The sequence below is a fragment of the Dipodomys merriami genome, unplaced genomic scaffold (genome assembly GCF_024711535.1).
Source record: "Dipodomys merriami isolate MVZ:Mamm:240054 unplaced genomic scaffold, mDipMer1.0.p SCAF_11, whole genome shotgun sequence".
Taxonomy (NCBI): domain Eukaryota; kingdom Metazoa; phylum Chordata; class Mammalia; order Rodentia; family Heteromyidae; genus Dipodomys; species Dipodomys merriami.
The window spans coordinates 23410160-23986875 of record NW_027202382.1 but is presented as its reverse complement, the minus strand read 5'-3'; the positions used below and the strand labels follow the sequence as shown (position 1 = coordinate 23986875).

Sequence of the window (576716 nt, the reverse complement as noted above, 5' to 3'; positions counted from 1 at the left end):
AACTGAGTAGTTTAGACATCAAGTTATATAGAGCCAAATTAGATAGGAGACTTCATGGTTGACCAAAGCTACCTAAGACCAGAAAAGCTTTAGCTTGTTCATTTCTTCTGTACACTTTCTGATCACAGTGAAGATCCCAGTTCTGGTGTCATTATTTCTCACCTGGACAGCCACCTACATCAGTTGAATTCATGTCTTCATCTTCATCTCAAATGAATCAGATAAAATCATCAGCTTCTCTGATGCAAGAATGAATGATCTTTCTAGAATTATATTTTGTGAGACATTTCCCTGGTCTGAACTCCTTCAGTGACTCCCATTTACCTACAGAGCTCTTTTTAAATTCTTCCAAATGAGTATGAAGGGATGGGAAGGGGAAACAAAGGAGGAGGCAACAATGCTTGATAAGAAATGTACTCATTACCTTGTCCATGTAATTGTAACCCCTCTGTACGGTATTTTCACAATATAAAAAAGAATCAAAACAAATAAATACATATAATTATGAGCTGTACAGTACCAGCAGACATAGAAGGAGTCCATTTGAACATCAAGCCCTTACAGTATAGATTGTACTCATTGTCAGTAGTCTATTAGGCAACCTCTTAGTACTGCAAAGAAATTATAGCATACTAAAACATTTTCCTCCACTCTCTTCTTTCCTCCCCTCCATTTTTCTCTTCTCTCTTCTCTGTGCGGAAAATATCTGGGGAGATGGGGGTGATCCCATTCTATCAATAAATATAGAGTGAGAACCTTAACAGTCTTCACTTACAATATTGTCTTGACATAGAAATAATTAAGGCCAACTTTCATTCTCAATTAACAGCATCCACTTTTCATTACTGATTTGCATGATCAAACTATATGAGCACACTTCAACAACATATAAATCGATAGGGGATTTTTAAAACATCAGAATTCCCCTAATAAAACCTCATCATTCAGTTGTCATACATTATTTTATTAAAATTAAAAAGATAGCTGGGCACTGGGAGCTCATGCCTGTAATCTTTGCTACTCAGGAAGCTGAGATATGGGGATCACAGTTCAAGTCTAGTCTGAGAAGGAAAGTTTGTGAGACTCTTATCTACAATTAACTACTATAAGAACCTGAAGTGTAGCTATGGCTCAAGTGGTAGAACTCTAGCCTTGAGTAAAAAAGCTCAGGGATAGTGCCTATGCCCCAAGTTCAAGCTCCAGGATCTGAATTAAAAAAAATTACAGTTGGTTTTGTCTTTCATTTGCTCATAAAAATATTTGTAAAATTTCTGGGAAACAAATGTCTGTGAACCACCTTCTAACCATTGAGAAGAACAACGAAATCTTCCACTTTATTTGGGTTCCCATCCTTTGTTTACTTTCCCATTTTCTATGATGAAAAGTTATTAAATCTTTATCAGAAAGCTGTGACTCAGTTATTTTTCTAGTTAAGCCAATATGCATTGTGAATGTAATTTTTAAAAATCACATTTTTCATTCTAGCTTTATTTTAAAAGAAGAATATTGGCACTACTATTAAATACTACTTATCAGTTTTCTAACATCATGGAATGGATTGAAATTCAAAAGATGTATTTGGGGGGATGGTGCATTCTCAGAGAATAATGCGAAGGTAATGACATATTCAAGGATGCACAGTGCTCCTGATGCAAGCCATGAGCTATCTGAGCAAACACATTTTTAAACACATTAGCATTAACTCTTAAATTTATATATCATTTAAAAATATTTCTATTATTTCATAATTTTTCAAAGGAATAGCTTCACCCAAATGTTTTCAATTCAAAGAAATTATAGGAAAGACTAATAAAATGATGACATAATTATTACTAGCTGTTTATATAGACACTGATGAATCAAATTAACTTCGGTTTAACTGAAGTTATTCAAAAATATATCTCTGAGCACAATAAAGCCATATGGATGATGATATTCAACAAAGCCTGCTTCTTTAGCATGGCTGCTTTCTTATGATCCTGACTACATTTGGTCTATCTCCTCCCCTTCTTTTGTGTTACCTGCATTTCACCTTTTAAGATAATCTTGACATTGAACTTAAAAGATGTATTAAGCATAGTGTGTTTACTTGATCTTTAAAAATATCACTTTGGTCCCATAAAGATTGTTCTTATAAATTCAAAAAGAATACAATTTTCAAGAGTAAAAAAGATGAATGCCAAAATGATATATTTGTACATTCGTGGTTCAAAGTCTTCTTATTCAAGATATATCAAAGTCTAAGCACCTTGGAAGGAAAGGGTTATACACTAATAAGGCTTACATTCAAGAAAGAGTTGAAAGAGGAAACACAGAAATGGCAGGACAAAGGGTGAACTAATACACAGTGATACTAGACACTATGTCAGAAATGAACTATACAACTTGGGGAGGAGAGGAGCCTGAAGGGAAAAAAAAATGGGAGAAAATGGAGGATGTGACACTGCTCAAAGAGAAATGTACTTATTACCTGACTTGTGTAACTGTAACCCCTTTGCTTCTCACCTTTACAATAAAAAATTAATTTAAAAAAAAGAAAGGGAAAGGAAAATTAAAGAAAGATTTGAGTGCAGACATTGTAGGCTCACTTCTGAAATAAACTGTTGGCCACCAATTATGCTTAGTTTTGCTGAGTTAGTATGCCAGTTTCCTTCTCTAAAGTGTAGAATGAGGAATCTTGGGATAAAGTCTTGCTTTGTATCTTGATATAGTTCATTTTACAGATTTCTTCTTTCCTTCCTCCCTTCCTTCCTTCCTCCCTTCCTTCCTTCCTTCCTTCCTTCCTTCTTTCTCTTTCTTTCCTTCTTTCTTTCTTTCTTTCTTTCTTTCTTTCTTTCTTTCTTTCTTTCTTTCTTTCTTTCTTTTCCTTCCTTCTTTCCTTCCTTCCTCCCTCCCTTCCTTCCTTCCTTCCTTCCTTCCTTCCTTCCTTCCTTCCTTCCTTCCTTCCTTCCTTCCTTCCTTCCTTCCTTCCTTCATTCCTTCTTTCCTTTCTCTTTTTTTTACTACTTTTAAGTTTACTTAAAATGTCCATATTTAAAATATTTAAAAAATATTCTCAAATTCAAGATCATCATACTTTGAAATAAATATAATAAATTCCAAAACAGTGTGTGCATGTGCACATGCACACACACATGCACATGCATACACACACAACACAATAATTGCATCTTCTTTTGTATTAATTGGGAATTCCTTGAAAGGAAATACAATTGAGTATGCTTTGTGATTCCTATGCTAATAAAGCATCAGATCAAATGCAATCCACAGAGTCAAGTTGTTGCTTATGCTGATTTTATGTGACGTGGATCAAACTAACTTCCTACATTTCTATAAAATGTCTGTTTCCAAAGTGATAGATATTGGCCTGTCATACACCCTTGGGAATACCTTTCCCCGGTTTGAGAATGAAAGATTTATCATAGCTTACACAGTCCTTGCTCCTCTTTTCATCTTCCCCTTTTCATTGTTCATTCTCCTTCTCACCTTGCTGGCTGACCTGAGCTGTCTACGATTTTTGCCATTTTCATGGAGCCCGTGAGGAGGGTTCAAGAGCATGGCCTGCTAAGACAGACTGCCTGAGTGAGAAGCTGAGGTGTGCTGCACTGATGGTGCGGGATGAACATTGAGCATCTCTGAGCCCTGGTTTCTTTAGCTAGAAAGTGAGGGGAATAATTATATACCTAATGGGGTTACCATGAGGATTACGTGATTTAGTACTTGTCATGGTCTTAGAACAGTGCCTAGCCCCATACTATGCGAGTTATTGATTAATTCCTATGATGGCCTAACTGGCAGTTCTCTTCCAGAGCCCTCATCCTTGGCTATGACCTCTGCCAGTATTCTTGTGCTCAGAGAGAGCCAGCTCCAGGCTGCCTGGACCACACGTCTTCTGGATTTATCTTATCATTTTGAGCTGTTGCTGTCAGATTTCTTCATTTCTCCTAGAGATTTCAGGCAACTCAATATCCTACTGAGTTTTGTTTACCCTTGCCTTCCCAGTGTGTAGCCTAGAGATCGCGCATATTCCAAATACTCATTAATGGATCTTAGACACGGCAAGTGAAGTCACAGAGAAAAAAAATGCTATTTCTTTTGGATAACACTAGATGCAAAAATAGATGTTCAAAAATTACCATCTTGGTGTGTAGAGGGCTGTGTTGGCAGGAAATGGAGATCTTCTGAAAGATGTGTCCTCTCATCCTTCAGCTTCCCACCTTGGCTGCACTGAACTACCCCACATTCATTTCATGTCTTTAAGAGGATGTCTCTCCCTTACCTGTCCTCTGCCATCTTGATTGTTCATCCTGGATTGGATCAACACATTCCACTTTACCTTGTCCTCCTCTGGGTGGTGCTTTTCCTTAGATCGAGTGGCTCCTACGTGGAAGGATCAATGGCTTCCAGTGACTTTGGGCTGAGGTGGTTCTGTCAATACTTTGGAGCTGCAAGTAAAAAAGAGAGTATCTTCATGAGCTTATTAAACTCTAATCTGCTTGGACTTACAAAGAACATGCAGCTGTGTAAGTCACTTTCTAAGAAACGATTTCTGGGATAGAAAGGAAGATTGGAGATTCTCCCCAAGCAACCTTGACCTCTGCTTTAACATTAGCAGGCACCCCTCTTTAAACTGGTGCTACCCACCTAAGCCCTGAGATCTTGCAAGAGCAAATATTTCTGAGAAACTCAGCTTTGGCTGCAGGATTCAAGTGAAGGAGCTTGGAGCCTCCTGACAGGAAGCAAGCACTGGCTTAGATTGTTGGAGGTAAGTAGACTCTGAGAGTCTGCACTGTGATTCTCACACAAACGACACCTGTAGTGCAATCATCATACCTGATAGTTCCTTTTCTAAATCAAAGCATTTCAGCTATTGTATCCAAGACCCATTTATATCTTGAAAAGGAGCTGAATGATACTAGGAAATTAGCCAAAACTTAAGCTTTGATGGTTAGCTCTGTTTTGTATTTCTTTAGTCAGGAACTTGATCTAAATGTTCCTCTTTTTTTTTCCTGGGGGAACTTGAGAGAAATTGAGGATGTTGATGGGGTTGTCCAGCTATGCATTAACCTTCAGCCAAGCCACCACACTGCATCCACTTTCCTCATACAACCTGATTGAAACTTCTGTGAGAGACACAATTAGAGATGGTGGGGGGACTAGAAATATCCCCTTAGCCAAGTTTATCCTTAAAGTATCTTGAGAAGAAATGATCCATTCTTTCTCCCAGAAAATTCTCTGTTTTCATGAGACTTTAGACTATCTGGAAACATTCCCTCAGCTCACCCCCATGGGTGGTGGGAAAGACGATGACTGTCTCAGGTATAATCTAGAAGCTTTTGCAAGTTTTATGAGATTACATGAAAGCACCTGGTCTTGGTATTAGAAGCTTGGAACTTCCATGTTCTTTACTCCTGTTGTCCTCTATTGCAGCTGTGTTAGAAACTATACATCCGAACTGAAGAGACAAAGGTCTCCACCAACAGCTGACCCCTACCACCCCTGGGTAGCAGCCTCTGTCACTGTAGAGAAATCTGCTTGAATGTGAAACAATATTTTTGGCAGGTTGGCTGCACATACTCAACCAGTTCTAATACAGATGCTTCCGTCTCAGTAAATCCTTTCCCAAAATTTATGGCCTTGCTCAGAACTGATATATATCACATGAAATCAGAAAAATGTTAAAGAACTGAGATGATTTGGGGCTTTCTCTTACATTGCAATTTGGGTACTTTGAATATTATTTTTAAAAAACAAGCAAAAATGTCTTTAGATCCCCCAGAGTCTTCCAAGAGGTATTGTCACATAGCTCAGAATGCACTAATTGAATTTCTCTATTCTTTAAAAAAAATATTTAGTTATGTGGTACGAAGGAATAGAACCCAGGGCCTTGTGCATGCTAGGCAAGCACTCTACCACTAAACCAGTTCCAGGCCCAAACTTCTCTATTCTTAAACTTGCTTTATAACTGGATTAAGACCCAAGAGACCAAATAAAATAAAATTAAATTAAAAAAAAAGACCCAAGAGACCCCAAATTATATCCTGATCCTGCAGCATAATTTTAATCAACTTACCCTCTAAGCCACATAGAGTTATTGTGAGACTCAAGTAAGAGAATGTATATAAAACCTTTTGTAAACTATAAGCCAATATAAAGTGAAGACAATAGCACAAGTATTATTATTAAGGTACTTAATTGTGGCAGGTGCATGAATGGCAGGAATCCCATTAGGATTTTTAGAGGTGGCAAAAATCAAATCCCCATATATTCTGGTCAAGTTACATCAAATTGCATCAAAATGTGTCTATTACTAAGCATCATAATATCTAAATATCTTTTGTTTTGAATTTTAATTTTATTATCTTTAAGTAGTTGTACAAAGGAGGTGTCACATAACAAAGCAGTTTATGAATCTAATGCATCTTAATCAAGGTCACTTCCTTCAACGTTCTCCCTCGCTTCAACTTGCCCCTTCTCTCACTTTATTTTAGTTTTGTGATAAATACACTGAGTTCTTCACTGGATTCTCTCTTCATTTGTCTTCCCCTCTCCTCACTCTGCCTTTTGAAAGTATACATTTCTGGCGCTTATTTTGTTGGGCTTTGACCTAGGCTTTCTAAAAAGTTATATTTTTTGAGCTCTCCATATACTCTATGTTACTTTAGTTAATCCATTTGTAATCACTTGCACACCACCCAAAGTGATTACTTATAGATCTATAGGCACATTCAAATGAATATCTTTCTAATAATAAGAAAAAAATGTGATAGGGTGCTGCATGAGACAGAATATGCCAAAGACTTAAAAGTTAAGGTGATCACAGGAAGCCTAGTCAGCTAGTCAGCTTTCCATCCTTATAACAAATACTTAATGTAACCAAGTTATAAGAAAGAAAAGGGTATTTTGACTCGTGGTTTTGGCGGTTTCAACCAATGATCAGCTTGGATCCGCTGCTTTGGGCCTGTGACGAGGCAACAAAACACAATGGAAAAGGAAGCACGGTGAGACAAACTGCTTATATCGTGAGTCAGGGGTATGGAAGAGTGAGCCGGGGTCCATCAAGGTCGTATCCCCAATGACCTAAAGACCTCTCAGTAGGCCTGACCTCTTAAAGGTTCCATCCTGAGACTAAGCTTTTAAAACCTAGCCCTTTGGGGGAACACCCCTATTGCCTGTAAGAAAAGGGTGAGTGAAGTTGAAAATAAATAGAAGACTCCTCAAAAAGTCACTCCTACTGGTGACGTCCTTGCGCTTCCTCTGCTTGTGTGTAGACTCTAGATCCGTGTTGTGAAGTTCATTATTCCATTTTTTTCCCTCCCGGTCTATCTGTCGGATCAAGACAAGACGCATGGCTGCCCTATTCTGTAATCTCCTGAACATTCAGGATTGTGCTGAGTACATTCTAGATACTCAGTGGAGCCTTGCCATTCTCCAGAGGCATACAGCATTTCATGGAAAATATAAGTACATTCTTTTTATTTTATTTTATTTTTTATTGTGAAAATACAGTACAGAGGAGTTATAATTACATGGGCAAGATAATGAGTACATTTCTTATCAAGCATTGCTGCCTCCTCCTTTGTTCCTCCTTCCTATCCCTTCCCATCTCCCTCTCCTGCCTCCCCAGATCCCCCTCCCAAAGTTGTAAAGTTCATTTTTTGACATAACAACTTGTACATCTCATTGGTGCCATGGGTCCACCTGTATCCCTATTTAAACAATATGTTTTTTCCCTTCCCCTTCACAAATTATACCAACATCAAATACAGTGAGAGCAGGGCTTATACCGTGGGGGAGGGACATACAAAGCAACAAAGAAATCATCTTATAAATATGTTAGAAACAATTGCATAAAAGAAAAAAAACATTTGAATACTTATCTAAGAGGTCATTTCACGTAACATCAACTTATCTGACCTTTTCTGCTTGTCTCAGACACATACTAGTTATTGCAAAGAAGGGAAACCATGGGACCTGTGTTTCTTTGGGCCTGGCTTACTTATTATTTTTTTCCAAGTTTTTCCATTTCCTAACAAATGGGGCAATGTCATTCTTTCTGATGGAGGCATATATATACACCACATTTTCTTGATCCATTCATCTACTGAGGGGCATCTGGGTTGGTTCCATATCTTAGCTATGGTAAATAATGCTGCAATAAACACAGTTGTGCTGGTAGCTTTAGTATGGTCTTGTTTGTGATCATTTGGGTAAATTACCAAAATTGGGATTGCTGAGTCATAGGGGAGCACTATGTGGAGACTTTTGAGGAAAGTACGTTATTATCTACCCATCAATTTGACCTCATGAAAACTCTAAATTATCATTGCATCCATGTTACAAATGAGGCAAAACCAAGATACAAGGTGGAAGAGATTGCATCTAATTTTAGACATAGAGCATGCTAGGTACCTCTAGAATATCTAAATGGATGTACAGGAGACAGTTCAATCTGACACCAGTGATAGGAGTGGGATAGAAATATGCATTTGGACATTTTATAATACAAATCATACATATATAAACTATGGCAATGAATTGGATGTCTGGGAATGCAGAACAGAAGATCAGAAAGATACCTCAGAAACCAATTTAATGATGTATAGAGAAAGACAATGAATAAGGAAACATAGAAGAAAATCCAAAGAATTAGGAGGGAAAAAAATAGAATGGGTGGCATTTTGTCCATGCCATGGAAAGAAAACTTCTCAAAATGAGAATGCTCAACAGGATCAAATGGTTCTGAGAGGTCAGGTGAAGTAAGCTACAAAATTCCCTTGCTAATTCCAACAGAGAGGTCATAAGTGACTTTGATCAGCACAGTGCTAGAGCAGGGGTAGGGCTATAAATCAAACATGGAGTTAGAGAGGAAGTGGAAAGAGAGGGAGTTTGGATCATGGTTAAAGGAAATCTGATGGTAAAGTAGTGGAAAAAATACAACTCTAACTAGGGGTTGAACCCATTTAAAACCTAAAGGAACCAAAAGGAAGAGAAAATGGAGAGATGCATGAGACAGGACATCCTGGCTGGCATCACAAGGTCCTGAGGAGCAGAAAGGAGAAAATATTAGGTCTTGAGGGGAATATTTCATCCAGTTTCACAGAGGGAAGGGAGAAAGTATGACTAAGTTCATAGGCATTAGGAAGTTTTGCTCTTTCTTTCTTCTTTACAAATGAGAAGTGAGTACCTCTTCTAAAAGCAAGGGTGGTGATGGCTAAAGGGAGGGCTTCCCTACTTTTCCTTCTTCCCTTTCTCCTCACTGAAAGGAGGGAAGATGATTGTGAGGATGGCTGGATGGTGCAGGAGAGAAGTCACAGGACAATCTCATAGAAAGCATCTGGACTCCCTTATCAATGTCTTCATATTTTGACTCAGGACATAGAAACACCTGAACTTCTATCTTGACTCAGCAATGGGTCTAGCTTGGAGAGGAAGGAACAGCTGAACTCAACTAAAAAAAAATTGATTGTTTATGATGTAATTTGGGGTCATGGCAGACATGATTTGTTTTTCACCCTTACATGCTGAAAATTTTAGCTGAAAATGGGGAAATTAGGCTAAGTACCTTCACCCTCATAATCCTATTTCTTCCTTACCCAATATTATGGGAAACATAATGTCTTCCTCCTTCCTCCTGTGAGCCTTGGTTAAAGAGAGGGGCCAGCCTGCTGCTACAGAGCAGCAGGGAGGTGAGAGGGTAGCTTTGTGCTCAGCATTCAGCTCTGCTCTTCCTCTTTCACATAGAGGCATCTTCTTCCTCATGATTGGTTGCCAGGCTGTTGGGAGCTCAGACATTCCATCAGTCCTATGTCTCAGCAGGAGTGAGAACTCAGTCTTTCTTTTTAGACCTCGATATCCTGTGGCCAAGTGCCCATCTCACACTGCTGCCTTGAAGGCCCTGACCAACAGTGGTGATGGAGCAGAGGGAAGAGGAGGAGAACAGAAACACCCCCAGGCCAAGGGCCCTTTACAATGGAGCCAGGTGCTATAAATTTCTCCAAACGCTCACTCAGCCTCACATACACATCTGGAATGCCACCTAACCCCTGCCTCTCCAGCCCCCTCTGCATGGATGGCTTCCTGGAGTACTTTAGTGACTCACCGTTATAAATAGTATACTCTATCTTTTTTTTTTTTTTGGTAAAAAAAAAATTAAGCCTAAGATTCCTGCAAAATCAGCAAATTACTCCAAATCACAATTTTATCAAAAACACTAGAAAAAAAATAGAACAGCACACTTTCATACCCTGAGGTACGAAAGGTTTGGAAGATTTATGTCTTTCCTCGAACACGTAGATTTATAACAGTGGATAATGTACATTCATTTCATCCATATTTATACCTGAATTGATGCGGAGTCTGGTATCCATTACTTTAATCTATGTAACTTGATCATCAGAAATCTGAACCATAATTTTAACACATATTACAAAGAGTTTCTTTTGGGCTTAAAGGAAAATGACGGCACAGAAGAAAAGCCATTAAGACCCAGCTGCAGTAACTTATTCCTGCTGCACTTTCCAGGGCAATATGTGTGGGTCTCCCCTCCTCATTTCCCATCAGTACCTTTCCTGGACACACATCCACTCCTCCTTCAGTCCCTGCCACTAAGTGTCAAGACTGGAGAACAGAAAGAGAAATGGTGGACCTGACTGTTCTGGAGAATTCACATAAATAAATCTCTAATATTTCCTCCAACTCAGAGCTCACATGGGGGTGATGGTAATAGGCCCATAGTAGCCGCTAGTCACTTAGTAGAAGTGAAAAAATGCACAGTCTGATCAAAGCTTCCCTCTGACAGACAGTGGAAATTAAACCCAGATACTAGCTCTCAAACTGCATTGCTGGCACTCAGCACATGGTGCCTGTCCAATTTCTCAGCACCAAACATTGGCTGAAGCTTCCAAATGCCTGTCCTAGACTAAAGCCAGGTGGAAAGCATTTGAGAGATCTGGGACTCAGGATTATATTAGGTGGAAGATGAGGAATACAAAAATCTGGAAGTTTTACTAGAGTAGCTATGTGTCAGATAATGCCTTCCCTGAGCCCCCATCTTTGGGCTTTGCTGAAGTCATGTTCAGGGTGAATTCATCTTTCTTTCTGTTTTGTTCACTATGCAGTCAAAGGTAGCACTCAGTAAGGTGCTTGATGAACTTTATTAAGTGAAATTCCTTCATTAAAAAGTAGTAAACTGCAGTAGATTCCATATACTAGCAGACGATGAAATCAGTGGCCTTTTATGAAATTAGGGGTGTTGTAACAAAGGACTAATGTGCAAATAAAGTTGTTCCATTCTTGTTTCCAAACCCTCTGCCACTTTTAGCACATGATTGTCATTGCATCTTGTATATTTATAAAGCAAGATGTCCTTCAATGTTCACGGCAATCTTGTAACATGATTCAAATGAATTCCATTCCCATTTCTCAGATGCAATAGTTGTGAATCAGTGATTCCATAACTGCCTTGTGCTACCTACAAGGCTGTGAGCATTACTGATGTCTAATTCTCTATCCCACATCCTTTCTAATACCCTGTGCCACAGGGGTGTGTTCCCAGCAAGAATAAAGGGCACAGTGAGCAAAGGGGACATTTTAGGGGTGCCTGGAGACAGCTAACCTGGCCCTAATTAGAATCCAGGAAGAGATCAGCAATCCACAAATCACTGGGGATGCTAAGTAGACTTCTCTGAGGCCTCCTGAGGATGGATTCAGATTTGACTGTCTCAGGGGAACAGATTCCAGTTGTCAGACTTTGAAATCAGATAGTATAATAATTTCGCTTGCAGGACCAGATGGATTTACAGTGGAATTCTGCAAGGTCTTCAAAGCAGAGCTCTCACCAATACTCCTCCAACTCTTCAATGAAATTGAAAGAGAAAGTTCACTACCGAACTCATTCTATGAAGCCATCATAACCCTCATCTCAAAACCAGGCAGGGACTCATCAAAGAAAGAGAATTATAGACCCATTTCTTTGATGAACATTGATGCAAAACTTCTCAACAAAATTTTGGCCAATCGATTTCAACAATTCATCCAAAAAAATCATACACCACGATCAATAGGATTCATTTCAGGGATGCAAAGCTAGTTCAATATATGCAAATCAATTAATATAATTCATCACATCAACAAGAGTAAGGATAAGAACCACATGGTTATCTCAATAGATGCAGAAAAAGCATTTGACAAGATCCAACACCCCTCTATACTGAAGGTTCTGGAAAAATTAGGAATCCAGGGAACCTTCCTCAATACAATAAACGCTGTATATGACAAACCTACAGCCAGCATTATACTTAATGATGAAAAACTAAAGCCATTTCTTCTTAACTCAGGAATGAGACAAGGATGTCCACTCTCTCCACTTCTCTTCAATCTAGTATTAGAATGCTTACCTACAGCAATAAGACAAGATGCAAACATAAAAGGGATTCAAATAGGGAAAAATGAAGTAAAACTCTCCCTTTTTGCAGATGACATGATCTTGTATGCTATGATCTTGTATTTAAAGGATCCCACGGACTTCACTCCCAAATTACTCAAGCTGATTCAAAACTTTGGCAAAGTAACAGGGTATAAAATTAACCTTCAAAAACCAATGGCTTTTCTGTATGTCAACAATGAGAAAAGCATGGCTGAAATCAGGAAAGCAACTCCATTCGTAATAGCCCCACAAAAAATAAAATACCTAGAAATTAACTTAACCAAAGAAGTGAAGGATCTCTATGAAAACTTTAAAAACCTGAAAAAGGAAATCAAAACAGAACTTAGAAAGCGGCAAAACCTCCCGTGCTCCTGGATTGGAAGGATCAATATCGTGAAAATGGCAATACTTCCAAAGGCTATCTACAAATTCATTGTGATACCTATCACTATTCCAACCTCATTCGTCAAGGAAATAGAAGAGACAATCCAAAAATTCATATGGAACAATAAAAGACCCTGAATAGTAAAAATGATCCTTAACAGAAAGAACAGTGCTGGAGGAATATCAATACCAAATTTCAAACTCTACTACAAAGCCATAGTAATCACAACAGCTTGGTACTGGCACAAGAACAGACCACAGGACCAATGGAATAGAATTGAAAACCCAGAAATGAACCCACAGACATATAGCCATCTAATCTTCAATAAGGGAGCTAAAAAAAAAGAGAATGGAAGAAAGACAGGCTCTTCAGTAAATAGTGCTGGCAAAATTGGTTACTCACTTGTAGAAAACTAAAGCTAGATCCTTATATGTCACACTGCACCAGAATCAACTACAAATGTGCCAAAGACCACGGAGTCAAAGCAGAAACCCTGAAAACATTACAGGATGGAATAGGAGAAACCTTAGGTCTCCTTGGCACAGGCCGAAATTTTCTTAATAGAGACCCAGAAACACAACAAATCAAAGAAAGATTGGACAAATAGGATTGCATGAAATTGCAGAGCTTCTGCATGGCAAAGGATATAGCTAGCAAGATCAATAGAAAGCCCATGGATTGGAAGAGGATCTTCACCAGCCATATAACAGACAAGGGTCTCATATCTAAAATATACCTGGAACTCAAAATATTAAATCCCCCAGGGGCTGGGAAGGTGGCTCATTGGTAGAGCGCTTGCCTTGCATGCATGAGGCCCTGGGTTTGATTCCTCAGCACCACATAAGAAAAAAGAAAAAAGCCGGAAGTAGCACTGTGGCTCAAGTTGTAGAGCGCTAGCCTTGAGCTGAAGAGCTGAGGGACAGCGCCCAGGCCCAGAGTTCAGGCGTCACGACCGGACCTCCCCCCCCAAAAAATTAAATCCCCCAACAACAAATCCTCAAAGAAACAACTGCCCAATAAATAAGTGGGCTAAAGACTTAAAGAGCAACTTCTCAGAAGAGGAAAGAAGGATGGTCAATAGACACATGAAGAAATGCTCAACCTCCCTAGCCATGAAAGAAATGCAAATCAAAACGACATTGAGATTCTACCTCACCCCAGTTAGAATGGCTATAATGAAGAACTCTAACAACAACAGATGCTGGAGGGGATGTGGACAGAAGGGAACTTTATTGCATTGTTGGTGGGAGTTTAAACTTGTTCAACCACTTTGGAAAGTAGTATGGAAGTTCCTCAAAAGACTCCACATAAAGCTCCCCTATAACCCAGCAATCCCACTTTTGGGCATTTATCCAAATGATCACAAACAAGACCATACTAAAGCTACCAGCACAATTATGTTTATTGCAGCATTATTTACCATAGCTAAGATAAGGAACCAACCCAGATGCCCCTCAGTAGATGAATGGATCAAGAAAATGTGGTATATATACACAATGGAATTCTATGCCTCCATCAGAAAGAATGACATTGCCACCAGTTTTCTGGTGGTTAATTGGATATAAGAGTCTCACAAGCCGGGCGCTGGTGGCTCACGCCTGTAATCCTAGCTACTCAGGAGGCTGAGATCTGAGGATCGCGGTTCAAAGCCAGCCCTGGCAGGAGAGACCGTGAGACTCCTATCTCCAATAAACCACCAGAAAACCGGAAGCGGCGCTGTAGCTCAAGTGGTAGAGCGCTCGCCTTGAGCTGAAGAGCTGAGGGACAGCGCCCAGGCCCAGAGTTCAAGCCCCACGACCGACAAAAAAAAAAAAAAAAAAAAAAAAAAAGAGTCTCACAAAACTTTCCTGCCTGGGCTTTGAACCGTGGCCCTCAGATCTCAACCTCCAGAGTAGCTAGGAATACAGGTGTGAGCCACTGGCACCCCACCTGTAGTTTAAATTATTTAAAAAAAAAAACACATCCTATGGTAAATAATGCTGCAATAAACATAGTTGTGCTGGTAGCTTTAGTGTGGTCTTGTTTGTAAACATTTGGGTAAATGCCCAAAAGTGGGATTGCTAAGATATGGAACCAACCCAGATGCCCCTCAGTAGATGAATGGATTAAGAAAATGCAGTATATATACACAATGGAATTCTAAGCCTCCATCAGAAAGAATGGCAGTGCCCCATTTGTTAGGAAATGGAAAGACTTGGAAAAAATTATATTAAGTGAAGTAAGCCAGGCCCAAAGAAACATAGGTCCCATGGTTTCCCTTATTTGCAATAACTAGTATATGTCTGAGACAAACAAAAACTGTCAGACAAGTTGATGTTAGGCGAAATGAACCCCAAGATAAAGATTCAAATGCTTTTTTCTTTCTTGCGATTGTTTCCAACATATTTATAAGATGATTTCTTGGTTGCTTTGTATGTCCCTCCCCAATGGTATAAGCCCTGCTTTCACTGTATTTGATGTTGATATAATTTGTGGAGGGGAAGTGGAAAAACAAATCATTTAAATTGGGATAACGGTGGACCCATTGCAACAATGAGATGTATAAAGTCATTATGTTGAAAATGAACTTTACAACTTTTGTCGGGGGGTGGGGGAGGATTGGGGGGACAGGGGGAGGATGGGGAAGGGATGGGAAGGGGAAACAAAGGAGGAGGTTACAATGCTTGATAAGAAATGTACTCATTATCTTGCCCATGTAATTGTACAGTATTTTCACAATAAAAAAAAGAATTGCACTCACTATCTTACCCATTTAATTGTAACCCCTCTGTATGGTATTTTCACAATAATAATAAATAATAATAATAATTTGGCTTGGTATTTTTCTAATGAAAGTGATTATTCAAAAAGAAAACCTATCTTTAAAAGGGGGGATTGATAGAACTTTTCTTTTGTTGGTGTTATCTAATTTTTTACTACAGGAATGTATGTACATCTGTTATATAGGTTCAAATATATAACAAACTTTTTATAGTGTATGTTGCTATAGATACACATATGATATAAACAATATATTACAATAAGGTTATATATAATTATATATAAGCAAAACATATAGGTTTAGGTATAAGCAATATAATACAATTATATATAATAACAAATCTTTAACATTGTAACCATAATAATGAATTATCTTTTACTAGAAGGAAGCTTGCTACTGCAATCTGTCCTACAAACAAATGGGCCTCTTGGAAAACCCCAGGAACCAAGGATCAATTGAAGTTTCCTACATCCCATGTTGCAGGCCCTGTTAGAACACAATGAATGTTTGCAGTGGTCAGCCCTGTTACATCAGAAATATCACTCCTGTTTGTGGAAAAGGACACTAAGGGTCAGAGCATGTGTCTGCTCACATAGAGTGAAAACCATTCACATGTGCTGGGATTTGAGCACGGGCTCAAACTAGCATGGGCTAGTTCCCTAGCCCATGATCTAATTCATCCATGTCTACCTCACACATTTCTACCAGTTGCATCTGGGAAGCAGGTGAGTCCACATCTTGAACAACTTAAAAGAGAAAGTTTCTTTAGCTGCTACCGTTGGATAGCTGCTACAACAACATGTGAGCTCTACCACCTTTGAACCTCAAACTTTTGTCTCAAATTTATGGAAAACATACACCTTCATTGCTCTTGTTTCAGACACTCACTGAGAGAGAGGTGCTGCAGATAGGATATTGCTCCACTCCATCACCATTAAGCAGAAGAACTGACATTCAGAAAGCTGGTGACAAAGCCAAGATCAAATAGTGAACCAGGACTCACCCACATGCTAGGGTGCTACCTATACTTCAGGCCCTAACATCTCTGCTTTCCAGAACCATGCTGCCTTTGACCTACTGAAACTAAAAGGAAGATAGAATATCTTTTATATGTGACATGGGCTAGTGAAGAGGCAGCAAGCTTCTGGTATGCATTGACCTTGTGGAAAAGAATGGAGAAATCAGACAACAAGGAACTTTGAACCACAGGTCCTTTCCTTGAAGTATTAACAACAGAGCTGAGAAGCATAACTAAAAATACCTATATTATCAGGGCCTAGGCTAGCCTGTTGCACTCTGAGGTGTGCGTGAAGTTGACCAGGTTTCCTATGTCTCTTCATCAGAAACTTAAAACACAGGTTTTTCTTGGGTCTGATATTAAGCAGATCAGAGCTCCTAGAAACAGCTGTCCCCATCACTCCCACATCTGCTGGGCGCCTGGGAATCAGTGGACACTTGCCCAACCAAAGGCCCAAGCAATCTACATTTACAACCATTCAATCCTCACTTTATTCTTTCATTCCATCTGTTAGGTTTGGACTTGACCCTTACTACTGCAAAAATAGCATTTATTGAGTCATGATTGCAGGCCAGGCATTGTGCTATATGCATTTCATTTGCTCTCTCTAATCCTCAACACAACTATGAATTGGAAAGAGGAAGAAAATTGTCCTCTTTTTGCTGTTGTGAAAATTCAGGGAATTGTCCTCAGTCACCACCTGTAATATGAGCTTGGAAGTTAATAGGGAAATACAGAAACCCACAAACAAGGAGAAAGGAAGAAAGTTCTAGTGTGCTTACATTAAAAATCAAATGAGCATTTAGAAATGAATCCTACTTTCCTCAAAGTGCCAGAAATTCAACATAAATTTACGGATCCCACCTATACTAGAATATGGCTTGAGATTATGACCCAGAAAAACAATACAAACATAAACATGATTTTAATGTTACTAGAGCAAGAACTTTGTAAAATGTTCTTCTTTAAGTTTCAACTACTCATTCATGCCACAATAATTCCTATATGTTTATGATGTGTTAAAAACTATTTACCTATAAAACCTCACACATATGAGTATTTTACAGAAGAACTTTCTATGTTTATAGTCACACATACACATTTCCATGTTATAGATTTTAAAACATATTATACTTGCATATTTAATATGGAGGTAAACTAAATCAAGCTTCTACTTGAAATAATAAAAGTAGGATTCCAACTCAGCTCTCTTGGCTATTAACACTGCGAGTATTCCATCTATTAAGTTGTCATTTCCCAGCATGCATTTCATGTTGCAATCATCTGGAAATACCTAGGAGCTTATAAATTCTGATACCTGAACCCCATACTGAGATTCTGATATGATTGGTTTAGAGTAGGATCCAGAAGGAAGACTTTCGAAAGCTCCTCTTCTGACTGTAATGCACACCAAGGTTGCAAACTATTGATTCAAGCCATCACGGCATATATTTGTTTCTTATTGCTTCTGTGACAAATTGCCACACACTAGCTTAGTTTTACAGCTCAGAAGTTGAAAATAGGTCTTACTCAGAGGCTAAAATCTACGTGCCATTGGGGTCACATTGCTATCTGGAGATTGTACAAGAAATTACCTTCCCAGCTTCCAGAGGCTGCCTGTGTTGTTCGGCCTGAGGGCCTCTTTGTCCATCTTCAAAGTCACTATAGTAGGCTGAGTCCTTACGCAACAAGACTGGCCTTTCCTGCAACAGATGTTCTATACTGAAGGACTCTGGTGATTACATTGGACCACCTAGATTATCCAGAATCCACTCCCTATATTAAGGTGAGACAATTGTCAACCATAATTCCACCTATGATCAAATTCCCCTTTGCCATGTAAGGTAACATGTTCACAGGTTCATGGGTATCTCTAGGGGTTACAATTCTGTCTAATTGCAATTATAAATAAAATATACAGCCAACATTTCCATTCATTGCACCTGCTTATGAATGGAATGTGAGTAAAGCCAGCAAGTGGTGTGTTCTTTCATAGGAGAGTCAAGTCATACCTTCTGGGAATACAAAAACATCTCTCTTCTGTCCCCTTACTCTTCTTTCCCACTAGTAAGAAGAACAGTAAGAGCCTGTCATTCTGCAAGGTTCCCACAGCTGCTGTCACACCACTTGAAAACAGAGCCCAGGTGACCAGTGCTCCCAATCCATCCCAAGAAGATGCAAAATGTAAGCTGCCATATGCTCTGGTGGGTTCTGGCTGACGCTGAGCAGGTGTAAGGCATCCGGGCCAAGCATCTGGAGGGAGGCAGATTCACAGAGGGGAGGTACCATTTTCAATTTACCAGAAGAAGGCCTAGGAAATAACAGAAGGCTGGTGCACTGGTGTATTTTGCCCCCACCCCAGCCTTTTTTTCTCTCTCCCTCCTTGTAATCATTTCTTTAGAAAGTGAAGTTGGTTCTGGTTTTCATTCTGAAAATCCAAGGAAACACTTTGAACATGATGCTCCTGCTGATTTAAAAATTATTCCATGAGCTCTCTCACATTCAGAATCCATCAATTATCAAGATGCAGAAGCTTCCAAATATTTATAATGACAGCACTATCATTATGTTAAGCTATTATGACAGGAAGGGGAGGAGAGCAGTTTAACCTCAGTCAAGGTGTATGTGTCTGGATGTGTGTGTATGTGTGGTGTTGTCTATGTATTAATTTAGGGCTCCTATCACAAGTTTGCAATGTACTGTCAGATCTAAATAACAATTTTTTTAATCTGAGATCATTGTGCTTATATACCTGAGCATTTCTGCATTTCTAAATAGCTACAAGGACTTTTAAAATTAAGCATTTCACTTACAGTGGCAGGTTAGGAGAAGAGAAGGAAAAGTTATATGAATGATACTCTAGGAACGACCGAAGTTAACTGACATTGGCTTCAAAAGATTCATCTTAATCAATATTATTGCTTCTGCTCCCATAAAAATGAGTGACTGGGACACTAAAAATGTGCCATCAACTCTTACCAAAAAAAAATAAGCAGTTTAGACTATTCAATTCCATAAAAGGATGCTGTGCACCATACGTCAAGCCGATGTACTTTCTGTGTGGCTGACTTTGGAGACCCTGAGTTGACAATGGACATTTCTAATTATTTGCACCCTTCTCAGTCTGTAATTGAATGGCACAGGCTCTCCCAGAGGAGCGTCAGAAAGGACATTGTGTGGACTGACTGGAAGCAGCTGGGAAAGATCCACTGGGCTTTCTAATACACACAATGCACTGTAGAGAGAGGAGCCAAAGGGGATGGAGGGCCTCTGATCGGAAGGTTCCATCTGTTACTGCTCTAGCATTTTCATTAATGCTGGGTTAAAAGCAGGCAGAGTCACAGCTGATAGCTCAAAGCTTGCATCTCCTCTCCTCTGGCAGGGCTGGGTGTTCATAGGGGCCTTGCAAGGGTCTACCTCCTATTTCAGGATCGAACTTAAACTGTCTATGTGGCAGACGACTATGTACAAGCAGTGTGAGTTAGATAGCCTTGGGTTTGTCTGACGGCTTTTCTACTTCCTCACTGTAGGCCCACTGAGGCATTTGTCATGCATGCTAAAGGTCAGCATCCTCATCTGACAAAAAGATGGAAATTCAGTAATGTCAAATTCCTGTACTATAGTCAGGCAAGTCTCTAAGCCTTCAGTAAATACTGTAGTAAGCTCCTTTCCCCCCCTTCTTCCATGCTATCTGCATTGCATATGGATGAAGATCAGGAAATCAAAAAGAGGCAGCAGGTTTTATACTTCTGAAGATTAAGAAAATGAAACTTGCATGCAAACAAGACTTGAACGAGAATCTTCAAATGGATTCAATCTTTTTTCCTTCCCATATCTTTGTTAATAGTTTAGAGGACAGAGATCTAGAGGCATACTGCCTGGCTTGGAATTCCAGGTAAAAAGCTCTCTAATCTTAAAACAAGTAATTGAAACTCTCAGGCTCTCAGTTATATGAGGAAAATTGTACTCATTTTGTACTCTTGGTATGAGGATTAAATACATTCATATATGTATAGCACTTAGAATAATGCTTGTTCCACAGTGTGTGTGTGTGTTTGTTTGAATATTTTGGGGTTATTATCTTTACTTTCATTCCCCATTCCTTAGCTCCCTATTAAGTTTAGTTCATTCATTTCCATTGAGTTGTTAGTAATAAGGAGATAAATGGAGCATCTCTTCCTGGATTTTATGCTTTAACTACTTTTGTATCTGTTGGGGAAATAGAAAGGACTTAGGACTGGGTTCAAGTATGAATTTGCACAAGGCTTTCTTCCTTGTAAGAAAAGAACAGAGTTTCTGAGCTTCAGAACAAAGCATTGGCAAGTGCCTGAAATACCACCCATCAGCTGATGTCACTGGCCCTGGAATGATATGGACCTTGGCTTTATTTGGGGAATGCAAGAAAAGAGAGAGATGCTTCGTTTCCAAGTAGAGTAGCTTGGATGAAAAAAACTAAAAGAAGTTCTGTTTATATTTTATCCAGGGTTGTGCTAAAAACATAGTTTCCCTTATTTGTAATAACTAGTATATGTCTGAGACAAGCAGAAACGGTCAGATAAGTTGATGTTAGGTGAAATGAACTCCAAGATAAGGACTCAAATGGTCTTTTTTTCTTGCTATTGTTTCTAACATATTTATAAGATGATTTCTTTGTTGTTTTGTATGTCCCTCCCCCATGGTATAACCCCTGTTCTCACTGTATTTGATGTTGGTATAATTTGTGGAGTGGAAGGGAAAAAACAAATTGTTTAAATAGGGATACAGGTGGACCCATTGCAACAATGAGATGTACAAGACGTTATGTCAAAAAAGGAACTTGACAACTTTGGCAGGGAAAGGGGGGATGTTGTGGGGGGGGGAAGGGAGCTGGGAGGGCAGGGATGGTAAGGGGAAATGAAGGAAGATGCAACAATGCTTGATAAGAAATGTAATCATTACCTTGCTCGTGTAATTGTAACCTCTCTGTAAGGTATTTTCACAATACAAAACCTTATTAATAATAAAAAACAACAACTCCCCTTTGTACCACATACATTCCAGGCAAGATGATTCCTTTGTACATAAGAGGGAGACACCAAAAACATGTTAGAAAAAAACAGATCTCAAGAAGATTTGAAGACGAGAAAAACATATAACTTGTGATGATTGGGGTGGAGGAGAAATGAAGAATCAGATGGCAGATGGATGTTGCAGCAGGTTTCAGACTAGACAAATGACACAGAAAACTAGACTTTCCCCACACCATAGAAAAAGAGAAAAGAATCAAGGATGAAGACACCTTTTTTCTGGGGCCATCCAAGTTCAAGGACGTCACATTAATCCTCAATCCTTTCCTCTTTCCTCCTATACAAACAGTTTAGGGAACATATGACAACTATTTAATTCGTATTAATTTGTTGTGTTCTATAATATTAAATATATAAAGTATATATTGCATATATACTAATTTGAGAATGTTATATCATTAGGCAGAATAATACCCAAAATAATTTGAAGTGAGTTTTTGTAGCCTTTTTTTTTTGGTAATTGTAGTTTCTCTGTTAAGGTATACATCAAAAGAATATACAGGCACATTACTCTGTTTTAAATCACTTGAAAGTCTTCCTATTGGTTTTTACCAAGTAATTGATAACAAGTAATTTTTGTAAAAACAAAACAAAACCCACTTCTTTCTTTTCAGGGGGTGTTTTATATTTGTTTTATAATTGTAGAAGCACTATTTATTTTTTAAAAACCTACTTCTATTCCATCTCTTTACGTTTCTGACTCTAAATTTTATCTTCTTCAGACTGGAAGTAAAAAGTTGACTCTTCCACATCAGCCATTGATAGGCATCACGATGAGAAAGGTACACTACTGCTGAAAGTCTCTGAAGTTTCTAGATTTGTGTACCTCCAATAAGCTCTCGACTGGTAACTTGATATTGACTGATTGCTTGTTTGCATGTCTTAGTAATCTAAATCGGTTTTGTCAGAAATATCAAGCTTCTCCTTTGTATACATGTGTTATAGCATTCCTCTGGTCACATATGAATAAAGTGGGAGGGAAACCTGGGAAGGAAAAAAAAAAAGTCCAGCCTTCACTGTTAAAAGATCCTGAACACAAATCTCAGATTTGTTATAGACTCCGGTTTGTATGGCCTATTTCTTAGCCTCACTGAGTCTTAATTCCTACACGCATACAGTTGAGATAATGCTCTCTCATTAATTATCACAAGAATTAAATGTGCTGATGGATAGACTGAATCCTACATAGTTTTTGGACTATAATCAGTATTTAGGATGTGTTTTTTTGTTGTTTTTTTAATTTTATTTTTTTATTTTTTGTGAACATACTGTACAGAGGGGTTACAATTACATGGGCAAGATAATGAGTACATTTCTTACCAAGCATTGCAGCCTTCTCCTTTGTTTACCCATCACATCCCTTCCCAGCCTCCCCGCCCCCCGCCAACCACCCAATTCTACCCCCCCCACCCACCACCTCACCCCCCCCACCCTGCACCAAAGTTGTAAAGTTCATTTTCGACATGACAACTTGTACTTCTCATTGTTGCAACGGGTCCACCTGTATCCTTAAACGACTTGTTTTTCCCCATCTCCTCCACAAATTATACCGATATCAAATATAGTGAAAGCAGGGGTAATACTGTGGGGGAGGGACATATGAAGCAACAAAGAAATAATCTTATAAATGCGTTAGAAACAAATGCATGAAAGAAAAAACATTAAAATACATATCTAAGGGTTCATTTTCCTAACATCACATTATCTGACCTTTTCTGATTGACTCATACATATACTAGATATTGCAAATAAGGGGAACCATGGGGCCTATGTTTCTTTGGGCTTGGCTTACTTCACTTAATATAATTTTTCCAAGTCTTTCCATTTCCTAACAAATGGAGCAATGTCATTCTTTCTGATGGAGGCATAGAATTCCATTGTGTATATATACCACATTTTCTTGATCCATTCATCTACTGAGGGGCATCTGGGTTGGTTCCATATCTTAGCAATCCCACTTTTGGGCATTTACCCAAATGTTTACAAACAAGACCACACTAAAGCTACCAGCACAACTATGTTTATTGTAGCATTATTTACATAGGATGTGTTTTTTTTAAAATAATTTAAACTACAGGTGGGGTGCCAGTGGCTCACGCCTGTAATCCTAGCTACTCAGGAGGTTGAGATCTGAGGGTCACGGTTCAAAGCCCAGGCAGGAAAGTTTTGTGAGACTCTTATCTCCAATTAACCACCAGAAAACTGGAAGTGGTGCTGTGACTCAAGTGATTAGAGCACTGGTCTTCTAGCTGAAAAGCTCAGGGACAATGCCCAGCCCCGGAGTTTGAGCTCCACGACCACCCCCCAAAAAAGAAGTTAAACTACACTTGAACCATCCATGTTAGATTTATCCTACGTAGATTTTCCTTTGGCAGCAGTTCACATATTTCTAGAGATCTATTTCTGCACGAATTTTTTTTCTACATCTGGGTTAGTGTACAACTCCAGATGTATTCTCCACCCAGCTTGGTGCCCTTGGACATTCACAATGCTTCTATGTCTCAACTGTTAATGAGAGCACCACGCAGAGATTGCTGGGGGTAGGAGGGTGGGGGAGGGAGGGGAGTTCATCTGGGAATTTATTCCTCAAACTCCCTTCCTGTAGGGGTGCTATTGCTTGACTGGATCCTCCAGAAATCCTCCCCCTGTCGATTTACCAAAACTGCTTGTTCCTTTGTAAATACTCCCTTTATTAAAGTCACTTCAATTACCCAGTTTGAGTGGTGCCATCTGTTTCCTGCTGGGACTCTGACTGATGTAATTTCCAATCAAGAAAATAATAATGAGATTAGTCAAAGGAGTACATTTCACCTCAATTCCTTCAGTTACTCCAAAGCCTCAAGCTCACATAAATTTGAATTATTGGAAATCAAAATACCTAGACCTCAGTAAATTATCCTCAAACACAAGTCACTCAATGAGTTTCGCTTTAACCTCTATGCCCTCAGCTTTTAACCAAGGGTCAATACAGGAAATGTCATATGCTGTCTTCATTTCTGCATCTTCAATAAATGCGCTGTTGAAAACAGCATCCATTAGCATGGCCAGTGTACCTGACATGGTGACATGGGAAAAGCACAAGATTTGGAGTTAAAAGATACAGCCTGTAGCTCCTCCTCCGTAATTGACTGCTCACAGTCCCTAGTTCTATAAACTCCAGTCTATGGTCCTGCTTTAAGAAAGTGGAAGAATATGCATACAGATTTTTGAGTAGTAATGAAAAATAAGAGTTTTAAACTAAAGAGATTCATACATACGTATATATCATATGAGTATATTAAATTTCTTTAAAAATTCAGCACTGGTAAAAGGTTTCCTTTATGAAGAACTGCTGTGTTTTCTTTGTCTCGTTAAAAAGGAGAATATAACTCATTGTAATTTTATATAACATATATTACCTAGACAATATACACAGAGAGAGAGAGAAAGTGTGTGTGTGGTATTTTACTTTGTGAGGAGTGCACAATTTGGAAAGTTTTACTACTTAGAATATTTAGTTACTACATTTTACTATTATTTGTATTAAAGTTTTATTTCAGTACCCATATTTATTCCTGCTTTAATGATATTATAGTATATATTTGTTTTACTTTGATGATACATATTTGCTTCATTTAAAGCATACACATTATTTTGGGAGAAGATTGGATCTAACAAATCAGGCAATGCATTTTTGAAGAGAGAAAGATTTTTTCTAATTATACTTTATCCTAGATGAAGATTCACTGCTTCTGTGACATTTTTCTTTAATTCTATACAAGGCAATGTGCACAGTGAAGGGCTTCTATATTTAGCAGGCATTATTTGGAAATCAGCAATATTCATGTAATTCTACCCATTAAAAAGAAAAAATGATGTTCATAGATATGTTTTTATCTATAGAAATCTAGATCTAAATAAATATTCTTCATTCTATTGGTGCAGGAAGAACAGGGAAAGGGGAGGAAAAGTGAAGGATGTGGAAGGAAAAGAAGAGAAGGTGAATGTGAGGAAGGAAATAGTCATCTTCCTAAAAATTAATGAGCAAGTTTCACATTTTTTTGTGGTCCTTCACATGGTCCTTCCAGGGTAAGGATAAAGATTGTTATGTTGAACGCGTTCATTTCTGCCCTTTCTGTATTCGTTTTTATTTTTCCTTTCCGCATTCTTTATTTTCTTTTTACTGACTTTCGATACATTTGTAACACGGGGGATTTTTGTTGTGATATTCCCATACATCATACATATATACATATGTATATACTGTATTTTAAATAAACTCTCTCTTTACTCTCCTTTCATCAAACTCTTCCTTCCTCTTTTTTAAGACAATATCATTATAAGGGAGATATGGATGATATAAATATAGGTAGGGCCCTTTGACCCTTTTTACCTCTCACCTTCCTGGATTTGTGGCTACTGTGTATCTCTACTCATGAATATTCCATTTTCATTCTACCCTCAGAGTAGCTCAATCCCATCTTTCTAGGCCAATCACTATTTCCAGGAGACCACAACTTTTCTCCAAGCCAAAACCAGACCTGTGAAACTCCACTGACTATCCTGCAAAACAATATAATTTAAGGGTCAATATGAAACCTTATCTGTTAGAAGAAAGAAAAATTCTTGAACTGTGTAAAAGTTTTTAAGAAAAATTTAAAAATATAAATGTGTTCAATATAATAAAGAAAAGGAGAACTGTCCTAAACTGTTCTCCTTTCAAGTAGAGAAGAGAGATTTTTTTAAACCTCATTCTCCAGGGTGGCTAAACAAAGATCTTGTTTGTGCATGGTCAAGTATGATTTACCAAGGAAGGGGCTCACTATCCTGTCTGAGACATCCTTTTGAAAGACACCTGCAGTACTATTATGCTACAGAAACCACCAGGCCATTAGGGGCTCTGTCAATCAAGTGACCGATTCCTCCAGATATAAAGAATAAAGAAGGCACTTTTTTGGTTTCAGACCGAAAGTCACACTCCACCTGCTCCAAGCCCTGGGGTTTTGAGAAAATGAGAAGCTAACTTAATCTACTTTCATGCGAAAAGAAATATTTGGTTCTCAAAGCCAGACTTCAGGAATTCTTTTGTCCAAGTAGAAGCCAATTCTTAGGAATGTCTGAAAACTATTCTAGATTCTTTTTATCACTTCATCATAGAAAGGCTTGGAGATTATTTATTAGTAGAGAAATGTTCTACCAATGCCATTTTTAAATATAAATAAAACTCTTGCATTTCTAAAAGCTCCAACTAAATGACCAAACCCTGGAAAGTTTCTGATTATTTTTGTTCGTCCACAGAACATAAATTATGAAAGATTCCACAGACAGCAGAATGGAAAGAACTGTACCATGCATACCTGAATATCAGTGATCTAAATTTCATTATTAGCCTTGGCTAGACTTGTTTTTAACCACATATTTATTTGTATTTACACTTCTATACTTTTCTTATGCCATCTTAGCTCTGAGACATTTCAAAGACTTTGTTTCTCTTTTAAAAACTTCACTACGCATCTTATAAACAAGAGTTCAATATTTGCTTGTTTTGTTTTGTTTTGTTTTTTTGGTTTTTTTGTCAGTCATCTGGCTTGAACTCAGAGCCTGGGTGCTGTCCTTGAGCTTTGTCGATCAAGGCTAGTTGTCTACCACTTTGAGCCACAGCACCACTTGAGTTTTCAGTAGTTAATTGAAGACAAGAGTCTTACGGATTTTTCCTGCCTGAGCTGGCAGCACCTATTAAGATATAAAAACAACATTCCCCACCGGGAATTTCTCTTTCCATGTTGGAGCCAATTGTTACCTAACTTCTCTGGAAGTGGTCCCTGTTCAGACATTTTCCCCTAACATACATTGGATATACCCATTTTAGAACACCATAGGTACACACTCATGCAGCATCTATCCTTGGTCAAAATGTTTTCACTCAGTGTCATGTTTTAAAACTTATGAATTCAGTGCTGTGAATGTGGCTTAGTGGTAGAATGCTTGCTAGCATGCATGAAGCCCTGGGTTTGATTCCTTGGTAGCACATAAACAGAAAAAAACAGAAGTGATGCTTTGGTTTAAGTGGTAGAGTGCTATAGCCTTCAGCAAAAGAAGCTCAGGAACAGTGTCCAGGCCCTGAGTTCAAGCCCTAGGACTGGGAAGAAACAATGATGAATTCACCAGTTATATTCATAAATCCTATTAGCAATTCAACAGTGTGAATGTACATTCATAGCAATTCTTCTTACGTTATTGAGTAGGATGGCATTGGGTGAACATTCCAGTTTGTTTATTCCTTTTCACACTTACTGACATCTAGAATCTCTAGTTTGTGTCATTAGGCATAAAGCTGCTATAAATGTTCTTATACAAGTTATCTTAATTTTCTTGGGTAAATAACTGCAGTTGGAACCATTGCGTCTTCAGGTCAGTGTGCACTTAGTTTTAGAAGAATCTATAAAACCATTTCCTGAAATGGTTGTACTATAAGCATTATATTAGGTTATACTTGTCCACATCTTCTTCAACAATTACCATTATTAGTCATTGTAACTGCAGCACATTGTCATGTGTCACACATGGCATCTCTTGTGGTTTTAAATCATATTTCTCACATGATTGATGCAATTGATGATTCATGTGCTCATTCATCTTGTACATAGGTTCTTTTGTTATTAAGATACTTTGTCTAATTTTGGGGGGGCACTTTGCATTCTTATTGGGTGAGCTGTATTAGTTCTTTTCATGTTTGATATATCCTTCCCTTGTCAGATATTTGTTCTACAAATATTTTGCCTGATAAGAGTCTTTTCAGATCCTTGTTTAATATCTTAATATATTATATTCAATGTGGAATACACTTTTTTTGGTATTGGGGTTTGAACTCAAGGCTTTGCGTGCTTGCTTGGCTTTCTATGAACCATGCCGCAGTATTGCTTTTTTCTGTTTGTTTTAGAGATGGAGACTCAGGCATTTTCTACCCTGGCTACATTCAAAGTGTGATCTTCCAGATCTTAGTATTCTGAGTAGCTGGAATTATAGCCATTAGCCACCAGTACCCAGCTTAAAATATGCATTTTAAAGTTAGATGTCCTTGGAATTGCCACACTGGGTGGTATGCAAATGTATACAAATGTAGTATGAAATATGGTAAATTCAAGGAAGAACACAAGTCGTGTAATTCCTCAGAAAGACAATATTCAACAAAATAAACACCAGGAAGTGGATACTTGGAATGGGTGGAGTAAAGTTAAGTGGAAAAAGGTAGATATATGAAAACAAAAGAGGGAGAATACAGCCAGGAAGTCAATGCATATCCAATAAAATTAAGAAGAGTGAAGGAAGGGACTGTTGAATTCATAAACCTCTTGATTAAATGGCAACTCCTTTGTACAACTACTTACAGGTTAAAAAAAACCCAAAACTATATAAAAATGAATTCATTAAAAAAATAGAAATGGAGATGTTCAGATTTTCTGTTTCATGTATGTCGGTTTTGGTACTTCTCTTGTTCAAGTAGTCTATTTCACCCAAACACCCAGCCAGAAGCTAGGATCTTTAATCAGTGATCTAAGTGCATATACATCTGACCTATGAGTCGGCAAAGCAGAAGGAAGATGTAGGAAATGATAGAGCAGCTGCAGTTCTGGCTACTGTTCCCACTGATAAAGTCAATCAGTCCTTCAATAACACTCCATGAGAATTACAACAGAGCTGCTGCTTCCTTCATAACCTCCAATCACCTCAAGAATTTCCCCATGGCCCACCCAAAACAGAAACATACAAAAAAGAAAGTGCTGGGAAATAGAGTCAAACCTAGCCACGTTGTGAATTATAAAGCATTCATATCAAGAAAACCCCAGATATTTAAATATTGCCAGCACACAACAGGTACCGTCCAGGCATTAAAGCAAAAGTCCCAAGGGCAATTAGAAAATAGTTTGAGCAGGATGACAAAGAAAATACAAGAGAACAAAATTTATAGGCATGCTGTTCACCATAATGTCTGGGTTTGAAATTTTGTCAGAGTCTGTTCCCTCTAGACTCGGTTTCAAGCCCCTTAAACCAGTTAGGTCTTCAACTGAAGCTGATTTACTCCATCATTTAGACGTACAGGCCAATAGGTTGATTCCAGAGCAATCAACAAGATTAGATGGATACTATTCAAGTGAAGTTCACATCACAAGCAGAGACAGTTAAGAGTCAGGAAGGTTACAGTGGTAGGGCTTGGCAAGGAAATTCCAGTATTTGGACAGGTCGGGGTGTCCATGACAATTATATTGGAGAGAAGTCACACAAGGACAACCTAGGATCCTCAAATAAAAACAGTTCCAGGTCTGCTCTTTAATAGACTCGTAGCTCTGCTTGGTGAGACAGGATTATGGAGAAATGTGTCTGCAGAGTTTCTACATAGTACCTTCAGCTTTTGATAGGAAGGATGCAGAATTTTCAGGCTTTCCAGTCATTGGTGAATTCTTTATCCATACAAAGAACATGCTAGATAAATCTGAGGCAGTGTGAATGATTCCTGTAACAATGCCAAAGAAGAGGATTTCTATAACTCAGATGAGAATTGGTGTGAAGTGATATAACAAGAAGACCATGGTTAAATGTTTGTGTAAAGCAGGAAATCATAGGAGGAAATTGAGTATCATTGTACAGGAAGTAGTCAGGTTCAAATATTATTTGCTGATGAGCGAAATTTAAGAAAAGGAATGGCTTAGTATTAGTCCTTGAAAACTTTCCCTTTAGTGGTCTCAAATGAAAGGTGATTTGTTTAATGTTGGGACATAGGTTTGCTGTTTCCTCTGCTTTCCAATTCTGCTTCCTGATTGTTGTGCATCCAACTTACAGTAACTCTTATCCCTACAGCCTCTGTCCTTACCCATTATTGTCCCTTATTGGCTTCATAAGTTCCCTTCTCCTCATACATCATGGGTTCTGACCCTACATCAGTTTCTATGATGAGTGTGACTTTTTCTTACCATGTTGATGATTCCACCTATATTTCATATAAGCAGCTCCTTTTACCTTCACTATATTCCGCTTAAATCCAGTCATCTCCTCTTACAGCCATTTCCTAGACCATGTTATGATGTGGAATATTTCCTTGTCTGAAATATTGTTCCAATTTGTCACATAGATACCGAGCACAGTATCTTTCTCTTAAATTTCCTTCAATCTTTGAATTTTTCATTTATTCCCAATCTGTTAGCTCGAGTCTAACCTCTCATCTTTTTCTGCCCAAATTGGGTGTCATAATAGATCATTGAATTCTTCTCTTATCAGAAACCATAGTTCCCTTTTTTCTATATTTCCACTTTATATCGATTTAACTTTGTTTTTGGTGTTTGTTTAGGTTTGTACTGAGGATTGAACTCAGGGCTTCAAGCTCTTGTTCCACTTCCAACATTTTGCTCATTAATTCCAATCTCAAGGATTTGTCTGTCAGGGCTGGCTTTGAAACTCAGTTGTCACATCTCAGCCTCCTGAGTAGCTAGGATTATAAGTGTGAACCACTGGCACCTAGCTAGTTTTAGTATTTTCATTTATTTGTCCACTTCGGTATAGTATTTCTATAAAAGGAAACAAACAGGCAAAATGACAACTTACTGTACTCTTCTCTTCCTCTTCATTTCAGCCAACCACTTATCTGAATCATTGAATATATATATTCTCCCCTCTCCACTGGAAGTTAACATTTCTGTTTCATCTGCCTTTTGGTTTTCCTCTTCTAACTGGCCAATGTTGACTTCTTTTCCTTTATTGTTCCCAGGCTGCATGTTGACATACTTTAGAGATCAATCTTCAACCCTCTTCTCTTCCGTATCCAAATCCATTCCATAAGAATGTCATCTACAAAATTAGATGCCAACTATATTTGGTAACTTCCAGTATTGACCTATCCTCTAAGCTCTAGACTTGGATATTTAACTACAATCTGGAATTTATAGTCTTAAAAAATGCCTTCTTGATTCATAAATCCCTTCCTTGACCAATCTTGTCTATCTAATTTATTTATTGATCATTGTTGGTGGTACTAGGTAGTTTAGCTCCAAATCTCAGTGCCACACTTGGGTGCCCCATTTCTCTTACTCATCACTCCAAATATGTCTCAAATGTGATTATTCAATATTTTCATTGCTACAAAGTAAGTCCTAGTTGTCATCATCTATCATTCATTCTATCACTTTTTCTTCTTTAGCCATTCTTAGCAAATCTCTGCTCTGCACAGTTAAATCATAAATAATGTTGTATCAAACTCTCATGTAAAACATACCAATAACTTACAATTAGAATATAAAATCAATGTTGTTTTGATTTGCATTTCTTTTCTTTTTTTGGGGGGGGGCGGTTGTGGGGCCTGAACTCTGGGCCTGGGTGCTGTCCCTCACTCTTCAGCTCAAGGCTAGCATTCTCCCACTTGAGCCACAGCACCACTTCCGGCTTTTTTTTCCCTACTTATGTGGTGCTGCGGAATCGAACCCAGGGCCTCATGCATGCAAGGCAAGTGCTCTACCACTGAGCCACCTTCCCAGCCCAATTTGCATTTCTTTTATGGGCAGAGATGTTGAGCATTTCTTCATGTGTCTATTGGCCATTCTGATTTCCTCTTCTCTTTAAGACTTTAGCCCACTTGTTAATGGAGTGGTTGTTTTTTGGGGGATTTGTTTTTTGGGGGATTTAATTTTTTGAGCTCTAAGTATATTTTAGATATGAGGTCCTTGTCAGTTCTGCAGCAAATGAAGATCTTCTCCTAGTCTGTGGGCTTCTATTTATCTTGCTAGTTATGTCCTTTGATATGCAGAAGCTCTGAAGTTTAATGCAATCCCATTTATCCAACCTTTCTTTGATTTGTGTGTGTCTTGGTCTTTATTAAGTAAATTTAGACCTGTGATAAGGAGCCCTAGTGTTTTTCCTGTTCCTTCCTGTAACATTTTCAGAGTGTCTGCTTTTACCTTGAGGTCTTTGATCCATTTGGAATTGATTCTGATGCAGCATAGAATATAAAATCGAAGTCTTGAACTCCCACCTTTGAAGCCCTTGTAACCTGGTCCCCACATTTCTTTTTCCCTCTCTGACTTTATTTCACTTCTCTCATTTCTTCATTGGCTAAGGTCTAAGAACACTGGCCTTGGCTCTGTTTTCACTCCTCTCTCTTTCTATATTTCTACTTCAGCTAGTTTGGAATTTGAATTCCTTTTTTTCCTTAATGCCTTATTTTCTCCTGAAAATAGTATCTCTGCCCTAATACTTTTCATATACTTGAGCTCTCTACACATTCATGCCCTATCCAGCTGTGTAACACTTTGTCTGTGTAACACTTTCCTTTTTTGGTTGGCCTTGGTACTTGAACTCTGGGCCTGGGCACTGTCCATCAGCTCTTCAGCTCAAGGTTAGTGCTCTACCACGAGCTACAGCCCCACTTCCGGTTTTGTGGTGGTTAATTGGAGATAAGTCTCACAGGCTTTCCTGCTGGAGCTAGCTTTGAACTATGATCCTCAGAGCTCAGCCTCCTGAGTAGCTAGGATTACAGGCATGAGCCACTAGCACCCAGCTCTGTGTAACACTTCCCCAAATAATTATATTTCTAACAAATTGGTATATTTATTTCCTATAAAATTTATGTGAGCAGGGATCTGATCTGTCTTGTCACTACCACAGCTGCAGGACCTAATACGGTGCCTGGAATATTGTAAGGATATGTGCTGTCCCCTCTGCCTCTTCTTACAATAATTTACAATCTTCTTCAAGCTGTCCTGTACTTCCTTGCACAGTGAATGGCACAGAGGTTGCTAAGTAAATGTTCATTGAGTGAATGAATAAATGAACACATGAACAAGTATACCAGTATGACTACACTCATGCTAGTTACACTGGCTGAATATTTTCATCTGTTCCTTGGAGGGGAAAAAAGAGCTTATATCCACACTGTTATTTTTGGTATATGAAACCCCCAAATCAACTGTGAAGTAGCTTTGTGTGGTTCTCATTCCAAGGTGGTGATTCAATCTTATTCCAGTAAATCCTTTTGTTGTCTTCTATAAAGGCCTGAGTTGGAAGATCTTTCTGGGCCTGGCACTAGATAGGGTTCTAGTCTAGGATGTTTGAGTCTTGTCTTGGTTATTCCGGGGCTTAGAGGTGGCATCCAGATAAACATCCTCCTTATATAAGGTCTGTGTTAAGGTCATACCTTCTGGGGCTTCTATGTTTTATAATTTCTCAAGGTTACCCTTTTCTTACTTCAGTAAGTCTGTCATGTTTTCATTATTTGTTTTCCTTTGGAGGATGCTCTGTAGTCCAAAGACCAACTTATGAATAACTGCTGTTGTTTGTTCCATACCCATGAGAGAGGTTATCCAAGGAGATACGATTTGGAGAAAAGTAAAGAATTTGGCATCTAAGACCTTCTGTTGGGCAGGGAGAAGCATTAGAAATGAATGGAAATGCTGCCAGGAAAACCCCTTTTTCCACAATCAACAAGTTGACCAAGCATTTGGCATGGGCTTACGAGAGTGCTCTAATTTCAAAACAAGAATTCATTTCTTAATTGACTTAAAGGAGGAGAAAGAAAGTCATTTTCAAGGCACTTGGTGTATCTCGCATCCATGCCATGCCTGCTTAGGAACATGAATGGATTGAGTCAATTATTTTGTGCATTTTGCCCAGTGGAAAGAGACAGAGTTGTGTGGTTCTGGCTTACATGTGTGGCTGTTCACAAGATGTGAATGAGTAGATCTTATGGTAATCTTCTCTGTCCTCACTGAAGCCTTGAACTTCTGCCTCCCAGATCCAGTTCCAAAATGCCTTGAGGTCACCCTTGGTTCCTCTATCATCGACCCCCTCACCCCAGTCATCATAAACAACTGTCAGCTCTAGCTCTTTCCACTATATCCAAAAGATGGCCACTTTCCACTTCAGCAGCCACTGTCAGACCCCACCTACCATCTCTCTCCCATCTGCATTACCATGTAAGTTTCTCCCACAGTTTATTTGCTCTGAAGAACCATAGTGATCTTCCTTTCAAATATAAGTCATCAGTCTACTCTTGTCCTTTAAATCTTCTAGTGGCTTCCATTTGTTTTAGAATAAAAAACTATCTTTTGAGGATTCCTACATAGCCATGCCTTGTACATTCTTCACTCATCTTCTATGAGTCACTTATGCCACTGTATCTACTTCTCCCTTCTTCTGACATGTTCTTAAAACATGTCAGACATTCTCCTATCTCAGGGCCTTTGTACTTGCTACTGCATTCTTCCTGGAAGGTTCTTCCCTGTATGTGAGCCTGGCTCCCCACTTTACTCCTACACTGTCTTCATTCAAAGTCTTGCTCTCAGTAAGACTACATACTAGGTGAAGACAACTCCCCACTGCCCCCATCAAGACTTCTCAATCTTTGCTTTATTTTCGCCCATACCACTTCTCCCTATCTGGCATGGATATTTAACTTACTGTTTATATTTCCCAAGATAATGTTTCCACAAAGGCATAGGTCTGTGTTGATTTTGTACCCTTAACACTAGGAGCACCTTAAATAGAGAAGGCATCAACTAAACCTCCTTATTGTATAAATAACCTCCTTATTGTATAAATAACTACTCTGAAGATCAATGGAATACTATATTCAGTGTATAGGACAAGTGGAAGGTGTTTACTGAACATTCATTTCTAGTCTCATCCCCTCCCATAATGATTCAAGTGACTTCTTTGATAATTTTTTGGAATTCCACATTATTATGGAAACATCAAGAGATTCAAAAGGAATTTGTCTTGATTTATCAATCAACTAATCAAGGCCACCACAAACATTCCTGGATATGTCATTTGGCCAAGATAACAATATATTTGATAATTTCATATGTATTCCAGACTTACAGGGGTATTAGTAGTGACAAGCTAAAAGTTCAGATTTTGAGACACTGAAAACAGAAGTCTAGATGAGTATCTTCCTACATCTCAAGATACAGAGTACTTGAGCTCCAATCTTAGTCCACACTTGATTAGCTGTGTTAATTGGGTGGGAAATTTTAGTGTCTTCGTTTCTTTTTCTTTTTCTTTTTTTTTTTTTGTCTAGAAGACGAGTTGTAATATTTCTCATCTTGAGTTGTTTTAGGATTTACAAAAATAATACATATAAAAGGATTTATCTCAGGGCTTAATAGATGAAAATTCACAATAGAAGTTAATTTCAGCTAACTAGAAGTTTTGTCCTGATCCAGTTCTTTTTTTTAAACCCCTTTTGCTGTAAATAACAGCTAAAGTGAAGTGTGGGTGCCTGGATTTCTTGCTGATCTGTTCCCTCCCCTTCTCTGCAGTCCAAACAGTTGCTATATGTTGAGAGCTTACTTTTGACAAGATAAGAATTCTCTCTTAGGATACATGTAACAACCAGAGGAGTATAGAAAGTTATCAAAATCTAGATTCAGAGACTCAGGACTAGAGTGATCAAGCCCATCAACCAATATCATGTAGCTAGCTGCTGGAAGAGGCTGAGCCTTGAACCAGGTCCCTCTACTCTCTCATATAGTACTCAGTGAGAGAACTTGAGCCACTGCCTAACCTCATGACCCTTCGGTCCATGATTTGGTACTTGGTGTTATAGTTTACTTACTTGAAGATTACAAACCTGTGCAAGTAGCAACTCCAAATGATCTGCCCTTGTCTTAATTGAACAGGTGGCATGACATAAAGTGAGGGCTTCTGTTTGCTGACTTTGCAAATGAGCAAGACCTGAGTTGTTCATTAGAACACAGGATTCCTGAGGCCTATAGTAGACTCAGAACAAGCCTCATCAGGCTGAAACAGAACTGGTCATCTGTACACCTGGCCAGCCTGAATGCTCTGTATGATGTGGTCTGGGAATTAACTGGGTGTAAACCATGTGACCCCCTCCAGGTCAGCTCAACCCTTTCTTTCAAGTCCAGTTGCTTAATCTAAGAGCATTATATGAATTACCACATTCCTTATATACCTAAAAGACTGCTTAAATGGAAAAGAGTCTATTTTAGTTCAGCTACTAGATACTTTATCCTTGACATTCATTATGAGAAAAAAACCCATAACAGCATGTGATTTTGTTGTTTCTTTTGTGTGTTCTTCCCCCTATGGTATATCCCCTGTTTTCACTATCTTTGATTTTGGTACCCTGGTATTGTATATACATTTATTTGAATTAGGGAAAGGAAGGGAAACCTCAAAATGGTGAGGCAAAGGCAAAGGGAAACCAATGCAACAGTGACCTACACAAGACAGTATGTTGGAAATGATCTGTACAACTTGGGAGTCGGTTGGGGGAAGGGCAAGTAGAAGAAAAATAAGGGAAGGGGTAACAAGTTTGACAAGAAATGTATTACCTCACTTATGAAACTGTAACCCCTCTGCACATCACATAAAAACTAGCAACTATAAAACCAGTCAGAGTTTGCACCATGCTTTCACATCATCTCTTCTTTCATGGTGTGTGTGTATGTGTGTGCACACGCACAGTAGTGGGGTTTGAATTCAGAGCCTCAGTGCTGTCCTTAGCTTTTTTGTTCAGGGTTGATGCTCAGTCTCCCGAGCAGCTAGGATTACAGGTGTGTGCCCCTGGCACCCAGCTTCTTTCATTTTTAAGGTGAGTACTCTAGGTAATTGTGATTCCCTTCCTTTCACCTGGCATAGCACTGGGACTCAAACAGGTTATGTATATGGCCTAAGAACACACTGTAATTTCACTTTTTGGATGCCTGCTCTGAGTCACATGTTGTATTCAGCACATCAATTGCACTTTCTTTTTTTGTCCTCAGAACATCACTGCTATCACCCCTACAAATCTGAACTGTATATATCATCCAATATGTTATCATTTTGACCAAATGACATCCAGGCACGATTGTGGTGATCTTTGATTCTTATACATAATGCTTTCTGTATCACCCATTAATACATCAAGACACATCCCTTTCAATCTGTTTATGTTTGAGTCTGTTTGTGTAGGTAATGTTGCAAAATATGTGAGGAAAATTGAGATTTAAACTTCTCAGGGTTTCACAATTGCTAAGAGAGAAAGCCAAGGTTAATGTTCAGCCTGTTCAGCTGGGCTGCCCAGTGTGGTACAGTGCCTGGCAGAAGGTCCCAGCTCCCAATGTTCTGACTTCTCAGGTAACAAAGGCTGAAAGCCTGTGATTTATGTCCAGCATTGCACTCGGATTTGTTTACCTTTTAGTTGAAACTTACATTTAAATTTTTTTCAGTATCATCGCATCTTCAGCTACTATGAGTGGGATTCTCACTAGTGATAAAAAAATCCATCCCCTGTTTCACCTGTTCTAATTCATCTTCACTTTCCTAAATACAATTTTCACCATGTCACTGAAGTTCAAAACAATAAACAGATCCTCTTCTCTCCTATATGAACTCTAACTTCCTAACCTGCCCTTCTCCCTAACCATCTCAATGTATTAGCTACCTTTCCTTAATACAATCTTTTTCAATATGATCTTTTTTTCCAAAAAGAAAACAAGCAACAAAGGTATACACACACACACACACACACACACACACACACACACACACACACACACACACACACACATTGTATGTGTGTATTCCTCTTCTTTTACTGTCTCTGCTTGCAGTCATCTTTCTATGCCTTAAACTAAATGTTTGGGGGGGGATCAATTTTAAAAAGAAAATTGTTTTGACAACTCCCTAACATTTCATCTTTCCAGGTGTATACCTTAAGATAGGCTATTTGATAGCCTAATTATCATTTCAGAAAATAAAGAACAATTAAAGAAAAGGCTCCAAAGAAGCAGTATTAAGATCAGAATAACACTTTGTCATGAGGATAGTTGGATGCATATATAGATAGACATAAAATGGAAATGAGACACAATAATCATATGGTATCTATATGTTCTAGCACACACATATCCTGACAATAAAGCATTGTCCTTATTTTCCCTCCATTTAAGATAGTTCATCACTAATCAACATCTACTAGAACACAGGATCTGGTTTATTTTCAGGATGAAGAACATACTGAATTCATCTTATACTATTTCTTAGGTTTTACTTATTTCATTCAATTAAACAAGCTCCTGTAGAGCAGAGACTTATCTTTCTCTACCTTCTCCACTAACCTTAACTAGACCAGGCCACTCACAGGACAGAGAGCAAAATATGTGAGTTTTTATACAAACAAGACAACCTGAAATACTGCAGGCAATGCATTTAGGGGGAGGAAGGGGACAATTACCTCTGGGGTGAAATAGGAACAGCTCTGTGGAATGTAGCCTTCCAGCCTGACCTCTCCATGACCCCCAGCTTCACAGGGCCCATTGATCACCTGAGGCCTCTTTCACTTATCTCTGGTGAATCATCTCATTCACTGTGTCTACTGTCCTTTTAGGACAGGCAGGAAAGATTGTCCTCAGTGAGACACATCAAAGCGAGACACTGCTTTTAACCTCAATAGTCAGTTTGTATTCTCTGATGGGAGATTTCCCAGAAAGTCTTGAGTCTGTGTGTCCACCTAAGGAGAAGGATACTTAGAAAAAGGACAAAACTCTGCACAAGGCTCTTAAGAGTGTGTGGAGACCCAGGCAACTGTCTCAGCCAATGAAGCACCTAATGGAGCCATCTTGGAAAAGGTGTTGTCTTCAGCCATCGTTGGTGTTTCCCCCTCATCCAAGCCTTTATTAAGAAGTCACTGTGTCTGGACAGTCCTGACCACTTACCATTTCACTCTTCCCTTTTGCTCTGTGACATCCCATGTTTGGTTAGTGGACCCTGGCTCACAATTCTTTTCCCTTCAAATTCGTGTCCCCTCCTTTCTGTTGGCCAACTAGATTCCAGTCCTCATCCAATATTTATCTTCTCTCTTCATTCTGTCATGGCTGCCCTCACAATAACTCCATATCAAACCTGTTTCAATGCTGCAGCAGGCTTATAGGATGGATGAGAGAAATACATACGCTAAGTCCATTATCAGGTTTAACGTTTACAGCTACCCTTGTCTCTACATGCTGTTATCCTCACATTATACTTAAGCCCACGAGATGTCAAATCCTTTCTTGATGAAGCACAGCTAGGATTCAAATCCTGCTCTGACTCCCAGGGTTTTTTTCTTTTTCTCCAGGTCATCATGCTTTATCAGGTGGCTAGTTGTTGTTTTTCTGATATATAGAAGATTCCCTGTCTGAAAAACAAATGAGTCAGTCATCCTCTATCCCTTAGCTGACTACCAATGTCAAGCCAGGAGTCATTAGTAAACCCATCAGTGAAAAACATTTCATGACGATCAGTTGTCTTTAAGACTAGTTCCCATAGGAATTGATTCAAACTGATGAGGAGGTGAAATTATAGACAGCAATGTAACAATGTAGTTATGGATTGACTTGAGCCAGAATTCGGTTGGTTTTTATTGTGCCAACCTTGTAGGAAAATGTTTGTGCCAATGGAAAGGAGACCATGAATAAAAATATACAGCCCAGGGTGACAGTGTCCCAGAAGAAATGTACTCTTTACCTGACTTACGTAACTATAATTGCTCTGCATATCACCATTATAAAAACAATAAAAGTTAAAAAAATAAATACACAGTGCATTGCTTGGCTCACAGTGGGGCTTCAGACATTTTCATTTAACTTCTTTGACATTCAGGTATATCCTTACATTTGGCTAGGACCCATCTGGATCCCACTAAATCATAGCTATGTGATAAAATGCAATCATAATGATGTAAAGGAAGGTACAGAGTCCAAAAAACAACTCATTAGTAGTTCAACAGATGAATAGAGTAAGGAAGGGTGGGTGAATCCAGTCATAATATTCAATGTACATATGAGAAAATGGAGCAAAGTAGCTTAAGGGAATGTTTGGGAGGAGAATGATGAGGGGTAACACTGAGCTAAATGCATTGTAATCACAATCTGACATCACTGGCTCTTTATGTTCATTTGCTGGGGCCATGCCCAGCAACTTAGGCTTCTAAGTTCCCAGTTTCCCCTTGGACAGCTATGTAAAGATAATAAAAATAAATGAATAAAATTTGTTTTGCAGCTTAAGGAAGAAAGAAATGAAGGAAGGGAGGAAAAGGAAAGAGAGAAAGGAAGGAAGAAAAAGGAATAAAGAAACTAGGAAGGAAGGGAAGAAAAGAAAGGGGAGGGCTGGGATGTAGCTCAGTGGCAAAGCATTTGCCTAGCAAGTGCAATATCCTGGGTTCAATCCCCAGTACCAAAAAAAAAAAAGAAAGAAAGAAAAAAAAAGAAAGGGGAAAAAGAAAGAAGGAAGGAAGGAAGGAAGGAAGGAAGGAAGGAAGGAGAGAAGAAAGGAAAGAAGGAAGGAAGGAAGGAAAAAAGGAAAGAAGAAAGGAGAGAGAAAGAAAGAAACTTATTTGAGTCTTTTTGCTTTTACCACTCTAGGACCACATCAGTAAGTAAAAACTTCAGAAGATGTTTGCAGCCTCTATGGAAATGTTCTCTTACAATTGTTATCCATAAAATATCTAAGCAAAATACATTATACTCATGAATTGATAGGTTGCATTGGTACCACTTTGTACAGCTATTTAAAGATAATAAAAAATAAACTTAATTCAAAAAATATTTGTTTCCACAGTGGAGAGTCAATGGGCAGCTTAGGATCTGAAAAGAAAGAGGTCTGCCTGGGATCTAGAGTTTGTTGTTCTTGGATCTTTTATTCAGAGAGCAAACCAACTCACACTTTCCTCTCACACAGACTGCTTTTGTTTCCTTTCTCTTAAGAGTCCTGAACCTGCCAGATAATAAGATTCAAAAGATCAGACCATTTCCCATGAAACCTCATGAAGGGGAACATCATTCCAAAGATAAGCTCCTTATACAAGGAGTTAAGCTGGGAACTTAGAAACCTAAGTTGGTGAGCATGGCCTCAACAAAAGCAAAAAGAGGCCAGTGATACAGCCTGATTTTTAACCTTAGTTCCTCCTGTTTCTTCTGTAAAAAGTACCAGGACCAGGGGGCATGACAATCTCTGAGTCTGCCAACATCACTGAAAGAATTGAATTCTTCAGTGAGAAGCTACATGATCCAAGAAGAATTACAGAAATATTGATGACACAAATGCTGCTGCTGCTGCTGCTACTGCTGAGAGATGAGGAAGAATGACCAGGAATGTCAGAAGGGCAAAGTTTGGAATGTGGGGCTTGAAGGCAAGTCACAACTCAATTCTCCAACAGTTATGGGACGTTGGGTAAAATTATTCAACCTCTGGGACTTGATTTTATAGTCCCATTCTATACAACGAATAGGATAATACCGATAGGAAAAACACCTATACTAGTTATGACATTTATGTTTAGAACTCTATGAAAAACTGAGCAACTCAAGCATAGCAATCTATTTGACCCAGGTAAATTGCTATTTTCAAGCACAATGCTTAAACTAAAGGATGTACCACATTAGCAAAACAGTATTATTTTATTTCAGAAGGTTCTGGGTAAGAAATGGTTGGAAAAGAGCAGGTAGCCATTTGGGAAAACACCACTAGATTTTTCCTTTGAGTTGGCTTCTTTTAATTTTGATTGGGGAGTAGACAGTGTGTTTGGTGTATTTTTATTCAAATTAGAGGGTAGATGGTTTCTCACAATTTTAGCAGAGTTTCCCATGGTATCTTGTTCTATGCTCTCTCATAATTTGATAGTAAGGACCTTTATGGGTTTTGTATTTTTTTCCCTCCAGAACAGCAGGATATTACACCAGTGTGCAAAGCGGGGACCTTGTGAAGGGAGGGTAATTATGTTTGCATTCTTTTTTCTTCTTTTCTTTCTTTTTTGATCACTAAGTAGTTGTATAAAGAGGCTTCAATTCAATGTGTCTGTGAGTACAATGGGTCTTGATCAAAGTCACCCCCTTTCATCCTCCTGCAACTCTCCTAACCCCATGCATCCCCTCAAGTTACCTGGGTCTATTTTCACATATGTACATTGACTATTGTGACTGCATTCTTCCACCCTTTTCTATCCATTCAATCAACCAATCTCTCTTTAATTTCACCTCCTCTCACCTTGCTTGCTTACTTGATTGCTTGCTTGCTTGCTTGCTTGCTTGCTTGCTTGCTTCCTTCCTTCCTTCCTTCCTTCCTTCCTTCCTTCCTTCCTTCTTTCCTTCCTTCCTTTCTTTCTTTCTGTCGTGGGACTTGAACTTTGGGCCTGAGCACTGTCTCTCAGCTTTCCAGCTCAAGGCTAATACTCTAGCTCTACCGCTTGAGCCACAGCACCACTTCTGGTTTTCTGGTGGTTTATTGGAGATAAGAGTTTCACGGACTTTCCTGCCCAGGCTGGCTTTGAACTGTGATTCTCAGATCTCAGCCTCCTGAGTAGCTAGAATTATAGGCATGAGCCACCAACACCAGCTGTTCCAGCCTTCTAATAATTATATTATTAAACGGTAAATTAGTTACTCAAAGGAGTTACACTGTTGGAATAAAGGTTTGTATTCTTAAGAGTGCCACTTACATTGAGTGAAAAGTCCTAATCAAAGAACTTTTAACACGTTGCTAGAGAATCTAGAAATATGTCTAATAATGGGGATGATAGATTAAAATATTTTATACATCTGTGCAGTAGTGTCTGGTTACATTCCATTGCCATCATGTTACAATAAAATATAAAGTCAATCTGTCCTTTATTTATCCCCATCTACAACAAGAATAGAGATTTCACGTGAAATTGAACATGAGCCAGTTTTCACATGATCCCTGAAGACACCTTTAAAGAATAGTTACTTCTACCATCTCCTCTGGGACTTTGTAGTTTTGAAAGGTTTCCTTAAATCATCTTATTTATCTTTGGCACAAACTTTTAAGAAAGGCAATTCAATTTAAAGGAATAGAAACGGAGTCCCCAGAAGTTTTCCCTTTTCTCACCTTCATTCTGTCAACTGTCAATGGGGGCTGGGGTGATGGACTAGCTTTTTGCTACCTCTACCCTGTCTTCTATAAACTTGGAAGCTCAGAAAACAAAATACCCACTGATTTCTCATATAAGATTTAAAAACCACTTTAAAGGGCAGTCATATAAGGTTTCCTGCCAATTCTGGTTAAGAAAGAGGACATGGTTCATAAGAAAATAAACGCCATGCTAATTTTTTTTAAGTACTGTGTAAAAACTCTAAGGAACTAGAGGAATTTATAAATCCATCTCCTAATCTAGTTTTGCAATATTGCTAGCATGAGTTTCATGATTAAGTTGCTTTTCTCTTAGTTCTTTGTTTCTCTTCAATCTTTAAAATCACAGTTCTAGACATAGAAAAGTTTCCTAATTTCAGAAGAAATGATAGCATTAAATATAGACTCATACATCATAAGGCTTTGCAATGAATTTGAACAAAATCAATGTAAATAATGTTTATGATGTTGTTCAAGTGGATGGAATTTTAATGTTTTGCTTAGTGCTATGATTTTAAATTGGAAGGAAGGGAAACAAAAGACTACCAAGAGACATCAGATAATAAACCCTAAACTTAATAATCCAATTCAGGCTCAGTATTTTTCCCCATTAGCTAAGTTAGACAGTTTGACAGAGTGGGTGAAAATTGATACAAGTTGATTCTGTTGGGAAAGAAACTCAGAGACTTGCCAACAGATACCAACAGCTTTGGAAGATACAGCCCTGGATGAAGCACCAGGGAGAATAATGAAGGCTCAGTCACTACCTGGGGAGAGAGCAAGGCACAAAACACATGGTTAGAAACACAAAAATCACGCATTGAATTCTACAATCTCAATGCTCCTTACCAATTAGGAAACTGTGTTCTCACATTTTAGAGGGGAAAAAAACATAATCTAAAGTGCACAATGTCATGTCTAACATCACTCAAACTCAACAACTTGAGTGGTAGGGAAGGCCTAGAAACCAGATAGATACCTATATTCTTGGTGAACACCTTGTCATATTAGACCTGCTTCCTATTTTCTATTCATGTGAATCTCTTCTCCCAAAGCTTATGGGATGAGTGTGTATTTTTTTATAATAAGAAGAAAACATTATTGGCCCACATGTGGTCACTCACATTCATAATTCCAGTTATATAGGAAGCAGAAATCAGGGTATGGCCTGGACAAAAATATTGGTGAGTCACTATCTCAACAAACAAGCTAAGTGTAGTAGTTCATACAGTAATTCTAACTATGGGGGTTGCAGAGGTAAGAGGATTGTCATCTGAAACTGACCCAGGCAAATATTATGAGATCTTAACAGATAAAATAACTAAAGCAACAACAACAACAAAGGCTGGTGGTATTGCTCAAGATGAAGAGCACTCAAGTAGTAAGCACAAAGCCACGACTTCAACTCTGTAAAAAATACGAAAAATGTTAATGAACTAGAGGAGGCACAAAAGAAGGCATGCTAGGATGCACCATGTTCATGAAAGAGCTGAGTTTGCCTGGAGACAATATAGGTGAGGAGAAATGATATTAGGATGGCATTTGAGATGAAGGCAGGAGAGGTAGATGTAGGGAACACATGGAGGAAAAGCAAAAAGGCCAGAGTCTGTTGTCAAGCACTAGAGTGATGAATAGTAGTACTTTTTTATTATTTGTTTGTTCCTTTGTTTGTTGTGTGTGTGTGTGTGTGTGTGTGTGTGTGTGTGTGTTCTGAGTTTTGAACTCAGGGCTTCTTACTTGCTAAGGAAGCACTTTATCATTTGATCCATGCCCCACAGCCCTTTTTATTTTTATGTATTTTCATAAAGGTCTTTGGACTTTGATCCTCCTACCTCTTCCTGATGTAGCTGGAATTAAAAGTATTCATACCCATGCTTGGCTCTAGACTGGAAGTTTTTGAGATATGACTTGTTCCATTGCTCCTCACTACTTTGTAGGTAATGCTTTGGGGTGAAAGGAGGAAGGAAGAGTAGAAAAAGAAAAGAGAGGAAGATACGAAGGGAAGATTGGAAGAAGTACATAAAAAGTCTGAAGATAAGGAAGTTGAAATTATTATTGGCGATATTACACTGTTTATTCTTGACATCAAGTCTTAATGTATGAAATGATATGAAGTACTGAAGGTTTTCATTCAATTAATTTAGATTATAATGTTTTTTCGGAAGAACATTATAGCAACTGTTTAAAAAGCAATTTAGAGAATATGAAGCTTGGAAATTTAGGATTTCTGCAATTTTACATACTGTTTTTTTTTCTTTTTAATTTTGACATTTTGTTAGAGTTTTCAAAATTGAATTAGTGAATTAATCTGAACAAAGTAAGATCTACAAATATATAGGATGGATTTTTTAAAATTAATACCTTGAAAACCAGGAGTTAGCAAAATATAGTAAAATTAGCTGGATGATAGCCAAATTTGAATCAAAATTATGGGTTTAAACTTTATCCCAGTTAGAATGGCCATTATCAAGAAAAGTAACAATAACAAATGCTGGTAAGATGCAGCCAAAAGAGAACTTTACTACACTGTTGGTGGGATTGTTCAATAACTCTGAAAAGCAGTATGGAGATTCTTCAAAAAATCAAAATGTAGAACTATCCTATGGCCCAGCAATTGCACACCTGGGCAAATAGAACACAAACAAGGCTATGTTGTAAAGCCACCAGTACAACTACATTCACTGCAGCACTACCACAGCCAAAATATGCAGTTAGCCCAGATGCCCATCAATAGATGAACAGAGTAAAAAGAATGGGGCATATATACACAATGGATTTCTACTCATACATCAGAAAGAATGATATTCTATGATTCACAAGGAAATGGAAAGACTTGGAAAAAAGTATATTAAATGAAGTAAGCCAGAGCCAGAGAAACAAAGATTGCTAGCTCATTTGTAGTAGCTAAAATATGCCTATAAATCTATAAGTAAACATACAGGGTGGTATGCAAGTGGTTGCAAATGAAGTAATTGAAATATAATAGACTCTATACCAGGAAATGTGTACTTGCAAGAGGTGGGTAGGGCCAAGAGGGAGATGTGTAGATGAATGAAAGGAGCAAAGGGAAGAATGAAGTCAAGAATTCATTGTATATACCACAAAGTTAAGAAAACTAAGAGAAAGGGTAGGTAAAAGGGGGGGAATGTTGAAGGGATGACACAGATCAGGATGATCAGCTGCTTTGTTGAATAGCAAAAACTTCAATACATAGCCTAAAATAATTAAGAAAAGTGAGGGAAGGGGTAGGTTGGAAGGGCTGAATGAGAATGTTGAAAGGGGTGGCAATGATCAAGATGATCTTAAACATAGTAAATATTTAAAAAACTGCCATGAACAATGTTAAAAAATATAAAATTCTACTTATTATTAATATTATATATCATTAAAATTAATACAATAAAATAATACTAAAATGTTTTAAAGTCTTTAATTGGACACCACCAAAACAGATTTTACATAATCAAAAAATTAAAGTACAGCAAGAAGATTTCCTGCATAGAATTATAAGAAATATTCTTTTCCAATCAAGCTAATAATGGACTGAATAAATTAATATCAGACAAGTTCTCTAGCCAGCAACTGGAATTCTCTCCAGCTTCTAGAATATCACATTTCTCATGGAACAAGGCCCTGAAAGTCAAAATCTATCAGAAAGCCAACCCTGGAAATGGCTTATTGCATGTGTGGAATTATATCATTCCTCATCCCTGCTTCAATACGAAGAGTAGACATTTTGTGATCTGTTCTCTTCTATTGATAAACCTCCAGGCTCTGAGAAGCAAGGCTTCGAGGTTAAGAAAAAGAATGAGGGATGTCCTGAATTGGGAAAATTGGTAGAGCAATATCTCATGAAATGATTAAGTAACAGAAAAGGAACAAGGAACAAAAGCAAATGAGTAAGAGACAGATCTATAGAAAGTACCAAGTCAAGCATGGGCCTTGAGAATGAAAGGATCATTCATGTGTTGCAAAAAGATTAAGTGAATCTGTGGGAGCCATAAAATCTAGCTTCCTCGGGAGGAGAAAGCCACAGAAAAATTCAACCCAAACTCTCAGTATCTGATGACATTACCAAAAGTTCAGAGAGGAACTCTGTCTGGAGTCAGTGCATTTGGAAGACATGGATTAGCATTCTTTAGGAACGAACTTCACCTAACTACTCTACAAAATATTTAAGTAACCCTATAAAATTCCATAAAATATCAAAATCTTCATAAGTGGTAAAGAGTTGGGGTAGGGGGAGTTTCTGAACTAGCAAGCCATAGAAATGGACATTGTCCAAGGTGATTAATGTTGACTTCATAACATTTTATTAGTCTTAAATACTTTGGCTTTTCAAAAAGTATAAGGGAAATTTTGCACATATGGTTTTTCATCCTGGAGGAACAATGTTAGAGAATATTTTTCACAATTTTTTCTTTCATTTGACCAGCTTCCCTCTTCCCTTATTCATCTTAGAATTTTATTAGGCTAATGTTCTCTATTCGTCATCACACCATAGAAGTGAGGGGACTGGTTACATCATCAAGTCCCATCATTTCTTGTGCCTCTTCTCGACTCCAAGAAATCTCACAGTGAGGCCAGTAATCTAATAGTCGGAATCATTCAACATCCCACTGGGAAGTACAGCAGAACTTAGGTAGAGAAAGGTAAACACACACACACACACACACACACACACACACACACACACACAGAGCCAAGTAATGGACATATACACACATATCCATGCATACAGACATACACACATGTATATACACTAACACATATGTGTACATGCATTCACATACACAGATGGCTAGTGCCAAGATCCATTTGTGCAAACCAAGGATTTTGATTTTTCTTGTCTGGAAATTTATATTGAAAATGCAACTGCCAAGGCAAAGACTAATTATTTTGGAACATGCTAGACATAACAATAAAGTTAGAGATCAGACTTCAGGGAAACAAAAGCAGATTCCTAATGAAAAGTAAGCCATTAGTAACTTGGGAGAGGGGAGGAAAGCATACCAAAATATGATGTCTGTTATTAGAGGGGAAATCATATGATGTGAATTAAAAGTCTGGTCAAGAAGATGCTGAATGAACAATGAGATTGTATGTGAAAAAGGTTTAAAGCTAGACTATGCAGGCAAGATTCTATTTTCAAGACGCTCTGCAGCCAATGGTGTTGTATGTACAGCAGAATGTAGGTTTCTCCCAGAGGTTTCTCTTCATCAGGAGACATGAGCCATAAACTTATTCTCACGGAGCAGACAGCTGATATGGCAAAGGATTCCATTTTTAGGATTCTCTTCAATCATCTCAGGTTGGTATCTTCCTCAGTTTACTTATCAAACAAGATGAGAGAGTTTTCACATTCAGGAAATAACAGAGGTTGAATAGCCAGCCCAATGCCATCTATTTCTGATGAAGAACAACTCTGAAAGCCATTCCCTTGGTTCGGTAGTACGTTTATTCATTTGATATAACCCGTAGCTGCCATCCTGATTAGGTCATTATCCTCCTTCAAGGTCATTTCATTCAGTATTGTTATAGGAAGGAATCTACTATTCTATAGGCAATAATAAACTAGGAGAGGAATCTGAGGTCCTGCTAAAAGAAGATGAAGGCATTTCCCCCCAAAAAATCTATTAGGGTTGATGGACAAAGAGTCCACTCAGTGTCTCTCTCTCTCTCTCTCTCACATACCCACACCCACACACACAGACACACACTTTCTAAGAGCTAGTTAATGCTAGTCTGCTTACAGGAGGCAGTTAGGACCTCAGCAACAAGAGTGCATCCATAATCAGCCAATTGCCACATTTCCTTCTGAAATGCCCTTCCTGCTCATTCTTTCCCATGGTCCAATAGTATACACCTTTGAGGCATGGCCTAGGTATTATGCATTACAGGAAGCTTTCCTAGTTTTATGTCTCAGAATAATTCTTTCCCCCTTCAATTCCTGTGATTTGTGCTTCCTCTGAAACCTGTGCAGCATCTTTATTAAACCTTGTAGGTTTAAGAGCTCAGACCTGATGTCAGACTCCATACTACATTTATTTTTAAAATAGGATAAGACTAGAAACTATATAACCAGGTTCTTGGGACAAAGTGAAGAATTTGGTGATTGCCTGGGGTCTAGCAGGAGCTATTCAGTTACATAGAATTGAAATTACTATTACTAGTGATATAAATCTATACAGCTCAGCCACCTTTAACAGAAGTGGCTTCCTGACCTGGAGATCTGTATTTGATTTGTATTTTTGTTCTAGACAATGTATAGCACAGTGCTCAGGACACAATGATATGAGTAAATAGTGAACATAGCATTACTTCGGTTTCATTCATGTTTGTGTTTAATGGTAGAGGTCCTAGGCAGTAAATAGCAGGGACTTGGTGAAACCAGGGTGCAGGGCCTTCAGAAGACTGACCAGTCTCTCGACCTATTTCTGCCGAAGCAAACAGGTGTTCAGTTAATGAGCTGGCCAGATCCAGACAAATGTCACTATTGTTCATTAGAAAAAGAGAAGCAGAAGTCCCTAAAAAGACACAATGTAGGACAGAAAAGCTCTTTCAGACTTATGTATTTCAAGTCAATACGACATTAGGGCTCAGGGAAACAAAATACAGGCAGCAATGTGACAAAGTAGGCTGAGTCTACTAGTCAGAAAAACAAAGATGAGAATCTTGTCTCCACACAGGCTCTTCTGCAAAATGAGAAATATTATACTAATGTTCAGAATTTGTGGTAGGAATAGTATTATGTAACCAATTAAGTGTTGGATCCATATTAGATACAACAATAATACAATGTAGTGCATTCCTCAACAATTGATGATATTTTTATTGTTACAGTTGAAAGTCTAGGGAGTGGTTTCTGAGCATAAGATCCAGGACTAATCCTGGGCCTGGTACAACTTAGAGGGCTTACAGATTGGCTGAGCATGAATTCAGAGACATACAATTTGGGAAAATAGAGTCAGGATTGGCACTCTGCTTTTCCATCTTGATGGTTTGCATAGCAAGTGGCCATAGAAATATTCTTTGATCCACTTCTCATGAGTAAGTCCACCCATCCAGAAAGCACAATCCTGAGCTCATTCCTTTGAAGATGTTAAGTTGGGATCTGGGACACGCAGAGGATAGGAAAAGGAGAGCCCACTAAGGAGTAGAGATATTAGGAAGAATGAGAGACACTTGAGTCGATGTGGTATAATTCCACAACAGCCTGCTGACATATGAGAAAATCACTCAATACACTTTGCCAAACAATGCTTTGATTGATTTTTTTTTAAAGCCTGAAACAACCAAGTTGTCCAGTTGTCAGAATTATAGAATTATATAGCTACAGTCATGGACTATGTTGCTTTAAAAGATAATGGATGGATTGAAGAAAACACTTCAACAATCCAAGGACTTGTATTAAGAAGTCTCAAGGGAAAAGAGGTGGAAATAAAAAGCGCAGATTCTCTGAAGCTACTCCTATCTATTTACTGATTGAGGGACCTTCAAGTTCTTTAAGATTAACATAAAAAAGAATCTTCCCTTAAATAATCACAATAAGAAAAGATCCTCCCTTAAAGAACACCCAAGAATTACAAGTAATTTTTTTTCTAGCAATCATATTACATAGAACTATGGCTATGTAGAAGTAGTCAGGGATGGTCATTTAAACATATCATGCTATTATTTCAGATAGCTAAAGGGCATCTGGGCTTTTTACCACCTCTGTATTGTCTTTTAAGAAGGCATGGGGGCATGGTAGAAATGAGCTGAAAGCAATAGGACAATTCATTGTTGTTTCTTGCATTGTCTTTCCCTGAAATTTGTTAAAAATCAGTTTAAACTGGTTGTCAAGAACTGAAATATAAAGAGACTTATGGAGGCATATAAGTCTTTTCAGGGCAGGATGGACAAGGGAAAGACATTGCCTAAATTAGAGTTGCCTCCTCATTCATCTACTAAGCCCTGAGGCTGTCCTATGTCCTGACTTCACATGATTCTACATCTCAGGGACAATTTAAAGATATATAAATTGTACTTTTACCAAAGCATTCATGTTCACATGTTAAAAACACACAACAAATACCACTAAAAGGTCTGTAATGAAAAATTACATTCCCCTGGCTCAGCCTACAGTCTGGCCCTAGGCAAAGACTTTAAACACTTTAGCAGTTTCTTCTGTGATCTTATTTCCACATCTCTAATAATATATATTCATGTGCTCTTTCTCTTGACTTATCTTTTGAAGCTATTGTTGATTAATTTCCTGATATTTTAGTGGATAATTTAGTGCTTTTTTTCTCAATTTGCCTCCATCTTCCTACTATAGATATGTTTCAGTTATCTGTTCAGGGGTAAGAAATCACCCCCAAAAAAGTGGCTTATGACTTTCCAAATATGCAAGCAGCATTTCTGCTGAATATACCTGCATCCACTTATGTGATTTCATTCAAGCAGTAAGCTGGACTCAGTTGAAGATTTGCTAACAGCTATTCAATTCTTCATACTTTGACTTCAGCCTCCTCCCAGGATGGCAGCCTCAAGATGGCATCCCAAGGAAACTTTCTGAACAATTTCAAACATGAAAGCTTCAAGGTCTCTTAAAGTCCAGGATCACTTTTGATGACCACATGATACTGTACAAAACAAGGGGCAAGGCCAGGCACCAAGGGCTCACATCTGTAATCTTAGCTACTCTGAAGGCTGAGTTCTGAGGACTGCTGATCGAAGCCAGCTTGGGCAGAGAAGTACACAAGACTCTTCAATTAATCACCAAAAAAGCTGGAAGTGGAGGTATAGCTCAAGTGGTATAGCACTAGTCTGGAGCACAAAAGCCCAGGGACAAAGCACAGGCTCTGAGTTCTAGTCCCAATACTAGCATAAGAAACAAAAACAAGAAATTGAAGGACAAAGCCAGCCTGGACTCTAGGGCAATGGAAACTCATGTGGTGATAAGGGGCATGGCAGAATCTCATTGCAAAAGCCCTGCAAGAAGAGACATATTTCTGCAGCCCACTGTTGCAGGTTTCTTTAATCAACAGTCAGTATTTAAATTATTTAAAAAATTGTTCACAGCAGAGGCAAATTCAATCTCGATTTTTGCACAATGTATTTAGTCTTCTTTATCCACAGGTTCCACATTTGCAGGTTTAAGCAACAAAGGGTCAAAAACATTTGGAGAAATAAGGCCATACTAAATACTACCCGCTTTTTTCCTTGTCCTTAATTCCCTAAACAATACAGTATAACAACAATTTACATAGCATTTACATTGCATTAAGTATTTTTAGTTAATCTAGAGATTATTTAAAATATATGGGAGGATGCACATAAGTTAGATGCAAATACCATGTCATTTTATATCAGGAACTGAGGCATCTATAAGTTTTGGCATCCACTGGTGGTCATGGAACCCAATCTCTAAGAATAGAGCGTTTTCTATCTTCCACCCTGTGCTCCAATCATATCTGGTTACTCTTTAGGTCTTACTAATAAAGGATAGAAAAGGAAGCATTTCAACTCCTCTTTTCAAAGCTTCATTCTCTAATATCCAAAATAAAAATTTCAGAGGACAAAGGTACACAGAACGAAATGTTGATTTTTATAACAATTAGTCTTTTTAATAATGAAAAGGGGGAGGGACAACTTGGTGAAGTCAGTATAGCTTCGGAGGGAGTACTTTAATGAGTTCTGGGTTATATTTTATATATATTTGTAAATATATTATATATATTATATGTATAAAATGATGAAATCATGGAAAGGACCAACTGAGGAGGAAATAATTACTAGATTTGTGTGAATCTTGCAATATGTGGAAGGAAAACAACAGAGCTTACTTTGCTTTGTAAGATGCAAGAAAGCAGTGTTGAAACTAAGGACATCACTTTTAATGAGGATCAAAGTGGACACTAAACCTTGTAACCTGTATTGTGCTTCTATCTTCTTTACTAAAAAAAAAAAGATATTTTCAATTCTGAAGAGAAAATAGATTTGAGGAAGATGATTGTCTTCCTTTACTTTCTTTCTTCTTCTTCTTCTTTTTTTTTTTTTGGTCCATCGTGGGGCTTGAACTCTGGGCTTGGGCGCTGTCCCTGCGCTCTTCAGCTCAAGGTGAGCGCCCTACTGCTTGAGCCACAGTGCCACTTCCAGTTTTCTAGTGGTTTATTGGAGATAAGAGTCTCATGGACTTTCCTGCCCCGGCTGGCTTTGAACTGGGATCCTCACATCTCAACCTCCTGAGTAGCTAGGATTACAGGCGTGAGCCACTGGCGCCCAGATTTCCTTTACATTCTGACTTACAAATGTCAGATATTAATGTCTACTTTCTAGACTTGTGGAAAGTTAAGATAATGGAAGGCAAGTGCTTAGGTACTACTTATATATTGAACATTTTAATAAATAGTTGTTATTAATATCATCCAGAACGTAGATTATGTATCATTAACCTTCTGTCACACATCCAGGAGGCGTTTGGATAAGAGGAATGGGTGAGAATGATAAAAGAGGTGTTGTTGGTCAAGATGCATTATACTTACAAACATCTGTTGGACGATAACCCTTTCTACATCAACTTAAAGATAATAAAAGCATAGTTTAAATAATACAATTTTGCATCACTAAAATAGTAAATTCATGCAATATGTTTCATACACTACATTTAAAAAAATAATATGATTAAAGTGGTATATTTGAGAGAAACTATATATGGTATATAATATCACATTAAAAAGCCATGTTTTAGCCAGGTACCAGTGCCTCAAACCTGTAATCCTAGCTACTCAGGAGGCTAAGATCTGAGGTTCGTGGTTCAAAGCCAGACCAAGCAGAAAAGTCCCCATGAGACTCTTCTCTCCAATTAGTCACTCAAAAGCCAGAAGTGAAATGAGGGAGGGGCTAACACGTTCAACAAGAAATGTACTCACTACCTTATCTATGTAACCGTGACCCCTCTGCAGGTTACCTTTGCAATAAAAATTTAAAAAATAAAATTTAAAAAAGAATTAAAAAAAAAACTAACAAAGAAGTGGCACCTGTGGCTTAAGTGGTAGAGTGCTAGCTTTGAGCACAAAGAGCGCCCAGGGCCTGAGTTCAAGCCCAACAAATAATAAAAAAAAGTAATATCTTTAATAATCATAGATAAAAGTACAGAAATGAGAAAGGCTATTAAACAACATAGTTCAGTGGTTCTGCAATGGAGAGAGCCCACAGTACTCTACATACATGGAGATGCAGCACAGGATTCTGGCTCCTATATTGCTTATTAATTATTCATTTATTACCCCATGTTGAATACCAACTAGGTGCAGGGTGTTGGGCTAGAAATTAAGGTGTATAACAAAAAGCTAAGACGTTTTTGTTGACCTTCTTTTAAATTGAAAACTTAAATGAATTCATAGAATGTTGAACCAAATCCTCTTTGACATAAAATTGGCCAGAGTAAATACATTGAGAAACGATCCATCAAAATGAGGTCAACATATTATAATACGAGAAATACTCTACATTTGGTTCTGCTACTCTTAAGAATTTATTTAATGTTCCTCAGCCTCATTTTCTTTGTGTTTAAACCAGAGACCATGAATCTGCTGCTAGACTTGTTAAGCGCATTAATGCATGCAAAATAACACAGCACAGTGATTGGAATATGCCAGATGCCAAAATGATAATAGTTTTTATTAATATGAGAATTATATCTCCATAGAGAATCCTTTGTGCACTCAAGGACTCTCAGAATGTTCCAGAAGGCCAAGAGAAGTAAGATAATTGGGGAGACCAATGAAAAGGGTGACATTGATGAAGATGCTTTGTACCCATAAACAGACATGTAAAATTGAAACCCCTATGTACAACTACTTAAAATAATTTGAGGACAGAGAGAGAGAGAGAAAGAGAGAAAAAGAGAAGAGAGAGAGAGAGAGAGAGAGAGAGAGAGAGAGGGAGAGAGAGAGGGAGAGAGAGAGGGAGAGAGAGAGAGAGAGAGAGGGAGAGAAAGAGGGAGAGAGAGAGAGAGAGAGAGAGAGAGAGAGAGAGAGAGAGAGAGAGAGAGAGAGAGAGAGAGAGAGAGAGAGAGAGAGAGAGAATTGAAAGGTAATTGATTCTAGGTTAAAGAATGGGTGATTTGCAGGGTCAGAACTTAAACATACTCTTTTATTTTCTGTCTTAAATTTTTCTTTGCTATCCAGTAGTGATCAAGATTTGATGTTCCAGACTATTATCACAGAATGCAGTTATTTAAGCAATTTCAAGTTATAATGACTTGAGAGTACAGAGAGATCTTTTGGAGTTCAAGGGGAAATTTTTTTTATATCTATGTTGGAATTTCTGTCATCTTAGGCTAGCTACTCACAGTAATTCAACATTGTTTTGTAAATTCTGTCATATTCCTTTATTTAAAAATAATCTCTATCTCCTCAGGAGAGTGCTATAACTGAACACAGGATAGATGATGAAGGCAAGGTAGAAAGGCTGAGAAGTAACTAAAAGGATGAACGGGTTGACTGAAGTGAAAGAAAATAAGACTGAGCACGTACTATTTGATAAGTAACAGAGACGGTATCTCATGTTGTCGTCATGACAACTCAAAGATGAAAGCATTTCTTGTCCTCATCTCTTTAGTGAGGAAATAGACTCAGGTTAAGTGACCCTTCAAGTCACACAACTGGTTCATGCTACAGAGGAAATGCAAATCCAAGTCTCTGTAACTCAATTTCTCATGCTCTTTAAAAGATGCACCAACCACACTCTCTCTGGCGTGTTCTCAGTGTCTGTGAGCCTTCCGTGAGTCTCAGGCCCATTCATGGAATTATCTCAAGATGATCTGCCTACTCTGTAATTCGTGGCAAATTCCTCTCTCCCAGAGGCCAGATCCTTCTGTTAGACCTTTTGTTTGTTACACCATCCAGTGACAGAGCAGAGGGTAGGAAATAGATTTTTAAGATTCAAATTGCATGTAGACACCTTCATATTTTAAACCATTCTCATCATACCCTGTAGATAATTTTGCATGATTTATTTTCTTCACCCCTCAAATGCATTTTTGAGTGCCTGCTATGTGCCAGGCATTGTTCTAGAAGTGAGAGAAAGTATGTCCTTAATGTTGCTGAGATTACATACAATGGAGGACACACAAAGATATTGTAAATGAAATAATACATGCCGAAGAGGGAGAGAAAGAACAAAAAGCAGGCACAAGGCAGGGGGGTGGAGGGGTGAAGAATTTAGTAGAGGATTGGGCACATTTGGGATTTATATACTTTTCAGGAATCACTTTGCCCAAAGTCAGCAATGGAAGGAAATGAATATGAGTGTATGCAGGGCTATTCAAGATATAGTATGCAGAATTGAAAGGGCATTCCCTATCCCCATGACCTTTGAGTCTTAGTCTGATTCCTATGAGTGTGTTAAGTTACTTGGCAATAGGGAATATGCAAATACAATTGTGGCTACTAATAGTTTAGCCTTGACACAGGGAGATGGTGCAGTGACTCTAACCTAATCTTGGAGCCCCATAGATGTATTCTTCATTTGGTAGCACAATAAACCAATAAATGAAAGTCAGACCAATATGGTGAGAGGAATATGAGAGAAAGGAAGTAGTATATGTTGCTGGAAAGGAAAGACCAGGGAGAGAAAGAGATCTCTAGGAATTAAATATATTTAGTCTGACAGGAACAAGCCAGGAATCTCAGATCTGCACGAGCAAGAAACACTATGAGCCACCAAGAAGATTCTTCAAACAACTTGGCCTTCACCTAGTTTTCAGGTTGCTAAGCTCTTAAGCAGAGTGCCTGATCCAGGCCACTTAGATTTTCAGTGTTTGGAGTTGTGCTATGATAATGGAATATTGTTTTTAAGTGGCTAAGTTTGTGTTTATTTGTTGTACAATAACAGAAAACGAATATATAGGGAGATAGGAAGGGAAATTTATAGCCACATTTTCATGCTTAGAATGTGTGTGTGTATGTGTAGTCGACTAAGTCAAGTATGGAGAGGTTAAGTACACAGAGTCAAGTGAAGACAGAGGGAAGAGCCCTAGCCATGCTTATGTTCCTAATGATGCTTGTGTGTTCATGAACTACATAATAGGCTTGTGTGCACCACGGTTCACTTAGACCTTGCCCTCTGCTTAAGATTCTCGCTTAAAGTCTTTTTGTTATTACTGCTATAATAAATATTTCCATACACATGGAGATTTTCCTGAGCTTATTCATTTGTCTTACAAAATACTGTTGTTTTGCCAAAATATTGGGGCTGCAATTTTGCTGGCCTCTTGTAAGCCCTGAGTATTGTTATTCACTGCATCTTACTTTAATAAGGAAAAGGGTAGCAATTAATTTTTTTCTATGACTATCAGCAAGAATAAAGATTTCTCCCGATATGTTTATTTTTCTTCATGGCATTTCTGTTCATTGATTTTTGAAAGACATAAGGTTGTTTATCGAGTTACTCACAGGTGAGGCCATCAGTTGAAAGAAATTTCAGTCTTCATTGGGATTATACCTTGCTCTCCTTCAGCCCCTAGTGTCATAGTTTCCTCATCTAGGAAATGAAGACAGAGTCTGGGAACCTCTCAGAACAATAAAGCATTTACAGAAATGGCCCCTTGTACTTCCCCCTATCAAATGATCTCTATCGATTTTCTTTTAAAACAAAACAGAAAAAGTGGTCATGTGGGCTGTTGCTGGTGCCTGCTCAAAAAAGGAATAAAAAGAAATAACAAGGGATGCTTGTTTTCCCTTATATGTGTAAGCTAGATTTAGCTCATTAACTTAGAAGTAAATGCATTGGGTGGTATGCCTCTACAAATGTATTAATCGAAATACAGTAGATTCAAGGGAGAACTCAAATAGTAGAATTCCTTAGAGAGGCAAAGTCAAAGTTCACCAAAATAAAACACCAGGAAGTAGGTACTGGCAGGGGGTGGGGTAGGGTCAAGGGGACAGGTAGAAGAATGAAAAAGGAGAAGAGTGGGAGAAGGTGATCTAGAAACCAATGTATGTCCTGCAAAATTAAGAAGAGTGAGGGAAGGGGTGGGTAGAGGATAGATGGGTGAGAGTGTTGAAAGGGGTGACATTGGTCAAGATGCCTTGTATTCATACACTGCTTTGCTAAATGGCAATTCCTTTGTACAACTACTTAAAGATAATAAAAACAAATAAAATAACTATTTAAAAAATATCTTTAACTTGGGCACTGGTATCTCATACCTGTAATCCTGGCTACTTTGGAAGTTGAGACTAGAAGAATCATAACTCAAGGCAAGCCTGGGCATCAATGTAGTGGTATGTACCTATCATCACAATCTACCTAGGAGGTTGAGATTGGGCAAAATCACAGTGCCAGATGCACCTGAGCAGAAAAATCAGCTAGTTTGTCTCCACTGAGAAGTTGGCTGTGGTGGCATCTGCCTGTGAGCATAGCAAGAAAGGACAAGCATAAAGGTAAGTGAATTACTGCCAAGGTGCATGCCCAGGTGAGAACAAGACTCTATCCTAAAAATAACCATTGAAAAGTGGAGCTGGAACTGTGGCTCAAGGATATTGTACCAGCCTGGTAAACACAAGGCCCTGAGTTGCACCCTCATTACCACTACCACCACCAACAACGTCTTGACACAATAAAAAACGTAAACACACCTGGGTACTGGTGGCTCATTCCTGTAATCCTAGCTTCTCAGGAAGCTGAGATCTGAGGATCATGGTTTGAAGCCAGCCCAGCCAAGAAAGTCTAGGAGACTCTTATTGCTAATTAATCACAGAAAAAGCTGGAAATGGTGCTGTGGCTCAAGTGGTAGAGTGTTAACCTTGAGCAAAAGTTGCTCAGGGACAGTGTCCAGGCCCAGAGTTCAAGCCTCAGACTGGACACACAAAAAAAGGAGACAAAATGTATTAAAACTTACAAAATGCCACAACAGTTTTAAGGGGAAAATTCATCTAGAAATATACCCACATTCAGAAATAAGATCCACAGAGTTGGGTATACATGGCTTATATCTATAATCTTACCTAGTCAAAAAGTTGATATCAAAAGCGTCATAGTTCATGAGCAAAATGTTCATGAGCTCTCATTTTCAAACACTTGCAGTATACAGTAGTTCACATCTGTCATCCTGGCTATAACAGAGTTTTAGGGCAGCTTCCCATTTGCATAAAAAAATGCTGGAGCCGGGTACCAGTGGCTCATGCCTGTATTCCTAGCTACTCAGAGGCTGAGATCTGAGGATCACAGTTCAAAACCAATCTGGGCAGGAAAAGCCATGAAACTCTTAGCTCCAATGAACCACCAGAAAACCAGAAGTGGTGATGTGGCTCATATGGTAGAGTGCTAGCCTTGAGCTGAAGAGCTGAAGGTCACTGCTCAGGCCCAGAGTTCAAGCCCCACGACTGACAAAAAAATGCTGGACATTGTACCATGTGTCTGTCATACCAACCATAGAGTGGCTATCAACAAACAAAAATTTTAGTGTAAAAAGCAGAAAGTTGAGTGACAATTGTATTTTGGTAATAGCACCTCTGAGATTAGACACTTTTGCTTTTAATTTTATTTCTGCAGTACTGGGGTTTGAATCAAGGTTCTTGCTTGCTAGGACAGTACTCGACCACTAAGCCACACTTCCAGCCCCTTGAGTTTTTGATTTTACAAATTATTTGTTTACTTTTTTGTTCAGCTTCCACTCCTCATTATCATTCTCTTTCATTCTATAGACTATTCTTCTGGGTTTACTATCTATCCTTGGATAGATAGAGTAGAACAAGACTTTGTTTTTAAAGGAAAGGTTTTTGTTTGTGTTTTAAGTAAATCATAATTTACCTACTGTATTTAACCTATTCAGAAAAGCTTTACCAAGGGAGGATTTGGTGATAAAATAAATGAAACACATTTAAAAATGAGGCAGTTATGAACCAAATACAAAGCTGAACAACAGAGAAAATGTATACAACAGTTACTGAGAAGTTAATGCTTTAGTTACTGACTTAAGGCTAGCCTGAGTTGGAATCTTCTCAACTCCTAGTTAGGTACAGTGGTATGTACCTATCATCACACACTACATGTTTATATAATAATAGTGTAATTAGTGAATATAAGTTTAGCCCCAATTGTGCTAAATTTATACTGGACAGGGAAAAAACAGCATACTATCTGTGGGGACAAGAGTGGTCATAGCATATAGAAATACTGAGAACTACAAAGTCATGATATTCTATAACTCTGCAGAAGTTAGTTACTAGTTCTAAGTATTTTGGTTGTTTGTTAGTTTTTGTAAGTTCCTTGGGACTTTCTATATAACAAATCATGTCACCTGCAAATGGAGTTGATTTTTTTACCTCTAGCTCAAATGCTTTTTATTTATTTTCTTGTCCTATGCAGTGACTAGAACTTTCTGTAGTCTATTTAACAAGGGCTCCATTCTGTGTTACATAATTTTTACTTTTTCTTTTAAAAAAAACTTTTTTTGAGATAGATTCTTGCTATGTATTTCAGGCTGGGCTTAAATTTTGGACCTTCCTGCAGGAAGTGATTATCTTCACCTGACCAACAGGGTCAGTTTTGTTGCTTTTTACTTCCTTAGAGAGTTCCTCTTTGATCTATCTATGGATAATGTCTAATAACTTAATTTCTAAGTACTTTATGAACTTCTCTTTCTTTTTTAAATTTTATTTTATTGTAAAGATGCTGTACAGAGGGTTGCAGTTACATGAGTAAGGCAATGAGTACATTTCTTGTCAAGCATTGTTACCCCCTACCTTGTTGTTCTCCTGTTTTTCTGTCATTGATTTATAGTTTGGTTCCCCTACAGTGGATGTGTGGACTGCCTTTGGTAGCACCTGAGGCTGTCATTCTTCAGGCTTCCCCAGTTGTTCCTGTATTTGTACTTTGGACTTCTATCATTGTAGTCTGCAGAACAGTTAGCCTGCTAGAGCTTTTTTGGCTATTACCAGAAGCAAGCCAAATCCCACAAAGCTATGGATGACTAATTTCCCCTAATAAAAATGTATTTATTTTTCTTAAAATATGATGATTCTCAGGTACATTTCAAGGCAGTTAGGTTTCTCAAAATTCCAGAATTATAATCCATGTCTTTAAACATGTTTGGGAAATGTGCCTTACAAATAACTAAGAGCCATCAGGTAAGTCTCTAAGCCACAGAAAATTTCACCTGAGCTCACACTGAATAAGGTAACCATGGCACTAGAGGACTACCATGCCCAGAAACCAAGTCAAATCTGAGGAAAGGAAGTGATTATCTTCACCTGACTGATGGAGGCCATAAACAGTCACTGCACTGAGCTGGATGATGGCCCCCCACTTTTGTCTTTAATGTAAATAAGACTCATGGACGGGAGGACTAATCTAACTTGAGCCCTGGATGGCTTTTCTGTTTGCACTACTCATGCTTAGCAACAATCACTCATCTATGATTCCCTGGCACAAAGAAATGTGATGCTTTGCAGCTAATAGGTATTTGTGAGATCACCATAATCCTTTTAACCTTGAAAGGAAGTTAGAACTTTTCTAGTTTATCTCATTTTAATGATCAGAAACCCACACTACAGAACGAAGAAGGCCCTCCTAAGACAGCACTGAAAAGGACCGAGCTGAATTAGAATGCAGTTGCGCTGAATCTCACTCCTGTATTCTGCTTCTCAATTACACATGCAGTACTTCATAGACACTGCTCTGTGTAGAGTGTCCTCAGCCTTTCTCAAGGTTAGACTCTGAAGTGTTCTGAGTAGAAGAAAACAGCCTGCTCAGTGGCGTGATCACAATCTCCTGAAATTATATGAAAGACAGAGTGATCATTGCATTTAATGGATGGCTGTTCTCCAAAATCTGGTTGTCAAAGAAGGGCAGGTGGTTTCTCCTATGGCCATGTTCCCCTCACTTCCTCATTCCCCCATTCCCTTTCCATCTCCACAGCTCTGTGCTCCCGTTCCCCATGTGTGCACAAGGTTCTGATACAAACGGTCTCCTTGAGATGAATTCAAATTGCAAAAATGAATAGGCCAGGCCACAGTTAGGAGAGAGCTTCACTTGTCACCTTCCTTCTCTGTGAAGTACTGGGCTTTCCATATGCAATCATTTCAGTCATTCAGTTGGGATCTAAAATGTCCATGACAGTTTAATATTCTGCAGCCTTTTCACAGGCATACAGCAGGAAATGGAAGCAATTGAGTCCACTGGAAGAGAAAGCCTTTCAGAAGTCTCTCCTTAAAACCAAGGCCTACCTGGGTCTTTAAAACCCTAGCTGCTCAAGAAGCTGAGATCTGAGGATCCTGGTTCAAAGCCAGTCCAGAGCTGGAAAGTCTTACTTTCAGTTAGCCAGCAAAAAGCCAGAAGTAGAGCTGTGGCTCAAATGGAAGAGTACCAGCCTTGAGAGTAAAAGAAAGGAAACAGTATTCAGACCCTAAGTTCAAAGTCAAACCTTAGTACTGGCACAAGAGAAGAAGAAAAGAAGGCCTAGCTCAGGAAAAGGTGAGATCCTCAAAGTCCTTAGCCTGGAAAAGTCAGAGTTGATGTAGTTTTGTATTGGGAGAGTTGAGAAAATAAGAAATAAAAAGCTGCCTGTCTTGAAGAGCAGAGATTTCTCTCATCCTCAGGCAGGAACAATTCCTCAGGTGTTTCCCACTGTATCACAGCATTCCACCTCTCCGCTTTTATCTTGCGCCCTTCTCTCCTTTCCAGGATTATAAATCCACAGAGACAAGCCTTTATTCTTTTTAGAGAGCGAGAAGGGGTGGGAGGGCCTAGACTTCTCCTGTTCCATGGCAAAAGTAAACAGCCTGATAAATTTACCTCTCTTGTTCTTAGGTAAGAAGAAGAAGAAACGTCTCAACATCTGAGTTGATAATCTGTAGTCCAAAATCTCTGCAGTGCAAAGTCCCAAGTCTTTTAGACATTCCTCTCCATTGCCACACCAGGAAGGAAGCCCATGTGAAGGAATGGCAGATTGGTTCAAGAGACTTGAGATTCCACAGAGGGGTCAGAGTCAAATCCAAGAATATGTGACAGCTGAAATTGGCCATGATTTACTAATTGCCAAAGGCAGCGACCCTGTCATAAAGAGCAAAGGCCAAAGGGAAGGCTTGCTGCCCATTGCTGGCATTAGGTTTCTGTCTCCAGGAGAAGAGAGCAGACAACTGAAGGACATTTGGAACTAATTAAAGGGAATGGTGAAATTTGAGGCTAAGAGGTGGATGGGTGGGGGTTACTATTCCTTAAAATAAATAATGGTTGTTCAGCTTTACCAAGGGTTCTACTTGTCCTTATCTTTCCTGTCCTCAATGTGACTAGCACATAGCTGATTGAAGGCAGCTTCATCTTGCAGCTCCTTGCAATAGGCAGGATCTTATCTGAAGAATACCAAAATACAAGGAATCAGTAGATACAGCTAGCTTTCCTCAAGGTCAGTGTGGACCTGAGACGTAAGAGTTGTAGGGAACAGAACTGACTTTGGATGTCAGATAAACCTGACATTCAGATCTTTCCTCCACTGCACACAAGCTACGTGACCCTGAAACATCTAGATGTTTCCTCATCTAGGAACTTCAGCTCTGAGTGCTACCTTTCCCTCATAGCTGACATGAAGAGTAAATGAAGTAAAAATGTGAACACTTTCTCTCTCCCTCCACACTCAGCACACCGCTGTGTTCACTGACTGAAAATCCCTGTTTTTTACAGATACTAGGGATGTCATTTTTATCAATCTGTCACTTCAGATATCAAAGCAAACAGAATTATGGTCTGTAAAAATATGGTGTTATTTGTAAGAGGAGGATTTTTGGTGTATGTTGATTAACATATTAATTGTACATAGGAGTGTCTTTGTTATATTTCTATACTTGAACACGGTACATTTTAATCATGTTCACTTTATTATTTATTCTCTTATTCCTCTCCCAACTCCTTCCCTTTCCCCAACACTTTCTGGTTGGTTTTATTATGCTCCTTTTGAACACCCATATAACGTAATTAAATCATTGTTAGCTGAGATCACCTTCTCCTTCTCCTTCTTCTCCCCCTCCCGCTGGATCATCTATCAGTCCCTTTTTATATTCATATTTTAGATACATATTAATATATCATATATATATCACATTCATATATCTATATATAGACACATATATGTGTGCACACACACATATATATATAGTTATATAAATATTAGGTCTCAATTCTGAATGTGAAAGAAAGCATGTGGTAGTTTTCTTTATTAACCGGCCTTATTTCCCTTAAAACAACGATCTTCTATTTCCCTGCAAAGGCACTTTCTTCTTCTTTATGACTGAATGGTATTCCATTTGTGTATATACTCCACATTCTGTTTATCCATTCTTGAAAACTAGCACCAAGGCCAATCCGATTGCTTCGCTATTGTGAACAGTGACAGACATATAAATATACATATACAAGTATCTCTGTTGTATCCTGATTTACATTCCCTTAGATATATGCCTAAGAGTGGTACAGCTAAATTATATGGTAGTTCTATTTTTAGGTTTTTAAGAAATTTCCATACTGCTTTCCATAGTGGCTGCACTAACTACACTCCTACCAACAGCACATAGCAATTTCTTTCCCCCATATCATCCTCAGACTTTGTTTTCTTGATGTCAGCCTTTCTGATTATGGTGAGATGGAATCTCATATCATTTTGCTTTAGTTTTTTATGAATAAGGATATTGAACATTTCTTCATGTATTTGTCATTTGTCATTTGTCTTTGAGAATTGTCTAATTCATTTGCCTATTTGTTAATCGGATTATTTTGTTTTTGGCATTTGATTTTTTTGAGGTCTTCTTCATAGGTTCTGTTTGTTAATCCCTCATCAGATGAAGAGCTGTCAAAGATTTTTCTCCCATTCTGTGGTTCGCTTCTTCATTCTGATGATTGCTTTCTTTCTTTCTTTCTTTCTTTCTTTCTTTCTTTCTTTCTTTCTTTCTTTCTTTCTTTCTTTCTTTCTTTCTTTCTTTCTTTCTCTCTTTCTCTCTTTCTCTCTTTCTCTCTTTCTTTCTTTCTTTCTCGGTAGTGGGGCTTGAACTCTGGGCTTGAGCGCTGTCCCTCAGCTCTTTAGGTCAATCACTTGAGCTACAGACCACTTCTGGTTTTCTGGTGGTTTATTAGAGATTAGAGTTTCACAGACTTTCCTGCCCTGGCTGGCTTTGAACTGAGATCCTCAGATCTCAGCCTCCTGAGTAGCTAGGATTACAGGCTTGAGCCACCAGAGCCTGGCTTGATTGTTTTCTTTGATGGCAGAAATTTAGTAAATGGTAGAAATTCATTAAATCCTGACCATTAGGGTTTGAACTATTAGAGCTGCATTCTGGAAGTGGATATCTTCAAGTGTTTCCTCTATATTTTCCTGTAAGAGTTTCAGAGTTCTCAATTCTTACATTAAGGTCTGATATCTTTTGAAGTGATTTTTGTATAGGGTAAGAGATAGGGATTCACATGGCATTTCAGTTATCCCCATACCATTTATTGAAGAGGCTGTGTTCAAATATATACTTTTGGTTCCTTTATTAAAAATTAGTAGTTCTGTGAGTCAATAAGCAATGTTTTAGATTTAGGATCAAAACAAAAAGGTCTTATTCATAGGTAGAAATAGATCCACATTTGGAAAAATAAAACCAATTTACAATAAAATAATGAAAAATAGTTCTGTGACCTGAAGTTTGAAAGGCTTTTTAAAAACTCAATCATTGGTAGGCACTAGTGGTTCATATCTGTAATCCTAGCTACTCCCAAAGCTGGGTTCTGAGTATTGCAGCTCAAAGTCAGCCTAAGCAGGAAAGTCATGGGACTCTTATCTCCAATAACCATTAAAAACTAGAAGTGGAGCTGTGGCTTAGGTGGTAGAACACTAGCCTTGAGTGAAAAAGCTAAGGTCCTGAGTTCAAGTCCCAGAACTGGCATTTAAAAGAAAGGGAAGGGGGAGGGAAGGGGAGGGAAGGGGATGGGAGGGGAGGGGAGGGGAAAAAGAAAAAAGGAAAGGGAAAGGGAGGAGAGGAACTATCACTGCTAAAATTCTCATGAACCCCTATTCTACTTCCAGTTTGACAAAAGTTATAAAATTTGAGTTGGGAGAGAGAGTCAAATTAAACATAGCTATTCATGGCCTGAACGTATCTATCAAATTATTTACCCTAGGCTCCAGAAATTTCTCTCTACAGATCTGTCCTAAAAATTACACATAAAATATTTGATGCACATACAACACAATAAAATATTTTTATGTTTGCCATATAAGAAACTAGAGTCAAGTTAAATATTTATTCATGCAGGAATGGATGAATTCCATAAACACAAGGAACTTTTATATAATGTTGAAAAGCCTAAAACAGGTTTATACATACTAATGTAAGTCAATCACACAATTTTTTATTTTACATTTCTCCCAATTTCAAGATAGGTATAAAAATATGAATATTTTTGATAACTCTTTTACCAAACAAGTTCATCATAGCATTTGCTTTATTGGTAAACAACCACAATATGGAAAATAGAATTGTCAGGACTTTGATTCAATCTCTGACAGTCTAAATATTTTTGGTTAACCTGGTTTACTTACTATTTGTATACATTTAAAAATAAATATGAAAAAATAAATATGAATAAACATTTCAAAAGGTATGAAAATATTTTTAAATGTTGACAGTGATTGATGTGGGTATATGGGTGATTATTGGTTTCCTTACATATGCCTATACCTTAAAAATTGTTTTCCAAAGAGAAAAATATTCACCACTTTTGTCTGACATAAAATTTCAGGTTATGGTACTAGATATTATACTGGTTTAAAAATATATATGTACCTAAGTCTTTAACATTGTATATTAAATATCTATTTTGTATTGTATGCTATATTCAATGTCAGGCCTTTATAGTTTAGAGTTTTGCAAGAATATAGCTTTTAGCTGGGAGCTAGTGGCTCACACCTGTAATCCTAGCTATTCAGAAGGCTGGAATTTGAGGATTGTGGTTCAAAGTCAGTCCAGATAGGAAAGTCCAAGAGACTTTATCTCCAATTAATCACAGAAAATGCTGGAAGTGACACTATAGCTAAGATGTTTAGGGACAGTGCCCAAGCCCAGAGTTCAAGGCCCAGGACCAGAAAAAAAGAAAAAAATATACACATATATATTTATATAGCAGTTTACTCTTATATTAGCTCTGTAAAATAGTAAGTATTATTATCTCCATTTATAGATAAAGAAATGGAGATTCCAAGAAGGTAGACAGTTTGTCCAAGTTCACATAGCTATAAAGTCCCAGAATCCAATACATCTTTGGTCAACAGAGTTAGTATTTCTCTTACCATACAAGACCTACCTCAATATAAATATTGCTACTTTTTCTTTTACAAGCTATAAACTAATTTGCTGTTAAGTGAATTTGAAATGTAAAGGAAAGATGAATTAGATATGTTTTTCAAAGTTCAAGACATTTATATTAATTTATGTAATTAGTATTACATATTAGTGATCAAAAATAAGACTAGCAAAGCCCACAGATTGGGAGATCTTAACAGCCATACAACAGATGAGGGCCTCATATCTAAAATGTACTTAGAATTAAAAAAAATTAAATCTCCCAAAAACAAATCCCCAAAGAAACAGCTACCCCATTAATAAGTGGGGTAAAGACTTAAAGAGAGACTTCTCTGAAGAAGAAGTAAGAGTGATAATGGACACATGAAGAAATGCTCAGCATCTCTGGCCATAAAAGAAATGCAAATCAAAACAACACTGCTGGTGGGAGTGTAATTTGTTCAACCACTAAGACTAAACATAGAGCTCCCCTATGACCCAGCAATCCCACTTCTGGGCACTTACCCAAATGACCACAACAAAGCCATACAAAGCTACTACAACAACCATGTTCATTGCAGCATTATTTATTATTTACCATAGTGAAGATATGGAATCAACCCAGATGCCCTTCAGTAGATGAATGGATCAAGAAAATGTGATACACACACACACACACACACACACACACACACACACACACACACACACACACACACACACAGAGTGAATTCTATGCCCCTATCAGAAAGAATGACATCACCCCATTTGTAAGGAAATTTGTAAGGAAAGACTTGGAAACAATCATAGTAAGTGAAGAAAGCCAGACCCAAAGAAACATAGGCTCCATGCTTTCGATCATTTTTAATAATTAGTATATGCCTAGGATAGTCCTAGAAGAAGGTCACAATAGCTCAATAACTACATATGACCATAGAAGATGGTGATAAGTGAAATGAACTCCAAGATATGGAAACAAGAGGGTTTTTTTGTTGTTGTTTTTAATGTACTATGTGAAGTGATTTCTTTTTTCTTGCATTTTTTATCTTTTTCCCTATGGTTTATACATTTTGGTATCCTGTGTATTATATATACGTTTATCTGAATTAGAGAAAGGAAAGAGAACAACAAAATGATGAGACAAAGGACAAAGGGTAAACCAATGCAACAGTGATACTCACAAGACAACATGTTGGAAATAGACTTTACAACTTGTGGGGGGATGGTTGGGGCGGGGAGGGAAAGTGGGAGAAAAATGAAGGAGGGGGTAACAATGTTAGACAAGAAATGTACTCACTCCCATACATGTGTAGCTGTAATCCCTCTGTATATCACCTTGACAATAAAATTAAATTTTAAAAATAAGACTAGCATGTGGAAAAGCTTTTTGCACAAAAAGAGAAGCCTTTTATTCAAGCCTCACATTCCTACCTAGTATAGTGAAGTAGCATGGAGTTCTATAGACCTAATTATATTAGCTAGAGCTGTTAGCAAGATCATCAACTTGAAATTGCCTAATGCTATAATTTATCACATCATCTAAGTAGTTTAGGACACATGTGCATCCAGTGGTTCAAAAGCTATTCTCAGCTCGATCACTTGCTCTTTTTCTCCTCTCCCCTTTCATCTCTTCCTCTCTCTTTCTCTTACTCCTTTGTGAAATGTGCTTTGTTAGGTACACTTGAGGCCAGTTGCAGTCTGTCTGTCTATCTGTCTGTCTGTCTATCTATCTATCTATCTATCTATCTATCTATCTATCTATCTATCTATCTATCTCATTTGTCTAGCTAGCTAGCTAGCTGCCATCTTTAAGTTCTCCACATTTGCTTGTACATGATTTTTAAAACTGAAAGTGAGAGAGGGAGAGAGAGAGATGTTAACTATCCCACAGCTAGTGGGATTTTTCAATCCTATATTACCATACCTTTAAGTCCCTGTTTGTGTGGGTTAGATAGACAATTCACCCCATCAAATCAAAAGGCTTGAATTGAATTATTACAAAATGGATGGGGACAGGTAAGTCAAAAGAATTTTGATTCTCAGTTTGGGTGCGGTTTCTTGGCCTTCATTATGGTCTTGTTGGTTTTCTATGTGTAGGACATCTTTAAGTTTTTTTTTGTAGGGCTGGTTTGGTGGAGAAATATTGTTTCAGTTTTTCTTTTATATGTTTGAGACAAGCAGAAAAGGTCAGATAAGATGGTGTTAGGCGAAATGAACCCCAAGCTAAGGACACAAGTGGTTTTTCTTTCTTGCTATTGTTTCTAACATATTTATAAGGTGATTGTTTTGTTGCTTTGTATGTCCCTCCCCCACAGTATAACCCCTGTTTTCACTGTATTTGATGTTGGTATAATTTGGGGAGGGGAAGGAGAAAAATTGTTTAAATAGGGATACAGATGGACCCGTTGCAACAATGCTATGTAGAAAAATGAACTCTACAACTTGAGGGGGAAGGCGGGGGGGGGGGGAGTGTAGTCCTAGAGATGGGAGGGCAAGGATGGTAGGGGAAAAACAAAGGAGGAGGCAACAAAGCTTGATAAGAAATGTACGTTCATGGAATTGTAGCCCCTCTGTACAGTATTTTCACGATAAAAAAACTTATTAATAAAAAAAGGATTTTGAAAAGACAGAAAACATATGTTCACAATACAATAACAGTTTTGACATGATTAGGTATGTGACTACTGGAAAGTCAGCAGGCTTGGAAAAAGAAGAGCAAGGACATTCATAGCAGCTCCTTCACAGAGTTCTCCTGAGGGAGAGAAGAATGTACCTAACATGGCATCTGACAGATAGAAAGCATCTTATAAAGCTCCATTCTTAATGGAGCAATCAAAGGCAGGATGGTTGTGACCATCCACATCCCCTCTTCCCAAAGACTTAACCAATTAGCAAGTCCAACTCAACAATATGGCGATCCTATTGAATGTGGAACAAGACTGTGAATGTGTCTCACAAATATTCTTTTTAAGTCTGCTGAAAACCAGGACTTTAGCATAGAGGCTGTGTGGTCTCAGAGTTGTAACAATAACAATGGGAGGAGAGAAAAAAAAAAAAGAAAAAAAATACAATAACATTTACTGCCTGCCAACTAGGTGCCAAATAATGTAATCCATGCTTAACATGCATTTTCTCATTTAATCTTTACCATAAGTAATGAAGTAGATGCTATTATCATTTCCATTTTACAGATGAAGAAACAGATGTAGTGAAATCAAGTAATTTGCCCAAGGTCAAGCAACTGACAGGGCTTGGACTCCCATTCCAGGGCATTTGTCTCCAGACAGAGCTGGAGTTCTTAACCATGCATTGTTCTTTCTCAGATTGCCCTGCATGGCCTCATAATACCCTGAGGAGAAGGCTCAACATGAAATAGCTTTTGGCTGCATTCCAATCAGTCAACACATTCATCACTAGATGCACAAAGAGAGCAGGTAGGTTGGCTTCCCCCGGCTGAACAAAACAATACAGCCAAATACAGGCACTGACCTCTAACTGCATTTGGAGATTTCGCCAGTCCATCTTGAAGACTTTCCTAACATCTCAGCTGCTCTATTAAAATGGGACCTCGTATCAAGGCGGGTCAAGAGAGATCAAAGGAAACTTAGCTTTCTAGGTTCTTTTTCTTTCTTTCATTTATTTATTTATTTATTACAAAAGTATTTAACCATAATGGTTCTGAAGCTATTCCTCATTGGAAAAATTATGGGTCTGTGCACTGATTCAGAGAAGTATTGGGATGCTGGGCACAGATGGCTTTAATTATTTGGGCAGCCATTGACAGATGTGATGGTCTAGCTTTCTGCTGCCTTGGACAGGTGTAAGCTATAGGATTTACCCAGAGGGAGTTGTGGAGAGACAGAATTGGAAAGAGCCTGGTGATGGCCCCTTATTTTGTCTTAATCCACCCCTAGGTACATAGTTATCATATTTCTTTGCCTCAAGGCATGGTCAAGTCAGTCAAACCTATCACATCAAGTTTATGTGCAGAAAGGAAAAATCTCAAAGAAAGAAATACATTGTTCACTTTTGGTCTCAAAATCTGCTCCAGGTTTGCTCAGAAGTCTTTCTTTCCATTAGTTGTTGGCTTCATAATCTAAATGATGTATGTTTATGTTCTTCTTTTTGGATGCTGATTAAAGCTGGTCTCTCTGTCTCTCTGTCTCTGTCTCTGTCTCTGTCTCTCTCATCTGCCTCTCATTTTCTCTCTCCCATTTTGATAAGCCTTTTAACTTCTTGTCATTCACACAAGTAATTTCAAAGGACTAAATGCCAATTTGTAAAAATCTTCATTATTTTGCTCAACAAAGATTTATTGAGAAAGCTATAAAAGCTAGACATGGGTACTCCTTGGTCTTAAGGAAATGATGAACATTGGGAAAAGATTTCAGACCTTTCATCTGATAAGAAAAAAGCTGGCATTTACTAATTCAAGGCACTGTTCTAGGCACTGGAGCTGCTGTGGAGACTAAAATAGTCTGTTTCCTCATGGAGCTTTTATTTGAACTGGGGAGATGGAGAGTAAAAAAAAATCTCTACATGAGTGAATGTGCACAGGAATTATGATGATCACTACTACTACTAAGATTACTATTACTTTGTACCATTGCTGGTGCTTGAATTATAGGGCCACACATTCTCCCTTAGCCGTTTTGCTCAGGGATAATGCTTTCCAACTTGAACATAACTCCATTTCAGGCTTTTTGCTGGTTAATTAGAGATAAGAATTCAAGGGCCAGGCTGACTTTTAACCTTGATCTGCAGCTAAGATTATAGGACTGAACTACCAGCACCCAGCTGTGCATGCTTATTTGTTTATATAAATATACTATAATCTTCATCCACAGGAAATATGTTCAATATTCTTCAGTGGATGGTGGAAGACATAGAGGGTCCCAAATACTATATTATATATACTATAATATTTTGTATAGACTTATATATAATACATATATAAAGTATATATCTTACATATTATGTTTTTTCTATGAATACATACCTATGATTAATGAATACATTAGTATGCATTCGTAATACATGAACAACTACTAATAGTAAAATAGAATGATTATAGCAAGATAGTGTAAAAGTGGTTGTGGTCTATCTCAAAATAGCTCATGGTAACATGCTAACTCATTTTGTACCAATGTGAAGTGACAGTACAGCACCACTATGCTGAAAGAGATTGAGGTAAGTGGCAGGCAAGGTAATGGAGCCTTAGACTCCCATGTGGTGCTATTTATGCAAGCATAGCACTGCAGTACCACAATACTTGATCTGATAACATAGAGCCTAAGTGCCTAATGTGTGGATAATGTATACAGTCTTCTGTTTATCTCTGAAATTTCCATCAGTATTTTCAGACCCTGGTTGATTGACCATAGGTAACTGAAATTGCCAAAGAGAGAAACCAAAGATAAGGAACACTGGTTAGCATAATTATATAATGTGTGCGAATATGTGTGCATATGTCAAGATACCCATGTATGTGTGTGTAGTTACATGTGTGCATATTTGAACCTGTGGATGTATAAAGTGGTTGTAGTATACTCATTGCTATACCTGTGCCATGAGCCATGGTGAGTTCAACAGAGGAGATCATGTTGAAGCTGAGCTGAATGTAAGAGGGAGGTGGCTAAGTGGAACACTAGAGGTGGCTATTCTGGTACTCCTCCTCTGAGTTTAAAGCATCAGGGGGACGTGGCTATTCTGGTACTCCTCCTCTGAGTTTAAAGCATCAGGGGTTATGAATTAGTGATCATGTCAGGGGAAGAATTGTGTCCCCATCCACTTATACTTTGAAGTCTTAACTCTCAGCATATCCTAATGTGATCAAATGTGGAAATGAGATTATTCAAGAGGATTAATATGAAAGTATACTCTTAATCTATTATGGCCCCAAAGATGAAGGCATTCCTGGGATGCTGTGGCACAGGGAAAGGATCATGGGAAGGCTCACAGAAGAGGGTGGCCATCAGGAAACGAAGGACAGAGATCTACCCTGAAATTCCAGTCCTCCATCCTTAATCCTCCACTTCCAGCCTTCAGAACAAGTAGAAAATAGGGTTCTGTTGTTTTAAGATGCCTGGTGTGTGGCAATTTTGTTACAGTTGCCTTCAAAAATTAATACATTACCTCCTTCAGAATGGAAGGAGAGCAGTATGCATTTAGTATATATAAAACTTTCCAAAAATTATTCCTGGATGCAAGTGTCTATGAGTTCCACATTGCCCCATACTGGGTTAGTGAATACATGTCACCTGAAATTACCTCATTTAGCCTAGGAGTACTATAATGTAGACACACTTGTCCTTTATTTCATCTATAAGGCAACTGAGGCTTGATGAGCTTAAGTTACTCAGGCCACCAGAGTTCATAAAGCAGCTCTTATGTGAATTTAAGACAACAGGACCTGACTGTACACACTCTGGGTTCTGAAGCGCTGCAATGTGATATAGAAAGAAAAGAAAGGCCAGTCTTCAAGAACCTTGGTGATAGCTAGAGACTACAATGATCAAAGACCAACAACCTAGGCTATAAACCAGAAAAGCTGTTGTAGAATTGCCAGTATTTGCTCAGACCAACTGTGGAGTTAGTCTTCATTTACTTACACAACACACCTCTCTGTATTTCTCATGGACACAACCCTCCTAATCACTAATCTCCCCCCTTGTGCAACATACACTTGTATACATGCGCACATCTGCACAACCGTGCTTGCACGCGTGCACGCGCGCGCGCGCGCGCGCACACACACACACACACACACACACACACACACTCCTCAGACAATACAACTTTTTAAGAAGTCCTTTGAAGAATGCCTTAAAGGATTTGAATCAATAATCTCCTCAGATCCTAAACTGGAGCTTCCCAGTGTGCTTTTTAATGATAGCTCCCAAATCTGCAATCACAACTTGTTTCTCACTGTCCCCTTATAGCTAGTCTAGTCTATTCTTTGCTTGGCCCATAGAGAACTTTTTTTTTTTTTTTGAATAAAGAAACAGACATGGAATTAAAGTCTTGATGTCCCGTGTGCTTCATTATTCTGACTTGTTGGGAATGTGTTAAACATACAGTGTGAGTTTTCATAAGTAGCAGAAAAGGATCAAAGGAACCTACTTCAGTAAAGGTTTTTCTTCTCTTTCTCTCTCTTTTTATAAACTGAGGTTTGGGTGGTTCATGCTAGGTCGTGAAGAGGATAAGATATGGGCGGAGAGATTTCCAGCAGTAGTTTTTATTTCAAGAAAAGAAAACTTTTTAAAGTCATAAATGTTCTTAAGTGTCTTTGATAATTTTTTTTCAGTTGAATTGCAAACTTAGAATTAGAAGACGTTTTGAAAAAAATATGCTTGATGTGAATCCTGGGTAGTTATATAAATAGAGTGAATTGAATGAAGTTCCATAGCCCAAAGATTATACTTTGCTATGCTGCTGAGATTTTACATACCAAAAACTTTAAAACTTTAAATGGATACTTAAAATGACTATCTATTACATATATATTATACATTATATACATATATATCCTCCTTAATAATAAGGTTTCTTTGTATTGCTCTTTTAACTTTGAAGTACTTGTTCCTGGAGAAGGCAGAAAGCAAGAAAGAGTCCTTCGATAGGAGAATTCCAGCAAATCACCTACAATGAGATGCAATGTGAAGTTTATACAAGATAAACTTGCTCAGTTGAACCTATCTTCATAACACAGAGAGGTCTTTTTTCTTCACATTTAGATTTCTGTAGCCTAGCTGGGTTTCCAAAGACAAAACTAGTATCCATAAGATCTCTGACTGAGTAAAAAGACAAGTTGGTAATGACGATTCTTCAGAATCTTGTTTATGTGTAGGACTCACAGACATTTTCTTAGAAAATACTTTTATGACTATCATTTATTTTTTAACGACTATAATACTGTACATCTTTATGGAACACATTTGTGCTATTGTAATACGTCAAAATATTTTAAATATTAATTTTCAAATTTCAGCTTTGTTCAGTAAAACTGATTCCTTCTCTCTTTAATTTCACAACTAGGATTATGGTGACTTTTCACCAAAAATGATTCTAAATATTTGGAGATTCATGATTTTTATGGGTATCAATAGATACATTCTCTTCTGTGTATCACATCAGGAAATGGTTTGAAATTCCAGTAAAAGCTCAGTGAAAAATAGTTAGGTATAAGAAATGTTATAGCATACCACAGCCCTTGTAGATTTCTGTTTAATTTTCATTTATTATTGATGAATACTTCAAGAAGTTATAATCTGACTCTGTGCTCACCATTTTTGCATCTTCTTTTATTGCTTTTTTTACTGCCTAAATCTTCATTGAGGTGTAGATTATATACAACACTTACCATTTTAAATGTATAAAGATTTTAAGTGTATAAAGATTTATACACATATGAACACTATACAGCCAAGTTGTTGAAGGTTTTTATGAAACTTCAAAAATACTCTATGTGCCTTTTTGGTCAATTATTGTTGTTGCCAATTAACCATTTGGTGAATTGTAAGTACATATTAGCATTTGCCTTGCTTGGAGTTTCATACAATAGAACCATGCTATAGGCCTATGTCTGTCTGTTGTGATTGGCTTCTTTCTGCACATTGGCTGTAAAATTTATCCTTATTGTTGCGCATATCAAGTTTGTTCCAAATTTACTTGTACAGAATGTTACATTTGTATGATTATTCACTCATTTGTTTATTCATTGCTCTTTCAGTCTACATTTGGGTTGCTTCTAGCCTGTGGTTAGCATTAAGAAGTTGCTGTGAATGTCCTAGTCACACAAGTTTGGAACATATGTTTCCATTTTTGTTCTGGGGTAAATATCTAGACGTGAGATTGCTAGATGGCAAAGTGAGGGAGTGGCTAAGTGTTTGAGAAACTGTCAATGGTTTTCTAAAGTGGCTCTACTGTTCTCTGTCCTCTCCAGCAACAAAAGCTTAACTACTCCATCTTCCTGCCAACCTTCAGTATTGTCAGTCTTCTGACTTTGAGAGTTGGGTAGTGGGCTGCCACTTTGAATTTAATTACATCCCTAATGACTAGTCATATTGAGCATATTTTCACAAAGTGGACATTTGTACATCCTTTGTTCTATGTATTCAAACATGTTGTTCTTTTCATTGGGTTACTTATGTCCCTATCATTGGTCTGTAAGAGTCCTTTATATATTCTGGACATAAGTATTTATCAGATGAATACATTGTGAATATTTTCACTGAACCACGACTTGACTTTCATTTTCTTTTCAGTGACTTTCAAACAACAGAATACTTTTGTTTTATTTTCTTCAGTTTTTTAATAGTGAAAGTTTTGCCTACTTCTTCAAGATTATAAAGATTTTCTTGTTTGCTTTATCTGGAATTTATATTCTTTTATTTCTAAAAATCCACTTGTATTAATGGTCTTCTAAAAGGGTTTAAGATAGCCTATCAAAAAACCATATAATACATAAGCATAAATATTTATTTGAGAGAACTATGTCAAAAAAACTGGTCTTTGTTTGTATATCCAGGGTTTGAATCTATTCTGAGTTATTTTTGCATATGATTTAATCTAAAGATTAGGATTCATTTTCCCTCATGTCAATTTGCAGTTGTCTAACAAGTAGAAAAGATTGTTCTTTTGCCATTGAATTACTTTGGGAGATTCATGGGTTTTTGCTAAATGATTTATTTTGTCCCATTTTGTCCATTCTGATAGTAATACCAAATCATTTTAATTATTATAGCTTATAATATACCTTAAAATCAGACAGCTTAAGCCTTTCAGTTGTTGTCTAATTGATTTGGCTACTCTGTTTTCTACATCTGCATGAAAAATCTAGCATCATCTTACTAATTTCTTTCCTGAAAGCCCATTATAAATTCGAATGATATTTCATTGACCAACTTGGAGGAAATGACATAATAGCATGGAAAGCCCCAATATTAAGATGATACCTCTCTTTTATTTAGGTCTTGAACATATTTTGTTAGTTAAATAATTCCTGCATAAAATTATCTTTGTCATATAATATTCCCTTGAGCTAAACCACTATTTTTCAGCCACTCTAACCATTCTTCATAATATTTTAGTTTTAATCCTAATGCAACTAATGCAGTAAGAAATACTTCATTTTTGTGTTTAAAAATGAATTTATACAGGAAAATTGATGGACCTAGAACAAATCATGTTAAGTGAGATGAGCCAAGCTCAGAGAGTCAAGTGATGCATGTTTTGTCTCATATCTGGAAGCTAGATCTAAATATACAGGGGCATAATAAAATATATAGGTCTCTAAATATTCATACACAGTGACACAAAAGGAGGATTCACTTAGGAGAGGAACAGAAAGGTACAAGGCCTATGTGCATCTTATCATACAAAATAATATTTATCAAAATGAACTCCAAGAAATGAAAACAAGAGATTGGTTTTTTTTTGCTGTTTTTGTTTTATTTTCTTTTTGTTCTTTTTGTTCATTTATATGTCTTTGGGAATATAAAGGGGGCACAAAAATGTAGGAAGAAAGAATGAACAAATGTAGCAATGGTGCTCACTGGACACTATGTTGCAAATAAACTATACAAGTTGTGGATGGAAGAGAAAAACAGAGGGAGGGAAGGGGTGAGATTGTCTAAAAAGAAATGTACTCTATACTTGACTTATGTAACTATAACCTCTCTGTACATGACTTTGATAATAACAATATTGTTTAAAAAGAAGGGAAATTTTTGATTGGTTGAGGGAATAATAGAACTTCAATGTTATTATTAATGATTAAGGTATTTTAATAATTAAAATGTTTCTATTCAAAGCTTTCAATGAAAGTATTTTTTCAAAGAAAAAACTCAAAAAAGAATAAAAATCACTTTCTTCATATGAGTTTCCAGGAAAAAAGTACTGGATCTAAGGATACAAAATTATTTCATACTCATGATATATATTAAGTGCCTGCTTCTTCTTGAGAATGAATTACTAAAGCTTTTCCAGATTTTCTACTTTTTTTTATCTCTTGTAGCTAAAGGGAACAACCATTGTCACTATATGAAAAAAAAGAAAGGAAAAAGACAGAGAGGCAAAGGTGGAAGAAAAGCTCAAATTCCTTTGTAAAAAGAAGTAAAATATGTGCATTTTTCTCTCTTCTTATTAAGCGAATGGATATAAGATTAAGCCCAGTTGTTGAGAATGATGCACCTATGTACTAAATAGATTCATGCTGATAAGTAACTGTCACTGGGCCTCAGTTTCCACATCTATAGATAGGATGTTAATATATAACAAATTTGGGAGGGAAAGTGAATCTTAGTTGCAGATTTTGGGCCTTTCACCATTTCCTATAGAGAAGCTCTTATAGGTGAGTTTTGTGTACCATAGTTATAAAAAACAAGAACAGATTTCAAAACAGGTGTCCATTGGTCACCAAATAAATGTCTATAGACCTGTATAATCCATCATGCCCCAGTGTGTTATGTCACCATTGCAATAACAATAAAAATAAATAATAAATAAATAAATAAAAATAGGTATCTATTATTTAAAAAAAAAAGATTGAGGGAGCACTGAATTCAATGGATTCAAAGTCTTTTGGTGAATTTTTTCAAATTAAGCTAGATCTGGTCTATGTATATAAGAAGACAGTGGTACATACTGGTAATGCCGTTTACTTGGGAGGTAGAGAGGGGAGGATTGTTATTAAAGGCCAACCCAGGCAAAGTTAGAATAAGAACCTTTGTGAAAAACAAGCTGGAAACAGATGTGTCTCAAGTAGTAGAGTAGTTGCCTAGTAAGTGCAAGGCCCTGAGTTCAAACCTCAGTAAACACAAACACAAATGAAGAAGAAGAAGAAGAAGAAGAAGAAGAAGAAGAAGAAGAAGAAGAAGAAGAAGAAGAAGAAGAAGAAGAAGAAGAAGAAGAAGAAGAAGAAGAAGAAGAAGAAGAAGAAGAAGAAGAAGAAAGAAGAAGAAGAAGAAGAAGAAGAAGAAGAAGAAGAAGAAGAAGAAGAAGAAGAAGAAGAAGAAGAAGAAGAAGAAGAAGAAGAAGAAGAAGAAGAAGAAGAAGAAGAAGAAGAAGAAGCAGAAGCAGAAGCAGAAGAAGCAGAAGCAGAAGAAGCAGCAGAAGCAGAAGCAGAAGAAGAAGAAGCAGAGGAGGGGAGGAGGAGGAAGAAGGTAGGAGAAGAAGGGGAGGAGGAAGGAAGGAAGGAAGGAAGGAAGGAAGGAAGGAAGGAAGGAAGGAAGGAAGGAAGGAAGCAAGGAAGGAAGCAAGGAAGGAAGCAAGGAAGGAAGGAAGGAAGGAAGGAAAGGGGAAGAGGAGGAGGCAGGGGAGAAAGAATGAGAAAGGGAAGAAAAAGAAGCCTCAAGCAAAGTGGTCTCCCATGCTGCCAAATATGTGACAGAAATCCCTGAGCAAACTGTCAGTTCATAGGGTAACATCAATTCTGGGATGAATCAGAGGAGTGAAGAGGCAAAATTCAGATTCCATTTCACATATCTCACACCTTTCACTTTCCTGTGCACATTTCTAGGCATTTTCATCTTGAGTCATCACAGGAGTCCCATGTTACTAGCAACATGTGGCAGAAAAGGATATTGGAGTTTAACTTAGTAAGAGATAAAGTTGAGATTTAAACTCAGATTCCTTGACTCTGCATTGCCAATCCCCAGCAACATTCATCATCCAGATCCACCAGCAGAGTCTCCTGAGAAGTCAAGTTATAAGAATAGGTGAAAACAGATTCAAATCAAGAATCCAAGCCTGACTGGGTAATGGTGGTTTCATCCTGTAATCTTATCTATTTAGGAGGCTGAGAGCTGGAGGATCATAATTCAGACAGCCTAACGTAGAGAAGTCGGTGAAACTCTTGTCCAAAAGTAACTAACAAAACATCAGACTGGAAGTGTGGCTCCAGTGGTTGCTGAGAGCAAGAAACCTGAGTAGGAAGGAACAAGGGCTTTATTGGGACCTCACACACAAACCCCAGTACTGGCACCAAAAACTTTGAAAGCTGGGACCTGTTTTCCCATCTTCCTCATCCCTAGAAAATCCAAACCAAAGCAGAGTGTTTGAAACCTGACTCTGATGTTTTTTCATGATGTGACCTTTGGATCGTCTCTTAACTTCTGCTGCACTCATGTTTCCTTGTACATGCATGAGAGAAAAGTAACCTCTTCAGTTTTCTGAGAAAATCAAGTAAGATAATGAACATGAAAACTCCCAACTCGTGGTCTACTGATAGGAAGTGCTCCAACCTACTGAGCCATGGGAGCTGATCACCTCCCATCTTTGGCTCTAGTAGCTCTGAATCTGGCCCTCAAGGGACAGAAGAGGAATGAGTGAGGGCCAGGAAAAGAAGATTATGGTTTCTAAGCAACAATGGAAAGGATTAATGTAAGGGACATTTCTTGTGCGGGTACTACACTGGCTACTGCACAGAGAGAGACACTGGCAGGTTTTCCAAGTAAGATCCAGTTCTCAGTGTACACATAGAGAGACTTTCAAGTTCAGTTCTTCAAAATTCTGCCTGTCCATCTCTCATTCACTTGTGTTCTCTGTTATCCTCTCTCCTTCTCTTCTCTTCTTCCTCTTCTTTCTCCTCCTAATTCTAAATGTAGCTAGTGAGAATGCCCAGAGAAATATTTACACTCAGATCTTAAAAAAAATCTGAAGATCTCAGAAATCTCTGAGATCTCAGTCAGTCATTCTGTTTGGGCTCAAGCCCCTCTCAGGATTGTTCATCTCTCTGAGGCCAAGATTTATATTGAATTTTTAATTTATTTTCCCCAAAGGTCTTCAGATAAAGATTGTTAAATGAAGGGCGTTTGTCTGAGGCCTGCTCAACCAGGAGGTGTGCCCATTTGTTTAGCAGCAGAATCTCAGATGGAATTTCAAGGCCCCAGATGCTATACAAAGCTTCTTAAGTTGCTTTGAATCCATTTAGGAATAACTTACTTTAAATGTCTTAGTACACTGTGGTGTCTCACTGTTAATTCATTCTTCCTTTTCTTCTAATTTTTGAATAATTCATACCCAGTGTTTTTTTTTTAAAGGGAGAAACAGCCCAGAAGAAAGAAAGAAAAGAAAAACAATCACTGATTAAAGACAAATTTTCATTTTCCAAAAGAATCTTGATGCTAACTCATCCTCCTGATTGGTTTTAAGTTGCAAGTACAATTGACCTTGGACATGACATCTATTAGAGGCAGAATGGGTAAACTTTTTACTAGGGGCATGTTTATCTTAAGTTGAAGTGCAACTTACTGTCTCAGAATATAATTTCAGTCTGGTATGAGCTCTGATTGAAGGCAGGCACGGTCGTCCTGCCTATTAAAAATGTACTTTATTTGGACCCAAAATAAAATGATGTCAGAAGCTAAGAGACCCATATTTGAACTTTGACTCCCCAGATTCCCAGTGCCCTGTTATGACCAGCACTAAAATCACTCTGGATCTTCAGATAAAATCACTGCCCCCTCTCCCCCCCATGCCCCATCCAATTCCCTAGCTTGTAAAACTGAAGATAATGTGATAGATGGATTTAAACATCCTTAGATAAAAAGGCCCGTCTTGATGAAGGCTGCAACTCCTTGGTTCCTTAGTACCATGGGTCTTTGCTACTCAAATCTGAAACATAGGAGGACAAGACATGTTTTGCTTCCGACAATTTGAGGATTGGATTTTTCCAACCACCTTTGAACCCTTTGATGTTCAAATTCCTTACTGGCAGGCATTCCAAAGACTTGCTGGGCTCCTGAAATCTGAGAAGTCTCCTGGCCCAGAGTCATGTTGAGCCCTAGATGAAGACTCGCAGATGTGGCTGCGGCTCCTGGAACTGACCAGGGAGAATCACAGTAAGACATTTCCAGACATTTCCAGGATGCTCTCACTCTGCACAGCCCAGCTTAAGGCCTCCTTTCTTTTCTCTCCTGGGAGGGAAAGTTTGTCCACTAAGAGGTATTCTATCCTCCAATTTTTTTTCTTTCTTCCTCTCTTTTTTCTTTTCTTTTTTCTCTCTTCTTTTCTTCTTCCTTCCTTCCTTTCTATTTCTTTCTGTTTCTCTCTCTTTCTATTTCTCTCTCTCTTTCTTTCTTTTCTTTTCTTTCTTCCTTTGCCATTATTCTGGCTTGAACTCAGGGCCTTTCACTCTTGCTTGGCTTTTTCACTCAAAACTAGCATTCTACCCCTTGAGTCAGAGCTCTCCCTCTGGTTTTTTTGTCGGTTTCATTGGGGATAAGAGTCTTATGGACTTGCACCCCTGGGCTGGTCTCAAACTTCAATAATCAAATCTCAGCCTCCTGAGTAGCTAGTATTATAAGCATGAGCCCACTAGTGCCTGGCACTTCCAGCTTTTTCTGATAGAGGATAGATATGCCCCAGTGTCGGCCTTGTCACAGGGGCCACTCCTACACAGCCCCACTGTTTCACTTGTCAGAGGAGAATCAGATCTGGAAATAAATCTCCCAGCTTGCTCGCTCTTTTCATGAGGCTGTGAGGAGAGTGATCTATGTGATGCTACCAGGCCAGCTTGCTCAGTGAACCAGAGAGAGACAGAGCATGAAGGATTACAAAGAGCCCATTTAAGTACCCAAGTCTCCCCAGCTCCCTCCTCCTCAGCCATAGACTTACTCTTAACATTTCAACAGATGTATCTACAAAGGGGTGACCTTGAGAAGATGGCTAACAAAGTCAAAAATACCATCTCAGGAGATGACCCCGGCTGTTTCCTTAAAATAAAAGCTCCGTGTGCTTGTGGAAGGAAGCTGCCAGTTGTTTCCTCTGATGGAAAGCAAGCCTTGGGATAAGTGAGACTGAGAGATTAGAGAGACATGACTAGGACTCTGACAGGTGCAAAGAGACAAAAGTATTTATTGATGAAGACATTGAGCTCCCCTGCAGGCCCCCAGGCTGGCAGCAACTCTTTCTTTCTCCAAGAATCTGGAAGTATTTCTGGAGAGGCCGGTCATTTTACACCAGCCAGAAGACAACATCAAGCTTTCTGTGTTGGGCCCTTTATTTACTACCGTGTGCTTGTCTCTAAGGCAAGTGGTCACTAATCTGACCCACCTTTCCTTCTCCTCATTGGACGGTCCAGACATAGGGGTACAGGCTATAATTTCTTTGTGCCCACAGCCTAGGAACTCCATCATGCTGAAAACAACTCTCAGTAGATATGATCATTGAGCACCCTGCCCACGACACTTAGCACAAGTCATGAGTCTCATCATTGGTTCTCTACTTAGTAGTTTCCTTTTCAATGCACCTCCCTTCTACTCTAGCACCAGCGTGACCATTTCAAGCCTGGAGTTAATCATGTTACTGTCCTCTTGAAACTACTGAGAGCCTCTACATCAGCCAGTGATGGATCTTTGTCTTTGATGGACTCTAGAGAAGGACTCTTTACCAGCTGGGACTCGGGGAGAAGAAGGAGGACAGGCAGTGTGTCATGATGGACATGCAAAGACAGAGAAACAGACTTTCAAGGCAGTAACCCACTAAGGTTGAGGATCATTTATTACCCCCAGCTAAACTGAGCCTAAGCTGAGTGAGGTAGTAAGGTTTTCCTGACATCACTAGGTCTGAGGGAAACAATGAGAGCTGATTTATGTCCTTAGGGAGAAGCATTTACAAACAGGACACTTCCAAGTTCAAGCTTGTCCAATGTCTTTATAGAACTAGTCATAGGTAGAGTTTTAGAGTGGAAATCTGACTCAATTTATTGCTATCCAGACAAACGTTTTACCCTGAGAAATCTCCTGTATGGAAGGAAGAATGTGACATTTCTGGAATACAGCCTGAAACCCCTTGTGTGATGTGGCATTTCCAGAACAAGGGAAAAGACATATGAAAACTATTTCTATTCTGACCTGAACATTGACTTCAGGAGCTCTATGTGTAAGAGAGGGCTCTGTTGGAACACAAATTGGCGTCCACCCATGTCCAGATGTGTGACAGTATGAGGCAGGTCTACCAGATGCCCCTTTGCCTAGACCATGAGGCATTTCTGGGAGGAGCTCAGGGTAGAAGGAGCCAGCCCAATGGAGGCCACATCCAATCTGAGATCACTATGTGGGCTGTCAGATTTGTCACAGAGGCCCCACAGGGTTGATCATACCTGAGCCCTGTGGACTGAAGGAATGAAAGGCAGCACCCAATTGGTCACCTTTTTGGGGCCCCCTGTAGTAAATGGACTATGACTCAAAGCAAGGAAAGAGACAGTTGGCCAGAATGTTCCATTGGCTTCTGACTCTAATCTATTTCAGGAGTTGATTTCCTGTTGTTACTGGCACCCGGCAAAGGCCTTGCTGGAGACAACAATAAGATCACAAAGATAACCCAGAAGACAGCCATAAATACTTGCAAGGAGTGATGTGGCAATGAGGCCTGAAGCTATAGAATCAACATTATGCTGCTGATGTGACCTCATTAGCACCCATCCAGCCAATGCTGAACATGTTTTGAGCCTATGCTAAGTGTTCTGTGGCCTCCTGAGGAGTGTTTGCAAGAAACATTCATTGATCTTAGACATCAGCTTCTCAGTTCTATCAACACGCTAAGGATGCTGGAAGACATTTCATCTGACTTCACATTATCTGGTGTCACATTATTTCAGATAATCATCACAATAATTAGAAAAGAAGATTTCCATTGGCTTATGCCTATAATCCTAGCTCCTCCAGAGGCTGAGATCTAAGAATCAGGGTTCAAAGACAGCCCAGGCAGAAAATTCCATGAGACTCCTATCTTCAGTTAACCAGAAAAGGCTGGAAGTAGAGCTGTGGCTCAAGTGGTAGAGCACCAATCTGAGTGATAAAATCAAGCAGGAGCATGAAGTTCTGAGTTCAAGCCCTAACACTGGCAAAGAAAGAGAAAAAGAGAGAAAGAGAGAAAGAAAGAAGGAAGAAGGAAGGAAGGAACAAAGGAACGAAGGAACGAAGAAACAAAGGAAAAAGAAAGGAAAAAGGGGGCCAGAGAAAGAGAGAAAGATTAGATTTCTGTCTTCTTCATAAAAGAAGAAAAATTGAGGCTCAGAAAGGGTAAGAAACTTGCTCCTAGTAACACAGGTTGTAAATGATACAGAGGAGCAAGACAAGACAGATGAAAAGAGCAATTAATTATCAATGCAAGGCAACTCCTGCTTATTACAAACAAAGCCCAGAGGAAGAAACAAACAAAAGCAGCATAGCAGACCTTTCTCTCTGCCTCCTAGGTGGGGCTATGCTACTAGCTTTTGCCCCCAGGGAGATAATAGCAGCTGTCAGAGGCTGCTCACCTTGCCTTACCTCTAGCTTGTTCTCTAGTAGCTTCTGCAAATCCATCCCCTCACACAAACACACACCCCCTCATACCCCTTCAGCTGACCTGAGCCTCAGGAGTAATCAAATCAGTAACTGATATTCAGAAAGTAGGTATAGGCTTAGCTGGAGTGGATTTTGTATGTTAATTAAGTGTTTTATGGAACCTTGGAGATCTCAGATGACACTCAGTAAATATCCCTTACAGAATCTACAGAATCTGTGAGCAGATTCTGTATAATAAAGCAATTTCAATGTCCTGACAGATGGGCCATAGAAACAGGCTATGTGGCTGTGATTCCAAAAGATTATATACAATGAAAAATCTGGACAATAAGTGCTTTCTCTGGTTGTTGTCTACGCACTGGTTACTGTCTAGAAGGGCAGAATGCCACAGTTTTGTTTGTATCACAAGCAGAAGAGAGGTCCTAAGATATTTGCAGTTCTTTTGTCTGGCATTAAATAAAGGCGGGGGGGGGGGGTGGAGGGGGGGAGTGTTTTCCAACTCTCTCTCTGGTTTTTGTGTGAACTACTCAGCCCAAGAAAAGCTACTTGTAAAGCAGCTTTACAGTTTATCAGGAGGAAAGGAGCCATAAATTCTCTGTCTCCTCTAGCTCAAAGCCCTTCTGCCCCATGATTTGTCTATATCGGTCTGATTTGTGTTCTGCTTCATCTTCGAAACCCTTGCAGATCAATGCTTCAAATTCTTGGAATGAGTTTATGCACAAAACCCCTCAACATACAAGTGCAAAAGGGCATATACACATGTGCAGGCATGCACACACACATGCACACACACATCCAAGAACTCTTCTAAATTTGGGATTTAAAGCATGCTTATTTGGCTAGGAAAATATTCACGAAGCAAAAATATATTTAAACCATCTACAAAGAGATCTATTTAAGCAGAAAACATAAATTCTAGACCTTTCATCTGTGACGTTTTCCTGCCGTGGACAACTGTGTTAGGGAACAGAGTTTTAAAATGTTCTCTCTTCCTCCCTGAGCTTCATTAAGAGAAATCATTCTCTGCCTATCCGGGGTGGTACATGCTCAAATGATGAAAGAAACCTTGTGCAGCCCACAATTAGATAAAGGCAAAATTGCCTATGGAAATGACCGAACCCTTAATTAGCTAATTGCAGGTGCAGTTGGCCACGTGCACCATCCGATGAAGGGCAAGTGGTTAATTGAGCCCACAAGTGACCTACTCAATCAAAACTAACAAACAGCTCATCGGATGAGGTCCCCGCCAAAATGTGTCTGCAAACAATAGCATGTGTGAGAAATGAAAAAACCAGAAGTAGCAGTCCCGCTGCCATCTAAAACAACAACAACAACAAAACCCACCATAAACCCACAATCCATGATATTATTAGCAAAATAATCACAATCAGGAAAACTTGATCATGAGCCATGATCATGGGAGGAATGAGAAAGACAGGTGCCCCAGCAGTTTTAGAAATCAAAAGCCATCGGTGATACAAAGAGCATGGTCCCCCAGTCTGTCTCAACTTTCAAACTTTCTCCCACAGGTGGTTCTCGCTTTCGAGAGTCTGCAACGGGCTGTGTCTGCATCCATGCTGTACAAAACAGAGGCATGGGAAACACAAATGGGTGTAGGAATGGGTGACATTTATTTGAATAAAAAGTCTTCAACCTATAACCATCTAATCTTTGATAAGGGAGCTAAAAAACTAGAATGGAAGAAAGACAGCCTCTTCAGTAAATGGTACTGACAAAACTGGTTAATGACTTGTAGAAAACTAAAGTTAGATTTTTATATATCACCTTGCACCAGAATCAACTCCAAATGGATCAAAGACCTCGGAGTCAAAGCAGACACCCTGAAAACATTACAGGATGGACTAGGAGAAACCCTAGGTCTCCTTGGCACAGGCTGAAATTTTCTTAATAGAGACCCAGAAACACAACAAATCAAAGATAGGTTGGACAAATGGGATTGCATGAAACTCCAGAGCTTCTGCAGAGCAAACAACATAGCTAGCAAGATCAATAGAAAGCCCATGGATTGGGAGAAGATCTTCACTAGCCATACAATGGACAAGGGTCTCATATCTAAAATATACCTGGAACTCAAAAAATTAAATCCCCAAACAACAAATTCCCAAAGAAACAACTGCCCAATAAATAAGTGGGCTAAAGACTTAAAGAGAAACTTCTCTGAAGAGAAAATAAAAGTAGCCAATAGACACATGAAGAAATGCTCAACCTCTCTAGCCATAAAAGAAATGCAAATCAAAACAACATTGAGATACCACCTCACCCCAGTTAGAATGGCTATAATCAAGAACTCTAATAACAACAGATGCTGGAGGGGATGTGGACAGAAGGGAACCTTACTGCATTGTTGAGGGGAGTGTAAACTTGTTCAACCACTTTGGAAAGTAGTATGGAGGTTCCTCAAAAGACTACACATAGAGCTCCCCTATGACCCAGCAATCCCACTTTTGGGCATTTACCCAAATGATCACAAACAAGGCCATACTAAAGCTACCAGCACAACTATGTTTATTTTTATTTACCATAGCTAAGATATGGAACCAACCGAGATGCCCTTCAGTAGATGAATGGATCAAGAAAATGTGGTATATATACACAATGGAATTCTATGCCTCCATCAGAAAGAATGGCATTGCCCCATTTGTTAGGAAATGGAAAGACTTGGAAAAAATTATATTAAGTGAAGTAAACCAGGTCCAAAGAAACATAGGTCCCATGGTTTCCCTTATTTGCAATAACTAGTATATGTCTGAGACAAGCAGAAAAGGTCGGATAAGTTGATGTTAGGTGAAATGAATCCCAAGATAATGACACAAGTGGTTTTTTTTCTTTCTTGCTATTGTTTCTAACGTATTTATAAGGTGATTTTTTTTGTTGCTTTGTATGTCCCTCCCCCACGGTAAATCCCTGTATTTGATGTTGGTATAATTTGGGGAGGGGAAGGGAAAAAATTGTTTAAATGGGGATACAGGGGGGCCCTTTGCAACAATGAGATGTACAAGACACTATGTCGAAAAATGAACTTTACAACTTAGTTGTGGGGGGGAGTGTAGTTGTGGAGATGGGAGGGCAGGGATGGTAGGGAAAACACAAAGGAAGAGACAACAATGCTTGATAAGAAATATACTCATTACCTTGCTCATGTAATTGTAACCCCTCTGTACGGTATTTTCACAATAAAAAACTTATTTTTTAAAATGTCTGTGAGCATAGAAACAACTATTTCATTAAAGGGATAGCTAGGAGGCTAGGTTGTAGCTCGGTGTAAGAGTACTTGTCTAGCACAGGAGTGTAGGAGTTTTTTCCAAGACCAATATCAAACAAAACAAAAGTTAGGTGTTGATGGTTCATGCCTGTCATCCTCACTACTCAGGAGACTGAGATCTCAAAATGGAGCTTCAGAGCCAGCCCAAGTGGAAAAGTCTGTGAAACTTTTCTCCAATTAACCAGGAAGTCAGAGACCTGACCCCAGTGGTAGAGCACCAATCTTGAACAAATAAGCAAGTGAAAATTTGAAGCCCTGAGTTCAAGCCCTAGTGCTTACACACACACACATATATACACACACACACACACACACACACACACACACACACACACGCACACACCCCACATTGATAGCACTGAAAAGACTCTGTTGAGTTTTTCCCCATGCTACACATTCTTAGTTTGACTGCATTACCATCCTATGTCATTTAGAAAATATCCTGTAAATTGGTGGTAGGAGGAAATGTTCATGATAACTACGTAGCAGTTTGTGTTCATCAGGACATGCTGTGCTGAGATCCAGATGCTGTAATCTCTGTGAATCAAAACAACAAATTTTTGTGTTGCAAGATCTGTTCCAGGTAGGCTACTATGGGTTGTTCGTTCCTCTTACCAATAATGAGTCTCCCACTCAGTGATTCAGCTATGACAACAAAAGGCCCCAGCCTTTACCACACAAGAGAACAACAACCAAAAACCCCAAAGAACCATGTGATGAAATAAGACTTTCTGCCCCATGCCTCTGGCCTGAATATGTCACATGTCCCTTCTGCTCATATTGTATTGACCAAAATGTGATGAGGTCTGCAGAGTTTGGGAAGAACAGGCTTCCTTCTGCTCAGAAAAATGGACATCCAGAATAAGTTTAGGTGAATCCTGTTATTTCTTTCTCTCTCACAGACAGACTCCGAACACAAAAGAAAATACAAAACAATCTATTTGGAAATTTAAGAATATATCCTTTGGGACGATGATAGATTAAAGAAGGAAGCAAAAATGCAATGTGCCTATGATTCAGAAGTAATTAAAACAGAAAGCTTTCCCTGGTAAAACATGTGGGCAGAGCCAAAGCGGAGCTCCAAAGGAAATGTAAAGCCATAAAGCTCTTTATAAAAGGAAAGGTAAACTGAAGATAAATGAGCCAGACCTTCACTCAGGAATCTTAAGAGAAGCAAAATAATGCAAAAGCATTGTGATCTAGGAATGGTTGAGGATTTAAAAAAAAACAGTGAATGGAATTTATTTTAAAAAGTAGAAGTTTTAAGTGTGTTCTTTGTAAGGACTGATAAAGTAGAGATTATGGGCCAAGAAGATCACAGGGGAAAAAGACATTCTCCTATGAACCATCTTATGAACTGTCTTCCCCGTGAAGAGACAAGGAATAAATGTCAAGTAGCTAGTAAATTTCATAAGAGAATACACTCAACAATCTTAACCAATAAATTAAAAAATACAGAAAATGTAACATTTAGATTCAGGGCTAGGGATGTAACTCAGAGCACAGAGCTTGTTGACTGAAGGCCAGGATCCACATTCAATCCCCAGCATTGAGAAATAGAAACAAACAAAACAAAAAAATACACAAAACTGACAAATAACAAAAAAAACCACAACAGGAGCCCTGGAAGATTTAATAGTAATTGTTAAACCTAAGAAAATGATTTTTTTTTTCCTTTTTAAAAGTTGTCCCTTCCCCACCTCTGCTTCCCTACTTAAAAATAATTTCTTGCCAGAACTGGTGGCTCATGCCTGTAATCTCAGCTAATGACAAGGCTCAGATTTGAGGGTCACGGTTGAAAGCTGGCAAAAACCCTGAGTTCAAGCAACAGTACTGGCAGGTGTGCACACGCACATGCATGTGTATGTGTGTACACACATATTAAGTACTTGCTGTAGAGTTTGGGCTGAGCCCTGATGATTGGTATCAGAGTTTCAATTCTGATTTCACCACTACTGGCTGTGTTACCTTGGCCAGGTTGCCTAACTTCTCTACTATTTAGATTCTTCATCTATAGATTATTGTGGGGATCTAGCAAGTAGTGAACTGTTGATGAGCAGCACTATATTCTTCAAATGGGACTTGAAGCACATAGATTTTTAGGTGAGTTGGAAAATGTAAAAAATGGAGAATTAATATTTACATTAGCTATTCTATTGCCTAGAGTATATTCTGTAATGCCACAGTAACTTAAGGTATGTGGTGTAAATACAGAAATAGACATACAGATCAATGACTCACAAACCCAAATATCTAACAAGCTAAGCAAGAATATAAATAAGAGAAGGAGAGTGCAATACAAAAAAAAATCTCTGAATGTATTATTTATTTATTTATGTCATTCTTGGATGTTTTCAGTTTTGTTATAGACATGAGATAAAGAAGTAGCTCCGTCTCATAAGATAAACAGATGGGCAACTGTGATAGTTTCAATTTTAAAAAAGCAACAATAACACACATGAGTTGCAATGTGCTTTGTATCCCTCTTTCTGCCTATAGTTCTATAAACTGGTATCCACAACTAAATCACAAAGGATTTGGACGGCTTCAGTGGTAACAGATATCAAGAGAGTGACTCCAAAAGGAGTCCAGGACACATTTCTTTCCACCCTTACTAAAATACTCGTGGCCACCTTTGTGTATCTTGTAAATGGTAAGAGTAAAATATAGTTTCTGAGCCTTGGTTGCTAGTGAGCTTGAGAATCATCCGATGTTAATTGGGCTTCAGAATTTCTTCTTTTACTAGTAGCATTACATGATTAATATATAACAATTTGATACTTGTACTATGTAATAGGTAAGATACAAGTTATGTGTGGCTATTGAAATTAATTAAATTAAAAGTTACATATGAAGTTTCTCAGTCTCATTGGCTGCCTTTCAAGAGTATAGATTCTCCATTAAAAGGAAGCAGTAGAGAACAGACTAAAGATAAAAAGGGAGTAAAGAGATAATTAGAAGCCAGTGAGAAAACAGAAGACGCAGTATTTTTGCAATAGAATGTCCATAAAAACAGACATCTAGAAATGGAAGGAAACTTGGAGATGATTTGATCCCATACTTTCCAGTTCCTATTTTGTGAAGTCCCAGAATCCATTTACATGTGTCCAAAACTATACGTTTTGGGACTATATATGAGGTAATTTTAAAAGTTATTAACTGCCATACAAATAAACAAAATAAAATTTCAATTCTTTGTGAGTTATTAGAATTTTAATTGGTTTCATGATTTTTAACTTTCTAGGACACAGGTATGCAAAACAGAATATATACATATATGTATATATGCATTTAAAGCTTTTCTATATATGTACATTTCTAATACATATTCTGGGTGAGAAGATAATAGCTCTGCATTGAATAAGTCTTATTTTTTTTTTTAATTTTTTATTTGTCCAGTCGTGGGGCCTGAACTCTGGGCCTGGGCGCTGTCCCTCAGCTCTTCAGCTCAAGGCTAGCACTCTACCACTTGAGCCACAGCGCCACTTCCGGCTTTTTTGTTTTTGCTTATGTGGTGCTGAGGAATTGAACTCAGGGCCTCAGGCCTGCAAGGTAAGCGCTCTACCACTGAGCCACCTTCCCAGCCCCTTATTTTTTTTTTTAAATTTCAGGCTAGGTACATCAACTCTTCTAAGTTTGAACAAGTGAGCACACTAGCTCAGCTCAAGCCACAAACGCTCATGTTGCTTCTGCCTGGTGCAGGCTCCAACTTTAATAAGAATCATACAAACAGTAAGAAGTGAATGCATACACCTACTTCATGTTCACTGATCACACTGCCGTATATGGTCATGTTCATCAATATGCATGCAAGAAAATGGAACAAGGAAACTTGATGATGCTGGTGTGGGAAAGGGAGAGGGGAATCGTGAAAGGGAAGATTCAGATCAAGAGGCATTGTACACATACATGTTAAAATGAAATCCTTTGTACAACCATTAGAAGATAATAACATGTTTAGCTCACGCAGACAAAAGAGAAGTGAATGCAAAGTGAGCAGGGTCAAAATAATATATTATCATGTTCACTTTAATCTTCAGAAGCTTCTGTTTTGACTTTATGGTTAATTTATTAGTAAACACAGGTTTTTTTGCAAATGTTATGTTCATGTCATTTTGGTACCCATAAATGTTCTACATTTTCCTCAGGAGATTGTAAAATACCCTTAAATCTAGAAGGATATTTGTAGTGAGAGGTGAAAGGGAGCAGAGGAGAGAGTGAGACTAAGAAAGGGAAGAGAGAGCAGGAAAGGTAAATTAGATGCAATATATTAGCATCCGTTGACATATCAACTAATGTTGATTCACTGATAATACGAGGAGGAGAGTATAATGGTTTACACAAAGTCACAAAAAAACCTACAATAGTGGACAGGGAAACTACTGGGGGAAATCCATGTTTATGATGATACAATTATCTGACTCTTCAGTGTCTTTATGTAATTAACTATTTTGAAATAGTGTTATGGTTCTGGAAAGGTTAGAGTCACAGCTCCATAGAAGATAAGCAACAAAATAACTCTTTGTGGAAATTAAAGCAGAACATAAGAAGTAGAAAAACCTCCCATGTTCCTGGATTGGGAGGTTAACATCATAAAAATGACAATGCTTCCAAAGGCTATCTACCTATCAATACTCCAACCTCATTCTTCAAGGAAATAGAAGAAGCAACCAAAAATCCATGTGAAACAACAACAACAAAAAACCCAAATAGCAAAAACAATCCTTAACAGAAAGAACAATGCTGAAGGAATATCAATACCAATTTTCAAACTCTACTACAAAGCCATAGTAATCAAAACAGGTTGGTACTGGCACAAGAACAGACTTCAGGACCAATGGAATACAACTGAAGACCCAGAAATGAACCCACAGACCTATAGCCATCTAAGGGATAAGGTAGTTTAAAAAATAGAAAGGAAGAAAGACAGCCTCTTCAGTAAATGGTGCTGGCAAAATTGGTTAAACACCTGCAGAAAACTAAAGCTAGATCCTTATATATCACCTTGCACCAGAATCAACTCCAAATGGATCAAAGACGTTGAAGTCAAAGTAGACACCCTGAAAACGTTACAGGACAGAATAGGAGAAAGTCTAGGGCTCCTTGGCACAGACCCAGAAACACAACAAATCAAAGAAAGGTTGGACAAATGGGATTGCATGAAGCTCCAGAGCTTCTGCATGGCAAACAACATAGGTAGCAAGATCAATAGAAAGCCCACGGATAGGGTGAAGGTCTTCATTTGCCATACAACGGACAAGGGTTTCATATCTAAAATATACTTAAAACTCAAAAAACGAAATCCCCCAACAACAAATCCTCAAAGAAACAACTGCCCAATAAATAAGTGGGCTAAAGACTTAAAGAGAAACTTCTCTGAAGAGGAAATAAAATGGCCAATAGACACATGAAGAAATGCTCAACTTCTCTAGCCATAAAAGAAATGCAATTCAGGACAACATTGAGATTCTACCTCACCCCAGTTAGAATGCCTAGAATCATGCTGGAGGGCATGTGGACAGAAGGGAACCCTACTGAATTGTTGGTGGGAATGTAAACTTGTTCAAGTACTCTGAAAAGCAGTATGGAGTTTCCTCAAAGGACTCCCCATAGAACTCCCCTATGACCCACCAATCCCACTTTTGGGCATTTACCCAAATGATCATAAACAAGGCCATACTAAGGCTACCAGCACAACTATGTTTATTGCATCATTATTTACCATAGCTAAGATATGGAACCAACCCAGATGCCCCTCAGTAGATGAATGGATCAAGAAAATGTGGTATATATACACAATGGAATTCTATGCCTATGTCAGAAAGAATGACACCGCCCCATTTGTTAGGAAATGGAAAAATTTGGAAAAAAATTATATTAAGTGAAGTAAGCCAGGCTCAAAGAAACATAGGTCCCATGGTTTCCCTTATTTGCAATAACTAGTATAAGTCTAGGACAAACAGAAAAGGTCAATATCTATGTACATATGACCATATAAGATGATGTTAAGTGAAATGAACCCAAGGCAGGGATGTAAGTGTTTTTTTCTTTCTTGCTATTGTTTTTAATGTATTTAAAATGTATTATGTGCTTTTTTCTTTTGTATGTTTTCCCCCCACAGTATAACTCCTGTTTTCACTGTATTTGATTCCAGTGCCCTGCATCTTGTATATACATTTTTCTAATTTGGGGAGGGGAAGGGAAATAACAAAATGTTGAAATAAGGCTACAGACTGACCCATTGTAAAACAATGAGATGTACAAGACACTATATTGAAAATGAACTTTACAACTTGCGGGGGGGGGGCGGAGCGAGGGAAAAGTTGGGGAGGTGGGGAGGGAAGGGATGGTAGGGGAAAAACAAAGGAGGAGGTAACAATGCTCGATAAATAATGTACTCATTATCTTACTCATGTAACTATAACTCTTCTGTATAGTATTTTTACAATAAAAAATAAAAAAAAGAAAAAAGAAGTTTTTGTGCTTACTTGATTTTTTCCATATAAATTGATCAGTATTAATATTACCAAACAATACAAGTTGCATATTAGTAATATTATGATTGTGTGGCTTCTCCCATGACAGAGAAAAATCGGCTTCTCTGGTTGGAAAGACCTAACAATATAACACATATGTATGAGAATAATTATATAAACTATGCATATGGGTACATAAACACACACACATGTATGTGTGTGTATATATGTGTATATATATATATATATATATATATATATGTACTTGGTATCATTTTCTGATGATATCTATCTAGAAAAGAATAAAAATTTTAGCATCCCCAAACCACAATGAGTTAGTGAAAGCAGTAATTTTGTGAACTTCTCAGTAGACATTGCTTAGATTGACTGGGGCCCTCAACAATTTTTTTATGTTTTTGTGCTGGTTTCATGTACATGGAAACAAAGAAGATAGTTTATCTTAAATTGGCCAAAGTATATCTATATAGACAGTGTGAAAGTAATATCTGGGAAATGCAGAGGAATAATAGGTTGTCCTAAAATAGCATCTGGTAGCTCTGGTAGCCTGAGGACTAGTGGTATTGTACAATCAAACACTGGCTGCTTACTTGTTACAAATATGTAGAGACATTTCTAAACATTTCTATATCGAGGCTAATAAATAATCCAGTGTATTAATGTGAAGTCTTAAAAAGGCAATTGTTTGGAGTTGTTGATAATGACATTGGTTGTAGGTCCTAGAAGAGATTTTTGTTCTAATGATGATTGAAGGCAATTTGTTGGTGCAGGATAAATATTTCAAAGATTTTAGGATACAAAAAATGTGCGTGTATGTGTGTGTGTGAGAGAGAGAGAGAGACAGAGACAGAGAGAACGCAAGAGCAAAGGAACTCCAATCATTAAGTGGCTGACAAAAATGTAATAGCTTTCCAGAATTCTGGTAGTTTCATGCTTGTAATTGCAAATAAGGCATCAGCATGGAAAGTGAAACTTGAAATTTCTACTGAATGGAAAACAAAGTCATTTTTACACGTTTGGAAAATGACCGACAGAGGTGTCAAGGCATCTGAAATATTTTTTAAATAAAATCACTGAGAATTGTATTATAATCAGATATATTTGAATACCAAAGACATTTCAACTGGCTAGTGGGAGCCAGTTTATTAACACTGCCAAAGGAAACACTTACCAAGCAATGACAGTGAAGTGCTATAAGATGGTAATCAACCTTGAAATAAAATAGTTTTTCTCTTTTTAACTTCTGCAACTGTTAATAGAAGAAAACCATATCTATGGGAATTAATTTTTTGTGCTAATCAAATTTTTGTACCATAAAATTGAATCAATGGAGTAATTAGATTCCAATACCAACTGTAATCTGGAAGTTCTGATTTGAAACTTATATATACTAGCAGGACTGGGGTTTGAACTCAAGTCCTTGCTCATGATAGACAGGTCCTCCATACTTGAGCCATACTTCTAGCTCCTTCTCTAGTTATTTTGTGTGTGTGTGTGTGTGTGTGTGTGTGTGTGTGTGTGTGTGTGTGTGTGTGTGTGTGTGTGTGTGTCAGTATTAGGGCTTGAACTCAGGTCTTCACACTTTCCTTTAGCTTTTTTGCTTAGGGCTGGGACTTTACCACTTGAACCACAGTGCTACTTCCAATTTAAAATGCTGTGATGGATAAGTGATAGTATCAGCACAAAAGCCAACAGTGGAGTCTAGACTCTAAGCCAATGACCCAGGCTCTGGTATTCCATGCATCACACTAGTCTACATCATATCCAGTAAGAAAATTGACCTCAGGATGAAAATGTATTGATTCTTTCCCCAAAAGAATGAGGAGAAAGAATCAGATTCCAGAGTGCATAAAGAAGCAGAAAATCAGAGATTAAATCTGGGCAATTGTTAGTCACTTGTCTTTTTGCTTTGTTTTGCTTTAAGTGGATATTGATTTTTTCAGTTGAAAATTTGGGAGTTTTGAGTAGAGTGGGAAGAGATGAATGCAGTATTTGTAGACAGGGAGAAGCAATGAAATATGAAACTAACAAAACTTATGGGGCTGAGGTTTCTACTATGTTTAGAGACGAAAATATGAAATTTTAATTCTCGTAGCACTTGCACAAGTACAGTTTTTCTACACTGCAGTGGTGTGGCTTTTGGTTAGTTTTCAATCTCTACATAAATTTCTTGCAGGATTACTGTTAGGGACTATATGAAATACATTAAATGAAATGCTGGGCTATGTGCTACAGTCATTAGACCAAAAGGTACACACTGGATAAGATCCTATTAGACCATGAACTTCCTGAGTTTCATTCACATTTGTTGTCTTATGCTTTTTAGTCTAATTATCTGGCCTGTTTTTCTGTTTTTCTAGTTGAAGACCTGTGGCTTCTACTATTTGTCTGTGTTACTATTAACCCTTTGTGTACTGGGAATAACTTAATAACTGTTGTGTAGGTGGGTGGGAACTCAGAAGAGTATGCCAAGTTTCTTACTATAGTCCCCAACATCAGTATAAATTCAAGTTTTAGCATCTATTGTTTCCTAAGTATCTTCCTTCTATGAAATGGAAGATTAATGCCACTTTTCTAGAAGTCCAAATGAAACTGGCTCATAGACTATAATTTATGTATGTTAGATAAGTGACAAAACAGAAACCTTAAGTCTTAGAGACTGAAGTTTGCCCAGTAAGTTTTCAAGCTGCTAGAGGTTTTCATTTTCCAGGAACGCTATGAATAACATTCCGGAGCTGGGTGAAATTAAAGCAATATGAGTGGATATAAACTGTATAGCCCAGCTATTTACACAAGTGGATATTTACCTACTTTCTGTGCAAATACTCATAATAACAGAGGAAATATCATATCAGGCAGCTCATTATATTTTCAGAGCAATTTCACTTTCAGAAAGATCTTTCTATTGAACCAAATGTACCACATTTTAGTCCCTATACTGTCCCCTGGAGCCATCAAAACTAGTCTTCCATATTTGATGTGAGGCTGTCATATATATTGAGATAGAAATTCAGTCTTCTAGTGGCAGGGCAAGTCATTGGCCATCCACATGGCCTTCTCAGCCTGAGAAACAAGGTCAGTGGGCTTAAGATACATTTCAGGGATTTGGTGAACATTTTGTAACCATAGCCTATATCCTGATTGACCACAAGTAGTCCAAAAGAAGCCATGAGCTGTTAACCAAGTACCCAAATCAGCACTGTCTCATGAAATTCTGTTGATTTTACCCATACTTCTGAATCTACTTTACTTTCTATGGAATATTTAATAGCATTTTGGTGAAAGGCTTTCTTTTTTTGTGGGAAAAACAGCTATATTTGTCTTTTCCTCTTGGGCTCTAATGACTTTTGGTCAACTTTTTAGTATTTATTTCCAGTCTTCATTTTCCCAAGATGCAATCATGTTTCCTTCCCTTCTTAGAAGTCATTTGAGAAGTCACCTCAAACCACCTAATCATTGCCTCAAATACAATGAAAGATTGCTTTGTAATATACACATAACCAGGATGATATCCAACAGGAAAATCATAGAAGGAGGGTAGCTCATCTTAATACCTCTACCTATTAGTGACTGAAAGATGTGGCTTGGTCTTTGTAGTGAACCACAGCCCAGCTACTTAGCCTTCCACATGCCTCACTGCTACATAAGCATGAGCTCTGCTTTCCTTATACTCCTAAGTCAGTGCAACAACTCTGTTATCTCATTCTTAGCTACTCATGCATGAGACACTAGTAATTTCTACACATCTATGTAGATCTACATGCCAGTACTCAGAAAATATTTTCTAGTGTCTAGCACTTGTTGGTACCTGTAAATTAGTAGCCACTGCATATTTATGTTGGTGGGAATTTATTAAAGGTTGTATGTGTATGTATCATGAAATACTTTAGAATACTTCTATATGGTATGTAGAACAAGTTCCTAAAGTTTTAGAGAGATGTTTTCCTGTACAGATTGTAAATGGTAGAGCAAAATTCCAATGCAAGTCTTCAGACCTGAAGTCTCCATTTATTCACTTATATAATCATTACATAAAATGAAGCCACTAGTCGGGCACTGGTGGCTCACGCCTATAATCCTAGCTACTCAGTAGGCTGAGATCTGAGGATCACAGTTCAAAGCCAGCCAAGGCAGGAAAGTCCATGCAACTCTTTTTTTTTTTTTTTTTTGTCATTGGTCATGGGACTTGAACTATGGGCTTGGGCACTGTTCCTCAGCTCTTCAGCTCAAGGCGAACGCTCAACCACTTGAGCCATAGCACCACTTCTAGTTTTCTAGTGGTTTATTGGAGATAAGGGTATCATGTGGACTTTTCTGCCCGAGCTGGCTTTGAACCGATCTCAGCCTCCTGCATAGCTAGGATTATAGGCATGAGCCACTGGCGCCCATGCAACTCTTCTCTCCAATAAACAACCAGAAAATGGGAAGTGGCACACTAGCTTAAGTGGTAGAGCACTGGCCTTGAGCTGAAGATCTGAGGGACAGTGCTCAGGCCTAGAGTTCAAGCCCCATGACCAAAAAAAAAAAAAAAAAGAGAGAGAGAGAGAGAGAAACCACTATGGAAATGACAAATTTGCTAGACTCCATCTCCAAAAGTAACGAGCAAGAAGTAATGTTGGAGATGTGACTTAAGTGGTAGTGCTTCAGCCTTGCAAGCATGGAGTCCTGAGTTCAAACTCCAGGACTGGCAAACACAAAGTTAAAACATTGTTTAACATTCTTTTAATATAGGACATACTATTTCATAGATCCAAAGTAGATTTGGAGAGTTAAACTTACAAGGGAAAAAGTGAAAGATTAAAAGCAAGAAGTTCCAAGTATATTTTAGATATGAGACCCTTGTCCGTTGTATGGCTAGTGAAGATCTTCTCCCAATCCGTGAGCTTTCTATTGATCTTGCTAGCTATGTTGTTTGCTCTGCAGAAGCTCTGGAGTTTCATGCAATCCCATTTGTCCAACCTTTCTTTGATTTGTTGTGTTTCCGGGTCTCTACTAAGAAAATTGAGGCTTGTGCCAGGGAGACCTAGGGTTTCTCCTATTCCATCCTGTAATGTTTTCAGGGTGTCTGCTTTGACTCCGAGGTCTTTGATCCATTTGGAGTTGATTCTGGTGCAGGGTGATATATAAGAATCTAGCTTTAGTTTTCTACAAGTAGCTAACCAATTTTGCCAGCACCATTTACTGAAGAGGCTGTCTTTCTTCCATTCTATTTTTTTAGCTCCCTTATTGAAGATTAGATGGCTGTAGGTCTGTAGGTTCATTTCTGGGTTTTCAATTCTATTCCATTGGTCCTGAGGTCTGTTCTTGTGCCAGTGCCAAACTGTTTTGATTACTATGGCTTTATAGTAGAGTTTGAAATTTGGTATTGATATTCCTACAGCAGCGTTCTTTCTGTTGAGGAGCGTTTTTGCTATTCGGGGTCTTTTATTGTTCCATATGAATTTTTAGATTGCCTCTTCTATTTTCTTGAAGAATGATGTTGGAATTTTGATAGGTATCGCATTGAATTTGTAGATAGCCTTGGGAAGTATTGCCATTTTCACGATGTTAATCTTTCCAATCCAGGAGCATGGGAGTTTTTGCCATTTTCTAAGTTCTGTTTTGATTTCCTTTTTCAAGTTTTTAAAGTTTTCATCATAGAGGTCCTTCACTTATTTGGTCAAAAAATTAAATCCCCCAACAACAAATCCTCAAAGAAACAACTGCCCAATAAATAAGTGGGCTAAAGACTTAAAGAGAAACTTCTCTGAAGAAGAAAGAAGGATGGCCAATAGACACTTGAAGAAATGCTCAACCTCCCTAGCCATAAAAGAAATGCAAATCAAAACAACATGAAGATACCACCTCACCCCAGTTAGAATGGCAAAAATCAAGAACTCTAATAACAACAGATGCTGGAGGGGATGTGGACAGAAGGGAACCCTACTGAATTGTTGGTGGGAGTGTAAACTTGTTCAGCCACTTTGGAAAGTAGTATGGAGTTTCCTCAAAAGACTCCATATAGAGCTCCCCTATGACCCACCAATCCCACTTTTGGGCATTTACCCAAATGTTTACAAACAAGATCACACTACAGCTACCAGCACAACTATGTTTATTGCAGCATTATTTACTATAGCTAAGATATGGAACCAACCCAGATGCCCCTCAGTAGATGAATGGATCAAGAAAATGTGGTATATATACACAATGGAATTCTATGCCTCTATCAGAAAGAATGACATTGCCTCATTTGTTAGGAAATGAAAAGACTTGGAGAAAATTATGTCAAGTTTAGTAAGCCAAGCCCAAAGAAACATAGGTCCCATGGTTTCCCTTATTTGCAATGGTTAGAATATGTATGAATCAAGCAAAAAAGATCAGATAAGGTGATGTTAGGAAAATGAACCCTAAGATATGTATTTAAATGTTTTTTTCCTTTCATGCATTTGTTTCTAACACATTTATAAGATTATTTCTTTGTTGCTTTGTATGTCCCTCCCCCACAGTATAACCCCTGCTTTCACTGTATTTGATGTCAGTATAATTTGTGGAGGGGAAGGGGAAAAACAAGTCCTTTAAATAAGGATAAGGTGACCTGTTGCAACAATGAGAAGTACAAGTTATCATGTCAAAAACGAACTTTACAACTTTGGGGGTGGGGGTGGGGAGAGGATTGGGTGGGGAGCGGGGGGGGGGTGGCTTGGAAGGGATTGGAAGGGGAAACAAAGGAGGAGGCTACCATGCTTGATAAGAAATGTACTCATGGGCTGGGAAGGTGGCTCAGTGGTAGAGCGCTTGCCTTGCATGCCTGAGGCCCTGGGTTCGATTCCTCAGCACCACATAAGAAAAAAAGCCGGAAGTGGCGCTGTGGCTCAGGTGGTAGAGCACTAGCCTTGAGCTGAATTGCTGAGGGATAGTGTCCAGGCCCAGAGTTCAGGCCCCACGACTGGAACCTCCCCCCCCCCAAAAAAAAGAAATGTACTCATTATCTTGCCCATGTAATTGTAACCCCTCTGTACAGTTTTTTCACAAAAAATAAAAGCAAGGAGTTAGGGGATATACCAGTCCTACGCAGGTTATTGTAGCAATAAATAGTAGTTTAAACAGTGGTAGCAACAGACAGTGATGAAAACACTGAACTTCAACCAGGTTGCCCATAGGGAACCACTGGCAATAACCACAGACAGTTTAGGTTGTTAACACCTGGTGAAAGAGATTGTGTCAAAAGTCAGTGACTAGAGGTCAAATCACTGCTAGATATCTTGACCAGCACACAGGAGAGCTTTGTGCCCAACCCTGCAAGAAGAAATTATCTTTCCAGTAGCACTGAAGGTGAGAAACACTGGATTAAAATGAAAGTATTATTGTTCATTATTAATCACGGCTTAAAACTTCCATCTAGTACTCATTCTTAGAACTCAAACTCATAAACTAACATGACTGAGAGAAGAGAGAGCTATGGAACATCTCACAATGACCATGAAACAACCCATTTCTGATTGGGATTGATCATGTCCATCCAACTCATTGGCAAGAGCAGTCTATAGGGCCACACCTAAGCAGAAAGGAGCAAGGAAGAGCAATTTTATCATGTACTGCAGAGAGGAGAGTTTCTCTCTCTTTGCAGATGACATAATCCTGTATTTAAAGAACCCATATACTCTACTCTCAAGTTATTCGAGCTGATCCAAAACTTTGGCAAAGTAGCAGGGTATAAAATTAATCCACAAAAATTAATGGCTTTTCTGTTTGCCAACAATGAGAAGAGTAAGACTGAAATCAGGAAAGCAACTCCTTTTGGAATAGCCTCAAAAAAGTAACTAGGAATTAACTTAAACAAATGAAGGTCCTCTTTGATGAAAACTTTAAAAACCTGAAAAAGGAAATTAAAGAAGATCTAAGGAAGTGGAAAAACCTTCCATGCTCCTGGATTGGGAGGAATAACATTGTGAAAATGGCAATACTGCTGAAGGCTATCTGCAAATTCAGTGTGATGCCCACCGATAGCCAATCATTATTCTTTAATGATATAGAAGAAGTAATCCAAAAAATCATATGGAATAATAAAAGATCCCAAATAGCGACAACAATCCTGAACAGGAAGAACAGTGCTATAGGAATCTTAATACCAAATTTCAAATTCTATTACAAAACGATAGTACTGGCACAAGAACAGATCTGAGGACCAATGGAATAGAACTGAAAACCCAGAAATGAACCTGCAGACCTATGGACACCTAATCTTCTCTGATGGAGCAAAAATCACAGGATAGAAGAAAGACAGCCTCTTCAACAAATGCTGCTGGCAGAATTGGCTAAGCACACGTAGAAAACGAAAGTTAGATCCTTATATATCACCCTGCACCAGAATCAATTCCAAATAGATCAAAAACTTCAAGGTAAAAGTAGATACCCTGAAAACATTACAGGAAGAAATAGGAGAAACACTAGGGCTCCTTGGCCCAGGTCAAAACTTTCTTAATAAAGACCCAGAAACACAACAAATAAAAGAAAGGATAAATAGATAAATGGGATTGCATTAAACAACAGAGCTTCTGCATGGCAAAGAACATAGCTAGCAAGATCAATAGAAAGCCTACAGATTGGGAGAAGATCCTTACTAGCCATATAATGAACTAGGGCCTCATATCTAAAATATACTTAGAGCTCAAAAAATTAAATCCCCAAAAACAAATTCTCAAAGAAACAACTACCTTATTAACAAGTGGGCTAAAGACTTAAAGAGAGACTTCTCTGAAGAGGAAACGAGAATGGCCAATAGACACATGAAGGAATGCTCAACCGCTCTAGCCATAAAAGAAATGTGAATCAAAACAACATTTAGATTCCATCTCATCCCAATCAGAATGGCTATAATTAAGAAATCTAATAACAACAGATGCTGGAGGGGATGTGGCCAAAAGGGAACTGGACTGCATCGTTGGTGGGAGTATAAAATTGTTCAACCACTTTGGAAAGCAGTATGAATGTTTCTCAAAGACTACACATAGAACTCCCCTATGACCCAGCAATTCCACTTTTGAGCATTTACCTAAACAATCACAAACAAGGCTATACTAAAGCTACCAGCACAACTATGTGTATCACAGCATTATTTAACCATAGTTAAGATATGGAACCAACCCAGATGCCCCTCAGTAGATGAATGGAACAAGAAAATGTGGTGTATACACACACACACACACACACTCACACACACACACACACACACACACACACACACACACACACACACACACAATGGAACTCTATGCCTCCATCAGAAAGAATGAAATCACCCCATTTGTAAGGAAATAGAAAGACTTGGAAACAATCATATTAAGTGAAGTAAGCCAGACCCAAAGGAACATAGGCTCCATGGTTTCCCTCATTTGTAAAAATTATTATATGTATAGGATCATCCTAGCTCAATAGCTATGTACATGTGACCATATAAGATCATGCTAAGTGAAATGAACTCCAAGATATGGATACAAGAGGTTTTTCTTTCTTCATGTTGTTTTTAATGCACTGTATAAAGTTATTTCTGTTTTCTTTCATTTTTTCTTTTTCTCCCTTTTGTTTATCCCCTGTTGTAACTGTATTTGATTTTGGTACTCTGTGTCTTGTATATATGTTTATCTGATTTGGGAAAGGGAAAGGGAACAAAAAATGGTGACACAATGGACAAAAGATAAACCCATGTAATAGTGATGCTCAGCAGGCAATATGGTGGAAATGAACCTTACAACTTGTGAAGGAGGGAGTTTTGGGGGGAGAAGAAGTGAGAGAAAAACAAGGGAGAGGATAACAATGTTCAACAAGAAATGCACTCATTACCTTACATTTGCAACTGCAGCCCCTCTGTATACCCTCCCCTTGACAATAAAATTAAATTTAAAAAAAGAAGAGCAGAGTTTGTAGTATGCACGCAGGGAAGAAGATAGAACCGGGCAGAATTATTGCTGTCCTAATGGCATCCTCTGATTCTGAACTCAGTACAGGCTCTCCTTTCAGGATATCTTCACACAAATATTCGGAATAAGTATGGTTCGGGAAATTTTACAGCTGGAAATGGTTTGAAAGATAAACCTAGTCTCTTAAATGTTACTCATATGGGAAAGTGATTGGCACAGTGCTTAATTTCTAAGAGATGCTCTTGACATAATTGTCTCCCTCTCCCCTTTGCAGAGTAGATTTAGGAGCAATTGCATAGCTCTCAAAATAGACTACTTCTTTCCATTGAGTAAGAAGTGGGGGGGAAAACCCCAAAGATCTACATCACATATGAAGTCTGACATATTTGCTCCTTCTTTCCAGGATTATCTCACTCTGTTGCATCTCCTTTTGTCCTCTTCCTCCAGACTATTTTAAGTCTGGACTTTAGAAGCTGCATATTATTCTGCATTGTTTTGTTAATTACAACCTTTCAGTGGCTTCTCATGATCTTTTGGGTAAAACTCTAACCCCTCATCTTTATGATTTAGTTTCTGCTATGTCTGTTTGTCACCTTTCCCATTGTCTACCCACTTCCATTTTCTGAACACAGCACCTACCTCTTACGTTTCATGCTTGATTACAAACTTACTTTCTCTCCCTATTGCCACACCAAACCATGGTGGTCTTTAACAAGTGTCTAGCCATCACTGTTCTCAGAAATCCTTACCCTAAATCCATTCCCCTGATATGTATTTCTATGAGAGTACTTATGGTGTGTCATTACTCCACTGTGGTATTATTACTTGAGTGTTTATTTCACAGTCCCTTCCAATTTTAAAGATAACTTAAACTCACATTGTTGTAGTATCTTTTTCTTTGTTTTCAAGATGAAGGGAAGACAGACACTCCATCAGGAACCATATTTCACACAATCTGAACACATGCTTTTTGAATGAATGAATCATTAAAATATGAATTTTATTTTCTACATCTGCCTGATGATCATTTTCATAACCACATATTATTCAGTCAAGAGGATACAAAAATTGAGACAAGATATGATTTTCCTTTAATAAGCTAGGGAAAATATCAGAGGAAAGAAGAAAAATGTCAAATGCATAAATGTATCATGCAGCATTCTATAAAAACAGAATTACTGCCTTCCCTTACCAGTAGTAGCTCTTAGGAAGCAACTGAGCTAAATAAAGTACATATGACTGAATAAAACTGGGTAAATAGACAACAAAGAATTTTTTAAATTTTTTCCCCTAACAAGTAGTTTTCAGTTCTTTCTCCACAAAAACTTATTTTCAAACTTTAGTCCTATCACTTCCCTTGAAATCTTTTGAAGTCCTTTGAAGAAACAATTACCCTTGAAGTCTTTTTTAAGAAGTACGGCATCCTTGATTTAGTCTAAATCTGACATTTTATACAGTCCTATAAGCTAAGATGCACCATAATCCTATTTTACAGATCATGAAATGGAGACATCATAAAGTTGAATAAAACCAGTTAGTACATCTTATTTGAACTCAGGTGGTCTAATTCAGAGACCACTCTCATAATCCTTATACCACAATATCTCCTGTATCAAAACATATGTATTTTAATGGTTTGAAAAGTTTTATCCTTGAAAGTATGGCTCTCATAAAAATAAGATTGAAAAGTCATTTGAAAGGTAAAAGAGCATGAGTGAACATTCATCTATTTTTTTTGTTCACTTTACAACTGAGCTATCATCTTTTCTGAGGAATTCTACATCTTAAGAAATTTGGTAGGAGGCAAAAATAACCTTTTCCAGTATTAGAAATACTTCCTCCTTTTGTTCTTAGCTAGATAAGGGGCACAAGATGGAATTAGGCAATTCATCTTAGAAAAAATATCTTTATAATCTTTCAGGGTCTTAAATTATTTTAATCTTTATATACAAAGTTAGAAAGTCATAAGTCAACTGCATTCATTTCTTTAAAACATTGACTCATATGCCATTCAAGTCACAAGTTCTGCAATTGAAATCTAAGAAAGTGGACAGTTTTTAGCTCTACCTGAAGAACAATTTCATTTCAGTGGAAATCATCTTTATATGTCAATTGTCAAAGTAAATCTGCTGTGAGCACCTTGCTTCTATTTGAAATAGATTCAGGTGTTCTTTAAAAATGATAATAATTTTGTCAAGGAAATAAGATAACCCAGCCTGGAGCTCCTTTTCTTTCTTGGTCATATTGGTTGTATATAGTGGCCAGGAAGTACTTGATCCTGGTGGAGAAGCAAAGGAACATTAAAGAGTGATTTTTTCCTATTATTGTTTCAGTGTCTTTTCCCTCTTCTCAAATTGAAGAGCATACATCTAGAGCTTGTTTCTGGATCAGGAAGATTGAAGCAGGACACAGCTTCCTAGAGGAACCACTTGATGCAGTAAGGCTTATTTGGGACAGTTTGTTTTATTTCCAACAATTATTAAAATAGGTGTTATAAGGAAGAGGATAAAAATTAATGTGAATCTTAAGTATTCATTTACAGATTCAACAAAAATTTACTGAGCATTGTGCAAAAGCATTGGTGTTCCAATGATGGGCAGGAATCAAAATGGCCCTGATCTTGGGAAATTTGGAATTTAATGAGCGAAGTAGATGAATTAGTTGTAAAATCTGAGCTGAGTGCACTGGAGAAAAGCACCACAGTTCATAAAAAGCCTGAGAATGAAGCTAATGGACGCCTGAGCTAAGATGTGAAGTATAAGAGCTTAGTAGGTGAAAGGTTGGAGGAAGTAGTAGGTTTGTGAATGGAGCAGCAGAAACCAACACCTTGAAGTAGTTAGAGAACAGGTCACATACCATTTAAAAAATGAGAAGTAAGAAAGAAAGTGAAGGACAAGAGCAGACAGTTTGTGAGGTCAATCAGAACACAGTTTTGTGAGCAGGTTACGGTTGATACAAATAAGTGCTGGCTTTAGGTTGCTGAGTAGTGAACTTGATGGTCCTTAGGAGGAAGGAATAACTTCTCTTTGGTTAGTTGGAGTATATGGAGAGAAAATACGAAGCATTAACTTATTAGATATCTTGTAAGGTCAATTGTACTACCCTTGATGCACAGATAGGAAAATTGTAGTTCAGAGAGGTGAAGTCAACAGTGGTAGAAGGACTGTAATGAGAGAAGTAGATTTTAACCTTGCTTTATTGGTCTATGTCAGTTGAAAAAGTCAAAGCTTCTAAAGCTTTGCTTGTGCCCAGGGTGATGTAAACTGATGCTGTAGATAATACTTTCCTGTGTGTGTGTGTGTGTGTGTGTGTGTGTGTGTCTGTGTGTGTGTGTCTGTGTGTCTGATTGTGCGTGCACGTGTGCGTGTGCACCCACATGGAACTCAGGGCCTGGCTACTGTCCCTTAGACTTTTCACTCAAGGCTGGAGCTCTACCGCTTGAGGCACAGCTCTACTACTTGCTTTTTGGTAGTTAATTGGAGATGAAAGTTACACAGACTTTCCTGTCTGGGCTGGCTTTGAATCTCAGTCTTCAGATCTCACCCTCCTAAGGACCTAGGATTACAGATGTGAGACACTTAGGGCTTGCTTTACTTTCCATTTTTTCATTGCTTTTTGAAATCAACTTCAGTATGATTTCATTTAGGCTCAGTCTTTTTTTTTGAACTTCCAAGCTGAGGCCAAAGCAAATTTTCCTACTTGGCTTAAAATGATCCTCATTTTGTTACACAATTGGTCACAGGTACATTCAGTACTAAAGCAGACAGCTCTCCATCTGAGATGTGAATCACGGGCCCAGGCCAATCACATTTTGTGCAGTAAGTTCATTGCACTATCCTCAACTGGTTACTTTCATCTTACCTCACTTTTCTGAAATTTTTGGCAAATTCAGAATTTATCAGAGTTGAAACAGACTCACTGCAAAGTAACACTAACACAGAGTTAATAAAAATAAACCCTTGACACATCCAAAGTCCTAGTGAATTGGTACATTCACAAATATCATCCTAATTTCTTCTAGGAAGAGAAATAATAAGAACTAGAAACATTTAATTGCACATTAATCATTTACTGAATGAACAGCATTTGCACAGAGTAGAGTACTGCCTGAAATGCAATCACAAGTATCTATTTTTCAATGCGGTGAGAGTGTCTGGTGGAGTCATTTATGCCCTAGAACCAGGATACTGCCAAGTGTGACATTCCTCCCCTTCACAAATCCAATGTTCCAGCTTTTTGGCAAGGGGCTATCACTTAGACTTTTTATTTTCTATTCCCTTTTAGCTCCAGATCTTCCAGTGGATATTACTCCCTGAGTAGGTTGGTTGGCTGTCTGTTTTCTTAACAAAAAAAACATTTATCACATCATGAAAATTACCGAGTTCTCAAAGAGTGCAAAACCGTTGAAATAGAAAAGCTGAGTTTTTGGTGAGGTTCACAGACCAAGAAGCTTTGGTGAAAATTCAAGACTTAGAAGCCCATGTGATTCAATGTGCTCTTGCAATGACATGATAAATCACTCCGTATCCGTGCTTTTCCAAGTCCCTTGTGAATAGCTGAATCCATGGATACTAAATTCACAAATGCTAATGGTCTATCCTGGCCCCTCAAGTGCACACCTAACTTGCATGTGGCTTTTCATGGAGCAATATCCACAATTCTCAGTCCTTTGTGTGTGCTGTGACCTTGGCTCAGCCTGGCTTGGGTTTCTCTTGAGCTTTTGCCTTTGATTGTGAACTTGCCACATGGCTTTAACAAATTTATCATTGACCACTCACCTTAAATAGCACCCTTAAATATCCATAGCCATTTCTGATTACTCTGTTCATTTGTTTCTACCAAGTAAATTTTATTGATCAAGGATATAAAAAGTGTGTGTGTGGTATATGTATATATATATATATATATATATATATATATATATATATATGTTTTAAGTGTTTCTCCATCACTGAATCATACACTTATTGCACTATTACATGTTCACAAATATTATGAATACCTAGAAATCTAGGGAAATTGTTGTGATATAGTACTAAATGCCCTCAACATATAAAATTGCAAGTATAGTGTGACTTCAATTGTATACAAGGAGTGTTCTAAGAGTACTAAAATTCAATATACCATAAGTTAATAGTAATTATCTTCTGTTGTTATGAAAAACAATTTTTTCACATGGAACTTTTTTGTTTATAATAAATAATTTCTTAAAAGATTATTCAAAGTCTCAGTGGCACTGATGAAGTACCTTAGTCTAAAAAGAATTTGAGGTCAACACCTTCAAATCCTGCTTAAATTCCTCTACAATTTCAAAAGCTAAAAATTCAGGACCAGTAACTTGAGGAATTTAATAAAGAACAAAATCAATTCCCAACTCCAATTCCCTTGCAAATATGATAGGATTTTTAAATGTGCTTGGAAAACTACATCTGGGGTTTTTGCCAATCCCATAACGTTTGGGACGTTTGCTGAACCCAAAACACAGCCGGGCCCACCCATCCATAATTAAAGCCCTCCCCCCAAATGAATTCATTGCTTTGTGCCACCATCTGTCTCTTTCCCTTATTTACATAATAGGGAACCCTTCTCTGACTGCAGCAAATGAGAAGCCACAAAAGAATGGTGTGTGAAGATGAAATGTGTACATGATACATCAGATTATGTATAATATGGTCAAATCCCTCCAATTTAAAATTTTTTAAAAATCTCTAAACCCATCCCAGTTTTCACCTTGGTCCCCTTCCAGGCCTCAGAACCTCCTTCTCCTTCTGCTACATCTGCAACTCTCATGAACATGGCTTCTTTCACTCCAAGAGTTCATTTGTCACATTTTATTTTATTAAATATTTTATTTTCCTCTTGTGGACCCATTAGAATGCCAGTTTGAGAAAGTGACATAAATCAGTTGTGTTTAGTATTCACTGAGGATACAGCGGAAATAAGCGAGTTCATATTAACCTGGAATTTAAGGGAAAACATGTCCCCAATATAAAGCTTCCCTGAGTCCTTCTCATTTTCCTTGTGTCCCTCTCCTGGGAAGTTTCTATCCTCATAATGCGAGCACGAGCAGTGGATCTGTTCAAAGACAGACAAAAGGCTGGTTTTTAATATGCGGCAGCCACGCTAATCCCATGTTTTGTGTCCCTTCCTAGAGGAGCTGAGATGGGCAGAGCCTCTTGGTCCCCATGGCAGCCACGGGCAGCACTGGCTTGAGCACTGGTCTGAGACCCAAGTGACCTAGACACATTCAGGTTCCACCATTCACTTCCAGTCACCTTGGGAAAAATGTACTTTTTAGAGCTTCAGTTTCTCTACCGGTGTTCTGGTGTCCCATAAAAGCCTATGGTGATGCTCTTCAGTGGATCTGGGTGTCTGCAGTGACAGCAACACAGACTCAGCGTGGACATTTGGTGCTCCTGAGTTCCTTCAGTTGCAAGGCCCACCCTTCCTTCAGGCCATTAAGGAGAGAGATGCCAAAGTTTAGAGGCATATATTGTCTTTCTGCACTAAGCTGAGTTCTTTTACAGCCAGAGATCAGGAGGGAGCCTACTCAGCTAAGTACAGACAGTCCCAGAAGCAGCTACACCTCAGGTTAAATTGTTAGAAGACAAAAGTGAGAATAGTAGCTTAATCAGTCCACCACAGAGAGCTGAGTATTAAGGAGGTCCCCCATGAACAGAATCTTTCTTTCCTCTCCAGGTATCTCCATCAGAATTTCTGGGGATGGGATTCAGGAGCCAGAATATTCATTGCCTTCCCTGAGGTAAATTCTGATTTGTAGCTCACGTTTAGAAATGGCTGCTTTCTCACTGTGCTAACAGGAAGGTTAGTGTGACTTTCGGGGAAACAATTCCTAAGGTCGAAAAATTCCAGAAAGGAATGTGTCAAGTATGTGACTTTCCTTTGAGGGCACTGATATCAGAATAAATAAAGCTGGAGTAATTTTTGACCTTACATGTAGAAATGTTCCTATGGGCACAACGCGTACCCATCTACAATCAACCTGAGGTCAGAATCCTAAGTATTCACATGTTTATGTTTGGGCTAAGCTTATGTGGCCAATGCACTAAGGCTGACAGCAACCCCCCTCAGGGTCCTAAGCTCCTCTCTACACTTTCCAGTCAAACACAGGCGCTCCCTTCCAGGAAAAGAGTATGAGAATGACAATGTATATTTTGATAGAGTCAACACAGCATTTTCTTAATTTTGCATAATGCCTAAGCTAAAATACTTGCAGAGAACAGTAGAAAGTATTATTAAACCATATTCAGGAACGTAGTAAAATACTCATTAACCATGATCAGGCATGATTTCTGCTTGGGAAGTAAGGATGGTTCAGCTTATGCAAAATCAATCATTGTAATACACTATGTTAACAAATAGAAGATAACATATGGATACCTCAAAAGATAGAGAAAAATGATACCAATACTCACAGATTAGGCATAGAAGGATGGTACCTCAATGTACAAAGTTCATCTGTAACACGCACAAAGTGCATATTACTCTCAATTACAACAAATTGGAAGATATCTTTGAAGACAAGGTCAAGACAAGGATTGTAAGTTTCACCACTTTTCCCCCCAATAGAGTACTGGAAGGCCTACCCAGAGCAGTTAACAAATAAAGAAAAAAACATAATAAAAAGAGTATCACACAGGACAGAAATGAAATTGTCTCTATTTGCTAAGGATATAATCCCATTTATAGAAAACCAAACTAGTGTTAGAACTAATTGACTAATTTACAGGATGTCAAATCAATATATGAAAATCAATAGCATTTCAATATACCAATAGTGAGCTACTAGAAAAATAATTAGGAAAATAATTCCATTTACATTAGCACCAAAAAGTGAGCACATAGGAGTATAACCACCCAGCAATGTAAAAAACTGAATGACATTCTGAAAACAATAAAACTCTGCTAGATGAAATTGATGAAAACATGAATAAATAGATATCCCATGCCAATGAATTGGAAGAATGAATATTTTGAAAATGTCCATATAGTCCAAAGTAAGCTACAGAGTCAATACAGTTCCTATCAAAATCCCAATGTCACCTTTCATAGAAATGGAAATTTGTAGAGAAATTCAAAAGACAAAACAATGTTGAGCTTTTAGAACACAGCCAGAGATGTCACTTTTCCTAATTTCAAGACATATTATAAGTGATACTAATCAGAAAAGTGTGGCACTGGCACCAATGCAGACATACTGACCACTGAATCTGCCCATCTACCATCTATCATCTACTTTTGTTTTTACACAGATGCCAAGAATATGCAACAGGAAAAGGAGAGTTCACTGGAAAACTAGATCTTCATGCATAGAAGAATGAAACTAAGCTCTTCTCTTATACTACATACACAAATCAACTCAAAATAAATTAAAAACTTAACTCTGTGTACATGAGTGTGGGGGGGGGCGGTTAGCTGGTAAACAGGGCCTAGAGTTTTTCACATGCCAAGCAAGTGTTTGATCACCAAGTCCCATCCCTGCCCCTTAAAACTTAAAAATCTACTTGAAGCTATGATAAGAAGAAAACATAGGGCAATAGGTGTGTGACACTGCTCTGAGTAGTGAGGATTTGGATTTGACTTCAAAAGCAACAAAAGTGGAAACAGAAAAAAAATGAGATTATATCAAACTAAAAAGGTTCCCCATTGCAAAGAACACAATAAACAAAATAAAGAAACTACCCACAGAAGGCAGGGGAAACACTTAGAAACCATATACCTTATGAAGAATTAGTATTCAGGATTTTAAAAAATGTCAGTGGGGGTGGGAGGATAAAGCATACTAATTTTTTAAATGGGTAAAAGAAGCTAGGTATAGTGGCGCATTTCGGTAAACTCAGTTGAGACCAAAGGAGCATGAGATGAAGGCCAGCTTCAGCTACATAGTCAGATCATGACTAAGGAACGGGAAGGGGAATTAAGGGGAGGTGAGAGGGAAAGAAAACCAAAGAAATAAAAGTAAAAGACCTAGCAGATTTCTTGATGGAAGACACACAAATGAACAATAGGTACATGACAAATTGCTCAGCATCACTAGACATTAAGAAAATATAAAACTTTAAAACCACAATGCAGTATCACCTCACACCTGCTAAAATGACTTTTATCCAATAGATGAAAAATAAATATTAGAGAGGATGGAAAGGAAGGGGAAATGATCATGGTTGATGGGAATATAGAATTAGAATAGTGATTATGGAAAATAGCATGGAGTTTCCTTCCAAAACTAAGAATAAAACTACTAGTATATAATTTCAGATATCTAGCGAAAGGAATGCCAATCAATATATCAAAGGTATATCTACACTCTCATGGTTTTTTTTTTTTTTTTTTTTTTTTTTGTCAGCAGTAGGGCTTGAACTCTGGGCCTGAGTGCTGTCCCTCAGCTCTTCAGCTCAAGGCAAGCGCTCTACCACTTGAGCTACAGCACCACTTCCAGTTTTCTGGTGGTTTATTGGAGATAGGAGTCTCACGGTCTTTCCTGCCCGGGCTGGCTTTGAACCATGATCCTCAGATCTCAGCCTCCTGAGTAGCTAGGATTACAGGTGTGAGCCACCAGCGCCCGGCTTACACTCTCATGTTTATGGAAGCATTATCACAATAGGAGAGATGTAGCTGGATAAAGAAAACACACGTGCATGTGCACATGTGCACATGCACACACATACAATGGATACTATTCAGTCTTAGGAAAGAAAGAAATTTGCCATTTGTAACAACATGGATGATCCTGAAGATATTAAGCTAAAGTGAAGTAATTGAAGCAGAGAATCACAAACATGTGGAATTTAATAAAATTAAACATGTATGAGTAGTGAATAAAATGCATGGTTCCCAGAGGCTAACCAGTGATGAGAAAGGAGAGAGAATTAAGGGTTGTTGACACAGATAAACAAGAGAAATAGGGAAGTGGTATATTAATTGGCTTGATTTAATCATATCATAGTACAGATAGATAGATAGATATATCAAACATCATGTGACACCCCATCAATATATTTAATTATCTGCCAATAAGATAAATAAATATCAATCTGAATATATTTATTATTAAGCTGAAGTTTTTATTGATGTATGACAATTTAAATATGAACTGTGCTGTTGTGTTGAAGCAAGCCTGCTGAACTTTCCCCCAAGCAGATGGCCTTTGCTAAGCCCCTGTGTGTGTAGGGGGCTGAAAAAGTATATGAGTGAGTGATCTGTGGCTGTGGAGACACTGCACAGTCTTGGACTAGGAAAGGGACTAATTACCATCTCTAAAATGGGATCATAGTGGCCCAGCTAACAGGGATGGAGGATCAATGTGATAAAGGACACAGAGAGTCCAGGGAAAGAGCAAAAACAACATATGTATTCTAAGATAGGCTCTATGCTCTTTGGAAGTGGCACCATAAAAAGAAAGAAAAATTAGGACATGATATAAAGTTCAAGTGCCAATGGGAACACACAGGAAGAAGGGCGGAGTCCACTTGTTACCCCTCTGTACAGTATGTTCACAAATAAAATTAAATTGAATTTTAAAAAAAGAAGACCTGAAGGTACTTTGCTTAGGAACAGAGATTTGAACTGAATCCTTCAGACTGGGTAAAGGTTTCTATGAAGGCAAGAGAAGAGAGGAAATTAAAAAAAAGATTTTGGTTTCGGAAAATTAGGCAGGTCAATGAACATTGGTTCATTGAGTGTATTTTGAGGGATAGGGGGTATAATTATAGACATAGAGGATGAGATTAAAGTATTAGCATTAACATTCCACTAATGTAGGACTCTTGTTACTCTATGCTGGAAGACCTCTTCTGTTCACACTTGGAAGGGACTGAGGTAGAAAGATCCTTCTGGAGATTCTGATTAAGATGAACTGCAGCAGAGTGAGGCTGAGGACAGGAAGCCCACAGTTGGGTGTGAGAGGTGGGGTAAGAATTCTGGTGAGGGAAGGCTGGAACTGAGGATAGAGAAACAATGTTTATTTAAAAGATGAAGAGGCAAAAAGGGCAGGACTTAATGACTGACTGCCTGGGCAGGTGTTAGAGAATGAAGAGTCAAAATTGTCAAGTTACAAGTGCTGAAGAACAAGTAAATGCTTTACACATTGACTAAGAGAAGGAGAAGAGAGAGGAAGAAAATGTGGAAAGTAGTGAATTCGGTTTGAGACATCGAACTTAAAAAGTATCTGTGAAGACATAATGGTGATATACTGCTCTGATCCCAGCACTTAGAAAGCTAAGATAGAAAGTTTGAGGCCAACCTTGAGTACATAACAAAAGGGAAAATACAATTACATAGGAATGAGTTCTAATGTTTCTTAGTATGGTAGCATGACTGTAGTTTACAATAATCTATCATATATTTTATAAAGAACCATATAAAAGAAATTAGTCCAAAGGTCCCCAACACAAAGAAATAATAGAAATTTAATGAGATATGCAAATTACCAGGATTGGATTATTTACACATTGTCTACATATATCAAATTTTACAGAGAACTCATGAATATGTGCAATTAGCTTGTACAAATAAAAATAAACAAATATAAAAGTACCTGTGAAATTCTCAATAAAAATGTCATTAACAATAAATACATGCATCAGAAGTGGAGTGTGGTTCAAGTGGTAGAGGGCTAGCCTTGAGTAAAAGAAGCTCAGGGACAGTGACCAAGCCATGAGGTCAAGCCCCAGGACTGGGGAAGGAAGGAAGGAAGGAAGAAAGGAAGGAAGGAAGGAAGGAAGGAAGGAAGGAAGGAAGGAAGGAAGGAAGGAAGGAAGGAAGGAAGAAAGGAAGGAAGGAAGATGCATCTCTAAATTATAAAGTAAAAAACTTAGGGGGAAAAATCTATGTGGAAGATGATACTAGTTTCTTGACATCAGGATGATCTTTGAGGTATTTTAATAGCAACTATAACTATTATCAGAAATTGTGGTGCTTTCATGACTGTTTCTTTCCTTCTTAACCTTAATTCTATGTCTAGCTCCATACATCTGTTTTCAGTAATTATTGGGGATGAAAACAAAACTTGGGCAATGACTTATATACCATGGTAAAATCAAAGCATCTCAGTGTCACTAAGAAACAATCTTTTCTTCCTTGCTTCTTTCCTTCCTTCCTTCCTTCCTTCCTTCCTTCCTTCCTTCCTTCCTTCCTTCTTTCCTTCCTTCCTTCCTTCCTTCCTATTCTTCCTTCTTTCCTCCTTCTCTCTCTCCCTTCTCTCTCTTTTTCTCTCTCTTCATTTCTCTCATCATAGAAGGGAAGACACAGTGACAGGATTAGAAGTCAGTGGACCCATGGTTATACCAGCACACTGTCTGGCAGATAGTAGTTACATAATAATGTTCAGTGAAGATATTGTCAAACTTATTTACCAAGCACAATTTACACACAACTTAAACAGATCACACATTCCAACCAAGGTGTAGGAGACTACAATAATATTATTTTCTAGGTAGAAGTGATTTACAAAGATGAGACAGACATTCAGATACTTTGTCAATGGTTTCATTTCAACATGGTCACATCCCAAAGTTACAACTAGGGGAATAGTTACAATAGTCAAAGCTTGACTATTCATTTTTCTCAAGGAGGAAATTGAATATTCAAAGAAGGGATGAGTAGATAAGGCTTCTTTTAAACCACTGAAATGCTACATCAGGCCATAAACCCATGGTGTAGTTTAGTCACTGTGTTTAACTGGATGCTTCCCATTGCCTTATGAATCCAGAAAAGCCATAAAAATTCATGGCCTACTTGTGGCTGAGCTCTAATAAAGGAATAATCTGTGCTTTAAGGAGGGGTAATGGGAGGTACAGTGGGAGATTTACTGGAGCAATAAGGGCTGCAAAGGGAGAGGAGGTTTTTTCCTGCCAATTCCACTAACTGACAGAGCAACATTTCTTGACCCACACTTGCCATCTTGTTCTATTGAGTGACCAGGTGAAGTTCTTCCTGCTTCCTTCTCTGGCACATGCAGGAATCAAAGTCTCCTCAGACTCCTGTCACCAAGCTTAATAAAGGCAAGTCAAGTCCCATGGCAAATTACTTGGTATGAAGGGCAGAGTGTAGAATTGAGGATGGAAGAATATCACTTCCATCCTAACTCTGCCTCCTCCTAGGTCATTTTATAAATTGTCCCAGTTGACAGACACTAATAACTCAGGCCTGAAACCCCAGCTACCTGGGAGGGTGAGATGCAAGGCCTTCAATTTGAAGCCAACAAGAGCAACTAACCAGCAAAAAGTTGGAAGTGGAGATGTGGCTTAACTGGTAGAGTGCTAGCCTTGAGCAAAAAGGCTAAGCTAGAGTTCAAGCCTCAGCATCAGTGTGAGCACACACACACACACACACACACACACACACACACACACACACACACACACACACACGTCCCTAATTATGCCTTAGCAGTTATTTATTCCTGTCCATCATTGTGAGACTAAATGTCCTCATTATGAACACACATTCCCACCGCCTGACTTCAAAGTTGGCATTTTACTTGATTCGGCCAATAAAATGAATTGCAATTTAGCACAACCCAAAAGAGCTCCAAAGCCTGGGGGAGATTGGCCATTCCTCTGTTAAAAGAATGATACATTCTAAATCAGGACCATTTTGCCACCTGAGTTCTAAATAAAGAAGACACATGGAGCAGAGTCAAAGCCAACCTCAGACACAGTGGTAGACATAAATAAGAGTCAAAGTCTCATTGTCTCAAGACACTGATGTATTGAGGTTGTTTGTTACCTTCCTATAATACAGTGGTAGCTGACTGCTCTTCAAAAAATAAAAACTAAAACATCACCCAAATGATTGAGCCTTGTGTTTCTTTAAATGATGACAATGTATCCACTTGCATGATTTTGTAGAAACCAAATGAGATTTAAACATCCTAGATGACACCAAGAAGTTGTTCAATTAATGGTGATTACTATTATTCATCATTTGTTCTTCAATCAAGTTGATAAAAGACGTTGAGTCACTCTCTCAATATGTGCCCTTCTGGTTAGTTATGTTTCAATGGCTTGTTGCTGTGGAGTCCCTGGGCCAATGTGGCAATCAGTGGTAAATTGGACATTTATGACACTCTCTTCCAGGACCGGAGAGAAAAAGTGTCTCAGACCTTTTCATTACAGCCTTCACAAGCTGTGAAAGAAATAGCAGCAGGCTCACTTTCACCCCATTACAGGTCTAGTCAATGGAACGCTGCCTTTTCCTTACCTGGGGTGACAGTCAGGCAGCTGAAAGCTGGCTCCCATGGCCTTTTGCCTGTGGCCACCCCACAAGTGAGTGCCAGGGCACTCACAGTGATTCATTGCAATCACAGTAATACTCTCACCTGGGCCAGCCCCTCACAGGGCACAAAGCCTTTATACCTTTCATTTTGATTTTTCACAATAACCCTGTCAGGTTGTCATCTATTCATTCATTCATTTATTCAACCAACAGAGTGCCAGCTGTGGAACTGCACCTTCATGGAGGCAGGTATTGAGTGATTGACAATTTATGAACTCATTATTGCATTAACTCAACCAAGGTTCTTTTGTATCAGCTTCATGCTGGACATTCAAAATCAATGAAGATACCAAAAGAAACAAAGCTTAGTCCCAGCCCTTCTAGGAGCTGACAGTTGCAAAGGGAATAAAGATATACAGATTGCCATGTCTGGAAGGTCTGAGCAGAAATTCACCGTAGAGATATGGACCAAAGTGTGTGTGAAGAAGGCTCAAAGGAGCAACTCTTGGAGGCTGCTGAGACAATCAGAATTCTGCCCAAAGAAAAGGGCATTTGAGCATTGTTCAGAGAGAATAACTAGGGTATGTCAGGTGGATAAAACTAGGAGGGCTGAGCACCCCTGGATCATACCTATAATCCTAGCTACTTAGAAGGCTGAAATCTGAGGATCACAGTTTAAAGCCAGCCCAGACAAAAGTCTGTGAAACTCTTATCTCCAATTAGGTAGCAAAAGGCCAGAAAGGGACCCATACTTCAAGTGGTAGAGTACTAGCCTTGAGTGAAAAAGCTAAGGGAGAGCATCCAGGCCCTGCTTTCAGTACACACACACACACACACACACACACACACACACACACACACACACACACACACACACACACACACACACACACACACACACACACACACACACACACACAAGATTTGTATATAGCTTGAACCAGCATTGGTTAGGACAATAGGGAGAAAAAAAATTTCAATGAGTAGCAAGAAGTTGGGCTGTGAAAAACATTAAGGTTCAAAGGAATTATTTTGTAGGAAATAGTGAAACTTTACATAAAAGTTTAGAAGCAGATGATTTTTGTGTTCACATTATTTTTAAGAGATCACTCTGGCAAACAGTTTAGATCATCTGTTGAAAGTAAGACTGAAGTAAAGCCAGCCATTTGAGAGTTAATCTTAAAGCTAAATTCTGATGTAATGTGAATGTAGTCCAAAGTCATGTGTGAAGAGCACTGAAGTTTGTTAGACAATCATCTCCTAGGCTTAGGGCACTCCCTCTGGATGGTGATCCTATCCAATGTCATAGCCAGAGTTAACTTGTTCACAACAGACTAATATATTCTCTCAAGACCAGAGAAGTACATACCTAAATTAAATGTTTGAGTGTGTGTGTGTGTGTGTGTGTGTGTGTATGTGTGTATGTGTGTGTGTGTGTGTGTGTGTGTGTGTGTGTGTGTGTGTGTGTGTGTGTGGACAAATTTGTAAGTCATCATGGAAAACTCATAAGCTTGTTTTTTGGTTTTTCATTTTTCATTTTTTTTTTTGTCGGTCATGGGCCTGAACTCTGGGCCTGGGCGCTGTCCCTCAGCTCTTCAGCTCAAGGCTAGCACTCTACCACTTGAGCCACAGCACCACTTCTGCTTTTTCTGTTAATGTGGTGCTGAGGAATCGAACCCAGAGGTCTCATGCATGCAAGGCAAGCACTCTACCACTGAGCCACCTTCCCAGCCACCATGGGCTTCTTTTTGCAATTTACCTTTTGTTGTTAGTGAAGATGATATTAGAGTTTGAACTCAGGGCCTCAGCTTGCTGAGCTTGTTTGCTCAGTTGGAGCTCTCTTGCTTGTACCACACCTCCAGCCCTTACTTTTGTTTTCTTTAATTGCCTGTAATATAGAGAACCGCAGTGAGGGTGGGACACTGTAATCTTTTTAGAACTTAATTCTTCTACATTCTGCCCATGCCTTCTTTTCTCTACACTGCTGATTACCAATTATTTCCTTCTTAGAAGCTCTTTTCCATGTTTCTAGGTACCAGCAAGAGAAGAAGTGTGGTTAAATTGAACTTGTGATAAAAACAGTGATAAAAATTTCACCTTGCCCCTTAGTAAAGCTGCAGCAAGGAATTGTGATCAGCAACTCTTAGAGGTCAAGTCAGCTTTGGACCTAGCATAAGTTTCTTTGAGCAACAGTATCATTGGACCCACAGTGCATTCAACTCTAGTTACCCTACAAAAGTATTAAGTCCTCCCTGTTTTCAGTACTTGGTAACTTTGAGGGTCAATATAGGGAAGGCTTCTCAAGCTGCAAATCACCCTAGATAGAAGCAATCTCAACACTCTGCCAAGAGGTCATAGTAATAAATCCATTTCAGGAAGGATCAACTCCACCAAGAGTAAGCAATTCTGATTAACAAGGTAAGTTGTTTTTGTACTCCAAATGATACTCCAACAACCATTTGTTTATATGCTACAAGGAGGTAGAAATCAGAAGCATCTAGTTAAGTTCTCTAGACCCAAATCTCAGAGATTTATCTTCTAAGTCTGTCTTTATTTCCAGTCACAGGTTGTGAGCTTTCCAACACAGCTTTCTCTGAGATAAGAAAGATAGACTATATTGAGCGCTTCCTACATGCCAGGCTCATAGTGCTAAATGTCCTACAGGTATTCTTTCAATTATTCTTCGTATCTATAAAGTATAAACTATGACAACTATTCCTAGCCAACAGATGAGCAAACTGAGATACCATGAATTTTGGTAACTAAACCACGATCATACATCAGGTCAGGTTTGGAGTCTATGTTGGAACTGGAAAAAATCAAAAATCCAAACAAACCCTCCTAATCATTCTGTTAATCCGCTTCCTGCCTAGGAATTAAATTTGCTCTTTTATTCCAGTTTAAAAGTGTGAATGAATCTCAATCTTTCCTTCAATTTGTAGGTTAGAAGCTAGATGAGGGAAGTTAAATGACTTGACTCTGGTCACTTAGCAGGGGTTGGAGAGCTTGAACTGACATACATGTGGTTACCTCCTTGACTTTCTAATTTGAAATCATTATGGAAGTCTGGGCTTACTTTATTTTCCTAAGGAGAAGACAAAAAGGATGCAAGTGGGGAATGATCACAGAAGTGACCATTTATTTAGCTATAAGAATATAAACATGTCACCGTGGGCTGGTGGCTCATGCCAATAATCTGAAGTACTCAGGAGACTGAGATCTGAGGCTCATGGTTCAAAGCCAGTACAGGCAAAGAAGTCTGTGAGATTCTTATTTCCAAGTAACCATCAAAAAGCTAGACGTGGAGCTATCGTAGCAAAAGAGCTTGGGGACAGTGTCTAGGCTCTGAGCTAAAGCACCAGGACCAGTACAATAATAAAAATAATAAAAAAAAATAATAGTAGTAGTAGTAGTAGTAGTAGTGGTAGAAAAGAAGAGAGAAAAGAAAAGAAAAAAAAGAATATAAGTATCTGATAATCTCCAAGGCAATCAACAACTTGGTGAGATGGATGTTATTGCTTCCATTTTCTTTTTGTCACACATTTTTTATTAGCATCAATTAGTTGTAAAGGGGGTTTCATCTCTTGATATGTCTATATATGCATACAATGTACCTTGACCAAACTTACTCCCTCTGTCACCCTCCCTTACCCAATCTCTTCTCAAACCAATCTCAACAGGCTTCACTGATACGTTTTCACCCATGTACATAAAACATTTTCACTAAATTTTCACTCCCCACCTCACTTTGTACTGACTCCCTGAACAGGCTCTGTTTTATATTCCTGCTATTTTGTAAGTGCATATTAATTGTTCAAAGAGGTTTTACCTTAGTGTTACACACACACATATATTCAGGAGTTCAATCAGATTGATGCCCTTCCTTACTTTGATTTTCCTCAACCTCTCTACCCCTATTATTCACAGCTTTCAATGCATTTTGTGTTTTGTTACACCATTTTCACACACAGAGTCAATAGATTTGATTTTTCACCCACCAACATTCTTTTCTTGTATTCTATCCAAATAACTCACAATTACAAACATGTTGTGTGTGTATATATAAGTGTATATACATATATGTGTGTGCATATATATATACACACATTTATATATTTGATCCTATATGTTTTTATGTTATATATTTGGGTCTAGCATGTACATATAAAAGAAAACACCTGACTTTTCTCCTTCTGAACATGGCTCACTTTAACATGATGATTTCCAGTTCCAACTATTTCCCCACAAACCACTTAATATCTTTCTTTGTGGCTGAATAATATTCCATTGTGTATTTATTCCTTATTTTCTTGATCCATTTGTCAGTTGTAGGGTGTCTGCACTATTTCATAGTCTGGCTATTGTGAACAGTGCTGTAATGAACAGGGGTATGTAACTGCTTCTATTTTTAAAACAAGAGAGTAGGGGCTTAAAGAGGTTAAATAATCCTGTCTGAGGTTGTCTAGCTCCCATATGACGAACGAGGTCCATGTGGCTGCAACCCCCATGTTCCTGTGTCAAGAATTTAATAGTAAGCTCACCCTTTGCAGGTGTGAATTTTACTCTGCACTTTCTTTTACCAGGTCTTCAGGAGGATTAAGGAGTGACTGGGTCTTGATTCAACACAGACAATCTTCTTCCATCATCATTCGCAAGACCTAGACCACGGAGATTCAACCTGAATTTTTAAGCAGTTTTCACCAAGGCCCTGGGTCAAATAGCTTCTGATGTTCTGGGAAGATTTCTCCCTGTGCATCCTTCCCTGACTCTTCTCACCTGGGCAGAGCAATGAGAAGACTCACAATTTATTTAAAGGTCACTCGCCAAGGAAAACGTCTTCTAGACCTTGATTTGAAATTGCTGGGCAAGTCAGGTCATGTTATAGGTACAGTGAATGTGTTAAATTACTTTCCAAGTCTGTGGTGTTTTGTACAGCACTAGAAGTCTCTCAACAGAAGCCTTCCCCCCTCCCAGCTTTGAAATATGTGTGTACTACAGAGACAATTTTTCTGGTTTTGATGCTCTCACACAAATTGTCAACATACTGTGTCATTTTTTTCACAGTTCTTTGATGTACTTGAAGGGGTTTTCTTCCCTGAGCAAGAAGCCACAACTCCAAATGTGTTTAAAACAGAAGCCCCTGAACATTTGAAGTTCAGTTCAGAATTCCTAAGCAGAAACTTGGCAAGGCATCCTAACTTAAAAAAAAAAAAAACAAAAAAGAACAAAACCAGCAAGGTCTCCCATTCTGAAGTATCAAATATATACTTCCCAATAGAAAACAGACTTCTTATCCAAGCTATGTTGGTCAACTGTTATAACTCACTGCTTTCCCCCATATAGCACAGATTTTTCTATTCTTTCCAAAGCACAGCGAGACAATTTAGATGTATTGCTCACATCTCCAATTCATCCAGCCCAAATCATAATCTCTTGTATTTTTTCTACTCAGTGCCCTTTTCTTTCTTTCTTCTTCTTTTTTGATTCTGCCAACTACAACAGTCGCACAACACTCCAAATAGACACATTGGTTTACTCAAAGGTAGGATGCTTGCTTTTACCATTTTTTCTATTCTTTGTGTCTAGGACAGTGCTGGAATGACTGGGAATGCACTTAAAAGCCGTCTTCTCCTTCCTTGCCTTATTACCTGTTTCATAGCTCTTGAAAGCCTTTTCTTTGTATTTTACAATATTACTAAAAGGTCAAAGCAAACACATCTTACCTGAGCTATATTCTTTTTAAGATTTTACTAAACAAACAAAACCCCCGACATATATATGTATGTGTGTGTGTATGGGTTATATATGGGTTATACATACAACACACACACACACACACACACACACACACACACACACACACACACACTGCCATCACAGAAGCTAGGAGGCCAGAAGTTCTCAATTACCATACATGTGAGTAAAAATAAGGGCCACAACTAAAAGAAATGAACCATGTACAACTGTGATTGTACCTAGGTAAAATTTTAATCTCTATTGAATTCCTTCACAGTTTTAGGATACAATTCGATGGATTGATGCAGAGTATTTCTTATCAAAGGATAGTAGGGCACATACTATTGCATCAACATCTTAAGACAAAAATCCACTAAGGTTCTTTTAAGTTCTTAATGTTTCTGGACATGGAAGCTATTTCTACAAGTGTTTGGATATATTGAATCTCATATGACCTATCAGGCATTGGTCCTTTTTGAAATTTATTAACAATAATAGAGAATGGGATTTCATTCCAATCAATTTTGATGAGCCTCCTATAAAAGTAAACATTTTTTCTTCAAGTACTTATCACTCCCTCATCTATCTATCTATCTATCTATCTATCTATCTATCTATCTATCTATCTATCTATCTATCTATCTATCGACAAAGACATATCACTAATTCTATGGCTTCCTTTCTATAGCTGAGACCTTCCAATTCCAGTTGATCATGGGTTGTTGACCTGAAGCCCACAGTTCAGAGGAGTGACTGTGGAGATTCAAGTAGGAGTCCTGCCCTAGAAGCAAGACAGCATCATTTGTCTCAAGCTAGCATGCATTCAGAGAAGCCTCAGTACACTGACAAGAATAAGTAGAGACTGAAACATATGCAAAACATACCCTGCAACAGGCAATGGTTCTAAAGACTGCAGCTAAAGCAGCCAATAGAGATCCTACTCTTCTGTGGTCCGGTTCTAGTGATGGCAACAAATAACCAGCAAGCAAACAAAATGGAGACTAATCAGAGTCATGCAGATTATGAGAATGAAAAAGAAAAGAGTAGAATTTCCATTCAATAGGGTGGCCAGAGAAGGCCTCACTGAAGAGATAACTGCAGACACAAGGGAAAGGGGCATGGGATTATTTGGAAGACAGGAAGAGGCTGGAAAGAGTTCCATAAGGAGAAAGCAGCCAGAGGGATTGGAACAGCACGTCGGGGAAACCAATAGATCCCTTTACTGATGAAAGACCAAGAATTTCACTCTAATGAATGTCCACTTCGTAATATCAGCTTTCTTTATTTTTTTCTCCCAGCATAAATTGCCATGTGCTAAGATTTTGAATGAACTATGGGAACATAAGCATCAAAAACATATAGCCTGTCTTCAACTAGGAAATGAAAATTCAGACAAACAAATCTAATGCAAGAAAGGGGAACAAGTATTATAAACATTGACTTCTGGGAATCTGAGATCTCTCAGCTTCCAGGTAAAGTATATAATATATATACTATATTATGCACAATCTAGTATATGTGCTATATGCTACATGTACCATATGTACTATATACTATATTTTTGGTATATATACTATATTATATGTAAGCTATATATTATTATATATACTATATATTACATAGAGAACATATAGCATATATAATATACCATATATACTATATATTATATATTATGTTGTACATACTATGTAGTATATACTATATATTATATACTGTTTGTAGTATGCTATACATGCTATATATTCTATGTATATATGTATTAGGACATATGTATATATTACATGTTAGTATATTGTATGTACTAATATATATTTCTATACTATATATTGTATTGGATAGTATTCAAGGTGAAGAATAGGGTTCACAGTAGATCTGACATGTCCAGAGATTTGTAGGAATTGACTGATTTGGAGAAAGCTTGAAGGTGAGCAAATGAAAAGAGGTTATGAGGAGCTTGAAGTGAAATGTGTGAAGCTCGTGAATGAAAGATTGTTATTAGAGAATCTTTATGGGCTTTAGGGTTCAATAAGTCCTCTATATCGCTTGCAGACATGTACATTTATATCTCTATAATGTTATATTTCTTAAGGGAAAAGCATGCAGTAGGCATGTAGAAATTGAATTGTTATGGGGTATTTTGTTAAAATCTTTATGTTGACAAGCTTTCAAGAAAAAAATCTATTATAAATCCTCCTCCCCTTTTTTTACAACTCTGAAGGAAAGTGTACCCCAGATATTTTGTATTTAAAAAGATAATACAAGTTATGAACTAGATTATGTCCTATTATCTTTCCTGCCCAACTCAAACAGATCTTTTTAATACTCTCCAAAATAAGGTGTAGGTAGCCCACCTCAGATAGATGTTTAACTTTTGCATTGTACACATAATATTCATGATTCGGTTGTTATTTCTTCACTACATGGAAAGTAACCTCCTTCTCCAGAGTTACTGTTATGCTGTGAATGTGGCTTAGCTATGTGGTTATAAGCAAAATCTTCAAATACCTGAAAATATTCATTTCTGCACCCTACCTGTTTCTCTGCAAGACACACAGGTACTCCACTGAGAGACTTTTATCCCTAAACACCATTAGAAAGATATTTCCTTTTATTTTTTTTGTTCAATAGTCCACATGAGAAAATCCTGGATTTTCTTTCTTCAATAATTGAATTTACTAACCAAGTCAGCTCATTTTTGGCTTTTTCAAATATATTTCTAATGAAAAGCAACATGGACAGAGAGCAAGCAGGGATAATCTAACTTTGCCACAAAAGTAAGTTCTATCTCTTTGCTTGTCTGCTTTAAAATAGGACTAGAAAATTTAGAATTTTTTCTATTGCTTGATATTTCATCCAAAGTCTGAACAGAACAAACTAGCTCCAAGATTCAACCTAGTTGCTAGCTTTTTTTTTTTAAGGAAATCTTCTGTGACTTCAACTATCTACCTTCAAGTCAGTGTCCCCTTGAAATTACATATGAAGCTTTAGCTCTAAGGTAACACTAGCCATACTATGCTGTGATCATTGCTTTATATGTCTCTTCCTCTTTACTAGGTTCACAGTTCATAACACGGACAGGGGTGGGAGGGAGCAAGGGAAGGAAGAAAGAAGGGAGGGAGAAAGAAAAGAAGGGACAGAGGGAAGGAGGAGAGAATAAGAAAATTTTGATGTACATGTTCCCCAAACAAAATCAACATGTGTGTTCTAGAAAATAATTTCTTTGCAACTAGTAACCAAGTATTCTCAACCAGGAAAAATTTAAAGGTAAACTGCTAGGATATTAATATTAGGAATCTATCTATACTGCCAGTTTAGGAGAACATAAAAAAATGTTCTAGCTGGGTGCCGGTGGCTCACGCCTGTAATCCTAGCTAGTCAGGAGGCTGAGATCTAAGGATCATGGTTCAAAGCCAGCCCAGGCAGGAAAGTCCGTGAAACTCTTATCTCCAATAAACCACCAGAAAACTGGAAGTGGCACTGTGGCTCAAGTGGTAGAGCGCTAGTCTTGAGCTGAAGAGCTGAGGGACAGAGCTCAGGCCCAGAGTTCAAGCCCCACAACCGACCAAAAAAAAAAAAAGGTTCTAAAGTGAGACTGATAATCCAAAAGGCCCAATTTAAGATAGTGCATATTACATTGCAACTTAGACAAAGGAAAATAAACTTTCATGGATCAATGCGTACTTTTATGCAAGCTCTTCTCAATTACTATGTATTTGTGATTCACATATTTTAAATATCACATACACGTGCATGTATATCAATACTGAGGTTTGAACTTAGGGTTCTGTCTCTCAGCTTTTTCACTCAAGGCTGGTGCTCTATCTCTTAAGCCACACCTGCACCTCCAAATTTTTGGCAGATAATTAGAGATTAGCACCTCACAGATTTCTGCCTGATCTGGCTTCAAATGGTGATCCTCAGATCTCCATCTCCTGACTAGCTAGGCTTACAGGAATGAGTTACTGGCACCTGACTTATTACATACTTTTATTTAGACCTTTTAGTGAAATGATGCAGTCCTATAATGCTCCTGAGGAGTAAATCCCATTGTAGGTGAGTACTGCAGGACTGGGGCCTCTGACTGGCCATGAACATCAATGCTCAGGTATATCCTCCACCCCTATACTTTCTGCATTGACTAGGAATGAAATGTACCCATTTTGTGCATGTGTCTTTTCGCCTTGAAGTTTCATTTACTTATATTAATTAACTACTTGTTAATTGGGGTGGTACACACTTGATTGTCTTTTAATTTACTTAAGCACAGAAAGAAAAATTGTAAGATCAGATATGACCCATAGCCAACATTCCTGTGGCAACTCAGAAGAAGCTGATTTATCATCTCCAACTTTGTTTCTATTCACTCCACCTTGTACCTTATAAACTTACTAAAGGAATCTAGCTTTACATAATTATCGATTAAGTAGAGATAGTGATAGCTGCTCAAGTGGATGGAATAACCTCCTTTCTATGCCCTTACTCTATTGGAAAATCACTCAGGGCATATTTATTTTTGTCTTTCATCCCTTTCTTTAAATTTTTTTATTTTTAGTGGGTCTAATTTTATTTTATTCTATATTATTTACTTAATTTTTTACTTAAAATATTTTATTATCATAAAGGTAATATAGAGAGGGGTGACAGTTACATAAATCAGGTAGTAAGTACATTTCTTTTTGAACAATGTCACCCCTTTCTCTTGCTCTCTCATACTTTTTTCCTCCCATCCCCACCCACAATTTCTATGGTACATTTTCAACTTAGTGCCCAGTGATTACCATTACTTCAATTGTTTACCCCTGGTCCCTTCATATCTTTGCCCTTTTGACTCTTCCAAAGACAGATAAATGAACAAGACTAAAAAAAGAAAGAAAACAAAAACAAAACCTCTTATCCATTTCTTGGAGGTCATTTCCATAAATACTATTCTATATTTATCAGAGGCACATAGGCATTGCGCCTTTGTGTTCCTCATGTCGAACCTTCTAAAGAATATAACCACTGGCCAAATCAAGCAATACACACCTGAGTTTTTGATCTTTAACACACTGGAGACTGGAATTGCATTTATGTATCAAAAAGAAAAAAGATGAAGCACCGCAACCATCACTTGGCTAAATGAGTTTGAGGATATTTATTATTGTTAAAATGAGTATCAGAAGTTTGACTAGCATATTAATCCCCACTAGCATTTGATTAGGATATTGAAAGTTTCTGCAAATGAAGGTACAAGGAAGGAGATTCCATGGGACATGTGTCTTAGAGGAAGAAAGCGTGGATCAAACAATGGAGTGACAGAACCTAAACAATTCATCAGCTCAACTCAATCCATGAATGGTCTTTGACCACTAAAAATTGGCTGGAACATGTGAGTGTAAAAATTTACACACACATACACACACACACACACACACAAACACACACACACACACAAGGTCTTTTAGCTCAACCTGAAAATAAGTGTGAGAGGAATGACTGTTTTTGAAGTGATTTGGGCTGAATATCTCCCAGGAAATGTTTGCATAAGCAAAGTATAATCAGAAACTTCTCAAGGGACTGCATCCACCCAAATCTTCTGTCCTTTGCACATTTTAAACTTCATGTTAACTCCACTTCCCAGGTGATGGGCATGCCTGAATCCCTGGAGGCAGGGGCAGGCTCTTGGCTGATAGGTTGCTGGACATGGCAGTCCAAGGCCTAGGACTGGGAATTTCCTGTGGCACTGCCCCTGACCTGACCCTATTTAGGCCTGGAGGAACATAGGCATCATTGAGCCATGCCACATGTCTCCATGTTCCTGTCCTTTGTCTTGTCTCCTGGCTCTCCTCAAGTACCATGGCATCCCTATTCCATTCTCCATTGGAGCTGAATTAGTTTGCTGGTATTGTTTTTGTTCTTTCTTCCCTATCTGGCCTGTTCCCTAACAGTGTTAAGTGTATTTGTGAGCTACAGGCCTTTGTAACAAATGGCTGGCCGAAGACTACTAACACTCTAATAAAGACTCTAAGATTCGATGTTTCAAAAAATAAAAATAAAAAAGCTCCATTTACAGTTGATTCTGGTGCAGAATGATATATAAGGATCTAGCTTTAGTTTTCTACAGGTGATAAACTGATTTTGCCAGCACTATTTACTGAAGAGGCTGTCTTTCTTCCTTTCTATTTTTTTAGCTCTCTTATGGAAGATTAGGTGGCTATAGGTCTGTGGGTTCATTTTGGGGTCCTCAGTTCTATTCCACTGGTCCTCAGGTCTGTTCTTGTGCCAGTACCAAGCTGTTTTGATTACTATGGCTTTGTAGTAGAGTTTGAAATTTGGTACTGATATTCCTCCAGCACTGTTCTTTCTGCTAAGGATTGTTTTTGCTATTCAGGGTCTTTTATTGTTCCATGTGAATTTTTGGATTGCTTCCTCTATTTCATTGAAGAATGAAGTTGGAATATTGATAGGTTTTGAATTTGTAGATAGCCTTGGGAAGTATTGCCATTTTCACAATGTTGATCTTTCCAATCCAAGAGCATGGGAGGTTTTGCCACTTCCTACATTCTGCTTTGATTTCCTTTTTCAGGTTTTTAAAGTTTTCATTTTAGAGGTCCTTCACTTCTTTAGTTAAGTTAAATCCTAGATATTTTATTTTTTGTGGAGCTATTACAAAAAAGAAGCTTTCCTGACTTCAGCCACATTTCCATCATTGTTGGCAACGGAAAAGCCATTGATTTTTGAGGGTTAATTTTATACCCTGCTAATTTGCCAAAGTTTCAACTCAGCTTGAGTAATCTGGGATTGGAGTCCATGGGATTCTTTAAATACAAGATCATGTCATCTGCAAAGAGGGAGAGTTTTACTTCATCTTTCCCTACTTGGATTCCCTTGTATCTTGTCTTATTGCTGTAGCTAGGCATTCTAATACTAAATTGAAGAGAAGTGGAGGGAGTGGACATCTTTGTCTTGTTCCTGAGTTAAGAGGAAATGGCTTTAGTTTTTCGCCATTAAGTATAATGCTGGCTGTAGGTTTGTCATATACAGCCTTTATTGTATTGAGGAATGCTCCATGGATTCCTAGTTTTTCCAGAGCCTTCATCATAAAGGGGTGTTGGATCTTGTCAAATGCTTTTTCTATATCTATTGAGATAATCATGTCAATCTTAGCCAGACCTTGAAGTCAAAGCAGACACTCTGAAAACATTACAGGATGGAACAGGAGAAACCCGAAGTCTCCTTGGCACAGGCTGATATTTTCTTAAAAGAGACCCAGAAATACAACAAATCAAATAAAGGTTGGACAAATGGGATTGCATGAAATTGCAGAGCTTCTGCATGGCAAAGGACATAGCTAGCAAGATCAATAGAAAGCCCACAGATTGGGAGAAGATCTTCACTAGCCATACAACGGACAAGGGTCTCATTTCTGAAATATACCTGGAACTCAAAAAATTAAATCCCCAAACAACAAATTCTCAAAGGAACAACTGACCAATAAATAAGTGGGCTAAAGACTTAAAGAGAAACTTCTCTAAAGAGAAAAGAAGAATGTCCAATAGACACATGAAGAAATGCTCAACCTCCCTAGCCATAAAAGAAATGCAAATCAAAACAACATTGAGATACCACCTCACCCCAGTTAGAATGGCTATAATCAAGAACTCTAATAACAACAGATGCTGGAGGGGATTTGGCCAAAAGGGAACCCTACTGATTGTTGGTGGGAGTGTAAACTTGTTCAACCACTTTGGAAAGTAGTATGGAGGTTCCTCAAAAGACTCCACATAGAGCTCCCTTATAACCCAGCAATCCCACTTTTGGGCATTTATTTTACCCAAATGAGCACAAACAAGACCACACTAAATCTACCAGCACAACTATGTTTATTGCAGCATTATTTACCATAGTTAAGCCATGGAACCAACCCAGATGCCCCTCAATAGATGAATGGATCAAGAAAATGTGATATATATACACAATGGAATTCTATGCCTCCATCAGAAAGAATAACATTGCCTCATTTGTTAGGAAATGGAAAGACTTGGAAAAAATTATATTAAGTGAAGTAAGCCTGGCCCAAAGAAACATAGGTCCCATGGTTTCCCTTATTTGCAATAATTAGTACATGTGTAGGACAAGTAGAAAAGGCCAAAAGCTAGGTACATATGACCATAAAAGATGATGTTAAGTGAGATGAACCCCAAGATAGGGACACAATTTTTTTTCTTTCTTGCTATTGTTTCTGATGTATTTATAATGTACCACGTGATATTTTTGGTTTCTTTGTATGTTCTTCCCCCACTGTATAACTCCTGTTTTCACTGTATTTGATGTCAGTACCCTATATCTTGTATATACACTTCTCTAATTCGGGAGGAGAAGGTAAAAACAAAATGCCTAAATAGGGATACAGGTTTACCTATTATAACTATGACACGTACAGGACATTTTGTTGAAAATGAACTTTACAACTTTGGGGGGGTAGTTGTGGAGGTAGGAAGGAAGAGATGGTAGGGGAAAAACAAAGGAGGAGGCAACAATGCTTGATAGGAAATGTGCTCATTTCCTTGCTCATGTAACTGTAACCCCTTTGTACAGAATTTTTAAAATAAAAAACTTACAAAAATAAAAAAGCTTCATGTTAAACCTCTTTATATTCAACTATTGGACTTCTTGTATCTATGTTCAATTTCAACCTAGAATGGTAAATATATATATATATATATATATGCATACACACACACATGGCTTTTTGTTGTTTTTATGAGTCAACCCAAATTCTAGTTCTTGCTTTTTATTGGGAAAAATATGTATACCATAAATTTAGATTTCTTTAAATATTTTAAAGTTTAAATCATGTTTATAAACCTTTTTTTTTTGGCATGTGTGCCAGTACTGACACTTGAACTCAAGGCTTCTTGATGTCATTCATCTTTGTCACCCAAGATTGGAACTCTATCACTTGGTCACAGCTTTGCTTCTGGCTCTTCACTGGTTAATTGGAGATAAGAGACTCACAGATTTTTTTGTTGAAGCTGGCTTCAAACTTTGGTCCTCAGATCCTAGCCTCCTAAGTAACTAGGATTACAGAAATGAGCCATCAGTGCCTGGCTCATTTAAATGATCTTAAGTAATGTTTTAAATTCAGTCTCACTACAGTAGATTCACATTGTTTTTCAACCATCACAACTACATTTTCCAAAACTTTTGCTTATTCACAAGGTAAAAATCCATTCCACTAAAAACTAACTCCCCTTCTCTATTTCTATTATCTTACAACCATCTTCTTGCTCTCTCTTTATTTTTAAAGACTATATTTGCACTTGGTACAGTGGCTTATTCCTGTCATCTAAGCTACTCAGGAGCTTTCATTATCAATATCCTCACTAAAATGGAATGATTGTTACTATTGCTGAACCTGCACAGGTACATTATTAACATCTAAAACTTATAGCTTAATTTGTATTCACTCTTGGGGCTGCACATTTTATATTTGGGCAAACATATAATGACATGTTTCTATGGTTATGGTATTATAGAGAATGTTTTCACTGATGTAAACATTGATGCCTATTTTTTATATAAAATGTAAGCCCTATCCTTTCAAGCTTTATCATGTCATCTGTACCTTTGCTAATAAGTCTCTACCTAAGTCCTGATAATACTGTTGGCCTGATAATATTCAACAAATACATGTGAAAATTAAACTAGGAAAATTGAGGCTATGGGTAGGGTTGGGAGAGATGGGGGAGAATGATGATAGGGGTGACATTGATCAAAATACATTATACTCATAGACAGACACATTGAATTGAAGTGCCTTCATACAACTACTTAAAGATAATGATGATAATGGTATTAATGTTGGCCTGGGCAGGCCCAGACCCTGAAAGCTCACCCTGTCTCCTCTCACAACTGCTAGCGCACTATTCTGGGAATAGTTATACATCCTCCAAAGTTAAAATGAAAATGATCAAACCCTGTTTTCATCTTTTTTTTGGGGGGGGGTGGTCCCGGTCGTGGGGCCTGAACTCTGGGCCTGGGCACTGTCCCTCAGCTCTTGAGCTCAAGGCTAGCACTCTACCACTTCCAGCTTTTTTTTTCTGCTTATATGGTGCTGAGGAATTGAACCCAGGGCTTCGAGCATGCAAGGCAAGCGCTTACCACTGACTGAGCCACCTTCCCAGCCCTGTTTTCATCTTTAAGATATTTCAAAGCATGTACTTCAACCTTGTGACACTGCATCAGGATTTTGAAACAAGAAAGGAAGGAAGGAAGGAAGGAAGGAAGGAAGGAAGGAAGGAAGGAAGGAAGGAAGAAAGAAAGAAAGAAAGAAAGAAAGAAAGAAAGAAAGAAAGAAAGAAAGAATTAAAGAAAGAAAGAATTAAAGAAAGAAAGAATTAAAGAAAGAAAGAATTAAAGAGAGAAAAGGGAGGGAAGAGAAGGAGGAAGGGAGGAAGGAAGGAAGGAAGGAAGGAAGGAAGGAAGGAAGGAAGGAAGGAAGGAAGGAAGGAAAGAAAGAGGGAAGGAAGGAAGGAAGGAAAGAGGGAAGGAAAGAGAGAAGGAAGGAAGGAAGGAAAGGAGGCAGGAAGGGAGGGAAAGAAGAGAGAGAAGAGAGAGAGGGACAGAGAGAGAGAGAGAGGGAGAGAGAGAGAGAGAGCGAGAGCGAGAGAGAGAGAGAGAGAGAGAGAGAGAGAGAGAGAGAGAGAGAGAGAGAGAGAGAGAGAGGCCAAGATTTTATCTACAAAAGGAAATGAAGCAGACAAAGCATAATTTCTTTATAAGGATATCATGTTATATTCCAGGGACCACCATAACTTGTTTTTACAGTTCACATTTTTTCTTTTGATTTTCTATTTAAAAAAATCAGAAGCATCTTCAAGCTTTCTAAGGCCATTGGAAATCCAGCTACTGGCTGAGTTACACAGCACCTCTTTACTCCACATTCCTCCAACATGGCTGACAGCACACCAGCCATCTAATCTGTAGCCTGTCTGGTCAGTCAAGCAGACCTGACATTCCATCTGGGATGAGGGCTCTGTCTCCTTTACAGAAAGGTAATACTCTGGGAATCACTTTACCTTGATTATCCTCCCTTTCATGTGAGCTGTTCTTTTCCCTGCCTGTTTTGTAATGATCTGGGCAGAAGCTGAGCAAGGTATTTTTATAATGTATTCAATGGACAATAGCCACTTGTTCTTTTAAAAAAATAAATAAATAAAACAAAAGAATCAAGGATACCAAATGGAATAGGTGCTTCCATCTAGAAGAACTTATATGAGAGAGAAGATGGAAAAAGGAACAGAGTTCGCTGAGTATTTTTATTTGCAAGAAATTCCCTCTGCAGCTGGTGAACCTGTCAAGGTTACAAGAAGGGTGGAGATGTCCCTTTCAAGATGATTGGGAGGATAATGGCGAGCAACCAGGTAACTTATGCAGTAGGGGAAAGACTGTCTACCACGCCAAAGCTCCTCAGAAGGGTCTGCTCCGCTCATCTGTCAGTTCAGCAGAAGCTCTGTCAGTGACAGCCAGATGCCTGGTGCTAAGTCAATGCATTCCCCTTGAGACAAGGAAAATTCTGCAGGTCAGACTTGCCAAGAAAGAAAATGACACACACAAAAAAAGTGCCGAGTGCAGACAAATACTGTGGTAAATTAAGATAATTATATTGGCTGTTTACTGTAGATTAGACATAAATCTATAATAGAAGTATTTAGGAGATTCCATCACCCAGTGTATCAACATCAGAAAGAGCAGTTATGATTGTTGTCTTGCAAAAGGAAAAAAAAATAGAAATGTCCAGAGCCTGACTAACATTTAGAGATAGAAAGCCTTCATATCCTTCAGTCTTCTTTCCTTTGTGATTTCCACAGGATTTTCATTTCCAGAGATATTATACTACTTGCTTTCAAAGGAATTCAATATTTTCATTCAGAAAAGTAATTTCACAGGAAAGTAACACAGAGTGATGTCCTGGGTATTCATTTTCAGAGCCTATCTTACAAAGTCAATTTGTGCTGCGAGGAGCTGGGGCAACATGAAAAGGTGCAGATCTTGTGTATCTCCGTTTCTTTCCTTCCCCATGTCCCCTCCCCATGCAGGAGGCTTTGGGCACCCCATAAGCATTTGAACAGAATTGTCTGGTGTTATAAACAAAACATACTGCTGACTTTCTTAATAACTTTGTCCAGCACAACCCAAAGACATTGATCCGGAACCCAGGACTGGATTATGGCTTCATTTCTTTGGCCCTGTAATAAAAGTTATATCTCCATCACCATCACAGTCCTACTGATTATTTGCTCCCTGTTTGAGAAATTAGAGGAGAAAGTAGCAAGTCTAAGGTGAAAGATGAGGGCGTGGGTTACTTTCTTGGGTACTTCTGTGCAGATTAAAAAAAAACTAATCCTGATTTATTTATTTATTTTTCTTTAAAAGGTTGAAATCTTTCCAGCCCCCCTCAAGCCAAGGTGAGATGACATTATCCAATCAAGTTAGAAGCTGACTGATTTTCTGAGTTGAGTCAGAAATCGACTGAAGGACAGAGGTAGACAGAGCAAAGATGTGAGGGACAAGGGCAGGAAAAGGAAGAGGAAAGCAACTAGACAGGGATGAACAGATGGACTGACACACTGAATAAGAGACCACGATGGAGAGAAAGCTCCTTTCTACTATTCCTGTTCCCTGGCAAATTTCAGGATTAAAAGCAAGGGGAGGAGGGAGGGAAAATACTGATGAGGTTTTCATCAAACATTTAGGGATGGCTGAAGAACAAGGCCCAGCTGCCAATGGAGGCTTTTGCTTAGGGTCTCCAATCTTGAGGACAACGTTGTTTATTCCTGGTAGAAAGATAAGCCAGCCAGCCAGCCTACTCCCCGCCTCTCCCCCCCCCCCAACATCCAAGCAGAGTAGGCATTACCAGTGAACAAAGATAGAGAGAGCAGTACCCACAACAAGCATTTGGTTTTGATTAGAGGATATTCAGGAACTGTACAAGTTCTATTAAAATAAGCACAAAACCATTTTAAAGGGCTTCTTTTTCTTTCTCTCCCCCCCCCCTTCCTCCCTGGGCTTGGTTTATATTGTTAATCTTTCTTCCTGGACGGCTCTTCACAAATGCCTTTTGTTTTGTTGGGTGATTCTACGTGCCAGGACTCTAAGAAGGGAGGACGGAGGTCCTGTTCTGGCATGCTTTCAAGTTTCTTCCATAGGAGATGAAGGCTTGTTGCTGTGCCTTCAAGGGTATAAATTTAGAGGCCGCCAAACCGTCCGGAGGTAATTCAAATGCTGGTAAACCTTGGATTCCACCCTGCCTCCCCCCCTTGCTCTTGTGAATATCCTGGCACTTACCCCACTCAGAGGAAACGAAACCAATTTGGGAAAGCAAAGACAGAATAAACATGCAATTAAAATGGTCACTTCTCCTGTTTTCTTCCCTGAGTTATTTTTATTTTTATGGGTTTTTTTTTAACACTGCATCCTATTCTATAATCTGATGATGAAATGGACTTCATTTATCATAACAACATACAAAAGATTGCTGTCTTTTCCTCACAATGAGCATGCTAGCTTTGAATTTGGGTGGAGGGAGACTGTGAGTGATAAGGTGCTAGAATTGGGGAGATAGGTGAAGACACTTCAAGCAAAGCTTCTTTTGTGTGAATCACTATTTTTATATTATTTGTAAACCTCTTGCTGGATTGAACATTACAGAAATGATACTCTCCTCCCCATTGATCCACCTTCTTCTTTTATATATAGATAGACAAATAAAAATGAGTCTTTCCAGAGGCAGTATGCATGACACTTCTATGTACTCTTCTGATGCCTTATTTTTATACAGTAAAGCATGACCTATTGTTTTTATTCAAGATTCCATCCAGCCTCAATCTCTCTCTCTCTCTCTCTCTCTCTCTCTCTCTCTCTCTCTCTCTCTCTCTCTCTCTCTCTCTCTCTCTCTCTCTCTCTCTCTGTCTTCAAGAAAGCCCTGCTTTGTTCCAGAGATGGAGATAGCATCCCCATCTGGTTTATTTTCACATCGAAGACAAGGGTGGAGAGGGCCCCCTCCAGTGGAAGGAAGAAGGTGGCTAGGAAAAAGCATTGCCCTGTCTTCTCTTTGTTTGTTGGTGATTAGCTTCATGTGCTCATCCCAGGATGACTCTTCATATCCATGGGGAAATATACCACTAAATGCAGCTCACCCAGCAAACCAGAGAATGGTTGTCAGTGCTTTGAAATCCTTATACTGAAGGATTCAATTTCAGTGTCAGGAAAATAGAAACAAGCTCACTTCTCTCTGCATCTATTTATTTTTTTCCTACCCCCCCCTTCTTCTTTCCCCCCTCTACTTAATTCTAAACAGTGTGTGAATGTGAATGTTGTATGCATCAACCTTAAAGCAGCTGCTGGAAAAAACAACTGCAAACCTGTATATGCAGTAGGAATAGAATTCATGTCAGGGGAAAAAAAAGAGTTCAATGTCTCATCAATTCTACAACCTCACTATCATGTTTGGTGAATAAACACTACAGGAATACCAAACAGTGACTGAGATCAAAATAAATAAATATTGAAATTTACAAAAAATGGCCAGTATCCAAAATAGCAATATTCACACAGGGAAGTGTTTTGACATCTAAGATAACCTCCATTTTCTTCTGAGCTGAGCATGCTTGATTTGGTAGGACTGATATGAACAAATGCACTATGACAATGAGTCTCAAACTGAGCTCTTTTTTTTAACCCCCTTTTGTTTGTTTGTTTTGGGGTGTGTTTTTTGTTTTTGTTTTTACAATTACCTATCACTCCAATACTCACCACAAAAGGACTTAAAACACAAAATTTTAAGTCATATTGATGCTGTACTAAGACTTTTGTTTTATTGGTCTTGCATTTTGTAGCTTTGGGAGCCTAAGTTGATCTTTCTGAGCTTTATTTGATAACTATAATATAAAGAAACCAACAGATACATTTTTTGGGGGGGGCCGGTCGTGGGGCCTGAACTCTGGGCCTGGGTGCTGTCCCTCAGCTCTTCAACTCAAGGCTAGCACTCTACCACTTGAGCCACAGTGCCACTTCCATTTTTTTTCTTTTTTGCTTATGTGGTGCTGAGGAATCGAACCCAGGGCCTCATGCATGTAAGGCAAATGCTCCACCACTGAGCCACCTTCCCAGCCCAACAGATACATTTTTGTGTAGTACTGGTAAGGTTTAAGTGATAATAGATATTATAGATGCCTTATAAAGTAATGGTAATCATGAAAGTTAACATTTATTGCATAATTAAAAATCTATAGGTCACAGTTTTGAGAATTTGGTACGTAGTAGTTTATTAACCATGAGATAAAGTTTTTAGGATGACTGAGTTAATTCGTGTAAAATAAGTAATATACATTTAGGACTAGCACTCATCAATGTACTTTAACCTGGTATTATAATCTCAATAATGTCATCCTCACATAGCCTTCAAAATCTGGTTATTAGGCCTTTTACACAGGTGAGGAAACTGAGGAATAAGTAACTGGTTCAATACTAGAGATATAAGAAATATAGAAACAATAGATTCAATAGACAATCTGGCCTCAAAAGCCATAATTTTGAATGGTGTGCTATATATTCAGGGTCTTTAAGCTTTTTAAAAAAAGTATAAGATATGATAGATATTAATATATGTGTCCATACTACATATATGTGCATATATCTATTACCATATTAAAATAATAAAATCATCTGATTAAATTTCTACCTTCTAATGCAACCCCACAAGTAGGAATGATTTATATTCCAAAAACCACCATATTCTCATCTCAGTACCATTCTTGCCCATGTTTTCCTTTCTGATGGATTGAGGTTATCAGCTGGGTTTTTGTGTGGGTTACAAAGCAGCAACAATTACAGGAGGGAATTTAGGAGTATGTTCATCTCTCTCTCTCTCTCACACACACACACACACTCACACACACACACAAATTAAAAAAAAAAGTTGTTATAAGCAGGGTGCATCTTAATGTGGTGCTCCAGTCTTTACGTAAGATTAATTAAAGAGCAGATGTTCTGTCATACCCTGCGTTAGGTATGGTTATCTTCGAGATTTCGGCTCTTCCATTTGCTAGGTTTTAATTTCCATCATTATGCATTTTGAGCCTGGGGCATGAGTGGTAAACATTAGCTCTCCTGCACTGTATTTCCACATGTACCTTCACTATTAGGCTGACTAATAGAATTCAATTCTATTTTCAGCCAAATCCTCTCAATTTTCATTTGCTTTTGACACATTACATGGCAGGAGGAAAGAGCAAGGGAAAATGGAGGGGGGAAGGGAGAAAGAGAGAGAGAGAGAGAAAGAGAGAGAGAGAGAGAGAGAGAGAGAGAGAGAGAGAGAGAGAGAGAGAGAGAGAGAGAGAGAGAGAGAGAGAGAGGCAGCCACAGCCCTGTTTGTTCACAGACCTCACATCAGCAAGAGAGCCCCCTTCTGTTGGGTTTTGTCCATGCGACCAACAATGCCTTCCTTTTATAGAGTGTTGACAGTCTTAACATTTCTCCTCCTGGCCTCACATTAGAGGTTGATCCTCTCCAGATACAGCGAGAGGTCTCTTCTTTTGTTGGGAAGAATGTGGAGGCATCAGAGTGAATTCGCATTTTCTAAATGCAACTACTGAAAACTGATGTCAGAAAACTTCTCAGACTGTGATCAAAGTCTGATATGAATTAATTTGTCATTATAACACAGACCAACTTGCCAGGCATTTCAGACCAAGACTTGGGAAAGGCAGCAGATATCTGGGTTGACAATTTCATTTAAAGGACAGAAAGCTTTCTGCTTTCTTTTCATTGGTATCTTGATTTAATGAACACACAAACAGACCATGGCCATATGCTCCAAATACCAGCTTGCTGTTCTTCAAGAAGCAGCTTGGGAAAATGCCAAGGCAAGAAGCTTGGAAGAAACTTGAAAAGGCTTCAAGACATATCTTTGTAGCCTGGGATAGCAAATGCACCAGTGATTAATTACCCTGGGGTTGGACGTGAATAGGAATGTCAATAAGACATTGGGAGTGCTATAGTAGAGGGTGTGTTGGCCTGATAATAGAATCCTTCCTGTTCCCGTTTCCCTAGTTTCCTTGCTTTTGGTAACACATTCACATACAGGTCAGAGACATGAGATGGCAATGTCATGCTGTTTCTAGTTGCAGAATCATTAGATCAGGTAAAACTATAACCAAGAAGGAGGGGGTCCCTAGGTAACAGGAACTCCAGGATGTGTGTCAGAAAATTCTGGTCTGAAAAGATGCCATAGCTGCTTTTTCAGGGTCTTCACTACAATGGCAATAGATGACTTTGAAACTAGCACCCCTCCTTCTGGGCCCAGGGTCAGATTTTGCTGATGTGTTATGCATGAGAAAGATCACCTTTTTTTTCTTTGTCTTTGGTGGAGAAGGTAAAAGAAGAATAGTAAATGAAGAAATGGAAAAGAGATTTTCATCCAGAAAGTTCAAAACAATCTAATAATAGGAAAGAATTAATCTGGATGTGGAATTTTGTAAGTGTATGAGTGTGCCAGTACTGGGACTTGAACTCAGGGCCTTGTATTCACTCTTTTTTTTTTTTCCAATCTGGACTATTTGTGCCACATCTCCACTCTGTCTGGCTTTTTAATTGGAGATAAGAGATTCATGGACTTTTCCCCCCAGGCTGGCTTTTGACTGTGATCCTCAGATCTCAGCCTCCTGAATAGCTAGGATTACAGACACGAGTTTCCTGCATGGGGCTGATGTAGGATTTCAACTATCAAAATTCAGAAAAGTCCACTTGAGAATAAGTACTCTAACTGAAGGCTATTTCCAAATTTAACTTGTATTTCCTTCTAATCTGTTGACCAACATGCATGCACACACACACACACACACACACACACACACACACACACACACACACACACACACACACACATGGAATATTTTTCCATGGCTCATAAGGCATAGTTTAGAATCCTTTGTTTTATATGCATCACCCTTGCTGTCCTAGCTCAACCATCTAGGTCCAGGCTCATATCCTGTTCTTCTCCTCAAGGTTCTTTACTGCTCCTATCACCTGCTCACAGGACCAAACAGTGAAGCCCTTTTAGCCTCTAGACTTTTGCACATCTCTTACCCTCACCCAACATTTTCTTCTCTGCACGGTCCTTCTAGGATAAATTCTGGCTCCATCTTTTTCTGCTCTCCTGAAATCTTGTCCCAAATTTCTCACTAACACTTCTGAATCTCTACTTGACTACTCTAATACTCGTAAACCAATTTAGAATTTGACTCATTTTCCCTTCCAAATAACCTCCAGTTTGAAATCTGCCATGCTTCTGCATGGTACCTGCAAGCCATAAATTCAGTACCATTCAAAATATTCACTTCATGTTTGACACTTCGTTTCCTTCCAACTCACTGCTACTCAGCTACTGGACAATTCACAATGAGTTAGCTCTAAGATCTTGGCCAACATCTTTGCATGTACTTATCTCTCAGGATTTTTATCTCCATGTTCATTTCTCCAGAAATTTGTTATCTCACAAGGACTATTATAGCAATCATCTTGTTGATCCTTTCTTTCCAAATGTTCTCTTTTTCTGCCCATCTTACCTTGAGGCACATTAATTTGTGATGCTTGATGTAGTCACTCATTCAATCATCCATTTGATATTATAAGCATCTGTGCCAGGTACCAAAGCACATTTCCTATGAACAAAATTCCATGTGTATTTAAAATGTCTGTCAATGATTTTCACTTACTCTATCTGAAGTAAGTGGGTATTAAGTAAATGATTGAATACATGAATAAATAGAGCTCCTAGTTTAGTAAGAGGGAAGAGTTATAAAATTATCCAAAATTGAGTGCTTGATGAAAAGCTAATATAATCAGAGAAACCTTCAAATAAGGCAAAATGTTAACCCAAGATTTATTGAGAAGATAATATATCCCTAGTCCTATAAATTGTGTAATCTTTTGTTTAGTCTTGTAACAACCCTATCAGCAAACCCGTTTTATAGATGCGCCAACAGAGGTTCACGGAGGTTAAATAACTACCTATGGTCACCTTGGTAGAAAAGATTAAAATGGGTTTGAGCCAGGCACCAGTGGCTCATTCCTGTAATCCTAGCTACTCAGGAGGCTGAGATCTGGGGAACTGTGGTTCAAGGCCAGCCCAAGCAGGAAAGTCTGTGAGACCCTTATTTCCAAAAACCTACTCAGAAAAAGGTAGAAGTAGAACTGTGGTTCAAGTGGTAGAGCAGTAATCTTGAACATAAAGAGGCTCAGGGACAGTGCCCAGGAGCTGAGTTCAAGACTAAGGTTTGAAACAAGCAGTGTATGACTCTTAACGCCCAAATACTTCCACTGAGTCAAGATGGAACGTAAGATACAGAAATGCAGATGTGAAAACACGTCCAAAGAAGACCAGATGAGCCTTGGTTACTAGCTTTCCATAGTAGCTCTCAATAAAAGATTGGGTCAAGATTTAGAGGAGAGGATTGCCAGAATATCTGGGGGAAATGAAATGTGGTCATAACATTGTACCTCATAAATCTATACAAATATATTATCCATTTAAAATTTAAAAATAAAAAAATTATAATAAAAATCAGAGAAAATAAATGAACTGGACAATAAAAAAGATACAAAATTAGTGAAGCCAAGACCTGATTTCCTTTTGGAAAGACTCATGAAATTGACAAATTTCATATATAGATTTCTCCTTAGCTAGCCAAGAAGAAAAATGAATCATAATTTAAAGTCTCCCATCAAGAAAAGCCCAGGAGCAATTGACTTCATGGGGGAATTCTATTAAGCATTTAAAGAACTAATATCAATTCGTCTCAAAGACTCTTCAAAATGTTGAATAAGAGGGACTACATCTAAATCCATTGTACAAGATGGCATTGCTCTAATAAAATCCAAACCAACACTACCTGAAAAAAAATGACCAGGTAGTATTGCTGATGAATACTCCTCAATGAAACACAATTATGCCCTGATATTACATGTCATTCAACAATGGAGCACATATATGATACTGGTCCCATAAGATTATATCCCTTTATGACATGGTCGCCCTCTTCCTTGGTATTTAGGAACACATTAAAAGCATTATTCAGTCCTGATCATGGTAACTTACCCTTGTAATTACAGCTACATGAGAGGTAGAGGTCAAGAGAATCACAATTAGAGGCAAAGAGTTAGTGAAACTCATTGAGGTAGATATAATTTCACCTATAAACAGGAGGATCACAGTATGAGGCTGACCCTAACCAAATTATGAGATTGTATCTGAAACATAACCAAAGCAAAAATGGCTGTGGTATGTCTTAAGTGGTACACACTTGCCTAGTAAGCATAAGAACTTGAATTAAAAATTTTACAAGACCATTTTTCTTTTTGTAATAAAAGAATGGCTTAATATTTGGAAATAAATGTGTTTCACCATATCAACACAACAATGGACAAAACCATATGATCATCTTAATAGACACAGGAAAAGCAACTGATAAAGTTGAACAGCCGTTCATGGCAGGAACAATAAAATAGATAGAGAGGACGTATTTCACAACATAGGAGAGCTCATCTATTTCTAATAAGCCCACTGCTAACACTGTACTTCATGGTGAAAAATAGAGGCTTTTCTTCTAAGATCTGTAATATTATAATGGTGTCTACTCTCCCCAATTCTACTCAACACAAATCATGAAGTCTTTTCAAAGCAATTAATCAAAAATGAAGGAAAGAAGTATGGAAGGAAGGAAGAAAAAAAGGATAGAAGAAAGAAAGAAAGAAAGAAAGAAAGAAAGAAAGAAAGAAAGAAAGAAAGAAAGAAAGAAAGAAAGAAAAAGAAAGAAAGGAAAGAAAGAAAGAAAGAAAGAAAGAAAGAAAGAAAGAAAGAAAGAAAGAAAGAAAGAAAAAGAAAGAAAGGAAAGAAAGAAAGAAAGAAAGAAAGAAAGAAAGAAAGAAAGAAAGAAAGAAAGAAAGAAAGAAAGAAAGGAAAGAAAGAAAGAAAGAAAGAAAGAAAGAAAGAAAGAAAAGAAAGAAGGAAAGAAAGAAAATAAAGAAGGAAAGAGAAAGAAAGAAAAGTCATCCACACAGGAATGGAAGAAATAGGTATTGTCCCTGTTTGATAATCGCATGATCTTATATAACAGGAGGCCAAAATGATTTTAACAAAAACAAAAAGAACTCTTAGAAATGATCAAGAGGGAGTGGATGGGTAGCAAGGGGAAAGAAAGGTGAACATGGTCATAATAAACTATATACATGTAGAAAAATAAGACTGTCTTGAGGAGGGGAAAGAGGAAGAATAGAGGGCATGAATCTGATCATAATGTACCATATGCATGAATCCACATGTTAAAATGAAACCTCCTCAGCCAGGTGCCAGTGGCTTATACCTGTAACCCTAGCTACTCAGAAGGCTGAGATCTGAGGACAAACAGTAGAAGCCAAGCTAGGCAAGAAAGCCCTTGAAACTCTTATCTCCAATTAACCAGCAAAAAGCTAAAAGTGGGACTCTGGCTTAAGTGATAGAGCACTAGCCTTGCGAAATAAAGCTCAGAGACAGAACTTAGACCCTGTGTTCAAGCCCCAAGACCAGCACAAAAAAGAAAAATAAGTAACATCTTTGTAGAATTAATTAATGCTAATAAAAAATACAATCAGCAGAATCAATAAAGTTTCAGGATATTTTTAAGTGTAAAAGTTGTGTCACTTTTAATCACATATCAGGATGTTGATACATAATACTGAAATTGATTGAAGAGAAAATTTTACCCCTAAATCAAGGTTTCTTCCTTATTATTAAGGATTACGTAGGTTCTAAATTGCCTGCAGGGTATCATCTAAAGTATTCCAATGATGATGATGATGATGATGATGATGATAATGATAGATCCCAGAATCTTGGGAACTTAAGGATTTTCTGGCCTGACATGGTCGTATGGGATCAGTTTGTTTGTTAATTAAAAAACAGATATCTGGGGTCTGAGTGTATAGTCAGAACACTCAGAGCTAGGTAGAGGTTTCCAAAGTACTTGGAGCAGCGTTCCAACTCATATCCAAAGTCTGCCTCAGATACTGTGAAATCACTAAATAGACCTTGCTCACCACTTTCAGTGACAAGAAGCACTTTCCACTGTTAGAAGGATCTAAGAGTGAGGAAATTTGGTTCTCCTTGTCATATCAAAATCCACCTTCAAGTTAGGTACATCTACTACTCCTGTCCCTATTAATCTCTTGGAGTATCGTAACCTTTCCAGTATTTCACACGCAGCCCTGGATCTGCCTTCAGTCTTTGATTTCCTAGGCTAAATCACAAGAAATTCAGAACCATCTTTAAAATGTACAGAGTACATCCATTGTATATGATTATCTGAACACCTGCTTCCACTTTGCAAATGGAAGAGAGTGAATAGAGCTCAGGGTTAGCAAGGGGCTCAAGCTCACAAGGCTGACAGCCAGAAGAGCAAAAATTTATACTCAGATCTGAAGGTCTCCAAACCTCTATCCTTTCTGTGGCAAACTGCAACTTTTCCATTGGATTTTTTATAGATAATTGAGTTTCCTCTTTGAAATTTTTATGTGACTGGAAGAAGAATATGTATAGAAATGGAATAGTCAAAAAATATGTATTACCCCCTCATACACATATATAGCAGGAAGACAAAAATAGCTCAGAAGATAATTACACCTGACACCAGCTGCAAGGACAGTATTTAAATACTACATTTAGTTGTGAGCTTCCTGGTACTTGAGCAAAAAGAGAACAAAAACTATAGTTTCATGGTCCTTAAAGTAGTGGAAGAAGACACTAACCCGTGCATGGAAGAAAGATGTTTTCTGATATTGCATTCTAAAAAAGATTTTTTAAATCCTTTATCACATAGCTGTAAGAATTCATCACCCTCCATGTTGAATAAAACAACAGATAATGTCTTCAAAGTGACTTTAGAGAAGATAAAGCAACAATCTTCACATAGCTTTCTTCTAGAAATTCTTTACTAAAGCAAAGAGGAAAGTACTAAATTGCTATTCAGTAAAGGCAATTCTATAATGAGAAAGCTAATACATTCCACAGGAATTGCACATAACTTTCCTTGGGCAAAACCAACAAAGACCCCGTTCCCAATCAACACTGAGATGGAATCTTTGAGAAGGTATTCCCAGCTCTGGGATCCCAGCCCTACATAGGTCCTTACATTCTTGCCTTAGTGTCTCGTTTTCTGCTGAGTTCTAGTTCCATTCAATGGCCTTTTAGTTTTTGATGTCAGAATGTTTTCCCCTAGCTCCTTCTCGTTAGCATGTTTTCCAGATTCAAAATTGTAACTTAGCATTACATTTCTAAGAATGAATCCTTCCCCCAAAGATTCTTCCACTTGATGAGCGCTTGGATCTTTCTTCTTCAGGTTCTGCTCCAGCCAGGGGCACAGACAGTTCAGAAGGCGCATGGACAACAAATCCCTTACAGGCTATCTCAGAAAGCAATCAACTCAACTGTGCTCTGGGAGAGAACTATAGCAATCGATTCCAGACTGAGCTTTCTGGCAGCACCAAGGATTGTAGCTATTCTGTGTGGCTGAACGAAGCAAATTCCATTGGTTTTTGATAGGAGACATTCCAAAGGCACAATTGACATTCTGTTAGGGTAATTGTGGAATCCCACTCGTCCTTTCCCGGATGATGAGTGAGGTAGGCTAGGAAAGTGCTTGCAGACACAGACTTTTCTCAAAAAAAAAAGAAAAAAGCTTTATGTTCTCTGAACAGCTCAGATAAATCTGGTTGGCTTCAGAACATGAAAGAAATTTTCTCCTCAATTGCCTTCTTTTTTTGTTGTTTTAAGCTTACAAACATGAACAAAATTCTAAATAAAATTAGAAATTTATTTTCAGTCTCCTATGCACCCATGCCCTTCAAAGTACTTGTGTTTCCCCATGTTATGTTATAGCTTCTCCTATGCCTATAATTCTTAAATTATAACTTTCTGTATTTTCCTACTTGAAACTATGTTTTGGATACTTGTACTGAGGCTTGAACTCAAGCATTGTGCTCCTGCTTAGCTCTCCTTCCCCTCTACCCATTTAAGGCTGGCATTCTACCACTTGGTAGATGGTGCTACTTCCATCAAACAACTGCATTATGATTCCATTATTTTACTACATAGACATTTGTTTGTATTTGGGCAAATACTACATGATAACTTCAAATGAGTCAAATTTCTTAAATTAAACCAAAAAAGGTCTTGTGAAAATAAATTTTGAAGTGGTAATTTTCATTTACACACTCATTAGCAACATGAAAAATCACCTGTCTACAGAAATACCAAAATTAGGGACTTGTATATGTTTCACATATTGATGCAAAAGGTTCATGTCTGTAGTGAAGTGGCCCTAAATCTGTAACAATGGTCACATTAGATATGGCAGACAATGTTGTTACCAGTCTATAGCCCTCTCTTCTCTCTTCTCTCCCATGTTAACAGAGCTCAGATTGTATTCTACCCTTCCTCTATGACACTCAGGAATAAACCCTTATCTTGAGAACCCCATTTCCTTGCTGATGAAATATGTGAAGAGGTCACCTCAATCTCCTAGTCAGTTTCCTTGATCCAAAAAAAATATACGCACCATTAAACATAATTCTATCTCCAACTGGTAACATGACCATATCATTATAGGATGTAACCTTTTCAACATACTTGTCTGACCATACATCCTTAGTGACATATAAAACAAAAAGAGATACAAAGAAATATTAAAATTTCTTAAGCAGCTTGTTTAATAGTGGTATTGGCATTGTAATTTTATTTTATGAATATCATAGCTTATGGCATATGTATTTTTATTTATATCCTTAACTCTCAGAGGAAAATGCAAATGTAAAGCAAAACAGACAGTATCATGTTACATTTAAACTGGAAAATCAATATGAACTTATTATTATATAGATTTTATATGCTTGTGTGTGAAGAACTAGAATATTCTAGATGTTTTCACTGAAATAGTATAGAAGAAATGGTGACACAATAAATAAACATACTAATATCTACTTCTTGATTCCCAAATGCCAGTCCTCAGAAAAGACATAAATTTCTTGGCATAAATGACTAATTCGATACCAAGAAATTTATGTCTATGTCTATTTTATGTCTATGTCTAAGATAGACATAGAATTAGACATAGCCCAAGATTAATCTCAGATACTTTATTCTAACAGGAAGCACTACCTACAGTATGTCTATGTCTAAGATAGACATAGAATTAGACATAGCCCAAGATTAATCTCAGATACTTTATTCTAACAGGAAGCACTACCTACAGGGAACATGGTAAAAAGCATGTAGGAGCTAGATTGAAGTTGTTCCCACTGGCAAGATTTGGGACAATTAAAGCATTAAAAGAGTTATCACTGTAATGGCAACATTTATTCAAAATAAATTATTATTTATTCAAAATAAATGTATGCATACATAGTAAACTTAAGTTAAAGAAAAACACAACAGGAGAAATGAGAAATGAATGACAGAAATAGAATATGGGTGTAATAATGAGTTCAAGTCACTATCATACTAAAGCCACAAAGGGATCATACAACAGGAAGCATCACTCCCCTCCCCAGATTAATCTCTGAGCTCTGAAAACATAGGAGCCTCTTTAGTAGGATCTGGCTGCCACCAACTTAACCAGGAGATCACACTTATCATCTTCAGCAGAAGGAGATCCTGACATTGTGTGGTGATGCATATGGCGCAATATGTAGCACACAGCAAAACACACAGTTATCTTTCAGAAAATAACTTCAGTCTACCCAAGGCACTAGGCCAGATGTCTGGATACATGGTAACTAGAGGAAAATGAAAATATCTTAAGGAAATAATCAGATAAATCCAGAATCCAGTATACATTGCAAGGCCCAAACTTTACAAATCATCAGGGTCATAAAAATAAAAGGGGGTGCTGGAGGCTCACGCCTGTAATCCTAGCTACTCAGGAGGCTGAGATCTGAGGATCATGTTTCAAAGCCAGCCAGGCAGGAAAGTCCATGAGACTCTTAATCTCTAATTGACCACCAGAAAACCAACCAAACAAACAAAAAAACAGAAGTGGTGCTGTGGCTCAAGTACTAGAGTGTTAACCTTGAGCTGAAGAGCTCAGGGACAACGTCCAGGCCCACAGTTCAAGCCCCCAAACTGAGAAAGAAAAGAAAGAAAGAAAGAAAGAAAGAAAGAAAGAAAGAAAGGAAAGAAAGAAAGAAAGAAAGAAAGAAAGAAAGAAAGAAAGAAAGAAAGAAAGAAAGAAAGAAAGAAGAAAGAAAGAAAGAAAGAAAGAAAGAAAGAAAGAAAGAAAGAAAGAAAGAAAGAAAGAAAGAAGGAAGGAAGGAAGGAAGGAAGGAAGGAAGGAAGGAAGGAAGGAAGGAAGGAAGGAAGGAAGGAAGGAAAGAGGGAGGGAGGGAGGGAGGAAATGGTGATAAGACTGTTCGAGATTCAAACAGCTGACAGGTCATTAATAAATACTATGATACATAATCATGGACCTTAAAGTTGGGGGAGATGATACAGAACTGGAATAGGTACTGGATTTGAAATGTTATCACGGAATCACTGTTAATATCTTTAAGTCTGATTACTGTTCTTCAGTGAGTGATGGTCTTCTCTCTTTAGAGATCAATGCTGAGGTAGAATGATGTCAACAACTTAAACTCAGATGGTCTGGCAAAGATTATTCTTTCAATTTTCCTGGATACTTGGACATTTTTTTCAAAATAATGTATGTGAAGGAAAAGAGATGTTATCATTTAATTATAATAATCAAGAAAGTTCTGATATATGGAGGAAAGCACAGAAAATAGATGACCAGAACTAGGCCCTTGATGATTTCCTTATCAACTCCACATGCATGCTACCTAATAATCTCGTATTATGTGAAATCATAAATCAGTCATATTTTTATACCAATGAAGGTGTTATAACATGCAAATAAAAGTATTGTAACTAATAAAATTAATAGCCTAATCTGAAAGTTCACCATGATAAATAAAATTGTAGAAAGTAACTACTTTCAACATTTTATTTCACATGACATAAGTACTATTATCTCTTCAGTTCCTCTGGCTTGAAGGCCAATATGTAGCCAAGAACATTTTGCTAGAAAGTCACAGACAGCTTATAATCCAGCTAGAACTCAAACCTAAGTACCCAACACTGTCTTTCTACTGATTCCCAGATTCTTATATTCAATGCCCTATCTGACACCATCATTATGGTCTTGGATGAACTTCTTTAGTTTAAATTACCATGACCTAACCTAAATGTTATTCTCAATTACCTCTACATAACTGGTTTTTTTACTCAACTGCTTAACATTCATTACTAGAGAAAAGTCTTGGTTCTTTATTTTTTCTCCAAATTGCATTTGACCTATATGCAAATCTATTGTGCTCTATCCTTTCCTCTTTTTTTCCTTCTATCAGCTGCTTCAATCCTGATTGAAGTCTCATTGTCTCCCACTTGCACAATGGCAGCAAGCCACTACTGTCTTTCAAGTGCTCAGTGCTGACCCCTAGCATTCTCTCCATCTACAACAGCCCATTGATGATATCATGACTATGGGTTATTCCTCTAAGGACTGACATACCACTTACTCAAAACTTATGTTAGTCAACAAGGCCCTAAAAACTTTGATCTTCCCCAATTTCACTGCAGGACAGCACACGTGCCTCCTTGCTATTCTTCATGCATAATTAGCCTATTTGCACTGTGAGGGCATAGCAATTCTCTCCTGAAACACCCTGCCCCAGATGTCCGCCATGTTGGATCTTCCTTCCAGGAATTAGAATCTTAGTTCAGTTTCTATTCAGAGAAGCTTTTTCTGGCCACCGAGATAGTATGTACAAAAATTTCATCATTGTTTTTGAACTGCCTTTGGTCAAGTTAATAATACCGGTATCTCAAATAATCTTACTTATTCATTTATTTCATTGTGGCTTTTTTTTTTATCTTGCCCTTCTTTTTCCCCCACATAGGATTTAAGTTACATGAAAGATGGAACATAATCTATTTTATTTACCATTTTATCTCATTTTCTGAAAGCAGTTCCTAGCACTTAATAAAGTGTTTCAATAAATACTTGTTAAATGAATAAATGAATGAATACAATATTCAATAGTTTTCAACCACTATCATATTCTATATAAAACATGTATAGTATTCTATATAAAACAAAATTTATCTACTATATTATTCTAGGTTGAATACATACATATACCCTAGATTCTCAATGTCTCTTATATAATATAGTATTAAGAATAAGAAAAGTCTGTACCACCTATGTTAGCCAATTTTTTTCACTATAATAAACTACCTAAGACCATAACTTATAAAGAGAATAGAGTGCTTGATAAGAAATGTACTCATTACCTTACTTGTGTAACTTTAACCCCTCTGTACAATATCTTTACAATAAAAATATATACAAAAATAAAATAAGGAGAAAAGAGTTATTTAGGTTTCACAGTTTGGAGATGCAAGCCATGCTCAATTAGCTCATTGATTCTGGTTCAAGTAAGGCAGCACATTGTGGCAGAACTGTGTAGCAGAGCAAAGGCGATTCGATCATGAAATGGGGGGCAAAAGAAAGAGTAAAGGGCTAGGCTCCATAATCTCCAAGAGCACTCTTGAGGTCCACTCACTAAGCCCCTCCTCTCAAATATCTACCACCTACTGACAGCAAACCTTTAACCATAGCACCACCTCTAGATGATGTGGAATTCAGATGCTAGTTGGGATTAATATTGGTTTATCTGCACAAGAAGCTCTCTTATTTTACTGAAGTCTGTTATGTTTCATCTCTCCAAGTTTATCTAAATCTGTTTCCTATGAGCCAATACCAGTGCAAATCCACTTATCTAGAAGCTAAAAATTTGGATATTATTTGTGGTGGTTAATTTTTGTGGCATTGTCCAGTCAATATTCTCATCTGCTGAGCCACCTAAACATCAATGGGCTTAGAATCCCTCCCAAGATTATATGATACAGTTTTGATAAGGATAGATGTTTCTTTATTCTTTATTCACTGATGAAATACTTAACAACATAGAAACAAAGGCAAACTCAGAAAGACAAGTATCAGGGTTTCTCTAATATGTACAATCTGCCTTAAGAAAATGGCATGAATGTAAATGTAGAAGTGTTGGGGGAGGGGCAGGGGGGTGGGAGAAAGGAAGAAGCCAAGAGAGGGGATCAAGAAAGGAGAGGATGATGAAGAGGTGAATATCACTGAGGTTGTGTGAAAACAAAATAATGAATCCCATTAAAAATAAATGGGGGGTTGGTAGGAGAGAGATGGATGAGATTGTTGAAAAGGATGACATTGATCAAGGTACATTGTAGTCATGGAAACCCCTTTGTACAACTAACTACATGAAGATAATAAGATAATAAAATAATAAAAAATAAACGGGAATATTTTAATTTTTTACATTAAAAATTAATTTAAAAAGTAGGAAGAAGATAAGAAAGAGTAGCAAAAGGGGTAAAGTTTATCAAAGCATATTGCATGCATGTATGGAAATATCACAGGATACCTCTTTGTTCAATTAATATCTGTTAATTAAAAAAACACCATAACATCAGCCCATATGTATTATCTAAAAATAGAAAATCATAAAAATATACCTGCATCTCAAAATTTAGAGTACATAAGAATAGCCTAAGTAATACATTCTAATTGGAGATGAGCAGGCTCACCTTGATATCATGAAAATGTGGTAAGGGCCAGGAATTTGCATGCTATACCACTCAGGATACTTTTGATATCCCTTGCTTTCAGAGCACATTTTGGAAGACTAACTTAAAAGATAACAAGAAAGAGCAGGTCAACAAAGAAACAAGAAAATTGAGGAAAAGTAGCTAATGTAGGAGAAAAACTATGGTAAAGGAAAGATGGAAAGGAAATTCCAGGAGTTAATTAGAACTCTGTTCTGAAACAGAGAAAGAAGAAATCGACATGGTAAAAGTGTTTACATTGGTGTAAAGGGATCATGTAGGATAAGCCTTTAAACTTCATTATCCCTAGCTCCCTATTCTCATTTTGTTTACTGGGATTGTCTTGATTTTAGTAAATCCACCTTTACTATTTTCTTTTTTCTTTTTTTCTTTTTTTTCTTTCTTTTTCTTTTTTTGGTCAGTCATAGACCTTGAACTCAGGGCTTGGGCACAGTCCCTGAGCTTTTTTGTTCAAGGCAAATGCCACTTTGAGCCACAGTTCCACTTCTGATTTTCTGATTTTCTGGAGATAAGAATCCCATGGACTTTCCTGCTGGGCTGGCTTTGAACTGTGATCTTTGGATCTCAGCCTCCTGAGTAGCTAAGATTAGAAGTGTGAGCCACCAATGCCTGGCCTTTTTTTAAAAAAAATCACTACATTTGTTTCTAGCACTATTAACCCTCACCTTAATACTTTGTGTTATATAATCCCAAGGAATCACAACCAATGCCTATTTCTAGAACATACTCTACATTTTCTATTAAAAAAAGCAAAATAATAGCAAACTTCCTTAACCTTGTATCTTTGAAAATCTCTTTTAGGAATCAACAAAGCTAATTTGATCATAATTTGTTATCTTAGAATCAGGGATGAAATTAGAAAGTCCAAGAAATAATTCCAACGATACCCTGGGTATACTTAGACCAATGAATTGGGAGCACAGAGGAGACACAGAAATTATCTTCAAACATGGCCAGAAGGTATGTCATATGAAAAACTCAATTTGGTCTCCATGGCAACAAGAGGAAGAATTAGGAGCAATAAGAAAGACCATCAAGTAAGCACTGTGTATTGTGAGGCATTGCAAGGAACCCTTGCAATATATTTCCACCTTCAAGTCCCTGGCTCTAGATCTGAGGAAGGATTTCACTCCTTCTGCCTACAGCATTTAGACAATTGATGATGCTCTTTTTTTTTTTTAATTTAATTTTATTTTATTTGTGAACATACTGTACAGAGGAGTTACAATTACATGGGCAGGATAATGCGTACATTTCTTACCAAGCATTGCAGCCTCCTCCTTTGTTTACCCTTCACATCCCTTCCCAGCCTCCCCCCTCCCCCCAATCCCAATCCTTCTCCTTCCCCCCCTTCCCCCCCCCCCCCCCCCGCACCGACGTTGTAAAGCTCGTTTTGGACATGACAACTTGTACTTCTCATTGTTGCAACAGGTCCACCTGTATCCTTAAACAACTGGTTTTTCCCTATCTCCTCCACAAGTTATACTGACATCAAATATAGTGAAAGCAGGGGTTATACTGTAGGGGAGGGACATACAAAGCAACAAAGAGATAATCTTATAAATGCGTTAGAAACACATGCATGAAAGAAAAAAAACATTAAAATACACATCTAAGGGTTCATTTTCCTGACATCACATTATCTGACCTTTTCCGCTTGACTCATACATATACTAGATATTACAAATAAGGGAAACCATGGGACCTATGTTTCTTTGGGCCTGGCTTACTTCACTTAATATAATTTTTTCCAAGTTTTTCCATTTCCTAACAAATAGGGCAATGTCATTCTTTCTGATGGAGGCATAGAATTCCATTGTGTATATATACCACATTTTCTTGATCCATTTGATGATGCTCTTGGATTCATTCATTCTTGTTTCCACAGGGAAGGCTTCTACCTACTGTGCTTCTGCCAGGCTCTCTCAACATAGAAGCATATGTACTACCTGTCTCCAGATTCTCTCATCTACCTTGCTCATGATTTATCTCTTCCTTCCAGCTCCATATGTTGCTCATTCTCCTATCCCTAAAACTCATCTTTGCCCTTAATACTAAACTGAAATGGCTCTTCCCAAATCGGTCAGTCATAGCTACTAAATTAAAAACAAAAAAACTTTCCATCTCTCAAGGACTAAGAGACTTCTCTATAGCATTTTGATACCATTCTCCTCTTTCATATGGTTTAGTAGTATGTGCTGGTCCAGGATGTCTTCCTAATGATACAATCTTTTATTAAAGTTGGCAGTTTATCTATTTCCCTCTTTTCTCACATTTCTAATAGTATTTGCTTAACATATGTCAACTTAATTATACACAAAAAGGTTCATGGTGATTGAATTTTATTTTAGTTTACTCAGTTCATTAAGAATGATGTGTGGTCATTCTTCATTTAGTGTTAATAGCAACATTATATGACCCTTGGTAGTATAATTACCATTTGTATTTTATAGCTTTTCCATAATCATCAAGTTGTTCTTTTTTTTTAATCTTGAGGATAGCAAATGCTTGAATTTTAGAGGACCTTTTTTAAAATGAATATATCACATAGATGTGTTTTATACACAATGATTCAAGCTCATTTTGAGATTATTAGATTTGCTGTCATTTGCCTGTTGAATCAGTTATAGTAGGTTACATTGTACTGTTACAATAAGTAATTTAAAAAGTAAGCAATTATAGAAAGTCTGCAATAAGCTCTAGGTCAGCCTGGGATACATAGCAAGACCCTGTCATGAAGATCTTTGTAGTTTTTTTGTTTTTTAATGTCTTATAAAACAAATCAATTTAGGACATTTACCTTAAACTCTTGCTCCCCTTTATTTCTATGATTTCAAATTTTGTTTAAATTATTTTAAGTTACCAGTCCATCCATTCTATGATACCTATTTTAAATGTGATGTTTATTTTGACTCATCTCAGATATATTGTCATGTAAATTTTCAAAAAAAACATTCTAACTGGGGTGAGGTGGTATCTCAATGTTGTTTTGATTTGCATTTCTTTTATGGCTAGAGAGGCTGAGCATTTCTTCATGTGTCTATTGGCCATCCTTCTTTCCTCTTCAGAATTATTTTTTTGAAGATTTGTTTTGGGGAGATTTAATTTTTTAAGTTCCAGGTATATTTTAGATAGGAGACCCTTGTCTGTTGGATGGTTAGTGAAGATCTTCTCCCAATCCGTGGGCTTTCTATTTATCTTGCGAGCTATGTCCTTTGCCATGCAGAAGCTCTGCAATTTCATGCAATCCCATTTGTCCAACCTTTCTTTTATTTCTTGTGTTTCTGGGTCTCTATTAAGAAAATTTTGGCCTGTGCGAAGGGGACCTAGGGTTTCTCCTATTCTATCCTGTAATGTCTTCAGAGTGTCTGCTTAACAACAGATACTGGAGGGGATGTGGACAGAAAGGAACCTTACTGCATTCATTGTTGGTGGGAGTGTAAACTTGTTGCTACTGTGGAAAGCAGTATGGAGGTTCCTCAAAAGACTCCACATAGAGCTCCCCTATGACCCAGCAATCCCACTTTTGGGCAATTACCCAAATGATCGCAAACAAGACCACACTAAAGCTGCCAGCACAACTATGTTTATTGCAGCATTATTTACCATAGCTAAGATATGGAACCAACCTAGATGCCCCTCAGTAGATGAATGGATCAAGAAAATGGGTATATATACACAATGGAATTCTATGCCTCCATCAGAAAGAATGACATTGCCTCATTTGTTAGGAAATGGACAGACTTGGAAAAAAATATATTAAGTGAAGTAAGCCAGACCCAAAGAACCATAGGTCCCATGGTTTCCCTTATTTGCAATAACTAGTATATGTCTGAGTCAAGCAGAAAAGGTCAGATAAGTTGATGTTAGGGGAATGAACCCAAAATAAGTATTCAAATGTTTTTTTTGTTTTTTTTTCCCCTTTCATGCAATTGTTTCTATCATATTTATAAGATGATTTCTATGTTGCTTTGTATGTCCCTCCCCCACAGCATAACCCATACTTTCACTCTTCTTGATGTTGGTATAATTTGTGGAAGGGAAGGGAAAAAAACAAATCATTTAACTAAGGATACAGGTGGACCCATTGCAACAATGAGATGTACAAGTCGTTATGTCAAAAAACAAACTTAACAACTTTGGTGGGGGATAGAGGGAGGATTGGATGGGGGGAGGGGAGTATTATGGCAAGGGATGGGAAGGGGAAGGAGGAGGCAACAATGCTTGATAAGAAATGTACTCGTTATCTTGCCCATGTAATTGTAACTCCTCTGTAGGTATTCTCACAATAATAAATAAATAAATTAATAAATTAATTAATTAAAATAAAATAGGCAAAAAAATTTTTTCAAAAAAACAATGAATGAAAGCTGGGCACCAGTGCCTCATGTCTGTAATCCTAGCTACTCAGGAGGCTAAGATTTGAGAATCCTGGTTCATAGCCCAGCCTAAAAAGTTCATGAGATTCATCTTCTATTAACCACCAGCAAACTGGAAGTAGTGCTGTGGTTCAATGTGGTAGAACACTAGCCTTGAGCAAAAGTAGTTCAGGAACTCAGGTCCTGAGTTCAAACCCCATGGCTGACAAAAATAAATAAATAAATGAGAAAAGTATTTGATATGCATTTTTCTGTTAGATACTATCTTTCAAAAGCTTTTGTATATTATGATATTCTGATAACTTATCTAGATCACAAACTCTCTACAATTATACAGATTCTTCTCTAAGGTTGCAAGATAACACACCATTTATTCTGCGGGGCGTGATCTTTTCTTTTGAATACATAGTTGTAACAATTCTTCTTCTTTCCTGAAAAATTTAAAACATTACAAGAATGTACCTGCATATTGCATTTCAGCAACTGTCAAATAACCATCCATTTATTTTGATCTAGAGCAGACATCAGCAGACAGATAACAATATGGCAGGCTTGAAGGGCCATGTGGTCTACTACAGCTATTCAGCTCTCCTGGTCTAGAATCCCCTTTATTCCACCCCATCTCCTGGCTAAGATTAGGAGAGGAAGGAGTACACTGGGGCATTTATGGAAAAGAGGCTTGAGGAAGAAATACTTGTTATTTCAACTTTAAGATGATCCTAAAACCTAGGAGTTGATAGGGAAGCAGGAATGGAAATAATGGCATTCAAATGAATAAAGCTACTAACTCCAGGGAGACAGGACAGAGCACAGCATGTATAGCAAATACACAATCCAGGGGTCCTAGATGGCCATCTGGATGAGAGTGCCTTTCATTCAGCTATCCCTGGGGAAATGTATGTAGATTCCAGTCTTAAGAGAGGAGGTGGGAGTCCACCAATGACCCTGCTCAGAGGTCTTCAGTGACTCCCTAACAGGTAAGATCAAGTTAAAACAACTGATCTTGGAATCCAGGGCTTAATCAATTTAATCCTTAATACTTTCTTTTAGTAACTCGGTGCCTCACTTTTGTGCTTTTTCATGCATCCTATACTAAACGACACATTATTTTAGCGTGTTATACTCTTTTATTATTTTTACTTGAAAATGCTAAAAACAGATGAGTTATGATTTTACATAAGTCAGGTAAAGAGTACATTTCTTTTTCAACAATGCCACTTCTTCCCTGGCTCTCTCCATTTTCCCTCCCATACTCTTTTATAAGTCCTTGATCTTCTCAAAATGCTCTTTGCTCTCCTCTCTGGGAAAATAAGTCCTCCCTTCATCATTCAAGTGGTTTATTTTTGCACTGGTACCAGCACTTGAACTCAAGTTCTCATGTACTATTCAACTTTTTCTCTCACAACTGGTACTCTACCACTTGAGTCATACCTCTAGCCAGATTTTCTGCTACTTAATTGGAAATAAGTCTCAAGACTTTTTACCCTGGCTGGCTTTGAATCACAATCTTCATATCTCAGCTTCCTGAGTAGCTAGATTATAGGAACGAGTCATTGGCATCTAGAGCTAACATTCAAATTTAATGTTATCTTGTATGAAACCATCCCCCAAAATATTCAACTATATTATTTTCTAAAGTGTATTCCTAGCATTATCTGGAATTCTAACATTTCAGCTGAATCCACTCACTAATGACAATAATTCCAAGTAATGGCTTGTCCCTATATCTTTCTAATATTTCCTATTCATTTTAGTATTTGTAATGGAAAACCCAACTATAATAAAAGACAAATGGACAGATAATACAGTGATGTTATGGTGTTAATAGTAAAAGAAAAAATGTTAGCAAATGGGGGGAGCTATCAAGATTGTTAAAAATAAAAAGTGATAAATCTGTTACAAGGGAACCACTTAAAAATGATATTTCAGAAATAAGTACCAAATAAAATAAGTACCAAAATCTTAACATTAACATTGTGGCTGAAATTTTTATTATTGATTTTGGCAAATTTGAAATTGCCTATAACTCTGTGTGTGTGTGTGTGTGTGTGTGTGTGTGTGTGTGTGTGTGTGTGTGTGTGTGTGTATTCTCTTTTTGTTGTTGTTGTTGTTAGTGGTGAGGCTGGAACTCAGGGCCTGGGCACAATTGAGCTCTTTTACTCAAAGTTAGTGCTCTACCACTTTGAGTCATAGATCCACTTCTAGTTTTTGAATGGTTAATTGAAGAGTCTCATTGGGACTTTTCTAACTGGGATGGCTTCAAACTACGATCCTCCTGAGTAGACAGGATTGCAGGCATGAGCCTCCAGCACCCGGCTGGAGGCTCATATATGTTTATTAACCTACATTATTTATACAAGGAGGGAGGGTTCATTGTGACCTTTCCACCCATGTATGTAATGTACTCCTATCAATCTGACATTGTCATTTCCCTTGTCCCAGCCTCTCGTTATAAAAGCAGTGTCCAAAGGTTAAATTGTTCCATTTTCTTACATGCAAACCACTTTGCTCACCCATCTTGTTAATCCAACCCTCTCCGCAATACCCACCCTCCCCCAACAGAGCTTGTCTCTGTTTTTCTATAACAATATACACAAAGGTCACAATTTGCCAAATCTCAGTTTTTCTCTTGGCAAGTATCCATTGACCTATTATATATACTTGGTTTGCCTTTAAAGGGTCTGTGCCCCGTGTCTGGGCACGCATGCTGAATCACCCACATGTTAGCTCTGCTGTTCACATCTCCCTGGCACTGACAAGGGCTGGCAACCTCATTGTTCTTGGTCCATGACTCTATGAGTGAACAGGGAATGAGAGGAAGAAGTGTTTGGGCTTGAGGTGATCCCATTGCCTGTGGTGCTTGAAGCTAACCTAACTCAGCTGTTCTACTAGAGAATTTCAATCTTATCTAGAAGCTCCCTCTGACTTCAGCAACCTGTTTGGAGATGCAGTGGAAAATATGCTGGTTTGAACATATTTTAGGCACATGGAAGCCTTACCCATTTTTCTAACAATTGCTTCATCAAACACTCTACATGAAGGCTTCAGCCAGCTTCCCCAGGTTGAACACTCACACATCCCATCTCCTCTGTGGTGTTCTGGAAATCATGAAAATCTATTGGACACTGAGGCATGTGCAAGCCACAAGGGGAGAATGAACACGTCTTTAGTTAACTTCAAGTGATAGAAATGGGAATAGCATGAAGATGCTCCTTCTTTTCCTGAGTGCATGGACCTCTGCAGCCTCCAGCAGTATGTTACAGAGTGGTGGCCAAGTCAGTAACATTTCCTCTCTGTCCTTTCCCTTCTGCCAGGTCCCACGTGTTCTGTTTCTCATTGTTGATCGCTGTGATTCCACTAGTCTTAACATTTCAGAGACAAAACCAGATTTCAGAGTTTGTAAAGGCTTTGTTTCTTGGAACCAATTGAAATGTTTTATTCTTATTTAGAAAGCCATGGAGAATATGAAACTATGAAGAAAGCTGAGTGCTGATACAGATTTGGTCACTAATAAATTTTATGAACTTGGGCAAATCTTCTTACTTCCTAGTTTCTCTGTCTCCCTGACATCAGAGAAGATTGCACTCCAGGGAGACTCTTCTATTAAAACTTAAAGATACACAACTGGTTTTGATGGTTGTATTTTGTGTGTGTGTGTGCTCTGCTTCTAAAAACAGATTAAATCATAGACCAAATTATCCTCTATTTATAGAAGTCAATAAATTAAATATTAATAATAAGGATGATCATACCTGGGGATATCAGATAAAACAGAAAAATTTAACATGTAGCCCTACCTCCTGCTAATAATTTAACCTTAGAAAAATGTCTTAACTCAGAATTTCAGTTTGTTCACCCATAAAACTGGAATGGTAATTTACTGGAAGAAATTTTATAGGCATTGTAATAATTTACAATGAAACATATACAAGAGTGCCAGCCTAGGGTGTACACTAATTATTATTCTTATTTGGAACAATACAATTAAAATGTGTGCCATTGTTTTGATCATTGGGATTAATTTATGCTCTTATTTTCAATTCTATGAAATGCAAAGTCTTTCCTATCAGATGCTAGTGTGAGTAGTGTATCTCTTTGACTAAAAATGAAATATAATCATACTGCAAAAGAGATTATAGAGAAAGACATTGAAGCTCATCAAAATAATACAAAATACATTCAGTGAATAATGAAGGAACAAAAAATGAACAAACCAGGAATGTGATCCATGAAGGAAAAAGATAGAAAAGCAAGGACTACTAGTGCGAAGACATTCTGCCCAGGGGAAATCTGTAAACATGGATACAGGAATTGGGGGAGAGGAGGGTGGGAGGTGTGAAGCTAGCAATTTTGATAAGTTGAGGAATCTAAAATCAAGGTTCAGGGAAGAAAGCAAACATACTTTCAGACAGAGCTTCACCAGGAGAACCTCTCTAATATAATAATTTCATAGATTAAGTAGCATCATCAGCTATGATTAAATTTTCACACATACATAAAAGAATAAATCTATATTTATACATATTATGGTATTCACACAACATTTTCCAATATACCCCATGGCTTGGATCATAAAATAAATTGAAATAAATTTATTTCATCATATTTTTGTCTTTTATTTGTTGTTGTTTTGGTCAGTCGTGGGGCTTGAACTCTGGGCCTGAGCGCTATCTCTCAGCTCTTCAAGGCTAGCGCTCTACCACTTGAGCTATGGCGCCACTTCCGAAATAAATTTAAAAGTGCTTAATTCTTAAAGATTTACAGTAGTATATAGAAATATGTGGCAAACACATAAAAATATTTAAAATATTTGACAATTAAACCATATACTTTAAGTAGTATTTTACTCAAATAAGAAATATCAAAAAACTTTAAAATATTTAAACAAAAATGAATGAAATAAAAGATAAAATTATAGTGTCTCAATTGGGAAGTTTTGAATCAATCAGCTTGAGTAATTTGGGAGTGGAGTCTATGGGATTCTTTAAATACAAGATCATGTCATCTGCAAAGAGGGAGAGTTTTACTTCTTCTTTCCCTATTTGGATCCCCTTTATGTTTGCATCTTGTCTTATTGCTATAGCTAGGCATGCTAATACTAGATTGAAGAGAAGTGGAGAGAGTGGACATCCTTGTCTCGTTCCTGAGTTAAGAGGAAATGGCTTTAGGTTTTCACCATTAAGTATAATACTGGCTGTAGGTTTGTCATTTATAGCCTTTATTGTATTGAGGAATATTCCCTGGATTCCTAATTTTTCCAGAACCTTCAGTATAAAGGGGTGTTGGATCTTGTCAAATGCTTTATCTGCATCTATTGAGATAACCATGTGGTTCTTATCCTTGCTCCTGTTGATGTGATAAATTATATTAATTGATTTGCATATATTGAACCAGCTTTGCATCCCTGAAATGAATCCTGTTTGATTGTGGTGTATGATTTTTTTGGATGAATTGTTGAAATCGATTGGCCAAAATTTTGTTGAGAAGTTTTGCATCAATGTTCATCAAAGAAATGGGTCTATAGTTCTCTTTCTTTGATGAGTCCCTGCCTGGTTTTGGGATGAGGGTTATGATGGCTTCATAGAATGAGTTTGGTAGTGAACTTTCTCTTTCAATTTCATTGAAGAGTTGGAGGAGTATTGGTGTGAGCTCTGTTTTGAAGGCCTTGTAGAATTCTGATTAAAACCACCTGGTCCTGGGCTTTTCTTAGATGGGAGGTCTCTTATTGCTGTTTCTATTTCAATGCTTGATATGGGCCTGTTAAGATGGTTTAACTCATCTTGGCATGTCAATATTTGCTAGGAAAAGGTCCATTTCTGCCAAGTTCTCAAACTTATTAGCATAAAGTTTTGAGAAGTATTCCTTTATAATATTCTGAATCTTGGTTGCTTCTGTGGTGATGTTTCCATTCTCATCTCTGAGTTTATTTACTTGGGTGTGTTCTCTTCTTTTTCTGATAAGATTTGCTAAGGGTCTGTCAATATTGTTAATTTTTTCGAAGAACCAACCAACTCTTTGTTTTGTTTTCTAATTCATTTAATTCTGATTTAATTTTAATTATTTCTTTCCATCTACTGGATTAGGGTTTATCTTGCTGCTCTTTTTCAAGGAGGCTCAGATGTCTCATTAAATTGTTGGTTTCAGATCTCTACAATTTGTTGATGTAGGAACTCAGAGCTATAAACTTGCCCCTGAGTACTGCCTTTGTTGTGTCCCAGAGGAGCTGGTAATTTGTGTGTTCATTTTTGTTGAATATCATGAACATTTGAATTTCCTTTCTAATCTCTTCCATGACCCACTTGTGATTCAGCAGTGTGTTGTTCATCCTCCATGTGTTACAGGATTTTCTTTGGTGGCTTTTGGTGTTGAGTTCTAAATTTATTCCTTGTGGTCTGAGAGAATGCAAGGTACAACTTCAATGTTTCTGAATTTGGACAAGTTTGCTTTGTGGCCTAAAATGTGGTCTATTTTGGAAAATGTTCCATGTGCTGCTGAGAAAAACATGTATTCTGATGCTGCTGGGTGAAATATTCGACAGATGTCTGTTAAATCTAGTTGATCTATGCAGTTGTTTAGATCTGTGGTTTCTCTGTTGAGTTTTTGCCAAGTTGATCTATGTAGTGGGGAAAGTGGTGTGTTAAAGTCCCCAACAATTAATGTCTTGGATCTATGTGGGATTTGAGGGAAAGTAGTGTTTCTTGGATAAATTTGGGTGCTCCATTGTTTGGTAAATAGATATTTAGAATTGCAATATCTTCCTGAAGAAAAGATCCCTTAATTAGTATATACCGACCTTCTTTATCTCTTCTCACTAATTTTAATTTGAAGTCTATTTTATCTGATATTAGGATTGCAACTCTCGCCTGTTTATGAGGGCCGTTTGCTTGGTAGATTTTGTTCAAGCCTTTCACATTGAAAATGTGTTTGTTTTTATGGGCAAGATGTGACTCCTGAAGGAAGCAGATAGAAGAATCTTGCTTTTTAATCCAACTAGACAGTCTATGTCACTTAATTGGAGAGTTAAGTCTGTTAATGTTGAGAGACAGGACTGAGAGGTATTTGGGAGTTCCTGCCATTTTATCCACCTTCTTGGGGTCTGCGGCAACTGGGTTCTTCCTATGGTTCTTGGATTCTCAGTTTGGGTGCAGTTTCTTGGCCTTTATTGTGGTCTTGTTGGTTTTCTATGTGTAGGACATCTTTAAGAATCTTTTGTAGGGCTGGTTTAGTGGAGATATATTGTTTCAATTTTTCTTTGCTATGGAAGGTTTTTATTTGACCTTCGGTTATGAAGGAGATTTTAGCTGGGTACAGAATTCTTTGTTGATAGTTGTTTGTCTTTAGGGCATGGCATACATCATTCCAGGCTCTTCTTGCTTTGATTGTCTCCGCTGAGAAATCTGAGGTGATTCTAATTGGTTTCCCTTTATAGGTGATTGATCTTTTCTCCTTGACAGCTTTAAGGATCTTTTCCTTGGTCTGAATTGATCCTGTATGGATTATAATGTGACAGTGGGATGTCCTATTCTGGTCTGGTCTATTTGGAGTTCTAAAAGCTTCTTGTATCTGAATAGGCCTATCTTTTTGCATGTTTGGGAAGTTCTCTGCTAGGATCCTGTTAAACAAATTTCCTAGACCATTAACTTCTGTCTTTAGGTGCTCCTCTACACCCATTATCCTCGGATATGGCCTTCTGATGGTGTCTTCCAAGTGTTGAATAGATCTATCATACTTCTTGGATTTGTCTTGGATGGTTGTGTGTTCTTTTTCTATAATATCTAGGCTGTCTTCAATCCCCAAAATTTGATCTTCTGCATGGTCTAACCTACTATCAAGGCTTTCTACTTTGTTTTTTATTTATTTTTTCTTCTAGTTGGTCGGCTTTGATGGATTCAAATTCTTTGTTGAAGCTTTGTTTTAAATCTTGTATGAACTTCTTTACTTCCTTAATTTGTTGTTCAGTGTTTATTCTCAAATCACTTAGTTGATTGGTTATGGTTTCCTTGGAATCCCATTCCTTCTGTTGGTCTCCATTCAGCATTCCCTTTGTGGTCTTCCTGACTTCTTTCAGCTCTCTGTTTATGGATTCCATGAATGCCTTTAGTGATCTTTCTGTATTCTCATCCCGCTCTCTCAATTCTTGTATTACTCTTTGATTAGCTTCCTCATGTTCACACAATTCCTGTAGTTCTCTTTGAGTGTTCTCAGCCTGCTCACACCATTCCTGACTTTCTCTTTGACTGATCTCAGCCTGATCATGCCATTCCTTTATTTCTCTTTGAGTGTTCTCAAGCTGCTCATGTAATTCCTGTATCAATCTTTGAGTGGCTTCCTCACACTCATGATATTCCTGTATTGACCTTTGGTTTGCCTCCTCTCTCTCCCTATCATGCTCATTCAGAGTCCTTTGCAGGTTTTCAATCTTTTCATTTACCATGTTTATCAGTAGTGTTTGTAGAGCTTTTTGGGAACCCTCCTCTGGATTATTCATTATCTCTTCTGTCCCCTGATTATCATGAGTGGGAGTTGAGGTACCCGGACTTGCTATTTTTCTTGTGTTTTTCTGGCTTGCTCTGCCCATTTGTGATGAAAGTAACACCAGTTTTGTGCTAGAACACTATTTTAAGGCAAGCATCAACCAAAATCTGTAGTTGCACAGTCAAAAGTCTGCAGATACAATCTAGTTCAACAGATATATCTATTCAACATCAAACAACTATGTATTAATTGGCTACAAACCGCAAAGAAGAATTTGACAAACAGAAATTATTAGGTTTAGAGAGAGATGCGGGTAAAAATAGGAATAATGTGGAAAAGCAGAGGGAGAGTTAACTAAGTCCTAATCTCAATACAGGAAATAGGTTGGATAGAATGATAGTAGAGAGAGAGAAAAAAAGAAGAAAGAGAAAAAAAGACAAGAAAAAATAGAAAAATTAAAATTAAAATTAAAATGTGCAACACTTAAAAATAAATAAGTGGGCGAAAGACTTAAAGAGAAGCTTCTCTGAAGAAGAAAGAAGGATGGCCAATAGACACATGAAGAAATGTTCAACATCCCTAGCCATAAAAGAAATGCAAATCAAAACAACATTGAGATATCACCTCACTCCAGTTAGAACAGCAAAAATCAAGAACTCTAACAACAACAGATGCTGGAGGGGATGTGGACAGAAAGGAACCTTACTTCATTGGTGGTGGGAATGTAAACTTGTTCAACCACTTTGGAAAGCAGTATGGAGGTTCCTCAAAAGACTTCACATAGATCTCCCCTATGATCCAGCAATCCCACTTTTGGGCATTTACCCAAATGTTTACAAACAAGACCACACTAAAGCTACCAGCACAACTATGTTTATTGCAGCATTATTTACCATAGCTAAGATATGGAACCAACCCAGATGACCCTCAGTAGATGAATGGATCAAGAAAATGTGGTATATATACACAATGGAATTCTATGCCTCCATCAGAAAGAATGACATTTCCCCATTTGTTAGGAAATGGAAAGGCTTGGAAAAAATTATATTAAGTGAAGTAAGCCAGGCCCAAAGAAGCATAGGTCCCATGGTTTCCCTTATTTGCAATATCTAGTATAGATAGGTATGAGTCAATCGGAAAAGGTCAGATAATGTGATGTTAGGAAAACGAACCCTTAAATATGTATTTTAATGTTTTTGTTTCTTTCATGCATGTGTTTCTAACGCATTTATAAGATTATTTCTTTGTTGCTTTGTATGTCCCTCCCCCACAGTGTAACCCCCGCTTTCACTATATTTGATGTCAGTATAACATGTGGAGGAGATGGGGACAAACAAGTCGTTTAAGGATTCAGGTGGACCTGTTGCAACAAGGAGAATTACAAAATGTCATGTCAAAGCAAGCTTTACAATGTAGGTGTGGGGGGGGGAGGGGGGTATGATTGGGTGGGGGGGAGGGGGGAGGCTGGGAAGGGAGGTGAAGGGTAAACAAAGGAGGAGGCTGCAATGCTTGGTAAGAAATGTATGCATTATCCTGCCCATGTAATTGTAACCCCTCTGTACAGTATGTTCTCAAATAAAATAAAATAAAATTTTTAAAAAAATTATGCAAATTTGAAAATGTAATATTCAGAGAAGAATGTGGATAGAATAAGAGAAGGGGAGGGATAGAAAGGAGATGCAAAAAACTTAAAAATAAAAATGCTTAAAGTATTATATAGGTATAAAGAGGTAGTACTGCTATTAAGGAATTTAAGTCTAAGAGGTTTTAAATGGAGTAATAAATTTCTGGATTAAGTGCGTACACAATGGGGGCTAAGGTCTAATAATCGACTATGGGTGTATCTGAGAATGAGCAGAACAGCAATTAAGTCATGCAAAGAAGAATGAAAGAGAAGAAAAAGTGAAAAGAATGAGAAGGAAAGAAGAAAAAAGGATCAAAATGTCAGTAGAGCTAAACAAAAAAAAATTCTTTTAAAGAAAAAAAAGTACACACATATATACCCCTAAAATAATAATTATAAGAGGAAGAAAAAAAGTTAATAGAAAACAAATTTTTTAAGTTAAAATTTAAAAATTAAAAAAGAAATAAAAAGAGTTCTTTGATTTTTTTTGGGGGTGTGTGGGAAGATCCTGTATCTCCCTTGTGTCCGTAACCAGTCTCTTGGAGTCTTTGGTCTGCTTGTGGTATTTGATTTTCCTGTGGCTTGGATGGTTTCTTAAGTTAGTTTGTTTGAGCAGGCAGAAAAATGCTCTGCTATACACAAGATTTTGTGATCCTCCTCCCAGGCTAGTTCAATAGGAGGGAGATCTACTTTGAGTATCACAAAAGAGGGAGATGGCTGTTTCCTCTAGTTTGGAGATGCTGTGATGAGGGTAGGTTCTGGGTAAAGTTGAGGCTTTTCAGCAAACAGCAGATTTTCCCTGAGGAGCTAGCTTCTGCAAAACTCACATAGCCCAGCCTGGAGCCATTCTCAGGGTTTATGTTTACTGAATTTTAATTGATTGTTGAGGCTGCTAAAGGGAGGTGCAGCCTCTGGCTCTGTTTACCCAGTGAAGAAAGCCATTCCTGGGTCTGGCAGTCTGGGCTGGGTGACTTTTCCCTGGGTGGAGCTGAGCCTGGCAGGTCAGGTTAGGTTCCTGTGACCTGCTAAATAACTTTTGTTTTCTTCCAAGGCCTGAGTTGGAGCTAGCTGCTCAGCCAGGCCTTTGTCAGTATTAATGATGGAGATCTCTGGTAGTGGGGAGGAGGGGTGGCCTTCCCTCTGCTCCCTGAGAAGGAGTGAGGATGTCAGACTTCTACTCACACCGGAGTCTTTGTTCCTGAGTTATCTCTGGTCTGTGAACTGCAGGATGAAGATGTCTGCTCCTTGTCAGTTCTTGCTGTTGTTGAGTAGAATCCGCTCGCCTGCCTCGTCTGGTGCCTTTGTCCTGGACTCTCTGTGTTGCAGGTATGGCGGCTACCGCCACTGCCTCTGCTGATGCTACAGCCGCGGCTGCTGGCAAGTGCTCAGAGCTGTCTCCTTTCCTGGATTTTTCCTTTTTGGCCTAACTCTCTTTACTGTGATGGCACACTTGGTGTGATTCTCTGGCTTAGGACTGTTCACTGGAACACTAAAAGTGCTTTCTATGCGAAAGCTTGTTTAGCCTCTAGCTTCTCCTCCGCCATCTTCCCAGAACCCACCGGACCTGATATTTTTATCTCCAATTAGCCAGCAAAGAGCCAGAAGTTGAGTTATGGTTTGAGTGGTAAAGCATTAATGTGGGGCCCAAGCTCTAGTACTGGTACAAAAAAGTAAATCAATTATACTCAAAATAAATAAAAAGTAAGAATGAAAATATAAAGGAAATCAATGAACTCTGAAATAGGAAAAAAGAATAATTCAGAAATTAAAGCTCTATCTTTTGTGAAATCATAAAGATTAATAAATTGTTTATTTAACTGATTTTAAAATAAAAACAAAAAAAAGACACAAGGTACTTAATAGGAATGAGAGTACATTTTTTTTCTTTTCCAGAGACATCCCTGTAAACTAGTTATACAAGATAAACTAGACAAAAATGGATAAACTCCTTAACAGGTAAAACTAAAACAAGAAAATTGGTAAATTCAGCAGTGATATTCACTAGACACTATGTTGAAAATGAACTACACAACTTATGGTAGAGAGGGGCCAGGAAGGAAAAAAAACTGGGAGAAAATAAGGGAAGAGGTGACAGTGTTCAAAAAGAAATGTATTCATTTCCTGACATATAACTGGTAACCTTTCTGTACATCACCTTTACAATAAAAATGAATAAATGTTTAAAAAATAAAATTGGTATAAATAGACCCACATGTATTAAAGAAATTGAATTTGTAATTTAAAAATTTCCCATAAATAAAAATTCAGATCCAGATGGCTTCATTTATGCATTTTACAAAGTGCGCATAGTTTAGCTGGGGAAAAGAACACTCCCATTGATTTCAGTAGCCAGAATTAACTTGGTGCCCAAAGGAGGTAGGGACATAACAACAAAGATAAGTTAAGACTAGTAGTCCTCATGAGAATAAATGCAAAAAAATCACACAAATAGAATTCAGAATTATATAATTAAATAGCAGATCATCATCAAGCAGGCTTGGTAATGGCTTTTGCCAGGAATTTAAGAGTAGTCTAACTTGAAAACATTCAAACAATGTAGTTTACCACTTAATTCTACGTGGTTATCTAAATGGGAAACCGATTTGATAACCTTTGTCACCTCTATATAGTAAGGTTCTCAAAAAGCTGAATTGATCAGAAAGACAAATTTATTTTAGTTTAATCAGATTTAATGGTGAGATAGTAGATCAGAAAGAAGGCAAAAACATCTATGGTTGCTTCTACTCAATGTTGTCCTCAAGGTCCTGGTTAAATAAGGAAATTAAAATAAAAGACATTCATACTTAAAAAGGAAGATAGAAAATTGTCTTATCCTATGGAAAGCCCTAAAGAATCTCCAACATCTACCTGACTGATGAATGAGTTCCACTTATTTGCAGAATGAGCAGCATAGAAAGACTGTTTTATTTCTCTATCTTGTAATGAATAACAATAGGATATTGAAATTTATGTCATTTAAAAAGCATGCAAAACTAGGACACTCTTAAAGACAAACAAAACAAAATACCTACATTTGTACTCATTCACACTGAAAACTAAAAATATATATATAATATTTTGCAAGCTGCTGTTAAGTTCATGCTTATAATACTAGCTAATCAGGAGCTCAAGAGGGTGAGATCTGAGGATCATGGTTTAAAGCCAGCCCAGGAAGGAAAGTCCATGAGACTCCTATTAGTACCAGTAAAAACGCACACACACACACACACACACACACACACACACACACACACACACACACACACACACACACACACAAAGAGTAACTGAGAGAAATTAAGATCTATAAAAATAGAAATGTATATCAAACTTATGGATCACTCAATCAATATTAATAAAATAGCAACTCTCTCCAAATTGACCCATAGCTATAGTGCAATCAAAATCAAAATACCAGATGGCTTATTTATAAAAATTGACAAGTGGATACTAAAATTACTGTGGAATGTAAATAATCTAAAATAGATTGAACAATTCTGAAAAGAATAAAAACATAACAAGAATAACACACTTGATTTTAAAGCTTAGCATAAAGGGGTATTAATTTGAGATAGTACAGCACTGATATAAAATTAGACATATGGAATAGTTAAATCAAAAATAGTATCCACTGGTGCCTCCTGCCTGTAATCCTAGTTACTCAGGAGGCTGAGATCTGAGGATCACGGTTCAAAGCCATCCTGGGCAGAAAAGTCCATGAGATTCTAATCTCCAATTAACCACCAGAAAACTGTAAGTAAATTTGTGGCTCAAAATGGAAGAACATTAGCCTTGAGAAAAAGAGCTCAGGGACAGTGCCCAAGCCCTGGGTTCAAGCCACATGACCAACAAAAAAAATAGATAGATAGATAGATAGATAGATAGATAGATAGATAGATAGATAGATAGATAGATAGATAGATAGAATATATAAATATATAGATCTATAGTTATATATAGATATATACAGATAAATATCAATAGTTTTAGTTAATAGATATGGTCTTTTAATAAATGGTACTGGTAAAAGAAGGTGTCAATATAGAAAAAATTTTTAAAAAGTATCAATACTACTGCAAATGATAATTGCCTTGTGAGTATAATAGAATTTTACAGGTAAACCTGTAAGATTTCAAGGAGGACATCAAGATATTAGGGTGGTAAAGTTCCTTACAACTTTGAAGGGGGGGGAAGGAGTTGAAAAGGTGGGGAGGGAAGGGATGGTAGTTGGAAAAAAGGAGGGGGTAACAATGTTCCAAACCTTACTCATGTAACCGTAACTCCTCTCTACAGTATCTTTACAGTAAAAAATACATATTATTTTTAAAAAGACATTAGGAATGGCCAGTATTTCTTGAAGAGGCTGGAAACCTAAAAGAAAAATCAATTCATCAAACATCTTCAGAATTAAAATTTCTGTTCTTCAGAAATCTTTATTCGAAGGCTGAGCATCATTGGGAAGAGGGGAGTGAAATGAGGAGAGTAAATATTGTAAGAGTTCTTTAGTGCAGCTATGCAAATAGAATGATGAAATGTGTTGAAGGAGAATTATGGGAGAGTGATAGAGGGACTAAGGGTTTATATTGTATGTATTGTGCGAATGTACAGAAATTCACAATGAAATGCCACTTTCAAATTAATGCACACTATTAAGAAATCTTAGAAAGAAAATGTAAAGATAACTCACAGATTAGAAGAAAATATTTACAATATGCATATCTGTCAAAGGTTGTCTCTCTAGACAGCATATATACTTATATATGATTAAATTCAATAAATAAAAGACCAATAACCCATTTAAATAGGAAAATATTGAAACAAACACTTTTCAGAAGAATATAAATGACCAATAAAGAATATGAAATATGTCATGTCATTACACTAATAACTATTAAAGCATAAGATACTAGTCTATACCCATTAAACTGTTTAAAATTACAAAACCCAACAAAAATGTAGGCATTGGCAAGAATGAGAAGGGACTAAAATTTCCATACATTATTTGTGAGAATGTAAAATGATGCAATTTCTTTATCTATTGGTTTCATAGTTTCTGATAAAGTTTAAATATCTTATGACCTAGTAATCTCACTACTAAATTGTAATGAAAGTATTTGTCCCATGTGAAGATTCATCTATGAATATGCATAGATTTTGCTTCTAAGCTGGAAACAATCCAAATATCCATCAACAGTGGATAGATAAAACATTGTGGTTTGTTCATATACAGGACTATTACTCGAGAAGATACAGGAAGAAATTTTATTAATGATACACATACGACACAAGAAAATTTCAAAAGTATGAGCTGTGGCAAGATAGATATATAAAGGTATATATTTTCTGTGATTCAATTTATATGAAATAATAGGGTAGGCAAATAGTCACAGTTATTGTAGTAGTTACAATAGCAATGCCTAGCTTGTTGTATGATGGGTAGGATTGATTACAGAGATACAAGAGGAAACTTTGGAAAGTGATTAAAATTATTTAAATCTTGATTTTGTGTAGTTATTATATAGGTTTCCAGAATTTTAAGAGTTTGATTTAAAAACAAAACAAAACAAAACTTTTTAACTGCCCCTCAAAACAGGTGTATTTTAGTGTAAGTAAATTGTACTTCAATAGTTATATTTAAAATTAAAAACCAGTCAAATAAGGTGGATGTCAGTATACCTGTAATCCTAACTATTCAGGAGGCTGAGATCTGAGGGTTATGGTTCAAAGCCACCTTGGGCAGGAAAGTCCATGAGACTCTTAATCTCTATTCAATTACCAAAATGCTGGAAGTAGAGCTGTGGTTCAAGTATTAAAGCACAAGCCTTGAGCACAAAAGCACAGAGACAGCCCTCAGGCCCAGAGTTGAAGCCCTAGGACAGGTACCCCTCACACACACACAAATTATCAAAATAAAATGACAGTGATGTACAATTTCAAATTAGCAACACAAGGGACAACAGACATTGCACTGAAACAAATACTAAAGTTAACTTCCTCAGTCTGAAAGTAAGTGACATCAGACAAAAGCATTGGACATGGAGAACATTATGCAAAGTATCAGAAATACTAACCAGGTGAATAAAATACATAAGATTATACTTTATTCTTCCTTTTAGTTATTCCTCAGACATTAACTGATTGTTTTAAATAATAGTTGCAACATTGTATTGTGGAGCTTTTAACATACAACTAAAATAAATGACAAAAATGCACAAATAGAGGTACAAATGGTCATTGTTTTCCAGTGGTTCCTGTACTTTATGCTAATGGCAGAATACTAACTTTACATTATGATAAATTAAAGATACTCAATAAAAATCCTTCAGCGAACTGCCTCTAAAAACACTGTGAAGGGCTTTGGTTAAATAGTTACAAGGAGAACTAAAATGGAATTGGAAAAAAAATTATCCCAAGAGAAAGATAGGAAACAGAGGAAAAGCTATCTAACACATGGAGCAAATAAATATATAATAAAGTGGGGGTAAGAAAGAGTAACAAAAGAGTTTAATATAATCAAGTACATTGCTTGCATGTATGGAAATGTCGTGACGAAACCTCTTTAGTATGTACAATTTTACATATGCTAATAAAAATAAAAAATAATTTCATTAACTATAAATAGACAAAACACTTTGATTATAAAGAAGTCAGTAAGATGTAAGTACGTGCTATTTATAAGTAACAAACTTGCAGCAAAGTGGTATAAATTGGTTTAAAGTAAAAATATGAAAAAGAAAAACATGCAAATAAGAATTATAAATCATAGGAACTAAATCACTGTCCCAGGTTTTGCTTAAGAGATCTGGGCTAAGATTATCCCCAAATTACAAGATAGCATCTATGAGTCATTCGGATTCATATTTTTTATTATTGTACCTCTAATAATAATTTCATCTTAAGCAACTTATATCATTCTACCAAGACAACACACACAGGACTTCCCCATATACAAGAGGGTACCTGTAAACTTGGAGCCCCTTCCAAAATCATCAGTATCTTTGCCCTTAATGTGGTGATGTAACTAGATACTGTTATTAAATTACATACCACTTGCCAAGACATCTGTGTGGTTAGAGAAAACTTACCCAGGCCTAGCCTTCTTCCAATGCTAATAAATTCCCAAACTGCATTCTAATCCTTTCACCACTTGATTTTGCTGTCTAACAAGGATGTTTCAAACAGGTGGGGATGGCACATCGCCCATTTAGACTTTCCAGTCAGAAACAAACTGTAGCTTTGGGACTCTACCGGTGTGAGTTCTTTGCACACTTAGCTGGATAAAAATCTCTCATTTTCCTATTGGGAAAGATCCTCATTGGCAAATTCTACGTGAAACATGGGCCCATGACATACTCAGGCTGTCATTTCTTAGAGAAATTTGGGTTTATGCTATTCTGTTTTTATTTTTCCATTTAGGAGTATTAGAGAGCCGTACAGTCAAGGTATATTTATATTTGCCTACAAGTTTAACATTCCTTCTGTTATGTATTCCTTCCTGTAGACTGAAGTTTCTCATTCTGTTGCCATCATCTGTTTTCAGTCTGAAAAAGATTGTTTTTTTTTTTTTTAAAGCAGGTTTCTTAGTGATAAATCTTCTCATTTGTCTAAAAATGACTGCATTTCACTTTCACTTGGCAAAGAAAAGCTGGCTATTCTTTCACCAACTTTACTGACTCATAACTGGGTCCATGTCTGACTGTCTCTAATTAATGCTGTATGCAGGCACAATTTATGATTTGTACTGCAGAGAGAGCATCGCACAATGTTTCATAATCCACATTCTGAAGTCAACTGTCTAAATCTAACTCTCAGCTTTCTTATCTACCGACTTGGTGGCCAAAGTTAGGTGACTTAACACCTTAGTACCTTAGTTTTCCCATCTGTTAACATGAAGAAAATAATGAAAGTACATGCTTCAAAGGATTATTGCAATAGAATATATGAGTTACTTTATGTAATAGTCTTAGAGCAATTCCTGGATTATGGGGGTCACTGAATGAACATTTGCTCTTCTTGTTATTATTGATCTATATTCCTAAGAAGTAAGAATCATAATAGATTCTTAGAATATGTAGAATGAATGAATTCCTCCTAGATTATTTTTTTTAACCCACATTAAAAACAGAAGGCACCAGGAGCCGGTGGCTCACACCTATAATCTTAGCTGCTCGGGAGGCTGAGATACGAGGATTATGGTTGGAAGCTGTCTCGGGTCAGAAAAGTCCCCATAAGACTCTTATCTCCAATTAACTATTCAAAAACCAGAAGCGGTGCTGTGGTTCATGTAGCAGAGCCCTAACCTTGAGCACCAAGAGGCTGAGTTCAAGCTCCACAACTGGTCAAAAAAAAGAAAAAGAAAAAAGAAAAAAAGGAGTCATAATTACTGAGGAAATCTGAAATTGTGTTGCTATTTGGCCCTCAGGACTTTTGTTCCCAGCTAAGAAAACAGTTTAACCTCCTCTCATTTATCCTGACAGCAGTCAAACTGGTTTCCTCTGGTTTGGGGTTTTTGTTTTTGTCTTGTTTTGTTTTTCTATGAATTCCTCTCCAAATTCGACTTTGGAGTCCCTGTCAGCACATTGTTTTGTTTTGTGGCAGGGCTCTGTCCTTTAGCTCTTTCACTCACAGCTGGCACTCTAGCTCTACCATTTGAGCCACAGCTCCACTTCCAGATTTTTGCTCGTGGACCTTCCAGTCCCTGACTGGCTTTGAACCACAATCCTCAGACCTCACAGTCTCTTGAATAGCTAGCATTTCAGGTCTGAGCTACCAGTGCCTGACTTCCATTAACCTTCGAAATCTAGGTAAGTTTTCACATGCCCTGTTCTCCATAAATCTTTCCCAAATCTCGGAGTAAATTCCCCTTTCTCTTCTTAGGGATTTTGCCTGCTATTTTTTCTAACTACTCACCATGCATGTGTCAAATTATACCTTTTTTGGGGTAGAGGGTTACTCAGTCACAGATTTCTTCACACTTAGGAAGTATTTTGAACAGTCCAAGACGAACTCTCTTTGGCTAAAATAGAGACATGCTAAATACTAGGGTAGGTGTTTGCATTTCTGTTTCACAGTCTGTACTTGAATTCCTAAATCAGTCATCAGCCTGGTTCTCTGTCTAGCACACCAAAATCAGATGTGGCCACTGGCCTCCAGTCTGCATCACAACATTGACAACATGGTGCTAACTACCCCCTTCATCACCAAGACACCAGCCACTAGCTAAGACCCTGGGGCTAGATTTACCCCTTGAAACAGACAAGCAAGAATGAGAGAGCCACCATTTCAGAAAGTTTCTTCTCTGCCCTTTAGAGAGAGACATACACCCTTTACTTGATACCAAAGATCTTTTTTGCCTTTACCTCAGCATTTTTCTATGCAAACCCATTTCTAGGTAAGTTCACCAGCTACACTAATTTCATTAAAAGTCCATCCTCAACCACCTTTGGGGGAAATTAATGCAAAGGACAGAGCCTGGCTTGTCTCTTTAATACAAGCTCTATCATCTACCAACAATATTTTTGTCCTCATAATTAAACCAGCTCCTAGATATCTTTTAAAATCCTCATCCATCATTCAACTTAAAATAGCAAGGACATATTCAAACACTCAGCTACTCCCAGTACCTCTATTGCAAATGCTCATAAGTGAACAACTGTGCAAACAGTAGAGGGGGGATTAGCAATGTGGGAATTAATAAAGCAGGCATTTTCAGGCATGCCAAAGAGTAGCACATGGATAAAGCTTTTCATTCCTACTTCCTGAGTACTGAGCATCTTCTGGTGGATCAATGGGCTTTCGCTCCAGTCTTTCAGATCTGCAAGTGTACAACTGTTGGTCCAAACATACACATAGCATTGATCAAGGCACGTTGCATTCATAAACTGCTTTGTTGAATGGAAACTCTTTTGCACAGCTACTTAAAAATAAGAAAAATATTGTGTATACACAAACACACATAGGCTTCCACATGCAGAATCTAAACAAGTGATCTGATAGAGAATATGTTTCCTGGTGAAAAGCTATTGTTCCAAAATGTTAAGGAACCAGGAGAGAGAGATTGCCCACAAGTCATCAAATATCTGGCCCTTGAGTAATACTTTTCCCTATTAAGGGAAGCTTTGTGTTCCTACAATTCATCATAAACCTTTATAAAAATCACCTTTCTTCAAATGTGCTCTGTTGCCAGGCACTATGTCTGACAGCTCCTCACTTTTTCAAGCAAGGAGCTCAATAATTTCTCCATTCTTGGCCTTAGCTTCAGTCAGTATAAATGAGTCAAAGCTTTAAAAAGGCATCAAGGAATTATGGCTATTCTCCTCCCTAACTGCCTCCCATATCTGACTTCCATCATGATAATAAATAAGGCTCTTGGTGGCTGAGCACACCTGGTGCCAGACCAGTTAAAGTAGAATTCTCTATTTTTTAGTCCCTGATACTTCAAAGTAGAAAGTGACTAGTAATGGGCAAATGCATTTGCTATTAGTTGTGGTTTGATTCTCCTTATCTTATAGAGAAAGGGAAATGACAAAAGCAGCCATCAAAAGGATGTCATGGACTTATCTGTTGTAAGATGTAGGTAAAATCCAGGCCTTTCAGACAATCTGGAGAGAGAAGAGGGGACTAAACCCCCACCTCCACCCCAGCAAAACAGCACATGTCCAATTTAAATCACTTGGGGCTTTGGGTTTTAATTTGAGGGGACCGTGTGTGTACCAAGCTGGTTATGCTGTTCACCACAGATGCCAGCTATTAATTTTACTTAACTTTCTACTGGTCAGAAATTTTGCTCTCCTCGGTTCTGATCTATTATATATTAATCTATCATTTTAGTTCCAAAAGAAAATGTTACTCCTTCAAATCCAAATTTTGGGCAGAAGAAAAGCCACATCTAGCTTCATGCTAGTAAACCAGTTCTTGAAGAAAAGACAAGAGAAATGAAGGAAGAAAGAAAGAGGAAGAAGCTTTAAGTTGGTAACTTCTTGACAGCTTCGCTTGCACAAATACTCTCAGTATGACTGCCTTTAAGCTATGAAAGTGGTACCAACCAACTTGGCAAGTTTGTGAAATTTTAACAATTCTCTCACAAGCTGAATGAAACCAGACCCAGCACCCAAGCAGAATAACCTTTCATCATTCCCAAAAAATGATCCAAAGAAGGAACTTTAAAAAAATCTGCCTAGGCAGATTTTACTGGTAATTTTCTTTACTACATAGAACAATGGGAGAAAATTCTTAACAATGGGAGACAATTCTTACCATTGTATAGAAGTCATGTCTCTTTCACACAGAGCTTTTGCTCATTTACTTGCCTATTTATTTACGTACACCTTATTTTTTTCATGAAAGGACTTAAGATGTATTACATAAATTCATTCAATATAAAAATAGGTAAAGTTGAACTTAAAATATGTAGATGAGGAAAGTAGAAACGAAGATAAGCTTTTAATAGTAACAGAAAAATGAATCGTGAGTAAGCTTGGTGCACCAAACAGGAATGAGAGCTTTTCAGGCCATTCAGATACATGCTGACAGTACAAACATCCAAGGATGAACCACTCACAGGTGCCCCTGTGTCCAGCTTCCAGTGGATCTGCCCATCTGCGCAGAATGATATGGTAAGGAAGCCCCAGTGGGTCAGTTTTGACATTAATGTTGTGCCCAGGATTTCTCTGGAGAGGTAGCAAATGGGTCTAAGTGTCACACTATCTGCCTGCAGAGCCACTTGGCAGACTAATAAGCTCCTATTGCCTTGTCGATTTGTCAGAATTGCTGTTTTGGAGCAAACCCCAGTCTCCTGGAACAGGCTCACTAGGGACACTCACTGGTTGGTAGATTCATCAAGACTGGCAGCTTATGAGAGCTCTGATCCAGTTCTACACAGACAGTCACTGTCAAGCAGGACAGTGGCCCATTCCTTCTCCAGATGCCAGACACCCAGAAGGGCCAGAAAAATCACCTCTTAGGATACAGACATGCAGAGGGGCCAGAGAATGAGAGAATTATTAAAATGGACATGCATCTTGGTTGTGGTGACTTATGTCCATTAGATGCCTCACATAAATACTGTTAAGCCTATTGTATAGTTGTGATGAAACCCCATTATTCCTCACCTATAGGGTCCCTAGAGCTCTTGGGAAAATCCCAGCAATGAATGGATGGCAGTTGTGTTCCTCGCTTTGCTGGTTAGCTCAGGCCTCTCTAAAACTGGTACAGCTTTATACCAAAACTATGCTTTTTCTGAGGTCCTACCTGGACTAACCCATTTTCCTCAGGTGATGAGCACAGAACTCCTTATATCTTGCATACCTGTTCAGTCAGACCTGGCATATGTAAATTCTGCCTAATTCTCTGAGCTCTGAGCTTCCCTGCCTGGCCATACTTCTGGAAATACCTGTAGCCAGGACAGATTCCCCAAGGGTTCTCAGCTCATTCCAATCTCATCCTGTTTTGATTCTTTCCCCAATCTTTGAACGGTAGGTAAACCCAAACATGATCCTTTGGGAGAATCTACACTAATCAGAAATTGATCCACTACCCTTTGAAGACATGTCTGTGCTACAGAGATACTAGCCAGATTCTGGAAATTTCATAGGCTGAAAATCAATGGGAATTGGGGGAATTTTCTCAGTGGTGATTATCTGGGCTTCAGCTAAGACCATTCTCCCTTCTTCCTTCTTTTCTTCTTCTTCTCCTCCTCTTTCTTCTCTTTTCTTTCTCCGCTTCTCCTTCCCCTTTTCCTTCTCCTTCTCCATCTCCTTGATCCCCATTCAGACATATCCAGCGATAAGTTTTCTTGGCAGGAAGTATTTAAAGCTACCGGAGTCTCAGCTATGAAACAAAGACACACTGTGGAGACAACTTTGGGACTACAAACACAGAGTTTAGAAGCAGTAGAACCGAGCTCAAATAGTTTTCCCATTTACTAACTACAGAAACTGGTTCAAGATATTGTCTCTGAATTTTAGCTCAAAGACAGTGGAATTTCCTCAGAATTTAAAATCTGCCAATGACTCAATAAGACGAAAGACACAGAATGTTTAAGGAAATCCCAGCCTCCAGAGAGGGAAAAGTATCTTGGGAAGATTAGATCTCTACCCAGCAATAGTTAAGTTGTATAAAATAAAGAACATTAAAGCATATTTCAAGCAGGAATAAAGGGGATATTCATCATTATACTGAGTGTGTATTGGTGAGATTTGTGAGTCAGAACTTTTTTTCTGGGAGTATTTCACAATCCCTATAGGTCAGGGAAGCAGAAAACCACAGTATTACCAAGTTGAAGTTCAGAGTATTGAGTTCTGAGATAGTAAACAACTAAAAAGCTAGAGTGAGTAATTTGGAGAAGGGAGATATAGAAGAAGTGATCACCAAAAATATTCAACAAATTCTGCTGAAAGTCATTGATTTCGAAGCAAGGAAAGACACATATGCCAAAGCTGAAAGACCCAAGCATAAGTTCCAATTATTTCACACCCAGAAAAGACAAAGGTTGGAATAGAAATCCAACCAATGATTCATTGTCAATTTGAACAGATCTCCATGATAATCAAAAGAAAACAAAATCTTGTGAGACATGGTGACTCAAACTTGTAATATCAGCATTCAGGAGGCTGAGGCAGAAGGATTATGGTTTCAAAGACAAAGTTTGAACTACATAGACAATTCTTAGTCATTATGGGGGGGGAGAAAGGAAGGAAGGAAGGAAGAAGGAAAGGAGGCAAGAAGGAAAGAAAGAAAGAAAAAAAGAAGGAAAGAAAGAAAGGAAGGAAGGAAGGAAGGAAGGAAGGAAGGAAGGAAGGAAGGAAGGAAGGAAGAAAGAGAAAGAAAGGAAGAAAGAAAGAAAGAGAAAGGAAGAAAGAAGAAAGAGAAAGAATAGAAGAAAGAAAGAAAGAAAGAAAGAAAGAAAGAAAGAAAGAAAGAAAGAAAGAAAGAAAGAAGAAAGAAAGAAAGAAAGAAAGAAAGAAGAGAGAGAGGGAGGGAGGGAGGGAGGGAGAGAGGGAGAGAAGGAAGGAGAGGGAAGGCAAAGGAGGGAGGGAGGTAGAAGGAAAAAAGGGAGGGAGGGAAGAAGGAAAGAGAGGAGGCAGATGAGAGGAAAGATAATGAAAGGAAAAGATAAAATCTAGACTTTCTAGAACATATCTTCTAAAATGGTCTCACTCTAGAAAAAAAGCATTATGTTCAAAAACCTCTAAGAAAATACAGTAAATACAGAATGGATGGTATTATTGAACAAATAGTAGCTATAAAGCTTAATGTAAATTTTAGAACTAAAACCATAAAAAAAAGAGAATGTTAAAAATGGCAAAAGAAGAAAAACAAACTCAGGAAGCAGATGAATAAATATTATCAAAATTAAAGAAAAGAGAAGAAAATATTCTTGTATAATAGACAAATTCCTATGAGGCAGTGTAAAGCAGCATGATACATTTATAATTTAATTAGCATGTTAATTGTCCAAAATAATGAGTTTCATTACGATATTTTCACACATGTATACAATGTACATTAAGCATGTTCACCCCTAATTATTCTCTGTTGTTTCTTCTTCTACCTCTGCCTCTACACTGTTCCCTTACCCTCTTTTACTTTCTTATTTTTGTTAAAAAAAATCTATATTCAGCCGGGCGCTGGTGGCTCATGCCTGTAATCCTAGCTACTCAGGAGGCTGAGATCTGAGGATCGCGGTTCAAAGCCAGCCCGGGCAGGAAAGACCGTGAGACTCCTATCACCAATAAACCACCAGAAAACCGGAAGTGGCGCTGTAGCTCAAGAGGTAGAGTGCTAGCCTTGAGCTGAAGAGCTGAGGGACAGCGCCCAGGCCCAGAGTTCAAGCCCCACGGCCGACAAAAAAAAAAAAAAAAAAAATCTATATTCCTCCTGCCAGAGAAGAGATGTGATATTTCTCTTTCTGTTCCTGGAATGTTTCACTTAACATGATGATCTCCTATTCTATTCATTTTCTTTCAAATAAGGTGATTTTGTTTTTTCTGCGTGAAATATCTATATACACACACTGTACATTTTATTTTTATATGTTTTCTTTGTTCACATATTGATAAGTACCTCATCTGACCCAATAACCTGGCTATTACAAATAATGCTGCCTTAGAGTCTATACAACATTGGGGTTTTAACTGAATCGCATGGTAGTTTGGTAGTCCTATTTTTAGTTTTTTTGAGAAAGCTCCAAACTGATTTCCATGTGGGTAGATTCATTTCCATTCTCACCAAGAGTATATAAGTATGTCTCTTTCCAAGTATCCTCACCAATGTTTGCTGAGGGACTCTTCTTTAATAGACATTCAAATAGAATTGACATAGAATCTCGGTGTAGCTTTCATTTGCATTTCCATGGGAACTAAATTTATTCAACATTTTTTCATGTATTTGTTATTCATTTGTATGTCTTCATTTGGAAAGTGTTTGTGTTCAGTTCATTTTTACATTTGTTGAATGGATTATATGTTCTTTTGGTGCTTAAGTTTTTAGTTCTTTATAAATTCTGGACATTAATCCCCTGTCAGATGAATACATAATAATTTTTTTTCCATTGTATGGGCTGTTTCTTCACTCTTCTTTGTTGTGCAGAAGATTTTAGATGGATATAATCTAACTAAATTAAAGTTTTTGGTCCACTTTTAATTGATTTCCTAGTAATGTGGGTTAAAGAAGCTATCTTTTCTCTAAGGTATGTTTTGGCACATCTGTTGCCAATCAGAGGGATATAGTTGTATAGATTTACTTCTAAGTACCTTAGTCTAGTTCACTGGCCTACATGTCAGTTTGTACAAGCTCCATTCTACATATGTTACTATGACTCTGTAGTATAATTTGAACCTGCATTACTGATATTTGTTTGTTTGATTGGTTGGTTTTGGGGAGAGAGGTTGTTTGTTTTGTTTCTGTTTGGGGTTTTATTTTCTCTCTTTTTTTCTACTCAGGTCTTTTGTGCTTCCATATGAATTTTAAGATTATTATTTGCTACCTGAGTGAAAAACAACATTGAACTTTTGATTGGGATTGCATAGAATTTATAAATTGCTTTTGGTATTATAGCCATTTTCCCAATAGTAATTCTGCTATGAACAGAATTCACCTATGAATTCATCTATGAACACAGGAAGAATGTTTTGATTTTCTAGTGTCTTCTCCAATTTCCTTTTTTAGTGTTTTACAGTTCTCATTGTAGAGATCTTCAACCTCCTTAGTTAACTTTATTCCTAGTTTATCTTTCTTCTTATTGTGAATGGATTTTTTTCTTTCTCAAAATGTTAATTATTGGTATATAGAAAAGTTAGTGAATTTTATATGCTGATTTTATATCCTTCTACTTCAGTATGTGAGTATTTATCAGATATGAAAGTTCTCTTGTGGAGTCCTGAGATCTTTTAAGTACATATCATATCATCTACAAATAGAGACTTTGATATATAACTTTCCTGCTTATATCCTTTTTATTTCTTTTCCTTATGTTATTGCTCTGCTAAGAATTCAAGTACCCATGAAATAAGAGTGGAGAGAATGAACACTCATCTATTTCTTAATTTTAGAGGAAATGTTTTCAGTTTTCCCTATTTAATGCAAAGTTGACTCTAAGTTTGCCATGTTTAGCCTTTGTTGTGTTTTACTTTTATTAAGGTTTTTTTTTTTTTTTCAAGAAAGGATGCTGAATTTTGTCAAAGGCCTCTTCTCTTATCTATTGAGATGATCATGCAATTTTTGTCCTGGATTCTCTCTCTATATATGCTATATTACATGTATTGTTTGGTATATGTTGAGTCATCCTTGCATTGCTGTAATGAAGCCAATTTGAACATGATATGTGATCATTTTTTAATATGTTGTTGAATTAACTTTGCAAAAAAATTATTGAGAATTTATATGTCTGTTTTCTCCAAGTCAACCAATATGTAGTTTTGATGTTGCTTTTGTGTCCTTATCTGGTTTAAACATCAGGATAAACTTGAATTCATTAAATTTGGGAGAATTCCTTTCTTATCTATTTCATTGATTAGTTTAGGAACATTGGTGTTCATTCTTTATTAAAGAAAAGAGCTGCTAGAATTTAGTCATAAACCTGTCCATATTGAGGGGTTTTGTTGATAGATACTCTAGCATTGCTTTAATCTCATTGATCTTTATAGACCTTTATCAGTTGTTTGTATTCATTTGGCTAAATTTTAATCCCTCAAGTATAGACTCCTATTTGCAAAAGATTGCTTTTATTCTGGGCTTTTTTTTACTTCTATATGAATTTGGGGATTTTTTTCTTTCTGTGAAAAATTTACCTGTTGGGTGGGTCTAGATTTTCTAATTTACTAGAAGATAAGTTTTCAAAATACTTCCTAATCATCTTTTGGATTTTATTGTTATTCTGTTGTAATAACTCTCTTTCCATGCTTAATTTTTTAAGTATGTGTCTTCTCTTACTTTTAATTAGTTTAGCTATGGGTTGGTTGATGGTGTTTAACTTTTCAAAAAAAAAAACCCAACTCTTTGTTTCATAGATTCTTTACAATGTTCTCTTAGTTTCATTTTCATTAACATTTTGTACTAATTTTTACTCCTTTTTATCTTGCAATTTGGAATTTGACTTGTTCTTTTTTGTCTGAGATCTTGAGGTATATAATTAGGTATATAATTAGATATATAATTAGATGATTTGAGATTGCTTTTATTTTCTTATGTAGGTTCTCATAACTATAACCTTCATGTTACAATTGCCTTTGCTGTATGCCACAATTTGTGGCACATTTTTTGTCATTTCAATTTGATTCTAGAAATTTTTATTATTTCCCACTTGCTTTCTTCAATGAGCTGATGTACAGTCAATATTGCATTATTTAACCTTGATATGATATAGTTTCTGCAGTTTTTCTTGCTATTGACTTATGGTATGAAAAGATACAAGAAAGCATTTCCATACTTTTATTTGTTAAATATATGTCCTAAAATGGAGTCATTTTTTTTAGAAAGTTCTATGGGATGTTGAGAAATATGTATTTTGCTGCTGTTGGGTAGAAATTTCGGTAGATGTCTGTCGAGTCGATTTGATTTTGGTACAGTTTATTTCTAAAGTTTCTATTGAAGCTTTTTGGTGTGGATAATGTTGAATTTTTAAGAGAATATTTCTGTAAGTCACCTCCTCTAAGGCTGGTATCTCAGAAAGAAATATGCCACTTGATTTCGGTGATAAGAATTTTGCATAATTTTTTAATAATCAAGATAAAGAATGGTTATTATTTGAGAAGGAAAGTAAAAACTAAGGGTACAAGAAGGTGAACATAATCAAAGTACATTAATACATATCTGTGAAAATAGAGAAATGAAAACTACCAAAATGGTTCAACGAAGGAAGACAGAGAATGAGGGGAAATAAGAGATCAGGTACATTGTATGTATATATGGAAATAACACAATAAAACCCCTTTGTACAACTAATATGTGCAAACTAAAAACTGAATTTTGAAAAGAATTGTTAATATAAAATCTGTCACCTGTGCATCAGAAAAGGCAAAAAAGATACAATGAAGTATCACAGAAACAGTGAAGAGAAAGCTATTACTTCTTTTTTTTGGGGGGGGGTCCAGTCTTGAACTCTGGGCCTGGGTGCTATCCCTCAGCTCTTCAGCTCAAGGCTAGCGCTCTTCCACTTGAGCCACAGCACCACTTCCGGCTTTTTACTTTTTGCTTATGTGGTGCTGAGGAATCGAACCCAGGGTCTCTGGCAAGCGCTCTACCACTGAGCCACCTTCCCAGCCCAGCTATTACCTCTTGGAAGACAATAGAAGTATGAATAAAGGTTACAGGAATGGAAAAGGGTTCAAAAAATGCCCTAAGGTTCCTTAGATTTCTGGGAATAAGAGCTCTCTCTGTTAGGTTACACTTGGGACTCCGAGGAAGGTGCTAGGAGCTTGGTTGTTCAAGTGCTGAAAAATCTGAATTCTGCAACTGCAAAAAAGGAACTGCTGATGCTGTGGTCAAGAAGCACCACTGGGATGGCTCCGTGAAAAGCCCTTATGAAAGAGACAAGAACTGGAATCACCTTTGGTGCCCCCTATTGAAAATCCATCATGGAGCGAGGTTGCAAAGCAGAAGTAATGTTTACAGGCTCCCCGCTTCAGCATTATAAACCTAAATGCAGAAGAATGTGTTGGAACCTAGAGATACTAGCTTAATATCTGGCCCAGTTGAGCAAGAGCAAGGCCAACAGCCTGGCAAAGGTGGATTCCCCAGGCAAGGGACTTGATATGAAAGCTGGAGAGAAGGGTTTCCTCGAACATTTGGGAGCAAATTGAATCAAAAGATGAGTGAGTCCAAGTAAATGTGCCAGGACAACACAGTGGGAAGCCAGACTGTACATTAGGACAAGAGGATCTGCAGAACTGGTGCTAGGGGGAGGAATTATAGGAGCCCAGTAAATACAAGAGCATGGTAACATGAGAAAGAGAGAGAGCAAGTGAGAGAGAAAAAAAGAGAGAGTACATGATAATAAAACAAGTCTAAACATGAAACGTCTAAAATTTCTCTGGTACGGTTGTATGTTAGTGGGAAAGTTAAATACATGCCTTGAATAGGGTGCTATAAATTGAGAAAAAAATGAGAACAACAGAGTTTATCTATTTATCAGTTAGCCTTCTTTTAGAGGACAAAAGGAATATAAATAAGTTATGTGTGTGTGTGATATATACATGAAAGCTTGTACATGCATGTGTATCTCTAAAATTTTTGTGGAGATCCTGGTAAAATGGATGCAGGAAGAGTATGATACTTATTTATCAAAGCTGATGACAAGAATTGGACCTCGATGGAGAAAGTAATTGTTATTCATGATTTCAAAATGGGTAACTAGATCCAGAGGATTTGCATTAAACCCAGTCATTCTCCTTCCATGTTCACTGGCCCTGATCGATGGAAATGTCAAGTCCCATGAGATCTTTGAGCTCACATTTTCTTTCTACTGGAATCAGCACATCTCTCCCACCACTATTTCTGCTCTTTGCTTCCTTCTGCAAAACAGTGTTGGTAGTTCTTCTGTGGATTTGATCTTCAGTTTCAAACTCCTTTTAAAAGATATTGTAAGCCCTCAACACAGCTTCTATGGCAGGTATTGTTCTCATATCCAGAGGGGGAAAAAAGAAAGAGGGAAACATGTGACTCTGAATATAGAATACAATATTTTGCAGAATCATGGATTTTCAAGCTTGAAAGCACGTTAGGGATTACTGAGTCTAGCGTTTTCAAACTCTGCTTTAAACGGAATTCTTTGCACTAGGGTTTGGAACTGATAATAATTTAGTGACTGAATGAACAAGGCAGAGTGTGTGTTGGGGGAGTTTGAAGGTAGAAGAAATTACAGTGTCAAAGAAAGATTCATGACATTTTCCACTGAAGCCTAGTGAGAGGAAGAGAGAGAGAAAGAAAAAGAGAGAGGAGGAGGAGGAAGAGGAGGAGGAGGAGGAGGAGGAGGAGGAGGAGGAGGAGGAGGAGGAGGAGGAGGAGGAGGAAGAGGAACTCATTTCCTACATTTCACATCAATCTTACAGTTAATCATTGAAAAACAAGTGACAGATTTTAAGCAATGCAGGTAAACAATGTATTTGGGTTTCAAATACACTGGATCAGAGATAGGAGAGAGAGAAGGAGAAAGAGAGAACAAGAAACAGAAAGAGAGAGAGTATTTATCTGGGATTGAGCAGGGTTAATTAATCCCAGAGAAACCAAGCCAATAGGATATGCAAAGATACAGATTTATCATGTGAATTGGTCCAGATGACTAAGGAGTCTCAGAGCTAACAAAGCAGGAGAACAAGAAAAGCCAGTAGGGAAATTCTTAGGGACTGAGAACCAAGGGTATTAAGGGTACAACTTCCAGTCCCAGGGCAAAAGTCTAAGGACCAGAAGCAATAATATAAAGAGCAAGAAAAGATAGCTCAAATCAAGATGAAACACAGAGAGAGGAGAGAGAGAGAGAGAGAACCCTTCTACCTATTTTTTTCTATGTAGACCCTGAACAGATTGTGTTACATGTTCCTACATCACTGAGTATGTATATTCTTTCCATGATCTATTGATTCAAATGCTAATCTCTTTTGGGAACACCCTCATAGAGATCAAATATCTCTATCAAATAACTCTTTCCAAATGAAAGAGTTCTTTACCAGCTATCTAGGCATCCCTTAACCTAGTCATAACAACTCATAAAATTAATTTAGCAATAATAAAAATAAAAACTGAAAAAGTCTACACTGGAGTTGCAAAACCTAGGAATTATGAACAGCTAGAAAAAATAATCAAGAGAGCTTTATGAGCTAGCCAGTTCTCACTGATGGACGAGGGACAGAAGACAGCAACAAGCGTGGAAAAAATCTGACATGGGCTGGTGTTTTCCAGCTCATCCCAGTGAGCTAATTAATGATAGTCTTTCCTGGATTGCAGGGAACAAGAGAAGTAGCAGGAGTATAATTAGTGTGTTTGGTTTTTAGACATTAATGTAGGCTCAAGATGGAAACAATGAAGGCAATAGGAAATAATAATAATATAAAAAAGTCAAGGTAAAATATTAGCAAGCTTCTGACAAGTAGAGCCAAAGCTGGCAATTGAGGTTGGGAGACAAGATTCTGAAAGGGCAGCAAGTGTAGGCAGTCCCATGGAACACCCCCTAAATGGCAGATAAACTCAGCAGAGATTAATAGAAAGCCCTGGGAACTAGGCAACATCCCGCTAGGGTAGGACCAGTTTGCACCGAAGTCCGCTAATGACTGAGTCTTTCTCCCATACATCCCCTTCACAGGGGCTCAAAAGCCTTCTAGCCCATACACAGCTCTGACAAAGGCTATGAGCAAAACTCAGCTTTATCTCTTTCAGGCCCCTGTACATTCCTCGTCCAAGGAAGCATGTAACCATTAAGCTGGAAAAAGGTTTCTCCATCTCAAGGGAAATGGAGCTGTGTGGGTAGTGGCTTTGGCGAGCAGTCCAACCTCGGAGGAGTGTGAATCGCCGCCCGCGCACACAGAGCGGCTCTCCTCAGCTGCTTGCCAAGGATGGGATGGTTCTCAACCAAATCAGTCTGTGGCTGCCAAAAGCTCTTGTGAGGCCCAGTTTTCCAGCAGGAAACGTAACCTGAATTGGAAAACATAACTGCAAGCTGGAAAACAAACAGCTCAAAATATCTGTGTCCTGAAATGAACCTTGAGCCATTCTGTTTCCAGAACTGAATTCATTTAGCCAGAAGAGCTGAGGGTCAGGGGAACTTCAAGAAGAAAGAGAAGAAAGACCAACCAATAGAAGGAAGGCAAGAAAGAAGAACAAAAGGAACATTGAGCTTTTTCTTCATGCTAGGATCTACGCTGGGTGAGAGTTCATGCTCATTTTCTTTATAAAGTCTCTCTATTCCATTAGGATACATAGAGAAGCTGGAGCCCCAGAAGGTAATGAACTTACCCAAGCGCACATCATTAGAAGGCAGTAGAGCTAGAACTTGAGCACAGATTCAATGATTGCCAGATGAACATATTTTCACTAGGTTTTTTTTTTTTTTGCAATCAGAAAGAGAGTAAGAGGAAGTATTAGTGGGAACTTTCTTGGAAAAGATTTCCTCAGCTCCATTTTAATTTGAAAAGAAATGATTTAGAAATGGCCAACATCGAGGGATTCCTAGTCCTGGAGTTAGAATTATAAGAAAAATGTGGAGAATTAATTGGCTGCCTGTAGAGACAATATCCTTTCCTAAAAAGTCTTTCCTTCTTTTCTCCTCTTCTTCTCTTTAAAGCTGCACTTGATCTATTTGTATATGCATTTTCACAAGGGAGGGTTACATAGAAATCTAAAGGGCGAAAGATTTGAGATAACTTAGTAAGCCACCCAGCTGATAAATGACAGTTCTGAGATTTAAATTCAAGCCATCCAACTCACCACTCCAGCTAATTTCTGCTGAATAACAGTTGTTTCTGTCATGTGTGCTCACAGCAACAAGAAGTAAAATGAAACACTGGCCACCAAATTGTTCATTCTAGCTCTGAGAGACTTGACTGACCACTTGGTCACTTGAGAACCATTGGTATCTTCACAGAAAGACTCCAAAGAGGTAGCCAGTAAAGTGTTTTGGAAATAGCAAAGTAACAGGCAAGTGAAAGACATTGTCCTAATTGTAAATCATTGATTTTTTTTTCACTATCTCATTTAAAGGTGACAATGGGAAAAAATTGCAAAGGCAAAACACTCACTCATTTAAAAAAAAAAAAAACATCATTTTACCGTTCCCCAAATCTGTTATAGATGAAAGTGATTTGCTCAGAGTTACACAGGTAGAAGATAATGAAGCAGAAACACAGACCCAAGCAACTATATACATGGACCTACTTCAGAATTTCGCCTTTTTTATCATGTACATATTAATCAATGAGATGCAGAACATCATTACAGATGCTTCCATTTAATCAATAAAACAATAAGCAATTTATAGTCCTGATACAAAGGACACACCACCCAGAACCAAAGATCTGCATTCAGATTGCGGGGCTCTAGAATTGGCAGGACTACCCATGATGCTAGATCTGCTACCTTCTATGGAATTGAAAGGAAGTACCAGTTTTGTTTTGTAACTTGTAAAACAGTACTAAGCCCATTTCGGCTGTTAAAACCTGAAACTGAATAACCCATCTGTAAACAACAGAAGTTTCTTCTCACGGTTCTAGAGACTAGGAAGTCTAAGATTAAAGGGCTCACAAATTTCAGGGTCTGAGGAGGGCTTGCCTTCTGCTTTATAACCAGTGCCTTCGAGCTGTGCCCTCACTCAAAGAAACGGATGAATGAACTCTCTTCATCCTCTTTTATATGAAACTAATCCAAGGTCTTTTACCTTTATGATATAATTACCTCCTGAAGGGGACACCTCTTGATACTGCTGCACTGGGAATTAAGTTTCAATACAGAGCTTTAGGAGATACATACACATTCAGAACCTAGCCAGTAGAGAATAGCCAGGTGTTAATGTCATTCCTAATGAGAACTGTCAAGGATCTATTCTGTAACCACAGCCCTCTTACCCACTTCACCGAAAACACAGAACCTCGGGATCATATTTCTATAGATAGCCTCTTATAACCTTCTTTTCTTATAAGCTTCCTCTTCTGTATCCCATCCCTCCAATGCCCTAGGAAGAATCTTTTAGGAACACAGATTGAACCATGCCACTCCCTACATGAAATCCGTCACTAGCTCTCCTTTTTCTATAGGAAAAAGCCCACAATTTCCATGTTTTGGGGGCCTGTATTTCAGCCACAGGGACCATTTTTCAGGTCTCATCTCATGCTACTTTTCTCTGCTTCTCACAATTTCTAGTCCTGCCACTGGAATTGTTAACTTGACAGTGCGTTTTCCATCTCTGCAATGCTACTGTGATTGGAATGTTAATTCTTCTGAATGGAGATTTCCCATACAAGTTCCTTCCCCTCCCCACCCCACATACATACATACTTTAAGACCTTCTCATTTCTACACTAGATTTCCAGTCCAATTCCCATCCATCCTTGAAGTGGTTTCTGTACTAATCATATACCTCTATACCTCTGTTCCTTTGTATATGACATGTATATGGACAGAGAGTCGACTTGAGGCTAGAGACTCCCCTTTAGTCATCTTAGGATACTCTAAAGCCTAACACACAGGTTTAATAAGAGCTTCTTGGCTAGCAGCCTTTTCTCAGTTTCATTCTAGTTCTTTTAGATGGATAAAATGTATTTGCTTTTACAGTCTCCTTTCCTGGCACCCTTTCTTGTCTCCATCTTCATTCCTCCCCTCCTATATATATTTGAAAGATATGAGAAAGCAGAAGGCTGGATGAAGAAGCAACTCCAAAGAGCTATCCACATGCCAGTTTGTTTTACTTCTGTCATGTCTGTAAGAGGCAGAGGAGCGGGGAGAGGATGGAGGGCATGCAACCGGCTGTTGGTAGATGCGTCCCCACTGAGAAGGACATCACACTGTGTTTAATGGCAAGACAATGTAGATGGGGGGCAATAGACGGACTGCTGTGTGTACCAATTTCAAATGGCTAGCTACACCCTTCGCTAACACTAGTGTTTCATGTTGCAAATCCAGTGTTACCACAGGAAATAGTCAGTGAGTACACCTCTACCAGAGATGAAGTAATTTGTTATGGGCTGGAATGAGATGCTGACGCAGTGAGCTCCCAGAGATGCTTTGATTCAGATGTGCAGACTTCCCCAGATTAACTATGCATGTCCTGGATCTTCTTAGTAATGTATGCTTTGATCAGAATTATTTCCTTGGCCAGGGGTGTTGTATTTTTTGAAGAGACTCCCTAGCCTGCTACCCAAGTACTTTGTGACTTCTCTTCTTAGCATGATGATGGTACAAGATACTCTTTGGAGAAACATGGGACTCAGAGACAACTGGAAAAGAAATATCTCTATCTCTAGTCTTGTCTCACTCCAACCCAGTATATTTTACTAAAATAACGAGCTGCTTGTGTCAGTGACAACTCTGGCATTCAAGGTGGCATTCTAGCTTCTTAGCCTGCCTTGAATGACTCTGGGTCACCTGGCCCTGCTTACTTCCCACCAGCAACCCTTGTCTCTGACTTTTGGATCCTGTAACACCAAACTCTTTGTCAGTCTCTGCACGTATTGTTTTTGTCTCCGTTGCCTTTGCTCAAGTGGTTCCTTCTGCCTGGAGTGCCTTTTTCTATACCCCTGACCTTTCACCCACTTTGTTTAGCAAACTTCTGATCATTTAAGCTTAGCCTAACTTCTCCAGCTCCAACTAACCCTCTGGGTTAATTAATTTCCTTCAGGCTCCCATAGTCCTTTCAGTTTTCCCTCTCAGAAATCTGAGGAAGCTGTAAAGCGGTTAAGAGCAAGGGGGTGGTATTGGCTTGTCACAGGTGCATATGATTAGAGGATATAAGATCAAGAATGAATTGAAAATGGTATGTATGTGCAACTATTAACCCTCCTGATGATAAAATGATCTATTCCACATGTATCGTCTAGTCCTACCATCAGCCCTGGTTCAAATTCAGAGTCTGTAGTTGAAACAATTACTGTTATCATTTTTAAAATTTAATTTTATTGTCAAGGTGATATACAGAAGGGTTACAGTTACATGCATAAGGTAATGTATTCATTAGCCTTATCATTTAATAGCAATTTAGCCTTTAGCACATACTTCGTTTTTCTACTCTACAGTTCATTCCTTTGTAAAATGGGGACACGAAAACTACCTTCCTAGTTGGTTTATATGATGAGCATATGAAGGAATACATATAAATTAATTACAATTTGGATGGGTAGCAAGTAAGATTTCCGTAAATGATGACCATTATTTGCTGTGAGTCTGTATTCCTCTCTTGAATTGAAGCTTCATCACTGGCTTAAAGATCTTTGAAAACCTATCAAGCTTACTATTATAATATTCATGGCCTAGGTGGTGAGTATTTTTGAGTGAGTTAATGGGTCATAATCACCTCTGGATGTCAAATGGAAAGTACAGCCTATTAATGGCATGTAGCTTCCCAGTAAATATTGACTGGATGAATGAGTAGTTAAACAAAAGGATGGATGATAAAAGAAGACACCTGAATAAGAAATAAACATGAAGTGGAAGAGACACAGGAATAGAGAGTACTAGAGATCATGAAAATTGGCAAGGAAAGTAAAAGAGACATTCAGATTTACCATTCTCTGAACTATTCCAGAAGCTTGAGCCTGGTGAAATGAAGGTCTATGGGGAAAAAAATACCATGGTTTGGAAAACACTAAAGTAGAAAGAGGAAAAGCCATCATACCATGGCCTCCAAGAAAATGGTAGCAATGAATGGGCATTTACGAGGGAGATTCACTTACAGTCTAACCACACATTATGACCAGAAATATAGCTAAGAAGAGAGAAATGTGAACCTTCTGGTTGCCTATTCCAATCACTGTATTTGGTCAACAAAGCTATTATTATACTTCTGTTCGTGTAGTGTTTGAAAGATAGATGATTAAGATATGAGCAATAAAGGAACTACTTCCAGATTTCCAGGGATAACACCTACTAAACCCTCTGAGATATTCATAAAGTACTTAATTGGTACTATAATCAGGAAAGGTGAAGACTGTATATTTAAAACTAACGGCCACATTTGGCATTTCCCCCCAAAATACTATTTCATAATTTTTACCTCCTATTTTGTAGTTCTTACCTCAGTAAGTAAAAAGAATAAGCCAATGCCTTACTTGTTAAGACATACATTATGTAAGACTTGCTAAGTCATATGCTATTACCAGTATTCCAAAGGACCACAGAAGGTTGTACCCAAAGCAACAAAATAAGATCTAACATGAAAATTCAAAAGCTTGCATGATTATCATAAGAAAGGTGGCAGGGCACTGGTGACACATGCCTGTAATCCTAGCTACTCAGGGAACTGAGATCTGAGGATCACAGCTTAAAGCCAACACAGGCAGGAAAGTTCATGTAGATTCTTCTCCAATAAACTACTCAATAAAGTTGAAAGGGGTGCTGTGGCTCAAGTAGTATGGTGCTAGCCTTGAAGACAAAGAGGGACAGCTCTCAGGTCCTATGTTCAAGCCCCAGGATTGGGGGAAAAAAGGAAGATATCTGCCCAGAGAGCCATATTCTAAGAACTATAATTACTGATGCTTTTAATCACTAATCTAAACTCTGACTCTGAGTCCAAACAACTTTATATCTTGTATTGTATCATACCCTACTAGCTACCTGGCAATAGATTCTACATGCTACCAAACCCAACTCCTTAGACTTTTCTTTCCAGAGGTAAAGCTAGCCTTCACACATAGCATAGTTTTCTATCTCTTCTTGTAATTTAAATCAGAAATGAGGTTTTTTCTAAGATGTGTTAGGCTGATGTATATTGATCCAGTAATACCCACGTCCCCCTGACTACAATGTAAGGAACCATGAAGGATGTGGTGTTGAGTTATAGATTCAGTGAAATATTCTCCTCCATGATACTTTTATCTATACCCCTCCTGATAATAAGAAGTGGGTTTTTGTTGTTGTTGTTGTTTTAACAATACAGTGGTTTGTTCTTATGAGTGCAGAGTTCAATTCTGAGACAACAACTACAGCCAAGTTAGTTGCCATAGTTCTAGCTACCTTTGGCTTGATTTTGCTCTCCTTAATATGAAGCTTTAAGATTACGGAAAACTCCAATCATCCCATGCATAAGTTCCTATCCCCATTAGCAAGAAGGAAGAAGCAGGAGGGCACACCCCTTTTCTGTGGGGCCAACCAGAAGTTGTACACTCAATTCTTCTCAATTTCAGCTAACCATAACCAATTACATTCCAACCTATAAAGGGGCCTTGATTTAAGCTTATCCAAACAACAAATCGAAGATTTTACTACAGTGAAAATAAAGTTGATATTAAAAGACAGAAGTTTCTGCTGTTCATAATTTGAAAATCTTATTCATACTTGGATGAAATTTTCCTCTTTGATGCTTTTGCAACTGAAAATAATTTGTTCTCCAAAGATTAAATAAGCAATGTTATCTTAGTCAGAACATCAGATACAGATCATGGCGCTTCTTCTTGCTGAATCTTTGTTTTACCAAGAAAGCAAGTTCTTATTTCTTCATTTTTTTTTCTATAATTGGTTTCTTAGGATCCTTCTCACATTCATTTTGTCTCTTTTTTTCCAATATTTCTTTCATTATTTCAAAGTTCCAGTTCTATACCTCTATGACCACACTGCAGTTTTAGCTCCCACAGTCTGCTTCCCATAAATTCGACCTGGTAACTGATATCTTTTGGAACTATGCTTGATGTTATCAATAACTCACAAAAGGTATATTTAACCTCAAAGAATTTATAATCTACTGTCACATTAGACAACTGATTCATTTGGCCTTAAAGTCAACTCAATCTATCCAAATATCTTTACAAGGAGCAACAATTAAGTCATGGGTAGCATCACTCACAATTTAAATAATTGATTATTTTTTGTTTAAGTAAGTAACTTGATATTCAGCTATATTGTGCCTCACATTGTTGTGGTCCCATTATTCTATAATCTGTCATTTTGAGTTTTTCTTTGGCTATTACACTAGTATTCACAATTGAATGGATTGTGAAATTTCTACTTCCATAGACTTGCTCAGAGAAAATCCTGGATATACATTTTTGCTGGAATTCAGGTGTATTTATCCATTCAGGTTGTTATAGACTGTGTGGCTAATAAACAACAGAAATATATGTCTTTGAATTCTGAAGGCTAGAAAGTTCAAGATCAAGGCTCCAGAAGACCCAGTGTTCAGTGAGGGCCTTCTTCAGAGGTGACCATGTTTTCCATGAGTTCCAACAGGGCAGAGGGACTAAGGGAGTTCTCCAAAGTCTTCCTTTTCAGGGCACTAATTCTGTATATAAGGGTTTTTCCCCCCTCACAAACTGATCATCTAAGAAAAGGCTTTACCCCCTAACACTATCATTGAGGGTTAAAATTTCAACATCTGAACATGAAGGTGAAGTATATACAACCATTTAGTCTAGCACCAAGTATAATTCTAGGTATAACATTCATTTCCTGGAAAAGTATAGAAGAAAATATTTTTAAATAGGATTTTCTTTTCTCTTTCCATTCTTCTTCTTTTCTTTTGTTAAGCATGCTAGGAAATGACCCTGACCGCATACAATGCTGGGCAGATAATCAGCCAATGACGGCTGAATGCATAAACAGAAAGTTCTTAAACCCACTAGCAAGCTCCTGCCAGGGATACCCCATGTGAGGGGCCCATCTAAAAATTATGTCAACTCATCCTGCTTTGTGAGTTCAGTCTTCATCAACAGACACTTTCCCCATGCTCCACCTCCTCCCCTGAAAAGAAATGTAAATGCATGTGATTTATAGCTTGGGAAGTTTTCAACTTCGCAAAAGCAATATGCTTTGCCTACTCCCAGGGTCCATGAGAAAGGAGCTCACCAGATCTGAAGCCATGCTTATTCCAAGATCTTTATGGCAAACCAGGGAACCAACTTTAATCATCAGGGATCTCCAGTTTGCAAAGTAGAAGCCAAATACTAGTCTAATTCTACTGCCAGTGTTTCTTTGTATGATCATGGCCATTCGTGTGTGTGTGTGTGTGTGTGTGTGTGTGTGTGTGTGTGTGTGTGTGTGTGTGTGTGTGTGTGTCCTTATTAAAGAGGGAGGGAATGGTCAAGCATAATCCCCTATGTACACTCCAGTATAGTTTACTAGTGTTACACAGAAATAAGGATGGGAATGATAATTCCAAGAATAAGAGAAATCCCTTGAGAGTTTATATTCCAGAGTTAATATTCTAATCCAGCCACCTTCCACAAAAAAAAGAGAAGAAAAAGAAAAAAGAAAAACTAACAAGCAGGAAAATAGATCTGTCCATCATTTTCCTTGGGACGAAACATAGAACACAGGGAAAAGATTACCAAGTGTGAAAAGAGAAAGAAAGGAAAGGAGGGAGTGAGCAAGAGAGAGGGGGAGGGAAGGAGGTAGGGAGGGAGGAGTAAGCGCCACAGGGCTAGGCAAGTAAAAAGAGAATCCATTCTCTCATTAATAAAAGAATGGGAAAGACACTTGGCAGAGAGCTTTCAGGGAAAAGCACATCCTTTCACTACAGCTAATAAAAGCTCTGCATTCAGGTGACCTTTTGAACATTAACGGGCAGAGAGTGAAAAGTTCCTGCAAATGGACAGAAATGTCTCATACAAGGAAGCAGCCTCCAGAGTAGAACTTCTGAAGGTAGCCACAACTGAGGACATACAATAATGACTTACAGCCAGTTCACGCCTCTCAGGGCCCTACCCACAACTGAAATGATGCATTCATGTGGAGCACCTACTCTGTGCTAGGCAATGTACAACAAAAGCATCAATTTATCATGGACTAACACAGCCCTTGGTGAATTCTTCTCATAAGCCACTTTGATGGTTGCCAACCAAGAAAAGCAACTCCACCTGAATCCCTAGGTAGCCAAGAAACATGGTGTTGTCAAGGCATGTTTGGGAAAGTTACTTGCTAGTGACACTCGTATAACATGCTTGTTTCCTTTTGTCAAATTTCTTGAAGCATAGTCTCACAATGATCATGAGCAGAAGAGTAGAAATGAAGGAATAATATAGGTAGATATTAAGGAATTGCCTCTCTGTGACTTGAAGCTTTTCAAACAGCAACACAAACAGAAAGAATGAAACTGCATGAGAGGCTATGAGATCCTCTGAGATGTCACCGATTATTCAATGAGATACTATATTCCTGTGTACTACCTGGAGAAGAATAATTGCTCAAGGTATTGGTACTGTAACAGCAGATGACAACAATATTATTATGGTTGGCTGGTATCATTATGATTAAAGGTGTTCAATATAATGGATGAGGTCAATTAGCATCCATAATCCTAAAACTATTCCTATTTATAGGGGTTCACTTCTCAGAAATGAGTTTGGGGGGAAAAATAAAAGATAACAAAACAGATAGGAAAATGGTTAGAAATATAAAGAGTATACCCTTAGAATGAATGGGAAAGTCAGAAATTTTTGGTATCCAAGTTCAGATGAGCAAATTAAGATACCATAATATTTAGACTGGGAATATGTCACCCATTAAAGTAGGTTTACCATGAACTTTAGGATGAAGTAGGAAGGACAGAGTAGTTGAGCTGGTGTAGGTGATCCAAAGAAATATTTTAGCTTTGAATTCATTCAGAGCATTAAGCATAGGTAGCCTTAGAGGCTGCTTAGTTGCAGCTAACACAAGCCTTTATGTTTGATTTTTAGTAGAAGACCCATTGTAATGGTTTCTCTGCAATTGTACATAAATGATTTTTTACAGTAAACGGAGTTAATGTATAAAATACTGCTTGGATGCCATAATAAATATATTAATACTTTAAAAAAAAGAAGACCCATATTATCGTGTAGGAGACAGCTCACAAAATTTACTCTAAGATTGAGTGCTCCTCAACTTTAAGTAACACATCAGGAGCAAGTTTTAGCCATAATGACTGAATTTCTAGGATTAATACCAATCTACTATTTCTACCTACCATTTAACTATAACTTGAGGGACTAAAAAAAATGGAATCACTACTACAAATACCCCAATGAAACAAAAGGTTTCTTTAATACAGACTGATTTTATACGTGAATCTGAATTCTGTTCTTCAAGTATCCCACAATTGTATCTGCTTAGTAGAATCTTGGAGACTCATGAAATCTTAGCTACATAGGAATCTCATCATGTAGGTTTTAGTTTTCCATCTGGTGTAGGATAGGAAAAATATAAAAGATACTAGAAATGAGTATTGACTGAACTAATCTGTAGGATCTATTGGAGATTGAGTTGGTGTTTGAGACATCTGGTTCTTAAATCTGGGGATCCTGTTCCAGGCCAAATAGCTGGAGATGCTCCAAGACTCAGAACAGACCAAAAAAAAATGTGCTACCATGAACTTGATGGACAAGATTCCTTACGATTTTGCTGAAGCCAGAAGTCTCAGCAGAGGATCCAATGAATATTTCCATTATTGAAAATTGCACATGTGTTTTGTCTTTTTGCTAATAGTACCCTCATGTTGGAGGCACAGATCTAGATCAGTGTATCAAAACACATTCTGCACCAAGTCTCATCAAAATCACTTGTGATATTCATTAAAATGATGATTCTTGGTCGCCTCCCAAGATTCTGAAGCAGAATGTCTACAGCAAAAATGGGAACTATATAGCTGGAGAAACACTAGTCTTTATTTTGATGCATGCTCATAAAACCTAGACCCATAGTGATGTAGGAATTCACAGTAATTTCTACATAGATTTCCCCCTCATCGTTTTGACACTCAGGTCTGAACAGTGTAAATTAAGAAGGAAGCTCAAAACTCCTTTTTGGACTTGCAAACTTCAAGGCCACCAAAGAATAGCTATTGAGAATATAATAAGACAATAAAAATGCAGAATTTTAACAGAATTAGCATATCTTCATACCTAGGTACTGAAAATGTGTAAATAAAAATGGAATTTGGAGCAATCCAAGTATTTGTGTACAGAATTTCTTGCTCAGTCTCAACCATAAATTCTTGAGTTTGAAAAATTGTTTACAGGTACCTCCAAGGTGATGGTTTTAATACACTTATAGATGGTGTGCTCTGTATTTGTATGCAAACAAAACACCATACTATGCACCCCATGAATGTTTTTAATCTCTATTGAAATATATGAATACCGGCTTCTAACATATGGAAGCATTTTCACATAGCAAATTATATGAACACTATGGAGAGCAAGATAAATTTGTAAATATGGTCAACCTAAATGTACCTTTTCAAGTTCTATTAGGAGAGCTAAATCCTATGTACAAGTGTTGGAGAGAGTATGAAGAAAAAGGAACTTTTGGACACTGCGGGTGGTAATGCAAAGTGGTATGGTCATTATGGAAAACAGTATGGAGGTTCCATTCAGAACTTAAAAATAGGGATCAATATATTTTCTTGTATGTTACAGTTGATAGGCATACATATACTGCTTGTGAGAATTTGAAATGATGAAGCCACGCAAGAGTAGAATTTAGTATGTCTGTAAGATATTAACATTGAGTTACAACAATTCCATGCAATTCCAAGCTTAAGGATGTACCTAAGAGAAATGAAAAATAAATATCTGCACCAAAATATTGCACACCATAGTTATAACAGCCTTATTCATGATAGCCAACATTTGTAAATAACCCAGATGACCATCAACTGAAGACTAGATAAATAGCATATGATAGACAGATGTACAGAGTGTTATTCAGCAATAACAAGAACTGTGTGTACTTATACATAGTACAATATGGTTAAAACTTGGAAAGCTAATGTCCACTGAAATCAGTCACAAAGAGAGCATACTATGTGACTCAATTTATATATAAATGTTCAAAACCAGAAAATTAATGAAGACACAAAGTAAATTAGTGATTACTTATGTTGAGGTGAGGAAGCTTAGAAAACTTGGAGAGTGGGTGCTTGAAAATGGATCATTTTGATTGTACTTGTTTAGATTATTTTTGAAATGATGAAATGTAGTTGTAATATAATGAAATGTAATATAATATTCTAAATACATTAAAATTGTTTTGCTGCATACTTAACATGTGTAGATTGCATAACACGCTTATTATACAGCTTAATAAAGTCATTTAAAAGATAAACTAATAGTTAACTTGTCTTTTAGAAGCATAGAACAAAGAATGTATTATATAAATAATATATCAGAATGGACAGTTGAACACAAAGAATTTACAATGTTAGACTATTTTCTTTGTTCTATAAATTAAATTAAAACTGAAAGAAACATGATTTTCCAGGAAAACAGAAATTATTTTTAAAAGACCAAAGAAATATTAGGATATCAAAAAAAATTATCACAGAGTATTTAGTTTAAATCTCTCAGTTAAGTTCTACTAAACCTTTTTAAAATAAAAAAATGATCACAGGGTATTTAGTTTAAATCTCTCAGTTAAGTTCTACTAAACCTTTTTAAAATGTATGTCTCAAGGAAAACAATATGTCTCTTAAAATTTTACTGAAAAAAATGAAAATATAAAACACTCCCAACATCTTTGGTGTGAACGCAGAGAAAGATTAATGCCAAATCTGACAATCACAGCCTCAACTTCCTTTATGAATCTTTATGAAAACCCTCTAAATAATATATATATATATATATATATATATATATATATATCAATAGACATTAGAAGTACATGGACACAAAATGTATCACAACAAAATTGGGTTCATAATAAAGATAGCCTAGTAGCTGATATAATTCATTATGTTTATAGGATAAAAATAACATAATAATTTCTCAGTAGTGAAAAGGTATGTAGCAAAATTTTACAACTTTTTTATGTTTTAATCAAATAAAATTAAAAGCTGTACTTTAAAAGAAAAATATAGAAAACTTTCCTATCAAATACAGAAATCAGGGCTGGGATGTAGCTCAGTGACTAAACACTTGCCTAGCAAGTGCAGCATCCTGGGTTCAATCCCCTATACCAAAAAAGAAAAGACATAAAATAGACAGACATCAAACAGATTAGAGAATGCTGCCCACTAAATGAATACAAAATTATTATCATATATGTCCCATTAATAAGAGTAAAATATAAGAAAAGACAAGATTATCCTAGACATATACTAATTATTGCAAATAAGGGAAACCATGGGACCTATGTATCTTTGAGCCTGGCTTACTTCATTTAATATGATTTTTTCCAAGTCTTTCCATTTCCTTATAAATGGGATGGGGTGGTATGATTCTTTCTGATGGAAACATAAAATTCATATATATATATATATATATATATATACATAGATGTATATATATATCACATTTTCTTTATCCATCTACTGAGGGGCATCTATGGTGAATAATGCTGCAATAAACATACTTAGCTTTAGTATGGCCTTGTTTGTGATTGTTTGGGTAAATGCCCAGAAGTGGGATTGCTGGGTCATAGGGGAGCTCTATGTATAGTCTTTTGAGCAACCTCAATACTGCTTTCCAGAGTAGTTGAACAAGTTTACACTTCTACCAACAGTGCAGTAGGGCTCCTTTTGGCCACATCTCCTCCAGCATTTGTTATTAGATTTCTTGATTATAGCCATTCTAACTTGGGTGAGCTCAAAAGCTATGTACATATGATCATATAAGATGATGTTAAGTGAAATGAATCCCAAGATATGGACACAAGAGGTTTTGCTTTGTTGTTGTTGTTTTTAATGTACTATGTGATTTTTTTGTTTCTTTTGTATGTTCTTCCCCCTATGGTCTAGCCCCTGTTGATACTGTATTTGATTTTGGTACCTTACATCTATTTATCTAATTTATTTATCTAATTTGGGAGGGGAAGGGGAATAAGAAAATGCTGAAACAAGGACACAGGATGACCCTGGCAACCATGATACTCACAAGACACTATCTTGGAAATGAACTTTACAACTTTGGGGGAGGGGAGAGGAGTGGGGAAGGTAGGGAGGGAAGGGATAGTAGAAGAAAAACAAAGGAGGGGTAACAATGTACTCATTACCTTAGTCATGTGACTAACCCCTCTGTACATCATCTTTACAATAACATAAAATTTTAAAAAAAGACATTACTGACAATCGTCTAAAATAACCATAAACACAAACTCTATATAAATAAAAAAATTCCCAAATGGAGATGACTTTGAAACTTACTGAAAAGGTCTGATGAAGACTTTAATAAGTGGAAGAAATACTATTAGAAAGATATCTCTAACTCAAATAAACTGAACAAGAAAATGACTTGAATGTAAAATCTGAAACCTCATATTTTTATAATCTAAGAGTATGGATACTCTCAGTATATTAGAAAACTAAGATTTCTGTATATTTTGAATTTTATGCAAAGTACATAAAATTGAAATACAGAAATCTAAAAGCAATAACACCTAAGGCTGCCACAAGACATAAAAAAGGAGCAACTAAAACAAAAAAAAAATGACTTACCACTTTATAAAGAAGTTGGCAAGGAGTGGAACACAGCTGTTTTACACCTATCATCTTATCTATATGGGAGGCTGAGATCTAGAAGATCTTGTTTCCAGACCTGCCTAGGAAGAAAAGCCTATGAGATTCCCTCTCAAAGAAGAAGCTGAATGCAGTGGCATGAGATTGTCATCACAACTACAAGAAGAAAAAAAAGGGAACATTTTGGTCCAGGTGCACACTCAGGCAGGAAGTAAGACCCTATCTCAAAAATAACCAGTGCACAAGTGGGCTAGAGATGTGGCTCATCAGTAGAGTTGCCTGCATGTAGCCCTGAGTTCAAACTCTAGAAAAGTTGACAAAGAACATGACATGTTTACAGAAGATAGAATACAATATTTTTAGACAACTGTAAAGTCACGTTTGGACAAATGCAAAATAGAGCCAGTCAAGGCTAGCATTCCAATCTTAGAGCTGATATGGAAAATTCGAGTATAGGAAAACCTCATGGATGTTTAATGCTTGAAAAAGTAGCTGGGACTCCTTTATCTCCTACAGCCTCATTCAACACATGATTGAGTTGGCTATAATTGTCACCTCACTTCTGTGTAGCTTACAGCATTTGATACTTGTCTATCAGAGAAAGAAAGTCAAAAGGGATGGGAGAAAATAGTTGAGGAAAACATAAATACATGAGGAGGACAAAGCAAGAGAGAGAACAAGATGGAGAATCTTAGAGAAGTTAGAATGGAGCTCATTGAAAAGAAAAGAAAAGCAAATTTTAAGTAGAAGATTTTATTGATTTTTATTTCCTTGTTGTAAATGCAGAGAAGAAATAAAAGAAGAGCAGTTGCTTCCTTAGGAACCACATTAGGTCAGACACCAAAGGATAAAGGAACAAAAGGCATAGCAAGTAACAGTTTTCAATCTGCAGTTCCAAATAAGGAAGTGGGTGATCAGAGCAACCAAGACCAGGTTTTCAGGAATGAAAGGTAAGGGGCAGATGAAATTCGGCATGGAAACTAAACATCATTGGAAATGGAAGTTCATAAAGCATGATTGGTGGGGTAAGAAGAATGCAACATGTAATGAGGCCTAACTCAGTATCTGTAGTTTACATTAAAACTGTTCAGATGAAGAAGGTTTTGGAATGTCTCAGTCTAGCGTTTCATCTTTAAAACTCAGTCTCTGTGATGTAAAAAGAAGACTCTGAGAATATTTTTTTAAATCATCTGTCCATCCATCATTCATATATCCCTTCATTCATTATTGGGACAAACATCTATTGTTTAGCAACATATATGCCTTGTAATCTAAGTATTGGTGAGATGCAGATAAATTCCTTTTTATAAAGGCACACCAATCTGGTGGGAATAGGGAAAAATTAATTACATGAAGTAAGCATAGCAAAATGATCCTCAAAGGAGAGATAGTAAAGATAATAATTTTCATTGTCCATTATCAATTTTCTGTAATTTGGAGACCATTTCCTAGCAAAATGTTGCAAAAGCCCAATTTCATGACAGTGTACCATAATGGTTCTTAGTGCCTAACTCCAAATTGGAGTCATTTGACCAGCAAGGAAGCCTTCATTTTCCTAATAGTTGTTAGGGAATGTAACTCAAAATCAGTTCTTTAGTGAGATAAATTTGGTAAATAGAGGGTTAATCAACAACAACAAATCCTTCCAATCCTTTATTTACTAACATTTTTAAGATGCTCTATTTAAAATGACTTCAAAGTTTCATGTAATAAATAAAACTTTCCATGCTTAATTTGACCAAAGAACATTTTTCCCAAGGCCTTAGTGCACTAAGGAATAGACAGTGGAAAATACAAGACTAAGAATTAATTCCCTTCAGCTATGACTCCCTACTATATAGGCAGTACCATGGCACTGTATGTGGGGATTTCCATTTTAGCTCATGATCTCAACAGGAATTTGCTCTCTCATGCAGTAGTTCAAGAGCATACAATCGTATAGGATATAGATTATTCATGCAGAAGCTAGTGATAGCTTTATGAAGACCACTATAAAGCCTTCACATCTTATGAAGATGTAAGAATGGAAGAACAGGGATTGATTTTTTTAAAGCCCAAACATAATGACTTACTTCATCCAAATGCTTACACAAAGTCTAGGAACTCTGAAAATGTTTAGTAAAGGGCCCTGAAATGAGACAGGCATCTCAGTCCAAAATGGAAGGAAAAGTAGAAATGGAAGAATACAAGCAACCGTCGTCACTTTTCTTGGTTCATTGATTACAGTCCTTTCATGAGGGAAAACTAGAGCTAGACGTCAGATTCCCACAGTATTCTGAATTAGATCAGAATATGTCTTTGTTAGTAAAATCATATAGGGATCTAGTTCTCTTATAAGAAAACATTTTCAATTAACTCCTTTTATTCTTTCTCGAGAAAGAATGAAAAAGAATTCCTAAGGAAATCACCTAGCTGTTGTACAAGATATTCAAGTGTCTACACAGGTTGGAACCTAACAGACATTAACAAATTTTGCTTCCTAGAGTGGGTAAAATATAGCCACTCAATCATCCTAGATGACTTTTTATTTTTCTTTGGTGGTATTCCTGGGACTTGAACTCGGGGCCTGAGCGCTGTCCTTAAGCTTTTGTGTTCAAGGCTCCCACTCTACCACTTTGAGCAACAGTTCCATTTCCTTTGAAATCAGCTCCATTTCTGGCTTTTTGGGTAGTTAATTGGAGATAAAAGGCGCACATACTTTCTTGCCCAGACTGGCTTCGACCCTGATCCTCAAATCTCAGCCTCTGACTAGTTAGGATTACTGGTGTGAGCCACCAGCTCCAGTAGTAGTAGTAGCAGCAGCAGCAGCAGCAGCAGCAGCAGCAGCAGCAGCAGTAGGAGTAGTTTGTACTAAGTGGTTTCAATTCAACATGTCAATTTCTGAGTACAAGATACATTCTTAACAAACCTAACTTCTGCCTTAGAGTGCAACATCTTATAGCATAAAAGAAATATTTCAAAGATCACCCTTAAATATATTTACTTGTTTACATTTTTGTATGATTCTGAGATCACTGTTCATAATGCCTTATAATTACTTGTATATGCATTGGCCTCCCTAATCAACCTGTGAGCTCATTAGAGACGAAGCCCCGTGTTTTTCATCTTTATATCCGTGTGCAAATTCTGAAGGTCCTGGTATGCCATTCTAAAAAGCTTGGACCTTATCCCAAGAGCAATTGGAAGCACTAGAAGCATTTAAATAAGGTCAGGTTTTAATAGAGCTACATTTGCATTTGGAAAGCCCGTTGGCTGCAATGAGGAAAGTAGATTAGAGGCAGGAAGCCAGGTGGCAGTAGCGCAGGTAAATGATGGTGAGGGCCGAAATAAGGGCATCCGCCTGAGGAAGGGAGAGTCAAAGGGCTTCAGGACACAACGGGATGAATCTGATCATTCGTGTAACGCAAGGGATGAAGAAAGCATCACCTTCAGTGACTGATGCTTCTGGCTGTTGAGCCATCAGAAGCTGAAAACAGGAATGTGGGAAAGAAGAGAAGCAGTAATTCCTTCCCAGAACGCTAGGTTCTGTAGAAACACAAGAAATGTACAGGCCTTCTGCCTTACAACCAGGCTTATTCCTTATTTCTTTTCCCCCATAAGTCAAATGAAGTTTCAAAATAATTCTCTATGTGTCTAGAAGGACTGTTAGAAAGCTCAGTGACAAGAGTCTATAGGAAAGTCTATACTGTAGTATCTTACAAATCTAAAAGTTGAGAGCAGATACTCAGTTATACAGGACTGGAGGTGGAAAAGTGATTCTGGTGAAATGAGTTTACAGGCATATCTTTAGATATGAACTTGTGTGTGTGGCTGCGGGGCCGGGGGCATCTGAAAAAAAAATCAACCATCTAAAGCTTTCCAAAATATTGCCTCTCTGGGAGATTACCCTAAGCATGACAAGAAACGAAAAACTCCAGGTTGAAATTTTTATGGAGTTAATTTTGTGGCCTATACCTCATGCTGCACTCAGTTTTAGTGTCCAGATTTCTTCCATGTGCATGAACCAACCTGGATTCACTCACTTCTAGATGACTTCACGTAGGCACATGGCTTTCAAATCCATCTATACACTCAAGCTTTCTACCTGCTCATCTCCAGGTTTGCTATTCCATTTAAACTCCATTCTCATATGCCCAAGTGCCTACTTGGTATCTTCGGCACATGTCAAATCAGCAATCTAAGCATGACATGCCCAGAGCTATTCATCTTTCCCACTCAAAACCTGCTCTCAGACTGAGTCAATATTAGCAAAAGGTTATTTGCTTTGTCTGAAATCCTTGGAGTCAGCCTTGACTCCTTCTCTTTTTCTCACAGTCTGTACCAGTCTATCAGCCATTCTTCCTTTCAGGTCAATTCATCCTCTAAGCATTGCTCACCATTCCACTCCTCCCTTTCTGTCTGAGCCACTGCTGTATGTCTGAGAGATCATTAGCAGAGTCTCCTAGCTCTCCACAGAGTAGCCAATATGCCCACATCTGTAATTCAGATCATGCCATTTCTTGGCTCAAAACCCTTTAATGGCTCAGAATAAAATCAGAAATGCTTTTAATGATCTATTAGGCCCTGGTAATTTGACCCATTTTTCCCTTGACCTCACTCTTAAGAACATAGCAGTAATCTCATCTCATAGCCTTTGCTCGTGTTATATTCTTTTTCTAAAATACCCCCCTTTGATATCTACAAGCCTCATTCATCCCATCCTCAATTCAAACCACATCACATCAGAGAAGACCCCAAGACTCCTCAATAAAGGAGCATCACCACCTTCCTACCCCATAGTTTTCTGTCCTACTGCTAGGTTTTATTTTATTCAAAAGCACTTTTACAACACCTGCACCTTATACTTACTTGTATCTAATATTCCAGTGGTCCATGGACTGTTGCCAGTCAGCAAACTATCTGCTGTAAAGTGTACACACACACACACACACACGCGCGCGCGCGCGCGCGCGCGCGCATATGCATACATCCAGAAACTTGAGAAGGGATGCTTAGGTCTGTAAATCTAATCATAAAAATTAAGGTTGTGCACTGTATATTTCCTTCATTGGCTTTAGAATTTGTGTTCAAAATATCAGTCTCAAAAAGACTACAATATTTTAAATTTTTTAAAAAAGGTTCTTTGATCAAAGATCATCTACACCTGACTTTGAGCTTCAGGAAAATGGCATCATTTTTTAAATCAAATATTTACTAAATATCAACCATGTCATAGGCCTTTGGGGCTCAAACTTGAGGAAGACATAGACAATACCCACTTGGAATTCATAGTTCACTGGAAACATATAAAAAGAGAAACACATAAAAACAAATGGCAGCGAAATGTGAAAGTCCAATAGTACAGACAAGTACTTATTACTTACGACTCAAAGTTTTCTGTATTTGCACCCTTGTAAAGAAAACCAACAGTGGAAGGCCATGATAAGTAGCAAATGAGTGATTGCAGAGCTCTTTCCTGGGGAATTCTTCAGCTACAGACCTATGCCTCCCTTCCAGCTAATGCCAATGCATTTGTGCCTCTTTCTTTAGTACAATCTTACATATTCCAGAACTATCTGTTCATGATGGACTTTAGTGGTACTCAGTATAGTCCATGGCCCAATACTTATCTGGTAATAGAATAAACCAAGAGAATGCTTTTTCAATATTGCTGCTTTTGTATATAGTACATCCATACTCACTCCCAGGAGATATATCTTGTGTTTCCCATAATAGTTTGGCAGAGGGAAAGATTTTCTGTTAAGTGGCAGAAATTGTAAGCAAGAAGTGAGAGTAGAAAGCTCTATTGGTATTCAAATGCTTACAAATATCTCACAGCCAAGTAGTAGTCAGAAAATTTTTGCTTGTTTTGTACTATCTTGAAAAAAGAAAAAGAAAAAAAGAATAGTCCCACAATTTCTCTTCATAGTGCATCCTAAGATAGAATCTCTTATTTAATTGAAGAACAAGTCACCCCACTCTCACCCCTCAGCCCTTCCTGAACACATTTTGGAGGTAGTGGCATGATTCCATAATTACCCCCACCTCCCAAACATTCAAGACATATCTAGAACCAAGCATGCCCTCAACTGTCAACTTTCCTAATCCTTAAAATTCACAATTTCTAAGAAAATATATAATTTAAAATAACAAAACCAGGACAAGGCTTTATTGAGCAATGTGTTGCATAGTACTTTGTTTGTTGCAAATCCTGGGGCTTGAACTCAGGGCCTGGGCACTGTCCCTGAGTCTCTTAGTGCTCAAGGCTAGTGTTATACCACTTGAACCACAGCACTGCTTCTGGCTTTTCTGAGTAGTTAAGTGGAGATAAGAGTCTCATAGACTCTTTTGCCTGGGTTGGCTTTAAACAATGATCCTCAGACTCCTAAGTAGCTAGAATTACAAGCATGATCCACCCGTGCCTGGCTGCCATTTAGTTCATTAATCTTCTCAATGGATCAGGGAGGTAGGTTATGACCCTTTTATAAATAAGGAAGCTGACCCAGTTTGGGTGAGTTGATCAAACTTCAAAATTAGAGCTGAGGGTGGGGTGGGAATAATGGAAAGTATAATGATGATATACACTATTAGAGTTTCTACAGGTGTGTTACAATTACAAATGATCTTTTTCTTTCAAAATTTCTAGTAGATGAGGATAAGGAAAGAAAAGGATGACAAGAAAACAATTAATAACAAAAGAGAGTAGGAGGGAGAGAATGAGACTGAGGCTACTCTGAAGAAGATAAAAGATGGAAGAGTAAGTAGGGAGGAAGGGAGGAGAAAACTGAAGGAATAAGGAGAGAAGGGATGGTTAATTTTTATCATTTCTTTTAAGAAAAAGAGAAAAAATATCCTAATTCCTGAAGGATAAATTTTCTCACATGAAACTTTAAAGGAAAACTAATGGATTGAAACAAAATATGATTGTCAAGAAGTCATTCATTTATTTAATAGCATAGTGCTTCTTACATGGTTAGGGTGAGGCCAAGCACTGAACTCATTACACAATAGTAAACAAGGCTTCCTCATCTTTATAGAGCTCAGAGATCACTTACTTCAAATGTAATAATGTTTCTTTCAGGGAGTATTTCTCAACAATCAATATATTCTTTTCTTTATAAGACCGAAGGACTACTTAATAACAAGAAGGCTTATTCAAATTTCTTGTTAACTTCCTAAACTAACAGTACCCAAGGGTCTGGGTTGATCCAAAGATGAGAGCTGTGAATAGAAACCATGTCCCTGTACTCTAGATTTCCCAGATACCATTATCTTACAGCCTGGTTTAGTGAAGTCATAATTCTTATTTGGATCTACAGAGGTTTCTATGGTGCTAAAGGAAGGAATTAAAAAAAAAAACTATTTCAGGTGCTAACTTAGAACTGATACCCTGTGAAAGTTGAGAACCAAACATTATTTCATTCAAATAGTAAATTAATTCATATAAATTAAGATTCTTTTTCTCTCCTTGCTACTTTAGTTCTCTCCAATCCTTACCTACCCTCCAAATCCCCAACCTACAAAAAGAAAATATCTAAGAGCACCAGATAAGAAATGAGGCTGCAGCTGAGCTGTTACAGCTATTGTTTGCTTCATTTAGGATGATTTGTTTCCGCCATCATTTCAGGCCTTAGTTTACTGTGCACTGTAACTATACGGAGTATATACTATATGAGAAGCATCATTCTTGTTTGAGTAAATACAGTTTAAAAACAAGGAATAAATTCCTATGAGAGAAATAGAATTAGTTCAGAGGTGAGCCAGCGGTGTGGAGCAAGCAAGCTGAGCAAGTACAAGGCTCTGAGTTCAAATCCCAGTACTAACAACAAACAAACAAAATAAACAAATTTCATATCGATGAATTAGGAGCCCAAGAAGAGAATCAAGTGTTGACCATTATGTAACATATTACACAGCAGCATGATGAAAACAAAATGAATAAAAATGAAAGAGGCAAAAGAAATTACAAAAATCTCAATTTCTCAGTCTTTATCTTCACATGTGAGAATATATACCATGTTTTTAAGAACGTATACTATGTTTTATTATTTTGTTAATACTTAGAATGGTTTCACGTTACTCAGCTCATTATCATCATTGCTATCATTATCTTTATCATAACCATCTTCTCAATCAATTATGAAATAATTGCCATTTCTATTGGAATACAACCATAATGTAATCTCTCTCATTTAAACTAACAAAGACAGAACTGAATAAGAAAAGAAAAAGAGGAAAGGAAAGGAGCCACTGTTCCAGTCACTGTCCCCAAGTCTGACCATTCTCTCTCCACTTCATACCAACTGCCCTCAGGAGGGATCCTAATGCTCTCCAGCATGTAAAGACAAGGGATAACTTTTAGTCTCTAGCATCCTTAACTGCCCAGAAAATATGAATTAATTTCCTTTTTCCTCTTGAAACATTCCTTGCTTTCTGGAACAATGCGATGTGTTTATTTTATTTCCAGGGGTTTGTTCTTCTTGATTTTTCTTTTTTCCTGCCTGTTCTTTCTCAGGGTCTTTGTGAACTTCTCTTCATTGTCATTGTGGATGGTTGGCATGCCCAAGGGACTCAGGGCCAGCATTCACATCTCTTTTTTGTTTACACATCCAAGGCAAACTCAATCAGTTTTATAGTTCAATATCATCTGTCTTGTCATAATGTTTAAATGTGCATTCTAGCCGCTAGCATATCACCTGATGGACTTGTAAGCTTTTCAGTATTCCCACTGGATGTTTAATAGCCCCCTCAACATTAATGTGTCCAGTAAAGAACTTGGAGTTCCAATTTGCTCCTGAATCCTACACCTTGTCACCTGTCAGATCTGCTCCTTTTCAGGGCCTCCCAAGTCAGCAAAAGAGAACAATGCCCATACCAAAAATCTAGGCATCAATCAATTCATATGCCACATTGGATTGCTTCCTCTTCAAAAAATAGCTACATATGGGACCATTCTCCCCTCTCCCTGCCACCTCTTAATCTCCATCTCCACCACTGATACTTGAGTCAAGTCAACAGCTCTCTCCTTGTCATCCTTGGGCAACCTCAACCACACTCTACCCTCTAGCTATTCCCCACACGACAGTCACAGTGACCATTTTCAAATCCAAGTCATATCATAATTCCCCTTTGATCAGAGCCTTCCCTAGCTTTCTCCTCTCACTTGTGCTCTTGTTCATCCTAAATCTGTATAATTTATGGCAAGTCTCTCCTCAAATGTTGCTTTCTCACAGCATACCCCTCCATCTCCTATTCTAGTCCTGGTCTTACTTACTCTGATTTGTTTCTATCTGGGTTGTTTATTATCTCTTGTGTGCCACTGAGACTTGTGTCTATCTTAGCCACTCACAGTCCCAGGAGCCTAGAAAAGCACCTGATATACAATGAGCCTCCCAGCAGACACTCTCTAAACAATGGTGACAGCTTCATGATTCACTGGGGACTGGGTCCCTGTCTGTTTTTTTTTTTTTACTTCATCTCCTACCAGTATTTCCCTTTCTCCCTGTGTTCCAATACAACACCTTCATTCCTTCAACCCTTGTGTTACTCTCTACCTAAAGGAGCAGACTTTCTTCATGTATTCATGTGGACTATGCTTTATTTCCTCCAACTAGACCTTCCTGCTAAATATGTGCTCACTGTTAGATTATTTCATTCGATATTTCTTTTTCCCTCTCTGACATGTAGTGGGAGATGTAATGAGAGGGGAACAATCATGCTGTATTCTACTTCTAGACAGAAGCTTTAAAAACTAGCCTATGGTTTATTAGATATCTTTCTTTTCTGCCATCTAGACCAGAAGTACTCCAGATGGAGATTTTTTTGTCACTCTGAGACTTAGAGCAAAAACACACAACCTACGGAAGATTACGCAGCAAGAACTGAGAACAAGCTTAGTTGTCATAAGCCATGGAGGTGTGAGGCTGGTTAGTTACAGGAGCATAATTTAGCCTTTTCTCCTGCACAGTGTTTATCATCATCTAAAAGTCTAATATGCTTCTTTTTGATTACTTGTTCAATATCTTCCACTGGAATGCTAGCTCGTGGGGAAAGGGATTTTGTCATTTTAAGTACAGATAATAAATATTTATAGCATTTATTAATGGAAAATGTGCTTTTGGGATAGTTAGTGCTGTCCACTCTATCTTGAGTGGGTAGGTATTCTGGAGCTGTTTTATTTCCCTTTAGAAAAAATGGATAAAGAGACAGTTAACCCAACAGTTTTCCTCTTTTGAAATCAACATACTGGGCTGGGAAGGTGGCTCAGGGGTAGAGCGCTTGCCTTGCATACCTGAGGCCCTGGGTTCGATTCCTCAGCACCACATAAGCAAAGTGGCGCTGTGGCTCAAGTGGTAGAGCGCTAGCCTTGAGCTGAAGAGCTGAGCGACAGTGCCAGTGCCCAGAGTTCAGGCCCCACAACAGGACTCCCCCCCAAAAAGAAAGAAAGAAAGAAAGAAAGAAAGAAAGAAAGAAAGAAAGAAAGAAAGAAAGAAAGACAGAAAGAAAGAAAGAAAGAAAGAAAGAAAGAAAGAAAGAAAGAAACATCCTGTCATCTCTTCTCTCCCTCCATCCTGTGTTGATAAAGTGGTGGGCCTGCATAAGCTCATCCCTGACGAGGGGCAGCCAAGAGAGATTTTGATCCACACAAACACCAACACATGTTTTATACTCTCCCCTCTCCCCTCCTCCCTCTCCCTTTCTCTTCCACTCTCCTCCCCTCTCACCCCTCTCTGCTGAACTTCATACTTACAAGCATGTGCTCTAACACTTGAGCCACACCTCTAGATGCTTGTGTTTAAGGTAAGGTTATTTTTTAAGGTAGGATCTCTATGGCTGGCTAATCTAGGCTATGATCCTCTACTTATGTTTTTCTCCAACAACGGAGATGACAGAAGAGCTCCATTCCATCCAATCATAGTCATCTGTCACCATGACCAGACATTGGTTCAGATGGAGTCTAATTTTCATTCCCATGTTGGCGTGGAACCTCAATAACCACATTGGGCATAAGTTCCTTCCAAAGGAAGGAAGAAAGGAAGAAAGAAAGGGAGGAAGGGGGGAAAAGGAGGAAGGTAGAGGAAAGGAAGGAAGGGAGAGAGGGATGGAGGTAAGGAGGGAGGGAGGGAGGGAAGAAGGAAGGAAAGAAAGAAGAAAGGAAGGAAGGAAGGAAGGAAGGAAAGAAAGAAAGAAAGAAAGAAAGAAAGAAAGAAAGAAAGAAAGAAAGAAAGAAAGAAAGAAAGAAAGAAAGAAAGAAGGAAGGAAAAGTAACATGAATAAAAGAAAGTAAGAAAAGTAAACAAAATGAAAGGGGAAATAAATTAATCCTGAACATTGACCAAAGAGAAAATTGCTGGTCTATATAATGTCATCATGGAGACTCAATTTTCAAAGGAAAAGACAGTGGAAAATCATCTAAATTTCCTGTCTTCCTCTTCTCATAAGTGTCTGTTCCAGTGATGAAAAGCTTTCTATACCTGCTTCTCCAAGGGACCGTCCATTCTCTTTCCTTACTCCTGGTGATGGAGAGTTCCCTTTCCCACCCAGTCCTTGGACCATTATGAATTTCATTTAAGTCTGTGCTCTAGCTCTCCACACCTCATCCCTCGTCCCACCCTGGCACCACAGCAGGCTACTCCTTCCCTATAGGCCACTGGTGGCCTGCTTGAAGCAAGAGTGAATTGAACATTATCAGAAGACCATCTTCTTTGGTGAACAGATTGAATGGGGGTAGGAGGTAAGAGAATTTGGGATCACTTTAGAGGCTCTTGCGGTAACTGGGGTTCAAAATGACGGTGCATTTACAAGGGAAATGGCAGGGAAAATTAGGGAAATAAGGGAAATTTAGACATCAGATTTGTCAGAATATAGTGAATAATTATCATAACTCTCTGTGAGGTTCTTTGGAAGTCCTACAAAGAAATTTGCAGTTGAAGTGTAGCTCAGGAATAGAGCACTTGCCTAGCATGCACAAGGCCCTAGTTTAATCCCCAGCATGAAGGGGGACAGGGAAAAAAAACTCTCCTTGAGCTTTGAAATGTATTGTTGAGTCAAAAGCGTCACACTCACTTCACAAAGCCTGGGCATCCAACCCATGTCCTACCTGACCTGGGCTTCAACTCCCCTGTCTCTTGTGTACTGTATAGGTGTGTTTTCCTTGGCAGAGAAGAAGAAGTCTCAGACAGGAAGTGAGGACTCCACACCCTGTCTCTTAGGATGAAATGTCTCTATCAGTCTGTTCACATAACTGGCCAATGGCCAAAGGAAGATTCTCTACTTAGGGAATGAGGGCTGTCAAAATGATTGAACCAAAAGAATTTAATTTGCTTTTTTTTACATCTTCAAACAATGTCTCAGCATACTGATAAAGACTACCAGATGTTATGGAAATTTAACAGTATTTAGGCCTCCTTCATCTCAGTTTGGGAAGATACAAACAGTGGCATTTTTTTTTATTTTAAAAGGCCTGAATTTGAATCTCTACTCTCTCACAGCAGTGGGACTTTGAACAAGGGCCATAAACCCCCTGGTCTACAGTTTCCTCATGTGGAAAAGCAAAATAATGATGCTCAGATCATTATAACTGAGAAACTGAGAGAGTAAATGAAGGTTAAATGCTAAGTTTGTGCCTGCTACAGAAAAGTTCTGTGACCAGCAGAAAGGATGACTTTTGGTTGATCATCATTGTGATTTGACTCCAAAATATAAGGTTCTTCATTTTCTTGGCATCAACAACTCTGGATAGCTCTCTGAAAGTGGCCTAAACCATTCTTTGGGTTATCTTTGGCCTCCATGAAGGTCTTATCTTCTCCAGCGTATCAGCTGGGTCTCATGCCCCCTCCCTCCACCCCTTCTTAAACTGATTCTGCTAGTACCTTGAAGCTCAAAGTCATTATCCTTTTCTGGATTCCTAGCTTCCTAACCTACATGAGTTTGCTTTTCAGGAGCCCCTCATCTTGAGTTTCCTTAGGAATCCATTATCTAGTTCACCATCAAAAGTTCCAGATCTATAGCCTCTTCTTGGTGAGAATTGACTGTGGGGTCAGCACCCAGAGACAGTTAAGATGCAAGAGATCAGCAGGTAGAATGTTTCTGTCACACTGGGCTAGGTAGTGCCTGACTACTTCCTGCTTCTACTCCCTGAAGGCAATACAATGCAATGGCAAAGAACCAGATACAAATCATACTGACATGTTCAATTCTGCTAAGTAACCTGGAGACTTCTTTGTAGCTATTTGCTCTTCCAACAAATGGAGTATTAAATTTTGAATTTTTTAGGATGGTTAAATGAGTTAATACCATTAAAATGCCTAGTTCACTGTCTGCCCCATACTGTATACTTACTAAAAGAATTGTTGTTGTTATGCTGATTATGACTATTAGTCCTAGAGTAAATGGAGTCCATTCCTCATCATGACCTACCATGTAAATTTCTACCCATCAGTGATTTATCATGCACAATTCTTGATTTCTGCCCCTAAGCTATCTATCTGACAACTCTAAGGCAATGACTGCTTTCTTAAAAAAAATTGATCATTTGAGTAAATGCCCAAAAGTGGGATTGCTGGGTCATAGGGGAGCTCTATGTGAAATCTTTTGAGGAACCTCCATACTGCTTTCCAAAGTGGATGAACAAATTTACACTCCCACCAACAATGCAATAGGATTCCCTTTTGGCCACATCCCCTCCAGCATCTGTTGTTATTAAATTTCTTGATTATAGATATTTTAACTAGGGTAAAGTGGAATCTCAACGTTGTTTTGATTTGCATTTCTTTTATGGCCAGAGAAGTTGAGTATTTCTTCATGTGTCTATTGGCCATTCTTATTTCTTGTTCAGAGAAGTCTCTCTTTAAGTTTTTAGCCCACTTATTAATGGAGAAGTTCTTTTTTTGTTTGAGGATTTGTCTTTGAGGGGATTTAGTTTTTTGAGTTCTTAGTATATTTTAGATATGAGGCCCTTGTCTGCTGTATGGCTAATGAAAATCTTCTCCCAATCCGTGGGCTTTCTATTGATGTTGCTAGCTATGTCCTTTTCTGTGAAGAACACAAACAAGGCCATACTAAAGCTACCAGCACAACTGTGCCCTGCATCTTGTATATACATTTATCTAACTTGGGAAGGAAAGGAGAATAACAAAATGGTGAAACAAGGACACAGGATGACCCATTGCAACAAGGATACTCACAAGACACTATATTGGAAATGAACTTTACAACTTTGGGGTGGGGGAGAAGAGGAGAGGGAAGGGATAGTAGCAGAAAAACAAAAGATGGGGTAACAATGCTTAACAAAAATATACTCATTACCTTACTCATGTAATTGTAACCCCTCTGTACAGCATCTTTACATTAAAATTAAATTTTAAAAAGTGTTTGTAAAATTCTTAAGAAAGGGAATTATTGCATCATAACCACCCCCCCCCAAAATATAGTGGCTTGATTTCAATCATATGCATGTTACAGATGACAAAATATTCAATCTTCTTGGAAACGCACTCTCTGTGAGTGGTAAACAGAACAAGGGACACCATCTCTACTTAGCAGGTGACCTGCTTGAGATCACACATCCAGAAAAAGGGGAAAGCAGGACTAGAATTAAACTTTTAGAACTCCCAGTTACCCCCTCTTAACTCCTAGGTGAGTTCCATTTGGTTCAAAACTTCTGGATCTGATAGACTGAGAAAAAGGAATGTAGCCTTAGCAGCTTGACCTGTGGTCATGCCAAAAACTCTGAGTGAAGAGAGAAGCAAGATGAGGGTGCGAAGAATTCTATAGCTCCAAAGACCCCTACACGCCAATCCCTTACTTTCTAGACAAGAAAGAGATGTGACTATCACTTTCTTGGTTTATAACAGAACCGTGATGAAAATGCAAAGAAGAAAATAAATTCAGATGTTAACTTGAGAAATAAGTGGACTCATCATCCCCAGATTTTTCTAGTGCCACTTAATCAATTTACATTTGTTGAGCACCTACTACATGTTGGAACTTATACCAAATTTTGGGATCTAGAGGAGGAAAAGACCATTTCCAAGACAAAGCTTTTCTCTCACATACATTCAACTATAATTGTAAGAAATACTAAGCAATTGATGAGAACAAGCACTATACTTTACACATAAGGTATTTTAAACATTAGTTAATTCCAGAAGGGTGGACACACTATTATTATTCCTACTTTAAAGTTGAAGAAACTGAGGCTTAGAGAATTGTTGGAAAATTTCCCATGGAATAGTTAATATAGCTAAGATTTCAAAGAGTCAAAAAGTCAAATCCTCACATTAGTCTACTCTACTGGAAAGAGATCAACTCCTTTGAAAAGTGCCCCCAGCCGGGCACTGGTGGCTCATGCCTATAATTCTAGCTACTCAGGAGGCTGAGATCTGAGGATCACAGTTCAAAGCTAGCCTTGGCAGAAAAAGTCCATGAGACTCTTACCTCCAATAAACCACTAGAAAACCAGAAGTGGCGCTGTGGCTCAAGTGGTAGAGTGTTCGCCTTGAGCTGAAAAGCGCGGCAACAGCACCCAAGCCCAGAGTTCAAGCCCCATGACTGACAAAAAAGAAAAAGAAAGAAAAGTGCCCCCAAATCATCAGTGTAATAGTTCACTTCTGCCTAGGAAGAAGATATGAGGATGGAGCCCATAGCACAGCAGAATGGTGCTCTCCTGGGGTGTAGGCATAAAGAAGGTATGTCAGAAATTCATGAGCAGATCGTTCAGAATTCACTGTCTGCTCTACAGGCAGAATCATACCTCAGACATTTTCAAAGAATCACCTCTTGAGAATCCGCAGCAGGTCCAGCCAGGGTGCTTGCTGACAAGGTTCTAGAAACAGAAAAGCAAGGAGTGGGAGTTGGTAAGGGAAGTGGCGGGGATGGGGTGGGGAGAGTATGGGGAGAGACAGCCTGAAGAGATTCTTCAGTTGCATTGCTATTAAAACTGTTCTTTGACTTTCAAAGCCTGGACAAACAGTCCAATCCATACTTTAACCCCCTTCAATAAATTACATTAAAAAAAAATTCAACTGGTGCAGAATTTATTGATCTGCATTGACAGCGAACTTCACAAATTCATACAAAAGAGTTTTCTCATCATAGAGTCATTTAAAAAACTTGTTAGTTCAGAGGACTCATTGCAAAGTTCACTTGCAGTATGAAAGAAAAGACAGATAATGTATAAAATTGAGTCCAGTTGCTCTCTCTTCCTTCCTTCTATGTGTGTCTCGGGATTTTTTCTTTCTCAATTAATTGAATTTTTCAGCATATCTTCAACCATATTCCCTTCAATATCATAGATAAAATTCAGAAGCACCAACTTGACTTTTTCTTCCTATAAGGAGCAATAAAAATCTCTCCAAGGGTTTTAACCTATCAAAACTAGAACTCAGTGTTAGAATTGACACAAAGCTGATTTCGGGGGAAACCAGGACCTTGAGAGACCGCTCTTGACCTCTGTTCATGAGAGATGAAGGTAGCAGTCATCAACGGAGGAAGACTTGATGGGATTTTCAGCCTCCTCATGGAATCAATCCCATCACTTTATCTTCTGGATTCCAAAATACACAACTTTAGAGCACTTGCCTCGCATGCATGAGGCCCTGGGTTCGATTCCTCAGCACCACATAAACAAAAAAGAAAAAAGCTAGAAGTGGTGCTGTGGCTCAAGTGGTAGAGCACTAGCCTTGAGCTGAAGAGCTGAGGGACAGCACCCAGGCCCAGAGTTCAGGCCCACGACCAGACCCAAAAAAATAAAAATAAAATAAAAACAAAATACACAACTTTGTTCTCAGCTAAATACAATGGGTCTCATCACATAATACAGTCTCATGTCTGCAATCTGTCCTTTGTCACCAGCCCCTAAGCCTTGGAGGAAGATATTGAAACTGCCAGGCTGCTTTGCTGGATATTTTACAACAGGGTCAAGGAACCACTAGAAGATTCACAGAAGAACTGTGGTGGATTTATCTGAAGTTAGCCTTTTGAGACTAAAGTTTTATGGAGGTTTTATATCAAAAAGAAACATTATAATCTTTGTTGAATTTATCAGAAGGCCACAGGATCTGCAGTTAAGCTACCCCAGTGAAATTATTGTCCCCCCCAAACACTTATTGATTGTATATCCTTGATATGTTATTTAACTTCTTAAGCGTCAGTCCCCCATCTGTAGAGTAGAGATAAAAGGAGCCTTCCCAACATATGGTTGAGAATGAAGTGAGGTAAATAGATGCATAGTTATGATAACTTCTGGCTCAACAAGTGGAAATTATTTGACTTAAATGTGACATAACTTATCATAATCCAATAATTTATCTGTGCCTTATGGTGTAGGACACAGATACTGGATACTCTATGAAAACTATTCTTTTTTTTGGGGGGGGGGGTCCGGTCGTGGGTCCTGAACTCTGTGCCTGGGCACTGTCCCTCAGCTCTTCAGCTCAAGGCTAGCGCTCTACCACTTGAGCCACAGCACCACTTCCAGCTTTTTTCTTATGTGGTGCTGAGGAATCGAACCCAGGGCCTCAGGTATGCAAGGCAAGCGCCCTACCACTGAGCCACCTTCCCAGACCCTGAAAACTATTCTTAAGCCATTAATCTAAGCAAAACAGTATTTACTGCAAATCAGGCTACCTCACATTGAAAAGTTCTGAAGTCTAACCCAATTCCCATGTTGTCTTTGCAGGAAGTAATCTCAGATCCAAATATCATAACCCTTTACCTCTTATATTTTATTGATCATGGTTAAGTATGTGTGTTTCACCTCCTACCTCTCAATACTTTGGTATCCCATTATAGGGTGTGTCTAATTTTTTCTGGAAAGAGTCTAATTGGCTATGTTGGGGGCATCCAAACAAAATAAAGTTATTTCTTACAAATCTTTAAATTGCTAAGCCCAAGATCAGGGTGCAAGAAAAGGTATTTTTTTTATTTTAAGGAACCTTGTGCCTACTATTCTCATTTGCACCACCATACCACCCATATATAAGCACTTGGGCAATAAGTAGCAGCTGTCATGAATATTTGCTGATATGCACTTTAGACTATGTTTAAAAAATTAAAGACATCTGAAATATAGACCTTAGAATGTGATAAACACATGGTAGATGAAGTACAATGACATAAACTTGTGTCCCCCTTTCAAAGGCATTACAGTTGGCTTGTTTACTGCATTTAAAGCCACTTAATGCAATGTACAGTTCATCTATATTTAATCTGGTACAATGAGTTATTTGAGAGACATCAGATTGTTATCTGCCTTTTCTTGTAACTAGACTATATTATGGGTAACGCATGAGCATATAAATGAATATAAGTCATAGATGATCAATAGAACAAAATAAAATTCACACTTGACACCAACTAAATCACTATTATAATGAATTAATGGCTACAGTTAGAAATGGGTTGAGACTGTTTTTGGCAAACCTAAGAAAAATATTAAAGAAGAAGATCATCAAATGAGGACAGAAAGCTTCAGCAACCATACTTATTTAGTTGACATACATTTCTTAAGCATCATGATATACCAAGCCCTTCACAGGATCAAAGAGGGAATGAAAGGGTCACAAGAATCTGGTCTTTCCAGTAAAAGGGATCAAACAAACAAGAAAAGAAAATAAATGAGTAAATAAGATAAGCTTAGATAAATGCCATGAAGAAAATAAAACTGGGCAACAGGATGAAGAATGACTAAGCATGCAAAAATGTAAAACAATAAATAGTATCTAAAAGGTCTCCTTGGCTTTATTGAGGCATTTTTTCATATCTGTTTCTATATTCATCTTCCCAAACCTCCTCATGTGCAATGCAACCTATCTAGCATCAAGTATACAATATAATGTCTCTTACATATGAAGCCTCCAATCATATTTGGCTGGATTAATTTTTTTAAGAAATCATTTTCTCTAATTTTAGGATACAGAGAAAGGAGAAACAATTGCTTTCTTAGAAGGAAAAATAAATCAAAATCAGGGGGGATAAAATCTTTAAGATAAAAGGAGAACAGAGAGGAGAGGCCCAGTAAAAAAAAAAAAAGAAAAATCACATCCATCTTTGGAAAACAACTGGAAGTGTGGGGTTAACATGGCAGGGAAGTAACTGGAATGTCAGTAAATTCTGGTTATGGGAAGGCAGTGAAAAACTTTCCATACCATCCCAGGAGGTTTGGACCATCTTTTCTTAGGCAGTGTAGGAGCTAGCAAAGATTTTACACAAAAGAGCTACACATTAAGGTCTGGGAGATGAAAAAAAGCACCTGAGCACCTGAGAAACCAATGGCTAGAGGGAGGGGAAAATCAAACATGGCTACAATGGTTTGGTTGAGAGGCCAGGTTGATAGCACAGACAAAGAGACACAATGTGAATTCAAGACATATTAATGACAGAATTGATAGGATCTGTTATCTGAAGAGCAATTGCAGCTGAACCAATTGCATCTGAGCCCAGAAGGAACTAGAAAGGGTGACTGAACAGGCGATGATGTTATTTCTTATGGCGTATCCACATGAGAGACTGAGATATGTAACTTATCTTAAGCAAATAAATAGCTTGAGCAGGGGGCAATTCTGCCAGCAAATACAGAATAATTTTCTTCTTAGTCTATATGAGAGCTGGAACCAAGAGACATTCCAAATCCTTATGGGGTCAGCTTCCAGCATGGACTCTGACTTTCAGTTGGCAAATTTGACAAGAAGTCTTTGTAGCTGGGATGCCAGCCATTGAACTGTGCCCGCTAACTCATCTTTACAAGGAGAGTTTGTCTGCACAGCAGTGGCTTGCAAGTGAATATTTTGCATAAAAATTCATGAGGTGCAGTATTCGTTTCAGCTATGTTATAAAGTAGTAAAAGGGAGAAAGGGGGAGGGAGAGAGAAAAGTTCAGCCCAGCACTCAGATAGGGTTCATTTTGAGTGATGATTGCAAGCCATCCTTGGAAATTACAGATGCTACTTGGTTCACTATTATTTTGCAGCATCTCCAGTAATCTTCCGTGATCATTTATAACAGCATGTCTGATGACTTTCAAAACGTAACGGGAAAGGGTACTTCTGTGAAGCATGTCTACTCAAAAGAAAAATCAATCTTGGCTGCTGAGGGAGTGAACTTTGTACCACCACGATTAGACAGTTAGCGATTTCAACATATAAAAATAGGAATGGCAGGGGTCCAGTGTTCCAACGTATATGGGTGTATAATATGTGCTCCAGTTGCTTGAACAAGTTAGGAATTCTCCTATCAGCCAAACAAAACACAATGTGTGCCAAGAATCCAAATTGGCACACTCCAATAAAAAATAATCATGAACTCTGTTATAACTACTAATGTTTACATAATGCCTTTACAAGGTGCTAAGGACTTGTCATACACCTGAGCTGCTGATCATCAAAAACTACCCCATATTTCCCAACCTCCTTTTTTTTCTCTGACAATCACTTCTATTACGGAGAATGTTTCTTTGACATCTGTGTTCCCATCTTTCAAGGGCAAGCTCAAAACCTCCCTCCCTGTAAAAGACAGTCTGGTTATTTTAACTCTTACAAAGGAGGTATATTTTATAATGCATAAAGATCTCTGAAAGGCAGTGCAGTGTGGTAGGAGGGTAGCAATAGTTAGAATCAGAACGCTTGGATTACAGTACTCATTCTACAATCTATTAGCTATATAAGTTAGGTTCACCTTTTATGCTCAAAACAAAGAATCTATCTTACATAATTTATATTTGGTTCAAAAGAGATGACCTATATAAATGTTATAATTTTTACAGATTACATCCACATCCATGGCATATTAGGTACTTCACTGTATTTACCTCAGAGGATTATTATGACTAAATAACTTACATAAAATACTTAGTTCAGTGCCTTTGGTATGTAATAAATGGTCAATTAATGAGGATTATTATTATGTAAATTGTTGTTTCGACAGATATGAATTAAGCACATACTAAGTACAAGATGTTGCAATGGATATAACAGTTCATTCGTCTTCTGAATAATTTATCAAATTATAAAACCATTTCTGTCATCATAGTATAATGTAGTGATTAGAAGCATTGCAACTGAAATCAGGTCACCTAGGATCTAAGCCTAATCCTAATTCTTTACGATTGTGTAACCCTGGGCAAGTTACTTGACCCATCCATGTCCCAGTTTTCTTATCTATAAAGAGAGAAGAACAATAGATCCTTAAACACAGAGTTATCATAAACGCAATATTATTAGCTATGAAAAGAGCCTAAATAGCATTTACCAGTGTGTGTTAAAGTGTTATTAATGTTTTTAGTGTAATTACATCATAACTATTTGTTTCCTTGTGAATCAAGAGAAACTGTTGTACAGAATGGACTCAATTATCCATTTTCTGAATCCTCTGACTGCTCCTATTTCACCTCTTTTCTCCTTTCTTGCCATTTCCCAATGCACCCTCCACATTCTAGCCAGAAACCACTTTCTAAGGGATCTGGGCTCACCGTGTTAGAACTTGCAAAGGATCCTTAATGTGCTCTCTGAGGCTTTCTATTGCCTGGCGTCACCTGCATCTGCCTCTGCCTCTGCCTCTTCTACAGCTCATCTCAGCCAATTTTCCAGTCCATCCTGTTAGCGTTGCCATGGAGATGTCTTGGGAGAGATTAACCCACCCTCTCCAGGACCATTCAGGAGCAACACATTCCCATTTTTAAGAAAAATAACACAAATTCTCTAGTTCTTTCTTCCAATCAGAGTGCCACTGCCACAGTTCTTCTGTGTAGAAATTCTGAAGTCATCTTGTTTAATTGACCGTCCAATCAAAACAATCCATTACCTTCCAGAGTTTCCTATCATTTGTCCAGGAAGTTTTCCTTTCCTGGATTCCCACATTCATTGCACTCAACAAGGAGTAATTCCATTTATCATTGCTACATTTTATTCAATACTCACTTTTTCAGAGAAGGCTCCTCATAGTCTCAGGAAGATGCAGTCTTTCATAATGCTTTACACCAGCTGGAAGATCCGATAATACGTGCTTTCCTAAAGCAGGATTCCTAAACTCAGTGATTTTTGTTACCTAGAAAATATTCAAATGTTACTCTGACTTAATATTTATAGGGTCATATTACTCATAATGAAACACTGACTGATAGAATCATGCAAATCAAAAGGTACTCATTATGTCAGTAGCTATGGATTATTGATCAATGTTTTCTTTGTTCTTTTTTATTGGTCATCGTTATATTGGTCAATGATTTGTATTTAATTTCTTTTCATTGTGTAGGCTTATTTTTAATTATTATATATGAATTGTAGAAAAGGTTTTCTATGTGATATTTCATACATGCACATAATGTATTTTAATCAAATCCACCCCCTCCATTACTCTTTCTTATCCCCCAACTTCTTTTCAACAAGGATAAGAAATGTTTCTACTATATATACAACTTCCCTTCACCATCTTTATCTCTCAACCCTCCTACCCCCATGAGTTGCCTCATTTCATATTTGTCATCCATTTTGTTCTTCTTTATGTCTCAATTCCTAATATAAAAGAGAACATGAGATATTTGTTTGGCTTATTTTACTTAATATAATGATCTCCAGTTTCATCTATTTTTCTGGAAACAGCATGTCTTTATCCTTCTTCATAGTTGAATAATTCTTCACTGTGTATATATATATATCATGTTTTCCTTAGCTATTCATTGCTTTGTGGGCACTTAAGCTGAATATATATTATTTTATAATATATATTATATATTATTCATCTCTCTATGATGGGTGCTAGAGATAGAGAAAATTTAAATACATACCCAGATCTGAACAACAAAAAGGTCTTACTTATCTGAAAGGAGGATGTAGAGGTCTCTAGGTAACTGTGTTGTCTGTTTCAAGGTTACATCTGAGCCAGGCATTGGTGGCTCATGCCTATAATCCTAGCTACCCAGGAGTCTGAGATCTGAGGATTGCAGCTCAAAGCGAACCCGGGCAGAAAAGTCCATGAGACTCTTATCTACATTGAACCACCAGAAAACCAGAAGTGGCACTATGGCTCAAGTGATAGAGCCTTGGGCTCAAGAGCTGAGGGACAGAGCCCTGGCCTAGAGTTTAAGCCCCATGACCACCACCATTAACAAAAAAAGATTACATCTGATATAGTATAACAATTACTTCATTTTATTCTTGCAACAATTCTAGATGTTAACTATTTTCATCTTCATTCTATAGATGAAGAAACTAAATTTAGAGGTGTTAAATAACTTTCCAAAAGTCATAACTTGATGAGGGATTTGAACCCATACATGACTGTTTCTACAATCTCTATTATCCTACTATAAAAATTCCAGAAATAATTTCAGTAATGCTGAAATGCAGTTTCCAGTCAAAAGAAACTCACAGTCTAGACATATATTATAAGAATCACAACATGAACAAAAAAATCATCTGAGGGCTTTCTGAGCTTATCTCTGCCTCTAGCCATTTCTTTCTTTAAAGTGTGGGCTTTGTTTCTCAGTGACAGTTGCCAGATCCACAGTACACATGCTCTTTCCCCACCACGTCAGCCTACAGATTACTTCCAAGTAAAATCACCTTAATACACCATGTCAATTTTGATAAAATTGGGAAGATAGACTGGGGTAAAATAATGAAGGGCTTCAAGAATTCAGATTCTTTTTAATAAAAATCTCTTTCTCTTCTGGTATTATATTGAAAGTCCCTGAACACAAAAACACTACATGCACAGCAAGATTTTAAACTCTAATTCTGGTATCAATGCAAAGATCCATAAGAAAGGAGAGACAAGCATAGAGAAGATACTGTGTTATAGCCAAAAAGTAGATAGTTGGTAATAAAAGTGAAAAGAAAATGGAGAATGGAAAAGATACTCTAAGTGTCTAGATAACAGTAGAAAAAAGAAAAAAATGGACACCAACGTTTCATTCCATGACTGGGGTGAATACTATGAATTGCATTGTTTCTCCTAAGGTGATGTGTAGACGTATAATTTATGTGTCCATATATAACTGGGACAGGAAGATGGGTAGACCAATGGGTATCTGCTGAAACAGCAAGGTTGGGTATGATTTTCATGGTAGTCAAGGTAGAGAGACAGTTCAAGCATAGATTTTAAGGATAAGTCCTTGAAATGTAACTCCATTCAGAATATTTCAGTCATTCAGTCAATAAATGTGTGCTGAATACCAGCCTTGCACCAGACATCATTCAGCATGCTAGAGATTTTCAGAGAGCAAAGTTCCAGTCTTCCTGCTGCTCCCAAATCAGGAAAGGAACATCCAAAGACACAGAGAGAAAACAAGATGCCCTTTCTTCAGAAAGAATTAGTGGTCAGCCACATTGTCTTATTTCTGTCTTTCTTATCAGGAACTTAGAAAACTAATACCACAGCTGTTTAAGGCATAATTATACAAAAATGTTGTCACTATGGACCATATTTGGGATATTAGAACTGTCCATCAGACAGGCTAGGTGTGATTAAAAACAAAGTAACAGATCTCCAAAAACTTCTCTAGAATGAATAACTATAGGGACATCAAGGCATTGTTTTTGACCATTCAGGTAATGTCCAAAGTGGGATAAGACCTTAGACAGAGGGAAGAAAAGAAGCAGGCTAAGGAAATCAAGAATGTGATCTATGACTAGTTTTTGAAGAGGAATGTGACTATTCTAACAGAAATTTAATCCATATGTTCCAAGTTCTTTTACATTCTACACACAGCTCTTTGATGTCCTGAGATCTTTCCCATTCTTTTTTTATGAGACTTGTTAAGCCATATCACTTCCAAATTGGAGATTGTGTTTTACTTAGAGTAAACAAGCTCACACACCAGCAACCCAGAGTTTAGGTCAAAGAAGGAAAGGTACAGGACACAGTAAACATGTAGAACTTAAAGATGATTTCCTTGCTTGACTTATGTGATGCACATGTAAGGGGATATGACCCAGTCAAGCACAAAACGGGCCTATAAAGCCAGTGAATGTTCTTAAGTGCAGCTGCTGTAGGCATAGGATGGGGTGGGAGGAAACATACTTGATGGGGGACACATGAAGTCATCACAGAGGAAATGATTTTTTAACAAATGTGAAGGAGAAAATATTTTAGCTAACACACAGCCGAGAAATTGTTTTATCCTTGGGAAGCCCTGGGGAATCTCTAAAGACCCTCTCATCACAACAGTGCTGGAATGGAGGTATTTTGTCAAAAGAACTTTACAAAGCAAGTTTTCCTGGAAGAATATTTTTGCCTGTAGGGTTTTCATGGATTTGTGGAATGGCAAATAAGAACCAAAACCACCGTAGGAATAGAAATAAGAAGAAATCTTTACTATATAGATTGCACTTAAGCAATTTCATTCATAAGGATCTGCCAAGGATCTTCTGTTTCTCCATTTCCACTAAAGCAGAAACAAATCAATACCAAGATGGGATTGGCTCAGTCATCTACAACATGCATGTTGCAAGAAGCACCAGTGATGCATTATTTTGCTTTAAAATCCATACCATTTCCTTTAAGTAATTTTCTCTTCCTGTAGGACACTACATATTACACTATGTACTTTCATTGGTCCTTTATGGAATTTTGTGATTTGTAGTGAAGAATGATTTAGTCATTTTAATGGTCCACTGCCATCTACAGAGGATAAAACTCTGACAAATGCAGGATCCATTGCTTGCCAAAACTGGTACCTAAATATCGAAGCACTTAGGACATAAAGTGCTTGGCGCAAGAAATAAAAATTAGAAAGTTAAAGAAGATCTGGGGGAAAAAAAAGAAAATCAGCATGAGTGGGAGTGAGTAGGCTGGAAGAAACTCTGAGAATAAACAAAAAATTTTAAGTACAAACATTTCTTCAGAATTTTGTAAGAGCCACCTGTGAGGTACAATTCAATGTAACCCTGTGATCCTATGTCAAGTAAAATCTGACAAAGGAGTAAAATTCTGACTCAACATGGGAAGGGAATGAACACAGAGTCAAGCCATGCAGATGCTGGGGAATGGAAACATCTGGCTTGCATTTGGAAAGAACAATTTCTCTCTCTATCACTCATTCCTAACCACAGTTCTGATAGATGCAAAGATGCAGAGGAATTCCAAAAGTAGACATCATGACCCAGAGTGCTCTCTGGATAATGCTGGAATTTCCATCAACTATATTGATATCCACATCCATTACCTAAGCCAATGAGATTTAGTGCCTAACACAGTGTCTGACACAGCATGACTCAATGAACACTGAAAAAACAAATGGTCCACAAAAGTAATGAGTCAGATGTGGGCAGGCCTTTCCAGAGGGGTGGGGGAGAGGGGAAGAAATGGGGTCTGCAAAGAATCAGATTCTGCAAAGAATCAGATCTGACAGAACAAGATGGGGACAAAGAGCATCTAAGCTCGGAAACAGCGGATCATGTTTATAACTTAGCTACTCAGATGGCAAAGATCAGAAGGGAAATGGCTCAAGGCCAGCTCATGAAAAATGATTGCAAGACCACATTTTAACCAATTTTTAAAAACAGGTATAGTGGTGTATATCTATAATTCCAGCTATGGGGGAACAGGAGTATTCTACTCCAGGGTGGCCTGGGTAAAAAGTGAGATCTTATTTGAAAAGTAAAATAATGAAAGTGTCATAGGTAGTGATGTAGCTCAAGTCATAGAGCACCTGTGTAGCAAGTACAAAGTCCTGGGTTCAAATTCCAATACTGGGATGAGGGAAAGAACTATCTATTGTCTTGCTTTCTCACAATCTGCTGAATAAATAGCACTAACATTATCTGGATCCATGTTAGAATGGAGAAGCTCAGGCTCTGCCACAGACTTTCTAAATTTGTATTTTCATATGATCCCCAAGTAATTGATAGCCCCATAAAACATTTGAGAGCCAGGCGCTGGTGGCTCATACCCGTAATCCTAGCTACTTAAGAGACTAAGATCTGAGGGTCACAGTTTGAATCCAGCCTGGAAAGTCCATGAAAGTCCAATTAACCACTAAAATGCCAGAAGTAGAGCTGTGTCTTACGTGGTAAGATGCTGACCTTAAACAAAAAGTTCAGGGACAGCACCCACAACCTGAGTTCAAGCCTCAGAACTGGTACTAAAAAGAAAAGTTTGAGAAGCATTGATATAGACTCTAACTAGGACAAGCAACACGTTAGCCACCATATCCATGAAGATCATTACCATCAAAGTGAGTACAGGTTGGTCATTGCCCCCGGACTTTGTAAGTGTGCCTATATACTATTTACCCAGCACTCTAAAGGGTCAGTTCTACCTGTCACAAGTCTCCCTTCCCTTTTATAAATTTCCAAATAAAAAGACACTTATTTGGATACTGATTATAGGAGAGGTGACATACATTGATATGTAGATATTGAAGAAGGTAGAGATGATCTAGAAATGAAGATGGGGATATAGATATGAGTAAATACATTCCATCCCACAAATTCTTGCATTGATCAAACTATCAGCCTAAGAAAGAATATCTATGCCTACTTATACTATACAAGACATTCCATATACATTATCTCTTTTTATAGCAATAATAGAAACATAAAAAGAAGATGTAATAGGTATTAAATGCTTTTTATGATTTATGTATTTGGTTGTCTGAAGAGCCTTCAGGCCTAGATGATCCTCTCATTCTCATTTAATCATTCAATAGTGTAGTGTGGCTATTTTTATGAGCCTATTATAGTTACAGATAAGTTGAGAAACAGGGCAAATAAACCATAAGCAATTCATATCAGATCCAGACTTGCCTGTCTCCAGTGCCTCCAGTTCTCACACTATAGTGACTCTATTTGGGTACCAATTCTTACTCTACTTCCCCAAGGTGTATGCTCAACTCTCCTTTGGTCTAGTCAGGATTGTCATCTCTAAAAATGATTTTTTTTATCGTACTCTTTGTCTCAGGTCTTTTGCTCAGATTTGGAAGAACACAAATCTGCTTCTAGAATCTCAGACAATAAGAAGAAAGCCCTGTAAGGGGCTACACGAGATAGCAGATGCGTAACGTGATCCTAGAGCCTCATGCTGGGTTCTTCCAACACTCCATATTCCTGTTATCCTCTTTGCAAAGCAGGTGTGTTCACCTCAGCCAGAAGCAGTGGTATGTACATTAATAAAGATGGAGCCCAATAAGTGCTAAATATGGAAATTGTCTTACCCAAACCTCATTGTTTTATCATCTTTGTGTCAGAGACACAGACTCCTCAAGAAACACATGTCCTTCTGAAAGAGTCATGTGAACTACAATTCAGGGTATTTTGCAAATTGTCATAAAATATCCACCATCAACAATCTTTAGTTTCAGTAAAAGTTTTATTATTAAAGCCTGGGATAAGGTATTCCTGGTTTTCCAGAACTGTGTTGTGTGTGTGTGTGTGTGTGTGTGTGTATTCACATATACACATATATGTATATATACATATATACAGGGTAGCATAATTATATATGAGTTTATTATCTCATGGGCTAGAAGTCTAAAATCAAGGTATCCACAGAGTGGACCCATGTTCTCTAAACTCTAAAGGGAAAACTTCATGTTGTCTTCTCCCCAGCTCCTGGTGGTTTTCTGGCAATCTTTGTTATAAACCATGTGTTGTAGCTGTATAGCACCAAAATTCCTTTCTGCAGCACCCTGTGCTCTTTTGTTGGTAAATTTCTGTTTATACATTGCTGTTTTATAAGCACTCCAGCCACACAGGATCAGTCCTATTCCACTCTAGTTTGACCTCACCAGTTGTGGCAACAACCCTATTTCCAAAGAATGTCACATTCGAAGGTATTGGGGATTAGGATGCCAACACATCTGTGTTTGTGGGGAATGGAACTTGAACCCATGACAAGTTCAGTGCTGTTTGCTATGGATCAGAACAATTATACTATTCCCAGCTCCCTACTAGCTAAAAAGTACTTCGCATAAGCTAGAGTCCTGGCTGATTACAGTTCTCACAGACTCAGGAGTTACCCCGAAGCTCAATGCTGGAGAGCAGAGTAAGATGAGTATTAGAAGATATTTGAATTCGGGAATCATTAACACCTGATTTTTCTACCACCACCAACATTGTACATTATCAAAATTTAGGAAATATCAGTTTACTTCTCTGAGCTTCAATTTCTTCATCCTTGAAATGTGAATAATGACTTGCAGCAGACATTGTGGGTGTACTACCCATAATCCTCTGAATTCACTTGCCAATACCAACACATTTTTGTGTAAGAATTTGTCTATAAGATCCCAAACAGCCAGTCACCCATGGCTCACGCTGTAATCCTAGCTATGCGGGAGTCTGAAATCTGAAGATTACAGTTCAAAGCCAGCCTGAGCATGAAAGTCCGTGAGACTCTTACTTCCAAGTAATCATCAAAGGCCAGAAGTGGAGCTGTGGCTCAAGTGGTAGAGCAATAGCCTTGAGCACAGAAGTTCAAGGATAGTGCCCAGGCCCCTGGGATCAAGCCCCAGGACCAGTATACACACACACACACACACACACACACACACACACACACACACACACACACACACACACACACACACACACACACACACACACAGCCAGAAGTACCAGAGAATTGACATGCTTAGTGTATATCCATCAATCAATGAGTAATAGAAATAGTATATTCACTATCCCAGGTCTCTTGCATCTTGGTTAGGATAATTCTCAGCTACTTATTCCTTACCAGCTCTCAGCATTGTCCAACAGGAGTAAGCCTCAGTTCACCACAGGACTAACGGACTAACACATGACCTTAATTGGCTGCTTTCCTTGCCTTGGTTACTAGTCTTCTATCACTATTTTCCAAATATATTGCTTGCCTTTACATTCTTCTCTGGGGATGTGCCTCTAGAAAAACCAAACTAAGACAATAGGATATCATTTACAGAATGATTTTTTTTAAGGTTAGAAATCATGTAGGTTGTAGTCAGCACCTAATAAGTGGTTTCTACCAGGGACTCCGTGGCTCATGCCTATAATACTATCTACTTAGGATGCTGAGATCTGAGCATCATGGTTCTAAGCCAGCCTGGACAGACAAATCTATGGACTCTTATCTCGAATAAATCAGCAAAATATCTGAAGTAGAGACATGGCTCAAGTGGTAGAATGTCAGCCTTGACCGCAGGCCCTGAGTTCAAGATCCAGTGCTGCTATTAAGTAAATAGTTTACATTGAAATGAGCAAAAGTGTTTCTACATAAGAGGATTATAATGTTTGCAAAGGACATTGATATAAGAAGATACTGTCTTCTGCCAGAAATAAACTCTTTCCTAGTTCACAGAGTAATGTAATTAAAGCCCTTTCTACTCAGGGCTAAACTGACTGTTTCTCCTAGAAAAAAAATATAAGAACACAAAAACAGAGGAAGGAAAGATGGGAGCTAATATTAACTACCATGTAAGTGGTAGATCTATAAATTCCTGGAAAAGACACGTATCCTTGTGCCTCAATTTCTTCACCTAGTTTGTTCAAGATCACCCATGTATTTGTGATGGACCCAGCAGTAGAATCTAGGCATCCAAAGCCTCCGTATTTAACCACTGCATTATTCTGTTTCTCTCATAGGAAGCACATTTAATCACCCAGCTAGAACCTCCATTTAAATCATTCAACCATGAAATTTTTAAGGAATAAGATACCTTTGCATTGAAGTTAATGTACTTTCTGAGGTTTCTATAGCAACAAAAATCTAAAATCACCTCTGGTGGTATTCCTTACAAAGGAAGAGAGACATTCCTGCTGACCCTTTATCAAAGAATTTGTTTCATCAGGACAGGTCTAGCCACATGTAAGAAAATTGTGCTATGGATTCTTGAAGATGTGATTGCTCTACTTGGCTGTGGGGTGTCTACATTAATACAATCAACAACATTTTCAACTGCTTATTATATGCCAGACCAAAGACATTAAAATATCATTGTTATATTTCTCAAGGAACTCAATGTCCAGTAGAAGAGACTTGTGTATTACAAATGCTGAGAGACGCCACATGATATGACTGGTGATAAAGAAAATCCAAGCACACGAATACAATAGGAGCAAAAGGAGGGGAAATATAATGAATTAGAGCATCAAAGAAAACCTCTCAAAGAAGGGGAAACCAAGTAGGTAGTTTCCAGATGGAAAGCAAACCAACTATTAACAAGTACTTGTGTTAGTTTTTCCTCCTTCCCTATCTCACACTCTGTTTTTTTTTTTCATCTAAGCTTCCAATAATTGCCTCCTGAATAAACCGCCAGCACTCACAGGCTTGTCCAAGAGTCTACTTTTAGAGAATCCTGAACAAAGACAATATCAATCAGGGTTGTTCATAAAGTCTCTTGGATGTATAATTCACACTTAATCTCAAGTGGACAAGCTCTTGGAGGTCTATTTAAACATTTCCCAACATTGAAAGAACCAGGGTGAAAATTACTATCAGAGTATGTAGCTATATAATGGCCCCTAATCAATTCTTTTTTTTTTAATTTTATTTTATTTTATTTGTGAACATACTGTACAGAGGAGTTACAATTACATGGGCAGGATAATGCGTACATTTCTTACCAAGCATTGCAGCCTCCTCCTGTGTTTACCCTTCACCTCCCTTCCCAGCCTCCCCCCTCCCCCCCAATCCCAATCCTTCTCTTTTCCCCCCCTTCCCCCCCCCCCCCCCGCACAGACGTTGTAAAGCTCGTTTTGGACATGACAACTTGTATATACACAATGAAATTCTATGCCTTCATCAGAAAGAATGACATTGCCCCATTTGTTAGGAAATGGAAAAACTTGGAAAAAATTATATTAAGTGAAGTAAGCCAGGCCCAAAGAAACATAGGTCCCATGGTTTCCCTTATTTGTAATATCTAGTATATGTATGAGTCAAGCGGAAAAGGTCAGATAATGTGATGTCAGGAAAATGAACCCTTAGATGTGTATTTTAATGTTTTTTTTTCTTTCATGCATGTGTTTCTAACGCATTTATAAGATTATCTCTTTGTTGCTTTGTATGTCCCTCCCCCACAGTATAACCCCTGCTTTCACTATATTTGATGTCAGTATAACTTGTGGAGGAGATGGGAAAAAACCAGTTGTTTAAGGATACAGGTGGACCTGTTGCAACAATGAGAAGTACAAGTTGTCATGTCCTAATCAATTCTTATAGTCTGTTCTTCTTTTTCCAGGGCCCGGGTTTGAGTTCCCAGTGGCCAAGTTGAAGTACATAAGGTCAAGAGCATGCCTCCTATGGTCTCCCACATCCCTCTGTGAGGACCCATGATGCCCTTCTTCACCCTCATAGGCCCAGTTATAGGTCACTGTGGACACTCATTGGCCATCTCAGGATGTGAGGAGGGAAAGCTAGGAAATGTATCTGCAATGGATAGATGCTATAAGCATGGCTCACCACCCTACATGCCTCTTCATACAGGATTCTATGTAAGATGTGTTAAGGTGATCAGCTGTGTTTTGCCTCCTATGAGTGAATGAAATGCCCTTCTAGTTAGGCCATTAACTCCATGATGTGAATTGTCTTGCTTTCTCCTTCTTGTCTCCACAAGTTCTATGTCAGGTATAAGTTTGCCTGTATTTAAAATCCTTTGACTTCCACAGGGTTTATGTATTCTTTCTGTCACCAAACTTCACTTCTCATTCTGGTTCTTTATTTCTACCTTAAAAATGTTTATGGTAAGTGGCCTTACAACCAATAGCTTCAAATCTTTTGTGGAATTTAGTCAGTGAACATTTTTTTTTGTTGGTCATGGGGCCTGAACTCTGGGCTTGGACACTGTCCCTCAGCATTTCATCTCAAGGCTAGTGCTCTACCACTTGAGCCACAGCACCACTTCTGGCTTTTTTCTGCTTATGGAGTGCTGAGGAATTGAACACAGGGCCTCATGCATGCAAGGCAAGCGCTCTACCACTGAGCCACCTTCCCAGCCCTGTCAGTGAACATTTTTAAGTGTCCAAAAATGCTAAAACTATGTCAGCAGGAAGGATGGATCAGTGACCAAGACAGGCCAGGTCCCTGCCACCATGGAACTTAGTTATAGAAGGGAGGAGGGAAAATAGAAATAAATACAATTATTAGATGACAGATTTTCCACAGAATAAATGTAGTTACCAATGAGAGATGAAATCACTATTCATTTTTGTCTTTAATATTTAGATATATTGACTATATTCAAATCCAAGTCATTTGACTCCAGTATTCTAGTACAATTTGTCTCCATTTTTGCCAAATCATTTCTAAACTTATCTATATTTTCTCTGAACTATATACTATTTGCTATAGTTTAACTTTGGAATCCATCATAAAATATTTTCTGTAAAAGTCAAAATGTATATTTATATAACCTAATACTTTATGTGAAGCTCTAAAATTTCAATCCCTGTGAAGCCCTGAAATTTCAGTCCCTGTGTTATGTATTTTCCTTATAAAACAAATCAATGTATTTTTATAATGAGAGTGGTAATCTCTTTCTTTTGCTCTACTGTAATTCAAATGTCTCCTCAGGTAAAGTTCTTAACTTTGGAAACCCATATCTTGAATAGATCAGTAGATCAGAGAAAGAGTAGCTGGAAATGTGTCAAACCAACAGTCAAAGCCATTCCTTCATGAAACAACAGGGGAATTAGAACTTGGAGAAAAGAAGTTCAGAAGAGAAATCCAAAGAAAGGCAAAAGATATATCATACCTGGCCTCGGAGGACTGGGGTGGGGGGTGGGAGTGGCAAGGAACAAAGAATAGAAACTTCATCTATGAATAAGGAAGACCTTTCTCCTACCTGGATGTCATGAAGCCCCACAAGCCTGTACCCAGCTGCAGGGGAGCTGACTCCTAAACTGGCTTCCTGTTTGCTGCAAACTAGTCTATTTGATTCCACCACCACCACCACCACCCCTTTAAAAAATGGTTTAAGAGATAATGAGTTTCCCATCATTGAAAGTCTATAAGCAAAAATCAGGTAAGCACTGGGTGGTAATGCTGCTGACAAAATTGTGAGTCTTTCCTGCATATCTCTCCACTCTGGGGTCTGTGTCAAGAGGAGAGAAGCAAGCCTCTACCAGAATCCTCAGTCTGTGTTTTGGGTAGGGCGGGTGTTGTCTCTTTTCACACTCGGCAGAAGCCTACCCCAATTTTTATCAGTACATTCCTCTCACCCACTGTCCCACCCCCTGCCCTGCCTGCCATTCCAACATTTCTCACATGAGTTGGAACAGATGCTGGGGGTAACACCGGCTAAAAATAAAAGCAAGAGGGGAAAGAGGGAACACAAAACTATTTTACAAGAAATATCTCAGCAAAAATTTTATAACTTGAATGGATTCAGCAGCAAAAGAACAGCTGTTGCCACTCTAGCAGCTCTTCCTTCCTTACTTTCAGAACCTGATTAATATGCCAATCAGATCTTTATAATCAGAAGCAGGGGATATTCACCTCATAACGCATATTAAATATATTCTCTCACTAAAGCAGATAGTATTTTGTGAATCAGTCTCTTTGCTCTTTTCTTCTTTTTTTTTTTTGTTCCAATGGCATGAGAATACAACCTACCAAATTCTCCCCATCTGTCAGTTCTGAAGGCTCTTGATATAGGACATTCAGAGCTCTCCCTTCCTGCCTTGTACCGCTCAGTGGCATCCCAAGGATTGATCATTAGGAAACAGGATTGGCATCACTGGGAGATAGTGGAACCCACTGTAGGTGTCTCAAAGGAGCCCAGTCCTGAATGGGCATTGGTAGGCTCTGGCTTTCTCTAGCCATTCAAACCAAAGAATGATACATCATAAAAGCCAGCCACATCAATTACTGAATGTGAATAAAATAGGCAATTACTATGAAAAGTGTGTATATTCACACCACAGTAATAAAGCATAGTTAGATGCATGATAGTTACCTGGAAAAAGTACAAAGACCAGCAGGGTAGAGAAACTATTCTCCAGAAGCTTCTACTCTGGAAAATAATGTACACATAATCAAGGGAGAGATGAAATGAAAAGTAGTAAGGGCCAAAGAGCACTATGGAGAAAATTAATAGAACCTCCAACCAGGGAAATATTTCCATACTGTGAGGAAGAAGACATACATGTAAAGAGGAAGAATGTGTCATTAGGTCAAGGTTTAGAAAATAAATAAGATTTTGGAAGATGAAGAGAGGAGGAGAGTAGTTATAAAAAGCCAATAAGGGGGAAAAAAACAGGGGGGAGGGAGGAAAAAGAAGTATACAATGAAGATAATGGTGAAGATAATGCCCAAAGTGTTGGCTCAGATGGTTATTTACATAAACCCATGTAGAAGATGGGATAAAGAGCCAAAGCATAGAACAGAACTTCCAGAATGACTCCAGGTGACTCCATAATTCCGTTAAGCCCCATAAGTTAACTACTCCCTTGCAATAACAACTGATGTTATTTTCCTCAATCTTTCTCCAGTCCTATCCAAAAATGACACACACAAAAATAAGGCATTTCTAAAGTCAACTGTAATGGGCAAAGGCTGCAATGTTATCATGTATGTATCTTGTACAAAAATCTGTCCTTGCTGGGCGTCCGTGGCTCATGCCTGTAATCCTAGCTACTAAGGAGGCTGAGATCTGAGGATCATGGTTCAAAGCCAGCCCAGGCAGAAAAGTCCATGAGACTCTTACCTCCAATAAACCACTAGAAAACTGGAAGTGGCACTGTGGCTCAAGTGGTAGAGCACTTGCCTTGAGCTGAGGAGCTCAGGGATAGTGCCCAGGCCCAGAGTTCAGGCCCCATGACTTGCCCCCCCCCAAAAAAATCTGTCCTTTCTTTTGAAATAAACAAATACAGAAAACATGTGTGTGCATGACAGGAGGATATACATCAGATATGTTTGGCTAAATGTTGGCAATTGTTGGATCTGAGTGATGCATCTATGTGGTTCATTGCTTGAGTCTTCACACTCTTTATAATTATGAAAAAGGTTTTTAAAGGTAAAAAACAAACAAACAAACAAACCCTGAGTCACTGGCCCAAGAATCCCCTAAGGGCCTCCCTTATTGCCTTACAGTGTCTGGCCAGATTCTCACAAGCCAGAAGTATGTACCTTAACCAACCTCCCTCATGCTGTGCTCAGATTGGGGTGTTGCTGGGATCCTCTGTCACTTTGCTTCCCTGCCCATGGTGCACTGCAGAGTTAATAAGCAACAAAATATAGTCATGTGTGGGAAGCAAAAAGAGCAGAGCGGTTTGCCATTTGTTCATTTTCACAAGTTTTAGGCTCTTTCAATGGCAAAAATATTCACAAGGTTAAGAGTCAGTTTGTTTGGTAAACTACAATTAGCATGAACTGAGTTTCTTTAGCTTCTGGGGGTGGGGGAGATAAATATAGATGTGGATATTTTCTGTGGGAAGACAGAATTCCAAGCTTTTATTTTACAATGTCATGGTGGGTAGGAATGTCTCTGTAAGGGGCACCCTAGCCAGAAAAGAAAGCTTTGGTCTGAACCCACTGTGAGCACAATGAAGATATACTACTTGTTTTGGTCTTTTGGCTCAAGAGTCCCAGGGCCCAGCCTTATGCCTTTCACAAGCTGTGAAAGAATTTTGTTAGAGATTCTGGGAACCAGACAACTCAGGGTTGACCCTTGCTCTGCTGATCACTAGCCATGAACTTGAACTGAATACTACCTAACCTGCCTGCGTCTTAGTTTCCTTCCTATAAAATAGAAATGAGGATTATATATGCAGAGTACTTGGTGGTATCTAGTGCAATCAAACAGTATATACAAACTAGCTTTTGTTATCATCTCATCTTTTACAAAGGGAGAAGGGAAATTAAAGGAATATATAGTAGGTCTTGAATGGGTTCCACATCTGCAGCTCAACTAACCACAGAAACAAGTTGCATAGGAAGAAGTTATATCTATATTATGCATATGAAGACTTGTTTCCTTGCCATGATTCTCTAAATAATACAGGATAACAACTATTTGCATCATATTTACATTCTACCAGCACATATAAACTAGAAATGGTTTAAGGTATACAGGAAAATATGTGTGAGTTAATGTAAATACATTATGCTGTTTTAGAGAAGGGATTTGGGCATCTGCAGAATTTGGTCTCCATGATGAGGATTTGGTCTTCAAACAAATCTGTGAATATGCAGAGATGATTATGCCTTAACAAATCTGCTGACCTTATCTGAATTTTACAAGTTTCCTGACACTGTTTTTATGATCCATGATACAATACAGAATTCTACATTACGTTCAGTTTTCTTATCTAAGACTCTTCCAATCTAGGACAGTCCCTCAGTCTTTGTCTTTTATAATCTTGACATTTTAAAGAGGATTGGCAAAATGTCCCTCAATTTCATTTTGTTCAAGGTTTTTGATGAGTACATTGAGGTTAAGCATTTGGGACAAGAATATCACAGAAATGACACTGTGTTTTTCTAATTATATCATATTAAGAGATCCATGAATTCAATGTGTCTTATTACTGGTGATGATCATTTTTAATACAAGGAGAAGGTGGTATCTTCCAGGTTTCTACATTTGGAAAGCTACTACTATTTTCCCTTAGTAATAATTTTTTTAAAAAAAACTATCTTATAGGGAAATACATTGAGACTCTGAACATGTTCTGTGTCTTATCACATATTTAACATTTGGTCATTTGAACAAGTTCAAGTTAAATTCTATGTCTTGATAATTGTATTATGATTAGATCACATGCTAACATTAGAGGGAACAGAGTAAAGATATACTATTTTTTTGCAATTTTTCTCTAGGTCCAAAACTATTTTTAAATTTTAAAAATGTGTTTTAAAGCATTTTATTTTGTTATATTATGTTTTGTGTCCAAGTACTGGGTCTTTTTTGGGGGGCGGGGAAGGTCCGGTCTTGGGCCTGGGTGCTGTCCCTCAGCTCTTCAGCTCAAGGCTAGCACTCTACCACTTGAGCCATAGCACCACTTCCGGCTTTTTTTTTCTTTTTGCTTATGTGGTGCTGAGGAATCGAACCCAGGGCCTCAGGCATGCAAGGCAAGCGCTCTACCACTGAGCCACCTTCCCAGCCAGTACTGGTCTTGTACTGAGGACCTTATGCTCTCCTTTGGGTTTTTTTTACTCATGGTTGATGCTCTACCACTTGGATCCACACCTCCACTTCTAGCTTTTTACTGGTTAATTAGACATCAAGGTCTCATGGACTTTTCTCCCTGAGCTGGCCTCAAACTAGGACCCTCAGATCTCAGTCTCCTAAATTACCACCAACACCCAGATAAAACTTTCATTGGAAGAATTTAGCTATAAGTACACAGTAACAGAAAATAACATGCAGGAGTTTCTATTAGAAGATCCTGCCAAGATCTAAATCTTCTCTCAATAACCATGGGGAAAATCCCTGGCCAAGAGAAGATTAGACTTACCATCTGAGTCCTACTCAGACTCCTGCTTCTACTCTCTCTAAGTTCTATGTTGTCTCCCGAGTCACCTTTATTTTCCCCCAATCACTGAGAAACATTGGTCCTAGGCAGTTGTTCACGTCTTTAGGCCAGAGTTGAGAAACGAATGATCAGGTCCCAGTCTCTCTGTTACAATTCCCAGATGCTCCATTTCTGTAATGACTATACAGATAGTCTCTTTTATACAACAAGATTTTAGAAAATGTGCCTTGATTGGTTTATTTATTGAGAATATTTACTGATAGCTTCAATTAGTTGTTCCTTCATCGGTAGTACCATGGCCCTTGTATATCCCTCTACTAAATAACAAATTGTATTGTTCCTAGAGATGATGAACTCCTCAAAAGAAGGAAAATGGTCTTTCCAATGCCAGTGTCACCAATCACATGGTAGGGCCCTGCCCTATAGAAACTTCATCAGAGTGGGACATGAGAGAACTGGAAAGAGGATGTTAACAGCATCGTTGTTACCAGTCATCGAATAGTTAAAGTGTCAGTGTTGTTTTCATACATTCTGTTGGTTTGAAGCATGTCACTAGAAGTATCCTATACTTAAGAAAAGGCATAACACTAGGAAGGAAGGATCACTGGGACCTGGTCAGAGATGCTTTAATCAATGGAATTGAGATGTGATAACTGCTGGTTTTTCTGCTTCTTCATTTGTATTGGCTCCTATGTACACTTAAATATGATTTATCATCTACTTCTGATATAAGTGTATAAGAAGTATTTTGTTGGTTAGGGATGATTGTACTGCATCTAATAACTTTCTCAAAAGCGATGAATTCCCTTCTTGTTCCACGACACAATCTCTCAGCAGCCCATGTTTCATCTATTAATTATTTAAACTCATGTCAGCAAAAATAATAACATAATAGATTATAACTAGAATTCTGAATACATGCTTTTTTAGTTTATTTCCTCTGTTCTTCTGTTCCGTTGCTCTTAGTTGAAGGCAAACCTTTCTCTACCCTGTCCTCTCCAAGGCATCAAGGTTAACAAAAGCCCCACCTGGTCGAAATGCAATACATAAATTTTATGTGGATGCAAGACTGTACTTGTCTGAAGACAGAAAGAGACAAGAAAATGGATGAGAGGTTGAAACTGCAGAGGAAGGAGTGGCTGGAGCTAAGTGTCAGGGAGATGGAGGACCTGTCGAGTTGAAGGGCTGGACACAGCATTGATTTCTTTTCAAGTACGGACACTCCAATGTCTATTGTCCAAGATATTTGTAAGCCCCTTAATCAACCCAGTCTACACTTAACATCTATAAGCCAGTGGGCAATGGACAGGTTACCTGTTTGGGCAACAATAACATCACCAATAGCAATAACTACTACTTAAAAAGCATTTTCTTACCTTCATTATCAGGACAGGGTTGTTTCTTTCTGGTGTAAAGTTGGGTCAGTTGGCTTTGTTCCCTTGTGTAGATATGCCATCTGGAGATCATGGTATCCAAGCACAGTAAAAGAAAAGAGAGAAGAGGTATATTAGTTCCTAATGACCTTCATCCAAAAGAATTGACATTAGTTCTGCTCATCTTTCATTGTCCAAAAATCAAAAGTCAAAAGCTGACTACAAAGTGGATGTTGGATGTGGGGGAGGACACAGCTATCTCTCACCATCCTGTATAATTCTCAGAGCCATCATTGAGATTCTGATCATTTACACAACATATCAGAAATTACACATTAAAGAATGACTTTATACATAATCGTTACTCTAAGCTATGCCCTTACTTATATCGCAAACTCTTTCACTTGGATTACCTTCTTTTATCCCAGCTTTCTTTTAGTAATAGTAGTAATAGTAGTAGTAGTACTCTTTAAGTAGTTATAAAAAGAGTTTTAATTTGGATTACATTCTTATTTTTTTAATTCTAGTTTTTATAAAATTCAAATACTGTGAGCTCCATGACTAATACTATTCTCTCTCTCTCTCTCTCTCTCTCTCTCTCTCTCTCTCTCTCTCTCTCTCTCTCTCTCTCTCTCTCTCTCTCTCTCTCTCTCTCTCTCTCTCTCTCTCTCTCTATCTCTATCTCTCTCTGTGTGTATGTGTGTCAGTACTGCTTGAACTTGGGCCTCACATTCTTGTTTGGCTTAGAGCTCAAGGCAGATGCTCTATCACTTGAGGCACACCTCTACTTCTTGCTTTTTGCTGGTTAATTGGAAGTAAGTCTCATTAGTTGATCTGCCTGGACTGGGTTCAAATCAAAATCCTCAGATAGTACCTTCTGAATAGCTAGGATTACAGAGACCATTGTTAGAAATAATTTTGTAAACCCAAGGAAGAGTTATTACGGTCTACATATGGTACCACTCACTTGTGAATAGTGAAGGGAAATCATAGTTGAAACCCCAAGACTGTGTGAAAAATAAAAATTTTCCAAGCTTCAAAGGGATGGAAAGATTTTTTTATGAAAAAAAATTAAAATATTTCCCTGGCCTCTCAATCACAATGACACATACTTTAATTATTCAAAAAGGTATGTTATTTCTGGAATCAAGGATTTTGGATCTTTCTTCACAAGGTAAAGTTTTAGGACATCTGCTATGCTAAATATTCTGTAAGATTTTTCTCTGATCTTATTAGACTTTAACAGTCCCTGAAGTAAATTGGTACCAATGCTCTGGCAGTCCATTTCCCAGCAAGACCATCCTAAACCATAAATCAGGTCATGTTACTTCTCTGCTCAAAAATAAAAGGTATTTGGCTGTTTTAGAAGATACTTTGGGTTGAGGACTCAGCCACCATTCTCTCTTCCTCACATTCTTTCTTCCTCATTCTCTGAATGTTAGGCAGATCTGTTCTACTCAGAAAAAGTACATCCATCTCAAACTCCAGATAGTCTTTATAGATTTTTCCCACTCAGATGCTTATTTTCCAGCCTCCCTTCATCCAGCTCATAGTAACCATGAAATATAGCTTTGACTCAGCACATAGAAGGAGAAATCCTCCAGGAAATCTCCAGAAAAGTTGACATGAAGTCAAGAGGAAAACTTTCTGGCCTTTCTCCCTTACTCCACCACACTTTCTTGAAAGTCATTTTATAGGACATCATAGTAACTTCTTTTTTTTTTGTTGTTGTTGTTGTTGTTGTTGTTGGTCGTGGGGCTTGAACTCTGGGCCTGGGCGCTGTCCCTCAGCTCTTCAGCTCAAGGCAAGCGCTCTATCACTTGAGCTACAGCGCCACTTCCAACATCATAGTAACTTCTATGTAATATTCTGTGTAACCCATGGCAGAGATTGCTAGCCGATCAGTAAATCCATTTCTTTTTCTTCCTTAGGTTACGGGCAATCTCTTCATTCTTCATTTTCCCTGGCACTTAGGTATCACTGAATTCTAGTGCATAAACCTAGTGGAAGTAGCTGTGCATCGTTGTCAAGGTTTGCATGTGAAAAATCTTTTATGCATGGTACTCCATATTCTTTCCCCACCCAGGCTGATGAAAATCAATGCAGAGTATTGAAAGATATATTGAAGCTGGTAGAATAAAAGATTTTTTTAAAAACACTCAAAGAAAAGCCACTTGTCTATCAGAAAACCTGTGGGAATTTTACAGAAAGGAGAGAAATACACGATAGTTACATTCTGCCACTTCGATTTCAGAGACTTGTTATGGCAGCTTATTATACATGCACTATACATGAGCATGAGACAAAGAGCCTGGGGATGGAAAGGTAGCATAATGAGAATGGGAGAGAAGATCTGGAATCTTTGAAAATTGTTGAGATGCTACACCAAACCAGAATGAACCATCTCTACAACACTTCTCACTCTGTAAGACAATGCAATGACTAGAAAGTTTGTTACTTGCAGCCTAAAATATTACCAATTGATAAAGTATAAGTGCTTTAAGGAACAAAGCATTGGTCAATTTCTTAATCAATTTCATCTGCATTTCAGCCACTCTTATCATGGTCCCTTTCCCCATATTTTCCCTAGTTTATATGGATCATAATCTCTTCTTTGTCACTCTGCTGCCAGAATTCCTTTCCTTCTTCTCTCCAGTTTGAAAGATCTCAACTCTCAAAGCAATTCCTGCATTTCCCCCGACTCTGACATACAGAATTAACTTGCTTCTCAACTGTGCTCCAAAGACCCTTGTAAGGATCTCCAGCATAGTGCCTGCCCTTGAGTAGCGTGAGTCCTACCTCAGATCACAAGCTTCTCGAAGACAGAGACTGTAATTCTTATGTTTACCCAGAGCCTGGTACAGTTCCCAAATCTTTCCAGAATTGATGAAATACTCAAAATTAACTGTCTACCCCCTTATTTCATAGATGAAAAAGAATGATACCCTGAAATCACCAAGAATATCATGTAGAACTGGTGTTGAACATAACCCTTCTAGTTTTCAGACCACTAATATTTCTTTCCATTTACCAATTTCTAGGCTGAAGCTATTTTTTTGTTAGTTTGACCATGTTATTCAACTCTGTTGACATGACCTTCCCTCAGATCTAGGTTTAACAGTAATAGAAATACTTTTCCATAAATCCTAGTATGAGTACCAGGAGGAAGAGAAAGATGTCAGTAAGTAAAAAGAAAATACCCTCGCTTGGAAATCAATCATCCTGAAGATCACACTAACCTAGCAAACGTGAGGTTGCCAAAGACATTCTGACTTGCAATGCAGGTCCCCTTCTACAGGGCCCAGAAGCAATCTTTGCCCTTGAACTGGAATGGCTAGGGACTGATACCCTACTTGACCTTGAGCAGTCAAACCCCTTTCCTGGTGGCAGATGACTGATCTCTGTTCTGTGGCCATGGACCACTGCCCGGTTTCCTATATCAAACCAAAAGAGATAGTCTTAAATGTAATAATGACACATAATTCAACCACATTATGCCTAAGGAGTCTTGCTGTGCTATGCATTCTAGACCGGAACCCTTAGAAATTAAGCTGAGCCTGGATGATCTTTTATCTCTCTGGACTGTCCTGACACAGAGATCCAATAAACTTGAGTTTTTCCAAGATAAGGTAGGAAAGTAATGAGACCATTCAACAAGAATATTATTGAGTCTCTCCTATCTGCTTTTGACATTAAGAATGCCAACCTATAATCCTTGTTACTTGAAAAATGCAGATCATTTGAAAGACTCCTCATGAAAACAGCAATACTTCCAAAGACTATCTACAAATTCAATACCTATCAATATTCTAACCTCATTCTTCAATGAAATAGAGGAAGCAATCCAAAAATTCATATGGAACAATAAAAGACCCTGAATAGCAAAAACAATCTTTAGCAGAAAGAACAGTGCTGGAGGAATATCAGAACCAAATTTCAAACTCTACTACAAAACCATAGTAATCAAAACAGCTTGGTACTGGCACACGAACAGACCTCAGGACCAATTGAATAGAACTGAAGACCCAGAAATGAACCCACAAACCTATAGCCACCTAATCTTTGATAAGGGAGCTAAAACAATAGAATGGAAGAAAGACAGCCTCTTCAGTAAATGGTGCTGGCAAAATTGGTTAGTCACATGTAGAAAACTAAAGCTAGATCTTTATATATCACCCTGCACCAGAATCAACTCCAAATGGATCAAAGACCTTGGAGTCAAAGCAGACACTGAAAACGCTACAGGACAGAATAGGAGAAACCCTAGGTCTCCTTGGCACAGGCCAAAATTTTCTTAATAGAGACCCAGAAACACAACAAACCAAAGAAAGGTTGATGGGATTGCATGAAATTGCAGAGCTTCTGCATGGCAAAGGACATAGCTAGCAAGATCAATAGAAAGCCCACAGATTGGGAGAAGATCTTTACTAGCCATACAATGGATAAGGTTCTCATATCTAAAATATTCCTGGAACTCAAAAAATTAAATCCCCAGGGGCTGGGAAGGTGGCTCAGTGGTAGAGCGCTTGCCTTGCATGTTTGAGGCCCTGGGTTCAATTCCTCAGTACCACATAAGCAGAAAAAAAAGCCAGAAGTGGCACTGTGGCTCAAATGATAGAGTGCTAGCCTTGAGCTGAAGAGCTGAGAGACAGCACCCAGGCCCAGAGTTCAGGCCTCACAACCAGACCCCCCAAAATAATTAAATCCCCCAACAACAAATCCTCAAAGAAACAAATGCCCAATAAATAAGTGGGCTAAAGACTTAAAGAGAAACTTCTCTGAAGAAGAAACAAGAATGGCCAATAGACACATAAAGAAATGCTCAACCTCTCTAGCCATAAACGAAATGTAAATCAAAACAACACTGAGATTCTACCTCACCCCAGTTATTATGGCTAGAATCAAGAACTCTAATAACAACAGATGCTGGAGGGCATGTGGCCAAAAGGGAACCCTATTGCATTGTTGGTGAGAATGTAAACTTGTTCATCCACTTTGGAAAGCAGTATGGAGGTTCCTCAAAAGACTTCACATAAAGCTCCCCTATGACCCAGCAATCCCACTTTTGGGCATTTACCCAAACGATCACAAACAAGGCTATACTAAAGCTACCAGCACAACTATGTTTATTGCAGCATTATTTACCATAGTTAAGATATGGAACCAACCCAGATGCCCCTCAGTAGATGAATGGATCAAGAAAATGTGATATATATATATATATATATATATATTTATATATATATATATATATATAATGTGGTATATACTATGGTTTCCCATATTTGCAATAACTAGTATATGTCTGGGACAAGCAGAAAAGGTCAAAAGCTATGTACATATGACCAGATAAGATGATGTTAAGTGAAATGAACCCCAAGAAAGGGACACAGTGGGTTTTTTCTTGCTATTGTTACTAACTAAGGTACCATGTGATTTATTTGTTGCTTTGTATGTTCCTCCCCCACAGTATAACTCCTGTTTTCACTGTATTTGATGTGGGTATAATTTGGAGAGGGGAAGGAAAAAACAAAATGTTGAACCATTGTAACAATGAGATGTACAAGACAATATCTTGAAAACGAACTTTACAATTTAAGCGAGGGGGGGTATAGTTGTGGAAGTGGGCAGGAAGGGGTGGTAGGGGAAAAACAAAGGAGGAGGCAACAATGCTTGATAAGAAATGTACTCGTTACCTTGCTCATGTAACTAACCCCTCTGTACAGTATTTTCACAATAAAAAAACCATAAAAAATGTGGTGCATACACACACACACACACACACACACACACACACACACACACACACACACACACAGAGGAATGCTATGCCTCCATCAAATGACATCGCCCCATTTGTTAGGAAATAGAAAGACTTGGAAAATATATATATTAAGTGAAGTAAGCCAGGCCCAAAGGAACACAGGTCCCATGGTTTCCATTATTTGCAATAACTAGTATAAGTCTAGGACAAGCAAGAAAGATAAAAAACTATGTACATATGACCATATAAGATGATGTTATGCGTAATAAGCTCTAAGATAGGGACACAAGTATTTTTTTCTTTCTTGCTATTGTTTTTAACATATTTATAATTTACTGTATTATTTTTTTGTTTCTTTTGTATGTTTGTCTCCCACAGTATAATGTAACCCTTGTTTTCACTGTATTTGATTCTGGCGCCCTGCATATAATTTGGGGAGGGAAAGGGAAATAACAAAATGCTGAAATAAGGATACAGGTTGACCCATTGTAACAATGAGATGTACAAGACATTATGTTGGAAATAAACTTTACAACTTCTGGTTGGGGGTGGGGAGAGTTGGGGAGGTGGGGAGGGAAGGGATGGTAGAGGAAAAACAAATGAGGTAGTAACAGTGCTCCATAGGAAATATTACCTTACTCATGTACCTGTAACCCCTCTGTGCAGTATTTTTACAATTTAAAAAAAACATTTAAAAATGTAAGAGGCCATCTCAAATGCCTGGGTACAGTTGCACCCACCTGTCATTCCAAGCTCTGAAAAAAAGCACAGAGGCTGGGTGGTGCAATTGCATTTGCCTGTTATCCCAGTGACAAAAAAGAAACACAAACAGGAGGGCTGCAGTCTAGGCAGCCAGGTGTATAAAGCTTTGTCCTATCTTTAAAATGACTAACACAGAAAGGAACTGAAAAAGTAGCTTAAATGGTAGAGACTGTGTATGATACATGTGTGTTCAGGTTGTGTCCACACACACACAAAACAAAGTCCTACCCTTATGTAACCTATGATTTAGAAGAGGAAATACACACTCAGTAAATAATTAAGTGATCAAATAAAACAATTTGAGGAAACACTGAATGCTGTTAATTAAAGGAAAGTCAGGAAAATCTAGAGATAGATATTTGGACAAATACTTTGAATGGGGTGACAAGTGAAGGCTTTCCTAAGAGAATTGAACTCAATGTAAGACCTAAATAAATATTTCCACCCAACCATTTATGACTAGAATGGCTTCAGCTTATTATCAGCTACTGACACAATTGTTCATAATTTTTATGGTTCAAAACTATCTCAGTTTACAATTTCAGTACCTAAAATCCCAGTGCCTAAAATCCCAGTGCCTAAAATTTCTGAGAAATTGAACTTAAGGCAGAGGAAATAGTGAAATAGCCCTCTGGTAGGAATAACCTGATGCATAGGTGCTGAGGTAGTGTCAAAGGAAGGAGGAAGAGCAGAGGGGCGGAGAGGGGAGAGAGAGTAAAGAGAGAGAGAGCACACAAAGACTTTTTGGTAGTACATGGAGTTGAACTTGGAGCTTCACACTTACTAGGCAGGTGCTTCTACCACTTGATCTATACATATTTGTTATTTTTTCTAATTATATTGAAATTATATATTTTATATAGCTTAAAGATTCACTTGGCACTTCAGGTAAAGAACAAACTTCTGTAAGAAAATGAATAACAAAGAATCCAGCTAAGAAGACTGAGTTTTTCTCTCTGTTCTGACAGCACAATTCTTCTAGCGGAGATGTGTAGGAATCCTTTAAAACATACCAGTTCATTTTGCCACTGATAATGACTGAGCATCTTGTCATTTAATTAATCAGCATCAGACCCCACACATTGAGGACTCGGTGCCACCATACTGTGCCCACTTCTGATTTGAATCACAAACTCCAAGTTGAGAACTATGCTGAATGACAAGCTATAAGTTGGGTTCCCACAACCCCTTTCTTGGGTTCAATTTATTTGCTAGAGTGACTCACAGAACTCAGGTAAATATGAATTACATTCACCCATTTGTTATAATGAATAATAAATTCACAAAAGATACACTGAATAGTCTAGTGAAAGAGGCGCATAAGGCTAGGTCTGAGGAAAGAGGCTTGAAACCACCATCCTCTTCCTAGACACAGCATGCTACAGGAATGTCTACTCATTCGGCAGCCTGGAAGCTCTTTAACTCTACCTTTTGGTGTTTTATGTTGTTCTTGTTTATTTGTTTTGTTTTCATGCACACTGCTGGGAATTGAGTCCAGGGCCTTTGACATGGTAGGGGGGAAAAAAGCTCTAAAACTAAGCTAATAACCCCGAAACTATTCCTTTGGGATTATACAAAAGCTTCATTTCAGAGGCAAAATTGATTCAGTCATTGGCCAATAGTGATCAGCTCAATTTCTTCTTTTCTCTAGGGCTCAGGGAGTTAGGATGAAACTTCTAACCCTCTAATCACATGGTTGGATCCCCTAGAGACTAGAGCCCATTTGAGACTTTCCAAGATCCCAACAGGAGTCTCCTTATTGGAATAGATGATCAATTTAGCACTCTGAAAATTCTAAAGGGTTTAGGAACTCCCTGCCACACACCCCTGTCATTCTGGAAGTTACAAAAGCGTTAGGGTCATGTGTTGGAACCAGAAGAAAATACTTGAGTATTAGAACTGGAAACCGAGATCAAAGATATATTTCTTATTTTATGGTAACATCATAGAAAACAATATTAATCAAGATATGAAAAAAGCAATGGCTTCAACTAGGATGGCAAAATTTGGCCATATATGGGGTACAAACTATAGACAAAGCCAAATAGCAGATTCTGTGTAGGATAATGAAAATAATGATGATGATGAGGATGATGATGATGAGGATGATGATGTGTGTGTGTGTGTGTGTGAAATATATATAAATCAAAGTCTCTTCAAGACTTAAGTCAGCAATAACATGAATAGCAGTATCTACTGAAATAAATAAGTTGGGAAAAGGACCAAGTTGTAATAGAAGAAAGAAAAGGGAAATCCACAAGTACCCTATTTACTCTGCTAATTAAAAATAATTCATTGAAACCGGGTGCCAGTGACTTACTCCTGTAATCCTAGCTTCTCAGGAGGGTGAGGTAAGGGTCATAGTTCAAAGCCAACCTGAGCAAGAAAGTCCATGAGACTCTTATCTCCAATTCACCACCAAAAAGTTAGAAGTGGAGCTTTTGAGCACAAATTTCAAGGACAGCTCCCAAGACCAGAGTTCAAGATCAACTGATGCACACACACAAAAAATTCACTGAACTTTCCAATAATGATATTTTGCAGTCGGGGCATAGTAGTCTGTATCACATAGCATAGGTTGGACCCAAAGGAAGAATTTGGAAGTTAATATCAAATAAATGGTATAAATTATTTCCTCATCTCATGGAAATTTTCCTCTTCAACGATGTCTTGTTTGTCATGGCATTGCTGTTGATATCTACTTCATATTTCTTCTCCAACTACTAATTCCTTCCATAGTATCATTTTTGTACTTTGATCTCTTGAATCTCTCCTCCAATCATTTGTTTTGCTTTTACAAGGTTTCTATATTTTTATCTTTCCTGAAGTATTTGGAGACAACATATCCTGCTCAATTGATTTCAGATGTCCATTGCGATGGACAATGTCATGTGTAGTGTACTCAGACTTGTGATGACAGCTGTCCACTTCACCCACTGCCCATGGCTTGCAACACAGAAAAATTCATGCTTCCGGGGCTATCTCTCAATTACATGGGAATGAGAGACTATAAGTAAATTCTTCCGGGCCTTCACTAGCCAACCCAGAGCACTGATTTCAATAATGCATTGTGTATGTGTAGTGTGTGAGTATATGTGGTGGGAGGGGGTAGGAGCGAGTGTGGGTGTGATTTTGCATATTCCCTGTCTCATTCTCCATACTTCACCATTCCTGTGTTCCTGGAATCTTCTCCAAAGGATATTGCCTCTAGTCAAGTCTTCGAAGTTCTGATGTGAGATTATTTTATTAGAGCAAAACCAAGATAATATTGAAAGAGAATCTCATATTTACTTCCTTCAGACCATTGTGTCCATGACTTTGAATCTCACCATTTTCTGTTTAAATTCAGGAATTTTCTGTTTAAAATTAGGTTATCAAGCTCTAAAAAAAAAAAAAAGAAGACATGCTGTATTTTGTGTTCATCTCTCCCCTTCACCTTCTCCTCCACAGACAGTTTTCCATCTCCTCGGCCATACTTATTTCTCCACATTTATGCTCTAATTATTCAACCTGATCCACTCCCTTTTTCTGTTTTCAGGACCCATCAAACCTCAATGCTAGATACCTTAATGACATGAATTAGTAAATATCTGGACACCAGCCTCCATTTCAGATTTCTGTGGGACCTCTCTTTTCTATGTTCTACCTCAGTTCTTCCAACCAGGGGAGAAGAAAAGACATTAATCACTCTTTCAATTTGTTCATCTTTGTAGGTTAGGCAAATGAGCACACTGGCTTTAATCTAGAGTCTAAAGATTCATTTTTTGGTTTGTTTGTTTGTTTTTAAGTCATTCTCCTAGACTCAACACTGTCCAGTCTCCATTCCTAACCCTTGATATTGCTTTCTAGGTAATACACCTACCACTCAAGAGAAGTCCCATCCCATTCCTTTTCAGGAAACTTAACAGAGGTCAAGGCCTAATCTATAATACCATATTTCTCTAAGACTATAGTCACTAGAAGAAGTTGGTTCCCACTTGGCTCCAAAGAAGCAAATTTCCTTAGAATATAGGGAATGAGAGTAATGCTCAGCTCACCATGTCCCTATCTCCTCTAATATATAGTTAGCTAATCTATGAACTAAAGAGATCACATAGGAAGTAAACACACATAAAAAGACACCTGTGGGGGCTGGGAAGGTTGCTCAGTGGTAGAGCACTTGCCTTGCATGCCTGAGGCCCTGGGTTCGATTCCTCAGCACCACATAAGCAAAAAGGAAAAAAGCAGGAAGTGGTGCTGTGACTCAAGTGGTAGAGCTCTAGCCTTGAGCTGAAGAGCTGAGGGACAGTGCCCAGGCCCCACGACCGGACCCCCCCCCAAAAAAGACACCTGTGGATTCTTAATTATGCAAGCATTAGAGGGCATGGACCAGAAGAGAACTTATTGATAATAAACTTCAAGTTTTTTAAAGAAAATATTTCTAACATAACTATATTTTATTGTTAAAAAATAGAGGAGTAGTACTGAAAGTTGTGTTGGTAGAAAGGTCCCTAGAGGACCTCATTGATACAGGAAGTGACTCTTCATCTTTAGAGAGTATAAGACAGAAAAGAAGAGAAATAAAACTGCAGCCATCCTTGAAATTAATGCATCTCCCCCCCCACACACACACCCTTGGCAAAAAAGAGGGAGTTGTAAAGAAAACAGCTTGGGTATCTAAGTGAAGAGTTGCATAGACCCAACAGCTGGAAATGGAGCCTGTGTCCACATAAAAAATGATGAGCTGGGTCCCAAGGAGAGAACTTTGCTATTTGTAAGATTCTATTAAGCAGTGGGAAATCCCAGGGAAAATGTGAGAATAAAAACAGGAAGAAAGGTTATTTCCAAGGCTCTCGAGAGAAGGTGGGCAAGTTCAGGGTTACAAGTTAGAGAAGAAAGTTGGTGTGGAATTCTACTCCTATGGAAATTTACCATAGGGGGTACATAGAGTGTTCATTAAGCTTCTTGATATCCTTGTAAGAGAGCTGAGTCTGTATTTCTGGTAGTTACAGAAGATCTGGGAAAGGCAAATAGGCTTCCAGGAAAATATTGACTTTGAAAAATTCATTAAAAATGGGAATTTCTAAGCATGAAAACTCTGAAACTTTCCAGTTTAAAATTATTTCACTAGGCATACACACAGAAAGACGTGAGTTCAAGGCCAGCCAGGCAAAGTTAAACAGACTAGCTCAAAAACAAAATTAAAAAAAAAAACACAGAGAAAGACCAGGGATATAGCTAAAAAGCTATAGAGCTTTTGTACAGTTAGTACAAGACCCTGGGTTCAAGTCCCTTTATTTTTTACATTAAAAAATAAGATAATAAAATAACCTATACCACTCTGACTTGTATAATCCTTAAAGCAGCTATGCATGAAACATAGGGCTATTACTTTAATATTCCCATTTTATAAGGAAGAAAATTAAGGCATGGGGGGGGGGGAACCAATGACTTGTTCAAGGCTGCTTGCTAAGTGGTAGAGCTGGGACTAAAACCCAGCGCTGGCGGCTGCCTCTGTGAGGAAGGCTTGGAAGGAAGGATAATGACTTCTAATTGAAATGTCTACCAGGAGTGTGATGAGCTAGGCTGGGTAATGGCTGCCCTGACTCAGCCTGGGCCGGCATTAGGCCAAGAGCCGCCTATTTCCCAAGCATTCCTTCACTTGTTCAAGAGATCATGAAAATTAAATTGGGCTATAACCAGGCCTTAATTCCCCACCCTTGATGTGAGAGCCATATTTGTCTCATTAGCCAAGGTCATAAACTCCAGCAGGAGGGAGAAAGGATACATAGGATAGAAGTTAAGGAAGGAAAGGGAGAGAATGATAAGAAGAAGCAAGAAGCAGGCAGGTGAAGGTGACAGGGCAGGCGCCGGACAAGTTCACCTCATTAGATTAGATCGTGCCCACTGTCATCATCTTAACACATTGTAAGCACTTTCTGGTATTTTCTAAACAATTGCATCTGATATCTCATTTGATCCTCATTACCTCCCTAGGAGTCAGGCAGTATAGAGAGGATCAGCCACATTATACTAGAGAAGAGGCTCTGAGAAATGAAGAGACATGCCCAATTGGCAGATTCTGGGCCAATAAAACCTATGTTTTTCAACTCCTACTCCATGAACAGCAGGCCACTGTCAAAATCTCTTTGAGCCATGCAGAGGCAGAAGGAGAGCTCCAGTATTTTTTGGCTATAAGGGGAAGGCTCTCTTGCACAATTCCACATAAAAGACGTCAAGTTAGATTTTGTTTTTATTTCTATATACCAGCAGGGTTTGGGATATGAACATTCTATCACCAAATGTTTAAAGATCCATTGAATTACTCCCCCACACACGTTGTGTAACATCATTGGAGTACAGATGGATCACCTATTGATTAATCTAGTAGGTCAAGAGTAAGAACTTACAATTATTTTGTTTGGTTTATAGAGAGCTGTGCCATAATGGTACGTATTAGGGGGGAAAATGTGATCTAAATTTGAGTGTGAAAGGCTTGGCTTCAATTTACATCTCTTGGATGCTTGCCTTCCATATTTAAAAAAAAAAAAAAAAAAAAAACAGCAATTCGCTAGCTCCAAAGAATAAAGCTCCTCCAGAAAGGAAGAGCTGGGTTCAGTCTGGGTTCAGTCTGTACACAAAACAATGCAGAGAGCACAGTGATTAAGTAAATTAAGTATAGATTTGTGATGCAAATACATGCAAATCCTAGCTTTACCACCTTGGAAAAGTTATACAAAGCCTCAAATTTTTCAATCCTGTCATTGGTAAAGACGATCACAGCCATCTTGTCGGATTGCATTCAACAAATGCCAACTATCATGATTAAGGAATGTCTATTCTCTAGTTGAACCTCATTTTATATATCCCTTGTCTACATGGTAAATATTTGGGACTTAACTTTCTCTGCTTTACTACTTAAGGATGTTTTTACTTTTTCTCCAATAAAAATATTGACTGGATCTGGGTGCTGGTGGCACACACCTATAATCCTAGCTACTCAGAAGGCTGAGATCTGAGGTTTGCAGCTCAAAGCCAGCTTGGGCAGGAAAGTCTGTGAGACTCTTATCATCTCCAGTTAATCACCAGAAAACTGGAGGTGGTGCTGTGTCTCAAAAGTGGTAGAGCATTAGCCTTGAGCAAAAGAGCTCAGGGACAGAGCCCAGGCCCTGAGTTCAAAGCCCATGACCAACAAAAAAAGTAAAGTGAGATACTTTCCCAGGATCATATGGAAACTGTTGGAACTGGAATCCAACTCAGACAACCATGGCTCTACTCTGATCTTTGGGAAAGCTACTTAACTGCTCTATGATTCATCCCCTACAGGGAGATAATTATGACCCATCAAAATAAAACTAACTTATAGAATCATTAAAATGCCTGTACCTTTCTTAGCACAGTACCTGGCACATAGTAAGTGCTAAACTATAGCAACTTATTTATAAAACTGTCTTCTCAGACCAGTTTATTCTTTTATCCATATGTGCTACTAAGCAAGTTACTTAGCTTCACTGAGACTCCAAACTTTCAATTGTGAAGTAATAATTAGGGTAATAATACCAATGTCCTAACAGTCATGTTACTCTTGTATTAAAACACTGAATGAATTAAGGGACTACCCAGTTCCACAGAGCAATAAAAACCTGATCATGGCACTCCATTATGTAAAAATGATCCTATCGCCTTATCATCATCCCTTGAGATCTGTGAGGATACATGAAACAATCCCTAAGGAAAGAGATTTTAAGAGAAAGATGCTTTATAAATATAAGGAGTCACTACTAATGATGATTTTCATCATCATAAATTTGATATTAGAGACATCATAACTCACCATGATGAGCTTCAGGGAAGCTGATCAAAGCCTTCAGTGACTCTGGCATCTGAGGCCAGAGGCTTTGAGTCACAGAATTATCAAGGGAGCTCATGTTGTTATAGATTGAGATAGGCAGTTATGGTATCCTCTCATGGCCTTCTGTCTTCCTACCCTTCCCATCCCTTCGTTTGTGTTACTCCCTTTTTTATTTAAATTTTATTGTAAAGGTGATGTACAGGAGCGGTACAGCTACATAAGTCAAGTAATAACTACATTTTTTAACAGTGTCACCCCCTCCCTCATTTTCTCCCAGTTTTTACCCTCCCAATCCTCCTCTCCTCCAAGTTGTACAGTTCATTTCCAACATAGTGTCTAGTGAGTAGCACTGCTGAATTGGTTCACCCTTTGTCCCACCATTTCTGGGCTTCCACTTCCTGTCCCCAAATACAAGACAAAGGGACAAAGAGAATTGTTTTAAGAAAATAAACTGAAGAAAAAGATAATTGCAAACAGTATGGTAAAAAAAAAAAAAACTCCTGTTTCCATTTCTTGGAGTTCATTTTGATTAGCATCATTTTATACGATCATATGCATACAGCTATTGAATCCTGGTGATCCTCTCTTAAGAATATCTTCGGGCTGGGAAGGTGGTTCAGTGGTAGAGCGCTTACCTTGCATGCATGAGGCCCTGGGTTCGATTCCTCAGCACCACATAAGCAGAAAAAGAAAAAAGCTGGAAGTGGTACTGTGGCTCAAGTTGTAGAGTGTTAGCCTTGAGCTGAAGAGTTGAGGGACAGTGCCCAGGCCCAGAGTTCAGGCCCCACAACCGGACCCAAAAAAACACATAAATAAATAAATAAATAAATAAATAAATAAATAAATAAATAAATAAATAGAATATCCTCCTTTGTTCTCAGTGTGTGAATGTTTAAGAGTGCTGTTTAGTTAATCGTGTATAAGTGTAACTTGTCTTTTACTATCCATTGGATTTACTTGTAGATTTACAGGCACATTCTAATTATTACAAATGAGGGAAACCATGCAGCCTGTGTTTCTTTGGGCCTGGCTCACTTCACTTAATATAATTTTTTCAAGGTCTTTGCATTTCCCCACAAATGGGGGTAATGGCATTCTTTCTGATGGAAGCATAGAATACCATTATGTGTATATACCACATTTTCTTGATCCCTTTGTCTACTGAGGGGCATCTGGGTTGATCCTTCCCATCCTTTTGTACCCCAGGTTCCTTGGGTAGGGACATAAGATACTGGCTTCTGATCATCAAAGTTTCATAGTCATAAGGGCTCAAACTCTTGAAGATGATCCTCTGCAAGACAGAGAAACAGGCCAGCTTGGCATGTGTCTCCCCACAGCAGTCTGATCTACAGCACTCTATTCAGAGAGTCACAGTGATAGTCCCAAAGGTAAAAGTCTGACCCAGATTGGAGCAAAGAGGTTAGGACAAAACTGACTATCACATCACAGTGACTAAGAGCACACAGATCAGGACCAGATGCTAAGCAGCCAGAATCTGAGTCACCTGAATCTGAGTCTCTTCAAGACTCCATTTCCTGTAAAGAAGCATCTCAGAGAGGAATTCTTGGATTAAACAAGTCTACCATGTGTCTGGCCCAGCACCTGGCACATACTGAGCTCTCAGGTAATGATAGTCATCATCACTGTGTTTATTGTGCTGCTTTGATTTCCATTCTTCCAAGAAAGAATGTGTAGCGATGCCAGGCTGATGCAGAGGGAAAAGAGCAGATGGGTTGGCTGTTCTGATGAAAGATCTCCTTGTATGTCCCATAATTTGGTCTTAAGAGCAGGCTAGAACATGTCAGTGGTGTCCTTAACAGGACAGCATCAGCTGGACAGACCTCAACTTATGAGATGCTGATGCAGAAACTTAACAAAAGCATCTTCATTTCTAGATTCTGCTTTCAATTTCAAGTAGTGGAAGCATACTCCCTGGTCAGGAAGCCAAATCAGCCCTGGAAAGAAGGTCGTGAGCACAAGATCGCTTGAAACTGGAACTGGAAGGACCCTCAGGGCATCATCCAGGTGATGTGAGATATATCAAAGGCAGCTAATATTCACAGTTTCTCTGTATCTCTGTTTCTTTCAGTCATATCTCTCCCTATCGCTCTTTCTTTCTTTCCTTCTTCCTTTCTTTCTCACTCATACATGATGAGACTACTTGACATTCCTATCTACCAAAATAATGCCTCCTTGTATTGCACTGGGCTAAAAATCTTGCTTTCTTTTCCTCAGATCCATATCAACAAGTTCCATCCATACACTAAAGTTTTTTAATTCCTACTAAAGCTTTCAGATTCCTGCATTTGTATCCCTCACACAAGCTGTGTGACCATATAAGTGTCACCTAGTCTCTCTGAACTACAGTTAGCTGCTCTATAAAAGAGTAACAAGGATCTCTTCTCTCCTCTTCATGGACTGTTTTGAGGTCTAAACAAGAACTCATACTCTAAACATGAACAAATACTTAACAGGGGGTCTGTATAGATATTTTTAGGGTAGCTACTATTTGATTTCCATTAAATTCCTTTTTTTCTTTGGTTTCTTTGAGTCTGCTTCTAAAGACCAATCACAAATCTTAAATTGTTTGAAGCCATGATTGTTCTGTGTCCACCCTGACACACAAATACAGGACATCTCAGAAGCTAGCCTATGGCTAACAATGGCTCAAGGTCATTGATTCTCAGCTGACAATTAGATACTTTATCTTTAGAGGGTCACCATTACCTGATTCTAGAGACATCCTACCATAGCTAATTTTTGCAGGGAAAACAATTGTGAAGAGGGTTGAACAGGACTGAATGTTCTGTAAGTACCATACAGCTTTGGGCTTTATAAGGGACAGGCATTTGTACCCAGAGCCAGCATACTTTTTTCTTTCCTGAGCCAGCTCCTCCCTACAAGAGACAATTTCTCCCCCTTGTGACTCTCAGTGAAGCAGCCAGCATTAATGAGAGGATTTGTGGGACCATCGACAGTGATGTCACATTTTACTTTGGGCCATTCTTCCTCTGCTATAAAATTTTCAGATAAAACGTCTCAGATGGCACTTAGCTCAGTGTCTTTGAACAGTCGCTTTCTTTTTATTTCCAAATGTGCAGATGAGCTCTTTTCAATGAAGTAACATATTAGCAGCAACCTCCCTATTCCCTCTAGGTTGCTTGCAAGGTTTTCCTGTGTTTTTAATCTTCACTGAACTCCAAAGTCACCATGTTGAGTGATGTGAGTTTGGGGCATCTCATTTTAAGTAAAGAGATGACTGGCTTGGAGTCTTCAAAGATTAATAAAAAGTCTACACCCAGATATATCACCAGTTGGAAGGGGGGAAGGTAGATCCTGATCAAGATTAAGAAAATGATTTTTTTAGGAGAGAGGAAAAAACAGTATAAAATATTCCCATCTTATCTAGAATCATGAAAAACAACAGTATAAATGGAACAAGGCCGACCTGCTCTTTAATAATGCCAGAGATAAGGAATATGGATTCTGAAGAGAAAGCATATTTACAGCAAAATACAGGGACAGGTGCTTGGAATTCAGATCAGACAATGCAAAGGGTGTTGGTTTAAGAGGTAATGGAACACAGTAAAGGGATTGCTTAAAGCGGTAACCAATGTTGTTTATTTGGGATACAAGCTACAAAATAGTATTATTGCAGAGAAAAGAAGCTATCTGCTGCAAATTGTCTTAAATTATGTGGGGTGAGGGTGACGAGAAGCTCACAGCATATGACATTTAGAATTATAATTTGGAAGCAGAGCATCACATCTGATATATCATGTATTGTCTCTGTCTCCATCTTTCCAAAGCTGCCTTAAGGACTGATGCAAACACTCACTTCCCTAACATTCCTTTTTCACGTTGATTCGGAAAACATTTATTTACCCTTCCAAACAGATGCATACTTCTCCCCACCTCCCCACCCCCGCCCTCAGAAGGTTTAGTCAATCACTAAATATTCAGGTTTAGCAGGAGATTTTCTTTTCTTTTTGAGCATAATTTGTCTTTCTCGGCAACTGAGCTTCAGTTGGTAGGAAGCCAGAATCTCCACAAATAAATAGCACAGGTGAAAGTACGGGTGGATGAGTGGAGGAGAAAGATACTCAAGCTGTGATGGAATCTGTACTTGAATCTTCCTGTTTCAGCTGGAAGAAACAATGCTCATCTAATCAATGAAGCAAAAGGCAGATTCAATACCCTGCAGCCTACTCCCACTTCATGCCTAAAAGCATTCTGTGCATGTGCAGAATCTCATGGAGGATCTTTTAACATGTGGTTTCCACACCATCCTCACCACATTTCACGCAGACTTGAAATGATACCCTGTACAGACATTTAAGTCATGGATTCAATGAATGTTGGAATTAGAAGGCATCAATGTACCCACTTATTTTGGTATCTGCAGAAGCTGAGTCTTGGGTGTTAACTGACTTGATGGAGGAAATGTAGTCTCACCACTGTGCACGTATGTATTCTCCAACACTCTGATTTTCTGTGTGTTTATTACATGGATGTGGGAATCGCCCACTTCCTATCACGTCACAGCCAAGGCTAAGCACCAGATCCCAAGGCGGAGCATTCTGGAAATACTATGCCATTCTTTCTCATAAAAGAGAGACAGACACAGAGAAAGAGAAGTAAGCTGAGGCTTTACAAAAAAAAAAAAAAAAGCCAGGATGTCTGTCATCTTCAAATAACTTCTGCTCTCAGCTCTGTAACTAAAGCTCTGGAGCAAAGATATTACCAAACACAAATTACTCTCTCAACAGAGGGTTCTCCTCACTTGCCTGGTAATATCTCTACCTCTGGGGATTTGTTTACACTGTGCCTTCTGCTGGCAATGCTTTGCCTTTTCCCTGGAGCCGTCTAAATTTGTCCTTGTGTCCTCCTCCTCTAGGAAGCCCCTCTTGGCCTCTTCACAGAATTTCTAAGGTATTTTCTACTTCTGCTTTAGTAGTTCACATCTCAGGCCTAGTTCACCTTTTTCTCCAATCAGATTCCTGGATCCCCAGTGACAGCACTGTGTCTTTATATCTCTCAAATTATCTAATAAAGTACAGTCCCATGGTTGGGAGGGAGGTTTGGGTTTGAATCCTTAGCCTTTTTGAGACATGATAACAATCTTATGTACGGCTGGTAGCATTTCTTTTTAGTATCACTATATTGTTCTTCTTCTAAGTATGCAGATGACACATTCTCATTGTAAAAAAATCCAAAAAATGACAGGAAGTATAAAAAAGAGAGAATAAAGATAATGTGGGGCTGGGAAAGTGGCTCAGTGGTAGAGTGCTTGCCTTGCATGCATGAGGCCCTACATTTGATTCCTCAGCACCACAGAAGCAGAAAAGGCCGGAAGTGGGGCTGTGGCTCTAGTGGAAGAGCACTAGCCTTGAGCTGAAGAGCTGAGGGTCAGCGACCAGGCCAAGAGTTCAGGCCCCATGGCTAACCAAAAAAAAAAAAAAGATAATGTGAAATTCCACCTTCTTTACATAATACCATTAACATTTTCTTGGCCACTTATAACTCATAACTCAATAGTATGATGCGCACATACCTTATATGTGTATGTGTATGTGTGTATATATAATCCCTACCTATATAAAATGATGTAACATTGTGTTTAAATTTATTTTTTCATATATCTCATGTTTTATCTTTTTGACATTACTGGGGTTTGAACTCAAGGCCTCATGCTTGTCATGCAGGCATTCCACCACTGAGCCACAACTTTAGACCTTTTTTTTTGCCAATCGTGGGCCTGGGCACTCAGATCTTCAGTCCCTCAGCTCTTCAGCTCAAGGCGAGCACTCTACCACTTGAGCCACATGTGGCTCCACTTCTGGTTTTCTGGTGTCTGGCTTTGAACTGCGATCCTCAGATCTTAGCCTTCTGAGTAGCTAGGATTATAGGCATGAGCCACCAGTTCTAGTCCTGTTTGTGCTTTTTTTGTTTTTTTTTTTGAGACAGAGTCTTATTTCCTGCCCAAGTATGCCTGGATCAGGATTTGCCTGTTTTGGACTTCACACTTAGCATCTAGCCATTGAGATAGTCTCAAGGAGTTTTCTGCTCAGTCTATTCTGGAACCACAATCGCAGTCTAGGTTTCCCACGTAGCTAAGGATAACAGAAGCACCGCACTTCATCTAGGTATTGGTTAAAAAGAGACCATTCAAACGTTTCTGCACTAGTTGACCTTTAACCATGATCCTTCTGATCTCAACCTTCCAATAAATTAGGATTACAGACAAGAGCCACAGGTGCCTGATTCATACCTATAATGTTTAAAAGTAGAAAAAGATTCAATGTTAAATATTACATGCTAAATGTCAACCAATACTAGTTGAATAACAATACTAGTTGACCCTGAGCCTCAATAGTCTTGGATGAATAATGCTTCCCATAGAATGTGGGAAATAAAGGAAAGTAGGAAATATCCAGTACACTATCCTCTTATCTCTACAACTCTCCTGCTAATACTCCATTTACATTAGTTCCATGCAAAACAAAGGTGCATTCTAATTGGAAATATAATACCTTACACTAAGATTAGACCTCTTCAAATAAATGCTGCTTTCAGGTGCTTATGTACTCCAGTTTACTCACTAGAAGTATTAAAAGGGACAGGCAGAGCTATGCACCTTGGGTATAATGTCTGGTGAAACTAAAACAAGCTATTCCTGACTAATGTGTCTCTCTTCCCTGGAGACCCTTAAGATGAGATTCCAGCTTCTAGAACCCACAGAGAAATAGCTTTCTTACTTTAGATGGCTGTTCTCTTTAAAGACCACCTCCTCTGGTTCTACATCTAGTAAAGAGAGAACAATCATTTATACTGCCTCCTTTCCCTTCCTCCTCCCTCCTTGGCCACACACACCATTCTACAGGACTTATCATTCTGATTTCCCTTCCTCCCTGGGCCCTTTAATCACCTTTTGTGGCTCTGCTCTGAATACTCCCTACTCTACATCCCTTTTTAGGGTATGTAAACTCCCCAGGCACCTCCTGCCTGCAACTTCACTGAAAGAAACAAATATTTTACAGGCCAGCTCACTCCTGAAACATGAGGCGTAGCCCTACCTCATCTATTAGTAATGAAAGCAAAACTTACGTCAGAAAACAGTCATCTCCTTGTAATTCAGGCCTATGAGAAGTTCTGTTTTGATTATGAAAAGCATTGTCATCATCAGATCTTTCCTAGGCTGTGACAATGTCTACTGTGTGGGCAGTTGTGAGCTACGTGTGGCTTCTCTCACCTGTGCAAAGACAGGAGTTTATGCATGAACACAAGGATCCATCATTGCTTGTTGAGGTCACCAGAAGTGTGGCCACGAGAGTACAGGTGTCTTTTCTGTAACCTTATGAGTTAGACTATGATACCCACTACAGCACATATCCATCCTGCTAGCTTGTTCTCAGACACACAGGTGTGACAACTCTCCCAGCAGGTATGAATCTCATAGAGTCACTGCGCAGACAGAGGGCTGTGACTCGCTTGAACAGGCACAGTTGAGGTTTAGACCATGAATTTCTCATGTTAACCATCTTCTTTTCTGGCTCTATTGGGGATTGAACTCAGAGCCCTATTCTTGTTAGGTAGTTATTCTAGCACTTGAACTAGGCTTAGGACTCTGGCTCCTCTTTGCGTGGATTATTTTTGAGGTAGGGTCTTGCTCTATGCCTGCCTTAAGATAGGCTGTGAATCTCCTATTTATACTTTCCCCATCGTTGATGGGGAAAATGCCATCATTGATGACAGGCAAGTGACAATGCATCCAGCCATTGGTTGAGATGACCTCTTGTGAACTTTTCATGTCTAGGATAGCCTCACTAACATTGATACTAGGAAGTGTTCATTGAGCATTTAATTTGTATTGGGTACAATGCTAAGCACTTTAAAAACATGGCCCCATATTTAAATCTGGATGTGCCCCAAAGGCCTATGTGGTGAGGGTTGGTTGTCAGCTGATGAGCTTATAGGAAGTGAATGGACTCTGAGGACTCTGACCTAATCAATGGGTTGGTTTCTTAATGAATTCATAATAAAACTGCATTTTGGGGAGGTAGCAGAAAACTAGGTGATAGGGCCCAGTTGGAGGAAGTGGGTCACTGAGGTTGTATGCTGAGAATTGACATGTACTGGCCCTTTTCTTGCTTTCTGATCTTTGCCATCATGAGGTGATCAACTCTGTTCTACTGTGACTTTCTGCCATGATAGAATCCCTTGTCACAGGCCTGGAGACCTGGATTGAAACCTCTGAAACTGAACCAAATAAACATGTCTTCCTTTAAACTCTTTCTGGTATTTGTCACAGCAAGGAAAAGTCTGACTGATAAGACAACCATAGGGCACAAAATTACTGTTATGTCTATTTGATATATACACGAACACAAATCTAAACCTTAAGCAATACCTTGTCCAAAGTCAGAGTGATAGTACCCTGGAAAGCAAACAAGTCAAAGGCTGGGCTCTTATCCAAAAAGTCTACACCTTGTGCTCATATTCTTAAGGCCAAAACTATTTAAAGATAGAACAATCAAGTTATGTTATTCTTTGAAAGAAAATTAAACATATTTGGTATACTGAGAAATAATATTTTCAAAAGTTCTAAATCACTCAAATCTTGGTCCCCAATATTAGCATAGAATATATCACTGAATAAGTACTTAGTATATTTTTGAGGAGGAGGAAGAGGAGGAGGAGGAGGAGGAAAACTAGAAGAAAGAAATATCCATCCTAATTGAATAAAAGTTGGGGGTATGATCCAGAACAAATTCAGTATTTCAACTAAACCTGAAAGAATCATAAGAATTCATCTGAGATAGTGTCTTACTTGTAACTCAGGCTGGCCCAAAACTCACTGTATAACTCAAGATGACTTTAAGTTCACTATCCCCCTGCTTTATCCTATGGCATGCAGGGATTACAGACATGTACCATCATGTCCACCTGAATATTTGCCCAAATCTAAAAAAGGTAAGAAGAGAGTCACTCTTAGCTGAGGTTCTGTTAGCTATCTATTGTTACAGAGCAGATTATTTCTGTAGTTTGTAGCTTAAAACAAAATGAAGTGTTCACTCTCCTTAACAGTGTCTGTGACTTTAGAATTTAGAGCTAACTTGGTTGGGCAAGGCTCTCTTGTGAGGTTCTAATTAAGATGTTGGCAGGGGCTGCAGTTATTTGTAGATTTGACTATCTGTTCCTCTAAGTTTACTCACCAAATGGCTGGAAAGATCGGTTTTGTTGCTGTGACACTCCCCCTAACATCAAAAAGAGAAAGAGAGAGCACCAAGCAGAAGCTATCTTCTTAATGACCTAGCCTTGGAAGAAATGTCGCATCTCTCTGCCACATTCTATTTGTTAGAGGCAAGTTCGAGTCTGATTCACATTTAAAGGATGGGAAATAGGCTCTACTATTTGAAGAGAGGCGTGTCAAGAATTTGCAGAGATATTTTTGAACCACTGCAGTGGCAGCCCATGAGAAAGCACAGGGCATGTTCTGGAATGACAAGTTATCCAATGTTCTCGTTAATGGACTTCTGTAACCTGGTGACCTCTCTCATCTTCACTACTTTTCACATCACCCCATCAATTCCTTTATACTTTGATCCTTTGATCTTTGTCATTTTACAGACAGAATCTTTTCAACATTTCTTACTCAGCTCCTCCAAGTCTATTTTATTTAAATATAATGCTGTATAAGAAAAAAAGACATACTCTTGTTCTCAATGAATTTATAGCCTAGCTAATTAATCACATCTATAGTTTATGGAAAAATGACATTCAATATTCCAAGGGTTATATTAGAACATACACAGAGTGCTATGGGTTCATAGAAGGGATTGATTTTTCTCATATATGGAGCCTTGTTTATGGTGTTAGGAATTTAGAGTTTGTCTTCAATATAATAAAGTTTTTAAAATCAGATATGTGAAAAGATTCAGACCTTTTATTTGAAAAAGACAGTTTGGGTGGGAATAGAGAACATGGAATTGGTGGCAGCTATGACGACAATGGTAAGAAGAATGAAGAAGACAAAATGAATATGATAGTTATCCATAGAATAGAATAGGAAAGACCTGGTTGTTAATTAAATAGGCAGAAAAGAAGTTAAGGGAAGCTTCTAGATTTCTGAAAAAAGACATATGAGGATCTCATTAACTGAGAAAGAGGATGCAGAAGTTCTACTGAGGTGCAAAGAAAATAAATTCACTTTTAAATATACTGTCTAAATTGCCTTTAGTTACAAAGTTGAAGAATGTGATACAACCTTCATAGATGACTGGAAATATACAAGTGAAATTCCAAGAGATGTCTCAACTAGGAATGCACATTGTGGAAATACCAGTATTCTTCTTTTAGTTAATCTCATCATACTGGAGACAATTACTAAAGAGCTCATAAAGACAGTCAAAAATGGAACCCTGGAGAATACCAATATATAAAGGGTGATAAACACAGACAAGGCAGGGGGGAAAATGACAAAGAAGAGGAAAAAGACAACCAAGAAATTTCAGTAATAAAGTCTATGGGAGAGAGGGTCAACACTGACCCAAAAAATGTAGCCATCATATTAGAGACTGACTGAAAAAAATTATACTGCACATTTGTCCATTAGATTATTAATCAGTTAAGTAAGCAGTATCAGTGAGAAGATACCGGATGGAATCCAATAAAACTGCAGAAAATTGAGGGTAAAGGAAAGGTGAGGGAATGACCACAAGAAAGATAGATCGAAAGCTTTAAAATGAAGGGCAGAAAAGCAATGATATGTTAGTTATTTTTATGAGAAGAACCATATCATTCCATGCTAATTGAGTTATGTTTTCTGGATTTCAGTTTTAGCCTAATCTTAAACAAGGAAAGGATTTCTAGTCTCCCCTTGGATTTTGCAGCTGCTTCTATCAGAGCATGTCAAAGTGGGGAGGTGTATGGAAGGGACTGGGAGAAGATCTGGGATAAACACAGCATGTCAACCTCAAGACAGAGTGCTAGCAGCCCAAGAGAATCTGGACTTACCATCTTGCCTATTACATTCACTGGACCAAATCTCTCAACTCTCAAAGGGTAGCTGGTCAAAAATTTATAACATTTTTTTCAAGGTCAGCAAAAGCCAACTAATTATTAATGAAGATAACCAGAACAGTGGAGAAGGATGTGTTTATTTGGTTTATGGAAACCTTTCTGTTTTGATGAAGCATGAGCCTATGAATTAAAAATCTTAGATTTATAATATTTTCCATGAGCAGTATTTTCATCATTTATCAAGACATACCTAAGGAGAGTAAGAATCTAAACATAAATTTCCACACTGGCAGACCAAAGGACAACACTTGGAACTCCAAAAGGCAGAGGAGTGCGACTGAAGGCTCAGTAATTAGCTCTCTGGTGGGCAAATCTAGACATTTTAGCTGAGTTTCACCAATCAATCTCAGTTATCAGAAAGAACACAGAAACAGAAGCAACCTCTAAAGAACATGAGATCCATTGTAAAAGAGGGCTTACAAAGAGTCAATTCTTTTTATGTTCCTGTTAGTGAAAATACAAAAAGCATATAGAAAATAGGAAGATAGGGACAAAATATTGGCCTTCATTCCAATAGTCTAACATGCTCACTGTTATATGTAAGTGCCCTTCATTGACAATAGAAAACCACCAGCAAGTGATTACAACTCTTTATTGCACAACTGTTTACCAAGCATTTGACTATGTCCTAGATACTGACCAAGCACTGCACACTCTAAATAGACACTGAACAACTAGATATGGGATTATTTCAATACAACTAACATGAAAAAAGGTTACATTATTAAGAAAGCACTCAATAGGATCTGGGTTGCTTGTTAAAACCTTATAACCTAAATGATCTCAGTATTCCCTATCTTCCAATGGTCCATTTCTATTTTCTATTCCATTATAACAAAAGGTGTTGTATTTATTTATTTGTGTCAATCTAGGGATTGAACTCAGGGCCTGAGTACTGTCCCTTAGCCCTTTCACTCAAGGTTTGTGCTTTACCACTTGAGCCACACCTCCATTTCCAGGCTTTATGCTAGTTAATTGAAATTAAGACTTGCTAGGTTTTTGTCTGCCTGGGCTGCTTGCAAATCACAATCTTCAGATTTCAGCCTCCTAATTAGTTAAGATTACAGGCATAAACCACTGGCATCCAGCCCAAATTCTCTTTGTTTCTTCATTGAACTAAAAGTCCTTTCTCTGTATAATTGTTTCTGAAAAGTTGTGGGGCAGACACAAGTTTTGTTGCATCCTATTGGCCCATGATTCCTCCAAATTACCTTGGGGCTCCTCAATACTACTCATCGAACTCCAGCTTGCTCTGATTGATTTCCTTACATTCACAAGAACACTCTACTCCCCAAAGGCAGCCTCTACATTAAGAGTAACTCTGGGTCATTATCAGAGCTCTAATAAAATTTGAGGTTATGTGACGGCAGATGCAAGAAAAGAAGAATAGCAAAAGAAAATTCAAAAAAGAAATCTTGGTAGCAACTATCATTGTGTCTATCACCTGTACACCTGTCAGAGGGAATATCCCACTGGTATCTTCCTCCCTCATGAGATTCTCACTTCCTGTCCTCTCCCTTTCCTCTCCTTTTCTCAGTGTCAACACTCCTTACAAAGCATCAATTAGGGATATACTCTGAAGAATCAGTAAATGATTATACAGAACAAGTGTAACGTCTACACGCTAACGAAGGAACATTTAGATTCCTTAAACTATACTTTCTCCTCCCACCTTCCCACATCATCTTGGCTTCTATCACAGAAACTCCATTAACATGTCTTCTTTAAAAAGAGATTGGGTTTCTTTTTAATAATTCTAGCCTGGATTACAGGCTCTTATCTGTAATTGTAGCTACTCAGAAAAGTTTAGGTCTGAGAACAGTGGTTCTAATCTCCAATTAACCACCCCGAAGAGCTGAAAGTAGAGGTGTGAATCAAGTGATAGAGTGTGAGTGGAAAAAGCTAAAGGACAGTGCAGCATATACAAACACACATATACATACATACACACACACACATTACGCACAAGAATAATTCCTTAGCACCACTAGAATGTGTACCTGGAATCAGTCAGTTAATAACTTTCCATTTGAGCTACAACAATTTATTAGTGTGAAGAAATGAATGCTTTCTAACTGGGAAGTGGTATGATCATGTTATAAATGTAAAGGTCATTCTACTATAAACCATGGGTAAATCATAGACATTTCCAACCCAAAGTTACATTAAGTGTGGGAAAAAATAGGGATACTCCACATGCACAACAGTAGCAGAATAGTCAGATGAATTACAGTAAAACTACTATGTAAACTATCTGATAAAATGCTATGTAATTGATTTTTATTTCAACATATTCATAAACAAAAATGTATAAATTACATTATTAAGTCAAACAATGTAGAATTTGGAGTGTAGTAATACAACTTAACATCAAATATTCAAACTGTATGTGGTTCTCAGTGTTAAACAGTAACTAGAAAGACTGGATGTTTCCTAGATTCAAAATCAATCACAGAGAAACAAAAATGGGATATTAAAACATCTGAAGAATTATTGGCATGCTGCTGATCTCTCATTAAGGATCTCACATGATGCAGGAAACATAGTGACAGAGGAGTTAGGGTACCAAGTGAGTCAAGATATTCCAGGCGTAGCAGAGGACAACTTGGAAGACAAGCTGTTCCTACCTTTTCCCACCCTCCAGCATTGTCTTAAAGGTATCAGTACTAACCTATTAGCCCGTGAAATAAAAATTACAGCATCAGTAGAACAATACCAGGAGGACTCAAAGCTTTGCTGGGGTGAACAGCCTCAGATCAACGGTAGATAAGGTTTCGCAGATGCGTTAGTCAGCTTTGTTTCTGTTAGTGTGACAAAGTATCTTGGAAAGTAACTTAAAATGAGAGCAGATTTATTTTGCTTCATGGTTGGCTTCCTTCATTGCTTTTGGTCTGAAGGGAACAGAGCATCATAGCAGAGAGAGAATGATGGAGCACAGCTATTCACCTTATAGTATCCGGAAAACAGAAAGAGAAAAAGAGGCCAGGCTCATGACATACCTTTCAAAGGCATACTCATGGACACACTTCCTCCAATCAGGCTCTATGTTTTAGTTTCCACCACCTCCCAACAGTCCATTCAATTATGCACCCACCAGGGATCAATCCATGGATTAGGTCAGAGCTCTCATGATCCAGTTATTTTCCAGATCTATTATCCAGGAGCCAAGCTTTCAGCATGTGGTCATTTGGTGAGAATGTTTCATATCCAAACCATATCCTGCTCCAAAAGAATGGCTTCCAACATGTTTGATTTTTGTTCACAGTAAGGAACACATTTTTGTAGCATTTACCTGTGTGTATGTGTGTATAGAGTGAATGCTTCACTATGCAATATTTGCATTTATGAATTATGATGTACTCTGGTAATTGTGGTAGAAGATAGTAGATTTTAATACTTTCCCTTCAAAAGCTAATATTTCAAAAAGCCACCCAATGTACTCAAGATAGATAGAAGATTTAAATAACATAATTTCAAGCACATATATATATATATATATATATATATATATACATAGGCATAGATCTTTCCATACTATAAAGAATATTCTTTCTTTGCAAGCCCATAGACAGTCATTTACATAAATTTACCATGTACCAGGCTACAAGAACATGCAATAAATTACAAATAATTAGTACTGTATGTACACAAGGCCATAAAAGTTTTAGTTAGTAGCAAAGGTAAAATACACAGATTTCTGCATCACCATAATCACTGATGCCTCTCTGATCTACAGACTACAGGAGAAAAGACTTTCTAAAATATAAAGAAAAACTATAATTGAAAAAAATTACTGTAAGTGCATAAATACTTTCATGGGAACATGTTTAATTGTTGTTTTCGTGAGTTTATAATAATATCCAGATGGAGAGAAAGCCCATGATCTTGGATACTAGTATTTATAGCATAAAATATTAATTTTTCTTTAACATTAACCTAAAATTAAATGCAAAACTATTTACAGCTGCCATTAAGAAACTTAATATATTCTGAAATTTATAGCCAAAAAACCACCCACTTCTGATGATGTCACCTTGGAAAAAGATGAATAAAGAATAGCAATTCACATTCGGGATATTACAATTTGATACAAACTTAAAGCAACCACACCAACAGGTTATCAGGAGACTAAACCAATGGAGATTAGAGAATTCTGAAACGGACCTACGAGTTTATGGTAATCTAGGATACAATAAAGGTAGTTCTTAAAATTGGTACATAAAGACAGGATTCTTTGTAGACTGTCATGGAGCCTTCATTAAGGAAGTGCCCATAAGCCTTTATTGTTTTGCTCTTTTCCATTTAGCCCTTCTCCCATGTGGGAGGACACAATATTTAAGGTATCAACTTGGAAACCAAGATTGTCCTTCACCTGACCTGCTAGGTTTGAATTGCCCTGTCTCCAAAATAGTTAGCAATAAATATATATATATATATACTATATATGTATACATATACTAATTATGTATATGATAGTACTATATGGTATTTATACTATATATGTATATGTACTATGTGTTTATATAGACTATATATAATATACATGTACGCATATATACTATATAATAGATATGTGTGTATACATATATATATGTGCTACATGTATGCAGATATGTATATTACTACAATGATATATGCACTTATATGTGTATGCATATGTGTACTATATAATTTTCCCAATATGTAGTATTTTGTTTTATCCCCAGAAATAGAATAATACAGAACTAGAAAAGCAAAAACTCTAGCCTAGCATATGAAGGAAAACTGGGTTATTGAATTAAAGATATTGGAAGTGAAAATGAAAATACCAGATAATATGGAATGCTTTTATATCCAGACATGGGCAAGGACTTCTAAAACAAAGTTCTCAAAGCTCAATTCATAAATCAGGATAAAAGTATTTTTCTACATAAAATTTATAGTTTCCTTTGACAATGTTAACATACAGATATAGATGGAAGAAAATATTTTTATTTTTAAAATAAAAATATCTATAATTCATAGGTTTGATATGTAAAAAAATCAATAGTAAAAGAAGAGTAAATCAATGGGCTGATAATAAATAATAAAAAGTCTAGAGGTAAATGCATATATTAAAATATGCTCAGCCAAGTATCTGTGGCTCATGCCTGTAATTCTAGTCACTCAGGAGGCTGAGATCTGAGAATTATGGATCGAAGCCAGCCCAGGTAGGAAAGTCTGTGAGACTCTTTAGCTCCAACCAGTGGTGCTGTGGCTCAATTGGTAGAGCTAACCTTGAGCACAAAAAGGCTCAGGGACAGCACTCAGGCCCTGAGTTTAAGCCCCAGGACTGCAAATATAAATATATGTATGTATATATGTATGTGTGTGTATATATATACACATATATATGTGTATATATATACATGTACATATACATATATATATATATATACATCAAAACATACTCGCATTTACAGAAATGCAAAATAAAACAACAAGGAGGTATGACTACATGTTGTCAAATTAGTCAAAGTTGGGAAGCTAGTTAGAATGAAATGGAGGTGGTAATACAGGAAATACCCTACATTGTGGCTGGGAGAATACACTAATATATCCACCTAATATGTAATCTAATAGTACTCTGATTAAATGGAGATCAATTGATAGATTAGATTACACACACACCACACACACACACACACACACACACACACATACACACACACACACACACACACACACACACACACACACACACACACACACACCACACATCCTAACATTTCTACCCCTAGGTCTGCCTCATAAGAACAATCACAAGTCAATAAGGGAATATGCTCAAGGATATTTATTGACTTAAGTTGTTTGTAATAGCAACACATTGGAAGAAATCTAGCTGTCCATTACTAAAACAACAAGTGAATAAAATTTATAAGAGAAGCTGGATATCAGTGGCTCATGTTTGTAACCCTGACTACTCAGGAGGGTGAGATCTGAGGAGCACAGTTTGAAACCAGTCCAGATAAGAAAGACTCTGTTAGACTCTTATCTACAATTAACCACCAAAAAATGGGAAGTGGAGCTGTGGCTCAAGTTGCAGGGAGCTAATCTTGACCAAAAATGGCCCTGAGTTCAAGTCCAGTATTGACACATACAAACACAAACATACATACACATATACAGTATAAGAGGCATATTGTTGACTTGCAAACATGATTAAGAATAATAATCATATATGTACAAACACTATATATGTAGATACTATATGTATATATAATGTATATATGTGTGTATATATAGTATATAATGTATATGTGTATATGTTACCTACAAAAAATAAAAGCATGGTAGTGTAAAGAGAGGACCTCCTGAGGACCATTGTTGATGTGCTGCCTTTGGGACGAGAAATTGTGTAGCTAAGAGATACAGGAAAAAGAGACACCTTTTACTTTTTACCTTTTACTCTGCCCTTTGTATCTCTTTGACTTTTCCAGTTGTGTCTACTGCTTAACCAAAGCAATAATCAAATAAGTATAAAAATAAAATGAAACTACTGGAACAAACATTAGTCATTTGCTACAAGTCCTTGCTTCTCAGGTAAGGCAAATTATATTCATGCTTGTATCTTCTATAACAATTTCTGAGATATAATAGGCCCTCAAAAAATGTTGAAAGACGGAAGAAACGGAAAGACAAAAGAAAGAAGCCAAAATGTGGTGGGTGAGATATGGGTGACTGTTTCTTCATACTTTTCTATACTTTTTCAGCTTCCAAATTTATCTTTTGTTTCGATTATAAAAGGATAACACTGGAGGATGGGCCTGGATATATAGAGCCAGGCTGAAAGCTAGCAGGTAATTTTAAGAGTACAGTTAGGAGATTATGAGAAGCCTAACTTCGGTATTGTCAACATCTTTGCCCAAATGTTTCTCAAAACTCCCTCAATCCACCAGCTTGAATTAAGTATCCTAAACCAGAGTGAGTATAGAGGATGACCAGATGCCTTGAGTACAATAGTGTCTGCAACTGAGCCATCTGCTGCTGATTCTTCCTCTATTTTTCAACCAAAGCTTGTTTTAATTACACTCTAAAAGTATAGAAACACAAACTGAATATAGCTCAGGTGCCCAGTGCTCTTTGCAGTCTAACCCCAGACTCTCAGATCTATTTCTTAAAGGCTACTTTTAAAGGCTCCATCTTTAACTATCCATTTGACCTCCCTCTCTTCCAAGTCTCTTTCTTTCCATTTCTTGACCCTCCAGTTCTATCTTCACTTCCCAGATGCTCTCCGCGGCCTCGCCTTCTTTGAGTACCTTTTATGTGTTAAATATTGGACTCTGTTGCTGGGTTCCTGGGGAACGTTGCTTAAAACACAAAAGGTTAAGCAGAGAGCAACTTTATTGATTAAACATCCATTTTCTTCCCTTTTGTTTTTGTAAGAGTCCTTGATGTTGCCTCTGATTGACAGCCCCACCTTCATACCTCTGGCCCTAGATTCCCCTAGGTAATGTCACTGAGAGCTAAGAGCACCTCATCCATTCCACACAAACCACAGATCCTTCATGTAACAGTTTCAAAAGAAAAAGGGGGTGGGGGAGAAGGAAGAAATGTAGCTGTCTCTCTTTATCTTTCTTTCTCCATTCCTTAGACAATATTTCCAAAAGTCTCTGCTGAATGAACAGAAGTAAAAATGGAGAGAGGGGAGAGAAAGAAAAAAAAGCTTTCAACAATGACCACCTCCCCCCTTCACTTTTAGTTTATAATCCTTCTGCTAGCTAGCAAGCCTTTGAATATGCTTTCAAGAAGGTGACAACCTTGTTAAATTAGCTTTTCTTTCTCACCTCACACTGTGTGAATGACCTAAAGATTCCTTACTGCAAGACTAACAAAATTACACCCATTAACGAGCTCTGCATGAGAGGCCTGGTATGGTGGTTGGCTGTGCCCTGTCTTCAACTCATGAAAATGACTGCATCCATGTGCTTTGACTCTCCCTGATCTCCCCTGAAAGTGTAATATTGCAAATCATAGGGCACCATATTGCCATTAGACAAGAGGATAAGCCTCCCAAGCACAGAAGCCAAATGTCCGGTTGCTGATATGTAGCCAACAACAAATGAGGTCAAACAACTCAAAAAAAAAATCCATCTCCTTCCTCTATCCCTGCTTTACCCTATCTAGTATAGCTGTGCATAAGAATCAGGTCATCATCTGCATTATCACTAGAGCTCGCAAGTCTGACTACATGTGTTATGATAATGAACATGATTTAGCGACTTCATCTTGTGTGGCTCCTTCTGAGGGTTTTAACGCTCTTCCATGCCTCTGTAAGCCTAGTTTGGACCCTCATACATGGGGAGTCCAACCTGGATCAGATTCTGTATTAGTGTCTTTAGCATTTCAACTAAATGAATACTGAGTTAGAGAAAGGACATGTGATACTAGAATGTCACCACTCTCCTCCAATACTTACCAGATCTACAAACTTCCTATTGAGACTGATTCAAAGTCCTAGGGATATACCACACTTAGCCTTCACTGATTTGTAAGAACGATTATATCTTCAGTCATTGTGTAATTCCATGGTCAATCAGAGGAATTAAAATAAGAGAGGTTGAGAGTGATTGGAATGTATATAAAATATGTGTGGAAATGTAACTATGAGGTCCCTTTCTGTATAACTAATGTAAGCTGATAAAAAAATTTAAATAACAAAATTAAAATTTTAAATGCCTTATTAAATGTCTTGAAAAGTAAAGTCATCACTTCTGAATTATATTATGTTGCACTGTTATCTGTTCTCTTGGAGTTACTAAAATATATTGGTTGTCTGGAAATATAGAAGGGTGTGCTATTTTGCATCTCTGGATTCTCTATCATGCTGGTAGCTTGAAATCAGCCATGGTGAAAGTATTTACACCACAGAAATTAGCAAATGCTACAAATCAGACTTGCTTTATTGTTCTGTTGATTACCAAGACTGGGACTCATCAATCTATGGCTCAATGGGCAAACCCAGCTGTTAGCTTATTCTTGTATGACTCACAAGCTAAAAGTGGCCTTTTTACATTTTAAAGGCCTGTAAAGAAAGAAACAGGAAAAGACAGGAAAAAAAAGGTCTGGGTGTGTGTGGGGGGAGGAGGGGAATAAAATAGAATTTAGTCTTCATGAGCTTTGTGTCACAACTATTTCATTCCACCGTAATTGGGTGTGACTAGGCTTCAAAAAGACTTTATTTAAAAAAAAAAAAAAGGTGATGGGTCAATTTGGACTCCGAATAATTTGTCAGTTCTTGATCTACACTTAAGAAACATTCCAGGGCTGAGAAGGTGGCTCAGGGATAGAATGCTTGCCTTGCATGCATGAGTCCCTGGGTTCGATTCCTCAGCATCACATAAGCAGAAAAAAAAAAGCCGGAAGTGGTGCTATGGCTCAAGTGGTAGAGCGCTAGCCTTGAGCTGAAGAGCTGAGGGACAGCGCCCAGGCCCAGAGTTCAAGCCCATGACTGACAAAATAAAATAAAATAAAAAGAAGCATTCCAAAAGAATCCCTTGACCGTTTGGAATTAACAATATGGATGCTGTATATTTTTTATCATGATATGTACTTTCATGCTATAAATCTTTCCAGTGAGTCAAGGAATCACACACATACATAATTGGGGTGGCCCCCCAATATTGGGGTTCGTGACCAAAGGAATAAGACTGAAACAAAGCAAAAATCAGACAAAGCTATATTTTGTGCCAAGCACCTAGAAACAGACTGACCGGTCAGGGCTGCCTGGGCAGAGAGCGAACCCCACCCAGCAGCACGGGCTAACTTTTATAGGGAACAGGCCATGCAGTTTAGGCTGGCCACATGCAGGTGGCCAATAGCATTGAAACGCTCGCACAAAATTGTACAATCATGTCGGGTCACACGCAGGTGACCAATGAGGTTACAACTTATTCCTAAGCAGTTGTTTAAACTAGCCTACCACATTGGTCAGTTTTGGCATGCGGGTTTGGCGGGGAGTTGGGGGGAGGGAGGTTTGCATTCCTTGGTGGGTTACATATGTGCTCTTTACTGATTGGATGTGTCCACCTTTGTTCTCTAGGCTCTGCTATCAGGGACTTGCAAACTACATTTTTACTGGCTTCCTAGACTTGTTTCTCAAGTTAGTTCCTCTAAACTGCTTCAGTTCCTCTGGGCGGGGGGCGGGGTTATGGAGTCACGTATGCTCACTGGGTCCTAACATTAAGATGGGGTCCCAACACACACACACACACACACACACACACACACACACACACACACACACACACACACACACACACACACACACACACACATTTTTCTTTGCTGAGAGATTGCCATAGGACACATGCAAGGATGAAAGAAAGCCCCCCACACACACCAAAAAAAAAAGTCCAAGGCACAGGGCAGAGCCACAGAATACAGAAACATGAAGGACCCAAGTGTGGGGCAAAGAGAATGAAGCCAACAATTTTCATTGTTCTAGGCAATTCCTCAAAAGAGAGGAGCCAGACATCCACAGAGCAACCCCATGTGGCACATGTTATCTCAGTATTGCTCATGGGAAAACCAACTTGCAATGATTTCGTTAACAATACCAGTAACATAAAGCAGACAGGTAAGAACAAAGATCCAAAGTCAGGGCTGTCTTAAGACCAAAACCTTGTCCATTCACTCTATTTTCAATAAACGACTTCTTCATAAAAACAGAGTAATCATAGTTGCATCAAGACATATTGCAAAATCTCTCTCCCATACTCTTTTCTTAATAGATCCTCTACCTCTCTATTTTTTTTTAATTGTGAAAATACCGTACACAGGGGTTACAATTACATGGGCAAGGTAATGAGTACATTTCTTATCAAGCATTGTTGTCTGCTCCGTTTCCCCTTCTCATCCCTTTCCATCCCTCCAATCCCACCCCCTCCTCGGCCAAAGTTGTAAAGTTCGTTTTTCGACATAATATCTTGTATATCTCATTGTTGCAATGGTTCCACCTGTATCCCTATTTAAACAATTTGTTTTTTCCCTTCCCCTCCACAAATTATACCAACATCAAATACAGTGAAAACAGGGGTCATACTATGGGGGAGGGACATACAAAGCCACAAAGAAATCATCTTATAAATATGTTAGAAAGAAAGAAAAAAACATTTGAATCCTTATCTTGGGGTTCATTTCACCTAACATCAACATATCTGACCATTTCTGCTTGTCTCAGACATATACTAGTTATTGCACATAAGGGAAACCATGGGACCTATGTTTCTTTGGGCCTGGCTTACTTCATTAATGTAATTTTTTCCAAGCCTTTCCATTTCCTAACAAATGGGTCAATGTCATTCTTTCTGATGGAGGCATAGAATTCCATTGTGTATATATACCACATTTTCTTGATCCATTCATCTACTGAGGGGCATCTGGGTTGGTCCTGTATCTTAGCTATGGTAAATAATGCTGCAATAAACATAGTTGAGCTGGTAGCTTTAGTATGGCTTTGTTTGTGATCATTTGGGTAAATGCCCAAAAGTAGGATTGCTGGGTCATAGGGGAACTCTATGTGGAGTCTTTTAAGGAACCTCTATACTACTTTCCAAAGTGTCTACCTCTCTATTATACTTATATATATATATATGTATATATGTAACACTTCCCTACAAAGTCGAAAAGCAAATGATAATATAAAAATTTTAAAGATAACTAGACACTGGTGGCATACCTAATCATAGATACTCAGAAGGCTGAGATCTGAGGATCATGGTTTCAAAGCCAGCCCAGGCAGAAAAGTCCATGAGAATCTTATCTCCAATTAACCATAAAAAAAGCTTGAGGTGGAGCTATGGCTCAAGTAGTAAAACATCATCCTTGAACAGAAAAGCACGGAAGGGCTACCATTTCATAAGTCAGGTAATGAGTACATTTCTTGGGGGGGGGCAATGTCCCTCCTTCCTTTGTTTCCCCCAGTTTCCCTTTTCTGTTTTGTGTGTTTTTAAGACATATGCCTCTAAAGGTAGGTTCTGGCCATAGTAAAAGTGACCAAATTGATTCTAGGATTAATGAATATCAACCCATGAATTTGCCCTTCTGGCAACAGCTCTTTGAGAGCAAGAAGCAATCATTCTTGCACAGAGGGCAGGCTGTGCCTGAGAAACTGTGTCAAAGAATTATGGCACTTGGTGAGACTGAGGTAGAGCTATAGAATCTGAGAACAAGCACACTCATATATGCCTGTCACCCACAGAACTTGTGGCAGGACAGTTCTCCTCTAGAGAGACAGGGAACCCCCAAACTTCAACTCCCTGACTCTCCATCCCAGCTGTAAAAAGGAGCCTGTTGGATGCAAAGTTGATGAGTTTATTTGTTCACAGAGATCTGAAGAAAAAATCAACATTTTTTAATACATAGCAAAGGAAATTTCATAATCTCCCTTGGAAGTTTCTTCTAGAGCAGAGGTTCTTAAATTTTGATGTGAATCAGAATCACCTAGGGAGCTTGTTAAAAGCATCTTTTCTGGTCTACTCCCAGTTGGTCTGATTTAATAGGTCTCCAACCAGAACTGAAACCCTTGGTTGAGAATCTTCCAGAGTTTACCAATTCCTAATAAATTGTGCCTAATAAATTGATATGCTGCAGGTCCACAGACTCTTTCATCTATAATTCGGACATGCAAAAGGCTCTGAAATATAAACTTCACTATATAACTCATCTGACCACAAAACGTGTTGTGAACTCCTCTCATTCAGAAGTAAAATCTGACAAGAAATCACTAGAAGTTTTCTTAAGTCTTTGATTATCTAACATTGTGTAGAAATTCAAACATTTTGCTTTGAAAGGATTAACATAACCATTTAAAGATACTACTCCATAGCCTCTGGGACTATCCCAAAATATAAACTATGTGTTCCCTTTTACAGTCCCCAAATGATAGACATTTGGCTCATAAAGGCCTATAATTACTCCGATACAGAACTTTAGACCTAAAAGATACTCTTGTAAGTAATTACTCCTCCAGGATGGGGAGTTTTTCCCTTGAGCATCTATCCTGTGAGTTGCCTCCGTTTCACCAACGTACTTGAGAAGGAAAGACGCAGAAGTACAACATGGCATGGTGAACTCATGTTCCTGACCACGTGTCTTTGCAACTTCTATCATCTCCAGGGTTATACATCTCTGTTCCAGTGTCCTAATTCAAGAGGGCGACCAGAAATAGTTCAACCTGTCTGACATACTATACACTCAACTCATGAAAACAGTCAAAACCACTTCATAAGTCCATGGGTAATTTTGATATTGTCATTGGTATAAGCACTTGTTATGCAGTTTCTATCCTGCAAGTCCAGGCCAGATCTGTTCAACAATACCAGGAAAGTAAAAGGATAACAGAGCTGGATTCCAGACACTGAAGCATAGTTCAAGCCAGTGGTATTCTCAGAATAAAAATAAAACATGAGGGGGTCAAATCAGGAGAACTAGGGTTCAGCCACTTCTTAAATGCAAACTAATTAACGTGGCCTTCAAAGTCCTGCATTCTTTGTCTCCACCTCCCTCTCTGATGCTTTATATGTCTACTTCTCTTTCTTTTACATCTTCAGTCCATTGCATTTAGCTTTGTTCGGTTCACCAGGAAACTCTGCCTTCTCTAACCCTTTTTGTGCATGCTGTTCTGGAATAGTCTTTAACTGCCTGCTTTCCCTTCATCTCAAGTCTTATCTATACTGTTCTCTGCCTTCCACTGCTAGAGTAGTTACCTTCCACTGCTCAGTACTATTCAATCTACAAGAGACCCTATGTGCTGCATTTTTTTAGTTGTCTGGTAACTTGTCTTCATACCTCACTAGCCTGTGCTCACCGTAGGACAAAACCTACCTTCCACTGGTGCAATTTTAGTGCCTTGTACAAGGCCTGGGAGTGATTCTTTTCAAGATAGGTGTGATGAATGAATGAATGAATGAATGAATGAATGAATGAATGAATGCAGAGGCCAGAAAGAAAGCAAGAAGGCAAGAGGTATCCAAAGGCAGAGTTAAGTAGTAAATTCACTGAAGGACCAAGTTAAGCAAAGTCTCAGATTATTTTCTTTTCTCCTTCAAATCCAACTATTTTTTTCACAATAAGTTTCTGTGTATTTACTTTCTGCCTCTCCTCAGATAGTAAACTTCCCAGAGAAAGAGATTTATATTTATACACACACACACAATGTATATACCCCTATGCTACTTTATTTCCAGCCTCTAGCCTGAAGGGGTCTGCCAAACGCTATTTTAGATAATGTTGTAAAAAGACCATATGAAATTATCAATACAATCTGATGGCCACAAGCAGCCAATAAGAAACATATGTGCCTGTCCTGTCATGTACCAAATGATTTCGTAAGCCTTATAAAGCCCACTGGCTTGATGTTCCCCACCCCTGCTACAGTCATGACTGGAACAGCTAGCTAGACATAGTAAATAAGTGAATGATTGCTTAGTGAATGAATGGATCTGTGTTTCTTATCCTCTCAAGTTCCAGAGAATCACATTTTGAGATCTAGAGAGGAGATGACGCCCTTTGAAGAGTAAGAAAGAAATGATGAATTAGAATGGAGTGATATATTTGTCCTAAATAAGCCTACACCCATCCATCCCACATAACATATTCTTCTGGGAAATTACTAAGATTTACCAAACTCTTAAAAAAATTCCACTTCTAAAATCCTACAGTTTTCTAGTTGATACTCTAAAAAAAAAATTCTCCTTCTTTCCACCCCTCCCATCCCTCCACTCATTTCATCTTCCATTTGATAGTGTCCCCAGAGAGATTTCTCCAGAAGAGAAAACCAAATACCAATGCTTTCATAAACTTTCCCATAATCGCAAAATGCTTCTTGGCAGAGTTGGAGGAAAACAGAAATGATATTCTCTGAAACCATTTCAAAAGAAAATTATGTGTTCTTCCACCTGGAAAACTAAAGAACTTCAAGGAGATGTCTCCCCAGCGAGGATTTGTTTTTGGTCACTAAATACATAGTTGGTGGCAGACCCTCAATCTTTGTATTATGATAACTTTGGGTCTTAATGAAGGAGTTCCAATGCTTTCACCTTAAATAATTCATATTTTACCTTTTTTCAGGTCTAGATTCCAAACTCTCCTTATTTTTCTCCAGTTAAAAACAAACACATTAAATAACCAAAAGAAGATAGTTTTCTGTTTCAATAGGATAATGAATTCCTTTGAGCTACTGCAGAAATAGCTTTAATACAATTACAGAAACATAGGTCTTTTAATATAATCTTAATGGAAGTAGGTTGGATATAACACATAGCCTTTAGATTTGAGAAGCCTTCCCTGAATACTCCAATTCTTTTTATTACTCCTTATTTGTGTAGTGTATACTTCACCCAAATTTTCTTTATCTACAAAATAGAAATTGTTAAAAAAAAAAATAGAAATTGTTAAACCCATGTCACTTTCTATGACTTTCTATGAAAAATAAGACAATAAGGTATAAAGACCAAAAACCGTTTTAAAATATAGGTGTTGGACAGTTTCAGTAGTTCAAATACTTGATTCAAATAGATAATATAGAATAATTACAGGTGATCACAGAACTCTGACCTTCGGAGCCATTTATAAAAAGTAGAAGCACACTATTTAGTCTATGCATGGTAGGAGTCCTCATGATTTTCTCCATCTTCCAGCTCAATTCCATCAAAAATAAAGCTTTTATGTATGTCTATGGTTGGTATAAACTAGAGTAAAGGAATTTTGAGGCTGATCAATAACCACAATCTCAAATTTTAAAAAATCAGGGGAAGGTAACACTACAGGAAAGATACTGTGGAGAAGAGAAGTGAAAATAAGCAAGATAAAAATCTAGCAAATTTTTCATGATTTTCCAGTTTTGTGCGTGTGAGCACATAAAAAAAGCTGGACATTGGCAACACTCAAAATTACAATCACAGACTCATATTTTTTTCTTTAGTACAATCTTTAGAGATTAGAGTTAAAAGAATATATGAATTATAGTACTCATTATTCAGAATGATAAACTTAAAAACACATATGCACATTTATGTTTGAAAATGTGGCCAAAATACTAGGCTGGTAAAAATAAAAAGTAATTTTCTAATTATTTTAAAGAAATTTATTTTAATTTTTTAAATAATTTTAAATACATAAGCAGAGTTAATTCCATTGGAGAATCCCCATCATCTTCAGCTGCTTAATTAACCACGCAAAGGCATTTTTGGCACTTGAGAGCTTGTATGTAAGCCCTAGATACACTCATTATCTCTGTGACTTTTGGCAGGATGCCCAAACTCTCTGGTCCTATATTTCTAAAGTTATAAAATAGGCACAGTGGTAATACTTACCTCATGATATTGTTGTGTATAGCAAAGGAAATAATATAATATTTCCAAAATAGCAGCAAAATGAAAGAATGAAAACGTATGAATTCTTGAATTAAAAAAAATAACTTTTCAATGAGGAACTGAGTATTTAAGTATTATGTTTTTCCTACTTTATTGGTGTTAAAAAAAAATCCCCTTTCTGTTATTAAATTGCTGGCAAAGATCCAGCTTTTTCCTTTCTGAATGGTTTCAGTAAATGGCTATTGTTTTGGTTTGGTTTTGTCCAGCTCTTTTCCTCAGTTGGCAAAATAAACAATTGATTATTCTGTTTTATTTCTGCCAATTGTTTTTGAACTGTTAATGATCTTTGGATTCTAAAATTCACACTATGATGCTTCTACATAGATGGCAGAAGTCACTACATGGATCTAAGCTATAGTCAGCATGTAGAGATCACCAGAAGGCAGCCTATTTGCTTGAGTGATTAGAGAAACTGGAAAGGAAACACTCAATAAAAGATAAGAGAAATGAACTATCAAACGTACCAGTTAATGACCACTGGTTGGAATCAGAGGTTGATTCCAAGTTCAGTATGTTATCTGTTGCCTGGCTTTACCTTTTCATTGATAAGACTTCTCTGGGGATTTCAAGGGAGTCAGTACTAAAAGTATTGCTTCCTTGAACTCTGCAAGCCACTGGGGTTGAGTGGGAGGCAGTACTGCTTAAGGAAGGGAGTTTATCACAGTGAAATGGTCTCTCCCTGCTGGGGTGATATCACTACAGAGAAATGGGAACAAGATCGTCATGGTTGAGGTGGCAACAGTGGTGAGCAGCAGCACCGGTGACTTCAGCAGCACTAGGAGATACATCCTTAATATGAGTTCCTCTAACGACAGGCCCCGTAGCCATGGCAACAAGGAGGCACCTTCACGTTGCTTCTATTCAAGTGGCAGATAACCAAAATAAGCCAAACCCAGAGAGAAGAAAAGTAGTCAATACCAAAGAGTAGCTGGATAAGTTTGTGAGAACTAAAGAAAGAGTACCCGGAAATCCTAAAAATATCAGAGGACCATGAGAGGCAATGTAAATAAAGAGGTACAATATGGGGGGGGTAAGATTGGGGGGGGACGGGGGGAGGATGGGAAGGGATGGGAAGGGGAAACAAAGGAGCAGGCTACAATGCTTGATAAGAAATGTACTCATTATCTTGCCTATGTAATTGGAACCCCTCTGTACAGTATTTTCACAATAAAAAAAAAAAAGAGGTAGAATAGAGGAAGTGAGACATAGAGTCAGTGTCTGAATAGCATGATTTTTTGCCAGTAGATGCACTGGGTGAAGGATGTACTAAATCCAATATTCCCAACTATATGACAATAGCTACATCTCTTAATTTTTCCAAGCCCCATTTTTCTTACCTCAACCATGGAGTAGTAACAAGGCTAATAACCAGTTCACTGAATAATTTTAAGAAGTAAACAGGATGCTTTATAAAGGTATTTATTAAATGGCAAACTAAAAGATAGCTGAGTGCTGGTGGCTCATTCCTGCAATCTTAGTTACTCAGGAAGCTGAGATCTGAGGATCACGATTCAAAACCAGCCAAGCAGAAAAGTCCATAAGACTGTATCTTCAATGAACCACCAAAAAGCTGGAAGTAGAACTGTGGTTCAAGTGATACAGTACCAGCCTTGAGAGAAAAGCTAAGGAAGAGGACCCTGGTCCAGAGATCAAACCCCAGAACTGGCACAAAATAAAACAAACAAAACAAACAACCACAATAATAATGCAGTCCCACACCACTTCATGACAATAGATACATTCTGAGCAATAGTGTCTGATGTTGCTATGCAAACATCCTAGAGTGTACTTACACAAGTCTAGCTTATACCATCTACTACAACCTAGACTACATAACACAGCCATCATCATACATGCAGATTATCATTGGCCAAAATAGCATGATGCAGTACATGATTATATTACCTTTAATAGTTAATAGTGAACTATTATGCAACTTTCAGTGCTAGGATGCCCTGCAGTACATCCAGATCTCACAGCTGGAAGTAAGTCTCCAAGGAGAAAGAATGAAGAAGGAATGAGCTAACTTGATTATAAAATGGGAGGAAAACCCACTCCGTTACACCCAAAGGATCCATAGCCATCAATATATGGTGGAATTGTGAAGGAAGGAAAGAAATACTCCATGTACATTCTGCCTATATATGGAACGCTATGAGAAAGAGATGGTTACTCATTTTTTAAGATAGGGCAATGAAGACTCAGAGAGGTTGGATGGCACACTCAAGGGTTCGTTTAGAAATAAAAATAAGATTTACACATTTGATCCAGATATTTCTAAAATTAATTGCCAATTTTTCTTTCTTGTATTTGTCGTTTCCTTTTCTCTTTATCTTTCTTTTCCTCCTTTCTTTGTTTCCTATTGCCGCTTTCCTACAGAACAGCACTGTTGGCATAGAAAGGACCATCACAGGAATCATTTCCCCAATCAGATGACATGTAAGTGCCTACAGCTCATTCCTCCACTTGGTTGCAAACCACTCCAAAGCTTCTGCACTAGTAGCTGCCTTTGATTCCCAGAAAATGTTCTTTTAGCCATGTTAGACTTGCATACTTTGTAAAAATGTTCTTTGGGGTGTAAAACACTTATTTGCATGGGTGTACCCTGAAAGCATTAAGTCAAGCTTACTTAGATGAAAAAAATAAAAACCTTTACCCACATGAATGCACTATGTAGTCTGCCTGGAAAGGAACTTAAATTCAGGGCCTGGAAGATGGATGAGAAGAAAGCAAACTGAGTAGGGATAGAAATTCTGTATAAGGAAAGCCATCTATCTGTGCTTCTTGCTCTAGAAGGTCATGGTACCAATAGCATCATGTGGGTCTACATCCCTGGAATGTCCTGGAAGACATTGTATCATTATTCAACTCATTGTAAAGCAGGGTATTCAGAGAAGCACATGTGGTAGTAATAGGAAGGAAGCTATTCTGCTTTGAATGCCAGCAAATTTGGATAATTTGTGGACTTTTTTTAAGTTTGAGGAGCTCTCTCTCTAGACTGTGCTGATTAGAAGAAGAAAATATGTCCTAGAATCGGCCAATAGACCAAAAACTTGGTCAAATTAGATTTTTTTAAGCTGTTTACCGTGTTGCTAGGGACCTTTCCCTTTTCAGAGAACAAACTTAGATTTTTTTTCTCCCATGAAAGACTTTAAATCTTTTCTTCAAAGGAAAAAGATCAAGTTCTTCTCCAAAATATAATCCTGGTGCTCATTGTCACTTCTGAAACACACAAACCCCTGAATTTCTGGGGTAAACTTTCTCCCAGTGAGTTAAAACTCTACACAGTTCACTTATTATAGTAGTTCATTAAACTAGATCTGACTTCTATAGACTCCAGGTTCATGCTCAAGGACAAATAATAACCAAAATGAAGATCCTATAACAACTTGTTTTTACCAGAACTAAAAATCTCCAGGAAAGAGAAAAACCTGAAATGTGACTTAAGCCATATCACACAAAAGAGGCTTTGGGAGCAGAGAGGAAAAGGATAGAAGAGTAGAAAAGAGGCTTAGATTTTGTGACCATGTGATCAGTGGCATATTACCAGTCACTAACTCTCTGGGCTATGTCTATTATAAAACAGGATTAAGGAGACCTCTACTCTGGGTTGATGCTGAAATGAAATAACCATCATGAAAGCTCATGGCTCAGTTCCAGCACTAAGTAATGCTCAGTTATGCCTGGGTTTATTCCTTCCTTCTTTATCTGTCCACAGATCTGAGGTGAAGAGCTAATGTGATCTCTGGGGATAGAATGGAATGTCACAAATACAACTGTTAGAAGAAAGAGAAATATACAAAATAAAGGGAAAAAAGGGCCCAAATCTCAAAAGGTGTTCCCAAGTTCATTGCAGCATTATTTACAATAGCCATGACATGGGAAAATCAATACACGGATGAATGAATAGGGAAAATGAGATAAATACATACGAGGGAATATTACGTAGCTTGGAAAAATGGACGGAAATCCTGCCATTTGAGAAAATATGGATGAACCTGGAGGAGATTAAGTGAAATAAGCCACACATAGATGAATAAGTGCTATATTATACTGAATATGTGATGAATCATAATCAATTACATAGAAGCAGAGAATGGACTAATGGTTACAGAAAGGTGGAGAGAAAAAAATCTGGAGCTATTAGAAAAAAGCATAGACTCTCACTAAATTCCCAAGTTCTCCTTTACAACATCTAATAATTAAAACTACTATACTATGTACTTGAAAGTTTGCCAAGATAATAGATCCTATGTTGTGTTCTTGCTGAAACTGACAATGATAATAACATTAAGAACAATAATATTAAGAACAATATTAAGAATAATAATATTAAGAACAATATTAAGACAATGATAATAATAGTAAGAACAATAATAATAGTAATAAATAACATGGTGGGGGGAAATGTTGAAGGGTGATGAACAGGTTTGTAGCACAGATAGGGACAATGTTTCTGTGGGTATATATATTTATCTCCAAACCTATCAAATTATACCCATTAAATGTGGACAGTTTTGGGTATGTTCCTCATACCTCAAAAAAAATTTTTAAGAGAAAGAAAAACTAGATAAAGAATATACAATAGCTCTCGATATTGCCTTATAGTGTTCCTACAAGTTAAAATTATTCAAAAAACATTAAACTAAAGAAAGAAGAAATGGGCTGGGAAGGTGGTTCAGTGTAGAGCGCTTACCTTGCATGCATGAGGCCCTGGGTTCAATTCCTCAGCACCACATAAGCAAAAAGAAAAAAAGCCAGAAGTGGCGCTGTGGCTCAAGTGATAGAGTACTAGCCTTGAGCTGAAGAGCTGAGGGGCAGCGCACAGGCCTAGAGTTCAGGCCCCATGATCAGATCCCCCCCCCCAAAAAAAAGAAAAGAAAGAAGTAAAAAGACCTATGCCAGAGGTCTTACCAAGAATCAGATCTGCACCCATTTCCTGCAAGGGGAAGAAGAAATATTTTTCCTTTTCTATTTCCCCCTACTTTAACTCTGGTATACTAAAATAATCCTTGCTAAAACTTGAGAGAGAGAGAGAGAGAGAGAGAGAGAGAGAGAGAGAGAGAGAGAGAGAGAGAGAGAGAGAGAGAGAGAGAGAGAGAGAGAGAGAGAGAGAGTGAGAGAGAGAGAGATGGAAGGTGAAGGGGAGGGAGGAAGAAGACAGGCAGAGGAAGAGAAGGAAGAGAAGGTAGGAGAGAGGGAAGGGAGAAAGAAGGAAGGAAGGAAGGTCAAAAGAGAGTGGTTGGTTTGATCTGGGTTCTGGTTCTCACACCTAAAATACTAGATAATCAGGAGACTGCGGTCTCAAGGACTGTGGTCTGGACCAGTCTAGGCAGAACAATTCACTAGACTCTATTTCCAAATAACCAGCAAAAAGTAAAGCTGGAGGAATGGCTCAAGTGGCAGAGCAAAAACCTAGCAAGCTTACGGACCTAAATTTGAACCCCATTATCTTTGAGATGGACAGACAGAAAAACAAAGATAATGGTTTAGCCCCAAATGACTTCTTTCACAATTCACAACTTACATAATATAAGAGGCTGAAATGTGAGAGCTGTATCTAGTCTAGTCAGTGTAAAGACAAGGAGAGTAGGGATGATGACTGATCTCTCCATAATAAATAGGATAAAAAAAACAAGAATCAGATGTGAAAATTACTCCAGACCTTTGTGAGAGACACCTCAAGGAGGGAAAAGAAGACACACAAAACACAGCAGAATCCTTAAATGTAATCCATCGGAGAGTCCAGTCACATAAAATGGCAAAATTCTAGGTCATGCCATTTATTCAGACATGGCTATGCATCACACATGGTTCTAGACACTATAAGTAAAGCAGCAAATAATAGTTATTGCCCAAGTTCAGTTCCTGTTATAGCAAGGAAATAAAGACGACATATTTAAATAAGTTCTATAAATATTAGATGATGGAGAAAAATCAAAGTATAAAAAGATTGGAAACACTGGGATTTGTGATTTTTAAATAGGATATTCAGAGATGCTTTAGAAGAGCATGCAAAAACTGGGAAGGAATAAAGCCCAGAGAATATTGGGTCTTGAAAGACATTTGGGCAGGAGAATGCCTGATAAATACTAGGAATGGCAAGGCATTCAGCATGTATGGAATCGAGGGATCAAATAAGCAAGAAAGAGAAGGTAAAACCAGATTGTGTAATAGTCCTGAGGCCATTGCAAGGACTTTACCTTTCTCTTGTCAAGGAGTGGGAACGCACTAAAGTATAAGCAGAGACATGAAATAATCTGGCATCCCCGGTGACAGGATCACTGTAGCTTATGGAGTTGGAAGGAAGACAAAGGCAGAAGCAAGAAGATATTTTAGGAGCCCATTGGCATTTACCACTGAGAGAAAATCTATCAGTTCTACAAAGAGATGACTTATTTGTCCAATGTAACAGCAGTGCCTGTGAAAGAAAAAGAAATTCCGTTAGTATAATTCTCTGAATTGATTTTACCACCCAAAAAAATCTTCCATTATTCAAAATCTAGTAAGAAGAAAGAGGGAGGACTGCACAAATATGCATTATTTAATTTCTAGGCTACTGTTTGCCCCTGAGATATCACATATTTGTTATCTATAAGTAGGTAATCCAGTTAACCTACTAGATCTTTTGAAATGGATATACCTTTGTAATGGTGGAAATTTACCCTCCAGATTTTTGCTGTCAAGCACTGTATAATAGTTTTCAAACATCAAAGCATTGAAACTAAAAAGAGAAGGAAAAAAAAAACCCACTTCAATGATGTGACAATCTGATCTGTTTTTCAGTTGACTGTGTTTTCAAATGGGAAGACAGGGAATGGAGAATCCAAATTTATCACTGGTAGAAATAAAACTTGAGCAGCCCATAAGATGAACTATTCCACTTGGCAAGAGAGACACACAGGGTGAAATGAATCAAACTTTAGAGAAATTATGACTGAGAGATAAAATGAAAGATCTCAGGAGCAATCGAAATCCAGATGTATTAAAGAACTAGATATACAAGTTAGAATGAAATTGGGAGCAGAGGACAGTTACTGTTGAAAAATCATTCTGGCAAGAGGTATCTAATAAAAAGGAAGATTTAAGCAGGTGCCACTAGTTCACACCTGTGATCCAAGGAGGCTGAGATCTGAGGATATAGTTCACAGGCCATGGCAGACACATCTAAGATATTCTTATCTCCAATTGAGCAGCCAAAAACCAAAGTGGAGCCATGGCTCAAGTGATAAAGCACCAGTTTTGAGTGAAAACAATCTCAGGAACAATGTCCATGCCCTGATTTCAAGCCCCAATATTGGCACAAAACAAACAAAAAAGAGGAAGCCTCAATGAGGAAGATTTCTCTGCCTGTGAGACAACAGAGGATTTGAGCACCCAGAAGATGTGACTGCTGTGAGGGCATCCCAGTCTGAGCTGGGGATAGAGCTTCAGAATCCAGGAGAGAACACAGAGCTCATTTCCTCCGTGACTAGGCTGCCTCTGGGGAAGCTGACTTTTGTGACTTGTGACCCTGGAGGACAGTAAACAGAGCTCACAGAAAAAACAAAAATCTGTTATCTTCATCAAGCTGATTGGAACACTTCAACTCCCTGTTGAAATGCAGATACCTTTATCTAAAGATAGTCACTAAACAAACTTTAGGTGATCAGAAACTGGCAAAGCAGGCTCAATGTTTGCTCTCTGTGGAGAAACAATGTCGATGAGAAGCAATTTATAAGACCTAGAGAGGTCATGGGCATGTATGGCGAAGCTGTAAAATTTCTGGTAGTGATGAAGTAGAGGAGATGGAAAGTACCAACCATGAGTAAGGATGAGTTCATGGAGGCAACAGAGTAGTTATTTCTGTTTTAAGTGCAAGCTCCAAGGAGACCACCACTGAGGAAAAATCACACTACTCCAGTTGTTTAGCCTTCACTATTGCATTCTGATGTTTCATTCATCTTTTCTCACAATGCCACCCAACTTCCACTAAAGACATGTTGCCTTTCTACAAAACTCCACCGCATATTTGAAGTACATCACCTTCCCTTCAGGGCTTTGAAGGATCACCATAACTTTGACTTTGTTTTAGGGGGGCATTGTTTGCTTTGAGGAAGGCATATCTTCATAAAAATTAAGGACAGGGGAACACTCAGCTGAATACAAATGCAATGATTTAAACAAGTGACAATTACACAGGACTGAGAATTTCACATCAACTGAGTTGTGTAATGAAGGTGTAGAAATTAACTTCTTTTGGGTTTCTGGAATTTCTTTTGAGTTTTGTTCATTGATTGTCAAAGTTTGACAATACTTGGTCACGGTCATGTGTAATGAAGCTATGAGTAAGATGAGCTTACTATATTTATCATTGCAAGTCTCTGAATCTCAGAGGAAAAGAGTAAGTGAATGAAGGGAGGGAAGAAGGGGAGAATTCAGTCAAGAATTCATTATATGTACCACAAAATTAAGAAAAAATAAAAGGAGGTAGGTCAAGAGGGGTGAAAATGTTGAAGCAGTGACATGGATCAAGATGCATTGTTTCATGAACTGCCTTGTTAAATGGTGAAAGTTCAATACATATCCTATAAAATTAAGCAAAGTGAGGGAGGGGGTGGGCTGGGAGTGGTTGGTAAGAATGTTGAAAGGGGTGACATTGATCAAGACATGCTGCATTCATAAGCTGCTCTGTTGAATGGCAACTCCTTTGTACAACTACTTAAAGATAACATTTTTTTTAATTCTCTGAATCCATTTACTCAAATGGACACTGGTAGTAATAGCTTAAAGAAGGGCAGTAGTTATTATTCGGATAAGGTCTCTAACACATAGAGAATGCTCATCACATGGATATTGAGATTTGAGCATAAAACATAAAATTACAAAAGTATGAGTGATTATATAATTTTCATAACCAACCTAACTGATTTCATTAACAATAATGTTACCTTAGGACCCTTATTAATTCATATTTAAATAAACCACAAAATTTTCCATAGTTCATCCATTAATTTAATAACTAGTTATTGTTTTATAGGCCATCTATCAAATAAAAGGATACAAAAGACAGAAAGAATAGCACTGCCCTTTAAAAGCCCACGGCCTAAATGCATATATACAAAATCATCACATTGGGATTATCATTAACATAGAAGAATACACTAGACAATGGAAGAAGAAGAAGAAGAAGAAGGAGGAGGAGGAGGAGGAGGAGGAGGAGGAGGAGGAGGAGGAGGAGGAGGAGGAGGAGGAGGAGGAGGAGGAGGAGGAGGAGGAGGAGGAGGAGGAGGAGGAGGAGGAGGAGGAGGAGGAAGAAAGAAGAAGAAGAAGAAGAAGAAGAAGAAGAAGAAGAAGAAGAAGAAGAAGAAGAAGAAGAAGAAGAAGAAGAAGAAGAAGAAGAGGAAGAAGAGGAAGAAGAGGAAGAAGAAGAAGAAGAAGAAGAAGAAGAAGAAGAAGAAGAAGAAGAAGAAGAAGAAGAAGAAGAAGAAGAAGAAGAAGAAGAAGAAGAAGAAGAAGAAGAAGAAGAAGAAGAAGAAGAAGAAGAAGCAGCAGCAGCAGCTTCTCTACCTGGAAAAATCATTTTAGCACACATTTATTAAGCCGTTGTCATGTGCCTAGCAATATTTCAAATGCTTTAGCTGTGTCAACTATCACCTATCATAACATCACTATGAAATATATAGGTATTACTATTTGTATTTTAAGGCATTGAGGCATCAGAGATCAAGTCACTTGTACAAGGTTACACAGCTAATAAGAGACAGCCATGCTTTGAATCCACACATCTTATATCTGGAATCCACATAACATTGTACTGCAGTGCTTTAAAAAGAAGGTGACATTAAAAGACTTGTAAGATATGCACTTTTCAAGAGAAAATAGGGAATCAATACAAAGGGAATAGCATGAGCTCCATGTTTAAAGATAATTTAGTAATGTGTACAGACAAATTAGAAGAAAAGAGCCCAAACTGGAAGAAGCTAAAGCTGATAATGTTGCCTGCTCAACTAGGCCCACTGATACTACTTCACAGTTGTTCTAGAGTTTAATTATTTTCTCCATCCCCCCAGGACAGGAAAGTACTTGTACTTGAGTTTAAATTCAGGGCCTTGTGCTTGTTAGGCAGGTGCTCTACCACTAAGACAGCTTCCAGCCCAGGGTTAAATTCTTTAAAGGGTCCCTCTTGGGGTTCTATAGTCAATTTTTTGCCTTCCCCTTTGATCTTCACTTCAACAGCTATCTTGATGGATTCTCTTTCTCTGTCTCTGTCTCTGTCTCTGTCTCTGTCTCTGTCTCTGTCTCTGTCTCTGTCTCTCTCTCTCTCTCTCTCTCTCTCTCTCTCTCTCTCACACACACACACACACACACACACACACACACACACACACCACACACTCCACACTACCCTCCCCCCACCAGGTCCTGAGACTGAGGGCTTAACTCAAGCCAGGTGTCCCTGAGCTTTTGTGCTCAAGACTAGCACTCTACTACTTGAGCAACAGCTTCACTTTTGTCTTTTTAGTAGCTAACTGGAGATTCAAGTCTCACAGATATCCTTGCCCAGCTGGCTTCGAACCTTGATCCCTCAGATCTCAACTCCCTGAGTAGCTAAGGATGCAGCTTCAGACCAAATATTATATAAGGGGTAAGCATAGAACTACACAATTTTAACAAATATGCTGCTTCAAGGTGTCAAAAATTTAATATAATTTGGATAATCAGTCAATAATACTCATTTTAAAATGATTCTAGTTGTGGGCTGGGAATGTGGCTCAGTGGTGGAGCACTTGCCTCGCATTCAGGAAGCCCTAGCTTTGATTTCTCAGCACCACATACACAGAAAAAGCCAGAGTGGTGCTGTAGTTCAAGTGGTAGAGTGCTAGCCTTGAGCCAAAGAAGCTCAGGGACAGCGCCCAGGTCCTGAGTTCAAGTCCCAGGATTGGCAACAACAACAACAAAAAGATTCTAGTTGTTTGGCCATGCAGTTAAGAAGTCTCCATTTTTGTCATAATACTACAATATAATTTTTGTTATCTCATTGGAAAACCAGACACTAATTTTCCATGAATTGTATGGAGTAGAAATGGCAAAGAGATAAGAGAGAGGCTTGGCTGAGTTGGCAACCCTAGAATCTAGAAGATACTTGGAAAGGAAATTTTTAGGAAGCAAGCAAGCTCTACACCCATATGCTGTATCAGGCTTTTTCTTTTTCTTTTTCTTTTTCTTTCTTTTTTTTTTTGCCTTGTGGTGAATATCTACCAACAAGACTGTGAGAATACAGCAAAAAATATGATGTGAGGCAAAGTGTTCAGAACTGTTGAATAAATCATATGCCTGGATAACACCCAGGATGGTCTAACATCAGTCTTTGCTCATGAGACATCAAGGTGAGAACATTTATTCTAGGAACATCATGAAGAGGACGAATCACTTACTAAAATGACTTGCTCTAAAAGGATAATGGGGGTTGTGAGAGCAAGTTGAGAGGTAACCAATACTAAGAGATAGAGTTATGCTTCAGCGTGGATAAAATTTGGGTTTGTTATATAAGTAAAGACAGACCATAGAAGAAGAAAACTTGCAGATAGATGACAACATAAGGATTTTAAAAAATCAAGCAAAATCAAACAGGAGAGACAAGAGGCTTGAAATTGCAGATTGAAGATGTTCAGATACATAGTGATTCAGGAGGCAAAAGAAAGAGAGCTAGCCCAATGCTAGTGGCTCATACCTATAATTCTAGCTACTCAGGAGGCTGAGATCTGAGGATCACAGCCTGAACCTAGCCTGGACAGGAAAGACAATGAGATTCTTATCTCCGATTAATCACTAAAAAAAACAAACAAACAAACAGAAAAAGAGCTGTCTGTGGCTCAAGTGGTAGAGTGCTAGCCTTGAGAAAAAAAAAACACACATACACACACACAGGAACAGTACCTAGACCCTGAGTTCAAGTCCCAGGACTTAAAAAAAAGAAGAAGAAGGGTAGGAGGGAAGGAGTGAAGGAAAGAAAAAAGGAACAGAGGGAGGGAGGAAAGAAGGGAGGGAGGGGAGAAACAGAGAGAAAAAGTAAGTGAGCTAAGTTTAGGCTGCTGTTTCTTACTTCACTCCTCATATTCATCCATCCTCTGGCCCTCTTATTCCCACCTCCACAGTATATGCACTACAGAGTCCCAAGTCCCCATTCCTAATGCCATTACCACAGATGAACATACAATAATCACTAGAGTGGACCACTCATAAAAAGCTCCCTAGCTGTCCCCCACTTCTTCTGTTAACTCTTAATCTCTTCTCTGCATGTCTGCCAGAGAGAAATTCCCAAAATGAAAATTGACTCCAACTCTCCATGGCTATTTGAAGACAATAAAAATCCCTTAATCTGCCAGAATTGGCTTAGATCTGACCCAGCCTGACTGTCCATTCTCTCCCATTATCTGTGCTGTAGTCATGTTGTTCTTCTTTCCATTTTCAAATATACCTGGGCCTTTCTCCAGGCTATGCACTTTCACTGAAATGGTGTTCCTGGGCTCTTTCCTTTATTTATGACTGTATAGAGGGTTTCTTTTCTGTCCAGAAGCCCTCTGGCTAAATGCTTTCTTTTCAAAGGGTCCCTCAATGACATGCTTGTCTGTGAAAACACTCTGACAGCTACACTAAAGCAGGTATCAGATGGTTAAAAGGATGAATTAAGGAACCTGAATGCCCGGTTTCAAACCTCAGATCCACCACTTGCACAAATCCGAACTTAATTGTTCTGTCCATCCGTTTCCCACCATAAAGTGAAAAATAACATGGAGTAGCTATTCAGAGTCTGGCTACTATACAAGTTGACAAGCATAGGGAATCTCTAATAATATTTGGTCCATATAAATATTCAATAAGTACTTATTATCATCTCAAGACCCTGCCCACTAGTGTCTAACACTTAAGTTTATACTTTGCATTTGTTTTCATTTTCTGGTTGCCTAAGTATTTCATAATTCCCAAGAGAATAGAGACTAGTTCTTATCCTATAAGAATGCCAGCTGTTCTGGCAATATTTGATGAGTGAATGAACAAATGAGCAAGGTAATAGTACTCTTAATTTGGTGAGCAGGTTCTAAAGAGCCCACAGTGATCTTGCTAGGTAAGAGTCCCTGAGAAGCCAAGAAATACCTGAAAGATGGAAAACAGAGCAGTTCTCGACCTCTAAGGCTTCATAAGGATCAGCTGACTGAGGATGAGCATGGATTAAGTAAAAGGATAGAATAGTGTTCCTCAGATTGAGGAAGAAGATGAAATAAAAATGCAGTTATTTTTAACCTAGTGACTTTGGTTAGAGGTCAGATAGAAGTGATGATCGTTGGAAAGGGCAAAGGAGGCAGAGAAATAATGTGTTAAAAGAATTCTTGGTGGCAAATTTAATTTCTCGTGCATCGAGTCGAAAAACGGTCAGAAGTTAGAAGGCCAAGTCAGATGCTAAGGTCCTGAAGGTCAGTCAATAACAGTCCAATGAAGATGGAAAGCAATGGCTACTGTAGTCACTTGAGTTTCTCAAGAAGAAAGCTAGTAAGTGTTGATAAGCTATCCAGAGAGGCAAATATGAGTAGAGCAATTGCCAGCATTCTTTCTTGGTCCTATGAATTAAAAGAATGAAAATATTGTGAAAAAGAGATGAGTGATTGAATAGCCCAGAAGAATATGTTCGTGAGAGGAAAGTAGAATAGAGAGTATTTGGGGACTTGGATAGATCTGATCAATGTCAAGGTCAGAGAAACGCTATGATGTTATGATAGACTTGGCTCCAGATACTATTACTAATAGAAACATGGTGTGACCACTTTAAGCTTGTTTAAAATTTCTCTCCATCACAATCCCTCTCATTTTCCTCCAGCCCAGAAATATAACACAAATGTGCTGCTACAAATTGATTGAAGCATCTTTCCTGTAGGCCTCCCCAGGAGATAGCAGAGATGAAAGGGCAGAATTCAAGTCTGTAGTTAGGAAAGAGAAAGCAACAGAGACTATTGACAACATCGTACCTCCTTAGGGAAAAATCTTAGGCTGGAGTTTGTCTCAGTAGCTGCAGGAATTTGCTCTGCTTCTCATCCTTCCTCACATGCACTGTCTGGATCGCCTCTTCAGATCAGAGCCAAGAAGATAGCCTGCATCAGCCCGATCACGGGGAATACTGGGGAGGAATTCTAGCACTTAGCCCTCCCTCACATTGAGCAGTAGGTCAGGTGAATTACTTCAAATACATGCAAGGCCCTCTGTTTCCATGGTAACCGCTCTAAGAACCGTAACAATGTCAATCACAGAAATGGTGAAATCATAACTTGAACTCATCTTGCTGACAAAGATATCTTGAGAAGTAGCCACTGCTCAGTGTCAGACTTTTTTGCCTCTCATTCTGGGAAGCATGTTTTGTTTACCACCAATCAGTTATGGGAATAAAGGGAAATAGTGGTTAGTTGGGGTTTTTTGTTGTTGTTGTTTTTTCCTTCTGCTTCGCTGGGCCTTACCTCTGTCTGTATTCTGCTGATATGCTTGTAACTCATTTTCCCTGCTTGAAATTACAGATGGAACAATTCGTTTTTCCACCTCTCTTTCCTGCATAGGTGTAAGCACTTGAAGACACAATATTGATTTTTCCCCCAAATACTTAAAGAACAGTTTGCTTCATTTCCATTGCATGGAGCCAGTTGTTTTAATTTCTTTGTGCCCATTTTGACAAAGGAACCTCACAATATCTGGAACTGAAATTCTGATCTAAGGGCCCTGAAAATAAGATCTGATGGGTTTTGTCTACAAATGGGCAAGCTCAGTTGACAGACTATTACAAAAATCCAAAGGAGTGATTCTTGCTTCTTCCTTTTCTGTTCATGCAAATTTCTATACTCTGAATTCTGAGAGATATCTCAGAATATATATATATATATATATATATATATCAACATATCATTTTCATAACACCTAGACGACTGGTAACACAGGCATACAAACTCACATCTTATTTGGGTATATTACCTATATTACCTTTCAAAATCTGTTGATCATTGTATTTGCTTTAGTTTTACTTGTGATGTAAATTCTAGAGTACTCTAATCCTGCATAATAATTTTTATCTTTCCTTTATATTCCAAAAGAACCTCCTAGCAAAAACCATTTGGGTGAGTTTATTAGAGCTTTCAGTTTAGATACTGAATTGTTGCAAAACCAATATTTTTTACATTTTTCTTCTTAATAACATTCTTTGACCCAGAGAGAACTAAAAAATAAGCTATTTGATGTCTAAAATTGCAGAGATAAACTGACATTGTGTTCTGAAGGTGTCTTTTCAAGAGAAAAATGGAATTTTTAAAAAATGTAATCAAGTTATACAGAGCCTCTCACCCTTGGGTCATTGGTTCAGATTTGTCTCAGGTTGGAAAGTTAGACAAACTTGTGATGGCAGCTGGGGTCTTGCTATGCTCTGAGAAATGAGTTGGAGGTCTCAGGAAAGGTCACGGCTTTGTAGTCCCCACCCATAATTGACATCCATGAGTTCTTCAGGGAATAACAATTCTAACCAAAGCCCATAGCTTTGGGTTGAATGTCCTCTCCAAGTTCGTCCTAAGTATCCTTAAATTGGCCAATTTATGTTTTCAAGCATATGCCCTATGGGAGAATGGAAGTTGTTTAGTTTTTTATATTGTTTAAGTTATTCTACAAAGCTTGTGCATGTTATCCTACTTTATGCAAGTGACAAAGTAAAACTCCTTAAAAAAAAGATAAAGGTGAAAAAGTGGGAAAGAGGAAGAAAAGGAGGATGACAACTAAAAGATAAAAACCAGGCAAACTGACAAACCAGAAAAATAGAAAAGTACGTAAAGGAAAAGCAGAAAACCAGAGAGGAGAAACTAAAACTGGAAAATGAGAAAAACAAAGGAGTTGGACGTGAAATTTAATCATGGCAGTGAATGAAAATCTTTCCATTCCAATAGAGCTTCCTTCTTTCCTTCCTTCCTTCCTTCCTTCCTTCCTTCCTTCCTTCCTTCTTTCCTTCCTTCTTGTCCTTTTTTTCATATTTGTTTGTTTGTAATTCCATATAATTTATTGTGGGAAACTATTTGAACAGTTGATGGGAAAAAGGTAGGGTGGGCAATCCAGAGTTTATGAACCAAAAAGCAATGACAATCATTAGACATTCACTTCAAGGAGACTGAGGTACCAGAGCTCCAAAGACAAGGTCACACAATGGGAGCTAAAACTATATCTAGACTCATTGAAGCTGGAACTAAAATGAAGCTGAAGGTGCTCTTGGAAAGGTTAGCCCAAGCAAAGCAAAACAAGGAAGATATTCAGCGAACTCCTCATGCCTCCAAGTCTACAAGTCCTAACTCTCATTTGCATTTTATAGGCATTGTTCTTACAATAAGAGATATTTTTCAATAGGATCTCACTGTCGTACAACTGCTAAATATAACCAAAAATCTGGACTTAATAATTCTCCTCCAAAGAAAAGAATTTACCAGGAAAGATATTTATTTTATATTCCAGTCCTACAGGGAAAGCATCGCAGGTCACATCCAATTATATGTGATAGCCCCCCAAAATAACCACCCCCATCAATGTGAGGAACAGAGAGAAGATCAGATACATAATTTCTATTACGTAAATGAACCTTTGAACCATACTCCCAATCAAGGAAGCATTGATTTAAAGGGTGATTCTTGGTTTGTCTGAAATCTATGCTTTTTGATAAATTTTTGTAAATGAATTACTTTGGGGGTTCCCCCTCAAAGAATAATAATTCTTTATTATCTATTTCAAGCATTTAAAGATAAGCAGATTGTTGGGCTGTATAAGGAATGTATATTAATGGAAATCATATAACTATTGATACAGAGAAATAATAAGCAAGGTTCTAAAGTTGAGAGGAACATGGTGTGATAAATGACAGAGCATGGAATTTGGCCTTTATGAAATGGAATGAATCTTCTGTCCTCTGTGCTTATTTTGGATTTTGTTATTTTGTTTACTCCTTTTCCTATGGAACTGAATTAGAAGACAGATTCTGGTTTTTCTTTAAATAAACTGATTGATGTTATAAAAATAACTTGTTTGAGAGTAAATGGTAGAAATGCTTCTTAGTTGTTTTGCCTTTGCTTTCCAACTTTTGGAATTTTATTAAATTCTCTATGTGTTAGCTGTGTCCTATGAAAAAATGTAGTTCCCTGAAGTTTGTAAAAGTTTTGTGTTGAACACAGATGCCCTGCTATATTAACTAGTAAATCTGTTCTTTATTCACTAATGATGACTGAAAAACTTACAAGAAATGAAATTGCACACAGGGAATAGGATTTATTTTACAAATGATTTTAAAATTATGGAGCACTTTATTGCTTCCCAGGTGTGATAATCTTAGTTTTTGGGCAGTTTTTTTGATGCATGGGAGGTTGGCAGTATAGGCAAGGTGGAAATCATTAGTATGTGAGATTTAAATCTATCAATAAATGATTGTTTTCTAATTGTGAGGAAGAAGGAGAAAAGAGGAAGAAGAGGAAGAAGAGGAAGAAGAGGAAGAAGAGGAAGAAGAAGAAGGAGGAGGAGGAGGAGGAGGAGGAGGAGGAGGAGGAGGAGGAGGAGGAGGAAGAAGAAGAAGAAGAAGAAGAAGAAGAAGAAGAAGAAGAAGAAGAAGAAGAAGAAGAAGAAGAAGAAGAAGAAGAAGAAGAAGAAGAAGAAGAAGAAGAAGAAGAAGAAGAAGAAGAAGAAGAAGAAGAAGAAGAAGAAGAAGAAGAAGAAGAAGAAGAAGAAGAAGAAGAAGAAGAAGAAGAAGAAGAAGAAGAAGAAGAAGAAGAAGAAGAAGAAGAAGAAGAAGAAGAAGAAGAAGAAGAAGAAGAAGAAGAAGAAGAAGAAGAAGAAGAAGAAGAAGAAGAAGAAGAAGAAGAAGAAGAAGAAGAAGAAGAAGAAGAAGAAGAAGAAGAACTTGTCTGATGACAGCCAGAGGATGGTGGGGTCAATGCACTAACAAATTCCACCATTGTATGAGGTGTCTTTCTCTCATGGTTTCTCCATACCTATATTTGGATAGACTGTTTCTAGGGGACTCGATCAATCTCTAGAGAGAATGAAGACTCCTGGACAGGATCTTGGTAAGCTGGGAAAACACTAGTCACTTTCAAGCCTTTCCATCTACTTGCAAGAGGTAAGTAAATTAAGTTGCTTCTACTGGACATATTTTCTTTCCAGTCTATTGGAAAATCAGACCCCCCCACCCCCATTCTCCAAGCTGGTTGCTGCTAGAAAACCAGACATTTGAGAAGCAGGGGGAACATTTACTTGACATTTCCTTGACACCAATAATAAAACTGATATTTGCATTGCTTTTTGTGTTTTTTTTATTTCTATTCCTGAAGACATAAATAGTAAGTGCAATAGTGCAATGCCTAGAATTCAAAAATGAACTAATAAAAGTTGCCACTCATTCAATAATTAGTATATAGCCATTTAAACCTAGAGGCTTTACATACAAGTTTCCCATTCTAATCTCATTAAAGTATATTACTATCCCTTTTGCATGTTTGAGAAGAAAGGAGCTTAAGTAACATGGTTACTAACAATCTCAATCAATACTCAAATTTCTTATTTGTGGCTCTGAAATCCTCAGTTTCAGTGAATAATAATTATCTCCAAAACATCCTTATTTTTTTCAAACACTTACTATGAGACTTCTAGTCAAATTGAAATGTCAGCCGAAGTAGTTTACTACTTGTCCTCAAAAACACTATCCTAATAATAATATGATATAAAAAACAAAATTTCTGGTTTTAAGTTCTTGATCTGCAGCTTACTACTTTATGGGCATTGTGCAATTCACTTAAATGTTCTGAGGCTCAGATTCTCACTTCTAAAGTGGATTAAGTACTACTTGTGTGATGATTACATGAAATCATCCATGTTGATGTGTCTAACATAACGATGGGTTATTAGCAAAAGCTAATGGGTAAGTTCATTCCTCAGCACATAAAATTAACCAGTGTTAAACATACCTTATATTCCTTCATTTTGTAAATATTTAAGAACTTGCTCCACTCTTCAAAAGGATATTGGAGAGACATAAATGTTATATATACATGGGATTATACATAAATTTCTTACCCTTTGCCTTATAATGTGCCAAATAACTAGATTTACACAGTGCTCCAAGCAGAGAAAATGATCTGGATTTCAATAAAATCCAAAACTTTTCCAGTACTTGACAAAATCTTATACATTTGTCAAATACAAGCAAACCAAAATGTTTAAGAACAATGAAGTTGAAAACAAGCCTATTTTTGTTAGCATTGTTCACCTTTCAAAAATAGCCCAACTTCAAAAGCTCCCTTCACTGAACAATCCTCAGACTCTTCAAGAGATTTTATTTTTAATTGGTGGTCTTCCTAAGTCACTTTTAGACAATGTGATTTGCAGGGAGAAAACAAATCTACCTCACACAAATCTTCAGGAACCCAGCTATTACCCAAATGGAGAAGGCTCCCACTTAGAACAAGATCTCCCCTGCTTGATACCCATTACCCAAGTGAGCCAGGGCTGAGTTTAAATCGCCATGCTCCTGCCTGAACAGGCTCATTTCTGCTCATCCTCTCCCCATCGCTGTGGTGTCCTGTCGAGGAGAAGATGTAGGGCTCTCTGAATAGTTGAGTTCAGCAATCTTCTAAAATGCTGATGCAGCTCCCTTGACTAAGTGAATGTAATATTTCTGTGATAACCTTCCATAATCCCAGGAGCAAGCTCTCTTAGGTCAGCAGAGGTGAGAGTGGTTCCCTGTCAACTGGAAGAGATTACGCCAAGTCTCATTTATAGCTAAGAATTCCTTCCCTTACTCCTCCCCACCCCCCACCCCCGACTCCCCCCACCATACCTTTTTTTAAAAATCAAATCCACAGCTAGCACAACATGTTTAATGATGTCACTGCCATCTATCTTCTCTTCCTTTCCAGGCCAGGGACATTCCAGCACACCTGTGTTTGATGACCTCCAATACAATGTGGCTAGTCATGCAAATAAGTTATAAAATTGTTTTCATGCTTTGGCTTGTGGGACTGAATCCAGCCTTGGATTGTTAGTGGTAAACAACAAAGATAGCAATAGCCCTTTGGAAATGTATCAGTCCTTTGGCATTCATCATATCATCTGTTCTTCTCAGAAACTATGTAGAGATTGTTACGCTCATGGTACAAACAGAAAAAGCTTTGGAGCTTGGTCCTTCCCAACACTAGGCTGAGACCTGAGTAGACAAGAGCAGAGCAGAGCTAGGTCATGCATCCTGACTCAGGAAACCTTAGTCACACCTATGTCCGCTGTGGCAACCCAATGGAAATACCAGTTTCCCACACACAATGCAAGTGCACATGTCTGTTTAGGAAGGAAGAAGGCAGTAGATGAGGGAGAAGAACTCTGAGGTCTCCAAAGTATAGAGGCCCTCTTGCTCCTTAACTACAAGAACAAATGATCTTTATTGAGCATTCACTCTATACCAGTCCCTCTACTTAGCATTTTCCATGCCTTCTCTCATTCAGTTCTCAACAAACCAATGGAGTTGATGCTTTTATCGTCCCCACTATTCAAATGAGGAAACACAAGGCTAAACTTGCTGACCCAGGTAATGCCACAGTCTAGCCTATAATTCCCACCACTGTTAACCTGTCTCAAACAAAATGCTCGTGATTTGCCCTTGATCATCCCTCTTCTCTGCTCCAATGCTACCAGTCAAGTCCTAATGAGGCTTACAGTAGGAAAATGGGGCTATTTTTAGTTCTCAGAGGAAAATGGAAGCACCCATCCAACAGCATTTAATAGTCATAAAAGAAACCATCCACTTCAGTACTTTGGCCTGGCATTTCACTTCCATCATCTTGGTTTTCCAGATCATAACATATGTCAGTTCTAGATGGAGTTGGAGGAAGCTCCATTATAGAAGTCAACATTCACCCTCTATTTAGGGCCCCATTAGCTTTATCCTCCTGAATCTGGATTGTGTACAATGCCTAAAAGTGTTAAGGTGGACAAATCAGCTTTTGCCACTGGGGAGCTGCACTGAGAGAGGGTGAGGCAGGAAACAGACTCCTGTAATATACCATTAATTAATGCTGCAGCATCAAGGCTGTGAGGCAAGGGCTGACCACAAGTAAGGAAAAAGCAGGGCATTCATAGGGTATGGTAGGGCTATCTATGACTTCATCAGGATGATGATATTTGAGGCTGGTTTCAAGATTCTGTAAAAGTGGACTGGGAAAGCAAGAACACCCCAGGCTGAAAACCACCAAGGAAAGATAGGGACAAAAGGAACACCATTATAGGCAGAGGACATGCTGAAAATCAGATTACAAATGGAGATGGGGGGAGAACAGAATCTTGATCATATAATGACATTTAGATATCTTACACGAGTAAATCTTCTAGGGATATTGTCTCCCCTTTTAGAAGTAGGTCCTCCAAGTTGAAGCTATGAACTTCAGTCTTTGGTGTTTAAATCTCTCCTCTTTCTAGTATTTTTTTGTCGGTTGTGGGGCTTGAACTCAGGGTCTGGGTGCTGTCCTTGAGTTCTTTCACTCAAGGCTAGCACTCTACCACTTTGAGCCACAGTTCTACTTCTGGTTTTCTGGTGGTTAATTGAAGATAAGAGTCTTATGGACTTTCCTGCCCAGGCTGGCCTTAAACCACAATCCTTAGATCTCAGCCTCAGGTGTGAGCTACCAGTGCCCAGCCTCTTTCCAATACTCTTAAACACTAAGTCTGCTATGAAGTAGTGTAAAATCCCAGAGAAGAATTCAGGGGAGGAGCTCCTAAAAATGTTTAAGTTTAATTTAATTCTAGGCCCCTGGTCTGAAGAGCAACCACATTTTATAAGCCACACCGCTAACTCTCTTCGTGAGCATGGATGATTTCCATCCCCACTGCCTTCCTCATAGTGTAGATGAGCAGAGTCTCAACTCAACTTTGGGATTTTTTTTTTTGGTCGGTCGTGGGGCTTGAACTCTGGGCCTGGGTGCTGTCCCTCAGCTCTTCAGCTCAAGGCGAGCGCTCTACCACTTGAGCTACAGTGCCACTTCCGGTTTTCTGGTGGTTTATTGGAGATAGGAGTCTCACGGTCTCTCCTGCCCGGGCTGGCTTTGAACCACGATCCTCAGATCTCAGCCTCCTGAGTAGCTAGGATTGCAGATGTGAGCCACCAGCGCCCAGCAACTTTGGGATTTCTTTTCCTTGCTTATTCATTTACTCAATTTGCTTACCCAAAGGTTATTTATAATGACTTTATTTATTCACATAAATTTCTCAGAAAGACATTCATAGAATAGACAATAATGGCCAACTATTGATTTTAAATCATATTTAAAAATTCATTGAGATCAGAAAGATAAGCCAAAGGGTGGAGGAGGGGGAAATAAGCTAGGATTAACCCAGTGAGGGAATCTCTATCATAGCTCTGTTAAACTGGTAATTTTTGCCATAAACTTTTTTTAAAGCAAGATCAGGAGCTAATGAGTAGCATAGTTCTTTCTACCTACCAGAAGAAAACATATGAGTTTCTCAGAAAAAATAAATTATTTCCTAGTATACTTACCTCAATGTTTTCTTATGAAGTGTCCTTCAAAGGATTCTGGGAGATGTAAAAATGAATATTTGCAGTAAGATTTCTAAATGTGTCAAGTGCAATAGAGCAAAGGTGGCATTCAGCATCCCTTGATTTCACCCAGCTACATACGGGTTCCTCATGCTACTCTAGTAGCCATCATTCCGTTCTTCCTGATAAGAAGGCCCCCTTTGCTAAGAGTGCAAGTCTCTCTCGCTCTCTCTCTCTCTCTCTCTCTCTCTCTCTTCTCTCTCTCTCTCCCTCCCTTCCTCCCTCCCTCCCTCTCTCTGTCTCTCTCCCTCTCTGTCTCCCTCCCTCCCTGTCTCCCTCTCTCTGTCTCCCTCTCTGTCTCCCTCCCTCTCCCCCTCTCTCTCTCCATCTCTCTCTGTGTCACCATCTCTCTCTTTTTCCCCATCCTACTCTCTCTCTCTGCCTTTCTCTCCCCTCCAATTCCCATCTCAGTTCCCTTTCTCTCCACCCCTCCTTTCTTTTTCTCTCTTCCTCCCCCATTTACCTTCCCCTCCCACTCTTTCTCTCCTTCCCTGCCCCAGAGGGCAGTTTACATGGGATGTCTACTTGTCAGCAACATATTTTTCAAATTAGCACTTAGTAGCTTTGAGGGAAACCCAGAAATAGTTGGGAAGAGAGTAAGAGGCCAATTGAAAAAAAGAGAGAGAGGTCTGCTTTTTTCTCAGCTTGTTATAAATTTGCAATACAAGCAAAGAAAAATAAACACCCAGATTCTGCAAGTGATATAAAAGTTCCCTGGCATGATGAAATACCAAAGTTTGGTCTTCCCCCAGAGCCTCTGCTGTTTACAAGCAGGGCGCTGTTTCTCATTGAGAAAAGGCATGCTACAGCAGCTTTCTTCCTCTTCCTTCTCCCCCTCCACCTCCTCCTCCTCTTCCTCCTTATCCTGCCCCTCTTTCTCTCTGCCTTCATTATCCTATTTGTCTGTGGAGGGTTGGGAGGGGCCTGGACAACAGATGAATAGAATACTCAGCCCAGGTAGCCAAGGAACTCCATTCTGCCCAAGAAGCCACACTCTGACCTTTGAGCAATATCTGCTTCTGAAGTTATCCTCTCAACTAGGTGAGATGTCTCCCTGCTCGGGAAATGGGAGAGGACCTCAAGCTGAGCCTCATCAGCAAATGAGAAAATCTATGTTCTTACCAGGTCCTTCCCTGAAGCCTCTTTTCTGCCCCTCCTGAAGACTTCTCTGGTCTTGAGTAAGAAATAAAGACCAAGAAAAAGGCAAAAGATTTTTTTATTGTCAACGTGATGTATAGAGGGGTTACAGTTACATAAGTAAGGTAGTGAGTACATTTCTTGTCAAACTTGCTACCCTTTCCCTCATTTTTCTCCTACTTTTTCTCCCCCCACCCCCTCACCCCCCAAGTTGTACAGATCATTTCCAACATATTGTCTTGTGTATGTCGCTGTTACATTGGTTCCCCCTTGTCCTTTGTTGCACCATTCTGTTGTTCCCCTTCCCTTCCCTAATTCAAATAAACATATACAATACCAAGAACAAGATTTTTATCTGAATAGAAATCTGGGAAGACATGGAAAGAAGTAACCTCTCTCTCTCTCTCTCTCTCTCTCTCTCTCTCTCTCTCTCTCTCTCTCTCTCTCTTCTCTCTCTCTCTCTCTCTCTCTCTCTCTCTCTCTCTCTCTCTCTCTCCCTCCCTCTTCCCCCCCTCCCTCTCTCTACATCTCCCCCCCCTTCTCTCACCAGTCCTGGGGCTTGAACCCAGGGCCTGGTTACTTTCCCTGAACCTCTTTGTGCTCAAGGGTAGTACTCTACCACCTACCACTTGAACCACAGAGCCACTTCTGGCTTTTTCTGAGTAGTTTATTGTAGATAAGAGTTTCCTGCCCTAGATGACTTCAAACTGTGATACTTTGATCTCAACCTCCTGAGCCACCTGCACCTGGCAACATCTCCATTTTTATTGGGGCAGTTGTATTTCAGGTTCAACAGGTTGGTGTAACAGGAGTCATGATTTTATAGTCAAAGGATGCCAAGTTATTTCTTTTGTTTTTTTCCCCCTGTTTTTCTAGTTTTTGATTTGGGTACCCTGTGTCATATATACATGTTTATCTGATTTGGGGAAGGGAAGGGGAATAACAAAATGGTGAGACAAAGCATGAACCAATGCAACAGCAATACACACAAGACACTTTGTTGAAAATGAACTTTATAACAGTGGGGAGGGGAGTAGGAGGGGAGGGAACATTGGAGAAATGAGGGAGGGGTAACACTGTTGGACAAGAAATGTACTCATTACCTTACTTATGTAATTGTAACCCTTCACCTTTATAATAAAGTAAAATATTTTTTTAAGATACCAACTTGAACCCTGGCCCAGGCACTACTAACAATACCATTGGGGAGAAATTTTACTTTTTGAAACCTACCTTCCTATTTCCTAAATGTAGATAATGCCCTCATATCTACTGAAACTTGGTCAAGTCAATATTTGTAACCATGCTGTAACACCAAAGCACTTTCCAAATTCTAGTTGTTATTAATGTGGAAAAATGTCCCGCTTTATAACATGCAAGTGGTTGGCAACAGAAAACCCGGGGTCCAGACCTAGTCAGAGTTTCTGGCTTTCCATTTACTTCTTAGGTTATTTTAAAACAAACCTTGGTCTGGGCCTCAGTTTTCCACAGTGAGAATGTTGACAGTCACCTTAGAGCACAGGGCCATTGGGAGAATCACGTGAGAGTAGGCATCAGGAACTATTTTGACACCAGTAAAATGCTAGACAAATATTAGTTGTTAATTTTATTAAGCAGCAGCTGAAAGGGCTGAGCTTTGGTGCCAGCTTTGCAGGTGTCTTAGCCCTTGGCACTTTCCCTGCTGAATGTATGCTATTCTCCTTACAAGCTATCTTTTCCCCCTGACAATTATTTAATTCCTTTCTCAATAACCAAGTTCCCTGACTGGAGTTTCTGAATCCACAGGGAAAATGAATCTATTCCTGTCTTTGGGGAACTAAAACTACTCAGAGCAAAGAATAAATAACTAGAATAGCTGAAGGAAGACAATGTATAATGGAAAGAAAGTCGATCTTGAGAAGATCTGCTTCTTTTTTTATTTCTTCTTTTTTTGGGGGGTGGGGTGGGGATGGGGAATGGTGGTACTGCAGTTTAATCTGAGGGTCTTACCCTCATTAGACAAATGTTCTATTGCTTGAGCCACACACCCCTGACCTGGAAGATCTGTTTCTGATACCAGTGCTGATTATTGATGCTGATTCTCTTGACTCTGAGCTTTATCTTCTTTTCCTACAAATTGGGCCTGATTATCAATAAAATAATAATAATAATAATACCTTCACCCACATAGTAAAGATTGAAGGAGATCACATCTATTCCACATTGCACAAATGCTGTTATCTTATTACTTGAAGGGACCACTTGCCTAAACAATACAGACAGCTACTGCTTGCAGAAGATGAGTGTGCCACATATAATACTTGAGACCTTTTGTGTGTTACTGCATCTAGTCCTCACACTAGGGGATAGGCATGACCACCGGCACCCTTCCATTTTGCAGATGAGAAAAACTAAAGTTCAGGAAGGCTAGAAAAAAGTGGGAAAAGTACTGGATATGTGGGCGGGGGGGGTTCTCATTCCTTGATTCAAAGACTACATTCTTTCCACTACCTATTTAACTTTTTTTATAAGCTCATATGCTCCTGAGCTCATTTAAAAATGATAAAATTTTATAATTTCTTAGGACTCACTACTGGAAAAGCAGGCTTCCAAGGTACTATCTTCTCATAATACAGTTGCAAAATGTGGTTGTTTGTTTTTTTTTTTTTAACTTAGCTTCCTCCAGAGGCAGATCCCAAAGCAAAGATTTGCATTTAAGTAGCTTGAGAGTGACTACAAAATACTGTCAAAGGCACAGGGACAGGTGAGAGTGAATGATGAGCTTCTTGACCAGCAAATGATTCTATAGGGAATTCTTGGGTCATTGTAGGAGCTATGGCTCAGAATTATCCCTTGCTTTTGAGAGAAACAGCCAGTATTTATATACAAACTCACTCCTGTCCTGTGATAATATTTTTTAGCTATTCTGCCCTGCAATACAGCAGAGGAGCCCAACACACACACACACACACACACACACACACCACACACACACACACACACACACACACACACACACACACACACACACATATACTTCATGAAGTGGGAGGGACTTTACAAGCAAGAAATGGAGATGTTAGGAAATATATAACAAAAAAGATGAATGAGCCAAGGCCAAGTGAATGAGCCAGCATATGATAGTGGTGAGTGCTAAGTGAAGAGGGGAAGAGGAATTTTTTAAAAGCCAGGGAAAGAAAAGGTTGAGAAATTTACTTTTAAGTACTACTTAAGGAATCAGTCATTCTTATGATATGATGTCATAGATATCAACAGATCTGAGGCAAACTAGAATGTTATTTCAACTTTCCATTCTCTAGTAATAGGACTATAAATCTGCACCTTTTGCTGTATAACTTTGCAGTTCTCTTCTGCTTTGAGTCAAACATATTTCCTTACTTTTTATTATGGATTTAACAACATAACTTATTTTGGTCAATGGGATGGTAGTTGCCAAGACACAATGTAAGACACACTTTCATTGTTATACCTTATGTCACAGTTGTTCTGCTAGCTACGAGACAGATGAGCTACTCCAGCCAAGACCACCCTAATTGAGCTTACTCAGGAAGTCACAGACACATGATTCACCAAACTAAGCCCAGCCTAGGTCTCCTGAGTTGACGTATATACACATGAGCAAAAAGAAAAGCTATTGTATAATGCTAATATTTTTGTTGGTATCAAATTCTCAGAAGCCAAGGGAACTGGTGAAAAAACTACTTACTTCTCTGATAACACCAAATATTCATCCAAAATATTTAGTGCAAACATGTTCCATTTTTTTCCTTTGGGTTACTACTTAAAATTATTTGTTTCCTTATCATATATCTGAATAGTAACCCATAGATGTCATGAAATCAGGGATCTTGACTGTCTAATGGACTTTTATATCCCAAGGGTTTAGACAATTTATCATATGGTGGATGTCAAATAAAAGTTTGATTATTGAATGAATCAATTATTGTACTGTTAAAGTGGCACTCTTTATTGGAGGAAACATGAACATGCACACACAAACTATAATTAAATTTTCTTATAGAAACATCGAGGAAGTAATCATTGATTCTTAGTGGGAAATAATGGAAGATTTTGCTGAAATAATATCACTGGAACCACTATTTGTTGTTTCAGAATGAACAGAGGTCTACCTCATGTCTGTGGGAAGAGAAATTATTCCAATCAGAAGGGGCAACCTGGATAACAATACGGAGAGTATAAAAGAATGCTTAGGGTGGCTGGCATATAACACCTCCATATGGGAAAACAATGGGTGATATCCAACTGCATAGAGCCATAAATGACACGTTACAAATTTGAACTTAGTTTTCTGGAAAATAGGATGCTGTATAAGACTTTTAATGATAACAATAAAACAATACTAGGACTTTTTCAATGATCCTTAGACATCCAAGTGGAAGAATAATTGGATTTATTTTGCCTTCAAAGGAAATGTGCCTAATGCTATTCCTTCTTTCAGTAGATGAATGAAAACCATAAATTCCAAGATCAAAGGCACATATATGCCTTAAGTCTTTCCTTTTTCCCTAACTCCTATACTTTGATTTTTCTATACACCTCACCCCCTTATAATACCTAGCATATGCCTCACCCCTAGGTAATATCTAAAACAAACTAAAATCCAACTTTGGCCTTCAGAACGGATGGACATACTTGGGAATCTTCTAGCATAGTCAAGATTGAGGAGATTTTTAAGTAGATGACCCAACCCTCACTTTCAAGACTTTGGGGGAAAATATCTATGTGTGGAAGTTAAAGGAATAGGAGTCTTCCATTAGGAATGTTTCCTGATGCCTGGTGTAGTAGAAGAAGAAAACCTACTATATAAAATACAGAAATCATAACACAAAGGCCTACTTAAAGGTAAATGTGGTAGAAAATCAACACCATGGTATAGATAATTAATACCACCATCATCAATATTTACTGGGCCTTCTCTCACATGATTATAAGCTGGACAAGCTAACACTATCTACGATTATGGAAAAATGTCATAGTAATCTGAATCTCTTTTTATTATTGAATGAATGAATGTTCTTCTGCATCTTGTAAGGGAAAGTGCTATGAGGTAAATATAGATATTACATACTATAAATGCTCTTTTTTTGTATTCCGTTGGCTCATAGAGTCAGAGACCTGGGTGCTTGTGTAGAAAATGATCTCATTCCATCTGGACCATTAACAGCCAGTAAAATAAAATAAAAAAATCAATATCCATTGGTATGTGGTCCATAATATGTTCCTAATGATGAGCTCTCGCTTATAGATGTGAGAAATAGCTCTAGCCATACCCAAGGAGACAATAAGGTCAAAGCTATTCCATATCCTTTACCCACATAAATGCAAGTCTACAAAGATATTCCCTTATTTGCAGAAAAATGAAGCCAACAGAAAGCAGGAAAAATAAAATTACAGTCAGAGGAAAACCTCTGGCTCCTAGCAGACATATTTTTAACTGATTAAAGACATAATAGCATGGAAAGGGGATGTGATGATGGGCACAGTGTGTCAGAAGCCAAAGTATAACATCAGGGACATTAAATAATTTTTCGTAGCATCCAGTTAGAAGGAGAAAAACAGAGCAAGAGAATAAGAACAATGAAATAGAGAGGATTGTGGAGATGAAGAAGAGGAAAACTGGCATCATCTCCATTTCAAATCAATATATGCTCTATGTAAATATCTTTTTCACATTGTCTCTTGGAGAAAATAGTTTTTATAATCTAGATTTAATATACCCGATATTGAATGTTCTTTCTTAGAACTCAGAATTGCCTATAGAGAAAAAACTGAGATCTTAAGAACTCTAACAAGAACAGTAAAACATCTTCAGTAAATAATTGCAAGAAAAATGATACACAATCTAAGAATAATTTATGATCCCTAAAATCATGAGCAAAGAAAAGTAACGAAAGATATAACTGAAGAAAACTTCCCAGAGCTTAGAAGTTTTTTTTCCTTCTTTATTGTTTTGAATTTTTAAAATCTCAAACCCAGATATTCACATTTTTGTGTATATAAAGTTAAGAGGGAAAGTCCTAAAGGATGTTTAGAAGGAAAAACAATTATCTTGAAAAATACAATATTCACACTAGACTCAGAATTCTACTCTGTGACACCAAAATAGCAGAACAAAAGTAAGCAATGTCTACAAAGGTTTGAGGGGGAAATATTGTAAAATAAGTATGTTTGAGCCAATATAAATCACTTTTCTTTTATGTTATATGCAATATTGAAAGATACTCTTAACTGGTCATCTGCTCACACTCTCTACTTGCAGTCTTTCATATTGTTTGCACTCTGATCTTCAGAGTGCAGAGATATGTGACATTTTTAGTTGTTTGCTTTGTTTTTATTTTTGTTGTTGGAGACAGAAGCCCAAGCAGGCCTTGAAACTCATAGATTTCCTGCTATTATAGGCATATGCCATCAAGCATAGATTTTTAGATGTGTGCTGGAAAAACATTTCAACTTCACTGTTTGAAATTTTTGCTTTTATAATTAAAAGAAAATCCTCCACATCATCCTCATTTTTTAGTGGACTGAACCAAATTCCTTACGCAAAGCTCCTCAGTCTAATCCTAACCTATTTTTCCAGCTAGCAGCTTCTGCCCATTATATTAACCCCATCTCCTTGTTCATGGCCCATGAATTCCTTGCTGTTCCTTGTTCTTTTATTCACAACCCTTTTACCTTACTCTTCCTTTACCTGGGACCACCTTTTTTGCCATTTGCTGCTTTTTGTCCTTAAAGACCAGAAAGCAAACATTATAACTCCATGAAAAGTAGTTAATTGTTCCTTTACTACTCCCAGAGTTCTTGTTTTTACCATTTTCATCACCTTGTTGTATATTTGTTTAGTTCCTCTCACCAACTGCATTATAACAGGGCGTCTGGATGACAAAGGCTGGTTTCTTCAACTCAGTCTCCAGTTGTAGGCCAGAATTTGACACAGAAGGGGTGTCCATTAAGGACTCAGGTTTCTCCAGGAGTAGGAGAGGAGAAGAGAGAAGAAGGGGATTCTAAATGTAGAATTATAATTGAGATAGAGCTAAATGGAATTCATCCTGCAGCAGCCAACTTTGTATTTCATATACTTTAAGTTCTTCTATTGGAGTATGTAAAATAGACTACCTAACTTATGAGATCTGGGGACAAAAATGAAAATTCAAGGCCTCTTATTAAAAAATACTAGCAACAACAAAGTATAACTCCAAGATAAGGGCCATTGTGAATGTGATCCCTAGGTGTCTAGAGCTTACAATGTGAATGTGGTTGTGTTGCCCAAAAGTCTATTATAATTGAAAGCTTGGTGTATAGGGCAGCGTCATGGAAGTATATGTACTAGGAAGTGTTATAGAAACTTCATGAAATAGGACCTAGTGAAATGTGTACTCTCAAAGGGGATTATGGGACCTCAGTCTTCCCCTCTTTCTGCTATGGGCCTGAGATGCAACCACTTGGTTCTATCCGTTTTCCCACCATGATGTGTCACTACTCACCACACTCACCAGAGGCCAAACAAACTTGACTACTTGATCCTGGATTCAGAAAAACTGTGGGTTAAATAAACCTTTTCCCTTATGACTTTAATTTCCTCACATATCTCCCTGTTGTGATACTAACACTGACTTTTATAGAATGTAAGGGACATGTCCATGGAGCCAAACATAGTTCTCAAAGCTACAAAGGTGACTGAGGCTTCCGAAGTCTCTGTTTCCCTGAGTGACAGTTGAATGCCTGTCTGGGGTGATGTACTCATAGAAAATGGAAGCACCCACACTTCACCAAATCTCTTATGTCTCCCTCCCAAGTTAATATGATCTTTAAAAACTGTCTTTTTTTAGGAAGAATATTATTATATCATTTGTAAAAAAAATGGTTGGACATGGAGACTATTATGTTAAGTAAAGTAAGGCTCAAAGAGGTTCTCTCACATGTGGAAGTTAGGTCAAAATTATAAACATATATGAAAACATATACAGGGCCATACAAATATATATAGGAATGAATTGACTAAATTATGGTATATACACAGAAGGATTCCAATGATGTAAGTCCTTTGAACAACTAACTTACTGTTTAATAGAATGAACACCAGGAAGCTGTTGTTCATCAGTGGTAAAGAAGATCAAGAGAGCTGGGCACCGGTGGCTCACGCATGTAATCCTAGCTACTCAGGAGGCTGAGATCTAACGATCATGGTTCAAAGTCAGCCCTGGCAGGAAAGTCCGTGAGACTCTTATCTCCAATAAACCACCAGAAAACCAGAAGTGGCTCCGAGGCTCAAGTGGCAGAGCACTTGCCTTGAGCTGAAGAGCTGAGGGACAGCGCTCAAGCCCAGAGTTCAAGACCCACGACTGACCAAAAAAAAAAAAGAAGGTCAAGAGAAGAAGGGGCAGAGAATTGGAGAAAGGAAAGGTGAGCAAACACAGTCATAGTATTCAATTTCTACAAGTAAAAATAGAACCAGATAACTTGAGGGGATGGGTGAGGTTGGGAGAGAATAATGGAAGGGTGACATTGATCAAGATGCATTTTATTCATAAACTAACATGCTGAATTAAAATGAATTTGTACAACTACTTAAAGATAATTTTGTTTAAAAAGACTGCCTTCAGCAAGGTACATACAAATCTAATGTCTGGATCTTGAGTAGAGTTACTTATTCTGTCATCAGAGTCATGGTGATAACTTGTCCTTAGTTATGAGTTACATGGGCATGTATTACAACACATGTGTTACAACATGTGTTCCATAGGTTATGTGTTATATAAATACATGTGTTACAGCAAGGGAACATATCATGTCCCATCATCCAATCATTTCTCTAACATCAGGTTCCATCTCTCAACTCATACATGAAAAGGTGTAGGGAGAACTGAGCACTGAATCTTCTGAGTGGAGAAGATACTTTCATGTGAGTCTCATTGGAGAGTCTTTATATTGCTCTGCAAATAGTTCCTTCATGCCTTAACATTATTGGTATTTTGATTGTCACAATCTTGTTAGGTTTCATCCCTTTTTCCTATTACCCAATGTGTTGTTATATGGGTAAAAATCTGTTTAATGCTTATATATTTATCTTATATATGAATATTTTACTAAATTCATTACTTCTAAAGGTTATACATTTTATATTCTCAGGCTTCCTAGGAAGATTAAAACCATGAAAATAGTCATAACTTTATTTCTTCCTTAGCAATAGTCAAGACCTCTCATTTCTGCCTGATGTTTAATTGTCTACCCCAGAGTTTTCTGGGGAGGAGGTGGTAAGTTATAATGCCTTATTTCTTATTTTGGTTGGAATAAACCTAATGCCACTTTTTACCACTTTGTATATTTTTAAATAGTTCATTTTTAGCACATTGGAAAAACCCTACTCTTGGACATTATTTTCTGAAATAGAACAGCATGCTATTAAATGCCTTCTTACTCTCTACTAAGATTATCACATAGCCCTGGTTCTTTTACCTACAAAAATGATATGTTAATCACTTTCCCTCCATGTTTGAATAAGAAATAGTCTTTCTATTTCCAGAATAAGCCATATTTGGCAATGATGGATGATTCTTTTGATATACCATTGTATTCGGTTTGCTAACCATTTTATTTTCTTGTCAAATTTATAGTGAAACTAATGTACAGTTTTCTTTAGCATGCTATCAGTATTATACTGCTCCAAAAAAGATTCTAGGATGCATTTCTTTTGCACCATGACTATTAAAGAACGAAGTAGAGTACTCCCAGAATCTCCATAGCCATGGTGAAACATTCCCTAGAGAATACTGCATTTATTTTCAGTATTTTATTTATTTTGAATTTATTTTCTTTACACACAGGGGTTTCCATTTGGCCTTTTCTGCTATGTCATCCTCTTCTCCCAGAGTCACAGAGACAAAATGAGAATTTTTCTAGTTCCCAAGGTTACATATTCTAAGTATATAGGTCAAGAAATAGAAAAACATCTGTGGGTTGAGAATAAGATCCGGGCCCCACTCCACAATCTGTGAGGCCATCTTGAAGCAGAACTGTCAACTGAGCTCAATACATTCCTATCCTGAGTAATTGAATGTCATAGCATCCTGGAATAATAATATCCCAAGAATTAATGCAAGCTCCTCTAATAACCCTGGAAGAATTTGGGTTCTCTCCATCCCAATATGTGATGACCTTGTAACATGTTCAAGGACTCTTTGGGAAGACTAGGAAGAAGAGTCGGTGCATACTTATAACATTACTTGGGATTGTACTCCCGATGTAGGTAGACTCCTTTAATCAAGGTACTCTGTGACCTTCCTTCGGCCTGGAAATATAGTCATTGTCAATGATCTTTTCAGCATCTCACATTGGACCATAGGTTATCAAACTATGAGTCTTTCTTTTGCCCAGACATATAAGCCAAGAATAACTTTAGTGAGATGTCTTTTTTTTTATTTTAGCCACCGTTTAAAGATCTCTGCAGATTTTGATAGCTGCAGTCACCTCCTGCTCCCTCTAGCTGTTAAATGTCACAAATAGGTCTTTGCACCTGAGAAACTTCTCATACTGATTTTACCAGGGTAAATGCTGACTTACTCCAATGCTACTCTATCTTCTTTCTGTATAGGACACTGTTCACATTAAATGAAAGAAAGCTTTCTATTTAAGTTTCATTTTAAAAATAAAATCCAAATCAAACCACTCTAGTCTGCTAAATATGGCTCACATGATCCTGAATTTCAAATAAACATGCACATATCAAAGCATACAGCTATATCTAAAGTTGTGTTTTTCCTTCTTTGAACACCCAGAAAAGAATTCTCATACACACTTAGAAGAGTCTTGCCAATATAAATTGGCAAAACTGTACAATTCTTTGGTGCTTAAGTTATCTTCTTTTGGGTGAAATCCCCAGAGACATTCTAGATTCTAACTTTTGAGCTGTGCAGAAATAAAAGGACACAAATGGAAAACTACTTTACCTTAAAGAGCAATTCTCTCAGGTGGAGAAATTGTAATATCATTAAACAAGATATGATTCACATTGGCATGTAAGAAGGGGCTCTGAGGTTCACAAGGAAAATAGACAGATGAGAATTCCATTCTGTCTCATTCTTCTCCAATATTAAAGCTATTAAGACTTGCATTCCATTAACATGTGGCACCTTAGTCAAGAACATGTTGTTTGAACTAGCAAGAGGTACCAACACTAATATTTCCTGGGCTTCTGTTCACTCATTGAGCCAAGATATTTGAACAGGACTTTTTCCTTACATTTCCCAATGCCATTAGAGGTACCTGCTCTCTCTTAATGTTTTCACATTCCTTGACTTTCTCCATGTCTGGCTATTTATGATGATGGTTACTTGACCTCTGAAGGCACCCCTAGGTACTTCATTCTAGGTAACCAAAGATGCTCTCATAATCTTTTGCCTTGTAAATGCAGGCCAGGACTCTCAATTTTCCTGGATTTTTATCTGGATTTTTACCACCTCATTCCCAAGTGGAGCAGATGAACAATTCCAGTTGCACATGTATATGCTCACACACATCTGCACACTTATTCCCTTACTTCCTGAGGATCTTTTGTTTGCAATCCTCTCATAGAACAAAGTATGTACTAGTTTGTTCTTGGTTGAACACAAAAGGAGTATTTCCAGATGTGAGCTACTAAGAAGGCAAGTTAATTCAAATCTATAGTATAAGTAGAGCATTTGAAACTAACAGAAGGAAGTCAAATACATTTTAGAGGTCTTGTAACTAGAACTATAACAACAGAAACCAACTCTGGAAATTTTCATCAAAGAATTGTTTGATTAGAAAGAATGTGGATAGCTCATAGGATTAATACTTAACTAGAAGACCAAGCTTACAAATAAGAAAACTGGGTTTACCAGTGTGGACCCTGGCATTGCCATCATTTGACCCCCAGGCCCTACCCTCACCCATTCCATGATACTCCTGAATATTCATTCTAAATTTTTCCTGCTTATTTCCCTCATTCCTAATTTTCTCATCAAAACTCTGGGATGGGCAAAGGCTGCAAACTTCCCCTCATATATGGAAGCTAAACTTAGCTTATAAATTTATAGGGAAATACATTGGGTGGTCTGCAAGTACAAACAAATGTATTAACAGAAATATGACAAATTCAAGGAAGAATTCAAACAGTATAATTCTTTAGGAAGGCAAAGTCAAAGTTCAATAAAATAAACACCAGGAAATGGTCAAGGGGAGGGGAGTACATGAATAAAGGGAGTAGGGGGTGGAATACAGTCAAGAATTCAATGTTTACCCTACAGAACCAAGAAGAACAGGGGAAGGGGGTGGAATGAGAGGGATGTGTGAAAATGTTTTTAAAAGGTGGCATTGATCAAGATCCATTGTATTCATAAACTGCTTTTATTTAATGGTAACTTCTTAGTTAATTATTAACTACTTAGTTAATTCTTTTTAATTTAAATAAAATTATGCTGGATGGAAAAAAAAACTCTTGGATGGTACAAGAATAGCAATGAGTGTAGAAAACTAAAGCTAGATCCTTATATATCACCCTGCACCAGAATCAACTCCAAATGGATCAAAGACCTTGAACTCAAAGCAGACACTCTGAAAACATTACAGGATGGAATAGGAGAAACCTTAGGTCTCCTTGGCTCAGGCCGAAATTTTCTGAATAGAGACCCGGAAGCACAACAAATCAAAGAAAGGTTGGACAAATGGGATTGCATACGGTTGCAGAGCTTCTGCAGGGCAAAAGACATAGCTAGCAAGATCAATAGAAAGCCCACCGATTGGGAGAAGATCTTTACTAGCCATACAACGGACAAGGGTCTCATATCTAAAATATACTTGGAACTCAAAAAATTAAACCACCCAACAACAAATCCTCAAAGAAACAACTGCCCAATAAATAAGTGGGCGAAAGACTTAAAGAGAAGCTTCTCTGAAGAAGAAAGAAGGATGGCCAATAGACACATGAAGAAATGTTCAACATCCCTAGCCATAAAAGAAATGCAAATCAAAACAACATTGAGATATCACCTCACTCCAGTTAGAACAGCAAAAATCAAGAACTCTAACAACAACAGATGCTGGAGGGGATGTGGACAGAAAGGAACCTTACTTCATTGGTGGTGGGAATGTAAACTTGTTCAACCACTTTGGAAAGCAGTATGGAGGTTCCTCAAAAGACTTCACATAGATCTCCCCTATGATCCAGCAATCCCACTTTTGGGCATTTACCCAAATGTTTACAAACAAGACCACACTAAAGCTACCAGCACAACTATGTTTATTGCAGCATTATTTACCATAGCTAAGATATGGAACCAACCCAGATGCCCCTCAGTAGATGAATGGATCAAGAAAATGTGGTATATATACACAATGGAATTCTATGCCTCCATCAGAAAGAATGACATTTCCCCATTTGTTAGGAAATGGAAAGGTTTGGAAACAATTATATTAAGTGAAGTAAGCCAGGCCCAAAGAAGCATAGGTCCCATGGTTTCCCTTATTTTCAATATCTAGTATAGGTATGAGTCAAGCGGAAAAGGTCAGATAATGTGATGTTAGGAAAATGAACCCTTAAATATGTATTTTAATGTTTTCGTTTCTTTCATGCATGTGTTTCTAACGCATTTATAAGATTATTTCTTTGTTGCTTTGTATGTCCCTCCCCCACAGTGTAACCCCCGCTTTCACTATATTTGATGTCAGTATAACATGTGGAGGAGATGGGGACAAACAAGTCGTTTAAGGATTCAGGTGGACCTGTTGCAACAATGAGAAGTACAAAATGTCATGTCAAAACCAGCTTTACAATGTCGGTGTGTGGGGGGGGAGGGGGGTATAATTGGGTGGGGGGAGGGGGGAGGCTGGGAAGGGAGGTGAAGGGTAAACAAAGGAGGAGGCTGCAATGCTTGGTAAGAAATGTATGCAATATCCTGCCCATGTAATTGTAGCCCCTCTGTACAGTATGTTCTCAAATAAAATAAAATCATATTAAAAAAAAAAAAAAAGAATAGCAATGAGGGCTGGGAAGGTGGCTCAGTGGTAGAGCGCTTGCCTTGCATGCATGAGGCCCTGGATTTGATTCCTCAGCACCACATAAGCAAAAAGAAAAAAAGCCAGAAGTGGCGCTGTGGCTCAAGTGGTAGAGCGCTAGCCTTGAGCTGAAGAGCTGAGGGACAGTGCCCAGGCCCAGAGTTCAGGCCCCACGACGGGACCCCCCAAAAAATAAATAAATAGAAAGGAAGAAAGAAAGGAAGGAAGGAAGGAAGGAAGAAAGAAAGAAAGAAAGAAAGAAAGAAAGAAAGAAAGAAAGAAAGAAAGAAAGAAAGAAAGAAAGAAAGAAAGAAAGAAAGAAAGGAAAAGAAAGAAAAGAAAAGAAAGAATAGCAATGAGATGGCCATTTCAGCTTATGTTTTGGGATAAGGGTCCTGTCCACTATGAAAGAACACAAACATAAGGTAAAGGAGTCCAGCTAGTTTGTTCAGAGTAAAAATTGTTCTTTGCATAAAGAATTCCTTTACTTTCTGTGTTAGCAAAAATATATTATAAATCTGATCTTTGAAATTCTGAAATACTTCATCACTGAAAACATCTGTCTCCCAATCATTTTATTAATAACTCTCTACTGACGTTAGCCATTTTTCACAAGTATTAATATACTTGTATGTGACTAGTATATATTTATATTTGGTATATTCAAGGATGAGTAAAACATGATCATTTCCCTCAAAGAACTTATAACCAGTACTATTATGATTATATTTCTCTTTGCACTGTAACATCAGGCAGGAAGCCCTCACATAATAAGCTCTCAGAAATGCCTCCAGAGAAAATAGTTTCCAAATGCAAATCTTTATTAATAGGTTCATTTCAGAAAACAACAACAAATTGCTGCATTTACTTTGGGGTTGTCCAGATTTAGTGATTGTATTGTTAAGATTCTTCTAAAAGAATCAAGCAGACAATTCAATACTGGGATTGGCGTGATGAATATTCCATTCACACGGAAATAAGGCCAACCAATCTTTGGATAGAAGGGGACGGACGGCAGAAACTACTTGCAGGTATCAATGTCTGCCTCCATATTGAGTAATTTAAATGGAACAATGAGTCAAAACAGTGAATTGTAGCTTATAATCTACAAAAAATACAATAAAAATGTTTTCAATATTTCTAACATTAATAGGGACCCTAGGAGGAATATATTTTTTAAAAAGAAGTTAGATTAAAAAATGAAGTGAACTATCTAATTTTGCCAAAAAGAAAGAGTGCCTGCTCAAGGCATCTACCATTTGTCAGAAACGTGTTGAGATTTGAAACCATCAAAAACTAAACTATCCAATTCAACCAATCCTTGAGATGAAAACTATAAATATCCTGGTAATCATAAGAATCCCTTTAAAAGCGAGCATCTGTTTATGTAAGATATCATTATGGCTCTGTTTTCTTTACCAAAGATTCCCCACCCAGGCCCTTGAATAAGGATGCAAGGCCAGAATCAGGCAGGAAGTGACCATTACAGAAACTCTGGATGACTGTGGGACTTGCATGTGTTTTCTTAAGGCTTTCTTTTACTCTGCTTTTTAAAGTTCCTTTTTCCCCCCCTCACTGGTCCAGAAGGCAAATTATAAGGTGGAATGAGAAAGAGATGAAAACTCCTAGCAAAATGATGACATGTCAGTCCTTTGAAAAGATGCTTGGAAGACTCTTTACAATGGCTCCTGTTGATTTTTAAACACCCCAAATGTGCAAATCGTTGCATTATTTTTCATCATGCCAGAAAGTGTTTGCATTTTTATTTTTATGGGACAGGAGCAGATGAATTCCTAGAAAAGAAGCTGGCCCCAGGCCATCCTTCCAAAACTGACGTGGGTGAGGATCCAGAAAGCCACCAGTAAAGGTGCTGTCTACCATTTGCAGATAACGTTTCCAACCTCCACCATCCCACTAGAACTCTATAAGGGAAGGGATTAAGATCTTAATTTAACAATATGATAATTTAGAGACAATAAGGGGGTCTTCCAACCTGCACTTCTGTGTAGTAAGATTTAATTTCAATCGATTCCCCAAATTGGTTTGTCCACTGTGATTACTTTGGCAAGTGTTTCCTTCCTGGGTCACTACTCTCCTTTAAAGTTCTATGCATGGGTGAAACTTTCCCAACCAAAGGACCACACTTCAGTGAAAAAGGAAAGATAGCTACAGCTCCCAGATCATCTCCAAATCAGCTTTAGAATGTAGATAGACATTGTGAATTGCCCTCAGTGAGAATATGAATATTCACAGAATGTGAATAGCCACAGAACATGGCCCAGGATAGGATGCCATTCCTGTGAATATTATGCTTTAGCTAAGATTCCATCTGTTTCATTAACAGATCCAGTCTGGCTCTCACGTGGACTTTGAAGAAATAAGCTGCTGTGCTGTGAGCTTCCTAGAGAGAAGGTAGCACAGTAGGGAGCTGCAGGTGACCTCTAGGTGATCTTCAGCATAGCCAGTGAGCAGTCAAGACCCTAAGCTATTACAGACCATAAAGAAATGACTTCTATCAGGAACCTCAAAACCATGGAAATGTATTCTCTAGTCAAGCCTCCAGCTGACAATGCAGACAAGAAGACACCTTCATGTCTAGGAGATACTGAGCAGAGAGCCTAACTCAGCTTTGCCTAGATTTCTGACTTACAGCAACTATAGTACTATGAAAATGTCTTGTTTAAAGTCATGTTGAGATTACTAACGCAACAGCTGGACTTGAACCCATCTTCTACTGGCCCAAACCCCATTTCTTTTTTTTCTTTTTTTTCTTTTTTTTTTTTGTTAAATTTGGCAAATCAGCTACCTGCAATTGAGCTTTTTTTTTTTGCCTTTTTTTTTTATTGTGAAAATACTCTACAGAGGGGTTACAAGGGGCAAGATAATGAGTACGTTTCTTATCAAGCATTGTAGCCTCCTCCTTTGTTTCCCCTTCCCATCCCTTCCCATTCTCCCCCTGCTCCCCCCACCCAATCCTCCCCCCCCCCGCACCAAAGTTGTAAAGTTCATTTTTGACATAACAACTTATACATCTCATTGTTGCAATGGGTCAGTCTGTACCCCTATTTAAACGATTTGTTTTTCCCCTTCCCCTCCACAAATTATACCTACATCAAATACAGTGAAAGCAGGGGTTATACTGTGGGGGAGGGACATACAAAGCAACAAAGAAATAATCTTATAAATCTGTTAGAAACAATCGCATGAAAGAAAAAAAAAACATTTGAATACATATCTTAGGGTTCATTTTCCTAACATCACCTTATCTGACCTTTTCTGCTTGACTCAGACATATACTAGATATTACAAATAAGGGAAACCATGGGACCTATGTTTCTTTGGGCCTGGCTTACTTCATTAATATAATTTTTTCCACAATTTCCTAACAAATGGGGCAATGCCATTCTTTCTGATGGAGGTATAAAATTCCATTGTGTATATATACCACATTTTCTTGATCCATTCATCTACTGAGGGGCATCTGGGTTGGTTCCATATCTTAGCTATGGTAAATAATGCTGCAATAAACATAGTCGTGCTGGTAGCTTTAGTGTGGTCTTGTTTGTGAACATTTGGGTAAATGCCCAATAGTGGGATTGCTGGGTCATAGGGGAGCTCTATGTGGAGTCTTTTGAGGAACCTCCATACTGCTTTCCAAAGTCCAAACCCCATTTCTTGCATTGCATGAAAAAGAGCTGATCTATATAAGTAACTTATCAAATGGGAACCTAACTAAGGAAGAGAGGGGGCTCAGCAGCCTCTGTGAGATGAATGTTCGTTCAATAAGGCAGCCCTGCTTGTGAATCACATCTCTATGAGCATTAGAAACATACAATGAACAGAATCAGACTCGCCCACCTCCTCCCTCAACATAGAGCCATCTAGTTACATAGAAAAAGCTATGGAAACCTATGTTCTGTATGTTGTTTCTTATTTGCTTTTTTGTTTGTTTCTTTGTTTGTTTGTACAAAATCCATCATTCCCTCAGCTGCTTTTTTGTGGGGATGGGGAGGAATAGCTGGTTTTGAACTCTCCTTCTGCTTCCTTTGCTTATGGCTGGTGCTCTACCACTTGAGCCTTTAGTTCTAGCTTTTTGCTGGTTAATTGAAGATAAGAATTTCTCAGATTTTTCTTCCCAGGGCTGGCTTCAAACTGGGATTCTCAGATTTCAGCCTCTGGAGTAACTAGGATTTCGGACATGAGCCACCAGTGCCCAGCTACCTTTTCCATCTTTGAAACTCAGAGCACCAAACAAACTTCATTAAGAAACAGGAATTCAGAGCTACACTACAAACAAGATGCACATTAACAATAAATGGAAGTTGTGGGCTGGGAATGTAGCTTAATGGAAGAGTGCTTGCCTAGCATGCATGAAGCCCTAGGTTCAATTCCTCAGTACCACATAAACAGAAAAGGCCAGAAGTGGTGCTGTGGCTTAAGTTGTAGCCTTGAACACAGAGAGGCCCAGGAAAGAGCCCAGGACCTGAGTGCAAGCTGTTACTCTTAAACCATCGACAGTATTTTTTATTTTATTAATGTAACATCAAAATGACTTGTCTAAGATCGTACAGCTATCATTCCATGAAATTGGGAGAATAACCCCGCTCCTTTGATGCCAATGATAGCTGTTTCTATTACTTTCTACCTAATTTTTTGCAAAATGCTCAAAATGCAATTTAGTTTAACTTACATTAATTTGAAAAACAAATTCAACAAATTCCATTTAACCCTTCAAGGGAAAGCTTTTTGCTGTGTAACAAAACAAAATATGTGAGTTGTCTCAAATCCTTTGTGGAAGAGGTTAGGCTAGAAATTCATCCTCAAAGAATATGGAAATCCCTGGTTTAAAGAATTTTACCTAAAACAACCACCACACTTAAGCAGCTCCTTGTCATCAAGGAAGAAATTGAATTTGCCTGGAAATATTCCATCCTAATTACAAAACAAGATTAATGGAATCACTATGACCAAGATGCTCCTGCAAGTCTGGAGAAGATTTCTAGCACAGACAGGGAACACACCTACAGTAAAGTATTAGGGTTTTAGCCACAAATTAACAAGGGACCACAAATCCTCACACTCATGATAGTCAACACATCCTAATTTAACAACACAAAGTCTGCACCTCTGAAATTAGCACACAGGTTGTGTTCATGAAAATGATCTGCCAAATTCAATACTACAATTATCTTCTTTTCCAGCCTGTCCAGTACCCACAGGCAGGTGAGAGTCTGATACCTGAGTTGCCCAAGGAAGTCAAGCAACACACATTGGATAGAGATTTCAAATTGACTTCTTTCCAGGTCCCACAGAGCCCTGACATCTCATGAATCAAGTGTGTACTTTGCTATTCCAGGATTCAAACCATCAGTCTATGAGAGAACTGGGATTGAAAAGAAAATGCAGATTCTTTTCAAGTGCTGCTACCTTGAATCACAGAGTTAGAGAGGTTTGCATTTGCTAAAGGCTCTTAGAGCACACAGTGCTTGAATTGTCACCTTAAAAAGGAAAGGCAAAAAGAGGAGAGTCACCAAACCAGGGAGAAATAGAGGTGATATTCAAAGGCAGGCTAAAGACATTTTCAAGGTTTAAAACACTCCTAGAAATAGGAAGCCAGATCATTATATAATAAATATTCAATAAAATAGCAGCAAATCATAGATTTTAAACATTCATAAAGATGAATTAATGTGATACTTCAATTAGCAATAAGTTACATTATTAAAATATATTCCTACTGAAGAAATGGTAAGGGAAACTATCAGATCTCCTGAGAAAGCTTGCATAGAAGTAGAAGTGGAAAAAAGGAAAAGAAGGAAAGATGTGGAACAATTATGCTGCATCTGTTTCTTACACCTCCAGGGGGGTTACTTTTGCCTAAATCAGTTGAACAGTCAGTGATGTGAAAGATGAAGGCTCGTTAGGCAGCCTGCAGACAGCACCTGAAATGGTTTGTCAAACAGTCATGCCTCTGAAAATCAACAAGGAACCAGGAAGTGAGGTTTCATTTGTAGGGGGAAAAGGCAAAGACAGGGCAACCAAATTCACTCAGGCTTATTATACTCAACTCTGCCCCTCCAAAACTACTAAGAAGCAGAATGACAGAGTAGAAGAAAATAAAAATTAAAGCAACAACCAGGAAGAAAGAGACAAATAATTTGTGTGTACCCACTTGATGCTCACTAGTGCATATAGAATCTCATCTAATTCACAGCAACTCAACAAGGTGGTAATATTTCCACACTTACTGATAACACTCACAAAGGATAATGTGTTCCAAGTCACATCACACCAGATTCAAAGACAGATATCGTCAGTCTATGCCCAAACATCCTGAACATGACAATACTGTATTCCAGAAGGCAGAAAATGATTAGGTGAATGTCCATTCATAAAAAATGTTTTGGACAATAAGTAAAGAAAATAAGTACTTATCTGTGAATTAAGAAGTGACTATAGATTCAGCTCGCACTTCTCATACATCAGGAAGCCTGGGAGAACCCCAGTTCAACCAGAAATAATGGAAGAAGAGAAGTAAACATTTGTGGGCAGCATCTTTGTGAGCCTTACTCCATAATAGGAGTTGTACTGATGCATTGGCACAAACACTTACAGTTAGTTCCCTCACATGCATACTATATATCCCTGCTCACAAGGAGACCCAGTTTCTTAGACTGTGTCAATTGTCTGCTACAGGGACTTAAGAATCCCCATTGTCTACAAAAGATTAGAAGTGAGTAATAGGTCTAAATGAAATAATTCTTTTCCATCTTGATGTGACAATTCAGCATCCAGATGAAATTTAACAAGCATCTATTATGTGCTTAGTGTTGGGTTTCATTTCACTCGTCCACTTCTGCTGTCTCAGGGAAATCCACAAAAATCCCTCAGAGCCTCAGACCATCTTATCTAGCTCTCACGTGAACAGGAAGCCCATTTTTTGCTTCTTGATTTTTCAACAAAAATTAAGCAACATTGGTTCAGTCATGAGCATGAAAAACAAAACAAAAAAAAACTCCCAAGAAGCACAGACCATGGCTTCTGTCTTCCAGGAAGCCTTCAATGGCAGCACATCCTTGCTCATTTTCTGTAGTCTATGGCCAGTGCCTGAACCTGAAGTGATGGTGATGGTCTCCCCGGGATTCCAGAACAACAAGGAGAAGAGCCAAGACTAGTCCGGTCCATGAACTCTTCAAAGTAAAATACTCCATCGCTTTCAAATTTCTTTGATAAGTCATAGCTGCAAGTCAATCCAAACGTCCAGGTTCCAAGGCATGGAATGAAGGATTTTAAGCCATCTCTTTCCCCATCACCCCATATCACCTTTCAAAGACACATTTGTTTTTTCTATAATCCTTTCTCAGCTTTAAAAGGAAAATATCAAGCATGACAAGCATAAAATATATTTTCAGTTAAATGTAGAAGAATCGGGTAGACTTCGCTCTCAATGTAAAGCTGTCTGGCCTCAGCTGTATCATCTAGTGATCTTTGCCTCATTGGCGGATGCTTAGCATCTTGTGACAAATCAACCATACCCTTAAAACCCCTGGAGAAGCTCCAGACCAAAGCAAGAACTCATTGAAGAATAAGGTAGTATTATAGTTTCTAAGCTACCTTCTGAATCTCTATGTGTCATCCTCAATACACAAGTCAATGGATGAAATAACTACCACATTTCCCTAAATTATCCTTTAAAAATGCAAAAACTCAAGGAATCTGGAGAGTCCTATCCTGTTGCAAATATTTCAAGGCTAGAGAAAATAAAGATCATGATCAGTCGGCCCCATTTATACATAAGAAAATAAAGGAGGCTTAGAGTAATTTTATACTCTAACTCCATGCAACCCATTCCCTAATCCTCCTAGATAGGATTCTGCTTACATCCAAAACACTCTGATATTAAACCTTGTATGTGGATGGATCTGCTTGTTTGGGCCTGTGTGGCTAAAATAAGTCCAGGGAGGTCCTGCATCTTGGGGTAGCCAGAAGCATATTGTGAAGATAACAGTTTCTGGCTCTGATCCTCTGAAACAAATATCATTTCAAAGCCTGTACATACAAATCAGAGGAAGAATCTGGGTCAAGATGAGGATGGACTGACAGAGAGCCTGTTTTAAAAAAAAAATATGCTGAAGCAATAAACAAGCAAATAATCATGGGATCAGAAACCAATAATAGGACAGAGGACACAAAATAAGGAACAAAAGAACCTCAAGTAAGCAGTTGGGTCAAAGACAAGAATAGCATCTCCACCAGAACGGATATTTTTTGCCATTTGCTCCCTTCCTTAAGCCTGCACAAAGCACTTATAGGTCCTTATTATCAGTGAATGAATGAGTACAGAGATTTTTTTTTAATGGTGCTGCTTATATGGTATCCAAAGACTAGGGAGAATATAGGCCTGCAGAGGATTTAGAGAACTAGACAAGAATCCTCCCAGAACAAAGCATGAATACTCATCCTCTAGCCTGGCCAGGAGCACCTGGTCTATGATTTCGACTTAGACGTATGGCTTTGAATTAGACTTATGCTTTGGATTAGCCTCCTGCTCTTTGAGCCTCTGGCATTGCATTTATTACCCTGTAGTATAATCTTCCCCCAACTTTCTGAATGAATGTGACACATGACCTGTTACTTAATAAGAACTCCAGAGTAGGCTAGAGGAGTGGCCCAAGTGGCAGAGTACCATTCACAGGCAAGCAAACTCAGCAAGTGAGTTCAAGCCCTGGTACCAGAAGAAAAAAAATATTGAGAAATGGACGTGATGCTAAGTGATTCTGCCCTAAGAATATTCCCACAGAGGTGACTGGGTGAATGAAAGAATAATAAAACTGTGTGGTCTTAGCTTTTTCCTAAAAACAAAGAGATAACTTTACCAACAGATAATCAAATAAATTCAGGACAAACAGAAAAATAATCAAGAGTTTAACTGTATTTCCAGACTGACCAGGCTGGTAAAGACTTAAATTTAAATTTAAGGATTAAAAATAATAACATCAGTCAGTTTCATAAAGAGAGTAAGTGGGAACATTACTTGAGAAGCTGAGTCACATGACCACCATGAACGTTAATACTACCCTCAGCTATGATGCTCAACCTACACCCAGGACAACCGAGAAACAGCTCTGCTCATCTCTGCAACAGTCAGACCATATCCTGTTCCTAGTTTTGGACTTTGCACTCTTAGCTGAGAGTATTCATAAGGTAAGACTCAAACCTATGCATAAGAAGACATTGCAAGCTGGGCACTTGTAACTCCTATAATCCTACCTACTCAGGAAGCTGAGATCTGAGGACCATGATTGAAGCCAGCCCAGGCAAGAAAGTCCATGAGATTCTTTTTGTTTGTTTGTTTGTTCTTGTTTTTGTTCTTTGGGTCCCGTCATGGGGCCTAAACTCTGGGCCTGGGCACTGTCCCTCAGCTCTTCAGCTCAAGGCTAGCGCTCTACCACTTGAGAGCCTGAGCCACAGTGTGACTTCCAGCTTTTTTCTTTTTTTGCTTATGTGGTGCTGGGGAATAGAACCCAGGACCTCATGCATGCAAGGCAAGCGCTCTACCACTGAGCCACCTTCCCAGAAGTCCATGAGATTCTTATCCCCAATTAACCATCAAAAGCCAGGATTAGAGCTGCGATTCATGTGGTAGAATGCCAGCCTTGTACAAGTCACCGGTGGCTCATGCCTGCAATCCTAGCTACTCAGGAGGCTGAGATCTGAGGATCTCGGTTCAAAGCCAGCCTGGGCAGGAAAAGCAATGAGATCCTTATCTCCAACAAACCACCAGAAAACCAGAAGTGGCGCTGTGGCTCAAGTGGTAAGCGCTAGCCTTAAGCTGAAGAGCTGAGGGACAGCACCCAGGCCCAGAGTTCAAGCTCCACGACCAAAAAAAAAAAAAAAAATTCAGCGTTGAGCAAAAAAGCTAAGGGACAATATTGTCACACACACATGTACACACTCACACACACACACATACACACACACACACACACAAGACCTTGCAATGTTAAACCGAAACTCCTCTGTACAAATCCTTACATTAATAATAATAATAATAATATAGTAAGAAAAGACTGCACAGAAAGTGGTATAGAAATGGCTTACAGAGGTATAAAGGCTACAGCTCACGAGTTACAGGATAGAAACCACAAAATGACTTGGTAGTAGAGTTAGGAGTCAAAGCCTGTAACTCTAAATCCCAAATCAAGCAAAAAAAATCATTGTGCTTACAATGGACATTGATATGTTGGGGAAAAATATAAAAGAAAGCCCCTTTGGGTACCCAATCTTCATGACACAAGTCAAAACTACACCACTGCATCCTGTAGTGTTTTGAAGCTCTCAGCATTGCATTTTGTAAAGGAAAAGGAAAGGAGGGCTCAATGCCCTCAGGAAAAGTACCCAGACCTTCTCATAGGATCAGAGGGCTGACATGTACACACAGAGACGTTGCCTCTGTCCATCCACGTTGGCAGTGTACAGAAATGGAGGCTGGAAAACCATACCAAATTTTATTCAAGGTGATTGTTGGAGCCCTAGATTTATTTATCAAATAGATCTGAGTACCTGTTAAAGCCAAGCTCCACATTCAGTCCTCATGGGCTCATGAGGACCCAGACTTCTCATGGTGGCTCATATAACAGTAGTCTAGTGAAAGAGAGATGCACTGATAAACAAAAAAGAAAAAAATTGCATGCGATTGCAAATTGTGCAAACTAAAATCAAGGCCAATAACTAGATTTCATGAGAGACAGTAACAGGTGAATGGGGCTTACAAAATGGTACCAAAACTACCTAACCCCCAGCCAGGCACTGGAGACTTATATCTATAACCATAGCTATTAAGGAAGCTGAGATCCAGGCATCATGGTTCAAAGCCATCCCAGGCAGAAAAACTTATAAAACTCTTATCTCTAATTAACCAGCGAAAAAGAAAAAAAAAGTGGAAGTGTGGCTTGAGTATGTAGTAGAATGCCAATCCTGAGCAAAAGAACCAAGAATAAAGAATAAGGCCCTGAGTTGCAAGGCTCAGTATCAGTATATTAAAATATATGTATATATGGGCTGGGAAGGTGGCTCAGTGGTAGAGTGCTTGCCTTGCATGCCTGAGGCCCTGGGTTCAATTCCTCAGCACCACATAAGCAAAAAGAAAAAAAGCTGGAAGTGGCGCTGTGGCTCAAGTGGTAGAGCACTAGTCTTGAGCTGAAGAGCTGAGGGACAGCACCCAGGCCCAGAGTTCAGGCCCCACGATTGGACCCAAAAATAAAAAAATAAAATAAAATAAAATATAGGTGTATATACATATATATGTATGTGTGTGTATCTATATGTATACATATGAGCTGCCTAATCCCCAATGCTATTCTCTCTGGGAAAGCTGTGTTTGATCTACAGATGAGGAAACAGAAGCTAAGAGAAGGTACAGCGGATTTGGCTGACCATCATACTACCTTGTCATCCTGCTCCAGTTACTCCTGGTGCATGAGGGAAAAAATGAGACCATGACCCACTGTAATTCTAGGTAAAAAGCCGCCAGGACTGCAGAGATGTGCAAACCAAACGCTGCTGGTATTTCAGGACATGAACAAGCAGAGTCCATCTGCCACTCCAGCTTCTGTCCATCTGTCAGTGCTACAGCATATCATGGGCATGAGGGAAGTCTTTCAAATGCACTTTCTGAGCATCATGCTAAGTATCCAGTTTGAAAAGAAAACTGGTGATAAAAACTAAGCGGTAGATAGTTCCCTAAGCTCTTTTCTTTAATTATGGCATGCACAGACAGCCAGAGAAACAAAGACTTAGGCCCTCTGTTGATTCTCCAAGGCCTCATCTGAAGTTTAGGTATTTATTTTAATTTAAGACATGATTTCTTTGAAAGGAAAATCAGAGTCCCTGAAGAGATTCTCCTGCTAAGATTTCCATCTCCATTCCCTCCAAAATGGATGTCAAAGGCAAAAGCCCCAGGATCCTGGTGACAGCCCAGTTTGGCTTTCGAATTTTGACAAGGAGACCATAATCTGGTGGTCTAACCCCTGTCGAAGAATGGAGGGAGGAATGAAAATCAAATAGAAGAATTGATCAAATAAAGAAAAGAGAGATGAGCCAAACCACATTTGTGGAAATAAAATCTCCTGAGGCTCTAAACTAATAGAGGCAGCTGGTGAAGACCACCAAAGACAGGAGAGCCAGAAAGGGCTTCCCAGGAGAGAGAGCAGAGTGGCTTCTCAGGGACAATGGAGCCAAAATTAGCATTCCAATGGAGCAGCACAAAGCGACTCAGGCCAAGCCTGGGAAGGAGGCCCCTCTCCTCCAGTCCCTTCTTAAGGTCCATTTGTGTATCTCTGCAGCCTCTCCACAAAAGAGGGTGGTTTCCTATGCATTATCTTGTGTGTGTGTGTGTGTGTGTGTGTGTGTGTGTGTGTGTGTTTTAAATAGAAGTGTGTTCTTTGCTTCATTTAGCTAAAAATAAATTGCTCCCTCTGCTTGGTATATGGGCAGAATTTGGCCCTGACATCTAAACACACACTTGTTGTCAGAACTTTGCTGCCTCCCTCTTCCTTTCTTTTAATAAAAGTTTGGATTCCACTGAGTGTTCTTCCACTCTTAAGCTCCAAACATTTCAAACAGCACAAAAGATATGACAAGATGAAAGGCAATGTCCACAAATAGACAGCTAGACAACTAGTTAGCAGCTTTCCATTTTTCTTTGGGGGATTTTTTTTTTTCTGCAGGAAAAGTTTATTTTTCATTCTTGAAGGAGACTAGTGTTTGAGCTCCCTCCCTCTTCCTCTCTTCTTCTCTTCCTTGCTTCCTCTCTCTCTCTTTCTCTCTCTTTCTCTGTCTCTGTCTCTGTCTCTCTCTCTGTCTCTCTCTCTCTCTGTCTCTCTGTCTCTGTCTCTGTCTCTCTCTCTCTCTCTCTCTCTCTCTCTCTCTCTCTCTCTCTCTCTCCTCTCTCTCTCTCTCTCTCTCTCTCTCTCTGCCTGCTTCATGTTAGAAGGAGAAAAACCACTTACCATGACATATGTAACCCTGACCTTTAGAACTCATTGTCCTTCTGGGGCAACATGTGGAGAAGGGCCGAAGTTGAAGTGGAATAGCTCCCTCTCCATCTTTTATAGTCCAGGGTTTGCAATTTAATGAGGTTCTGGTGTTACATCAAGGAAGGGCATTTCTTTAACAAAAGAAACCTGAAACACAGGTTTTGATTAAAAAACCTGTCCAGGCTTTAGGGAGCTGGTTTAAATCTATTTCCGATCTGGATCAACTGAGGTTTGATTTGAGGTTATTCCTCTGGTCCCCTGACAAATCTGGCAAGAGCAGTATTTTTTAATTCTTGATTTTAATCGCAGCTGCGTGCAAACTCCTCCCCTCCTTCCTCTCTCCTCATTGCCTAAATAGTCCTTAAGCTCATGAGGTAAAAGTCTCATTTGCTTACAGCTGAGAACTTCTCCGGCCTTCCTGTCTTCCTATTTTCCCTCCTCCTCCTCCTCCTCCCCCTCCTCCTCCTCCCCCTCCTCCCCCTCCCCCTCCTCCCCCTTCTCTCCCTCCCCCTCCTCCCCCTCCTCCCCCTCCTCCCCCTCCTCCCCCTCCTCCCCCTCCTCCTCCTCCTCCCCCTCCTCCTCCTCCTCCTCCTCCTCCTCCTCCTCCTCCTCCTCCTCCTCCTCCTCCTCCTCCTCCTCCTCCTCCTCCTCCTCCTCCTCTTCCTCCTCCCAAATTGACCTCTTAGGGAAGGTAGAGAGTCAATGAGGGATGACCAGAAGAGCTCACTTAGAGCTAGAACACATCTCTCCCCATACCTGTATTTGAGATACTAGATAATTATTCATTTCTGTCCACTAGACGCCACCACTGATCCTCTACTATACCTGATCATGTGAAATCCATCCTAGATTCTCCATATCCACTTTATTGCTTCATCCACAGGATTTCCCTCTACCTAAGAACAGGGTGTTGAACCTGGATTATATTTTCCTCTTAAACACCATCACATCTATGTCATTTCTACTGATGTCAATTATATCTCCAATCTACTTTTCAAATACATCCCTCAAGTTCATGAGACAAAAAGGGGACTAAGTCATGATGAAGTAGGGATGCTGCATCTAACCGTACCATCTTGGCCACATGGTAGATGATAGAATATTGGGTTTACCTGGCACTGTCTTGTTTTCATGTTGGAGGCAGAGAAGTCCCACCTCCCAGGTGATGGGCATGCCTGAATTCCTAGAGGCCCGGGTGTGGGACTTGGACAATAGGTTACTGGACCTGCCAGTCTTGGGTCATGAATTCTCAAGCTTCCTGTGACCCTGCCCTGAGACCTGACCCTGTTTAGGCATGGATATGCCAGGCCACATGTCTCCTGTCTGTGTATCTCCTGTCTGCTCATGTCCTGTCTCCTGGCTCTCCTCCGATCAACATGGCATCCCACTTCAGCTCTCCATTGGTGCTGATCTGGTTTGTTGCTTTTGTTTTTCTGCTCTTTCTTTCCTTTCCTGCTCTTGTGGCTCAGTGTTCTGCCAGTGTTGAGTGTATTCACACGGCTGCAGGTCTTTGTGACAATAGTTCACTTGCAGTGGCTGGCCTTCTAATAAAGACACCTGATTCGACCTCTCAAAATATGGCTTCTCTGTTTTCTCACCATATAACAATGAAGATGGAATCTTAGTGACATAAAGGCAGCCTGTTGGTCCCTTCTCTCATGCAAGACATCAGCAAGAAGTTTCCTCATCAAACACTGGATCTGCTGGCAGATGTTAGACTTCTGGGCCTCCAAAATTGTAAGCCATCTATTCCCACTGCTTATGAATTAATTAGCTTTAGGGAATTTGTTGTAGCAGCCAGAATGGGTTCAGAGGAGTGAGGCCTCCTAGATCAGATGCCATTGATCAAGTAAATGATGTTGTTTGTTAATAGTAGAGTTCAAGAAAAGCAAAATGTGTCTTATATCTAAACTTCTACCAAAAAAAGAGAAAGGTGGAACAAGGAAGCCATGTTTCACCCCACTGTTGCCCTCATCCCTGTGGCTGTTGCTTTGGCCACAGATGCCTTTGAGTGTTGAAGGTGGAAACCTTGGTCCTGTGGATTCAGGACAAGACACAGTTCCTGGCACTGGTTAGAGAAGAAATAAATGCTTCTTTGGAGTGAGTTATAAATAAGTGAGCAATGGCAAGAATGCACCTGTAATTCAGAAGTTTTGGGCAAACACGTGGATGAGTAAAAACAAACCAAGAGAAGCTAGGTGTGAGGATGAAAAGCAGGGCAGAGATCATGTCAGGCAATCTGGCCAGATTGTCTAGGATTGAGACTGTGTGGATCTTAAGAGCAATGGAAACTTATTTAAAGACTTTAAGCAAGAGGAATTGAGTAGATTTGTCATTAGAAAGGACAAAGCTTGGACAAAGAGGATAAATTACTAGAGGCTAGGAAGCATTACAAAAAGCCTACACTGAGTAGCAATGGTGGGAATGGTGAATAAAGAGATTTTAGGTGACAGGATCACCAGAATGAGGTAACCATTTGAGGATAAAGAGGAGGGATCAGGTCAAGGCAACTGGACCATTAAACACTAGATATAAAAAGGGTTCCCATGAATCCACTGAAGCAAGATGAAGCCACCTTCCTAGAAGTTCAGCTACAATTCCAGCTAGAGTTTGCCAGTGAAATATAGGGTGCCCAGTTCATTTGACTTTCATATCAACCACAATTTTAATTTAAATATATCTCATAAAACTTTGGAGCCTCCTGAATCTTTATTTGCTATGTGTTGAAACTCAACTTTCAGCCTCACTCTTACTTTCCAAGTCCTCTTCCTTCCATTACTCACCCCCATTTCAGCAGAATGCTGAAATGCCTTAACTACAGGGTAAGCATTCACAAATACTGTACTAGAGCAATCCTCTACTGAATAGATCAGTGGTATCATTTTGCTGTACTATTCCTGTGACTCAATAAGTTTTGATGTAAAGAAATATTGGTCATATTTCCCAGAGCCAATGAACCCAAATCATTGACTTAAGGAGACAGTAGAAGTAGATAGAAAGAGAAGAGAGGAGAGCGAAGAAGCAAAGAGGGTTGAAGGTTTGGCTCCATTAGTAAAGCGCCAGCCAATGAGCAAAGAGTAAGGTACTGAGGTCAAGTCCCAATCTCACAACAGAGTGAGAGAGACAGAGACAGAAAGAGAGGAGAGAAGCAGTAAAGAAAAGAAATTCCACCTGTCATATGTCAGGCAGAAGACTTCAGGGTCCTCAGGGAATTTTCACATGCTCAACACACAGGAATGATAGAATTATCAAAAAAAATCCCATTCCTTCATCTTCCTGCTTCTCATATTTCTCACAATATTTGCTTGCAAATGCTATTTTATAAGGGAAAAGCAGGCAGGCTATACAAAATTTTTGCCATAAAATTGTTTAGAATTTCTCTTCAAATCTAAGAGCTTCTGTGGGCAAATGCATTTGTAACAAAATTAGTGGAAACAGATAAGTCTAATGACTGAGTAAGCAGTAATAACCCAGAAGCACTTAAATTTAGGAGCAGCACTTACTAACAAAGATGTTCAGACTAAAATATCTAAAACTTGACAGATAACCACTCAAAACCCAGAAGTGGTGCTGTGGCTCAAGTGGTAGAGTGCTAGCCTTGAACACAAGGAGGTTCAGGAATAGCACCCAGGCCTTGAGTTCAAGCCCCACAATCGACAATAAACAAACAAATAAACCTTGGCAGAACCCAATCACCTTTCCACACTTTTTTTTTGGTCGGTCATGGGGCTTAAACTCTGGGTCTGAGACCTGTCCCTCAGCTCTTCAGCTCAATGCTAGCACTCTACCACCTGAGCAACAGCACCACTTCTGGTTTCCTGATGGTTTATTAGAGATAAGAGTTTCTCAGCCTTTCCTTCCCTGGCTGGGTTTGAACCATGATCCTCAGATCTCAGTCTCTTGAGTAGCTAGGCTTATAGGCGTGAGCTAACAGCGCCTAGTCAGCTTGCCACATTTTTAAGGAGAACCTTCACAATCTGTTTCCACTGTGGACCAGTGTCGACCCAGAAAAGGACAAGATAAAATGATATGTTTCCTTTGTTACAATAGCAATCTGCTTTTTCTCCCCTCCTAAACATGAATTCCAATGGATACAAGTTATTCTCTCTAGGAAGGAAGGAGAAAGAGGTAATCATGACAAATTATCCTTTTTCCAGGTTATCATCATGTTGCTCAAATTGTTCCTCAAACACAGCAGTGTGCACATCCCGCTCATTTTCCCCACCCTGGATGCTATTTGTACCTTTTAGATCAAACCAGCACTTTTGCATATCTCAGCCATTCTGGGAGTTGTGATGATGAACTGCACTGTTTTCAGTGATTTCCATCAGAGCCATCGTGGTCACATCCCTGAATATGGTTAAAGACAATGCATTCCACAATCACTTCAACCTAAGTCTGTGGATAATTATGATAGAAGGGGATAGTCTAAATTCCATCCACAAAGGGATCATTTGTTTTCCAAGTCTATATCCTGCTTCCACATTATCTATAAGTAGCAACACAACCTTGATCTGCAGCTTACAATAAGAAGTGGATGTGAGCTTTTGACAAAAATCATCCCCCAAATCATTATTTCTCCTGAGAAAAGACTGGTTTTTTTCTCCTTAAGAAATTTTCTTTCTTTCCTAGCTGTTTGTTGGGTCTTGCTTCTTTTTATTGGAATAGATACTCATGGGGAAAAAAACTCAGTACCTAAGGTGGTAGAGACTGGGTAAAAGAAAGATAAAAGAAGAGGGCAGGGTTGAGAATAGGAGTTGCAGAGAGAGAGAAGGGTGGAGGGAAGTACAAAGTCAAAGAGATGATGCTTTGTCTTGGAATGCTCAGTTTAGCAGGACATTGCTGCTCTCTTCTTCCAACTATTTTTCTGCACAAGAAGAACAGAAAAGAATACTGAAACATCGCCATGATGGTTTGCAAGCTTCCTTTGGCCACAGTCTCATTTCTCCCATGGTTTCTCCCCCCGGCTTCAGTTAGCATCCTCGGAGAACATCTAAAGTATTGAAAATTACTTCAGTTAAGCACCTGTAATCCCAGGACTTAGGATCCCAGTTCAAAAGCCAGCTGGGGTAGGAAGGTCCATACAACTCCTATGTCCAACTAATCACCATAAAGCCAGAAGTAGAGCTGTGGATTAAGTGGTACAGCATCAGCCTTGAATGAAAAAGCTCAGGGATCGTCCCTAGGCCCTGAGTTCAAGCCCCAGAATACGGAGAAAAAAGATATTATAAGATCTAGAGGTTTAACAATAAAAACAATACTTTAGTAAAACATAAAAGTAAATACAGGATGAGAGGTAGAAGGAAAGGAAAATTTTATAAGAACTCCAAGACCACTTCTTCCAACCCAGCAGGAGGCAATACATATGGAAAAATTCAAGAAAGCTTCTGGCATTTACTGAAAACTTGGATTCTAGACAATAAATCTATGTTTTACCCATCTACCCACTTGAACTCAGGAAAACACATAGGAGGCGCTTCCTACTGACCAACATCCCCTTTGCTCATAAACAAGGAATTCAAGGAGCAGCCAGCTTGTGTCTCCATGCCCTCAAAGGAAAAACTCTCTTTTCCACTCAACTCTAACTCAGTGAGGGAGAATGCAGAGTACAGGACATGAAATTAGAGGATCTAAATGCAAACACTCATTTATGGACATAGATTGTGTCTCCACTTTTTCACTCTGAAAATCAGAAAAATAATTAGAAATGTATGGGCACTAAATGCTGGAGAAACTAAAAACCCCTATGTGCCTTATCACCACTAACTGTCCTAGCAAGGGGTGGGGGTGGGAGAAGGGGTGGAGAGGGAGGTCAGCCTCACTTTATCTTCATAATTTTGCTGTGCCATTTACTTCCAAAAAGTTAATCTCCAAAGTTTCTGCTTATCCCCTGTGTGTGCTCAAGTTCTGTGGAAGGGAAAAATGAAGTCAAAGAGGTGACCCTTTCCTCCATAACTAAAATGTGTCACTAGACCAAAGCAACATTTGCAGTCTTTTTTGCCTGTTTCTTACCACGGAAATAAAGTAATTTAAAAGGCAGAAAGAAAAGCAAGACAGGAACATGTTAATTTGTTATAATAATCATAATCATAATAGCAATAGGGGAAGGTCAAGGGAATGGGTTAGTCCAATGGAGACAGGAACTAGGGGCAAGAATGTAGTCATAATATCCAATGCATATCTTAGGAAACTAAGAAAACTGAGGGGAAGGGTCTGGTTGGGAGGAATGGGGAAGAATGATAAATGGAGTGATGTTAATCAAGATGAATTATAAACTGATTTGTTGAATGGTAACTCCTTTGTATACCTACTTAAAGATAGTAAAAATAAACTTTAAAATACTAATAAAAGCAAATTTCCCTTATTGATAGCTTTCTATAGTTAACTCTCACTTTGACCTATAAAGTAGATACAAGTATATCCCATTGTACAGATAGGGAGACGGAGGCAGAAAGCCTGGAAGTGGCATATGCCTCAAGTCTTATAGCAAGTAAAAGGGAATTACCACTGGGTTTTTGTTGAATTTAGCACACAGTGTAGAGTCAAGTGTGATACAGAATTGGAAATTCAGGAAGCACACATCTTACAGTAACTCAGAGTACAAGGCTTGAAGCCTTCAACTGTCCCCTCAAGGATTTCTAAGACTTCGCCTGCAGTTGGAATTCTGACAGCCTCCCACACTCAAGCCACAGTCACTTCTCTACAATGCTGGCCATGCCTGACTCTACAGCCTTCCTAACCCAACATATATGCTTCCCCAGAGAGAGGTGGTTAAAGTCTGCTATGCTAGTTAGTTATAGGACAGGAGGTCAGAAATTCTTCCATTGTCTTTTGGCGCCTATGCATAAAATTCAAAACTACCTGTTTCCTTCCTAAACTGTGCAGAGATTTAGCCTCCTTGTCTTCTATTTGCTGTGTGTGTGTGTGTGTGTGTGTGTGTGTGTGTGTGTGTGTGTGTGTGTGTGTGTGTGTGTGTGTGTGTGTGTGTGTGTGTTTAAGCGGGACACTGAAAATTAGTGGAAGCCAAGGATGGGCTTGTTGCTCACCTGAACTTCAACCAGAAGGATCTCATGGAGCACTTTTTGACTCCAGCTACACAATCAACTGAAGAAAGAAATATGAATCTGAAGCTTCAGTAAGTATGAAAATGACTCCTCCACACATGGTTTTAAAGACTTTTCTTTTGTGGCTTCTGTTTGTTTTGCTTCTGCTTTTTATACACAGGGCTTATCTACTTTTGTTTTGAGGAGCTCTCAATCTTTCACTCTGTATCCTTAGTTCAACATAAAGAACTTAAATTTGGTCAAGTGCTTAACCTTGACACCACCCTCTTTCTCATTCTAAATCATCAAGAACTTGATTTAGAGACTTTTCTGCCTAGGTTGCCTTCGAACATGCTCCTAGCCTAGGATTACAGATACGATCCACAAACACTCAGCTGCAAGCACATCTTGTACAACTCATATATCTCTTTCTCCCATCTACTCTTTCTCTTTCTTTTTCTCTCTATCCTTCCCTCTCTTCTTCCACTCTTCCACTCTCTCTCTTCCTCTCTCCTTCCCTTTTCTTCTCCCCTCCTTCCCTCTTCCTCTTTCCTTCCCACTTTCAGTTAATCATGCCATGAACAATCTCCCTAACACATACATATATCCCTGAAATCGGTCCCAGGCACTCTATCTCTCTGTACTCCATATCAACTCAAAGTCAGGATTACAACCTCTTCAGGACCTTTTTTTTTTTAAAGACAACTCCAAAAATGAACACCAAGTGCAACATTACTAAAGATTCTTAAAGAAGATGATTGTAGAAGAGACTAACAATTTTCTCCCCACAGCAAATCACTTAAGAATTCAGAAGAGAAACTTCTCCCCTATTCCAATGTCTTTTCTGAGGAAGACCATCCCTAGGGCATTCTGTTTGTAAACTTGATTCTGAGCAATACCCTTTTTCAGGTGACCCTTCCTTTCACTTATCCCAACTTCTCATTCCCTCTACAGATACAAGTCATGAATGAGGGGGCCACAAGTGTGAGACACAGGAAATGACATGTGTTTATAGTAAGCTAGACTTGACTAGAATCCCAGTTCTGCCAGTTATTTGCTCAGTGACTTTGAGAAGTTATTTTCTCTCTCCTAGCCTCATTTTGCACATCTGGAAATAGGATACCATTACTCTGCCCGTCAACAAGATTTATATAAAGATGAAAGGTAAGGTATGTAAGTAATAGAACACATAGTAGGCACTTCATACTTAGGGTAAAAATAACTGAATTTCTCTTGATCCTTTTGCTATCACATCTTATCATATTTGCTCTAGGGAAATAAACTCTTCCTCTGTGACTCTGGTCCTATAACACCTGAGGTCGCACTTCTGTAGGGCATTACCCTTATGTGATTGAAACCTTACGAAGAAGGCTGTTCACCTGCAACTGAGTTTGGGACATTCCTGAAGCTAAAGGCACATGGAGAAGAAAGTCAGAAAAGAAATAAAGAATTCTAGGGGTGGGTCCTAGGTAGGCAGGAGACAGAAATGCACTTCCCTCTCTCTGGATCTGTTGCTAAGAAGTGGAGATGTGTAAAGTTGTGCTGAAATGTACATGACAGAAGGGGGTTCCCTCTGTGAGGGATGAGATGCACAGAAGGCAGTACCTCCACAGGATCCTCCAGTTAACAACGTGCAACCTACAAAAAGACCCAGGTATACAAATCCTCTATTTTCCCATTGCCATCTCCAAGTGAGACTTGTTTTATAACTCCATTGGACAAGTTGGGTGAATCTTTTATCTGCAGGCTCCAACGAAGGACATAAAGAGGTCTTCAGAGGCAGCAGTAAGACATGAGAAGCATCAGGTGGAAGATGAATCTTGGAGGAAAGGCTGAGATTTCTTGACTCATTTGACTTACCCTTTCCTTCAAACAATTCTACTTACAATGCTTACAAACCTCAAGGTTTCTAAGTCTTATTTTTTTTATTAGGAATGTAGCATTTCCATATAAGGACTAATCAGGTTCTGCAGCTTCGTAAAGAATTCAGGGGATTTCTTGTTATTCTTTGTCTTGATTTACAGAACAAACTAAAACAGCATTTGGAACAGCTGGACAAAGAGGTAAAATAAGAATAAAATTATTGTGTTGTATGAAAGGAGAGAAGGTTAGCACTCCCCTTGACAAGGATGGAAGAGGCCCTGGGGCCTGACAACACGCATGTGGTTAAGGCATTGCCAACTACTTCGTGGCATCTAACCATCATTTTTCTCTCCCTCTGCCTTTCCACATCCCTCTATTCCTATTTTTGTCTAAGGCTCTCCCTAAACCTAATAATTTCTAGTTTGCCAAATTCTTCTTTGGGGTTCGTAGCCCATTAATACATAGTTGCTTGATGTTGAATAGATATATCTGTTGAACTAGATTATATCTGCAGACTGTTGACTGTGCAACTACAGACTTTGGTTGATGCTTGCCTTAAGATAGTGTTCTAGCACAAAACTGGTGTTACTTTCATCACAAATGGGCAGAGCAAGCCAGAAAAACACAAGAAAAATGGCAAGTCTGGGTACTCAACTCCCACTCATGATAATCAGGGGACAAAACAGATAATGAATAATTCAGAGGAGAGTTCCCAAAAAGCTCTACAAACACTACTGGTAAACATGGTAAATGAAAAGATTGAAAACCTGCAAAGGACTCTGTATGAGCATGATAGGGAGAGAGAGGAGGCAAACCAAAGGTCAATACAGGAATATCATGAGTGTGAGGAAGCTACTCAAAGATTGATACAGGAATTGCGTGAGCAGCTTGAAAGCACTCAAAGAGAAATAAAGGAATGGCGTGAGAAGGCTGAGATCAGTCAAAGAGATAGACAGGAATTGCAGGAGCTGGCCGAAAACAGACAAAGAGAAAGTCAGGAATGGCGTGAGCAGGCTGAGAACACTCAAAGAGAACTACAGGAATTGCGTGAACGTGAGGAAGCTAATCAGAGTAATATAGGAACTGAGAGATTGGGATGAGAATAGACAAAGATCAATGGAGGCATTCATGGAATCCATAAAGAGAGTTGAAAGAAATCAGGGAGACCACAAAGGGAATGCTGAATGGAGACCAACAGAAGGAATGGGATTCCAAGGAAACCATAACCAATCAACTAAGTGATTTGAGAATAAATACTGAACACCAAATTAAGGAAGTAAAGAAGTTCATACAAGATCTAAAACAAAGCTCCAACAAAGAATTTGAAGCCAGCAAAGCCGACCAACTAGAAGGAAAAGAAATAAAAAACAAAGTAGAAAGTCTTGATAGTAGGTTAGACCATGCAGAAGATCGAATCTCAGGGATTGAAGACAGCCTAGATATTATAGAGAAAGAACATACAACCATCCAAGACAAATCCAAGAAATATGATAGATCTATTCAACACTTAGAAGACATCAGAAGACTATATCCGAGGATAATGGGTGTAGAGGAGCACCTAGAGACAGAAGTTAATGGTCTAGGAAATATGTTTAACAGGATCCTAGCAGAGAGCTTCCCAAACATGCAAAAAGATAGGCCTATTCAGATACAAGAAGCTTTTAGAACTCCAAATAGACCAGACCGGAATAGGACATCCCACTGTCACATTATAATCCACACAGGATCAATTCAGACCAAGGAAAAGATCCTTTAAAGCTGTCAAGGAGAAAAGATCAATCACCTATAAAGGGAAACCAATTAGAATCACCTCAGATTTCTCAGCGGAGACAATCAAAGCAAGAAGAGCCTGGAATGCCATGCCCTAAAGACAAACAACTATCAACAAAGAATTCTGTACCCAGCTAAAATCTCCTTCATAACCAAAGGTCAAATAAAAACCTTCCATAGCAAAGAAAAATTGAAACAATATATCTCCACCAAACCAGCCCTACAAAAGATTCTTAAAGATGTCCTACACATAGAAAACCAACAAGACCACAATAAAGGACAAGAAACCGCACCCAAACTGAGAATCCAAGAACCATAGGAAGAACTCAGTTGCCACAGACCCCAAGAAGGTGGATAAAATGGCAGGAACTCCCAAATACCTTTCAGTCCTGTCTCTCAACATTAACGGATTTAACTCTCCAATTAAGCAACATAGACTGTCTAGTTGGATTAAAAAGCAAGATCCTTCTATCTGCTGCCTTCAGGAGTCACATCTTGCCCATAAAAACAAACACATTTTCGGGGCTGGGAAGGTGGCTCAGTGGTAGAGTGCTTGCCTTGCATGCATGAGGCCATGGGTTCGATCCTCAGCACCACAAAAGAAAAAAGAAAAAAAAAGCCGGAGTGGTGCTGTGGCTCAAGTAGTAGAGTGGTAGCCTTGAGCTGAAGAGCTGAGGGACAGTGCCCAGGCCCAGAGTTCAGGCCCCACGACTGGACAAAAAAAAAAAAAAAAAAAAACACATTTTCAATGTTAAAGGCTGGAACAAAATCGACCAAGTAAACGGCCCTCATAAACAGGCAGGAGTTGCAATCCTAATATCAGATAAAATAGACTTCAAATTAAAATTAGTGAGAAACAGCAAAAATCAAGAACTCCAATAACAACAGATGCTGGAGGGGATGTGGACAGAAAGGAACCCTACTTCATTGTTGGTGGGAATGTAAACTTGTTCAACCACTTTGGAAAGCAGTATGGAGGTTCCTCAAAAGACTTCACATAGATCTCCCCTATGATCCAGCAATTGCACTTTTGGGCATTTACCCAAATGTTTACAAACAAGACCACACTAAAGCTACCAGCACAACTATGTTTATTGCAGCATTATTTACCATAGCTAAGATATGGAACCAACCCAGATGCCCCTCAGTAGATGAATGGATCAAGAAAATGTGGTATATATACACAATGGAATTCTATGCCTCCATCAGAAAGAATGACATTTCCCCATTTGTTAGGAAATGGAAAGGTTTGGAAAAAATTATATTAAGTGAAGTAAGCCAGGCCCAAAGAAGCATAGGTCCCATGGTTTCCCTTATTTGCAATATCTAGTATAGGTATGAGTCAAGCGGAAAAGGTCAGATAATGTGATGCTAGGAAAATGAACCCTTAAATATGTATTTTAATGTTTTCGTTTCTTTCATGCATGTATTTCTAATGCATTTATAAGATTATTTCTTTGTTGCTTTGTATGTCCCTCCCTCACAGTGTAACCCCCGTTTTCACTATATTTGATGTCAGTATAACATGTGGAGTAGATGGGGACAAACAAGTCGTTTAAGGATTCAGGTGGACCTGTTGCAACAATGAGAAGTACAAAATGTCATGTCAAAACCAGCTTTACAATGCTGGTGTGGGGGGGGGAGGGGGGTATAATTGGGTGGGGGGAGGGGGGTAAAATTGGGTGGGGGGAGGGGGGAGGCGGGGAAGGGAAGTGAAGGGTAAACAAAGGAGGAGGCTGCAATGCTTGGTAAGAAATGTATCCATTATCCTGCCCATGTAATTGTAGCCCCTTTGTACAGTATGTTCTCAAATAAAATAAAATACAATTTAAAAAATAAATAAATAAATAAATAAAATTAGTGAGAAGAGATAAAGAAGGTCGCTATATACTAATTAAGGGATCTTTCCTTCAGGAGGATATTACAATTCTAAATACCTATTTGCCAAACAACGGAGCACCCAAATTTATCCAAGAAACACTACTTTCCCTCAAATCCCACATAGATCCAAGACATTAATTGTTGGGGACTTTAACACACCACTTTCCCCACTACATAGATCAACTTGGCAAAAACTCAACAGAGAAACCACAGATCTAAACAACTGCATAGATCAACTAGATTTAACAGACATCTACTGAATATTTCACCCAGCAGCATCAGAATACACGTTTTTCTCAGCAGCACATGGAACATTTTCCAAAATAGACCACATTTTAGGCCACAAAGCAAACTTGTCCAAATTCAGAAACATTGAAGTTATACCTTGCATTCTCTCAGACCACAAGGGAATAAATTAGAACTCAACACCAAAAGTCACCAAAGAAAGTCCTGTAACACATGGAGGCTGAACAACACACTGCTGAATCACAAGTGGGTCATGGAAGAGATTAGAAAGGAAATTCAAATGTTCATGATATTCAACAAAAATGAACACACAAATTACCAGCTCCTCTAGGACAAAACAAAGGCAGTACTCAGGGGCAAGTTTATAGCCCTGATTTCCTACATCAACAAATTGGAGAGATCTGAAACCAACAATTTAATGAGACATCTGAGCCTCCTTGAAAAAGAGCAGTAAGATAAACCCTAATCCAGTAGAAGAAATAATTAAAATTAAATCAGAATTAAATGAATTAGAATAAAAAAACATAGAAAGAATCAACAAAACAAAGAATTGATTCTTTGAAAAAATTAACAAAATAGACAGACCCTTAGCAAATCTTATCAAAAAAAGAAGAGAACACACCCAAATAAATAAACTCAGAGATGAGAATGGAAACATCACCACAGAAACAACCAAGATCATAACACTATAAGGGAATACTTCTCAAAACTTTATGCTAATAAGTTTGAGAACTTGGCAGAAATGGACCTTTTCCTAGCAAATATTGACATGCCAAAAGTAAACCAAGATGAGTTAAACCAGCTTAACAGGCCCATATCAAGCATTGAAATAGAAATAGCAATAAGAGACCTCCCATCTAAGAAAAGCCCAGGACCAGATGGTTTTAATCAGAATTCTACAAGACCTTCAAAGCAGAGCTCACACCAATACTCCTCCAACTCTTCAATGAAATTGAAAGAGAAAGTTCACTACCAAACTCATTCTATGAAGCCATCATAACCCTCATCCAAAAACCAGGCAGGGACTCATCAAAGAAAGAGAACTATAGACCCATTTCTTTGATGAACATTGATGCAAAACTTCTCAACAAAATTTTGGCCAATTGACTTCAACAATTCATCCAAAAAATCATACACCACAATCAAACAGGATTCATTCACGGATGCAAAGCTGGTTCAATATATACAAATCAATTAATTCATCACATCAACAGGAGCAAGGATAAGAACCACATGGTTATCTCAATAGATGCAGAAAAAGCATTTGACAAGATCCAACACCCCTTTATGATGAAGGTTCTAGAAAAATTAGGAATCCATGGAACATTCCTCAGTACAATAAAGGCTGTATATGACAAACCTACAGACAGCATTATACTTAATGGTGAAAAACTAAAGCCATTTCCTCTTAACTCAGGAACAAGACAAGGATGTCCACTCTCTCCACTTTTCTTCAATCTAGTATTAGAATGCCTAGCTAGACAAGATGCAAACATAAAGGGGATCCAAATAGGGAAAGAAGAAGTAAAATTCTCCCTCTTTGCAGATGACATGATCTTTTATGTAAAGAATCCCATAGACTCCACTCCCAAATTACTCAAGCTGATTCAAAACTTTGGCAAAGTAGGAGGGTATAAAATTAAACCTCAAAAATCAATGGCTTTTCAGAAAGAATGACATTGCCCCATTTGTTAGGAAATGGAAAGACTTGGAAAAAATTATATTAAGTGAAGTAAGCCAAGTCCAAAGAAACATAGGTCCCATGGTTTCCCTTATTTGCTATATCTAGTATATGTATGAGTCAAGCAGAAAAGGTCAGATAAGGTTAATGTTAGGAAAATGAACCCTAAGATATGTATTTAAATGTTTTTTTCTTTCATGCATTTGTTTCTAACGCATTTATAAGATTATTTCTTAGTTGCTTTGTATGTCACTCCCCCACAGTATAACCCCTGCTTTCACTGTATTTGATGTCGGTATAATTTGTGAAGGGAAAAACAAGTCATTTAAATAAGGATACAGGTGGACCCATTGCAACAATGAGAAGTACAAGTTGTCATATCGAAACAAACTTTACAACTTTGGTGGGGGGGGGGAGGATTGGGTGGGGAAGCGGGGGGAGGCTGGGAAGGCATGGGAAGGGGAAACAAAGGAGGAGGCTACAATGCTTGATAAGAAATGTACTCATTATCTTGCCCATGTAATTGTAACCCCTCTGTACAGGATTTTCACAATAAAAAATTTAAAAAAAAATCAATGGCTTTTCTGTATGTCAACAATGAGAAAGGTGTGGCTGAAATTAGGAAAGCAACTCCATTCATAATAGCCCCACAAAAAATAAAATACCTAGGAATTAACTTAACCAAAGAAGTGAAGGACCTCTATGATGAAAACTTTAAAAATTTGAAAAAGGAAATCAAAACAGAACTTAGAAAGTGGCAAAAATTCCCATACTCCGGGATAGCAAAGATCAACATCATGAAAATGGCAATATTTCCCAAGGCTATCTACAAATTCAGTGCAATTCCTATCAATATTCCAACCTCATTCTTCAAGGAAATAGAAGAGGCAATCCAAAAATTCATATGGAACAATAAAAGACCCCAAATAGCAAAAACGATCCTAACAGAAAGAACAGTGCTGGAAGAATATCAATACCAAATTTCAAACTCTACTACAAAGCCATAGTAATCACAACAGCTTGGTACTGGCACAAGAACAGACCTCAGGACCAATAGAATAGAATTGAAAACCCAGAAATGAACTTACAGACGTATGGCCATGTAATCTTCGATAAGGGAGCTAAAAAAAATAGAATGGAAGAAAGACAGCCTCTTCAGTAAATGGTGCTGGCAAAATTGGTTAATCACTTGTAGAAAACTTAAGCTAGATCTTTATATATCACCCTGCATCAGAATCAACTCCAAATGGATCAAAGACCTCGGAGTCAAAGCAGACACTCTGAAAACATTACAGTATGGAATAGGAGAAACCCTAGGTCTCCTTGGCACAGGCTGAAATAGAGACCCAGAAACACAACAAATCAAAGAAAGATTGGACAAATGGGATTGCATAAAATTGCAGAGCTTCTGCATGGTAAAGGACATAGCTAGCAAGATCAATAGAAAGCCCACAGATTGGGAGAAGATCTTTACTAGCCATACAATGGATAAGGTTCTCATGTCTAAAATATTCGTGGAACTCAAAAAATTAAATCCCCCAACAACAAATCTTCAAAGAAACAACTGCCCAATAAATAAGTGGGCTAAAGACTTAAAGAGAAACTTCTCTGAAGAGGAAAGAAGGATGGCCAATAGACACATGAAGAAATGCTCAACTTCCCTAGCCATAAAAGAAATGCAAATCAAAACATTGAGATACCACCTCACCTCAGTTAGAATGGCTATAATCACGAACTCTATAATCAACAACAGATGCTGGAGGGTATGTAGACAGAAGGGAAACTTACTGCATTGTTGGTGGGAGTGTAAACTTGTTCAACCACTTTGGAAAGCAGTATGGAGGTTCCTCAAAGACTCCACTTAGAGTTCCCCTATGACCCAGCAATCCCACTTTTGGGCATTTACCCAATGTTCACAAACAAGACCACACTAAAGCTACCGGCACGACTATGTTTATTGCAGCATTATTTACTATAGCTAAGATATGGAACCAACCCAGATGCCCCTCAGTTGATGAATGGATCAAGAAAATGTGGTATATATATATATATATATATATATATATATATATATATATATATATATATATATATATATATATATATATACACAATGGAATTCTATGCCTCCATCAGAAAGAATGACATTGCCCCATTTGTTAGGAAATGGAAAGGCTTGGAAAAATTATATTAAGTGAAGTAAAGCCAGGCCCAAAGAAACGTAGGTCCCATGGTTTCCCTTATTTGCAATACCTAGTATATGTCTGAGTCAAGTAGAAAAGGTCAGATAAGTTGATGTTAGGGAAATGAACCCTAAGATATGTATTCAAATGTTTTTTTTCTTTCATGTGATTGTTCCTAACACATTTATAAGATTATTTCTTTGTTGCTTTGTATGTCCCTCCCCCACAGTATAACCCCTGCTTTCACTGTATTTGATGTTGGTGTAATTTGTGGAGGGGAAGGGAAAAAACAAATTGTTTAAATAGGGATACAGGTGGACCCATTGCAACAATGAGATGTATAAGTCGTCATGTCAAAAACAAACTTTATGACTTTGGTGGGCGGGGGAGGACTGTGGGGTAGGGGGAGAATGGGAAGGGATGGGAAGGGGAAACAAAGGAGGAGGCTACAATGCTTGATACGAAATGTACTCATTATCTTGCCCATGTAATTGTAACCCCTCTGTACAGGATTTTCACAATAAAATAAAAATTTTAGGGTAAACATCAACAAATCCCCCAAACAAACACACCAATGTACCTCCACAGTACAAAATACTATTCTACCTTAGACATGTCCATGATGGAGCCCTGAGAGACATCACAGATCCTCAGGTAGGTTCCAGGAGAAGTTGGAACCTTTTAATATAAGCTGAGCCCTCAGTGAGCTTTAACAAACATTTCGCTTCCTTGTGTACAGACAGTTCCTTCTCTAGCCCTCCGGTGACTTTTCCAAACCTCACTACTCACCTCTAGCCCTCTGCATCTTCACAGATCCTCTCATTCAGGTGATCTCACAGGAAGAAGAGGTAACTCAGCCTCCAGTTCCTGATCCTCTTTCTTTTTGTAAACGATCAGCCATCTTCCACCCATTTTACCCTGATCTTCTCCTTCCACTATCCAATGAGGAGATGTTCCTCCTCCCACTGCAGACATATTCTTTCTTGTCCAATGTCTTATCCTTTCCCATCTTTGATGCTTCCAATCTTCCCTCTCTACTGGATCCTTTCCTCACAAATGGGATGCATGAGTCAGTATCTCCTAACTTCTATGTCCTCTCCCCATCTAATGCATCTGAGTCGTCCTCTATTTTTCCAAATGAAGCACATTGGTATCCTACATAATGGTGAGCACATATTCTGATATGAGCCTCATTAGCTAATTTTGTTATTTGGCACACATCATATAGGCACTTGTGAAAACTTAGATGGATAGGCCAGTTGCTCCACATGGTCTCTTGAAGCAACCAAAGTATAGAAATGTATGCACAAGCTTATCCCCAGCACAATGAAGCACACTGTTTCAGAATAAAGTTTTTTTTTTAGATATAAGTAGAAGTCATCATGGATGCTGAAATTATAATAGAAAGTATAGGGCAGTAAATACAAAACCCACTAATGTTGTCATTTATTATCATTATAGAATGCTATATGCTGTACATACCATATGTTCTATATACTTTTATATAACTAGTGGCAGAGTAGTTTTTTTTTCTTTTTTTTAAATATATTTTATTGTAAAGCTACTGTACAGAGGGGTTACAGTTACATGAGCAAGGGAATGAGTCCATTTCCTATTCGGCATTGTTACCCCCTCCTTTGTTTTTCCCCTACCATCCCCTTCCTTCCCACATCCCCAACCTTTTCCTCCCCTCCCCCCCAAAGTTGTGACATTCGTTTTTTCAACATAGTGTCTTGTACAACTCATTGTTACAATGGGCCATCCTGTATCCTTGTTTCAGCATATTGTTATTTCCCCTCCCCTCCCCTCCCCAAATTAGAAAAACATATATACAAGATGCAGGGCACCAGAACCAAATACAGTAATAAAAGGGGTTATACCATGGGGGAAGAACATACAAAGAAACAAAAAAAAATCACATAGTACATTATAAGTACTTCAAAAAGAACAATAAGAAAGATAAAATCACGCATTATCCTGCCCATGTAATTGTAACCCCTCTGTACAGTATGTTCACAAATAAAATTAAATTAAATTTTTAAAAAAGAAAGATAAAATCCCTTGTGTACCTATGTTGGGGTTCATTTCTCTTGTTATCAGGTTATATAGTCATATGTACATAGCTTTTGAACTCTTCTGCTTGTCCTAGACATATACTAGTTATTACAGATAAGGGAAACCAGTCTGGCTTACTTCACTTAATACAATTTTTTCCAAGTCTTTCTATTTCCTAACAAATGGGGCAGTGTCATTCTTTCTGATGGAGGCATAGAATTCATATATATACATATATATATATAAACATATATATCACATTTTCTTGATCTATTCATCTACTGAGGGGCATCTGGTTGATTCCATATTTTAGCTATGGTGAATAATGCTGCAATAAACATAGTTGTGCTGGTACCTTTAGTATAGCCTTGTTTGTAATCATTTGGGTAAATGCCTAAAAGTGGGATTGTTGGGTCATAGGGGAACTCCATGTGGAGTCCTTTGAGGAACCTCCACACTGCTTTACAAAATTGTTGAACAAGTTTACACTCCCATCAACAATGCAGTAGGGTTCCCTTCTGTCCACATCCCCTCCAGCATCTGTTGTTATTAGAGTTCTTGATTATAGCCATTCTAACTGGGGTGAGGTGGAATCTCAAAGTTGTCTTGATTTGCATTTCTTTTATGGCTAGGGAGGTTGAGCATTTCTTCGTGTGTCTATTGGCCATTCTTATTTCTCTTCAGAGTTTCTCTTTAAGTCTTTAGCCCACTTATTTATCAGGCAGTTGTTTCTTTGAGGATTTGTTGTTGGGGGATTTAGTTTTTTGAGTTCTAAGTATATTTTAAATATGAGACCCTTATCCATTGTATGGCTAGTGAAGATCTTCTCCCAATCCATAGGATTTCTATTGATCTTGCTTGCTATGTCCTTTGCCACACAGAAGCTCTGAAGTTTTATGCAATCCCATTTGTCCAACCTTTCTTTGATTTGTTGTGTTTCTGGGTCTTTATTGAGAAAATTTTGGCCTGTGCCAAAGAGCCCTAGAGTTTCTCCTATTCCGTCCTGTAATGTTTTCAGGGTGTCTGCTTTGACTTGGAGGTCTTTGATCCATTTGTAGTTAATTCTGGTGCAGGATGATATATAGGAATCTAGCTTTAGTTTTCTACAGGTATTTAACCAATTTTGGCATCGTAGTTTGTTTATACTGCACCACCATACACACAGGAGGAATGCATTGTACCCAGTGACAGGAACCTTTCAGCTCCATTAGAACCCAGTGGACTGCCCTCATGTATTCATCCATCACTGACTAGGAAGATTTGTCCGCTTTCACTCTACTTAGATCCTATCATTCATTTCTTTTTTTTTTTTTTTTTTTTTTTGGGTCCGGTCGTGGGGCCTGAACTCTGGGCCTGGGCGCTGTCCCTCAGCTCTTCAGCTCAAGGCTAGCGCTCTACCACTTGAGCCACAGCGCCACTTCCGGCTTTTTTCTTTTTGCTTATGTGGTGCTGAGGAATCGAACCCAGGGCTTCGAGCATGCAAGGCAAGCGCTCTACCACTGAGCCACCTTCCCAGCCCCCCTATCATTCATTTCTAACTTCAATCCCTAGATGTTCTTATGAAGAATACCTGTGAGCTCCACAGTTCTCAGACAAATGTTTTAATCTTCACCTTTGTGATCCTACACACCCCACACCACCTGTTGTAACTCCAGCAGCACCAGGAGCTCAATTATCTATTTAAAAAAACAAAAACAAAAGACTAATATCGACTTAGGAGTCCCTTTCTCAGTGACCCTTCCTAGGCTTCTCTGGGCAAGGGTGATTCTTCCTTCTGGGTACCCATGCAATGCTTTATACACTCTGCTAGGATGTCTTTGCTCACCTTGAATCACACTGAACTCTGTATCTCTTACTCTTCTCATTTGTAAGTTTCTTGAAAACCCAGCCACCAGGTTCTTAAACATGCCATATAGGCCTTTAGGAGATCTACAATTCAATTGAATTCATTCTAACCTTTTGTTCCTGGAAAGCAAATTGAAGCAAAGTCTGCAAAAAATCTTGTGGACTAATTTCAACCAGAACTGAGTCTCTGGGTATAAAATAAGATACAAAATAAGCAAATTCAAACATGACAATATGTTATCTATACTAAAATTGAACCCCCTCACTTTGGTTCAAGTTCACAGCATAACACCATCATGTATACTAAAGTCCTGTACTTGCACACTAACATGGATGGTAAGCAAATGAAAAGGAGGCTGTCTGGAATGCACAGTGATGAGTCTGTAGGCCAGAAGGAAGCCTCTATTCTTGACCCACCTGAAAAATGATGGGGTTGTTATGCGGGCACTTCTTGCTTTGGATGACTAAAATCCTATATTACTGGAAGTTTCAAAGATTTCTGATGTATGAAGGACAGGTGAAGGACACAGATATTAAGAGGATGATGACTGTGACACTAACCTGTAAGAAGGATATCAACAAAGGCAATGAAGTCCCCAAGAAAGTGAACCAGATATGACATTCAAGGAAATTTTCCTCTCTCAAATACAGGGATCGTTTTACAGATTTGACACCTGAATTGACTTGCGTGGCATTCACGAGGCTCTACTTACCTGACGCACGTATAAATGCAATATCAGCTAACAAATAGTTTTAAAACTTTTCACAATTAATCCTTAATAATGGGAGCCAGACATATTACTATTTCTACTACATGGGAAGTTTAGTAAAAATTTCTATAGAACCTAAGCATGAAAATAAACAAAGAATAGAGGATATAGCTTGGTGATAGAACATTTGTCTGGTATGTGCAAACCCTAGGTTCCATTTGCAGCACCAGAAAAACTAATCCTAACAATCAATTACACTCAGTAAAAGACAGGTTCTCTTATATTCACTCATAAAAGGTATTAGATTGGAAATCCCTAAGCGCAATCCAGACTCAACATAACCAATGTAAGAAAGAAACTATTACATCAGTTACACAACCATGTGAAATATATCCTAATTGTAGTATTAATAACAGCAACAAAAATGGTATTCAGAATGCATTTTAGAGTTCACAAAACACATTTGCTTTATCAGTGCTCATACTGAATCTCTGAGATATTCGTGACCTGCCTAACTCCCCACAGCCCAATAAGACAAGGATACTTAGGTCAGAGATAAATAAAACAGGTCTCCAGTTCCCCATGGAAACCTAAGAAAACTTCCAAAACATGTGCCTGAATGCATAGGCAAAATAATACATATGATAAATAAAACTAAAACTCCCCTTGTTACACATCCCATGAAAATGATTAGTGTATGTATATAAAATTTTCATTTTTTTTAGAATGGAAAAATCTGACTAAAAAAAAGAGAAATAATGTAGTCCCAATCATACAGAAATATCTGAAAACCCACCAAAGCCAAGTTTGCAAATAGGAGATTTACTCCTAGGCAGACAGTATAAAAGGATTCATTTTCCAAGATGTCAATGGGCAAGAGAGCACAGAGAGTATGGGACCCATATGCGTGCACCGTGCGTGTGCACACGTGCGCACACACACACACACACACACACACACACACACACACACACACACAGCAGAAACCTCCCAATACCCTCAGGCTCTAATTTTATAAATACACAGCTAAGTGTATATATAGTCACAAATCAAAGGAAATGACACTTGCCTGGAGATATTTCCTAAGATATGGTTTGCCTTTTATTTCGCCAATACCCATCTTGTAAAATTATAGCATTCATGAAATCCCTAACTGCATGCAAGTTCCAAAATTGAAAACTTCTTGGTTGCTGCCTGTCAAAAATTGGTGGGATTCTGGGTTACCCAACGGCAGATTAGAAGCTAAAGCGAAGAGGGAAAAGAAAAAATCAAAGTTGCTCCCAGACTTGCCCCTTGATTAGCATGTGGATTTGAGAGGATTTACACTGGAACTTTCACATCTATTCTGTCACTTTAATCAAGAACCTCAATTTTTATTTCCAGGAACATCCGAACTAGAAACTTGAGTCCTTAATCTCAGTCTCCTCCAATCCATCCCTTAAGTGATAACCAGAGTGATCTCAGTAAAATACAAATCGGACCATGTCCCACCCTTTAATAATGTTTCTAATCCTCCAGTAAATCACAGCTGCAAGATAAATCTACATCTCTGAGCACTAAGCCTAAAGTTCTGCATCCTTTGGCTCCATTCTGTGCCTCCCTCTCAACCCTACTATTCAGCCTCACCAAGTTAATTTCAGGACATTATCCCATGGGTACCATATTCTGTCATGTTCTCATGCTTTTATTCTAGCCAGGCTTTCAGCTTGAAATGCCCTTTTCCTTTGTCCATTAGACAAGCTTCTGTAATGACTCAGAGCTTCAGCTCAAATGCCACCTGGTCTAGACGTCATCACCCCAGCCCCAGCCCGAAGAAAATGAGTTGCTACCTGTGTAATGTGCTTTTACAGCTCTAGACTGACCTTTTCCTGCCATTGTCCTCAATATCTTACACTGGGCTATTCTCCTGTCCCCCCAACTAGACTGTAATTACAGGGATTGTGTCTTTTTGTTGTTTATTTTCTGCCAATCCTGGGGCTTAAACTAGGGCCTGGACACTGTCTCTGAGCTTTTTTGCTCAAGGATAGTGCTCTGACACTTGAACTACAGCTCCACTTCTGGCTTTTGGCTGGTTAATGGAAGATAAGAGTTTTCTTCTTAGACTGGCTTTGAACCACCATCCTCAGATTTCCAACTACTGAGGAGATAGTATTACAGGCATGAGCCCCTGGCCCAGCCAGGATTGTATCTCTTATATATCTGCACTCCCCAGTTTGGAAGGTATAGAGAAACACATAATGTATTTTCATGCAGGGCTACTAAAAACACCCATGAAGCAATTATGAAATTCCACAAATACCTTATCAACAGTATTGGAACTTTTGTATCTAATATACTTGGATCCCTTTCTAATCATTCTAAATATCAGGAGGAAAGATTGTAAGATCAATGAAATGAACTCACTCATTTTCTTCCAAATATTGGACTATACGTCACACTCAATTTCTGACAAAATGTTACTAGAACATAATAATGAAGTAATATAGTGAGATTTTTATACAATTATTCTCTTCTTCCTCCTCCCATATATGGTTGTGTATCTGATTTTGTGTATCTGTGTCTTTGTTTTAATAAGATAAATGGGGCTGTAGGTTTTGTTTTGTTTTTGTGCTTATTTATTTAGATCTTTACTTAGCAACCTAAAAATAAACAAGTCAATATTGGTCTTTGTAACAGAGTCTCAGCAAGAAACAGAATTCACCCTAGATGGTTCAACTCAAGAAATCTTAATGAAGGGACCATTCACAAAGTTAAGAGAGTTGGAAGAATAAACAAGTATAGTGAGATGAGCAGAAGGGTCAAGGAGAGCAAACAATGTTACTGAAGCATGGAGCCATGGAGAGGGGCCACCCAGTAGAAGTCTTTGCTCTGTTGGGAATCACCACTCTGAACACGCAGTACCAACACAGAGTATCTCTCCTGTCACTTTTCAATCTCCTATCAAGAACTTCTGTTGACTGAAACCAATTCGAGGCTAGAAAGCAAGGGGGTAGCTCATGGGAACCACTGGCCTCCTAGGCACAGAGAAGATCAGAGATGAATACAACATAAATGGAACAACTGAGGAGTCATTTAAACAGTTCGTGCCCATTTTTAGGTGGTCGAGGCAAACTAAACCTTGGTTAATACTGATCCAGAGGCCTGAAGACCCAAAAGGGAAATACAATTCTGAACTCTAAATTATTCCTTTCATGTGATTAGCTATGTAACCTGAAGCCAGCCATCATCTTAAGACTACATTCTCTTCACCTATCAAGTGGGCATAATGATCAGTCCTATCAATCCGTAGGGGTACTGTAAAAGTCAAAAGAGACAACATACACTGAAGAGCTTATGAACTGCCAAGTACTAGAGTCTAATGCAAATCTACATTTCTGTACTCTGTGCTAAGCCTTCAACAAGTGGCAACCCAGATAACCATTTAGGCTTTCCTCTTACAGAGAGAGTAGAGGTTCAAAGGATGAATTTTCCCCTTGGCTTCACTATCCAGGTTACATCAGGGAAACACTTGGAAACAAGAATGTTAAACTATCCTGTCCACACCATACAAAGAGGATTTATGATACCTTGATGCCTTTTTTCAATGTAAGACTGAAATTTACTTTACTATTATGCATTTGCTGCCTCCGGAAAACAAGAACCACCGGCAGGTCGTGAGCACTCATCATTGTCACTATTATTATTATTCCTATTACATTGTCAACTAAAGATGAGTCTCTGCAGTGGCCTAGAGCTAAACCCTACATTCTCCTACGAACATAGCACATTTTGTGGTATTTCTTCAGTTTCTTTCCCCAACTGTCCCAAAAAAAGTAGTAATCATGGACACCACACTGGGACCTATCAACACCTAATAATCAATACTGTCACGCTTGCTTTGCAAATTGACTAACCATGAACTTCTACAGCCTGAAACCTTCATAAAATGATCACAGATTATCACAGACAAAGAATCCCCAATGGTTGGAGGTCAAAGTGGGTTTTCTCAAACATTATCCAAAGCTCAACACAGCAGCAAGAAAAGCATTGAAGTCAGAGGGAACACAAATCCCTGCTCCCTAGTTCTGGGGTATATGACTATGAGCAAGTCATGATGTAGCTGTAGGAAAAATATTTTTGCCTTAAGGAATTGTTGTAGGAATAAATGAGATGATCTATATGGTACACCTGGTCTGGTGCCTAGTATATACAGCATTTGTTCACTAAACCGCAGGATGATAATACGAGGGCAGACTGAGTCCCAAACCAGAAGGGAATACAGGTGAAGATACTTGAAGTGGATGAATTAAGACTTGGTTTCTCTTCAGACAAGAACCAGACTTCACTAAGGTTCCTCAGTTGTTCATTTGTTTGTTTGTTTAACAGGTCTCCCACACTTAGGAATAACATTTGCCTTTTCAATGAGGATGTTGTATACCCTATATGTTCAGCTGTAATTGGGTTGACCAGCCACCTGTTCACACACTGATTTTCAAAGGCCTTGTGATCCAACCAAACTAAGCTCAGTCCTTCCCCAGGATTTTCCAAACCGGAACCAAGAGAAAAGAGTCTTTTCCACCCAGATGTCAAACCCAAGATTTGATATAAGACCCTTCTGGTCCAAAGTTGAGGTCCCTTGATGAAAACAAATATTAGCAAAAGAAACAAATCTACAAGCCGGGCATTAGTGGCTCATGCCTGTAATCCTAGCTACTCAGGAGTCTGAGATCTGAGGATCGTGGTTCAAAGCCAGCCTGGGCACAAAGTCCATGAGACTCATATCTCCAATAAACCATTCAGAAAACTGGAAGTGGCGCTGTGGCTCAAGTAGTAGAGTGCTAGCCTTGAGCTGAAGAGCTGAGGGACAGCGTCCAGGCCCAGAGTTCAGGCCCACGACCCACAGAAAAGAGAAAGAAAAGAAAAGAAGAGAAAGAAGAAAGAAGTGTACAGAGCAAAGCAGAAGTCAAAGGCAGCACATGAGGAAGAAAGGCCCAATGGAAACAGAGTTCCACACACCTGGGAGACCTGCCCTGACTCCTGCCCATCCCTTCCCTGCTATAGTTCGGGTCTGAGAGCCATTACTTTTCCTTTCTGCCTGTACCAGTTTAAGTAGGTTGCTGTCAGCCCAACCATGCTGAAAAATGCAGTGGGTATTCTTATAAGTAAAAGACAACCTATATTCAAGGCCACACTTTTATACCTCTACAGAACACTAGAACATAAGAGACAAACATCCATGAGGTGAGAACAGAAGACTTTTCTTTCTTCCTGGGGTCACTCCCTCAACAACCATTACAAACTTTTTCTATGCCCCACATAGGAATCTAAGAGAACTAAACATTGTCCCTATACCCATAGTCTAGAAACCAACATGAAATTACCATCATAAAATAATTTCACTAAGAAAGATATGGACCAAGTACACACTGCATAAAGAGTGTTTTTAAGGCCTTCCCAGAAAAAAAAGTCAAGCTCAAACATAGAAATAGAAATTAAGCAGTGGTCCAAAAACAGTGCTTTCTCAAACTCTCAATAATAAAAGATCGGATTTGGGGTGTGTGTTTGTGTGTGTGTCTGTGTGTGTGTAAACTGATCCATGGTCCTATTACACTTGCACAGTAAGTACCACCTGTGCCTCACTACATATGTTCAACATATTTCTGAACTGTCCTAGAACCCACATCATGAGTCAAGTCCAAGCTGTTGAATGTTACCACAATAGCTAGTTGATAGAAAAGTTTCTAAGTGTACCTAAATGTCACAAAGTGATATCTAAAGTCACAGCCTAGAAGTGCCATGATTCTACATGGTAACTGGCACAGAGCATTTGGGGAACATTTCCAAGGAGGCAAAGATTACATTAAGAAGGAAAATGAAGTTCCATTTGGGAAACAACTCATAAAATAAACATGTAAGTCCAGCCTCCTGTGCCCTGCTGACTAGCTCAAAGATGAGACATTTCCTTTACTGTACCAATAAGTAGCAGACATCAGAATGTGATAGGGTCACCAGAAAATAAAGAAAAGTGAAGGGCTTCCTTTCCAGTGACTACCCAGCCCTGCCCCTGCCCCAGGACCTGGCACATTCTACTTGGATGCTTTCTTTTATGGACCTTTCTCTTTCTGAGACTTAATATCTGACTTGAAAGTCTGTAGCTGTATGCAGTAGAACAGTCAGCAGTTGTAATTATAGAAATGAGTATGTCTAAGTTGAAAGGCAGTGGACACTGGAAACTTCTCACTAAGCACTCTCCTCTGTTCTGAACCGGATTTGCCAGGCTATCCTTATCCTGGGGCATCCCATGACTTAGGAAAGGGATAGAATCCTCTAAGGGAGGCAGTGAACATGAGTCAGTTGGCATGACAACTGGGTTTCCTGCCACACATAGATGGACTGAGAATTCTAGTGTATAAATTGGTTATCTTTAAATAACTACTCCAAAATGTAGTGGCCTGAAAATAAGATGCATTTATTTAAGCACACAAGGCTACAGATCAGGCAAATGGCTCTGTTGCTCTGGGACAGGCTTGCTCCTGTGGGCTAGTAACTGCTGGTAGATCAGCTGAGGCTGCCTGGGGCAGGAGGGCTTAGTGGTTGGCTGTTTTCTGGCAACTGGCTGGCAGCTGGTCATGGTGGCAGGTTGATTCATCATCCAGTAAGCTAACTGGATCTTGGACAGGTACCAGTAACAAAGATCCGAGAAAATGGCAGTGTGCGATGTCTCTGGAGGCTAGATTTGAACTGGAATACCAGTTTACCTTACTCGATGTGCCAACACAAGCCACAAGAGCACCCAAGTGCAAGAGGTAGGGAGATAGGTTCCAGCTCTCGATGGAAGCAATTACAGTCACATTGCTAAGAGCGAGAATTTGAGAAGCTGAGAATTGGGGCCCTTTTTGTAATCCATCTGCTCCACTTGGCTTCGAGTTTACTCTTTGGGTGTTTCATCTGGATGCTACCCATCGTTTGGCCCAAAATCTAGTCCCCGAATGACAGAAAACTCAAGGTAAATGCAAATCTATGCTGCCTTGAAAAGCAGGCCCTCATCTCAGCACGTGCTTTTTTGAAAAAGTTCAACCAATATTGAGTTAAATAAACATCCTTTTAGGGTGTTGAGATAATAATAACCAAGGAGTGCAAAACAAAAGTCATTCTATCAAATTAGGGAGAAAAACATGCGAGAATATAGGAATGATAGTATTCAAATTTGAAAGTGAAACGGTGGTTCAAGTGGTAGAGTATGCCAGCCTTGAGCAAAAAAGCCTTAAGACCGCACCCAGACCCTGAGTTCAAGCCCTAGTACTAGTGCACACATAAAAACACACTAAATAGTATCCACATGTCATTCATGTATCTTTTACATTTAATAAATGTTGACTTAATATCTGCTTGATGCATGATAAACCTAGGGTCCTGAAAAGCATAGAAAGAAAATGTAGACCTGTATAGTGCCTTTAAGAAAAGATGCTCCCCCTCACTAAATGCTGGAGTGTTCAATGCCTCAGTTGCCCTAACAACTACAACTATTTGCTTGCTTCTTTCCCTTTCCCAGTAGCCCAAGTACTCCTAAAAATTGGAGATCTTATTTCTACATTTAACCCACATTAGATTCTTAGTGACTCCTGAAATAAAATTAAATAAACATCTGGAACAAAATAAAACTCTAAACATTCAATATGAAACTCACTCTTCACAGACAGAATGGTTTACTCTACCATTACCCTACATTTAATAGAGTAAAACCATGCGGAAAGGATTTAATGAGTTTATAAGTCAATAAAAGGAGCATTTCTGTTTCCCCCCTCTCCCTTGCAAGACTGTCTCCTTCGTTGGTTGGAAAGGGAAAGAAGATAAACAGCAACTTTTGACGCTGGAAGATCAACAAAGGATCTTCTAAGTCAGTTCACCACCAAAAATGGGATGCAAGCTCTTCTCAGAAATGTCTCACAAAGAAGCTCAGAAAAGGGTTTTGAGAGCGGAAACAGGAGATGTTTCCAGCCTAGAGATGGAAATCCAGTAAGGCAATGAGGCCTGTGCCCACAACATTTTCCACAGACTCAGAGCAACTTGTTAAGTCTGCTGCATCTGTCAAAGAAGGTCAAAACGCCTTTTCCAGGGCCCCGGGGAGTGTTTGTTTCAGTCATGAAGGTCAGACTTCCCAGCTCCTTCTTACTTATAGGCCCTTTGCTTAGCACCAGGCCTGACCAGTAGTGGACACCAGCAGAAGAACAAGAGGCATTGAGAAGCACTGACTTGAGCATCTGCCAGTTCCATCTGCAGATTCCACCAGCTGTGGGACAAATGCAGCCTCACACTCATGGGATTTAAAGATTGGAGCTGTCGAAAGACAGAGCCTGACATTAGCTGGACCTCACTGGGCCCAGTATCTAAGGAAGCTCAGTATATCCGCTGAGTTGTTCAAGCCCACAAATATGATTTGAAGCATGCAGACTGAATTTTCAAAACTAGTTCTAACTAATCTCATTTTTTTTGTGTGTGTGTGTGTCGGTTGTAGGCCTGAACTCTGGGTCTGGGCACTGTCCCTCAGCTCTTCAGCTCAAGGCTAGCACTCTACCACTTGAGTCACAGCGCCACTTCCAGCTTTTTCTGCTTATGTGGTGCTGAATAATCAAACCCAGGGCCTCATGCATGCAAGGCAAGCGCTCTACCACTGAGCCCCCTTCCTAGCCCTAACCTCATTTATAAATGCCTTTTAAAATTATTTATTTTATGAGCATATATTGAGAGTATAAGGGGTTTCATTATGATAGTTCAATAGATAAATACAATGTACTCTGAGAAAGTTCATCTACTCTATTATATTCCCATAACTCCCTCTTTTGCTAACAATGTTTGGTGGGTTTCATTATGCTGCGTGTGTGCATGTGCTATCTTTACCCCTCAATATCCTTTCTCCTTATCCCATACATTGCTCCACTAATCTCTCCCCCATAGACAGTACCCATTTCACATTTATGTCCCAGCATTTATTATTACTGTGATAATCATCAGTTTTGGTCTCCATTTTACAACTGAACAAAAATTTATGATGTTTGTCTTTCTGAGCTTGGCTTATCTTGCTGACCATGATGATCTCTGGTTCATCCACTTTCCTGAACATGAAATAATTTCGTTACTTATTATGGCCAAATAATACTCCATTGTGTATGTGTACCACATTTTCTTCTTCCATTTATCAGTTGTTGGGTATCTAGGCTGATTCTATAGCTTAGCTATTGTGAATACTGCTTTGATAAAAATGAGGTTTCAGGGATCTCTATTGTCTATTGATTGACACTCCTTTGATAGATGACCAAGAGCAATATGTCACGGTCACAGGCTAGATCTAGTTTTCATTTTGTAGTGAACCTCTATACTGACTGCCATTGTGGCTGCACTAGTTTACATTTCCCCAAACAGTGTATAAAGAGTCCTTTCCCCTGCATCCTACCAGCATTTCTGTTTGGTTGTTCTCTTTCCAAACAATACTGCAATTTTTAAGGTGGTTTTTGTGTCATAGTACAATTAGGCAGGATTAAATGGCCAGTTAAGAATTTATGGTAGGGGGACAACAAATATACTCTGCGCTTCCATTATAGACTGTGTACTGGTGGAAATGTTGCAAAGATGACAACACACGCCCAGTGCCAATGTGTTCACAGTGAGTGAGAGGGAAAAGTAAATAGAGGTTAGCAAGAGAGTGGTAAAAGCCATTAGTGCAAAAGTGAGCAGAGACTGTCATTGTAACACACTAGAGAAGCTCTTGATGAATCCAGGGATCAGGGAAGTCCTCCAAGAATGTATGGTTTGATTTGGGCTTCCAAGAATATGCAGAGTTTTCTATTGACTCAAGGGACAGTCTTGTCCAGGAAAGATTAATGTCCTTATGTGCTCTCTCTCTCTCTCTCTCTCTCTCTCTCTCTCTCTCTCTCTCTCTCTCTCTCTCTCTCTCTCTCTCTCTCTCTCTCTCTCTGTCTCTCTCGCTCTCGCTCTCTCTCTCTGTCTCTCTCTCTCCCTCCCCCCCCTCCCTCTCTCTCTCTCTCTCTCTGCCTAAGCCAAAGCCAAAAAGTCTTAGAAAGGAGTCCCTTGCATTTACCTTCCTCTTTAAACCCAGAAAGCCTCCATGTGTGTCTCTAACATTCTACTCTCATTCTTCACTCTTTTCCCCCTTGTCCCCTGTTTTCAGTGTGAATTTAATCCCTCTGCAGCCCCTTCACATAAATAACTCACGGGCTAGTCTCCAAACTTTGATTTCATTTTCCTCCTGGGATGCTCTTTTGCCATGCCTCTTCCCTCCTCATGAGAAGAGTTTCCTTCCCAGGGCATCACACCCCAGCTGTGGACCTGATTCTCCTGGCTAAGCAGGTAATAAGGAGATGGAACAATTTCAGGCAGTGGGGGAAATGGGCAAAGGAAAAATGTCCTCTATGGGGAATGCTCTATTTAATCCACTGGGATCACAATTATCTCTGAATCAGGGAGAATCAAGTAAGTGCCTAGGTGACGTGGACTTTTAAGCCCAGAGAATCTGAAGAGTAAGTCATCTCAGCTTGTAGTCAAAGTCCTATGAATGAAATAAACATGATCCTCCTCCCAAAAAAAAAAAGGTGATTGAAGAATGGATTCTTTTCTTTTTTCTTTTAGTCAGTCATGGGGCTCAAAATCTGGGCCTGGACATTGTCCCTGTACTTTTCAGCCCAAGGCGGGGCTCTACCACTTGAGCCACAGTGCCACTTTCAGTTTTCTAGTGGTCTATTGGAGATAAGAGTCTCATGGACTTTCTTGCCCAGGCTGGCTTTGAACCACAATCCTCAGATCTCAGCCTCCTGAGTAGCTAGAATTACAGGCGTGAGCCACTGGCACCCAGCTAAGAGTGGATTCTTAAACACACCCTGGCTCACATATGTATGGTCTTAATTAATGTGAATATTCTTAGTGGACCTGAAGTGGACTGGGATCTACATGCCATCACACTAGTTCTTGGCTCAGGAAATGACCTGGCTTTGCCGTTCTGCACAGAGGGACAGCAGCCACTTTCAGAAGAGAACCTTCTCCTTCTCCTCCTACAACAGTTGATTCTCAAAGCCAGGCTGGGCCTTGTCCTATTACTAAGCCCACCAATAAATACAAACTGAATTGTTCCATAAATAAGGATATCCTTTACTATTCTGGATTGTAAGTTCCAAGAGGGCAGGGTATAAAACATGTTAAAACATCTGTGTGTGTGCCTGTGTGTATGTATGTGTAAACTTACCATAGATATGGCCCTTAGCAACAGGGGGTGCATCGTCCAGTCTTTCTATAAACTTGGGGGAAATAATAGACTAGAGCTTAGGGGTCACTAACAGGATAGCATGAAATGATGCATGGGAAAATCCTCATGGATTTTAAGTACTGAAAACATGGCAATTACTATTATTTACTATTAAAGTTTGCAATCACTGTCTCTGGATCTTGGTTCTTTAGCAGTTAAACAATAATAAGGTAAATAGCAATAGAATAAGTAATTCATTGTGTTTATAACAAGTAAAGAAGACAATGTGGGTAAGAGTCTCTTTGGAAATTAAGGTAAATAATACTAATGCACTGAAAACCTGTTCCTTGATTCAAACTCCAAAGCAATAAGTTTATCTATGGAAGGAGAAGAGCTGATGAAGCAAATCATTTATCTTTTTATTCCATGAAAAATTCACTCCTAATCACAGTTAGAGAGGAACAGGGACAGAATCCCAAAACCACGTCCCTTGAGTTGAATCCTTCCTCAGTCTCCCTTTGTTTCTCTAAGCAACACCTGAGCATCTGTGAAGCATCAAGATGTTTTCTTACAGCAAGAGCTTGAAACTTCCACTGCCTCTTTCTTTCCAGATCATCTCACGACCCAGATCATCGAAGGCTAAACCCAATGAAAACCTTGCCTTGACATGCCCATCTATGTTGAAACACCAAAAGCAATGACTAATTCTCCACACCCTAAAATAAAAACCAAGTGGTGGAGGAGGTATAAGAAGGTTGTATTACTTTCCTGGAGTTGCAGTAATAAATTTCCACAAACTGGGTAGTTTAAAACAATAGAAATGAATACTCTCACTGGTCTGGAGTTTACAGCACTATAACAGAATCATGTTCCCTCTTACAGCTCTGGGAAAGAATCTTACCTTGTCTCTACCAGCTTCACAGCAATCCTTGCCATTCCTTGGTTTGTAGCCACATCCCTTGGATCTCTGTCTTAATGTCTGTCTTTCCTGCATGTCTCTGGGTATCTTCTCCTAATCCAGTGACATACATCAGTCACTGGATGTAGGGCCATCTCATCCAGTATGATCTGATTTTAATATGTGCAAGATCTTATTTCCAAGTGTAACCTCATTCACAGATACCATGGTGAGGGCTTGAATTGATCTTTTGATGCAGACAGAAGTCAACCCATTACAGAAGATATCTTAAGAGGAAAAAAATCAGAGTCTGGTGATCCAGGAGGTCAATTTGACAGTTGAACCTTCTACCTTTTTGCCCCTTAGCTCCAACCATGCAGACTATGGTTGATCTGGTCCCTCTGAAGTTGGGTACCACCAAGACACTTTAGGTAGACAAAGTAGAGAATGCTAGCTGGGTGCCAGTGGCTTATACCTGCAATCCTAGCTCCTCAGTAGGCTGAGATATAACAATTATAGTTTGGAACCAGCCTGGGCAGGAAAGTCTATGAGACTCTTGTCTCCAATTAACCACCAAAAAGCTGGAAGTAGAACTGTGACTCAAGTGGTAGAGCACTAGCCTTGAGCACAAAAACCCAGAAATAGCACCCAGACTCTGAGTTCAAGCCCCAGGACCAGCATAAAAAACAAAAGTCCAGAATGCTTTTCTCCCTACAGTTCCTTGGAACTAACAGAGGTTCCCTGCCCAGTGTTATCATAGACAGCTGTGAAAGGACTCACTGAAGTAGACAGAGAGATTTACAGCCTACCACAGAGAAACACAAGAACACACACCCAATACCACTGGTGAATACTGCAGATGGATGTCACAGCCCATCCTCCCAAGTCTTGTGAATAGTGAAGCCAATGTAAAGAGAACACTGGGAGTCATTCGTCCATTGGTTCAGTTGTACATCCATTTATTCATCCATCTATTCATTTATAGCACAGAGCCTCTGGAGACAGGTTTCCCTGAATTATACCCTGACTACACCACTTACTAGCTGTATTCTCCTCCATAAAAAGGAAAATGAGCCAGGTGTCAGTAGCTCACACCTGTCATTCCAGCTACTTAGGAGATTTAGATATAAAGGATCTCAGTTCGAAGCCAGCCCAAGAACAAAAGATAGAGAGACTCCATTTATTATTAACCAGCCCAAAAAAAGGCCAGTATTTGAGTATGGCTCAAATATAGAGTGCCAGCAATGAGCAAGAAAGCCAGGTAACAGTGTAAAGACCTGAATTCAACCCTCAGTACTGGCAAGGTAAAAAAAGGGGGTGGGGTTAATGGTAACTGCCTCATAAGCTTACTTTGGAGAAGAAACAATGACTGAGTAAGTATCTGGCACATCCCAAACATGGATAATTGCTACCCTTACAATGAAGATATTGCTGATGATAAAGACTGAAGAAGATGCTGGGGGTAGAAACCTGCAGGTAAGTGGAGCTGCCGAAACCAAACTGCTGCAGACAGGTGATACCATCTAAAGCCAGCCCTGGGTAACTTGAGCAAGAGTTGCTGCTTCTGTAACTGGGGTATTTTAAGATTTGTTGGGTTTCCAAAGGGAAGAAAGCATTACTTCCCTTGCCCTTTCCAGTTTACATTGGTCAGCTTCACACCTGCAATTAAACCTTGAAGGGATTTCAGGAGGCACTCATGTTTAGCAGCAGATTTTTTTTAAGCTAGGCTTGTCTCTTCAGTCGCCTGTCAATGTGTCACTCCCTTCTACCTGCCTCTAATGCATTTGCTAAAAAACAATTTCCCAACTCTGCTTGTTACCCAGAGAGAGAATGAGAAAGAAAGAAGAGAGCTGGGGAAATGCTCTTTGAAGAGTCAAAGATTTCTAGCATTTCCCTTTCTCTAGGCTCTGCCTTTGACTGACATTGAGGCCTGTTTATAAATTTTTAACAGGAGCCAGTGATCCTCTTCCCAAATCTAAAAGTGCAGACCAGAATCAGCTTTGAATTGATTACAGTGAATTTGTTTGGGTTGCACATTTCTCTGGAGGTTTAATGGCAATCTTCTGAGGATTGCCGATGGGAGGGACACATGACTGGAAAGGAGAGCGGAAAGAAGTAAGAAAACAGGGGCTCCAAGCCCCTCATCGCTCCCCATTGCTTTCCTACTGGGATTGTTTGCTTCTTCACTCTACTACTTTCTGAAGCTACCAACTCACCCTCTTCCTCATCCTCAGTCCAGGCCAAGTACTATTTCTGCCCAGGCTAGCCGACTTGCAAACTGCTCCAATGTTGAAAAGGCTGACAGGAAAGAAGAGAGGCTTAAAATCTCTAACCAGTGAGATTCAACAGTTCTAATTTCTAAGAATTAGCAGAACCATTAAGGTAGGCACATAGAGGAAACAAAGAAAAATAAATTATTTCTATTGGTGATCTCGACATGTTGCTGGTGGGGTAACATTTGTGTTACATGGTAAGCCAGTGACAACCTCAGGTGCTGATTAAAGTAACCAGAATTCAAGATAATCAGAGCCCCTTGCAATTTCCCAAACGATTAGCTATGTCTCTAGCAAAGATGCATCCTCAGGCTTCATGCCTGGAGCCTGCTCAGGACCTCTGTAAACTCATCTTGTTCACCAAAGCCTTTACAGCTTAGAGGTGACAAAGTCAACACCTGCAAGCAAGGGCAGGGTCACCTCGACAGTTCTGATCAGTTCATCCCAGATCTGGCCTCTTTCCACAGAGCCCAGAAACTACACAGATCTTCCCACTTGCTACAGGAACGTGCTCCAAGACCTGCCAGCCAGACAAATTAACTAACAGGCTGGGAGAGCAGAGGCCAGGGCCACCTGGGCAGGCAACTTGTGAGCAGGCAGGGTCCTGACATAGCAGAGCCAAGAGACCACGACTCAAGGGGCAGAACCAGTTGCCCTGTCTGGCCCAGATCTGCCCTGTCAGCCTGCAGCCTGGGCGAAGCCTCTGCCCCCACCAGCGTCAGCAGAGATAAGGGAATTGTAGGCACCTTCTCCACTGCTGAGAGTAATTGAGCAATACCTCCCAGCAGGCTGCATCGCAATGTGTTCCTTGGGAAATTATATACTTTTAACCTCTAAAACAATATAATTTAAAGGTGAATGTATTTTTCCTCAATAGTTACAGGGACTCTTATTTCCTCTGACGATCTGAGGTGGGAGGTTATTTTTTGCTGCACCTGCACATATGTATTTAAAGAGACACCTACCATAGATTCACCTCTAAATGGTAAGTTTGGGTAGGAGAATTTTCTGGAAGAACATCTTTGAAAGTAATACAATTGCCCGAGATTTCACTTGTAATTAACCCAAGTTTGTAACTGAAGCATATATACCCATTCTACTTCTCTTAATGAAAACAATCCTTCCAGGCCCTAAGACTGGTAAAGTTATATTTGTCTTTGACTGAAGATTCTCTTCCTTTCCTCATATCATCTTACTCAGCCATTCCATCACTGAGTTAGTAAACCGTACAGTCTGACCTATTTTCCATGCAGATGGCTTTTGGGTCCTTTCCTATGTGATTCCCATCTTTCTACATTAAGCAAGATTCTTCCATCCTTGTGTCAGTTCTGATTAAACCTCCTGGATGCCAACAACAGCCTCGACTTCTGCATTTCTGCACAAAGTAGCCAGGATTCTTTTCTTAAAATGCTACCCTTGCTGGTAGCTTTGCTCTCTCCTCAAAAACCTCCAGTGTCTTTTCTCCTATTACAAATATCCAGAGCCAACATTCTCTGTATCACCTTCAAGACTACCCTGCACGCAGGCCCCACGCTGCCCAGCCTACTCCCTTCTTAACACTCCTCAGTATGGTTTTTTTTTGTTTGTTTGTTTGTTGTTGCTGTTGTTTTCAGTCGTAGGGCCTGAACTCTGGGCCTGGGCACTGTCCCTCAGCTCTTCAGCTCAAGGCTAGCACTCTACCACTTGAGCCACAGCGCCACTTCTGGCTTTTTCTGCTTATGTGGTGCTGAGAAATTGAACCCAGAGCCTCATGCTTGCAAGGAAAGCACTCTATCATTGAGCCACCTTCCCAGCCCCACACTTGCCAGTATGTACCAAGCATTTCAGCCAAACCAAGGCCTTGGGGCCCAAAGACACACCCAACTCATTCAAATCTTGAACCTCCCTGCCTTGCTTATCTTGTTATCATCAGTTGGAATTCTCATGCATCCTCTTACTACACAACTCAGTAGTCCTGTAATGCTCACCTCCTCTTTGAGGGCTCCCTTGATCACATCACACCCTTTTGTTCTTCCACAAGCACACGGGGTCTGTGTGGAGCAACTCTGTACTTCATTACAGACTGCAGCCATGTCACAGTTAAGGGGTTTTTGTTCTGTGTCATTTGGTTTTTTTCTTTCAAAATTTCAAATACCTGTCACAAATCATTTGTGTCAGTATACAGATATAATCTGTAGCTGTATTTTTGACAAGTTCTAGAACAGATTATCAAATAGGCAGCTCATGCAGACTTGGAAAAATTGAAAAGGTGGTGTGATACTAACCAGAAACCATCAAGAACAACTAGCTTAGTGACTTTAGTTTGGGGATTTTATGAAATGAAAAGTAAGAAAGTGGGACAAATACAATGCTTTAAGTTGCACAACTTAACAAATTTGTTCTTTGCCGTCAATGTAAGAGCAGTATTATTCTTGATGAACTTTCTATATATTCAAATGACTATGCCTAAATAAAGGATGTCAATCATTGCATAACAGTAAGAAGTGCGTTAGTGGTGGTATGCTCACAATCCACCCCAAAAACCATCTTTCTAAGGTCAGGATGGTAAGACTTATGATCTTGTGGGAAAGACATATAACTTGGAGGGAAAATAATAATAATTTTTGAATGAACAAATATAGTCACAAAAATTTTTAATCTGGCGGGAACAAAAACAGAAAAGCTGCAATGTGAATTTCACACAGGCACATTTATTTAACACAAGTAGGAAGTAACTGTAGTTTTTCTGCTAAAAGTTATCTTCATATTCTTTTGATATCCTACAAAATAGCCAATATCTAGTGTCTATATGGTACTATATGATATATAGAGTATCTATATTGAACTACATGATATCTAAAAGCCTTTATGACTTCTATGATTGCAATAATTTATGAGTCTACTTGTTTCCACTTTGCGCTCCAACTAAATTATAAATCTATAGCTGTGACTATTGTGGTGCAATATGGCAAATACATGGAGCTGGGATATGCATTCCCATGATAATTCTTCCATTTTATGTTTATTTTTTATATACAAGCTACAGATGATGTAAGCTGTGAGCGTACATAGCACCTATTCCTGGATAGCATTTAGTGGGTATTAATTCTACATCTTTGTCTATATCTTACCAGCTAACAGAATACTAGGAATATGGAAAGATCTCTGGAATAAATCCTTTGGTTCTTTGATCTTGAGGAGTGTCTTTGAAGAAGTTACTTTATAGGAAAAGCTTTAAATGGGAGAAGAGGAAACGAAGGCATTCTTGACAGAGGTAAAAATGAACAGGACATGTCTGATGATGAGAATGATGAGTGAGGGTTCTTTAATGGGAGCTGGAAACAAGACCGAATTTGTAGAATGCACTAAATATTGTAGAACTTGAAGTGCTACTCAATGGCTTGTAAGAATTGGATACCTTGAGAAAGAATATGATAGTCTAGCCCTTCTACCCTCCCTTTGGCATATTTTAAACACATTAAACAATGACTGGAATCAAAACATTTTGCTCTTTTTCTGATAGCTATGGCATAACAAATAGAAGCCATAAGCAATGCCTTCTCTAGCAGCAATCAAATTATCACATTCTTTTTCTTCTGGTTTTTCTTTGAAAAGTTAAGACTTGCTGATTTGAACCAGGTGCCCTATTGTACCCATGCAGCCTCTCTAGCTGGCAGGTTTGAAGGCCTGTTTCCCCGGTTCTATTCTTCCTTTTCTCACAGTAACGTATTTGACAGGAATATGAGTAGGTGGAAAACATATTGTTTCCAATTGAAGTTCACCTAGCAAGCCTCCAGTAGAGTCATTTTAGAGATTAAAGAAAGGATCATTTGGACACATGGATTTGAATATGATTTATAGATTACTTCCAGAGACATACAGTTGCTTATCTCTTAGGCAGCTGTTAGAATAGACAGAAGTCACACAGAAGGAGTGCAGTCCCTGGAAAAGGGGGAAAAAATATTAAATCTTAAAGTGGCTGATGCAGCAATTAATATTTCAACTTTCCTTGTGTAAAGGAAAAAAGGGTAAAAGTACAGAGATCTTAGATTTCCATGAATATGTGATTTCAGACTTACTGGGGGAAATGCCTAATTATGTATTACAAACCCAAACCCCTCAGGCACTAATGGGCTATTTTTAAATGTTAAAAAAAATACTTGCAGAGACTAAAACGCTTAGTTTTTATCTAGGTTTCAATAGTACAATTCTAATGCATTCCTAACTAAAGTTAGAGAAAAGAAATCATACACAATCAAGCTTCTTCTAAGATGGATTTTTACTTGTTTAATTTAGCAACAGTCAGTAAAGTAACTATGTCCTGTAGGGTTGGGAAACTACCCTTTTTTCCACTAAACCCCACCCACTCCCAACTCACACACTCTTAAATAAACACCTCGGAACAAAAGCACATGGTTCAATCCTACAGGGCTTTTACCATTCGTTTTGGGATTGAAAGCCAATAGACAAAAGCTATAAAATGTCTTTCCCACTTATCCTTCTGGCCCCAACTGGTGGTATACTTTGGCAGTTCCAGAAATAAAGATTTTAGCGCGTTAGAGAAGTCAAAAGAAGATTCAGAGAAAATGCGCAAAGGTTTCTGTGCCTTTGAAGTCGATGGCAACAGAGGAGCATCTACAAAGAAATAAGGAAGTCATGTTTGGTCAAAAGAAAGAAGTCTTATAAACAGAGTACAGGAATTTTTTTTAAAACTCATTCTGAACCCCACCATTGCTCACCACATTGTCTCAGAAATTCTGTTCTGTTTCCCATTTCTTCGAATAGACCCAACACACATATCACTTTCTTACCTGCTGAGGTCATACTGATATATTGATATGATAGGAAAAAAGAAAAAGAGTGGTGTGTTGTTTTTTTTGTGTGTGGGGGGGTGTTTTTTGTTTTTTTTTTTTTTTATTGTCAGTCGTGGGGCCTGAACTCTGGGCCTGGGCGCTGTCTCTCAGCTCTTCAGCTCAAGGCAAGTGCTCTACCACTTGAGCCACAGTGCCACTTCCAGCTTTTTCTGCTTATGTGGTGCTGAGGAATCAAACCCAGGGCCTCATGCATGCGAGGCAAGCACTCTACCACTGAGCCACCTTCCCAGCCCATTTTTCTTTTTTAATCAAGCCGAGTATAAAGGAAGCTAACTGTTACCAGAAATACTGAGGACATTCTGTAAAAGGAAATAATCAAGGATTAGAATTAGGAAAACCACAACCCCAAGACAAACAAGCCTGCCGGGAAGGTTTGACCATTATGGTAGTAAACTACAGAGATATGGAAGGAGCAACAGTATTAACCAGAACTTTGCTGTGTCCACAGGCTCACCAAACTGTGACACTGCTAGAGCATATTTTGTCCTTAGAACAAAGCACAATTTCTTTCTGGGAATATTGGAGATTTTCCTGTAGAAGTAGTTAGTGCAAGAGATTGAGCCTGAAAGCATTTGAATAAATGACTGCCAACTTCTATATTAGACCAGATAGAGGAGGTAAAAGGAGTTAGTGCCACATTAAGAAGCAAAATAAACTAAAATGCTCTACTCTCAGGGTAAAGTTCTACTGTCTTGGAAATCGTAATGGGTCATTGGCTTACATGTCTCTTTTTTGTTTGTGAATCCCAAGGGAAAAATCTGCCTTCCATTCACTTTCTAGAGCCCTATAAACAACTTCTAATCAAGGGAGAAGCCTGCAGAGGAGACATTCTTTTCAAACCTATGGAGGACATCATGCAAATTACATATATGAATCAAATCACTCCTTCAAGTTACAATCAGGATCACAAGACATTTTTGATCCTCATTTTAAAAGATGGCCCTAACATCTACCCAGAACATTACAAGTCAGGAGACAGTAAAGACACTTGCACATCCATGTTCATTGCTGTACCATTCTCAACAGCCAAGTTATGGAAACAACCCAAATGCCTTACAATAGATGAGTGGATCAAAAAACTGAGGTACATACACACATCCCTCAGAAAAAAATGATATTTTGTCTTTTGCAGGGAAATGGATAGACCTAGAACAAATCATGTTAAGTGAGGTAAACCAAGCTCAAAGTGACAAATTGTATATGTTTTCTCTCATATGTGGATGCTATATTTAAAAGATAACCGGACATGATAACTTGTACAGGACACTAGGCATTCATACAAACAGTCAGACTAAAGAAGAATACCTTTAGGAGAGGAACCCAAAGGTGTAACTCCTCTGAGCATTTAAAAATTTTTATTGAGGTCTGGGAAGGTGGCTCAGTGGTAGAGTGCTTGCCTTGCCTTCATGAGGCCCTGGGTTTGATTCCTCAGCACCACATAAGCAGAATAAGCCAGAACTGGTGCTATGGCTCAAGTGGTAGAGCACTAGCCTTGAGCTGAAGATCTGAAGGACACTGCCCAGCAGGCCCAGAGTTCAGGCCCCACGACCGACAATATATATATAAACAGATTCCAGGAAATGGAATGTACTCTGTTGGTGGTGGTGGTAGTGGTGGTATTTGTTTTGTTTGGGAGTTTGTTTGTTTGTTGTCTTTTTAGTAGAGATAAAGAGGGACACAAAAAGGGAAGAAGGGAGGGTGAACAAATGCAGTCATATTCAGTATACACTATGTGGAAAATGAACAGTGTAACTTGTAGGCAGGAACAGGAGGAGGAACTAGTGGAAAGCAAAGGAAGGGGTGATATTGTCAAAAAATGTACTTATTACCTGACTTATGAAATGGTAAACCCTTTGTATAATGCCTTAATAGTAACAATGAAATTATATTTTTTATTAAAAGATGGTCCTTAAAAGATGGTCCTTAAAGATAACCAGTTTCCAGGCCCTGCTGCTCATTCTTCTGAGTGGCCCTTACTTTCTCTTTAGTAAATAAACAAGAAAGAAGGAAAGAAAGAAAGAAAGAAAGAAAGAAAGAAAGAAAGAAAGAAAGAAAGAAAGAAAGAAAGAAAGAAAGAAAGAAAGAAAAAGAAAGAAAGGAAGGAAGGAAGGAAGCAAGCAAGCAAGCAAGCTAAAGAAATATAGGCTCTATGGTTTCCCTCATTTGTAATAATTAGTATATATCTAGGATAGTTCTAGCAGAGGATCACAATAGTTCAATAGCTATATACATATGACATATAAGATAACACTAATCAAAATGAACTTCAAGATATGGAAACAAAAGAGTTTTTTGTTGTTTGGTTGTTGTTGTTTTAGTGTACTGTTTAAAGTTAGTTATTTTTTCCTTTTTTTCCCTTTGGTTTTTCCCCTGTTGTCCCTGTTTTTTAACTCAGTACACTTCATCTTGTATATACGTTTATCTGATTGGGGGAAGGGAAGAGGAATCACAGAAATGATGAGCTAGAGGACAAAGGGTGAACCAGTGCAACAGTGATTACTCACAAGACACTCTGTTGGAAATGAGCTTTACACCTTAGGGGGAAGAGTTGAGGGGGAAGGAAAACAGAAGAAAACAAGGGAGAAGGTAATACTGTTCCACAATAATTGTATTCATTTCCTTACTTATGTAAGTGCACATCACCCCTGTACATCACCTTTACAATAAAATAAAAAATAAGAAAAACATGGCCCTCATGGCATCATCAGAAGAAATGGAAATGATTCAAAAAAGTGAAAACACTTTTTTAATCTTGTAAGATAGGTCTTTAGAGTTATTTGGTAGATATTGAATATAGATCAAAATAAATAGATGAATAAAAAGATCAAAGCTATTTCATAAAATAGCTTCTGTGAAATAAGATAAACAGAGTACAAGAAAAAATTCCTGGAAATTGAAAAAAATGATGATAATTTTATTTTTTTAAGTATATGGAGTAGATCATTGCAGTGGTTAGATAAGAAAATTTCTCAGAAAAAGGGGACATAAATTATAAGATTATGAAAAATGGAACCAGGAAGACAATGTATAGCTAATATAAGTCCTAGACCTAAAAGCAGAAATAGGAACAGTAGAGAGATAAAGCTCATCAAAGAAATAATGGGTAGGGAAACCAGAGATAAACAGATCATTGTTTATAATGAAAAATCTCACCAAGTTAAATGTGAGTAGAAACTATACACATCTAAACAAATGTTAATAAAACTGCAAAGAATCCTATAAAATACCAAGGAGGGGAAGTTACCTGAAAAGTAATAAGATCAACTGACAACATACTTCTGAACTTATTGCTATAAGGGAATAATTCAAAGTTCTGAGGAAAATGTTTGGGATTTGAAATCTATACCCAGCTAAGCTATTGATCAACTGTGATGTCAAAATAAAGACATTTGGGGATATAGAATAAATCTAGAGAGCAAGATTTTAAATAGTTTCTCCATATGAAAAAATGTTCTCGTGAAACCATAACATAAAACATAAGTGGAATATAAGAACAAAGAGAGAGAGAGAGAGAGAGAGAGAGAGAGAGAGAATGAATAACAAATGGGCATGACTCCGAAGAAAGGAAATGCCAAAGAAATCAAGAGAGAAACTTCTGGTCTCTGCAGTGTAGATTTACAAGTCCTCTTTATGTCCAACCATTTTACTTTGGTGATTTCTGAAATATGATTATACTTTGATTCATAATTAGAATTAATCCATGGATAAAGAACTACTAATGGCAACTAATGAAAACAGAATATTTCAAAGCTTTATGCTTTAAGAACAAGTACAACAATAATCAGGAAGAGAAGAGAAATGTAGAAAAAATGTAAATGTGCACTTTTAGTGAGGACATTGTTCAAAAAGAAATGCACTCAATAGCTGACTTTTATAACTCTAACCTCTCCGTACATCACCTTTATAATAGAAAATTTTTAATTAAAAAAATAGAAAATAGGGAATTTGTAAAGGCATAAAAGTATTAGAATTACTGAAAGGAATATTGTAATAAATAAGTTTTCCAGAAGTAGAGAAAAGGGGGTGAGTGGTATAAAATAATAAAAGATAAAGATTCATTGTACTTATAAACTGATTTGTTGAACAGTAACCCCTTTGTACAAGTACTTAAAGATAATTTAAAAAATTTAAGGAAAGTAACCAAATACCTGAAACATTCATAGCAAAATGCCAAAATATATTCTCAGATGTTAATAAAACAGAATCTGATGGCTTTGTATTTTAATTATAGTCACCAAAATTCTAAAAGTAGAATCTTAGATTTCAGATGAATTCAACTGGAATGCATAGGAGAAACAGACTAGACAGAATTTCACTTTGTATTTTAAATTACTGAGTAACTTGAAAGGTGTTTGTGTGTATGTCTCTGAGTGTATATGTAGGTGTGTGTTGGTACTGGGGATTGAACTCGGGGCCTCATACTCTAGCTTGGCTTTTTAATTTATGGCTGGTGTTCTACCGCTTGAACCATACCTTCTCCACTTCTGGATTTTCACTGGTTATTTAGAGATAAGAGTCTCAAGGATTTGTTTGCCCAGGCTGGTTCCCCACTGTGATTCACCAGTGGGCACCACCAGTGCCCAGTTAATTTTTCTGTTTATCATTTGCAAATTTTACTTTAATTTTTAAATTAATATATGAAAAATTAAGAAAAAATGTGATATTCTCCCAGCCTGTTAGTGAGTGGTGCTCCAAAAGTGAATTGGATCATTTGGGCTATGAGAAATTTAATTTGGCAACTGAGGCTGAAAACTAAGACTAGAGATCTGGGATTTCTATTTTTTAAAAATGCTAGCCACATTCTAGCCATGGCTACCATAGGTCTAAACCTAGAGTAAATACATAGGTAACTTATTAATAAACACAGGAAGTTATTCAGTCACTGTTCATTTACTCCTTATTCACCTATTTATTCTCTCTCAATCATTTCCCCATGTATAAATACTTTACTACATCAATCATTATTCAGAAAATGTAAGACAAACTCTCTGCTTCCAAGGAGTTTAAGAAATGTAACCAGAGGTTAAGTAATACCCTAATAGATCGCTCCCTGAAAGCTCAGCATCACCGTGAAGACAAGGAGAGATGACATGGGTTACTTCAACCAAAGAAATTTCCATTACCCATTGGATTTATTGCTTAAGTTCAATCTGGGCCTTCTCAATAGGAATGAATTAACCTGAGTATGAAAAACAACCATCCTAATTATCCCAGGACTGCCCTGGTTTTAGAACTGAAAATACAGAGCTCCAAGCAACCCCCTGGGACACTAGGTCAATTGGTCACAATTCAGGCAACAATTTCCAACATATTACACACTTAACTAAATTTGATTCATTCAATAAGTTTGCTATGATTAAAGACATTGGCATGCCCGATGTACAGATGCCAAAACTGAGGCACCAAGAGGTTCACAATTGGCTAAAGGCAACAGATACAAGGAAGGCAACAGAACCAGCATCCAAGGCCAAATCTATGATTCCATCTAGTGCCATCTCCAACAGTCCAGTTCTACAGCCCAGATTTCTCTGAGTAAATGGGTGTAAGAACCAAGGTCGTGATCAAGCATGGGAATTCTAATCCTTAGTTAACAGATGTGAAGACAGAGGACACACGAGGCCTGAGCTTACTGGCATGAGCCAAGCAACCCCATTGTCACAAAAAGGTAGCACAATGTCTATATCCAGCATTTAAGACCCACAAAAGTGCTTGCAGGTTCTGAGACAATTCCAGTTAATTAGGCAATTCCTTAACCATTTTCCCCTAAATTGGGATTATTGATACTGTTCCATGTATTCTAATGTAAGATGTCATTCCTGAATAACAGTAGTAGTAGTAGTAGTAGTAGTAGTAGTAGTAGTAGTAGTAGTAATGTACCCATTTCATCACTAAAGATTTTCTAACCAAAACTTTCCAAGCCCTTATCATGGATGTTGAATACTTTTTTTATATACCATACAAGGAGGAAACTTGTAAGGGCCTGTCCAACCTTAAACATGATAATTCTGATTCAGAAGAAATGTAACTGTATTACAGGAAGAAAAAAATCATTATATATGCTTCCCTTACATTTTGTTTTTTGCTTGTTTTTAAAGATAGATTTCATAAAACACAGAGAAAAAAAGATTTAGGAGAATACGAGATAAGAGGGAAAGGAATGACAGAAAAAAATGAAAGCGGTAGATAAAGAACAGGAAGGAAGGAAGGAAGGAAGGAAGGAAGGAAGGAAGGAAGGAAGGAAGGAAGGAAGGAAGGAAGGAAGAATAAAAGGAGGGAGGGAGGAAGGGGCAAGCTAAAGAAGAGCTAGACCTGTATGGTGAGAAACTAGAACAGATAAATGAAAAACGACAGGACAGAAAGTCATGGAGAGCTCAATTAATTAGTTATTGTCCATTTCCTTGAGAGACCTCTAACAAATCTGTCCTTGTCAGTGACAGGAAATCTTTTTGAATTCTTTGCAAAAGGATATTAATGACCATGGCAAGCTTATTAATGGCTATGCCAAGCCTCAGCACCTTCAGCTGTGACACTGTGGCCCAGAGAGGTGCTAGGCATAGTTCATACCAGGAGTCAGGCCAGGTGCACACATACACAAGGAATGCCTCCCCTCTGCTCATCAACATTGTTCCTCCAGCTCACAGATTTTTTCAACCCTCTCTCCTTGACTGGGACATCAGAGTCTGACATTTAATACCCTAAGGATATAGATGTTTGAAAGCTGGTTATTGTAACAAAGGAAGCCATCCAAACTCTGCAAGACCAAATGGATCAGATAAAGCTGACACAGAGATAAATCTGTTTTACATCCATTCTTGCACAAGTTTTGCTAATCTATGTAGTTATAGCTTTCCCACTGAAAGAGGAAAAAAAATAACCCACCACATGTCAGCAAGTCCACACTGCATCCTTATTTTTAATCTCCAAGGTATAACATTCTAGGCAAAGACCATTTTTATGCTGACTTTTGCATGAACTCTATTAACGTAGGATGACAGAGAAAGAAAATGAGAAAGGTGGATGAAAGAGTAGGGAGGGGGGAAAGGAGAGAAGGAAAAGGATTTCTTCTTGAATGGCTGCACAAATGCAGATTTTTTTTAAATGAATGAATTCTGCTCTATCATTGACAGAAGATCGCTTCTCTTCCAGTCAGTCAGACACCTACTCTTCATTAGCCAGTATTTATGCTGCCAGATTGGACTTTCATATGGAAGCCTGAAGCAGCAATGGTACAGATGGCAGGAAAGCTCTCATGAGATTGATAACGATGAAGAAAGATGCCACATTAAGTCAGAAGGTGCCACTGTTAACATCCCAGCTCAGAGGAGAGTATTTCTAGCTAGCATTCCTCTCCAAGGACTGTTTTTTTTTTCTGGCTTCAACTAAAATTCATTCCTCTCCCCAAGAGCTCCCTATTCTTGCTGGCAAATGAGTGATACATTTGCTTTCCTCTTTTCTGTGTCAACTGACTTTGTATGTATGGGGAGGGGGGGAGTTGCTTAACCTTTGCTTCCCAAGGAGGTTGGGGTCATAGTTATAGAGGGGAACAGGTGGGGTCAGGGAGGCAGGGAGAAGGCATTTTAGTCCATGTGTCCTTTAACAAAGACACCATTATAAGAAGTACTGTGTGTGTCTGTGTGTGTGTGTGTGTGTGTGTGTGTGTGTGTGTGTGTCTGTGTCTGTGTGTCTGTGTGTCTGTGTGTGTGTGTAACCTGAATGGTATTTATTGTTTCATTGCAGGCCCTTGTTGCATCTGCTGCCTCTCAAGACAAATGCTGTGTTCATAAAACCAGACCCTGGCTCCAAAGCCTCCAAGAAAGGCCAGTCTCCAGGGTGCAGAATTGAACGTTTGGGAAAGTCAACACCACTGAAGGAAGGATGCTGGGATAAGACAGCCTAACTTCCCACTGTCTGGGGAGGAACCATGACTCATTTGTGCCTTCAGTTAGAACTGGCTAAGCTAGTTAGCTCTTCATTAAAAGAAAACAAAGGTCCTCATGTTAAAAGTTTGAGCTTTTCTCCTGCAGAAGAATGAAGAATCCAATATATTTCAGAGAGAGATAGATTGAACAATATCTCATAATGATTTTTATTCTCTTTGGTCCTAGCTATTGAATTCTTCTGGCCGGTGACAGACTCTCCTTTTCTGACTAGGCTCAACCTTGAGCTTTCTTCTGTCCCTAAAATGTACAGTTTGAGTAGGAATTCTGCTACATCTTTTGTTAAATCCTGACCACCCTCCACAACTTATCACTCTGGTCTACCTCCAAGGAGAATTCTATAACAGCTGTCCAGCAATAATCCCTCTGACCCCTGTCTATTTTTAATAGTTCTCCATCTACTCAACTCCCTCTTGCTTCTTAGTTATAAATCCCCCACTTATCCTTCTTACAATCAAAGGTGAAACCCATCTTTCCACTATAAGACCCAATTGCACTGGTTCTTACATTTACCACCTTGGCCTCCCTCCAACTCTGCCTTACCATGTTTAATAAATATCCTGAATATATTTTTCTTTTTTTTTCTTTTTTTCTCTTTTGCCAGTCCTGAGCTTTGAACTCAGGGTCTGGGCACTGTCCCTGAGCCTCATTTGCTCAAGGTTAGCACTCTATCACTTAGCCCACAGTGCCACTTACAGCTTTTTCTGTTTATGAGATACTGAGGAATCGAACCCAGGGCTTCATGTATGCTAATCAAGCACTCTACCACTAAGCCACATTCTCAGCCCCTATCTTTTTTCTTTGACCTACCCCAGAAATGTATCTTTTGATTTAGTGTGCTCTTTATGGTTTTTCCTGACATCCCAGTCTCCCTAACACCAGACCAGGAAATGAGAGTAGATGAAAGTCCTCACCAGGCACCAGTGGCTCATTCCAGTAATCCTAGCTACTCAGGAGGCTGAGATCTGAGAACTGAAGTTCAAAGCCAGCCAAGGGAAGGAAAGTCTATGAGACTCTTATCTCCAATTAATCACAAAGAAACCGGAAATGTCTCTGTGGCTCAAAGCCATAGAGCACTAGTCTTGAGCAAAACAGCCCAGGGACAGCACCCAGACCCTCAGTTCAAGCCCCACAACTTCTCTGGGCAATCAGAGAGAGATAGATCAGGAAGAATCACCCAGAAACCAAAGCAACAGACAAAACATGACATAATGGGTCTTGCAAGCTTAGCAAGTTTGGAAAATTTGGCTGTTCTCACCCAACTTGAATGATATACTATCGGAGTCCATTCTAGAAAATGCAAGCTGGGAAACCAAGGGAGACCCAGTCAAGGGCCCCTGTGCAGCGATCACAAATTCATGTCCGTGTATAAGCATTTAATTAGCTTTCCAAGTTTACAAGATCTCCAGTCCATTAAAGACATTTTCAACAGCTTCTCCTCGAGCAGGCCAACCCTCTTGGACCCTGGACATAGAATACCTACCACCAGGGATAGGCATTCACAGGATCCTAATTAAAGGAAATTCCTATTTTTCTGTCTACATGATGTACCATCAGCATTTCCTCCCCCACAAAAAAATACACAGAGGGGCAACTTGTCCAAATAACAGGCTTAAATCTGTAAATTATAGCATGGCTTCAAGGAACTTTTAAGGTCGTTTTGTTTCTATTGGATAAGTTAGATAGCGTCATAAAATTTTTAGAGCTAATGTAATCTTTATACAGTGGCTTCATCTCATCAGTTGAGAGGTGTATGAGACACTATCTCTCTCTCCCTTTCTTCTGACTGTCCTTGAGGCCAGAGAGAGAATTACTGCTCCAGCAGCTCTCAAGCCAGGACCACACAAAAGCATCTTCCTCCCTGTAGCCTGTAAAGTCTTAGAACCTAGGTCTTCATTTTTCTTTCCTTCACCAAAAGGAAAGAATTGCTAACTATGGTTAATTTTCTGATTGGGTTGCATTTCTGCTGTGGAGTCTAATCTTCTCCTACATCTCCTGTGTGTATTTCTTCTAGAAGCTTTGGTCTTTTGTGACCTTCTCATACTGTTTCATTAAATGCCCTCTGCCTTGGTAAATTACAGTACTTTGAAGCCTTAGAGTTTAGCATAAAAAAAAAGCAAGTGCCTCTGTCTACTGCCCTGGGATAAGGTGTGATGAAAATCCCATACAAGCTGAACTGTACTTCCTAATCAAATGGGTGTAACAGATGGCTGCTGGAGCAAACCATCACAATGGAAATATCTGCAGTTCTCATGGTAACGGAATCTGCCAGGTCTGAGGGATTTGCTGTTTTTCAGGACATCTGAGCTGCAATCTCTTTCGAGCTGTCTAGCAGTCTCCGTCTCGCTCTCTCTCACTCTCTCAGCATGATGAAGATAGAGTTGAAAGGTGGAGTCCGATTTTGCATTCCAGCTGTGATTAAAGACACAGGCACACATCCTGGCAGATAATGCACTGCATATTCATTATGCTATCTAGAACCTCTTTAGCTAGTGGGACACGATTGTCACTCGATTACAATATGCCTTCTTCAGGAGCCAAGGGGTGGGGGTTTGGGATGGAGAAGATCAGAGAGCAACAGCCAGGGAGAATGTGGGGAATTAAGATGCACAAGACATACCTTGCAATAAAGATATGGAGGAAAATTAAAACTAGCAATGGTTTCCATTGTGTGGCATCATGTCAAGATGACTGAACATAGGGGGATCAGACATCTGGCCTGGGGAGGGGGGAATGCATGATGTGGAATTTCCAAACCATAACATAGACTAGGCCGAAGAAAAGAAAAAACAACAGATAAACAACTGTGTACCTTTCCCAATAAGTGAAAGAAGGTGGGAGATTGCTTTACACTCCACAGCAGACAGCAGACCTATCTTAGAAGATAGAGGTTCACATGTAGACACTGGAGCTTTCATTATAAATCTAAAGTTTGGGTGTAAACCCAGAGGGCTACATTAGAAAACACTGTGCGTTTATTTATTTATTTATTTATGCATTATTTTTTCCTCATGCTATTCATAACCTTCTGATTTTACAGCAGGGCTCAGAAAGGGGAAAAATAATCAGTCACAATTCTATTTTATTAAAGTCTTTTCCTCCAAATCCCTACCGATTTAAAGAAATAAGGGAAGTATACTGCCTTCTTTGCTACAGTACCTGCTAGCAAACACATGCACATACACACACACACACACACACACACACACACAAACACACACATAGACAAACAGGGTTGATTCACAGATGCCTGGTCCCTTGGGTCTTTGAGCTTGAAGATCAGAAAACATATAAGAATGCAGCCATGACTCAAAATGGAAACAAAGACTACCATTCTTAGCAAATCTGGCAAAGTGAAATGAAAAACTACAGGCTGGAGGCTGGAGCCCCCTAGCCCGCTCCCCCACCCCCATTGTCCTTGAGGGCACTACTGTTAAATACACATGACAGCCAAAGAGATGAAGAGAATGGTTTCCAGAAAGCAATGATTGGATCTCCCTTTTCATAAGGTAGAATAGGCAGGACCATGTAAGCCGGTAAAGTAGCACTTGAGAACAGGCCCCGGGAGGCAGCATTGTCTCCCTCTCCTATAGTGCCTGAAGAACATATTATATTATATAACCTTTCTCCCAAGCCTGCCTGCTTTGACTGGGACCCTCTTCCTTTAGAAGCCCCAGAATAACAACTTGTGGATGACAAGCTCCTTCTTAACAAGCCGGATTAGTTTAAAGCAATGAACTGAGGCCATTTGTGCACATGCTAATCAAAAAAGAAAAAGCAAAAAAATCATGATAAAAGACCCATGTGCCTCCATCTCTTGTAAGTACAATATAGATAAAAAGGAGTGTGTCCCTGAGCCACGTCTATGAGCTGACCTCATTGGCACACAAAGGTCTCTGGAGCTGTAGGGTTAAAAAAAAAAGGAAAGAAGGTTTATAGGAGGCCAATAGCAGACAACAGTAGTTCTGAAAGGACAGCCACCGGAAGACTGTCTGAAACTCTTTCTTGGAAGTTGTTCTTTATTTGTCTCTTAAGAGACCTTTTTTTAAAAAAAAAAAAGAAAAAAGAAAAAAAAAGACAGTCACTTCCCAGCTCTTAGCATGCCCATAGTCATGCATGTTAAATATTTCATTAAGGAGGACACACTTGGAAAAACAGACACATCAGGAAAGATCCAAAAATGCCAAGCGCAAACAAAGTTCTACACATGTGCAACTGCTTTGTTTTTCTTCTCATCAAGAACAAAAATAAATAAAGTTGCATGAAACCTAACAGCCTATTAGTTAAGATACTCTGGGTCTTCAGAGATTAATGGTCAGATAGATTATTAACATTCAATCATGACTGGCACTTTAAAATAGACACACAGAAAAAAAATGAAAGCTAGTTAGCTGATGATTCAGACAGAATAATGCAGAAAATTTAAACACATTTTAAAAGAAGAAGAAGAAGAAGAATCTGTTACTGTATCAACTTTGCTGGTAGGTCACTTCTCTGTACACCAAACTAGGAAGCTAACTTATGCGAGAAGAAATGATTAGTTTCCTTTAAAATTTCTCAGGACAACATAATATGCACTCTATTGCATGTTGAATCTGAGACAGAAAAAAAAATAAACTGCTAGAGAGAGTACTAGTTCTCATTCTAGAGATTGCAACACACACACACAGAGTTTCTGTTTCTACTGTCTTCTTGTATTTAACTGTCTTCAGAGTACATGTAATTGTTCTAAGTATTTTATAAGCCAAATGTTTGCAGGAATGCTAACCTTCTAAGAAGCTGAATACATCCTGCTGAGAAAATGCGGTTAGAAGACAGTCAACTAACTTCCCTACAAGTAAGAGAAAGGTAGGTAGGTCTGAGAATTCTTTTTTTTTTTTTTTTTGGTCCAGTCGTGGGGCCTGAACTCTGGGCCTGGGCTGTCCCTCAGCTCTTCAGCTTAAGGATAGCGCTCTACCACTTGAGCCACAGCGCCACTTCCGGTTTTTTTCTTTTTGCTTATGTGGTGCTGAGGAATTGAACCTAGGGCCTCATGCATGCAAGGCAAGTGCTCTACCACTGAGCCACCTTCCCAGCCCCAGGTCTGAGAATTCTTAGAGAACATAATACAAAAGCTGCCTCTCTGGGCAATACTCATTACAAGAGATATTTTCATTCAGAAGATGATCGTCTCCCAGAGATATAGACATCACTCCAAAATAGCCCTTTTACAATTTAGGTAGTCAGTGATAGAAAATGGCAGCCAAGACCAGCTCCAGGATGGAGAGCACAGTGACACAGATAGAAATACCCATCTTGTTCCCATTAGCACATGGGCTCCAGGTCCCCAAACCTATGCACCTTGCAAGGCCATGACATGTGCATGCCCCTAGACTATATCCAATCAGAAACATCTGCACTTATGCACAGAAATGGTAGGTCCAATCACAGGGTGGGATGGGATGCACCAATCATGAGACTACCTGTAGCTCACACCCAATTCTCAACCAATCAAACCAGGAGTCTGCCCTAAAAGGGGCAAGAACAACAAAGGAAGATTATCAGACCAGACAAAAAAATCCAAACACCACCAGACCCATGATGATTGTATTGCAGTTTTCCTTAACTTTCAATAAACTTGCTTTGTCTGTTTTGAATATTCAAATTCTTTAATTGGTGGGGGAAAAAAATGAACCCAAATTCTAGCTGGTATCAGAATTACCTCTCAGGCACAGAGATTTTTTTTTGGTTTACTGTCTCATTTCCCCAGATCCCTGTCACTTAGAGCTGAGGGATAAAATGTTCTAAGCAGGCATTTCTGTTTTTCTGTTTTAGGATCAAGTTTGTTTCCCCTGGAGTGTTCAAAGCTGAGGTAGGACCGTGAGACTTGATCTCCTAATTGCCAACCTGGTCTGAAATAGGTCCTCAAGAACTGAATAGGAATATCCCGCTGCAATTGAGTTCATTTAGCCTGAGTCAAACCTGCATATTCTCAAAGTGCTCAGAGACTACAAAATTGAGTCAGAATCATCTAGCCATGAAACAGTCTCTAAAAAGCTCTAACAGTTAAGACAAAATTAACAATGGACATGACGTAAGAGAGGACAAGAACAAAACTGAGAAGTTGAATCCAGGAGTTCAGCAGAATCAAAGGAGAATTTATGAACATGCCCTAAAAAAAAAAAATGTAGAGTGTTGGTCACCAAAGTCACACCTGTAATCCTAGCTACTCAGGAGGCTGAGATTTGAGGATTGCAGTTTGAAGCCAGTCCAGGCAGCAAAGTCCCCATGAGACTCTCTCTCTCCCTTGTCTTCTCTCTCCCTCTCTCTCTCTCCCCCTCTCCTCCTGTTCCCCTTTCCCTCTTGCCCCCCCCCTTTCTCTCTGTCTTTGCCAGTCTTAGGGTTTGAACTCTGGGCCTGGACACTGTCCTTGACCTTCTTTTGCTCAAGGTTAGTACTCTACCACTTGACCTACAGCACCACTTCCAAGTTTTTCTGAGTAGTTTATTGGAGATAAGAGTCTCACAGACTTTCCTGCCTGGGCTGGTTTTGAGCCACGATCTCAGCCTCCTGAGTATCTCAGATTACAGGTGTGAGCTACTGGGTGCCTGACTGAGACTCTTATCTCCAATTAGCCACTCAAAAACTGGAAGTGGAGCTGTAGCTTAAAATGGTAGAACTCTAGCTTTAAGCAAAAGAGCTCAGGGAGAGCACCCAGCCCCACGATTGACACCCCCCCCAAAAAAAGTAAAGTTTGATGAGCTTTGGAGGGTCATATATAAGATTTGAACAAACTAGGCATGGGCAAAGACATTGCAAATGAAAGAAATACCACAAGCAGAAAGGCAGAAAGTCTTGGCACAAGCCTGAGCTTGCTAAAGTTGCTTGTTTTTTTGGTTGAGATGAGGAAAGTAGAAGAAAATAAGGCTGTGATCATATTAGAGGAAGTGGTGTCTAATCACATGGCCATTATTGAGAAAAGGAACCTCACAATTGGCTGCTTCACTAAACTCACAAACCCCCTGCTTTGTGAGGATTCCAATGATGCCCCAGAAAAGTAAAACTGAGCCACGCAGTACCAGTAAGAAATCCAAGAGGAACCAATTTGCATAAAGCACCACTTTGCTTTCTGCAAGTCCGACCCTTTAAGAATTCAAGCAGCAAGTTGTAAAAAAGAAGAATAATAATAAAACTAAAAAGTCCTATGCTGTATGTTTTTGGAAATAAACCTTTCTATTTCGATATCTGGCATTGTGACAAGACCTAAGAGGAACTAGAGAGATAATTAATAAGGGCATGAGGGGAAAGTGCAATTAAAAATGGCACAGACTACTCTGTAAATACATGCCTCATACTGAGAAAGATTATTACTGCAATCTTCAACTTCAACCTGAAATCAAATCACTCTGAATAGGTAATTTGAACATTTTAGGGGCTGAAGTAGAGACCTCATGGTTCCTGGTTTCTACATTACAGGAGAAACAAGGTCTGGTTCTGACCTTACCTTTCTGTCAGTTTAAGTCAACAAAAGAATTACAACTTGGTCCTGGTTGGCAAAACGATCCATCACCTCCAGTTTTGATGTTGTCCTTCGGATTCTTAATCAGAAGTTAAGGATGCTTCAAGAAGAATCTTTACTGAATAAAAAGCCTCCTCCTGGGAAACAAGAAAGCCAAACTCTTTTTATCTGAATAGGGGCCTTTGTCGAAAAATAAAATCTCATCATGCAAATCTGAAAGCAGGACCCCCACCAGGCCTAAACATGTCTAAACCTCCATCCCAGCAAACAGGGCCCACTTAAAGCATGAAGGTTTCCCTCTCTAAAAGCAGTCCGTGTGTTTGTCAATCAATCATAGGAGAACTCTTGGCTTCTGCCTTTTGAATGGAATGGTTTAAAACTGACTCATTTCCTGCCATTTAATTTCACAACTGAATGCAAAGTATAGGAAGATAAGGTCACGAGGACATAGATCTAGCTCCAGAAAGTGCTAGTGCTCCCTCGGCTGCCATAAGTGAAGGTTTAATTGGACACAGTAGGTTTTGCTGTTGTTACAACATGGAAATAAGTTATTTTAAAAATGGCCAATGGCCACTGCAAGCTCAGCAGGCCCAGTGGCCAGAGAAGAGTTTAGTTCCAATTATAACTTGAGATAGAACTGCTTACATCATTTTCAAATGATTGCAGAAAACATCATTATTCTATAATTATCATCATCATCATCATCACCGTCATCATCCTGCCCTATATTTCTCAAGTAATATTACAAAGGGACAGAGGCCAGAAAGGAATATTATATACTGCCTAAGCTCTCTTTCAGTTAAGGTGGTCCACTGCAATAAGGGATGAACAGCTCCTAAATGCTGTTTCTGCTCAAAATTCTTGGCTCACCTAGCTTTAAACCCAGGATCAACACACTGTATCCCCAGTCCAAAGCCAGGGCTCTGCCTGTGTTTGTAATTAAAGCTGTATTGCAAGACAGCTATACTTATTCATGTATATATTGTCTACAGTTGCTTTTCACCACAATGGCAGAGTTCAGTCATTAATGGCAGAGGTCCTATTGCCTGAGAAGCATAAAATGTTACTAAGTGGCTTCCTCACTTTGCCGATCCCTTTTTGAAATCCTCATCCCACTTATCACCATCGTCCTTTCCATTTCTAGAAGGCATGGAGTTGTCTGAGAGTCTGAACACATCTCATTTGATAATACCTTTCTGTTATATAAAGGAGGCAACAGCAGTACTCAGAGACCCCTGAAACACCAGCATCACTTCTCCATGAGAGATTCCGATTCAGCACTAGATTCAGCACTATGTTCACCGTGGGTCCCTCAGGAAGACTCTGAAGAGAATGAAGACCTGGTTGGTTGTCAGCAAGAAAGAATGAGAACCCTTGGTAATCCTAGCTACTCAGAAGACTAAGAATCATGGTTTGAAGTCAGCCTGGGAAGGAAAGTTCAAAAGTTGGAAGTAGAAGTGTGGCTTATGTGATAGAGTGCTAGCCTTGAACAACAAAAGCTCAGGGACAACATCTAAGCTCTGAGTTCAAGCCCTAGGACCAGCACTTTAAGAAAAAAATGAGAACCCTTAGACCTGACTCACAGATTAGGGCAAGTAATGAGGATATAACAATGAGGGTCAGTAAATCTAGAAGTTGCTTATTAAAACACTTTATGGGTAATATATTTGTAACTCTTCTTAGCTATCAGGAGTGGAAATATGTAAATGGAGAAACATCAAAATGAAGTAGTAACCTGACTGAATTATTGTATAGCATAGTCACTGATAGTATATTGGAAATCATTTAAAGCCTAGATTCATACCTGAGTTCAAACCCAGAAACCATTATCTGTGTAACTCAGGCCAAAGTTCTTACCCTTCCTAAACTTCAATTACTTCATCTGCAAAATGGAAATGCTAATAGATAATACTTCATTTGTAAGGTTGCATTAGGAGTTAAAGGAAGAAATCACTAAATAGAACCTGGCATAGAATACTGCAGGTGTTCAAAAAATGGCAATGGTGCTATTATTATTATTATTATTATTATTATCATCATCATGATTATTATTCTTCATGTATTTGACTTCAAGTAAGAAGGCAGGAGACATTCCTCCAAAGAAAGTCTGATTTAAATGTCCTTAGTAATCAATATCCTCTCCTAAATGATTTGATTTTTTTTTGTATTGAGCTTGATTTTCATACTGTTTTTACATTGTTTCTCTTTCGAATGAACTCACTATTCCTATGTATGAAGTATGATATAGAAGCCAGGTATGTGCCCATTTCAAAGATGAAAAGAGTAAAGTTACATCAACAGTACTATGATCACTACATTAAGCTAGGACTCTGGGTATTGTGTCTCATGGCTCAGAGCACTTAGCACTACCCTGAACTTTTAAGTGGTCTTTCAAATGTCAACCCCAACAGTCTGAGGAAGGCAGGGATTTCAGTTAGAAACTACTGGGAAAAGAAACATGAGAAAAGGTAGAAGACCCTAAGGTAAAAAGCAAGACATTCAAAAAAGCTTCCAAATTCAGACAAATGCAGTGTACCTTTAAAAAAGGACCATGTCTACACTTCTATATTGCTTACTATCTGAAGCTAAGCCAGAGGGATGTACATAGTGAGATCTTTGTCTCGTTTCAGGAAAGGATACAGGATAAAGATTCTGTGCCAGTAATCTTTCTTGGATTAATGGTTTCTCTTTTATCTGCAGTATTTCTGCTCAGATGTCTTTTCTCTGAATGAGTCAGAGGAATGCAAATGCTGGGTGCAGTCCGCCTGAAATATTTAAATCTAGTTTTGCAATGTTTTGCAGGTTTGGAGGAGAAAATTATATACACACCACACACACACACACACACACACACACACACACACACACACACACACACACACACACACACACGATGAAGTGTGAAGTGGCAGATGAGAATTACAGATCCATCAGCCAGCAATACAAAGACATGGTATTTCAATTTGACAACAAACTCATTTTTCTTTTTCCATTTCTTTGTTTCTCCAGCTCAACATTTAGATGCTTCATGTGAGTGGAAAGAATCTGCAACATTCTTTTGTGAGACTCAGAATCTCATCAAGAATGTATCTGACTACAGAGGAAGCTGATTTTATTTTCTCTCCTAAATGACAAGCCTTCATTATACCATGAGCACGTCCCTCGAGAAAACATTCTCCACGTCCTGATAGAGAGAAGGTGAGACAAGTTGAGGGGTTGGGCATGATTTGTGTTCATTTTCCTGATTCCTGCCTTTACAGATCCTCTCGCTATTGTGGCTAACAGGGCTTCCTCTACAAGGAAAGCTGAATGGCATTAATATTCAAATCCTCTGGCTTGGTGTGCAGTAGCTTGATGGAGGTTGCACAGTGCTCCTATACTGTGAGAGAACAAATCTTGGGAAATACAGCTGGGTAAATTGGGATTTAGCTTCTGTCCCCATGTGCAGTACTTAACATGAACCCCTTATAATGAAAGGTCTCTTCCAGAGGCTTTTATTGCTGCAAGAAAGACTTGCTACAATGTGAACCCAAGGACAGAAGGAAGCTTTCTCATTTTCCTTTCCACCTCATGTGAAAGAATAATCTCAGTGCCTTGAGGACAAAGGCTTCTTTAAACAACAAAGTGAAATGCTTTCAACGTCCATGAACATCCTCCAACATCAATGAGATTGTTGTTCACAGATGAAAAGGAAAGGGGAAAAAAAAAGATGTTGGGCAGGAACAATTGGTCAATACGGCCTTACCCTCAAAAACCAGAAAGCCAGAATTTGAAATGTGAAACATCTTTCAGTCCTATTAAATTAGGATTGATGAGTTCTCAGGGATGTTCAACGTCCTTTGACTTGGTTTAATAATTTATAGTCCTTTTCCCTGCCGTGGCTTCTGAATCCCACCCCCCCAAACCCCATGCACATGCCTGAATTAAGGATAGAAAAAGGCTTAGCACAAGAACACAAAACTATATTTCTTTTTTTTTTGCAAAGACTTTTCAAAAATTGGTCTTCAAAATCCATGCAACATTTATTAACATAGAGAATGGTGGGGCACAGAGGTGAGTAAAATACTATCCTTTCCTCAGAAAGCTGAAATTTTGCAGAAAGGGAGAAACGAGTTCCTAGACGTAATACAACAGTTGGTAGAAATGAGACTCATGTGAAAGTGTACCCACTAAGGAAGGCTGGTATCAGTTTTTCCAAGGACATTTGAGTTGAGTCTTAAAGAGATTAGTCATGGGAGAAATGGGCAAAAGACGAGACCAAAGCTGAGGTCACAAAATCTGTAAACAATGAAGCAAATATGCTTTGAAATACAGGTGTTTCCAGGAATGCAAAAAGAAGTTGGCTTTACCAGGCCATATTTGTTGGGTTTCTATTATCTATATTCCTTACTGATCATAAATTGATTGATGTTACCTTTAGGCTTATTCCAAAGGATTACACATAAAAGGATCAGACATCAGCCTTTCCAAGTGAGATTTTAGTGACCAGCCCCTGCATTTTGGTCATCTCTCCATCTCTTTCCTTCTCCAGAAAGACGACTCAAAGAATAAAATGTATGGTTTAGGGCAGCTCCAAATGTGAACACAATCTCCTCTTGGATTGACCCCATTCAGTCTGTCAGTAGTTTATCAGCTGCAGGCATCTAAAGGGAAGAAGCAGAGAACCCAGGCCACTGGAGGAAAAGTCTTTTTCAAGAGATTCAATCAGGCTCTCTGCCTAGCATGAGGGAACATCCTATCTGGTACAGGACACAGACCACACTAAGAAACAGCTCTCCATGTACTTTACCTTGAAAGGGCTCTGTCATTGTCATTAAGCTCTCAAGAACAAAAGAATGATCAAGCTACATCATAGAATTCTAATTTGATGTACACATCTGAGAGAAGCTAGGAGGAGGGCACAGAATCAGAGGGAAAAAGGTGGAAAAAATACAACACAGAGGCCCATCAGCTGCCCAGGACATTGATGAAAGTGAACTAAGCAACTCAAGGGCAGCAATGGGAGGGAGGGAATGAGAGAGAAAGAGGGAACAGCTGACACAAAGCAAAAGGAAAGAAATGTATAAATCACCCGATTTGTTAAAAATATTTGGAGAGTCAAAGTGTGTAGTTCATAAGTTTTATAGACCATGATAATGACAATTTGCCTTGTGAAGGTTAAAATGTGTTTGTGACTTTAGCTAAGTATCACTATCTCACAATACTGTGAAATTTATGTAATCACTTAATCTCAATAAAGAAAAAAAGAATTCTAATTTGAGTAGCCACACGATACTACTCTTACATATGCAGGACACCAACTGTCCTTTGTTTTCTTGACACCAAAGTTCAAATCCTTAGCTACACTGTTAACAAAGAGGTTTTATATCTATAAACACAATCCAGCCCATGCACCTTCACTGGGCCAAGATAGCATGTTGCTGAGAAGGGTTTTCAAGATGTTCATTTAAATGAGATGAAGACTCATTTAATATCTGTAATGAGAGTGAGGTTCTGCATTGCACAGTGTGAAAAATGACTACGTCCACTCATGCATCAGACAGGATAATTCTGCCAAAGTTGATACTGACAGCATTAAAAAACAATGATGGAGGAGGCTGGCCTTGTTGTTGTCATTTTAATTGTCACTATGAGTGACAAAAAATGTATTTCCTTCTCCAGCATACTGATCTTTCCACTTTGTATACTCTAACTGAACCATATCAGTTGAGAATGTGAAAAAAGATGGAAAGATGTGTGTTTGTGTGTGTATGTGCATGTGTGTGTGTGTGTGTGTGTGTGTGTGTGAGAGAGAGAGAGAGAGAGAGAGAGAGAGAGAGAGAGAGAGAGAGAGAATATGTGAGAGATAGAACTGGAAATCCAGCTCTATCAGATATTGTCAGCTGTTACGTCCAGAAGAAGAAAGAGGATTCAAAGGAGGGAAACAAAGAGAAAGAGACAAGCAAGCAACAAAATCAGAAAAAAAGAATGAGACAAAGAAGAAAGAAATGACAGACAAGCAAGGATTATTTTGGATGACTCTTCCTGACTAGCTCATGGAAAAGGCTAGTTTTTGTACCAAATCAAGCAACCTGCAGTCTTTCCAAGATCCACTCTGAGGTTTCAGGCAAGACAGCCCAGAATTTCTTGTTAAAAGCTTAAGGGCTCAAATTATGCTAAGTATTCAAGGAAATGTCTCATCCAAACAGGATATCGTTTTTCATACTAAAGAAGCAAACCAATCTCAAGCATAAATGTTATGATTCACAGTCGCTAAGGAAAATGCCATTAGCTTTCTGTTCTTTCACAGAGAAGGAGGAAGAAGGCTCTCTTTTCTTTTAGGGCCAAGAGATGGCTCCGAAATTCTGTTTCTTTTATGAAAGAAGTAACTTTTCTGTTTTTTTAATGAACTCCAACAGCAGATTCTACAAGCCTCCTCCACGACAGTGACTGTTTCGTGGGGTCAGGGCACAGAATGTTCATGTTGCTTTGAAACATATGTTTGGGGAAAGAATCAAAGCTAATTTCAGTGCGTGAAAAGTGAGCAGATTCCATTAGTGATTGTGACTTCAGAGTGATAAGGCTGCTCATGGAAGGTTCTCAGAACCGAATGTCCAAATGGGAATATATGAGGTAGAACTTCAGTTTTATCAACTATTGGTGTCAACATACAGAGATACAAAATAAAAATGCATATTTCCCCCCTGCCCTGGCTGAAGTTTTAAAATTAACCCAATGAACTATTCAATACTTGTTGTTTTCTATCTCATTTGCCATATTTTTTCTTCCTCTTGAAAGCAAATTATAGTAAGGGACTGGGGCAAGGCATTTTGAGATAGCCACTCCTGCTTTCCATTCCAATGGATGAAGAATAAAATACACTTTACAGGAGCCCAGACTGCCCTTCCTGGTTAGGAGCACAGCAAACCACCAGAAACAATTCAGATAACACAAACCCAAAGCTCGTCTTTCTGAATTGTCCTTGCAGCATCTGTATCTGGAAATGTTCTTAGTTATTTTGCCATCTCCATATGCAACAGCTCAAAGTTTGAAAAGGACTTGGTCATTACTACTTGGTGATCATAGTTACATTCAAGATGGCGCCAAATCCATAAACTCATAGACTACTCCTATATCCAAAGAAAAACTGATACATATTGGCCAAGCAAAGTAAAATACACTATTTTATTCTAAAATAATATTTAGTATTCCACCTGGAGCGCTGGATATTTGCCACTTAATAAGTGATTTTTTATAAGGAAAAATTTACATTACTCAGGATATGAAGATAACCTGTTTCACTTTAAAATAAAAAGTCAGGGAAGTGGGGCTGTGGCTCAAGTGGTAGAACGCTTGCCTTGAGCTGAAGAGCTGAGGCACGGGCACAGAGTTCAAGCCCCACAACCAACAAACAAACAAAAAAAGTCAAAATTCATGTCATTGTAGCATCATGTCAATAGAACCCTTGCCTGTTCAAAGTCCTGGAAAAGGAAAATAGAAAAATTAAGACAACAGGATACTGAACTATTTCTTTGTTTTCTTTGACCACAAGTTTCTCAGTAGATATTTTTTCCCTGTGTTCCAGCACAAATTGCTAAGATCAATGGAAGAAAAGGTAAAGATATAAAGTGAAGTGGTATGTAGTCAAGTTTTATTGAGCATCTTGTGTATTGATTATCTCCTCTCGTCTTCATCTTGTGAGGTACATAGCCATGCAAAGGCCCATTCCACAGATGATAACCTGAAACTTCTAAATCTGCCCATGATATTATGTTGGTAGAATTGAGAATAAACCCAAACCTATTTCATCTGATATCCAAGAACCATGACACAGAAGATTGAACAATGGTTTTCAACACTGTGTTCCAGGGGGTTCAGGTTCTTCCAGTGTGTGGTTTGAATTTTTTTCCTCAAAATGCATTCTAACATATTCTAATTTTAAAACTACAACTATAAAAGAAGTTCATAATAATAACCCTATATAGATGATCAGGATTATCACTTGCTTTCTCATTGGCTAAACCACGCTTTTTGTCACCTTCATGTATTGATTGCATTTTGCACTGGATTTTCACAGGCTTGCAAACACAAGTTTTTAGAACACTGCTCTAATGTAGTGTACACTGAGAACTTCAAGCTCACTAGGCAGGGTTCTATCACTTGAGCCACTCCCACTAGACCTTTTTGCTTTAGTTTCCTTTTCAAATAGGATCTCATGCTTTTGCCTAGGGCCAGCCTTGAACCATAATCCTACCTTCTCTGTTTCAGGAATAGCCTGGATTACAAACATGAACCAACACAGTTGGCCCAGAAATTTGGTTTTTCAAGGTAAAAAATAAAATAATTGAAATTATAGTGCTTAGATCCCCTTTCCCAAAGATCAAGATACATAATTAGGTACCCAGTATTTCTGTAGTATTAAATTTTTATTTTGAGTTGGAGGGATTCAAAAAATGTTTTAAAAGACCTGGTGAGAGCCAGGCACTGGTAATCCTATAATCCTAGCTACTCAGGAGACTGAAATCTGAGGATTGCAGTTGAAAATCAGAAAAGTCTGTGAGACTCTTATCTCCAATAAACTACCCAAAGAAGGCCAGAAGTGGCGCTGTGGCTCAAGTGGTAGAGCGCTAGCCTTGAGCACAAAGAGGCTCAGAGACAGTGTCAAGGCCCTGAGTTTAAGCACCAGGACTAGCCAAAAAAAAAAAAAGGCATGGGAAAAAGATAACAGGAAAAGAAACAGCTGAGAAACACAACTCTAGCATGTTAAGAATTTCAGAGAACTAAAACACAGACTGGAGACAGAGAAAGGAAGCAAAGTGGCTTGGTTCCCATTCAGCCTGAGCAGCCCACCTACCTAATTTGACACCCTATAGGGACCTCTTCGCAAATGCCATCCCTGTGGAGTAAGCCTGGCTTGTATGCACTTAAAATAAGCTACCCATAAAGTATATTTATACATTCTGGGTAGAAGACTCAGAGATTTAATCTATTCATCTAGAGAGAAAAAAAATGGGGCCATGAACATGGAACTATTTGTGAAACAGACAGGGCTCCAACCCAGGACGGCACTCTACATAGTGTCTTCTCCAAATGGCTAATTTCACAAAGGGATTTAATTGGAAAGACAAGATATACCAACTGGTATGTACACTAGTTATTCCATACCACCAATAGATGGGGTGAGGGGTTGGGGGGAAATACCCAAATAAATCCCTTCACTGGTTAGAGACCTCAAGAGTCACTTGCTACCTACCAGCCCCAGCTGGGACAGTGCAAGTGAGTTCTTCCTCTCCCTGACCCAACTGCACATTTCCTTTGTTTGTTTGTTTTCCTTTCTTTAAAGCTCTTACAATACACCTAGCATAGTACCATCTGCTGAAGCAGGATGAACAGGTAGCTTTAAAATGATGATAGCTCTGGGAAATGATAATCACTAGGTCATAGAAAGCTGCACTGCAGTGTATAAATAAGATAAGTAAAAGTGCTGAGGACTGCATGTTTGCTTTAATAAAATGTGTTTTCTCTTTTTGTGGAGAATGCCTTTCTCAAATGCCTGGGGAGAGAAGCTGAACTATAGACCAGGAACACACAGACAGTTCCAGAATCTGGCAATGAGGGTGGGATCAGAGGGGAAAGGGATGAAATATGACTTGCGGAGACACAAAAGGGAAAGGGTTGGACCAGAGCCTTTGTGTTGAATTGCTGAAGCAAGGGAATGAGGTCAAAACTTCCAGGTCTAATTCCATACCTCCCCTCACAGAGGCAATACACTGCAGTCAGCTCAGCTCTCAGACTTGGTGACCTTAGGAAACTCGGTCACTTTGAGTGTTGATTTTCTCATATGCAAAAACAAAAACAAAAAAGAAGAAGAAGTCACAGGGAGGTGTAAGGGTTCGATTAAAGAATGTCTGTAAAGCATGAGTCCCAGTACCTGTGATGCTTTTGCTGTTTGATAAACACTAATGATGACTGGACAGTGATGACAATGAAGGTAGTCATGATAATGATGATGATGATGATGATGATGATGATGATGACTTTAGTGTCTTCATGCATACACTAAATATCTTCAGCAGCTTAAAAGTTCCCAGGCCCTGAAAGATATATCACTGGCAAGTATAAATAATCAAGAAAGAATTCCCTTCACCAAGTATTCCAGTGAATAAGAACTAAGCCTGAAACTATGGGAAGCTTCTGAATTTTTGCAAATAGAAGATCTGACTTAAGCTGTCGGCAAATACAAAGCATTTTCATTGACATCCTGCCATCTTGCTCCATATCAGATCAGCAATATGAAACTACCAACGCAGGTAGCAGGTACCTAGTAGACAGAGGAGAAAACCTGAGACCTTGGATGCTTAAATGACTTAGTTACTGACCCATCTTTGCACAGAGACAAGGTACCTGGACGGAAAGCCTCCTTCTCTGCTTCCTAGGCTAATAACACACTGTGCTGACTAATTAAGCTTTCTTCAAGGAATTAAATGTGGACTCAAGCAGGTCTAGTGCAGGTGGAAATGTACCTTCTCAGCATCCCTATTGTCTGCTCATCTATCCACATGATTGCCACACCGGAGGCAGCATGATATTTTCCTTAGTCATCTTTCTATTCTGTGTCCCCCATTCCTGACCCTAAGCAGAAAAAGCCAAGGAAGACTAACGGAAGAAACCCTTCTCCTTGGGGTTAACTTAGATGTCTATCAATGAAGTGAGATGTCTACTCATCAACCAGTGCATAGATGCAATCCTTCCATTGTTGTGCAACTGTGATGGAAGCAAGAATGAGAGTTCTAGGTCCTGCTGTACCTCAGTAAACCAAGTTGAGCTGACATTGATCTGCAAGATGACCGTCCTATAGATTGATGTTCTCTTTCTACAACTTCAAACACAACTTGGAGCATATAGATGATATGCCTTCCTATGCACCATCGTACTCAGCCAGGCTGAGCCCTTTCCTCATTTGGGAAAACAAGAACCACAAATCAGGGCTATATGGGAATATAAAACCAGTTATTTGGAAAGCCAGGTCTTAAAAGCCCAATTTTTTTTATTGTGAACATACTGTACAGAGGGGTTATAATTACATGGGCAAGGTAATGAGTACATTTGTTATCAAGCATTTCAGCCTCCTCCTTTGTTTCCCCTTCCCATCCCTTCCCAGCCTCCCCTAGTTCCCCTATCCAAGCCCTCCCCACCCCACCAAAGTTGTAAAGTTCGTTTTCAACATGACAACTTGTACTTCTCATTGCTGTAATGGGTCCACCTGTATCCTTTTTTAACCGACTTGTTTTTCCCCTTCCCCTCCACAAATTATACCGATATCAAATACAGTGAAAGCAGGGGTTATACAAAGCAACAAAGAAATAATCTTATAAATGCATTAGAAACAAATGCATGAAAGAAAAAAACATTTAAATACATATCTTAGGGTTCATTTTCCTAACATCACCTTAAAAAGCCCAAGTTTTTGTACTCTACTTCCCTCTTCTTTGTACTACATCATATTACTGTCTCTATTAACTAGAAATCTATTTGTGGAAAGCAACAGAAAATCTAACATTCAAATTTGCACAAACAAAAAGAAGCAAGATTTTTTTTGTAATTGTCTACATTACTCCAAAATCAGGGAATTGCTCTACTTTTGGATCCCAGGTTATAGTCTTCATGGTCCACATAGTGAAAACCTGGCAAGTCTTCCCACATGGTGGAGACGGTCCCACACTTAATTAGAGCTCCCTTCATTTTATAATTAGCTCCCACAATTCCTATTACCAAATACCATCTTCTTAGGAGTTAGGATTTCAACATAAACCTTCAGTCCTAAGAAGATCCCTTCATGGAAGACCTTCCTTCAGCCACTTCCTCATTTTTACCCTCTAGTTTCTCTGTCCAGACAAAATCTGAACCAGGTACACAGCAGACCTGGTGAGTTTGAGTTGTTTTCCATTTACAAGAGAGCTAAATCTTGTCCTATAGAGTAAGAGGGCCAGCCCTCTTATGGTAGAGCATTTAGGAGTAGCAATGGAGGTTTGGGTATTGGAATGCCTGAGTTCAAATCAGTAGTTGGCCACTTACAGCAACGTTGGGTGAGTTATTTAACCTAACTATTCTCTAGAGTCTTTACCTACAAAAGAAATAATTAATCATCTACAAATATTTTGCAATTTCAATGAGTTGATATTTTTTTCTCTACGGGACCAGGTACCTGGTTTAGGCATTGGGGACCAGACAGTCTCTGTGGCAACCCTGACACTGTGCTGTGAATGTAACCGTAGGTAATTCTTGAACAAATAGAAGTAACTGTGTGCCAATAAAACTTTATTTACAAAAAATAAGTGCCAGATTAGATTTTTTTGTTTCAAGTAATCAACATATTAACTATTGTGACAAGATCATAACAAATAGCATTTAATTTTGTTTATTTTTCTGTCTCTCACATAATTCCTCTGGTTCAATAAACTGTATTACCATCTTTTTGTTGACTATCCTGATTAGAAATTTATTATTTCACATATGTACATTCAAGCTTTTTGTCTCAATTTGTTGACTTGGTAACATAAAGAACAAGAAAACGCGACTCTCTTCATTGGTTGATTGTCCCAAATTTAAATTATCTTGTTCATAGGACTTCAAAAGGAAAAATATGTCCAAAAGCTTGCACATTATACACAAGCCAGTCATGGGTGATCCATAGCAAGAATAATAACTGTAATTTTTACTATAAATACATGTTCAGCTTCATTAAGGAATGTTCCCTCACAGATATTTACTCCCATCCACATGCTCTCCTTATGTTACACGACACCCCTCAAGTCTCCTTTTCTACACCTACACTTTAGGATCAGAAATCCCAAATTTCATGGCGCTCAGTTATGCTAAGAAATCTCAAAAGACAAAAAACAATGTGGGAGTTAAAAGTTAATTCTTCCCACTGGGTTAGTAATTAGGTAAAAGCAGTCTGAAGCAAAAAGGGAAAGCCAGGGTGTCTGGAGTTCAGAATGAACTCGTGAGGAAATAGGCAAAATAAGGAATTGCAGAGAAGGAACATCACTGCCAAGAACTCAGCCTTCTGAAAAGTGTGCCGGGTGGGAAAACTGGAGGGGTGACAAGGAGCCCATTCAGGAGCCTTCCCTTACAATCAGCAGAGTCCCCAAACTCATAATCAGATCCTTGTCTGGGAGGAGGCTCTTTAGCACATCAACATGAATAACACTTCTGTTTCTTGGTGAGACAGAGACAGAAATGTTCGGCATCAGAAATTATAAAATTTCTGCTAGCTAATTTAATTTTTTTTTACTTTGCATTAAAGCGTCTTCCTCCTAATTCATCATCTTCCCCCAAATTTGTATAATAAAAAAGAAACTCCATATCTTATTCATTCATTTTGTTGGAGGGCTGTAACCCTCAATCAATATGCCCTAATCAATATGCATATTACCCAGAATTCCAAGGGAAAACCTTGAGGGGAAACAAAATAAAACAAAAATAAAGTAATGGGAAGCTGACAACATCTCTGTTTGTTAGAGAAAAATCATTTCCACACTTTATACCTTTCAATAGATATACAAGGTTGAGCCTATAAATGGCCTATGTTTTTTACTAGGAGGGGAAAAAAAGCACTTTTACAAAGAATTTGGTTTTTAAGAGCATTAAATGACCTTTAAAATTTTGTAGATGTTTTCATCAATACCAGATGTTTACCTGGAAGCATATTCTTGCTAATGTATAAGTACTATGCATGTTTATATATAGAGAGAGAGATAGATATAGATATGAAAGAACATAAGAAAATGAAGTAAAGTAATAATATACATTTTTTAAAAAAGAAATCAGTGGAGGTGGAAATATTGCATATATTTGGTCAAAGTACATTAGTACTCAAACACACTCCTGTCTGTTTTATTACATCTACTTCTTGTAGTTAGTCTCAAATATACTCAGGCCAAGATTAAGATTCTTTTTTGTTTTTGTGCTGGTACTGGGGCTTGAACTCAGGGCCTTGCATTCTTAGTTGGCTTTTTTTTGCATAAGGATGGCGCTCTACCACGTGAGCCATATCCCCACTTCCACATTTTTGCTGGTTAATTGGAGATAAGAGGTTTTCTTTTTCTTTTTTCTGATTTAGTTGGCTTTGAACAATGATCTTTTGATCTCAGTGTCCTGAATAGCTGGGGTGACAGTCATGAGCCACCCAGCCAAGATTTAAGTTTGAAAGAAGTGAAATGCCACCAATTCATTGGTCACAGTTCTGATGGTATCCACACTTACTAACCTAGAAGATCAGCACTCAAACAGCCACACACCACTTAGTCTTTTGCTTTACTGTTTACAAGGAGAGATCCTGACACATCTAAAGCCATACAGCTTCTCCCATCTCTTTTCTGCAGTGCTAGGGTTGAGAACTTAGTGGAAGCTGGGAAGGTGGCTCAGTGGTAGAGCACTTGCCTTGCATGCCTGAGACCCTGGGTTCGATTCCTCAGCACCACATAAAGAAAAAAGCCGGACACGGACTGTGGTTCAAGTGGTAGAGTGCTAGCCTTGAGCTGAAGAGCTGAGGGACAGCGCCCAGGCCCAGAGTTCAGGCCCCACGACTGGACCCAAAAAAAAAAAAAAAAAGAGAGAGAACTTAGTGGAGGGAGCTAAGGAATCACAAACATGCTAGTAGCAAATAGTCATGTGAGTCTCAACATTGTCCTTACTAACTGAGAGACCTTGAACAACTTTAGACTGATGACATACTTCCCAGGGTTACAATAAGGATCCGAAGACTATACATTGTCTAATATGTATTTAAGGACTTAGTAAATTATTTTTCTGGGAAGATAAGTTACCATTGGCCTGACATATCACTTCTCCAACCCACTTTCTGTTCTTCCCTGTGATGCTACACCTTTCAATCACTTCAGGGACAGTAGTAAAAGCCAGGATCCCGAAGCCCTAAAAGGAAGAAAAAAGGACAAGAAAAGAGTAGGGAGAGGAGAAGCCACAGCAGTTAATTCTTATATACTGCCTCACGCTATATGGCAACATTATAAGATGGGTATAATTATCCTCACTGTGCAGATAAGAAAAAGTGAAATAGAGAGAAAGGCATATGAATAAACATATGTAGCACTTATGCCTTAGCAACATAACAATTGCTAGTAAGTGCCAGCCTAAGGATGAAAACCCAGGCAGAATGGCTACCGCAAGTGCATTAATGATTACTGCTACTGACCCAAAGAAGCAAACAGCACCATCCAAATAAAAGGCTTGGGGAGCTTTAGGAATGGGCACTTCTTTGTCTCCCAGAGGTATTAGGCCTTGATTTTGACTATCAGATAGGTAGATTATGGGCTTGGGATGTCCTCCTTACATGAAGGATACAGAAAGGACCATGCTGATATAGCTGAGTTCAGAAAGCTAACAATGTAATTTTGTACCCACTGTAGTCTACATCCCTTCAGAGCAATTAGCATCAAAGATTTCAAATCTTTGGAGAGACCAGAAAGCTCAGCTCCTATGTGTTCTTGGCTCTTTATCGGCACTTAGATATATCACTATGTCCTTACAGCAGAGTAAGACTTTTGGATATCAAAGTACATACATGGATGGGACAAATCAAGGCATCCTCATTTCCTAATTCTTGAGCGTGAAAATATTGGTGTTCTGGTGTCAGGTAGATAGCTAGACCTGAATCCCAAATGGAAGTGGAATCTCAAATATACCTTGACTGCAAAGCAATGGTTCTGAATTTCTTTACCAGGGAAAGAAAAACCAACAAGCTTCATAGACACAGTTATATAAAGCAAATGAAAGACAATACTAACATCATTTTTCCTTTCAGTAGCATTGTCACCAGTGTGGATTCTTTATCCTATACTCCAGCCAAAGACAGTCTAGAGCCATATAAAACATTCAAAACACCAGAAGATACCTTCTCTTCTCAGGAACTATTCCACATTCAACAGGGCAATGGCACTGATAGAGTCAAAGGGTTTTCCAGGTTCCCTTATGGAGACAATTTTGCTGCTGTTGCTGCTGCCGCCGCCACTGCTACTACTGCTGCTGCTGATAAGGTACAGGAGGTTAAAAGCAAGCATATTTCTACATGTTCAGCAATCTTCCAGTCTGAAATCCTCATGGAATATAGATACACTCTGAGGTTCACGGCTACATCCAAAATGTTAGCTTCCATACTAAGCCTATGATACAAAGAATATGGATGCAAAAAGAGCAAAGAGCTTGAAAATAGAAGACTCCAGAGGAGAAACAGAAGCAACATCACACTGATGCAGATAAGCAGCATAACCTCACAGTACCTGACCTAAAGATTACAATTCTTCCCCCCAAGGAATAAGGATGAGTTGGGAGGAAATGGGTTTGATAGTTTAGAAAAGGCCAGGATACGAGCCTGACTCCTGGAGAATAGAGGCGATCATTCAAGGAGAAGGGAAATGAAAGAAGGACCAAAATCAGTCTGGCCGTTCCCCTCAACCTTGTGTCTTCTGGCCTCTTCCAAAAAGTCCAAAGTAGACATTAGGATATCATTAAGTCAAAGACGATGCTGAGCGTTCTTTCATATCTACAAAATTATTTTTGAGTACAAAGTTATTTAGGTTGGAAAAAATCATACTAAGTGAAATAAGCCAGACCCAAAGAAACATAGGTCCTATGGTTTCCCTTATTTGCAATAATTAGTATACAGCTAGGATAATCTTAGCAGATGAGCAGAATAGCTCAGTAACTACATACATATGACCATGTAAGATGATGCTAAGCAAAATGAACTCCAGACATGGACACAAGAGGTTTTTCTTTGCTGTTGTTTTTAATGCAGTATGTGATTTCTTGTTTCTTGTGTGAGTTCTCCCCTATGGTTTATCCCTTATTACTGTATTTGATTTTGATACCGTAGGTATTGTATATACGATTATCTGAATTAGGAAAGGGAAGGGGAACAAGAAAATGGTGAGACAAAGTACAAGGAAGGAACCAATGCAACAGCGATACTCATAAGACAATATGTTGGAAATGATCTGTACAGTTTGGCGGGGGAGGGGGGGAGAGTTGGGAGGGAGGGAAAATGAGGGAGGGAGTAACAAGTTCAACAATAAATGTACTTGTTACTTTCCTTATGTAACTGTAACCCCTATGCACATCACCTTGATAATAATAAAAATAAAAGTATTTTTTTAAAAATCTAAGTAAGGGGCACGGAAGGTGGCTCAGTGGTAGAGTGCTTGCCTTGCATGCCTGAGGCCCTGGGTTCGATTCCTCAGCACCACATAAGCAAAAAGAAAAAAGCCAGAAGTGGCACTGTGGCTCAAGTGGTAGATCGCTAGCCTTGAGCTGAAGAGCTGAGGGACAGTGCCCAGGCCCAGAGTTCAGGCCCCATGACCGGACCCAAAAAAAACAACAACAACAAAAAATGGGGACTAGAGGTTGAGATCAGGGGACAGGGGCAGACAAACAGAGAGAAAAAAGATAGGCAAATGCAATCATAATATTCATTGTATATATGTGAAAATAGAACAAGGGAAAATGAGGGGATGAGTGGGGTTGGGAGAGATAGGGGAGACCGATTATGTCATCCATCAAGATACATTGTACTCATGAACTGACATGTTGAATTGAACCTTCTGTGTACAACTACTTAAGAAAAATGTTTAAAGACAGAAATTGGTGAATAATGCTGCGATAAACATAGTTGTCCTGGTAGCTTTAGTATGGCCTTGTTTGTGATCATTTGGGTAAATGCCCAAAAGTGGGATTGCTGGGTCATAGGGGAGCTCTATGTGAGTCTTTTGAGGAACCTCCATACTTCTTTCCAAAGTGGTTGAACAAGTTTACACTCCCACCAACAATGCAGTAGGGTTCCCTTCTGCCCACATCCCCTCCAGCATCTGTTGTTATTAGATTTATTGTTATTAGATTTATTGGGCGAGGTAGAATCTCAATGTTGTTTTGATTTGCATTTCTTTTATGGCTAGAGAAGTTGAGTATTTCTTCATGTGTCTATTGGCCATTCTTATTTACTCTTCAGAGAAGTTTCTCCTTAACTCTTTAGCCTACTTATTAATCGGGAAGTTATTTCTTTGAAGATTTGTTGCTAAGGGGCTAGGAAGGTGGCTCAGTTGCATCCATGAGGCCCTGGGTTCTATTCCTCAGCACCACATAAGCAGAAAAAGCTGGAAGTGGCACTGTGGCTCAAGTGGTAGAGTGCTAGTCTTAAGCTGAAGAGCTAAGGGACAGCACCCAGGGCCCAGAGTTCAGGCCCCACAACCAGCAAAAAAAAAAAAAAAAAAAAAAGATTTGTTGCTGGGGGGATTTAACTTTTTGAGTTCTAAGTATATTTTAGATATGAGACCCTTGTCCGTTGTATGGAACCAACCCAGATGCCCCTCAGTAGATGAATGGATCAAGAAAATGTAGTATGTATACAATGGAATTTATGCCTCCATCAGAAAGAATAACACCACCCCATTTGCTAGGAAATGGAAAAACTTAGAATTATATTAAGTGAAGTAACATATTATATTAAGTGAAGAAACATAGGTCCCATGGTTTCCCTTATCTGCAATAACTAGTATATGTCTAGGACAAGCAGAAAAGGTCAAAAGCTATGTACAGATGACCATATAACCTGATGCTAAGTGAAATGAACCCCAAGATAGGGACACAAGAGATTTTCTTTCTTGTTGTTCTTTTTAATGTACTTATAATGTACTATGTGATTTTTTTTGTTTCTTTGTATCTCTTCCCCAATGGTACAGCCCCTGTTGTCACTGTATTTGATTCCAGTGTCCTGCATCTTGTATATACATTTTTCTAATTTGGGGAGGGGAAGGGAAATAACAAAATTCTGAAATAAGGATACAGGATGACCCACTATAACAATGAGATGTTCAAGACACTATGTTGAAAACGAACTTTACAACTTTGGGGGGGGAGGGAGGAGTTGGGGAGGTAGGGAGGAAAGGGATAGTAGGGGAAAAACAAAGGAGGGGGTAACATTGCTCGACAGGAAATGGACTCATTACCTTGCTCATGTAACTGTAACCCCTCTGTACAGTATCTTTACAATAAAAAATATATTTTAAAAACAGAAACTGGGTATATGTGAATTAATTATTAAGGTTTCTCACTCTCTTGATCTCTTGTTCTTGCTTTCACTCTCTCTACTTTCTTTCTAGTGGAAGTTGGAAGTTTCAGCCCTATTCAAGAAGCCCATGTAGCAGGGACATGAAAACTCCAGCCATGGTATCCTAACTACTATGATCTTAAAAACAGATTTTCCAACCTTAGTCTCTAGCACTGTAAATTTGTCTGACAACTTGATTGCCACAAGAGATCCTAAGATGGAAATCTACATGGAAGTAGCCACCATATTTCCTAACTCTTAACATCTACATGAGACAAGAAATGTTTCTGGTATTGTTACTAAATATTCAAGTGATTTGTTATACAGTAGTATATGACATAACTACTTGTGTAAGTCATATATTTGAAATATAGTCATATGCCTGTTTCTCAAACCTCTGTCTTTGTAAATATGGTATGTTGCCAGAATAGTCCTAGACTCCATAATGAATGGCTTATTTTCTGGCTTTCCAAGAAACAGAAACCTAATCAAGTTAGATCAAAGAAAATGGGAATTGATGACAGTGGAAAATATAAACATTTGAGATTTCTAGAAACTGATTTTAAAGGCATATTTTTAAGGCAACCAAAGATATAGCAAGAAATAATGCTGAGATCAAGAGGATTGTGGTTCAAAGCTAGCTCTGGAAGAAAAGTCTGTGAGACTCCATCTCCAAGAAAATAACAAGCAAAACGCAGGGCTAGAAGTGTCGCATGCCAGCAGTGAGCAAGAAAGCCAAGTGAGAGTTCAAGGTCCCAAGTTCAAGCCCCCTTATGGCACACAAAAAGAGGCAGGGGAAAGGAGGAGGAAGAAGAGTAGGGAAGGAGAGGGCAAAGGGAGGAGAAGTAGTGAAGGACAAAGGAAAGAAGGGAGAAAAGAAAGAGAAGGAGGGAGGAGGGAAGGGAAGACAGGAAGGAGGGGAGAGAGGGAGGATGGAAAGCAGAAAAGGGGGAGGAGGAAGGACAGAGAAAAGAGAAATGAAAGAAACCATCTTAGCATGAATCCCAGTTGCTGCAAGTATGCCTAAAAGTAACCAAATTCCAACCAAGAGGCATGGAGAAAATTCCAAGAAAAAGTTTGCCACGTTTTATGCAATGGGAGAAAATCTCAGAGAAACTTGGAGATGTGGAAGTGCTTAAACTCAGTACGAGACTCTAGCTGACCTCTGAACTGTGCATGAGAAGGCCAAATGGACAGTCGTTTACAGATCTAAACTCAGTTGTGAAATTATACTCACCAAAAGCTTCATAGTTTTCAATGTGAACCAAACTAAATGAGTTGTCTGTTGAAACATCAATACTTATATACCAATAGAACAAAAGCCAGAATTTACAACATTGCATTCACAGTATCTAATAATATGTAATATAAAATTGGTAAACATATGGAGAACCAAATTACAACTTGTTCACAAAAAATGTGAACACCAGATGCCAACTTCAAGGTGGCCATAAATTGAAATTGTCCAAGTAGAATTTTTAAACAGCAATTATAAGTATATTCAGCTCAATAAAAACACACCCCCAAGAATGAAAGATAATGTCAGTAGAGAGAAGATGAAATACTTTAGAAATGACAAAATAAAATTTTAGTTCTTAAGAGTAATAAATATGAAGTTAAAAAATAAAAGATTGAGGTGGGCGCCGGTGGCTCATGCCTGTAATCCTAGCTACTCAGGAGGCTGAGATCAGAGGATCACGGTTCAAAGCCAGTCTGCGCAGGAAAGTCTGTGAGACTCTTATCTCCAACTAACCACTAGAAAACCGGAAGTGGCCCTGGGGCTCAAGCAGTAGAGCTGAAGAGTGCAAGGACAGTGCCTAAGCCCAGAGTTCAAGCCTCACGACCAACCAAAATATATATATATATATATATATATATATATATATATATATATATATATATGACTGGTCAAATAATGAAATGAGGATAAAAGGAAATATAAATTTGAAGACACATACAGAAAAGGCATTCAATTTAAATAAGAGATTAAAAAAGAAAATATTGAAAAAATGTGAACAGAACTTTGGAGATATGTAAAATAATTTCAGAATGTTTTACCTATAAAACAAATAGGAGAGCCAAGTATTTGTGGCTCACACCCATAATCCTAGTTACTCAGGAGGCTAAGATCAGAAGAATCATTGATGGAGGCTATTCCAAAACAACAACTTTAAAAAAGGGTTGTGAGACACCCCCTCCTCCATCTCAAAACAAAAGGCTGATTGTGGTGGTGTACACCCCTCATCCCAGCTACACTGGGAAGCATAAATAGGAAGATGGAGACATAGGCAAAAAGGGAAACCCTATTTCAAAAATAACTGAAGCAACAAGGTCTGGAGAGTATATTAAATAGTAGAAGCCCTTCTTACATACTATGTGATTTTACTGACTGGTGGAATCATCATTGTTTTGCTTATGAGAATAATTTCAGTCTAAATATGCCCAAGTATACAATGATTGTATATAGTTGAGCTAGATACTCCACTGCATCTGATGGTATGATCTGGTGTTTACCACTTCACATTTTTATCTAATAAAGCATACCACCAATAGAGTTATCTATGTGTAATACTAGGGACTGGAGGGAAATTGCTTACCAGGCAGGTTTCTCGAGAACGGGATGGCCATCTTCTCCAGTTCTTTGACATCAGAACTCCTGATTATTGGGCATTCAAATTCAGACCACTGGCTTTCAGACCACTGAATCACACCACTGGCTTTCTTGGTCCTCCAGCTTGGAGAAAGCAGGTGGTGGGGTATGTTGGAATTTAACTATGTTAAATTTAACTATGTTTATATATAAATTTAACTATGTTTATTGCAGCATATTTACCATAGCTAAGATATGGAACCAACCCAGATGCCCCTCAGTAGATGGATGGATCAACAAAATGTGGTATATATACACAATGGAATTCTATGATTCCATCAGAAAGAATGGCATTGCCTCATTTGTTAGGAAATGGAAAGACTTGGAAAAAATTATATTAAGTAAAGTAAGCCAGGCCCAAAGAAACATAGGTCCCATGGTTTTCCTTATTTACAATAACTAGTATTTTCACAATAAGATAAATAAATAAATAAGAAAAAAAGAAAAAATGGCATGTGCTATAATTCCCATAGTTTACATACATATATATTTACATATTTACATATATATATATCCATCCACATGCAGGCATTAAATATTCTATGCTACCATCAGAAAGAATGACATTGCCCCATTTGAAAGGAAATAGAAAGACTTGGACAAACTTAAGTGAAGTAAGCCAGACCCAAAGAAACATAGATTGCATGGTTTCCCTCATTTGTAATAATTAGAATGTGCCTATCACTACACATAAACCCAATGGATACTAAAACATAAAAAATTACACTTGGACATGACAAATTAAGCAGGAGTCTATACATTCACACTGTGAGTCCAAAGGAGGATGGTCTCAGGAGAGGATCACAGGGTTCAATAGCCATGTGCATATGGTCATATAAAAAGATGCTTATCAAAATGAACTCCAAGAAATGAAAATGAGGTTTTTTTTGTTTTACTTTTTGTGGTTCTCTTTTCCCTATTTTTTCCCCTTTTGTCACTGTTTTTGATTTCTGTACCTTTTGTCTTGTAGGTATCTGATTTGGAAAGGAGGAGGGGAAGCACAGAAATGGTGGGGCAAAGGGTGAACTAATTCAGCCGTGATGCTCACTAGACATATGTTGAAATGAACTATACAACTTGGGAGGGGGAAGGGAGTCAGGAGGGAAAAAATACTGGGAGAAAATGAGGAAGGGGGTGACACTGTTCAAAAAGAAATGTGCTGGGGCTGGGAAGGTGGCTCAGTGGTAGAGCGCTTGCCTTGCATGCATGAGGCCCTGGGTTCAATTCCTCAGCACCACATAAGCAGAAAAAGCCATAAGTGCCGCTGTGGCTCAAGTGGTAGAGCACTAGCCTTGAGCTGAAGAGCTGAGGGACAGTGCCCAGGCCCAAAGTTCAGGCCCAAGATGGAAAGAAAGAAAGGAAAGAAAGAAAGAAAGGTGCTTAATACCTGACTTATGTAACTATAACCCCTCTGTACATCACCTTCACAATAAAAATTTTTAAGATTAAATATGACAATATGTGAAAATCAAGAAAATAAATAAATATAAAAATACATATGAATGAATATGAAAGTGACTAAAATGATAATTCAGTCAGGGGAACCAGGAAGACATTCTCTGATAAGGAATGAATATAAAAGCCATGGACCTTCTTCAGGAAAGGTGCTTGAGGATAGGTTCTAATAGATTAAGAGTTAACTTAAAATAAGCAAGGTAAAAATGAGACTTTCATTGAATAAAAGAACTTTTCATGAGATAATTAAAGTATAATCATAGTAAGTATTATAAATGCTTAGGAAATAGAACACTGTCTTGAAAAAATGCAAATACATAAAGAAAATAGTATCTACAAATCTTACACTGCATTATCAAAGCTAAGAAATGTTTAGGAGAAGGATAAGAGTACCAAAAATGTGCTCATTTCATTATCTTTAGACAGAAAATTTTTAAACATACTCTATTAACTTACCATTGACCTGTAGAACAACATGGATAAAAATAGAATTATTAACAATATAAATGAATGTCAATATCAAAAATTGAAATTTAGTGATAGGGTGATAGTGATCAAAATGCACTGCACTCATAAATTGATAGAATGAATTGAAACCCCTCTGTACAACTAGTTAGAGAAAATAAAAAATAAGTTGAATTTAGGAACACAGAAACATAAATATAAATGATAAACATATAGTTAATAAAATATATCTAATTTAGGCTCTCATAAGAAGTTTCTTAACACTAGATAAAAGACTAAACTCTTGTTCTTAACATGAACACTAATGAAAAATATTGAGGAATTTTTAAATGTTGCTTAAAACAAGAGAAAAATCATAGAAGAGATGAAACTATTAATATCAAAACCTCAAATATAAGGGAAAATACACAATGTAATGGAAACTGTTGGTTTATACTGATAATGGAGACAGATCATGTATAATTGTTGACTACAAAGGTAATTAGTAAGGTAACATCAAAATATCTAAAATGATAACATATTGTATAAGAGACAAATAGTTTAAAATTTCAGTTTTAACAGTAATTAGTGCAAAACTAAAGGGAAAAATATAGTGCAAAGGTTTTGATTTTCACCTCTCATATTGGAAAGTTGATTCATATTTTCTGTAGTTGATCGTATAATGACAACATACAGATACAGAACAGAACCAATTAAAAATAAGTAAACAAAAAACACAGCAAACAGGGCGGGGGGGGGTCATCTTGGGATTCATCATCAGGTGAGCTAATTCCCATAATAAACATGCATATTCAGTGATTAAATAAATAAAACTACAAACTCAAGCAATAAAAAGGTAATAGATAAAAGGGCAAGAGATAACAGGAATGGGAAGAGATGGAACAGGGACTCTGTAGTATGTTATTTTTTCCTCATGCAACAGATTTCCTTGAATTTTTAAAATAAACCATTATGCAAACCAAAATTTGGTCATGAAAAACTACATAAACCCTAAAATAATCAACTATATGTCACCAGTCTCTACCTACTGCACCATGAAACTAAAACTTCATAAAATGTCAAAGTCTTAATAGTCTGTCATCAGTAATCATTGATGGAAAATTATCATTTCAATCTAATCATGAAATAGCGATGAAGTGCATATTACATAACAAGTTTTACATGATGCAGCCAAACCTATCATCACAGCCAAATTCACAGCCTTAAAATTACTGCTAATCAAGATGTCTGAAGATCAATCCAGCAACTGAGAAAAAGAATTTAGAAACAAAGAACAGCCAAAGAAAGGGCAAAAACAATAAAAACAAATATAGACATAAAAACCAAGCATAGCCATATGCCAATGGTTTATTACTATAATCCTAGCTGCTCAGGATCAAGATTCAAAGGCAGTCCACACAGAAAAAGTCTGAGAGACTCCTACCACCAATTAACCAGCAAAAAGTCAGTTTTCAAGTATGGTTCCAGTGGTAGAACTCTAGCTAAGGGAGCTGAAGGAGAACATGAAATTCTGAGTTCAAGCTCCAGAACTGATACCCAAATAAAATTACTGTAAAAAAAAGAGTAATCACACAGGTATCAAGATACACTTCAAAGATAAAGTGACCATAAATAAAAACAGAATAAGTGAAAACATGTAGGTATCTACTAGGTCCAAATTTATGTGAACACTGAATATCCAATTGTTTCGATTTGAGCTAATGACAATAGAATTAAACATATAACAATTTGAGGATGTTATTACTTAGCCAGGAAAAAGAAAATCTTAATGAGCATCTGATGTTCCTAGACGGAACATACAGTAGAATAAGAATGAATGAGATGTTAATAAATGCTAGTCAGTTATTTCGTGGAGTTATATTGAAATTTGTCAAAATAATCCTAGTTTTTCTGAAAGACAGAATTGGTAAAATAAATAAATAACTCTTCTAGAGAAGAGAAAAAATATGATGGAGTAGCACTTGCCATACTGATTCTAAAATGAACCATAGAGGTAAAAGTATCAGATTAGGGTAATTCTGGTTTTAAAAATAGAATATAATGAATTTTCATCAGTAAAACTCTATTATGTGAAACAGTTTAGGGAGTGAAAACAATAGCATTACATATAAACAAGAGATTTGTCAACAAACTGACCATATTTGAAGAAAGTCTTAGTCTGTGCTTTACATCACGCTTTAAATGGAAATAGAATTTAGATGAGCAAAAGAGCTAAATGAAAAATGAAGTCAGACTATTTAGAAGAAAAGTATGTTTTAAAAGGTTTGCTATTTTATTGGAGAATTTTCTGTTTTTCTGATTTAAAAAAATGAAATATGTCTTAAGGGAAAGTAAAGTAAAATTACCCCACCTGGAAATTGAAATCTTGTATTTATTTCTAAATAAAAGTAAACTTAAAAAGCAAGTATAAAACTAGGGGAAAGATATAATCAACTAAATAAAAAACCTTCATAAATCCATATAAAAATATTCACTTGAGGCTGAGAAGGTGGGTCAGTGGTAGAGTGCTTGCCTTGCATGCCAGAGGCCCTGGGTTCGATTCCTCAGCACCACATAAGCAAAAAGAAAAAAGCCAGAAGTGGCGCTGTGGCTCAAGTGGTAGAGCACTAGCCTTGAGCTGAAGAGCTGAGGGACAGCGCCCAGGCCCAGAGTTCAGGCCCCACGACCGGACCCAAAAAAAAAAATTCACTTAATAGAAACATAGATGTAGATCACACATATCCAAAAGATAAAATTTTAAGTCATTTATTCTACCATATGATTTTCAGGATTGATTTTTCTATCTATCAAGAAGAGCATTGAGACTTTTATGGGCAATTGAATCTGTTGCCTGTTTTCAATAGTAAAGTCACGTTTACAACATTAATTCTACCCCCACTATCTTCTGGTATCTTCTCCAGTTTCTTTTTTTTTTTTTTTTTTTTTTTTTTTTTTTTTTTTTTTGGTCATGATCTTGAACTCTGGGACTGGGCTCTGTCCCTCAGCTCTTCAGCTCAAGGATAGAGCTCTACCACTAGAGCCACAACGCCACTTCTGGCTTTTTTCTCTTTTTGCTTATGTGGTGCTGAGGAATCGAACCCAGGGCCTCAGGCATGCAAAGCAAGCGCTCTACCACTGAGCCATCTTCCCAGCCCTCCAGTTTCTTTCTTCAAGGTTCTATAGTTTTTATTGGAGAGGTTTCTCATCACCTTGGTTTTAGTTTGTACCTAGGTTTTGGTGTTTCTTATTTTGTTTTAGACCATTATGAATGAAATTGTTTTCCTGATTGCTTTCCCAGCCTATATCCGTATATAGAAAATCAACTAATTTTTGTGTGTTGATTTGGTATCCTGCTACATTGCTGAAAGTGTTAATCAGGTCTGAATTTTTTAGTGGAGTCTTTAAGGTCTTTTAAGTACAGAATCATATCTTCTATAAATAGGGATAATTTACTTTTCCCTTCCTTTCTTGAATCCCTTCCCTTTTTTCTGCCTTATTGCTCTGGCTAGAATTATACTGAATTGGTGTGTAGAGAGTAGACATCCTTGTCTTGTTCTTAACTTTAAAGAAACTAGTTTTCAGTTTTATACCCATTTAGTATGATGTTGATATAGATTTTATATATTTTATATATGTATAGCCATTTATTATGGTGAAGTTCATTCCTTCTATTCCTATTTTTTTCTGAGCTGTCATTATAAAAAAAAAGATGTTGAACTTTGTCAAAGGTATTTCCTGCATCAATTGAGGGAGTATTTTGTGATTTTTGTCTTCTGTTTATGTACTTTTTTACTTTTTTGATGTGCATATGTTGAACCATCCTTGCATGCCCAAAATAACATGGTATATGACCTTTCCAATGTGTTATTGTATTTGGTTTGGAAGTATTTTATTGAGAACTTCTGTATCTCTACACATCAAAGAGGTTGGTCTATAAGTCTTTTTGTTCTGTCTTTGTTGGGCTGGAGGTAGTATAATACCAGACTTCAAATTATATTACACATTCATAACAACAAAATATCAGGATAATGGTACAAGAAGCAGACATAAGCACCGATGGAACAGAATAGAAGACACAGAAATAAACCCCACACAACTATACAAATCATAATGATGATAATTATGATAGCTATAATAATGGGACATGAAGGGCTGGGAAGGTGGCTCAGTGGTAGAGTGCTTGCCTCGCATACCTGAGGCCCTGGGTTTGATTCCTCAGCATCACATAAGCAGAAAAAACTGGAAGTGGCACTGTGGCTCAAGTGGTAGGGCACTAGCCTTGAGCTGAAGAGCTGAGGGACACCGCCCAGGCCCAGAGTTCAGTCTCTACGACCCATAAAAATAAAAAATAATGGGACATGAATACAAAAGCAAGGAGAGCCAGGGGACATTTAGAGAGGGCAAGAAAAAAGGATACTAAAGGTAAAAAGGATCAAAGAGAGATAGATAAAAGATGGTAGATAGACAGAGAATGAAAGAGAGAGTAAGAGAGAAAGAGAGAGAGAGATGATATGATATAATGAAGCCTACCAAACACTGTTTGAAAAGGAAGAGAAAGCATGCAATCGAGGGGCGAACTTGCTCAAGAGATGTCATATTCATCTACACAGTTGTCACAATGAAATCGCTTATATTCTTAATGTGTGCTAACTTGAAACAATAATTTAATATCTTGTCTTTAGTAATAATATTAAATCATATTCACTATCACTAACTATCGAAGAAATATAAATTTAAAACAGTAAAAGATCCTTTATTTTTGGCAGCATTAGGGTTTGAGTTCAGGACTCATGGTTGCTGGATATGTGTTCTACTACTCAAGCTATGCTTCCATTCCTTTTGGTTTTCCCCTAGATAGGATCTCAGAGTTTTTGGGGCTTGGGGTTTTTTTTGCTCAGGCTAGCTTCAGACCACGATATCCTACCTGTACTTCCTAATCAGCTGGGACTACAGATAGGTCAATACAACCATATCAGGCTAGTTTGTTTAGATGGGGTCTCACTAACTTTTTGCCTAGCCTGGCTTCAAATCATGTTCCTCCCCAGTAGCTGGAATTACAGATGTAAGCCACTCTACCTGGCTAATAAAATGCTTTCTACCATCAGTTTGACCTCATTCTTTCCTAGCACTTCTTGTAATACAAATTTATTTATATGTTTACTATGTCTTTATCAACTAAACAGTAAGCTCCGTAAGGTCCCAGGTATTGTTTCTCTTCCCCACAAGTGTGTCCTGAAGCATTTACATCAGGGGTGCTCAATGTTTAGTCAGTATATTAACGGTTCTATTTTCCCTCACTCTTTAATAACAAGCATTTTTATGGTTCTAAATGATTAACATGGCTCTAATTGCTATACAAATATCCATGCATTTCATTCTTAAAACAAGCCACTGAAGTCTACTTTTATCTCCAATCTATAGACTAAAAACCCAGGCATAGACTCCTAAGGTAACTAATTCAAGGCCATACAACACGTAAGTGGTAGAACCAGTGTTTAAATCACAGCATTTTGGCTCTACTCTTTGTCAAGCACTATACTTTCAGTCCAATACAAGATACCACATGAACTACTAGCTTCGCCTCTTCAGAAATGCCATGATTTCTGTTTATTTCTAGAAAGTGGCTCACATTGTTAAGTACAAACTAGTGATTTTTAATAAATTCATAAAACATACCTAGTTATCTAGTCACTTTAGCAACTTCATTGTTATACTTGTGTGCATGCATGCACTTTATTTTATACTTTTATTCACTAACTTTTTTCAGAACTGCTTTACATTTACAAAAATATATGCTATTATTAGTATCTTCTATTTGTATCATAAATTTAAGCCAACTGACTAACCAATTATTATTCAAGTTTGTTCTTTCTTCAGATTTCTTTTTGTGGTGCCAGTATTGAGACTAGAACTTAGGGCCTTGAGATCTCACGTAGCTTTTTTTCCTCAAGGCTAATGCTCTACCACTTGAGCCACAGCTCCACTTATAGCTTCTTTGCTGGTTAATTGGAGATTAATGTCTCATGGACTTTTCTGCTTACGCTGGCTTGAGGATCTACAATCCCCAGATCTCAGCCTGTTGGGTAGCTAGGATAATAGGTATAAACCACAAGCACCCATTCTTTATTCAGATTTTTTGTTTGTTTTTTTCTCTCTCTCTCTCTAGTTGTATGGCTGGAACCCCAGTATCTCACATATGTTATGCAAATACAATGTGGTAATTAATTGAACCTACATGCCTTCTTAGATCAGGAGATAAGATCTGATTTAATCACCACATCTCTTTAGGCTCTGTTGGCTGTGACAGTTTCCTAAGATTTTCTAGGTTTTGTTGACTGACAGTTTTGAGGAATGCTGCTCAGGTACTTTGTGAAATGCCTCTCTGTGATACTTGTCTGATGTATGATTATGCTTACTTTTCAGGCTTGAAGGAGCAAATTGATGTTTAATGAACCCACTCAAGACTGGCAAAGGTACAATAAAATGAATGTTGTGGTTTGGAAATGAAATTTTCATCCAGAGACTCCAAGTTGGAGACTTCATCCCCAGCTAGAGAAGCCAGTCACTGAGAGGTGCTTCAGTAGATCATTAGGGCTCTGGCCTAATCCATGATTCATTTCCTGATAGGTTCATCATTTCAGGACATTATTGAAAAGTGGTAGAAACTAGGAATGAAGCCTGGTTGGAGGAAATAACTTGCTGGGGTATGCCTTTCAAGGGTATATCTTGTCCCTGGTCCCTTCCTGTCTCTTACTTGCTTGGGTTCACCATGATGTGAGCCATTTTGCCCTATCATAAGTTCCTTACCATGATGTTGTATCTCATTACATATGGATCCAAAAGCAGTGGAGACCATTGACTATGGACTTAAACCTTGGAAAACATGAGCCAACAAACCTTTTTCTCTTTTAAGTCAATTTCTCTTAGGTATTTTGCCACAAAGTGACAAATGAGCATTTTCATATATCATGAATAAAAATTGTTACACTCTTCCAAGAAATAATTTTAGTGATAAGAATGCCCTCAATGAAGCTGGGCACCAGTGGCTCATGCCTGTAATCCTAGCCACTCAGGAGTCTGAGATCTGAGGATCACAGTTCAAAGCCAGCCTGGGCAGGAATGTCCATGAGACTCTTACCTCCAATTAATCACCAGAAAACCAGAAGTGGCACTGTGGCTCAAGTGATAGAGCACTGGGCTTGAGCTGAAGAGCTCAGGGACAGCACCCAGGCCCTGTCCACCCCCTGACAGACAAAAAACAAAAAACAAAAAAGAATGCCCTCAAAGAAACCAAGTGACTTCATTTCCAAGACTCTTTTAATAGTGTTCAGACATGAGCAAAGAAAGTGCAGGAACAGCAGAAAGAAAGAAAGAAAGAAAGAAAGAAAGAAAGAAAGAAAGAAAGAAAGAAAGAAAGAAAGAAAGAAAGAAAGAAAGAAAGAAAGAAAGAAAGAAAGAAAGAAAGAAGGAAGGAAGGAAGGAAGGAAGGAAGGAAGGAAGGAAGGAAGGAAGGAAGGAAGGAAGGAAGGAAGAATTCAGAGATGAGGGGAAGGATTGAGTTCTGGTCCATATATAAGAGGAAAAAAGATGGTGAAAGTTTTTGTATTAGATATATGACTAAGAAAAAATAATCAAAATGGCTCACCATGTTTCTCCCCAGATAGAGTATTAATAGATGGGTGGGGGTGTTCTTGTTATTGTTTTCTATATTTTTTATTGTCAAGGTGATGTATAGAGGGGTTACTGTTACATAAGTAAGGTAATAAGCACAATTCTTGTCCAACTTGTTACCTCTTCCCTCATTTTTCTCCTACTTTCTCTCCTCCACAACTGCCCCCTAAATTGTACAGTTCATTTCCAACATATTGTCTTGTGTATGTCACTGTTGCATTGGTTCCCCCTTGTCCTTTGTCTCATCATTCTGCTGTTCCCCTTCCCTTTCCTAATTCCAATAAATATATATACAATACCAGGGTACCAAAATCAAATACAGTGACAACAGGGGCTGGACCATAGAGGGAAGAACATACAAAAGAAACAAAAAAAAAAAACACATGGTACATTAAAAACAACAACAAAAAGGAAAACCTCTTGTGTCCATGTCTTGGAGTTCATTTTGCTTAGCATCATCTTATATGGCCATTTGTCCATAGCTATTGAGCTATTCTGCTCATCTGATAAGATTATTTTTAAGTTTCTGATAATGAGCGCAGATTGCATTTATCATCAGAAAAAAACAGTATCTTTTTCTTAAGTAAACTAAGTTGTCACATAAGTACGTATTTTAGTTCTAACTAACCTTTTGTAGCCAGTGTTTGGGATGGTGCCAAAATGATCTTGGATTCTCTGCCACAGTCTAGCCCAGTGACCTAGACATACATGTTTCTATGACATTCAAGGTCAACAGTCTTGCTACCAGAGTTCCTGTTCAATAGTTGACACAAGACCTGTGCCCTTCTATGTCTGTACCTGGCATACAGAATGTTTATAATGTCATATTGGTAGCTTCTGTCTTTGTTTTTGTTTCCTTTTTAGCTTATCCCCAGAGAATCAAGCCAGAGATCTTCATTCTGAAAATCTCCTCGTTATTCCATCTTCCAGAACTTCCCCCACCTTAGTTTCAACTACTTTCCTTCTAGTTGTTTACATGTCTGCAGAGTGAAGGCCAGGTCGCATCCAGTTAGTTGACCCTTGTTTTTCAGTTCTCAAAGGATCTTCATTAAATTTTTATTAGACATATGTTGAATTTGACTTTTTAAATCATTACTGTGATTCTAAATCATTACCTCACTCATTTTGGCCTCCATACTCCTCCTATGTATCCCCACTGCCTAATTTACTTTGTGGCCTCTCTTTCTCATTTATACCTTTGCCAGTCTTGGTAGCTGCAGCTAATTCTGTTTCTCTATCACTTCTCACCCACTAATTTCATGTCCACTGGCCTCTGTTCCTTCTGATTTCCTAGGCTCTATTTATATATTTGTCCATACACTCCTACATTGTCACCTTCTAACATCAGGTCTTCCTGAATCTGTGCCAGCATTGATTAGTAGAGTCTCCAGAGTTTGATATTAGAATGAAATCTCACCAGTCGCCGGTAGCTCATGCTTGTAATCCTAGCTACTACGAAGGCTGAGATCTGAGGATCACAGTTCAAAGCCAGCCCGGACAGCAACGTCCATAAGACTCTTATCTCCAATAAGCCACCAGAAAACCGGAAGTAGCACTGTGGCTCAAGTGGTAGAGAGCTAGCCTTGAGCTGAAGAGCAGAGGGACAGCACCCACCCAGGCCCTGAGTTCAAGCCCCACGACCAACAAAAAAAAAAAAAAAAAAAAAAAAGAATGAAATCTAGAGTTGTATATCAGCACTACCACTACCATTTACCATTGGAGGAACACAGCCAAGTCAGTCATACTCTTCCAACATCAGTGTACCATCTATAAAATGGAGATACTAGCTTAACAGGAGCCTGCAAAGATCAAAAGAAACATATACAGATGAAAAAGAAGGCAGGAAAAATATAGTCTTTATCCTCAGTGTTACCATTACCAAACTTGCCCTGCACCAAACAATTCTTGCTTCCTTAAAACCACAGTACTCCATGCCTCTTCCAGTGGGCTTCCCCATTGTTTCCCACATAGCATACTTACATGGAAGTCAGAAGAGACATTTGATTATCCCATATAACCTTGAACAGGTCACTTACCTCTGAGTATCCTTGTCTGTTAAATAAGGGTCATATTATTATGATATCTGCCCTATTTATCCCATACTATCATTATCAGTAACACACATATGATGATGCCCATAAGTTTGCCTTATCAGTAGATACGCTCAACACATGCATATTGACCTGAGATACCCTTATTCAGGCTGTTTTCATTTTTCCCCACTGGTTTTTACATCCAGCATCAGACTTACATCTTATAAGCACTCTGACTCATGCAATTGTTCAGACTCCTCTCTGTACTTTGGGTGGTAGGAGCCCAAATCCAAATGCCTGCCTCAGACAACTACCTAGGAAATTTGATCATGTATTCTAATTTTTAGCATGTATTCTCAAACTATGTTCCTAGCTTCATCTTCTTCTCTTCCTTCAACTTTCCCTGAGCCTTCTATCTTCTCTCATGCTACATAGAACTTTGGAAGCTCTGTAATCTGAGCTCTAGGTATTCATGGAAAAAAATGTCATTTGTTTTTTCATTTGTTTTATTGGTAGTACTCGAGTTCTTCGGCCCTTTTTATTTTTAGTTAATTGGAAATAGGGTTTCATGTTATACCTGGCCAGCTTGGACTGCTAGCTTTCTTTTTGGTGTTTCCTGCATAGCGAGGATGACAGATGTGTGTGTACCACCACATCATCCAGCTTTTATTGGTAGAGATGGGGCAAGTGTCTTATGAATCTTTGCCCATTTGGCCTCAAATTCTGATTACTCTGATCTCTGCCACCCACATAGCTGTGTTTACAGGCATAACCTACTGTGCCCAGCCCAATGTCCAATTTCCTATTTCATAATGTTACTATTCTGCGGCAACTATAACATTCTTATTCTTAGTTATTAGGTCTCAGGAGAAGTGACTGACTATTCACAAAAAATTCACACAGTGGAGCTCTTTGGATAAGAGCTCTTTGTAATATAACTTTGCAAGTCCTCTTATCAAAAGATAGACTCATTTTTCAAAGTCTCCAGAATGGTAAGGCTTGATTGAATCTGCTTGGGTTTTGTGACTTGTTGTAAAAGGAATGCAGCAAAAGTAACAGCAGTCTTGCCATTCTCCTGAGTTTTCAAGTTCCCCTTGAGGAAAACGCAGAAAAAGTTGAATAGCTAGCTTCCCTCTCTCTTGGAATCCTACCCAGCCATCACGAAACAAACTAATAAATCTTGCTGAATGACAAAAAACAAACAACAACGATAAGACACATATGGCCCAGTTTCCTTCTTCTCTCCAGCCATCAGCCAGTCAATTTACCTGACCGATAGAAAATGTAAGACTGAGATGATCTAAGATTACTGACCCTCAAGTTGCTGACAAACAAGATCATTTTATAAACATATGTATCTATAATTATGATATAATTTTGTGTGTGATATTTTAAGCTATTACATTTGGATACAATTTGTAAAGAGAAAAAAGCTAATTGATATAGTGACTACCATTCACAAGACTGAAAAATAATGATTCATCCGATCAATCCCTAGAGAGTTGAGAAGACTACATACATATGAAATAGAATCTTATCAGGAGCATCCTCTACTGTGCAGAGGAGCATATCAAAGCACCCTATTTTCATGAAAAAACCAGTCACCTTGAAAAATGAAGAGCAATCAGCACCACCAACCAATCCTCTGACAGCATGAGCTGAGTGAAAGATGCTAATTACAACCTTCTACTTCCTCTAGAGTTCCATCCCCAGCTCCTACCATAACCTGTGGAACTGTACATGAGACTCTGCTCCCCCCTTCGCAAAACCTGGATTTCAAACAGCCCAGATTATCTTGCAGAAACCTGCTTTTAGAGAATTGTTGCTAGGACTGAAACTCCAACCTGCCTCACTTAAAGAAACCTGAAGAGGAGGTACAGGAAAAGGAAACGGAACAGAGACATTTCACAGTGCTTAGAGAACAGCCCTGGGGTTCAGACAGACCTGAATCCTACTTATGTCCCTCATAAAATTACTTACTGGACTTGGAGTTAGAAAAACTGGCTTCATTTCTGGATTTCCAGTTACTCACTGAGCTTCATTTCCATCACTGGCAAAAACGAGGAGCTTTGTGTCTTACAGTCTCAAAAATTAACCATTTTGAGACTAGAGATCTATGAAATGATATTTTTATTTTCTGAGCAAGTTATTTAGCCTATCTGGAATTCAGTATCTTCCCTTTCATGATTGGTGTGGTAAAAATCTACCCCCACACTGTACAGAAAACATCAAACACAGTGCTGACACACGAAGGTTATTGAATAAAGAGAGAATGGAAACAATGTTTGACTTTGCGTTCAAACCATCTCTTTTTCCTCCCCGAATCCTACTGACAGCTTATTATAAAGAATTCTTCAATTTTCTACTATTCTAATGAGTCCTTTTATTGCAAGTACATAGAAATCAGGAATATTCTTTTTATTATATGTAAACACCAGAAGAAAAGAAAAGATAGAATGTTTAAAAAAAATACAAGGCATCTCAACAAATCCTCATTCTCAAAATGACTCCATTTTCAAGACAGCAAAGATCAAAGAGCTTTGTTTTGAAAATGAGGCACAGTGAATAAGTAGAAACTCCAGAAATGAGCTCAGGTTGTCAAACTCCAAGTCTACTTCTGCCTTCCACAATTTAAAACAGCACCATCTTCACCTCAGGGATCTTACTAAATATTTGACCATGGTGATAGCAATATTTTTTTCCTCCTAGAGGAAACACTTCCAAGTCATTTCTCATCCATACGTTTGGCCAGAAATCCAGATTAGCTTTTGTCACTGCCATATCATCAGGCCAACTTCACTCAAGACCCACTTATTGTCTGCAAATGTTGCTATAATTAAATCCAAGTGGCCGCTGTGAGTTATCATCGCATACCCTCTCCAGCCATTAGTCAGATTTCCAGGCTGTAGTCCTTTCAAAAGAGGTCACTCACTCTTCTCTTTCCCCTTGGCTATCCCAGCAGGATTTTTTTTCCATTTCTTGGGCAAGGAACTTTTAAGTCAAACTCATTTTCAGGCAATCAGCCAGCCTTCCCATTTATCCCAGTGACCTTAAAAACAGTGAAAACGTCCCCTGACAGCATTGCTGCTGAGCTGAGGTGAAGGGAAATGAGGGGAAGAGCTCTGAGGCAATATCTCTAAGAGCCATAGAGACCTGGACTGTTTCTAATAGAGGACAGGGTGGCTGTCATCATCATCACCATTGACATCAGAATCAGACATTCCATAAGTTTGGGTAGCCTGTTATTCTCTTTCACCTTCCTGGATGTTTCCAATAATCCAAAAAAAAAAAAAAAAAAGACTGTATAGGCATTGAGCTGAATGGAATTATCAGAATCACTTGGCCTGGACTCCTCACCTTACAAACAAGACATCTGAAACCCCGTGAGGAAGCATCGCAGCCCCATAGATGTAAAGGGAATGAACGGAAAAGTGGACCCAGTCTCAGGTCTCCACCTGAATTTCAGTTCCCTAGATCCCAGACTCATAAGCAATAACAATGGAGGTCCTGAGTCTCTCCTGAGAGGAGCCAACCTGCTGCCATCTCCCATCAACTGGGCTATCTTGAGGTTGACTCATTTTCCAGTTCCAGACATAAGCACGTGCTCTAAACCTGGGTAATTGTAACACACCCTCCTTCTGGCCACAGCTAACTGGGAGAGTTGAATCAACTTCAGGGAAATGAGAATCAACTTCAGGGAAATGAGTATCACCTCCCAGAAGCTAAGAAAGAATCCTGTTTGTTTTCTGAAAGAATTGTAAACAGCCTATGTTGCTACCGCCATTCTTTCCATTAAAATTTTAAAGCCAACTAAGGAGAGGGTGACATTGTCCAAAAATAAATGTACTCTTTACTTGACTTATGGAACTGTAACCCCTCTGGTCATCACCTTTACAATTTCAATGAAAACATAAATTTAAAAAAAAACAACTCTCCTTAAGAAGAATCAAATCATAGTAGTATGATTTGAGTACCTAGACTCAACTCTACCTGAGTTTTCAACTCTACCAGCTTTTTCAATTACATGCATCAATACTTTTCTTTTTTAAGATATAGTCTGTCCTGCCTAAAACACTAACTTTTCCTTTCTTGTGCTATTTTTTATTAAGGTAGTTATATTAATTATATAAAACAGTGAATTTTATTATGGCTTTTAATGTGTACATAAGGTAGATTGGTTATGTGTATCCCTCCCCATTCCCACTGCTCCCCTTCCTACTCTCCGTCTCCTTTTTACAAAATTTTCTAAAATAATGGTTTTCCTTCTGACATTTTCATTTATACATGTATACAATGTACCTTGATTATATTTGTTCCCATTGTCCTCTCTTGTCCTTTCCTCCCTTTTAACTGGTCCCCAATATTACCCTTTGTAGACTCATTTCTGTTTTCAGATATAAATTCCACATAAGAGAAAATATTTTAATATTTATATTTTCAGTCTGCCTTATTTCATTAACATGATTATCTCTACTTCCATTCATTTGCCTACAAAAGACAGCGTTTTTTCTTTATGGTTAAGTAATAATCCATTGTGTATACATGCAAAATTGTTTTCAATCCATTGTTGAGCACTTAGTTTGGCTATATAAATAATCACTATGAGTATGGGTGTGCAGGTATTTTTATTGCAAGCTAACTTTGATTCCTTTGGATGTATGTCCAGGTATGGTATGTGTTGGATGTTTTTTGGGGGGGGCTCTGTAGTAGTTCTACTTTTAGGGTTTTTTTTAAGAACTTCCATACTGATTTTCATGGAGGTGCCACTAATTTTCCCTTTTCCTCCCGGCATCCTCACCAGCATTTGTTTCCTTGATAATAGCCACTGCGATTGAGATGAGCTGAATCTCAATGTCATTTGGATTTGCATTTCCCTGATGGTGAAGGATTTTTAACATTTTTTCACTTGCTTATTTTCCATTTGTACTTTTTGACGGGGTTGTTTCTTCTTTTGAACATCTGTTCCTCTTCCCCTCCCAACTAATACTGGGGATTGAGTGCAGGTCTTTTTTTTTTTTTTTTTTTTTTTTTTTTTTTTTTTTTTTTTTGTCTGTTGTGGGGGCTGAACGCTGGGCCTGGACACTGTCCCTCAGCTCTTCAGCTCAAGGTTAGCGCTCTACCACTTGAGCCACAGCACCACTTCCAGTTTTTTTCTGCTTATGTGGTGCTGAGGAATCAAACCCAGGGCCTCATGCATGCAAGGCAAGCGCTCTACCATTGAGTCAACTTCCTCTCCCAATTGAGCCATTCCCTTAGAACTTTCATTTTGATTTTTTTTTTTCCAATCCTGGGGCTTGAACTCTGGGCCTGGGCTCTGCCCCTGAACTTTTTTTTTTTTCTCAAAGCTAGCACTCTACCACTTGAGCCACAGCACCACTTCCTGTATTTTGTTTTAACTTTGCCCAGGCTACACTTGAATTCCAGCTCCTCCTGCTTCTATTCCAGAATAGCTGGCCTTAGATAGGTACTATCTGGCTTGAACACCAACTTTTCTTGATTATTTTCAACCATGAGTGAAACTTTAAGTCTCCCTTGATACAATATAGCTTTTAACACCATCACTGACAACCTGAACACCCCTTCCCCTAACCACTTATACACCTACACCCAGCGGACCCCCTAAATGGAATTATTCCCAGGGTCTTTCATAGTACCAATCACATTAATAAATTATTGCTGGGTACTACTTTTTGCATTATCTCTGGTTATATGGCCATCAAATTCTTTAAAACCCCCATGAGGAAAAAGTATATGTATAAACGAAGCAAGAGGGCTTTTAGGACTCTAGTCTACCTAATACAAGCTATCCCAATTGTGAGAAAGTCAGTAACCCATCCATCATTCAATTGTGTTGATACACGCCCACCTCCCAGCCAAGGGCTCATGTTAATAATGAGCATTCTAACAGGACTTCTCATTTCAACAGAGCCTGCCAAAAACATCGTGACAGCATTTTCTAGTCCCTACAACAGGATGACCTGAATAAAGGAAAATATTATTATTAAAACCATGCAGCAGGGTATTGACAAAACACCTCAGCAATCACATCTGCTTGGCCTTTCCCAAGGGACTTATTATCTAGGAGTTGAAAAAGATTCTCAAAGAAGTTAATAAAGATGCTTCGGGAGTCACCAAATGTTTACTTGGTGCTGTGGTAAGGAAGGTGAAAAATACAACCAAACAAAATAATAATTACAATAATTAGAATTGATGGCACTGATACAGAATTGTGCACTATTGAAAAGACAAAACGCCCATGCAGTACCAGCATTCTACTTCATAATGAGTGCTTTACTAATGGTTATGATTTGTGGGCATTGAGCAAGCAGAAATGTGGCTATAAAACCAAGTCAGACAAGGGAGTCCTCTTTCCTACCATAAAGAAGCATACTTACTTTTGTGTACAGTGAGATTCAAATTTCGAATAAGCCCAATAATTAATCACTTTTCTACTTTTGAATCTGGGCCAAAAGTATGATTGATTAAGTAGATAGGCAGACAGATAAGGAATTGATAGATAGATACACAAAGATGTATAGATGGCATAGAGAGACTAGAGATGAATCAAAATATAAGGTAGATAGATACACTGTTTATTAATTAAAGCCAGAGTCAGATAATGCTCCCCTTTTCCCATCGCCTCTCATAGAAAACTGGGTGTGTAATGTGTCCTAGAAAACACACACACTTCTGGATTAAAACAAATAGCATCCTTAGCCTCTGAACACCACATCCAAATAAAGCAGAATTTTAGTGTAAGAACATAGATACACAATGGAAGAACCCAAGGCTTCTGCAAAACAGAATCTATACTTACATTTAAACAAACTCTTCTCTTCTCAATGTGTAACATGAAACTTCCATTTATTCTTTGAATAAGTATTTATTAAGCTCCTACTCTATACCAGGACTGGGCTAATTATTTGAGTATACAGCAGAGAATAAAACAAGTATGGAGCCAAGAACCAGTGGCTCATACCTATAATGCTAGCTACCCAAGAGGCTATGAACTGTAGATCCTGATTCAAAGCCAGCCTGGACAGAAAAGGCAACAAGATGGACTCCATCTCCAATTAACCAGAAGGCTGGACTGGAGGCATAATTCAAGTGGTAAAGCATCAGTCATAAGCAAGCAGCAGAGAGAGCATGAAGCCATGAGTTTAAGCCCTAGTATTAGCCTAAAACAAAACAAAGGTAGGGTCTCTATTTTTCTCACTGTGCTTACAGTCTAAAGGAGAAACATGATAGAAATAATAAACATGAATGGACATTGTTCCAGTTGTCTACAACACAAAATAACCTATAACATAATAGCTTAAAGCATAACCATGTTATTACATTTCAAAATGTTGATAATCTGGAATTCAAGCTAAGTCCAATTAGGCAGTTCTATTCCAAATGATGTCCTTGGAGAACACATGATAATGTTGAACTGACAGCTATCGCATAGTCTGGAGAGTACAAAGCAGTTCACCAGTATGTCAAATGCCTTAACAGGAACAGCAAAGACAGTGATCAGTGAAGACAGCCAACCAGAATGCCTATACAAAAACTCTCTCCTAGGCAGCATTTCGGTAATCAGGCCTCTTGCTCAGTGGTTTAAGGCTCCAGAAAGCCTTGCAAGAGATAGGAAGCAGGAACTACTGGTTCATTAAGGTCTGAGCCTGGAAATTGTCATATCACGATTTCTGCCATATTCTTATTGGTCTAGTAGTCATAAAGCATGCCCAGACCCAAGAGAAAGACACACAAGCCCCACATCTTCCTAGTCGAAGAACAAAGAATTTGTAGTCATATCCAATCTACCAAAAATATGTCATTCACCACTGTGATAAATACTGTGAAAGATGAGAACAGTGTACCAGGAGGAAACGGCCTACAAGGAGGAAATCTAATTTAGATCATTCAGCCAGATAGCTCTCTGTCCCTACAGGACAAGTAGTCCTAAGCCTATCTCCATCTCTCCACACAATCCCATCCTACCTTCAGCATTGCCTTTCCTAGGAAAAGAAATATATCTTTATCAATAAGAAAAAGAATCACAATAAAAGCACTTCATGTTGGGGGGGAGGATGGGAAGGGATGGGAAGGGGAAACAAAGAAGGAGGCTACAATGCTTGATAAGAAATGTACTCATTATCTTGCCCATGTAATTGTAACCCCTCTGCACAGTATTTTCACAATAAAAAAGTGTAAAAAAAAGCACTTCATGTGTGTATTGCTGTTATTAATGTGTGTTATTTGTGTGTGTGTGTGTGTGTGTGTTGTTCCAGGGGCTTAAACTCAGAGCACGGGCACTGTCCCTGAGCTTTTGTGCTCAAGGCTAGTGCTCTAACACTTGAGCTACAGCTCCACTTCCAGCTTTTTTAATAGTTTAGTTAAGGTAACAGTCACATAGACTTTCTTTCCCAGGCTGGCTTCAAACCACAAGTCTCAGATCTCAACCTCCTGACTAGTTAGGGTTACAGGTGTGCACAACCAGTACCCACAATGTTTTCTAACTCCCTAGAAAACAGGAGCATGCTTCAAAACTTTATTCCTTCTATTCTCAGAAGACTGAAATAAATTATATCCCTGAGAATGTATTCAATGACATGGAACAGCAAATTCCACTCAAAGATCAAATACAATATCTGTAATAGTACAACAAAATAATAAGTAATCAAGCAGAAAACTTTGTTACTAAATATGAATTATTTGGAAAGAACAATTTGTCATCATAATGTACAAAAGCATTTGAGGCTTCAAAATTGCCATAATTTGCATTCACTTTTTCTGTTAGGAAAGTAAATATTTGAACTAAAAGTTTTCAGGTATATTACATTTATCACAAAAAAATTATATAGCTTGCCTGTGTGAGTGTGTATCTTTATATAAATGTCTAACATACATATAATATATTGCATCCATTAAACTTTCTGCCATTCATATAGTAAGCATCTACTTTGTACCATTATTCCATCTTAATATAAGAACTAGACAAATAATAGAATTCCTTAAGAGCTTATGAGCTATTTTCGTTTCTACATTTCCACTACCCAAGCTTAAGATCGCTTTAGAGAAACTGCCCTTTGGTCTGCTCCAGGGAATAGTGTAGCCATCAGGTTATGAATGACCTCTCTAGCCTCCCCTCCAAGTATTACAAGCCGTAAGTTCTGTGGTCCTATAGCTTTGACAATACTATGTTCTCCATCACCTCCTATTTCTGCTGGCTTAGGCACATCTCAATATTCACCCTCCTTCAGAAGCCCCTATGGGATAGACACTGCACACAAGCTACTATGTTCCTGAACCACAGTATATTACACTGTCCATTTACTTGTCTGTCTCTGACCTACATCCTCAAGCAGATCTTTATCTTCAGCAGGGCCTGCCCCCAATGTCAAAACTTCCTAAACATGGCATTTGTCTTTATCTTCACATCTGATACAATTTGCCTAATATTGTTTTTTCAGTTGCAAAGCCTGTTCCTTGAAAAACTAGCCAAATCTAATCCCAGCACAGCCCACCCACCATATTGGCTTTTTAAACTTTCCCTGCAAATGACTCCTCTGTATCACAGCATCCCTTAAGCCCATATAACAGGACCTCTGAGGTGAGAGGAACCCTGAGATTGCAAAGGGACCCCTCTAGATCTTTGCTGTTTCCTCATATTGGGACATTATTCTTGTTTTTGTTTCGTTTTGTGCTGGTCCTGGGGCTTCCACTCGGGACCTAGAAGCTGTCTCCAAGCTTTTATGCTAAAGGTTAGAGGTCTACCATTTGAGCCACAGCTCCACTTCCAGCTTTTTGGTAGTTAATGGAATATAAGAGTCTCCCAGATTTTCCTGCCCAGGTTGGCTTCAAACTGCAATCCTCAAGTCTCAGCTTCTTGAGCAGCTAGGATTATAGGCATGAGCCTTGGGCATCTGGCTAACATGGAACTTTAACTATATTTCTTAATCTTCCTACATGCCTCAACTTGCCCTTTTAGAAAATGGAGACAGTACTAAAATAATAAGGGCCTCTGTGGTATTCACTGATATAATGTATTTAAATATCTAGCACAGCATGGTGTGTATTTCACTCTTCTTTTTCCATCCTTTTTGCCATCTGGCAAAATTGGGCTCCTCTAAGCAGAGACACAGAAGAGGTTGCCAGCCCACACTCAGCAGTTTGCCTTCTTTGGCCTCCTGTCACCATTTACAGATCAAGATTCATGACGAGCACTTCCCACTGAGATCACAAGGATGTGAAGTAAAAGAAATATTAGTGCTATTCTCTTCTCAGTGCTTGTCCAGACTGGTTGAGGGTCTGAAAGAGACAAACAAGTTCCCTCCATCCATGACCAAGGCTGCCAGCAATAAAACCCATAGACCTTTCTGGACAGTGCTGTCTGTGAGTGCCTTCCACCCAAATGTAAGCACCTGACACTCTTTAACATCACCCAGAAGAGAACCCCTGGATGCATCTCCATGTAAAAATTAGTTCACCCAACCCACTCCTATGGAGATTGCTCCAGGAGCACTGCTACAGAGAAAGGAAGCAATCAGAAGTGGGGTCTGAGAGGAAATTTAGAAAACCTGGATATAAGAAGAATTTAAAACCCAGAAAGGAAAGATGACTTACTCGTTCAAGGTCACGTGGTGAGTTAATGGTTAAGATGAAAATAGACTGGACCTTTTAAAGCTAACTCTTAAACATTTTGGCCTAAAGAGTATACTGAAAAGCTGAAGGATTGTCCAATATACTTTGTGACTTGAGATGAGGGAGGAGGTTCCCGAACAGAAAGACCACCACCATATGGATTTATTTATCCATCAAAGTTTCGTTGAATGACTAGCTCCGCACTGACTGAGGTAACCGCAGCCAGTGGCTAGGCAATAGTTGCTGCTCTCATGAGGCTGCAGACTGAGCAGTCTAAGGAGCCGGAACCGGAAACAAACTACTCAGCAAATACACCAAGTAAATAAGTGCCATGAAAGATTTAAAATAGGGGCAGCAATGTCAGATAAAACAGTGGTAAAAGCTTCTTTAAAAACGGGGTGAACAGAGTGATCCTCACAAAGGAACTGGTTCTTCAAAGCAAGATCTGAAGGACAAGAATCTAGCCATATGAACAGCCAAGGGTTGAAGGAAAGTAAGGAACAGAGGAGAAGTTGCTCTTGTCAGGAAGTAGTCAAATTCAGTGGGAGAAGGTAGAAATTGATAAGCAAAGTAGAGCATGAATGGAGAAGAGATGAGAGAACAAAGCAGGGCAGGTCATGCAAGGCTTCTTTCCAAAGCAAGAAATGCCAACTGTATTCTCAGTACAAAAGAAAATCAGAAGTGAGTCCCAAGTGGAGGAGACACCCATACTACCTTATTTCTTGAAAGTTATTCTGGCACTCTGCAAAGATAAGACTATGTGAGCAAGGGTGAAAGCAGAAAGCATCCTTAGAAACAAAGCAAGGGGTCAGAGAAGAGGGAGTTCCTGCAGTCTTGGACTGTAGCAGTGATGCCAATGGCATCTGGATGAAATACATGGACCAGCGAAACTGTAAGAGAACTCAGAGGCTCTGTCAATAGATTAAACTGGAAAGAAGGATCAGCTATTCTACCTAGAGCTGGCCATACTGAAATCCAAAGAAATTCCAAAGACCTAAAATGCTCCTAAGCTGACTGTCAAGTGACAAAAGCTGGTGTCCTCCAGCTATATTAAACTCTAGACAAGTCTTAGATTTCTTACGTTTAAAAACACTTGAATAATCTCTACACTACCCAGTCATCAAATGGATTTAATGAGCACAGTTTCTGGCACATATTTGTCCAAGATAAGTATTAGTTTCATCCTTACTGGACTAACAAATTTCCTTTGCTATCAGCTATGTGTTTCTTTTCAATTAATTCACCTTCATGTATAAAGCTTTCAATAGCCAAGATAAATATTTTCATTCCTCAATATAATAAAGGTTGTGTATGACAAACCTACAGCCAGCATTATACTTAATGGTGAAAAGCTGAAGCCATTTCCTCTAAACTCAGGAATGAGACAAGGATGTCCAGTCTCTCCACTTTTCTTCATTTAGTATTAGAATGCCTAGCTACAGCAATAAGATGGAATAGAACTGAAGACCCAGAAATGAGCCCACTATATGACCTATAGCCACTTAATCTTCGATAAGGGAGCTAAAAAAAATAGAATGGAAGAAAGACAAACTCCAGTAAACAGTGCTGGCAAAACTGGTTATAGCTAGATCCTTATACATCACCCTGCACCAGAATCAACTCCAAATGGATCAAAGACCTCACAGTCAAAGAAGATACCCTGAAAACATTACAGGAAGGAATAGGAGAAACCTTAGGTCTCCTTGGCACAGGCCAAAATTTTCTTAATAAAGACCCAGAAATACAACAAATCAAAGAAAGGTTGGACAAATGGGATTGCATGAAACTGCAGAGCTTCTGCACGCCAAACTACATAGATAGCAAGATCAATAGAAAGCACACGGATTGGTAGAGGATCCTCACTAGCCATACGGATAAGGGTCTCATATCTAAGATATACTTAGAACTCAAAAAATTAAATCTCCCAACAACAAATCCTCAAACAACTGCCCAATAAATAAGTGGGCTAAAGACTTAAAGAGAAACTTCTCTGAAGAGGAAAAAAGGATGGCCAATAGACACATGAAGAAATGCTCAACCTCTCTAGCCATAAAAGAAATGCAAATCAAAACAACATTGAGATTCCACCTCACCCCAGTTAGAATGGCTATAATCAAAAAATCTAATAACAACAGATGCTGGAGGGGATGTGGCCAAAAGGGAACCTTACTGCATTGTTGGTGAGAGTGTAAACTTGTTCAACCACTCTGGAAAACATTATGGAGGTTCCTCAGAAGACTCCACATAGAGCTTCCCTGTGATACAACAATCTTTCTTGCTATTGTTTTTAACATATTTGAAATGTACTATGTGATTTTTTCTCTTATATGTTCTTCCCCCATGGTATAACCCCTATTTTCACTATTTGGTGTCTGTGCCCTGCATCTTGTATATACATTTTTCTAATTTGGGGAGGGGAAGGGAAATAACAAAATGCTGAAATAAGGATACAAGTTGACCCATTGTAACAATGAGATGTACAAGACACTATGTTGAAAAGGAACTACAACTTGGGGAATGGAGGGAGGAGTTGGGGAGGTGAGAAGGGAAGGGATGGTAGGGGAAAAACAAAGGAGGAGGTAACAATGCTCAATAGGAAATGGACTCATTACCTTACTCATGTAACTGTAACCCCTCTGTACAGTATCTTCACAATAAAAAATATATATTAAAAAAAAGATATTTACTGAAATGAACTCCAAAAAAAAAAAAAGAAGACCATAAAGCCTTTTTAGGGAATCTATTTTCCTTTATTTTAGAATGTGTGTGTGTGTGTGTGTGTGTGTGTGTGTGTGTGTGTGTGTGTGTGTGTGTGTGTGTGTGTGTGTGTGTGTGTGTGTGTGTGTGTGTGTGTGTGTGTGTGTGTGTGTGTGTGTGTGTGTGTGTGTGTTTGCCTCAGGCTCTCAAAATTAATCTCAGCTGGGTTTTTTTGTGACTTCATCTAGAGAAACTTTTAAAATTCCTAAAGTTATTGTCAACTTCTGAAAGCATGCCAACTTGGTTAAATGAACTAAGGGCACCTGTGGGTTTGTCAATTACCCGCTATGTGGAATTTCAATTTGGGATCCTCCAAACATATTTGCAAAGCCACTCTTCAATAGGAAGAAAAACAAGTTTCCATTTGTAGATTCCTAGTTGCTCCCCAGGAATCAAGAGAGTCGATGTTAACAACTTGCCTTCACTCGGCCTGTGGGAAATACAGCACCTTTGCACTCCAAACCTGAAAGACCAGGGAACATCTGTCGGGGTGCAGTGGCAGACTCCAGTAATGCTGTTCATGGGTGGGTACAGCCATAGACATTGGAGGCAGGAATACCTTTTTTTATTTCATCTGAGATTTCCTTTAAAGCATCTATAAACACATACATGGAACATATACAAACTCCTATACATAATCTTTGCTCTGTAAATATCTTGGCTTGTTTACTGGAAGAGCCAAATTAACATAAACTTTGCCATTTCTTCCCTGGCACCTTCTTTATAGAATCACACTTAAACCATAGGGGCTTACTTGGGCTATCATAAGGGCTTGTTTCACTTCTGCTCGAATATTAATTTCCTATTCATTTTTTTCTAAATAAAAGCAAAGGCCATATCTACAACTTCTGGAGAAGTCTGAAATGCAATAGGAGTTTAGACCCACAAAGCCGCATACACATATTTGCTTTATTTCTGAACATGCCTGTGAAAGAGATGAACAATATTCAACTGCTGATAAGCAAAGAACTTGCTATTCTAAGAGAAGGTGGCAGTATAATATGTTTCTAAGGCTAAATATCTCCTCTCACAGTGACTGTCATTTAAATTCCTGCCTAGCAAAGGGATTTTTATGGAAGGTTAATGCCTCCTATAACATTTATCCTGGATGGTGGAGCTTTTTGCATAATTTTCTGGGCTTTATTCCTGCAGTGTTATAGAACCTTATCTTCCCTCTAATAGCTTGCCAGTAAAGAGCCAGTGCATATAAAGACAGTCGTTATTTCTCAGTTCAAGCCCTGATTTAATGAAATTCTAAAGCTCCGGAAAGAGGGATGGGGGTTACGCCATGAAGCAAAGAAGGAGTCACAAGACAAGCTGTGGTGTCCCTGTGGGCCTGGGCCATGGGAGGCTACAAAGGCCACAGGGCCTTGGTCAGTGGAGGCTGCCTGAGGTTGCACTAAGAGTGTAAGAAGGGCCCATGGCTCAAATCAAAGGTTATGTTGCACTGCTTTTGTGAAGGGATCTTCATCTGAAGGAACCCTTTTCAAATACTCTCCATTTGCATTTGAACTAACTTGCTTTTCTATAATTTTCCCAATTCCCTTTCCCTCTTTTGACATTTACTAGAGGCCCAGAAAAAAAAAAAAAAGAAGGGGAAAAAACTGTTCTATTGCAGCATTTCAATGAAACACTTCCTTCCCAGTTACCTATCCGCCCTTCCTTCTTCATCCAATCACTGGTGAGAAGCTTCAGCAGGCTGCATATTCCACACATGGCTGCAATCATATTTCTGGTTTAACATATTCTTCAAGAGAGTGAGACTGTTCCACCTCCCCTTTGTATAATATAAAAACTGAATGTGATGCATGCAGTACATGGCACATGATTTCTGGGGCAAAGTAATAGCAAGTAAGATGACATGTCTGGTTCTAGCCTTGAGAACCCATGCCATCAAAAAAGCTGAAGCTAAACCACGTAGGGAGCATAGGGAGCCAACACAGAAAGGCCCCACAGGAAGGCCTGAGATATCTACACAACTTGTCTTCGGATCATTCCATTTCTTCACCTTGGAGTCTTCCAACTGAGACCTCATGCAATGTAAAGCAGAGAGACTCAGACTTACTCGGCACTACCCAAATCCCTGATCTATGAAATCCTGAGCATGATGTGCTGTTTTGTACCAGTTTGGAATAACCTGCTTCACTATAATAGCAAGTAGAACAATGATGCACTAGAGCTATATCCATGGTAAGGAATTATGTTTACTACAAAGCCTCTTGCTCTCTGGCAGCCTCCTTAAATACACCCTGCCAATCCCTGGAGTCAAGAGACCAGCCATCTACTACTCAAGGGAAAGGTGGTAGAGTGTTCCAGATCTGAGTTCTTTCTTTGAATCTCAGCTAAGTTATGTAACCCTTCTAAGCTTTGCTATTACATCTATGACACACAGCAATGATGCCTACACCAGGAAACATGGCATGTGAAGTTCTGTACAGAGTAGGATTTTGAAAAGCCTGTTTGCCACTGTTAGTAATTCTTCCTAATGCATGTCTCCTCCAGAAAGTCCATCAGCACAGAACTCTTCTTGCTTCCATCTCTCTATAGCATTTCTTTATACCATTTCTTGATGCCTTCCAAGAGCATATCATTATTAATTCTGTGCCTTGGCACTATAGCTTGGGACTCAGACAATGCTGGCTATTGTTAAGAGTCAACCTTCCCCCACCCTCCCTTGCCCCCCCCCACACTGAACCCTTGTATTCTTGGGTGACAGAGTCCTGCACATTTATCTGCACCTACAAATTTCCACAGAAGCAGGCAAGCCTCATGGGAAATACAGACTTCCAATTCTGCTGCTCTTATCTTGGTCAAAGACTTAAAGTATTTTTCTGGATTATGACATCAAGGTAGAAAAACACAAGAAGCAAGGAAAGGAAAGGGAAAAAAACTTGCTTAAAGGAAAATAGGGTATCAATAGCAAAAGCAGACCCAATCTTAGGGTAAGTGGACTAATTTGTAGATAGTCAGCATTAATAAAGTACAATCCTGACAGCTGGAGCCATACTATGTTTTCAACAAAAATAACTGCATGTGGGTATCAAGACTGATAGCCCTGGCAACCTACAGCATGTAGAATGTAAGAAGTTTTGCTCTAGAATTGTGCTATCCTATATAGTAAGCAAGAGCCACATAGTGCTCCTGGACACTTAAACCACGGCTACTGTAAGACTTCATATGGATAGAATCATGCTATTTATTTCATTAGCAGTTGTACTCGGATTCCATGCTGATATTTTTGGATGTATTATATTGGGTAGAACAGTTAATAAAATTAAGTTCATCTATTTAAATATACGTTTTATTTTGTTTACTAGACATTTTTAAACTACAGAGGTGGCTCAGACTACAGTTCTATGGAAAGGCACCACTCTAGGACATTTCTAAGAAAGGTGGCACCAGAAACCCAAACAGGTTTGAGCAAATCTATAGATATATTACAGTATTTGCAATGAGGTCCTTGGTATCTTCAGAAAGCTTCATCAGACATCAGACACTCCAGGACCAGTTCTCCAGAGCTGCCTCCTCCTCCTCCTTGTACAGCCGGAGGCAATGCAGGCATGAGAGGGGCTGTCTAGAAATCCTTAACTGAAGAATCTCAACTCAAAGAATACATGCTTGCCACTATGCTCACCTTTCAGTAAGGAGGCTGAAGATCTTCATCAAAGACAACCAATGACTTATGAGCCTGGGAGGAGGGGAACGCTCTTAAGAATGTTGAAAAAAGCAAAACTTGAGAAATGCAAGAACTTAGGCATGTATGTATAGTTCTTTGGAAAGATTCTGATGCAAAAATAGTGAGATGGCACCATAGGGCACTGTATTTAGATTTTACCTTCACCAATTCTGTCCTTCTACTGACTTTCCCACAGAAGGACAACGTGAAAACAACTTCTTCACATTCTAAGCCTGCCCAGTCTTGTCTCCTAACTGGATTCCACGATCCTTACAGACAAGATCTTTTTGGTTGGTTGGTTGGTTGGTTGGCTGTGGGGCTTGAACTCACAGCCTGGGCATTGTCCCTGAGTTTTGCTCAAGGCTAATGCTATAACCACTTTGTGCCACGGCGCCACTTCCGGTTTTCTGGTGGTTAACTGGAGATAAGAGTTTCATGGACTTTCCTTCCTGGGCTGGCTTTGAACCATGATCCTCAGCTCTCAGACTCCTGGGTAGTTAGGATTGCAGGCGTGAACCACCAGCACCTGACCATATAAGATCTTATCAAGTTAAACTGGTCTCCTAGTCATCCAAGAAGCTATGTAGCAGATACAGTTTTGTCTTGCATAGTTTAATCTTTATTCTGAAGGTAAAAGAGATCACTTTTAAACTGAATATGAGATAATCAAATTTGCATTTTAGTAAGTTCCCTGCAGGGTACTCTCACGCACTCTGGTGGGAGTGCAAATTGATACAACCCTTTTGGAAAGCAATTTGGCAAAGTTACTCAGAGCTCTAAAATGTTTGACACAGTTCTATCACTTTTGTAACTACTCTAAGGAAATAATGCTAAAACCAGAAAAAATAGTACAAAGCATTCATTGTAGCATTATTCATAATGGCAGGAAAAATAGTAGTGACCTCTCTACTCAACAATAGAGGAATGGTTATGCAAACTGCAGTCCATCTACTGGTAAACCTATTACTCAGGTATCTAAATTATATTTATGACATGTTACCAATAACATCGAAAAGTAATGATGTGATGATATTAAAGATGAGCAACACATTTGTAGTTGATTATAAAAAGTGTCTACAAATTCTTCTCCTCTCTTCAGTCATGCCCTTGAAATATGATATAGGCTTCCTTTTAGAGCCAGGCATTGGTAGCTCATGCCTATAATCTTAGCTACTAAGGAGACTGAAATATGAGGATTGCAGTTCAAAGCCAGTCTGGGCAGAAAAGGCTCCATGAGACTCTTAGCTACAATTATCCACTCAAACACCAGAAGCAACACTGTGGCTCAAGTGGTAGAGCACTAGCCTAGAGCACAAAGAGACCTCAGGAACAGTGCCCAGGCCCTGAGTTCAAGGCCCATGACTGACAAAAGAATAAAAACAGGCCGGGCGCTGGTGGCTCACGCCTGTAATCCTAGCTACTCAGGAGTCTGAGATCTGAGGATCGCGGTTCAAAGCCAGCCCGGGCAGGAGAGACCGTGAGACTCCTATCGCCAATAAACCACCAGAAAACCGGAAGTGGCGCTGTAGCTCAAGTGGTAGAGTGCTCTCCTTGAGTTGAAGAGCTGAAGGACAGCACCCAGGCCCAGAGTTCAAGCCCCACGACCGACAAAAAAAAAAAAAAAAAAGAATAAAAAGAGGAAAGAACAGTGCTGGAGGAATATCAATACCAAATTTCAAACTCTACTACAAAACCATAGTAATCAAAACAACTTGGTACTGGCACAAGAACAGACCTGAAATAGAACTGAAGACCCAGAAATGAACCCACAGACCTATAGCCACCTAATCTTCAATAAGGTAGCTTAAAAAAAATAGAATGGAAGAAAGACAGCCTCTTCAGTAAATGGTGCTGGCAAAACTGGTTACTCACCTGTAGAAAACTAAAGCTAGGGCTGGGAAGGTGGCTCAGTGGTAGAGTGCTTGCCTTGCATGCATGAGGCCCTGAGTTCGATTCCTTAGCACCGCATAAGCAAAAAAAAAAAAAAAAAGCTGGATGTGGCACTGTGGCTCAAGTGGTAGAGCACTAGCCTTGAGTTGAAGAGCTAAGGGACAGCGCCCAGGCCCATAGTTCAGGCCCCATGACCGGACAAAAAAAAAAAAAAAAAACTAAAGCTAGATCCTTATATATCACCTTGCACCAGAATCAACTCCAAGTGGATCAAAGACCTCAAAACAAAAGCAGACACCTGAAAACATTGCAGGAAGGAATAGGAGAAACTCTAGGGCTCCATGGCACAGGCCAAAATTTTCTTACTAGAGACCCAGAAACACAACAAATCAAAGAAAGGTTGGACAAATGGGACTGCATGAAATTGCAGAGCTTCTGCATGGCAAAGGACATAGCTAGCAAGATCAATAGAAAGCCCACGGATTGGGAGAAGATCTTCACTAGCCATACAATGGACAAGGGTCTCATATCTAAAATATACTTGGAACTCAAAAAATTAAATCCCCCAGCAACAAATCCTCAAAGAAACAACTGTCCAATCAATAAGTGGGCTAAAGACTTAAAGAGAAACTTCTCTGAAGAGGAAATAAGAATGGCCAATAGACACATGAAGATAATGCTCAACTTCTCTAGCCATAAAAAAAATTATATAAAACAACAAATTATATAAATAACATTGAGATTCCACCTCACCCCAGTTAGAATGGCTATCATCAAGAAATCTAATAACAACAGATGCTGGAGGGGATGTGGCCAAAAGGGAACCCTACTGCATTGTTGGTGGGAGTGTAAACTTGTTCAAGCACTTTGGAAAGCAGTAAGGAGGTTCCCTATGACCCAACAATTCCACTTTTGGGCATTTACCCAAATGATCACAAACAAGGCTATACTAATGCTACCAGCACAGCTATGTTTATTGCAGCATTATTTACCATAGCTAAGCCATGGAACCAACTCAGATGCCCCTCAGTTGATGAGTGGATCAAGAAAATGTGGTATATTTATACCATATAATTCTATGCCTCTATCAGAAAGAATGACATTGCCCCATTTGTTAGGAAATGGAAAGACTTGGAAAAAATTATATTAAGGAAGTAAGCCAGGCCCAAAGAAACATAGGTCCCATGGTTTCCCTTATTTGCAATAACTAGTATAAGTCTAGGACAAGCAGAAAAGGTCAAAAGCTATGTATATATGACTATATAAGATGATGTTAAGTGAAATAAACCCCAAGACAGGGACACAAGCATTTTTTTCTTGCTTGCTATTGTTTTTAACATATTTAAAATGTACTATGTGATTTTTTTTGTTTCTTTTGTATGTTCTTTCCCCACGGTATAACCCCTATTTTCACTGTATTTGATGTCGGTGCCCTGCATACATTTTTCTAATTTGGGGAAGGGAAGGGAAAAAACAAAATGCTTAAACAGGGATACAGGTTGGCCCATTGTAACAATGAGATGTACAAGACACTATCTTGAAAACGAACTTTACAACTTGTGAAGGGGGAGGGAGGGAGGAGTGGGGGAGGTAGGGAGGAAAGGGATGGTAGAGGAAAAACAAAGGAGGAGGTAACAATGCTTGATAGGAAATGTACTCATTACCTTACTCATGTAACTGTAACCCCCTCTGTATACTATTTTTACAATAAAAAATGTATACAAAAAGCAACAATTATCAAAAAATAAATAAAAATAACAATAAAAAGAGGTAGAACCTAATCTTGAGTGTAGAATGACTGTATGATTTACTTTGGCCAATAAAATAAATCTATAAGCAGGTGCTTTAAAAGAAAGAATGATACCACCCCATGTGTTAAGAAATGGAAAGACTTGGAAAAAATCATATTAAGTGAAATAAGCCAGTCCCAAAAATATTTAGGTCCCATGCTTTCCCTTATTTGCAATAATTAGTATACATAAAAGACAATCTTTTCAGATGAGCTGAAAAGCTCAAATGATATGTACATATGACCATGTAAGATGATGCTAAGTGAAATTAACCCCAAGATATGGATACAAGAGGTCTGTCTGTATTGTTATTGTTTTAAATGTACTGTGATTTTTTTTTTGTTTCCTTTGTATGTTCTTCCCCCTATGGTATATCCCGTGTTGTCACTATGCTTGATTTTGGTACCCTGCATCTTTTTTTTTTTCAAATTCTTTATTGTGATTAAGTGATTACAGAATTTCCCAAATTTTACAGTTTTATGGGATAGAGATGCTTAGTTAAAGTCACAAACACATTCTAACTTTCATGGGGTAAATTGTCTATTGTGGTCTATAACATCTATGAGTTCTATGAGCTTTGCAATACAGTTATTTCTTCCACATTGGGTGGTATGTACATTTCTTTTGTTTTGCATAGCATCAGCTGTTCCCTCTTTCCCACTTGTTCCCTCCCTCCCATTGCTGCTCTTGAGTGGCTTAGTTCATTTTGATCAATGTCCAGTGCAGTTGGTGGGTCCCGCTGTTGTATGTTTTTCCCTGATTCCCTCTAGTTCTGTGTCATCCTCCTGGTTTCCCTCCGGTGTGCACATATATACCATCTGTGTGATCAGCAGCATGGGGGTTATTTAGTAGTGATTCGACCAGATGAGTGGAAGTCCTTTGTTTCTTAAGTCTTGTTAATTTTGTCATATCACCTTACATTTTGGATTTAACATCCACTTATCAGGGAGACCATGTGCCTTTGTCTCTTTGCTCTTGGCTTACCTCACTCAACATGATTTCTTCTAGCTTCATCCATTTCCCAGCAAATGCCATTATTTTGTCATTTCTAATGGCTGCATAATATTCCATTGTGTATAGGTACCACAATTTTTGGCTCCACTCATCTGTAGTGGGACATCTGGGTTGTTTCCATACCCTGGCTATTGTGAACAGTGTTGCAATAAACATGGAGGTGCATGTGTCCTTGTATACTGGTTCCTGTTGTTCAGGATAGATGCCTAGAAGTGGTATGACTGGGTCATAAGGGAGGTCAATATTTAGCTTTCTGAGGACCCTCCAGACTGCTTTTGGTACCCTGCATCTTGTATATACATTTGTCTACTCTGGGGAGGGGAAGGGGAATAACAAAATGCTGAAACAAGGACACAGGATGACCCATTGAAACAAGGATACCTACAGGACAGTATATTGGAAATGAACTTTACAACTTGGGGGGAGGGGAAGAATAGGAGGTGGGGGAAGGAAGGGATAGTGGGAGAACAACAAGGGAAGGGGTAACAATGATCGACAAGTAATCTACTCATTGCCTAACTCATATAACTGTAATCCCTCTCTACAGCATCTTTACAATAATTTTTTTTAAGTACTTGCTCTCTTTGCTGTACTGGAATCTTCCCATAACCATATGAAGAAATTCAGATATAGCCTGCTGGATGAATGCAGGACCCAGGTGCCCTGTCAACTGAGATGTTACCCAGCCAGTCCCAGAAGAAGAACCACCTTGCTACGTGGCAATTACCATAGACGTATGAATGAAGCCAGCCAAGATGAACAAATGAACCACACTGCTGAGCTCAGCCCAAGACAGAAGTATGACCCAACTAAATAGCTGTGGCTTTAGATCTCTATCTTTAGGCCACTCACTACACTTCAAAAGATCACTGCTAACCAGAAGTCACCCTGTAATCCAGTTATTTGGGAGGTTAAAATCAGGAGGATGGCAGTTCAAGGCCAGCCCAGGTCAAAAAACAAAAAAGTACATAAGGTGGAGACATAGTACACAAAATGAAGATGTAAGTTGGCTTGGGTATAAATGTGAGACACTATTTGAAAAATAATAATAAAAGCAAAGAGGGCTGGCTAGAAACATGTCTCAAGTAGTATAGTATCCAGCAAGGCCTCAAGTTGCAAACCCAGGACTGCCAAAAAAATAAAGCTCACTGCTATAATTGTTATCATTATTAGAACTAAGTTTTGCATTGTGATAGCTATAGGGAAATGATTAGAATATTGTCACAAATATAATTTGTGCGTATTTCTAACTTTCCATAGTAAAAATAAATACATATGCATTTGGGCTAAAGGACAAATATATATATATATATATATATTTCCTAAGTATTTAAAAACATACAAATATACATGTGTACAGTTTTATCACATCTACTGAAGATATTTTTCTGGAAAAAATACTAGGAAATATGTTTTTCTGAAAAATATAGTAGAAAATACTAGAAAAATGCTGGACTGGTTGGTCTCTATATTCTGAGGCTGTATATTTTTTGATATACCTATTTTCCAAAGTATCTATACCACTCATTATTTTATTCTGAAAGTGATTTTTTTATTTTATTAATTGTTATCTTGTAATTTTCCTCAGCCCAACCAAATTCCTTGTAGAATACGTAGAGAACTGATTTGCAGGGGGAAGAAACCAAAGACAGAAAAGCAAATTCAAGAGGAATGAATCTAGACTACTGGGGGGGAAAAAAAGTATGCAAGTCCAAAATCCAGTTGACCCTAGAAAAGAAAACGAGGCTGCAGACTGAGAGGGATAGCAGGTACTGAGATATGGAGAGAAAATCCATAATTACTTGGACTGAGCTCAACTCTGTGGTTCATTTGTTATCTTCACTGACCTCATTCAGACATCTCTGTTTTACTGCCACTTAGCAAGGTGGCTCTTCTTCTGGGACTGGATGGATGTCATCTTGGTTGGCAGAATACTCTGGGTCCTATATCTCTCTTCACCCAAAAGGTTATATCCAAGTTTCTTCACGTGGTGATAGAAAGCTCCCAGCACAGTCAAGAGGGCATGTATTTTTCCACTGCCTGGCACTGGAAAGACACATAACATGCAGACCACAGAGAATTTCCTGGGCACCTAAGACCCCAATCTAAGAATTCATTCATCTTAGTATTTAAGTGGATAAATGTATCACTCCAGTCAGAAAAACACACAGATGTCATTGAATTCTCTAATGATAGTATGATGCCAAAAGCTGACAGCCCATAAATCCTTGTTGCCCTATAGACCAGAAAGCTTCAGTTGATCTTTCAACCTATTTATATCTGACCAGTCATGGGCTAGTAAGAGGCTACTGAAACAATTAGGTATCAGTTTAGCAATTTGATCCGTTAAGCATGACCCAATTGTATGATGGGTGATATCAGCCCTTCTGGGTCACAACTGAAAAGGTGATTCGTGCTAGATTTTACCAGAAAAGAAGCCAACTCTTGTCCTCCATGACTTCAGGATGTAAGAATCCTGTAATCATGGGAGCACTGCTCTCCAAAAGACAACTGAAAAACCAATTCACCTTCGTTCAATTGCTTTTGCTCTACACCATATTGGAGGCTGAGTAACTTATATAGAATGGAAGTTCGTTTGGCTCACAGTTGTAGAAGCTGAGACATACAGAACCAGAGCATAGAAACAGCATAGACCAGCTCCTGCTCAGCACTGGGTGAGGGAGGGGCTTCTTAGTGCTTCATAACATGTCTGAGAGTGTCAAAGGGAAGCCAGTCCAACCATACCCCATTCACCTATTCATGCACTCATGAACTTAGCCATCCATGAAGACAGAGCCCTTGTGACCCGAACACCTTCCAAAGGTTTTGATTTCAAAATGCTATATTAGAAACTGGGTTTCCAACACATGAAATTTGGGGAACATATTCAAGCCCATAGCACAGCTTTTTCCACATCTTAGGCGCAAAGAAAATGTCCATGCTGACTCTGGTCTCTGTCCTCCTTCTCCAAGTCCCTCTGTGACTATGTTTGCTCCTGTTCTTCTTCACTCAGGACTTACTTTAATTTCCCAAAAATCTGATGATGGGTTGGCAACTTTGCACATGCGCAGATCCCTTCCAAGCTCTGCCAAGTCATAATCCCTTATTTCCCTCAAATCAACCCACACCTGAACACCTCCACACACTCAGAAGCCAAGAAAACTGCAATTCTTAACCACCCACTTGCTCTTAAGCCACTAGATCCACCATTTCCCTTAATGGATGTGCTTTCTAATAAACTCCTTGTCACTTTATCCAATACTTCATTGCTGACACCAAGAATCTTCGATCATTACTTTGTGACCACACACTGGTAACATAGTAGGAGCAAAATATTTACCTTTGCTGGGCCTTAATTTCCTTGAGTAATAATAATTGTACCTTTTTAGTAGTAATTAATTGTACCTAATTGAGTAGTAATTATTGTACCTATTAGCCAGGCACTGTAGGCTCACTCCTATTATCCTAGCTACTCAGGAGGCTGAGATCTGAGGATCATGGATGAAACCAGCCTAATCAAGAAAGCCCATGAGATTCGTATCTCCAGTTAACCACCAAAAGAGCTGGAAGTTGAGCTGTGGCTCAAGTGGTAGAATGCTGACCTTGCGCCAAAAGATCTCAGGGACAGTGCTCAGGCCCTGAATCCAAGCCCTGGGACTGGCACAAAATCATCATCATCATCATCATCATCATCATCATCATCATCATCATCATCATCATCATCATAACAAAATAATTGTATCTATCACCTAAGACTCATGGTGAATAAACATCTATGAATAAACATCTATGAATAAAATCTATGAAGCTAGCATGCTGAAAATCTGGTTAACTATTTCTTCTTCTGGCCCATGATAGTCTTACCCTTCAAGACTGCCACAAGGTTCATTAAAGACAAACTCAACTAACTTTTGATGACGTTGAGTGTATCTCATCAATACCACTTCATTTGACTTTTTGCATATCCCATTAAGAAGGCTATTTATCTCTATTTTACAAAGGAAGACACTGAGCCCAGAAAGATAGATTTGCCAGGGGACACACATTGAGCCCCAGGTTGCCTGGTTCTGAGCCAGAAGTTACTCTGTGAGAAATACACCATGGAGTGCCAACAGCATGATCACCTTTCAGCAGCAGGAGAGGTGATGCAGGAGGCATGCTAACATGCCAGTGAACTTCAGAGAAACCCGGTCCGAGGCTGCATTGGATCCTCTTTGTCACCCATAGGGCCATGTCTACAGGACATGTCTGCAGGAAGGCTTCCTGCCCTTCATCCTGGCATAGTCTTTCCCCCATCAACTCTGGCTTATTTTAATGCTCTAGATTCTTTAAATGCCTTCTCCCTACAAAGAGTTATGGAAAGAGTTCATCGTGGGTTCTCTGGAAAGCCTCTCTCCAGACACCTACATAGATGCCTTCAGATTAGAATCACCAACAAAATCCCCTGTCTCTTCAAAATGCCGAGCAAATAAATGAAACATGACTCACTGTTTGAGTTGAACAATAAATGAATGAAACACTTGGACAATATTAAGTGGAAATAGGTCTACAGGAGTTTATCACACTGTTCCAAAGGAATTTTGCTCAGAATGAAAAAAAGAAAAGAAAACTAGGAGACCAGAAGAAGGTCAAGAAAGCAGCCACAAATATTTGAAGGGCTACAATAAAAAGAGGACCAAGGTAAACCCCTAAGTGTCTCCAAAGGATGGAAGAGTAATCAGGGCTACCAAATAAAGGTACCTAAGGAAGACAACCTAAAAGTTAAGAACACAGGCACTGGAGCCTTGTAAGCTTAAATCCTTTCTCTACAACATATACTGAAGTAAGGAGTCCAGGTCTGGCCGGTGCCATATTGGCCACATAGTGGATTGTAGGGTCTGGCATCTTGTCTTCATGCTGAGGGAAGAAAACCCATCACCTGCCCATCACCTGCCTCCCAGGTGATGGGCGTGCCCGGATCCCTGGAGACAGGGGTTGGCTGATAGGTTACTGAATCTGTCAGTCCAGTGCCTGGGACTGGGAATTTCCTGAGGATCTGCCCCCCTGTGCCGACCTATTTAGGCCCAGAACAGACCAGCCGGGGAGGCCAGGCCATGTGTGTCTCTGTGATCCTGTCCTGTGTCCTGTCTCCTGGCTCATCTCCAGTCATCAAGGCATCCTAATTCAGCTCTCCATTGAAGCTGAATTGGCTTGTTGGTATTGTTTTTGCTATTCCTTTCCTCTTTAGCATGTTTCCTAGCTGTGTTATATGTTTCTGTGCGCTGCAGGCCTTTGTAACAACTGGCTGCCTGCAGCCTGTTCATTGTATAATAAAGACTCCAATATTCAATATTTTAAAATATGGCTTCTGGGATATTCACCTTACAACAATACAGTCAGTTTTCCCATCTATAAAATGGGGTTAGCGACTAGAACACCTACCTCAGAAGAGCATTGTGTACTTTAAATTAAAGATCGTGCGTCACAAGGGTTTATCAGGATACCTACAACAAATGAAGTCTTCCAAGTGATGTCCTCTGCTATCCTCATGGTGAGGAAGTGAGTTCTTTGTCCTTGGAGGTATTCAAGCAGCAATAGGTAACCAAGAAGCTGTAAAGCTGGCCTGGGAAAGAGATTCATGCATTAGACAAAGGGTTGGATTCAGTGACCTTTAAGCTTCCTTCTTCACTTAGAGTTAATTATGTCATTGAAATACAGGTTGCTGTGAAGTCTTCAGCAGACTGGGTTCCAGTCTGGGGCTTTAGTTTCTCCACTTTGTATAAGGATGAAACCCTTGCTGCGCAGCTGAATGTGAAGAGGGAGCCTTCATTTGCTCAGCAGCTGCATTCCTGGAATTCCCAAGATTCCGGTCCATTTACTTCCCCCCCCCATTGTAAATATTAGGTTCTCTTGGAGAGAACCTGAAGGTCACTTTCCAAAGAGCCTTTACTCCCAAACTCTCATCTGAAGAATTCTACTCAACATCACTGGGCACTCCAGGCTTTCCGCCCACCTCAAGCCCAAGCCAGTTCTGGTGCACACTCATGAGGGGTCATTGTTTGGACTGGAAAATAGCAACCTGACATCTGGATGGGAAGAGCCAGGAACTGGACCAGAAAATGTCTCCGAAGTATGGGACTCTCTGCAGCTGAGCCAGTGGTTGGCTAAATGGCTTTCCCAGCGCCCTTCTCAGTTGGACCAAACTCCTCTTAAAAGAGGAGCGAGCGGGAGGAGGAGGGGGAGGCACTTATTGGGGGTTGCTACAAATTCAGCTTGACTGCCACTGCCTTTCTCACTACAATAGAAAGTAACTCCCACAACATAGTGAGGATATAAGCTCTTTAAAGAAAATATAAAAGCATTAGCTTGGCAATTCACCTAAACCTCATCATGCACCATAGACATTTTTGAAGTTTAACAAAGAAAAGCACATCATTAAAGAGTACTGCTCTATCACCATTCTTATGCAAATCCTTCCCAGATAGTTGGGTGGAAAATTCCATCTAACACACAGCAAGAAATAAATGTTTCAGGGTGGAAATTTCAGCTATACTGAGTGCATCTATCACTAGTATAATCCAAACTCCTGAATGTGCACTGACTACAGAATTAGTATTGATCCATTCACCATGTAAACATCAAGTACTTTCTATTATTACTTGAAATAGCATGCTATCACAATTTCTATTTCCTCCTTCTATCTTAAATAGAAGTATTGCACATTAGCCCTTTCCTTCATGTACTTTTTTGCACAGCTATCTAACGACAGCATTCAGTATGGTGCTGAGTTTCCTGTAGCCATCTGCAGTATTAGCATTAAAACACTTTATTTTCAAGTCATCTCTGATGGAAGACAATACTGCTTACATTTACCAGGAAACCTGGTACCAGGCTTCTCTTAGAAATAGGCACATTCTATCCCAATTTCTGTCTCTCTTTCTCTCTCACTCATACACACACACACACACACACACACACACACATACACACACACACACACACACACACACAACATCCTTTGTCTCTCATCCCCATGCTGAGACCATCATTAGCAGTATACCTCTCCAGCCCTACCCTCTAGCAGGACAGGAAGATCCCCAGGTCTCTGGCACTCTGAAATAGTAGACCTAGTCTTTGCCCAAGCTAAGAATGGGATTAAATTTCAGGATGACTTGCTACAGAAGCTCAAGATATGACTCTCTGTTGCATTGTTCAGATGTCTGGACGTATGAAGAAAAATTACTTTGGAGAGAATCAATCCTGATGGTTGAAAGCATATAAAAGCATAGCTAGGGGTAAGCCTTCTCTCTCCCCCTTCCTGCATTCCATTGCAGAATAGCATGAGGAAATTTAGACTGGGTTCCAGACCCTGGAGGGTCAATTTAGCTCAAATAGCTAGGAGGTACAGATCTCATAATTCATGCTCTCTGGTGCCAGTGGTGTTCCCTGGGCGCTGCATGCATCCTGACCCAGTGTACAGAGCTTCTCATTGCCCTTGCCATGCCAGAAACAGCAGGCCCTGCATGTGACAACTAGATTTCCAGCAACTTCTGGAGCCCAGCAGCGGCTTTAGTCAGAACACACACGGTTTTCTTTCTGTCATTGGGAATCTATACCTCGCAACCTTAACCTGCCACACAGCCAACTGTCAGGATGGATGTCAGCCCCCATCCACACAGTCCACGTGGTTCACCACCACTGTTCTCCATAGTCAATGTGCAGAACCTGCACATGTGTATCTGAGAAAAACAAAAACAATAGCTTCATATCATGGAGAGAAAATATTTGGGGAGACTTGAATATGATTTCGTCATCCTTGGGGGCCAAGCCTGTTTCAATATAAATATAGATAGATAGATATAATATACATTACATAAATATAGAGAGATATAATATATATTATATCTCTATACATTCAAATTCTTGTTAATAGATGACAGTTTTGTTGCCAAACTGGACGGATGCAAACTCAAACAGATGAAATACTAAAATTGGATAGTGTGTATTAAATATTCAAAGGTAAGACAGTGAGGAGCTTATACAAGCACTGTACACCTAATTCTGATTCTAATATATCTCCAATTTTCTTTCTTGACACCATTCTCTGGAATGCTCAATTGAATTCTCAGCAATATTCTATTGTTCTTAGTAAGCCTCACTTAAAGAAATGTAACCAGATTTAAGATATGCACATATACACAATCACTTGAAAGGAACCATAAAATACTGGATCTGATTGCTCTAAGGAGACCATGTTCGTGTTTGAAAAAATATATACGTAATTAATTAAAGTAAGAGCAGTATCCTAGCAACCTACTGGTTGCCTGTCCATCCATTTTCCCTTCCTTGCAAATTATAAGCTCCCTAGTTCTGACTAGGTAGCCACCACTTAAGGATAGGTAAACCTCTCTCTCCACTCATGGTAGAATCCTGCTAGTAAGTGATTGGACTAGCCCCAGTCCCTTATCAGTGACTAATTTAGGTATGTTTCAGCTCTGACAAAGAAGTCATGAGAGGATCAGCTGAGAGGCTTCATGAGGTTCCTTTGCTCAGAAAAGAGATATGGTAGAAAGGCTCCCAGCAGCAAGAGAATATTGTGCAATATCTTATCTGCGTAAGACCTGTGAACCACAGAGGCCGTGTCACAGAAGGTGTAAAGAATTTTAGTCTTTAGTCTTTGTTGAGCTGCTGAATGATCCAATCCTAAAGCAAATGCTACCTTGCACTACTGGCTAAAAAGAAGTCAATACTTCAAGTGGTAGAGCGCTCGCCTTGAGCTGAAGAGCCAAGGGACAGCGCCCAGGCCCAGAGTTCAAGCCCCACGACCGACAAAAAAAAAAAAAAAAAAAAAAAAGAAGTCAATATGTTCCTTAAATATGGCATTCTCCACCCAAACACAAGCTAAAGTTGCAATTATTGTTACTGTAAATGAATATACTAAGAAATGATCTTCCACTCACTTCCTTCCCTTGCTATATTTTTGCCCCAGATGAACTTTTTTGTTGAAATGGATAGAAACAATATTCATATATTTGAGAAGAGTTGGGTAAATGTTATTCAAAACTTAAGAGATATTATTAAGAGTCTCTTCAAAAAAGAAAAGAAAAAGAAATTATTTCAGGATGGCCTAATAACCTAAATGTTCCATGAACATCCAGCTACTGTTACTACAGAGCTTCATGACACATTCTTTGAGCTTCTATATCTTCACAGTTTTCAGAAAACTACAGTAGCAGCTTCCAACATGGCTAAGCATAGAAACCTCTGGAGTCTTGAGGAGGAATCCCACAGTAGCACAACTGCAGCTCTTCAGGCTGGAGAAAGGTGGAGGTTTCAACACCCTTAGCTCACACCCCACTGAAAGCCCCTGTATCCTCTTCCCTGAGTCACTAGGACTCAATGGTATTAAGATGGTGACATAAGCCAAGGGTAGAGGGCCAGGCAGTATTTTGTGTTATGCAAAGACATGAATTCCTATTTAAAGAAGGAACCAAAATGCTTCCATTTGTAGGAAACCAGGCAAATCAAAAGTAAAATGCACTGTCCAGGCAGGGCAAATGGTAACAACGAAGCCAGAGAATGATTTTTCCTTCAGCCTCTAAAAATTTTGCCTAGACACAAACAAATAACCAAAATATAGGTTCCAGCACCTACAAGAAGACAGAGAAATGTGTTCTACATGGAAATTATTGTGTTCCTCCCATCAAAAAGGTAAGCAACATTAAGAGACTCAAGATAACTTAGAAGAAAATATTTGCAACACATGTGATAGCTAAGGTTAGTGTTAGGTCCACTCAGAAAAAACTGACCTAAATGATAATATTTACAAATCTACTTTAAAGGACAAATATTTTAAAAGTTGAATAACTCAATATGAAAACAATAAGAAAAGAATGTGGACAAAGCATTCACTCAGCCTCCCTACTACTTAGAGAAACAAAAAGCACAACAATGAAATGCCATTCTTGCCTATCGTGTATGCAAAATTTTAAAAATTAGGACTAAAAATATCTAAGCAGGCAAATAAAGAAACAGGTACTCTCACCCATTTCGTGGGAGAGTAAATTAGAAATATTTTGGAGGACAATTTGGCAATGTCTACCAAACTTAAAATGCAATTGCATTTTCAGCTCTATCTGCACATGCTTGCAAAGACAGAGTTACAGGAGACTCACACCAGCCTGGTTTGCAATGGCGATTACAAATAGGAAACAACATAAATGCCTGTGAAGAAAGATCAATAAGGATCAGATTAAAATTTTTCTGTTACACGCATAAAAAAGTAACCAACAGGCATTAAAGATGAAGCAGTTATATATATGTAAGTGTGTGAGCCTCTGAAACATTAAAAAAAAAGATACCATTTACACTCCTTTTTTTATACACATTACAATTTTTGGAGTATTTTAGATATACAATAATTATCTACTGGAAGTATAAATGATTTTTCAATATTTGCAAGTATAAATAACTGATGAGTTAATGTATAGGTAACTATAAATGTTTTTGAATAGATGATACACAAGTGCACTAAACATAATGGGAAGGGGAATTTCATTAAAGACCTTTTTATGGATGCTTTAAATTTTTTACAAGTGCACGTGCTGTTTTCACAAAAAATACGGAGGAGAAACTTAAGGACCTAGCACAACTATCTTTTGTTTTTGTTTGATTTGTTTAGTTTGAGATAGAGCCTGATGTAATAGTCCTAATTGGCCTCAAACTCATTATATAATCCAGGCTGGCTTCAATCACGTGATCCTCCTACCTCAGCCTCCTAAATCATGGGATTAAAGGTATGAAATAACATTAATAACATATGCAACAAAGTTAACAGCAAAAAACAGTAAGACAAAAATTTATCAGTAAGACAAAAATAAATAGTCCTGTGTATGTGTGTGTATATATGTGGGTGGGTGTGTGTGTGGATGTGAAAATGACATGTAGCACACACTGGTATACCCATTTAGTAATCTAACTTACAAATAGAATCATAGTAGAGGGTAGGTCAAAAGTGAAAAAAAGTACAAATGATCAAAAAAAATATGAAAAGTTATTCAAGATCCCATAACTAAGGGTCTATAAATAAGAACCAAATAAAACACTTTGGTTTTGCTGATATCACAGGCCACAAGGAAGGAAGCATGTCTGTAATCCAGAGTTGACAAGGACATGAAGAAAGACATACTGAAAGACTGATATAGATAAAGTAATTTGGAAAGTAATTTTCAATATCTATTAAATTGTTAAATGTATATCATCTTAGACCCAGGAATTCCACTTCTAGGAATCTGTCCCCAAAAAAATTCTTGCACAATTACCCAAAGATGTTTGTACAAGAATGTTCACTATAGTTTTGTTGTTAGCAACAATCTGGAAATAGTTTTGTTTAGCCATCCATAGAGTCACGAACAAGGTAGAAGGTCAACCTCTCTGCCCTGACAGAGCTTGCATTCATTCCAAGGGAGCAGAGGACACAAGCAGCAAGCACAAAAAAAATAAGCAGAATAAGGTCCGGTGGTATACATCCTGTAGAGGAAATAAGACAGGGCATAATATAAGGTGACCGAGGGTAAGGAGGAAGCAAGGTGGACGAGTCTATTTCACACCAAGGTCTCCCAGGAGGATGACATTGTGCTAAGATTAGAATGATGGTGTTGGTCTCATCCAGCCAAGTCCTTAGATACCATGGGGGGGAGTCTAGTGTGCTTAAAAGCTAATGAGTAAGAGAAATAAGGAGCAAGGTGAGATAGACAAGGGCCTAATCATTTAGGCTTGAATTTGGATGAAGAAGTTAGCTTTTGTTCCTAAAACCATTGGGAAGCCACTGGTGTATTAAGCAAGGAGGGACATGACCATGTTTAAAGACCACTCTAACTGTTGAGTGGAGAATAAGTTCTAGAGAATGACATCAGATGGATGAAGAACAGTTGGAAGGCTCTAGCTTAGATCAGGCTAGAGACAACACATAACATAAGAAATTCCCACCTGCGGTGCATGCTTTACAGTCAAACCTGCAAGGGCTTGCTAGGGAGTTGAACCCATACCAATAAATAAATAAAATAAAATAAAAATGGCTCCCCCCTGCATACACACACACACACACACACACACACACACACACACACACACACAACACACACACACACACACACACCCCAGCTGGGCAGGAAATAAAATAAAGAACCACAACATTGTTTGTTTTTCCAGTGCAGACACTCTACAAAGGTCTTGGAGTTATAGGATGGTAGTGTCATTTACTAGGAGGGAAACACCTGGGAGAGGGAGATGCCTCTTCAAGAAAGAACCTGGCAAACCAAGGCAGAGCTTGTTAAGCTTGAAGGTCCTAGGAGATGAACAACTAAAGATAAAGTCAATGCCTAGCATACATGCTTGCAAATCCATAGAGGAAAGTCTGGGAGTTACCCACCTACCATAAAGGAGATTCTCTCTGGGAAATATAATTTAGGGTAGGGAAGGAAACATAGAAGGGAAAGGAAGAACTGCTTATCCATTTTTCCTCACAAATGTTGCTAGGTTTGAAATTTTCACCATGAATTTAGGTCACTTTTGAAAAATTCAATAAAGGAATATAAATAAAAGAAGACCAATGGAATGCTTTTTTTTACATTTTTGCATTCTTTTTCTCTAAACAAAACCATATCTAGAATATTCCTTCCTCTTTTCCTCACTTCTCTACCATCCCGGCCTTGGTCCGAGAATCACCTCTTCAGAGAGCCAGCCCATCTTGCTCTGGGATCTAAGTACTTTGGCCTCCTCCTGCCCCAAGTCACTCTAATGCCTTCGCTGCTTTATCACTGCTGCTTCCTCTTACACCCAACGTGAATGTGTCTATTTGCTCACAGGTCTCCGTATTAAGAGAGACGGGACCTTATGTCAAGTTGTCCAAATAGCACTAGAATGTAAAACCATGGATTACAAACAGTAGACACTCCTGATTAAAAATGAACTCCAATTTGTCCTCAAGATAAGAGGCTGAGCTACTTCAATTGAATTGAGGCCTGGCTCGACACCCATCTCTCCTCGACCATCCTGTTATCACTGATTTCCTTGAGGTACCTCCAGAGGCCATTGTAATAGTCCTCCCCACCCCTCCCCGCCCCCCTGCATACACACACACACACACACACACACACACACACACACCCATACACACACACACACACACACACACCCATACACACACACACACACACACACACACACCCTAGCTGGGCAGGAAATAAAATAAAGAACCACAACATTGTTTGTTTGTTTGTTTTTCCAGTGCAGACACTCTACAAAGGTCTAACCAAAGACCTATTCAAAAAGAGGTCCCATATCCCTGAGGCTTCCTCCAACCGAGGCAGTAGTGGTCTGAAACTTGCAGACATCCTCCCTCCACCCCTGACATTCCACACAGTCCTCCGCTGCACCTGCTCAGCCAATCATCCACCCCCTGGTGGGCCCTTCAGGAAAGACATCATCAAAGATCCAGAGACAAACCAACTAGAGCCTTGGCTGGTCCCAGCCAGCCAGATAGAGGTGACAACCCAGGCAGAGTCAATTCTAGCAGAGTGGACTAAGGGAGCTCTCTGACATTCTGGCAACCGTGGAGTGTAAATGAGACTGGAGTTGCTGTTGCAAGCCCTCTTGACTGTCCTGAGACTACACGACCACAATTAAATAAATCTGAGCTGACTCTTTGTGCACTTGGTGGCTGTCTTGATGAAATACGGATGTTGGCACAGCCTCTCCTTCCAAGCAAGGCAAACACCATCTGCCTGTCTTGGTTGGCCCTAGTCACTACAAGCAGAGATTTGCAGACATCCCTAGGAACTCTCTCCTACCCTTCTGTGGCCCAGATGGAACCACCATGTCCTCAGGCCACATTCCTCCCCTGGGCAGTCTAGGACTGGGCTTGCTATATGCCTGCTGCCCACCTCCATCCACACAGCATGTCTCCAGCAGAGGCTGCCACGGAGCAGGGGCACCACAGCGAGGAGGCAGCAGCCCCACATAAAGGCCAGTCCTGCCACCCTCAGGACCCTTAGACAGGTCAGAATTGACTGTCTTTGATCCAATAAACTCAGAAGGACTGGATTTGCCTCCCCTCTGTGGGGGCTGATGGTGGAGCCAGGGTAGGCAGAGCCTCGGGGCCAAAGCCAGACAGACCAGAACAGTGGAAAGACCTCTGGCAGTCTTAACAGGAAAGAGAGGACCTGAGGAGCACGGCTGACCCCCTCCCCAGAGCCCAGCACACAGTGTTCAAGGGCCCCCTGCTGGCAGTCGGGAGCATGTGTGGGTCTGGGGAAGGGACTGCTAAGGTCCATGTCTCTGTAGGTACACATGACAAAAAGATGTCCTGGTTTGTATGGTGTGCATACGCATCCTCCACACCTAAGCATGTATGTGAGTATACAGAATCATATACACACATACACACATACACACACATGCACATGAAGACCTGGGCCCAAGCATGCAGACACACAGAACATGATTACATTTGCACTCATATTAATCTGTACACATCCATAGGCATACAGGTTATACACATATACACAAGTGCATTTGTATGTATGTGTGTGTATGTGTGTATGTATGTATGTATGTATGTATGTATGTATGTATGTATGTATGTATGTATGAGCCTGGACCCTGGGTAAGCCCCTGTCTTCCTTCCTTCCAGATAGATCTAGGGAAGACAGAAATCGCCTGACCACTGCCCCTCCACCATTCTGGTCTGAAGAGGCAGGTACTGCTCACTCCGTGGCCCAGGAGCCCCAGTAGGACATCAGCTTCTCCTCAACAGAAGCTTCACCTGCATGGAGCTTCTCCTTCCTGGGGCCTGTAGTCTTGGCTATGTAGACAAGGTGGCAGAGGTAGGCATCAGCAGCATGAGAACAAAGACAAAGATTTGACATAATTTCATTGAAGGAAAACGGCCTCCATTAGGTACCACAACAGCCTGGAATTAAAAGAGGTAGGAGGTGATGTGTTTAACCTCTCTAAGCAATTGGAGCTGTAGGCCAGCAAACCCCCCCCCCCACCACCACCAAGAGTGTGCTCTCAAACGATGACAGAGCCTCAGAAAACCAGGTTAAAGGATGACTAAGAATGCTAATGTTTTCTCAATGCCCACAGTACACAGACACGGTCCCCTTCCATCCATACTTCCAGAACACTCCATCACCAGTCCCATTCTTCACCTTCTTACTGACCCTCAGATTATTCCAGTGAAGTACTCCAAATCCATCAGCTTTTAGCTGGGCAGTTTACACAGTCTCCTAACTGGATCCTTTTTCCATTTCTTTCTCCAATCAGTCCATTCTCCAGACAAACTGGTTTTAACAACAAAGTTTATAGTCTTCTAAGGGTTCTAAGACTTCTTATTCTAAAGACCCAGACCAGTGTCCTAATCTCTGCTTTGCTCCCTCACCCCTCCCTTCAGACTCACTGAATCCCCATTCCACCTCATTACTTCCATTCCATGTTAGCTGTTTTCCAGTCCTCAAACAGTATACTCCATTCCCAAGCCTTGACTCCCATGGTCCTCTCTGCACACTCTTCCCATCCATACCCAGTAAGCCCTCCTTCCACTGACTCCTATAATGTCCTCCGGAGGGCCCTTTTTGCTCCCCACATCCTCACTTCCTGTATCAGAACAGGAAGAAGTACTCTCTGCCTTAACTGTAACCTCGGCTCTAAGTTCCACAAAGGAGGGAGGGGACCTTGTCCTTTGCTCTTCTTATGTCAAGGGTTCATAAATTGCACTCTGGAACAGATAATATTCACACCAAGTCCCTCTCACTCCACACAGTATCCTCTGGTTCAACATGTGTCTCTCTCTGCATTCCAGAGTGAACAGAGGCAGCAGAGCAATGCCAGGAATGAAGTCCTTGACCCTCTAGGTAATCGTCTCTGGCCTGAATTCAGTTTATCCCATCCTTTGATTTGCCCAGAACTCAGCAGGGCAGACTGTACATTTATTCCTACCTTGGCAGACCTGAACTATTCTCTGCCCTGAGCAAATTAATAACTGTCTGGTTGGCAAAAGGGAGGGCTTCACAGAAGCCTCTGATTAGTGGATAAATGAAAATAAATCCAGTTACTAAAGAAAAAGACCAGCAGATACCAATTATGATAGCAAGGGCAGATATAAGAAAGACTGAGCAAGTAAAAATACTGAACTTCCTTCCGATTGTTTAGATGGCCAGTATTCAAAGGCCAAGTCAGGTCTCTATTGCTCTTGGGGTTTTTGGTTGAAACACGTTGAGATAGACAAGCCACTTTGACAGAAGCAGCAACCTGACTTGTGGGGCTTCATATCCAAAACTTGTTAAGAATGTCAAGACAGTGGCAGTGGAGCAAAAAGCCAGGTTCAAGGACTCTTAAGTGAGTGACGTGGGTGGCTACCTTGGCACAGGTGCATGAGGCCAGCCCTGCTCTTCAGCCTGGAACGCTAGATGGGTCACAACTGCAAAGAGACCCCAGTATAACTAAGGACACACTCACCCTCAAAGCATGCACCTCCTCACTCACTGATACCCAGATTTGACCTCCGAAGCTCAGAGCCTAATGATGGAGATTTAACAGGAAGAGAAGTTTCCAAAGGAAAGGGAACCTGTGGCACCCAAGGCTTTGCTTTCCTCTTGCATCTGGACCTATATAACGTGGAAACTAAACTCAAGAACTGAGCTGTGATCCTGATTTGTCAGCAACCTGGGAATTAACTCTCTTGGATCTCAGTTTTTCTCATCTGTAAAATGAAAGTAGGAGCAAGTCGATATAATGAAATTGTATATTTGGGAAGGATTTCTATTTTTGATATTCATTCTTTTAAATTGTTACTGCAATCCTTTTTGCTATTAGAGTAGTTCCCGCTGGGATTATCCAGTTAAAACACTTTGTTACAAAGTCAAGCTAATGTCTTTGATGAAAGAGACATTTTGACATGACTATTGCAAAACAAATTGCCCAAGTATTTTTTTTGTTTGTTTTTGGTTTATTTTGTTTTGCTTTGTTTGGCTGGTCGTGGGGCCTGAACTCTGGGCCTGGGCACTGTCCCTCAGCTCTTCAGCTCAAGGCTAGAGTTCTATCACTTGAGCCACAGTGCCACTTTTGGCTTTTTCTGCTTATGTGATGCTGAGGAATCGAACCCAGGGCCTAATGCATGCAAGGCAAGCACTCTACCACTGAACCACCATCCCAGCCCCCAAGTATTGTTTTTATTACCAAGAAATGTTTGGGACAGAAATTACAATCTCCATCCAATCTATAAAGCATACCCCAGATGGGGAGAGAGATGAGGTGAGTCTCAAAAATAATCTGTGTCCATTTTATTGACTGAAAGAAACAGAAGGAAGAAATACCAAGCCCAGGTAATTGCCCTAGAAGGAGTAATAATTAACACCCTTACTGATAGTCTACTCTTAGTATTAATGGGCTCTCATAGGAAAGGGGGAAGAAGTCTGAAGTCACTAACAAGGGGAGGAGAGTCAAAAACAATGTGAAGAAAAAGAGGCAGAACTGAAGATCCTGGAGATCATGAACTGTAATTTAATGTGTCCCTTCTACCATGCCACCAGATAGAAAGGGGCTAGAGAAATTTCATTAAGCCTCTTTTAAATTATCAAATTGTGTTTGAGATCATGACTTCTCTCTTCACAGGCATATATGTCTCCTGAAAAAGATCTATAAAGCCTAGACCTATCTGAATTTTCAGTGCTATCATTTCTACAGTATTTATGTAAGATGTGGTAGCTGCTGGTAACAGAAAAGGAGAGGAGCAAAGAACAAAATTGGAAGAAATAGAACAAAACATCCACTTATCCCAGCCTTGCCACCACTGTTATTTCTTTGTGACATAATGCCACTCCTATCCTGGTAGGAAAATTCTTCCCTTTCCTCCATTCCCCTGCTTTCCTCCCGGGCTTCCCTTCCTCAAGTCCTAGCCAAAGCACTAGTGCCTAGAACCAAAGCACTAGAACCAGGAATGCCTGGCTTACCTCGTGAGTTTCTGTGGAAACAACAGAACCAGGCCAGTTCACATTGATGTGGCCGCTATCTTGACCACTGGTTGGCTTCCACTTACATAACCATCTACCATCTCATTATAATCTATCTTCACAGTATATTTCCCACCAACCAACACCTTGACAATTTACAGTGTCCTTGACAATCCCTGGAACCAGGCAGACATGGTCCAACAGGAAGTAGGAGACAGAAATCTTAAAGATATAATGGCACTTGCTTGAAAAAGTAATAAATATTCCAGCTACTTATTAATCTACCTGACCTTCCCTATCTTGAGAAACCATATAACCTTACTTATACCTAGCAGGTTGGCAAGGGGCAAGTGATCCAGTAACTTGGTTCCTAGTTCCTACCCTTCATTTGCCACAGTTCTGTTCTGTTCCTCTTGGTGTGGTTATTGTCTCTGCTTTAAAGGGTTAGAGAACCAAGATTTCACCAAAAATCGGGTAATAATATAGTGCTGGAGAGATCGCTGTTTGCTCAAGACCCTTCAGCAAGATGTCTGGGCATTACTACCCTCTACTCTTCATTTCTCTATAGTGCCAGGAAATCTGTGGTTAAACATGAGGTTTCTTGACTAACTTCCATGGAGGTCTAGAGGTGGAGTGGTGAGTATAAGCCGTTCATACCTTGTTTCTAAACATGCAGTCTTAGCTTTGTTTTCCCAGTGCACTCTTCTAACAGGAATTTTGGTAGATGTAAAATTGCCTCCCAAATCTTTGAAGACAACTCTACCTCTTCGTGCCCAACGGGGTAGGAAAACTGTGGATTTCCACTCTTGGAATTGTGAAGCTACAATGTCTTGCCAAGTCAAGAGTTGGGCAGGAAATTAGGGCAACCTTGGACTTCACTTTAATAATAATAACAACAACAACAACAACAATAATGGCTACCATTTGTTGTCTACATATAGAACCAAACAGTGTTTAACCTGTGAAGGTTAAATGTGTTCCCTAAAGTACAACATACCCGTGCCTTGAGACTTCACAAAGATTTTGGGGGGTTTTATTTTATTCAGATTGAATGCCCACAGGTGTTACTAAGTCCCATACACTGTTCTAGAACTTTCTGAATAGTAACTCCCCAGATAAGCACCCTTCAAACAGGAAGTGTGGGTAACAGTGTGATTTTACTGAGACTAGAGGGTGAAGTTGCTTGTGCCACGTCACACAGATAATAATTGGTAGAACAATTACATACGCTGACTTCAGAATCCATGCCCTTAGTGTTATGCTGAATTCTCTTAAAAAGTAGACAGATCAGTGAAAGTTTAGCCCTATATCCAAGCCCATTAATATGTTTGCTATGTGGAGTTAAGAAATTTGAAATAGCAAGGTACTACCTTACTCTTTCAGAGAAGTAGATAACATGAATTTGGTAGGAACTTGTGCTTTAGATTAAGACAGACATGGGTTCAAATCTTTGCTCTGGTATTGGCCAATTGTGGGATTTTGGGCAACTAATTTCCATGTTCAGTGCTTCTATTCTTCAGCTGTAAAAGAGACATTATGCTAGTATCTACCAATTCGAGTACTAGTGGAAATTAAATTAGATAATACAAAAAAGGCTCAGCCCAGAGTAAGCATTCAATACAGAGCAATCAGAGGTACCCTTCTTAATACTAACATTTTCACTTCATCTAGGCAGATTGAGAGCCAGTAGGGCATAGTGAGAAGAATATGAAATCTGGAGACAGAAACTCAAACTCTTGGATTAAAATGTAGCTACATGATTTTAACTATGTGTCTTAAGCAATCACTTACCTTTTATTCCTCCCCTGTAGAATGAGGATAAGGGCTGTATTTGTCAAGATCACAAGAACACATGTGTATTGAAAAGGCATGACTACCAAGAAGCATATATACATATGTTGGTCAATATTTGTGCTACCTAAAATAATGTATTCGGGGAGTAGAATGATTGGTAATCTCAAAAATACCTTTTCAGGTCCTAACCCCTTAGTGGGTCAATGCAACCTTATTTAGAAAGAGTCTTTCCAGGTAGGTGTCAGTGGCTCATGGCTATAATCCTAGTTACTCAGGAGGCTGAGATCTGGGGATTGTGGTTCAAAACCAGCCCATACAAGAAAGTCTGTGAGACTCTTATCTCCAATTAACTACTAAAAAGCCAAAATGGAGCTGTGCTCAAAGTGGTAGAGCACTAGCCTTAAGCACAAAAGCTCAGGGACAGTGCACAGGCCCTGAGTCCAAGCCCCAGGACTGGTTAAAAAAAAAAGTGTCTTTTCAAGTATAATAAAAACCTCAAGATCAGCCTAGATTCTATGATATGTCCTAAATCCAATGATAAGTTTTTCTTTTTTCTTTTTTTTTTTCTTTTTTGCTCCAGTGCGGATACTTGAACTTAGGACCCTACAGTCTCACATGGCTTTTTTGCTATGGTACTCTACCATTTGAACTCAAATGGTACTCTACCATTTGAACCCCAGATTCACTTCTAGCTTTTTACTAGATATGAGTCTCATTCCTGCGTGGGCTAGCTTTGAACGTTGATCCTCAGATGTCAGCCTCCTGAGTAACTAGGATTACAGACATAGGCCACTAGTACCTGTTTAGGGCAGTGCAAGGAAACTAACACTTTCCCAGGAAAAGAAAACAAAATGAAAAATGAAACGCAGGAGGACACTGTATAAGTCTACTTGAGCTGCTATAACAAAATACCAGACTGGCTTAAACAACTACCATTGATTTTTTTCTCACAGTTCTTGAGGCTGGAAGTCTAGGATCAAAGGACCAGCAATGTCAGTTTCGCTCAGCTCCTGCTGAGGTGCTTGGCCTGTCTCTTCAGTAGCTGCCTGTTGGTAGCTGTCAGTAGTTGCTCCCCATCATGGCCTTTTCTCTGTGTGAAAGGAGGGAAAGGGTTCTAGATGTCTCTTTCTCTGGTTAAGAACATAAGCCTTTCTTAGATTGGGACCCTACCCTTAGGATTTCGTTTAACCTCTATTACACTCAAGGTCTTATCTTCAAATAAGGTCACATTGGGGAGAGGGGCTTCCAAATAAGGATTTAAGAGGATGGAATAGAGAAACACCACACAATCCTATCCATAACAAAAGCTATCATTTAAAATCCCTAGCAAAGAGATACAGCTCCACTCTGTCAAGGGAAACTACTCTGGAGAATAAGCCAATTGTGTGGAATGAGACCTCGGAGGCTTTCCTGAGCAATGGCTCGAGAACACAGAGCAGTAGGGGAAGGCCCGGAGGAAATCTTCCCCCAGCCACCCGCTGCTCTCACAAGTCCGCCTCCTTAGCCCACCACATTCTCCTTTAGTTCATTACTAAAGTCTTTGATTTCCCCATAATTTTATTTTTGGAAAAATAAACTTTTTAGATTTGAAATTCTTCCATAGAGTATTTGAATCCCTTCAAACTATGTAAGGGGTGTGTTTATAAATAAATATCTGGGGTAAATATAGCAAAGAGGGCTATACTTGTTTTATCATCTCCTCCCAAGTGAATGGGGAGATGCATCATGTCCACATGGCAGAAATGTGAAGAGGATTGGGGATAATATAGCAACAGTGTCTTAGGTAACTGTTCTGAAAAGTTGAAGAGCTTCAGTATGTTAAAGTAAGTCCTTAGCATCTTTTTTAATCTAAGAACATCAGATGCATGTTTCTCTAACAGGCTAGATTGGGGTGAAAATAAACAATGGGAACTTTTTAAATCATCCTAGCTTTGTAAACAAGCAATGGATCACCATCCATTCATAGATTACCCAATGTCCTTGAATACTTACAGTTTATGTGCCAGACATAACACTAGATGCAAGGATTTCATTACAAGATAGACAATGCTTAGAAGATGAGTCAACCATTAACATTTGAGGTCTACCCAGAGGGCCTGGGGCTAGGGAGCAGGAAGCCAGCCTTATATACAGAGAGAACCAGGATAGGAGCTTAGAAGGTAGATCCAGACACAAGCCAGTCATGGAAGCTAAGCCCTTACAGGTCTCATCTTTGAGGAATGGAGCTAAAGAATGATTAAAAAAAATTTTTTAAGTCACAGAGCTAAAGAATGACACACAATTCACATGCATATGTCTTGTTCGTTAGTTTTTCTTTGGGAGGCTAAGGGTGGGCCTTGAAAAGATGAAACAAAGGGTGAACAAATATAACGGGATACTCACTAGACACTGGAAAATGAACTATACCATTTGTGGGTGGGGACAGGAAGGGAAAACTAGGAGAGAGGGAGAGAAGGAGACATGGTTCAAAAGAACTGTACTCATTATCTGCCTCATGTAACTGAAACCCTTCTGTATATCACCTCTACAACAACAATTATATATATATATATATATATATATATATATATATATATTTTTTTTTTTAAGAGAGTCTCGCAGACTTTCCTGCCTGAGCTGGCTTCAAACTGCAATTCTTCAGATTTCAGGCTCCTGAATAGTTAGGATTGCAGGCGTGAACCACCAATGCCCAACTTGTTGTTATGTCTTTGTTTTGCTTTGTTTGTTCTTTTATCTGTCTTAGGGGAAGCAAAGTGTGGCACAGAAATGGGGGAAGGAAGGATGAACAAATGCAGGCATGGGACTCACTAGACACTATTTGAAAAATGAACTCTGCAGGTTGTAGGGAGGGAGGGAGGGAGGGTGGGGAAACACCAGGAGAAAGGGAAGGGGTGACATTGCCCCAAACAAAACTGGACTCATTACCTGACTTATAAAACAGCAACTCCTCTATACAACACATTAATAATAACAATATAATTACAGTTTAGAAGATGTTCCTAAACGATGGTTTGTGGTAACCCCTCTTGGTTGGGAACAAAATTCTCTGTCGTTTGAACTTCTGAAGATCCAGTTAGGAAAGTGGCCAGGCAGAATGCTCTTGCTTCCCGATTTGATTCAAAGGTTTCAGAAACATGGGTGCAGGCTTCTTCTTATCAGAGTGCCCCTGGGAGCTGTACCTCCATCAGAACTAAAACTTGTACCATAGATTAGGTTTTATAAATAATGGGAAATGAGCAAATGAGACAGTGGTGCCCAGAGCAGAGAATGCTTTGCTTCCAGTCTCTGGGGGAAAAAAATTCCTGCATTATCATGCTGAAATGGATCCTCTAAAATGGATCTATTGAATATGAACCAATCTTCCTTCCTTCCACCCTTCCTTCCTTCCTTTCTCTTTCTTTTTTCTTTCTTTCTTTGGCATGTTTATCAGGATTTATTTACTTGCTTTCTAAAGGAAAGAATTCCTTGCTTTAAAACATTTTTTAAGTGAAAGTTTAAAAAAGCCTGATGTAATAGAATGAAAGAAAGACAGCCTCTTCAGTAAATGGTGCTGGCAAAATTGGTTAAACACCTATACAGAACTAAAGCTAGATCCTTATATATCACACTGCACCAGAATCGACTCCAAATGGATCAAAGACCTTGGAGTCAAAGCAGACACCCTTAAAACATTACAGGAAGGAATAGGATAAACTCTAGGGCTCCTCGGCACAGGCTGAAATTTTCTTTTTTTCTTTATTTTTTTTGGGGGGGGTCCAGTCGTGGGGCCTGAACTCTGGGCCTGGTCACTGTCCCTCAACTCTTCAGCTCAAGGCTAGCACTCTACCACTTGAGCCACAGCACCACTGAGCCACCTTCCCAGCCCTGAAATTTTCTTAATAGTGACCCAGAAACACAACAAATCAAGGAAAGGTTGGACAAATGGGATTGCATGAAGCTCCAGAGCTTCTGCATGGCAAAGGACATAGCTAGCAAGATCAATAGAAAGCCCATAGATTGGGAGAAGATCTTAACTAGCCATACAATGGACAAGGGTTTCATATCTAAAATATACTTGGAACTCAAAAAATCAAATTCCCCAACAACAAATCCTCAAAGAAACAACTGCCCAATAAATAAGTGGGCCAAAGACTTAAAGAGAAACTTCTCTGAAGAGAAATTAAGAATGGCCAATAGACACATGAAGAAATGCTCTCAACTTCTCTAGCCATAAAATTGAGATTCCACCTCACCCCAGTTAGAATGGCTATCATCAAGAGCTCTAACAACAACAGATGCTGGAGGGGAACCCTACTGCATAGTTAGTGGGAGTGTAAACTTGTTCAACCACTCTGGAAAGTAGTATGGAGGTTCCTCAAAAGACTCCATATATTGCTCCCCTATGACCCAGCAATCCCACTTTGGGGCATTTATCCAAATGATCACAAACAAAGCCATACTAAGGCTACCAGAACAACTATGTTGAACACAGCATTATTTACCAACCCAGATGCCCCTCAGTAGATGAATGGATCAAGAAAATGTATATATGTACATTTATATATATATATATATATATACACACATATATGTGTGTGTGTGTGTGTGTATATATATATACACACACACACATACATACCTACACACACAATGGAATTCTATGCCTCCATCAGAAAGAATGACATCGCCCCATTTGTTAGGAAATGGAAAGACTTGGAAAAAATTATATTAAGTGAAGTAAGCCAGGCCCAAAGAAACATAGGTCCCATGGTTTCTCTTATTTGCAATAACTAGTATATGTGTAGGACAAGCAGAAAAGGCCAAAAAGCTATGTACATATGACCATATAAGATGATGTTAAGCGAAATGAACCCTAAGATAGTGACACAAATATTTTTTTCTTTCTTGCTATTGTTTCTTACGTATTTATAATTTACCATGTGATTTTTTTGTTGCTTTGTATGTTCCTCCCCCACAGTATAACCCCTATTTTCACTGTGTTTGATATCGGTGCCCTGCATCTTGTAGATACACTTCTCTAACTCAGGGAGGGGAAGGAGAAAAAAACAAAATGCTTAAATAAGGATACAGGTTGACCCATTGTAACAATGAGATGTACAAAACACTGTGTTGAAAATGAACTTTACAACTTCGGCAGGGGACAGGGGTTATGGTGGTGGGAGGGAAGGGATGGTAGGGGAAAACAAAGGAGGCGGGGACCATGCTCAATAGGAAATGTACTCATTACCTTCCTCATGTAACTATAACCCCTCTGTACAACATTTTTACAATAAAAATATGTACCAAAAAACTGATGTGGTGTTTAAAGACTTACTTACACACAATTCAAGTACATGTATACACTAATATTTGTTAGAGATGCACCATTTTGTTAGGTAGCTCACAAAGTCAAGCCATCTTTCTCCCTCTCTCCTGCCTGGATATACTCTGTAAGAAGCCCCTGTGGTTGTTACCCACTGCCTTCAATCCTCACCTCCATAGACAAGGAATCCACCAAGAATACCTTCATTTACGGAGCATTTACTGTATATCTGGCTCATTGCTAAAGATTCTCCTTGCTTATCTTCAAATTAAGTCAGCGGTAGACTCTCGCCTATAATCTTAGCTACTCAGAAGGCTGAGATCTGAGGATTGTGGTTCAAAGCCAGTTTGAGCACAGGATGGTCTATAAGACACTAATCTCCAAGTAGCCAGCAAAAGAAATCCAGAAGTGTGTCTATGGCTCAAGTGACAGAGCCCTAGTTGAATAAAAGAGTCAAAGGACAGTGCTCAAGCCCTGAGTTCAAGCACTGGTACCAACACAGAAAAAATAAAGTCAGCGATGGTGATAACAGACATACTAAAAGCCACTGCGTTGGAGTCTTTAAACTGAGGGATGACGAGGTTATATGATACGTGAGTTATATCTCAATCAAGCGATTCTTGAAGAAAAATAACTCATAAGGCAGGTGCTGTGATAGTCCCATTTTACAGATACAGCAACTGTGGCTTGGAGAGATATAGTAAACTGTGAGAAGTCAAACAGCCTGCTGGGGAAGCAAAACCAAAACACGCATGGTGTCTGCACGGGCAGCAGCCTCCCCGCTGCAGAGGGCTGGCTCTGCGGATGGATCACAGGCCGCTGAGCCCTCTCTGCAGCTCAGGGCACTGACCCTCCCCGCAGTCCGCCAGGCAGCTGCTCCTGTGCTGGACAATTGGAGTCTTCAGGGAGTTTCCACGACTGCTGAGCCCAAAGCTGCCTCCGTGGAGTGACCACTCCCCCCGTGCTGCTTTTCCGTCTGGAGCCACACAGAATAAGCATGCTCTTTGCTCTCTAAAGTGCATCAGGTATCAGAGCGCAGCAATAGATTCCCTCATTTTCTTTTCTACACATCCAAGTACCTGGGCCCCTTCAGAAGCACACACATTACAGAGCTGGGAGGCCGATGGTTTCCAAGGCCAGCCTGGAGACTCGGCTAAACGGACTGCACCACAGTCACTTGGGGCTGCTGTGAAATCCCAGCTCCACTGGGAGAAAAGGAATCCGTAGATCTAAGCCCCAAAGTCCATGGGTTTGGTTTTGGGTTTGGTTTTTTTTTTTTTCACAAGTTACTATGGGATTCCAGTCAGGAACAAAGTAAAGAAACCTATCGTTCTAAAGAAAGAAATTTGCAGCTCACAGAGGGCTCAAAACCACATGGCCAGCTTCCAGCTGACTGCCGTTCGGACAGGCACACTTCAGCGCTAATGGTTCTAAGTCAGGAAACTAGACCAGAGACTGAAGGTTGTAATGCAAAGGGAAAAACAGGAAATAAGAGTCCATATGAGAAGAGATGCTATTAATCAGCAATACCCGTGGGAAATGCTCAACCCCAATATCTATTAAAAATGCAATCAAAACAATGCCGAGCATTTTATAGCCATTCAAAGTTAAGACTAACCATACCCAACTTGAGCGAGGTTATAATGAAATTGGCTCATTTGCACATTGCTTGTAACTGTTTAAATTGATAGCATATTTTTCAAAAACAATGCAGAGCCATAAATCAAGAGCATCATTTGGGTCCTATAAAGATGCCTGCTCTATGCCTGGCCCTATGTCGGGAAGTAGAGATAAAGGGACAAAGAAGATGAGCCCAAAGCCTTCAGAAGACTCAGTGGACACAGGAAATGAAAGCATGATCCAACACTAAGGGGAAGTCATAATGACTCAGTCCATAAGCTTCTTGAAGAAAGGCTTCTTGGCCCTACCTGAGGTTCAAGAGAAGGATTTCCAGAAAGGTAGACCACCAATCTGAATCTAGAAGGATGAGCAATTTGCCAAGTGAAGAAAGTTGGGAACAGCATTCCACACAGAGGGAACAGCTTGGGAAAAAAAAGTTGGTGAGCCACAATATGTAGGCAAACCAGATAGTCATAAGGTGGTAAGAGGTGTAGAGAGAGAGAGACACCAGACATTAAAAAGGTCCTCTGGGCTTTGCCCTGTGAGTCACAGGGAGTCAGCAAAGTACTTCAACAAGAGAATGACATGAGCAGATGTGAGTTTTAGAACAGTCCTGCCCTGCTGGCTACAGGGTGGAGGGGGACAGCAGAGGGACAAAAGCAGGCATGTTGGCAAGTCAGACATGGATACAGTTCAAAGAGGGACAGTCAATGGGGACTCTCCAACTAGTGACAATGAGGTAGAGAGGAACAGGTGGCTGGGAGAGAAGAAAGGAATATCCCCTCATTTCTATTCCCATTACCTACTCACAAGACCTTGGTGGTTCTTTGACTCTAAAATTATAAGAGAGAGAGAGATGAGTTGAACACAAACTCAGAGGAAGAGCTGGACATTGAGCTCACTAGCACTCAGAGCTGACTGACGGTGGTGAGGGCAGCATTACCTACCGCTCAGACAGCTGTACCAGCCTCCCAGACAGAGGCCTGGGGGAGGGGAGATGTCCCACCCCACATGGCACCAAGAGAGATCCGTGCCCACCAAGCAGGAACAGGATAGGGCTACAGGTTGGAGTTCTTCCAGCAACAGATTCTGAGATAAAAGATTAGAGCGCAGGAAGTTGGCCAGGTGTGTTTTTCCCATCAATGCCTACGGCAGATGGAAGGGAAGGAGGCAGGATCGAGTAGAGGGAGCAGCTGGGCTGCAGTCCAGCCTTACAGTGAGCTCTAAGCTGGGACAAACCTTCAGAGTTGCCATAGTGTGGAAAAAAGAGGGCCAGGCCTTGAATATGGCCACATCAGTTATGGAGGTAGCTCAGGGGAAGGGGACAGAGCCTTGGTCTGATGGCCATCTTCACCGGAGGCAATCCTGGTAGAGCTGGCCCTAGGCAGAGTCGCCCCAGAACCTCATCTCCGAAGATGGATCTGGGTGGCCATGGTCATGGTTACCACAGAAGTGTTCCATGTTCAGTGTGACTTCAGGGGCTGTTGTCAAAGCCCAGAGAGGGAGTTGGAAATAAGACAAGAAGCCAAGTACAAGATGGAAACCTTTGGTAAGGGTTTTGTAGATAGGGAGGAGCGCAGCCTTCCTCTGACTCTGTGAGTACCAGGGCAAAGGGAGCAGGACTCTTTCAGACGCACTGGAATGTGTCAAGACCAGTAGACTATCAGACTCGGGGCCAGGCCTGTGTCCCTGGTAGCAGCTGCTGGCCATATGGAGAAGAGGCAAGAATGGCACTCAGTTACACCAGATACAAATGGCCTACCTGCCCACCATCAAAGGTTAGTCAGGTAAGTCCTTATGTTCCTTTTCATGGAACAAATCTCCAGCCATTAAAAGAATCCAGGCGACTTTGAAATGACCTGAGAACTTGTTAGTATACATTCCACAGAAAACACCACGAAATGTCCACCTTATTCATCTAACTATAAAAATGAGCTCTGCATATGGACAGACACTGGCAGCACATACTGAAAATGAAACCATTCGCTTGCATGACTGGTGGAGCATGGGTGTTTTGTAGCTCCTGTTATCATCGTTTGTGATAAATGCATTTATCTAGCCTTACTCATCTTCCAGCAGAGGAAGCTCTGGATGTGTCCCTGTTGGCATGTGGCTGGCAGACATTATGTGCTAGTTTACACACACACAGTGACAGCTAAATGTGGACCGTACCGCAAGCCGACCTACAAGGCCGCTCAGAGCTTTCTCAGGGACAGCCATTAGCCATGTCTCTGAACAAAAAGGTTTTGAGAGTTGGTAATAATGAAAATAGTTTGAGGAAGAAGAAAAGGCTATCTGCACATACAACAATAAAGGAGATGCTAAAGAAGGGAGAGTTTTATATCAATATTTCAGAAAAGTCTTTGTAATAACAACTGATGTGTTGCTTTCAGAAGAGTGAACCCACTAGGCTGGAGTGGATTTTAAAAGCTCATTGGTCAAGGAGGCTGTAGAAGTATTCCAGGGAGCTAAAGACTAGTAAGGCTAAACTAAGACTGGTGACAGGCCCTGGACGTTCACACCTTTAATCCTAGCTACTCAGGAGGCTGAGATCTGAGGATTGTGGTTCAAAGCCAGTCCAGGTAAGAAACTCTGTGAGATTCTTATCTCCAATGATCTTCCAGAAAACTGGAAATAGAGCTGTATCTTAAAGTGAAAGCATGTTAATCTTGAGCAAAAGTGCTCAGGCACAGTGCCCAGGCCCTGAGTTCAAGTCCTACAACCAACAAAAAAAAATATTTTAGACTGGTGATATAGCCCAATGGTAGAGTACGCTTATTATACTTCACATCCTGGGTTTGATTTCCCCAGTACCACAAAAATAAAATAAAATTAGATGATTAGTGTTTCACACATATAATTCTAGCTATTCAGGAGGCTGAGATGTAAGGATCACAATTCAAAGCCAGCCTAGGCAGAAAAGTCCATGAGATTCTTGCCTCCAGTTAGCCAGCAACAAATCAGAAGTAAAGGCATGGTGCAAGTACTAAGAGTGCTGGCTTTGAGTGAAAAGCCTTGAGTTCAAGTCCCAGTATTGGCACATACACAAAAATCCTCAGAACTTACCTCAGTGCTGGGTCCAATCAGCAAGGAAGGATTCCTGAAGTGGTAACTGAGCTGGTCTGGGTTGCATACACAGATCACTGAGAGATCTCTCTTCTGACACCCTCCCTCTCCAGTCACCTAACTCTCCTTTAAGCGACAGAGCAACCAATGCCTTCAAAGCTTGAGTTATTCAAGAAGCCACAAGCTCCCTTCTCTTCCTGATGCTCAAAAGAGTCCCTGAAAGCAGGGTGGCCAAACATTGCAAGGCCAACCGAGTGGCCCTTATTTCAACCATTGTTCCCCAGGAAGCACTTTTTCTTTCTCGCCATTGATTTTATCATCATTGCCAATGATATTTGAAGGCAGGCTGACGACGAATTTTCATCACAAATTGTCCTGTAGCCCTAGACCCCACTTAATACATCAAAGCAACCTGGACTCTGCCCGCAATTCCTAGAGTGTTTCTCTGTATCTTTTCTGAAGCCATTCAGCAAACATTAGTGAGCTGTTGTGCACCCTAAACTGTGTTCAGTTTGGAGACACAGAAATTCTCTAAATGAGAAGCAAGAGAAGAGGAGAAAGAAGCAGGAAGATGAGACAGACAGAGATGCTCAGTAAAATCACAGTTTAATGTGGTATAAAGGATCAGGAAGCCCAAACCCCAATCTGTGAGCTTCAGAAATCCTTCTGATGGGGCTGCCATCTTGTCTGCAAAGGGAAGAACTGTTCCAGAGGAGATGGTACAGGCGTGACAGGAAAAGGGTGGGAAAGTGAAAAAGGTGAATTTGCTAAGGGACAGAGAGAGAGACAGAGACAGAGACAGACAGAAGCCTTATGAGGTAAGGAAGGTCCCAGTGGTAGCAGACTTGGCCTGCCAAGCCTAATTGTATTTCATCCTGTGATCAAGAGACCTGGGAGGTGGGGAGCGAAATGTTCAAGCAAGAATCTCACAGAACCTGTGTTCTTTATCTTAATCTTTCTGGGACAGAGAGAGGATGGAGGAGCTGAGGAGAGGGAGACAAGTGACAGGAGATAATAACTATCTGTCATAATTTTATCTGTCTCATTTCACCCTCACATCATTGTTACAGTTACCCACCATTCCTCTGACAGATAAGCCACCACAGTGTATACCTGGTCCAGACTGGAAACCTTCCATGGTATGGCCAAATGAGCACAAAGTCTGAAAACAGAATCCTGGAGTTAGAATTATGACTCTTTGGTTGGCCAGCTGTGTAACTTCAGAAAAGCCACTTCACTTCTCTGATCCTGAGCTCTCCTGACTATAAATCCCTGACTCTCGAGTATGTTCTGATCCTGCCGTGGGAATGTACAAGCTCTTGGGAAATCACAGAGCTATGTGAAAACGTGAATCCCATGGTTTCTTTTGCTCCCCTGGGGGGGAAGAAGGAGGGTAGAATAGGAGTTATCCTTTCTCCAGCATTAACTTTGCCATGAGGGTAAAGCCAGATTTAGATTCTATTTGTGCTTTGTATTAAGAGAGTCTCAATAATGTATCTTTAGACAAAATTGTACGCAATCAATGAAAATCTCTCTGTATTACCTGTTCCTGAGTGTGCGCTGAACTTCACTCTGCCACTAGAGGGAGCTCACCCTTTAGCATCAAAGAAATGTTTCCAGGCCAGCCGGTCAACATAGAGGTCATCTGTTAGTGGAAGGTGTGGGAGGGGGTGGGGGGGGGGGGCGGGGGGGGGGGGAGTTCTAGTCATTGAAGAGCTAATCTCTGCAGTTAGAACAGAGCTCAGTCCCAGTCCCACCATTTCCTAGTCCATGAACTTGGATAAGTGACTTAATTAATTTCTCTAGCCTATCAGCAAAATGGGAACATTCAGACCTACCCCAGGCTGATGATAATACGCGATATTAAATGGAATGTCCAGCAGGTATCTAGCACAGTATAGGAATTCCTTAAACGTTAGCGCCCCACCCCCACCCCTTTTCCTTTTTCCATTTGGTTACAAATACCAATGGTTGAGGACTATTGTTAAATGGTACCTGAAAGGCAAAGCACACAGCACTGAGCAGAGAGACAGGCCTGAAGGCTGGTGGATGCAGTCTACATTACCCTCACATCTGCTGAGTGAAGGCATCCCATACATGTGGACATGGCTTTATCAGCCCCATGGCTAGGCCGGGCCATCGTGAGCAGATGGGCAGCGTGGAGTAACTGGGAAATGAAGCTGGCATATGGGTCTGGGACTGTGGCTCCCTCCCTTCCTAGTGAAGCCAATTTCTTCCCATTCGGAGTCATTACCCTGAGGTGGGAGGGGGGAAATGCTATTTAGTAGATTTCATGTCACTCATCTTACATTTCCAAAAGCTCTGTGTCTGTCCTGCCCAGGATTCCACAGAGCCACGCCTCTTTGTGTGCTAGCAAATGGGTCTGACTAGGGCTTTGGTGGATCCATGCCAGCTCACCAAGTGGAGGGAGGTTGGAATAAAATAACCAAGTTCCTTGGCCCAGATTCCAAGGATCATCATGCAGAGGGGTTTCCTCTCTGCGTTAACCATTTTGTGACTCAACCCACAAAGTCACCTGAATCTTTGAGTTTTCTTAAGCGAGGACAAAGGGAGAAAAAATTCCCATTTGTTAAACACCTCACCGTGTCAGTCTCTGTACTAGGCACCTTACAAACTCTCTCATTATAAGCCTCACAACTCTAAGAGACTACGTGAGAGAGAGAGAGTGTGTGTGTATGAGAGAGGGGGTATGTATGCTTGGTTAAAGAGGTGCCCTAGGCTCTGAGGGGTTGAGTAACCTGCCTGAGATCACACAGCTAAGTGTGTGGTAGAGTTCTGCGCTTCCAGCCTGGTAACTACCAAGAAGTTTGTGGGTTTCAAACAAGTACACACTAAATCTCATAAAAGAATCCACATGCCCCCTCTTTAAAACATTCTTGTATACTGAGCCTCCTTTTTAGCTCTCTGTCAGCTCAATCTCCAAATCTATTCCGAGAATTCTGTTTTATCAATCTATTTCTTTTTTTTTTTTTTTTTTTTTTTTGGTCCAGTCATGGGGCCTGAACTCTGGGCCTGGGCTCTGTCCCTCAGCTCTTCAGCTCAAGACTAGCACTCTACCACTTGAGCCACAGCTCCACTTCCGGCTTTTTTCTTTTTGCTTATGTGGTGCTGAGGAATTGAACCCAGGGCCTCAGGCGTGCAAGGCAAGCGCTCTACCACTGAGCCACCTTCCCAGCCCCTTATCAATCTATTTCTGTAGGCAAAGGACTTTGGCTATACGCTCACTGTCATGGCCTTTACAAAAGATTAGAAAGGCCTGGTCACAAGTAAAAAAACAAAGGCTCAGAGTGACTAAAACCAAGGCCATTCTCTTGGCAAGTAAGAGTTCTAGGTATAGAAATTGACTTTCTCTCCTACAGAAAGTCTGCCTGTAGCTAAAACTAGATGAGCTCCACTCCGTTCATCTACAAACCTCCATTAAACCCAAGTTCCCCAGGGGGTTGTCCTCATTATTCTGGGCCAAAGCTGGCTTGTCAACACGTGCATCTCCACAGAACCAGGAAGTCCAGATTGACCTGGGAGTGTTAGCCTTTATACCCTTCATGCTCTCTTCAACTGTCACCTCAATCATGATTGAGCAGATCTTGAATGAATCACCTCATCTGCAAAGATCAGACAATCTGACTTCCAGTCCCTTCTCAGTAACTCCTTGCCTCGCTGTTAATGAAGGTTGCCTTTAAAGAAATGAATCCCATTGAGCCATAGAACTAGTGAAAATATTACAACGGACCCTCTCCTTGAGTTCCCAAAGAATCCCTCACACACCCTCCTTGAAGGCAATTGAAGGCAGTAACATCCCAAAGTTCAAGCCAATCGGGGGGACATAGGAAGAACTTGCCTCAAAAATAAATAACAATTCTCCTCACATCAAACCCCTGCTCAACTCCTTATTGACGTAACACGGTGTGGTGACTGCAGTTGGTGCAGTCTAGGCAGAGCCTTTCCCTTGCAGCCGTGTGTGATCACGTGACGAGGTGCTAGCCAGGAGGATGTACGGAATGGTGATATGCGCTATTTCTGAATTATATCATTAAAGGGAAGTTTCTGGATCTCTACATTTTGGTTTTTCTCATGGATAAACAAAATGTACAAGTTGGTAACCATCAGCCAGCTTTGAACTCGCAATCATGAGGACACCACTTTGGGAGGAATTTGCGTCCTTGAGAATTTGCATTATTTAGTTTGGGTTTCCCTGAAATTGGGAATGCCAAGCCACTTACTTTATTTTGTTTTTTTTTTATTTGTTTGTTTGTTTACTGCCAGCCCTGGAACTTGAATTCAGTGCCTGGGTGCCATCCCTGAGCTTCTTTAGCTCAAAGCTAGCATTCTACCACTTGAACCACGGCGCCACAACTGGCTTTTTCTGAGTAGTTTGTTGGAGATAAGAGTCTCACAGATTTTCCTGCCCAGGATGGCCTCAAATCATGATCCTCAGATCTCACAGCCTCCTGAGTAGCTAGGATTACAGGCATGAGCCACCAGGCATTTATTTTAGCAGTGATTCTAGGAAGTAGCTGAAGGACAATAAGGAGTGAAACAGAGAAGAAGAAAGCCATGAAGTCTGCTTTAGCAAACCAGTTATCATTGTGGACAGCTGTAGCATAGTCACAATGGCTGCACTGGGACAGTGTTAAATGTGACTTAAGCGTTGTTATTCCTGTGTATCTTCTAGAAGCCCTTTTCCAAAGTTCCTCTTCAGGAAAGTACACTCTTAAGGATTCAGCCCTCCAAAAGCCAAACACAATGGCCCCATGCAGTGTCCAGCAAAGAGTGTCTCCAGCCCACACTAATTCTTCAGAGCCAGAGCCCAAGGTCAAGCTCAAAACACCATAGCCATGTGTGGAATAAAATGGCCAGAAATAAGACCAGACTACAAGGATGCCCAGACCACATTGCTGGGGCTCTCTAAAGAGGTTTCTAAGGACTGGAACAGCAAAATAGTTACAATACTAGGAGCCCCGATTCTGTTCCCTGCTGTGTTTAGCTGCACCCCCAACCTGCACCCTAGAACTCAGATGGGCAGCAGGAAAGCATGCACTTCCTTTTCAAGGAGGAGGTCAAGGTGAACAATAAATGTGAGTGACCACACTGTGCTGCCCAGCTTAAGCAACTGATGTGAAGTCCACGGATACTGACTCCTGAAGGATAGATAGCAAGAGCTCAGTCATGAAGAGTTCTGAAAACTGAACTACGGGATGTTGTTCTGTGTGTGTACAGAACTGTCTTTGACATTAATTCTTCAATCAGCTTCTGTAGGATATTTCCTTGGGCTGGCTCAGTGCTAGCTGAGACTCCTTAAGACAAGATGAACTGCCTCAAACCTCCAAGTCTTCAACAAAGCCATAGACATGGGAGCGACATTCAAGGGAGCCACAGAACAACCAAAGGGTATTACCAGCTAGTGATTCTTAATTGCTGATCATTCAGTATCACCTGATTGATTTTGCAGAATTACTTGCAGTTTTCTGGACCCCACTCCCAGCAACCCAACTTCCTTTCTGTCCACATTGTGGGGGTAAGGGACATGCACACATGTGCATGTGACTAAAGGGGCTGAACTCAGAGCCTCACATTCTTGCTTGGCGTTATCATTTAAGGCTGGTGCTCTACCACTTGAGCCACAGCTCCACTTCCAGCCTTTTGATGGTTAATTCGAGATAAGAGTCTCACAGATTTCCCTGACCAGGCTGGCTTTGAACCTCAATTCTCAGATCTCAGCCTTCTGAATAGCTAGGATTATGCCACCGGCATGGCATCCCTTTTTTTTTATTTCCCAGTCGTGGGCCTGAACTCTAGGCCTGGGCACTGTCCCTCAGCTTTTCAGCTCAAGGCTAGCGCTTTACCATTTGAGCCACAGCACTACTTCCAGCCTATGTGGTGCTGAGGAATCGAACACAGGGCCTCGTGTACACAAGTAAGCGCTCTACCACTGACCCACCTTCCCAGCCCCATGGCATCACTTTTTAAATTTATTTTTTATTATCTTTAGGTAGTTTTACAAAGGGTTTTCGATTCAAATGGCAGTTTGTGGGTACACCATTTTTAAATAGAACTTATTCTTTATTTTTCTGCAAGATCATAGTACACATCCAGTTTCTTCTGCCAACAGCTTATATGGGAAAGGTCCGCTTATTAAGATTTTATGAGACACTATTGATATATTGGGACGTCTTTTCCGGCTCCAGATCCCATTCAGGATACCATATTATATTTGGTCATCATATGCCTTCAGGTTCACCTTGGCTGTGACAGCAGCTCAGACGCTCCTGTTTTCTTGTGACCTTGACAGTTCAAAAGAGAACTGCTCAGGTATCTCATAAGATGCTCCACTAATGGAATTTGTCCACATTTTTCTCATGATTACGCTGGAGTTCAAGTATCATTTTTATCACACCATACCCAGAGCACAGAGTACTAACATGATTTGTTACTATTGATAGTGACCTTGACCACCTACTGAGGTCATACAGATGGGCTTTCCCCACGGTGAAGTCACTTTTTTCTAATGCATCTCCACACTGGATTCCCTGAAGGAAGTCACTGTGTGCAGCCCACAGGTAAGAAGGGGAAGAGTTACATTCATCATTCCTCAAGGGCAATGGCATCTAACAATTTGGAATTCTCCTGCATTTTTACTCAACATATTTAACTCAATTGTATTTACATCAACATAGATAAATGTCTCTGGTGTACTTTAGGTAATTATCTAATGCTACTTTGTTCTGTTGGACTAGTTCCAGTTTGGGCCACTGTGTTGGCCTGTGTCTCTTTGCCATACCGTCCTTGTCTTTTTGTTTACTTGTTTGATTGTAAGTACTTCCCTACTTTCTGACACTATAAGATGCCTGATGTTTATCCTATATTTTTCCTCTTTCCAAGTCTTATTCTAAAGCCTTTTATCCGAGAAGCCCTAGTTCCTTTTAGTGGAAAAGCTTTCAAAACCAAGATCTGACTGCCAAGTTCAGGGCCTGTATTTTATTTAACTCCTTATTTGAACATTATTTGAAAAGTTGCAATACAGCACAAAGCCATATCCATTTATCTTTTATCCAAAGTCATCTCTTGTTAGTATTTTCTGCCATTTGCTATATCATTTGCTCTCTCTCTCTCTCTCTCTGTATATAATTTTTCTAGACCATTTGGGACATCATGGTCCTTTACCTCTAATCACTTCAGTGCGTATTTGCTAAAACGAATAAGGATCGTCTCTTACATAAGCGCAGCATTACTGACTACTATCAATTTGGCGTATATATAATTCTTTTGTCTAATCTACTGTCCATTTTCCAACTCTACTGATAGACTCAAACATCATTTATGGAGTTTATTCCCTCCAGTACACCAGTACAAAATCTGGCCTATGCTTAGGTATTGCATTTAGCTATTATGTCCCTTTCCATTTCCTTTGTCCTGGAACAGATCCTCAGCCTTGCTTTTTTTTTTTTTTTTTTAAGAATACCATCTATTCTTTCTATTTGATTGGTTGGGTGGCCGGGGATGTCATGCTGTTGAGGTGTTGAGGATTGACCCTAGAGCCTCACGCATCTTATTGAATGGCATGCCCTGTCTACGCCTACAAAAAGGCTACAAAGTTGACTCTCCTTCAAGTTTGCTAGTCAACACTTGACCATAAAGGAGGAAAGATTGCAGTTCTATTACAAATCGTGACAGGTTCTGATGCAAGAAGTCTTCTCCACCTCATCTGAGAAACACTCTAAGTCAATCTTTCACAGAAACAGGAAAATGGCCTAAGCCTTCTTTAGCTTGATTGCAGTGCTGGGGATCAAACCCCCAGCTTCTGTATATACCAGGTAAATGCTCTACCATGGAGCTGGAAATAAGCCTGTCCCTGGGCTTGTTTATTTTTCCTTTCTCTCTAGGACCTTCCAGCTCCTCCTCACTCAGAAATCCCACCACAGCCATAGCGCCTGGCATCATGTAGACCAGCAGAACCTCAGGCCGTGCTGAGCCTCAACCCAGCTGGGTCTACCTCTTACCAAAGCAAGTCACAGACGGTCAACATATTGAGTTCTGGAAGACACTGATAGTCAGGATGCCACTTGAACTAGTCTCTGACTCCCCAAACACCTCCAGCCACAGCTGACCCACAAGTCAACCTCCAACTACCCTGAACCATACACACCTCCACGAAGACCCTCATTCCTCCAGCCTCCACAAGGTGTGTGCATGTGTTGCTCCTTTTCCTGACGCGCCCTTGGCCCCATGTCACACCTTCCGGGTGTTCACTTCCTCTTCCGTCTGCACTCAGTAGGAATCATGACTTCGTGCTGTGGACTTCCAGGGCTTCCTCCCATCCCCCACCCTGACTCTAGTTGTATAATAATTGCTCATCTGCTTGTCTTCTCATCAGATTGCAAGGAATTTGAGGAAAAGGACTGTTGACTTTTCATTACTGTATTCCCAATACTGATGCCTAAGCCCTAATGCCCAAATTTGTTTAAATACATACTAGATTGGTGCTGGATTACAACGATTCACATTTATTTAACTTCTACCCAGATATACATACTAATTATGCCCTTGCAACAATGATGCCCATTTTGTAGATAATAACACGGAGGCAGAGAAGCTTAGAGAATGAACTGAGATTCCACGGCCAGTAAGTACGACAGCTCAGATTTGACTCTGTACAGTCTCATTCCCGAGTCTGCAAGTTTTAGACACTGTGTTTGAGAACTATGGGAAGAGGAAAACAAGTTTATTTTTCTCTTGATTTTCATATCTGGCAGCCTGTCCCTCAGATCCAAAGAATGAAAACGTAAAGTCCAACACCCACCTGTGGTTAATGTGCCTTATTGATAACAAGGGCCCTGAGACATGGTCGGCCCTGGCCTGTGAGTACTGAGTTTGCAAGCTACTGAAGGGAGAAGACAGACAGAAGCTGAAGTAAGCTTTGAAGATTATACAACAGGATGCTCATAATTCAGATGCCATGGGCCTGACCATCAGGTACATCTCAAAGGGTCAAAGGCTCACGAATGAAACAGACATGTCAGCAAAAGCCGCTCACTTTAACTGATTCATTCATTCCTCCCAGGTATGCACCGTGTTCCTTTGTTACAAGCCTGGTTTTGTGTAGGTATGGTGAGACTAAAATAAAAGGCACAGAGTTGGCCCTGGCCTCAAAGGGCTTATATTCCATCCAGATACTACATCTCGGTGCTAGTTAGGGAACAACATCTCCTTGCTAGAACACACTCAGGGTGACGCAGTGGCAAGTGCTCTCTCATTGACAGTGTCAGCTACAAATGCTTTCGGTCCATCCCCTGCTTCCTCGCAGGCCTGTGAGTCATTCCTTCATCTAATAAACACTGGAAACAGAAAACAAATACAGCCTCTGGCCCTCAGGATCCCATTGCAAGGAAGCGATACAGACAGTTCACTGAGAAATCCCTCTTCTGTTCCCAGGGCCTGTTTGGCACATGGTAGCTATTCATGAGAAATAGTTGTTATATGAATGAATGTAAAAAATGTCATAAGACTCTGAAGAACAGGATAAATAGCAGTTCATTTCTCCAAAATTATAGATAATAAATATGTAACAATATCAAATAGTATTTGATGTCATTAAAATAGAACAGGATGGAGGGAAAGGTGTGGCTCTAAGTGGTAGAGTGCTAGTCTTGGGCTAAAAGAGCTCAGGGACAGTGCCCAGGCCCTGAGTTCAAGCCCCAGGACCAAAGTAATAACATAAGAAAAAAAAATAGAGGAGGATAAGGAATCAAAGAATAGCAGGGTGGGAGCTGTGGAACCAATCAGGATAAGTTGAGCTAGTACTACCAAAACAAGCAAAGCCAACAGCGCAGGAGCTTAACACTGAGTGTTATCTGCTATGGAAATGTCTGGGTGGGTATGAACTAGGAAACCCTCATGGCTTGGTTTCCTTCAGTCTTCCCTGGTCCCACCAATCCCATGAGACCTGTGCCTGCTGAAGACTTCCACACGAAGCTATCTCAGGCTAATCAATGTGTAGTACTTCCCACTCTGCAGACTGTAAATGATCATGCCTTCTTCATAAAGTTGTGCTGAGAACTCAAGGAGACACTGCATGGAAAACGAGATATGGCAGTTATGGTGTACGCATATGTATATAAATATACATATATATGATGCTAAGGATTGAAACTCGAACCCCATACATACTCAATGTGTTCTGCCACTAAGCTATACTCCCAAACTCAGATTTCAAGCATATTTAAGTATTATCATTAAGAATCCTACTTCATTTAAGAAAGGACTGAAAGCTTGAAAGGAAATGTCTAGTAACAGGCAGATATTCAAACTGTGACCAGAAGAAATGAGGAATAGAGATATTAAACTTGATTATATATTAACCACGTGATTGGCACTCTTGGACCCTTTAAATCATTGGTTTCCTTCCTCTCACACAACCCCTCTCTGAAAAATGAATTAGACACTATTGTCTTCATTTTTCAGTGACAGCATTTAAAATACAAAGAAGTACAGCTACTTGATCAAGGTCACATAGCTCCGAAGAGGTATTTTTTTCTTATCTATAAAAAACTTGTTCTCTTATAATTTTTGCAAAAAGGAAAGGTTTGATATCAACATTCTCCATAGGAAAGTTAATCATTAATCTCTCAAAAAAATCCAGAATCAGATGTGGTACATGCCTGTAATCCCAGTTACTCAGGAGGTATAGGTGGAAGGATCCTCAGGTCCAAGGCCAGCCCAGGAAAAAGCACAAGACCCTATCTGGAAAGGAAAATATGCATGTGCACGCACGAATGCACACACACACACACACACACACACACACAACTAAAAGCAAAAACTAAAGGACTAGAACAGTGGCAGGACTAAGAACATAGCTCAATTAGTAGAGGGCCTGCTAAGCAAATGAAAGGCTGAGTTCAAACCGCAATACTTCCACAGTGCAGAGAGAGGGAAGGGCTTTCTAGACCCAATGGAAATTTGTTTCAGAGATAAAGGCTAAATCCTATTAAAGTGATTTCAAGATAATTACGCCTACTTCTCTGCAGCATAACCCGGGACAAAGTCTTGAAACTCTCGTTCATACTCAATTGCAAAATGGGACTACTAATTCACTACAAATTACTGAGAAATTTAAATGAGATTATATATGAGAAAACACCTAGCACCGTGACTGTTTTTAGGCTAAATCCTTAAATCAGCTCAAGTGAAATAGTTTGGAATCCCTTAATGTTTGATATCATTGAAATGATTATCTAACTTCTAATAACCCTGGTTTCTTTTATAGATATAAGGAAATATTTCTTTGAGCAAAGTCTTTTGGGGATTTTTTTAAAGGCAAGGGAGTTCATCTCTGTTTTTCTAGGTAAAGAATAAATAGAGGGGGACAAGGGGAGGATGGGAAGGGATGGGAAGGGGAAACAAAGGAGGAGTCTACAATGCTTGATAAGAAATGTACTCATTATCTTGCCCATGTAATTGTAACCCCTCTGTACAGTATTTTCACAATAAAAAATAAATAAAAATTTTTAAAAAAGAATAAATAGGAGGACCTTAGAGGATGAATTAACTTTATAACCCAATATTCTAAATATCTTACATTGACCTACAGGAGATTGTGTTTTGCTCTGTGTGTGTGTGTGTGTGTGTGTGTGTGTGTGTGTACACACACGCGAGTGTGCATCCATAGTGAATCTTTTAATGTATGTGCTGTTTTTTGTTTTAAAAATGTCAGCTATTTGGGACTAATGCAGCAGTTCTAATACAGATATCAAAAATACCTCCCAAAGGTACAAAATCAGTGCTTTCCAAAGTTGCCTGATAAGAATTACCTGGGGAGCTGGCATTCATTCACTATCAGTAGGACCAAGAAGTCTGTATTTCCACAAGCACATGAGGTTATTCATAAGATCAAGCAAAATTGGAAAATACAATTCATACCTAACTTGCAAATTTCAAGCTGTTTTACCTCCCAGTGAGTCTACTAATTTTGGCTTCACATATTTCGGGCCAATGCAACTATCAAAGCATTAGACAATTCCCTAATATGACTTGACAATTTGCTTCTTTAAAAAAAAAAGACAGAACTGCTCTAATTAATTTTTAAATGACTGATACAAATTGAAACCGGTCTGTCTCCCTGATCACAGGAGGGAGAATCCCACGTGAAGTATGAGAAAAGAAGTACACCCATGGGTCAACTTGCCCAAGAAAGTGAAATCAAGGCCTCTCTGGCATCCCGAAAGCTAACTGCACTCCAGGAACTCCTGTTATGCAGCATTAGCAGAGAGTCAGGACAGAGGGGATGACATCATGGACAGACGTAAATTAAGGTTGAAAGAGGCTTTTCACACCTCACTCGATGTTCAGGGTATCTCCGCAAGGAAAAATCATACCTGATTCACAGACAAGAAAATCAAAGCTCAAACTACTAAAATCAGGGTCAGTGGACACTTGGTGTTTCCAGTTCTAGGTTTCTGGCTCTCTCTAAGCCAACGAGCTACAGTGACTGAAGGGAAGGATTTTCCAGGATGGGATGTACTGGGGATGGAAGGAGGAAGACAATGATGAGGAATCAAATAAAATGAAATGTAAATAGAAGGAAAGGATGAAGACTTTTGAGTCCAAACCTAGAGAGTTCAGAAAGCAAAAATGGCTGGTGATCACAAAGTTAGGAAGAGATACCAAGGCAAGGGCATATCATAATAGCCCTGAACAGAAAGACCCCAGCTGAGAGCATATTCCTTTGATTTCTCTCTACATACCAGCCCAGAGCTACACGGAGGACATCAGCCCACAGGATAGCCCACAGGCCATCGTGCCAAATGAGGTACTGATAGTTCTTCAGACCACAAATGGAAGCACTGGAAGGTGGGCCTGGGGTCTCCTCCACATTGTTTATTCCAGTCCTTTGACCAAGGTCCCAATCTAGGGCTCAGCACTTTCCCCATACACACACACACACACACACACACACACACACACACATACATACACATACACACACACACACACACACACACACACACACACACACTGTATATAAGGTATTTCAAATTGCAGCAAGAAGGTCCAACTTGATTGTTTTTATAAAAGACACCCAGCTACTCACATTATGCCTGAGATTTATCTCAGTCAGTACTGGAGTCCAGACTGCCTGTGGCCAACTCTCAAGGCCTCTTCCAACTATCGATGAGTCCTTAAGTTACTTGTTCTCTCTGAACTTCTTCAGTTAAAAAAAAAAAAAAGAGGAGGCTGGGTGCTGGTGGCTCATGCCAATAATCCTAGCTACTCAGGAAGCTGAGATCTGAGGATGATGGTTCAAAGCCAGCCAGAGCAGGAAAGTCCTGAGACTCTTATCTCCACTAAACCACCAGAAAACCAAAAGTGGTGCTATGGCTCAAGTGGTAGAATGCTCACCTTGAGCTGAAGAGCTGAGGGACAGTGCACAGGCCCAAGTTCAAGCCCCATTACCAACAAAAAAAAAAAAGGAGAATTATGATAAGATTGTCTCTGCCTCACCCCCTCTAGTGAAGCACTTAGCATGGCATCTATAAGTGTTACATGATCAGTAGTGAGTGGCTGATTTTATTGGTGTCCAAAGCACTTGCAGAGATACCCTGAGCATCAAGTGAGGTGTGCAAAGTCTCTCTCAACCTGCTGGCATGAGGTACAGTTAGAATTAGATGATGTGCCAGCTCAGTCTTTGCTATAGGATGGATTCCCAGCCATTACAAAAGAATTCCAGGTCCTAATCACTACTTGTGCATTTGAGAGCCACACACTGTTGTCAGCGTTGGGGAATCTGGATGTTCACATGATCCCTAGATGATTCCTATCATCAGGCAATTTTGGAAAGAACTTACTATTGTACATCTGGGAGATAAATGACAGATAAATCAGATACCATTTTAATCCTCTCAGAATTTACATTGGAATAAACAGGTTGAGCCCTCTTCTCCGGAACTGTAGACTAAAGTCCCTTCTGACTGGTCTTTTGACTAGGGGACCTCCAGCAAGGGAAAGCTGTGGAAGCATAGTGAACTGGTCTAGATGGTGAGAGAAGCATTTAAGAGTGACCCAGGGAGGGGCCGGCAGCTCACACCTGTCTGACTTCCACAAGTCTAGGTGACTTCTAGACTTCATGCTCATGAGAAATCTCTGCAACCATATGGCAAGTGCTTCTTTGGGCATAAGAAAGACCAAGCCAATTTGTGTTTGTATGAAGGCAACCAGAAAAAAATCTTTGCATGAATTCAAGGATTATCATCATAAGTGAAAATCAAGCTATGTGTAGTACATTAGCCAATGTTCTGACAGTTATTGAAAAGGCCAATTTATTTAAACCTCAAAACAATCAAAAGTAGGAGCCTTCGGGTTGACTGTAAAAGAGACTGAAGATTATAGAAGTGGTATGATGCCTAGCTAATAAGTGACAGAGAAGCAATTTGAGCCCATGCACATCTGTCTCCAAACCCGGGCTTTTAAGTTATACCACTTTATCCAAAAATGTAAGTCATATCAGCCATGCTCTGACAACTAAAATGTCCTTGCCTGTCTGAAACTACTGTATTTTCATTTGCTCCTACTCACTTCCAACTATTACCAATCATTGGGATCATTTTGTTCTACCGGGATAGGTAAAAAGACTAGCACCAGAGCCGATGCTTCAAGTCGTTGTGGCAGTGACTTCAGGGGCCACAAACCACAGCAGAAAGCAGCTTTGGTTGTCATAAAGCTTCCTCAAGGTGCCCATGGAGTGCTTGAAGTGGCTGGGCTGGCATGGGGGCAGCTGAGCTGGCTGCTTGGTGGATGGCTCTCCACTAAAGCAGCCAAGGCACCAAGCAAAGATCTAACAGCTGCCAATTAGGAAATCAAATTGCCCTGAATCCCAACATCTCCACTTACCTACAGGAAAAATAAACTTTAAAAGGTGCGCAAAGACCAATCATTGATATTAACAGATGGAACAATAGTTAACAGCACTTTAACAATGCTTAATTCCTGCTCCAGGGAGAAGCAGGTCTCTCTAATCTGCCTCACAGGCACGGCCATGTCTATAGGGATTACAAAGCTAAACTGGACATAGATCATCACCACAGAATTTTCCAGACCACAGAGATGGGTTGACCAGTGATAACAACCCTACAATCTCAGAGGTATGCGTCTCTCAGCCGTCCTAGTCCAGGCAGATCTGGAAGGTTCTTTATGCTGGGATCTGGATTCTGTGCCATTCCACTCTACCAGAGACCTTCCAGATACTCAAGGGGTAGACACCTGGATACAAGGACAGCCAGACCTCTAATGACAAATGCCATTTCTAACCACAGGATCCTCAGAAATCCTAAGCCAGTGTTTTGAACCCCAATGAAAATGTGGTTCCACACATGCAGAGCCAGCCAGTCTCTGCTCGTGAAGTGATCAAGAAAAATACAAATTAACCCAGCGCCGGTGGCTCACACCTGTCATCCTAGCTATGAAGGAGGCTTAAATCTAAGGATCACGGTTCAAAGCCAGCCAGGAAAGTCCGGGAGACTCTTATCTCCAATAAACCACTAGAAAACCGGAGTGGCACTGTTGCTCAAGTGGTAGAGCGCTCACCTTGAGCTGAAGAGCTGAGGGACAGCGCCCAGGCCCAGAGTTCAAGCCCTATGTCTGACATAAATTAAAAATTAAAAAATTAAAATTAAAAAAGCAGGTATTATGCTCCTTTAAATGGTCAGAAGCATCATGAAAATTCTGCCCAATGGCCAATCTATATATTCTCGGGCAGGGAAACTGCTTTCTCTGTTTCCCTGCCCGAGAATATATGGAGGACAAGATGGGCTCACCTTCTGTATAAAGCTGCATCCTCTTCAAAGGAGTTGCCTCTTGTTGGATTCTGGCCCCAGGGCTAGGAGCTGCTCAGGAGGATGATCCTGTCCACTTCCTCTCCCCCCCCTCCCGCCCCCCTGCGGCCAGGGAGGACCTTTAATCTTCAGGGAGGATGGCTGTCTTGTACAAAGGTGCCTGACTGGTTCACCCCCAGGACAAAAAGCAACAGCCCCTCTCCCCTCACCCTCTCCTCCACTCCTCATTCCTTCCTCCTCTACAGGATCTCTAGCACCTGAACACAACAAGCATCCCTCAGCATGGATTCCCAAACTTGACCTTGGATGGTATCACCTGGAACCCTTGCTAAATACTGATGGTCAGGCTTCTCTTCCTGGAAATTTTAATTCAACAAGGAGCCCAGAAGTCTATGATTTCTAAGGAGAGTTCCAGATCATTCTTACCTTCAGAAAAAGTTGGTAAACACTGATAGGAAGAATGTAGCCAAGGAAAATAATTTCTGGATGATTCTGAGCTCAAAAATAAGTACCATAAGCCAGATGCCAGTGGCTCATGCCTGTAGTTCTAGCTACTCAGGAGACTGAGATCTGAGGATCCTGGTTCAAAGCCAGCCTGGGCAGGAAAGTCCATGAGACTTTTTTTTTTTTTTTGTCAGTCATGGTAGCTGAACTCCGGGCCTGGGCGCTGTCCCTCAGCTCTTCAGCTCAAAGCTAGCACTCTGCCACTTGATCCACAGCACCACTTCTGGCTTTTTCTGCTTATGTGCTGCTGAGGAATTGAACCCAGGGCCTCATGCATGCAAGGCAAGCAACTCTACCACTTAGCCACCTTCCCAACCCTCCGTGAGACTCTTATCTCCAATTAACCTCCAGAAAACGGGAAGTGGCACTGTGGCTCAAGTGATAGAGCACTCACCTTAAGCTGAAGACTTCAGGGACAGCGCCCAAGCCCAGAGTTCAATCCCCATGACCAAAAAAAAAAAAAAAGAACCATAATCAGCTCAACAGTTCTTAGCTGAGTAAGTTTTAACACCCTTGCCTTACAGTCCTGTTAGCAACTGACATTTGTCCAGTTATTTATTCAGCAATGACTTCATTCCAGTGTTACAGCACCGTGGGGCTAAGTAGAAACTGGACTTAATAAGGTTAGTGACTTGCTCAAACTTGCCCAAAGAAAATGATAAAGCTGTAATCAAACCCAGGCTTCTTACACTGTAAAGTCACTGCTCTAACACCTGCATTCCCTGAATCCCTCCATTTGGTGAATCCACACGGGCCAGAAAAGGCAGACCACAGTGACTCAAGAACTCCAGAAGCTGCTTTTCATCTATCACACTCACCTGCGGCAGGAGAAAGAGGCAAAAGGGCGCCACTGCCGAGGCTGACTGGGAAACAGGTGATGTGAGTTCCTCTAGTTAAGGCCACTGGAAACTGAAGCACTGGGACTACACAGGACAGTCTGGAACCCGCACTGCAACCAAACTGGTGACTTAGGAATTACTAAGGGTGGACCAGGTGCTGGTGGCTCATGTCTGTAATCCTAGCTACTCAGGAGGCGGAGATCTGAAGATGGCGGTTCAATGCCAGCCTGGGCAAGGAATGTCCATGAGACTCTTATCTTCAATTAACCACCAGACAAACAGAAGTGGTGCTGTGCTTCAAGTGGCAAAGTGCTTGCCTTGGGCTAAAGAGCTCAGGGATAGTGCCCAGGCCCAGAGTTCAAGCTCCACAAGAAAGGAAGAAAGAAAGGAAGAAAGGAAGGAAGAAAGGAAGGAAGAAAGAGAGAAAGAAAGAGAGAAAGAAAGAAAGAAAGAAAGAAAGAAAGAAAGAAAGAAAGAAAGAAAGAAAGAAAGAAAGAAAGAAAGAAAGAGAGAGAGAGAGAGAGAGAAAGAGAGAGAAAGAAAGAAAAAGAGAGAAAGAAAGAAAAAGAGAAAGAAAGAAAGAGAGAGAAAGAAAGAAAGAGAGAGAAAGAAAGAGAGAAAGAGAAAGAGAGAGAGAGAGAAAGAAAGAGAGAGAGAGAAAGAAAGAAAGAAAGAAAGAAAGAAAGAAAGAAAGAAAGAAAGAAAGAAAGAAAGAAAGAAAGAAAGAAAGATTACTAAGGGTGGAAGAAGGGAAAGAATCAAGTTGGCAGAAGTCAGCCAACATGTCCGTAACCTCTCACACCACAGCCATGACCTGGGCCTCTGCCCTGTCTATCCTGGAGCTAGTGGGAGGTTCTCAGTCCACCCAACCCACTACCCATGTCTCCTAGCCCTTCTGCTCTTTCAAATGGTCTGCACCCTCTAGGCGGCCCCTGTCTCCACATCCCGTGCAGTGATTAGCACCAAACCCCTCCTATCAGTGTTCCTTTGGATACAGCAGGAGCCACGTGGAGGTGGGTGGAAAGGGAGGTACAACTCTGTTTCTCAAAAGTGAACAATTTGCACAAATATACCCATAACACTCACTGTGAGCTCTCGTAAGGCTCCCTGGATGTGAACACAGCCACTACTTCTGGATCTCTTGGTTTGATTTTCAGCCTCTCCTCTCCCCTTTTTTTTTCCTCTTCTTTCCTTTCACCTCCTGTCCTTTCTCTTCTTTTCTTTTCTCTCCTCTTCCTGTTCTCTCCCTCCTTATCCTTTCTTCTCCTGTCTGTCTCTTCCTCCTCCCCATTCCATTTTTATGAGGCTTGAACTCAGGGCCTGGGTACTGTCCCTGAGTTTTTTTCTCTAAAGGCTAGTGTTCTACCATTTTGTGCCACAGCTTTCTAGTGGTTAATTAGGGATAAGACTTTGCTGCCCAGGGTGGCTTCAAACCTCCATCCTCACATCTCAAGCTCCGAGTAGCTAGATTACAAGGCATGAGGCACTGGCACCTGCTCACTCTCTTTTCCTTTCTCCTTTCCCTTCTCTTCCTCTTCTTCCTTTCTTGACATCTCCTTCCTCTTTATCTCTTTCATTCTTTTCCTCTTCTGCCCTTTTGTCTTTGCTTTCCCCTCCTTTCTATCTCTTTTTTCTTTCTTTTTTCTTTCACTTTCTCTTTTTTCCTCCTTTCCACTTTTTCTCCCTGTCACATACACACACACACACACACACACACACACACACACACACACACACACACACACACACACACACACACATCTTATGAACCAAATTCTTTTTGTGTGGGTATTCTCATTGTTGAAATAACACTTTTTTTAACACTCCTACTGTGTCTCCCATACACACCCATTCTCTTAAACATACCACCCACTCCCCCCACACACACACTTGCACATAAATACACACATGACAAACTATCATCTCAAGCTGGGCTCAGATGGAGGAACCATGGGTAGCACTCACATTGCCTGTCACTGTGAGCAGCACTTGTTAATGAGTCTACTTCCCCTTTATTACTTGGTTCTGGCCCATACCGAACAGCAGGTGCTATTTGAATCTATCCAATGACCTTCCCATTCAACTTCTTTCTGCCAGTTTCCTTCCTGGTTCTATGGCTCAAAATGTGCTGGGAGAGCCCCAGGAACTGACTGGGGAGACAGGATCTGTGCAAGGTTTATTGGGAGAGAGTGAGAGCCTCTTGGCTCCTAAACCTGTGCAATTCAACTTTTTCCAAGGCTAGACTACTCCTGTCTGATTCTTGCTCAATGAGACACAGTGTGTGTCAATGCCATTCAATGACAATTTTACTGATGTCTCAGAATTGTGCTCAAGATCCAAGGTAAAATGTAGCCACAAATGGGACCTGGATTTCTTAGTTCATCACCACCTTAACCTAGAAAAGCTAACGAAAGTCAGAGTTAAGGGTTTCTTTGAAGGAAGGTCAGAGTGGTAGGAAGTGGGTGGCATCCTTCTCCCCTCTCCACAGCAGGGGACAGGGGAGGACTTTAACCCATGTCAGCACACAGGCTGCCTGTGACACGGGCAAAGGGGAGGCTGCATGGAAGCAAGTTCCACACCCTCAAAAGGTGAAACGAGGTGTCCCAATGGGTTAAGTGGCTACACTGTAGAGACTCGAGCAGGAAGTCTGGAGAGGGGAGAGAGAGTACTTTCAAGGATGAGCTGAGGGTTGTTGGTAGTGGCCAGCCAGACAAGAAGCCACACATGGGGGCTGCTGGCATGTCAGTCCAGAAGCCGAAGGAATCTAAGAATCTCTCTGGACAGCTGTTATGTCTGCCATACAGAGAGCCTCGGGCACCATCAAGCCAGCAGCTATCCAATCCAATAGCTTGATAATTCTCTATTTCCCTCTCTCCACCATACAGAAGCAGCAGATGAACAGGGAGGAGGGAGCAGGACTAGGAAGCAGAATAAAAAGACAGACTGCATCTTCCTCCGCCCCCCCACCACCCCACCCTGGCAGGAAAACTGAGCCTGGATCTGCCCTGAGTTGGGGATTAGAGAATAAATTTAAAATTGGGTGGAAAAGTGACCTGTTAATTTAAATCACATTGAACTTTTTAATACTCTAAAAATGAGTCTATTACAATACTTGAAATTACCATAAAGGCTAATATCACTGTGCTTAGAATATTATCTGAGATTATATTCCAACAGAGCTGGTTTGAAGAGCCACTGGGGAGGGGCTGATAAGTAAACTTCCATTTAGATCACCCTCTACCAAATTCAGTCCATTCACCATACAGAGGTGACACTTAGAGTTCAGAGCTGTTCCGGTGTGAGATGGACTATAAACTTAGAGGCGGTAGAGGAGTTGTTAAAAGTGGACTCTGGCCTGGGAGGGGAAGCCAGGAAGTGAGGGAGAGAAGGAAGCTAGCTCAAGACAAGCACAGAACACCAACCCATCTCCCTAGATCTGGTTCTCTGCATATCTATTGGGCAGTCTACTTCAAAGGATAAAACCGTGGACAAGATTCAAGGCTCAGAGGCCAACAGGCTCAGGAGTCAGCAAGAGGAATACCTGGCTTTGGAAGACCACAAGTATTGGATAGGAAGCCCACTGGAGGACCAAAAGGAGTTAGTGATTTTAAACAAATTCACTGGGGTTTGAGGAGAGACTTCCATCCACAGATAGGATTAAAGAATTACAAGGACAACCAGTACAATACAAGGCAAGGCAGGGTGCTTCTGGCTCACACCTATAATCCTGGCTACTCAGGAGGCTAAGATCTAAGGTACAGGGTTCAAAGCCAGCCCAGGCAGAAAAGTCCCCTTGAGACTCTTATCTCCAATTAACCACTCAAAAACAGGAAGTGGTACTGTGGCTCAAGTGGTAGAGCACTAACCTTGAGCACAAAGAGGCTCAGAAACAGTGCCTAGGCCCTGAGTTCAAGCCCCACAACCAACCAACCAAAAACAACAACAAATACAAGGCAAAACCTAGAACTGTGATATGGGTAGAAGCAGAAGAAAGGGTTGAGTTGGTAGACTCTGCTCCATGCTTTTTGCCTCCCAAAAAAATGTCCCACTATAGTTCAACTCTCCTCTTTGCTTTGCTCCTGGTTTAAAGCCCCTTTGTTTTCCTAGCATTCTATGCTTTTTTTTTCTAATTCAATCTGAATTCCACTAAAGTATAATTGTCCCCATATTTCGCATTCCTCTTCACTGGACTCCATGTTGTAAGAAAAGCAGAGGTCAGAGAAACAAGAGATCAGCTGCTACTGTGGCCTTTCTACAGTGTTTCATAACTACCCTGGGAGCATTTGTGACACAGAGTTGACCCCAGCACCAGCACATCTTCGGTCTTAAATAACCCAAGGGGAAGCATTCATCAGTGGTGTCACCACTGCAGCACCATGACAGGTAGGTACAGGAATCATACTCAAAGGGCACTTGATCCAGCTCCTCCTGAATCCATTTGCACTGAATTACAGCTACAGAAGGATTCACAGCATTTGGGAGCACATGCTCAGAATACCTTCCCAATAAAATTCTGTAAATTAAAAAGCAGTGTTTAAGTCAGAGCAAGCCTATCAACATCGATGAGATGCAATTGATTTGAACTGCCAGAGAAACAAATCTAAGCCCATCATTCAATACATGGTCAGATGCCACACCCGACATAATTTCAGATCTCTGAGATGCATGCCAAGATTCTGCCAAACCGTATGGCATCCAAGAGATAGGAATTAGATAGGGGTAAAAAAAAAAAAAAAGCATATGGCAAAGATGGGAGGGGTTTGGGAATTTTACAAGAAACAGACTTGCTTTTCCAAAAGAGATCTGCTTTACCATCAGACTATTGAGGCAGAAGCATGCTGTTTGAAACAACAAAAAGAAGTTCCTTTGTCTTGCTATTTAGCACCAGTAACTGCATACTAGAAGGTAAACCACACCTAGCCTGGACTGTGCACACATCCAAAGTGTAGACAGATCATGGGTGCACATGGGAAAGGCAACCCCAGGAATCCAGGCCTCCTTGGGTATAGTCAGAGGCATCTGGCAGAAGTAACTTGATTACTTGATTTGAGACCCACACTACATGTTTTGCAAGTCTAATTTTTTTATTATTTCTTTGGGGGGGTAAGTATACCCATAAAATTAAATTCTAGCATATTTTTAGTGGTTTTCCAACTGTTCCATGGGGGAGGGGCATTGGATCTGGTTCCTTAAATTATGTATTTTTAAATGGTCATAAGTAATTGAAAGCAGAGAAAGAAAATAAAAGCTATCATAGAAAGCTCAAAGGCTGTTACTAAGGGTCAAGGAACAGCCAATCTAAGGGTTTCAGAATTAGATGAGGATGGAAGTCAGAGAGAACGGGGTCAAACCTTTCACATCCAAGCAACTGCCTATCTTTCCATTTTTAACTTAAGAGAAGACCATCAATCTAACAATAGTTATACACTGGGTGCCCAAGGGCATTCCTTGATTCAATAAGATATGTGACATTAGACAAGTCACCTTCTCTCAAAATTAATTAAGGATTTGGGAGAGCCTTCCATCTGCTGGCCCCTGTGCTGTATTTCAGAACTGGAAACTTGGCAAAACCCTCCTCACACCTGTGAAGACAAAGGAATTGTTATCTCAGATTCCAAGTGAGGCCCTAAGAAGTTCTGTGATCACCTTGCCAGGGTGACGCAGTGTCCTGGCATGTCAGGATTGGCATGGAATGGGATGGCTAAAATTAGCAAGACCCAGTGCCAAGCCAGAAACCCAGCAGAGGTAGGGTAAAAACCAGAACAGAGCAATGGCTGGAACAGGTGACATTTTGCCCCCATCTGACCTTTTATTTGCCCACCTGTAAAGCTAACCTCCAAGGCATCTTGAGGATTTTTTTAACTTTCTGGAACTCATGAATGGTGGTTCAGGATGCTATTCACGATGGTGGTGCTAGTGGTGGTGGAGGTGGTAGTAGGGATAGTGACTGATGGTAAGCATGAAGTTGAATGATGAGTAGGATGGTGATAGTACTGACTGAAGATGAGGATGATGAGCATGAGGATGGATAGTAAGGAGAAGAAGGATGGTAATGAACAATGACCAGGAAGGTGGACATTGAGAAGAGTGATGGTGGTGATAGCTGATAATGAGGATGGATGTTGGGAGGATGATGGTGGTGATGGCTGATGAGGATGGATGATGGGAGGATGATGGTGGTGATGACTGATGATGAGGATGGATGATGGGCGGATGATGGTGGTGATGGCTGATGATGAGGATGGATGATGGGAGGATGATGGTGGTGATGGCTGATGATGAGGATGGATGTTGGGAGGATGATGGTGTTGGTGGATGATGAAGATGGATGTTGGGAGGATGATGGTGGTGGTGGCTGATGAGGATGGATGTTGGGAGGATAGTGTGGTGATGGCTGATGATGATAATGGATGATGGGAGGATGATGGTGGTGGTGGATGATGAAGATGGATGTTGGGAGGATGATGGTGGTGGTGGCTGATGAGGATGGATGTTGGGTAGGATAGTGTGGTGATGGCTGATGATGATAATGGATGATGGGAGGATGGTGGTGGTGGCTGATGAAGATGGATGTTGGGAGGATGATGGTGGTGATGGCTGATGATGAGGATGGATGATGGGAGGATGATGGTGGTGATGGCTGATGATGAGGATGGAGTTGGGTAGGATGGTGGTGGTGATGGCTGATGAGGATGGATGTTGGGAGGATGATGGTGGTGGTGGCTGATGAGGATAGATGTTGGGTAGGGTGATGGTGGTGATGGCTGATGATGAGGATGGATGCTGGGTAGGATAGTGTGGTGATGGCTGATGATGAGGATGGATGATGGGATGATGATGGTGGTGATGGCTGATGATGAGGATGGATGATGGGAGGATGATGGTGGTGATGTCTGATGATGAGGATGGATGTTGGGTAGGATGGTGGTGGTGATGGCTGATGAGGATGGATGTTGGGAGGATGATGGTGGTGGTGGCTGATGAGGATGGATGCTGGGTAGGGTGATGGTGGTGATGGCTGATGAGGAGGATGGATGCTGGGTAGGATAGTGTGGTGATGGCTGATGATGAGGATGGATGATGGGAGGATGATGGTGTTGATGGCTGATGATGAGGATGGATGATGAGGATGGATGATGGTGGTGATGGCTGATGATGAGGATGGATGATGAGGATGGATGATGGTGGTGATGGCTGATGATGAGGATGGATGTTGGGTAGGATGGTGGTGGTGATGGCTGATGAGGATGGATGCTGGGTAGGATAGTGTGGTCATGGCTAATGATGAGGATGGATGCTGGGTAGGATAGTATGGTCATGGCTAATGATGAGGATGGATGCTGGGTAGGATGATGGTGGTAATGGCTGAGGAGGATAGATGCTGGGTAGGATAGTGTGGTGATGGCTAATGATGATGATAATGGAGGATGGGAGGATGGTGGTGGTAAAGAGTAACGGTGTGGATGTTGGAAATAAAGTTGTACCACCTATTAAGCTGTTTCTCTGTGGCGGGGATTATTAAAAGATTTTGACCTTCTTTATCTTTTCGTATCCTGGTGAGAAAGAGAGATTGTTTATACTCTATCTGTTTTAAATAAAGATCTGAGGCTCAGAGGAGAGTGAGTTCCCTCCAACCAAATAGCTGGTAAGTACTCACAGTGAAACTTGAACACAGGCCTGGAAACTGCCAGGCTGTTTTTTGTTTTATTTTATTAGTCATGAGGCTCGAACGCAGGGCCTGGGCCCTGTCCCTGAGCTCTTTTGCTCAAGACTAGTGCTCTACCACTTGAGCCACAGTGCCACTTTTGATTTTCTGGTAGTTAATTGGAGATAAGAGTCTCACGGATTTTTCCTGGCCAGACTGGCTTTGAACTGCCATTCTCAGATCTCAGCCACCTGAGAAGGTAGGATTACAAGTATGAGCCACCAGTGCCTTGCTTCAGGCTGTGCTCTTAACTTGTATGCTTCATGGCTCTTCCACAAGAAGACAACTAGTGTCACACAGAGGCCCTGGAGAGGAATTTGACCCAAGTAATTCCTGAGCTTGCATGTGGGTAGGAAACACTGACAACCATAACTTGGCACTTTCCCTACAAATACTTGAAAGAATATATCTGTCTTATAAATTCTGTTAATTTTGTTGCTGGATAATGTTCATTTTATAAGCCCAAACATGCAAACTTTTTTGATTACTGTTCTATAACCTTAATACTTGGAGGAAAGAAAAGGCCTTTTACTTTAGTCTGTTTCCTGAGGATACATTTTTTTAACTCTTGCATGCATTTAGAATTTATTTTGAGTCCTATGACGTTTCAAATACAAGTGGCCTAGCTAACACTATTCTGACAAAAGTCTCCTTGTTTTCTCTTCCTGTCTTTATTATCATAAGACAAAGATTCAGTGCTCATGGCTGAAGTTTGGTGCTTTTCCAATTGAAGAAAGTCTCTAATGTATGATGGTTCAACTGAAGATTTCTTAACTTTACAAAAATTCAAATCAATACATGTTTATTAGAAATCATCTAGGATTTTAAATTTTGGACAGTATGAGGGTTTTGACTTAGGTCTTCCCATTTTCTAGACAGATGCTCTTGAACTTCCAACCTTGATTTTTCTGTTTTTCCTCTTTTTTGCCAGCTGTAGGGCTTGAACTCAGGGCCTGGGCACTGTCCAGCTAGGATTGCAGGTGTGAGCCACTGGCACCCAAGCAAGGCCTGATTTTTCACTCAGTATTTTTGAGATACATATGCCAGGCACTCAGCAACTCACTGTGTCCAGCTCTTCATTAGATGATGTCTCATCTCATACCCTCTGCCTACACTGGCCTCAAATTGTGAGCCCAACAATCTCAGCCTTCAGAGTAAGCAGGAATTTCTGTTTTTGAACTTCTCTTGGGTTCTTGATACACAAGACCACCTTCTCACAATGGTAGACACTGGCATTGATCCCATCATCCTACTCCACCATGAAATTATAACAGTGAACAACTGCACTGGATAGTTCCTGGAGTTGCTAAGCTATGCTAGTCAGTAGGTTAGATGAACGATATGCATTTCCAGCTTAAGGCATCTTCAACTTCCTGTAGATCTATTAGGATGTAACCCCATAAGTAAGGAGCATGTGTATTTGAATTCTGCCAATACATCTATGAAATTGTAGCCTCACTCTTCCCAGAAATAATGTTACATTTACTTCATTAATCCAATTTGAGTCAATTTTGTATATCATGTGCCATAATGGTCCAGCCCTTCATTTGCAAGCGACTATCAATTCATCAGTTAACCCAGCATCACTTTAGGCTTTTTGAGTCAAGGTAACCCTTAATAGCCAAGAGAAATAATTCAACATTTCAACCAATGTACCTTCAGGTAGTTCTGTGCGTTACTGCTATGTTTATGGGTTTCTGCAGTGGAGGAATTATCTTTCATTCTAAATCCTTTTTTTTTTTTTTTTTTTGCTTGTCCTGGGGTTTGCACTCTGGGCCTGGATGCTGTCCCTGAGCTCCTTTTTTGCTCAAGGCTAGTGCTCTACCACTTGAACCAGAATTCCACTCTGGCTTTTTCTGTGATTAATTGGAGATATTTTCAAGGACTTTCCTGCTCAGGTTGGCTTCAAAATGAAATCCTCAGATCTCAGCCTCCTGAGTAGCTAGGATTAGAGGTGTGAGCCACTGGTGCCTGGCTCAATCTAAATTTATGCTCCTGAGTTTATCAAAAATGCTATATGGAACAGAAAGGAATACCTGAAAGAAATCTAAGAAATGGCTTGCCGTTCTCTTTCTTCCTGAGAAAAGGGCTGTAGAGCAAATCTTCCCATCTGTACATCCTAGCTGGAGCTATGTGTGTCACCGATACTAGCTCACCATTTGAGCCACACAGTTGATGAGACCAGGAAGTAGCTGGAAGGGAATGGAGGAGGCCAGAAACTCTCTGGAGGCTTGGTATACATACTGCTCACAAAACACATTCCACCTAAGTGGGAACAGACTGGCATCTCATTAAATCCTCTAATTGATAAGGTGTAAATGCCCTCGCTAGTTTTGTTAGATTAATGTGAATGCTAGGTCCTCATAATTTATTACCACCAAGCAGGATTTTGGCTGAGACAGAGCCTCTTACATTTGATAATGCTGTTTCCTACAAAAATGGATAAAATATTTTAACATTGTATCACATACGCCTATCCAGTATTAGGGCAAGGTGCAACCTTTTTAATATGCATTATTGTACAGAAATGATATTTTTAATTAAGTCCTAAAAGCATTCCTAACCAACACTGAAATTATTAGGTTCTGGTGTGTCATCTCTCACTTTTTAATTTTGGGAGAGGAGGGGGTCCGGTCATGGGGCCTGAACTCTGGGCCTGGGCACTGTCCCTCAGCTCTTCAGCTCAAGGCTAGCGCTCTACCACTTGAGCCACAGCACCACTTCCAGCTTTTTTCTTTTTTGTTTATGTGGTGTTGAGGAATCGAACCCAGGGCCTCATGCATGCAAGGCAAGCACTACCACTGAGCCACCTTCCCAGCCCACTTTTTAATTTTTTTTAAACATTGAAGATTAACAAGATTGGTCTATCAACTTCCTTTGCATACATCTCTGTAAGGACTATTTAACTAGTGTTTTTTTTATTGGCCTTAAAGTCAGCAAGTTCTGTCTGTAAGTGATATTAAAATTTTCCAGCCCAGGTTAGCTTAGGGAAGAATTATCCATAATCACCTCTGACCTAGAGCTGGGACAGGAAGGGAGAAAATCATTGTATTTTTCCCCTAAGAAACCTATCAAGTTGAGAAATTCTAATTCACTGACATAATTCCTTAATGTTTGGCTTATTACATTACTGCTCTGAGATAGACTTTCTGTACTTTGATCTCCATTAAAAATTTTAGTGGTTTATTGTTTATAAGAATCCCATTGCTTTCTACTTTAAGTCTGCTACTTTGGAATTGTCCTGTTTCTACTTTTTTTTTTTTTTTTTTTGGTCCGTCGTGGGGCTTGAACTCTGGGCCTGGGCACTGTCCCTCAGCTCTTCAGCTCACTTGAGCTACAGCGCCACTTCCGGTTTTCTGGTGGTTTATTGGAGATAGGAGTCTCACAGTCTCTCCTGCCCGGGCTGGCTTTGAACTGCAATTCTCAGATCTCAGCCTCCTGAGTAGCTAGGATTACAGGCGTGAGCCACCAGCGCCCAGCAGAAGAAAGGCTCTACTTTTTAAAGTCAGTAATTCATTCTTTTTCAATGCAAAAAATTTAATCATAATTTTCTGTCTTCATCTTTACAAACGTTAATACTACACTACTCTGCAATTTAATATAAATATTCCATAGAATTTTTTTTCTTTTTTTGTGTGTACCAGTTCTTGGGCTTGAAATCAATGCCTGGGCACTGTCCCTGAGCTTTTGTGCTCAAGGCTAGCACTCTACCACTTGAGCCACGGCTCTACTTCTGGTTCTCTGGTTGTTAACTGGAGATCAGAGTTTCAGAATTTCTTACCAGGGCTTGCTTCAAATTGCAATCCTCAGATCTCCCCCTCTTGAGTAGCTAGGATTACAGGTGTGAGCCACCCACACCTGCACCCAGCTTTCCATAGACTTTTGAAAGCATATGTCTTAGTTTACAATACTTTATAATGGTGTTGATTGAAATATGTAGACAATTTAGCCCTTATTGCTTTCCTCTTTAGTATTATAATGTGTTAAAATTTGTTGTTTTCTTGTTTTATGCATCCAATTGTTTTTAATATGTAATTTTGCTGTTATTCCTTAACCCATACAATTTCATTGCTATTAAGTCTTCACCGTCCATCAGTCTCTCAGTGCAGTCTTTAGTATCAGACTCTCTTGGGAACTTCCTAGAAATCCAACTGTTTGGTGAGGCCCAGAGACCTGACTTGAGAGGCCACCTGATAATTCCTATTCACTTTAAATGATCCAACCACTGCTGTCGACCAGAACTTTTAGCAACATAAAATTATTCCATGTAACTCATTTAATAGTGACTATAAGAATTTTGCTTTCTTTTTTTCCATTTTCCTAATATATTTGTGGCTTTGTTTTGTGTGTGTGTGTGTGTGGAATGTCTGTTTACGTATATCTCAAGTACATAGCAAACTATGGTATTTTATTGTGTAATTGAATTGGAGAATATTAAGTAGAAAATCTCCACTGTTCCCACACTGTGTTCCAACACACTTGTAATTGGTTTTTGTAAGGCCATTTCATACTTTCTAAGTTTTATATCTTTGATTATTTACTTATCTGACTTTTATCTCCTTTCTCTTCTAATTTTTCTCATAAGCTACCCTATATTGTAACCTCCTAGAAATGTTTGGAATGCTAGCAAACTGAATCTAAAATTGATGAAAATCTGATTTATCAAATGTAAAGACTGATTCTTTTGCTACAGTCTATTGAACATGTGGAAATTAACACCTGCACCTTTCCTTTTCCCTCTGCTGTTCTTCATGTGGAATTTGGATAACAATACAACTTTCTCTTTTAAATATATATGTGAGTATGTGTATTGAATATATTCTATAATACATATTACATAATATGTAATGTCTATTCCTATAAATGGTATGTGTACATATTTACATCTATATCCTTATATGTATATTTGTCTTCTATATAACTGCTATTGATCACCCTTCATTATAGCTATATATTTAACATATTCAAGGGTCACTGGCCATATGACCCATGACTCGTGGGTCATGGCTGGAGCAACTCGTGATTACTTTGTTGAGCAGAATTATGTGGATGGTGCACTTCTCCAGTGACACCAAAACATACCTACCCTCAACTTCCTGTCCCTGGTGCTTTCTCCAGAAAGGTCTATGCATGCATCTTTCAGTTTTTCCAATCTGGTTGTGGCTCATGTGTCAGCAAGAGGTGTTTGTAAACTGTATAAAAGATGTTTATAGAACTTATTTATTTTTCTTTAAAATCTAACATGTTATTTATTTATTTACTTACTCAGTGTTGGTAGCAGAGCTTGAACTTAGGGCCTCACATTCTCACTTGGCCTTGTCACTCAAGGCCGGAGCTCTACCACTAAGCCACACCTCCATGGCTGGCATTTTGCTGGTTCTTTGAAGATAAGAGTCTCACAGACTTTTCTGCCTGGGCTACCTTTGAATCATGATTCCCAGATCTCTGCTACCTGAGAAACTGGGATTACAGGATGAGCCACTAGTGTCTGGTTCTAAAATCTAACATTTTAATTTTTAATGCTTTCTTTTTCAATCTAGAAATGCTTTTCCCATATCTTGCCTCTACTCCATTTGTTCAGGATTATATTCTAGAATGCATGCTAATCATGAAGTGAATTTCTGTTCTTGGTTGTAGCCAAGGCCATCTTCTTTGATGTTGCTTTAGTATGTTAGTTCTTTCCTTCTATGCACCTCTTGATATCCTTCCTTCTTTCCTCTTCCCAACAGCTGGCTCAGTTTAACAGGTTTGAAAATATCCTCATGTATCTTATCAGAAAGTAGTGTATCTTTGTTCCAGTTTCTTAGAAGAAATCTATTTCCAAGGAAAGAGAAATTTCTTAGTCAGAACACATTATCATGCTTCTGCTGGGCTACAGAAATTTTCTATAAACCTTACATCGATTACCCTGCTTTCCTTTTTATGAAGAAGCTGTGTACACCGCTATCCAGCACTCCAGCAATTTCGAGAAAGAACTGCTCCAGGAACCATGGGAGATCGGGAGAGAGGGTAGTGGCAGACAGGGCCCTCCTATTCGTTTACATTCCCATCTTCAGATCCAAAAGAGAGAAAATCAGACAGCAGGTTATAAACACGAAGATTACATGACCTCGAGAGTTATAGGCCACCAGTAGAGGGCGCTTAACACCTAAAGCAATCAAAGGCAGGAAAGGACCTCCTGCTGGGCGCTCCATAAACACATTCCTGGTCCTCACATTTTAGAGGAAGAAGGAGAGAGGGAGGTGAGGCCTAGAGGCGTCCAGCCATCTCCCCAGGCTGCATTAGAGTCCAGGTGCCCTGACATCCACATTTGAGCCATCACCATTACACACTGCACCATCCAAGAGCTCCATTCACAGGACTACAGGCAGATCGCAGAGAAGTGTGCACTGCCAGCCTGCAGACAGACAGACAGCACAGAGAGGAGTGCACTGCCAGCCTGCAGACAGACAGACAGACAGCACAGAGAGGAGTGCACTGCCAGCCTACAGACAGACAGACAGACAGCACAGAGAGGAGTGCACTGCCAGCCTACAGACAGACAGACAGACAGCACAGAGAGGAGTGCACTGCCAGCCTGCATTGGAAAAAAAAATCCTTAAAATCTAGAGACTTTTATAATATACTCCTTTGTTTTATAAGTATATGTTGCAGCATCTTGAAAGGTCCGCTTCCTCCTCTCTGAGTTATCTCGTCTCCTCCGAGGTCAGCTCTGTTGGCTCATCCTCCCGCTCTGCAGCTCATCTTCCCTTATGTATTGCGTCTTCTCCATTTGTTCTGGATCGGTCTTCTAGAACACCTGCTAATCATGAAGTGAATATCTGCTCTCTGAGTTTCCACGCCGTGAGTCTTCCTTCGCGTTTCTGAAGGAAGCTCGGGGTGGATCAGTGGACAGCCTTCCCTGTCTGATGGGGTCGCTGACCTCAGCATCGCGCAGGAGACATCTATTGCCTGTGGAAGCGACTCCTGGAGTACAGCAGCATGCGGCTGTGGGGCTCCCCTTCACATAAAGTTCCTTTGCAAGCTTGGATGGAAAGGACTCCCCCATTATTCCGGGAACCGCAGAGGGAGAATGAGAGAGCGAGGATGAGGGGGGAGTTGGAAAAGAGAAACGAAAGAGCCAAGCTCCAATTTGCTCAGCATTGACGGGCAGCCCCCTAGTCCACTCCTGTGTGGGCTGTGGGGAGCTGGGGGCGCTCCCCTCCCCACATTCCAGTGAAATCCGCTCCCTCCTTGCTTCTGCCTTGCCAGGCACTGGAAGACTGAGCCCTGGCTGCCTGTAATCTGGCTTGACCACAATTAAATACAATATGCCTTCTATACTCTAGAAATTCTCGAAGACTTTCTGATTTTCTACACCACCACACCCACTCTCACTTTTTAATATAATCATTTATTTCCCAACTGTTTTTATAGGCATGATGGTACTTTCAAGGGTGGAAGAAGTTGAATGCTTAGACTCAGCCTGCCATCATGAACTACAAGCTTGGAAGAAACTTTCTAGCAGTCCAAGTAGAAGGTTCTGAGCCACTTAGAACACACAGAACTTCCTCTAAGTGCTTTGAAAACCAAACCACAGGCACGGTCTGAAAGGAGACTGGAAACCCCAAAATGATGAGAAATACACTGAATGCCATTCAAAAGATTAGAAGGTAGTTTAAAATGTTTAACCCTAATTTTTTTTTGTTTTGCAAAATGGCTCTAATACTGAAGTTGGCACTTACTCTTATATACATTTCTCTAGGGATCCAGTACTTCTGAGTTTTTGTAACTTTTTGAGTACTTGATCTTTTTTTTTTTGTCAAGGTGTTACAGTTGTTGTTTTGTCCAGGGGTTAGAGTTACATTAGGAAGGTAGTGAGTACATTTCTTGTCCACCTTATTACCCCCTGCTTCATTTTTCTCCCTCTTTCCCTCCCTCCAATTTTCCCCTGCCCAAATTCTTAAATATATAGTCCACATTCTACAGAGAGTCTGTAAAAGTTCTATTATAAAGTTCATGGTATCATCTATATTTTATATGTATACACCTATTTATAATTTATATTCCACACAAAGGTTTTAAAACTCAATAATGTGAAAAAATAATCTGTACCTTTTACAATGATAAAAGTATACTTTTAAGGGTTGTCAGGATTGAAACTCAGACTTTAAAACTCTGTCCCATAAAGACCTGAAGTTCAGTGGAGGTGGCTCAAGGACAAAGGGCTAGGATGAAGGAATTGTCCCCAGTGTCCCTGAGCTGCTTCAGAAGGAGTTCTGCCACTTTTATCTATTTTATGTTCTTAGGGTTCTGTGTAAGTTGTAGTTGGAAAATGAGCACCACAGGCTAAAAGACTATTTGAAACACATTGTATTAGGGGCTTTATATTTGGTTTACTTGGGGATGCTGTGATTTATAAATAAGCTTTACTCCATAGTTATAATCATTAAAGAGTTTGACTGTTTTTAACAATTGGCATTTTGTTTTATTTTACTAATTCTTGTGGAACATTTGTCCTCTTTTCCTGGCTTACAGGTTTCTCCTGCCACCTGGTGGCCACACATGTCTATTGCAGGGGCAATTCCTCAATTTAGCTTGTACCAACTGAAGTGGCAACTAAAATTGAAGCAATGGTTGTTTTTTCTTGGGTGTGGTGGGGGAGGGTTGTTTATATTCCTCACAAGTTACAAGGCTCATCTGCAGTCATAATCTCAGGTGACACCCCTGCAAGCATTGTTAGGGAGAAATTCATATTCTGTTCCATTCTCAACAGAAAAATGCAGCTTAAAATCTTAGTGCTACGCCAGAGATGCCAGCCAGGTAATTGCGGGACTGGGACTTGGCCCAGCCTTGGAACAGTTGTAACAGAGAGATCACTTTGTAACAGTCTGAAAGGATCCTAGAGAGAGAGATACTTAGGCTAGAGGTAAAAACATGGTAAACATTAGCTTTGTAGGGGCATTTGAAGTCACAGGTGGATCAAGCTGGAAGCCACAAGCAATGACATCAGGAGATTCCAAATTACAAAACAAGATAGGTTCAACCTTCTGTAAACAAGGCTGCTTTGCCTTACCCGGAAATTCACATGGCTGATACGTAAGAATTGTGACCTGCAGAATGAGAATCTTTTTCTATTACATGAAAATACATAATTAAAAGGAGGCGCTGGGCACCAGTGGCTCACACCTGTGATCCTAGCTACTCAAAGGGCTGAGCTCTGAAAGTTGTGGTTCAAAGCCAGCCCTGGCAGGAAAGTCCATGAGATTCAACTCCAGTTCACCAAAAAGCCAAATGTGGAGCTGTGGCTCAAGTGGTAGAGCTCTAATCTTGAAAAAAAAAAAAAAAAAAAAAGCTCAGGGAAAGCAACTAGGCCTTGAGTTCAAATCCTAAAACTGGCTCAAAAAAAAGGGAGGAAAAGGAGGCAACCCAGACAGGAAAGCTAACAGCTCCATGCTGTACAGTCTAAATAAAACCTAAAATTGAAGATTCTGTGTGTTATGAGAAGCATAAAGAAAAAAAAATAATAAAGCATGATTGTACTTTATTCCTCCTGACCACTTACTCCTAAGGGATTCTTTCTTACCTATTTTTCCATCATTCCCAGAGATTTTTTTTTTTAATTTTGCTGCTTTTGGGGCTTGAACTCAAGGTCTGCGCTGTCCCTGAGCCTCTTTGTGCCCAAGGCTAGCCCTCTACCACTTGAGCCACGGTGCCACTTCTGGCTTTTTCTGATTAGTTTATTGGAGATAAGAGTCCCACTCATGCCTAGAAAGGCTTCAAACCACAACCATCAGATCTCAGCCTCCTGAGTAGCTAGGATTACAAATGTGAGCCACTAGCACCTAGCTTATTCCCGGAGAATTTTGTGATTCGTGCTAATCAGGAGAGTAATAACACCAGAAGAATGTGTGAAAAATTAAAGAGGAAAGAATTCCTGCAAAAAGGAAGAGGAATAGGAAGAGATCTACACTTGAAAAGGGATCTGAGAGACCTTATGTGCTTGTATTAGAACTATTTTAGTTAGAGATAAGTGAGACTTTGGTATAGTTGCCTTGTTCAGACATGGATGGATGGATGGATGGATGGATGGATGGATGGATGGATGGATGGATGGATAGATGAATGGATGGATGGATGGATGGATGGATGGATGGACGGATGGATGGAACTGGCACCACCTCAGATGTGACACCAGGTAGCAATGAGCGGGCCACAAGAGCAAGAGACTGGAGAATGGAACAAATTATGAATCTAGATAATGACAAAAAGTGGAAAGGAGTATAGGTCAACTTCTCCATGGAAAAGCCCAGGATCAGCTTGATTCTGAGATAAAATCTGTGCCATCCATGATGAGACAGAAATCAGATTCTGCACTGATGGATTCCCATTACTCAATGCCAGAAAAAAGAGTCCATGTTTCTAGATAAAGTAGAGGAGAGGCTGAGAAAACTAGCCCTTGACCTTTGCCCGCTGTGCCCTCTGCCCCATGAATGGCCCTATCGAGTATTATTTTTTTCTTTATACCGCTCAATAGATTTCATGAAAGTACCAGCTCTTTTCTTCCTGTGGCTACCAAAATGTGAGGATCATTGACTATTTGGCGTCTGTTTCAGACTGTAACCTCTGAGAAGAACTTTTTACTTGAACCCGTATTAAACAATACCACCAAATTATATAGTACATACTGGGATGCACATGCTAACAAATCCACATTTCTCACTATATTCTCAATCCCTCTTTGTCTACTGTCTGGATTTTGTAAGAATTCTTGACCATTCTTACATCTTCCTTCCTTTCATCTTGTGTCCTTTAAAAACTTACTAAATGTTTCTCTCGCCCACTCTCAAGTGTTTCTCTCTCCTGCTCTCAGAGTGCTGCATACAAAAACCAAAGGCCCTGGGATGGTACGAAGTCCTATCTGGTCAGTTCTGCATGCGTCTCTGATCTCATCTCCCCCCACTCTGCTCCAGCCATGCTGCCATGCTGGCTGGTCCACAGAAAGCCCTGGCCCTTCCTCTCCCAAGCCTGTGCCCCACTGCTGTCTGGCTCCCCCCTCCTAGACGCGGTTCTCTGCTCCCTTGTCACTTGTTCTTGAAGGAATTCCCTGGCAACTCTTTTTGATATTTGTAGCCCTCCTCCCCTGGAATTCTCACTTTGCCTTTGGGGCTTTATTTTCTTTTGATAGTACTAATGACTTTGAGACATATGACAAACTTTACTATTTTATTTCATTTTTGCCTCTTCCAAGAAGCCTTTAAGGGGTGTCTATATCCCCAATATTTGTACTCAATAGTTTTTTTAGTGAAATCCCTGGTTCTCAAGTGGTTCAATTAAAACATGTGTCTCAATCAAGTAAACTTGTTCCAGTAGTCAAAAATAATTAAAATCTTTGTGCTCTTAAAAAAAAAAAAAAAACAATAGGGCAAAAGTTTCAGAGGAACTGTGAGAACAGCTTGATTCAGAAGCAAAATTGGCACCATCCAGGATTTGCCTATGGTGGCAGAACTTGGAACCCCCGCATGCATGGGCTCCAGCCTGTCGGTGAGAGAGGGAAAAGCCCATGTTTCTAGATGAAGTTGAGGTGAGGAAACCATCCCACGACCTTTGTCCTCACTGTGTAATACTTCCTAAATAGCTCTTTTCCATACTTTTACTCTTCTTCTATTCCAGCAGCCTCCTTCCTCATCTTCCACATCTCTCCCACATTGCAACCCCCCATCCCCACCCCCACCCCCGATCCTGGCTATGTAAGGTCTTTACTTTGCCATCCCCAGGGGCCAGTTTCCAACATCCTCACTAGAAATGACGGCCAGGGCTTCCACTCCCAACACGACTGAGCCACACTGGATGGTTGGACTCCTCCTTCCCCTGGAGGGAAGAGGGAAGATTCCTCTAAGACGTAAACCTCTTTCACCCCAAGGGTAAAAAGTAGTTTTGGAAAAGTAGTTGCAATAGAGAATATCACAGTTTTGTCCATTTGTTGGGAATACAGCTATATAGAGACCCTAGTAGATACTTTCCCAAGGAGTTGCATTATGTGTTCGGTAACTGTACTGTTAGAGTTAGATAGAGGTTAGAGACGTCCCTTCCTTCTAAACTTGAGAATCACACACACACACACACACACACACACACACACACACACACACACACACACACACACACACACACACACACACACACACACACACAGGGACTCAACCTTCTCAATCAGAGATCTGACTGGAGACTATTCCAGACAACATCCAGCCACAGTTACAGAGACAGGGACCTGGTCATCTCAGCTGGTAACAGATTCTGCAGTTAGGAGAATAGGAAGACATCTGGAGGAAAAATCTAAGGACCCCAGAACACTTGCTGCTAGTTTCAAGAGAAAGTAGGAGCCATCTCTGGAAGGGAGGGGGAGGGCAGGGAAGGGAAGGACTGAAGGCAAGGGTGAGTCCAGCATCCAGGAATTTCCCTGGAAGCAAGTGTTGGGTAGCGAAGGAGACCTGAGGCAGGTGAGAGGATCAGTCACTGTGTGCTGAGAGAATCGTCTGCTTTGGGCAGGCCTGAGGGTCCTGACTCTTAAGTGGATGAGGCACGTACAAGGAAAGCTGCTCAAACCATTCCTGCCTTGGGGATGAGGGCTGAAACCCAGTAGTAGAGATTTACCCACAACATGTACAGTCCTCACTTCCACACCCGGCTGCATGGAAAGAACAAAATCCCTTCCTTGGTCAAAATGGGCACAAGATCCAGGGGGAAAGTAGGTCTTCAAGTAGGACCATCAGAGGCACAGAGTGGCCAGAAACTCAATCAGTCATCCAACTATCTCTTGACAACTACTGTTTCCAGGCACTGTCTCCTTAGCCCTGACATTCCCATCAACAGACAAACCCCTCTTTGAGCTAAGTCAGTGCCAGGATGGCTGGCGTCTGGCTCCCCCAAGCCTATTCATTCTACACCTGTGGTACTCTTTTTAAACAAACTTCAGGGAGTATAATCTGCTGCCACTAGATATGTATGTTAAACCCCCCAAAAAGCTTAGCAACCAAACCCAAATCATAGTGTCTGGAAAAATAAAAGACTGTCCACGGCCCGTGTTATTATTGTTATTTCCTAGAATTCTTGGCAGCCTACACAGGATACCAGCATTCCACAGAGCACAATTTAAACTCCTTTGTCCTCCATCAGGCTGACCTTCCCCAAAAGTGGTGGGCGCATTTCCCCCTCCCCCAAGCAACAGTAGCAGCTAGATGGATCAAAGTGGAGGAAGGCAGGCTTTATTATGGGAGCTCTGGGGCCCCAGTTGGGCTTCTCAGAGGGTCCGTGCAGACTTGTAAATAGATGCAGTAAAAGAGTAAATAATGAATTTGTGCAATTGGAGGGAAAAGCTAGAAAGCAGCTCTGGGGTGACAAGGAGAAAGGCATTTTACAGAATGTGTGTGCATGCAGCTCGCCCCGCAGATGTAATGGCTTCATATACATTCATGAGCATTGGTCTCCCAACTCTTCTTCTTTTTCATCACGATCATAAAAGACAAAGGGAAAGTAAGAGGGGCGAGAAAGAGAGATAAACTTTAAGGGGTTCAATCGCAAACACAACCTGCGGTTTGTAAATTGCTTGGAGACCTTTGGAGGGAGAATGGAGGAAATGAAAAGTAGAACATACAGGAATATTGCTGGTTAGGGGAAACTCTGTGCTCTGGGCAGAAAATCTTGTCTGGAGAATGGTTGAGAGGCACAATACTGACAAAAATGTGAGACTGCATTGTATAAAGGACATGCCTGGCTCTTCCACCTGCCCCTGTGGCTACATCCTCCAAGGTCATTTGCTTGTGGAAGCTCTGGGGCTTTACGGCCTTAGTTATATGAGAGAGAGAGAGAGAGAGAGAGAGAGAGAGAGAGAGAGAGAGAGAGAGAGAGAGAGAGAGAGAGAGAGAGAGGCTCAGGAGCCCCTGGTTTGTTTGATGGCCTCTGCTGCCACCCACCCATAGGTTAGGTCTTCTAAACAGCCCAACCCATAGCAAAGTCAGGAGATGTTCTAAGCTCAGATCCTGAAGACACACTTAAGTCCCAGCTCAGCCATTTTTTTTTTAATGTAACCTGCATTTTCTTCCAGAAAAGTTTATGTTCAGCTACAAAAATAGATGTTTCAACTTTCTGCATTTGTGCATGTAATGCTTGTAATTTAGAGAGATTGATTTTTTTTAGAAATAGACACACACGTACACACATAAGATGACTGTCTCCCAGTAACAAGATGTCAAGCGATCGTTGTTTTCCTGAAAGGTAAGTGCATGCTGGCAACATCAGCTTGAAGAGCGCAGAAGTACAGTAGGAAAGAATGAGAAAAATCACAGGCCAGCTGCCTTTCTGTATCACGCTATGTGTTTAGACCAAAGGGGATGGAGGCAGCCAACCAGCCAGCTCAGCTAGGTCACAAGGCTCTGCTGCCTCTTTCCTGTGAATGACCCCAGGCTCTGCAAGCTGTTAGGGGGCTCCATGCCTGCCAGCCGAGCTGCTCTTCAGAAGCGATGCAAGTTGAAGGTCGTACCCATCTGTGTTTAGCCCTGGCCTCGCCGTCACTCTGAGAATCCTTGGCTTGGGGCCAGTATGGATAATTACATTTCACCTGTCCAAACTCTCCTGTGGTTTCCCTGGGAGGCCTATTCCTCATCCATGGCTGCCTCAATCCAGAACATAAATGCTCTCAAAGGTGGTCATCTGTGACTGCACCACAGAGGTCCACCTGACAGGGGAAATCCTCCTGCGCACACTCATCCTTCCACCAAGTGTTTATGAAGCATGTGTTTAATAAGCACGAAGCTCTTGGTGCTGGAGATGCAAAGATGAAGATGGTTCACTTTCAGCCCTTGAGAAATGCACAGTCTAGGAGAAAAGCCCCCAATATGAGTAGTAAATGACACTTAAAATATGTCTGAAAAAATGCTTAAAGAAAAATGCTGGGTATCAAGGTCTCATGCCTGGAATCCTAGCAACTCAGGAAGCTGAGATCTGAGGATCAAAGTTCAAAGTCAGCTCAGGCAGGAAAGTCCATGAGAGTCTTAACTCGAATTAACTACCCAAAAGTGGAAATGATATTGTGGCTCAAAATGGTAGAATGCTAACCTTGAACAGTGCCCAGGCCCTGAGTTTAAGCCACAGGACTAGCACAAAAAATAATAACAAAAAAAATTGCTGAGACATTCTAAATCTTCATCATCCCCAGTGACATGGGAAACACAAGTAGGAGGATCATTAGCCTGGCACACAGGAGCATAAAGCAATGACCAATGCAAAAAGAGGACGGAAGCATGGCTTAAGTGTTAGAACACCTGCTTAGCAAGTGCAAGGCCCTGAGTTCTATCTGCAGTGCCATGGGAGGAGCAGGGTAGGAAGAGCCAGGCACTGGTGGCTCATGTCTATAATCCTAGCTACTCGGGAGGCTGAGATTTGAGAATTAAGGCCAAGAGTAAGCCAGGTAGGCAAAACCATGAAATTCTTATCTCCAACAAACCTGCAAAAAGCCTTAAGTGGAAGTGTAGCTCAAGAGGTAGAGCCTAGCTCTGACTGAAAAAGCTGAGCACAAGTGTAGTACCCTAAATTCAAGCTCCAGTACCAACACACACACACACATGAAGAAGGAGGAGGAGGAGGAGGAGGAGGAGGAGGAGGAGGAGGAGGAGGAGGAGGAGGAGGAGGAGGAGGAGGAGGAGGAGGAGGAGAAGGAGAAGGAGAAGGAGAAGGAGAAGAGGAGGAGGAGGAGGAGGAGGAGGAGGAGGAGGAGGAGGAGGAGGAGGAGGAGGAGGAGGAGGAGGAGGAGGAGGAGGAAGAAGCAGAAGCAGAAGCAGAAGCAGCAGCAACAGCAGCAACTAGGGAGGGAGGAGGAGGGAGAGAGGACAGAGAGAGGAAGGGATAATATTATTTGCAGGAAAATGGATAGAACTCTAATCATCATGCCAAGAGAAAAGAGCCAAAGTGAATAAGACAAACATCACACATTTTGTCTCATATGCAGACATTAGACCTGTGGTTTACATTCAGGGGTACTGTTTGGTGATAGAAGTCAGTGGCAAACAGAAGGGTAAAGAAGAATGGAAAGGCGATAATATGATTGAAATACTTCATAGGCATGTATAAAAACAGAATAATGAAACTTGTCAAAAATTGTTTATAAAACGTGAGAGTGTGGGGCACTGGTGGCTCACACCTGTATTCCTAGCTACTTCGGAGGCTGAGATCTGAGGATCCTGGTTCAAAACCAGGCCAGGCTCTTATTTCCAATTAACCTTCGGAAAACTGGAAGTGGAGCTGTGGCTGAAAGTGATAGAGTGCGCCGGGCGCTGGTGGCTCACGCCTGTAATCCTAGCTACTCAGGAGGCTGAGATCTGAGGATCGCGGTTCAAAGCCAGCCCGGGCAAGAGAGACTGTGAGACTCCTATCTCCAATAAAACCACCAGAAAGCCGGAAGTGGCGCTGTAGCTCAAGTGGTAGAGCGCTCCCCTTGAGCTGAAGAGCTGAGGGACAGCGCCCAGGCCCAGAGTTCAAGCCCCACAGCCGACCAAAAAAAAAAAAAAAAAAGTGATAGAGTGCTAGCCTTGGGCAAAAGAGCTCAGGGACAGCACCTAGACCTTGAGTTCAAGTCCCATGACCAATGAGAGAGAGAGAATAATCAAGGGGATGAATTTGACCAAAGCTCACTATATGCATGCATGGAAATTTCACAATGAAATGTCCTTTTATAATTAATATGTGCTAATAAAAAATGTCTCCTGGAAGCCGGGCACTGGTGGCTCATGCCTGTAATCCTAGCTACTCAGGAGGCTGAGATCTGAGGATCAGGGTTCAAAGCCAGCCCGGGCAAGAAAGTCTGTGAAACTATTATCTCCAATAAACCACTCATAAAACCAGAAGTGGCGCTGTGGCTCAAGTGGTAGAGTGCTAGCCTTGAGCTGAAGAGCTAAGGGACAGTGCGCATGCCCAGAGTTCAAGCTCCATGACTGACAAAAAAAAAAAAATGTCTCCTGGAGGATTTGTTAAAACACAGACTGCTTAACTCTAAATCCCTCCCCCCCTCCCCCTCCCCCTTTCCCCCTCCATGAGTTCAGGGTGTTTCAGCAAGTTCCCTGGTATGCCCATGGACACGTCTGGTTCCACTTCATGAGCGCCTCCACTCTGGACCTTTGTCTGAACCACTTCCTCTGTACCCAAGTGTCTTCTCAAAGTGGAGAACTAAAAGGGTTGATGTAGGTAGTTGCAGTAATCATCAGAATAATATTCCTTGTTTTATCAAGGGAATTCTAAGAACTCAGTTCTACCCACTAAGAACAAGTGTTTGAGTTTATCCAAGTGTGTGTTGTATTCTAAACACTCTCAGTTTGTAATCATAAGAGTCATAATTCAATGGCCTACTGTGTGCCAGGAATTTCTGTTAAATTCTTTAACTACTATCAATAGCTATCTCAGTTCTGTGGAAGTGAATATTATTCTCATTTCTTAGATGAGGAAACTCAGGTACTAAGTAGATAAAATGAACCCAAGGGCAAGTTGCTAGTAAATGGAGACTTAAGTACTACGCTTAAGTACTACAACATATGGTTCCTTTATCATCCCAGATTTTGCTCTATAAAATAAGCTAGCTTATTCCAAACCTAAAATCTTCTCATCCTATTATACCATTAACCTACAGTGATTTCCTGAATCTGCTTTCAAAAAATCTGCCAGCACATTGCTGGCAACCACCATGGTATGCAATAATCATCTTTTAGCTTCTTAATAACCCTTGTGCATTGAACAATCAAGAGAACAGAAGGGTCAAGTAGAAGGCAACGCCCTGTAGTGCTGTGAATGTGTTGGAGGATTTTCTGTGATAATGCCTGGGGGATACATGGGCATTCTTGGCATATGAGAGTGTAAGAGCCTCTCACAACATCTGTTCCAACAACATCTCTAGACAGTACATCCTTAAAAGACAATTTTCAGAAAGCCCTAAACAATTGTTAAGCTTTTTTTGGCTACCTCCAAAGAAGAAAGCAAACAAAGCAAGCAATTCATGTTTCAATTCTCTATATACAATCTCTCCATAGTTATTTAGCCTCTAGTTACGTGCCTAAACTGAGACAGACTGAGACCCAGGAGCTGACAGGGTATCAGAAATGGATGGCCTGCATCCCAGCACTATTTTAATGCAAATTTATAAATGCTAGGAAATGTAAGGCCACGTGAGGAGGCCACAGGTACCAGGACCCACCAACAGTCCACCCCAACACCCACCTCTGAGAAATTAAGCTGATAACAGGATGGAAATGCCACCACCTCTGTCTATAGGAATGCTTCAGACAAACCTCAATTGAGGGACCCAAAAGCTACACAATATGAGTCTATTTATATGGAAATTTTAGGGCAGGCAAATGTACAGAGACAAAAAGTGGTATTGAAATGGTATTTAAGGAAGGGGGCAATTTGGATTGCTCACAAGGACAGCTTTTTCAAGGTGTGATGGAAATAAAATCAGATACTGGTGATGGTTGCACAATATAATGAATATACCAACCCCCTTCCTTACTTCCCCCCCAAAAAACAGAAACAGTGAAGCATACATACACCATACACTTTTTTTTTCTTGGCTTGAGCTCAGGGCCTTGCACTTAACCTGGCAGGTGCTCTCCTACCTGAACCATGACCCAGCCCAATTCTTATTTTCCAAATAGGGTCTCATATTTATGCTCAGACTCATATGGGCCATCATCCTCCTAATTTAGTCACACAGAGCTGAGTTGACAGGTATACTTCACCATGTCCAACTTCTTAAGGTTGAAATGGGACCTCACAAACATTTTACTGAAGCTGGCCTCAAACCACAATCTTCTTGATCTCTTTTTCCCAAACAGAAAGGTTTACTGGTGTGAGTCATTGTGATGTTTAAGTTCAAACTGAAGACTGATTAAAATGATGCAGACAGGAGGGAGGGACTGGGAGAGAATAAGGGAACCAAAGACATTACCTAATTCATGTCATTGTAATCCCTTTGTATATTGCCTTATAACAATATAGTAAATTAATTTTTAAAAGTATATACTTTTATGACTACCTCAAAATGCTAAAAAGAAAAAATACAATGACAAATCATTAAAATTAATGATTTTGTACAGTTGCTAGTCAATATAAAAATTGTTTATAAGTTTACATACCAGTAAAGAGACTGCAATTTTCAAAATGATACCACTTACAGTACTTCAAAAAGCATAAGATTCAGCCAGGTGCCAATGTAATCCTAGCTCCTCAGGAGATTGAGAACTAAGAATCACTATTTATAGCTTGTCCAGGCAAAAAAAAAAGTCTGTGAGATTCTTATCTCCAATTAACCACTAAAAATAGTGGAGCTGTGGTTCAAGTGTTAGTAAGCTACTCTAGAGCACAAAAACTCAACAGACAGAACCCAAGCCCTGAGTTAGGCCCAAGGACACACACATACATACAAACACACACACACACACACACACACACACACACACACACACACACACACACACACACACACACACACACACACACACACACACAGAAGCACCAAATTCAAAAGAATTATAAAATATGTTTAATATTTTACAGTAAGAACTATAAAACATAGCCAAGAGAAATGAAGCATATACCATGCTTCTGGGTTAGAAATTCAATATAAAAATGTTACTTTTGGGGGGCTGGGAAGGTGGCTCAGCGGTAGAGTGCATGTCTTGCGAGCATGAGGCCCTGGGTTCGATTCCTCAGCACCACATAAACAGAAAAAGCCGGAAGTGGCGCTGTGGCTCCAGTGGTAGAGCACTAGCCTTGAGCTGAAGAGCTGAGGGATAGCGCCCAGGCCCAGAGTTCAGGCCCCATGACCGGCAAAAAAAAAAAAAAATGTTACTTTTTGGGAAAAAAAAAAAAAAATTGTTTAAATAGGGATACAGGTGGACCCATTGCAACAATGAGATGTACAAGACATTATGTGGAAAAAACTAACTTTACAACTTTGGTGTGGGGCGGGGAGGACAGGGTGGGAAGGGACGATAAGGGGAAACAAAGAAGGAGGCAACAATGCTTGATAAGAAATGTTCTCAGACATATACTAGTTATTGCAAATAAGGGAAACCATGGGACCTGTTTCTTTGGGCCTGGCTTATTTCACTTAATATAATTTTTTCCAGGTCTTTCCATTTCCTAACAAATGGGGCAATGTCATTCTTTCTGATGGAGGCATAGAATTCCATTGTGTATATATACCACATTTTCTTGATCCATTCATCTACTGTGGGGCATCTGGGTTGGTTCCATATCTTAGCTATGGTAAATAATGCTGCAATAAACATAGTGGTGCTGGTAGCTTTAGTGTGGTCTTGTTTGTGATCATTTGGGTAAATGCCCAAAAGTGGGATTGCTGGGTCATAGGGAAGCTCTCTGTGAAGTCTTTTGAGGAACCTCCGTACTGCTTTCCAACTTGGTTGACAAGTTTACACTCCCACCAACAATGCATTAGGGTTCCCTTCTGTCCGCATCCCCTCCAGCGTCTGTTGTTATTAGAGTTCTTGATTATAGCCATTCTAACTGGGGTGAGGTGATATCTCAATGTTGTTTTGAGTTGCATTTCTTTTATGGCTAGAGAGATTGAGCATTTCTTCAAGTGTCTTATCTGAGTCAAGCAGAAAAGGTCAGATAAGTTGATGTTAGGGGAATGAACTCCAAGATAAGTATTCAAATGTTTTTTGGGGTTTTTTTTCCTTTCATGCAATTGTTTCTAACATATTTATAAGATGATTTCTATGTTGCTTTGTATGTCCCTCCCCCACAGTATAACCCATGCTTTCACTGTATTTGATGTTGGTATAATTTGTGAAGGGGAAGGGGAAAAACAAATCGTTTAACTAGGGATACAGGTGGACCCATTGCAACAATGAGATGTACATGTTGTTATGTCAAAAAACGAACTTAACAACTTTGGTGAGGGGTGGGGGAAGGATTGGGTGGGAGGAGGGGAGGAGTATGGGAAGGGATGGGAAGGGGAAACGAGGAGGCGACAATGCTTGATAAGAAATGTACTCATTATCTTGACCATGTAATTGTAACTACTCTGTACAGTATTCTCACAATAAAAAAAAAAAAGAAATTAAAAAAAAAGAAATGTACTCATTACCTTGCTCATGTAATTGTAATCGCTCTGTATGGTATTTTCACAATAAAAAAAAAAGAAAAGAAAAGTTTTTTAAAAAATGTTACTGTTCCCTGAATTTATCTTCAATACTATACAATACCAATAAATATTCCAGCAATTTATTTCGTGGAAATTGATAATTCCAAAATTTACATAGAGGCAAAGGGAGTCAAGAAGAGTCAATAAAACATAAAAGAAAAAAATTCAAAGATCTATTCCAGAGGATGTAAATATTCACAAGACTACAATATGATGTAGGTGGCTACAATACGATAAAGATGATGTGGTACAGGGCAGACAAGCAGAACGTCTAATAGCCAGATCATTTCCCTATGTATAACTCATATGCCAAAGTAGCACTTTTCAATAAATGATAGTGGCTAAACTGATCATCCATAAAGGAAAGAAAGAAATGGATAGAAAGAAAGTGTGACCCTTGCTCACACTATATAAAATTTAAATTTCAATTGGAATATAGATATTAGCATAAAATACAATAATAGATTTTGTAGAGTATCTGAGAATTTTATCATGACCTTGGTATAGGGAAAGGGGTCTTAAATAAGCTGTCTTAAATAATATACACTATCTTAAGACAGAAGGCTTTAATCATAAAAGGACTATCACTAAAACAATTAAAGTTAAGACTCCTCTCATGATACTGAACAGCTATTAAACATGCAAGAAAGATGGATCAAGGAACATATTTGCAGTTTTAAAACTGCACAGGGGCTGGGAAAGTGGCTCAGTGGTAGAGTGCTTGCCTTGCATGAATGAGGCCCTGGGTTTGATTCCTCAGCACCACATAAGCAGAAAAAGCTGGAAGTGGCGCTGTGGCTCAAGTGGTAGAGCACTATCCTTGAGCTGAAGAGCTGAGGGACAGCACCCAGGCCCAGAGTTCAGGCCCCACGACCGTCAAAAAACAAAAAACAAAAACAAAAAAACTGCACAAAGGCCAGGCACTGGTGGCTCATGCCTAGCTACTCAGGAGGCTGAGATCTGAGGATGGAAGTTTGAAGCCACCCTGGGCAGGAAAGGCCATCAGACTCTTATCTCCAATAAACCACTCAGAAAACCAGAAGTGGCACTGTGGCTCAACTGGTAGAGTGGTAGCCTTGAGCTGAATTGCTCAGGGAGAGCACCCAGGCCCAGAGTTCAAGCCCCAGGACATTACCCCCCCCAAAAAAAAAACAACTGCACAAAGGCCCATATCTTGTGTTACCCACATACACAGACTCTTGCCATATAAATGTAAATGAACACGCAACCCAAGACAAAAGAAAAAAACGGAGAATCTGAAATAATTTATAATATTGAAAATATCCAATAAACTTAAGAGTATTTCATTTCACTAGTCAATAGAGAAATTCTGATTTAAAAGCTGGTGATACTATTTAAACTGCCATCAGAATTATCAAATTTAAAAGACACATGCTACTTAGTATTAGTGAAGATGTAGGGAACTGGAATGCCATACATTGTTGGTGGGAGTGAAAATTAAGTCTAAGCCAGCAATTGTGGAAAACTTTCAGGAACAGTCTACAAAAGTTGAATATGTTCATACTGAGTGACTTAACATTTACATTCCCAGGAATATACTGGGGGGAAAAGTTATACAGATGTACCATAAAGATATACACAGCCAGGTATGGTGGCTTACACTTGTAACCCAAAGTACTTGGAAAGTAGGAGTTCAGTAGGTAACAGTTCAAGACCAGCCTAGGCACAAACATTCATGAGACCCCCCACCTTCATCAATAAGTTCAGGTTAGCTCATGCAAAAAGTGAGCCTCGGAGGGCAGGGAGAGGATGGGAAGGGATGGGAAGAGGAAACAAAGGAGGAGCTACAATGTAGCTCATGTACTCATTGTACTCATGTACAAATGTACTCATTGTAACCCCTCTGTACAGTATTTTCACAATAAAAAAATTTTTTAAAAAGAAATGCAAAGTTGAAATATCATCTGACCCACCAATCATATGATTATTTCTCTATAGGTAACTTGTAAGTATATCTGTATTTCATTGTTATTCACATTATTCACAACAGCAGCCAAGATATAAATCGACTAATAAAGCAACTGTGGTACATGAACAACAACAAAAAAAAAAGTGAGCCTCTATTTTAAAAATGACGAAGGCACTTTCAAAGGGCAGCAACTTGTTCTGTGGGTGCCACCCCTTTATTTACTATTGCCACCAGGCTGTATACGCTAATGTAAAAAAAAAAAAAATTACTATGGCACAAGGGATAGGGCCATGGTTCAAGTAGCAGAGTGTCTTGTGTCTTCCTAGCAAGCTCAAGGCTATGAATTCAAACACTAGAAGAATGTTTATAGCAGAAATATTTGCAATAGACTTGGAACAACAACAACAAAACCCCTAAATTTCCATCAACACAATGGAGGCACAAATTAAGCCCATACAATGCAATATTACTGATAACAATGAATTACAGCTATACAAAGCTAACAGAGATGGATCTTAACAACATAATATACCCATAGTAGGTCTTACATTCAATGCCATCTGCATAAATCTAAAACCAATGTGATACATCTGGAATCAGAAATCTGGAGACTGGTTACCCTTGAGAAAGAGACAGAATGATTAGAAAAGAAAATGAGATGCTGATGAGGTTCTATTTTGTGAGCAGAGTTGTGGTTTCGAGAGCATGCTGTCTTTGTGATCATTCACAAAAAGAGTCATGATTTGTGAACTTTTCTGTTACACATCAATTACAATTTTAAATGCAGACCTAGTACATGTTCTTTTGAAAAAACATTAGTTTCTGATCGAAACTACTTGCCTCGAAATTTATTCTATTATTACTCTCATACTTGTCTGAATCAAATTCATCTCCTTTAGACTTCTATAGTAGGGTATCCTTTTGAGTGCTCAGGTAGTGTTTAAATATGTGTTTTAATTTCTCTTGTGAATTGTCAGGTTCATTTTGATATAGTCAAGGACTTAAAGTCACCATGAAATAAATCTTCCTTTTTCCACAAAGAACCTCTGGAGTGGGTTTCTGTCTGCAGAGAGATGTTTAGTAAAACTATGTAGTATGTATTACAAAACCAAAATTAACATATTTTCAGTGGCTTTGATAATGATTCCTTCTGGGGGAAGCTAGTCACCAAGGAAGCAAACAGGACTTGTGCCCCAGAAGATCGTGTCAGACAACTGCTAAGAAACAAAGACTGCCTTTATGGCAACTGACCCAAGGGGACTGTTGCAAACAATTGCTGTGAAAGAATGTCACCCTAGTGGTTCCCATGACAGACAGAGCAGAAGAGTTGGCCTTTTCTTGCAATTCACCCTTATTTGAAAGGAACTACTGACATAGAGAGCACTTACTCTCCCTGGCCTTGCTGAGGAACTGCTTGTCATAGAAAGCTATCACCCATGTTCCTGTCACTCTAACCTCTTCCCCAGCATTTCCCACCAGCCGTGAGTACTTCAGTACTTACTGGCTCAAGTCACAGCCACCTCTAGGAGGTGTCACTCTGATCTGGCATCCTATAGATTTAGTTGAGAAGGGGGATTTGAAGGGGGATTCTGGAGTTTGGCTTCCATTCCTCTGTGAGTAATACTGGAAACAAGACAAGATGACAAGACAGGCAATAGAGGCTTAAAGTTCTTTGAATATACAACCTTACATGGTGAGACCAGAAGGAGAAAGAATGGATTCTTATTAAGCTATGGATTTGATTACTACAAAATTTGTCATATGATGAATAATTATAGGGAAAAATATATAAGCTTTTTACTTTTTGTTTTTTCTTTTTTGGTACTGGGGATTGAAACCAGGACATTGCTCTTGCTAGGCAAGCCCTTTGCCATTGAGCTACATCCTACCTTTTAAGATTTACAAGGAATAAAACTAGCAAAAAAAGCATGACTGACCTTCTGAGTAACTATTGCTTTACATATTAGTATAAAATGTTGCTCTTTTAAATGTTTTTCTTTTTAAATGCCTCTTCATGACTGTGGGATAGACAGTTTAAGACAGAGAAAGCAACGGCCATGCAAGAAAATATTAGGAATCTAGGCTTCTTCAAAATTAAAAATGTCTGCTCATTAAAAATAAACAAGCATTATAAAAAATAAACAAGCTAAGTCAGACCCAAAAAATCCTGGTAAAAATACTTATTGGACAGGTGAATAATATTCAAGCTATATAAAGAACTCCTATACCTTAATAACAAAGAGAAAATCTGATAAAAAAAAAAAAACACAAGCAAAATGTCTGAACAGATAATTCACAAAGAAAAATATACAAATGACCAAAAAGTTCAGAATTGTTCTAATTCATTAATCATCAAATATATGAAAATTAAAATCCAAACCCCCACAGAGCACCATTAGGAACTGATACTATTAAAATGTTTGATTAACACTAATCCTCGCTAAGGATATGGAGTAACTGGAGCACTTATAAGCTGTGGTGGTGTATAAAACAGTACAACCATTTTGGAGAAAGGTCTGGAAGTTTTGGGGAACTTTGTTGTTGTTTGTTGGTGATGCTGAGGTTTGAATTCGAAGATAAGTGTTGGACCACATAAGTCAAGCCTCCAGCCTTTCCTGCTTCCGTTTTCAAGTAGAACCTCAAGTTTTTGCCTGGGGCCAGAGCAAGATGGTATTTCTCCTACCTAATCCTATAGAATAGCTAGGATTATAGGCTTGCATACCAAGTTTGTTCTTTGAGATAGGCTATCATTAACTAAGGCCAGCCTCAACCCTTGGATCCTCCTATCTCTGCCTCCTAAGTAGCAGGAGTAATAGAAGTGAGCTACTTTGCCCAGGTGAAGTGGGGGTGGGGGATTGTTTGTTTTTGTTTTTGTCAGGCTTGAACTCTGAGCCTGGCAGCTGTCCCTCAGTTCTTCAGCTCAAGGCAAGCACTCTACCACTGAGCCACAGCACCATTTATTAGAGATAAGAGTCTCATGGCCTTTCCTACCCAGGCTGGCTTTATACCACAATCCTCAGATTTCAGGCTCCTGAGTAGCCAGGATTTCAGGCATGAGCCACTAGTGCCCGGCTTGTTTGTTTTTTTTAAAGACAAAATTGTGAAACAATAAAACTCCTAGACATTTGCTCAGAAGAAAGAATATATCAGAATTATATAAAGATACAATTGGGGATGGTGCTGGTAGTTCACACCTGTAATCCTAGTGAATCAGGAGGCTGAGATCTGAGGTTTGAGGAACCAGCCAGGAAAGTCTAGGAGACTCATCTCTGATTAACCACCAGACAACCAGAAGTGGAGCTGTGGTTCAAAGTGGTAGAGTACTAGCCTTGAGCAGAAAAGTTCAGGATCAGTGTCCAGGCTCTGAGTAGGCCTCATGATCAACAAAAAAATAAAAAATAATATAAAAATACTCTTGGGTGCTAGGAATGTGGCTAAGTGGCAGAGTGCTTGCCTAGCATTCATGAAGTTCTGAGTTTGATTCCTCAGGACCACATAAACAAAAAAAGACGGAAGTGGCTCTGTGACTCAAGTAGTCGAATGCTAGCCTTGAGCAAAAGAAGCTCAGGGACAGTGCCCAGGCCCTGAGTTCAAGCCCCAAGACTGCCCCCACCCAAAAAAAAATACTTTTGGTAACTTATTTGGAATACCCCAATTTAGAAATAGGCCTGCTCTGTCTCAGCTGAATAAATGAAATGTAGTCCTTAAGTTCACTTAAGGAACTACTAACAAACAGAGCAAGGCAGAAATATTTCAGAACACACTATTCTAAGTCTGAAAGAAGTCTATGCAAAAGACAATGCTGTATTATGTTCAGTGAGGGAAGGTGTAGCTAGAAAGGGATTATCTGGGTTCCTATCATGTTTACACCTGGCTGATGCAGGTAATACATGCATTCATCAAAACTCAGTGTGTGTACACTTAAAATCTGTGTAACTTATTGTATGCAAATTACACTTCAAATAAGTTGATTCTGTTAATGGTTATTATCTGGGTGTGGTGGCACATACCTATAATCCTTCCACTCCAGAGGCTGCAGCTGAAAGATTTTGAGTTCCAGGCCAGCTGGGTTGACACAGGTGAGTTCTGAGCCAGAATGGGCCAATGGAGTAGTGACAGCCTGGCTTGGGGGAAACAAAAAAAGTCAAAAATGTTAACAGCAAAACTTAAAATTGATACATGAAATTGTGCTTAATAAGACTGTTTTAAAAATGATGATGAAACTGTACACATTTTTTTTGGTTGGTCACAGATTGAACTCAAGGCCTGGCTGCTTTCCCTGAGCTTTATTGCTCAAAGCTGTGGCTCTACCACCTTGAGCTACAGCACCACTTCCTACATTTTAATTTGATCTAGATGAAGTATATGAAGCTTGCATTTACCCAGATGTTGAGGTTTGATTTTAACAGAAAGGCCTAACAACCTTACTTTACCCAAACCTCTCTCCTTTCTCACTTTCTACCCTGACATCATGCTTCATGTTCATTCTTAACCTTTATTTCTAACCATAAGGACACATTTATTTCTTATCTCTTTACCAGTAGAAGCTCCAAGGTAGCAGGCCTACTTCTTGGGTTCTGTATCTTCAGGACCTAACACAATGCCTGACTCATACTGGCACTCCGTTATCTGTTCAACAGGCAGATGAATGATCTCCAAAAGTGAGACTTACAGTGGGTACATACTACAAAGCAGCATTGTTGAACACGTTGCTAACATTCCTCTCAATTCCACTTCTAACATTCCTCTCAAAGAACTAGCCGTTTGAAATAGATTTCTCTCCCCACCATCTTTTTCTTTCTCTCCTCTCACTCCTTTTTATTTTAATGGAAAGGTGTCTGAACTAAAATGCACAGATGAGTATCTAATGAGGGTTTTCTCTCTCCTATCATCTTCCACTATTTGGTCTTATCCCTGAAAGGCTACAATTTCCACTAAAATCCATCCAAGCCACATATCTGAATTCTCTGCCTTTACTGGACTCCCTTAGCAGGACAGTGACTCATCTGATAAATCAGAATGGGATCTTCATTTGGGCGCATTTTTCTAAGGAACTCCTTCCTGCCAACTTTTTTCTCTTTCTTCATCTATCTATAGCATTTTCTTTTCTTTCTTTTGTTGTTGTTGTTTGAGACCTACCAGGTCTTGACTTCCTCAGTGCCACCTCTGATTGGCTGAGCTGTGTGATTCACCTCTACAGGCCTTATTCTTGCTTCATATTGAGTAAGGAGTCAAATAACCTGGGCGACAAATCCAAGCCAAGTCTCTGCTGACAGCCTAAGGAGATTCAGGATGGAAATTTCAGGCCAAACCCTTATTTCCCTAGTATAATTTTTACCCCCAAGAAACTTGAAGTGAGGGTTATAGGATATTTGCAAAAATTAATAAAGTTTGAACCAGTGTCCCATTTAGACAGTAATCATTGGGTAGATTCTATGCCAGTCAAATCAACAGAAGGATTCTTAACTCCTACCCTCAATAAAAACACAAAAGAAAAAAATATATAATACTCGATTGGTGATACATAACTTATTTTAATGAATTTTCCATTAACACAATAAAACAAGATTTCTACCATTCCAACAATAAATTCAAATTCCAAAACAGACAATAACATGTAAGTTTTAAATAGATTTTAACTAGAATATCAAATATAATACAGAATTAAACAATGCTTTGTCACAATATTTTATTCCAAGTTATCAAAAGTGCTCCCCCCAAAAATGATAGTATCTGCTGGTGTTTATGTGTTTGAAATAAAAAAGCCAACAACTCTTGATATGAATGCAATTTGAGTACTTCTAAGCCACCCTACAATACCTGATACAGGTAGAAAGTTCATGGTCTTGGTGTAAGAAATCATATCACAGAGTTTTAATTAGACTTCTAAACCCCATACAATAAAACAAGAAAGCCTGCCAGCATTTAGTATCTTTTCTTGTTTTATTGTTAGTTTGGCAATAAGAGATCAGATATAATGTCTTCATTCAAATAGACGACTATATAAGGTTCTGTTTCTGTTTCTGTTAGCTGGTACCAACAAATGCACAAGAACAATTCTCATTAGAGCTGAGCATTTACATATGAAATAATTAGTTTTCATTTAAAATAAAATTCATACTGTATATGTAGATTAAGATAAAACATAACCATATACAAACTACCAAGAGACATTAAAATTGAAAAGGCAGGAAGTGGCGCTGTAGCTCAAGTGGTAGAGCGCTCGCCTTGAGCTGAAGAGCTGAAGGACAGTGCCCAGGCCCAGAGTTCAAGCCCCACGACCGACAAAAAAAACAAAAAACAAAAAAAGAAAAAGAAAAAAAAAATTGAAAAGGCAGCCACTAGAAAGGAGACATAAAAAGAAAAAATTCTAGTGGATATAATAATTTTTGTTCAATCATTAAGCTAGCTGCCACCAACTGAAGCTGGAAAGAGCATGTGCAATGCAGAGAAGAATGTTTCCTACAGCTGAAACAAATGTGTTTTAGAAAAAATAATAAAACTAAGCTCAAAATGAAAGTTTTAAATATAGGATTCATATTTTTTAAAAATTACACTTGTAACCTGGTGCGGTGCCCACACCTGTCATTCTAGCACTCAGGAGGCTGGAGTGAGAAGATGGCAAGTTTGAGGTCCCTGGGCCACACACACACACACACACACACACACACACACACACACACACACACACACACACACACACACACACACACACACACACACACACACACACACACACACACACACACACACACACACACACACACACACACACACACACACACACACACACTGCACCCTGGATTTTCTTTTCAGAAAAAAATGTTTTTAAACAAGGGCATGAAATAGACTATAGATTGGGACTTGTACTAATATTGTGATCTCACCTAAAAACATTAGAGATATAAAATTAAATTTCAAGTATATTTCCATTTACTCTGGGCAACATTATAATACTTATCAAATATAAGATTGAAAATTATTTTCATTTATATTATAAAGCACTGTAGGGACAGTTGGCTGTTTTTAATGTTCAAAACTAGATAGGAATTTATTCTAATTACAAGGAACCATAATGGTGACGTGAAGTGTTTAATTCTGATGAACTAAAGCTCAATTCAAATCAAATTTTAAAAATGTAAAAATATCTAAGTTTTGAAAAGATTGAAAAGTCTGTAATTTTTACAATAGGTTTATTTTTTTTCTAACATTTAAAAAGTTACCTTTCTTTTATAAATATAAAACTATTCAAAGAAACAAGAGAATATCTTTTATATCAAAAAAAATAAATTTACATGATACACTCATTCTAACACTCAGGAGTTACAATCGTGAAAGTGGTAGTCTCCCTGAAACAAAGAATTCCTTCCTTTTGTCACCTCCACACCTTGTAAAATCTTTATTTCACATCATTTACATAGAATATCAAAATCTGATAGGTAGATGAGATTTTTTTTTTGCCTTTTAGAGCAGCTCATCAGGTAAATTTATTCAGTCTTCTTAGTGTTTTTCTTTTTAATATTTTCCACCACATCCTCTGGTATAGGCTTTGAGGTAGATGACCCAGTGCCATTGAAAGATGCTTTTGTTTCACTTTTCTTTCTACACAATGAAAACTGCTGCTGCCAGCCAAACAGCATCCGACTCAATATATCTTCTAAAGGAGCAAGTGTCATGGTAGAAGTCTCTGTAACCATCATGGTTATCTAGAAAAAGAAATCACTTTTAAATTTAAAAGTATAAGTGCTGTTTCTCAAGACAGAAAGAAAAAGAAAGGATTAAAAATGTATTCTGAATTTAATATGCACAAGCAAACAATGCCAGATTCTAGAAAATTTTTCCATAAAAAACAACATAACCAGGAAAATTATACAAGACACCACATTTTAGGAGTATGAAGCAGCAAAACCACTTCCACACAAGTAACACTCAAAGGAAATAAGATAGAATATCATCTACAGTCCATACCAATAACCAATAGAGCTATAATTACTACAATCCTAACAAATACCAAAACTGTGGTAAGTACTTTATACTATATAGTACTTTATACTATACAGTTACTACTATGTTATTATCCTCATCATATGGATTTAGAACCAAAGCTCTGGAAGTTACCTCACTTTCCCCAAGGAGTAAAGCAATATACAATACTCAGATTTTGCGGTTATTTACTAAGTACACTATCCATACCAAAAGTCAGAGACTTATAATGAATTAAAGAATATTGCTCCTAAGCATGACCTAGAAAGCTTCAACCACCCAATTATGTATGTGTATATGATAGAGATAGAGAAATAGAGATAGATATAATAGAGTTATAAAGACAGAGACAGAGATAAATAGAGATTTGATAGATATGGAATCATAAGAAAGAGTAGAGAGGGTTTCCAGTTCTTTATCTGGCAAAGCTTGGTGTGCAGAAATGTTTAGACTTGCTCATGAAATAGACTGGTGTCAAAATGGACCTTGAGGAGAATTTCAAGTTCTAGAGTAGTTCTCAAAAAGTCCAGGAATTTCTAAGAATCAATTTCTCTGCAGCACAGAAACTAATCACATGGGAAAAAAATTTAATCCATTTCCAGAAAAGACACCTATACAATCCAGTTGCTTGGATAAAAATGTAATCAAGAAAAAATTCTTATTAAATACAACACACAGGGATTGAAAAGTTTAACAATAATAGATGTCCATCACAAGAGGAATAGATAAGGGAAATGCATATTATTCAAGTTAAAAATCTTACAAAACATCAGAACACGATCTGTTTCATTTTCACTTATGTAAATCCAAACACCATTGTAGGCCAAATGCCACTGAAATGTAAATTTTGAAATAGCTAATCTTGTTATGAGAATTTGACACCAATAAAAATAAAAAATCTAGGTTGATGATAGTGACACAATCTGTAATCTCAGCACATGAAAGGCAGAGATCGGAGGATCATAGTTTGAGGCCAGCCAGGGTAAAATGTTAGGTAAGATTCTCATCTCAAAAAACAAGCCAGGTACAGTAATACATATTTATAATCCCAACTATGCAGGAATTAGAGGTAGGAGGATAATGGTCTGAGGATAACTGAGCAGAAACTACAAGAGCCTATCTGAATGATAAACTAAAGTAAAAAGGGACAGGGATGTGACCTAAGTGGTAGGCAGCTTGCCTAATAAACACAGACCTGAATTCAAACCTCATTATTGCTAAATAAACAAAAACACTTAAAAAAATACGTACACAGAACCTTCAAGTCAGCTATGATTATACAGCTTGTATCTCAACAAAATTAGAAATGTATTTCAAAAATACTAAAAATCCCTGGAGAGCAATAGTACAGGCAGAACCTGATGGTGCTATGTCCCTAAGAGAAAGGAAGTTGAATACATGGAGCTTCACATTCACCATGGCTGGCTTTTCAAGGATATGTGGCACTTTGCAGTCTCAAGAGGAAAAGGAGACAAGCCAGAGCCTAAGAAAGCCAACCCATCTAGAACCTGAGGGCAAGTCAGACCAAAAGAACCTTGTGGCAGTGAAACCACTCTGTTCTAAGATGTATTAATTCCTAAACTGAACGCACATAAAAAGAAAGAGAATTCAAAAGCTTGCAGAGAGACACAGACGAGAGGCCAACAACTGAGCAGACATTTCAGGGGTGCTTGGTGCTAGAAGATAGGTTGGGGGCTGAGGTGACTTGAGATACACACCTCAGACTTAAATAGGTACTCTAAAAGGGTTACATTCTGGAAAGATAAACCTGAAAGAGAATTAATGTCTGAAATCAAGCACCGATGGGATTAAAATAAACTATGCATTACACCCACCTGTCAGAATGCTAAATGCTATCCTTGCCAGCAAGGACTTTACAGGTTAGGCAGTAACAAGCAAGTAAATTGGTAATTAGAAAACAGTAACAAATACTAGCATTAATAAAGGTCTAGCCACTATCACACAAGCAAAAGGTTGTCATGTCTTTGAATGTAGTTACTTGGAATAAAATTATAGAGGAGTTTAAATAGAATATCTTCATCCAAGTTTATTCCAATAGTGAGCTAGATTTATAAATTTTCTTATATAACAGTGTTCTTTAGACTAGTTAGTATGAGATATACTACCATAATTATCTTGGCCATAGCTTTGCTTAATGGCCAGCTAATAAAAGGTACAAGAACTCAGATAAAAAGCAATGGTCTACAGTTAGGAAAATAGAAATATCTTTTTACAAAATCCAAAAGAGAATTATGTCACAACTTAAAGCATTTTTTAAGAACAAGAACTAATAATATTTTTCAAAGTCAAGTGTTTTAATAGAATCTCCCCTCCCTACAGACTCATTGCTCTACTGAGAAGTATCACTAGCATTCGAAATTACTGCTGAGATGGTTCAAGGACAGACTGCTGTGAATTCAGCCTCTTACCAACTCTTGATTTATCAAGGTGACAAACATAATTTTTACAAATACAATGAAGCCTTACTCTTTTACAAATAAATTATAATACTGTCTCCTTACATGGTACACTATTTAAAGGCATTTTACCTAAATTAAATAGTATCAGTCAAAGACTTGCATTAAAAAAGAAAAAAAGAAAGTAGAAAGCTCTAACAATCATTTGGTTTCTCAATATATTCTAAAATATAAATAAAGTCAGACAAAGAAATTGTTTAAAGCTCTATTATATTCTTTTTATATTTCAAACTATATCATTATAAAATGTCCAGGAAAAAATACCTGACACAAAATATATCTTCTTTAAGAGCATAAACAGCAACACATATGTACTTTTATATCCTCTATGATGTCTGACTTTTAGAGTGCAATAAAACAAAACCTTGAGTTGGATGAGGGTGGCTCACACCTGTAATCCTAGCCACTCAGGAAGCTGAGATCTGAGGATCAAGGTGAAAAGCCAGTCCAGCCAGGAAAGTCCATGAGACTCTTATCTCCAATTAACTAACCATCCAACAACAACAAAAAAAAAAGCCCAAAGTGAAGCTGTGGCTCAAGTGGTAGAGTACTAGCCTTGAGGGAAAAAAATAGAGCAAAAACGCTCAGGGGCAGTGCCCAGGCCCTGAATTCAGTACTACAAACAAACAAGCCAGCCATCATCAGGAAAAAAAAAAAAAACTATTTAAGATTATAACATATCCCTATGTTTATATGCAAAATGTGTACATTGTAGAATTCTGAACTATACATGTTTTAGTATATAATAAAACTTGACTAAAATTAAAAACATACACACACATACAAAAACAAGCTAGACTAAAACTTCCAGGTAGGTAATAATAATAGAAAAGACTGAAATTTCCTGAAATTTTAGAGCTTATAGAAACTCAGAAAACATGAGCCGCAAGAAACTCATTTTACAAATAAGACAGACTCTAATCAACCATGGCTATCTCCAGTATTTTCTGGATTCTGTACACTATCTCCAGCTACCCGCAAGTAGCCAAATCACCAAACAAGCTGTATCTTTTCATTTTAATTATAATAAAACAACTAATATACTTAGTGCTTGATCAATATGTAGGATTCTACCAAAGAGAAAAGGTGGTACAGAATTTGTAATACTCATCTATAGCCCCTTTAAACTCTTACCTTGGTGGTCACAAGAAAGATGGTATAAAAGAACATAAGATTATGCTTTGATACTGCCAGATGCTTGGTGTGCTGGAATGTGAACATAACTGACCCCAGCAGGGTTACCTTGGATGGGCTGAAACAAAACACATTTCAAGTCAGTAAGTAATAAAAATGATCTGGCAAATACAAAATATAAATCACTGTTTAAGGAATGTTATTAAAGCAAGAATTTTATAATCCAAATTACATTTCCTCACACAGTTATCAATTCTGTTACTTAGAACTGACATCCTGAGCTATTCCACAGTAAAGAATTATAAAATTAAACAAAGAAATGCTTTAAATTTTTGTATTTTGCTGAAAATTCTTTTTCCCAGAGTCTATAAAACATTAATTTGTTTTTATATTGTATTATTTCTTATAGTTTTTTGTTGCTGTTTTTAAGCCAAATAATCTAGGAATAGCACTGTTTGCTAGACCTGGTATTTGCTCAGTACATGAGGTTCAAATTTTCCTTTTTTTTTTTTTTTTTTTGGTGTGTTTTTTGTGGGTGGGGGGGTTGTTTTTTTTTTTGTGGATCATGGAGCTTGAACTCTGGAACCAGGCCCTGTCCCTGTGCTCTTCAGCTCAAGGCAGGCACTCTACCACTTAAGCCACAGTACCACTTCTGGTTTTCTAGTGATTAACTGGAGATAAGAATCTCACGTACTTTTCTGCCCAGGCTGGCTTTCAACCTCAAGCCTCAGGTCTCAGCCTCCTGAGTAGCTAGGATTACAGGAATGAGCCACAGGTACCCGGCTTCCTTTGCTTTTTCAAACATAAGATTTAAAAATTATCTATTTGTATCTTTTTCAAAGAGTGCTTTATAAAACAATAGTAAGCTATGAGTATAGTAACACAAAAACAAGCTTTATAAATATACTTGTAAGTTTGGAAATGTCAAGTTATCCAAACACAAAGTGTGAAATTTTAGAAATTTTACAAATTCATATGCACCATGAATGACAAGCCATGTTTTCATACTGTAATACTTCTGAAGCATATTTGACCATATAATACTTTCATTTAAAAAAGGACAAGAAGCCAAAAGCCAGAAGTGGAGCTGTGGCTAATGTGGTAGAGCACTAGCTTTAACAGCCCATGCCCTGAATTCAAGCCCCATACTGGCAGAGAAAAAAAAAAAAGACTGGAACACTGAATCATCCAGGCAGTGGCTCAAGGCAATAATCCTAGCTACTTGGGAGGCAAAGTTTGGGAAACTGCAGTTTGAGGTCAGTCAAGGCAAATAAAAGTTTGTGAGATTCTATTTTGACCAATGGTTACTGTACATCTACCTTCTCAAGCTACATGGGAAGTATAATGGCTAGGTGCAGTCGTGCATGCTTGCCATCCCAGACACACAGGGAAATCAATCACAAATAGAAGGTTCACAGTCCCGGTCAGCTTGAGCATAAAACAAGACCCTTTCTTGAAAATAACCAATGCAAAAAGGGGTTGGCAGAGTGATTTCAAACCTCATTCCTGTCAAAGATAAAATAAAATAAAGTAAAATAAAAATGAATAAATAAATATTGCATCTGAGGAAGAAAAAATGCATAGATAATAAATTGAGGCAGTGCATTGGAGAACAGATGGTATTTACAAAAAAAAAAATGTGTGTATGTGTTGGTACTGCAGCTTCAACTCAACTCAGGGCCTGAGCTGGCCCTGAGCTTTTTTTTTTTTTCCCTCAAGTTAGTGCTCTACTATTTGACCCACAGCTCCACTTCTGACTTTTCGGAAGTTTATTGGAGATAAGAGTCTCACAGACTTTCCTGCCCAGGCTGGCTCTGAACTGTGATCCTTAGATTTCAGCCTCCTGAGTAGCTAGGATTACAACCATGAGCCACCAACACCCAACACAAAGAAATTTTAAATTATAAAGTGTGAGATTGTTAAGGAAGATCAAATAGCATTAGAAAATCTAATACTTTTTAGTTTCCTGTGAAATAGAAAATAAGTTACTCCCAAAATACAATGACAGAACAAGCATTGGATACATTATAGATATTCAACTCCAAAAGGGAAAACAAGGAGGAAAGACACCATTGGTTTCAAGCCATTCTGAAATTCATCTGAGCAAGTTCCAATACTCCATGGCTTGAGACTCCATCTCATGTCTACCAGGCTTATCTCCATACTGGAGGCTCAGCCTTGGCACCTCTGACTCAAGCTGTAAACCAAGCTTTCAGGTCTTTGACCCACAGTTCCCACCATGAAGTCATTATTCCTTTCCTTCAAAGGCAGCACACATTTTCAACTGAGCAGTTTTATCATCCTGTTTCTTATACACAGAATTTGGGCAGTCTGTCATCTTTCATTTTATCTTGTCCTTTCAGTCCAAGCTGGCAGTACTTCTGCTGATTTACCATTTCCAAACTCTTCTGGGTATCTTGGGATCTACGCCATTAGACAAGAAAATCCTCCACAGATCTTTCTTGAATACTCATCTCTATTCCTGGCTTCTGCAATGTTAGTTGAATGGACTATGAATCACATACCTAATCTCTTCAACAGTAGCACAAGGTTGTACATATAACCTTCACTTCTCTCCAGAACAAACTTTCCTAAGAATAAATCTAATTATATCTTTTATAATTTGAATAATCTGAAACTATCCCAAATCAACCAAGTGTAGTTTTCTTTCTTTCTTTTTCTTTTTCTTCTTTTTTTTTGGTCAGTCGTGGGCCTGAACTCTGTCTCTGAGATCTTCAGCTCAAGGCTAGTGCTCCACCACTTGAGCCATAGCACCACTTCTGGCTTTTTCTGCTTATGTGGTGCTGAGGAATCAAACCCAGGGCCTCATGCATATGAGGCAAGCGCTCTACCACTGAGCCACCTTCCCAGCCCCTTCTTTTTTTCTTTTTCTTTTTAGCAGTTACTCCTTTAATTAAGCACTCTTCTCAAGCACTTTACTATAAGCATCAAGAAAAACATGGGGGGGAGGGAGGCTGGGAAGCTGGCTCAGTGTAGAGCACTTGCTTTGCATTCATGAAGGAGGCCCTGGGTTCGATTCCCCAGCACCACATAAGCAAAAAGAAAAAAGCCGGAAGTGGCGCTGTGGCTCAAGTGGTAGAGCACTAGCCTTGAGCTGAAGAACTGAGGGACAGCGCCCAGGCCCAGAGTTCAAGCCCCACGACCGGACCTAAAAAAAAAATCTCATTAGCAAAATACCCAAATTAACTGTTTACAAGTTATGCTTTCCATAAACCATAGAGAAAAATTACATTAGTTAATGCTACTTTATAACAAGTATTCTTTTTCCTCTAGTTTCCATGATCACTTTTCTCATTGCCTTATGAAAACCTGGCCAACACCATTAATATTCATTCGCCAACATTCTATTTATGAGAAAACAGAGAATATACCAGGACATAGGTGCTTCTGTAAGTGGAGCTGTGGCTCAACAGACAGAGTGGTAACCTTGAGCAAAAAAAGCTGCATGTCAGTGGGCTAAGCCCGAGTTCAAGCTCCAGGATGGCACCCCTCCCTCTCCCCCGCCCCAAAAAAAGCAAAGAAAAAACAAATAAGTAAAATTTAAGGATAAAAATCCAGATAAAGATAACATATGCCAACTTACTATGACATTTTTAGCCACTCATCACCTTCTGGCTTCCAATCTCCTTTCAACAATTGCTCCAAGTTTGTGATAATGGCACCACCTGCACCTAAAAATAAGAAGATGAAACAAGAATATTTAGCCAGTCTTCTTAAGAAAATATTTGGGGGAAGCTATCATTGTACCATCTGACTTAAAATCTAAGAGAATTCCCAAAATAGAATCCTTGGAGGAAGAAAAGGTGCTTTATATACTTATAGCACTGAGACAACTGAAATTCTCTTTCACCCATTGGAAGACTACCTTTTTTTTAAACAACAAAAAAAGAAAAAAAAACTATAATTAAGGTCAAAATTAGATCTTTAGTCAGAGATATCACTAGAGGTATATTCCAAATAGTAAAAATAAAATCTTATACTTGATCACTTCCTTTCCTGATATGATCAGTTTTAGGAGCAGTATACTATAGCAAGAGGTTAAAGAAATCTGTTCAAGTCCCACATAAAATAGTAGAAGTCACTGATAGAATATGAACATGAAACAATGTTGTACCATTTTTTCCATGTCCAATAATTCACAGTAGAGAAAAAGAAATGCATTGTATATACACAAACCACATATATACTTATATAAAGCTTTTTATTTGTGGTAAAATAATTAACTATAAATTCCTCAAGTTCAGGGGCTCCTAATATAATCAATCATAAAAAAGACAGTCAGACTCCAAATAATGGCTGATGAGGTACTAATGAGAAGCTTTGAATTAATTTTAAAAGCCAACAACATAGTTTTTGCCTTCCAAAAAGCTATTATTAAAGTATGCAATCTCCATCACTATAATCATAATTATTCAGTAGTTATGGAACATCAATACAATACTTATGAATATATGCTATTAATATTACCTCGGGCCCATCCAATAACTATCATGATTATCCAACCATCTCTGTAATAGCTGTTAGCATGTGTGACTCCACCTACTATTTTCCAAGTTCTGGTCACTTCCTTCATTCCCGTAGCCAGGAGCTGAACAGGTAGGTATGAATAACCATGGGAAACTAGGTCACATGGGCAAAAAAAAGTAATATACCTGAAATTAAAATTTAATATTTTAATATATGAATGGAATCAGAAGAATAGAAATAAACATCCAGCTCATAAATATTAACAACATAGCAATACCTAACAAATGGAATTATCCATATAAACTCATATTAGCTCAGAAGGTAAAGTTAAGAAGAGCACAGATTGGGAACTATGCTGATTTTTTTAAATCACGTGAAAAAAACTGTAAATATTATGATCAGAGACACCTAAATATTCTATGAGTATATGAAATATCACTTACTTCTTAATTTGTACCTATACTATTTTGAAAGCTATTGTTTCAAAATCTACTAAATGTCTCTTAAAAATATTTCATCAGGGCTGGGAAAGTGGCTCAGTGGTAGAGTGCTTGCCTTGCACGCATGAGGCCCTCAGTTTGATTCCTCAGCACCACATAAGCAGAAAAAGCTGGAAGTGGCGCTGTGGCTCAAAGTGGTAGAACGCTAGCCTTGAGCCAAAGAGCTGAGGGACAGCGCCCAGGCCCAGAGTTCAGGCCCCATGACCGGCAAAAAAAAAAAAAAAAGACTATGAAATTTGTGAAATTTATGTAATCACTTAATCATAATAAAAAATATTATAAAAAATATTTCATCATTTCCAAGGCTATGGTGTCCTCTAGCTACAAACTGTCATTGAATTAAGAAAAGAAGGCCTTGGGGCTGGGAAGATGGCTCAGTGATAGAGTGCTTGCCTTGCATGCCTGAGGCCCTGGGTTTGATTCCTCAGCACCACATAAGCAAAACGAAAAAAGCCGAAGTGGCACTATGGCTCAAGTGGTAGAGCGCTAGCCTTGAGCTGAAGAGCTGAGGGACAGCACCCAGGCCCAGAGTTCAGGCCCATGACCAGACCAAAAAAAAAAAAAAAAAAGAAAAGAAAAGAAAGCCTCTGGTAATTCAGCAAGGGCTGCAGCACTAGCACCGTTCCCTGTGTGCCTTGAAGGACACGAGCTTCAATCCATACAAAAGCAGAAGTCAGCCAAAGAAGCAGGTTTATGTGAAGAAAAAATATACTTTCATACAGCTGAAAAAATATAAAACTAGGTATTTGCCAAAATATTGCTCCTGAGACACAATAAAAGATACAACAATGTGATCAGCCTAAATCTTCTTTTCTTCTTCATCTCCACTTAATTTCTTCCTATTCCTCAAAGTGCTATCCATTGATTTTGGAAGTTTTATTTAATTTCAGCTCAGATTAATGCTGCTCTTATACAACTAAAACAATTAGTTCCCAGACTTCAAAATAGCTCTCCATATATTTTTCTTTATAATGTAAAATAAAGACTATAATGCTCAAAATAAATTACAATAGTTCTCAAATGACAGGAGTCATTCATCTTAATACCCTCTACCCTAAAATGCAGCATGATGAAAAGTGGTTCTAAATTATTTGTTAGCAGTCAAAGAATCAATTGATACAGAATTTGAAAGGAAATGTGGCAGGGACAAACTTTTTGGTTCCCTTTTTCCTTATAGAAGATAACCTTGCATACTCCTTGCACGAATTCATCACAGGATGAAATGAGGCAGGATAGATAAATAAGAAGACTAAGAAATTATATTTTTTGTTTTTGTTTTTTTGGGGGTCCGTGGTGGGGCCTGACCTCTAGGCCTGAGCGCTGTCCCTCAGCTCTTCAGCTCAAGGCTAGCACTCTACCACTTGAGTCACAGCGCCACTTCCAGCTTTTTTCTTTTTGCTTATGTGGTGCTGAGGAATCGAACCCAGGGCCTCATGCATGCAAGGCAAGCGCTCTACCACTGAGCCAACTTCCCAGCCCCAGAAATGATATTTTTTAACAAATATCAAAAGGGCCAGGAAATAAACTGAAAAAGATGATAAACTCTCCCTCCCATCATACCTTTACCTCCTACATCTTTCAATGTTCAGTTATAAGAAGACTAAAGAGGGACTATCTACATCTGCCTTTTCCTTGGAAATGATAAGTCTGGGAAGCATTCATAAATAAGACAGAAAAAATGAACTGCATACCTGGCAAAAGACATAAAAGTTACATGGGTTTTGGGTGGACTTTACCCTCTTACCCACTCAAAAACATGAGGATTAGGAATCATTAGACTGACCTAACTACAAGGTAGTTACTACTGTTTTGAGTCTCTAATTCCCATTTCCTGCACACAGGGTACAGGAAATGTTTTCTTCTTTTCTATTCCTGCTTACTGTAATCCTGTTATACCAAAACAAACCCTTGCTAAAACTTGAAAATGACCGTGATTTAAAATTTTTCATCTTCAGCTGAGAAGGTGGCTCAGTGGTAGAGTGTTTGCCTTGCATGCATGAGGCACTGGGTTCAATTCCTCAGCACCACATAAGCAGAAAAAAAAAGCAGGAAGTGGCGCTGTGGCTCAAGTGGTAGAGCGCTAGCCTTGAGCTGAAGAGCTGAGGGACAGCGCCCAGGCCCAGAGTTCAGGCCCCACAACGGACAAAAAGTATAATAATAAAATTTTTCATCTTCATATAATACTTTGAAACTTTCTGTATACTATTCTCTTTAAATATAGAACTCCCAAAGAGTTGGATATGTGATAGAGGAAAAGAGTATAAATACACTTAAATAATAAACTTTACACATTTTAATAAAATAAAACTACTTGGATACATAGTATATAGATTAGATTAAGATGAATTGGATCTAGCCTGGTACTGGTGGCTCACACCAGTAATCAATCCTAGCTACTCAGGAGGCTGAGATCAGAGGATCACAGTTCAAAGCCAGCCTGTACAAGAAAGTCCATGAGACTCTTATCTCCAACTAATTACCAAAAAGCCAGAAGCAGAGCTGTGACTCAAGTGGTAGAGCACTAACCTTGCGCACAAAAGCTCAGGACCAGCATCAAGGCCCTTAGCTCAAGTCCCAGGCCCAATACAAAAAAAAAAATTTTTTTAAGAGTTGTTTTTGCTTTAGCAAAACTTAATGCTCAAAAGTAACATACTCCAAGGAATAAAAACAATATTACAAATGGACCCCATTTTCATCCCTTAAGCCTGTCTTTAGCATGAGTTAAAAACTTAAGATTATTGCAACAGCAGTTTTAGATGTTTATATATCCAGTTATATGGCATTATGGCATATGGTCTAAAATTTGTAATTACTATCTCCTCTGAAGAAAGAATTGTTTAATCATATATTTCTAAGGTACATATAATAAGGAAATGTATTTTTAAAAACTATTCCTAGATCCTTTTCCAGCTCATAAGTATGATGATTAGGTTCTCACATGCTTACGTGACATGTACCTCCTTCAAACCTTGTTACAATATAGGCATATTACCTGTCTGATGTGGGGGGGGGGGTGAAAAAAACGTTTCCTATTTGAGTACTAAATAGCCACAGAGCAAAAGAACAACTGGTTACAATGATCACTAGACATATCAGACCAATGGCTCCCTAAACAACCATTTCTGGTCTGTTAAACATGATAATTAACTTTTTAAAATTCCTTTAGTGACTCCCTTATTATTCATTAGGTATTCACTATGTTGTTACCTCTGTAAAAATAATTTTACCTATAATCTGGGTGCTGGTGGCTCCCTTTTGTAATGTGCTTTTAGGATCACAGTTCAAAGTCAGCCTGGTCCTAAAAGTCTGTGAAATTCTTGCCTCCAATTTATTACCAAAAAGCCAGAGGTGGAAGTGAAAAATCCAAGCAAGAGCTTGAGGCTGTGAGTTCAAGTTCCATAATAATGAAATAATAATAATAGTAGTAGTAGTAACAATAACAATTTCACCTTTAAGCTTATAACATCAAAGATCTTAAGCTTACAAAGCAGCTAAAGAAAAATACTAAGGAATGAAAAAAGAAATGGAATGAGACAAGGAAATAGAATTCTCTTATACTTTTAGGTCACATGTGTTAGGTTAATAGAAAGAGGAAAAAGACATAAAAATCAATCCAAATAAAACAGAACACAGGAGCTGGGAAGGTGGCTCAGTGATAGAGTGCTTGCTTTGCATGCATGAGGCCCTGGGTTCAATTCCTCAGCACCGCATAAGCAGAAAAAGCTGGAAGTGGCACTGTGGCTCAAATGGTAGAGCGCTAACCTTGAGCTGAAGAGCTGAGGGACAGCGCTCAGGCCCAGAGTTCAGGCCCCATGACTGACAAAAAAAAAAAAAAATCAATCCAGTAAAACAACACAAACAAGATCCTGGGCCACCAATGAATGAAAGCCATAACTATTAGAAAAGATGGCAATAGCATCTGGGCTTTTACTAAGCAGAGATAAGTTATCTTCTGTGAGCTGTTTACACTCTACTACATATTCTACTCTTCTTTCAAGAACATGAATAATAATCCGTAGTTCACATTTGTCTAACGATATCATATCATTGTCCTTCCTCTTATTACTCTAACAAATTAATAACGTCATATATATGCTTTGGAAACAATTGACAGAATGGGCCCAGTGTGGTAGTCTATAATCCCAGAAATCCTGAGACTGAACAGGAGAACCATGCATTCAAAGGCAGCCAGGACTATACAGTGAGTTCAAGGCTGGCCTGAGCTATATTACATAGAAAGATTGTCTCAAAAACGAACAAACAAGCTAGGCACTGATGGCTCACACCTGTAATCCTAGCTACTCAGGAGGCTGAGATCTGAGGATCATAATTCAAAACCAGCCTGAGACCCTTATCTCCAATTAACCACCAAGAAACTGAGAGTAGTGCTAGCCTGCTAGCCTTGAGGAAAAGAGCTCAGAGACAGCACCCAGGCCCCGAGTTCAAGCCCCACAACGGGAGCAGGGGAGGGGAGTACTGATGGAACGACACCTAACTATGTGTTTTTCCTCATCTAAATGCATTCTCAGTTATACATACATCCAATATATTGTAAATTATACTGGAAATTTAAGAGACACATAATAGAGCATAAAAATCAATACCTAAAAAAAAAATTACCTATTTCCCCCAGAAATAGATTTCACTAAAGAAAAAATCTTACGAAAGTATACAATCTTCCAATTTTATTAGGACCTAACCTAGTTATCATTTTTCTTTGCCAGTAGATGGTGCTAATCTCTAGATGTCTGCACATGGGGGTGGCGAGGGGGGGGGGAGAGGGGAGGAAGATCTGTAAGTGACAAACGTTCTGATACAAAAATATATTCCAAATATTTTCAACTATCAAATTAAAGTGAAGAAAAAATTATATATGTATTCTAAATATCATAACCTTAAAAATGAAAGTAGACAAAGGGAATGGTGATATCAAGGGTACAAAAGACTGGATGTTGAAATTGTTGGCAATTATGAATAGAATGATGAAACTTCTTGGAATTGTTTTAGGAAAAGGGTAAAGGAATAAGGGAAGGGATAACGAAGGTGAGATTGGCTAGATATACTGGATGCATGCACGAATATATAACAATGAAATTACCCTTCATAGCTAATGCATGCCAATTTTTTTCTTTTTTATAATAATTTTTATTGAGATTAAATGGTTACAGAAATTTCACAAATCTCACAGTATTGTAGGATAGTGATACTTAAAGTTACAAACATTTTAACCTTCATAAGGCAAATCCTCATTATCTTGGTCTATAAAGTTTGTAAATTCTACAAGCTTTGACAGTACAACTATTTCTTCTGCGTTGGGTCATAGGTACATTTCTTTTTTCTTTTTTTCTTTTTTTCTTTTTGGTCAGTTGTGGGGCTTGAACTCTGGGCCTGGGCATTGTCCCTGAGATCTTCAGCTCAAGGCTCGTGCTCTACCACTTGAACCACAGCACCACTTCCAGTTTTCTGGTTAACTGGAGATGAGAGTCTCACAGACTGGTTTTGAATCACAATATTCAGATCTCAGCCTCCTGAGTAGCTAGGATTACAGGCGTGAGCCGCTGGCACCCGGCATACATTTTTTTTGCTTAGTGTTAGTTGTTCCTCTTTCCTTCTCCTTCCCTCCCTCCCATCGCTGCCCTGGAGTTGCTTAGTTCATTTTCATCAATGTCCACTGCAGCTGATGCCCCCCCCCCCCGCACTGTATTTTTCCCTATTTCTTTCTGATTCTGTGCCCTCCTCCTAGCTTCCCTCAGATGTGTACATATATATACCATCTATGAGGTCAAGAACATGGAGTCATTTAGAAATTATATGACAAATTAAGTAGATGTCCTTTATTTCTTGAGTCCTGTTTACTTTGTTGTATCTCCTTGCATTTTGGATTTAACATCCACGTATCAGGGAGACCATGTGCTGTTCTCTCTGATCTTGGCTTATCTCACACAAAATGATTTGCTCTAGTTCCATCCATTTCCCTGCAAATGTCATTATTTTGTCCGTTGTTTCCCTATCTTAGCTATTGTGAATAGTGCAGCAATGAACATGGAGGTACATGGGTCCTTGTGGTAGATGCGTAGGAGTGGTATGTCTGGGTCACAGATTAGGTCTATATTTACCTTTCTGAGGTGCCTCCAGACTGCTTTCCAAAGTGGTTGTATTAGGGGCTGGCAATGTGGCTTAGTGGTAGAGTGCTTGCCTAGCATGCATGAAGCCCTGGGTTCCATTCCTCAGTACCACATAAACAGAAAAAGCTGGAAGTAGTGTTGTGGCTCAAATGGTAGAGTGCTAGCCTTGAGCAAAAGCAGCTCAAGGGCAGTGTCCAGGCTCTGAGTTCAAGCCCTAGGACTGGCAAAAAAAAAAAAAAAAAAAAAAAACCTCAACAAAGTGGTTGTATTAGTGTACATTCCCATCAGCAATGTAATAGGGTTCCTCTTTCTCTGCATCCCCTCTAGCATTTGTCATTGGCTAAATTTAGGATATGTGTCATTCTGACTGGGGTAAGGTGGTATCTCAGAGTTGTTTTTATTTGCATTTCCTTTATGGCCAGGGATGATGAACACTTCCTCATGTGTCTCTTTGCCATTTTTATCTCTTCTTCTGAGAAGTCTCTCTTTAGTTCCCTTGCCCATTTAATGATTGGTTTGTTAGATTTGGGAGGGATTAGCTTCTTGAGTTTCCTGTATATAATGATATTAGTCCTTTGTCTGAGATGTTGCTGGTAAATATTTTTACCCAATTGGTTGGTTGTCTTTCTAGTTTGACAGCTATGTCTTTAGCTGTGCAGAAACTTTTATTTTAAGGTAGTCCCATCTGTCGAGTCTCTAATTTGTTGTGAACCTGGGACTCTTCAGGAAGTTCCTGCCTGTGCCTATAAGTTCCATTGTCTCTCCTAGCCCGCTCTGCAGTAGTTTCAGATTCAAGTTTGATGTTAAGGTCTCTAATCCATTTTGAGTTGATGTTAGTTCATAGTGATAGGCTGGGGTCCACTTTTATTTTTCTATATGTGGCCACCCAGTTTTCCCAGCACCAATAGTTGAAGAGGCTATGTTTCTTCCAGTGTATGTCTTTGGCTCCTTTGTCAAATATCAGCTGACTATAGGTATGTGATTTTATTTCTGGATCTTCTAATCTATTCCATTGGTCTTCAAGTCTGTTCTTGTGCCAATGCCTAGCTACCTGTTATTATGGCTCTATAGGAGAGCTTGAAATCTGGTTATCATGATCCCTCCTGCATTGTTTCTTTTGCCTAGAATTGTTTTGGCTATTCTAGTTCTTTTGTTGTTCCATATGAATTTTTGGATTGTTTTCTCTATTTCCATAAAGAACCTCATTGGGATTTTGATGGGAATTGCATTGAATTTGTAAATCATTTTTTGGCAGAATGACCATTTTCACAATATTGATTCTGCCTATCCTAGAACATGGAAGGTCTTTCCATTTCCTGGTGTCCTTGAGTTCTTTCTTTAGGTTTTTATAGTTTTCACTACATAGGTCCTTTACCTCTTTGGTTAGATTTCTAATATTTTATTTGTGGGGGGGGGGGGGGAAAGGGGAGAAGAGTATTGTGAACTGGGCTGTTCTTGATATCCCTTTCTGCTTGTACACTGCTGGTGCATAGAAAGGCAACTGATTTTTGTGGGCTAATTTTATACCCTGCTACTTTAACCATGTGGTTTATAAATTCTAGGAGTTTGGGAGTAGAGTTTTTTGGGGTCGCTAAGGTATAATACATATTATCTGCAAATAGGGATAGTTTAGTTTCTTCCTTCCCTATGTGGATCCCTTTCATGTCTTTTTCTTGCCTCACTGCTCTGGCTAAGAATTCCAAAACTATACTGAAGAAGAGGGGAGAGAGTGGGTATCTTTGCTTTGTTCCTGATTTTAGGAGAATTGGTTGTAGTTTTTCCCTGTTTAGTATAATATTGGCCATTGGTATGTCATGTATTGCTTTTATTGTTTTAAGGAATGTTCCTTCTATTCCTATTTTCTCCAGAGCTTTTAAAATGAATGGGTGCTGTATTTTTTCATAATGCATGCCAATTTTTAAAAAATGAAAACAGTATGTCTTTAGGCCAGCATTATTCTTTTATATTTAAGCACATGTGAGAACAAAGACAATGTTTCTGTTTCCAGAATATAAAGCAATTTACTGTGCAAGCAGACCAAATACTGTAACTTTGATCCTTGTAGCTTTAGTGCTATAATCTGTGCCTGGGTTTGATCTCCAACACCATAGAATAAATTATTAAATTTAATACAGAAAAAAACAGATCTATTGTTTATTCATACATGGTAGAAATTTCTCTAAAAAATAAGCTAAGCACAAACCTTAGGATTGATATTATATGTGGGAAATAAGGAGAGTTAGAATAGAGGAATAATCCTAGCTACTCAGGAGGCTGAGATCTGAGGATTACAGCTCAAAATTAGCCAAGGCATAAAGTCTGTGAGACTTGTACCTCCAATTTATCACCAAAAAAAAAAAAAACAGAAGTAGAGCTATGGTTCAAGTGGTACAGTGAAAAAGCTAAGAAACAGGGGCTGGGAAGGTGGCTCAGTGGTAGAGCTCTTGCCTTGCATGCATGAGGCCCTGCATTCGATTCCTCAACAGCACGTAAGCAAAAAGAAAAAAGCCAGAAGTGGGGCTGTGGCTCAAATGGTAGAGCGCTAGTCTTGAGCTGAAGAGCTGAGGGACAGTGCCCAGGCCCAGAGTTCAGGCACCATGACCAGACCCAAAAAAAAAAAAAAGAAAAGAATCTGTTGACATATAGTAGCAACTCAATACATATTAGACATCAATTGTGTTAAACTACTCCTCCTGTTTCTACTGCCAGGAGTTCCCACTATTATTTTACCTTTGCTATTATTATTAACAATATCTCTTTTAATAAGTAGTTACACCTAGACATTGATAGCTCTTGTCTGTAATCCTAGCTACTCAGGAACTAAGACTTGAGGACTTTTCCAGCACAAGCAGGAAAAGTCCATGAGACTCTTATCCCCAATTAACCACCCAAAAGCTGGAAGTGAAGCTGAGTCTCAAGTACTGGAACATTAGCCTTGAGCAAAAAAGCTCAGGGACAGTGCTCAGACCCCGAGTTCAAGCCCCACAACAGACAAAAAAATATAACAGCAATAATAATTTCATTAAGTTTTATTGTTCTCTTTTCCTGCATGCATTAATGATTTTGCTTTTTTTTGGATTATATATTTTTAATTTAGTTCACCAATCCTCTTGAGGATATCTGTATTTGAGTTATACTTTTCTTCCTCACTTCAAAATAAGGATCTAAATAACATAACAGAGTGTGACAAGAATTGTATGAATCAAAACAATAAGTCACTGAAACTTCTTGCTTGGTCACTTCATGATTCTTATCATGATCTGATTTCATGTATGACTTGAGTTCTAAGATAAATTGTTTATGGTCAAATATTTAATGTCCTCTTGGTGTTTGAAGTGTTTCTACTAAATATATGTAAAACAATGTTAATAATACCTGTCTCTAGGAGAAGAGGAGAAAGGCAACAAACAAATAAGCTTTGCATTTAAAACCGTTGGCACTATTTGGTTTCTTTTCTTACATACACATTAACTTCTCAAAAACATTAAAAACAATGTAATTTAATTTTACTAACAATTTACAAAACAATGTTTTAAATAGCTCACAGTTCACCATGATGGCAACTTACCAGATCGAAGATGCCAGTAAAACATTAGTGTGGTTTGCAAGAAACCTTAGTGGAGGTTCTGCAAGCAGTATGCAGGATAAAATTCCTCCACCAAAGCAGTGGAGCATGGCAGTAAACCAACTTGACACAGGATTCTTCCATGCCACTGCTACTGCTCCTGAAATGGCAAACAAAAGGTCTCAGATAGGTGAATATTTATTAAATCCAAGTAAGTGCCCACTGCACTAGACTAATAAATTGAAATTCATAATTTTCAGCAACCAATTAGTATTCTAAGTGTGCCAATCAGAATTAGTTAAAAAAAAAAATCCTGTCTTTAAAACAAGACTAGAAACTTTTTTTTTTTTTCTGGCGGTATTGGATTTGAATTCAGGGCTTCTCATTTGCTAGGCTATTCCCTTGCTGTGCCATACCCCTAAGCCTTTTTTGCTTTAGTCCTTTTTCAGATAGGATCTCAGATTTTTATCCAAGGTCAGCCTTGGATGTCATATACTAGACTTCAGGCATATACCATTAGCCTGGCTTCTTAATAGGGATGGATTCTCACTAACTTTTTGCCCAAACTGGCCTCAAATCACATCTTAATTTCTTCCTCCCGAGTAGAAGGGGATCACACAGGCTGTGTCATTCCCAGAAGCACTTTTTATGACTTGGAGTATGTTGAAAATGAGCTGTTCTGATTCTACTTGCCAGTTTCCTAGTAACAGATGATTTGTAAACAATCTTCCTACTTACTGTCCCTTTCATCCCAAATCTTACTGTAAGTACACAGAAACAATATGTCAAAATGACTCATAAAGAACAGTTTATAATCCTATACTTTAGAAAATATATGGGGCTGAAATAAACTCAGCTTTCAAAATGACAGGTGAGAAAAAGAAACATTTCACCTCTGGGTGAATTAAGTATTTCAATCACGATAAAACCAATCCAAACACATTACTTATTACAGAAAGTAGTAGTAAATTTTGGAGTGGAGAAACTTGTAGACATCAATGTAAACAAAATCAAGTGACTCCAGATAGGATGCACATCATCATGTCTGTGGTATTCCTACCAAAAATAATCCAAGCAGAAAAATTCAATTGAAGACTATACTAGGGGAAAAAAAGAAACTGGCCTCTATGTTAAAATGTTGAGGTCAAAAAACAAACAAAAAGGCCAATGTTCCAGATTAAATGGCATTAAAGAGGTAGAAACTGGGGGCTGGAGGTGTAGCTCAGTGGGAAGCCCTTGGCTAACATGAACAAACTCTGGGTTCTTTTTGTCAGAATTCCTCATTACAGAAACAACTGAGTGCAGTGCATGTCCCAGACCAGGAAAGAAATAATTACTAAGGACTATACTGGACAACTGATGAAACCTACTGCCTACGGCCAAGATAAAAGTATTGCATCACAGTTAAACTTCCTATTTTGATAGCAGTACTGTGGTGCTTAAAATATACACATTGATGAGAAATAACTAGACAAAATACTCCCCAACCTCCACTCAAGTGATCCTAAAACAGATAATATACATGAATTTTAAAAATTCAGACAAAGAGTCAGGTATATAGGTGTACACTTGTAATCCTCGCTACTTAGGAAAATCTAGGGGGAAGGTTCCTTAAAACCAGTCTCAATCAGGGCTGGGAAGGTGGCTCAGTGGGTAGAGTGTTTGCCTTGCATGCATGAGGCCCTGGGTTCGATTCCTCAGCACCACATAAGCAGAAAAAGCTGGAAGTGGTGTGTGGCTCAAGTGGTAGGGTACTTGACCCAGACCCAGAGTTCAGGCCCACGACCAGACCCAAAAAAAAAAAAAAAAAAAACCCAGTCTCAATCAATAAACTGGGTACCAGCTATCCAGGAGTTTCTAAGATAATCAAGGTTATTTAACTACGTTAATTATATTACTTGATTACACTTGACTTCTTTAAATTTACATGCTCATTTCTTATTGGTACAAAAAATTTTTAACAACTTATGGCACCCCAATCTAAGGAATAGAACACATCTATTTAAAAGAATGTACTGGGAGGGTTTAGACATATCTAAGCAAAATTCTCTAAACTCAGAGAAATAAATTGTTGGACTGTCACTTCTCAGATTCCTTTCTGTCTACACATTAAATAGAACCAATTCTGGCTTTTAAAATTATTTAATAAAGAATGATTTGGGGATGACATATGTTCTATCTGGATATTTACCACAGATATGTCCATTTTTAAAATTTCATGTATGACTTTTACACTTTTCTGTGTGTCATTACACTGATTATTCAACACTGCAAACCTGAACATTACTGACATCTATCCAGTATATCCAGACTGTTTCTATCACAAATTAGATGCAGAACAATCTTTATTCGTGGGTTTGATTCCTACACAGAAAAGAAATTAGTTTGTGATTTGGTAATCATGGGAGAAAAACCCTATCAAATGGCAGTTATTGAGAAATTGTGAATGTTGGGAAACTAGTGACATTAAACAAGCCTACAGAGAAACAACAGAGACTAGTTTAAAAAAACTTTGGAATTAGTGAAATCTGGAATCAAGTGGTAGCTCTATAATTTATTAACTATGTTACTTAAGGAAGTCATAGCCAGGCGCTGGTGGCTCACGCCTGTAATCCTAGCTACTCAGGAGGCTGAGATCTGAGGATCACAGTTCAAAGCCAGCCCGGGCAGGAGAGACTGTGAGACTCCTATCTCCAATAAACCACCAGAAAACTGGAAGTGGTGCTGTAGCTCAAGTGGTAGAGCGCTTGCCTTGAGCTGAAGAGCTGAGGGACAGCGCCCAGGCCCAGAGTTCAAGCCCCACAACCGACAAAAAAAAAAATCTGAAACCAGGCATCAGGGGCTCATGCCTATAGTCCTAGCTATTTGAGAGACTAGGATCTGAGAATCATGGTTCAAAGTCAGCTCAGGGAGTAAAGTCCATGAGACTCTTACCTCCAAATAACCAACATAAAGGCAGAGTAGAGCTGTGATTCAAGTGGTAGAGTGCTAGCCTTGAGCAAAAAAAAACCTCAGGGACAGCACCCAGGCCCTGAGTTCAAGCCCCACAACTACTGACACACACCATAAAGTACATTTAAAACCATGACTTTAAAAAAAAATTCTGGGGCTGGGAAGGTGGCTCAGTGGTAGAGCACTTGCCTTCCATGCATGAGGCCCTGGGTTTGATTCCTCAGCACCACATAAGCAAAAAGAAAAAAGCCGGAAGTGGCGCTGTGGCTCAAGTGGTAGAGCGCTAGCCTTGAGCTGAAGAGCTAAGGGATAGCGCCCAGGCCCAGAGTTCAGGCCCCACGACCCGACCCAAAAAAAAAAAAAAAATCTGAACTAAAAGACAATGTAAACAGTTAAAAGACAGCAAGAGAAGGAAAAAAGCCTATATACACAAATAGAATTGATATTCCATGGTTAACACAGAGGTAATAAAGTAATCAGCAATCTACAGTCCAATAGAAAAATGAGCAAAAGGTATTAAGCAATTTACAGGAATGAAATGTAAGCTGCCAATAAACCCAAGAAAATCATTAGTAACCAAAACAAATGCAAGTGAAAACTGTCTTCTAATGATGAAAGTGACAAGATATTGCAAGACTAACTATAGTCACTATTTTCATAAGATATAGGCTGCCACACTTCTAGTGAAAGCTTAATTAAATAGGTACATTTGTGTGAATTCTATCATTTTTTAACCTCTCTACAAGTACTGATACTGAAAAAAATATTTCATGTAGAATGCTGTTAATATCCAATGTCCAAGTAATTTTCAAATCTGGGGGTCTTGTGATCCTTCTAGTCCTCTAAAAGTTAGATAGATGCTTACCAGTGTTAGAGAATAGCTGATTACAAAGGAGAAGAGTATTGGGGATGAGTTAGGAAACTGTTCTAAATTTCTCTTGTGATAGTGGTGGCATGACTATGTTTGTCCAAATCCACAGAACTTTATATTATAAATAGTGCCGGGTGCTGATGGCTCATACCTGTAATCCTAGATACTGAAGAGGCTGAAAATTTAAAGATCATGGTTGAAAGCCAGCAGAAAAGTCCATGAGATTCTTACCTCTAATTCACCACCAGAAAATCAATCCAAAGTGGAACTGTGGCTCAAAGTGGTAGAGCACTAGCTTTGAGCAAAAAAGCTCAAGGATAGCACCCAGACCCTGAGTTCAAGTCCCATAGCCAACAACAACAACAACAAAAAAGTGAGATAATATATGCAATCATATCTTTAAAAAAATAACAAAATAATTTTGGAAACTCCAGAGCTTTTGTGGGAATTACATGTATCAATACTTAACATATGGGAAATTATAAGAATACTTTAGTTCTTTATGTACTGATTTTCAAAATTATGAGTGCACTAAATGTTAGCATAAATCATGTATTCTTAATGAGAAATAGCTACGTTTCTAGCTACGTTTCTCAAAGCAAAATCATCTAGTGAGAAAAGGCACACATATATATTGTAGTAAGTCTCCTTAAAGCCTGACTTCAAGGAGAAAACAGCTTGCTGGAGTCTCATATTTGCTTCACTGCCTTCCAACATCATCACAAGTCATGTTGCCTCTGGCAAACCTCACTGAACACTTGTGAGAAAGTAGGAGTAAAAAAGATGAGCAATAGCTGAATATTATGAAATACATATTATATATATTTGGATACATATCCATGGATACATCTACATTTGGATCCCTATCTATGTATACATATCCATATGGACACACACACATATATATTTAGGATTTGAACTCAAAGCTTCATACTTGCTAGGCAAGTTCTCTACCACCTAAGCTACACCTCCAGCCCTTAGTTTATACTAGTTGTTTTCAGATAGGGGGCTCCCTTTTTGTTCGGTGCACCTGAACTCCTTTGAGTCAGGTTTCTTTGTCATACTAGAATGGCAGGCATGCAATAACTCTTGGTTGAGCAACCTAGTCTATATGGCCAAGCCGGCCTCAAACCAAGACCCTCCTGACCCCAGCCTCCCAAGTCACTAGAATGACAGGTCTAAACCATCTGTATCTGAACTAACTTGGAAGCGACAGGGAACTCTGTAGGTTCCTGGACTATACTTAAGGGAATCTCTGAGTTAATCGATACAAGAGAATGTCAACTTTTGGATAGAAGTAGTAACAAAATGTAGTTCTCTTCAAATCAAAGAAGGCAATATCTTATGCCAATTGCCTACCCATGTTGCTTTAAGACAGTAGTAACTCCATTTATGCAGGGTAAAAAAAAAAAAAAAAAAGTAATGACAGCATCCCCCTGCGCGCGCAGAGACAAATGAGAGACTCGGACAAAACCAAAGGCAGAGGCACTCAGAAAGGAGAGCGCGTGGAAGCCAACAAATGAATGTGAAATGCAAGAACACTCAGACCCGGCTCCGGCTCCCGGGCCTCAAACGGCCCTACCGAGGGGTACCGAGGGGCGCTGCAGGGCACGGGGCACCGAGCCCTAGGCCCAGCCCCCCGATGGCACAGCTCGCCCGTGACCGGGACATCGGGGCCCCCCTCGCTCGGCCCGACGTGCCCGGCGCGGGGGGCGGGCGCAGGTGCACGGGCGCGGGGGGCGGGCGCAGGTGCGCGGGGCCCGCAGCTCGGACGCGGAGCGAGGACACCGTGGGGGGGGGGGGGCACCGCGGGCGGAGCGCGGACGGGCCGGGGGCCGCGCTTCCGTCCCGGCTCCGGCGCCGCGCCAGCTGCCCCGGACCGAGCGTCCAAGCCCCGCACCCGCCCCAGGGCCTCCAGCCTCGCCGGCCTCCGTTTCCCCACTCGCCCTCGGGCGAGCCGCGGCTGCCCGGCCTCCGACCGGCGGGAACCCGAGGCACGGGCCCGCGGCGCCCGCACCCACCTGGCTGACGCCTCAGCGCCATCACCGACACTAGGTAGTGGGCGATGTCAAAAAAGGGGAACATGGAAGTGTGGGAGAAGGCCAGGGTCAGCTCATCCCACGGAGAGTCCATGACGACGCCGGACCTCGGCGGCCCGAGCAGCCCAGGCGACGGGTTCCCCTCCGGCGCGGCCGGGCCGCGCTCCGCAGCTCCGGGACGGCGCGGCAGGAGCTCCGCGCATGCGCCCTGGCGCCCAGAGGCGCGGCGAGGGGCGGGGTCGCCCCGCCCCGCCCTGCCCCGCCTCTCGAGCTGCGAGCTTGTGGCGGTTGGCAAGTGGGGGGGGCGTGGGCGGGGCGTGGGCGGGGCCTTGGCTCTTCTATTAAGGGTCGCGCAGTTTTTCCTTTTCCGGCCTGGCCCTCACTGGAGTGAAAACAAGATCCTCAAGTCAGGCCATTCTGCAACCTATACAGCCACAGTATGGTTCACACTGGCCTATCGAAGATATATTTTAAAAATAAGATGGCATCCCATCTTCATAAATGTTTTCCCCGGATTTATTATTTTTAAGGACACAAAGCCTTAGAAGTAGGGGTGCCCTGTAAAGGCAGTTGGGTTTCAGACAAATGGGTGAGGTAACAAAACTTTTGGACTATAAATGGTAGGGAAGATGAAGATATTTTAACTAGATTATAAAATGAGAAGTGAGGTTGGAAAAATAGCCAGGGAGTTTGTCTCCAGTACATTTTTATCTTGTACAAGTTGAACTTCTAAAGTTTATCAGAAGCATACTACGTGCTAAACTCAAACCAGCACATAGATTTAATTTTTTGGGGGGGGGAGCATCAGGGAGGAAATAGAGGGGACCGTGGAGGTACACTCAAGAAGCAAATTTAGGAAGCGATTGGTCAAAAGATGACAGAAACAGGAAGGCTGCCTGTATTTTCTGGTCCAAGTAAACGTTCATGGAGACTAAAGGTTGGGGGAAGTAAGGCCCAAGTAGAGAAAGAGGCTCTAAAAATAGAACAGAGCTTAGGTAGAAAGATCACAGTTCTAACCTAGCTAGGGCAAAAATCAAGAAACTGAAAGAAACATAACATACACACACACACACATACACACACACACACACACACAAAGGGCAAGAGGCATGCCTCAATTGGTAGAATGACTACCTAACAAGCACAAGGCTCTGAGTTCAAACCTCAGTACTTCCAGAGAGAGAGGAGAGAAAAGAACAGAGAACAAACTAGGAAACAAAGAAGAGGATAATTTTAAGTTTGGATAAGAACAAAAAGTTTGAGTTTGTCATATTTCTATGTGACATGTGAATGGTTTGTGCCAGTACCAGCAAGTTGAAAGACACAGAGATATGTTGCTAGGTAGGTAAAACTGGCTGTGATCTGTAAGGAAGGTAAAGTCTGAGCCTCTTCATGTGTTTTATCTGAATATTTTCACTTTTGATTCATTTAGTGTGTGTTTTTTTCATTCTTGCTGTATACTCAGCATTTGACTGGATACCAGAGGATACTTCCCTAAACTCAAAGAACTTGATACGGTTTCAACACAAAGCATCCCCACAGTGTTGAATGCTAGGACCCAGTCATGAGTCCTATTTTGGGAGATTCTGGAAACTTTTGGGAAGTGGCAAGGCTAGCTGCAAGAATTAGGTCGTCACAGGAGCCAGGTCCTTAGGGATAACTTGTTCCTGGCCCCCTCTTGGTGCTGGTTTTGCTGGGGGAAGATGACTGCCAATGCTGTGATGTTTTGCCCAAGATCATGGGGCCAGGAAATCATGGACTGAATTCTCCAAGACAAAGTAAATCTTTCCCCTTTAAATTGTTCTTGACAGGTATTTTCTAACAGAGATGTGACAGCTAATAGAAAGTTTAAAATGTAGTAAAACTTAGTCAATACCCACTTTCACTACTTAAGAAGAGTGTATTTGTGAAAACAGTTTTGTATGTGTGGTTTTCTATAAAGAACTTCATCTAGACAGGTATGTTTAACACCTCTAGCACACTTTCTGTGAAGACTAAAGAAATAAATGCTTAAGATGATTTATACTTTTATATTCAACTCAATTCGTTTCACGTTTTATAGGTTCCCTTATCTTTGGGATTACAACATTATGAATTTGGATTTTGTTTACTAAAAGGGCTTTAAAGTTCACAGAATATGTGTTTCAACCTTCAACTTAAAAGTATGTGTCTCTAAGGGCTGGGAAGGTGGCTCAGTGGTAGAGCGCTTGCCTTGCATGCCAGAGGCCCTGGGTTCGATTCCTCAGCACCACATAAGCAAAAAGAAAGAAAGCCGGAAGTGGCACTGTGGCTCAAGTGGTAGAGTGCTAGCCTTGAGCTGAAGAGCTGAGGGACAGCGCCCAGGCCCAGAGTTCAGGCCCCAATACCGGACCCAAAAAAAAGAAAAAAAAAATATATATATATATATATGTCTCTAAGACATAAATTGATGCTGTATCATACCCAGGGGTGGTAACATTAGTTATCACCACTAGGACAACAGTGAAAGGCCAGAGATTGCTGGGATGATAAATTAAGCGTTTCACTTACCTAGACAGAATAATCACAACAGAAAGAAATTCATTAAAGTGACTTGACATTTGTTTCATTACAGAACTGTAAAAATAGGTTGGGTTTTTTTTAAAAGATATAACAGAAAATAGTAATTTCATTCACATAAAAAAATAATTTGTCCAAATTTTAAATGTGCCCACATGCTTGCTTCTGGCCAGTGGGCAGGTCAATTAGTCTAATAAGTTGGGCATGACAGAAGGAAATGTAGACTGGAAGCAGGTTACACAGGAGAATCCAGTCTTTTTCACTTCTGAAAGGGACTTACAAAATGACACTCTCATCACTGATAAAATGAACCCAGATTACAAAACATATTCATTAGGAAACAAAACTGGTCTAATGGTATTAACACCTGAAAAAAAGAATTTTGACCAAATCTATTCAAGGTGGTTTTTATTTTTAGTTCAAAAACATGTGAAACTGGGGCTGGAAAGGTGGCTCAGTGGTAGAGCACTTGCCTTGCATGCTCCAGGCCCTGGGTTCGATTCCTCAGCACCACATAAGAAAAAAGCCGGAAGTGGTGCTGTGGCTCAAGTGGCAGAGTGCTAGCCTTGAGCTGAAGAGCTGAGGGACAGCGCCCAGGCCCCACAACCGGACCCAAAAAAATAAAAAATAAAAATAAATAAAAAATATGTGAAACTAATATTTATAAGCCAGACTTCTCAGTAGCAATCCTATAGACATTTGGGCCTTAACAATTCTTTTTTGTGGGGGACTGTCCTAAGCATTGTAAAATGTTTAGCAGTGGTACGAATATCAAGAGGTGCATGAACGTGTATACACACACACACAAACACACACACACACACCAATTGTGATCACCAAAATGTCTGTAGACACTGCCAAATATGGGTAGGGAAAACAAGTCACCCATGCTTCTAAGCTATGATTATAAATAACTACATGCTTTCTTTAGTGTTGTGTGTCTCTATTAATACAAGCGATCATGCTGCTAATATTCATCATCAGGTTAATTCTAGAACAACTCTCAGATTCCTTCTTGGGCTCTCTTTTTCATTCTTCTGCCTGGCTCTAGTGGTAACATTCTGAAATCCAGGGTCATAAATGTAATCCTAGCCACTCATTTCTGCAATACTGCTTTCTATCCACTAAGTGGCATCCCTTTTACTCTGGAAATCCGTATCAATTTTTTTTTTCCTTTTTGACACAGGGTCTGGCTAAAAAGCCTTAAATCCACTCATATGCCAGGCTGACCTCAAATTTTCAATCCTACTTATCAATCCCACAAGCAGTGGGATATAGGCATGTACCACACCTGACAACTTCAATAACTTTTTAAAGGACCTTCCATATTAAAGGACCAATTGCATTTCTAATGTTTAGTATTTTGGTGAAGCATCTTCATTCTAAAGTACATATTTTGTCAGGCATTTGAAAACTATACTGCACTGATCATACCGTATTAAAATATGATATGCAAGAAAAAGTACATGTATTTTGAATTCAATTTTTTTGTGGGGGGGTCAGTTATGGGGCTTGAACTCAGAGCCTGGGTGCTGTCCCTGAGCCTCTTTGTGTTCAAGGCTAGTGTTCTACCACTTGAGCCACAGCGCCACTTCTGAATTCAATCTTTTCTTTTCTTTTTTTTTGGGGGGGGGTCCGGTCGTGGGGCCTGAACTCTGGGCCTGGGCGCTGTCCCTCAGCTCTTCAGCTCAAGACTAACGCTCTACCACTTGAGCCACAGCCCCACTTCCGGCTTTTTTCTTTTTGCTTATGTGGTGCTGAGGAATCGAACCCAGGGCCTCATGCATGCAAGGCAAGCGCTCTACCACTGAGCCACCTTCCCAGCTGAATTCAATCTTTTCAATGTTCCAAATTATCAAGGAAAATTAACTGGAAAGCATCAATTGCCCTCAAAATATCCACCACATTTAGATTAGTACAGTAGGATACAGGCTCATGAGGATAAGCCAATTCAAGTATGTACTTGTCTCTTTCAATTCAACATGTATATAATAATAGTACCCTTTGCTGGGCGCTGGTGGCTCACACCTGTAATCCTAGCTATTCAGGAGGCTGAGATCTGAAGATCACGGTTCAAAGCCAGCCCGGGCAGGAAAGGCCGTGAGACTCTTATCTCCAATAAACCACTAGAAAACCAGAAGTGGCCCTGTGGCTCAAGTGGTAGAGCGCTCGCCTTGAGCTGAAGAGCACAGGGACAGTGCCCAAGCCCAGAGTTCAAGCCCCACGACCTACCAAAAAAAAAAAAAAAAAATAGAGCCCTTTGACATTGTATCTTGGAAAGCATGACTTTGCTCACTTATTGCCTATACTGGAAACTAAAATCTTTTCCCATAATATCATTCATACCGGGCTAGGAAGGTGGCTCAGTGGTAGAGTGCTTGCCTTGCATGCCTGAGGCCCTGGGTTCAATTCCTCAGCACCACATAAGCAAAAAGAAAAAAGCCGGAAGTGGGGCTGTGGCTCAAGTGGTAGAGTGCTAGCCTTGAGCTGAAGAGCTGAGGGACAGCGCCCAGGCCCAGAGTTCAGGCCCACGACCGGACCAAAAAAATTAAAAATAAAAAAATAAAAAAAAAATATATCATTCATACCTCTAACCTTAACTATTACATTAAAAATGCTGTCTATGTGCAACAAATACAAATTTACCTGATAAAAACCCCAATTTTGCTGGACACTGGTGGCCCACTTTTGTCATGCCAGCTATTCAGGAAGCTGAACTCTGGAGTATCATGGTTCAAAGCCAGCCCAGGCAAAAAAGTCTGCTAGACTGCATCTCCAAAATAATCAGTGAAAGGCTAGACTGGAGGCATGGCTCACGTCCAGTCAGATGTCAGCCAAGCAAGAAAGCCAAGCAAATGTGAGGCCCTGAATTCAAATCCTACTACAGGAATAAAAAAGTTACAAAGGAATATCTCTAACCTTCATTAGTCCAAGGACTGCCAAAAGTGTAGTCACTCACCAATGCCATATGAAGTAGCTGTCTGTAGTTAACACATAGCTAGAATCTACCTCTGTAAGAGTAATAGATGCCATTAAGTCCCAGAATATTAGGCTTTTGTAGATGTAGTATGTTGGGTACAAGAAATAAGAATCATTCTATGAAGCTTAAGCAAAGTATGGAATTTATTAAATCTTATGGAAGTGAAGAAAGAGTTAAGCAGTGAAGGACCAAGAAGAACAAAATGCTGAGTAGTCCTGGGACCAGCAGCAGGTGCATGTGGGCTTCTCAGTCAAAACACAAAATGCATGATGAGGACTCAAATATAGGGAGAAGAAATGCAATTTCAAGTTGATGCTGACTCATATCAATTACAGAAGGAAATTATTTTGACATAAGCTGTCTTCACTGACAACTCACAAATAAACATGTACTCAGTAGCTTGAGCCCAAAGTTGGCTAGCTGTCATACAGAACATGTGTAAATCACACATCTCTCAGTCTACTGGGAAAGTCAATATTCAGTTATGGCTGCATGGATAGAAGATATATTCCAAGGAGCACTTAAATCAGTCACTGTATATTCTTTAAATCTCTGCTCATCTGTGTAATTCATATAAAATATAAAATGCAAAACTTTGCTATTATATTTATATATATTTATATTAATTATATTTATTACCCAGGAAGCTGGTAATAATTTTTTGTGCTAATCATGGAGCTTGAATTTAGGTCCAGAGCACTATCCCTGTGCCCAAGACTAGTGCTTTACCACTTGAACCACAGCTCCGCTTCCAGCTTTTTGGTGGTTAGTTGTAGGTCAGAATCTCATGGACAACATTCCTGCCTGGGCTGACGTTGAATGGCAATTGTCAGGTCTCAGCCTCCTTAGTAGCTAGGATTACAGGAATGAGCCACCAGTACTCTGCCTGTAATAAATTACTGATCAAATAATAAATAATAGTAATAATATACAATAAAATCTAAAGAGCCAGGTATTGTATAATACCCATGTAATGCCAGCATTTAGGATGCTGAGGCAGAAGGATTACAAATTTGGGGCTAACTTGGGCTTCTTGGTGAGATCCTGTCAAAAAGTAAGTAAATAAAAGAATGAAAATATTTTTAATAGTAGGAGAACTTCTTATGGACATTATGCTTATCTAAGAAGGGAATAGTTTCTCAATGTGATTTAATCTTAGGAAACCATTTTCCCCCTCCAACCATTTCATTAAACTAGAAATGCCACTAGGAGAGCCCTGTGGAAAGCCATTCTTATTTCCATTATTTCAGTGGGACCATGGGTTTATTTACAATGTTGAATCAGTGACTATTTCATGTTCCAAATGAGGCTCATCTGATCATGATAGCAAAGCCACCTCTTCAACCTCCTCCCTGTTAGGTATACCCAGACATTATCCACATATCAAATTGCATTCTTGACAACACCAAATTCATTTGGGAAACTCTCTCCTTTTGGGAGGCCTATGGTGACCGAACACACAGTCTGCTCACTGTGTAACCTTAGAGAAGGCAGTTGCTAAATATAAGCTGTGTTTTTATTCTTCCCATAGGAGTAACAACATTGTTTCACAGCATAGATTTAAAAATAAAGATATCATGCCTATAAGGATTATTTTTCCACAATATCTGGGTCTCACAAGATAACTTAGATGTCCCCTCTCCTGCTGCTTTCATACCACTAATGTTGTACAGAGGATTTCTGAGACACAGAAGTTCAGAGAGGAGATTCAGAAGCCAGCCATCCTGACTTTTCCATTTACTAGCTAAGTTACCTGGCAAGTTTCTCTGAACTTCCTTTCCCACTTCTAAAATGGCAAAAGTAATATTCTGGAGCTCATGGTTTTTGTGAAGACTTAAGTATGTTGACCCACATAAAGAACAGTTCTTAGTATATAGAGATTCTTCAATAAATGTCAATTGTGATTAATCAAAATTTATTTACTCAACGTCATAAAATACATTAGAATAATTTTCTCGACAGGATTAGAATTGGACCTAACTACACAGAAAGTACCACATAAAAGGATCTACACTTGTGTTTAGTATACTGACTTATTTGACCTGTTTATTGAAATAACAAAATTATTGCATGGTGGAAAGTTCAGAAAAATGTCTATGACACTCTAAGAAAACAATATCAAGGGTTTTGGTTTTGGTTTTTGTTTTTGTTTGGTTCCGGTCATGGAGCCTGAACTCTGGGCCTGGGCGCTGTCCCTCAGCTCTTCAGCACAAGGCTAGCACTCTACCACTTGAGCCACAGCACCACTTCCAGCTTTTTTCTTTTTGCTTATGTGGTGCTGAGGAATCGAACCCAGGGCCTCAGGCATGCAAGGCAAGCGCTCTACCACTAAGCCAACTTCCCAACCCATGGGGTTTTTCTTTTTGTCTCCCCTTTTTCATTCTGTTTTTTAGTGTTATACACAGTACTATGTAATGAATGTCCAAACAGAAATAACAATAATACTTCACAAAATGCATGAAGATGATGCTGTTACTAAAGCCATTTTCCTGAGCTTTTCTAGTAGCTCTCTTTCCACATTCTCTCAGTTAGAAATAATTTATCTTGAAATATGATCTTATCAGTGCAGGAAAATCTTTGACAGAGTCACTGATCCTCTAAATTCACCTAAGTTTGAAACCAAAGTTTTAAAAAAGAATTTGCCTAGACATATTCTAAATATGGGAATGTTCCCTACTGGACAGAGGTTTAGGAAAACTGGGCCAAAAGTTGTTGCAATACCATAACCAGAAGTAAGGCTGGGGATAAAATTAGATACCAGGACGTGACTGGCTAATTGGAACAGTAGCTGGCAAGCACAGTCAGTTAGATCACATCTGAGATGAAGAAATCCAACCTAGGAGCCAAGTGCCAGTGGCTCATGCAGGTAATCCTAGCTACAGACCCTCAGATCTCAGTTCAAGGACAGCCAGGACTCTTATCTCGGTAATTACCAAAAAGCCAGAAGTGGAGCTTTGGCTCAAGGGATAGAATACTAGCTTTGATCCTAAAAGCTCAGGGACAGTGCATAGGTCCTGAGTTCATAGGTCCTAGGTCCTAGGACTGGCACAAAACAAACTGACCTAAGGACAAATGAGGTATAGTCGGATGGCTTAAACAGAACAAAGACAAAGCTTACCAGAGCAGAAAGATCAGGCAAGAAAAAGTCAAGCCCATAAAGCAAGAGGATACCTCAGTAACACAGTTTAGATGACTCACATAAAGCAACTGATGCTAACACTTGAATAGAGCTAAACAAGGATTTCTCCCAGATGAGGGAACAGCTACTATCCAAAAGACATTTCACTGGACATGATGGTGTTATATGTCTGACAGTCTGAAGCCAGAAATGAAATGAAGAATGATTCAATAGCTATATGAAAAAAATGACTACAAATATTATTTCCTACATTCGAATCCTGTAAGATACTTGTGAGGAAATTCTTCAAGTTCATACATAAGCTTATATCTTAATAAAGAACACCTCCAGGCTACTGAAAATGTTTTTTCTACATTGGGCAAACACACAGATAAACAGGATGTATACAGCATAATAAGTGCTAGAACAGCAGGAGGCCCAGAGTATTGTCAAAAAAAATATTGAAGTTGAGCTATTAACCCAAACCAGAGGCTTAAGAAAGTCTGAAAAACAGCTGGCCAGCAAATGCACTAGACTTATCATCCTGTTTATGTATGCCACACGGTTTAACTGCCCTCCCTGGACTTGAAGCAGATTTCTTCCAGGAGGTGATAGCAAATGTGTAGCAAATGTGTAGCCACTAAATAGTGCACATTCCCCCCAGTCCCAATTCACAGTGCGCCAGCTTCCAGCTAAATGAAGACTCAGAAATTGACTCTGGTCTACTAGTCATATAGCAAGTATCTCCTAAAGGCTTAAGTCAAGTGTGTGAACTTTACAAAAATTCCTGGTTAAAATAAATGGAAGAGGGCTGGGAATGTGGCTTAATGGTAGGGTTCTGACTTAGCACTCATAAAGCCCTGGGTAGGATTCCCCAGAAAAAGATGGAGGAGGTGCTATGGCTCAAGTGGTAGAGTACTAGCCTTGATCAAAAGCAGCTCAGGGACAGTGCCCAGGCCCTGAGGTAAAGCCCTAGGACTGGCAAACATAAATGAATAAATAAACAAACAAGCAAATAAATAAATAAATGGAAGAATAGGTCCTATAAGCAAGTCAGGTGTTATTTGATGGACTATTCAAATAACAGTCCCCCTTTTCTGAGAGAAGAGTCTTGCTGTATAGCCTGGGCTGCCCTCACACTTATGATTGTCTTGCCAAAGTAATCTCAATTGCTAGGATTATGGATGGGCTCATACCACCACATCCAGCTTGATGGGCTGATCTGTAGAGTGATTTCCTTCTGATGCTCTTGTTTTTGTTGGTCCTAGGGCTTGGACTCAAGGCCCTGGTGCTGTTTCTGAGCTCTTTTTGCTCAAGGCTAGTGCTCTTCCTCGGTGAGTCTTGAAACTACTTCTGGTTTTCTGGTGATTAATTAGAGATAAGAGTGTAATGGACTTCCCAGCCCAAGTCGACTTTGAACTGAGATCCTCAGATGTCAGCCTCCTGAGTAGCTAGGATTACAGGCAAGAGCCACTGGCATCTGGCTTGATGCTCTTGTTTATATGTCTAACTACAGAAGCCTGGGCCCAAATAGCCCATTCATGTGATCCAGACACACTGGATCTTCTGACTTGGTGACAGTAGAAATGAAGTAGAGCCAAAGAAGAGGAACACACAAGCAGAGTGTAACTGTGAAAGGTAGGAGGTTTAGGTCAGGGAAATGGGGAAATGGAGATGAGCACTGACTGATAGATATCAAGCTGGTCTGCAGACCATGGAGAAGGCAAGGTTTTTATTAATGTGCAATTGCTGCATGTGTGGAACTGAGCCAAAATGGAGGAGTTCTGTTAGTTTGGGAGCACATCATCATAAGAAGTGTGCTTGTGTGTGTATGTGTGTATGTGTGTGTGTGCACACATGCACACATCCTAATTTTGCAGAATGGGCAATCAGTTTATCTCAGGACCCACTGCATTCCTCCATCCACCCCCCCTCCCCCTTAAACACTGTGATAATGATAAAGCCTTTTTCATAAGGATGGGCTACTACGGCTGCTTTAAAACAATATATGGGAGGGGTGACAGAAAACAAACACACTTTACTTTTAGGAGTAATAGGCTTAAAGACTTATTTATCTCCTGTCATTTGCAGGAAAGTTTTTATTCTCAGTAGTTTTGCTCTCTCATCCAGTTTGATTTTGGAAGGCATCTTAACTTAGTGTACTTGGGTTGGAAGTTGATAAGGTTTGTTAGAGAAATGAGGTGATAGGAAAAAGCACTATCACTTGCAGTGGAAAATAGGCTCTGAGTTGAGGCTTGTGCCTTCACTAGCCCTTTGTCTGAAGCCCCTGTCCATCTTCCACGCCCAGCATCATAATAGATCTACTGCTATGGCCATTGGTACATTCTAGAGCTCCTGGTCCATGACACAAGCATCTACCAAAGACTGCACTCAATGGGAATAGTTGATATTCTTCAGAATGATGAAGAATTCAAAGACTCTCACTGCTATCAGGATAATTGCTGTGTTCAGTGGATTCGAATTGAGGGTTGGGGAAATGATCAAAGAATAAAACACGTTTGTTTCCAACTCCTTCCTTACCTCTGTCATATGGCACGCTTCCACAACTACCTTCACACAAAGTCCAAAGACCAGCTATGACTCAGACTGGAAAACTGGCTTCAAGAGGAGAAAAGGAATGCCAAGGTGGGAAGCCAGGGTTGCACACTGTTCTGAGTTGGGTCTTTGTGTATATTGACACAGTCAAAGAGATAAGACCCCATATCTTTATATAGAAGAAGCCTCAATACACTGAATGGGGCAGAAAGGTGTGATACCTTTCCTTGCCTGCAGAAGGATTATGACCAACATGCCTGTAAACAAGAAAAGAAAAGAAAAGATTAAGGGATGTGGACAGAAAGGAACCTTACTTCATTGTTGGTGGGAATGTAAACTTGTTCAACCACTTTGGAAAGCAGTATGGAGGTTCCTCAAAAGACTTCACATAGAACTCCCCTATGACCCAGCAATCCCACTTTTGGGCATTTACCCAAATGTTTACAAACAAGACCACACTAAAGCTACCAGCACAACAATGTTTATTGCAGCATTATTTACCATAGCTAAGATATGGAACCAACCCAGATGCCCCTCAGTAGATGAATGGATCAAGAAAATGTGGTATATATACACAATGGAATTCTATGCCTCCATCAGAAAGAATGACATTGCCCCATTTGTTAGGAAATGGAAAAACTTGGAAAAAATTATATTAAGTGAAGTAAGCCAGGCCCAAAGAAACATAGGTCCCATGGTTTCCCTTATTTGCAATATCTAGTATATGTATGAGTCAAGCGGAAAAGGTCAGATAATGTGATGTCAGGAAAATGAACCCTTAGATATGTATTTTAATGTTTTTTTCTTTCATGCATGTGTTTCTAATGCATTTATAAGATTATCTCTTTGTTGCTTTGTATGTCCCTCCCCCACAGTATAACCCCTGCTTTCACTATATTTGATGTCAGTATAACTTGAGGAGGAGATGGGGAAAAACCAGTTGTTTAAGGATACAGGTGGACCTGTTGCAACAATGAGAAGTACAAGTTGTCATATCCAAAACGAGCTTTACAACATCGGTGCGGGGGGGGGGGGGGGGTAGGAGGGGGGAGGCTGGGAAGGGATGTGAAGGGTAAACAAAAGGAGGAGGCTGCAATGCTTGGTAAGAAATGTACGCATTATCCTGCCCATGTAATTGTAACCCCTCTGTACAGTATGTTCACAAATAAAATAAAATAAAATAAAAGATTAAGAAGAGACATGCTTAACAAATTTAATCAATGCTTCATTTAATTTACAAGAGCGTGCAGTGATGAAAACCCAAAGACCCTGGGAAAGCTGTCCAGGTCTATGCTTAAGTTTGATAAAGACTAGTCACTGATGAAGAACTATGATTAGACAAAAGGACTTGTTATGTCACTAATAGGCCCAGGAGTATATCCATCAAGGCCTGTGACATCTGTGTTCAGATTATCCTTGACTTCTCTGTGTAGCATTCCTTCCTCCAGGGTATGGACATGTTCCTTCTGGAATGGGATCTTCATGGAGGAAGAAGAGAGAGAATGGCCTTTCTAAGTGTTCTGGCTTGTTTGGTGGGGGAAGGATAAAAGGAGAGAGAAGTCTGGTTTCTATGATTGCTCTTGGAGAGGAGGAATTCTGTTTTGTTACCACATGGAAGGAGAAGCAAGAGGCAAGAAGGCCAGGAGTAGACCAGGGAGATCTTGCATTTGAGAGTTTCCAACATCTTTTAACATAAAATAGTATGCCAAAATGTGATACTTTGGAGTCCCTTTTGTAAGTCCCACTAAATCACTAGATCTGATCATCACTTGTTAACAATAGATTTGCTAACCAGATAGGATAATGAACTTTGATTCCTTTTGGGTGTGGTAACAGTGCTGTAGTTTGAACTCAGGGCCTTGGACTTCCTAAGTAGGTATTTTACTACTAATTGCCTAGGCTCATGCCTAGAATGAGATCATCTGGTTTTTCACTTCACACTTAGGTAGGATGACAGGACTATGAATCAGCTTCCATTGAGAGTCTCCTGGAGTGTTCCACCCTGGCTGCCCTAGAAGGTTCCATACTCTCCATCTCTGCCCCCCACATAGCTAGAATAACAGTTGCGAGCCGTGAAGAAGGGATCATGCATCTGTGCCCAGTTGGGTCTCAATTGTGATCCTAGTCTCAGCTTCCCAAGGAGCTAGGATTGTTGGTGTGAGCTACCAGTGTTGCATTTGTGTTTTGTGATTTCCTTTGTGCTACCCTAGAAACTGATCCTATGCAAATACCCAAAGCTATTCGGACTTGAGTTTTAATACTCTGCACTTTTAACATTTTGTGTTTGGTCTTTAGTTTGTTTGTTTGTTTTTTTCTCAGTAATAGCAGCTCTTAGATACTACATTCTGCAGGATAACTGGGATGAGGAAATCAATCACATCATATTCTCTATTTAATACTAGCTTCTGGCTTTGGGGAATCGTAAGGTGTGCACAACTGCTCGAATTAATTCAGCCATAATTAATTCAACAATAATTTTTCTAGTCTTATGACACCCTATATATAACATGAACATTTTCTATTCAACAAGGTTGTTTATTTCAATATCCAATCTTTTTTATTGTCAAAATAAAAGGGGTTACAGTTACATGAGTAAGGTAATGAGTACCCCCTCCTTTGTTTTTCCCCTACCATCCCTTTCCTCCTCTCCTCCCCAAATTCCCCCTCCCCCCCACAAGTTGTAAAGTTCGTTTTCAACATAGTGTTTTATATATCTCTTTGTTACAATGGGTCAACCTGTATCTCTATTTAAGCATTTTGTTTTTTTCCCTCGCCTTTAAGCTTCTAGGTTAGAAAAACCTGTATCATTATTGTTCTTGTAAAGAAACATCCTTCTCACAGTGCTATGTCTGTGATAATTGATTTGAATTTAGTCAAAGCAATTAATTTATCAAACTCCCGTGACTGTACCTCATCCTCATCAACTCCCAGCTCTTAGTTTATGATGAGCATTTGACAAAAAGAAGTGGAGGGAGAACTCAGAGCTGGTGGGGCAACATTACATCAGCAAAAAAAAGTGATCCACAGCAAAACCAATGATGAGTTCAAGTTCTTTTTTTTTGGGGGGGGGGTCCGGTCGTGGGGCCTTGAACTCTGGGCCTGGGCGCTGTCCCTCAGCTCTTCAGCTCAAGGCTAGCACTCTACCACTTGAGCCACAGCGCCACTTCTGGCTTTTTTCTTTTTGCTTATGTGGTGCTGAAGAATCGAACCCAGGGCCTCATGCATGCAAGGAAAGTGCTCTACCACTGAGCCACCTTCCCAGCCCAGTTCAAGCTCTTTAAATGCTTACTATTGTTTAGATTGCTGTATCTTAGACTAGTAGCAAAAAACAAAGTCTGAATTTGACCTAAAGTGGTCAACCATCTAAGGAAACTAAGCTACAAGTGGAAACATTTTATATATAGACCTCTCCCCCATAACTGTAAGTTGAAGAGGCCAGGCTTATGGTAGGGATTTATTTAGGATCATTTGAAATCTTCCATCTTTGACCCTCTGCAATTCCAGTCCTCATTTCAACCAGAATCTGAAGGTATAAAATTACAAGAATGTTTTTAAGCTTTAAAAAGAGGGGTGAGGAAAAGAATAAGAGCAGAAATGAAATACACTTTTCTTCTCACCATGGGACTGTCATTGCAAGACTGCTATTCTGTATTTATCCTGTTGGGGGAGGGGGCTGCGGGGGAGGCGCCTGTGTTCAATGAGGGAGCAGTGACTGAGAAGGCCTCCATCATTCATTAATTTCCAGATAGTTAGTCTTTTCAGCTCTGTAAATGAACTGTGAATTACAAGGGTCTCTCAGATCAGACACAGGAACTCAGTGAAAGATCCCCGAGGGAATGAGAGCTCTGGAAAAGGAGAAACGAGTTCTCTGTGAGCTGTGACAGGGACAGGTGTGTAGCAGTCTCCAGGGAAGGTATCTCCAACTGCTGAGGCTTTATCACCCCAGGGGAAAACCAGCTTAGAATCTAATTAGCAAAACGCTGAGTGCCAATCAGCCAAAGCAGTAAAGGGGAAGAGGGACAGACAGCAGGATGAGTGGGAGACATCAATTCAGAGTGTTTATTAATGTCTTGACCAAGAGATGAAACATTAATTGGTATAGCCATGTGGAAATTTCCAGGCTAAATATGAGCTGAGGTTTATCAAAGACTTGTCTACATCATTCCAGCTGAACAATTTCAGTTACATATTTGGCAATTCAAATTAGTTTTCCCAATTTCATATGAATACATAAAGACCTTGTAAAAGGCTGTTAAAGTTTTATATATATATGGTCCTTTCAAATGTGAGGGACAGGTTTGCTGACCTAAGGTCCCTTCTAGCCTTATGTGAGGAGCATACTGGAAGTGTGGTGGGAGCAAGGAATTTAGAATCAGAAGCTCTGTTAGTAACTGGAGTATTCTCCTTGGATGAGCTTTGTGACATTTTGAGTCTGTTTCAATACTTGAAAATACAGGCTTGAAAACACCAGTTTTATTTTACTTCATTGAGGTGCTGGGTGCTGAACCTAGAGCGTCATGCATGCTGAGGATATACTTTCTCCCTGAGCTACATCCTCAACCTGTCAGGGTCTTTGTGTATATATATTTTTATTGTAAAAATACTGTACAGAGGGGGTGCAGTTACACAAGTAATAAGTACATTTCCTATTGAGCATTGTTACCTCCTCCTTTGTTTTTTCCCTTAGCATCCCTTCCCTCCTCACCTCTCCAACTCCTCCCTCCCCCCTTCCAAGTTGTAAAGTTTGTTTTCAGCAATGTCTTGTACATCTCATTGCTACAATGGGTCAGCCTGTATCCTTATTTCAGAATTTTGTTATTTCCCTTCCTCAAATTAGAAAAATGTATATACACAATGCAGGGCACCAGAATCAAATACAGTGAAAACACAACCTACCAGTTTTATAACACAGTCTGTTACTAAAAAAAATAAATAAATAAGTTATGGGGCTGGGAAGGTGGCTCAGTGGTAAAGCGCTTGCCTTGCATGCATGAGGCCCTGGGTTCGATTCCTCAGCACCACATAAGCAAACAGAAAAAAGCCTGAAGTGGCACTGTGGCTCAAGTGGTAAAGCGCTAGCCTTGAGCTGAAGAGCTGAGCGCCCAGGCCCAGAGTTCAGACCCCACAACCTGACCCCCCCCAAAAAATAAGTTATTTACTTGTGTTGTGTATTCTGGTCAAATGTAAAGCTCTATATGTACAAAAATTATCATCTTTCCAAAATCTATGGGAGGTTGTGGAAGTTGGCTAGCAGAGTCAACCAACATGGAAAAGAGGAATTATAATCACTTCATTGATCTGTTTTCTAATTTCTGCACCTGGAAGTTTTTTTCTGACCAGAATATATGTTCTGAGGGTCAACAATGAACTCATCTCATACACCCTCACCCATCCAGAGCAGCTAGTGTCATCCTTGTTGGATAGCAATGTCATCCAGAGGGTATTCCAAAAAGGGCTTTCTCCAATAGAATAGAAAAAAACTCAACTCAAATTTCAGCTCCTCAGGAACTTGGAATAATAGCAAA

General features: G+C 39.1%; 1 protein-coding gene, 1 long non-coding RNA gene and 2 other non-coding genes across 5 annotated transcripts; 2 read left to right on the top strand and 2 right to left on the bottom strand.

Annotated features, from left to right (window-relative positions):
- Positions 1-124616: 124616 nt before the first annotated feature.
- Positions 124617-478082, bottom strand: LOC138816264 (uncharacterized). 2 transcript variants are annotated; one of them, XR_011368598.1, is made up of 6 exons: positions 478023-478082; positions 470813-470951; positions 455565-455679; positions 246336-246415; positions 228487-228613; positions 124617-124697 (listed from the first exon to the last, which is right to left on the bottom strand). It is a non-coding gene; the product is annotated as an uncharacterized lncRNA (long non-coding RNA). The 2 variants fall into 2 exon arrangements; XR_011368597.1 differs by lacking the exon at positions 124617-124697 and adding an exon at positions 222328-222399.
- LOC138822377 (U6atac minor spliceosomal RNA) lies at positions 348129-348254 on the top strand. The gene has a single exon (XR_011370415.1). It is a non-coding gene; the product is annotated as a U6atac minor spliceosomal RNA (small nuclear RNA).
- A 55321-nt stretch (positions 478083-533403) lies between the features above and the next one.
- Tmem38b (transmembrane protein 38B) lies at positions 533404-560159 on the bottom strand. Its single transcript, XM_070011140.1, has 6 exons — positions 559982-560159; positions 554141-554297; positions 543948-544132; positions 543064-543151; positions 539460-539577; positions 533404-535571 (listed from the first exon to the last, which is right to left on the bottom strand). Exons 1-6 carry the CDS (start codon positions 560091-560093, stop codon positions 535353-535355), a joined length of 879 nt encoding a protein of 292 aa, XP_069867241.1. The 5' UTR covers positions 560094-560159; the 3' UTR covers positions 533404-535352.
- Positions 547346-547449, top strand: LOC138822383 (small nucleolar RNA U13). The gene has a single exon (XR_011370419.1). It is a non-coding gene; the product is annotated as a small nucleolar RNA U13 (small nucleolar RNA).
- Positions 560160-576716: the final 16557 nt, after the last annotated feature.

What these genes read in the sequence shown, in the direction of transcription:
- Tmem38b (XM_070011140.1), bottom strand. Translation starts at nt 560,093, where the DNA reads ATGGACTCTCCGTGGGATGAGCTGACCCTGGCCTTCTCCCACACTTCC. An exon ending in AGTTATTGGATGGGCCCGAG is followed by an intron (nt 543,152 to 543,947) that starts GTAATATTAATA and finishes TCTTATTTTTAG; the next exon opens with GTGCAGGTGGTGCCATTATC. An exon ending in TCTTTCTTGTGACCACCAAG is followed by an intron (nt 535,572 to 539,459) that starts GTAAGAGTTTAA and finishes TTCTTTTTCTAG; the next exon opens with ATAACCATGATGGTTACAGA.